The sequence below is a fragment of the Delphinapterus leucas genome, chromosome 16 (genome assembly GCF_059928025.1).
Source record: "Delphinapterus leucas isolate spDelLeu-1000000601 "Yukka" chromosome 16, BTC_Dleu_Yukka2, whole genome shotgun sequence".
Taxonomy (NCBI): Eukaryota; Metazoa; Chordata; class Mammalia; order Artiodactyla; family Monodontidae; genus Delphinapterus; species Delphinapterus leucas.
In genome coordinates, this window is record NC_143144.1 from 80457099 (window position 1) to 80944685 (window position 487587).

A 487587-nucleotide genomic window follows, 5' to 3' on the forward strand; every position below is an offset into this window, starting at 1 on the left:
GTAAGAGCACAGAATCTGTGTCATGCTGCTTCTGTTTTAATCCCAGTTCTACTGCTCACTCACATAGCTCTTTTGTAAAAATGAATTAAATTAGTAGTTAGATAACTGATGATGTTTTGATTACTATATATGCTTAGTATATATGGTGAGCACTATATAAGCAGAAGATCTTACGATCACATTATATTTATGTTTCATTCTGACCCCAAAATGGAATTAATTACTTTCTTGATCACGCTTGTTATTCATCACAATTGATTTGAAAGATCTCTGGTTTTAAAAAAAATTAAAGGGAATTCCCCGGCAGTACAGTGGTTAGGACTTGGCACTTTCACTGCTGGGGCCTGGGTTCGATCCCTGGTTGGGGAACTAAAATCCTGCAAGCAGAGCAGCCAAAAATAAACAAACAAACAAACAAAATCCTCTAAGATAAGTTGAATATATTCAACAGAATGATTCTACAAGTTCTGAAGGGAATGGAGGCATCTTTAGAATGTTGTGAAGGGGCCACAGATTCAAATGTCTCCAGGCAGCTTCAATGAAATTGAGAGGCTACCTGGTGTAAGACAATAGGAAAATCTTTTAAAGTAAAATTGGCTAAACAAAGCATGCCTTCAGGCAATGTTTAGTGAGCACTGGTTCATGATGAAATTGTTCTAATATATTTATTTCCACCTTTCTGGTGACTTCTCTCTCACAACTCACAAAAGAAAGTTTTGAATAAACATACACATTAAATTACATTCCATGCGCAGGCCTTCTTTCATCTTCATACTTCAAAAGAACCTATAACTGATTCTAGGTTGGAGGTGAATTTACAGAACCAATCCTTTTTTGTTTGGATGATTCTAATTATTCTAGCAACCCCTCAGCCTGCAATTGGTGAGATATATTTGTGCCTTTTTATGTAAATCTAATTTGTGTTCTTGGGAATTTGGGTTTTTGTTTGTTCTCTTTTCTCCATTAGAGTGGAAACTCCTCAAGTGTAAGAACTGATGCTTCAACCCAGCCTAATAATCAAACATCTCTATTAAGCACCTAATTGTATTCAGCGCAGAGCTAGGCAAATACAAAGAGATTTCAGAGCTCAACCTTGCCTCTTGTTCTTTTAGTCTCAGAGGTGGCTGAGCTCAGTGAAATGCTCTGTAGACCCATGACTGTCTCTCTGAAGTATTTGCTGAGGGGTTCCACTGTGCCAGATCTCATCTAAGTGCCTCATACCTATTATTTCATGTAATGTCACAACAACCCTGTAAGGCCATTCCTACTATTATCCCCATTTTACAGACCAGGAAACTGAGCAGAGGAGATGAAATACCTTGCTAAGGTGACACAGCTGGTAAATGCAGACCTAGGCTAAGAACCATGCTTTAGACCCCAGTCTGCCTTCTACACATCAACACTTGTGCACAGAGGACCTGCAGTGGATGTAGCACTTCTGGAAGGCTTGTGCAGACCTCCTCAACCCCCAACACAGGCACCTTCTAGAATACGAATTTCAGACACATATAATAATAATAGAAAAGCAGGTTCATTGGGTATAGGTATCTACTTTTACTCCTGCCCCCAAGCTCTAGACATAGTAGGTAAAATAATTTTTTAAATATTAACTCTATAACATTGAGAAGAAAAAGAAATGTTAGTGATTTCTTGGATAAAAGGAAGCAAATGGGATAGGATTTATGGAAAACTGAGACTAGAGGAATTCATGGCTGCAGGAGACCTTTCTCAGAAATTTACAGATCAAGTTGACAAAAATAAAAGTGAGCCCAAATGTTACTGGAATAGCACAACTTATAAGCTTGATCTAGTAGCTATATAGAATTTTCTAAACAAAAATAGAGAACTGTCATTCTCTTCAAACATCCAAAAAGCATTCACAAAAATTAAACATGAATTATGCTAAAAATAAACTCGAAAAAAATTCCAAAAAGCATAAATCTCAGAGGCCACCTTTGTTACCCATACTGCATTAAAATCTGACTAGCAATAAAAAAAAGAAAACACTTTGGAAATGAGGGTAAAAATACACCTTTTAGACTTCCCTGGTGGCGCAGGGGTTACAAATCCGCCTGCCAATGCAGCGGACATGGGTTTGATCCCTGGCCGGGGAAGATCCCACATGCCGCAGAGCAACTAAGCCTGTGTGCCACAACTACTGAGCCTGCGCTCTAGAGCCCGCAAGCCACAACTACTGAGCCCACGTGCCACAACTACTGAAGCCCGAGTGCCCTAGAGCCCGCGTGCTGCAACTGCTGAAGCCCGCGCACTCTAGGGCCCATGTGCCGCAACTACTGAGCCCGCATGCTGCAAGTACTGAAGCCTGCGCGCCTAGAGCCCACGCTCTGCAACAAGAGAAGCCACTGCAATGAGAAGCCCACACGCCACAACAAAGAGTAGCCTCCACTCGCCACAACTAGAGAGAGCGCACACACAGCAATGAAGACCCAATGCAGCCAAAAACAAATAAATAAAATTAAAAAAAACACACAACCTTTTAATTTGTTATTATTCATAATTATTATTTAGAAATGAACAGCAAGTGCCATGTATATAAATAGTAGCAAAGATATACAGTGAGGGCAATTTTACTACGGTAGTGGATGGAGATGAAAAGAACAGAATGGACTGAGGAGTTACTTAGAAGCAAAAGCAACAGAACTTGGAAACAGATTTGACTGGTCCCTGCCCCCTGCCTCTCCGGGCCCTTTGCTGCCTGGGTCCACAGCCTTGCTTTCTCTGAGCAAGATTTTGTTGGCTTGTTCAGCACTGGATCCCAGGGCCTAGCACAGACCCAGACCCAAGCTAAGTTATTCATATATTTTTGGTGAAAATCTTTTTTTTAGGCCTGTCCACTCAGTATGGAATCCTACCCAGTGAGGCCACTGACATTTAGTTACAACACTTTCCCATCTCCAGCAAATACCATGCCTGGCCAAAGCTTTGAGAGATAAAGACCATCTCACCTTTACAAATACTCTGCAACTGACAAACCTCTTCAATATAAATTATCTAGTTTTGATCCTTAAAACAAGATTATTCTCATTTTTCAGATGCTGAAACCGAGACCCAGCTTATCTAAAGTCACAGCTAGCAAGTGGCAGAGCTAATATCACTTGCTACTCTAAATGAAAATTGAATAGTCTATGAAAATAATAAGCTAACATTTATTGATCTGTCGAGTACATACTATGTATTAAGCACCATGCTGGTGTTTTGGTTTTTTTTTTTTAATAATTATTATCTTATTTTGTCCTCAAAAGAACTTTGCAAGGTATTTGTAATATACATTCACTGTCTAAACGAATGAGAAAAGCAGACAGGGATCTGTCCAAGGTCACAAGTAGAGCAGCCACACTTTGAACCCAGGTCATGAGTTCAAGGCTCCTGCTCTTTCCTAAAGGCACACTGCCTCTCATCGGACCCCATGGATTCAACTTCACCATTATCAGAGCACTGACAAGTAAAAATTTCAATGCAATTTAATTATGATCTGGATCTTTTCTTAAGGAGGATGCTGTTTTTGTAGTATGAAAGTGATGCTTTATGAAACTAACTAAGCTAAGGGACTGTTTGAGAAATTGAAATACTATTGATTGCTTAATAGCTGCTGCATAAATTATCTGGGACACAAACCGCCTATTACTCTTCGAAGAGCAAGAGCCCAACATCTGGAAGAAGCTGGACATTTGATAGCGCATGCATATCAGAATCCAGTAGAAAGGACCCACAATAAAAGAGGTTTATAAATATTGCATAGGTTCAATAGCTATTTCCCCTAGAGTTCTAGTTTTTATAACCATCATAATCAGTTATTTTTAAGAGAATATCTGGAATAGAACCTTAAATTCTGATAGGTAACTACAGCAATATTACAAAAGCACAAATCACCTGGATTAATTTTATGTGAACTGTAGTCTAAAAGATATCAATTTATTGATTTAAGAAATAGGTTTGCAGGCAGAAGCAATTCTTGGATACCTTAATACGGTAAAATGAATAACTCTAATTACTAAGTGTGACACCCACTTTGTGTTTGCTATAAATTTTAGAGCCATAAATTGTAAAGCTACTTCGTGGTCCATATTTTAAGTGTTCTGAAATTGGGATCAATGTCCAGCTACACATGAAAATTGTCCTGAAAGAAGAAACTGCATGTTCACATTTTTTCCGTGGGAAATGAAAATATTGAGGAATTTACATTAGGATAAATAACAGCTTGGTAACTGGGCTCATTTATTCATTCTTTTACTCATTCACAAGTTCAAGGAGCATTTATGGGATTGCTACTAGGTACCTTTAGGTTAATTGTTTTGGGGAAGGAGAAAGGTGTAGGTAAGCTGGAGCAGTATACTTCATTGATTAGTATTCCTTAAAAAAAAAACTTTGATATATAACTGACATACAATAAACATGTCTAGAGGGTACAATTTGATACATTCTGACATTTATATCAACTGTGAAATCATCATCACAATTAAGATAATGAACATATCCATTACCCCAAAACTTTCCTTATGCCCCTTTGTAATCTTTCTCTCCCACCTCTCTCCACCAGCCCAGCCCCTCAATTCCTCAGGCAACCACTGGTCTACTTCTGTCACTACAGATTAGTGTGCATTTTGTATAATTTCACATAATTGGAATCACACAGTATGTACCCTTTTTTTCTTTTTTTTGGTCTGGCTCCCTTAACTTGGTATAGTTATCTTAAGATTCATCCACGTTTGTTACATGTATCAGTAATTTATTCCTTTTATTTCTGAGTAGTATTTCATGGTGAGGATATACAACTTATTTTTCCATTCACCTGTTGATAGACATTTGTGCTGTTTCCAGTTGAGTCTACTACAAATAAAGCTGTGAACATTTGTGTACAAGTTTTTGTGTAAATTTAAGTTTTCATTTCTCTTAGATAAATATATAGTAGTGTAATGACTGATTTATATGGTAGATGTATGTTTAACTTTGTAAGAAACTGCTGAAATGTTTTCCAAACTGGTTGTACATTCCTACCAGCAGTGAGAGTTCCAGTTGTTCCTTATCCTGTCCAACACTTCTTACCATCAGTCTTTTTAATTTTAGCCATTTGTGATTTGCAAATGTTTTTTCCAAGTCCAAAGTTTATTTTTTCATTCTCTTACCAGTGTCTTTTGAAGAGCAGAAAGACATAAATAGCTGGATCTTGTTTTTTTGTTTTTGTACTTGCTTTTAATCCAGTCAGATAATCTGTCTTTTGATTGGAGTGTTTAACCCATTTATATTTAATGTAATTATTGATGTGGTTGAATTTACATCTGCCATTTTGCTATTTGCTTTCTATATGTCTCATAGCCTTTTTGTTCCTGTTTCTTCTTCACTGCATTCTTTTGTATTAAATATAAAATACATTCTTTTGTATTAAATAGGTATTTCCTAGTGTACCATATTAATTCCTTCGCTGGTTTTTTAACTCTTTTTGAATTATTTTCTTAGTGGTTTCTCTGAGGATTATAATGCACACCTTAATTTATCATAATATACTTCAGATTAACACTAAAACTTAATTTCATGAAAATAGAAAAACTTTTCTCCAATTAGCTCCATTCCTTTCTCCCTTCTTTATGCAACTGTCAGCATATAATTTCATCTATATATGTTACAGATTCAACAATACAGTTTTGTAAATATTGCTTTTTATAATCATATCTTTCAAAGAAGTTAACAGAAGAAAGACAAATGTATGCATAAAGTCTTTTATATTAACCTACATATTTATCATGTAGGTACTCTTCATTTCTTCATATGGATTTGAGTTACCATTTGGAGTTATTTCCTTGCTCCAGTACACCTCCATTCCCTAGCCCCTCCATTGTGCTATTATTGTCACATATGTCACATAATTATATGTTGCAAGCTCAATAATACAGTTTTATAATTGTTGTTTGTGTAATTCTCTTTTAAATCAATTAATAAGAGAAAATATATACTTATACTTTTATAATTATCTTTACTGGTTCTCTTTATTCCTTTGTGTGGATTTGAGTTATAGTTGTCATTATTTCCTTTCAGCTTGAAGAACTTCCTTCAGCATTTCTTGAGCATGGATTTTTCTGCACTTTGCTGGAAATAAAGGCAGCCTCTCTCCCACATCCTGGTAGAACTACCACACAGTGGAGCTGGCGGGAAGGGGAGGAAGGCAGTAGCTGTAGGCTAAAATTCCACAGGCTCCCACTGTTCCTTTCAAGATTCAGTAGTTTCAGTGAATAACTTCTCAATCTGTTGTCTGTCGTTGGTCAATTCCTAGAGTCCTGAAATGATTATCTGTGACCATTTTCTAGTTTTATGTTGCTTTTGGGGAGGAGAGGATTTGCTAAGACTCTCACTCAACCATTTAGGAGTCTAAAGCTACCATCTAGATGTTTTTTGTTTTTGTTTTTTGTTGTCCCATCAGTTCTTGGTTCTCTTTTTCCTCTTTTTGTGCCTTCTTCTGGATTAAGTAATTGTTTTTTTAAAATTCAATTTTATCTGCTTTGTTGGTTTATTAGCTATTGCTCTTTATTATGTTATTTTACTGTTTGCTTTAGGGTTTATAGTATATATATTTAACTTTTTACAGTCAACCTTCAAATGTTATTACACCACATCACATTTGTCATAGGAAGCTTACAAGAATATACTTCCATTTCTCTCTTCCTGGCCTTTGTGCTACTGTTATATATTTCACATATGTTATATACTATCAACCCATCATACTTTGCTATTTTTTATTTAAGTAGTAGATTATCTTTTAAAGAGATTAAAACAATATGAAAAAAATCTTTATATTTAACTTTGTAGTTACCATTTCTGGTACTCTTCATTTCCATGTGTATTTCCATCTTGTATCATTTTCCTTCTGCCTGAAGGACATCCTTTAATATTTCTTGTTGCTCAGGTCTGCTGGTGATGAACTGTTCCAGCTTTTGTATGTATATGTACATATTGCCTTTATTTTGAAAGATATTTTTGCTGGGTAAAGATTCTAGATTGAGACTTTTTTTCTCTTTTCCCTCCAGTACTTTAAAGATTTTGCTTCATTGTCTTATAGCTTGCATTATTTCCACCAAGAAATCTGCTGTCATCCGTCTTTGTTCCTCTGTGTGTGATATATTTTTCTTCTGTTTCTTATTTAAGATTTCTTCTTATCACTTGTGTTAAGTGATTTGGTTATGATGTGCACTGGTACAGTTTTGTTGTTTCTTGAGATTGGGTTTGTTGAGCTTCTTCTATCTATGGGTTTATAGCTTTCATCAAATTCGGAAAGATTCTAGTTATTGCTGTTCAAATATTTTTCCTTCCCTGCTCTTTCCTCTCCTTTAGAGACTCCAGTTATAGGAAAATTAAGCCTATTGAGGTTGTCCCACAGCTCACTGATGCTCATTCATTTTACTGTCAGTTTTTTTCTGTATATTTCCTTTTTGATAGTTTCTATTGCCATGTCTTCAAGTTTACTAAGCTTTTCTTTTGATGTTTAACCTGCATTAATCCCATCTAGTGTATTTTTAAGTCTTTGATGTTGTAGTTTTCAACCCTAGAAGTTCGACTTGTGTCCTTTATTTATGTCTTCCATGTTTATGCTTAACATATTCAGTCTTTCTCTAGCTTCTTTATATAGAATATAGTCACAATAATTGTTTTAATGTCCTTGCCTACTAATTCTATCATTGATGTCATTTATCCATCAGTTTCAATTGACTGAATTGTATTTTTCGGCTTCTTTGTATGCTTGGTAATTTTTAAATTATTTATTCATTCATTCCTAAAAATATTCTTGAGCTTTGATCTGGGACCCAGTTAAATTATTTGGAAACAGTTTGATCTTTTTGGGTCTTGCTTTTAAGCTTTGTTAGGTGGAACCAGAGATGTGTTTAGTCCAGGATTGATAACCCCACTTCTGAGTCAAGACCCTTCACAGTGCTCTAATATGCCATGAATTATGAGGTTTTCCACTGTGGCTGTTGGAAACAGGTACTATTCTCTGCCCTCCATGAACTTCAGGCACTATTCTCTCTAACCCTTTTGGGTGACTCCTTCCCTGGCCTTGAATAATTTCCTCATATGGATGCACTGATCAGTTCTCATTTGAATATTCTAGTGGGACACCCTGTAGAGCTCCAGAACTCTTTTTGTGCAGCTCTGTCTTCTACAGTATTCCTTTCTGTCTCTTAGTTGCCTTGGCATCCCAGGACTCCCTGCCCCATCTCCTCAATTCAGGGAATCCACTGCACTCTGCCTAGATTTCCCCCTCCTTTGCTGTGGCCTGGAAACTTTCTCCAGGCAGAAATCTGGGGCAATTATAGAACTCATCTCATTAGTTCTTCACCTCTCAGGAATCTCTTTTCTTAATTGCTTGATGTCCAATGTCTTGAAAGTCATTGTTTCTAATAATTTGCCTTGCTTTTTAGTTGTTCTGGTGGAATAGTAAATCTGTAAAACCTGTTACTTCATCTTGGCCAGAAGCAGAAGTCTGATTAATATTCTTTTGAAAACACTCTTATTACAACATTTTATTCAACATCCACTGTGTACCAGGCATTCTGCCTACTATGTTCATGGTCCCATGAGGTTATGTTTTTGTTTCTTTTTTTATTTTTCAGGAGGAGCAGGGGGGAAGGAAAGGGGGGTAGAACACAAAAGTGGTAAGACATGATCACCCTACCCCCACCCCCCCTGCAAAGGAACTCACAATCTAGACAAGATATATTCACAGTTCAGTGTAAAGACAACTAACACTACAAAGAAGATAAGGACCTAGAAACATTTATTCAACAAATACATTTGAGGGCCTATTCTAGTTGCTGTGAAGCTGAGTGGTGAACCAGACAGACACAGGCCCTCCCCTCATGAAGCTTACTTTTTAGTGGAAGATTAAATAGGGTAAAGGGACAGAGAATGGCTGGGGTGCTACTTTAAAAGGGAAAGGCTTTCTGAAGCAGGACCACTGGAGGAGAGACCTGAATTCAATGAAACAAGTAGTAAGAACAAGTGACCTATAAATTAATTTCAAAGGAAGAGACTTCCCCTTTTAACTGGGGTGATCAAGGGAAGCTCATGAAGGTTACATCTGAATTTCCACAGGATTTTCAAAAAGAATGACTCATTGCTGGTGAGGGGGGCAATGATAAGAAAGGGAAAGGCATTTTTGTAAGACAGAGAATAAAGCTGCTTGCCTGGAACTGAGTATTCCAGGACGGGGTTAAGTGTAATGTGGAGGAGAGAATCAATCTTAGGGCCCAACTGCAGAAGGCCTGAATGGACAGGCTAGAGAACTTCTGGTCTTTGCTTTTCTGAAATGGTGCAGGAAGTGAGGCAACTGAAGTTTTAGGATGACTACTCAAGCCTACACGTATACAGGATAAATTAGAAGCACGGCACAAGGATGGAAGACGAGGCAGGAGCCGGCCCACCAATGGCTGTGTGGGAAGGTGTGTTGGACCTGGAGGGGGATGGGAAGATGGCATCACAGCTCAGAAGAAGAATCAGCAGTACTTGGACACTCAGTGTGGTGTTGGGCAGCCAGGGTGTGAGGGGTCTGCGATGCCACCAGTGTCCAAATTCACTGTAAAGGCTTAAACTCAGTGACCACAGAGTAAGATGGCGATAGAGCCTTTCTGCAAAGAAAGACCCAACTTAAAAATATCAGACTGTTTTAGTTTAGTTTTTTGCTGTGCCTTTTCTTAATCCACAGATAGGACAGTGATGCCAATGGGCTCTTGTGCTGTAACAGACTTGATTTTCAAGTGAACAGCTCCAATACAGCATCTTTGAAAATCTGAAATGTCCCACTTTCCCTGCCAACTGAAAGTACTGCACTAAAAAAAAGAAAAAAAAATCACCATTTTCAGAAAGTCTTTTTAGCTTTCCTATCAGGACAAAGATTTCTGAAAAGACAGAGGCAAGCTCCTTTAGACATCACATAAAGCTAACTACGCTCGAGGGACAATTGCAAATGAACTAAGGGAAGCTGCGGCCAAACAAAATGCAACAAACAACTGTCATATTCCAAATGGTCAATCAGAAGCTGGGACAACTTGAATGTAACAGAAGTTTATTATGATGAAAATAATGATCTCAGGACAAGGGATATTTAATGCTTTGCAGATTTAAGTATGAAATAAATGTTCATCCATGTCCAAGGGTAACTTTCAAGCTCTGACCATTTTGTGTGGCTGAGAGTAACACCTGGACCTGTGGGGGCGCTTTTAAAGTGAAAGGGGAAGCAAATAATTCATCTTCATTCTAATTTCAATACAATTGCAGAATACACTGCTACACTAGAAGCATGAATGACACACTGAGGGGTATCTTTTTTACATTCCAGAGTATCTCACTGTTTGGGCAGAATGGTTCTCTTACTGGAATTGTTCACAAAGCAACCTATTATATGGTGAGAGGTACCCTCCGGGCACCATTGAAATTAATATGAAAGGAACAATCAAGAATGCCAAGTGCAGTGCATAAAACGCAGGTAGGTGGTGGAAGACAGATAAGCAGCCTAGGTGGTTTAAGTTGCAGGCTCTGAGGCTGCAGAGAGATGTGTTATACAATGTACAGTACAACTCGTCACAATTCTAGAATGGGCAATGAAAAGCTCATACAGTTAAGTACGGAGCCCATAAAAAAACACAAAAAGCTTTACAACACAAGGGAACTAAATGATGGATAAATAGGCAAAGAAGATAATCAGAGAGCAGGAGGAGAAAGCTTTCACAAAATTCCTCTGGTTTTGGCAACTTAACCCACACATCACAGGTAGCACTGTCTCTACAGTGGGATTATGTTAAAAGAGGCTTTCTCAGCCTTGGAACTATTGACATTTGGGGCCAGATAATCCTTTGTTGTGTGGACCTGCCCTGTGCATCATGGGATGTTTAGCAGCATCCCTGGCCTCTGTCCATTAGTTGCCAATAGCACCTCCTCCCTCAGTTGTGACAACGAAAAATGTCTCCAGACATTGCCAAAGTCCCCTGGGGAAGAGGGAATTGCCCCCATTTGAGAACCACTACCTTAGAGAAAGCAACAGTATAAACCACTCCAGTGAATTATTTCCCCCGGAATCATATGCACTTTGCCCTTTAAAGAGTATTAATTATAACCAAACGCTAATTTTGGTCAAAAAGTCCCATTGCACACCAAATGAATATGAAGGGTAACCTAATAGTAGTTTAAAATAACCAGTTTCCATGAGGTTTAGAAAATCTCTTTGCTGCTTTCTCCCTCAATCTATCTTAAAACACTGGGAAAGTGTTCGGTTTCCTATCCATTTGTGTAGTGAGCAATACTTTTTTGTAGCAAAATAAAACCACAGACCGGCACCCTCCTAGGATATAGCAGCTAAATAGTAGTTCAACACTTTCTCCACTTGATGAGATATAAAGGGAAAGCCAGGTGTATTTTGTAAGTGAGAGAGTGAGGGAGAGAGGTTTGCATTTACCCTGAGACACTGAAGCAGCAGCAATAGTCTCGTGGTCATCAGGCTATCAGAGATTTCAAGAAGCCATTTTGATTTTTCCTTGAAGGTTACTTTCTATTCATTTATTTTTTATTTTAAATATTACCGTATTTTTATTCGTCTCATTGACGGATGTTCCTCCGTTGCAGCGGCAGCGAGGGGAAAGAGGACAGTGGGAGAAAAGGAAAACAAAAACAAAAGTCACCTTTCTTCACGCACGCACAAGGGTGGTGATATTGGCGGAAGGTGATGGCGAAAATTTGTCGACGTGCTCGCGCCGGCTGAGGCCAGCCTGCTGTAAACCTTGGATGGAAGCGCATTCCGGTGCCTGGAACTGGCCCAGCATGGGGAGTGAGGAAGCCGTTCCCTCCCCGGCAGTCAGTCGTACCTCGCCCAGGGACGGTCCCGGTCCCGGTCCTCTGTCTCCGGCCGTGACTGAGTGGAGAACACAGCACCAGGAGGATGGGGTCTGGCAACGAGTCCCCGCCGCCCTGCTCTCCCGATGCGGCCCGCTCACTGGACTGACGATTGTTGAAGGTTACTTTTTAAAATTGCATGCTGTCTGCATGGTTATTGCTGTAAGTTAAGCTAGTTTCTCCTGGTCTTTTTTCTAACCTAGAAATAGGGCTAGATTTTAACTCTACGAGGGCAGGAATGATGTCTTGTGCGCCTTGCTCACCCCTCTATCCATAACACCTAGCCCAGTGCCTGCACTAGAGCAAGCATACAACGCACATTTCTTGAATGAATGAGGACAGAAATGCCAATTCTGAAGCAAATAGATTAGGATGCCAGCTCCTTAACAACAGGGGCCTTTTCTTATTTCTGTGCCACCGCCAGCTCTGTGGTTGGCGGTTGGTGCATAGTAGATGGTCAGGAATGTTTGTCGACCTCGTCTGAATGTCAGGTCTCTGCCTGTATCTTTTGGGCAGCAAAGCACATCAGGGCGGCACAAAGCCGAGGCAGGTGTGCTGCCTGAATCTGAGCATGCTCATCCATTTGGTTCTGTCCAAGTACAACACAAAGACATATTCCACCATGAGGAAACAAATCAAGACATCTGAGCGGAAAGATTTCAATACGCGCTTTGCAAAACAACACTGTCACCCTTCTGACAGATGAGGAGGTGGATCTGGTCCCTCAGCATCATGGTCTCGCTCCTGGAGAATTTCTCAAGGGCCATAATAGCCACCCATAGGGGATGTGCTATCATTGGTCGTGCTGCAGTCTAGGCAAAGGCTGGGAACATACTGTGCAAATTATATCACCACAGGCATCAAGGAGCTTATCCTCATCTTAAAAGGCATGATCTCTCATGTTGAAACTTTAACAACACATCTACAATGAAAAATCAAAAGTGTGCCAAAACGCAGAGGTGCTGGAGGAATAAGATGTGGCTCTTGGGGAAGGCATGAGATTCTCTCTAAGCACAGAGGGCCGGGCCAGTGGCAATGGGGTACGCACTAGGCTGCTGGAATGACAGTGTCCAGAAGCTACCGTGAATGGTAATGACAGGCAATAAAATACCCCTTTAAAAATCCAGCCAAAGATAAAGACATTAGATCGTAGCAATGCTTCCAAAACCAACCATTAGTACGTTAGCACAGACACAGTGAGAAAATGCAACTAAAAATTATTTTCAATCTTACCAAATACTTGCAGGGAAACTAGGCCAAGAAAGCCATCAAAATCAAATAGAAGCAACGTGAGTTTATATAATCCAGAAGTTCAAAAAACTCAAGAAATGCATCGCAAAGATATCTCCAGAAAAACAATTAATGAAAGCTTCATTAAGATGAAGAAAGTAGAACACAATTCTTCTCTATTCCCCCCAACCCAACCACTGTGACTAGGAACAGTGTCATATTTTGTGTGGGAGTTCCAGGACGCGACCATAAAATACAGCACCCATTTATGCAATTTGAGTTAAGTTTGATTATACAACATATGTGACAGACCTCTTGAATTAATTGCCTTAAACGTTTTCAGTTATAGAAAGAAGACCCATGACTCACAGGGGCCATAAATGAAATACGGCACAGGTAGTAATGACTCGAATTGCATTCTTGAGTCTTTAAAGATAAATTAGCCAACAATGAGAATTTGATAGCTAACGTTGCAATTAGTTACAGGGATAACGCGGTGACCTACATAACTTACTATTTTTAAAAATTTAAAATTTACACAGGTTAATAGCATAAAAGATTCTTCACTCTCATGGCAGCAATGCAGTTCTATTAATGCACTAGTGTGGCCTTACAATTGCTTAACTCTTCACGCGCAAGTAGGATTACTCATGTTAATTCTTTGACCAGGAAAGGCGCAGAGCAAGCTAACGTTCACTGAACATCGCCTCATCCTAGGCACTGACGACTGACATCACATTCGATCTTTCCATTGCTCCTTTGGGGTTATGTCACCGGCAAAGCCCATTAACAATTCTCAGGAAATAAAAATAGAATCTGGGTAATAAAATAAAGTCTAACCTTTTTTTCCTCCTTATGCTTAGTCTGGTATCACTTGCTCACAGGGGGTCGCGTACAGAGGTCTTGCTTGCACTCGGCGCTTCAGACCAGAGTTCCCAGTGCGAAACGGCTACGCCGATACCTCAGAAGACGCCACACGACACTCGATTCAAGATGGCGGCGTCGGGCCGGGCGCAGAGACGCTGCGCCTGCCGGGCACTGGATCTGGAGCGTGAGCCGCGCACCTGCCCCGCCTCGCGAGAACCCCGCCCCCTCCCCTCCCCACTGACAAGATCCCTGTACAGCAGCCCCGCCCACGGCCTGTCAGGAGAGCGCGTGTGCCAGAGCCCTGCTCGAACCAAATTTGCTCTCGTTCTGCTGACACGAGCAATACCAGACAGAAGGATCCTTGTTGGGGACTGACTCGGGCGGGGGCGGGGGGTGGGGGGTTGGTAACAGTTAAAGACCCTCCCATCCTGCAGATGAAGCAACGGGGGTGGTGGTGGTGATGTGGCTTTCCCGAAGCCACGTGTAGCTGCCCTTCAAGCCCTCTTGTCACTGGGCTAGATTGGGGTTGTGTCATACTGTGTCCCTTCTTCTGGGGAACCAGCTGCCCTCAGTCTCCAATAATCTTCCTGGTCTATGGGGTTTGTGTGTAACTGACGGCTGAATCTTAGTGCAGGAAGAAACAGTCGGCCCAGGCAGGATGAGGTAGGGTCAACTGGAGAATCTATTCTGGGTTCTCAATCTGACATGGACCACATGTGCCTAAGCTGCAGCAGCCTCATTGCTTTGAGTAAGATAAGTCTGCCCGAGAAATGACCAACACGGTGAAACGATGGAGAGATGGGGAGAGAAACATTATCAACATCATTTTAATTGTACCCTGAAGGCAGCTCTATCTCAAAAAAAGAAAATTTTGTTGTTGTTAACTAAATTCTATTCTCTATTACAATTTCGTTAGTTTTCCTCTAATACCCCTTTTCTGTTCTATGATCCCATCCAAGATTCCACATTACGTTTAGCCTTCAGGTTTTGCACCTCTCTGGGGCTGTGATAGCTTCCCAGACTTTCCTTGGTTTTTGTTGACCTTGGCAGTGTTGAGGAGGACTGGTCAGGTATTTTGCAGTATGTCCCTCAGTGTTGGTTTGTCTGATCCTTTTCCCATGCTTAGTCTGGGGTTGTGAGGTTTGGGGAAGGAAGACAACAGACTCATCATATTTTATCAAGGGTACATGATTGTCACTGATGATGCTGTGAATGCCCTTCAATCAGCAACCACCAAGAACACTGCTGCAGTTAAACGAGTTAGGTGTGTCACTCCCTGCACCGAGGGAGCACACACCGTGGAGAGCTGTGGGGGTCTCAGCAGAGGGTGCTAGAAAGAACCTACCACAGATTTTGGGCTTTGATTGGATGGTTTGGGGGCCGGTCTAAGGAACTGAGGGTTTCCTGGGCACTGTAAGCTCTAGATGGTCAGAAGGGCAGGGCAATTCTATGATTAGTATCTATAGGGAAAGGATTCTAGCACAAAATTTTTCCTCCCCATAATTAATACTTCATTGAAAAACTGACACCAAAATAGAAGATCATGGCTGTAAAATAAAACTACACTATCTGGTTAGATTAACTAGAATTACTGAACTGATGAAGCTTTCTGCAACAGAACGCAGTCAGGAAGGTGTGTGGATGACTCGTGTTGCTTCTAAGTGAATATCCTTCCTTGAGCCTGGCTTTTCCTTCTGTCAGCCGGCACCAACACTGCTGGACATCCTGCAGAAAGAAGTGCTGTCTGAGCACGGCTGGACATGATGAATATAAGCTGTATTCATCTTGCAGCAGCCTGGACATTTTACATCTATAAAATCAGAATTTGGATTTTAAACTAGCTATTTCTTTTTATGTTTTTTTCTTTTCTAGAGATAGTAAATCTCTAGCCAAAGGCTATTGATCCTTATCTATATTTATCTACCTACATAGACAGATATAGCTATATCTACATCTTATCTATGGGGAGGCTGCACTGGGAAAAAGCTGTCGTGGTGAAGAGGTGCAGGCACTCTGGCTGAGAGAGGCGGGTGTGTGGTATTTTGTGGGTGGCACAGTGACCTCGTTTTTGCCTGTGCTTAGATAAAAGTATAAAGCGGCCTTGCTTTGTCTCACTTAATCATGGTCTCATAATAACTGAGTTTGGTATCTGTGAGACTGCATCTCATCAGAGAAGAGCATGGTCTAACTGTGAGAGCCAGACCATCTTCTGAATGTCAGGGGCGTCTTCTCTGGCAGTGGTAGCCTCCATCACCTCTTTGCCAAGTTCCTCTGCTGCATCATTCCTTCCCCACCCCAACCCCTTTCCATACTCTATTCTTTGGAAGGAAGTCACAAAGTGTAGGGGTGGGGGCTATGCTCCACCTCCTTGGGAGGAGGATGTCCTTGAACTTTGAAATCTTTTTCACTTAAGCTGGTTTGAGTCAGCTTTTGAGAACCCCGGACAGTTCTGGTGAGTGTTCTCAGGCCTCCGTGTTCTCGTTATTAGGCCTGTTGTGCTTACTTCAGGTCCTCTTCTTTATGAAAGCTTTACAATGAAGTCACCCAGGGGATTTCTTTGCAAACAGATTAAGGAAGACGATATGTCTGGGCTGATGAATTGGGTTCTAGGTCTTTCCAAGGTTTTCTGTTGGCAGGTCCCCTGTATCAACTAAGAACCAAATGTGCTCCTGGGAGCCTGGGTTGTCCATCACGCTCCAGACAGAAACTTACTTCGAAAATTCAACTTGAACAGAAAACCAAGTGCTACTCAACGTGTGTCTGTCTAGAAACAACAAGATGCCATACTAATGGGAGAAGAGTTTCGAACAAATGAATGAAGCAGCATTCTGGCCCTGAGCTGGAATGATCTGAAGAAAACAGATTGCTCTTGAAAAAAAAAAAAAAAAAAGGCGCTTTTGTTCTGCACTAGAAAAGATAGAGTTCTTTCACTTCAGCAGTCAGTTTCTATTCACCACAAGCGCTCTCCTGTGTAGGAAAATCAATAAGGACAATAAATAAGTGGCAATCTTATTGAGGGCTACTTACTAAGTGATTAAATGTTTCAAACCCCAAATACTTGCATGCTTCAGGGATACAAATCTAAATGAACATATGTAAATAGAATTAATGCTCAAATAATTTTCTAGTTACTTAGCACAAATGTGCAATTATTAATAGTGCCATAATTTATGTTCGAATATTTATCGCCATTTTCCTAAGCATCAAATCTTTAATCTGCTTTTCTGACATAATTTGAAAATAGATCTAGGAATCTTTTGAATTATCTTTTCCTTTGTGGTGGAGAGAGAAAAAAGACCAAGAAAAGGAAGCCTTGCAGGAACGCTCGTTCTGAGGCGAGGGGGGATCATTTCTGATGTCTCCATTCCCCCCACCAGAAAGGGAAGCATACGGTCTTCCCAAATCCATGATGAATTTGATACCGGGATGTCAGTTTATACTTCACTCTTTGTTGCAAAGACCACGCAAATAAGGGTTTTACAGCTTATTTTTAAGAAAGGTTATTTGAGTTATAATGAGGTGCCTGCAGGAGGGATACAGTATGAGTCTTCCAACACATTGACATTGAGAGGAGGGTTTACACCTGAGCCAGGAAGGTGTTTTTTATCTGCTCTTACCACCTCCCACCCCCCCACTCCCGCCTCGTGCTCCATGGTGAGCGTGAAACCGAGCAGCACCCTGTGGGGCTCCTGGCATGGAAGCCTTTCTGTGTCCCTCATTACTTGTTCGTAGGGAACAGACTCCAGCCTCCATGACCTTTCCTGAGTTCCATAGGGCAGATTCATAGGACAGTTGCTAATCAGGGAAGGGAGGGGATGCAGAGACAAGGGAGGTGCAGCCTTGGGGCAGGGTCCTGGTTCCTCCTCAAGGGATACACAGAACAATATCTTTGAGCTCTTTATAGAACTAAAACCCCCCAAAAATGGAAGATGTCAGCATTCTTCATTCCAGAGAAGACCACCTGAGGCCAGATTATAGGAACTAGAGAAGCTCATCAAGAGATTACCTGAGACAAGATTAAAGGAGTGCAGGCCCTGCACACACCCTGATCTTATCAGCAACCCTGCCCTTGACCAATTGCTATAAAAACTCCTCATCAACACGCACAGTTTTCAAGGGCAGGAGCTCACTGTCTCCCCCTCTGCCTGGCAAAGCAATAAAGCTATTCTCTTCTACTTCACCCAAAACTCCGAGATTCAATTCGGCACCAGTACACAGAGGCCACGTTTTTGGCATCAAGCACAGGTGGACCCTGAAGCCTACCTTCTTGGTCAGTCTGCATCATACCTCATGCCAGCAGGGGCTCATGCCCTGTTTATCACTCCCAGCCTGCAGTCACATTGCCTCAGCTTGAAAACTAGGGTCCTTTCGATGCTCTCCAACTGTTTTCTAGACTTTGATGCAGGACAGAAAAGCCTCCATGCCCACCCTCTTCACCTACACTTCCCTGCCTGCCATCCCCAGTGGAAGGGAAATTGCTAAGCAGACACCGAGAAAGGTCGAGAAGACAGGGAATAGCCTCTTATATCTGCATCCTTTTTCTGAGAAAGAAGACTTGGGTCTGCAGTCCCACTCACTTGCTGGATGATGTTGGAGAAAGTTATCTTTGAACCTCTGTTTCATCATCTCCTAAGGAAGGAGGGAGGGAAGGGAGAGGGAGAAGATGGAAGGACAGAAGAGGGAAGCAGGGAGGTGGGAGGAGAAAAGAGGAGCAAGCTAGATAGTCTCTAAAGCTTCCTTCCAATGAGATTCTATGGTCCTGAAATTCCAAGATACTTCAATCCGTGTTTGCTATGCCTTCTACACTTCTCATGTGTTCTGCCAGCCTCATCTCTCCCATGTACTGGCTGCACGGTGGCCATGGTCCTACTCTTTAGGAAAGTCCAACAAGTTTAGTATGCAGAATTTTCACTGTCTACAAGCCTCCAAAGTCCCAGGCACCTAAGGACTGGGGGACGTGAGCTGGGTTTGGATGTCTATGAGATAATTGTAGTTCTAGTTTAATGAAAATTAAACTATACGGGATCAGGAAATATTGTTGACATTGACTTTAATAATAGAGAATGGAGAACCAGGTAAGAAGAGAAAAACCACAGAGTGTTGGTTTGGTTATAAAACGTAAATAATACTGTCATTTATGGAAATTCTAATCATATCTCATTACTACACAGATACTTGTTATCTTGAAGTATATGTTAAATGGTTTAAATTTTAAAATGTGTATTATTTATTTTGAATTAGGCATTTCATTCACTTTGTTCAAAGCACCAAAGTTTCAAAGTGTGTACAGTGAAGAGCCCTCCTCTGACGCTCTCCCTCAGGGAGGCAGTTGCCCTTTTCAGGGGCAAACAACATTACTAATTTCTTATGTATCCTTCTTTATAAATGCAAATATATAGATTAAATATATAGATTATGTTTCCTCTCTTTTTACACAAATGATGACACACCATAAGTTGTGTACATTTTAAACCATTAAAAACATCAGCAGGTCACATGGGCTCAGCCTTCATAATTGCTCATTTGCTTAAGAAAAACTTGGCATATTTTGATTGTCATTGACTCTATTTGTCTATGTATATAATAAGTACATGTACAGAGCTTACAACATGCCATGCATTGTTCTCAACTCTTTATAAATATTAACTCATTTGATGCTCATCTATCCCGTGATCTATTAAAGGTATCCTAAAGAAGGACTCAGTTTATTTAATCAGTAGCTCTTGAGGGAGTTGTCCCACCCCCTAGGGGGCATTTTGGAAATTTCCAGTGGTGATTTTTGGTCATTACAGTGATTGGTTGGCATGACTGGCAGGTATTTGGTTAAGAGGTCCTGCAATGGATGGGATTTCCTACTTGATGATGTCCCATCATCCTATCCTTGGTATGACCTCTAAATGTCCCACTGCACATTCAGGTAGGTAAACACACCACTCATGATGATCTAATCTTAGAATCCAGCACTGTTGAATGCATAAGCACAAAATACTTTGTGCACCGTTTTCACATACAAAGCAATGTCCAGGAATGCAACCATGATGAAAATTGAGGGAAGATTGTATTTTGTTTCATTGTTCACTTTATCACAAGTGTTCCTCTATTTCAGAAAATCATATCACTGACCACAATTCATCTTATGGGATTTGAGTCCTCAATGCAGTACACCTGTATCAGAGCAGACCATGTCCTTGCTAAACAGTCTACATCACCAAGTGGCTTGGGTGCACTTTTCCTCTCTAACCATGATTCGGAATCAAGATACCTAGAGATAAGTGTGAGGATATGCTTTCAAACACTGGTCAAACGTTTTCAATTCAACAGACCATGACAACACCAAAACCAAGAGTCACCCAAGAATTGCAGAATGCGCGTGGCTGTTGTCTTAGGGTTCGCAGTGTGCCTCGCGTTGCTCCTGAGACAGCACCTCACCTCTGGGCAAGTGGGAGCCTGGGACTTGGTGCAGGCAGGACTTATAAAAGCCAGGGTGTGGGAGGGGGCAGGACCAATTATGTTTACCTCCCTGGCAAGAGTCGGCGCTGGAAGAAAAGAAGGACCCAAACATCTAGAGTGAGTGGACTGAAAAAGGGAACAGAAACCGTGGAATCAGGAAGCAGAGCTGAAAATACTCCCGGAGAAAGCGAAGGTAGAGTGACCTTTGTGATAACCTGAGGGGGAACCAAGGAACAAGAGGGAGCTGCAAGGACCCCGGGGGTGGTTTCCCTTCCGGAATTAGCCTGGGATGTCAACCAACCATGAGGATGCACACGGCCACTTGCTCTAGCTAGCTAAAGCCAAGGTTTAAGACTTCACAATCTGTTTTTGCAGAGGTGCTGGTGGTTTAATTACCATCCTCTACATGGACAATACTACTGCTTGAATTTGACAAAGCACTGGAGATAATGGAAATGGACATTTAACTTAAAAAGACTCAGACAACTTTTTAATCGACTCTTTAGGGATTTAAACGCAGTATGAGCTATTTAGCCAGTAGTGTGTGTACATTTCTCGTAAATGTAACCTAAGAACGCTGGACTATTCTCCTTTAGTGTAAGATTGAAGATGAGGTTAACGTTCCTGGTATTTGCATCCCTACTGGTACCATCTCATTCTCACTTTCCTCTCCAATCCATCCTCAGCGTTCAGCAAGAGTGAATTTTTTTTTTACGTGTACATCATCATGTCCCTTGCTTAATACCATTCAGTGGTACCCCAGTGAACTTAAAACCAAGACAAAACACAATTCCTTAGCATGATCTATAAGTGCCTGCACAATCTGTCCCCTGCTTCCCTCTCAAGCCTCAAATTATACTGTTCTTTCCCTCACTCACCATTTTCCTGTTATATAGGCAACCATCACCTCTATTCATATGTTCCATAAATGTTCCAAGCTTGCTTCCACCCTGTGCCTTCCCATGATCTGCCATCTACAAGCTGGAGAACCAAGAAAGCTGATGGTGTAATTTAGTCCAAAGGCCTGAGAATCAGGAGTACTGGTGTCCAAGGGCAGGGGAAAATGGATGTCCATTTCAAGCAAAGAGCAAATTTGCCCTTCTTCCACCTTTTTTTCTATTCAGAAACTAGGTAGATTGGGTGTTGCCCACTGGCATTGGTGAGGGTGGTCTGTCTTAGTCTGATTTAGATGCTAATATCCTTTGGAAAGACCCTCACAGACATACCCAGAAATGTTTTACCAGCTATCTGAGCATGCTTAGCCAGAGAAGTTGACACACAAAATTAACCATCATACTGTCCATCAAATCAGCTCACTAAATATAATGAAAACACAATGATCAACAACAGGAAGATATATCTGGGGGAATTTATTGAACTTTAGAAATCAAGAACACTCCACACAGAGAAAAAGACAGGACAAGTCTCTTTGAATGTAAAAAGTAAAGCTGGCCTCAGAGCTCAGGTCAGCAATATGCAATGCCAACAGACAGTGGAGCATCCATTATAGATTCTGAGGAAAAAGATATGTGACCCAAGTCTCTATGTGCAGCCGAATTTTCATTCATATATTATGACAACATAAAGACAGTCAGAAGTACACAAGGACTGGGAGATATATTGCCTTTCTATGTGAATCAAAAAAGTCTGCTTAATGAAGAGAGGATGTAAAGTAGGAAGCTATAGTTCTGAATGATTAAAGGTGGGCATTGAATCCACATAAATAAAGTTAAATAACATGGTAGTGATGTTATTAAATACAGAATATAAATTTATATGTAAAAATTTTTAATTTTTTAATGAAAAATTTTACAAAAATTGTTACAAAGAATATAAATGTTTCATGCAAAAATAAAAACATAATGATAATAGACTGAGATTTAAAAATATATACCAATTAAATATACTAGAATGTACCAATTAAAATTAGGGAGAAAAGAAGTGAAGCAAGCAAAAGAAATGTAAGGGTACTAATTTCATCATAACGTTTTCATTTTCTAAATTGAGAAATGAAGAAAGATTTTAAACTATTGTTTAAAGTTGCAAAGGTAGACATTTGTTAGAAATTGAAACAGACTGTGTCTTCTATATGCCTCCCAGGGCAATAAACAATCAAAAACAAGCCAAAATATATAGTGAAAGAAAGAACACAAAGAAAAAAATCAAGGAAACAAAACCCCCAGAAAACATTAAATAGAATTACAAAATTGAAATGAAACGTAGTTATTATAAAATTCAATGCAAATGGAATCAAAAACTAAAGCCAGCTATATGTCCTTAGTGACAAACTTTGAAAGTAAAAGAATGGCCAAGGATACACCAGGCAGCTGCAAACAAAATAAAAGAAAGCAGGGTTTGCAATATTAATGTTAAGTTAAATTCAAGGAGAAAAGTATTATAATGCTGAGGTACAAAATTCAAAATGAAAATATATGTTTTATTCATTTTTATATACCAAAAATTATAGCATCTAAATAGATAAAGTAAAAATTGCAGGAAATAAAAGGATAAACTAATTGAAACAAAATAGTAAGGGGAGACTTTAACACACTTTTCTTACTTACTAGTGACTTCCATAGACTAAGTAAATAAACAGACACACACACACACACACACACACACACACACAAACCACTGGATCTCATATAATTAATAGCAATTTCTTTTTTAGTGTCCATATATTTTTCAAAACTTGGGTGACAGATAAAACCTCAGCAAATTCTAAAAAAATAAAAGGTACTGACCATAATTCAATAACAGTAAAATTGAATAGCCAAGGAGAACAATAAAAATCTCTCTGTGGGATTTCCCTGGCAGTCCAGTGGTTAAGAATGTGCACTTCCACTGCCAAAGGTGAGGGTTCAATCCCTGGTCGGGGAACTAAGATCTTGCAGGCCTTGTGCCCCCCCCCCCCAAAAAAGCTCTCCGCTATTAGTAAATGTACAAACATCTCCTAAACTACTCTTAAGCCAAAGGATAAATCAAAACCATAAATGTAGAATAGCTAAAAATAATAACAACAATGCAAAATAAATCCTAAGGCTGTACCCAGATGAAAACATCCATTTTAACTTCTTTCACTAACAATCATTAAAAAATGAAGCAAATGAATTAGGCACCCAAATCAAGAGTTTAGAAAAATAACAACAAAATACACACAAACAGCAAAAGGAATTAATAAAGATAAATGCAGATATAAATGAATTAGCAAACAAAACTCGAAGAATTGATACCTAAAATCAAGAGCTGTTTCTTTAAGTGGAAAGAGAAAAACTCCAGAGTAAAATAAATAAACTACTTGATAGACTAATCAACAAAAAAAGTGAGAAAGCATAAAAACACAAAATTAGAAATAAGAATAGAAAAATAACCATAGATACAAAGGGAGTTAAAAGAATTCAAAACAATATTTTGCACAACTCTGGCTAATACATTTGAAAACCTGAATGAAAAGTCAATCATTATATTTCTGTCCCCCAGGCTGCCAGCCTCCCTTGCCAAAGGGACATCTGCTGGGGGCTTTTGGGAAAGTGTCTGCATTCCAGATAAAGGACAAACATGGATGCCGTAGCCCTTCTTCTTTTTGAACACAGATGTACTCCCAGAGATGCTGCAGTTTCCTTGTAACCTTGAGAGAAAAGCGGAGGCTCAGACGCGGGGCAAGGTTGAGTCACTGAATGAACTAACACCTACCTCCAGGCTTCTAGTTGTTCATTTATCATTATGCTAGAAGTTTTAATCAATGTAATTAGACAAGTGAATTAAATAAGAAATATAAACAATAAATAGGAGAAGGAAAATTATCATTATTTTAGATGCTATGACTGATAGAGTACCTGAGGGAATGAACTAAAAAATATTATTGAAAATATAACTTAATAAGGCAGCTTGCTACAACATTAATACACAAAAATAAATGGCTTTATCACTTAAATATAATCACTAATTAGCAAATATAATGAAAGAAAATATTGGGACTTCCCTAGTGGTCCGGTGGTTAAGACTCTGCGCTTCCAATGTAGGGGGCGCAGTTCAATCCCTGGTCAGGGAACTAAGATCCCATATACCAGACAGTGCGGCCAAAAAAAAAAAAAAAAAAAAAAAAGAAAGAAAATATCGCATTTATAATAGCAACAAGCTGATAAAATAACTAGGAACACATTTGGAAAAACAGGACTTAAAACTGCAAAAATTTACTAGATATATGCAGAAGTATGTGCCCAACAAATGGAAAATTGTCATTCTACTCAAAACCATTTCAAATGTTCATGTATTATACCATAAAGAAATCTCATTTCTCAAAGGTAGAAATCATAAATTCCACTTTCTGACTATAATTGTTAAACTAGAAATTAGTAACTCTAAAACTTTGGACATAAAAAATTCTTTTCTAGATGACATAATTAAAAAAGAAAATTAAAATTAAATTATAGACTATTTAGAAACTGACAAAAATCAAGACACTATAAATCAAAGTTATTGAGATGTGGCCACAATACTATTGAAAAGAAATTGTATTGCCTTAAGTACATTTATTAGGAAACAGTGAAGACTAAAAATAATAAATGACTAAGCATTTTTAAAGAACTAGAACAAAAAATCTTAAAATTTGTATGGAGACACAAAAGACCCCGAATAGCCAAAGCAGCCTTGAGGGGAAAAAAACAGAGCTAGAGGAATCAGACTCCCTGACTTCAGACTATACTACAAAGCTACAGTAATCAAGACAATGTGGTATTGGCACAAAAACAGAAATATAGATCATTGGAACAGGATAGAAAGCCCAGAGATAAACCCACACACCTATGGTCAACTAATCTATGACAAAGGAGGCAAGGATATACAATGGAGAAAAGACAGTCTCTTCAATAAGTGGTGCTGGGAAAACTGGACAGCTACATGTAAAAGAATGAAATTAGAACACTCCCTAACACCATACACAAAAATAAACTCAAAATGGATTAAAGACCTAAACGTAAGACTGGACACTATAAAACTCACAGAGGAAGACACAGGAAGAACACTCTTTGACATAAATCACAGCAAGATCTTTTTTGATCCACCTCCTAGAGTAATGGAAATAAAAACAAAAATAAACAAATGGGACCTAATGAAACTTAAAAGCTTTTGCAAAGCAAAGGAAACTACAAACAAGATGAAAAGACAACCCTCAGAATGGGAGAAAATATATTTTTCTTAATTTTTATTTATTTACTTTTTATTTTATTTATTTTATTTTTGGCTGCGTTGGGTCTTCGTTGCAGTGCGCGGGCTTCTCATTGCGGTGGCTTCTCTTGCTGCCGAGCACGGGCTCTAGGCACACGGGCTTCAGTAGTTGTGGCACTCAGGCTCAGTAGTTGTGGCTCGTGGGCTCTAGAGTGCAGGCTCAGTAGTTGTGGTGCCCGGGCTTAGTTGCCCTGCGGCATGTGGGATCTTCCTGGACCAGGGAACAAACCAGTGTCCCCTGCATTGGCAGGTGGATTCTTAACCACTGTGCCACCAAGGAAGCCTGGGAGAAAATATGTGCAAACAAATCAACGGACAAAGGATTAATCTCCAAAATACATAAACAGCTCATGCAGCTCAATATTAAGAAAACAAACAACCCAATCCAAAAATGGGCAGAAGACCTAAATAGACATTTCTCCAAAGAAGACATACAGATGGCCAAGAAGCACATGAAAAGCTGCTCAACATCACTAATTATTAGAGAAATGCAAATCAAAACTACAATGAGGTATCACCTCACACCGCTCAGAATGGGCTTCATCAGAAAATCTACAAATAACAAATGCTGGAGAGGGTGTGGAGAAAAGGGAACCCTCTTGCACTGTTGGTGGGAATGTCAATTGATACAGCCACTATGGAGAACAGTATGGAGGTTCCTTAAAAAACTAAAAATAGAATTACCATATGACCCAGGAATCCCACTACTAGGCATATACCCAGAGAAAACCATAATTCAAAAAGACATATACACCCCAATGTCCATTGCAGCACTATTTACGATAGCCAGGTCATGGAAGCAACCTAAATGCCCATGAAGAGACGAATGGATAAAGAAGATGTGGTACGTATATACAATGGAATATTGTTCAGCCATAAAAAGGAATGAAATTGGGTCATTTGTAGAGACATGGATGGATCTAGAGACTGTCATACAGAGTGAAGTAAGTCGGAAAGAGAAAAACAAATCTCGTATATTAACGAGTATATGTGGAACCTTGAAAAATGGCACAGATGAACCTGTTTGCAGGGCAGAAATAGAGACACTGATGCAGAGAACAAACGTATGGACACCAAGGGGGGAAAGTGGCGGGGGCGGGGGCTGGTGAATTGGGAGATTGGGATTGACATATATATACTAATTTGTATAAAATAGATAACTAATAAGAACGTGATGTATAAAAAATAAATAAAATTCAAAAAAAAATTTATTTAGGTACTCTGCCCTCAAAAAGGTGGAGCATAACTCCTTACTCCTTTAGTGTAAGCTAAGTAGGGTAACTTCCTTCCAAAACGTACAGAATGGAAAGGGGGCAAAAAAGAGTAGCTGTACAGTGGAGAGACCTCCCAAGTACTACCTCAGCCAGGTAGTCAAGAGCAGCATCCACGATCATACATCATGTGGACAAGATGTACTCTCGACATGATGTGATGAACACGGCCCTTTACCTCTATGATCTTCCTCCCAGTAGCCCGTAACTCCAGTCGTATCATGAAAAAAAATCACACAAATTTCCAGAGAGGGGCACCCAACAAGATGCCTGACCTACACTCCTCAAAACTGTAGAGGTCGTCAAAAACAAAGAAGTCTGAGAAACTGCCACAGTCAAGAGGAGCTCAAGGAGACACAAGGATTAAATGTCATGTGATGTCCTGGATGGGATCTTGGAACAGAAAAAGGACATTGGGAAAAAAACTAAAGGAATCTAAATAAACTATGATCTTTAATAAAAAGGTATCAATATTGGTTCTTTAATTGCTACAAGTGTGCCATACTATGTTAACGATAGGAGAAACTGGGAGCCAGGTATATGGGAACTCTCCATCTTTCTGAAAACCTAAACTGTAATTAAAAGTAAAGTCTATTTTTAAAAAACTGATAATTGAGGGAGCTAGGATATGGACAAAGCAGCTTGACTCCATTGCTTGTACTATTAACAGAAAATAATTTTCTAGAAAAATAAAAATTATCACAATTTTCTTAACAAAGAGAATTAAAAAACCTAGATAGAACACTAAGCTCAGATAAATGTAACAGGCTGTCAAAATTGTATATCTCCCCTTTTCCCCGTCCCTACAAAAAAAGGCAACAGGACCAAATAGTTTAACAAACAAGTTTTTTCCAAAAGAACCAATGACTCCTGTGACATTTACGTTGTTCTAAAAAAAAAAAAAAAAAAAAGGATGGAAGTTTTCCCAACTCATCAGGAGAGCCAGTATAATCCTCACACCAAACAGGACAAAAACAGCAGACACACATACAATAAACCAATGCTATTTGTGAACACATATGCAGAATTTGATGTAATAATCAATTTTATGCTGGGGAAGAGCAGAGGTAGGCCAGGGTGTTACCAGAGAGGCCTGGGGGCTGCTGCTATTTAGCAACTAGTATGGAACTAGTTCAATATTTAATAGCTCTCCTTATATTCTGGCTGTCAGCCCTGGTATCAGCCCCTTTATGTTGTATATCTGAGCATACCTGTGTTTTCAAGTCTGTAAGTACAAAGATCAGGGGCTGGAAGGACACAGACCAAACTGCTAACAGGGGTGAGAGGACTGAGACCAGAGCCATGGCTGGTAAAAGAGGGAACTTTTGTTTTAACTCAATAATCTTCTGTTATTTGGGGAGTACAAAACTTGCCCTAACAGATATTAAGATATATTATAGAACTCAGCATTTAAAAAAGTGTCACACTGACTCAGGAATAGGTAGAAATGTCAGTAGATCAGAATACAGTGTCCAGAATAGACTTGAGAATATACAGAAATTTAATGCCTGATAGAAGTGGCATTTCAAATCAGGGAGGAAATGATGGATAACTCAGATGTCTAGCCATTTGGAAAACATAAAGTTAAATCTCTATCACATTGTTTACATTGAAATAGATTAGATGCTTCAAAGATTTAAATGTAGACATATAAAACCATGAAAGTACTAAAAGAAGTCATGAGTGACTTGCATAATATTGGCATGGGGAAAGTTTCTCTGATATGTCAAGGAAACTAAAAACCACACAAAACCAGACAGTTAGGCTCCCTAAAAATTAAACACACTTGCACAATAAAGAATACCATAAACAATCAAAGATAAAAGATAAGCTTGGGAACGTATTTGCCACACATGTAGGATAAAAATGTGTGTGCACTGTAAAAAATAAGAAGAAGTGAAAAATCCCAAGACAAACTGGAAAAAGGAAGCGGTGGAAGGAGAAACAGGCACAGTCCTGCTGGGGTGCCACTTAGCGATTCTTCCTCACATATAAAACATGCGTGCTCTTTGGTCTAGGCATTCCACTTCTAGGAGTCGATTCTCTGGACACACTCACAGGAATTGTGGCATTGTTTGTAATAAGAAAAAATGTAGAAAAGCCAAATGTACACTATAGGGTATTGATTAAAGAAGTTGTAGTATATCGATACAATGAAATACTCTGCAACCATCAAAAATAAAAAGGTAAATCTATGTGCACTGACATGAAAGTCTCCAAGATAATTATTTAAGTGAAAAAAAGTTACATAGCAAAGTGGCCACATTTTTATAAAATAATTAGAATACATACATTTACATAATTATAGAAAAGGATCTTGGAGGAGTATATACCCATCTGGATACAAGGATGATTTCTGAGAAGTGAGAAAAAAGTGGAGCGGAGACATCTCTATTCTGCTTCTTACACTTATGCATAGTTTGAATATTTTTACAGTTTGCATTATACGATAATTAAAATTCAAAAATAATTTTAAAATTGTTAAGATTCTTTTCTCCCTTCCATCTTCTGCATTATTAGAAAAATAAAATTTCTAGAACAGAAAAAGGCAATCAACCTCATTGATTAGTCAGCTGAAGGAGTTCAGCGTCACAGCCAGTCTCAAATTTTCAGCCAGAGTGCTAGCTGGCTGAATGTTCGTAAAGGACATTCAGAAACGGGATTAGGAGAAGAGCCCCAGGGAAAACCATCACAATCTCCCCCACAAACTGGTCCCTAGTCCTTCACTCTCCAAGCAGACTGATGGCATTAGCCGGACAATGAGTGGAGAATAAACAGCTTTGGACAGGAAGCTGCCATTCTGAAAGGAAACTTGGCAGGAGAACTGAACGAATGGAAGCTTTGTGAAGTGAAGAAAGCCCACCAGCTGTGGAGCACTGCTGACGACTGTGGTGTACGAAAAGACACTGGACTTGAGAGTCATGACATTTGTGTTGAGGATCTCCATTGATGCTTGAGTTAGAAAATCAGATAATCCCTTTGAGCTTCGTTTTCTTCATCTGAAAAATGGGATGAATGATACCCATCTCACAGGGCTGTGATGAAAGATTAAACTTAAATATGTGTATGGAACACTTTGTCAATAGAAAGTCAGTGTGCATGTGAAAATTGTTACTCCACTATGTGTGGAATGTGTAAGCCCGCAGAAGGCAGTGGTGGGACCATAACTCTCAGCTCATGGAGATAATACAGCGTGGAAAAGCTAGGGCCGCTGGATAAAATACAGGACGCCCAGCTGAATCTGACTTTCAGATAAACAATAAATACCTTCTTAGTATAAGTATGTCCAATGCTAACTGAGCACAAGTTAGCATTTAGTTTTAACCGCTTTCTAGTGTTCCCTCCTCATTTCAGACAAATTAGACACATCTCCCCAAGCACTTTGAAAGCTCTGTGGGAATACAGATCATATCATATATTTATCTTGGATCCTCCAGGATGCTTGAACACTGTCATGCACATAACTAGTGTGAAATAAATGACAATGAGAGCAAGGATTTGGTTTGGGTGTCATTAGTTCCACTAATACCTTCAGTGCTTGAAAACATATGCTAATATCCTCAGGGTCCCCCCCTCATCCAGCTGCCCCGAAGCCTGTGAATCAGCTAGTGCTCACAGGCTCAAATACTGGCCCATTTCTGAGTTAAGGAAAGAAGGTTTCAGAAACTTCGTATGTTATAAGTGGCACTAAGCTCATTCTCATCTGCCCCCATACCACTGCATAACTTTGGTGCGACTTGAGTTACCCACACTTGGCTTAAAATCTTAAATTCCTCCTATACTCTGTTTTAGTGTTGCTACTTGGTCATGCTTCACTAAGAGATAAACAGAAAATCTTAGACTCTTTTTGCTTTATTAAAAAAGAAGAAAGATAATTTATACCTTTAAACATGGAAACTCACTCAAGTTTGGCTGGGTTTTAGGCTACCAGATTTTGAAAAGAAGGCAGCCTTTCCAAACACTGGTCCCTGTCATTCTTCTTACTTGGCTCTTTCTTGCTGAAGTTTTCAATGAGGTTTTGGAGCTGTCACAAATGTCCCTGGGTTAAAAGAACATATTAAATCAGTGTTTGGTTAGAAGAAGGGAGGAAAAACCAAAGAATATAAGAGTTACTCTATCCATAGACAAGATGATAATCTGGATGCACTTTGCATAACACGTGGTGTTTTTTTTGTTTAGTTTTGTTCTGTTTTTTTAAATTTTTCTGTTTTTTGAGAGAAGATACAGAACTTTCTATGGAATTCTTTGATGAAATATACACTTGAATCACACAAAAAGAAAATGTGACAAGGAATACTTTGCATACTGAGTTGTGGCCATGATTATGTAGGAGTGTACACCATTTCCAATTAAACAAAGAAATAGGCAGTGGAAAACACTTTGAAAACCAGAGAGTCTCTTTGAAAGAAGAGTGGAATTTGCACTCTACCTTATTCATTAAAGTTAGAAACTGCCATCCCTTTAATGAGCAGCCTGAGGGTGGAGAAAGTGTCTTGAATAGCTATATTCCAGGGAGTACTTGGCATCATCACTGAAACATAATGTGGGATTGCAATTGTGTGGGTTTTTTTCCCAGTGAATAGGAAGTGATCAAAGATAACATTGCCTGAGAAAGAATTAAAATAGTGTAACATTGCATCAAGTTATAGCCAATGCCAATCATTATATGGATGAATGAACAAGATCCTTTAAATAATGGTATAGACGTGCTGTGGCATTCAAAATATAATGACCAACTTCAGTGGGGTTTAAATAAAAATGCGAAAGCATGTGCCCACTCATCTGGCCAGAACCTTGAAGTATAAGCACGTCTCTTTAAATAGATCTGTAAGCCACATCCTTCATTTACATCATCTATAAAACACTGGACTACAGGAAGTAAATTAATTCAAAAAAACTGCCTTAGGAATTTTATCTGAGCAATGGGAAATGTTATCTACTAGGAGACTGGAAAAAACTAGGGGCAGAATCAGAAAGAAATAAAGTAAAAAGGACTTCTATAATTACAGTGTGATCACCTTTCCCTCCGTGAAAGGACAGGAAAGGAAAGCACAATACAGGAGTTGAATTCATCATTGTGTAGATGAGAGTTCCTGGCATACAATGCTAGACAGAGCTATTTACTGGAAGAAGTGCTGGTTTATTTACATGCTTAACAGCACCACCTTCTAGCTTCGGCCAACTGACAAATAACAGCACAGCCAGGAAGAGAAAGAAAAGGCCATCGTCCCTATTCCAGAGAGAATCAGAACAGAACAGACAGGGGCTGTCACAAATCCATACATCTTGACCCGTCATTATAAAATGGAATGTCCAGCTCCTCCAAAGAGATAATCTTTCCTTTTTCAGTAACAAGAATCATAGCAAGGAAACTTGACTCCGCATCCAAAAGGAGGGATGAGAGAGGGGGGAAAAAATCTCCAAAGCACAACTCTCCCAAAAGATGAGAAAAATAAAATTTAATCTTTGTCAGAGGACTCATAAATAAGGCCAAATGCACCCTTGTGCACATGACTAAAACAAAGGTGCAAAATATCTGATGTGATAAGCAAAGATTGGCTGATGAATGGAGTGAAGTGTTTTAATACAGTAAACAGGAGATCTGAATAAAGAGATCAAAGGAGACCAGAGAGCACAATGCACCCACAATTGCAATTGCTCCCCAGGGAGTGACAAGAATAAAATTGGAAGATTTTGCTCAGAGAGATACTACCACTGATTCTAAACTAGTTGTCTATGCTAATCAAGGCACATCCTTTGAGCTTCCTCTAAAAGTTTCCACTTATTTAACTTAGAAAATAATGCTTGAACTTTCAGTTGTTATATATAAATTCTGACAGATATCAAGAGAGGAAATGTGGGCACTGAGCAGGAAAACAGAACATTCAGGACATTGTTCTAGTCTTGCTATTCCTTGCTATGCAAGCTTTGGCAAGTGATTTTTATCTCTGGGCAACGATTTCTAAATTTTACCTGTTTACCTTATCCTAAATATTTGTATTTAGCAATAAAACACACTACCAAAAAAAAACCCCAAAAGGCTCATCGTTTTTCCCCATTCAAAACAGACCTGGGTAGAGAGAAAATTCACACGAACTATATTGACAGAGTATCTATATTTTTCTCTTCTCGTTTGACATTTAGTTTACTGAGTGGGATAAAGTCTGTAAAGAGGTTATCTGGGTAACATTTACTTGTATTATTTTAAAATTTGTTAACAAGGCTATAGTTAATTGGACAGAGATAAAAAATGAATGTGCCCACAATTCTGTTTGAATCTCAGTTGAAGTGGCCCAAGGAATGATGATAAGCTCACAGTGAAGCAGCGCTTGGGAAGGTGGTGATGAAAATGGTGGAAAAAAGGGTGGGTGGGTGGGCATTATCTTTCTAGAAATTGTTAATGCATCCTTCACAGATTAAAGCATTTAGTGTGTTCAGGGAGGGGCCTCACACATGACGAGCACTCACCAAGGATGTGCCGCATGGGGAACTAAACCCCACGTGGCCATCTTATCCATGACGCGGGCTGGGGCTAGGCCATTGCCTGGCAACCATTACCCAGCAGTCTTTGCCCGCCCGCCATTGTGCAGCAGCCACTACCCAGCAGTCTTTACGTGTCGTCATTACACGGTGGCCTTTAACGGCTGCCGTTACCTGCCTTGTGACCAGGAGGCCACTGCCTCCTGCCACTGTGCAGCAGCCGTTCGTGTCCGTCCCCAGTGACCCAACTGAAGCCGCAGAGCCACCCATGCCCCAGATGCGCTCCTGCAGGAGGAGCTGGCTGTGGCGTCTCCCTTCCTGACCCAGGAATCCTTTAGAGCTGTAGGGCCCAGCCTGAGGACCCGTGGCCACCGTTCCCTGAGGAGTTCTGGCAGTCAGGCCCCACCGGGATGTTTTCACAAGGGATCCCAGGTCCTGAGGGGGATGAACTCGTTGGGAGGGAGAGAAAGTGACTTCTCACGTGGGCAGAGGCTGAGACTGTGTGACACCTGACCACATGGGCATTTGTCCAAGGCGCCAGCTTGTAAGCAACCACAGGGAAGTCTGGATCCTTCTAGAATTCTAAAGAGAGTCAGAGATTGTTTTCTTTACCACTATGCATCTCACTTCTGGGGTCGGACGATTTCTTTGAGATGCTGATTTTGGTAAGATTATCTGCTCAAGGGGGTAGGTTAACTATAAACTTCTGACTTGCCCAAACAGGTGTGACCTCAGCCTGCCAATCCCCATCATCGGTGGTTGGCCCACTTCAGCCCTTCTTCCCTCCACCCCTTAACCTCTGCAGTGCTGTCTCACCTATAAGTAAATGCCGGACAAGACAGTTACAGGATTGTGCGCCCGGTGGAGAAAGAGGACTTGGGGGTTAGCAGGAGTGTGTCATTTACTTTACCCCAGCCCAGAGCTTTGTCACTTTGCTGTGGTGGGACAAAACCCAGGTCACCATGAACTCAAAGAGAACTTGGAGTGGAGCAGGGCCCCAGAGCAGCAGGAGACCTCAGTCACAGCAGCTGGAAAGGAAGGGAGGAACATGGCAAACAGTGCAAGGGCTTTCTCGACTCCCTAGGGGGTAGAATTAGAGAAATCTGTTTTATGACTGTCATTGTGACTCTTTTCTCCCCAGGCTGGGTGGCCTGGGAAACATGGAGAACTGAAGCTGCTGTGGTACCTCAGAACTTGGACGTTTGACAGACAAGTGCTGGCAGAGAGACTGCTGGCTTTGGGAGTCATTTTGTAAACAGGCCCCTGTTTGTGCAAGTGTTTGGGGAAGGTCTTAACGTTCAGCTTCTTGTGCAGAATGGGTGACTTAGGTTTCAGAGCCCTGGACCAATCCAAGGCACCACACATTCCCAAACTCCTATGAATGAGCTCGCCAGACAATCTGAAGGGGTAGACAGACTTCTATGAAGAAATCAACCAGAACCTGGATTGTTCCTATTAATGAAATTTCTAAATCCATGCCAGACCTAAATTGAAATCGTGGACTAGAACTGTATCCTAGAATGGCATAAAAAGAGGAAAGGTTTGGGGTAAAAATATGGCACTTCCATCCTGGAAACAGAATCTCATCTTGGAAGCTTAAAGTTACAAGCTTATCACAATATTTCCAGCATTGACTGATTATGCAAATAAAGTGGTGAATTTATCATTTCATTTTTAAAAGAAAATGTTCTACATCATTTACATCCCTTGGGTTAGGTCGATTTTTTGGTTTTGTTTTGGTTTTTACATTTTTAGGAGAAGGCATTTCTGATGAAAATAAAATTCATGAGGAGAACTCCGTAAGCTCTAGCCCAGAGAAGATTAGCTGCAACTACAAAATAGCACGCCTGACAAGGTTACTTCAAGTTTGTGTACATCTTATTCTTAACACTGTATTCTCTAAAATCGGTGATTTTCAAACAGGAAGAGTGAGACAGAAAAAGTGGAGGGCATGTTGCAGTTTCCAGGGTAAACTCCATAGTGTGCCGAAGAAAGATTATTCTTTAGACTTAATACTTTAATTTTTTTAAAGAAGTACTTTTTAAAAAAAATAATATTTATTTACTTCGTTGCACCAGGTCTTAGTTGTGGCAGGCGGGCTCCTTAGTTGTGGCATGCAAACTCCCAGTTGCGGCATGCGTGTGGGACCTAGTTCCCCGACCAGGGATTGAACCCAGTCCCCCTGCACTGGGAGTGCGGAGTATCATCCACTGTACCACCACGGAAGTCCCTAGACTTAACATTTTTGTTTTTGTTTTTGTTTTGCGGTATGCGGGCCTCTCACCGCCGTGGCCTCTCCCGTTGCGGAGCGCAGGCCCAGCGGCCGTGGCTCACAGGCCCAGCCGCTCGGCGGCATGCGGGGTCCTCCTGGACCGGGGCACGAACCCGCGCCCCCTGCATCGGCAGGCGGACCCCCAACCACTGCGCCACCAGGGAAGCCCTTAACATTTTTATGATACAAATTACAGAAGTTCAAGCTTGACAAAATCTTTCTGCCTTATGGAGGATATGCAAAGGTTAAAGAGGAAAAGTTAAATTAATTAAAATAAAAAAGACTGAGGAACTATCTCAATATTGAGCTGGTTTGAAGAATTTCTCTACTAAGAAGAAAGGCAGAGAAAATAACCATATGGAAGCATAAAATATGGTACAGACTGATGGAAACGTCCTGATATCTGAATTAAAAAGCAACATTGCATTAGAAAACTTCAACCATAGATGTTAAACGATAGATCGTACATTTCCAAAATTAAGGGACTAAGATGACTAAATTCACCTTTTCATCCTTACTTTTAAACCAAAATAAACTTAGATTTAAGTTTGAAAGCACACAAGTGTTCAGGTCCTTCATACTGTGATTTCATTCTGAATAACTGCCTTTTATTTTTGATGCCTATTGTGTCTCTACCTCATGTCACAGTTTAACCTCTCTCAGTGTGACAGCCAGTAATTAAGAGAACCCATGTTGTGTAGCTTAATGTTTGGTTGTGCTGGTCGTGTGTATATGTGTCATGTATGACACTGTTTCATACCATGCAATTTAATAAACAGCATCACTTGATATGTTTATTTCTAAAGAACAAAACACCAAGCTACCATCTTCTGAGAGTCAAAACATAGGTTTTCACGGCGATGTTGTGAACAGCAAGATATTTTACCCACTACACTACTTCAGTATTTGTACGTTACATGTAAGAATGTATAAACCTCTAGATTATGTGTATTTTACACATACAAATCTGAATATTATATGCACAAACATGAAATAACCATTTTATAATTATAGTAATTACTTGGATTAATATTTTGTTATCAGTCGTTTTCAACCTTCTTCCCCTTTTTATTCAGTGAAATCTTTCAAAGGAATTCTTATTTGGAAGCCCAATTTGCAAAACAGACCAAGGTGGCTCTGCTCTGATCAAAGTGTTTGTAGGGCCCAAGAGGCAGCAGCCTTCGAGGTTCGGTCTCAATGGCCCTCCAGCCCTTTCACAGGGTTTCTAGTTCTGGAACACTGGAAACCACTGTCATATATAATGCCCTACCTTTGTAGTGGGCTTTTATATATGTTCCAGTGTTTCATCCTCATAATATTGTCAGTGTCATTCCATTTTGCAGATGAGAAAATGGGAAGTCAGATCAATTCATTTTCCTGCTGCCACATAATTATTGAGTGATTCAACCTAGGACTTGAACTCTAACCCCTGACTCCAATGTTATTCCCGTTATTTCCTACTGACTACAACAAGAGAAACATGCTCAGAGTCTCACCCCAAGTAGGATGAGACAGAATTCACGTAAAGCATTTTTCTTAATGTTGTCTCTCTTCAGCAGATATGACTGACGGTCTTCGCATGGGTCACACCTCTGTGGTTTACCCGGGCTACTGATTGCAGAGGCTGTGCGATGTGTGTAATTCCCAGCCTGTAAACCTAGCCCTTTCTCTCCCACTTGAGAAACTGTATTGGACTAGAGGGCATGAGGGTGATGTTATCTGGATCTATTTTTATTTATGAACAAGGTGAACAGTTCACAAATTTCAGTATTTTAATTAATGGTAGAAACAATTGATTTTCATCATCCTAGTTGAGAGACAGTGTATCTAAAGAAGTAGAATTAGTGATCATCATCTTGAAAAATATTATTAGAATATAATAATAGAATCAAAAATTACCTTGGTAGGAGAAGAGACTCAGTAGGGGCCAAAGAAAAGAGGAAAATTAAGGAAGAAAAATAAACTGCTTGCGTGTAAGATGGGAAGGGTTTAGTATAGCTGGGATTAATGTAGCAATCAGAATTATAACATTTAATACCAGTCAGTGATGAAGCACTTAATTTTGCGTGTGGCAAATATATTCAATACTAGTCAGATGCTCACCAAATGAGCTTTTCCCAGTTCTACATTTTCTCACTTCTGAGGATCTAAAAGGATCCTGGAATGGAGTAAGAAGGAGCTACAACTATCAGGGAAATGCAAAACAAAACCACAAGGTATCACTTCACACCTGTTAGAATGGTTACTATCAAAAAGACAAGAAATAACAAGTGTTGGCAAGAATGTGTAGAAGAGGGAACCCACGTGAACTGTTGGTGGGAATGTAAATTGGTGCAGCCACCGTAGAAAATAGTATGGAGGTTCTTCAAAAAATTAGAAATAGAAGTACCATATGATCCAGCAATTCCACTTCTGGGTATTTATCTGGAGGAAATGGAAAAACTAACTGGAAAAGTTATATGCACCTCCATAGTCATTGCAGCATTATTTACAACAGCCAAGATATGGAAGCAACCTAAGTGTCCATCGATGGATGAACAGATAAGGAAAATGTGATATATATATATAATATATATATTATATATATATATATATATATATATATATATATATATCATGGAGTATTAGTCATAAGAAAAGAAGCAAATCTTGCCATTTGTGACAACATGGCTGGACCTTGAGGGCATTACACTGAGTGAAATAAGTCAGATAGAGAAAGACAAATACTGTATGATCTCATTTATGTATGGAGTCTTAAAAAAAAACCCAAAAACTGAACTCATAGATACAAAGAACAGATTGATAGTTGCCAGAGGTTGGACAGGAAAAATAGGTGAAGGGGGTCAAAAGGTACAAACTTCCAATTAAAGTCATGGGGATGTAATGGACAGCACAGTGACAATAATTTATAATATTGTATATTTGAAAGTTGCTAAGAGAGTAGATCTTTAAGGTTTTTATCACAAGAAAAAAAAGTGTAACTGTGTAGAGATGGATGTTAACTAGATTTATTGTGGTGATCATTTTGCAATATATACAAGTATTGAATCATTATGTTGTACGCCTGAAACTAATATAATGTCATATGTCAATCATATCTCAATAACAAAAAGGAGCCACACCTTAAAACCCCCGAGAAGAAAATAGAATGATTTGAATCTGGAGAAGGGAAAGCTGAGGTTTCAAGTGAACCAGTTTGAGGAGAGAAACATAAAAATTATGAAACCATCTTGTCTCAGTCTCTTAAAGGGCAGGATGAGACGTTTATAGGAAATAGATAAGAGAATTTTGCCATGATGAGGGTGGCAGACAAAATAAGATGGGTGAACAAGTGAAGCTGAGAAACTCATTAAATACAGGAAGAGTTCTCACTTATCTAAACAACTGAAGTTTGTTCTTAAAGACAAAGGTACGGACCAATGAGTCCCCTTGGATCCCTTATATATGGTTTTATGACTCCTGTGGCCAACAGAATACAAAGGAATTTGTAGCAGAGGAATTATAGACATGTGGCAGTAGTCATGCCCCATGGTATGCTAATAGGTGCTACGGGAAAGTTGGTTCGGGTTCAAATAATTTGGGGGAGTACCAGGTTCACAAAAGGTATACAGATGTCTTCAGGACAAGGCTTCTCAGAACCCTTGATATGTTCATGTACATTGTAAAGCTCTCAACACAAGAGAACCAGAAGCATTTTACAAACTTAGTTAAATAACCTTTTTTCCTCCCTCTTTATAACTCACAGAACACTAGAGTTCTGGGGAACATAGTTTGAGAAATACTGATGTACAGCACTATTTTTTTTTTTTTTTTTTTTGCGGTACGCGGGCCTCTCACTGCTGTGGCCTCTCCCGTTGCGGAGCACAGGCTCCGGACGCGCAGGCTCAGCGGCCATGGCTCACGGGCCCAGCCGCTCCGCGGCACGTGGGATCTTCCCGGACCGGGGCACGCCCTGCATCGGCAGGCAGACTCTCAACCACTGCGCCACCAGGGAAGCCCTGTACAGCACTATTCTTAAGCAAGGATGCATAGTCAGAAAGTTGGCAGATTGCTCCTAATTAATAAGAAAACTCAGTACATCTGGGATCAAACTTAGTAATTTCACACTATCTTTCCCTACCCCAAATCACACAGAGCTAGGGTTCTATGGAATGCCCTTAGTCCTCTGGGTCGTGCTGTTCTAGCCCAACTGTTTTTGCTCACCCAACACAACTTACAAATTCCCACCTTCCTTCCTTTGTTTAACAGACTTTCCCCAGTTAGAATGTCCAGCACTGAGTCCTTGCTAGACACAAATAGAGCACAGAGCTGGTGGCAGGAGAGAAAGAAGGAACTGAAGGATCCTGTCCTGAAGAAGCTTCCAGTCAACACACAGCCTCTGACCTGAAGCCTTGCCAATGCTTCCTCTGTGGATGTTACGTTTACACCTCTCTTATAACTCTCACTGTATTTTTCTTTGTACAATAGTTATTTTAGATTTAATATTAGTTGAGTGCATTTTCCATGCCAGGCACTGTGCTCAGTGCTGTAGAGGACAAGGAAATGAGCCTTGTCTTCAGAGCAGTTAGCATTCAGGTAAAACACAATATGTTAGAAAAGTCATCATTTTTTTTTTCTTTTTTGACAGATAAAATTGTATATATTGAAGTGTAAAACATGATGATATGTGTACATTTTGAAATGATCACCACAATAAAGTTAACACATCTATCACACCCTATAGTTACCTTTTTTTAAAAAAAATAAAGGGGCTTCCCTGGTGGCGGAGTGGTTAAGAATCTGCCTGCCAATGCAGGGGACACAGGTTCCAGCCCTGGTCTGGGAAGATTCCACATGCCACGGAGCAACTAAGCCCGTGCGCCACAACTACTGAGCCTGAGCTCTAGAGGCTGTGAGCCACAACTACTAAGCCTATGTGTCACACCTACTGAAGCCCTCGTGCCTACAGCTCATGCTCTGAAACAAGAGAAGCCACCGCAATGAGAAGCCTGCGCACCACAACAAAGAGTAGCCCCCGCTGCCCGCAGCTAGAGAAAGCTCACGTATGGCAACGAAGACTCAACGCACCCAAAAATAATAAATTAATTAATTAATAAAAAAATATGGAATGGGAATTTGCATGTCATTCTTAATGAAGGGGCCATACTAATCTTCATATCATTCCAATTGTAGTGTATGTGCTGCTGAAGCGAGCACTAGTCATTGACTGTTAACACGAGTCTTAGGTCTCCTGACTTATGTAAAATTTTCCATCAGTTTTAGACATGTAAGTATACAGACACACCCTCATGGCTGTATTTTCCTTCGCCACGCCCCTCCCAGCCTCTAGTCCCATACAGGAAATGAAAGGCTGTTTCCTAATATAGCTTCGAATACATGCTTCTTTGTACACAGAAAGTGACCATGTCTAACATGCCCTGAACGTATTTTTTAATTGATTTGAAGGAGAAGTAGGAAATTTAATATTAACGTTGCTCAATATTATATCCTTTTTTTCTTTACAATCTTTTGGGCTTTCCCTTTATTTCTTAGTTATTTTCTTCTTCCATATTTTTTCCACTTAAAGCTAAATGACACTATTTAGTTACTACTCCACTTAAAGGTAATAACAGGAAGTGAAAATATGAAAAAAAATAATTATCAGTATTACTCCTTAGAATTTTGCTTTATGAAAATATTTTTAAAGCTATTATTCATGTTGAAGTTTTAGCATTCATTAATATATGCATTTTGTGCAAACTCTACATTCCCGGTTTGGCTGTTATACACACAAATGAATGAATGTACTTTAATGAATTTGATTAATATGCAGCAGTTTGAGATCCACTTTGTCTTATTAGTACAGAAATGCTCCTCATTGAGTGCTGCTGAATCGGAATGGTGTGTCTGCCTGGGAAGGCTGACACACACACACACACATACACTTCACAAATAATGTAAAGCTAAGATTTTCGTAATTATCATAATTCACTCATTAAGATATTAGCAAACTGTCGCATCCACAAAAGATTCTCTATGCATGGAATTTTCCATCTTTTGCCTGCGCCCAAGATATACATGCAGTGCCAGTGCCAGAGAGTGTAAATGGAAACCCTACTTCTGTATTTTATTAGCAAATTTTGCAAACTACAAACAGCTTGATTGTTGTATAAATTTATAGTTGTGCTTGCACATTTGTGATGGTGGTTTTCAGCATGCAAGTTTTATCTAAGAGCTTTTACTTGGAACTGCGCAGAGCAATTCCAAAACCTCAAAACTAAAGGAAAATAAAATTGAAGTGCCTTTACAATTGAGTGATTTATACATTAAACTATTTTTTTTTAACAAGATTAAAAATACTGTGCTCCTAGAAACGTTCTCTCCCGGTGGAAGCCACTCAGATGGAAAATTTCATCTATTTCAAACTGATTTTTTGCCTGACTGACTCTCACATATTTTCCTAAAACCTGGTCATGGCAAATGATTTATTCTACTTTAACAATACTGTTCAAGTAGCCAGGAGGAGTCAAGTGCTGCAGGCAGTTGTCCAATTAGGTGCTCACCTATATTTTGACTTCTTTATGCTTACACATACTTATTCTTTTCTTTCCTTCTGATCCCCTACTCAGCAGCACTTTCTTCTGGATGAAAGTATCTGCATATTTCTGTACTAGGAATACTTAGCCAAATCTGAGCTGTAGAATGCGTTTTACATCAAAATTCCAAATAAGGATAAGGTGGGAAAACCCATTTTCCTACAGTTTAAGAGCTAATAGAGGGAGCTCAGGTATGGTGTATAAAGGGTGCACCTATTTTCAATGTCCTTCCCATAGTAACCCTCCCCCCTCCTCGGTGCAGTGGCATCTGTGCCACCACAGTGCCCCTAGTGACAGGGATGCTCTGCATCTTATTAAAGATGACTGGTCTAAATAAACGGAGCTACCTGGCTACAACACACAAGGCCATTCTTCACTTAGATAATTGTTGCTTTTCTTCAGATTTTAATCTCTCTTAATTGAAAAATAATTTTTTCTTCAACTATTATTGTCATTGACTCACCATCCTCTGTGGCAACATATATTCCTTTTGAAAAACTGATTTTAAAGAAAACAAACAGCATGTAAAATTTTCTTACAGAAACAATTGCTAGGTGAAAAAGTTAATGGGAGTCTGGTATTCTCTGAATGGGTTCATGTCATAATCTTAAAATAAAAAAAGAATTATGATCTCAAGTAGTATGTGAGAAAGCTACAGAAGTAAATCCAAACTTTGATATTTGGAATTTTCTTTGGCTATAGCAATAGCTGGTGAGTTTTCTCCAGGGGTAGACGCTCAGCTATTTTGATTCTACTAAACAAATCAAAGGAGCCACCATTATTTTTCTAAATAGCAGTACAAAAAAACCAAACACACACACACACATACACACACACACACACACACACACACAAAGGAAAACATAAAAAACCCTCACATTCCAGACCAGGTTCTTACCTTGATCCACTTACACTCACGTAGAAATTCCTTGAGTGAAGGAATTTGGAGGTTCCCACGGCAGCATTGGGCAAACCACAGAGAAGGGTGACTTGGCCAGTTAAGCCCACCTCAAATGACCGTGTAACTCATTTTCTGATGACAGAAAATGAAAAAAGGCATTAAGGCTCAAGCTTCTTCCTTTATAATGCCTCATTTGAAATAAAGAGGTCAAGAAAAAGAATTCTTTCTTGCTACCCTGACACAGGCCATCAGGGACTAGAGAGAGGTAATGTGTTAATACTGTTAACCAAATGCTACTGTGGCCCTTATTACCTCAGGACTATTTTACTAATTCCAAGATACTTCAATTAAAATGAAAAAAAATTATGATGCTCTCTAGAAAGTCATTTTTGTCTCTTTCCAGCTGTCCAGTGACATATTTTTAATCTTGTAAAGTCACTTGTTTATAATTTAAACTAAAGTTTAGTTACGCACAGCTTGTTTACCTGTACATACTGGCTAATTTGTAATGACAGAAGAGAAAGCTAACAGAGTACCACTAACTCTTGTGAAGAAAGTGCAATTAATAGCATTCTGCCCCTGATTTGGGAAAATATATGTCGTGCATACATCAATCAGGGTACTGTTGTAAATAATAGAAGGTACTTTTATTATTTTAGGCAGGAAGGGATGTTATACAGGGAATTAGAAACTTAAACATTCAGTAGAAGAGCAGGCTCTCCACTGACCTTCAGGAATGACTCCCAGGGCAGTTTTGTAGAACCTAGCTTCCAAGGGCAATGAGTCAGGAAGCTGCAGCAGTAACTACCACCCCCAGGGTCACTGCAGATCTCCGATTTTGGTGGCTTTCCAGGGATCACGAGGCCACCACTGCAATTATTGGCTCTAGGGAGTCACCACTTAGGCTGCAATCTGCTGATGAGAAATTGCAGCTGGAAATCCTAACCTCAGGACCGCACTGTGCCTGCTAAATGCACAGGAGGAAAATGGATGTCTCCTTGCATCCTAGCCTCTGCCTCCATTGAACTCAGCTCTGCATGCAGGTCTCATGAAGGTGCATCTGATTGGTCAAACCTAGATCACATTGGTTTCTTTAGCTGCAAGGGAGTCTGGGAAATGTAGGTTTTGTTTTCATTTTTTGCCACGACTCAAAGCTTAAAGATCTTGTTCTGCCGTTCAGTTTCTCAAACTGAAACTCATTGGAAAAATAATGTATAACGTTACTTGTTTTATTATAGCAATTCCTAATTAAAGCAGTATTTAATGCAATTTCCAGGATTTTTTTTTTTGAGTATTCTGTTATTACTGCATTACCTTGGGCATTGGGAAGATGTAGTATATGTTGCTTGTTCCTTATAAAAATAAGTAAGCACAATAAAAAGGATGCTAAACGTCAAAAAATATTTTTTTTTCAACCCAAGAAAGCATACTAGCAGGAGATAAGAACAGAATTGAGATATTCAGCTTATCAAATCTACCCCCAAACTCATAGACTTTCTACTATGTCAGCCATGCATAAAATCCTTCATAGTTTCTTTGCTTTTTAAAATTGGTGTTATTCCTACTTTTATCTTTTGGGGGCTCTTACAGACAGTTACTGTAAAGTGATTTTTGAGATGGCTCAATCACTCCAGTTTTGTCAGGAGTAAGTCGGTCTCCTGATCTAATAGAGAGAATAATGGCCCCCTACAAAGATGTTTACACCCTAATCCTGTGCATATGTTACATAACATGGAAAAGGAGAATTAAGGTTGCAGATACAATTAAGGCTGTTAGTCAATGGACTTGAAGACAGAGAGTTTATCCCAGATTATCTAGGTGGGCCTGATATATTCACAAGGGTCCTTAATGTGGAAGATGGAGGAAGAAGAGGAGTTCAGTGTGATGCAATGTGAGAACCTGACCCACTGTTGCTGGTTTTGAAGGTGGAGGAAGGAGCCATGAGCCAGGGGATGCAGGCAGCCTCGAGGAGCTGGAGAGGGCAAGCTAGTGGATGCTCCCCAGAACCTCCAGTGAGGAATCAGCCTGCCGGCACCCAGCTTTTACCACACTGAGGTCCGGTTCAGTCTTCTGAACTACAAAACTATAACATAATAAATCTGTGTTGTGTTAAGTCACTGAGTTTGTGGTAATTTGTTATAGCAGCAACAGGAAACTAATACATCGGACATTTGAGATTGGGGGCTCCTTTTCTGAGTGTCGCTTTTTTGACATTTTAGCTTGCAGGTTCATCTTGAGTGGTGTTCTCCCCCTCTCTATATACTTCCCCTACCCTGTCTCCCTGTTTGTGGACATTAGGAGGCTCCCTGGGACCCCAGGTCTTAACCTAGTAATTCTGTGTCCATTCCCACAGTGGTGCTGGCGCCGTCCCAGGACCAGCCACTGGACCAGAGGACAGCTTGGCCCAAGAGTTGTCACTGCTGCTGCTCTGCTTCCTTCTGCCACCGCCACAGTCAGTGAACGGCAATTAGGGGTTTGGGGGGCTCCTCTCACATATTAAAAGCATGACCCAGCTCTTAGTTGTGTGCAGAAAGCCCAACTTTGTCTCCAGCTGTACACAGGATGCTCCTGTCCAGGTTGCCCCACAGGGGTCAGATCCCTACCGCCCTGCCTGCTCCAGTGCTCAAAGCCCCGTGGACGTCTGGCTCATGACACTTTCTGCTCTGTAGTTCTGTTTCTGGTCTGTTAGGATGTTTAGCTTATTTTTCAGCTTAGCCGTATTTTTACACTTATAATATATATTTAATTTAATTTGTAAACTACATATGATGTATTGGCTGCGTATCTGGTCATTGCTGTGTTTGGAGCAGAGGGGAGACATTCCAAGCACCACCCTCACCGCAAGACCACCACATGCTGTACATATGATGATTAACGTTTCACAGAGCACTGTGTCCCCGGTTTGCGCCATGTTTTAGTTGAAGAGAAAATACCGTGAGTGGTTAGATATTTCCATTGTTCTCAGTGATTTGCTTTCTGTATTCTCAGGGATGTCGCTTCCTCCAACAAATAATACCCTCTTGGCAAAGGCTTGGCTGGTTGAAAATTATGAGAAAATTTCATTGTATGGCACCTCAAGGTGGTTGTTCCAGAAATTCATCTTAAAACTTGCTATTTCAGGAAACTGGCTTAGCTCCTCTGCTTTTTCTGTAGTCCATCAATTCCATAAATTGGCTGGGCGTTCCTGGAGGATGACTGTTAGGGTCAGGAGCGGGGGAGGAACAGAACACCAGGTGTTACGTTAAAAAAGGTGGCATAAGTCCCTGGTTTCGTCATGTACTTTAAGAGTGTGGAAAATAGCTGTTCACAGTTAACACCAGAAGTGCTCATTAAACTGATTTTCTGTTGAGAATGATTCCCCCTCAAATGTCTCAGGCTATCAAGTAGGTAAAATTCTATCAGGATTATGATACCCACCAAGTTACAAGTTATAAGAAATGATACTTGAAATAAAGGCTTTGCAGGCAAATTAAAATGGTAATAATTTCAGTTAATGTAATGGTAACTTTTTTTTAATCCCTTTATATTATTCAGCCAAAATTACATATTTGGAAAAAAAATGAGCTACTAAAGAAGATTTCCTAATTGTATGTAATATGCCTGAAGGCACATTACAGATGTAACTCAGATGCCTGGATGGAGAGGAAGATGGCTCTGATGATGATATTGTGCAACAGAACTACATTTTAGTCACAAACAGTCATAACATAAAATTATTTCCCAGAAAAAGGAAGCTGGGAATATGTTACAGCTTCCACAGTAAGCTCTGTAATCCTGGCTACACTCTGGAGATCACAGAACTACATGTGCATGTTTCTCTGTAAGCCCCCTAACCTTGCAGATCAAATTTTGACACCTAACATCTCAGTATTTCTCAAGTGATAGCACTTATTTTTCCTGAAATTCAGTCGAGTCTCTTGCCTTCTTTGTTTAGTTTATGCCAATGTGGTATTATCTCAGCTGGCTCATTTTGACTCATCCCCCGTTATCTACAGTGAACAAAGCCCCAAAGCTGTTTCTTGAGGTGAAAGGAGAATTAGTTAGACCAAACATGAATCCTTTTAACTGTTTATAAGTAGGAATAACTGTTTTAAGATGGTTTTTAAAAAAATTTTATCTTGTTGAGCTACACCATGTTATCTATCAGTTAAAGTGTCTACATTTACTACAGTTCAATGGCCACAGGCTTTTGCATAGAATTTCAAAAAGGCATACATGTGTTCTTGACAAATGACTAAAAATAGAAACTTCAGGAAACTGTGTACTGTTTTGCAGTCTAACTCAGGTGAGTAAATCTAGAATATTTTTTTAATGTTCAGGCAGGGTTTGTAGACCAGACTGGCAAAGGCTCCTATAAAAGTAAGTCTCACGGTGGTGACCCCTTCCCTTCCCAAGTCCCATGGTTTCTTTTCTTGCCCTTGCTGACTCAGGGGTCAGATGCCATCACCTCTGATTTTAGAATTCCCAAGATAAAGGCTCAGAATCCATCTGGGCCACACTGTTGTGAGCTCTGCTTCCTCACTGGCCTCAGAGCTCATCATGGTACTTTCTCTTTCAAGGAGGCTGACTCCCTTCCCACCTTCCCATCTTCCCCTTCCACTGGGCTAAGTGCATTCCTCTGGGATGGCTGGGACAATAGAGGCTTCTGGGGTAGCCTGAGCTTCCAAACAGGCTTTTGGGCTGGTGAGTCCGTGTTCACAGTCCAGTCTCCCTACTGGGCCTGTGGGCTATTTACGCCTGTCTCCACAAACCCTCAGGGCCAGCTTCATGATTGCTTTTCAGTTGGGTCTCAGCACTAGCAGAGCACAGCTGTGGACTCTAGCCTGCTATTTGGCCAGGGTTATCACTGGCTTGGGTTTAATACACCCAAGGGAGAGACCGGAGATGGGAGAGCAAAAAGGAATAAACAGTTGTTTCTCTGGCCTTGGTCAAAAGTCTCTCCAACTGTTTCCAGACATTTGGAGAAGCACTCAATGTTCAGGATGAGCTCAGGGCTCAAGTCTTTCCAGAAGACAAAGGAAGATGGAGACCTATTCCTAACTTCAGCCCAGACTTTGTAAGAAGGCCTCCACCTCACTGCAAAGGCTGGGCAAGGTATCTTCAGGACAGAAAAGGTCCCTGCTTTTGCTTGTTTCCTAGAAGGGCCCCCCTGAATGACGGAATCATCCTAGCTAAGAGGAGGAGACAGCTAGCACTCGCGGGCGAAACCAACACCAGATACTGTATGAGGATCAAGCTGTGGTTCTTCAGATGACAATGTAACACTTAGACCAAGGCCAAGAATTAAGCTGAGCTGGGATGCTACAGAGTACCCTCTGACCTCTTACCATTTCATGATACCAGAGATCTGCCCTCCTGTCTTTACTTTCCCTGTGAAATAAAGATGATGGATATAATCCTTCTTTTCCCCACAAGAGAAAGGGTCTGTGCAGATATCTATCTACAGTTTAACTTCTTGTTTGTCAAGCTATATGTGTGGAGACTTCTGTGTGCAATGGGGGAGGAAAGAGAGAGACATTTAGTGTTGTGAAAGAGTCCTGCTCTGGATAGCTAGGACTGGATTTGTCTCTCATGAGCCGATGCTCCTGAGTTCTCAATTTATTCCTCTGCAAAGAGGGTTGAAAATAAAAAACTCTGTTGACTCCCCGATTTTGTAAAGAGGAGCAGGTTGGAAAAGGGATGCGTAAGCTCACAGCAAAGAAGTTTACAAACATGTTTAAGAAATACCTCGTGAGCATCACAGTGCAAGGCCCTGGAGATCAGCAATGAGGAAGACACTGACCCTACCTCCTGGAGACCAACGGTCTCAGCCATTAAGAGGTAAAGTCACTGCCCCCCAAAGACATGACATTATTAGTATTATCCTCTGTTAGTGACTTTAGTCCAGTGTCCATGTTGCTGCAGGGTTACTTTTTTTCAATAATGATCCATAGGCTTTTTCCCCTCCCCTCTGCCTAATTCTTTCCTTGTATCTTCCTCTTCTTGCAAAACTGAAGGTAGTGCTTGGGGGAAATAAGGGACAGTTGGTTCTGGGAAATACGGCAGGGATCAGGGAAGGCTTGCAGGCAGAAGGGACATCTTAGTTGAGGCCTGAAGGATGAGCTGGATTTGATCAGGCCGAAGGGGGTTGGAAGTGACAGAGGAAGAAGTCCAGGCTGAGAGAAAACAGCGTGTGCAGAAGCCTAGGCTGAGAGAGAACACTGGGCATTTGGAGAAATGTTAGTAATCAGGGGTGATTGTAATAAAGAGTCCAAAGGATTGGGGAAAATGGGGTGCAAATGATGAACATTTTCACATATCTGGACAACAGGCACATGGAAGAGAGATTAGCAGCTAGCTAGCTCTAGGGGGCAGAACCAGAATCAAAGTGTAGAAATCCAGTGAAAAGGACACTGACTAAAAATTAAATTATAATAATGGCTTCCACTTAGCTTTTACAATATGCCGGAAACTGTGTTAAGGGTTTTATATCCATTATCTTGTTGGATCCTCAAAACAACCCTTTGAGGTAAACGTCATGAGGAAACAGAGACAGGTTAAATTAAATAGCTCAGGGTCACACAGGGAGGACGGGGCAGAGCTGGGATTCCAGAGTTGATGCTCCTGGTCTCCAACCTCAAACTGCTTCCTTGTGAGAATTATGTAGTCACAGAGCAAATGTGTAACTCTGAGAGTTTCCCATCACTGCAGGTGTTTAACCATGTGGCTGGGGTATTGCGGAGAATCCAGACATCAAGCAGAACCAGTAACTTTCTGAGAGTCTTCCTTTTGTGAGATTCAGGGGTTCAGTGGCGTGTCAGCAGATGAATATGTAAACTAGCCCTCAAAGACAACCACCCTCTGCATTTGGGGCAGCTTCATTGTCGTGCGCAATGGGCTCTCCTGGGGTACCTTTAAGGGGGGTGTTTGTTATCAGTCTCCGTTGCAGAAGAGAAGGATATAGTGAGCACCGAAAAGGAGGCGGAGTGAAATGGACGGAATTAGGGCAGCTCAAACCTCCGGTAAAGACATGCATCTTTCACGAACATCTGCTTTAGCTAATGCTGGCCTTGGGCAGTACTAAATTACGTATTCTGCTCTTAAACTATCACAGATTCATGTTTCAAGAACATAACCGTGAGAAAATACTGCACCAGTAGCAGGAAAAAAACAGCCTAGCTCATCTTGGATTAAAAAATTTTTGGTGGATTTCTATGATAATTCTTCATTTTCTTTCAAATTAAAGGGCATTGTGGGAGACCAAATAGGTTAGAATGCATAGAATGTTTTGTACTGACTTACTGAAAAAAAAGAATAAACAATTGCTTCTTTTGCTCACCATTCAGTGGAGGGTATCCAAATAACAACCAACAATAAATTACACAATGAATTCGGGAATCTTAGGGATAGAGCGACCTTAGAAAGCCTTTTGATGTATTTTCTAGAACGTGGGAACTGCCTTTTATTTATAGTGAAGTGCTCCTCTAAGGTCTCAAATCATGATCTATGTAACCTGGGTAGCCCAACTCCTATCCTTGTACCAGCATTTTCTTAAAACAGAGTCATAGACTATCACAGTAGGAGGACTTTACCTGTGAATTAAAGTGGGGAGTAGGGTGGATGGAGGAGGGCTCTCTTTTATCATCAATCTCGACACATTTAGTGGCTAGTAGTCAGAAAACAGTATCTGAAGTTTACCAAAATGTGTGTTTTTCAGAAATCCCAATAAATTGAAACTGAGTCACCGACAAAAACCTGCTTTGTAATGGCAACCCGAGGTCCTTGTATGCTGATGGAAGATATCTTCCAGAGTGATAACATGCCAGGTGTCACCTCAAGCAAAACTCAGAGTTGATTCTCTTCTCTCTTTAGCATGAGCAAGATATTTTCATTCCCTCTCCCTTTCCTCTCTCTCCAAACACATAACAGCTTTCATATCCCCTAAGTACTTACTCATTTAAAATCCTGCCTTCTGAACTCTTTCTGGTTCTTTCTTTCATGAAGGAAAAAATTAATCTCTTATGTATGTTATCAGCAATATGTGCAGAGCATATGCTCTTAAAAAAGTTGGGATAAACCAAAATTTTTAAAACATTCAAAGTCATTAGTTTTGCAGCAATCGTCTCCTACTTTACTCCTTCCATAAATATTTAAATAAATGTTTAGATCATTTTTGTTTAAAGAAAGATATGCCACTAGCCTTATAGAAAAGAATTTTTCTGGCAACTTGAAAATGTATTTACAATAAATGGATAGTAAAGATTTTACAATAAGGGTCCTATGAGTAACAAAATATCTCAGCTGTCAAGGAGCAGGCAGGTGGGCAGGTGGTTCTTCTTAAACAGAATTCAACCCACTGACGCCAGCCATGGTCCAATTGAGGGGACCGCTGTGGATCAGGGCAGGGAAGACAGAGCTGGAAGGAGACAGTTACAGCTGCAGCGAACTGAAAACATCTCTGCTCATTTCCTCTCTGGTCTAAAGCGCACAGGAGAAGCACTGATCTTTGCCAGCCAGCCCCAAACACACACTGTAAGAGGAAGATGAATCAAACTCAGCAGAAGCGCGCTTGCTCCCATGGCTGCTGAGGAAGCAGGGAGGATTTTGGTGTGGGGGACAGCAGGACTGACGGTGTCTGAGGTGGGCAGGCGGGGTGATGCTGGTCGGTGCCCAGAGACCTTCAGAGGCTGGGACTTTCAGGCCTGCCCCCACAGGTGCCCAGCAGCAGTCTCAGCACGGCAGTCCGACCTTCCAGGGCTTCTGGACACCCTGATGCCTCTGTGCCAGGGATTACGTGGCTGGAAGAGGTGTAGGAGCCAATCAAGGTTCTTTCTGACAACGACATTTCTCTCTGAGGCCTTCCACTGGCTTAAGTGACTGAGCATCACTGAATAGTATCAGTCATGTCAAGCTGTCCAAACTCACACGAGTATCTTTGTTAAGCACTTTATTCCTCCAAGTCAGCACAAAATTTGAGGTCTGTAGGATGTTCTGTCAACGTTTTTGCTTCCTTTTTCCCTCCAAAAGCCATTTTTCAGGTTGCGTATTTGTGTATGTGTGTTAAAACTAAAGACGTCTGTCAAACATGTTTCATTTAAATGGTTTTTGTGTTTGTCTCTTCATGGATAGGGAACTGTTCTATTTTCCTTTGCTGTTTGTCTTCCTTCATTTGGCAAAGCCGTCCCCTCTTCCCCCAGTGATTTAGAACAGAGAGGAAAGTAATATCAGGCCTTAATTTAACAGCAGCACTACATCTGCCATTAGACAACTTTTACTTCCTCTCTGAGTAGCAGAGAAACTGTCTTTCCTCAACAGAAATGTCAAATGAACACAGTCCTTAAATAAGAACACGAATTTGACCTTTACCGGATGTCTTTATTCTTTAACATTCTTCAAAGATACACACTTGAAAACGTTAAGACTTAACTGACACCCAGCATGGATGTTTCATTGTCTGTTGTTTCTAAGCTGCCAGAGGCTTTCTTATGTGGACAAAATAACTATTTATGTCATAGTGGAGCACAATTATTTATTCACCTAGCAGAGCAGAGGAAATAATTTTCAAACTAAAAACACAAAATGGGTTGTTTCTACCACAAACTTCCCACAAAAACGGGAATCTTACTTCCTAAGTAGAACCAGACCCTCGCTCCATTCTCTGCCCAGCAGAAAAATTACATGGCTTTTAGCTTTAATGGTCTTTTAGGCTTGTCGCCAAAAGAAGTTCCAAAAAAACTTTTCTGGTCCCAATTTGCCCTCTCAGCCCAGTTCTTTCGTAAGCAGGAAGGAGAGATCCTGGAGAGTATCCAAAGCCAGGCTCTATGAAGCGAAGCCCGAGGCCAAAGAACCGCTCCACACAATTGAGAGGAGAGAAAAAGGAGGCCCACGACCACAGAGAGTCCGACTCTGACAGAGCAGGCTTCAGGGTGGTGGGCACGGCTTAACTGATGGAGTGACTGCCGGGTACGTGTGTTCCTGACGTTGTACAGACTGATACGTGGCTGCCGAGGTGAGGCTGGGGAAGCACCTGGACCAAGCGCATGTAGAGATGTGGCTGACGCCCTCGTCTGTCGTCGCTGTGCTGTGTCCTCATCCATTTCTGTCTTCAGTAAACAAACGCTGCTTTAGTTTTTTCTTTAAAGCTTTGCATTTCTACCTGAACATTTCACATGTCGGTCCTGAGCTGTTCCTGATCACGAAGCAGAGAAAACTTCTCCGATTCTTCACAGGCATCTCCAAGCTACAGGAATTTCAGGAGAAGAACATAAGAGTATTCACACCAAGGCCACAGGGGAACTTGAGAGTAATGCCCATACGTGCCTGGTTAGACATTATTCTCTCTGTTAGCTCAGCTTCCTCACTCTTAAGACAACTGTAACTGTTACAGCTGTGGCCTCTGTGATAACCACGTCACACGTAGGCTTCACCCTCCAAAACTCTGGCATTCCATCTGGTTCTCTTCATTCATTCAGCACCCATTTCCACACTACTGATGCACTGTGAGAGATTCAAGGTCGAATTCCATTCAGAACCTGCCTTCAAAGAACTTAGAGTTACCCAGAGAGATATCATCATGAGGTAGCACAAAGGACAGGAGTAGCCATCACGATTTGCCCAAAGCAGTGAGGGCCATTAGGAAGGCACTGGAAAACAGCAGTTCTTCAAAGGAGGGGAGGGTTGCTTCAGCTGTGGTGATCAACGATGACTGAAAGGCGGGAGCTGCACCTGAGGAGGCCTTGAAGGATCCGTGGGCTGAGATCTGCAGAGGCTGAGGGCGGGCATTCCAATTTGAGCCGAGGAAGCATGGAGCATCATTTTCTTTCTTTTTTTTTTTTTTTTTTTTTTTGCGGTACGTGGGCCTCTCACTGTTGTGGCCTCTCCCGTTGCGGAGCACAGGCTCCGGACGCGCAGGCTCAGTGGCCATGGCTCACGGGCCCAGCCGCTCCGCGGCATGTGGGATCTTCCCGGACCGGGGCACGATCCCGTGTCCCCTGCATCGGCAGGCGGACTCCCAACCACTGCGCCCCCAGGGAAGCCCGCATCATTTTCTTTTCACTTCCTCCAGCCAGGTCGGTTCCTGACAGAGCTGGGAAATGCCTCAGTAATGTTGGTGGATGTGCTCCAGGCACTTGCTTACTCCACCACAGCCAGCCAGGTTAAAAAAATGTAAAGCTGACACAAATAGACAAAAATAAAACAAAAGGTTAAAATGATCTGGATTTGAGGAACTTTAAAAAAATCTCTCTAAAACAAAAAAGGGGGTGCCCTGGTAGTATCAATGCGTAATTTGGCTGGGTTCTAAGTCATGTCTGAGTGCTCCCTGAGCCTGGCTTGGAGTGACTGGAACGTTCCTTATGTCTGCAGGATTCTCAGACACAACAGGAAGATGAGAGCCTTGCCCTGGATGCCTCTGGAGATGGAGCTTGTGTGACTGTTTTCAAAATAAAAGATGATTCCCGAGAATCAGAAAGCTGCAAATGCTGCGACAAACTTACAGCCTCGGGTTTTGTATGAACACATCTGAACCTGTGACTGGAATGTTCTCACAGTTATTTAAGTTCCCAGAGTATGTCGAGTCTTCCTCCTAACCATATCATTATTGTTGAAATGTAAGAAAAAGAAAGCTGAGAAATGGCATCCTTCTGAATAAGTGTCAGAGAGCCAAAAATGTAATAGTCCATCATAAGCATTTCCAAACCTTTCAAATATAAGACAACACAGTTAAATCATTTTTATTACAGGCATAAAATAAAAATTAGTATAAAATATTAAATGTTTATGAGCACAGACTCTGCTTTTAACAATTTACAATTTAGATGGGATGATTTAGCAATTAAATTATCTCATAATTACTCTCCTTGATATATTAAGTTCACTAAATTTCACCTTCAGTCATTTAATGGCAAAAGACAATGGTATTTTTAGTCCTATTTAAAATATTAGCCCTATAGTCAAGAAAACTCTTCTACCAGAAGTCTTTTCTTTCTCAGTTCACTAGTCTCTAAATGGTGCACATGAGACAACGGCAAGGTTTAAACCCCTGGGGTGGGGGGTGGCAGTGGGCAGAGAGTGCATTTCATTTCATGCCCAGTATGACAGCTACACCCTGGAATTTCTGTCTTCTGCCCAACTTAAGAAAGAGTGGCTTGGGGAAAGGCAGCATTTGCAATGCAGACGGTTGTGAAGGTTGCAAAGGCCCTTTGTGCAGGCCTCCCAGTGCACAGGAGCAGCTGACTGCGCACATTTATGTCACATCTGTAGCAGAGTGACAGCTTTCATTCTGGGGGGCCAGGTGGAGCAGGAGAGTGGACTGTTCCCTTCAGGCCATATTAGAAGGCTCCATTACCACACACACCCCCAGCCCACTTTCTGAGACCATGCGGCCTCCAGAAAGCCCACGGAGGTTACAATGTCTTACTAAGGCAGTACGAACAGGTAAAGAGGTTGATAAAAATCCAATGCAAAAGCTGGTCAGTGGGCTTGAGCAAAACAGCATCTGTGAGCGGTAGGTGGAACTGCAGTGTCCCAGAGCAGGGGTTTGCACGTGACTGGCATGAGGAGGGTGTCCGTGCTTCTGGGAAGGTAGCTGCCCAGTGCGGGATGTCAGGATGGGCAAAAAAGGCATCTCTGTGGGAGGGCAGGGGCTGGAGGTGGGCTGATGAAGAGGGTCAGAGACTGAATGAGTGAAGAGGGCATTCACATTGGATTCTGATTAACTAAGTACTGTGTTAAGGATAATGGGAGCTAGGTTTCTCATTGTCTGAGAAGGGAGTTACAATTATGGAAAAGAAGAGAGCTAAAAGTTCTCACATGTTGGTATGAACCATGGTTTTCAATACATCTAGATAGATATAGAAAAATACAATATGTGTATGTATATATATTTCCTACTTCTGCCCACCAAAAAGGACCTGGAAACAGGGACATCTCAATAATACTGAGCACATCTAGCACCCAGATATTGGTTTCTAAATACCAATCTTTACTAAAAGAAACCAGGGCACCTTGGAGAAATGGCTGATTCCATGGCTGGTACAGAGAAAGAACAAAATGAGCTTGGAGTTTCTTTTTGTGCCCAGAAGTAAGAAAGTGCTTAAAGAACGATGAGGACGTGCCAAAAGGACACAGGAACCAGACTGAAGGGGCTCTCACTGGCCAAATCTGATATAATTTGAGGATCAAACTAAATAATTTTAGTAATGAATTATAACCCATTACATAAAATAGGAAACCATGAATTCACAGTGATATAAATAAATGAATGAGTAAATTGAAGGTATGATGAGGAATTAGATGTTTACACGGTCTCAAAACACCTCCCCCCAAAATACTTATTCATTACAAATAGAAAAAGAGAACTTCTACAGTGGAAAAGCCTGGCAGATTCCACCCTAATCGAAGGATCAAAGTAGGCAATATCAGTAATGGAACAAACTGAGACTGTATATGCCACCTGCATCATGCCTATGGTTTTCCTGCCACAGATATGTATTGTGACTCTAATCACAAGGAAATAGGAAACCCAAATGGAAGGAAATTCCACAAAATAACTGGCCTATAATCTTTAAAGTGTCAAGGTCATGATAATCAAGGAAAGACCAAAGAGATTAAAAGAAATGACAACTGGGAATTCCCTGGTGGTCCAGTGGTAAAGGATGGCCTTCCAATGCAGGGGACGTGGCTTCAATCCCTGGTCGGGGAACTGAGATCCCACATGCCACAGAGGAACTAAGCCCTCGCACTATAACTACTGAGCCCGTGCATCTCAACTGGAGAGCCCACATGCCACAAACTACAGAGCCCATGCTCTCTGGAGCTTGTGCGCCACAACTAGAGGGAGGAAACCCGCATGCCACAACTAGAGAGAAGTCTGGGCACCACAACTAGAGAGAAGCCCGCACGCAACAATGAAGATCACTTGTGCCGCGATGAAGACCAGACACAGCCAAAAATAAAATAAATAAAGATACCTACACCAACCAACTTCTAAAAAAAAAGAAAAGAAAGAAAGAAAGAAATGACAACTAAGCTCAACCTGTGATTCTGAACTGGATCCTTTGGCTATAAAAACATTGTTGGGATAATTAGGAAGACTTGAATGCTGCCTGACGGTCAGATAGTAGTATTATATCAGTGTTAATTTCCTGATTTTTTTAGTTGAATTGTATTTCTGTTAGAGAAATTCCTTGTTTGTAGGAATACACAATACATACAAGATATTCTGGGATGTTGGGAGCATCATGTAGGCAACTTTCTCTGAAATGGTGCATAAAAAGAGTTATCTGTACCATACTTACAATTTTTTTGTAAGTTTGAGATTTTTAAAAAGCAGTTAATTGAGGGAGGAACCAAGATGCCGGAGTAGAAGGACGTGCTCTCACTCCCTCTTGCGAGAACACCAGAATCACAACTAGCTGCTGGACAATCATCGACAGGAAGACACTGGAACTCACCAACAAAGACACCCCACATCCAGAGACAAAGGAGAAGCCACAATGAGATGGTAGGGGGGGGTGCACTCACAGTAAAATCAAATCCCATAACTGGTGGGGGGGTGACTCACAGACTGGAGAACAACTATACCACAGAAGTCCACCCACTGGACTAAAGGTTCTGAGCCCCACGTCAGGCTTCCCAACCTGGGGGTCCAGCAACGGGAGGAGGAATTCCTAGAGAAACAGACTTTGAAGCCTAGTGGGAATTGTTTGCAGGACTTCGACAGACTGGGGGAAACAGAGACTCCACTCTTGGAGGGCACACACAAAGTAGTGTGCGCATTGGGACAGAGGGGAAGGAGTAGTGACCCCAGGGGAGACTGAACCAGACCTACCTGCAGAGGCGGAGGGGGGGGGGCAGGCTGTGGCTCACCATGGGGACAAGGACACTGGAAGCAGAAGTTCTGGGAAGTACTCCTTGGCGTGAGCCCTCCCAGAGTCTGTCATTAGCCCCACCGAAGAGCCCAGGTAGGCTCCAGTGTTGCGTTGCCTCAGGCCAAACAACCAACAGGGAGGGAACCCAGCCCCACCCATCAACAGTCAAGTGGATTAAAGTTTCACTGAGCTCTGCCAACCAGAGCAACGGTCAGCTCTACCCACCACCAGTCCCTCCCATCAAGCCTCTTAGGTAGCCTCATCCACCAGAGGGCAGACAGCAGAAGCAAGAAGAACTACAGTCCTGCAGCCTGTGGAACAAAAACCACATTCACAGAAAGACAGACAAGATGAAAAGGCAGAGGGCTATGTACCAGATGAAGGAACAAGATAAAACCCCAGAAAAACAACTAAATGAAGTGGAGATAGGCAACCTTCCAAAAAAAAATTCAGAATAATGATAGTGAAGATGATCCAGGACCTCGGAAAAAGAATGGAGGCAAAGATCAAGAAGATGAAAGAAACGTTTAACGAAGACCTAGAAGAATTAAAGAACAAACAAACAGAGATGAACAAATATAATAACTGAAATGAAAACTACACTAGAAGGAGTCAATAGCAGAATAACTGAGGCAGAAGAACGGAAAAGTGACCTGGAAGACAGAATGGTGGAATTCACTGCTGCGGAACAGACTAAAGAAAAAAGAATGAAAAGAAATGAAGACAGCCTAAGAGACCTCTGGGACAACATTAAACGCAACAACATTCGCATTATAGGGGCCCCAGAAGGAGAAGAGAGAGAGAAAGGACCCGAGAAAATATTTGAAGAGATTATAGTCGAAAACTTCCCTAACATGAGAAAGGAAATACCCACCCAAGTCCAGGAAGCGTAGCGAGTCCCATGAGGATGAACCCAAGGAGAAACATGCCAAGACACATAGTAATCAAATTGGCAAAAATTAAAGACAAAGAAAAATTGAAAGCAGCAAGGGAAAAACAAAAAATAACATACAAGGGAACTCCCATAAGGTTAACAGCTGATTTCTCAGTGTAAACTCTACAAGCCAGAAGGGAGTGGCATGATATACTTAAAGTGATGAAAGGGAAGAACCTACAACCAAGATTACTCTACCGGCAAGGATCTCATTCAAATTCGATGGAGAAATCAAAAGCTTTACAGGGGGATTCCCTGGTGGCACAGTGGTTGAGAGTCCACCTGCCGATGCAGGGGACACAGGTTTGTGCCCTGGTCCGGGAAGATCCCACATGCCGTGGAGTGGCTAGGCCTGTGAGCCATGGCCGCTGGGCCAGTGCGTCCAGAGCCTGTGCTCCCCAACGGGAGAGGCCACAACAGTGACAGGCCCTCGTATGGCAAAAAAAAAAAAAAAAAAAAAAAATCTTTACAGACAAGCAAAAGCTAAGAGAATTCAGCACCACCAAACCAGCTCAACAACAAATGCGAAAGGAACTTCTCTGAGTGGGAAACACAAGAGAAGAAAAGGACCTACAAAAACAAACCCAAAACAATTACGGAAATGGGCATAGGAACATACAGATATATAATTACCTTAAATGTGAATGGATTAAATGCTCCAACCAAAAGACACAGGCTTGCTGAATGGATACAAAAACAAGACCCATATATATGCTGTCTACAAGAGACCCACTTCAGACCTAGGGACACATACAGACTGCAAGTGAGGGGATGGAAAAAGATATTCCATGCCAATGGAAATCAAAAGAAAGCTGGAGTAGGGCTTCCCTGGTGGTGCAGTGGTTGAGAGTGCGCCTGCCAATGCAGGGGACACGGGTTCATGCCCGGTCCAGGAAGATCCCACATGCTGCGGAGTGGCTGGGCCCGTGAGCCACGGCTGCTGGGCCTGCGCGTCCGGAGCCTGTGCTCTGCAATGGGAGAGGCCACAACAGTGAGAGGCCCGCATACCACAAAAAAAAATAAAATAAAAAAGAAAGCTGGAGTAGCCATACTCATATCAGATAAAATAGACTTTAAAATAAAGAATGTTACAAGAGACAAGGAAGGACACTACATAACAATCAAGGGATCAATCCAAGAAGAAGATATAACAATTATATATATATATGCACCCAACATAGGAGCACCTCAATACATAAGGCAACTGCTAACAGCTATAAAAGGGGAAATCGACAGTAACACAATAATACTGGGGGACTTTAACACCTCACTTACACCAATGGACAGATCATCCAAAATGAAAATAAATAAGGAAACAGAAGCTTTAAATGACACAGTAGACCAGATAGAGTTAATTGATATTTATAGGACATTCCATCCAAAAACAGCAGATTATACTTTCTTCTCAAGTGTGCACGGAACATTCTCCAGGATAGGTCACATCTTTAGTCAAAAATCAAGCCTCAGTAAATTTAAGAAAATTGAAATCATATCAAGCATCTTTTCTGACCACAACGCTATGAGATTAGAAATGAATTACAGGGAAAAAAACGTAAAAAACACAAACACATGGAGGCTAAACAATACGTTACTAAATAACCAAGAGATCACTGAAGAAATCAAACAGGAAATCAAAAAATACCTAGAGACAAATGACAATGAAAACACGACGATCCAAAACCTATGGGATGCAGCAAAAGCAGTTCTAAGAGGGAAGTTTATAGCTATACAAGCCTACCTCAAGAAACAAGAAAAACCTCATGTAAACAATCTAACCTTACACCTAAAGGAACTAGAGAGAGAAGAACAAACAAAACCCAAAGTTAGCAGAAGGAAAGAAATCAAAAAGATCACAGCAGAAATAAATGAAATAGAAACAAAGAAAACAATAGCAAAGATCAATAAAACTAAAAGCTGGTTCTTTGACAAGATAAACAAAATTGATAAACCATTAGCCAGACTCATCAAGAAAAAGAGGGAGAGGACTCAAATCAATAAAATTAGAAACGGAAAAGGAGAAGTTACAACAGACACCACAGAAATACAAAGAATCCTAAGAGACTACTACAAGCAACTCTATGCCAATAAAATGGACAACCTGGAAGAAATGGACAAATTCTTAGAAAGGTATAACCTTCCAAGACTGAACCAGGAAGAAACAGAATACATGAACAGACCAATCACAAGTAATGAAATTGAAACTGTGATTAAAAATCTTGCAACAAACAGAAGTCCAGGACCAGATGGCTTCACAGGTGAATTCTATCAAACATTTAGAGAAGAGCTAACACCCATCCTTCTCAAACTCTTCCAAAAAATTGCAGAGGAAGGAACACTCCCAAACTCATTCTATGAGGCCACCATCACCCTGATACCAAAACCAGACAAAGAGACTACAAAAAAAGAAAATTACAGACCAATATCACTGATGAATATAGATGCAAAAATCCTCAACAAAATACTAGCACACAGAATCCAACAACACATTAATAGGATCATACAACATGATCAAGTACGATCCTTCCCAGCGATGAAAGGATTCTTCAATATACGCCAATCAATCAATGTGATACACCACAGTAACAAATTGAAGAATAAAAACCATATGATCATCTCAATAGATGCAGAAAAAGCTTTTGACAAAACTCAACACCCATTTATGATAAAAACTCTCCAGAAAGTGGGCATAGAGGGAAACTACCTCAACATAATAAAGGTCATATACGACAAACCCACAGCAAACATCATTCTCAATGGTGAAAAACTCAAAGCATTTCCTCTAAGATCAGGAATGAGACAAGGATGTCCACTCTCACCACTATTATTCAACATAGTTTTGGAAGTCCTAGCCACGGCAATCAGAGAAGAAAAAGAAATAAAAGGAATACAAATTGGAAAAGAAGAAGTAAATCTGTCACTGTTTGCAGATGACATGACACTATACATAGAGAATCCTAAAGATGCCACCAGAAAACTACTAGAGTTAATCAATGAATTTGTTAAAGTTGCAGGATACAAAATTAATGCACAGAAATCTCTTGCATTCCTATACACTAATGATGAAAAATCTGAAAGAGAAATTATAGAAACACTCCCATTTACCCTGCAACAAAAAGAATAAAATACCTAGGAATAAACTTACCTAAGGAGACAAAAGACCTGTATGCAGAAAACTATAAGACACTGATGAAAGAAATTAAAGATGATACAAACAGATGGAGAGATATACCATGTTCTTTGATTGGAAGAATCAATATTTTGAAAATGTCTATACTACCCAAAGCAATCTACAGATTCAATGAAATCCCTATCAAATTACCAATGGCATTTTTTACGGAAATAGGACAAATCATCTTAAAATTTGTATGGAGACACAAAAGACCCCGAATAGCCAACGCAGTTTTGAGGGAAAAAAACGGAGCGGTAGGAATCAGACTCCCTGGCTTCAGGCTATACTACAAGGCTACAGTAATCAAGACAATTTGCTACTGGCACAAAAACAGAAACATAGATCAATGGAACAAGATAGAAAGCCCAGAGATAAACCCACACACCTATGGTCAACTAATCTATGACAAAGGAGGCAAAGATATACAATGGAGAAAAGACAATCTCTTCAGTAAGTGGTGCTGGGAAAATTGGACAGCTACATGTAAAAGAATGAAATTAGAACACTCCCTAACACCATACACAAAAATAAACTCAAAATGGATTCGAGACCTAAATGTAAGACCGGACACTATAAAACTCTTAGAGGAAAACATAGGAAGAACACTCTTTGACATAAATCATGGCAAGATCTTTTTTGATCCACCTCCTAGAATAATGGAAATAAAAACAAAAATAAACAAATGGGACCTAATGAAACTTCAAAGCTTCTGCACAGCAAAGGAAACCATAAACAAGATGAAAACACAACCCTCAGAATGGGAGAAAATATTTGCAAATGAATCAATGCACAAAGGATTAATCTCCAAAATATATAAACAGCTCATGCAGCTCAATATTAAAGAAACAAACAACCCAATCCAAAAATGGGCAGAAGACCTAAATAGACATTTCTCCACAGAAGACATACAGATGGCCAAGAAGCACATGAAAAGCTGCTCAACATCAATAATTATTAGAGAAATGCAAATCAAAACCACAATGAGGTATCACCTCACACCAGTTAGAATGGGCATCATCACAAAATCTACACACAACAAATGCTGGAGAGGGTGTGGAGAAAAGGGAACCGTCTTGCACTGTTGGTGGGAATGTAAATTGATACAGCCACTATGGAGAACAGTATGGAGGTTCCTTAAAAAACTACAAAGAGGACTACCATATGATCCAGCAATCCCACTACTGGGCATATACCCAGAGAAAACCATAATTCAAAAAGACACATGCATCCGAATGTTCATTGCAGCACTATTTACAATAGCCACGTCATGGAACCAACCTAAATGCCCATCGACAGACGAATGGATAAAGAAGATGTGGTACATATATACAATGGAATATTGTTCAGCCATAAAAAGGAATGAAATTGAGTCATTTGTAGAGACATGGATGGATCTAGAGACTGTCATACAGAGTGAAGTAAGTCAGGAAGAGAAAAACAAATATATTAACACATGTATGTGGAACCTAGAAAGATGGTACAGATGAACCGGTTTGCAGGGCGGAAGTTGATACACAGATGTAGAGAACAAACGTATGGACACCAAGGGGGGAAAACCGCTGTGGGGTGGGGATGGTGGTGTGCTGAATTGGGCGATTGGGACTGACATGTATACACTGATGTGTATAAAATTGATGACTAATAAGAACCTGCAGTATAAAAAAAAAAAGAAAAAAAACAACTAATATTAAACTTTCTTTGGGTTATTTGTATGGAAATATGTTAATATAAATGTTTCAGACATTACATGAAATTTCTAAAAATCTTATGTGTTCTGGTATAATGTTATAAGTCATAATTCTAGTTATTACTTTCAAATGTATATCTCAGAAATAACTAAATTTCCTTGTCAATTGCATTATTATGAACTTTCATCAAATCTTTAACCGTGGTCATTTTTAAGTCTTTTGTCATTTACAGACAGTTCTGGGTGTACTCTGATGATTTTGCAAAGGTGTTCCTATAAAAGGGTTTCATCTTCAAGGAAATCATGGAAAAGACTCTGACAAGTACAGGTTTCTGGTAACTGACTCTACTGCTGAACTGAATGAATAAGCATTTTCAGAACTCTTATGGAAAACTGATGAATTCATAAAAGTGCCAACAAAAGATCAAGATGAAAAAAAATTAATTACATGGGACTGAGTGAACTGATGAGGGTGATTATAATTTTTGTGACTTTTTATTTGAATAAAAAAAAATCCCACAAGGACTCAGAGGCAAAAAATATACAAATCAATTTTCACTGCAAAGTAAAGGAGCTGTTACAGTGGAGGATTCCTGGACTGAATGTCAGTATTATGACATAGTGTGAGTGTGTTTCGTGTTCGGTAATTGCAATCATTGTTGCTTTTGTTGTGGTCATCCATTTACAATGCTTGGTGTCAGTTTATTTATCTCTTGTAAAAATAAAATACAGTGTGTGTGTGTGAAAAAATAAATTAATTTTTAAAAAGCAGTTAATTAATTACTTCTCTCTTCAATGAATGTTGACTCTCATTGTGAAATAGGCGATGGTTACCCTCATCAGGATTTGCAACAATCCGCCATTCTCAAATATACATGTTGATGAGAAGATGGAGTTTGGAAACATTAGGAACAGTTGGCTGTACACACAATTCAATTTCTTTCCTTAAAACAACTAATAGATAATTTTCTTTGTTCATCCAGTCTCTGTTTATTATGGATTGCTACGTTGCAGCAGTTTTCAAGCTAGTGACTATGTCCATATGAATGCATCATATCACACTGAATATAATTCTTCAGTAGATGCATTAACAGATCTTTTCTGAAAAATGATATACTAATGATGCAAATTATTTAATTACAGCATTATGAATGGGCCTATCATCTTGATTTATAGAACTTTGTATAATTCTACTGGTTTATGGAACTTATGTACATGAGCCTTCAAGCCTGATATTCCCACATAAGTAAAAACTTTCTGGTAAGCAAATTTGCTAGCCATTTACTACCTTCTTGATCTAAACTATCATTTCTCTTAAAACCACATTATAAATTTTGGAGATTAATCCTTGGTCAGTCGCTTCATTTGCAAATATTTTCTCCCATTCTGAGGGTTGTCTTTTTGTCTGGTTTATGTTTTCCTTTGCTGTGCAAAAGCTTTTAAGTTTCATTAGGTCCCATTTCTTTTCTTTTCTTTTCTTTTCTTTTTTGTGGTACACGGGCCTCTCACTGTTGTGGCCTCTCCCGTTGCGGAGCACAGGCTCCGGACGCACAGGCTCAGCGGCCATGGCTCACGGGCCCAGCCGCTCTGCAGCATGTGGGATCTTCCTGGACTGGGGCACGAACGTGTGTCCCCAGCATTGGCAGGTGGACTCTCAACCACTGCGCCATCAGGGAAGCCCCCATTTCTTTATTTTTGTTTTTATTTCCGTTTCTCTAGAAGGTGGGTCAAAAAGGATCTTGCTATGATTTATGTCATACAGTGTTCTGCCTATGTTTTCCTCTAAGAGTTTTACAGCGGCTGGCCTTACACTTAGGTCTTTAATCCATTTGGAGTTTATTTTTGTGTATGGTGTTCTAATTTCATTCTTTTACATGTAGCTGTCCAGTTTTCCCAGCACCACTTATTGAAGAGACTGTCTTTTCTCCATTGTATATCCTTGCCTCCTTTGTCATAGATTAGTTGACCATAGGTGTGTGGGTTTATCTCTGGGCTTTCTATCTTATTCCATTGATCTATGTTTCTGTTTTTGTGCCAGTACCATATTGTCTTGATTACTGTAGCCTTGTAGTATAGTCTGAAGCCAGGGAGTCTGATTCCTCCAGCTCCGTTTTTTTCCCTCAAGGCTGCTTTGGCTATTCAGGGTCTTTTGTGTCTCCATACAAATTTTAAGATTTTTTTCTTCTAGTTCTGTAAAAACTGCCACTGGTAATTTGATAGGGATTGCATTGAATCTGTAGATTTCTTTGGGTAGTATAGACATTTTCACAATATTGATTCTTCCAATCCAAGAACATGGTATATCTCTCCATCTGTTTGTATCATCTTTGATTTCTCTCATCAGTGTCTTATAGTTTTCTGAGTACAGGTCTTTTGTCTCCCTAGGTAGGTTTATTCCTAGGTATTTCATTCTTTTTGTTGCAACGGTGAATGGGATTGTTTCCTTAATTTCTCTTTCTGATCTTTCATTGTTAGTGTACAGGAATGCAAGAGATTTCTGTGTATTAATCTTGTATCCTGCAACTTTAACAAATTCATTGATTAACTCTAGTAGTTTTCTGGTGGCATCTTTAGGATTCTCTATGTATAGTATCATGTCATCTGCAAACAGTGACAGTTTTACTTCTTCTTTTCTGAGTTGGATTCCTTTTATTTCTTTTTCTTCTCTGATTGCCGTGGCTAGGACTTCCAAAACTATGTTGAATAATAGTGGCGAGAGTGGACATCTTTGTCTCGTTCCTGATCTTAGAGGAAATGCTTTGAGTTTTTCACCATTGAGAATGATGTTTGCTGTGGGTTTGTTGTATATGGCCTTTGTCATGTTGAGGTAGGTTCCCTCTATGCTTACTTTCTGGAGAACTTTTATCATAAATAGGTGTTGAATTTTGTCAAAAGCTTTTTCTGCATCTATTGAGATGATCATATGGTTTTTATTCTAAAATTTGTTAATATGGTGTATCACATTGATTGATTTGCATATATTGAAGAATCCTTGCATCCCTGGGGTAAATCCCACTTGATCATGTTGTATGATCCTATTAATGTGTTGTTGGATTCTGTGTGCTAGTATTTTGTTGAGGATTTTTGCATCTATATTCATCAGTGATATTGGTCTATAATTTTCTTTTTTTGTGATATCTTTTTCTGGTTTTGGTATCAGTGTGATGGTGGTTTTGTAGAATGAATTTGGGAGTGTTCCTCCCTTTGGAATTTTTTGGAAGAGTTTGGGAAGGATCGTGTTAGCTTCTCTAAATGTTTGACAGAATTCACCTATGAAGCCATCTGGCCCTGGACTTTTGTTTGTTGGAAGATTTTTAATTACAGTTTCAATTTCACTACTTGTGATAGGTCTCCTTATTTTTTCTAATTCTTCCTGGTTCAGTCTTGGAAAATTGTATCTTTCCAAGAATTTGTCCATTTCTTCGTGGTGGTCCATTTTATTGGCATATAGTTGTTTGTAGTGGTCTCTTATAATCCTTTGTATTTCTGCAGTGTCAGTTGTGATTTCTCCTTTTTCATTTCTAATTTTATTGATTTGAGTCTTCTCCCTCTTTTTCTTGATGAGTCTGGTTAAGGGTTTATCAATTTTGTTTATCTTCTCAAAGAACTAGCTTTTAGTTTTATTGATCTTTTCTATTGTTTTCTTCATTTCTATTTCATTTATTTCTGCTCCGATCTTTAGGATTTCTTTCCTTCTACTGACTTTGGATTTTCTTTGTTATTCTTTCTCTAGCTGCTTTAAGTATAGGGTTAGATTATTTATTTGAGATATTTCTTGTTTCTTGAGGGGAAATTGAATTGCTATAAACTTCCCTCATATTTATTTATTTATTTGGCTTCACCAGGTCTTAGTTGCGGAACATGGGATCTTCGCTGCAGTGTGTGGGATCTTTAGTTGCAGCATGCGGGATCCTTAGATGCTGCATGTGGGATCTAGTTCCCTGAACTGGGGCCCCTGCACTGGGAGCGTGGAGTCTTAACTGCTGGACCACCAGGGAAGTCCCTGAATCTTGCTTTTTTGAACTCAACAAAACCTCATGGAAATCGCTCCAAAACAACTGGTATGACTTTAATTCATTTTAAGGTGTTGCATAATATTGCATAATGTGGTTGTGCCATAATTTATTCAGTCATTCTCCTACTGGCAGGGTTTAATTTATTTCCCCCTTTTATTTTTTTGCTAAACAATGTACAAATAAATATTCTCTTATATATGTCCTTATGTCCTTCTGCTTTTATTTCTGTGGATTAGATTCCCAGGAACGGGATAGATGTTTCCAGACAGCATCTTAAAAAAAGGGTTGGAACAATTTATAATGTGTGCACATCTTTTAATGCTCATCCTTAACAATATTAAGAATTAATTTTGAGTTATTTAAACTTCTTCCTAGTCCAGTGGCTGTAAAGTGATTCACTCACTCCTTCAATAAACACTTACTGAACACTTATATACCAGGTGCTGTTGTTGGGAGCTGTATACAGCTGAGGACAAAACAAACCAAGTCCTTGTGCTCACAGAGCTTCCATTCTGGAGAGGTCGATGGACGACAAACACGTAAATACATGGAAGTCAGAGGGGAGCTGAAGAGAAGGGGACAAGAGCGACAGAGGCAGTGGAGCAGACAGTGCTATTTGAGACAGGGTGCTCAGGAAGGACATCTCCGAGGTGGCATTTGAGCAGAGACTTGGAGAAAGCGTGGAACGGGGTCACGGGACGAGTGGACAGCCGGTGAAGGCTCTGAGGTTGGTGCACGTTTGGCACGGCTTGCTGGAGGAACAGCAAGGGGCCAGTGTGGCTGGCAGGGATCTCTGTCCCTATATACCTCGCAACTCCTGGAAGCCACCTGCTGAAGTAGGGCCACTGAAACTCACTGGGGGTGGCACCACTGGTGTACTGCACGCTGCTGGCTGCTGCATACAGCAGGAGCACGCTGAGAATACACTGGAACAGGAAGAGAGAACTCTATCTGCCCCCGTTTTCCTCCAGAGTCTCCACTGGCAAAACCGGCACCTAAATACATTGTAAATGTTTTTTCCAAAGTTACCATTTTTCTGTTGGCTTTGTATAAAGCCCAGTTTGTCTTCCCAGAGTTAAAAACCGTGTGTGTGTGTGTGTGTGTGTGCGTGTGTGTGTATATACACACACACGCACACACAGCTTATATATATATATATATAATTTATACATTATACATTTTGTCTATAACTTCTAGGTTTCCAGTGGTGATTAAGAAGGCCTTTTCAGTCCCTAGATGGTATGCATACACCTCTAGATTTTCTTGAAATTTTTAGAGTTCCATTGTTTTACTTTCAAATCTTTAGTCCATCTAGATTATATTTTTTAATGTGATGTAAATAAGGATCCAGTTATATCTTCTTTCAGACATCCATTGTACTGACACTATTTATTAAATAATCCATCTTTTTTCCACTGAAATGAAACCTTGTCATCTATTACATTTTTGTACTTGCTGGGATCTAATTTTGTCTTCTCTGTTTGGTTCCACTGATCTCTTTGTCTCTTCTGGATTCCATGCCGACTTGATTGTAGAGCTTAGATCACGACCCATTATTTTGTAAGGAAGTGTACTCACTGTTCTTTTCCATAATTTTCTTAGCTATTCTAGGGGCACTTACTCTTTCATTTAAGTTTTTTTTTTTTTTTTTTTTTGGGGTACGCGGGCCTCTCACTGTTGTGGCCTCTCCCGTTGCGGAGCATAGGCTCCGGACGCGCAGGCTCAGCGGCCATGGCTCAGGGGCCCAGCCGCTCCGCGGCATGTGGGATCTTCCCGGACCGGGGCACGAACCCGCGTCCCCTGCATCGGCAGGCGGACTCTCAACCACTGCGCCACCAGGGAAGCCCTAGAATTGACGTTTTATGGTATAAGTCTTCCAATCCAAAAAGAATATTTGTTCAGATCTTGTTTTATATCATCCAATACGAGTCTTTGGTTTTCTCCTTTTAGAGACTGCATTTTTTCATTAAATTCATTTCTAAGTATTTGTGGCTTTTGTTACCATTGTGAATGAAATATATTTTCTAGTTTCTATTTCTAGGTGCTTGCGGCAGTTGCTGGACAGAAACACATGGTATACTGAAGTGAGGTAGTGAAATTTAAAAAGAAAGTGTTTATAAAGATGTGGGCATAAGGAAGAGAAGTCAATGAGTGAGTGGAGAAGCATGCCAGGGTGAGGCAAAACAGAGTTGGAAGGGAGTTGGAAGGGTTGGAAGGGAGTTATGTACAGAACTTGGAGGGAAAGCTACAGTTTCAGGGGAGGACAGCTGGAGAGGAGCCTTTGGTAGAGGAGCAGCCATCACCCATCCACAGACCAGCAGAAAGGAAGATACCCTGTCTCCCCCTCCTGCCACCCTGCCACCTCTGGCCAGTGGCTCCCATTGGCTGAACCCTGCTGGAAGCCAGAGGGCAAGGAAGTCCATGCAGATGAGCAGAGCCAGGCAAGAAAGGAGGACAGAGGATCAGGAAGGCAAATGGAGAGTATCCAGCACAATGCTCAAATTTAGAAGAAAGGAAAGCTGTTGAATTTTGTGACTTCATCTTGTATGGGGCCACCTTACACATTACCTTATTAATTATAGTAACTTAAAGAAAAAAATCAGCTCTCTTGCACTATTGGTGGGAATGTAAATTGTTAGAGCCACTATGGAAAACAGTATGGAGGTTCCTTAAAAAACTAAAAATAGAACTATTATACGACCCAGCAATCCCACTACTGGGCATATACCCTGAGAAAACCATAATTCAGAAAGAGTCATGTACCACAATGTTACTTGCAGCTCTATTTACAATAGCCAGGACACGGAAACAACCTAAGTGTCCATCCACAGATGAATGGATAAAGAAGATGTGGCATGTATATGCAATGGAATATTAGCCATAAAAAGAAATGAAATTGAGTTATTTGTAGGGAAGTGGATGGACATAGAGTCTGTCATACAGAGTGAAGTCAGTCAGAAAGAGAAAGACAAATACCGTACGCTACCACATATATATATATTCTAAGAGTTATTTCTTTTCATTTAAGTCTAGAATAATCAGAAATTTTGTAGGCTGTCTTGATGTCTCCTGAAATGATCACTAGATATTTTCCTGATCTTTCAATGTAATGATTTACATTAATAGATTTCTTAATAGTGAATTATCTTTGCATCCTTAATTTATTTTACACCCTGTGGTAATTGATTTGCTAAAATTTTCCTTTGGATTTTTGCATTTTTGTTTAAAAGTGAATGACTTATAGTTTTTCTATCTTGAGCTGCCCTTGTCTGATTTTGATATCAGGGACACATTAGCCATTTAAAATGTGTCTGAAAGGCATTCCAAATGTGTTTTTGCAAAAAATATGAACTATATTCTAATTCTATGGAAAAGTGTCAGTCATGCTAATAAATTCTTGAAAAGAAAGGATTCCATGGTCCAGCAGTTCTGGGAAGTGTATCCCTCTGTTGGAGATTCACAATACACCATGTATGAAGGCTCTGAAAATTCCTGCTGGGAAGAAGCTGATTTTTTCAACCCAGCCTTTACCAAACTAATTTGAGCACAGAATACTTTTTTTAAAGTTTATCTATTAAAACATCCTACAGGACATCTCTAAAGAGATACCAGTTTTAGAAATGCCATTTTAAGCACAAAGACGTTTCTTATAAATTATTTACGATAAAAAGATTAGGAAACAACCTAAACAGTAGGGGAATGTGTAGGTAAGTTATAGCGGAACAGAACATTATGCAGTCATAAGCTGCTGCGTGCAAAGCTTTTGTAAAGGCACGAAAATGCATTTGTTTTAATGGTAAGTGAAAAATCAGGATAAAAATATACTATGTGATCACATATATATTAAAAACAAACAAAGAAATGAAAACAGAGAAAATGATTAGGAATAAATTCACCAAGATTCAAGTAGTCACCTTGGATGGTGGTTGTTTTGTTTTAATTTTCTTCTTTCTGTTTCTATAAGCATGTATTGTTTCCATATTTGGGGGGAAACGGTAATACCAAGATAATAGAAGCCTCCAAGTTTTACCCGAAGGGAGCATGGAGGTGGGAGTTTGTTGACAGAGGGAGGAATGTCAGCAGAAGATGTTGGGTGCCAGGGCCTCTGCCTAGGGTTCTTTCTTGCCTCCTGCCAGTGGAAGGGCTTCCTAGGGCTGGCCATGTCCCTGGTATGGATGTAAGTGTGAGCAGCCTCTCCTACACTGCAATGCCGGGTTCTAACTTAGCAAGACAGGCTGCTGAGCACATATTCCACCCCTCCCCCACTCCCTTTCCATCTCACTTTTGTACTAACTGTGTAAGACTCTCTTTCCCTTTTGACCACAGCTTCTCCAAGTTTAAGGACAGTGTCTGATGGACCTCTGAGTCTTTCTGGCAATTAACACAGGGTTTTATGAAGGACAGAGGTGGGCACTTATTTGTTCATATTCTAAAGTAATGTAAGTGGCGTCATCCTCTTTAGACGCCCCGCCCCCCGCCGCCAAGCCCTGCTCCGCAGAGTCTAGAAGGAAGCGAAAGGATTCTACAACTCCAGGAAGAACAAGTGTTAGAGGCACAAGGAGCTCTATGGGGTCACTGAGGCCATTGCAGACTCTCTCCCTTCTAATCCAGTTTCTCCATTCCTGCACACTGGATCCCCCACCCTCAAAGCAGAGATTTTCTACGTTATGGAATTTTAATTGATTACACATGACTATTACCCAATTTCAGAGTAACAGTGAAATGCTGTATATTGGATAATCACCCAGCAATGGACTTTTTTCATTACAGAGAGAATGGGGATATCTAGTAACAGCTCCAACTCCTGCTATAATTATTAATGGGATTCTGATTCTGACTAATTACACAAAGGTTTACGTAATTCTTGACCTTTTCTAACACAGAGAGCATTCCACTAGGCAATTTTTGAAGGCTAAATATACAGAATCTCCTATAAGGGCTGAGTCCACACATACACGAAAAGATCAAGAGCTAACTTTTCAAAGAGTGATCTCCTTCCTGCTTTCAGAATTCACACGTGCAATCCAGAATCTATTCGACCACTACCTCACTCTGTAATATTTTTATTGTCTCTGTCAGATTAAGACAGAGCCTAGTTTTCCTAAGATTTTAACATAGTTTTCACAAACGACGACTTAATCCCGAGAACAGGATGATCTTAGTGGTTTCCACAGGCTGAGTTCTTCCTTGGGGCCACGCACCAAGCGAGTGATCCCTCGTTTCATCCTCAGAACCCCTGGGTGGTGGGTTCTGCTATTACAGGTGAGCAAACCAAGGCTCAGGGGGGTTAAGTCGCTACACAAGATGGCACAGCTAGTGAGTATGCACTAGATCAGGGGTTCAGGCACAGGTCTGACGTTCTTCAAAGCCAGACCATTTGTTTGTAACTGCTACATGGGAAAATTGGAATTAGCCTATGAATTAAACAATACTCGTGCAGTGTGGCAATAATAGGAGGAAAACTCCAACTGTTTATCCCCTGAGCAGCACCAGGCGCTGGTCTAAGCACTTGTCAGAGATGAATTCATTACCTTCTCAAAATAAACCTAGGAGGAGGGGACCATTACTGTCTCTGGTTTACAGGGGAAACAGTGGTAAGTCAGACAACTCACCCAAGGCCATGCCTCTGGTGGCAGCCGGGCAGGGCTTGGATCCCCAGGATTCTGGCTCTAGATCTGGGGAAGCAGCAGCTACTCTCCACTGCATGAGAGCAACAGAAGCCCTGGGACTCTCTTCCTGGCTGCTGGTCATCTCCATTAAAACTGGTTAATCTAACTCTTGCTCTGCCATCCTCAGCTTGAAGAGATTTTTGGATTATCTTTGGAAATTGGCAAGACATGTTTGTTCTGGGCTAGTCAAGCTATCCCAGACTCCTTTCAACTGAACGTGTATCTTCAAGCACACTTAGGGGTAAAAAGCGGTGGGAAAAATCTGGCTCTTGACTCAGTATTTGTAAAATCTGCATGTCACCAATTTATACCAATTTATATTTGGTATAAATTGGGCTTTGGACTGAATTCTTGGTTTAATCAAGCATCTATACCCGTGTGTGTGTGTGTGTGTGTGCGTGCGTGCGTGTGTGTGTGTGTGCGTGTGCGTGTGCGTGTTAAAGGACTTTCCTTCAGATTTTTTTGAATCCAGCAAATAATAAGATGGTTAAGGAAGAAAAGGAAGGCTCTGTACTTCAGAACTTCACATTTGGGGCACCAGCTGCCTTACAACCATATTCGTGATGCTTGCGAAGTGCTGCTTTTCTAAGAGATTACTATCCTCAGAAGAGCACCTCAAGTTAACATTTTCCAAGAGTTTCCCATCCCCTTAGTATTTATTATTTGGCTTTAAATTACCTCAGTCAGTAAAATTACGATTGTTGGTTCGCACCTTTCAGAAATTTTGTGCGTATTAAACACTTTGGCAATATTTATTTATTCTGCCATCTGTCTCACTGTCTACACATGCTCAACAGTCTGGCCTAGAAAGCACCCAAAATCACCTGAGCATCATAAAATTTGTCCATGGCTGCCAGAGTAACGCATGGAGAACACAGCTGCTGTCCTGCTGCCTGATTTAATGAGGTTCCCAAAGTATGTGGACAAGGATCCTTTCCCTTGGTTACCATGGAAACAGGACAGGCACTCAGAGCAGGTGTCAGCAGCATCGAGATCAAGATGAATCAGCTGATGGCTCAGTCATCTGGGGGGAGGCGGTGACCAAGCCGAGGGGGTTCCAGTGTGCGCATAATCTCACCCTCCTGTTCCTTCCTTCAGACAAACTCCAGGACAGAGACCCAGACTCCACCCGGCCTTTTTTCTGAGCATACCGTGTTGCCATACTCTGAGTCTAAAAGGACTTACACTTCGAGAATTTCAAAATTAGAAATGCCTGGAGTGCTTCTGTTCTTTCAGATCCTAATTAATTGGTGATCTGTTGTTTTATCTGAAAAGGCATAAACAATTCTACAATCCACCCCAGCACTTCCCTTCCTCCAACGTGGGTTTATTTGATTTCATTCAAAGTCAAACTCACCTCAGGAGGAAACTTTGTTTTAATGAATAGAATAGGATATCCAGTGCTTCTGGCTAAATTCACCATTTCTAGGGTCAAACGCTTTTTACACAAAGCTGGTCTTCATCCTAAATTATGTTTTCACCAGTGAAGCAGCATAATTTATAAATTTTAGTGTTAGCTCCGTGAGTCACTAAAGTTTATAAAGTATTCTCTATATCACTTGTAAAGAACAGAAATTTGAATGTAAAATAATTCTCTACAATTCATTCTATATTTATGGAAGTTTTCAGGTGAGAAGGTATGAATGGAGAATGCAGCTAACTGAGCTGAAATATTACGGGAGAACTAAGAAAAGGCTTGAAGACCATTCTTCAGAAAGTTCCAATTTGGCACCAGAAACTTGAAGCAGAATAACCTTTCGTAAATATAGATCTCTTCCAACTTTTGCAGAGAAGGAATCTTTAACTTCTTGGCTTCATCTTCTTAAGATTTTTCTCCCTCTTTGTACAGGGTCAAATAGAATTCATTAGCCAATTAGCTCAGAGAAAATAAGGCAGCATATATGCTATTTCATGTAGAAAAAGAGCAAAGTGTTCAATTTTTCTGCTTTTCGGCTGAACTGACAGATATTCTTTGTTCTCTAGGAATGTGATGATTTAGGCTAAAATTCTGCTTCCTGAATAATTCAGATAATTGCCTCAACCCCACAGTTTGCTGGAGCTGGAGAGACTTGAGTTCAAAAGGCAGGTGATCAAATTAAAATCACGTTTTGATGGACCTCATTTGAGCTGTTTTTGAAAGAAAAAGATAGATATTCACTGCTTAATTAAACATTTCTGTGTGTTTTGAAAACATAGATGAACCATATTGAATGTTATTAGTCTAAGGTTAAGTGGTGAGCAGTGAAGTCTCTTTTGAAATGGAGTGGAGGGTGTGTTTGACATACTAGACTTTGTTCCATAAGAATCATCCAATCAGACGTTTTTTGTCGAGCAGATGTTACAGTTTAGATGTTGGAGGAGACAAAGCTTTCATCCTGGCCCTTAGGAGTTGTGTGCGCAAAGTCATGCTTGTTACGCAGCTCTGTAGCTGCCAGTCTGTGTCACGTCACTTAGTGCCATTGTCCTGAAGAGTCTGAGGGCTAGAGTTATACCAAGCACTTCTTGGGTGTTATTGACATAGGAGCATCTAATTGCACATGAAAAGAAATTTAAAAGATTTAATTTAAGGAAATGGTATCACTGTCAAACTTGCCTCCTGTGATAGAATAAGAGCTTCATTTTGGTATCATGATGTGATTGCTTACTCACTTTGTGGACATATTCTCAAGCCCTTGGATAATGCATCTAACTCAGAACTGTGGTTTGAGCACAGGAGTCGTTTGCCCGGAGGATACATGATTCAACCTGTGCCATCTGCACACCTTGTTGCGAGTGACCCAAGTGCGGGTTTGCTGCCTGGGGAGAGTGCACACTTGTAGCTGCAGAGCAGAACGAAGCCAGAGAGGGTGGAAGCAAAGGGACTCATCTGTCCGTGGTGCCTGCTGCACAGGCCCCACCTTGGACGGACCCAACTCTGTGCCAGCTCCCTGCCAGGCCCTGGGCTGCTCCTTGGTGATGTCATACCTGGGGCAGGTTGGAGCTTGGACTTGGCGCACCTAACCTCAGCTGGGCTTCAACACTGCCCCTGAAGCCCACAGCCTTTGAGGGGATGACTCCCTCTCCAGCGCTCAGTGAAGATCACTTTGAATCTTGGCCCCCTCCTCAAATGTCTGCCCAACTCTGCCAGGGTGGCCCCTCCTCTCAGCAGGTGACCTTGCCCCCCAGTTGACAGAGGAAACAGAAGCCCTCAGGCAGGAATATGACCAGCCCTACAGACCAACCTGACTTCATCCATCCTCTCCTCTTGTTCTCCTGTTTTAATCATAACACCAACAACAGATAATGCTTACGGACTGCTTAACATGAAGTCTCTACATGTGTTACTTAACCCTCATGATAACCTGATGATGTAGGTGCTCGAGTCATCCCCACATCACAGGCAAAGACCTGAGGGGCACAGAGGCTGAGACCCTTGCCCAGGGCCACACTCATAGTGTGTGGCAGAACCAAAGTGTGGCCGCTGTTTAACCATTATGCTAAGATGCAGGTCCGCTTTTACTCCCAGGCCAGCTCCTCCCCCAGGCCCTGGATCCTAGCCCATCCCCCCTTCTGAGGGACTCTCTCCGAGGACTATTTCTACCTGGATCATCAGCCTCTCCTTTCCTACTGGTCCCTTCCCATCAACAGTTAAATACACTCAAGTCCTCCATCCTTCAACCCATGTTTGAAAAATACTGGATCCCTCTTCTGTCTATTGTCTTCCCATCCTTCCCTTCCCTTCCTTTCCCTTCCTTCTCCTCCCCTCCCCTCCCTTCCCCTCCCCTTTTCTCTCTCTCTCTCTCTCTCTCTCTCTCATTTTCTCCTACCCTCCTCTCCACAACCAACCTTCATACAAAAGTCCCCAGCACTCATGGGGCCCATTTCCTCACCTCCTCTTATTCAGCAAACTGGCCTGTGCTCCCATTGCCCTATAGAATGTCCCTCAGGTTGCCAGTGACCTCCATTAGGTTGTTTCAGTCTTTTTCTTGGCATGTAATTGGTTTTAAATGTTTATGTAAACTAAATGAAGAAATGGATAAACAAATAAGTGAATATACAAAATCTTGTAAGAAAACCTCAGCTGACTTCTCCCCACTCTGTTCCCCATCCCTCTAACCAGCTCAGTTCTGGAGACCCCCCCAAATCGGCACACCCCCACATCACAGTTTCTCAACCTGAGGACCTGGGACCACCTGCATGGGAATTTCATGCTCACCCCTGCCCCCCAAGACCTGCTAAGTAAGGTTCTCTGGGTGGGGTGTATATGCGCACTGTGAACAGACCCTGGAGGTGGGACTCAGGCACATGACGGTTGGAGGGCCAGTGCTCCCATGTCTGCCCTTCTGTTCATCTTTATGATTCAGTGCTCTCCTTAGAAACAAAAGATTTAAGACTATAAGAAGGGATTATGCCTTTGGAAATATTCACAGATACAAAGGAAAAATAAGTGTTATCTCTGGCATGCAATAATGCTCGTGGAACTTCATCAGTCCCTGCCGTTTGCTTATGACACTTACCCTTTTCATCAAGGCTGTTATTAAAGGCCGCCACAACAGAACAATAGCAGGGGTAATCAAGACTTCAGACGTGCGCTCTGATCAGCTTCTGCCTGGGAGCTGACATCTTGGAGACTGATGATCTATTTTCTCTGCTCCCACTTTTTGGAAAAAGAAAGTCTTATTTAGAAGGCAGAATTGCTTCCCAGACAAATGCAGATCAGGGAATACTTTCCCCTTACGTGAAAATGCTCAGGGTTTTGCGCTCTGTGTAATTAATAACTCTGCTCTTCCCGCTTGTATGTTTGCCATTTACACCACACACTGTGTACTTTATCATATTTGACTCTGATGACAATACAGAGAAGTGGGCAGGGCCTTTGAGGCACCGTTCCTTCCACAGAGAGATGCCTGACAGGTGCCTGCTATGTGCCCAGCCCCAGCCTTGGTACCATGGCAACAGGGAGGAGGGTCTGACTTGGATGCTTCTGCTGTCAGAAACCTTGCAGGCTAACGGAGGAGAGAAGCCATGGGTGCAGCATCTGGTACAATCTAGAAGGTGCTGGGGCCTTGAGACTAGATTGTAAAAGTCCTGAAGGCAAGAGCCGGCTCCACAATTTGGACCTCAGTGCCGAGCACAGCGTCTGGCAGGAGACAACGCTCACTAAACAGGGTTAAATGAGTAAGACGGATCAAGTGCTTTGGAAATTCAGAATCAGGTTGGGATTGGGGAGTGGATCATGTCCTACTTGGGGTGGGCCAGTGGATTGGGGCTTCCTGAAGAAGGGGATGTGTGCACCCGGCAGCTCTCGCTATCCCATAGGACTTCACTGGATCTCTTTGCTCAAACCTTTACAGATTAAGTGTAAATTCATGGTATCCTTGGAAAGACAGTGTCTTTCTTCAAACGTCAACCTGCATATCTTACAGCTTGTATTCGGGTGAAAGTCTTTCTCCACCCCAGTGCACACCCAACATTCAGGAGTCTCTTGGTATTAATTTCAAAGGCTTTTCTCCTCCTTTTTTTGTTTTTGTTTGTTTTTACTTTATTTTCTCATAAGAAAAAAGTAAAGCAGTCTCACTATAAACAATCTGGGAAGTAGAGAAACGTTGGAAAAATTAGGGGGGGGGAAATCAACCATAATCCCATTACCTAGAGGCAACTATGATTATTACTTTTGGCATATTTCTTTACAGCATTCATGTATGTACGTATTTTTAACATTGTCAAGCACTATTAAAAACAATTTAGAGTCCTTTCCACTGTCGTTAAAAACGCTTTTTAAAACACCACAGAATGTGACATTGTTTGATTATGCAATAACTTAAATTTCCATCACGTTTGATATTTGGATTGTTCAATTTTATGTTAATATAAATAAAGATGAAACGAAATCTTTATAAAGTATTGCCCACACTTTGAATTATTTGCTCAGAACAGATTCCTCAATCTATTGGAATGGTGGAATCTAATGGAATCAGTGGAAACAAATACCTTAAAATCCTAATTAGGTACACATTACCAAATTGCTTTCTAAAATGTTTTCCTCAGTGTTTCCTGCTCCCACAGGGTTTGACAGTGCTTTCAACACTCCAGTTCACCAGCTTTTCCAGTTATATACCACTCCAGAACAAACCATCCCCAAAGTAAGCAATTAAAGTTATAGGCATCTTATTCTCTGACAATGGTCAGGAATTCAGTCAGGGCTCAGCCAGCCAGTTCTTCTGCCCTGCATGGGCTCCTCTAAGGACTGCCATTTCTGAGAGGCCCTTGGAAATCTTTATGTCTAAGTGATTGTATAAGATCAGCAATAATGAATATATAATCTCAAAAGATAAATAAAATATTCTTAAAAGGGGAGAAACTCCAGTATTTTGGACTGGGGTTTCTTGGAGGTGTTAAGCTGGCAGCTGGTCTTGTCTGGAGGTTTAGGGTTAGGGTTAGGCTTCCCCACGTGTCCCACACGCTTACAGGCGTGGCTGGAAGGCTGGGCTCTGTCAGATCCTTCCCCATCTCTGTGTGGTCCCAGGGCAGTCAGACCTCTTACAGGGTGGCTCAGGGTGCCACAGGGGAGCCAGGGTTCCCAGAGACAGGAAGTGGAAGCTGCCAGTGTCTTAAGGCACAGCAACACTTCTGTCATATTCTGTAGTCAAAACAGAGCCCACCCAGGTTCAAGGAGAGGGTTCCAAGACATCATTTCTCAGTGGGAGGAATGTCAAAGAATCTGTGGCTACCTCTAATTCACTACATCAGCACTGAGTATTATTATAAGAAATATTTATTTGCTTGCTAATTTGACAGATAAGATATGGTAAACCAGTGTTGCTTTCATTTTAACTTATTCCAATCTTCAACTTTTGCATATGTTTATTGCCACTTGAATTTTCCTACCTGTGAATTGTTTGGTCCTGCCCTTGGGTCTCTGCTAGCTCTGTCACTTACAACTTGGAGATGTTGGACAGGTTATTTAAACTCTATGAGCCTCCACTTCTTCATCTGTAGAATGGGGGTAATAACATTATCTATCTGAAAACCTGAGAAAGTTGCTGTGAAGCTTAAGTGAGAGAAAGAATCTCAAGTGTTTAACCCATGCCTGACACATAATAAATACTCAGTACACACTGGTGACTATTGCTTGTTCAGAATCTTGTTGTAATACTCAGGTGCCAGCCTGGGAAAGTGCACATGGAGAGGATGCAGGGGTCCTGGGTTGCTGGGGGCACCAAGTAACTTCAGGAAAAGGAAAAGCCAAGCATCCTCTGTGTTCTGCTCGATGCCAGTTTACAGTCCCAATTCCCTGGCACCTCTGCCCAAGGGCAGGGAGCTGATGGCTTGTGAGTGGGCACAGTGCCATTCTACGAGATGGGAATGAGAACAAGCAGCCAGGGGAACGTGTAAGTGTCCTGCCGTGTTTGTTAAACAAACCATTCTCAGCTGGGGAGCACTCAAACAGCTGTCAATCCTCGTCTTACAAACCCTGGTAACAGGAGGCATGCAATCATTAATCCAGTTCTGGGAAGAATTACCTTTCAAACAGTTTTTTTTTTAAAGAAACAGTATAGTACACCCAGCAAATACAGAGAAGTTGATTTATACCTCATCCATCAAACTGAAATAAATGTTATTCCACGGAAATGAGACCAACACTTTGAGATTGGAGGTAGTAAATTCATTTGCTGAGCCCTACTGAGGGGTATTCACATTTGTTACCTTTCCCTCTTGTCTGAAGGGGACACTCTGCACCCTGCCACCAGCAGTACAAGTTCTTTTAGTGGCTTTTCCTTCCTATGAGTGATAAGGTAACGGGCCAGGCACACGCTCCTTTTCTGTTTTGAGTCCGGTGGTGCCCGGCCACAGCTGGTAGCCCCTTTGGGTGACATTTTGGACCACAAGTAGACCAAACGTCAGCCTTGAAAGCCTTTGTCAACTCAGGATGTTTTAGGCAGGTGATGGGCCTGGACAGAGCAGACAGGTGCTGGATGCAACAGGGAGGGAGAATCAGGCCATGAGGACTCAGAAGACAAGGGCTCCCCTATCATCTATCAATCGTGGAACTTCCTGAGCCTCAGTTTCTACACCTGCTAAATGGGGACACAAATGCCTGCCCTGCCTACTTCACAGGAATGTGAAACCACACAAAGCAAACACCTTATTACTGTGTGAGACGTAACCGTAACCGAAGCAAACATTCTGTATTCTTCCTGTACTGTCCTTTTATGTAGACTTTCACGTCTAGTATATATTTTATTCTTTAATACTGTATGAGACGTAACCATAACCAAAGCAAACATTCTGTATTCTTCCTGTACTGTCCTTTTATGTAGACTTTCACGTCTAGTATATATTTTATTCTTTAATACTGTATGAGACGTAACCATAACCAAAGCAAACATTCTGTATTCTTCCTGTACTGTCCTTTTATGTAGACTTTCACGTCTAGTATATATTTTATTCTTTAATACTGTATGAGACGTAATCATAACCGAAGCAAACATTCTGTATTCTTCCTGTATTGTTCTTTTGTGTAGACTTTCACATCTAGTATATATTTTATTCTTTAACAGCTTTGGAAGGGTTTAATAAATATTATTTTTCCATTTTACAAAGTAGAGAGCTGAGGTTCATTGAGTTTGACTCCCCAGGGTCATAAAGTGGAGCCCAGTTCTCCTGGTTCTCAGCAATTCCCACTGGACCACACTGTCTCCAAATGGCACAAGGATGCTGGGCCCTGGACATCCTTCCAAGGCCTTGCTTTTATGCTCCTATAGGTCAGGTCCAGCTAGGCCTCAGGGAGCTGGGACTCAACTTGTAGGACTGCAGGTTTCTCACCTGGAGGAACTCCTAGGACCTCATCTTTCTCAGTCCACAGAACTCTGCAGCACATGGACGACTGGCTTGTTCAGAGAGGCTCAGATTGGCAGGATGGCACGAGGCTTGGACAGGCCAGTGCCCTGCTGTAAAGAGGTCAGATTTGTCAAGCAAGTAGAACTGGGTTTTAATCTCTCCACTTACTGGTTGAGTAAGTTACTCAACCTCTCTGAGTCTCAGTTTCCTCAAAAACTAGGGGTAGTAGGGCTTCCCTGGTGGCGCAGTGGTTGAGAGTCCGCCTGCCGATGCAGGGGACACGGGTTCGTGCCCCCGTCTGGGAAGATCCCACATGCCGCAGAGTGGCTGGGCCCGTGAGCCATGGCCGCTGAGCCTGCGCGTCCGGAGCCTGTGCTCCGCAGCGGGAGAGGCCACAGCAGTGAGAGGCCCGCGTACCGCAAAAAAAAAAACAAAAAAAAAACAAAAAAAAACAAAACTAGGGGTAGTAAATCATGAGTGTGTGGTTATTGGAGGATTAAAGAGCATTCAGTGTGCAAAGTATCAGACCTAGTGCCTGGCTCAGGGCAGGTGGACAATGTTGTCTTCCTTCTTTTCTTCTTATCTTGCCTTCTTTCTTTCCTTTCTTTCACTTTTTCTTCCTTCTCTAGGGGGTCTTGAAAATATCTCAGATATGTACCAGACATAACGTGAACTTGGGGATTTCTTGAGCAGGTATGTTCACATTCATGTTCCGCAGATACACAAAGGCAGCACCAATGGTCAAGTAGATAAAATGGAGAGAGTCTGTTCCACAGCCTCCGGAGGAACCAGACTGGCCTCCGAGGACAGAGACAAAGCAAGAGGGAGCTGGTTGTTCAGACAATTCAACTCACATTCAAGTATTTCTTCATTGGTCCACAGCTCCTCACATGCAGGGTAGCAAAACAACCTCAGTAGCCCTGGAAGCTGCTCCAACTGTTCCAAGACAACCGTGGATAACCTGAGTAAATCCTGCGGCCTCACACCGTCTACTCTCAGATACTGTCATGTTAGAAACTGTCAAGCAACAACAAACGATTACAAATAACTCCGATCTCCTCTGCAGGAATATCGGAGGAAATCCAAATTACAGTATCTAGAAACACTTCTGAAAACCCCCTTTTTCTTCCTCCCCTTTTTCTCCAGTTTTTACACAGTCCCTGCAGGGGCTCTCAGACTATAAACACTTCACTCTCAAAATTCTGCTTCCAAGTGTCCCAGATCCTTAACCCACGTGGCTTTTGAGTCTATTCCTGCTACCGAGTCCCTCTTCCCTCTCACCACTGCAGCCTGAGTCTCTCTATCCAGCACGTGGGGAAAGGCAGAACTCTCCCTGGAGGACAGAGGAAGAAGAGAAGAGGAGCAAGGGATGTAAGGGGGAGGCAGAGGGTGTGGATTGTGGCAGGTGACAGGGTGGAAGCATCGCACATGGATATCTTGTTTCCATTGCACATGCCTGTGGACCAGTAGAGCCCCCAGCGGGAGTGGACACAAGACATGGTGAGCCGGTGCCCCTGGACTTTCTCCTCTGTGGCCGGTGTGGAAATGGCACACAAGGGTCCTGTGTGCATAAAGGGGCTGCAGTGAGATCCCCAGGACTGTACAGACAGATCAGAATTCTTCTAATCTCTTCTTTTTGAATAGAGGTCCTGGGTAATTTTTAAACTACCTGTGTAACCAGGAATTCGTTTTGTAAATTTCACCAAGACTTAAGATATCTGGTTTCTAACCCAACCAAAGACATTTTCATAACTCCCTGAATGTAATAAAGTTAAATCAAAGCTTATCCTATTCTGGCTGTAAAAGTCTTTCCTCTGCTGGGTGACTTAGTCATTGCACCCGTTAAAGGCCTTGTGCTCGCTGCTCGCTGCCGCTCCCGACTTCTGCCTCCAGCTCGATTTTGCTGCCTTGAAATGTTGCGCTTCACGCTGCTGAGTTTAGATTCAAGAACACAGGCTCATGAATTCCCCTGCCCTTTCACTGACCTTAATGGTCAGAGAGGCTAGGTAGGGGCAACCCTATCTGAAAGGGTGGAGGGTATTATGGGGACCACTGGATATTTTTAGAATGGGGATTTTTTTGGGGGGTGGGGAGAATGTAGCCTTTTTGATACTAAATATGCCACATAAGTAACGTAGTGTATTGAGTGTTCGTGTGGTGTGAATGTTTGTGTGTGTGTGGTGGGGGGGAGGGTTCAGTAGGCTAGGAGAATAAGCCGGGGGTCTGGCCCGTTAGGCTCACAAATGGCTCTGTTATTACCATTGCAGTCACTACTACTGTTATCTTCCATTGCTAGGGCACTTTATTTTAGAAGTATTTGACCTGCATTATCTCATTTGGTTTCCTCAAAAGCCCTCAGGTCTTTCTGCTGATATTCTCTTTTGCAGAAAGTTAAGACGTTTAAAGTGGTCAGCCTTGGGAAGAGGAAGGCTGTACCTCATGTTCTAGGCAGATGTGTCCCCCCAGATCTGGCCCCAAACCATCACTTGGTCCCTTGGTTTCCTCCCTGAGAAATGAGGGGTTCAAACTGGATCCTGTAATGTTAGCGCCAGAAGTGAATTTAAAGCTTACTTAATCTAAAGACTGAGAGGCCACATGAATTGCCCAAGGTCACACTGAGGGCCGGTGACAGGGCTGGGACCAGAGCCCTGCTCTCCTGGTTCCCACTGCCCTGGGCGTCTTCACGGCCTAAACACACAGTAGGCACCTTTTCAAAGGAACTCATAATTACACCTCCGGAGATGGAGACACTCACCCCAATTCTAACCACTTCTGCATCTGGGACGTCATGCTTTCTAAAAATGCAGTGCTTTCGTTTTTAGCCCTGACCCTGTAGTGTTTTTTTATCCTCTCCTGCTCCCAACCTGCTGAACGGTTTCTATGTTCCCACTTCTCCCCACCCTAATCTGCAACCCAGAGGCTCCACGTGCTTGGTCGGGTGTGTGCTGCTTTCTCTCCTGCCCCCGGGGCTCGGAATCGCCCCACTGCTCTAATTTCTTAGGACAGACTGGGCCTGCATCTCACAGCCTGCTGCTTCCTCTGGGTACAACTCTGTCCCTCATCCATCTTCACCCAGCTGTGGCCAACTCGGCGTCAGCTCCCCAGGAAGACTTTCCGACCACCCTCATCCCACCCAACCCCGCATGGTCCAGGAGGGGCGCCCCTCCTTTGTCGGCTCCTCCCGATGTGAGGGCCCTGGGCCGGGCAGGCAGATGCAAAGATGAGCAAGGCATGGCTTCCGCCTTCAGCGAGCAGTGAGGTGGGGAAGACGGGCCGTGCTGTGCTCGCAGCGCTTCCTTCCCCTTCAAGTCACGCTGGCTACTTGTCTGTCTCCCCCAAGTGTGCACCCCTGGAGCCCTGGGAGTGGGTCTGAACCTGTCTGTGTCCCTACACCAAGGACAGGTCCAGGCGTATACGGTCCTGTGCCCTCAGCACATGCACGAACCACTGAATGAGTGAGCAAACAGACTCAGCCATGAAGGTACGTGCAGGTGTGTAAGGCGCCGTACAACCCTTGGTGCTACCTGCAGATGGACTGTCATGTTAGAGGCTGATAGCCTGTAGGGCATGTGTGCTGATGGAGAAATTCATACTTTGGAGTTCCCTGAGCAAACACTCTGCTCAAAAATAAAGGGGTCTCCCTTCCCAAGAGATTCCTGCCGAAATACTCACTTCCTGCAAACATGCACTTTTCTTACAAACCGGAGTTATAGGTTAGGTTCGTCCAGGATAAGAATTCGTGTGAGTGATACACGAAAGGAGTGCTCCTGGGGACCCAGGTGGCAGTGGGACAATTTCAGGGACAATCCCAGCCCCAGCCCAGTCCTGCAGGGAGTTCTGGAACACGCATACATCTGTGATGGCTTATTTTGTGTGTGCGCACTTGGCTGGGCTAAGGGGGCCCAGATAGCTGGTAAAACACGATTTCTGGGTGAGTCTGCGAGGGTGTCTCCAGAAGAGATTAATGTTTGAATTGGCAGACAGAATAAAGAAAAGCACCCCTCCCAATGCAGATGGGCATCATCCCATCTGCTTAGGGCCCAAATAAAACAAAAAGACAGAGGAGGGGCAAATTCTCTCTCTGCATGAGCTGGGACATCCATCTTCTCCTGCCCTTGGACACTGGCTCTCCTGTTTCTTGAGCCTTCAGACTTGGACCAGAGCTTACACCATCAGCCCCCCGGGTTCTCAGATCTTTGGACTCAGACAGAATTATACCACCAGCTTTCCTGGTTCTTCAGCTTGTAGACGGCAAATCTTGGGCCTCAGCCTCCATAATCATGTGAACAATTTCTGTAATAAATCTCCTCATACCTATATCTGTATCTTTATCTGTATCTATACCTATACCTATCTATCTATCTTATTGGTTCTGTTTCTCTGGAGAACCTGACTAATGCACCTCAAAGCTGACTCCAGGGGAACACGACCTCAAAAGCCCTTTGGACCCCAGTAGCTGGCAGACAGGCTTCTATAGGAGGCTGGGGCAGGAGAGGCAAAGGCCAGGAAGCTGGGGGTCTGTGAGGAACATCTACACTTTGTGGGGACAAGATTGCTCGAGAGCTCTGGGGTGGGGGACCCCTTGCTTCTATTTTTACTTCAGAGGCTGTTTGACAAATGCCGACAGCCACACTCGGTCTCCTACATGCTGAACACCCTGTACACGTCCTGCAATCACACCATCTGGTTGGACAGCGAAGGTTGACGCCACAGGCATGGGCTGAACCCAAACTTGCTCTCCCTTGTCTGGTTCTAAGAGGAATGTCAACTGTGCCCTCAAGTCCTCTGCTAAGGACTTTACCACACTGGGTCAGAGTAGGCGGGGTGGCTTGGGTAATCCGAGAAGGCAGAGAAAGGTCTTCCTGAAGATCAAAGCAAGTCTCTGAGATACCTGGTAAACTGCCAGAGATGATGAGCCGGGAAGGTCGCCACAGAAGCCCTGAGGGCTAAGCGCAGAGAGCTCAGAGCTCTTTCCTTCCTTGTGAGCTTATTTCTAGAAAACATTACTGTTTAAAAAATCATGAAAAGCTGTATCCATGGAATGCCGCGGCCAAAACACTTTAGTAGGTTATAGCGTCCACCTCACTCCCTGCTGTCTCCGGGTCCTAGGGATGAAAGCGTTTTTCTCCAGAAAAAATGTAAGAAAGAAGTGCTTGGGGAATTACACCACTTAACTAATTTCCTAAGTGTTTACAGCAAACACAGCCTCAGTGGAAACTTGGAGAGGAAGAGGAAGCCTTTCAAAGCCTTCATAAAAGGTAGCAGCACCCCCTCTGACACTGGGTAGAAGGCGGGCATCACGAATAAAAGTGCATCTCAAAATTCAAAAGAAGGAAAGGATAGCTGGAGGGGGTGGGGGGAGACAGAGAACACATGGAAAAGACATCATTCCCACTTTGCTGATTACAGAGCTCAACCAAATCCTCCCACGCTGGAAAGAACAAAGTACCCTTTTCTAGCAACCCCAGAGCAGAAGAAGGGGATATTGGCAGAATCCCTTCTTATTAAGGAGCAATTAAGTTATTAGGAGATTTCAGAGAAGTTCCAAGGGAACAGAGCCATTTTGTACATTACAAACTACTTCTGAACCCTTCACAAAATCACAAGATACAACACTGTTGTGTTACTTGTTATTTTTTGGCTGTTATGTTCATGCATTCACTCAACAAACGTTTATCAAGTGACTTCTAGGTACAGGCCATGGACAATGGTTTTAAGGACCCACCAAAATGCTGTAGAAGAGAGAATCCGATCTGGAGTTAGAAACCTAGATTCAAGTCCCCACTTTGCTGGGTGCATGCTTTTTCACAGGCATTTAAAACTCTAGGGTTTCAGATATCTCACCTGTAAAGTAATAACTCTGATAATGCTTCTCAGAGCAGGTGAAATGGCTCTGTAAACCATAAAGTCCTTTACAAAGGTTAGTTATCATTATTTTTGTAAAGCTCCCTGACGGCGGGGGGGGGGGGGCAACCACATACACTGGTTTGCCCAGAAAAGTCCCAGTTTACACCTGTTTTCCCAGCCCCTTTTCACTCTTACAGGTGTCCCAGTTTGGCAGATAAATTATACGATCCCCTACTGGTAGGATCATCTGTGCAAGAGAAAAGCGTGAGAGAAGGGCCAGGGTTCCAATGTGATGTTCTGTCGCAGGAAATTTCCATATCTCACTAGCTATTCACAGAGGCTCCTCTCTGCCTGACAATACCTGCTCTTTTTGAAGTTGCAACCAACTCAGGTGTGAAAATTAAATGTGTACACAGAAATGAGTACTCTGCTGCACACTTGCATAAAGGTTTCTAAAAAAGAAAAGAGGAAAAAAAGTGATTTGTGGAACACCCATTATGAATGCAGAATCTGGGCATAAGGAAACGTTTTCATGCACAAAGGCATTCTTGAGTTCATAAACCAAAATATTGTTATTTCAAGGCAACAGTGCTGCTGGTCTGGACAATAAGCACAGAGCACTAGCTGAGTCTGGCTGCAGCTGAAACCCAGGAGATCTGGGGCTTACCAAGTGGAATTAGGCTGCTGAGTTGTGGTCAGGTGGGAGACACTGCGGAGGTTGGGTCTTGGATTTCAGTTCGCGGCTCTCCTGCCCTTGGCTGTGTTTCTCAATCCCACTTGCTTCTGTTTCCTGACTTGGGGAGCGGGTATGGCTAGTACCTACCTCTTAGTGCTGTTTTGAGGGTTAGGAGGGCTGGTGCATGTAGAGTGTTTACACAGCCCTTGACACAAGGCAGATTGTCTGTCAGTTGTAGAAAGGCTTGTCATTCTCAGTTCTGCTACTCCCAACAGAGTGGTCTGCAGGAGTCAACGAGCATTTTCACGGGTAACAAATACATGGCAGAAGTAAGGGGCCAGCCCCTGCTATACTTCCTCTCCTTTGGCCTTGATTCCAAACACCTGTGAGTGTTGTCCAGCACAAAGCCTTTCAAATGTGGTCAGTGAATTTGGATCCTGTATGCATCAGTTAGCCATTATCCCAATAATGCTGTGTAACAAAGTACTCCAAACCTCAGTGGCTTAAGACAACAATGATTTATCCTCACCAACGTGTAGGTGAACTGGTGTCGACTAATCTAGGCTGAGTTCTGCTTCCGACTGCTCTGGTTGGGGGAGATTTCAAGGTAGCTCTGCAAGGACCTGTCTCTCCTCCTCCTCCTGCAATTTGGGGCTGATCTAGAGGATACTCCTCCAATGACAATCGCAGGGGCTAGAGGGCCTGTGGAAACACCCCAGGTCTCCCAAGGTCTAGGCTCAAAACCAGTCACTGTCACTTCTGCCCACATGTCACTGATGAGAGCAAGTCACAAGGCCAAGCCCAAAGTCAGCACTCCCCCAAAAGGGCCATGACAAGAATGTGGTGGGAAAGGGGAGTAAAGAACTGGGGCCAATTCACAACATCTCATCGTTTGCAGAAAAGGATGGAGCAAGCAAATTCTGATCACCACTCATGGGCTAGGACTCGGTTCAGCTTCAAGAAGCCCTATGAAGTAAGTAATTTCTCTCTGCTTTATAGACGAAGAGACTGAGGGCTAGGACTGAATCAATTAGCTTTTGCTACATAACAAAGCCTCTCAAACTCAGTGTCTAAATGGCACCATTTTTCAGCTCACAATGCTGCCTGTCAGCAATCTGGGCTGGGCTAGATGGACTCTTGTGAGCTGATCTCAGCTGAGACCGCTAGGCACCCATGGTCAGCTCGGAGGTCAGCTGGAGGCTGGCCGGTCTGAAATAGGCTCGCCCACCTGTGTGGTGGTTGGCTGGCCATCGCTGGGCAATAGAGATGCCTGAGCCATGTGTCTCCTCACCCAGCAGACAAGCTGGGGTTTGTTTACATGTGGATATCCTGGTTCCAAAGGCAGAAAAAGAGCAGTCCCCAATGTGCAGGCGCTCTTTCCGCCTTCACTGACTTGTTTTCTAATGTCCCAGTAGCCAAAGGAAGACATGAGGCCAGCCTAGAGCCAGCGTGGGAGGGGACGATCCACGGTGGTAGATGGAGGAAGTCAAGTAACTGATGGCCGTTTTGGTAATCTACATAAGTACCTTGCTTGGGGCACAAAATAAACGCATGGCAGGCTTCCTTCTTTGGTGCTTTGGGCTGACAGGCATGTGGTAAGCACAGTCTGCAAGTCGTCTGTGTCCCTGATGTGTTCCAGACATGCATCACCTCCCACAGGGCCACATAAACTGCCCGGTCCTCACTGGACTCATACATGGCCCAAGAGGCTCACGTCGCAGGAGTTAAATAAAAATTAGACAATAAATGTATTTTCATGACCCTTAAAAAAGCAGTGTGAATGTCTTAGGGGCAAAATTTACTTTCAGAAAAAGAAATCTTGCATATGTGATTCTAGATTAATTCTCAAAAGGCATTTTTATAAACAGAAGTAGGGGATTCTGTAGGTCTCTGCCCTCACGCCCCAACAGGGCACCAACTTGTCAGGCTATTGCTGGGCCTGGTTTCTAGAGGAGTGCCTAGGATTGGCTAAAGGTGCCCAGGTCTTAGCATCTGAGCTTTTACTATGTAAATATGTTCAAATGCACTCACCCGTTTTGCATCATATATCTGGAAAAGGGCAAAATCAGTTTCCAAATTGGAGGGAACATGGAGTGTGGGAAATGTGTTCAGTGTTATTGCAATTAGTCATGCTTTGGAATATCCTGGGGAAAGTCTACTCTTGAGTTATTATTGACATGGTGAAGTGGAGGAGGTTAAAAAGTCTGCAGGCACCATTAATTAACCTCGCCATTATTTTTATTTCCCCATGCATTTTTCTGACGGATGGGAGATCACGGGGTCAAACCCTGTTAGAGCTGCAGGCATCCCAGCATTCTCCCGCTTTCCAGAGACGGAAGGAATTGAGGGCAATCTTCGCAATCACAGCGGGCTACCAGGTGGGCACAGATTCTGGCCCCATATTGTTTGTAACGTGGTTCCTCCTCCAAATCCTACAAGTCCTCCAAAGGCTGCTTATATGCTACTTCTCCAGGAAGCCTTCCTGGAATGGAGTTCTCCTTCTGTAACTCTTTGTGCCTCCTTGCAGTGGATACTGGGGTATTCTGCCCAGTTCCACTCTTTAGGACGAAAGCATTCATCCCCCAGCTGCTCACAGCAGCAGCCTTCACTGGCAATTGTCTTTGGCCACAGAGAACAGACCTGCTCAAGGTCACATGCCTCAAGTGAGCCTGCTGCCAGTGACAGGCTGAGGCTGGGAGACCAAGTTCAGCCTATTTCCCTTGATTTAGGCAGATTCTGGCTTCAGAGCTCCTGTAGGATCGTCTGGGGCCTGTGCTACACCTGCATGGTGGGCCCACTTCTGCCCCATCCCTACTTTCTGAGATCCAGCTCCCAATGACACTCTCCAGGACATGTCTTCATGCAACTCTCCCTCTCAGAGTCTGTTTCCAGGGAGTTTGACCTGGGACACTCCTTCATGGCACCTGATGTTTATGTTTGCTAACTGGGTGCTCTAGGGCTGAACTCACACTGATGTTTATTTTTCTGGAAACTTGATGGCTAAAAATGAGGAAAACTGCCATTTTAAAGTGGCCCCCAGTTTCCTCCTTAGCTACAAGTGGAGGCTGACCTTGTCCCTGGGAAGAGATTGTGTGTCTGTTTGGGAGTGGGAAGGACATGTCCGTGTCCTTGTGGTCTTGCAACGTGGAGCCCCAAGCCTGCTCGGGGCTGGAGAGGCTGAGGCCACAACACAATTAAACACCGTGTGCTGATGTTCCAGAATGTCTCTGCCAGGCTCGGAGCTGCATCTTGTCAGTGAAACCAGTCAGGGGTCTGGGTTTTTTTCCTCCTCTGGGCTGAGAGGAAGCACATAGCCTTGAATCAATTCTTATTAAAGGAAGATGATCAAAATCATCCCCTCACTCCTGGGAGGAGCCAGCTGGCCCTGCTAAGTGTGGCCGTCTGAGATGGACACCTAAGGAGAGAGAGAGCCAAAAGGGGGCCCCTGCCAAGCGCATGACCAATGGACTCTAGGAGATGTTAGTTCTGGGATCTATTTAAAAGTTTTCTTCCTTCACACTGTGGCCCTGATGTTACCCCCAAGCCTCCATGGCCATGTAGACATAAGGGAGGAGCCTGTGTCCACAGCTGGGTGCAGAAGGAGTGCTCCAGCAGGCTGGACAACAAGAGTGACAAAGGGAGTGACTGCACCCAGCCGAGGTGGTAAACTGCAATTCCGTCAGATTCGTGGGAGCAGAGGCTGGATGAAAACAGGGCTTGTTGGCTGAGTGTTGTTGGAGAACTCGGTCTGTGGACTCTGGCTGGTGACCTGTATCCCTACTCAAGGTCGTAAGCTCCTTGAGAGCAGGCGGCATGCCTCATTCCTTCCTTGGGTCACCTTCATTGCCTCGTAGGGTGTTTGTACACGGTAGGACCTTAAAAGACATTCATATTTGGATTCTAAGGCAGTTATCCACTACAGAGAGCACAGTGATGCCACCTGCCCAGGGTCCCAGAGTGAGTGAGTGGCAGAGCCTGGGTTAGAACCTGGATCTCCAGATCCCTGGGTCTGTGCTCTTTCCATCTGGCCATCCTTTACTGCTTGGGAACTATGAGTGGCCTGAGTAGAACTAGGTTCAGCTTCAGCCTTCTGGGAGAAAACAGTTAATGGGTTCTCTCGAACCAAGCGTGCACCGCTAAGCACCCAAGGGCCAGCAGTCCCAGCCCATGGTCTGTGGTGGGCAGAATTCTAAGATGACCCTCATTCACATGTAATCCCTGCCTGTGCATATGACGAGCTATCACGACTGTGATCACGGTGTGTGATGTGGCAGAGGGATTTTGCAGCTCTAATTAAGGTCACTAATCAGTTGGCCTTAATGATGGGGGAGCATCCAGGGGGGCCTAACATAATCTAAGACTGTTCTCTGGCTGGTGACAGATAGAGAAATCAGAAAGGTTCAAAGCACAAAAAGGCTTCAATGCATTGTTGTTGACTGAAGGTGGAGAAGGCCACATGCAAGGACTGGAGAGTAGCTTGGAGGAGCCAAAAGCAACACTGGCCAACAGTCAGCAAGGGCATGGGGACCTCAGTCCTACAACCACAAGAAACTGAATTCTGCCAACAACCTGAATGAGCAGATTCTTCCTTAGATAAGAGCCCAGCCAGCTGACACCTTGGTTTCAGTCTTGTGAGACCCTAAGCCGAGACCAGCTGAGCCCAGTGGACTTCTACATATGGAACTGTGAGATAATGGGTGTTTTTCTAAGTCACTAGATTTGTGAAGGCTTGTTATAGAGCAAAAGAAGACTGATACAGTCTTCTTTGAAAGCTCTTTGTGGTAGGTTTTGGAGCATGATAAACTATGGATGAATTCCTGTTATTCTTATCAGCTGTACAACCTCTGAGCCTCAGGTTCCTCACCTAAAAGTGATGGATATAACTCCTACCTTCCAAGGTGGCCCCATTTACTAGAGTCTGAGGTAGGTGGCTGCTCTTGGGAGAGTCCTTAACCATTCCACACCTCAGCTGTCTCCTAGTAAAATAGGGCCCCATTAATACTCACCTTACCATTGTTCTAAAGATCATATCACATGAGACAATGGAGGGCGCAACACCTATGTTTCTTATTTACACCACCAGCCTCAGCACAAACCACGGACATCACACACCCAGAAACAGGCCATAAAGGACCATTTCTTGCAAGCATATCATCAAGCACCAACATTTTTGTATAGTTTAGGCCCCTCTAATTAAGAAATTTATTGAATGTTTAAGAAAAAAACTCCTAAATATCATATAATCCTCTTGAGTAGCCAAATATCTCAATGCAATATTTCATTTGCATCAAAAAAATAAGACATCATGAAAGTTCAGAGGAGGTCCTAGGCTTTGAGCCTCTCTCAGCAGGGAGCACGACTGGCTTCGTTATTTTATCAGGAAAGAATCTTCGCCAAAGAAGCCCCATCACCAAAGAGTTTTTGCCATAAGAAGTCATCAACTCAGAAACTATGTTGGCATCCATCTTTTCATTCAGATCCCATCCACCACTGTCCCACAGGGAAGCCTCCTAACTAATACACAGGTGGGCAATAAATTAGGAGAAGCCGCTGACACGTCAGCGTGAAGAAACCACACGGCTGGCGGAATGAGCTGCTCCGGATGTAACTGTTTGCCACTCGCCGTGCCGTATCTGAGTGCCCGTGATTCATGGGTGCCCCCATCACAGGCCCCATGTTATCTGATAGATTTCTGAAGTTTTCCACCAAGCATTTTACTTTAAATGACAGTTATTTCTATTAATGGGTGGGCCCTGTCAGTTTCCTGACCCTGGTAGGGAAGGGCGTCTTTCTGTTCAAACGGCAGTCATCATTGCTGTGAAGTGATACATGCCAAGGAGACAGCCAGTGCAAGGCACCTCGCGCAGGGCTGTCACTCACGTTGACATCTCCATGTCGGCGCATTTTCTTTAAGTTTTCTCCATGTGACCTGAAAGTTAAAGATCAGGGGGCCCCCTTCATCTAAGCCATCCATGTGCCAATCATCCTTACCTAAAAGTGAAAGTTACAAATAAGCCGGAGCGACTATTTATCCTCTTCTGTCTGGCCCATCTTTTTCCTGTCAATCTCACTCCTTCATTATGGATACATGGGGCCTCTTCTCCCGTGCTAGATCACAGCCCAGCTGCTCCCGTTCTTCTGCTATTTGTCTTCCCTCACCTTCCGTGATGATTTATAAAATAATCATGTCCTACTGGCCTTAATAGGAGAGGAGGAAATTTTCCTCTCCTCTTCCTTCCTTTCTTCTCTCTTCCCTCCCTCCCATGTTTGCTCCCTCTCTCCTCCTTTCTTCTTCTTTCCTTCCCTTCTCCCGTGTCCTCTTCTTTCTCTTTTCTCTCCATTCCTTCTTATTTCTCTTTCTTTTTCTTGTCCCTCCTTCTTTATTCCCTCCCTGTCCTGATGCCTTCACACACAGGAAGTTAAGGTTTGGCCCTGCTCTGCCCAGCTCCTTTTTCTTTTCTTTTCTTTTCTTTTTTTTAAAGATTTATTTATTTACATATTTTTTTGGCTGCGTTGGGTCTTTGTTGCTATGCACGGGCTTCCTCTAGCTGCGGCGAGCGGGGGCTACCCTTCGTCGTGGTGCGCGGGCTTCTCATTGCGGTGGCTTCTCTTGTTGTGGAGCCCGGGCTCTAGGTGTGCGGGCTTCAGTAGCTGTGGCGTGTGGGCTCAGTAGTTGTGGCACAGGCTTAGTTGCTCCGCGGTATGTGGGACCTTCCCAGGCCAGGGCTGGAACCCGTGTCCCCTGCATTGGCAGGCAGATTCTTAACCACTGCGCCACCAGGGAAGCCCCCCCCAGTTCCTTTCTTTACAAACCTGCCCACTGCCACCCTGCATGCGCCTGCCCCGGGGCCTCTTCCGCCTGGCAGTCTGAACCCCTGGCCCACCTGACGTCTTCCTCTTGTCCTGCCTGAGCCACCCACTTGTGACTGACTCCCTTCCAGGATAAGGATTTGCCTTTTCCCTTGGACCAGCCTCACCTCTCGACCCCGGGCCTCTGCTTCCCTTTACAGCCACCACAGAGGGTCTTTCTTAGCTCCCCCAGTAAAAATGGTCTTCTGCTCATTCATTCAACAGACACCAAGCCAACATCTGCCAACATGTGCTCATCACATGGTGACATGTGTCACAAAGGAAGAGTCTGCCATCCATCCCACACGTGTGCCCACTCCGTCAGGGTCACCAAAGGTGCTGCTCCTTGAAAACTACATTCCGCTTTTAAGAACCTCCCATCCCTGAGGACGGAAGGAGGGGCCATCCTCACGGGTGGACGATGGTCTTCCACTGTTCTCGGACTTCTACAGGATGCTGAGCTGAATGCCAGAGGCTGGAATGGGGAAAATAACTGCTCTGTGGTCCTTCCCTCGGGAGGGAGCTCATCCTGTCGCCACCCCCAAGTGCTCTGTGGGACTCAAGTGTGTTCTCAAGTGCTTTGTGAACACGGCCCATCTTCCCAGCCCTCTTTCCCACTCCAACCGCTGCCTCCCAGCCTTTGCCATTTGCCTTCACTGGGGCAAAGCTTGACCATGAATTTGAGGACACAAGTGTGAACACAGCAGCTATGACAGTCCCAATTTCCTTGCTATCATAGAACGAAGAAAAAAAGTGAGAGTCTTTAAAAGTCTAAAAATAGTGAAGAACGGGAAGAAAATCACTAGCACCGTCAGCCCGTTTCCCGTGTGTGACATGGGATGGTGACAGCACAAGAGACATTTCCAAAGCACTACGCACATTGTTTGCCCCCTAAAATGTCGACCCCCTTTCCCTGATACGTGCGATTTCAAGGTCCCAATTGAGAACCTTATGCTAACTTGAGGGGGATGGGCTCTGGAGGCGCCACCAGCTGGGAAACGCACACAGATCTCAGCACCTGAACAACGCTGGGAGGGAGAAGATGGTGCGCACATGCGTGGTACCCTTTTTCTAATCATCCTCCCTTGTGGATGATCACTTGGAAGGAGGTAAACTGAGGGATGTGGACCTGGCAGACTGTGGGAAATGAGGTGTGTGCTTTTGCACACTAGCCTTGATGTCTTCTACACAGATACTGGCAACGTGAGATTTGCGACAATTTTATGAACTTTCCATGACACGAGTCTCCTTGCAATTCAGAAATTCATGTATGTGCAAAACTGCAAGGAGGCCAACGTTGCTGACCTCATTGACCAGGTGTCACTGGGAAATCGAATGCTTTACCTGGATGACCGGCTTGAGGACACCAGGAGTTAAAACAACAAAACAGCACTACTCTTAACTTTTAAACTAAAATAGCAACCCGAAGTCAGACAGTTAAACAGGGAAACCTTGCGCAAATGTCATACACAGAGGAGGAGATCAAAGCAAACGGCGATCTCTGATAAAGATCAAGAGGGACAACTCAGATTTTTATGGCATCTGCTGACAAATGGCTGAAGTGGAAAGAAATACCCGGTAACTTGACTTCTCAGTATGCTGCAGAGATCAAAGGCTGACCTCAGAAGCGAAATACCACACAAAATTGCATACCCTTTGTTTTTATTATTATTTTGGGGAGGCAATTTGTATTTCAGACCCATAACTCAAGGGCTGGAAATTCATGAGCCAGTGTCAAGAGAGCTCAGTCAGCTGGCTGAACGGCGAGGAATATTGCACTTAGAAATGCTTTTCATGCCTCTCATCCTACCGCCTCCCCAGTAAAGAAAGCGATACAAGACCACTGTAAACTATATGGGATCCCAATTAAACCCTCCATGTCCGAGAATGCTGCTTTTTCTAAGTTCGACACTATGTGCCTGTATGTGTATATGTCAAATATCCCATCATTATTACTTTCTGGAATATCATCCTCTCATAATATATCCGTATCCCCTGGACTTGTCTCCCTGTAACTTTCTCTTCAGCATCATCTATATCATCTTCTAAGTGTGGTCTTCTTTGAATCGCCTATGGTTACATCTGTGTCCGCAGCACTGAAAATGATCCATCTCTCTGTGATCTGTCCAAATGTATAGACATTTGGACAGCAGGTAAGTAAAACATCCAGATGTGCACTCACTTCCATTTGCATCTGGAAATTTGGCATAATGTAGAGATACTTTGGATGAGAGCTAGCCTATCCTTTCAATCTTCCACGTTTGGTTAACATTACAGCGTTATTTATTGTTCTTTTTATATAATTTACCAGCTCACCAAGGTAGCCATCAACGGGCATAATAATGTGGTTAATATCTTACACAAATAATCATCTTTCAAATGTAAGTTACTAAATGGATTACGAATGAATCCAAGAATATTTTGGCAAATATCCCCGGGAAGCTGCACTGGGACTAAAGCCATGGTAACAAAGCAACGTATTCAGGCTGGGGATCAATGGTGTGTTTGGAAAGCTTAATAAAACATCAAGACTGTTGATATTGCTGATTCCAGGAAGGTAGGCAGAAACTTTTAATCAGGTATCAGGTAAATAAAATAGATCAGAAATACAGGTCCTATAATCAGTTTATTTGCGTCTCTCCAATAGAGAATTACAGAGTTAGGGTAATGCGCAGATTACCTGAGGAGTAAAAATGGGCTGCCTACTGTTGCTGACTAGGTTCCTAGCAGGTGTGGTCCAAGGTCTGATGGGCAGCACCGAAGTCACGAAGTCACGAAGGTGACCCACGTGCAAACCAGTGTTGCAGCCCAGGCTCACACATTCTCAACCCCTTTGGACGTTTCAGAAATCCAGATCCTCAGTGGATCCTCAGAAATCCAGATTTCTCAGTTACTTTTTTTACAGAAAATTCAAGCACTCTAAAATTGAGACAGCAGCCTCATGAACCTCCGTGAGCCTCCTCCCATCACTAAGCTTCAACAATTAGCAATCTTGTACAATCTTACAGCTGATTTCCTTTTTTTTTTTTTTTAAAGAAGATGTTGGGGGTAGGAGTTTATTAATTAATTTATTTATTTTTGCTGTGTTGGGTTTTCGTTTCTGTGCAAGGGCTTTCTCTAGTTGTGGCAAGCGGGGGCCACTCTTCATTGTGGTGCGCGGGCCTCTCACTATCGCGGCCTCTCTTGTTGGCTGAGCACAGGCTCCAGACGCGCAGGCTCAGTAGTTGTGGCTCACGGGCCTAGTTGCTCTGTGGCGTGTGGGATCCTCCCAGACCAGGGCTCGAACCCGTGTCCCCTGCATTAGCAGGCAGATTCTCAACCACTGAGCCACCAGGGAAGCCCCTGATTTCCTTTTTTTATTTGGTAAAAAATTCATAACATAAAATTTACCTTCTTAACCATTTTTAAGTGTACAGCTCAGTAGTCTTAATTATATTCACATTGTCGTAAAAGAGATCTCCAGAACTTTTTCATCTTGTGAATCTCTATATTCATTAAACAACATCCCTCTTCTCCTGTCCCAGTCCCTGGAAACCATCATTCTGCTTTCTGTTTCTATGAATTCTGCTGCTTTAGGAACCTCATGTAAATGGAATCATACGGTATTTGTCTTTTTGTGACTAGCTTATTTCACTTAGCAGATTGTCCTCAAGGTTTATCTCACGTTGTAGCATGTGACAGGTTTTCCCTCCTCTTTAAGGCTGAATAATATTCCATTGTATGAGTATATCACATTTTGTTTATCCATCTGTAGGTGGACACTTGGGTTGCTTCCACCTTTTGGCTACTGTGAATAGTGCTGCTATGAACATGGTACTCAAATATCTCTTCAAGACCCTGCTTTCAATTATTTTGGGTATATACCCAGAAGTGGGATTGCTAGATCATTTAGTAGTTCATTTTTTTTTTTTTTTTTTCTTGAGGAGGCTCCATACCGTTTTCCATAGGGGTTGCACCATTTTACAATCACACCAACAGGGCACAAGAGTTCCAATATCTTTACACCCTTGCCAATACTTGTTATTTTCTGGCTTTTTGATAGTAGCCATTGTGATGGATGAGAGGTGATACCTCACTGTGGTTTTGACTTGCATTTTCCTGATGATTAGTGATGTTGAGCATCTTTTTATATGCTTGTTAATCATTTGTATATTGTCTTTGAAGAAATGTCTAGTCAAGCACTTTGCCCATTTTTTAATTGGGTTACTTGAATTTTTTATTGTTGAGTTGTGATTTCTTTTTTTAAAATTTATCTTATTTATTTTATTTTTGGCTGTGTTGGGTTCTCTGCACGCGGGCTTTCTCTAGTTGTGGTGAGCTGGGGCTACTCTTCGTTGTGGTGTGCGGGCTTCTCATTCCAGTGGCTTCTCTTGTTGCGGAGCACGGGCTCTAGGCATATGGGCTTCAGTGGTTGTGGTATTCAAGCTCAGTAGTTGTGGCTCACAGGCTCTAGAGCGCGGGCTTGGCAATTATGGCACACGGGTTTAGTTGCTCCGCGACATGTGGGATCTTCCCAGACCAGGGCTCGAACCCGTGTCCCCTGTGTTGGCCGGAGGATTCTTAACCACTGTGCCACCAGGGAAGCCCGTGATTTCTTCTTAAGTAGAGACGTAAAATGGTTTCTGTTTTGTTTTTAACCATAAAAAATTGTAAGAGAAAGAAAATGACTAGATTCCTGTCATGGAGATGCAGATAATTATACAGAGGTGGTTTCCAATATAAGCCAGAGAGAATTAGTAGGTGAATTTGAACTATCCATATGGCTAATGTGAATCATCATTCAGTCCTCAAACATTTACTGGCACCCTGCCGAGCCAGCCCTCCTAAAGGCGCTGGGATACTAGTGTGTTCAAAGAGCTTACAACAATTGAGAAGAAAGGCAGGGTTTTTTCTCTGATTTTTTTAACAGCTTTACTGAGATACACCTCCCATAACCATATAATTTACCCATTTAAAATATATAATTAAATGGGTTTTTGTATATTAAGTTTTGAGGTTATGATAAAACATATATATAACATAAAAGTTGCCATTTAAACCAGTTTTGAGTGCACGTCAGGGCACAAGACTTGGGGGTATACACTCCATAGGCTGGCCAGCAACCTTCTATGTGATTGGGGGTTCTTCCTGCTACCTCAGGCTCGATGGTCAAGTTTTCTTCTTGAGTTGCTTGGGAGAGAAGGCAAATGCATTAGCCCTTATTTCTGCCTTAACTGTTCCCTTCAGCCAAGGAACAAATGCTAGACAGAAGCTGGTGGGGTATCTAAAGATGCCCCTCCTTTGTTTAGTCACTAATCACCAATTACTTGGTATGGAGGTTTTTAAATTAAATAATTATTTGTTTTTTGCGGGTTTTTTTGCTAAATTATTCATTCATATGGTTCAAATGTTAAAAAATCCCCAAAGGATGCCAATTCCTCATCTCTCCCAACAGGGGACAAGCATTCTTAGATTTGTTTTTTGTTTCTTTCTCCGTCCAGAGATTTTTAAGGCATTTACAATCCAATGCAGATATATATTCTTCTCCACCTACTTATGTCATAAATGGCAGCATATCATGTACCTTGTTCTGCACCTTGTATCGTTCACTTAACAATAAATTTGGAGTGCTTTCATGATGAGTTTTTATTTTTTAACATCTTTATTGGGGTATAATAGCTTTACAATGGTGTGCTAGTTTCTGCTTTATAACAAAGTGAATCAGTTATACATATACATATGTTCCCATATCTCTTCCCTCTTGCATCTTCCTCCCTCCCACCCTCCCTATCCCACCCCTCCAGGCGGTCACAAAGCACCGAGCTGATCTCCCTGTGCTATGCGGCTGCTTCCCACTAGCTATCTATTTTACGTTTGGTAGTGTATATATGTCCACGCCACTCTCTCACTTTGTCCCAACTTACCCTTCCCCCTCCCCGTACATGATGAGTTTTTGATCATCATAAATAGTAAGAAATCAAGACGTCTGATGGGGGCAATTTTTTTCAAAGTATTTAGTTATTACTGGATGGCTAATGTGTGAGTCATTTATAATCAGTGTCTACCAGAGCACACCAAAGTTCATAGCCTAAATTACCTGGGTCATTTAGGTGGAAAGAGACTGCATTTCTACCTGAATTAACCAGGCAATTGTGGTTGATTAGAGGGGATCTAAAAATACACGGCCCTTTTTCCCTTTCCCATCAGGGACATACTGCTTCGTATTTTGATCCCAACTTATTTTCAAAATCAGCATCGCTGTGGCTTGAATTGCTTCACAGACGCTACAGAAGTGAGGCAATGGGTCAGAAAGATGAGAAATGGCTGAATGGGGAGAATTTTGTATTCTAGAACACTAACAGAACTCTCTGAAGAGTAAATGAAGAGCACCCAAAAGGTGAAAACCATTCACTTGGAACGTGAGCTCCTGAATTCCTGATCCTGAATCAGTAGATCAGCTCCTCCAAGCAAAATGGCATCATTAATCAAAAGGGAAAGAAATCCCTTTGCAAGAGTGATATGCACTGTGGGAAACTGAACTCAACTTGAAAATTCACTTCCCCACTGCAGGTGGGCTATTCCTGAGGAGAGCTTCTGAGGATTATCAGCTGGAGAGCTCAGGACACACCAAGAAGGTGAATGGAATTAACTGCATCAAAGGAAACAGTGGGGTACAGAGAGAGGTTACTGAGTATGAAAAGGGACTAAATTTGTTAGATCTCAACTGATGGAACTTTCCTCTTGACCTTATGTGGGGAAATAAGAAACTTGGAAAGTATCATTTTTGGCTAAAATATTCCATCTATGAGCCTCTGTGATAACACTCCCCATCACCCATTAAGTTATCCTCTTCTTGTTAAATTATCATAGGAGCCAGACCACCAGCTATCTCATCCCACCCCCCTTCATTCATTCATTGCATCTCAGCCCCCAATCCTTTTGAGACAGATACATCCAAAATGATCCATCTCCCTTTAGCTCTAATGAAGTGGACAGGCTTCCTACAGGTGTGCATGTCCTAACCCAGCATGGACCCTGATCCCGAGGTTCTGCTTCCATCTCAGATTAATGGAGCCAGCTGCCTTGTTCGTCGGTCCTACACGCCTCTCATTCCAGTCTTCCTCTGGCATGCTCAAGAATTCGCAGAATTTTAATAGCTTCCCCCATATGTCCCACAACTGTGCCAATTCAATGTTTTAAAAATAATCTATATTTTATTTCCTTAATTCCATTAACAGATTTATGATTTAACATTTCATCAATAGCACGAACTTGTGGGTTTTTTAACCAGAGAAAGAGCGTTTAATAACTAGAAATTGTTGCAACATATTCTTAAATCTCTAGCGGGAGGAGCTGGTTGGAGGTGCGGTGCCTGCCTGGGGACGAATCCGTTCGTGCACCTGCCCCAGAGCTACAGCACAGCTTGAGTGAGGAGAACACTGGGGTTTGTGAGCACATTGTTTTGGAGAAAGATAACGTGGCAGGAGGTTGTTATTTAATAACCAGTTGCCTTCTGAGCTGGAGAGTTAATCACTACCATTAAGTAGTGATCGCTCCAGGTGAGATGATGAGAGCTGCTTCACGTCTGAGAAAGTTTGGAAGACGAACAGCTAATGGGCTGATGCCGTGGAAGCTTGACAAGAATGCTGTTTTCAGTTCCAATTGTGTTGGAGCTCCAGCGCCTTCACAACTGAGTTCTTTTATTTAAATGGAAATTAAAATAAAACAACTCGATACTGGGGACTGCCCCTTTCTGGGTTTTACCTGTCCATCACGTTTGAAAGTTTTTACCATCAGCCTGTATAATTTTTGTAATTAGAAAAAGCAACTGACATTCTTTAACACAAAGGAACACAATTTGTTTTTTCATTCTTGCTTTTTGTCTAGCTCAGTCTTCTGTGGAGAGCAGTAGCAGCTCAGGGTTCAAGGATGTTTACCCAATTGTGGTAAACAACAGCAGATTTTTGCTTTTGCTTTCTGACTCTGTGAGACAGCAAAATCACAAACAACAAGGAAGATGGAGATAAAATGGTCATGATTTCTATCCTATTGGCGTCTGTCTTCAGCTTATCTTTCAGTTCCCCAAAGCCATTCCATGCAAGCTGCCGGGAATCAGCTCTGACGTTAGAAGCCAGAGAACTTAATGTACAGGGATGGGAGTGGTGTGGTCACGGAAGGGTAATCCGCTGATACTGGCGCAGAGACGCGGCCACTCAACCTTACCTGCGGTTTTAACCACCTCGGGAGCTTTACAAGACACTGATATCCAGGCCTGCCCCCAACGATTCAGATGCGATTGCTCTGGATGCAGGCCAAGTGATTCCACTGTGCAGCTGAAGCCAAGAACCTTTACTCTTCTCCTCCCATCTGCACCTCCTGCTGTGGTGAAAGCCCTCCTATTTAGTGCGGTCCAGGGACCACCAGCATCAGCAACATCTGGGAGCATGACAGAAATGCCGAATCTCAGGCCCCACCCCAGTCCTTCTGAATCAGAATCTGCATTTTTACAAGATCCCCAGATGTGCCACGTACAAGTTAAACTTTAAGAAGCACTGATCTAAGTCTCAAAATCTCTTGCCTGAACTCATCCACAGTGTCCTAGGGGGTCTTCTAGATTTCTCTGTTCTCTCCCATTTTAAGGCAATCTCCACAGTGTTGAAGGGGTTCAGAAAAAGCCACTGTAAAATTATTTTGAGCTGAGACATCTGAGTTCCTGAAATCTCCCATCTGACTAAAAGCAAAGCCTCCCACAAGAACTCAGTGGTCATCAATCCCCTCTCCCAGAGCAACTCTAATCTTCCCTTCTCTGACCCAAACAGACATTGCCACAAGACTATAATATCTCCCATCTATTCTCCTAAGGGCCCATTTATCTTTCCAAAAAGTCATTTGCTTTTCCATAAGTGCCCTTTTTTCCCCTCTTCTAAGGAGTCATTTGTTCTCCCAGAAGTATCCCTCTGCCCCATCCCATTCCCCCAGTAAGATGGTATATAAGCCACAAATTCTAACCATCTCCTTGAATCATATTTCTTTGTGACCTCTCCTGTATGTATCTAATTAAATCTGTTTTCTCTTTTGCTAATCTGGCTTTTGTGAGTTTAATTTGCATGATCCCCATCACTGAACCTAAGAGGGTAGAGGAAAAGATTTTCCTCCCCAACACTATGATCATGTCATGCTGGTACCTGTAAGGGTAAAGTACAAACTCCTTCACCTGGCAACAAGGCCATTCAAAAATAGGCTCCAGCATACCTCTCTAGATTTATTGTGTTCCTGGCTCCCTGGGATACTGCCCTCCAGCCTTGTTCAAACCTAGACATCAAAGTCCTTCCATGAATCTGTACATTTGCACAAACGGTTCACTCTAGTCTTTCTCCCTCTTCTCTCCCTGGGTATCTTTCACTCCCAAAAACCTCTCTGATGTTGCCCCATCCATACAGCCTTCCCTATTTTCTCCCAAAAAAGGGTTCTCAATGCCCCAACCTCCAGCACCTAGCAGAGTACCTGGTACACAGCAGGTACTCAAAAAGTAGGGTTTTTTTGAGTAAATGATTGGAAGAAAAGATGGATGGATTGATGGATGGAGAGACTAAGTTTCTCCATCCATAAAAGTATTTAAAGTTCAGTACCACCCTTAGCTTCAGGCAAGAGGGGCCTCTGTCCCGGATTCTGAACTTCTGAGGGCTCTGCATATCACAAACACACACACACACAATGTTTTAAAGAACACATGGGTGCCTCTGTCACTGGAGATCTGACAGGTGATGCTGGTACTGTGCCACCAGCAACTCTAAACATCCGCTCAGGTGAATGACGTGGCTCAGGCCCTAGGGAAACACTTCTTTACACCTCTTGCTCTATGTCCTTGAGACAAAAAGTACCAGAGCTCAAATGCCATGAAGGTCTGGGGTTGTACCTGTAGATGTCGGAAATAGACACAGCTTCAGAACAGGGGAGGATTTGGGCAGCAGAAATGCTTAGGTAAGATAAACAACTAATTAATTACCTTGTCAAATGCATTCTCCTAGATAGGACGAACGAGAGAGGTTCCTGCATAATGAAGCATTCTTTGTGATGCTGAGGGTCCATTTTCCTGTTTCTCTTCATATTCCAATTTGTGACCCAGACGTACTGAAAAACATTTTGCAATAGTTAAATAATTCATATTACTCTTAAATTTGCATATATATGGATCTAGATATAATACGCGTGAAGTGTGGCATCAACTCCTGTGCTTGCAGCTAACCGGACACTGAACACTAGAACGGAAAGTAATCCTGTATTTGTAAACTAGTTAATATGAGTAGCTAAATTTTCAAAGTTAAATAAAAATTCAACTTTAAAAAATACTTTCACTTTTTACACTCGTTTATGATAGTTTCCATTTTCCCTTTTAATTGTAATAGATATTTTTACTATTTTAAAAGAAAGTAACTTAAAAAATATGAAAAATGTTGATTTTTTGTCACATTTGCTTTCGTTTCCTTTTTGATATAAATATATTTAAATTATATTTACTTTAAGTACAACTACACTCTATTTTTAATCTTTAAATCACTGAGAATAAATATAAGGCAAGATCATGATAGGAATAAAAAATAGAAAGGGGAGCTCAGAAAAATACTGAAAAGAAAAAATAAACAGAATACCTTCAAATAAGTGGTCTAAATTTTTTAGAGCTAAGAACAATAAAAGTGAGAAGTCTGTGTCAGGCATGACCCATCTAAAATTTGCTAGTAAGATATTTTAAACTCTATGTTTAATAAAGTTTTAATTACTGATCAAAACAATGAAAATGAACAAGAAAATTATTCAAATAAAATTCACAACTTCAACAGCTTAGATGAAATCCCTGGAACCTCATATTCTTTATTACATGAAGATTTAATTACTGATCAAAGCAATGAGAATGAAAAAGAGGATTGTTCATAACGAATTCACAACTCAGAAGCAGCCAGTGCAGTTCTGGCCTATCCATTGGAAGATGTAGAAAAATCCATTCATGACATTAGCAAATTGGATGAGACAGATGAACTCTCTGGAGTGTCACTCATTTATTGTAGGACAGTCCTAACACTGGTGTCAAACCCTCTTTGACAGCATGGAAATGTTTCTAGCAAAACACAATCCAATTCAAATCAGCTAATATGATTTTTCATTGGATGAGTATGGCAGAAAACTCAAGAGTTTTAATTTTATAGCAAAATTCTTTCAAATGGAAAAATAACCTCTAAAAGCAGGTTTTCATATTCCAAGGAGAAAGACAAAGTGTATTGTTACATAATGTGTTACATAATTCACAACCAATTTTCAAGATCAACTTTGGCCAAAGAAGTTACCTGTGACCAGAAACATTTGGATATTTTATTAAAATAATAAAAAATGTCACTTGCACACATTGAAAAAAGTACACATGCAAGCACCAGAAATTTAAAAATAGGCTGAACAAATAGCAAACCACCAATCATGGTCAACAGTGACAAGTAAATGCCAGTTTAGAACTCTGATGTGATGTTCTGAAAAAATATTGTTTTGGGTCCAATATTTATCCAAGAGTTCTGGTACTTTTTACTGTAGTAACAGAACAATATTTATAGAAGGCAATACAATTTTTCTAGGTTTAATAGAAATAATTCCAATTTTTATGTTAGCATGGGCAAAAATTTTTATTTATGCTAGGATGGGTAAAAGTAATAAAACAAGCAATCACTATCTAGGATGAATAATTTTAAATGAAATTACCAATGGAGCAGGAAACAAAGTGAGAGAATCAATCATATGTAACATAAAAACATAAGTAAACATTACTCAATGCAACTAGCTGTCAGTGCAACCACTGACAAAAGTCATACTGAACAACAAACATTTGCTATATGTGTTGTTGAAGAAGAAAACAAGAACATATTGCATTGTTTTCACACCTAGAAGTACAGTTTTTGATTTAAGTAAAGAACTGGAAAAAGAACTTTCAATTTTAGGCATTGATTTGAAAGATTGTTAAGAGTAAGTCTATGAAAATGGCACATAGTTGGTAAGGAAAAAGGTGTATGAGCCAGAATTTTGTCAACAATTCAGAAACATCCCACATGCAACTCACAGTTTGGATTTGTTACTGACACATGATCTCAAGTTGGTCCCTAGTGATGTGTCCTTCAGGATAATTAAGCAAGTATAGAAAGTATTTTCTGGATCTTCCCCAAACGGGGAGAGCTTGATCAAACATACGTCAAATTTGACCTTACAACCTCTCTCAGGCATACAACGGGAATGCCAACTAATTGCTGTTCAGTTTAAACAAAATATGAGAAAAGTTAAGCAAAACAACAAAAGCTCCACCTAAAAAACGAACGGGTAGAAAATGAAATAATCTTGAATTTGCATTATCCGCTGTTGCTTGGTATATATTATTGCTTGCTCTCAATAATATTATCAAAAGCTTCAAAAAGAAAAGAATAGTTTGTGTAGCTACTTCATTTTTTAATTATTAAAAAAATAAAAAGAAAATACATGTGAAATACGTGGCATTCCATTAAAATATAAAGAAATTAACACAAGGAAAAAATAATTGGGTAACTATGAAGATCTACATAAAATTAATTCCCAAATTAGTTTCTATAGAGAGTATTTTCTGGTTATCATCGAATAAGGAATAGTCTCAGTTGAGCAGAGATGTGAAAAAGTTGAGCCATTTACTGATATTTTTAGTTTTCTTTATAATAGCCCAGCACTGAAAGACTTGAAAGAAGGAATTAAGAAATATTGAATAAATCTAGACACTGCTGTAAGAGATGGCTAGAATTGCTAAATAGATGATAGTAATTTATATGATAAAATTATATTTTCTGCAATCATTTATCATATTTGATGCCATTATAATATGTGAACGTGACATGTACAGTTCATGATCATTTTGGACTCTGTTGCTTGAGGTGTACTGATGACTCTAGTAGTTACCACTTCACAAAGTTTCTCCAATTTGAAATTAATAAAAATCTAAGAACTATGGTTAATTCGAGAAATGTCTAATATGGCATTATTCCATACAATATGTAAGTTATATGAAAATCTCTATAATGACAATAGAATTAATAATTTTGCTGAAATAAAAAATATAAACTTTATGCTGTAAGTAATCTATGAATTATGCATCTCTATTTTATTACTTACCATCCATTACTGACCCATCAGCAAAATGTGTACACATACACAATAATTAAATTTGGTCATCTTTGATATTTTGCTAACTTTCTGTCATGTAAAAACTATAGTCAAACATATTTTTAACATATTATATCATATTTATTTTAATGGGTTAATATTTAACATATATCTAAAATTTTAACATATTTAAACATATTTTAAAATTTTTCTTATGCAGCTCTCAAGTGCAGCTCTCAAGTGAGGAGGTTAATAGCTTGTTAGATTGATGGTATTCTGAATGATCATCATGGACATGTGGTATGAGGGCTTCCACTTGTGCTCTTGTCCCAGGAAGAGAACTTCTCTGATCCAACGACAGAGACATTTATCCCCAGTTCATTCAGTGACATTCCTGGAACTCCAACAATCCTTTCTTTTCTCCTCACCTTGACTGGTTTTAACTCAGTGTCTGTGAGGTGGAAATGGGGGCTGGAGGAGCACCCAGCATTGGCCTGTCCCCAGACCCCTGGGACTCAAGCTGCCCGGAAGGAGTACTCAGCATGAGCCCCCGGACCCTTCAGCTGACCTCCTGTCTGCTGATGGCTCCCATACAGCAGAGCTCCTTCGCCCCAGGTGCCCTATTCCTGCAGGACATGGTTGGGAAGATGGCCCACTTGTGTGGCCCCAGAGCGACTGGCTCTCTCTAGCTTCAGTTCATTAATCCCAGGGCCCACTGTGTATCCCTAGAACTAAAACTGTGTGCTTGGAGCACCATCGCTGACAGGTCCCCCTGAATATGGTAGCTGCAATGGGGAAGCCGGGGCTCCCCCAAATCCCCCCCAAGGTGGGGTCTGCAGCCAGCTTGCTGCTCTGCCTTTGCATCCTGACAAAGTCCAGGCTCCCCACACTTAGAGGTGGGCTCTCTCCTTCTGTATGAGTTCCCTGCTGCTGCTGCAACAAATGACCACACACTTAATGGCTTAAAACCATACAATTTGGAAGTCAGGAGTCTAAAGTGGGTCTCACTGGGCTAAAGTCGAGGTATTGGCAGAGCTGCTTCTTTCTGGAGGCTTGAGGGTGAGTCCATTTTCTTGCCTTTTCAGGCTTCTGGAAGCTGCCTGCCTTTCTTGTTCTGTAGCCCCTTCCATCTTCAAAGCCAGCAACGGCATACTGAGTCTTTCTTACACTGCATCACTCCGACCCTCTTTCCGGTCTTCCTCTTTGACTCACTGTGACCAGAGGACGTACTGTGTGTGACCTGGCTTGATTCCTATGCCCGTGCCTGAACTGGGCTCAGGGAACCGGGTGGCATTACTAGGCTCAATGTGAGTCATGTACGTGTCTGTCCTTCCAGCCAGATAGGTAGGATGCAGTAATGGGCGGCCCTCAGCAGGAGCACAGGGTTGAAGCAAGGAAAGAATTTTCTGAAAGGTCTCAAATGCTCTTTCTGAATGAACAAGACAATATATATCTACTACAAATATTCATTATTTAAATCATGGGAAAATATTAAAAATTCAGAGTAAAAATAATCCTCTCATTCCAAAACAACTGTGGTTAACACTATGGAATGTTTCCTGCAAGTCTTTTTTTTTTTTTCCTAGGCACACGTGCATGTTGAGTAGAGTCTTACCAGACTGTATTGGCAATTTCGCATCCTGCTCTTTTTACTTGAAATTATAACAGAAGGATTTTCTCATGTTTCCTTTGACTCTGTGCCCTGCACAATCACCTCCTTTCCCACTCAGCTCTTTGGCAGCAGAATTTGTAGACTGCACAAATAACGGGAAGGAGTAGGGGCTTTTTTTGATCTGGGGGAATTTGAGCATAGACAGGAGAATGAGGGAATAAAAGGACAAAGCCTCTCCGACCTCACAGAGCTGCTAAGATGAACAAATGACATATTATGTGTGAGAGTGCCTTGGAAATGGCTTATATATCAGAGGTATAGTCATTAATCACCAAATGCTTTTTTCCCAATTTTAAAAATAATTGTGCCCACCGGAGAGTCCTGAATGCCAACGGTAAGCTGCGCTCCCCCAGCACAGAGTCCTGCAGGGAAAGGAGTGATTTCCCAGAGAATCCATGGATGGCTGTGCGTGGTGGAGGGAGGGGGAAGCGGGGAGGTGGTAATAGGGTTTTCCAAAAGCACTTTCAGCTTCAGGTGAGGAGAGGATGCAACTCTGAGAGCTGCTGATAGTACATGCATCCAAACCCACAGGCTTTGAAGCTGTTTAATTGAAACTCACATCAAAACCTAATTCTGGCGTAACTCAACTTGACTACTATGAATGATGAAAATAAATCCCTGGGTCACTCAAGGATAGTGGTTGAGTAAAACTTGTTTGCTGGCACAGAGACAACATTTCAACTGGAATTAAACTGTCTTCATTTAACAGCACTAAATTTTCTGTCATTCTCTGACTTGGATTTTCTTTTTTCTCAAGATAACGTGGACAGGACCCAGCTATTGTCAGTGCCTCAGAGAAGATAGTTCATAATGCAGCCAAATGTGGCTACAGGCTGACCCGGTACCCAGAGGTCTGTGCTTTCTTTGAAGCAGACCCAAGGGAAGCCATCCTCCTCCCATTCCTCACCCTGTCCATCCCACCCATTAACAAGTGCTGCCACTTCTATCTCTGGATTCTCCTCTGCTACCACCCACAGCAGACCAGACCAGTAGCTGGGCCACGCTCATCCCAGCTGCACTCCTGCAGGTTAGCCTCACAAGAGCAAGAATGACCTTTCACAACCAAGACCACATGTGCCATTCCCCTGCTCACAGCCCTCCAATAGCTTCCTGTTGCACTGAGGTCAAAATCCCCACTCCACCATGGCCCTGATCCTGTGATGGAATGCCTTTCTGACCACCCCCATCGCCCTTTCCCCACATACCACACCCCAGACACTAGTGCTTCCTCTTCAGTTCCTGAGCAGCCCACACTGCTTCCCGCCTCAGGGACCTGGCACTTGGCTTGTGCCTTGCCTGAGCTGCTTCTCCCCAACTCATCACACCAAAGACTCAGATTTGACTCAAAGTCCAGATCATCCTTAGTGAGACTTCCTTGAACACTTCCTGTTTTATTGCATTTCTTGTTTCTTCGTTCATGCATGCTTATCTTCTGTCTCCCCAACTCAAAGTAAGCTCCTTGAAAGCAGGAATGTTATTGATCTGTCAACACAATTTATTAAGAACCTGCTGGATACTTAATAAATATTAGTTGAAGGAAAGAATGAAAGAACGTCCAATTCTGAGAAGACACATTGTTTATTAGACATGGAAAATGATATTCTGGAGAACCAGTTTCACTCCAGTCAATGTCCCCTTGGTTTTTACCACTAGTTTTCTGCATATTCTATTTGTCTCTGAGCTATGAAAGGATCCCCTTAACATTCACTAGGTCAGTCAAGTGAAAGTCTTATTTCCAGTAAGGGAAGAGAAAGCATGAATCTAACTAAAATGTCAATTGCCCTAAAGGTGTGAAAAATATTTTTAAATTCTCCATTCATTCTTTTGTGGTAGTATCCTTTGTCAAAATCTTTTCTCCAAATTTTGTTCATGCCTGATAAATGGAAGAAGAGCGTTTCCCCAGAACACCATGACACATACCCAACGAGATGGACTTTATGAGTTTTAAGCACCTTCTTAACTCGCAGTCCTCGCTCAGTTGGAAGTAAAAGTGGAGGGGGGGGGGAGAAAGGGGTTAATTTAAATTTAGTGTCCAGAAGCCTTCTGAGAGGGAAGGGATCAAGGCCCCAAACTCTCCTTACCAAAGTTCAAAATGTCTGAAGCCTGCCAGGTGGGCTGTGTGGTCCTGGCCAACATGTAATGGGGAAGGAAAGTGCCCAAAAGCTTCTTCTGGTCTCACATTTCCACTTCTGGGAACATTCCCCATCCCTCTGGCCAGGCGTGGGGAAGTGACCTATCCTGGGCCAATTACAATCCTCCATCACCTGGACTGCCCAGGGATGGTCACACGATCCTACCAGGCCAATCAGAGTCCTTCCCTGGGACTTTGATGGCTGGAGCCAAAAAAGTCCTCTGTGATGGACATCAGCCCAGAGGGGCTCGAGATCAAACTCCCTGAAGAAAGCCCTCTTGCTGTCAGAAGGAGCAAAACAACCAGAGGCAGACAGACAGACAAGAGACAGAGAGAGTCCCTAGGGCACCTGGGCCCAGAGCATGAGCCTGTGCCCACTCCAAAACCTCTGGCCCACCTGGGTTCTCCAGCAGCAGCAGCATCCTGGGGCCAGCTTCCCACCTCGAGTCCTGGCCACTCTCTTCTTCTCTGTCTGGGCTTTCCCCAACAGACAACCCCAAGGTACAGGGAAGCTTAGGTTCCCAGGGGCAGCCCTCAATCAGAGCGAAAGACAGTTTGTGGATAACTGCCCCAGCCTCCCCAGCCTGCACTGGAAGAGTTTGGCTTCTCCAGGGTCCCTGCCAGAGAGCCCAGTTGTCCGAGGCAGTAACTCAACACTCACGTGCGTCCTCATGGCTATTCTTGCTTCCCTGTTTTACTTTCCCCTACATCCTCACTTGGGCTTTCTGGAAACACCTTCTAAATAAATGACCTGCAGCCAAGTCCTTGTCTCAGGCTCATCTTTTGAGGAACTCTAACCAGAAGTGGCCTGGCTATGGTCATCCCCGAAGCCAGTCTGTCTATGCCCTTCTGGGGGCTGTACTGCCTGAACCTAAAAATTCCCTTTTGGACTAAACTTGTGGAATTGAATTTGGCTTCTATCACTCTCAAGGAACCCTGAAAAAAACAAAAACAGAAACAGATGGGCAAGTCACTGCAGAGAATGGGCTTTGAGGGAAGTGGTCGTTTGCTAGAGGAGGGGACTGGCGAACTTCTGACCCTATCCAGTCTCACGCATCCCCTTCTGTGGAAGTTAAGTGGGTCTGAAAAGCAGCAGCCCTGGGAGCATGACCAGCTGGACACAGCCTTGTGTGGGGAGGGGACTGTCCGTCCTCCCACCAGGAGGAGCCTGTGGCCACAGTGCAGCAGGGAGAATAGGAGCCTGAGCACCACTTACGAGGCTTCAGTGGCACGTTCCACAGGGCCAGCAGAGCTCTCCCCAGACTGTGGCTCCAGACATTGGGGTCAGAGATGGAGTGGCACGCCTCCTGAGGCAGCCAGCTGGAGCTGGCGGGTCTGAGTGCCCTCCAATGGCAGAGGCAACTGAGTCAGGAAGCAAAGGGACACGTGGCCCCTCGGGCCTGACAGCTCATGTCCACGGAGGTGGGCAGGCAGGGGTGGGGTGGTACCTGCCGGGTCACTGCTGGGCCTGTAGCTTACATCCTAAGTGCTATGTCAGCCATAGGAAGAGCCATGGCTTTCAGCTCTGGGATGTCTAGCAATAAGACATTTTCATACCCATTATCCAACCCTGTGTTCTCAACCTAGAACCTAGAACACAGACTTCAGGCACATTTCACAGAGGAGGAAGCTAAGGCTCTGGGAGGTGAGGTGGCTGCCAGCACCCCATGGCTAAGGTGCATCCCTAAAAAGAGAAAAGAGAAAGAAGCTTCCCCAGACTCCAGAGCTTGGGCAAGTCTTTCAAGCACAGATGAGTAATTTCACGGTCAGTTCTCCCATTCAACCGAGTGCATACTTACAGATTGGAATTGGTGACCAAATGTACTACATTTTACTGTTTATTTGTGTGAACTTGGCTATTTAATTAGCTGCTTAAAAGTTTAGAGAGTGACTCAGCTGCTAATATACCTCTAGGCACAAATCTACCATTTGTTCATTCAGATAATCCACAAATAAGCCCTAGGAATTTACTTGGATTAAGAGCCCAAAGTCTTCTTGAGATGTCATTTTTCGGTGCTTATTTCACTTTGGGTTGCTAGGAGATAAATTGGTTTTTTAAAAAAGCAATTTGCATAAAGACCAGGAAAGCATTTTAATAATGTCAATATATAGCCAAATGGACTAAAGTGCTAAAGTAACTATTTTTCACTGGATAATTAAGCCTCCAAATTTAAATGTTATAAAAAGAGATATACTTGTATTCCATGGAGGTCTACCCACTTAGGTAGCTAATTATTTCTCAAGAACAACACTGAGTCATGTTAGACATCTTCTTGCTAATCTAATAACATTAAGTTATGGGGAGATGGCTCCTATCCTATCACGTAATCAGGAATGGAAAGCGGGTAGGGTTTTCACTGCAGATTTGTGAGAAATTCATTTTTCTAATCACTAGCACAAATCTGACAATCTGTCTGGCAGCCAGGAACTAAATTAAAGAAGTTTTCTTTCCCTGATACATATGCTGTAAATCTCACTAATTCAAACTGATGGAGAGGAACAGCCAATCTATTTTGGTGAAAAATATTCACCGTAGGACTTGCTTAATACTTTAAAAAATTTTTTTCTTTCAAGTCCAAACACAATCTTGAGTCTGGTACAAAATAATCAATACAAAAGTGTTAACCATTATTATTGTCTCAATATAGGTACACAGACTAGAAGAAACTTTTAGAAGAAGAATCCCTTAAAATGGTATGGTAGATTGCTTGCAAGTGTTTACCAAGAGAACCTGATCATTCTTTCCATCCCTGGACACTAGTCTCTTCACACCATGACTTTACCACTTCTCTCAGCCAGAGGAGGAGGCTGTTTCCCCACCCCTGAATCTGGGCAGGCCTTGTGACTTGCTTTGCCCAATAGATTGGGGTGGAAGGGACATTGGGTGACCTCAGAGCCTAGGCCTTAAGAGGCCTTGCAGCTTCTAGCTCTACCCTCTTGGAATGCTGCTGCTGCCCTTTAATCAAGCCCCAGCCGGCACTTTGGAGATGAAAGAGCACTTGGAGAGAGAGGCCTAGCAAACGGTCGATACCCACCACCAGACATGTTAGGCTACCTTGGACCAGACAGCCCCAGGAAAGCACTAGACCACTGGAGCCACATGAATGACTCAGGCAGACCAACAGAACCACCCAGCTGAGCCCAGCCCAAACTGCACACCTACAGAATCACGAACAAATAAAATGTATTGTTTGAGCCCACTAAGTTTTGGGGTAGTTTGTAATACAGCAATAGATAATTGGTACAAATTGGTTTTGTTTTTTTTCTATTTTTTTTAGCCACATCATGCAGCACGTGGGATCTTAGTTTCCCGACCAGGGATCAAACTCATGCCCCCTGCAGTGGAAGTGTGGTGTCTTAACCACTGGACTGCCAGCGAAGTCCCAAATGGTTTTGTTTTTTTTTTTTAATAAATGTAAAAAATCCCGAAATAAAAAAAGCACAAAAAAGAGAAATACCCTCCCCACAATCTTAGCTCCAATGTTAATTACCATTAATATGTCAGTATTTTTCTTCCAAATTTTTTCTTTTGTGTTTATTTTTTACATGAATGGAAACATATTAATGTTGCTTTATAAATGTGATTTGTGGATAAAATGTAAATGTTTTTCTGGGTCATAAAAGTCTTTGTTCAGAGTTCTTTTATGTGATGGTCAGTTGGGTACAGTCCCAAGAGAAGCTGCAGGAGAGACCCAGGAAAACAAAGTTATTACACTCACAGGTCTTAGACGCAGGAGGCATCCCACACCACACCGGGCCACATGGGGAAGCACCAGGGTGGTCAGGAGGTAGAGGGGCAGGAGCCAAGGGAGAGCAGAGGCCACAGGAAGAGGAAGGCAGGGCAGGTAAGCAGCTTAGGTAGGGTTGGCAAATCTGAAAAATTTTGGCAGGCTTTGGGCTATGCGGGTGGTCTCCAGTTGTCTGGTACCTGGCCCTGGGAGGAGTAGGGCTGAAGAATACTGCTTCCTGGGGTCTGCAGGCTAAGTCTGTATGTCAAACGTATACTCCCAGCTGAGCCCTTTGCTATCTCTAACAACTGGCTAGTCTCAGGAGGGGTAGCCTCTCCCCAGCCAGAAACGTTCTTAAGATGTCAAAACATCACAATATATAGAAGATAAGAAATATTCATAAACAATACAGTCTTAACATCACTTCAAATAATGGCTTATTGTAATGTCTTCACATGGGTCCTCTAGAAAACACAGCCTTAGGCAAGGATTAAAATGATGATGGTTTATTTGTGAGGTGCAGGCCCAGGGCCCAGACAATGAAAAGAAAAAAAGAAAAGAAAAGAAAAAAACACAAGGTAATGCCCTATAATGAGTCACCATATGCTGGCCACGATCTCAGGACAGGCTACAGACTGACGCAATAGGTCCCTCAACAGACACATTCCCTGGGCATTCAAGCTTCCCAGAAGGGCTACAAGGAGAAAGCTCACCATGGGGTAGTTCCTGAAGGGGAGAAAGAGGATGGGATGTATCTGCCCCATTTCCTCCTGTTTCTCATCTCCAATAAGTCTAAGGTCACCCCATAGGGAGCCAGTTCTCCCACACTACCTAGTGGTGTTTGCTCAGGAAGTTCTAGTCTCTAGTTCTTCATTAGTAGTGAAATGACATTGATTGACAGTTTCAGGAAGACACTCTTTACCATTTTAAAGGAGTGTCCTATTTCCTAGTTACTGAGAAACTATTAGTAATGTTTTTTAAATGTAATCAATATTGGACATTAAATTTTATTAACTATCTTTTCAGAATATATTCAAATAATCTTTTTTTTGTCTTATGACAAATTATATTAATAGATTTCCTAAACCTGAACTATCTTTGCATTCCTGGAATGGTGCTTTTAATAGGCTTTTAATATAGTATAAGACCCAATTGCCTAATATTTTATTTAGGATTTCTGCATCTCATATATATCCATATGAGAAGTTACTGTATGGTTTTCCTTTTGGTAGTACCTGTAAAGTCTGGGTATCACAATCTCTTAGATTGTTCTTGAGCAATCTTCAACTTTGAGCCTATTTTGCTTTTTCAAATCTGCATAATTTAGTCTCAGGTCTCTTTTTTCACAATCCCCATCACCTGTCTGCAGAGTGTCAGCAGACACTATTAGCATTGTAATGACTTCAGGTAAGTTCCTAATCTCTCTCAGCCTCATTCTCCTCTTTTATTTAAAAAAAAGGGAATGGGGTTAATAATAAATACTATCTCATGGTGACAGGACTTTGTGAGGATTAAAGGAAATAATGTTTATGAAAGCCTTTAGCACCATGTCACAGAGTAAGTGCTCAAAATGTAGCATATATTATTATCATTAGGCTAAAGGTTTTTCTTGATAACCACTCCCATCTGATGGAAGTTCATGTCAGTAATGTGCTAAGTGTCTGCTGAATGCTCAAATAAGATGTTCGTGAAAATACACTGGAAACGAAAGCACTGTACTGACGTCAGCTACCATCAATGATACTGTCTGGTGGAGATTCACATTACGCTGATCTTCTGAACAATGTGGTTTACAGGAACACACCGCGACACCACACAGAGATTCATTACATGTAACTATTAAGCCATCGCGGGTACAAAAGTGCCAAAAGTTCTCCTATTGCACGGTTTCAACATGTCTCTGCAGTTTTGTCCCATTAGTTTTTAAAAAATTAATAAATTACTTATTTGGCTGAGTTGGGTCTTCCTTGCTGCACGCGGGCTTTCTCTAGTTGTGAAGAGCAGGGGCTACTCTTCATTGCGATGCGTGGGCTTCTCATTGCAGTGGCTTCTCTTGTTGCGGAGCATGGGCTCTAGGTGCGTGCGCTTCAGTAGTTGCGGCACGTGGGCTCAGCAGTTGTGGCGCACGGGCTTAGTGGCTCCGCGGCATGTGGAATCTTCCCAGACCATGGCTCAAAGCCATGTCCCCTGCATTGGCAGGCGGATTCTTAACCACTGCGCCACCAGGGAAGCCCCCCCCATTAGTAATTTTAATGGAATATGTTTTTCCCGAACATATGGCCCAGAGGTAAGTAGTCTCAACAACAGAATTGGCCTGGACCTCACTACACTTAAGGGACAGTACAGCTCAGCAATTAGGAGCGTGAATTCTGGGACTGGGGTTCAGTTGCGGGGGGGTGTCTTGTTTCCTTACCTGTAAACTGTGAATGATGACGATAGAAACCACATCATTTGCAGTTGTGAGAACTGAACATTTTACTGAAGGTAAAGTGTTTAAAATAGTGCCTGGCCGATGGGACATGCTCGATGAGTGTCTGATGTCATTCATTTTCTTCCTGTTACTGCACTGCACTCTTGATTATTAACAGGAAGAAAGATGCAGGGGGTGGGGTGGGTGGTGGAAGTTTGGGAAATTGTATATAACTGGCTTTCATCTGGGATCCCAGTCCCCAAATCCCCAAAAGGCTGGCCATTTAGTTCTACCTGTAGTAACTGGGAGGCAACAGGGTCCAGACCCAGAGGTGAGGGGCTCCAGGTTACATGGATTTGGCGGTAAGATCTCTCCCACAAGGGGCAGTCGATGGCTGCCTGGATGCCTTCACTCTGTGTGCAGAAACACGCTGGGAAACCCCCGACAGAAGCCCTGTGTCCCCACAGTTCTCCCTACACTCTGATTTACTTAAGTCCACAGAAAATTAGTATCCCTGTCTCAAAGCAGATCTCAGTTTTAACACTGAAAGTGTATGTACCTGGAGCTGCCACATGAAAGAGGAAAACCCCTCAAACTCAGAGGATCAAAGAATCAGCAGGTGCATTCACGGTGGTCTGGCTTCCTCTGCTGTTGTCAAGACTGTTATTTGTTTAAATCAACCTCCCCCCACCTTCAGGACAGTCTTTAGTGCCCAACGAGGGAAGGTGGACCTTCACATTTCACAAGTCAGCGAGCTTTCATTTCCCAGCAGGGTTTTCACATAGTGACAGCTATAATCAATTTCTAACAAATGACCATCCTACACAATAGAACTGCAAATAAAACTCTAGATGTTGAAAACGCTTATTGTCCTTTCTTGTTTGCAAACATGTATCCAGTGAGGTCTTGATTATTTCAGAGTTTGGAAAAACAAAATTGTCTTCCAGCCTGTTTGTGCACTAGTTGATTTTTCTGGCTCCTGGAGAAATGCCTTTTTGGAAGAGCTTGTACGTCCTAAACCCACCCCCTGGAAGAAAACCCTGGTAAAGACGGTGGGCCTGAAGAGCGTGAAGCTGCAGGTGGCAGGTGGAGACCATCGACATGAAGACAAGATACTCACGTGGCACCTCTGGCCCATGTCTGGCCCTCCACCAGTGGGTTCTGACCCTACGTAACAAGTCTCCCCTAACCGCATGCTCATAAATTCAGCATGATTCTCCCTTTGCTTGTGCAAAATGTAATTACTTGAACTTTATGTTTAGATTCCAAAGCAAAGGAATCATTCCCAACTTCTGAGAAGTTGCCAGACTCTAGAGAAGATGATAGAATCTGAAGACCTGGGCTTCTTATCCTGGTTTGGTCACTTGTTGTGTGACTTTACACAACATAGTTAGCTTCTCTAGACTTCGGTCTCACTAAGGTAATAAGGTCTGCTGTGCTCACCTTAAAGTGTCGTTACGATACTCAAACAGGCTAATACATTAGAAAATTCTTAGAAGGTACAAAGTATCACACAAACGTAAGGTATTTTATAATGACCTCGTGTGAGGTTAGCTCCTATGAAATGCTTTGATGATGAAACATAAAATAAAATTTAGAAAATGAGCAGGTGCACAGAGGACAAGTATTATATTATTCCACCTATATGAGGTACCTAGAATAGGCAAATGCATAGAGACAGAAGCAGAATAGGGGTTACCGGGGGTGGGGGAGGGGGAATGGAGAGAGAGTGTTTAATGGGGACAGAGTTTCTGTTGGGATGATGAAAGAGTTCTGGAGCTGGATGCTGGTGGTGGTGGTTATATAACATTGTGAATGTTCTTAATGCCCCTGAATTGTACACTTAAAATGCTGAATTTTATGTTATATACATTTTCCCACAATGCAAATAAATAAACAAACAGATGGCTTTGGAGACACAGGATTACTTACAAACAAGGAATTTAACTTACATGCGATCAGAAATGGTTGTGTCCGTGTTGGGCATGTTCTCTTTCTGTGGTCAAAGCATGTAAGAAGCCAAATCATCAGGAGACGTTTACTCTCTTGCCTTTTGACTGGGGTAATATTCACGTTCATTGATGACCATCCCTGCCCTCATTTCCTCACCAAGAATGGCCTGGCTGTTGGCCTGGTCCATTAGCCAGGACAACCTCTCCTTCCTTAGATGGACATGAACAGATGCCACCACCGTTTGCTCACTGTCTCCTTTATTTCGTGTCCAGGGCTGACCACGTCTCCGGCACAGAAGAGTCTCTTTCCTTAGACTGGTTGTAATTGAATCAGGGAATGCACAAACTCCCTAGTTATAGATGACCTTATAATTTATCCTCCAAAACAGGGTGTTTTCAAGAAAGGGGGACCACAGCCATAAGCTGGAACTGTCTCAGGAAAACCATGATGTACGATCATGCTGTATCTCTCCCAACCCATCGATGCTGCTCTTACAGATAAAATCCTGGCCATTTCTTTCCCTCTTACCTCGCTATGCCCTCTCTCCAAGGAGGGGATCCAGGGAGAGGGCTGAGTTATTCAGACGAATTTTGATAAACACCTTGGAATGGAAGCTGAAACCCAGGAAGATGCCTTGATGTGAGTGGGAATGGTCTGTGGCCGGTGAGGTGAAGAGCATGTTTGTTCTCCAGGGAAATGGAGAAAGAAGAGGGGTATGTGGGGCGAAGCCCACAGAAAGGCAGAAGGCCGCCTGCTCGGTGGTTAGAACACCCCAAGCCCAAGCACACACACCAAACGCTGAGTGAAGCTCCCAGAGGCAGGAAGTGCCATGCATCTATCTGGGTGTTCGGGGAAATCAGTAAAGATGGGGGTCTTTACAAGCTACAACACGGATGAACCTCAAAAATATGATGCTAAGTGCATCATATTACATTATTCCATTTATATGAAACACTCAGAACAGGTAAATCCACAGAGTCAGAGTGTAGATCAGTGTCTGCCAGGGGATAGGAGGGGAAAGGGTGAGTGACTAGTTAATGACATGGGTTTTATTTCAGGGTGATGAAAATATTTTGGAGCTAGATAGAGGAGGTGGTTGCACAACACTGTGAATGTAATTAAATGCCACTGAATTGTTTGCTTTAAAATGGTTAATTTTCTGTTATGTGAATTTCACCTGAATTGAAAAAAAAAAAAAAAGACGTGGTCGCCCTAGCGGAGGCGGTACAGGAGTGTGTTGACAGAGGAGCACAGAGCACAGGCCAGCAGGGCTGGACTGGGAGCTGAGGGTCCCACACGACCAGACTTCCAAGAAGCGGGAGGCCCAGCTGCCATCTGGGTTAGGCTGCGGGGAGAGGGGCTCATCTCACGTTAGCCCACAAGAACTTAAATGTTAAACTTCTGGTTTCCCGCACATAGTAGCTTGCTGTCTTCTCAAATACATAGAGCAATAGACTATTTGCTGGGTACACATTTAAACAAGAAAAGGTTGAATGTAAAGGTATGAAAAAAAGATGTCCCAGCTAAGCGAGCACAAAAAGAAAGCAGATGCAGTAAAATTAATACCAGACAAAACTGAAAATCACTAAAGGAGGCAACAGGGGTGTTTTACGCTGATGAGGAGTTGAAGCCTGAGCTTTTCTATACTTGACAACATAGCTTCAAAGCTGTGAAGCACTTAGAAAGATCAGAAGGGATTGATGAGCCTGCATCATAGTTTACTACGCCTCCCTCAGAAATTGATCAAGTAGACCAAAAGTTTTTCCCCCCAAAAGAACACCCAAACCCACATTTTTAGAAATTTTAAAACACAATTCAACACCAAATATCAAAATCTCTGTGTTCTGCTAATGTTTCACCTAGAGGGAAAGTCACAGTTTTAAGTACATATATATTAGAAAAAAGAAAGATTAAAAATGGATAAACTGGCTTAACAAGTGAGAAAAAGAACAGCAGCATAATCACAAAAAAAGCAGAGGGAAATTATAAAGCTGGCAAGAAATACACAGAATAATAGAGAGAATCCACAAAACCAGTATCTGTTTTTCAAGAGCTCAATTTAAATAGATAAACTTATGGCAAGTTTGGGTGAAGAAGAGATAGAAGGAGACAAAGAAAAGGCACAATACAAACTGTCAGGCATGAAAGGGGGAATATAATTATAATCGTAATTAAGATTTTAAACATCAGAAGAATACTTTGATGTAAAAAAGTATTCTTTACAGCACGGTTTGAAAGCTTAAGTGAAAATGACTAACTTGCTAGAAATACGTATCACAAATAGTAAATTTAGAAAAAAACAGAAATCGGAATGGATCTATTAAATTGAATCACAGTCAAAACTCTTCTCACACAAAAGGCCTCTGACCCAGCATGTTGACAGGTAAGTTTTACCAAACCTTCGAATAGTAAGTAGACTAACTCTCACTGCTGTAAACTACTCCCCCTCCAAAATACATAAATAAGTAAATAGAGGAAAAGGTGCCCCAAATCATTTTACAAAGCTAGCATCATGTTAACATCAAAACCAGGCAAGAACATTTAGAAAAGGAAAAGTATTGGCCAATTTTATGCAGCAGCTTCCTGGCTAAAACTCCTGCTATTCTTGTCCCCTTAGTTTATTCTACTTGAAGCCCAGCACGATGCATTTAAAGTATATCAGATTATGGCACCACCTATATACTCTGGCCCCCGGCCGCCTCTCTGTCCTGTCCTCTACCTAGCTCTCTTGCTGCTCGTCATGCTCAGCAAGAGTACTCCTGCTCCAGGGCCTTTGCACTGGCTGTCCCTCTGCCAGGAACACTCTTCTCCCCACATTCACATGGCTCTCTCCCCACCTTCGTTCAGTCTCTGTTCAAATGTCCTCTGCTCAGAGGCCTCCCTGACCACTTTGTCTAAGATGGCAGTCATCCCCCACCTCTCCCACCCTTTGTAGAAAGTATGGACTTTCTACATAGTCCATAGCATTGTCTATTGTTATGGTCTGAATTGTGTCTCCTCCCCCTCCCTCCACAAATTCATATTGAAGTCCTAACCCCCAGTGTGATGATATTTGGAGATGGGGCCTTTAGGAGGTAATTAGGTTTAGGTGAAGTCATGGGGGTGGGGCCCTCACAATGGGATTAGTGCCCTTATAAAAAGGGACCCTAGAGAGTATAACTGCATCTTGACCAGGTAGTATTTATCTCAGGAATGCAAGAATAATTTAACATGAGAAAATTTGCTGATGTAACTGCTATGGGCTGACTAATGCCCACCACCTCTACTAAAGATATCCATGTCCTAATCTCTGGAACCTATGAATATGCTACCTTCTGTGGCAAAAGAAATGCTGCAGGTGTGATTAAGTTAAAATGTGGAGCTTGGAAACCTATCCTGGATAATCCAGGTGGGCCCAATGTAGTCACAAGGATCCTTATGAGAAAAGACAGGAGGGTCAGAGAAGGAGACGTGAGGACAGAAATAAAGATGCGAGAGAGAAAGAAAGGGGTGGGGAGAGGTGTTGAGATTTGAAGATGCTAAACTGTGGGCTTTGAAGATGGAGGAAGGGGCCATGAGCCAAGGAATGCAGGCAGCCTGTAGAAGATGAGAAGAAAACAGATTCTCCCCTAGAGCCTCCAGAAGGAAGGGAGCCGGGCTGACACCTTAATTTTAAGGTTTTTGACCTTCAGAATTATAAGGTAATAAATGTGCTGTTTTAAGCCACTAAATTTGTGGTGATTAGTTAGAGCAGCACTAGGAAACTAACACAGTAACTTACATTAACAGATTAAAGGGAAAAAATCATCTCCACAGATGCGGAGAGAGCATTCAGCACCTGTCTATGACGTGGGTAGGGCAGGCCCTTGGTGCTACTGGCAAGGCCAAGGCTAGCCATTCGTTACGGAGCACTGTTCCCAGTGCAACTGAGTATAACGGACGACCTGAGACTCTTGATTCTGACATTTCTGGATAGGAATCTTGGCTCACAATGCAGAGTGTAAATTTGGACAAGTGACATTAATTTCTTGCATTACTTTTCTCATGTGTAAAGAATCAACCTACATCGAAAGCCATCATGGGGTTACATGAGGTGGACCACGCAACACTCCTGGAATGCAGCCCATACTCAGTAAGTGCTCAAAACCGGTTAGCTCCTGTAGGCTGCCTGCCCTGGGATGGTGCCCTGCAGGTTTAGGGGAGTGACCCCATCACACTGTTGGCTTCACCGTCCATCACCCAGATCTGCCAAGTGCCGCACCGCCCAGCTTCCTATTCCATCCAGTGCAGGTGGGGCCTGGACCTCAGGCTTGGACTGACCTTGCTTCCCTCTGTAAAGTCAGTGCACTGTCCCACTGGATGAGGTCCCTCCAGAGCCCAAGCACCTCCTCAGGCTTCAGGCCACCTGCAAATTTGATTCCAGCCTCTTGTCCAGCATTCGCAGGACACATGGATTTCCTACCCCTCCCCCATATGGCTGTTTGCCATATTCTCCAGACTGCCTTTGAAGATCCCAGTGCCAATAACAATCTAACAATGACAATAATAACGTGCATTAGTTGGGTTACAGCCCAGGGCAGGCCCTGCCCATCTGTTATTTGTTAGCTCACAGCAACCCTGCAGTAGAGCAACAGTGGAGGAAACCAGGTCACCTGGGTGACACCCAGGCCAGTGCTCTTTCTGCCTTCATTCCCCACCCCTTGGTCGGGGTTTGCACAGCTCAGCAGCCAGTTCACTTTGACCAGTAAAAAGTGGGACCTTAAGAAAGTCTGTGCTTGGGACCCATGACAAGGCCAACTCTCTCCAAACCCACAGAGCCCAGGTGATAAACATCTATCGCTCAATGGGCCTAATTTTTGTGCTCAGAAAAATAAACCCAGAAAGTGCATTCCTGCCATTCTCAACATTTAACTCCATACTTCACTAATCAGTAGATTTCACTGATTTTCCACTTGGAGGTTTTTAGAAACCCAGTGGATTGATTACAGGAAATCAAATCCACTCAGAGAGAATAGCCGAGCCCTGTTTCATCACTGGCCAGGCTCAGAATTGTTTCAACAATAACGGACTTTACCTGAATTAAACTGCACATTTTCTGTAGGAAAAAAAATGACTAACACTAAATAGTCTTGAAATTTCCATACCATCGTTGGAACTCCTAATCCACAATTATTTCTTTGGTCCCACTGACCAGCCCATTAACAATAACGTGGAGCTAAAGGTGAAGCTGACACTATCAACCATGTGCTTCCGAAAGTGGAAACTCTCTGTGGAGTCTTGCCTCTCTAAACCATCACCTTGCTACCCTTCTCGTGTACTCTCTGTCACCTGAAAAATCACTCACTTAACGGCCAAAAGGTGTACTCATCGTGGATTTTTCTTCTTAAAAAAATAAAACCAGGAAAAAAACACTCTTTCATTATGAAATGTAACCACATTAAAGAAAATTTGGAAAATGGAAAAAAAGAAAATAAACACCCATAATCCCAGCAAAATGAGCCAGCTAATGGTTTATGGTGAATGTCCACATGGTGGTCCTTGCAGATGTCCACCTGAGGTCCACCCGCGTGGTGACAGGCCCCACTGCTTCCCAGCAGGGGATGCTTCCTATTTGGGGTGTGCACATGCACACACGTGCATTCTTGTTGTTGACGCTCTCTCCTACTCATTTTTCATTTTTGGTCCTGTTCTTCTGCCTCTCTTTCCAGGCAAAGTTCTTTAAGAGATGACTCTCTCATTAACGTGCTCTCAAATTCCACACATGCAGGAGGAAATGAACAAAGAGCAGATGGAACCTGCCCCTCTGCCTGCAGGAAGAGGGCCCATGTGTGCACAGGGTTCACCACCGCCAGGGGCCACACAACTCCCTGGAATTAGTAACATCTCACTGCTTCCAACAACTTGATGAGAAATCCTGCAGTGAAACCTCCCCTGAGTTTGTGCAAATACAGCATGGTAGCCCAGTATTTCAGAATGAGCACTGGTCAGAAGCCCCCAAAATGTGAATCAGAGACCTGACTGTGACCTTTCACAAGTGGCTCACTGCTCAGAGCCACCTGTAAATGTGAGCATCAGTTTCCCCATCTGTAAATGTAAGAAGTCGCTAAGGACCCCTGGGGGGTCTTTCCCAGGCTCCCTGGCCGCCGCAGCTCTCTTGTGGGAGCTGTGACTGAGACACCCACCCTATGCTGGGCCCTGCCCTAGACTCCAGGACCCATGCTGGCCTGAAGACGAATGAAGCTTCAGCTCCTCGTTCCAGGATGTGCCATGTGTCCAGCCCTGACATCCCTACTCCAGGTCAGGAAACTGGGCTTAGGTCTGATTTATTTAGGCAGCAAACACAATTGAGCTTCTGCTCAGAGCTGGGCACTGTGCCAGGATGCACAGAGAAGTGGTCCTCATCCTACTCAGAGCAGCTGGGGTCGGGGGGGCGGGGGGGGCGGTGGGCAGACAGGACAGCACAACACTGTCCTAAGGCCTGCCTCTCTACCTGTGTCCCTGGGCCCAGTCCACGAGGGGATCTGCCTGGTGCCCTGGCCTGCACCCGTGACCTGCCTAGCAGCCACCCCCCACTCCCACTCCCACTCCCACCTTTGACTGTGACCTTCTTCCTGGGAGACTCAGACTTCGGCCCTGAGCCTGGGTCTGGGGGCCTGAGGCCAGGATTTCTAAGAACTCACTCCTCCCAGCTTCCCTGACTCTGAGCTGCCCTCTCTTGATGAGACCCCAACACTCAGGGTTAGGCATCCTGAGCACCTCGCAGCCTGGGAATAGCCCCACACTGTGGGGCATCTGCTTGGACCCTCTTCTCTCTGAACTGTCCCTCCCACCCCAGGGGCAGTGCTCCCAGCAGCCACCGCACCCTGGCCCTCTGGCCATAACTGACCAGCCTAAGAGGGAACATGTGGCCTAGGTTAGGATTGCCAGAAAAACACTGGATGCCCAGTTAAGTTTAAATTTCATACAAACAATGGGTCATTTTTAGTATAACTATGCCACTATGTAGTATTTAGGCATCCTTTATTTTTATTGGCTAAATCTGATCACTCCACCCAAGCTAGACCAATCAAATTCTCTCAGGCAGGATTTTGAATCTAGAGTTCAGCAAGACTATAAGGTAATATCTTGCAGTGAGAGTGGGCCAGGTAGGTTCCACCAGGCAGGAAGAGAAGAGAGGAATTAGATCTGCAGAGAGAGAGAATGAAGCTGAAGGAGGCAAGAGGCAGCCACTTTCTTCTGTGTCACGATGGGGACATTTCCTAAGAACTGGCCCATTCCTGGCTTCAGTGCCCTAGGATGCCCTGGTGTCCTTATAATTAATACTCTCCTCAGGTGAGGGGTCTCGCCCAGCAGTTTTAGGTATAACCCGTCCCTTGGAATCTGGACAGACTAGCTGGTGTGAATGGTGCTTTGTTTGCTGCTTTCCACCCCAAACACCAAGATGGTCCCCTCCAAGTCCAGGCATCACTCTAGACTCCTTTCTCCCCTCACCACACCCTGCATCCAAGTCCTGTCTACCCCATCTCCCAACTCTAGGTCAGCTCTGTCTTCTCTCCACCTCAATGCCTACCACCACCCCGCTTCTGGCCACCAGCATTTCTTGCCTGGATTAATACAATGGCTTCTCATTTTTCTCGCCTCCAGTACTCCCTACCCTCCAGCCAAAGCAATCGTCCTAAGACGTAAATCTGACTTGCTCCCCAAACCCTCCACTTGAAACCCTTCAGTGGTTTGCCCTCCAGAGGCACAGAGGCTCCTCCGTGACCTAGCTTCTGGTGAGCCGTCCAGGGTCACCTCTTACCTTGTTGTCCCCACACCCCATTCCAGGCTCTGGCCACACAGATCAGCTTTCACATCCTCCTCCAGACTCTCTCTCACCTCAGGGCCTTTACACCTGCTGCCCTTCCCACCCCTCTTCGCCTGGCTCTCCCCCACTTTGGGGGACCCAGTCTGGGGTCATCACCTGCCTTGACTCTGTTCACCCTCTTCCTAACGAGTGCTTCCCCTGCATCGTGCTTAGTGTGTCCCCTGTGGTCCCCGGATTAGCAGCAGCCGCAAAAGCAGCAGCACCTGGGAACGTGTCAGAAATGCAAATTCTCAAGAGCCCCCCAACCCAGACTTCCTGAATCAGAAACTCTGGGGTGGGGTCCAGCAAGCAGTGTTTCAACTAGCCCTCCAGGTGGGTCTGACGCTCACCAATGTTTGAGAACCACTACTATACTGTAATTGTATAATTATTTGTTTGAAATAAATAGTTTGGAAGCCTTGAGAGGATTAGAAAGGCCATAGCATCTTCACGAGCAAATACTGTAACTGGCACGTGATAGATTCTTTGTAAATGTTTGTGGATGGAAGGAAACGGAAGAAAAAGGGAAACTAGAAGGAAGGACAGGAGGAAGACAGGCAGGCAGCCACAATCCTGCCAACAGCACACTTGGTCTTTCTGACCCTCCAAGTGTTTCTAGACACAGCCAACCCCATTCTGACATTTCCCTGGATCTCCCCTCTGCTTGCCGTAAGGCTGGGCATAGAGACAGTGCAGGCTTTGGGCTCTGGGCACCTGCCATCTCTAGTTCAGAAGGGGCAGCAGGGCTTGCCCAGCTACCAGTGGGCCCCACAGTTCTTGCATGGAGTTGGGTGCTTGAGGAGGCCCAATGAGCTCTGCATTCGCACGAATGGCTGGAGATGGTGTTGGAGCTTGTCAGCAGGAAGAGTCTAGGGCCCTGTTGCCCCTTCCCCCCAAGGCTACTTCAGACTGTATGTTCTGGCACGTCTTCCATCTCTCCCACCTGAGGCAGGAAGAGGGCCTCTGAGATGAGCATCCACTCTTTTTGTTCTCTGTGGCACACACTGACCATGGTCCCTGACTGGGCAGTCCACGGAATCCCTGATGTCCTGTTTCCAGTCTCCACTCCCCAGGCCTGCTTCTGAGTCAACAAATCTCTAGTTGCCAGGCCTGAGCTGTTACCAGCATAGCTAAAGGGAGTGGGCAGAGGTCAGCAGGAAAACTCAAGAAGTGAGTCATCCACAGGGGAGGGAGAGGGCTGGCCTCTGGTGCAGAAGCTTCTGGAAGGGATTTCCTGACTGGCTGCCACGAGCAACCCTCCGTCACACGATGAGAAGGCCCTATCAGGAGAGGCTCAGGCCCACTTTCCCAAAGAGAGGAGCTGGGAGGACATGGGGGAAATCATTTGCTATTGAGTGGCAGCAAATGGACTCTTCCGCAGAGGAAACAGCAGCCGTCTTCAAACTGGCAGTAAGACGATCTGGTCCAGTTACCACCACAGCCCCCGCCCCTGTGGTAAAATGAGACCTCCCACTGCAGAACTCCAACCCCGGTGGGGCTCCTCCAAAAGGAAGAGGTTCCCTTCCACTTTCCCCTGAGTTGTTAATGATAAACTCACACTTGAAAAGCTCTTCACCAATTTCAAAGCCTGTATCTCACCTAATCCTCGCCAAAATCCTGAGAAGATGCAAGATTTCAATACATCCTGTAATAGATGAGAAAACTGAGGCTCAGAGAGAGTAGGGCCCTGGGCGAGGAAGGAAAGGAGCAGAGAAGGGAACTTCTCTTCCGACGCACAGGCCAATTCTCATTCCCCTGCCCAAGCCCCTCACTCAGACAAGGGCAAAACTAACAACACAAAGAAACAATCAAAAAAGCCTGTATACAGAAAGCACTGATGGAGCTGGTCCAAGTAGAGAGAAGGCTACAGAGGTTTTCTTAAGTGTCAACACCCTCTCAGCATGTGGGAAGGAGGTGGGAATTGGAGGATATAAAGGCAGGACTGGTCTTTGGGTATTTTCTGGGTGGGTTTCACGCTGCTCACCCACCCAAAAGCTTGTGGAGGGAAGTGCATCCTCCTCTCTCCACCCCAGGCCACAGCTGACCACTCCCCCCCCTCCCCCCAACCCCGGGCAGGCAACTGATCCAAGGGGAGCCCTCTACAGGCTGGTTTGTAACTTAGGACCTATGTCCTTCGTTTGATAAAACAAGCTGGGCCAATCTTGATTCCTTTCTCAAAAAGTCAGCATGAGAAAACTAAGAGATTGGGACAGTTGACTGCAGGGATTTATCATGAGTTTGCGTAGGGGGGGCGGGGAGATTGTGATGGGTCCCGTGTGGATGGTGACGGAGTGGAGACTGGGAACCCACGGAAGAGAAGAGCGAGATCTGGGCAGATGCAAAGTGAGATGGAGGGGGGTCTCAGGAAAGACCACATGGCTGTCCCACCGCTGTCCCTACTCCTGTGAGAACCATTCTACCTGGAAACCCGAATTCCTGAGCCTTCCTGGCTGAACTTACAACAGACCTTCCTCTGCTGAAGCTACTGTGGGTGAATTTTTTAAAATCAGAGAAAAGGAAGCGCTCAGTTCCAACCCACTTTCAACATCTGTGGAAACCAAGGACCACAACTAATCAAGGAGCTTGAACCCAGGCTGCCCAGTGATACCCTAGGGTCCCAATCACAGCCCTCACGGTGATGGCCTTAGAATTACACAGCTCAAGAGGGCAAGATACACGCTTCCCTTTTGAAACTAAACACAAATCAGTCTGTTTCTAAATACAACCCCATGGAAAGACTTGAAAATCTCTTGGCATCTCATTAGTATTTCAAGGAAGCATGGCATGAAGCATTGTCTATGAAAAAGTAGGAAGACTTGATTTTGTAAATGGGAGATGCTGAATACCACCTGGCCATTTCTATTTGGGCCTTACCTGAAACGCATGAATAACAAAAGCCCAGCTGATGACCTTAGCCTACAGGAGCGACTGCTGAAGAATACAATATATTTGCCAAGTCTGAAAGCGGTTTTGTTTTAGCTTTCTTGCTTGGGCACAGGAGCTGGCATGTGTAAGTGTTGATTCAATTTGGCTCTCCTGTTAAAACACAGGACTTGGAAAAATTAAACATATTTGTGAAATCTGAGCATGCTTCTGTCTATTAATGTTCACATGCTAATATCTGCGGTTTAATTTTCAGTTAATAATAATAGCTAACATTTATTATGTGCTTAGTGTGTGCAAGGAACCTTTAACTAATAATCCTATTCAATCCTCACAGTAACCCTATGGAACAAGTATACTATTGCAGAAATGAAAATAATTATCACATGGGTACCCTCCCAGGAACCTGCCCAAGATGCACGGCCAGGAAGCGGCAATGCCAGGCCTCCACCTCGGAGGCCCAGTCCCTTCCAACCTTTCAGCCACCTCACCCCAGGGCAGGTTAGCTAAGGAAACAGATGATTGCTTGTTTGTTTGAGGTACAGACAGGGAAGGTAATTCAGGAATTTGTAATTGCTCATCCCTGCTGGGGGACATTAGCCAGACATTAGCCGTGACACGTGAATCATGACACTTGTTTCCGGCTGAGTTATTACCTATGCACAATGCTGCTCACCAGCTTGCCCGCTTGCTTTAGAAAATGCTGGAAAAAGATGGTCCTTGATGCTTCCAGCTGCTCCCCAATGCCGACGGGCTCAAGCAGGAATCCAGGAACGCCCCCCGCCCCCACCCCAACCACCACCCTACATTGTTAACAGGCAATCCCTGGCTTCACTTCTACATCTGCAGGGTGAGTTGCGGCCCTGGGGCATCTTTTAGGGATGTTGTGAGATACCTTCTGGGAACACTGACTGCAGATCTTTGGGAGCAACAGCAGATGCTCAGCAACCCTTGATGGAATGCATCCTCAGGGTCCTCAGAGTCCCCTCGCCTTTGCTCTGGACGGGGTCCAGCGGCAGGAACTGACCTCTGGGAGCCTCCTTTGTCCCTACTCTTGATGCTCTGTGGGAGACCTGGGCCACACATCCAGGGGCCGCCCTGGCTGCCCCCGAGAGGGAACTGGACAGATTCTTAGTGAGATCCAGTGGGGAAAGGCCTGCCCAGGTGCTGCCCCTCCTGCTGGGCAAGTCACTACCCCTCTTCTGTGCTTCAGCTTCCTTATCTGTCCAAAAGAAGGGGTGGCAGTGGCCTGGGGGAGGGGGAAGGGTTCAGCTGTGACTCAGCGAGGCAGAGACACTGTCCTGCTTACTCCTGGGATGCCCAGGGCCCATCTCCTAGCAGATCCTCCACCAATATTTCCACCCCATTTCTGGGGATACGCTAGGCCTTCCCTTTCATCATAAAATCTGGAGTGAAAATTGTCATTCGTGTGCTTTAAGATATAGGAGGGGAAGCACTTTTCATCTATTAAAAAAAAACTCAGCTCCCAATACATCCCGCCTGGTGCTTTCCTGCCCTTTCTCATTCTGCCCCTCCTCCCTACGCTTTAGAAGTCAGCCTGAAGCCCCCTGTGAAGCTCCCACCTCTGGAAGCCTCTCTACCTGGAATTCAGGCATCCTCCTGTGTGCCCCCCGCAGGGCACTGTATTACTCTGGCTTGTATTTGAACCATTCAGTCATTCATCAAACACACCCTGAGTGCTTCTTCTCTGCCCAAGAGATGCTCAACAGAGGCCAGAGAAGCCACGTGGCATCCAAGGCAGGTACAGGGCACAGGTGGAAACATAAGTGAATAAGCCTACATATCCCCAAACTCTCTCCATCCAGTTTATATTCTTGTATTTCTAAGCTATATAGAATTTCACTCCTTTTTTAAAAAAAATTAACACTGTTGTTCTTTCCATGGAATAGGTTTCAAAGTATACCACCCGAATGCAGCACAAATGAGGCCTTCCAGTGGAGTGTGATTATTAAAGGGCACCTGGAGATTTCCTTCTCCCTGTATCTGCATTTCCTGGGCCCAGGCCCTCCTGGTGCCCCACCATACAGGAAAGGTATGAATGGCTCCCCTGGGCAGAAAAGGGGCAGAAAGAGATTAGGACAACTTCTCAAATGTGAGTACTGCCTGGGGTAAGGCCGAGTGGTCTTCCTGTCACTAAAATGATTTAAATACAAGTACCACCACTCCTCACCTCTCCCCTCTAGAAACTACAGAAACAGATGGTTTCCACTTACATTTCTCCGACATCCAAGGACCAGACCCTCCCATCCCCACACCAGAAACCTGAAGATAGGGGGCTGCGGTTCATAGGAAAGCCCTTGCCCCCCATTACTCCCCCTCTGTCTCCCACATTTCCGCCCCTTCATGCACCATCCCCCAGCCATCCAGCATTTTCCTCCTTTAACACGACCCCCAACCATACTGATTAACACTGAAACTTCACAGCCTACCGGAATAAGGCTGTGGGATGATTCTTACTTCTAAGAGGTTGGCGGGGGTTGATGGCAGTCGGGGACCCGCTAAGCCGTGGCCTGGCCGGAACTCAGCAGCGGCGGAGGGGGTCCCAGGTTGGGGGTGCACGGCCAGTGCGGGGACCTCGTGTCTGGGGGGGCAGCGGGGCAGGCCCCTGTCTCCTCTTTCCCCTGAAGGACAGAGCGCCCACGGTTCCCCACCGCAATCCTAGTACTGAAGATGACAGCCCACCCTCCGGCTGCCAAGCCTGAGCTGCTCCTGCCCCAGCTGAGAGCACATGAGAGTGGGGCCTCGGGGGTGCCCTGTGCCTGCGAGCAAAGGGGGCGCTGATGGGGCACAGAGGGCGGGGCGTCGGGGGGAAGAGGCTGCTCCTGGCCCATCTCTGGTTCAGCCCAGGCCTCTCCCAGGACCCACTAGGGACGTGGAAAGCACCTGCGTAAGGAAAAGAGGCACGATTTCCCCAGGGAGAGGGGAGGAGGGTGCTGTGCGGCGGCCAGGCGCTAGCCCCAGGCCAGGGCACCACGCTCCCTTGCTGTCCTCTTTCCCCTCCCATGACCTCCTCTCACTTTACTTTTCTTCCCAGACAGACTGTACATTGTGAGGTCAGGACCAGGCCCTCCCAGTTCATCTCAGTATCCAGCATAGTGCAGTGATGCGTAAATTCTTACTGAAATTTTTTTTGAATGAAAAAAAAAAGTGTACAAAGGAATGAATGAAGGAAACTCCTTGAATCCAAGATTAGCTTATGTTTAGATTCTAGTTACAGAGAATATTCTCCTTATTTATCAAAACCAACTTTGTGGGTTAAAAAAAAAAAACAACGATGCATTTAATTCATTCATCTACCAATGAATCACCTACTATATGATTTTTGTATTTGGGAGTTTACTGGCCCTGAGGGATCTTTGTATCTGAGAACATTCTTAGACTCTCCTGTTGCCCTAAAACTCAACTCCTGGAATCCCAACAGTCATATATCTACGAGTAGGAAAGAGACAGTCCTTTTAACTGAGCATCCTTGTAGGATTTTTTTCCCCCTATCATGAAATATATTCAAGAATGACAAGATGTCAGTAGATTCCTGTTTTCAAACATCTCTCCAAAAATCCAAACCCTGGGCCACATCTCCCTGTCTGTCTAAACAGGTAATTATACTTTGTGTATTGAAGTCTTATATCTCTGACTTATCCAGTGCACGAAAAACAGTTTAACCTTTAAACCAAGTCATGTACACCATTTTACTGCTGGAAAGATGAATTTATGTTACCCCGTCAAATCAGTATCAACCTGACCTTTAAACACATCAGTGTTTCTTGGAAAAATATTATGGCTGGGATGCCTACCGAGGTAAATAACATTAGCTGCTCCAACCCAGCGCTGAGCCACGCTGCGCAGAGGCCTATCAGAATAAGGGGCGGAAGGCAGCAGGGCTCAGAGCTCTTCTGACAAACTCCGCAGGATATGAAGAACAATGTAAATGCACCAGACTTGGCAGATATGTTTCTACATTATTGTTCCAGAGATAACAGCTAAGGTGAATCATTGCCCACCACCTACCATTCCAAATTATTTCAAATTCTGAAGGGACCCTATTTATTTCATTGGTAGCTAGCAATTTACTTAGCTGAAGATCATTATGTTTATGTGTCTGTGAAATCCTCACAATAATTACACATTTGAGCTGTCTCGGATGTGCTATACGTAGTCTCATTAGTCATATACTTGGAAGGATATTATCACATTTTGTAGCAACCTTAGCAACGTACGTCTAAAGCATCCAACTGGATGTGAACTTTGATTCTCGTGCTTTTCCTACGTATCTGATTTATCAAACAGCAGGACAGCCTGCATTCACAAGCAAATGCTTACACAACGCTGGGAAATTGTCTTAATTTCTCTTTTCTCTAGATCCCTTCTGTGCGGCAGCCCGGAAAGATATTGTATTGGGCAGCAGGGAGAACAAAACTAGCTGAGATCTAAAATTACTTGAGGAGCTCACCAGAAAGTTCCATAATGGGAAATATTTATAAGACACTATGCTTCTCCCCTGACCGTAAAGTCACTGAAGTGTAGGGGGGAGGCAGTTGAAATTTCCAGTGTTCTCAAGCAAGTGTCCCCAGGTTGAATTCTCAGGACAACTTCTATGAGGCTGCTGGGTTTATCTGAAAGGTCTATTTTGTCATTTTAAAGCCAGAGATTATTAGAGGGAGGCAACCGCCTGCTGGTTTTGCCCATTTTCTGCCTTCCACACATTGATTTCAGAAGAATCCACTATTATTATAAACAGGGTGATTCTCAGAACATCTCTAACCTTGATAGCAAATAACCATGAGAGAAGACAATTCCCCTCCTGGGCAACGATTCTAACATGGCAATTCATGCTCCAGAGAACATTACAGAACCATTTAGCTCTGGACTGGGGGGCTTCTATGGCACGTACCATCGTTTACCAGGGCACGTGATCTGTGATCATTGCATTAACGTGTGATTCCCCCAAGTAGATGGTGAACTCCATGAGCACATGGACTACATCTGCTTATGTTCCCCTTCGCATCCTCAACACCTAATACACACTAGGTGCTCGATAAATATTTATTAGAAATTGAGATATAGGGCTTCCCTGGTGGCGCCGTGGTTGAGAGTCCGCCTGCCGATGCAGGGAACACGGGTTCGTGCCCCGCTCCGGGAGGATCCCACATGCCGGGAAGCGGCTGGGTCCGTGAGCCATGGCCGCTGAGCCTGCGCATCCGGAGCCTGTGCTCCGCAACGGGAGAGGCCACAACAGTGAGAGGCCCGCGTACCGCAAAAAAAAAAAAAAAAAAAAAAAAGACATTGAGATATAACTGAGGGAGTTATCTGGACCAGCTCTGTGCCTTTCGCCTTTAGCTGGGTAGTATGACTATCTGATATTCAAATGGCATGAGGCTGAGAAGTCACGTCACTTTCTCACGCACGACTGAAGCCGGAGTCTCCAGACCATCAAGCTCCTTCACATTCCATTTACTAAACAATGATTTAATGAGCACCTGCTATGTGCCAGGAACTATGTTAGGAACAACTATGCAGCCCACACAGAGCTTCTTCTGGTCTAATGGGAAAACAGACCTTTAGCAAGAGCTCCCAAGAGAGGAGATTCCCAGAGCAGGAAAAGCAGTCATCAACTGAGGACATAATAGAGCCAAGAGAATGTGCTCCCTGTTACTACTGCTGTGTGACAAAGTATCCAAAGCTTAGTGGCTTAGGAGGGGACTTTGAGGGATGATGGAAATGTTCTATATATCGGTTGTGATGGTGGTTTCATGACTATACATTTTTCAAAACTCACCAAACCATACACCTAAAATTTAAGGATGAATTTTACTTAATGTATGTTATACCTTAATAAACTGACTTTAAAAATGAAAACAAAAACAACTTCAGAGGCTGTAAACAACAGCCACCGATTATACTCATGGATACTCTGGATTGGAATCTGGGCTGACATAGCAGAGAGGCTTATCCTGCGGCTTCAGCTGGGAAGAGCTACAGGCTGGATGTGTCTAAAATGGCTGAGGGCTGAGTCACTAGGAGGCCCCCCGCTCTCACATGTTAGGTGCCTGGGTGCCAGGCTGGGGTGACTGGAAGAATGTCACCTGGCACACCTCCACTCAGCACATCCTTGCTGAGCGCCTGCTGTATGCCAGACATTGCTGTGGACACTGAGACTATAGCAATCACCGTAATAGACAAATATCCTTGCCCTGCTGGAGTTGACAGTCAGATGGAAGACAGACAATAAATAAAAAACATTATAAATAAGTAAACTGATGGTATGTTGGAGGTAATACATGCATAGAATAAAAACTTAAACCAGGTGAGGGGGATGGAGAGGCGGAGGAGAGACTATTCTATGTGCATGGCGCCTCCTCCAGTCCTGATAATTTGCTCTGCCAGTGCCGCGGTGTAAAATGATGTCTTGTGGTTTTAACTGCATTTTCCTGATTACTGGAGGGCTGAGCATCTCTTCAGATGTGTGGGAGACTGCTAGCTGGTCACCAAACGAGGTTCCTCTTTTTCCCGGGTCCAGCTGGATTACGCTTCCCAGCCTCCCGTGCCGTTGGCTGTGGCCTCAGAGTTCCAACCGGTAAAAGGCGAGCAGTAGCGTCCTCACCATTTCCGGGTCCGGCCCACAAAAACCTCTTTTCTTCTTCCAGCTGCCCAGTTCCTGGGGCAGCTTTGCAAGTCCCACAGTGAAGATGGCAGGGCTTCCAGCAGCCTGGGCTCCTGGGGGCTGTGAGGGGAGAGCCCCGCCGCTGCCCCTCACCTGCCTAGAATATGTGCCCCGTTTACATGAGCAAGAAATAAAATTCTACAGCGGGGCCTCGATGTGACAACAGAAGCCCATCCCAACTAAGACGCTTTAATTGCTCATTGGGTTTGTCTTGTGAGTTCTGCCTGCTCAGACCCTCTGCCAGACGTAGGATGGGCTTATTTCTTCTTTCTTAGTCACCTGTAAGAGTCCTTTATATCCTTGCTACTCAAAAGGTGGTCTGTGGACCGGCAGCATAAACTTCACCTGGGACCTGTTAAAAATGCAGACTCTCAGGCCCCACCCACACCCGCTCAACCAGCCCTGCATTTTCAAAAGATCTCCTGGTGATTCCTGTGCACAGTAAAGTTTTGTCACCTGCAAAGCCCGTTAACAATTCCTGGGAAATAAAAATAGAATCTGGGTAATAAAATAAAGTCTCACCTTTTTTTTTTCCTTTGTGCTTAGTCTGGTGTCACTTGCTCACAGGGGGCCGCGTGAAGATGCTGCGAACTCGGCTCTTCAGAACAGAGTTCCTGGTGCAAAATGGCCGTGCAGAGGCCTCACCCCGCGGGTCGTGAGCAGAAGCGCTGTGCACGAAACCACAATTCAAGATGGCGGCGGCGGGCCGTGTGCAGAGAGGCTGCGCCCGCCCAGCGCACTGGATCTGGAGCGGGAGCAGCGCACCTGCCCCGCCTCGCGAGAACCCCGCCCTGCAAAAACCCCGCCCCCTCCCCTCCCGGCTGACAACACCCTTGTAGGGCAGCCCCGCCCAGGGCCTGCTTGCAGACCGCGTGCTCCAGAGCGCAGCTGGCACCTCTCCGTTCCATGATCAAAGAATAAAGGTCTCCTTTGCTTCTGAACCAAACTCGATCTCATTCTATTGACTTAGCTGACACAGAGCAGAAGGACCTATGCTGGGAATTGACTCAGGACAGTCGGTACCAGTTTGAGCAGCACTGCTTCACACAGTCTGCAGTAATTCATCTTTTATGTGCATTGAATTCATTGTCTTCCAGTCTGTCGCTATCTTTCCGTTTTTTGGCTCTATTGTCTCATGTACAGATTTTTTTTTTAATGTTTAACATTGTAGTATTTACCAAAATTTTATTTTATGGTTCGTATGTCCTCTGTTTTTTAAGAAATTCTTCTCTTCCTGAGATCATACAGACATCATGCTATATTTTCTTCTAAAATTTTAAAGTTTCTTTTCACAGATTGTCCTTCCACCTGGAATTTGTTTGTCTGTGGTGTGCCATAACGCTCTCATTTTATTTTTTCACATGGATATTACCCCAGAGCCGCTCATTGAGTTATCTATCTATTCCCTACGGGTTTGTAATGCCACCCGGCCATAGGTCATATATCAAGTTTCCATACACGTGTGGCTCATGCCTCTGGTCTCCCTACTCAAATTCTTCTGTTGTGTAACCTTCTTTTTTCTCAGGTAACCAAATATTGCAACACATTTTGTCCCCATAATGAGGTTCTTTTACAATGTAAATTTCAGTGGCTGCCTAGTAGTCTGCCATCCTTCATTTCGTTAGGCTGTTAACGTTTTTTCAGTTTTGCTCTGTTGTAAATAACATTGGGGGTGAATATCCTTCACACAATCTTTGCTCAAACGCATATTGATTTAAGGTAAATTCTCTGAGTGAAATTAGCAAGTAGGCATATTTTTAAAGCATTGGATAGATTTTGCCAAATTGCCCTCCAGAAAAATTGTACCAATTTATATTCCCACCTGTTCCCTGCCACCTTCCTAACATTTTAATTCCTCAGCATTTAAATCCCTGCCAATCTCATGGGCAAAAACAAATAAAGACATACTGTTGTAATTCATGTGCCTTTTATGACAACTGACGATGAACATTTTTTTATGTTTATTGCCCTTTTTATTTACTTATTTTAACATATATGTGTGAGACTGTCCTGTTTGAAGCCTATTTATGTGTAGGTGCATGTGTCTTTTTCTTGTTTATGGATAAACCTCTTTATATATGAAAAAATGACAATTCTTGCTTATGTAGATTGCAAATTGTTTTTGCAATTTGCACTTTACTTTTTACTTTTGTGGTAGTTTCTCAACATGAAGAAGCTTTAAGTGTTAATATGGTCAAGTCTAGCAATGTTTTCCTTTAATATTATACTAAGAGAAAAAAGAAAGTCCTACCCAAAATCATTCCTTGATGTTTTCTTTCAGTTCTTTTAGATTTTGTTTTTCATTGTTTAATTCACTTGTTAGTTACACTCACTCTGCAGGTGGCAACTGTGTCTTTCCTGACTTCTCCAGCGTGGTGAAATCCCCCTACCATATGCTTGCAGAACCCTGGGTACCTTCTCTCTTACCACTTTCTCGATGGTTATGTTTCATGGTGTGTGATTCTTTGACTAATGTCTATGTCCTTCCATGGCGTGCAAGTCCCGTGAAGGCAGGATCTCTGTCTCTCTTCCACTTTTGTGTCCCCAGCACCCATCAAAGTGCCAGGCACCTGCATCCACTCATGTTACCATTCTAGCTTTGTTTAGGACACCTGATAATTTCCACTTATTCCTACTGGCCCTTACCTATATCTATTTAGCTTAACTAATATGCATGTATACACACACACACATATATATACACATATCTATGTTTATAGTTTTATAGTTATACAGTTGTATCCTACCCATCCTTCTTATGAGTCTGCAGCCAGACAAGGGGCTGCCTTGGCTCATTTGACAGTGTCATTCTCTTCTCTGCAACAGTTCTCTAGGTAGTGCCCCTGGGCTTTATAAGCAAGCAAACATAATATCTAAAAATAATTTAGTTTGTCTTATTTCTACCAGTCATAATCCACATTTTTCATTTGTTTATTGCATTGGCTAAAACTTCCAGAACTTGTGGTTCTTTTATAAACAAGAAAAAAAAAACTATATAAAACCAAAATAGAAGATGGCTATATTGTATTTAGGTTGCAATTTCTTTCAATTTTAAATTTCAAAAGATATCTAGATGGTCTCCTGATGTGCACACAAAGATAATTTTCATCATTCTCATACCAGTACTAAAAGCAGCCACCGCCTACCCCCACGTTCCCAGCAGCCTGCCCTGGTCTCCTTTTGCACCACTGCAGTGAGTCCAGTGTTCCAGTGGAAAACGAGGGTCATGCCCCTCCAGCAGCACCAGGGTGCACACCGCCTGGGTGTCAGGAAAACTAGGACCGAGTCCCAGCTCTGACCCTGAGCTGGCATCCTGTCTGGGACAAGTCACTGTCCCACTATGGGTGTTTCCCCACTTTCCAATCAAGGCACCTGCCTCCCAGCTCTGCAGCCTGGGACTCCAGGCTTGTGTTGGAATGGCCCTTCAGGCAGTGTGGGACCTGCCACCTCCTAGACCCTGCCCTTTGAGCAAAGTGATCCTTGCCAGGGTGGATGCAAGCCAAGTGATGCCTTAAATAAGCACTGACTTGAAAGCCTGCTGCAGCCATGGTATTAAGGAGATAAACCTTGGAGAATATCCTGTGTTGGCTGAGTTGAGTCTACATAGATCACAGACAGAATAAACCCTAAAGCACTGTCAACCCACCGTAAGAACAGAGTGCCCAAGACGAGCGATATCAGGGAAGAAGAGGCAGCGGGAAGCACTACCAAGCCCAGTGGAAGCAGAGACAAAGGTTCAAATCTTTCACGGCTGCCCAAGCACCGCCCCTCTGCAGAGACTTCCCTCGCCCTGTCCAGTCACCCACACACCAACGCTCCTAGCATCATGGTGGAGGTCTCCCCACCCTGCTGTCTGCTGCTTGAGGACAGGGAACATGCCTCGTCATTTTTGCCTTCCCTGAGCCCTTTTAGATGCTTAGATGGTGACATAATTTGTGTGGTTTTCAAATCATATTTCTTAATTAGAAAATATCAAATGCTTATTTTAGAATATTTAGGTGATATAGAAAGGTACAGGAAAATCAATACTAATCACCTCATCTAGAAATCAAGCATTACATTTTGATGTGTTATATTTCCTCTCTGTTTTCAATTTTTTTTTTTTTTACAAAACTGGTCTTATTACATGCATAATCTATATGTATATATCACTGTAACAATTTCTTACATCATTCAATATTTTTCTAAGATATGATTTTTAGTAACTACAAAATTTTTCATCTCATACCCAGGAGTTTTCCATTAGCTCTGGTCTTTGAGCTATTATAAATGACTCTGTAATAAGCATCTTTGCCCCTAAATCTTTGTCTAAGTATCTTATCAATTCCTTAGGATATGTTTTTAGATAGGGGATTATTGGGTCAAATGATACGAATTTTTATAAGAGCTGTTCATATGTACCACTACATTTCTTATAGAAATGTACCAATTCTGTCTGAAGTTATCCATCTCAGCAAATCCTTGCTAGCATTAAGTATTTAAATTATAATAATAAAAATCTTTGCTCATTTCATGGTGAGAAATGGAAACTCGTTGCTTTAATGGGCTTTTCTTTGATTACTAGCGAAGCTGAAACTTTTCTCATTTGGTTACTGTCCATTTGTAATTTATCTTTTGTGGATTTTCTATTCATCCCTTTTTCCCTTCCTCCCTCCCTCTCTCCCTCTTTTCCTCAGACATTCAGTGAAAGAGTGCTGATCACCTATTTGCCAGACCCTGTCCAGGGACCATGGTGGGCATGTGTCAGGAAGATACAGTCAAGGACTCAACACACCTGGGTGACACACACTTGAGCAGGACACTCCTGGATGGTCAATGACAGTTACAGTGGGGCGGCAACCACATGTAATTTTTAAAAAATTAAGGTAAAATACACATAATGTGAAACATACCATCTTAACTATTTCTAAGTATTCAGTTGAGTTTTGTTAAGTGTATTCACGTTGTCGTGCAACCCATCTACGCAACTTTTCATCTTGCAAAACTGAAACTCTGTCCCCATTTAACAACAACTCCTCATTTTCCCAGCCCTGGCAACCATGCTTCTACTTTCTGTCTCAAGGATTTTGGCTGCTCTAGGGGTCTCATATAAGTGGAATCATCCAGTATTTGTTCTTTTGTGACTGGCTTGTATCACTTATTGTAATGTCCTCAAGGCTCATGCATGATGCAGCGTGTCATAGGATTTCCTTCCTTCTTAAGGCTGAATAATATTCCATTGTGTATATAATATATATATATATTTCACATTTTCTTTATTCATTCATCCACTGATGGACACTTAGGTTGCTTCCCCTTTTGACTATTGTGAATAGTGCTGCTATGAACTTGGGTGTACAAATGTCTCTTCAAGACCCTGTTTTCAATTCTTCAGGATGTATACCCAGAAGTGGGATTGCTGGATCATAAGGTAATTCTATTTTTAATTGTTTGAGGACCCACCACACTGTTTTCCACAGCAGCTGCACCATTTTGCGTTCCCATTAACAGTGCACATGGATTCCCATTTCTCCACATCCTCACCAACACTTGCTATCTTCTATTTTTTTGATAGTAGTAATCTTGATGGGTGTGAGGTGAGATCGCATTTCCCTGATGATTAGTGATGTTGAACGTCTTTTCCGGTGCTTGTTGGTCATTTTTATTTCTTTACAATAGGTGATTTTTTTTTTTTTTTTTTTTGCGGTAGGCGAGCCTCTCACTGCTGTGGCCTCTCCCATTGCGGAGCACAGGCTCCGGACGCGCAGGCTCAGCGGCCACGGCTCACGGGCCCAGCCGCTCCGCGGCATGTGGGATCTTCCCGGACCGCAGCACGAACCCGTGTCCCCTGCATCGGCAGGCGGACTCTCAACCATTGTGCCACCAGGGAAGCCCAATAGGTGATTTTTGATATCGCATTTGCCGTCATTGTATGTAGCATTAACAATGTTGGGAGGAATTGTCTCTGCATTAGCTCATTCTTTTTTTGTAACATCTTTAATATGAAGCTGACTTGAAATCACCCCTATGATTGGCCAATTTCAAAATGAGAGAGGAAGCTTGCGTCAGTCCCCGATCAACCAAATCCTCCACAGGCCCTGAAACATCAAGGTGTGAGGCTCTATAGAGAGCTGATAGGTAGGTTTGAAGTGACCCTGTAGGTGTGTGAAAAGTATTTTAGGTTCATTCCAGCTCTTTGCAGCCTCGCTATGACTGTTATATCGGCAAATATGTACCCAGGGATTTAAAAACACATTAAAGAAAAGATTTGAGGTCAATTACTTTCAATGGCAGTCTACGCAGTTTGAATTTACAAATAGTCAGTCGCCTCCTTGCTCCGGCTCTGGAGACGGGGCTCTGGAGGGGACAGAGAATCAGCTGGGTTGACGTGTGTGGACAGGCTGGAAGGCTTTCTATGGCAATGATTATTTTCCCTCTTGGTATCATCAATTCTTAAGTCTCAGCCTTTCAGAATTATCTGCAGTGACTTTTTTATTCTAAGCTGGACAAATGTTGTAGTCCTGGATCTCTTTTCCCAGCTGTGAATTGCGGCAGGCTCAAGAAAAGCAGATGAATTCCAGGGTTTGTGGAAACAAAACACACTCTGGCTGCTGAGTTTCCTAATCTCCCAAGACTCCCTGCTGTCCAGTATTACTCTGAGAACTTCCCAAACGATAGTGAAAGGATACGGGGACATTGCCTGATGCTCCAAAGATCGTTGGCGGGACGCTCCTTCCCCTGGAGCTGGGAGCAACGCTGTGGGAGTGTTGGGAGAGGGCAGACAACAAAGTGAAAAGCCCAAAAATGTCACCAGCGTGTGTCCTGTGGTTTTGAGGCTGTTTGGGGTCTGAACGGAAACAAAAGATCTGGTTCTTTACACCTTCCAGAGAAAAGGGATCAGTGGGGCTGAAGGAAGAGGTGGGTGGGTCCTTTGCTGGTCAGGCTCAGTCTGAAGGTGTCACTCAAGCCCTCAGGTCCCCCAGGCTCCCATGCCCACCTTGGTATTGTGGGCTAATCTTAAATGGATGTTTAAGAGGACTGAGAGGAGGAAGGAACCTTCCACAAGGTGAGATGTACAGTTCTGCCGTTTAAAAAAAAAGACCAGAGAACAGTAGCTGACGCTGTATGAGTTTAATGGAGCACCGAGCAGGGAACTTGGAGACACTGCAGTGAGGGTTTTGTGAGAGGAGGCTCGGGTGCAGAGGATTCCAGGGGAAGCCACTGGCCCTCCAAAAGCAAGCCCGGGGATCTGAGAGCAAGCGCCTTTTTACACAGAAAGATAAGGAAGGGCGTACAAAGGCAAGAGTACAAACGCACAGAAGCAACATAGGAGCCATCACCATGGAGTGGCCAGGGTGATCTGGAGTTTGGAGAACAAACACAAGCAAAATGGGGTTTCCAGGAGACAAGCCAGACCATTTAGATCACAATTTCTCCAGAACTGGCAAGGGAGAACTCATTCCAGAAAGTCCCTGCTGATCCTTGTCTCCCCTCAACACATGCACCCAGCTCAGCCACCACATAGCTGGCACGTGTGCATGGAAGCTCCCATGTGCCCCTTGTGGGCAGGGACTGGGCCTCATTCACCCTTGTTTCCAAGCCTAGAGCCAGAGCAGTGGCTGGCAGAGTAGAGGCACAGTGAAAGTTTGGTGAAAAAACTAAAAATAGTTGCAATCCCAACTCCCCACAAAAAAAGTTTTAATTTTTTCTTTTGAGTGAGATGGGAGGCTGTTAAAGGTTTGAGTAGGGAATGGAGAGGTGTCCAAATGTAAAGTGAAATTCGGCTTTTGTTCCAAAGATTATTTTGATGTTCTGGCTCAGTTCATAGTTTAGTTTTAAAGTGTTTGTTTCCATCTTGGGGTTGGCAGAATTGTGTGTCATAAAACCTCCATGATGTTTTCTCTTTTAAAAGGAGAAACAGGAGGCAGACTGGAAGATTGAACATGACACATTTCTTGCAAACTTTTAAAATAATTTGAAGAGCATTACTGAGATGTAGTTTACATAACGTATATAGGAACGTCAGTGTCATAAGTGCACCACTTGATGTAACCCCACACTCAGAGCAAGAGACAGAACGTTCCAGCACCCCAGAGGCCTAGCCTTGGACTTTTGAGGGTCCCAGCCCCTGGCCTAGTACAGAGCCACTTTAGCAGCAAAGACCCCCCCCCCTCCATGTATACACCAGGGTGTGTTTTTCAAGCTCAAGGTGGCCTCCACTGTGGGTGAAGGATTCACCAAGCCCAGCTTCCTCAGCTCCAAGTATGCTCCCTCGGGTCATGGATTCCATAAGAGCAGGTGTAGTAGACTCTGTAGTGCTGCCAGACATACCCCCGCCGGACACACCTTTGGGGATCGAAGGGCTGCCTGGCCCAAGGTCATGCCCCTTCCTGGGCGACCCACATCCGCTGTCTGATCAGTGCAGGGGATAAAGGTCAGGCCATCTTGACCGAAGTCAGAACAACTCTGAAGGGCCATCCTAGCTCAGGTCTCCCCATGGGGACAGCTAAGGCTGTCATCGGGCCATTAGCATCACAGCCCAACTTCTCCCTCTGCGAGTCCCACTTCTTTCTCCTCCCTCCCAGAGGTCTGGTCCCAAAAGCTCTCCCGAGCGAACATCTGCACACTGGACGGCACCTGAGTCTCTGCTTCCTGGGGCCTAGCCTACCGCCGTGGGCTCCCTTCAGCCTTCCAGACTTCATTTCCAAAGGTGGTGCTGAGCTCCTGCTCCGTCCTGGGCAAGGCCCTGGCAGTGGTGGATGTAAAGAGAATAGTCACTGACGTTCATGTGCTTCGCCTAGTGCTTTGCTGTTTACAAAGCACTTCCGTGCACACTCTCTCCTTTGGTTTCTGCTCATTCATTCATTCACTTTTCCAGCCAGTGAAGGGCCTGCTCTGCACCAAGATTAAAGATATGAAGAAGAAAGTGAACTTTCCCTCCCTCTGAGAGCTCACAGGCTAGAGCAGAAGGCTGATGCCAAAATGGAGAATTCTCCCTGGCTCTGAAGGCCACACTAGGAGAGGCCATGAAGTGGGGAAAAGGACGGTGACCAGAGAGCGGAGATTTCCCAGGGGATGAGCTACCCGGCTGAGCCAGGAGCTGCAAGGCAGCATCAGTGAGATCACTAAACCCAGTACCAACACTTACGGTCAGGCCCTGACACTGATATATCTACGTACAGACTGAGCCGCCCTGAGGTCTCCACGGGCTTACCCCAGGATGGCAGAGTCTGCGGAGCCCAGGGGCCTCCCCCTTCCCCCTGTGTGACCTCCCAGGGGTCTTCTTTCCCGCTTGGCACAGGTGGTTGGGACCCTAGGCAGCTAGATGGGAAGAAAGAAGAGAGGAGAGTAAGAAGGGAAGGAGGGAGCTTCCTGGCAGTGGGTGGTGGATGGTAGGATTCCAAACAAAAGAATAACATGATCTTGGCAAGCTGCCCCGGGTCCCACTTCAAGCACTGGATTAACTTAAATCCATCTTTGTTACTTTCCAGAGTCAACAGGATTTGTTTAATTTTGTGTCTCCAGTAGGGGAAGAATCTTGAGAGAACAAGGTTAAAAAAATACACGTAAGTGAGATGTTTTCACTAATCTGAATTTGGGGCATATTGACACTTGGAAAAAATTTCGATTGCTTAATTGGGGGGTCAGACCCTTCTTTAGAACGTCTCTGCATAGAAGAACAATGAACATCAGATTATGCTTTTAGATGTTACAAAGATGAAAATATATCTTGGATATTTATCAAATTAATCACCCTATAATCTAAAGACAAATGGGATTCCTAGGGCAGTACTCAGCCAGTAATTTAATACCTAAGTTTTCTGATCAATAAACCATTGGCCTGTTAGAATATTTAAGTCATGCTTAGAGTCATTCAGAAAAAAAAAAATCTATTAACTTAAGTTCTTTGAAAGCATGACTTTAATTTAAAATGTCATTTTCTATTTAAGCATTGCATTTTACATTATAATGAAACAACACCAAACTTAACTGGAATAAAAATATTTTTAAAAGTTTTGAATCAGAAATATGTTATAATTTATTAAATGTCTTATTCAACAAGTATTTGAGTGCTAATAAGATGGGCCACCATATGGTACAACTCCAGGGGGCACCATTCATGTTGTGATCTTGGGAGATGGTCCAGGTCTGTGTGAGGCTCTTGGGATACTGTTGTGGACTGCATGTTTGTGTCCCCCCCAGAATTCATGTGCTGAAATCTTAACCACCAGTGTGATGGTATTCGAAGGTGAGGCCCTTGGGAGGTCATGCGGGTGGAGCCCCCATGATGTGGTTGGCACCCTTATAAGAAGAGTAAGAGACCAGAGCACTGGCTCTCTCTTCCTCTCTCTCTGTCTCTCTGACATGTGAGGTTACAAGAAGAAGACAGCTGTCTGCAAACCAGGAAGAGAGCTTTCACTAGAACCCAACCGGGCTGGCTTCCCAGCCTCCAGAACAATGAGTAATAAATGTTTGCTGGGCTTCCCTCATGGTGCAGTGGTTAAGAATCTGCCTGCCAATGCAGGGGACATGGGTTCAATCCGTGGTCCGGGAAGATCCCACACGCCGCGGAGCAACTAAGCCCGTGCGCCAAAACTACTGAGCCTGTGCTCTAGAGCCGGTGAGCCACTGAGCCCACGTGCCACAGCTACTGAAGCCCGCGCACCTAGAGCCCATGCTCTGCAACAAGGGAAGCCACTGCAATGAGAAGCCCGCGCACTGCAACGAAGAGTAACCCCCACTCGCTGCTACTAGAGAAAACCCGCGCGCAGCAACGAAGACCCAATGCAGCCAAAATAAATAAATAAAATAAAATAAATACAATCTATCTTAAAAAAAAAAAAAGAGTCCCAATTTTAAAATAAATAAATAAATAAATAAACGTTTGCTGTTTCAGACATACCAGTCTATGATATCTTGTTACAGCTGCCTGAACTATGACAGATGCTACAGTGGTAAGACAGTCCCTGTGCTCGAGGAACACACTGTGGAATGGGAGACTAACCAGTGAGGAGAGCCTCAGAGTCAGAGGAGCAGCGCCCAACAGAAGTGAGCCCAGGGCACCCTGGAGCCCAGAGGAGGGCATCAACCCCGCCCAACGTGGGATTTGGGAAGTGCCCAGTGTGACTCTGGGAATGTTAAAGCCACAAAAGTCTCTTAAAAGATTCTCCAGCTGAGAGGTTAAGAGATTTGTCCAGGCTAACCCAAGTGGATTTAAGACTAGAGTCACAGTTTACCGCCTGTCCAAATTTAGCATATTTACACTCACAAGTTAAAGGTTATGCAAGTTACTGGTGCTTTAAAAAAAAAAAAAAACTCATAGTAAAATATATTTGGGACCATGAAATGATAAGAAGCATTTGGCATGTTGAAGGGGAAAAAATGCAGCTGTTGTAGACTTCTCCTGTATAAAAACATCTGACTTTGTGTGCTGGCCTGGAAGGGAGCATAGCTTTAAAGAACTCCATTTGGAGTCACTGCATAAGCCAGGTCTGCTTAATGCAAACAGTGCATGTTCTGTCGTAAATGATTCCCACCTCAGCACCTCGGACATGGAAACACAGCTAATGTCCCTCTACAGCTAATTTGTTATTGTGGCCTCTGATGTGGGTTTGTGGCAGTTGTGTGAAATCTTCCTAGAATCTCTTTGCAGCAAACCTTCAGAGGGGAAACCAGTAGATGGGCTGCTTTGGAAGTCGCTGCCTTTTGTAATAGATCAGTGTGTCCGTCTCCACCATCACCGACCAGGAAAATGGAACTCAAGCCTTCAATGATCTGGGAGTTTTTCCAGTGGTAATAGTTGTATCTTCAGATGCAGCATGGAAGCATGGAAAGGAACACCCGTTCTGGAGGAATCTTCTAGAAGACTGTAGAGAGGGCATGCATTTGTACACAGCTAGTAATGGAGATGCAACACTTGTTAGCATCTTCACTTTCGAAATCATTTTTAAAGATGTTTATAGAACAAAAAGCAGGGCAGTAATCATAGCTAACTGTCTGCCAAGTGCTGCTATGTCCCAGGTAATGTAGTAGATGCCCCACAGGTGGTGTGTGGTCACAGGAGAGGCATAGCTGGGGTGGGGGGGAGGTAGAACAGCCCGCCATATGCCAGGCACAAGGTCAAGTGCTTTACATCCGTATCTCATGCCATCCTCACAATATCCTCTTGAGAAAAACAGAAGTAGAGCTCCATTTTACAGATGAGACAGCTGAGGTTCAGAGCAGCTACTGAGTTGTGCAAGGTCACAGGACTCCTAACACCAACACTCTACCACTAACCTCCAGGGCCTGCACTCGGCAGCTCTGGGTTGGTGAGTGACCCATTAAAGCCTTCAGCGTTTCAGCGCTGTTGGTACCATAAGTGCAATTAAACTGTGCACTGACCAGCCACAAAAAAGTACTGAATGGGGCTTCCCTGGTGGCGCAGTGGTTGAGAGTCCGCCTGCCGATGCAGGGGACATGGGTTCGTGCCCCGGTCTGGGAGGATCCCACATGCCGCGGAGCGGCTGGGCCCGTGAGCCATGGCCGCTGAGCCTGCGCGTCCGGAGCCTGTGCTCCGCAATGGGAGAGGCCACGACAGTGAGAGGCCCGCGTACCGCAAAAAAAAAGAAAAAAAAAAAGTACTGAATGCGTAGTGTGTAAGAAGCACTCTATGAGCGAGGCTGTCTGGAGTTTACAAGGAACATTTTGAGTCAAACTTTTGTAATCAGTAAAACCCCAGGGTCTGAGAAGCCTATTTCTTCATCTTTCTGGAGAAATTGAGGCGACTTTAAATTACCCAACAAATTAGTTCATTTTAATGCCAGAATGCATTGAGGGAGGGGGGTTCTGAGGTGAAAGAAAAATAAGCGTAATTGCTTCTTTTTTCAAAATCACATATTACTTTGCTCATTATGAAATAATGAAGCATTATTTAATCCCATTATGAAATAAATGAGATTGAGTAAATAGCACATCTGCATTCATGCAGTGATATAAAGTCAGGAGATGTTTATCCCACTGACATTTAAAAATAGCAGCTCAGTTTTTCTTAGTAGTGAAATTGTAGGTGTTTTCATTACAAAAATATGTTTTATAAGAAATGCAAATATGGCTTTGTTAAATAAACTGTTAGGGGACCTTTCCCACTGAAGTCTTTCCTAGATGGTTGCGTTTTGAAATGTAGATTCACTTCTTCAAAATGAAGCCCATCTGTAGGCAGTGATCAATATCTAATAAAATCATCAGTGAAATGCAAAAAAAAAAAAAAAAAGTCAACATGAGAGACTAGGGTTAAGTCCATGAAAGCCCTATTTCCATATGTACACCTGCCCTCTTGTGGTATTCATCTGTATGGTCGCCTACCACGCATTTTTAAGACTTTGAACATGGGTATCTTAACCAGTATCCTACGTAGCTGTCTGTCTCTACATCTAACTACAGAGCCTCATCCGTGAATAGTTATTCTTTCCAACAGGCATTTATCAGACATCTCTGCTCGACCTTAGAGCCTGTGAGGCATACTCACACTTGGTGATCACAATATTGGGGAAAACTTCTAATTGCTGGCTTTTCACTATCTTGGTCCAGCTGCTGAGGCTGCATAAAAAATTACCTCAAACAGAATGGTGCAGAACAACCACTCGGTGAGTCAGGAATTCAGGAAGGGGATGGTTTCTCTGGGGTCTTGTGTGGAGACTTAAAAACTGAGGGCTGGAAACATCTGAAGGCTTCCCTACTCGGATCTGGTGGTGCAGGCTGGCTGTAGGCTGGGGGCCTCAGTTTCGTCAGCACAGGGCTCTTCATGAGGGCTGGTTTGGGCTTCTTCAGAGCCTAGCGAGTGTCCTAAGAGACAGAGAGAATGCCAGGCAGAAGCTCTATCCATTTTTATGACCTAGCCTCAGAAGTCAGTATGATCACCTCTACCATTTCTGTTGGTCACAAGAAGCCAGCCCCGATTCAATCTGGGAAGGGACTACACAGGGCATGAATACAGAGAGGCATGCATCTTTGGGGACCGTCTTGAAGACTGACTGCAAACATTTCAATAATGAACCTACGTAGTATTTTATTTTTATGTGAGGCATGACTGTCATCCTCTTCTGCCCATAGTGCTAACATGCTCTCCAGCCAGCTGTGGGTCAGCATTTAGGATTGAAGGCCCCTATCCTTCCTGATCAAGTGTCTCTAGAAGAAGGACCAAGGGAGAAGTCCCAATGAGAGTAAATCGTCCCAGGGAAGAAGGGAAATTGTATAGGATTTTGTTCTTAAAGGAAAAAAGGGAGTGCAGGGGAGGGGCTCTAGCACAGACGGGTGGGAGGTGGTCAGGCTCCAGGAAGGGAGGGAATGGGAACTTCTCTCTACTCTCCTCTTCTGAGAAGTCTCCCCCCATGCGGCCCCTGCCCCCACTCCCTACTCCCACCTCCACCTGCATTTTAAGAGGATTTCATCAAGGACTCTGGGAGAAATACGAATTACTAATACACATTAAAACACACACACCTCAATTTCATTAGTAACCCTGGAAACAGACATTGGAGCAACAATCAGATAACCTGAAAGTTATTTTTTAGGCGGGAAAGATGTGGTCAGAATGCTTTCTCAATGAGTGCAACCTCATTTAATCTGCAAATTTACTGCTGCCTATAATTATCTGAGTATATCTTGAGTCTTAATTCAGATTTTTTTTATTCTTAAAAATATGAGTATTTTTTAATCTTAAAAAATTTCCTAGTACTCAGAAATACCAAGGCCTGGTATTGTGATGCCTTCCCACAAGCTTTGCCGGGGACGATTCTGTAGCTGGAAGCTCTCTTGGTGTAGCTAGAAGATCTCTTGGAGATCTCACTCCTGATGGCGAATACTTTCTGTGTTTTTATCGGAAAGGAGACACCCTAGGGGCAGGACTGGGAAGTGAGAGGATCCTGAGAAGATGGCACTGTACTTGGGACCCGAACAACAGACGAACAGGATTTTTCCCAGGATTGCTCCTTCCGATAGGATGTGGGGGAAGCGGTCTAGGTAGACAGAACAGCATGAACCAAGGCTCAGTGGTGTCAGTGAGCGCCACGTGCTTGGGAAGTGACAGGCACTCAAGGCCCAGAGGTGGCGTAGGAAGTGTGTGTTTAGAGGCTGCACGTGGAGGTTGACAGTAGTGGCTGAGGACCACGGCAGGGAAGTGAACTTGATTCACTGCCTGGAGCCTTGAATGTTTTTCAAGCAAGGGCACCATGCAGTTAGGTGTGTTTTAGAGTAATTACTCTGAGCCTGGTGGCCATGGAGGGGCAAGAGCATATGACGAAAGATGACGACAGGTGAGGGATGGCTGTGCCCCAGTTGTGGTGGGAACGGAAAGAAGGAAATTATTAAAGAGACGTTCCTAAGGCAGAAAGACAGGATGCTGGGGGTGAGAGAAGGGAGGGACGCATCTAGGTCTGGGCTTTGGTGACTAGATAGATGGTGGTGTCTTTAACCAAAATGTGGGGTACAAGGGGGAGAGGAGCTTGAGCTAACATTTGGACTTGCTGAGGTACGTGCTTCTGGGACATGTAAGGAGCCAGCCCAAGCCAGGCCCTGCTTTGGGGCATGTATCTGGTTAAAGTTAAATCATTTCTGCTGGTCTGCATGTTTCCTCCCCACGGGAATGTGCCCCCCCCAGAGGGAAGCCACTCTCCTTTTTCTTGAAGCTCCTGTGCCCCTGGAGAGGGTGCAGCCAGTTTTGCTGAATAAATGGTTGTCTACCTAAGTAATTGACCAACAAAATGCATGCAAGTGAGAGGAGGGAGGGGAAGGCAGAGGGCAAAGGGTGGAACTCTAAGGACTACCATTTGAGAAATGGTTGGAAAAAAGGGAAGCCAGTGAAGGTGATGGGGAAAAGCAGAAAGGAGGAGGCAAGAGAGCCAGCCCAGCAAATGTCTCGTCTCCAGCTCTTCCATGTCAGCTGACACAGCAGCAGCCCAGCAGTGAGTCCCTTGGACACAGTCCCTGGATGGAAAGCTGGCACTGACCTGCTCAGCCTGACAGTGTGGGCTGCAATAAGTCAGTGCATGTTCTGTCCACTTTCATGCAGGGTCTGCTCCCTGTAAACAGTCCATGTGAGCAATCCAGCTAGTCTCTCCCAAGCCGTTTTCTAAACAGTGGGAAATGATGAGAGATAGGAATTATACACCCGGTTCATTGCCTCATCTTTCCATATCAAAGTGAGGGAGAAAAAGTTTCCTAAATATTATTAATGACCTGATAGAATTCAATAAGTGGAGAGACGTGATGAAGGATTATTTTCTATTAATGGAGTTACTTTGGACATCTGTAAAAATCAACTGTCCTCCAGATGAAAGCTAAGACGCTCAGTGCTCCAATACTTAATTGAATTTCTTGGTTTTTAGTTGATTCGCTTAACGTTGGAAGCCTCGTGTGATGCTCTTTGTTCTGAGGAGTAAGATCTGCTAAACAATTAACAAAATGTTTTACCAATCGATGTCTAATTTTTTGTTGCTGTTGTGAAACGAAAATAGCAGCAGAAAATTTAGAAAACAGGGAAAACAGTCTCCCCAAATCCTGCCCCCATCACGTCTCATAGCAATTGTACATTTCCAGTCTTTTGCCCTAAGCATATAGTTTTGTAGTTGTAAACACACCGGACGTGGTACCCTGCTGTTTTTTCGCTTAACATAATCTGATTCTCTTTTATGAGCAATGAAATTTGATACGAGGTGCTGCTCACACGGTTTTTTAAAAGACTCATTGCAAGGATTGGTGAGTATTTTCTAAGCCCCATCGACTTCAGGGAATCAGGAAATTAAACTTTTTATTTATTGGTCTTTGACTTTCCCATAAATGGACACAGTTCTACCTTGTTTGACTGCATTGTAAAAGCAGGCACTGGCTGAACAAAGGCCATACTGATGAGTAATTAGGCATCAGGCAGAGGCAGGGCAGTGCTTTATGGGGCCATCAGTACTTGCCCAGCTGCTTTCAAGTTTCCAGTTTGCTCCTTGGGCATTAGGTACCTTTAGTTTCTTTGGTTTAAAAAAATTACCTATGTGGGTTTTTTGTTGTTGTTGTTTTTGTCCGAATGTTTAAGAACAATGAACTGATCTTTGTAGTCATTTAAGGGAAAGGGTAAAAGGAGTTTGCTGCATATGTGATTTTTTAAAAGCCACGTTCTGAATCTGATTAATCTTGTGTACACTTGAGTGCTTGGGGACTTAAAATATAGATGGAGTGATTCATTCTGCAGAGCCCAGGAAGGCAGTTTCCAGCTTTTTGGTGTGTCTCTTTCATGCGGAATGGAGGAGGTGGTCTGACCTCAGCACGTTTTTGTGACATCCCTGAGAGACTACGTTGTTATGACCTGTTCCTCTGAGAGCCCACTGGGGCTGTTCATCTTAACCAGAGTTCCGGGGGGAAAGCGGTTTTTGCTTTGGGCACTTTTTCTCGTGAAATGTATCTCTTCATATATATTTACTCTAGAGCAAAAATTGTTATCTTCTCTGTGATCACAGCTATTAAATAAATAACTAAAGGGAATCTATTTTCAGAGGAGAAAAATTGGAGAGTTCTTTTCCACCAATATGACCTCAGTAAAACGTTGTCATCTTTGTAGACCCATCTTTACTTTGTAAAGCAGCTGTGGCAGCTTTGTAAAGCAAAATGATCATTGCCACTTCTAGAATGGAAAATGTCCATTTTGTTAAAATTAAGAAGGTTAAAAAATGCCCAGATCTGCATATACTTGGTTTAGTGGTTGGTGTTTTGAAACACTCCCTCGTTCATTAGTGCAATAAATCGGTGGTGAAGGTCAGACAGAGAACTAAGTGCTGTGACAAGGTAAAGGTGAAAGGGATGGATGCGGGCCTGTCCCTAAGGCCCTGCAGCCTAGGAGGAAGATGAAGCAGATACTTACCAAAGCAGTAAGCTCAGGGCTGTGAGGGAGCTCAGAGGAGAAAAGAGAAACGTTACCTCCAGCTGGGGGTCAGGGTGGAATGGCCAGGTCTTCCCTTAGCAAGGCAGGATGAGGGGTCAAGACCACATAAGACCCAACACCTACCCAGTGTTCCTCAGTTCTCTAGGAACTAATGCAATCCACTCTTGGTGCAAGAGAATTTAACTAGGGACCCGATTTTGTGAAGATTTAATGGCAAAGAGTCTTGATAACAAGTGGGCACCGCCCCACAGCTCCATGCATCCAGAAGGGACCCAGAAGGGTCACCCTGCCAGCCTCACCGACTGGCCATTGGAACCTCCCAGGTAGCCAGAGGGCCTACCCGTAGAACTCTCACCCTGCGCCTGACACTGTGAAAAACACTTTGCATGCATCCTCTCATGTAATCCTTAATCCTAGGAGGTGAGTTTTATAAGTAGCCCCAATATAAGAATGTGAAAACTATACTCAGGAGTAACTTGCCGGATTCCACAAAGATAATAAATAACCGAACTGTGTACCGAAGCTGCGCTAACCCAGTAAGCAAAGACCAGCCTTCATAACTGTCCACTGCAAAGACATTCTGGATGCGCTTTCGGTAGTCCCTTTCAATAATGCCTGTATGCTGGGCGGGTGTGGTGTCTTGGGGTCTGGGGGTACAGCAGAGAGGGGGAAGTGCATGGTCTTCTTCTGTCCCCAAATGTTGCCATCATCCAGGCCTGAGAACCTCATCATGTCCTGGTGTCATCTCATGCCCCAGCACCCCGCCTACTTTCTCACATTTCCTCCTGTTTTCCTTGCACACCAGCCAACGCTCCTTCTCTGAGTCATGAATGAGTTTCGGAGCTGGGAGTTCCTTTGCAGCACAGACTGGACCCCAGTTTCCAGGACTCTTTAAATCTCTCTCCTTAGTGATGGGCAGCCTGAACTTCTAGGACACTCAAATATTTACTCCTCATGTTTGCTCAAATATTTTATAAAGGTGATTTGTTAAATGAATACTCAAATGAGATTCAGTTTTGATATCTTTCTAAAAGATCCAAATACACTCACAAATACACTTTTCTCAATCCTGCGCTCCAGTTCTATAAATCTCCTCTACGTGCTGAGCCACCATCATACCACTGCTTGTGTGCACACACACGCGTGTGTACACATGCCCACCACTCACTCCTGTGCGTGCTCAGGTGAGTTCCTCTCATTTCCTCCCATCTTCCATGGCATCCTCAGTCCCCTTCTAGCTTCTCCAAAAGTTCTGGTGTGTTGACTGTGCATTTCCTTGTGTCCCACCAGCAGTTCTCAGCTCTGACTGGCCCTGGAATCACCTGGGGAGCTTTTAAAATATACCAAAGCTGGCTCCCACCCCAGACACCTGACTTAACTGATCTGGGTGGGACCACAACCCTGGCGCTGCCGAAGCCTCCCCAGGCGACTAACTGGGCGGCCAGCCTCAGGAAGCTTGCCCCCGGCCTTCTCGTGGTTCCATCTCCTCACTTTTGCCTTCAGGAGTGATTTTCAGTCCCCTCCCATCATTTTCTCCCGTCTCACTCCAGATCTGCTGAACCCTGTTAGGAAACCCCAAAGCAGGATCACGGACCCTCTCTAAATCCAGACCACCTCCCAGCTCCGGGGCCTCCTCCAGCTGGGGGCCCCGCCCACCTTCTCCAAGGTCCCACCTGAGGCACCTTCTTCTCAGATGAAGACCCACCCTCCACCTCCGTATGAGGAAGCAGTCACTCCGGAGAGACTCAAGTCCTCCCTCTTCCTCTGAAGGTTTCTCTCATCTCCTCCCCCCACCCACTCACGCCATGTGCCCCTCACCGAGAAGCGGGTCCCCCTTCCGGGACCACACCCCACCCAATATGCACCAGCCTCAGCTACTCCACCTTCATCCTTAGGCAGCCTAGTGTGTCCACTTCTACTCTCTGCTTTGCCTTGGTCTGTAAGCGCCACTCTTCACTATGTTTAAAAAAATCCTAAAAAAGAAAAATGGGGGGGTGGGGGAGGGGGAATCTGAATACAGAACCAGAGAGATGGTCGTGTGGGAAAGACTCAGACCAGCACTGCTGGCCTTGAGGTAGGAGGAAGAGGCCACAAACCAAGGTTCCAGAAGCTGGAAAGGGAAAGGAGATAGGTTCTCCCCTAGGGCCTCCAGGAAGGAGTACAGCCCTGCCTCCACCTTGATTTTTTCCTCTTGAGACCCATTTTGGACTCTGACCTCCAAAACTGTAAGATAATAAATTTGTGCTGTTCTAAGCCAAAAAAATTCCTTCTGCTGAGCCTTCCTCCATCAAGCCATCATCCCATCTCCTCCCTCATATCCGGTCCCCATCCTGAGCGGACCCTCCCTGCCCCGCTGTCTGCTGGAGGGCTCTCCCTGGCTCCCCCAGGCACGTTAAATGGAGCCCAGCTGCAACCACACTCATCACCTTCTCCCCCAGCTGGAGCCTTTTTCCATTCCTGAATAGCTCGATTTATTTGAACAGGGGCTAAATGCTGCATGACTTTACCCAAGAGCAAACACTGTAACTTCACATTCCCGACTACAAGGTGGGAAAACAGCAGACCTCATTCCATCTGCCAAATAAACCCTCACTATTACACTATTAACTCTTAATTTCACCTATCATTATGCTTTCAGTAAGCAAAGGAATGAAACGCAAATAACTGCTTATATCCATAAGTAATCAAAATGTGTTTAGTGCTTTAGTAGTTTGTTTTTCTAACTCTCCTTTTTAAAAATTTTTATGATTATGATTATTTTATTTATTTCATTATTTATTTGGTTGCACCGGGTCTTAGTTGTGACTTGCAGGCTCTTTAGTTGCAGCACTTGGTCTCCTTAGTTGCAGCCATGGGCTCCTTAGTTGTGGCATGCGAGCTCTTAGTTGCAGCATGCATGTGGGATCTAGTTCCCTGACCAGGGATCGAACCCAGACCCCCTGCATTGAGAGCACAGAGTCTTAACCACTGCATCACCAAGGGAGTCCCTCTAATTCTCCTTTAATTAGCAGAGAAAGAATTAAAATCAAGTCCTCATCCAGTAGATTAAAAAAAAAATAGACTCGGCTTTTGCCCTTAAACATATCCAAATTTGAATGTACACAAGATACACAAATTCATAATTTTTCTATAATGTAATATGTAACCAATATTAAACACATTTCTATGACATTTATCTTATCTCCCTGATCACAGCTTAATAAAATTATAATTATGACCTTTCAAAGCATTATTATCACCTGATCGACATTTAATTGGCATTCTTAGCTTGAAATCTTGGCTGTTGCAAGGGGGTTGCAGCATTTTGTCCTCTGACAGATAGTCTAGATTGCATACATTTTGAGCAAGGATGAGTCTGTTGCTGCTCACCCTTGTAGTCCAACGCCCAAAGCAGGGGCTTGAAAAATAGTCATTGAACGATAAGTAAATACATGGGGTGTTCGGGCATGTCTTAACATGTATTCACAATGGTACCCATGAGAACGTGGCCCAAAAGGAGTGGGGCAATTGAGAGAGTGTTTGGGGCAGGGGTGGGGGCAGGGCCATATTAGGAATGAGCTGGAAATCAGCCCTGATTCTGTTGGCCAACATATGTGCTTTAACCAGAACTATTCTGATTGACTGAAGATGCTGGAGTCTCAGACGGCTGTGCACCAGCAGAGCCAAATCCTTTCTTTAAAGCTCTAGAATGTCACAGATATTAGGCATTGGTTTCGATACAAAATATGCTTTGGAGGAACAATAAGATTTCTCCCGTGGGATTATGTTGAGAGTTTCCCATCCTCTTTTGGAACCGCAATGACATTTGTTGGAGAAGGATTGGGTATACCACTCACGGCTGGTAACAGTCACAGAAGCTTAGACGAAGGTTATAAACAGCGGGAGAATATTTAAGACAGGTGCAGCGTTTCTCTTTCAGGCCTAAGGAAGAGATAGCAATGTGTTCTCGGGCAGAGAAGGCTGTATTCCGCTATGGTCACTTATAACCCTGTGAACAACTGGATGGCACATGGGTAATGGGCGGAGTTGTTCTTCTGGGAACTAGGATGGTCCACTGCAAATGATGCAGCCCGACCGGTGCTCAGGTGGCGTGGAAATAATGGTCCTTGCGTCTGAACATTCTGGTGCTAGCTCCTATTTGGGCAGGAGGAGGGGTAGAAGAGAAGAAAATGTGATTTGCGCTCCTGTGCCTGTATTACCCGATTTGGGAACTTGCAGATCTGTTTGATTTCAATTGGGAGAGAGAATAAAGCATTTGAAGTTATTTTGGTAACTGTGTGCAGAAATCACACGCTACACCTAACAGATTCAACAATTTCATAGAGCCGTAGTCAAACGCATGAGTTACAATTTTATTCATTCCATTTATTCAGTGAGTCAGGCTCTGACAGGGGGTTGATTTGTTGTTTAATATTTGGGAGGATTATTTTGGTGTAGCCGTAATGTGTTTACTTAAATACTGTGTGTTAAATGAGATGTTTTCATTTGTTTTGATAGGTACTTATAAAGGCAATGTACAGCATTTCACACTTACACAGCCCTTCCGAGTCCGCGCGGCACCAGGATTCCCACAAAAAGTACCCTGTGTGTTTGGGAAGTGCCAGCCTCGTTTCACCCAGAGAAAAGCAAGGATTGAGCAGTGCTGTCAAATCCCAAAGCCCAGAGCCGAGCTGAAGGGGGTCTTCCCCCATCGCTGGCTCAAGACACCACACTAGGACCAAGGATTGTGGGTGGCAGCAAAGAGCTCAGATGAGGAAATTTATTCTTCTTGCTTGTTTTATGGTTCTTAGGGTGTTACCATAACAGCATGGATTCTTCCCTGAACTCAGCGGAACATATGGGAAACCTATACTTAGCTTATCATTTCAAACTCTTCCTCCCCCACACCTATCTCCCCCCTCAGAGGCCTCAATATGGTACCAATTCTGTAGGTAAAAAAAAAAAAAAATGTTGAATTGAGTGAAATGTCTGTTCCCCTTGACCCATGGGCCAGCAGTGATGTGTCCTGAGCTTTGACCGGAGTTACAATTGACCACTAACCTGAAGAGAGGAAATTGTTCACACAATGGTTGTCGTATCAGCCGTGGAAGGGGAAACACAGCCACCACATCTGACTCAAGTGTGGAGCCATCAGAACAGAGATGGCCGTGGCCAAAGACAGCCACAAAATATGCAAAACAAAGAGAGGGCACAGAGCAATCTTTAAAATTAGTCATAAAAGTCAAAACAGACCAAATGAGAGTGTGCTTCTCTGCCTAAAAACAGAGTTTAAGAGTTGGTCTCATACAGGAAATCATCACTCTGCTCTTTAAACCATCGTGCCTAAGGGTCTTTAGATCTGATTTTTGCAAGTATAGACTAGAAAGAAAAATAGTTATGCACATGCCTAAAACACGCACAGTAATTAACTGAAGCTTCCTGGTTTGGGTCTAGAATGGATACAAGGCAGCATCACTCCAAAATGTTATTGCTAAGCCATCAGCCATTCTTTTAGTGTCTAAGTCATTTCTAGGATGGCACAAGGCCAAGTCTCATTCATTAAAACAGAAGAAATCTATAAACACCTGCATGTAACTGCTTAGTAAGTTGGGGTTTCTTTAACTGGCTGTTTATTCCTCTGTTTAAAAAACACACTAAAACAAAGAACCAACGAGGCAAGTCATTGACATTTTGCCAAGTTTCTTCCTTTCTTTTCTTTGAACATCTTTATTGGAGTATAATTGCTTTACAATGGTGTGTTACTTTCTGCTGTATAACAAAGTGAATCCCCTATACATAAACATATATCCCCATATCCCCTCCCTCTTGAGCCTCCCTCCCACCCTCCCTATCCCACCTCTCTAGGTGGTCACAAAGCACGGAGCTGATCTCCCAGTGCTATGCGGCTGCTTCCCACTAGCTATCTATTTTACATTTGGTAGTGTATATATGTCCATGCCTCTCTCTCGCTTCACCCCAGCTTCCCCTTCCCCTTCCCTGTGTCCTCAAGTCCATTCTCTGACATTTTGCCAAGCTATTAAAGACTTATTTTTGCAAAGTGGGTTATTGTATTTGGGGCATCAACCCCGGAGCCCCTAAGACCAACCTCTTCCTTAAAGTGCTGTATCCTTTTGTTCTTGGTTCACTGGACCGAGACCTGTGAGGTCATTGGACGGTGTCATTTATTTTTTTATGTAGAAAACAATTAAGTGGAAAAAGACTAGTTCTAAGGGCAAATTATCTAACTTGTGTTTCTAGAGATAGTAAATCTACTCTTTGATCCCAAAGAGTAGAGACTGATCTACCCCATCCTCACTTCCCTGCTTCACATAATCGCAGACTTGGTTCTATATACCTTTTTGGTAATTTCTTAAATTTCATCTCCAGTATGTTGAATTTGGAGTCACTCTTGTTGGAGATTGTTGGTATTTGAGCAGAGAAAGGTGAGCCAAGACAGGGGTTCAGTCAGTGAAGGTTTGTGAGGAGACCTTGGGAAAAGAAAAGGAAATAGAAAGAAATGTACCTGGTGAAGAACAGCAGTCCTGAATGTCAGGGAGTCAGACTGTGACCAGCAGAGAACTTACCCCAGACAGAGCTAACGTCATATAACCCTGTGTGTGGGGATGTGGACTTGAGAGTCAGGTACAGTGCAACTCCCCCCAAATTTTCAAGCATTCAGTTATTTCGACCATCTGGATCAGGGATCCAAGAAGCAGCGCTGGACATCAGAAGCGGCTCAGGTATCATAAAATCTGCCTGCGAATAGAATCTGGCATTCTATTAAACCAAACCAAAACAAAAGCAAAGCATCTCTCTGAAACTGGGGACAACAGGGATCACCCACACTTTTCCTCAAAAAAGGAACAGTAAATGGAAACGCCCATGATTTAAGATGTATAATGCATCGCTGGGTAGTCTCTTTATTTTAGTGTGTCATTTAAAAATTTTTATTTAGTGAATACAAAAACACTTTGTAAAGGCTGTGACAGGGTTGACTATGATTCCACTGTCTCATTTCTATTTTTCTCCTAAGATTGGAAGTTCTTCCACAGTGAATTCTACCAGAGGTGGTGCCGAGGTGAGCCCAGCCCTCCTTCTTAGATGGGAAGTCACCACTGTAACTTCAAAGTCAACACAAAGAGTCTAAAATATTTGGTTTGCTAAACATTATGTAGTTTTCAGGGTAAAAAATTGTTATCCACTCGATTGTCCAGATGTGAAATCATATATTACAGAAAAGAAACCAACGTTTAAGGGTTTAAAAATTACTCCCTGCAAATTGTGATTAACATCCACTGAGCCTGCCTTGCACGTGTCACCTGTATGCCACAAGGATGCGGGTGCCCTGAAATGTAACTGAGAGCAGTGAGCACCCTCAAGGGGAGGGACATGACCGGTATGGACAGAGACCTAGTCTTTCAGTGTCAGAAGGCAACTTTGAGGACATCCATTCCCAACCCTTTCCTGAAGTGTAGGAGACACTTTTAGGTGGCTGACTGATGCAGCATTCAATAATATTGGCTTACATATTAAGAAATTTTTTTCTTTTTCTATTCCATTCTAAACCTTCTGTTTGAGCTGGGGAGAAAGCCCTGGGTTTGCTGATGGCGTGTCTAAGCCTCTTAACACTTACTAACATCTCTTTTCAAAAATCCATGGGCAGGCCTCAGACAAGAAGTTTTGAGGAAGCAATGATGTTTGGGTGGAATTCAATCACTTTGGATTAGGTTTTTTTTTTCCCTCACTGCATTTACTTTTAGGTTACTTTCTATTTATGAGGAGTGATCTTGATTTTCTATGAGATGGAAGGGAGGAGTGAAGTGTGCACGTCAGGGATGCTCCAGACTTGGTAACTGCTCCAAGGGTACTAGTGTGGTGGTAGTGGATTTGGGAAGAGGCAGCATCCAGGGCACTTGGTGTGATTACTTATAGAGATTATCTGTCAGAGTTGGTCCTCATCACATTCTCTGTACCAAGCAGTGAGTTGGATCTGAGTCTGTGCCAAAGCAAAAGGATTGAGAGTGCATGGTTACCTGGGCTGGGGGTCAGGGCAGTGCGCTAGGAAGAGGGCAATAGATGAACTGGGAACCCTCTCCCAGAAGCAGAGCTGGTGGCCACACCCCAGGCAGTGTGTCCTCTCTCTCACCCATCCTCAAGCCAACAGTGTGGGAAGAACATACACACTGTTCACATAAAACCAAAAATCACTAAATGTTTGCACCACACTAGAAAGGCAAACAGACATAGCAATACCCGAGGCAACAAAATGGAGAAAAATAAGATATTAGAATAAGTAAAATTATTATCAGACAGAAGTAAACATTGCATCCATAAGTAAGAGCCAAATAGAGACCTTGAAGATTAAACTGTTGTTTGGTTATAGGACAATCTTAGTACACTGGCTAAACAGCAGAATGGGTCACTGAAGAGCCAATTAGTAAACTGGAAGACAAAGTTTAGAGGCTCTTCCAGAATTCAGTGCAAATAGACAAGCAGATAGAAAATAAAAAGGAATACTGGAGAGTCAAGGAAGAGAGATCCAGATATTTCAATATCCGTCTAAGGAGCACTCTAGAATAAAAAGGAGAAAACGGAAGTAAGAAAATAAAGAAATAATTGAAGAAAATTTTCTATAACAAAAAAACCGCCCTCAAAATCATAAAATTAAAAATAAAAACCCGAGGATCCTAAAAGTGAAATATCCCACCCATGTAAATGTTAGACTTGATTAGCCAATCAACAAGCTAAGTATAATCTATATATAATTTTGTAGCCAGAAAAGGAGGCTACACACATACAAATATAAACACACACACACACACACACACACGCACACGCATGTAAAGCTGGTAAAATTTGAATAAGGTCTATGGATTGTACCAACATCAATCTCCTGGTTGTGAGATGTGTGGTAGGTAGGATTCTAAGATGACCCTGTTGACCCTCATTTTTGTGTAATCCCCTGGCTGTGAGTGTGGGCAGAACCTGTGAATATAATGCAATATAATTCCCATACTTAAGTTATATAGAAAAAGGGATTTTCCATATATAATTAAGGCCCCAAGTCCATTGACCTTAAGGCATGGAGTTTGCATTTCTGCCACGTGAGGTTACAGAGAGCACAAACAGTCATCAAACACTGAACCTGCCCCGCCGTGATCTTGGACTTCCCGACCCCCAGAATTGTGAGAAATAAATGTTTATTGTTAATAAGCAAACAAACAAAAAAACATACGGAGATTATCCTGGGTGGGTCAGATCTAGTCATGTGATCCCTTAAAAACAGACTGGACGCTTCCTGGTGAGAGAGGTCACAAAATGTGAGAGGGATTTGAACTCCATCACTGGCTTTGGAGCTGGAGGAGGCCACGTAGCAAGGAAAGCAGCAACTTCTAGGAGCTAAGAATGACCACTGGCTGATAGCTAGCAAGTGAGCAGGGATCTCAGTCCTACAACCACAAGGAACTGAATTCTGCCACAACCACGTAGGTTGAATTAGGACCCTGGAGCACAGGTGAAAGTGCAGTACAGTCAACCCTTGGTTTTAGCTTGTGAGACTGAGCAGAGAACCCAGCCACAAGTGCCCAGACTTCTGATCTACAGAACAGGGAACTAGTAAATGGGTGTTGTTTTAAGCCACTAAGTTTATGGTAATTTGCTGCACAGCAATAGAAAATTAATACAGCCATTTACTATACTTATGCCAGATGTTATCATCAGGGAAAAGTGGGTGAAAGAGACACAGAATGTCTCTATACTATTTTTTTTTTACAATTTTCTATGAATCTATAATTATTTCAAATAAAAAAGGTTTTAAAATGGAAGATTGCACATTCTTTTCAAATACATGTAGAACAGTTACAAAAATTGACCATGTGTTAAGCCACAAGAACATTTAAAATTTTTCAGTAAGCAGAAATCATACAGGTCTTAATCAGTGACCACAATGCAAAAATTAATCAACTAATAAAATATGGGCAATGAAAAGTAACAAGAAAAAATAAATTAGAAAACACACTGCTTAATAATTCTTGGATTAAAAAAGAAAGCAATTACAAGCTACTTAAACAATCATGAGAGGCCCATGCTATAGCTACACAGTGGCATTTGAAAGAAATAGCCTTACCTGCATTTACAAGAAAACAGGAAAGTCTGCAAAGAACTGAGTTATGCTTTCACCTTGAGAAGTTAGAAAAAAATCAAAGTAAGCCCAAGAACAGAATTAGTAAACATGAAAGCATAAATTATCAAGATCAAAAGCGAACAGCAGCAACAAAAATGTAGTTTTGGTGAACAGAGCAAAGATATGTGAGCAACATTCAGCATGTCAAAGGACAGGATGTAACTTTAAAGCATTAAGATGACTTTCTCAAAAACTAAAAATGTCCAAAATTAGGGAAAAATGAAATAGAAACACCATACAGACCAGTCTCCATGAAGTATTTTGAAAATATTTTCAAAGATCCACACCTGGGGCTTCCCTGGTGGCGCAGTGGTTAAGAATCCACCTGCCAAGGCAGGGGATGTGGGTTCGAGCCCTGGTCCAGGAAGATGCCACATGCCGCGGAGCAACTAAGCCTGTGCACCACAACTACTGAGCCTGCACTCTAGAGACCGCATGCCACAACTATGGAGCCCGCATGCCACAACTACTGAAGCCCATGCGCCTAGAGCCCGCGCTCCACAACAAGAGAAGCCAGTGCAATGAGAAGCCCGTGCACCACAACGAAGAGTAGCCCCTGTTTGCTGCAACTAGAGAAAGCCCACGTGCAGCAAGGAAGACCCGACACAGCCAAAAATAAAATAAATAAAATAAAATAAATTAAAAAAAAAAAGATCCGCACCTGTAAACAACGACAGGTCCAAGACACTTCATGGCAATGGCAAATTCTATGGACATTTGCAATTTATATAAGCAGTGTCAGAGCATAGTAAAAATACATGTTAAAATCCTAAATAAAATATTTGCATATGAAGTCCTGAATTTATCAAAAGAACATTACATCGTAAGCAACTAGAGTTTGTCTTAAGAATGCTAAAAAGGCTCAACATTAGAAAATCCATTAATATATGTTATTACATTAACAGATTAATATAGAAAATTTATGTGATCATCTCAATAAATGCCAAAATACCATTTGCTATAATGTCACCTGTTACATGAACAATAAGAACTACAACAAAACTCTTCAAATTATTTAATAATCTCAAAAAAAGGGAGTCCTAAGTAAGACATGATATCCAGAAGCCATTAAATAGGAGACTCATACATTTTACTACATTATAATATATGCTGGGCTAAAATATGGTGTACACCACACCACTGCAAGATGTTAATAACAGGAGAAACTGTGGGCAGTGAGAATGTGGGGAGAGTGGGTATATGGGAACCGTCTGCTTTCTGTTCAATTTTTTATAAACCTAAAAGTGTTCTAAGAAATAAACTCTATTAACATAAAATAGATATGTATATGTATGTATAGGTACGTATATCAACAAAGAGGAACAAACAACAACAAACTACAGAAAACACTTGTAACGCATCTATCTCATTTTGTTAGTGAAATTGTAAGCTGAAGCATGGCCTCTTTTAGAAACTTTGAATTAAAATTAAAAATCCACATGCTCTTTAGTTGAACAAGTTTATTTTTATGAGTTTAACGTATAGAAATACTCATAGATGAATACAAATGTTTACCTATAAATGTGTTTATTCCAGATTGTTTATAGTAGGAAGAGACTGAAAACTGCCTAAATGGCCATCAGAAGATTCTAGGGACTATGACATATCCATGAAATGAAATACCAGGCAGTCATGTTTTTGAAAAAGAAGTAGATTTATAAGCACTGATATGGAATGACATATTCAAAAGTGTAGCTGGTAGTGCTGTGGCAGAAAGCAACAGTGGCATGGAACAATTGGTGTTTGTTAAGGGTGTGTGTGTGAGAGAGAGACAGAGACAGAGACAGAGAGAATCCATGCAGAGCCTACCTAGAGAAGGATGCACATAAAAAAATGTCAACAGGCAGATGAATGGATAAAGAAGATGTGGTTCATATATACAATGGAATATTACTCAACATAAAAAAGAATGAAATAATGTCATTTGCAGCAACACAGATGGACCTAGAGATTATCATACTAAGTGAAGTAAGCGAGACAGAGAAAGACAAATACCATATAATATCACTAATATGTGGAATCTAAAAAAATGATACAAATGAACTTATTTACAAAACAGAAACATAGACATGGAAAACAAACTTATGGTTATCAAAGTGAGGGAGGGATAAATTAGGAGTTTAGGATTAGCAGATACAAACTACCATATATAAAAAGCTAAATGACAAGGTCCTACTGTATAGCACAGGGAAATATATTCAATATCTTGTAATAAACTATAATAGAAAAGAATATGAAAAAGAATATACATATAAATTTACATATGACTGAATCACTTTGCTGTACACCAGAAACTAACACAACACTGTAAATCAACTATACTTCAATTTAGAAAAATAATAACTTAAAAAAAAAGGTGACAGAACTGGTGCTAGGAGAGAAAATGGGGACTGGAAGTCAGGGATGTGAGGGAAATTATTTTTCACTGTTTATTTTTATTTTCTTTGAAATTTTCCCATGTACATATACTTAAAAATATATATCTTAGGGGGAAAAAAACCCAAGTAACTATGAATATAAGAGAATATTCTCAATTAGATAAAGGTTATCTATCTCAAACCCACAACAACAGTCAGACATCAGAGTGACACATTAGAATCAGTCCCATTAAATTCAGACATAAAATAAGGATATGTACTATTTGTGCTAATATTCAAATTGTACCTGGTGCAATAAGATGATGGGGAGGTATAAATGCTAGAAATGATCAAAATTATCACTTTCACAAATGGTATAATTATCCACATAGAAAATCCAAAAGAATCAACTGAAAAATTATTCAAACTTTTAAATTTTATTAGAATATTTTTATGTATTGTAAGAAGTTTATCCAGGTAGTCAAATAAATATAAGATTCACATACAGAAATCAGTAGCTTTTTTATGCATCAGATAAAACCAACCTAAAAGTGTAACTTAAACACACACACACACACACACACACACACACACACACGCATTCAAGATAGCCACATTTCAAAATATACAGGAATAAACACAGAAAAGAAACATACCATACTTATGTAAAAAGAGTTATAAAGCTTTACCAAAGAACATAAAATAAGATTTGAATAAATGGGGAGATACACCACGGTATAAAGATGTCGATTCTCCTATAAGTTAATATCTAAATTCAGGGAAGTTCCTATCAAATTGCCAGTGGATTTACTTGACAAACTTATTCTAAAATTCATCTATAAGAAAAATATTTAAATAGAAACAAGAAAATTTTGATATAGAATGATGGTGACACTGCTCATTTAAAGGGCAATATAGGGCTTCCCTGGTGGCGCAGTGGTTGAGAGTCCACCTGCCGATGCAGGGGACACGGGTTCGTGTCCCGGTCCGGGAAGATCCCACATGCCACAGAGTGGCTAGGCCCATGAGCCATGGCCACTGAGCCTGCACGTCCGGAGCCTGTGCTCCGCAACGGGAGAGGCTACAACAGTGAGAGGCCTGCGTACCGCAAAAAAAAAAAAAAAAAAAAAGGCAATATAAATGGCCCCTGAGTGGGAAAAGATGGCCAACTTCACTAATAATCAGAGAAATGCAAAATAAGAAAATAACAAGATACCATTTTTTTGTCCTTAAATATCCTGAAATATCTAAAAGATAATTTGAGGGGGGAGAGAAACAGAAACTCACAGATACTGTAGATGGAAGTTTAATTGTTCCAGTCTGTTTTGAAGGTGGTTTGGCGGTGTTTATTAATACTCTGTGCCTATGGGCCAACTTGGCACTAAGAAGGTAACTTTCAGAGATGACTCCAGAGCACATTTAAACATGCACCCAAAGAGCCCGATAAAGCATGTTCAGGTAGCACCGCGTCTGACAGTCAAAAATTAGACGCAATTCAAAGGCTCATTAGTAAGATAGTTTTTTAAAACACGGTGCATCCGTATTAGGGGATACAGTGCAGTAGTTTATTCATACTGACACTGCAAGGACTTCAAGATCAGTTATGTACTTCAAGAACATATGTACTGTGTAACACAGTTTATGTTCAAAATTTCAATGTATTAATAGTTATGCACATGCATGTGATGGTAAAAGCACTGAATAAAAACAAATGGTTAGGGACTTCCCTGGTGGCACGGTGGTTAAGAATCTGCCTGCCAATGCAGGGGACACGGGTTCGAGCCCTGGTCCGGGAGGATCCCACATGCCACGGAGCAGCTAAGCCCGTGCGCCACAACTACTGGGCCTGCGTGCCACAACTATTGAAACCTGCATGCCTAGAGCCCGTGCTCCGCAACAAGAGAAGCCACCACAGTGAGAAGCCCGTGCATTGGAAGGAAGAGTAGCCCCCACTCGCCACAACTAGGAGAAAGTCTGCGTGCAGCAACGAAGACCCAACACAGCCAAAAATAAATAAATTTTTAAAAAAATGGTTAGCTTACTTCTGGGGACAGGACAAGGATTAGAGATGTGGTGAAATCAAAGGGAACTCCTGCTTTCTCTGTTTGTTTGAAATTTCAAGATAAAAATGTAAGCCTATATTAATTATGTAATTTAAAACCTCTCCCAAAAGTTAATGTGGCAATTTCAAAATTTAAGCACATTTTTGTTTAAAACACATTCATTTAAAATGTGTATGTCATCACGTATCTTTATTTTATAAGGACCTGAATATTTTTCAACCTTATTAAAACCATAAAAATACTTTAAAGGTGGGGGAGTGGCAACATTACCTGTTGCCTTTCTGGTTTCCCTATATAAGGACTTTATGTTTCTTTATGTTATCACTGCAAGAAAACTTCACCTCAGCATTGAGGCACATACAGTCTATATTCTCTAATCCTAAACAAATCTTACGTCAAACCTCAGTGCTGGATCAGAAAATACATACTTTTAGAATGTGTGATGAAATAACAATATTGCAAAACTCATCAGGAATCTTCTGGAAGGGTTAGGGCTCCAGTGGAGAACCGGCCTTTTTGTTAATCACGAACCTTACTTTTGGATTCTTTTTCAAATACTCTGTATAGCTTTGCTGGGGAATAAATTTAAAAGTGTTCCATAACTCATTATAATGTCTTGGAAAGCGTCTGAAAATTGGGACCACCACAGCTTCCTGACAGACGTATGATATTTGGTTATTTGAAAAGCCATCAAGACAAGATGGAACATAGTCACATGCCCAAAGATTGAAATTTCTTGAAATGTGTTGCCTTTTTTCTGAGGAGATCTTCTTACGTCCCAGGCCCTGGAGAAGAATCACAAGAAGGTTAGGAGAAAAATATTCAGGGTCACACAGTTCGGATGTCTTTAGTAAAACCACCTTCATGACATCCTATCTCTAAATGCACAGTATGACCACCCTTACAAGAAACATCCTTTATCAACCTGTTGAAGGCTATAAATTGACACTCACAACATCCTGGTTCTCAGAGCCTTCCACTCCCACCAAGAGGACTGGACTTCTAGAGACATGGAGGGCAGAACCGGAGAGACCACAGCCTGGACTCCCTGGGACCCCAAGTAGGTTCTCTGCACCCAGGTGGCTCCTCAGCATACCCACCCCAGGCTGCATCTCCAGCACTCAGTGGGATGGTTCTTACACCGAGAGATCCAAAGATTCTTTCCTATCCCAGAGGATTCCCAATGAAGAAAGCAGCACCTTTGGGTCTCTGATCACAGGCTTCCTCCCATTAGAAAATTTTAAATTACATATGCGCTCGCAATCTCTTTTCGTTGCCCAGTGCTTTGTTAACCACCACTAACCAGTGCTATCAGACTTTATTTTCTTCAGTGATGGGGAAACACCACCTCCAGAGAAAAGACAACTGCAGTTACTAGGAAGTCCTTCTTTATATCATGTAAGCTCCCCATCCATTCCTTTGACTCCTCACGGATCCTGGCTCTGCCATCCAGAGACACACACAGGCAATCCGTCCTTCCCATGACAGATCTTCACAAGAAATCTCACAAATGAGACAGCTGATGGGAAAGCACCTTGATGAGCATGAAATTCACAGAAACCTAGGCGGAAGGAAGGCTGGTGCAGATTTTGAAAGCTATGTGGGACTCTGAGAATTTTATGCTTTTTCCCCCCCTGGTAACCTGTTATGAGGCTTTAATCTTGTTCCAATTTTGAGGTCAGTCCTCTATCTTCAACACGTCTCAGAAAATCAAAAACCCTAATGTCGCTTCTCATTTTATTAGCAACTTGGAGAGAAACACTCACAGAGTCGAGGTAGAATCCAGAGTTCTGAGAGCTGTGACGATTGTCGTGTACAGAGAAGGGGAAGTTGTTATTCACTGCTTGCTGGAAAAGAGCAAGGGAAGAGATAAAAAGGCACACATCAGAACCCCAGTATGCTTCCAGAACACACCTACAGGGGCATGGAAGGAAGATGGAGGAGGCAAAGTGACCTCTAAGTAAGAATTAAACCCATCAGGGCTTCCCTGGTGGTGCAGTGCTTAAGAATCCACCTGCCAATGCAGGGGACACAGGTTCAAGCCCTGGTCCGGGAAGATCCCACACGCCTCAGAGCAACTAAGCCCATGCGCCACAACTACTGAGCCCACGCGCCACAGCTATTGAAGCCCGTGTGCCTAGAGCCCGTGCTCTGCAGCAAGAGAAGCCACTGCAATGAGAAACCCGTGCACCACATCGAAGAGTAGCCCCGCTCGCCACAGCTAGAGAAAGCCCTCGCGCAGCAACGAAGACACAAAGCAGCCAAAAATAAACAAAATAAATACATTTATTTTAAAAAAGAAGAATTAAATTCATCGACAGCGATGGTGCACACAGCACAGGGTGAGGTCTTGGGTGTGTGCAACAGCTCAAGGCTTTGAACCTCAACCTTATTTTGCCAGATTGCTGAAAATCATAAAAAATTCTCTTTAAAACATTTTATTGAGAGGCAAGGAAGGGAAAGTCTGTAGGCATGGAATTGAAAGCTGGAAAAGAATTTTGAGGCCATCTTCTTCTTCTGCCCAATATGGATTCTAGTAGACCAGAGCTCTCTGGTCCAGGGCGGCTAAATGTGAAGTTAACCCTGTTTCTCCCTCCGGCCACTTCATGCCCCTAAAGTTGCTCATGAACTGGCCAGCAAGGAAGAACGTGCATGTTGAGAACTCTGTCCATAGGGATGTCCCTGGCGGTCCAGTGGTTAAGACTTCGCCTTCCAATGCAGGGGGTACAAGTTCAGTCCCTGGTCAGAGAGCTAAGACCCCACATGGCTCACGGCCAAAAAACCCCGAAAACATAAAACAGAAGCAATATTGTAACAAATTCAATAAAGACTTTAAAAATGGTCTACATCCAAAAAAAATCTTCACAAAGAAAAGAAAAGAACTCTGTCCATAGAGGAGCCTAACTTTATTGTCTGGACCAGAGGTATTTCCTTTTAAAGACTATCTGAGGTATCGTACTGACCAGTGTATGAGGTAGGATGCTACCAGAATTTAGGGGTCCAGGGAGGGCAAGTGAGCAGTTCCCTCTGAGAAAGAGTTGTCTGGTGCCAGCGGTGCCACCCCCTTGAAGAGCCAGGGGGGCACATGGCCGGCTCTCAGGACTCACCTTCTCCCGCACTTTGTAGATCGGCGGTAACTTCTCCTCCACTTGCCGAGATAAACGTGGACTATTGGACTCTTTTAACATGGTACGTGTGATGGATTCTGGTGTCTTTTGCATTAGTCCAATGTGAGGGAACTGGAAAAACAGCACACGCCTTGATTAAAACCAGACACATCTGAATCTCTAAGCCAAGTATCAGGGCTTCCTCTGTAAAGGGATTAAAATGCAATTTGGGTGCTTCTGGCATGCGATGGAAATGGCATAATTTTTGTAATTTTCAAGTATTCTTTCCAAGACAAAAAATATTGTCATGGCCCGAGGCCACCACTGCGGTTGTTTCAAGTTACAGGGGCCACCCTGCCGCTCGGAGCCTGGAAATGTTTCCGAGGCCTGGTGAGGAGGGCGTGGCCCCGTGCGAGGGAGTTGATGTGCTCTGAGGAGACAGAATGCATTATTTGAGATCTTCCTTGTGGTAAGGGAGCTCTCTGCACTTGGGGCCAAGGATTCAGCCCATGTTCACAGGGGTCAGCCTACCTCCTGCAGGTATGAAGTGGACCTCAGGACACGGGGAAGGGGAGGAGAGAAGGGTCACGTTGAGTCTCCATGGAGAATGGAGAATGGTAGAGGGTGGGAAGATTATTTGGATGGCTGGGGGTGGGCTTTAGCATCTCTCTATGAACAGAAGGGAAGAAAGCAGGACTGGGCCTAGGGAGGCAGAGTCCCAACAAAGGCCTGGACCAAGCCCACAGGGAGCTCTAGACATGGATGCCTTCTCAGAGTCAGCCTGATGGAGTGAGGGGACTGGGCCCTTGTGAGCCTTTGTCAATCAGTCACTGGGTAGAAGAGGGTGGTGGGGACCCAGGAAGTGACCTTGGGGCAGCAGCTCTTTTCAGCCAAGGAATATCTAGGGGTGGACCTCCCAGGCCACACTTTCAGCAGCTGTGCAAGTAGTCCATTCCCGAATTCCCCCTGAAGAGGGATGCGAGTGGTACTTGACAGCCACTGTAGCTCACCCCAATTTTATATAAACAGTGCCTCTTAAAAGCCACCCCAACAAAGTGGACTTTGAAGCAGGGATCTCAAGGAGAGGAATATGAATGGAAACTACAATACAAACAGAAGGCAAGACCCTCTTAGTGAAAATTCCTGTAAAGGGAGGAAGCATAACGTGGTGGGTCACAAACAGTAGATTCAAACGCCCTGAGACCAATCCCAGCTCTCTCTCCCATGAGGTCAGCCTTCCGCAAGAGACTTAATTTTTCCAGGCCCCAGTTTCTTTATCTGTAAAATGGAAATAACAATACTTATTTGATAAGGTAGATGTGATTAAGGGAGAAAATGCACGCACCCAGCAAGTGTTCAATAGCTGTTGGCAGGTTCTAGTTTTGCTCACAGCTGTCCCCTCCCTTGTCACCAAACCCATTGTCACACCCAAAGCCAGTCCTTCCTTCTCTTTGGGATTATAATGACATTAGCTAACACTGCCCCTCTCTCCCATTCCTTCTCAAGTCATGATATAACTGCACATCTAAGTATGGCTTTTGTTTAATTTCTGCACAGGAGTGTGTTTAGTATGCTACTATTTATGTCAAAAGGTAGAGAGATTATGTCATCTATGTGGTATACTTGGTGGGGCATTGTTGGCAGAGCAAAGGAGAACCAATTGTCCAGATGACACATAGCCTCAGAGAGATCTTGTAAACTCAGTGCTGAGTGGAAAGAAGAAACAAAATGAGATCTGTAACCCAACACCATTTATGTAAATAAATAATCCATGCTCACAAAACGACAATACATAATTTACAAGAACCCATCTCAGTAAAAGAACTCCCATTATACACGTGTGAATAGCTGCCTGTGGGGTGAGCAGAGTAGGAACAGGGATCAAGGGCAAGGAGACAGCCACACAAATCAACACACCATCATGTGGACGGGCTCTTCCATGGCCAAGCGACAGGGTTACCTCGGAGGAGGGCACCAGGGAAGGAAGAAGACTTTTTTGCCATCGTTTATATGTTTCTTAATGAAGTGCATCTATTAACTGCCTCGTTTTCCCAACGAAAATAATTGTATTTGTTTCTGATCAGAGTTATAATACATGCTTATGGTTTTTAAAAGTTCAAACAATAAAGAAAAACATAAGGAAGGAAGTAGAATTCCCCTGAAATCCCATCACTCTTTTCCCTTAACTCTTTTTTTTTCTTTTTTTTAGCTGTGTTGGATCTTCCTTGCAGTGCGCGGGCTTCTCATTACGGTGGCTTCCCTTGTTGCAGAGCACAGGCTCCAGGCACGCAGGCTTCAGCAGTTGTAGCACGCGGGCTCAGTAGCTGTGGCACATGGGCTCTAGAGTGCAGGCTCAGTAGTTGTGGTGCATGGGCTTAGTTGCTCCACGGCATGTGGGATCTTCCTGGGCCAGGGCTCAAACCCGTGTCCCCTGCATTGGCAGGCGGATTCTTAACCACTGCGCCACCAGGGAAGTCCTCCCCCTAACTCTTTGGTGACCAACTTCGTCATGCATCCTTGTGCAACTGTACACCCATATATATGCATAATTTGCACATATAGGATTGTATTATAAATGTGGCTTCAAAAATTATAAATTTATAAAATTATAAATGTGACCTTTTTATTTATTTTTCTGATCTCTGTTTTACTTTTTTATTTGAATTTTATCTATTTTTTATACAGCAGGTTCTTATTAGTTACCTATTTTATACGTATTAGTGTGTATATGTCAATCCCAATTCATCCCCCCACCCCCACCCACCCTGCTTTCCTTCCTTGGTGTCCATATGTTTGTTCTCTACATCTGTGTCTCAACTTCGGCCCTGCCAACCGGTCCATCTGTACCATTTTTCTAGATTCCACATATATGCGTTAATATATATTTGTTTCTCTCTTTCTGACTTACTTCACTCTGTATGACAGTCTCTAGGTCCATCCACGTCTCTACAAATGACCCAATTTCGTTTCTTTTTACGGCTGAGTAATATTCCATTGTATGTATGTGCCACATCTTCTTTATCCATTCATCTTTCGATGGACGTTTGGGTTGCTTCCATGTCCTGGCTATTGTAAATGGTGCTGCAATGAACATTGGGGTGCATATGCCTTTTTGAATTATGGTTTTCTCAGGGTATATGCCCAGTAGTGGGATTGCTGGGTCATACGGTAGTTCTATTTTTAGGTTTTTAAGGAACCTCCATAGTGGCTGCACCAATTTACATTCCCACCAACAGTGCAGGAGGGTTCCCTTTTCTCCACACCCTCTCCAGCATTTGTTGTTTGTAGATTTTCTGACGATGCCCATTCTGACTGGTGGGAGGTGATCCCTCATTGTGGTTTTGATTTGCAATAAATGCCTTTTTATAATTTAATGGTAACTTTTGGTTTCTGTTTCCTTCCCCTTCTTGTCACCCCCACCAACACCCCAGATAACAGTGATAACAATAGTAATGACGATAGCTCTCGTACGATCCTTTACAAACACCCGTACCTACAAAAGGGACTTACACTGCTTTATAAAAATTGGACCATATGATACACACTATTTTACACCTTGCTTTTCTCACTTAACAATATACCCCAGAAATTTTTCAAAAGCAACCTACACATTTCTAATTCATATATATTTTTCTAATTCATTATATATTTTTAATGCTTTTAAACAATTTTTAAGTAAATATAAATAATACGGAGGGCCTCCAGACTCAGAACCTTTCCCTTTTCCCCTCCTCCAATCTGATTTTCCAAGTTATGAAAAATCAGGCCAAGGTGGAGAGATTTTCTACATCACGAAGGATCCCTGTCACCAGCTAAATGACAACTGACTTGAGTTCATTTGTATTCTGCAAGTCTGTGGACTAAATCACTGTAAAAAAAAAAAAAATGGCTCTAGCATTTTAATTTCACTCTTTTAAAATATATACTTAATGGCTATAACATGATAGCTGTGAAATAAACCCTTCTGTTAGATATTGTAACCGTGAAATACAGCTTTTTAACTAGTTGGCAGTGAAATTTTTGCTGCATTCAATCACTCAATGACTGAAATATTAAATAGGAAGGTGAAAGTGTGTGCAGAGAGCCTTTTCTACCTAGTAACAGCCAGATTACCACCAGCAGGGTCAACCGCGAAATGACTGTCACCTCCAGTGTGGCAATTCGTCTCCCAAATGGGCTGCTGCTGATGCAAAGCCAACAATTCCTTTAATTCCCAAAATTTACTTTGGGAAACTTCACGTCAGCACTATTCTTTTTATGCTCTTAGGAGCCGGCGGCAGAAAGGACCCACACCAAAGGCTCCCCACTTAAACTGGGCCCAGGTACATTCCTGGGACACCAATAGGAGATGCAAAGTTCTTTCTCTATTTCTGCCTTATAACAGAACCCTGACTTTGTTTGGGGTGGCGACGTGGTTGGTTAAAAAATACCCCCCCAAACTCCCTTGCAGCTAAATTGGCCATGTGACCAGTTGAAATGAAAGCAGAAGTCTGTGGGTGGGGCTCGTGGGAAAGAGATTGTTTCCCCTAGAAAATGGGGCAAACTTAGCTGACAGCTGCCTTCCATCTATTTATCCGTTGACTTTCCTCTTTCCGGTAAATCCGTTGATTTACCTGCCTGAGTTGACACACTGCACTAAGGATAACAGGACAGGAGGCTGAAAAGAACCTGGGCCTTTGACAATGCCCTAGGGCATCTGTACCAGCCCTGAACTGCCTCCCTCTGGACTGATTGTTACTAGAGAAACACAGACCCCTGTCTGGATAAGGCACCGTAGTCAGCTTTTTATAATATTCAGTCAAACACAGCCCTAACTGATACTGTAGGTGATAAAAAGAGGCCAAGCTATTTAGTCTGAGAAGCTTACGTTGTCTCTTCCTAACCAATTAGTGTATGTAGTTCACGTTATTTCCCATTTTACTTTGGCTGCCATGAAACTCAGAGTCAAATGTTATATCCAAATAGCTACTGTTTAGGCCATATGGCCTGCATGTCTATATGACATATTTTCCCAGTCTCAGCCTCTTAAATTATATTTAAACTGGTTCTGAATTCTTATTTTTATATACTTTACTACTTTATTGTGAATATTTTCCATTCATTACTTTAAATCTGTGAAATGGAGCAGGGTATACAAGAAAGAATATCAGTATAAATATATATCCCTTGGAATCTGTGGGGGATTGGTTCCCCCCATCCCACCTTGTGGGTATCAAAATCCAAGGATGCTCAGGTCCCTTAGTTGCCCTTCAGTACCCGTGGGTTCTGCATGGTGGACATATATACATATATATATTACATATCTACATATGTTATATATTATCTATATAATAGCAAGTATTGAGTGGTTACTATGTTTCCATTGCATTATACTAAGCACCTTTGTATGAATTATCTCATTAATCCCCACCATGGCCTCTAACCTTAGTCTATTATGCTCCCATTTAACAGACAAAGAGACCGAGATTTAGAAAGACTAAGTTGCTTAGGGTTTTTAAAGCCTTCAGGCCCAAATTTTCCAAGATGTTTTCCATTTTTCTTTTTCCTTTTAAACAAACAAATTAAAAAAAAATTTCTATGTATTACTGCCCTAGAAGAGGCTAGTACCGCTATTTTCTGTGATACAACCAGTGGGGAAAAGAAAAGACGAAGATAACCAGCCTCATGGGGTTTATATAATAAATTATATAGTGTGTCAGAAGATAGATGTTATAGAAAAGAGAAAACGCAGAGCGCACACCAGTTACTGCTTAGTGAACAGTCACAAGTTGCCAGCCTGCTGAGCGCTTTACACTCAGATTAATTTCATTTGATCCTCCCAAGGATACTATGAGATTCCCATTTCACAGATGAAGGAACTGAGGCTGGGTGAAGTGATTTGTCAGACGTCATACTATGGTAAGTAGCAGAAGTGTCCTGACCACACCCACATGGCCTGAGAAAGATGAGAGAGGGCATCATCCTTCTTACCCATCTTCCATCCTTGTCTAAAGGTGGGTTGAAGCGTCTCCCTTTGGCCATTTTCTGCAGGAAGCTGAAGGGGGCTGAGGTTGGCTCTCTTATCCCTCCATCGCCTCATGAGTTCTATACCTGGGAAGCCACTCCTCCTTGCTCCTGACCTTTAATTCTCAGCCTCTACCAGGAGGGGAAGTCCAGGAGTGGTCCCTGTTGTCATAGCATCAGAGCCCACCCATCACAATGGGGGAGGAGTGCGGGTGTTCCAAGCCCCTCAAGGGCTCCTGCCTCGGGTCACTTGCAGCTGCCGCTCCCCAGTGTGTAAGCCTCCAGGTCCCAGGTGAGAAAGCCATACACACAGGTCACACAGGTGTGGACCAGACAGTCTTGAGATAATGGCGAACTCTGTACCCTCCAAATCCTCTGATGACTTCTGAGTTGAATATCCTCACGGTAACCATCTATTCCAACCTCTTAGTTTTCAGAGAAGTGAGTTGACTCTGCCTTGTCTACACCAGCCAGGACTCAGGCCTCCCCACGTGCTCCTTTCCTGGCTGCCAGCACGTCCCAGCTCACCCACTGTGACTCCCCTACTGCACACTGCTGAGGCCATGAGGAAGCAGCAATCATGAGTAGTTAGTAAATACTGGGTGCTGTGCTGAGCACTCTCACGTGTTTTACCTTTTCTCCATGAACCTTTGGGGTTTACAAATGAGGAAACAGAGCCACGTACCCAGTGGAGGGGGCGCCGGGTCACGGGACAGCTCCAGGGCTCGCAAGCCTTTCGAGGGCCACCTGGCGTCCCCCAAGCTGCAGAAGTGGCTCCTGAGAGCTGACCTTCCTCTTGGGGCCCGGACACTCAAGTCCTACCTCACTTCTACTCAGTTACGTGATTTCTGCTTTTCTTTCCCCTCCCTCCCTCCCTCCCTCCCTCCCTTCATTTCTTTCCTTCCTTCCTTTTTTATTTTTGCGGTACGCGGGCCTCTCACTGTTGTGGCCTCTCCCGTTGCGGAGCACAGGCTCCGGACGCGCAGGCTCAGTGGCCATGGCTCACAGGCCCAGCCGCTCCGCGGCATGTGGGATCTTCCCGGGCCGGGGTACGAACCCGTGTCCCCTGCATCGGCAGGCGGACTCTCAACCACTGCGCCACCAGGGAAGCCCCTTCCTTCCTTTTTTAAATTCTGTGTCTTGACAATTCTCTTGGCTACTCCATGTGAAAATAAGAGTAAACATCAATGGGAGAATCTGTCCAACTCTCTGTTTTTTGCTAAGAAATTGTGTCCTCAAGACCCTCTTCCCCTAATCATCGACGAGGGTGTCCTAACAAGAGTTGCCGTGTTAGTGATATGGGACCTCTCCTCTGGCCAGCACCGACGGCCCAGAGAGCTGTGTTCCTGGATGAGATGCCTGAGGTGGAACACAGACTGAAACTGAGCAGGTGTTAGTAACCATCTCCACTTACAGATGAGGAAAGGGAGTCTCAGAGAGGTGGAGGGACGCACCCATAGTCACACAGCTAATTTGTAGCAAAGTCCAAACTAGAACCCAGATGTACTGAGGCCGATTTCAATGCCAGCATCAAACAGGATTCGTTTCACTGCACTTCCCTGACCACATTAAATTACTGGGCAGTGAATTTTCTAGGATTGCTTTTAACTCCCTTTCTTTAATCTGCGTGAAACTGGGCCTCTTAGCCATGATCCCTCCTCACTGTGAGCTCTGGCAGGCCAGGGGTCAAATGACTGCCATCATGTGCTCTCCGGTGGGGTGGCCCTCCCTCCCCTGCAGATGTCAGGCCAGGGAGCTCTGCACAAATGGAGGGGAAGGATGAGTGCAGAATGCTGCTTCTCCCACATCAAGAGACTGAGAGTAAAGCAATAAGGAGGGAGGGAGCTGAAGACTGAGACTAAAGACCTAGCAACGGTGCCACTTCCAAACCATAGTATTTCACAGACATTCCCTTTGTCTCCACCGATGGAGCAGAAAATCCTTTAGATCTAAAATCCCGTTTCTAAATATATTCTTCATCTCCTCTGTATTTAGTCTTATGTTCTATTAAACAAGGTATACAATCACTGGTTAAGGTGTATTCCAATTTTCCCCTGTTGAACGATTGTTTAAAATTCTAAAAGATTTGTCCAAGAAAATCAAAAGCAAATAAAGAAAACCTGGCCAGGAAAAATGAAATTCAAGTTTTCTTCAGCTAGGGTTTCCTAGCTGCAGATCGGGGTGGGGTTCTTCATTGTTGATGTTATTCTTTTTGGAGGTTTGAATTACTGAGCTGAACTTGGAGACCCATTCTGAAAACAAGTCCTGTAGCACTCAGGGCACTAAGATCACTGGGGCCGAGAACACCGGAGGGTGGAGCTCCATCCTGCTTTGGGTCTTTGCACGAGCTGGGCCCTGCTCAGAATGCAGTGACGCAACACCGCCTGTTAAAGGTAGCTGTGAAGGCAGTGCTGAGACATGGGCACGTTCATTCAACAAATACTGACGGGAAGACCCACTGTGTGCCAGCACTGTTTTCAAACAGTGGTAAGACAATCACCAAAATCAACTTTTCATAAGTAGTAAATCATGGATTTGCCAATACATCAGATGACTAGGACCCCCAATTATTGATTAACCAAAAATTATTTTCAGTGAGTTATCTACAACATTTGTATCTAATTGTTCCACCCAATGTATTTTTCGAAATGACAGCTGTTGTGTACTTTGACTTTTAGATCTTTTACATCCGAAGTATTAGGGACCTTATGAAAAGCAGCTGTGCCTATCTCTTCCACGTGTTTTCAGTGCACAGTGCCATTCCTCGTTTCAATTAGCAAGTTGCTGTCTTTGGTGGGAAAGTGGAGGAACCACGGGTGTGTTTTCACACACGCATCGGCCACGTGCCCAGGTGTGCTGCCCACACAACTCTCAGACCTGCACACACGGGCACGCTGCAGTTCATCGTGCCGCCAAAAGTTTTACCTCCACCTTCACGTCCACAAATCCCGGACGACTTAACTTGCATATGGGAAAAGCCGAGCCATCTGTATGTAAAATGTTGAGCATCTGAGAAATTCTCAGGCATCTGAATGATAAAACACATTTTCTTTTCACCCTATGAGGTAAACTATCTGGATTCTTTCTGCAAATAGCAACAGAATTGAGGTGACTCAATTGTACGTTTTTCTTATGGTTCATGATTCGTACGGAACTCATGGAAATTACAATGGATGCACAACCCATTTGCACATCATCTTGAAAAGTACTCAGGCACCTGTCACGTGAAGCACATTTTTTGTTTGCTTGTTTTACCCTATGTTGCAAACTATCTGGAACATCAACTGCATCTCTCTCCCTTCCACTCAAGAAAACAATTCCTGGATCAAGACAAGTAAGACGAATTGAAAGACAAGAAGGAGAACTTGACCAACCTGGAAGTTTGTGCAGTTGAAAGGTAGAAACAGTAACATTTATAAAAACGCTTGACTCTGCTGACACGCTGAGTCGGTAAGGATGTGAGACATTGCCCAGGTAATGACAATTTTTGATAACCTTGCTGAAACGTGAATCGCTCTAAACTTTTCAAATCGCGTCTAGAGAAGCTTTTGGTTCATTGGTAACTTGGAGAATTGGTCACTCAAAACATTGCTGCCATCTAGCAAATTGTACTGGACACAGTTAAGGTCACAGTAAATACTGTCGCTGTCCTCACGACGCTGGCTCTCTTGTGGGGAGACAGACATTACCACACAGATAATTGGTTATAGTTATGAGAGGTACTGGGTGCTCAAGACCATGTGACAGTGGGACCTGCACGAATCTGAAGGGTGACCAGGAGGGTGATGAAGAAATGAAGAATGACTTCAATGAACTGAGGGGAGCACGTGCCAGGTGGAGGGAGAGCCCGTCAGAGGCCCTGATATTGGGTGGAGCTTGACTCACTCAGGAACCAAAAGGAGGTCAGAGGATCACGCAGGGTGGAGACGATTGAGGAAAAAGCAGAAGGCGGGCCACTCAGGGCCTCCAGGCCATCCAAGAGCTGTGGACCGGCACCGTGCCCTCTGTGACCCTGACCAGCTGGCCAATGTCGGTAACAGACAGAGACTTGAGGAACAGGTAACAACAACACGCCAGTTGAGAACTTTTGCTTTTTTAGAAAAATCACCTTAGAAATAAGACTCACCCTTAGGATGCAGCAGGCGTGCCGAGTTTATTCTTTCTCCAAATTCTGAAAAAGACAGGTGGAAATATTTAGTTTGATTTCCATTTCTCCACTGGATGCGTTGTTATTCCTATTTTCACTTCTGTGTTTCCGTGTTTGTTGAGGTTTACGTGAAGACTCGATGCTATTGTTTCCACCCCCTGGAAAGACAGCAGCTTTTGTCCTATCGCAGTTTGAACGGGACAGTCCTCCGAAGGCACAGAATAAAAGACAGCAGTAATTACAAGTGTGGTTCAGAACAGAGAGCACTGGAATGGAAAATGCCGGCCTCCACGATCATAAAGCAAAACAGCCAAATAAATATATATTTTTCAGCTGAAGAGGAAATGAACAGTGTCTTGGAACGTGATGGTAAGTTCATCTCCATCCCACGCGGGGAGGAGAGAGAGGAGGTGAGGTCCCTCAACGAAGAAGAGATCTGTAGGTCTTTTAAGATCCCCTCTCTCCTCTTACCGTGTACCATAAAACATAACGGCGATTTCATCACCTTGGCAGCAAGCTGTGAGCTAATAAAAGAGCCTTGTTACAAAGATAATAAGACAAAGTCATAAATGACAGACGTGGGCTGAGTCCTGACGTTACACCCCAATTTCTCCAGCTCGACCGGGATCCGAGGTTCATCAATTCAGTTAATTGTGTGGATGACCACCAATTTGTCCTTTCTTGCTTGCTCTTTCTTCACATTCCAGGGTATTTCTGTCACTGGGGGTGCCTTGAAAAGGCAGATAAGAAATGTACACAGCATCAAGGCTTGCGATGTTGCCTTCGCAAGGTCTTTTTTTCCCTACTTCCTTCTAAGTTGGCTGTGAGGTAAGGAACCTTCCCACCACCAAGGCCTCACTGCTCCAGGTGTGGTCCTTGGACCAGCAACCCAAGCACCACTTGGGAGTTTATTAGAAATGCAGAGTCTCAGGTCCACGCCCAGACCTACTGAATCCGAATCTGCATTTTAACAAGACGCCCGGGTGATCTGTGTGCACATGAAGTTTGAGAAGCACCACCCTGGAGAATCTCAAGGCCCTGGTCAGTGCTTGAGACTTTCTCGGTCTTTCTGTGAAAAGACAGAGGATTCAGGGCACCCGTGGGCCCATTTGACCTTGTACCTACAGAGAAGAATTGCAGCCTAATTCTTGGGCAAGGATCACTGTCCTTGTAGACTTTTAAAGATTTGTAAACTCAAGTAGGAGGCTAAAAGAGTTTATATCCTATTTTCCTAGGAGGTTTTCCCTTCGGCGCTTAAAACCATTCTAGAAGGCATAACACCGACCTCAGTGTGCCTGATACGGAAGTAGGGAAGTAGAGGTTTTCCCCCAGAGGACCCTGAGACACATGCTGTTTCTTTGCACAGTCATATAAACAGGCTGCCGTGTGGTTGTCTTAACGTTTCATTTAGATTCCTACCCCATTGATTCAACGGTGGCAAATGGTTCCGCCATGCCATGGTCCAGTCGTTTTGACGGTGGCAGAACGACCCCATCGGGGCTGTGCGCCTAATTAAGTACCTAGTCAATAACCCGCTCCCTCGGGACGAAGCCATTTGCTTTCTCCATCGTGGGAACAGGATCAAACTGGGCAGTGAATGTGGGCAGTTCCTGCAGGAAGAACTCACATGAGGTGAGGACGGATTGATTGGAATTAGTTATTTCAGAACCAGCGCTGGAGACGGCAGAGAGAAAGCGCTTTCCTTCCTCAGGTGATTCCAATACTCCTTCACAAAGGCGAGACAAGGACCACGTCCAGCTCGCCAGGGGCACACGCACGTGGACCATTTAGAGCAAGCAGCCCAATGTGCAGGCGTGTATGTCTCCAGGGAGGGCTCATAAATTTGGGAACAGACCATCGTTGGTATGTTGGCATGCACACAGCTCACGGCTGCACGAGGTCTCTAATTGTTTTGCAGTGAGATAAGAGCTCTCCGTTTTATCCGGAGTCTCAGGACAGCTTACTGACTGCACTGTCTGGCTGTACAGCACATAATAGCATTGTTAGGGGAAATGTCAGCACAGGCACTGAAGGGTGGAAAAACATGAAATCAGATTTCTCACATGACGAGGGCTTGGACAGTAGTTGGGCTTTTTTGCTCCCACTGAATGGGGCCGAGGATTCTTTTCAGGCTGATTCGATCAGACACCGCATACTGTTTGTCCAGCCAACCCAGCGTGCAGTTAACACATTTTAACAAGTCACCTCCTCTTCCTCCTCCCAGAAAGAGGTCTGGGGCGGGCGGACACTTTACCAGTCGCTTCACAGAGAAATCGTTTTCATAACATCCCGAGCCTCCTAAGACTTCATGTTGTATTCTTACATCAGCCATCTGCTAGGGTAGATGCATCCATACGACATCTTCCGCTGGCACAATTAAAAGAGATTCTCTCCGTTCGAACCTTGTGTTACATTTACATTCAAAGTTACATTGCTCTCTCTTTGCCCTTGCCCTCAAGGAATTGTGGGAATTCAAGTTAATGGGCTTTTAATGGTTCTGTGATAACTGTGATTATAAACTGTGAATCAGATTGCGGGAGCATCGAAGTTCAGCTGCATCTCATGCAAAGACATCACCGTTGCTTTTGATCCTCGGTTGAAATTTGGTTTCCAGTGTTCAGACACCACCACTATAAAAAAATAAAAAATAAAAGCCACCTCATTTGCTTTACAATTGCTTTGATAACAATTTTAAAGCCTTTAAACACACATTTTCCTTTTGATATATTAGCAGTATTTAGAAACACATCCTGTTGCTAAAAATTAAATTTCAAAGTCTACAATTGTATTTCCTGCTTCCTTTTAGACGCTGGGTTTATTTAAAACACATGCAACATGTTAGACACGTGTGTGTGCACACACACACACACTCACGCGTACTCACGCGCTGCCTTCAACATTTCACTGCCAAATATTTAGAAATAAATTTTTACTGAGTTCTCTGAACATTACTGCTTTGAGGCTAGTTAATGAAAATATACTTTTCTTTGAAACATGTTGGCTCTACTAAATAAGCCTTTCCTTGTGAGTCCATAGATGAATCGATGGTGAGCCTCCTTGAAAAAAAGAGGCATTCTGATCATTGTTGCCAGATGTCTCAAGCAAGCCTGCCAAGCTGGGGCCAGAAACACAGCCTTAAAATAGTAGGCACGGAACTGCACCATCAGCCAATTAGGGCCCTTAGAGTAAATTAGCTCTCATTTCCCATTGGCCAGAGCAAATGTGACTTGTGCACGGACGGCCCGGGAACATTCCAGTGAGCATCTCCTACTGTGGCCAACTGTTGCTGGCACCCGAAAAGGCCGTAGAGAACAGTCAGACCCCAGTTTTAAAGAACTGCCGTGCTGAAACACCTCAACTCACTTCCCAGGAAGATCCCCATGGCCAATCCTGGAGAGCGGGGCATTGTCTAAGGCAAAATAATCCCTGTGGGTAGAATAGTTCCACATGGCAAAGCCCTCACAAAGTTGGCCTCTAGAGAGAAGGTTGTACTCTCAGGTAAGAAAGCCCTTACCTACAGGCCATCCTTGAGGAGAAATCAATGAGGTTGGTTCAGTGGGAAATCCACAAGAATGGAAGCTGAGTGATCGAGCAACAGACAGTACATGATCTCCAGTTGGAGGTTGCATTCAACATCAATTTTAAAAGAGACATTTGAACAAAAAGCCATGGGAAACATCGAACCCTTAAAGACCAGTTCATCTGTAAGGAACAAAGGACCACTGAAGCAGAAAGTCGCATCTACAAAGGTCACCTCTTGGTAACACATACCCCACTGGGCAGTCGGGAGCACTTTAGACCCTGTCCAGTGGCGCTGCCAGCACTGACAGCAAAGAGTGATTTGGTTGCAACAGCTCTCCAAAAGCCTTAAAAACATCCATGCTTATGATCCAGTCATTTTACTTCTGAAAATGTACCACAAGAAAATACCCACATGTTTGCACAAAGATGTAGCCTGAAGTGCACTCATTATACTATTTGTCAGAGGAAAAAAAAATTGAAACATAGAGTTGAACCCAATGCAGTCATGAAAAACATAGAAGAATGACAACAGAAAAGTGTTTACATTGCGCTGTACAGTCAAAAAGAAAGGTAAATACTTCTACAGGATGATCCTCTTTTGTAAAAATGTACATACATATTCATGGAAAGTGGAAAGTTACACTAAAATTTTAGAATTAATTGAATTTCTTTTTTTCCTTCATTGAGCTTTTCCAAATTTCCATGATGAGCATGTATTGTTATTGTGGTAGGAAACAAAGCTAAAAGAATTTAAAAAGAAGGTATAGCAAAGCAAGTAATGCATGATCAATGTCTTGCAACAGTTCAGGCCTGGACAAGGAGAAGGGCATGTAAATTAAGCTATAAAGTATACAGAATCCGTGATGTCTGCTTAGAGCAGAGAGGGCTAGACTGACTATGGTCAAATCATGAATTTACATGTGTTCCAGGAAAGTGTTTTACAGGCAATCCTCCACATTGCGTTAGGTGCTGAAGGTACCATGGTCAATTATCAGTGGTTCAAAATCTAGAGGCCCACGGCCTGAATGAGGAATGCGTCCACACTTCCAAAGAAGCATTTCATTCCACCCTGGTGGCAGGCAAATTTCCCCCGTCAGCTCTAGTGGAATCCACCTTAATAAGCTTTGCATTATAGAAAGTAAAATCATATAAAGCTTAAAGTCAGCAGCAGCCTGACCCTTGGCCTTAACCCAGACTTTTAAGAGTAAGACCTTGAAGTCAAACAGTGAGGAATAATGCAGTTCCAAGTTCCAGGAGTAGCTCTGGAAGCTCTCTAGCTGCTGAGGTCTTTAAGCAGGAATGCTAAGACATGCTCAAACGTCTTCACGGGCTCTTCTGATTACAATCTGGAACTGTCAGTGCTTCACATCCTCAGGAATCAGACCCCAAAAAGGTAGATCAGGTCAATTTGGGATACCCCTCCTCTCCACTACTGAAAAGCTTTTGCCATGATTTCTTTGATACAAGTGTTAATTTTTATGGTTAATAGATGACCTGACAGACTTCCACCTGACAGGGGGTTAAGGCAGGCCGCAAGGGCACTGGCCAAGTGATCAAGGCCAAGGCTCAGTCCTAAGGACCAGAGTTGATAACTTCCATATTTAATTCATTCCATTATTAATCAATATCATTTAAAGTAACATATTTCTCTGTTAAACAAAATAGGCATTTTCATCCTGCATCTTTGTTGACCATGTTTTCTGGATTTTAGTGCAGTTGGACTCTTCGGTCTGAAAAAATTGCCAACCTCTGTTCTAACCCAATCCAGTGGAGGAAAACAGAGTTCTTAAAAGTGTATCTTGAATTATCTGTTGTGTGTTCTCTAAGTTGTACAGTGAAGTAAAAGCCACCTGAATGCTAGTACCTCAATATTTCTCTGTATTTCTCAATATTCTCAATATTTCTCTGCAGGACAAAACTTCCAACATTTAGAAATGTATAAGCAGTGGCAAAAACCCTGGGGAATCCCACGCAGGGATGGCGTCTGGAGGCAGCGCTGGCCGGTGGGTGAGAACACAGCATGGGGTGCTTGCAGCCCAGCACCGCCACTTGGTGTGCGACCTTGAGCAAGTTACTTAATCTCTTTGTGCGTCAGTTTTATCACGTGTAACATGGAAATAAAAAGCTAGTACGTACCGCTTTGGGTTATTGTAAGGATTGAAGCTGTTGATACAGGTCAAATGCACACAAAAAAGTGCCTGACACATAGTTAGGTGGAAATAAATGTTAGCTCTTTTGACTATATGTTACTGGTCCCCCAAAGTGCATGAATTTTGTCAAGAGGCCCATGGGAACTCAGTGGTGGTGAGGGCAGAAGGAGGAGGGGGCCTAGGAAACCAGAGATGGGCAGGACCAGAGCTAAGGACCCGTTCTGAGGCTCTGGAGGCCTCTCCATAGAGTCGGGGCTTTGGGATGTAAAGGAGGCTGTGGCAGAGGTAGATGCTCTCCGGGCCAACCAGAAAAGCCCACCAAGAAGACATCCTAATTCTCAAAGATGGCTTCTCCAGGATTCTCCCAGGCCCTGACCTTGGATTCTGCCTCTCATTCTCTTCCTGGTTCAGACATGAGACCCCCTGCAGCTGTGTTGGCATCTGTTCTTCTTATGACTTGGAGGTAGTGGGGTGCAGCCAGGTGGCATGTGAGTGGGTTGAGGGCGAGGAGCAGTGCTGTGCAGAAGGGGCCCCCCAAGCACCACACGGGGAGCCTGTAAGTCTCAAAGGCAAATATGGATTCTGTACAGCTTTGCTAATGGAAAGGCTTGCTTCAGTCTGAATTGAGGTCTTCCAAGCAAAATCAAGAGCAGTGACAGGCTCTTCAATATGGGATCTAGCCACAGGCCAAAGATCAAGCTTCGCTGAACCAGAGAGAGGGAAAAGATGACAGTCAGACATCTTCTTTTTCCGCACACAGACTGTAATTAGCTCTCCACAAGGTCATCCTGGAACTCCAAGGGCAGTCCAGACCCTCCTGGCTCTCCTCAGTAATGGACGGAGGCAATGGTGCAGATAATCCAGCCAAATGGTGGGTAATCCAAAAGCCATTTCCATTTGGCCTTGGGAGAAGTTTCCGTGCTCATTCTGAGTGTGGGTGTATGCGAGCCTCCCTGCCAGATCTAGGGCGCACGTTGAGGTCTGGGCAGGTCCCAAGCTGAGGTTACCCTCAGAGGGAGGCATCTCCCAGCAGCAGCTGTGTGGACTGTGGCCACTGCAGAGCACGGGCGGCTTTGCTGGCAGTTCAGGATGGGATGTGGGTAGGGGTTCTCCACCTGCCCCCTTCCCTGGTCCATTCTCCATCCTTGTCTGACTTGTCCAGAGGGCTGACCCTGCCAACAGCATCACCTGGGCTCCTTTGCCTTCTGGCTTTCTGGCAGGTTTGAGTGATAGGACGTGGGAGAAGAGAAAGGTGGGAAAACCTGGGATATCTCTTCCCTACTTCCTTCCTGTTCTGGCATAATTTCCCTGGTAACCTCTATTTTCCTTCCACCTCTGCCCTGGTTCCAGTCTTCACTGAGCTCCAGAACACCACTCCCTCCTTTATGCCTTTGGTCCCCTGGTGGTAGGGACGAAGGCTTGTAGTCCCACGTGGGTTCATGAGTGATGCCTTCATTAACGCATTTTCACTAAACCGTCTGGAGCGAGCTCTGTTTCCCGCTGAACCCTGGCGGACAGAAGGTGGTACAGGATGGGGCTGAAGTTGGAGCTGGAGCTGAGAGCCTGGGAGGGCTGAAGCAGAGAGGCATCTCAATACCTGCTCAGAGCACAGCCCCTCCCTGCATCTGACTGAAGCCCACTGCCCCTCTTTCTGTAGAGGCCGCTTGGCTCTGCCTAGCCTGCCCCCCCATTCCAGACAAGTGGCATCAGGTACAACCCACCTGAATAATTCAGTGTTGGAGGCCAAGCCATCTCTTCCTTGTGGCCATCTGGGATGACCAACTTCCCTCGGAAATGGAGACATCACATTTTAAAAGGAGAGACTTACATGTGGAATCTAGAAAAATGGTACAGATGAACCTATTTTCAGAGCAGGAATAGAGACGCAGATGTAGAGAACGGATGTGTGGACACAGGGCAGAGGAGAAAGGAGGGTGGGATGAATTGGGAAATTGGGATTGACATATATACACTGCCGTGTGTAAAACAAATAGCTAGCGGGAACCTGCTGTATAGCACAGGGAGCTCAGCTGGGTGCTCTGTGATAACCTAGATGAGTGAGATGGAGGGAGGGGGGGAGGCAGGTCCAAGGGGGAGGGGATATGTGTATACATATAGCTGATTCACTTCATTGTACAGCAGAAACTAACACAACATTGTAAAGCGACTATACCCCAATCAAAAAAATAAAAAGATAAAAGGAGCGACTTACCCAACATCCTTGAATTTTCCTTGAGCCCCCTTCTCTAATCCTGTCCTCTAAAAACTGGGATTGGGATTGGTTGAGAGGCTCTTTCATTGATCACCAGTTCTTTGACCTTGACCCTGACCCTATCTTCTATAATCACCACCCGCGTTCTTTCTCCTTAGTCTGCTCAACTTTCTGGCTTCCCATTGGTTGAAGCCATAGCTGCTCCAACTCTGCTTCTGTGACAATCCATTTGCTTGTTCTATTGCTGGACAATTCAGTTGTTTCTGATAGATCTAACATCTAGTTATATTGCAGAGCTTCTGGCCTCTGTGGATGGCACCACCATCCATCCAGTTCCACACACCAAAAGCTTGGGTGTCATCCTCGTACCGTCCTTTCTTCCACTCCCCAAATCCAAGCCATCCCCGAGTCTCGGCATATCTCTCTAATCCATCCACCTCTCTTGAACTCTGCTTCCAACACCCTGGTTTAAGTGACACTACTTCTCAACTGGGTGGCTGCCTCCCTCCAGGAATCCCCACATCCACACCGCCTGCACCCCGTGGGCTTTGAAAATGTAAATCAAACCATGTCAACTCTTAAAGCCCCTTCAGAGGTCTCCACTACGCTGAGCACAAAGACAGTCTTTCCTGGATCCAGAGACCCCTGGCCGCTCTGGCCCCTGCCCTTGCCTCTGGCTGCATCTCGCACCATCTTCCCCTCCCTTTCTGCATTCCCTCCACAGACCTCCACCTGCTCCCATTGACCTTAGTACACTGCTCTGCCCCATGCCCACCTTTACCCCTTTATCTCCCTGACTCCTATTCATCCTTTAGATCTTAAACATCACGTCCTCTAGACCAAGTCGGTTCGCCCAGGTAAGTGTAGAAACCTGAACCTTCCTTCAAAGCTCCCATCACAGTTTGTAATATGTCATGTGTTCTACTAGTTTCATAAACCCAGGAATTACCTTTGGTTTTGCTCTCACCCCCACATCCTGGTACATGGCAGGTGCTTAATACTCTTGAATAAATGACAGGTTTTTTCTACTAAAAATATGCTAGAGACAAATTTCTGGGTCAACATGGCCAATTTACCACATGCTTCTATTTCCTCTCCTTCTGGAATCCCTCCAATAAAGGAATTTTTCAAAGGTGTAGACCCACAAGAGCGAAGAGCACTAAAGAAGAGACAATAAGGAAAGAAAGATTCAGCAGATTTGTTTGGAATACACAGAGCAGGTGGGGAAACAGTAGCGGATGCAGCAAAGAGCAGCAGCTACATCTCAGGTGCCACTAGGAAGTTAGCCAGGTGAAACACACAGCACTGGGAGACACAAATAGTGTGGAAAGCGGGGGCAGGGCAAGTCAGGGGCTGAAAACAGAGGATTGGTTGAAAATTTGTAGACAGAAGGGTTAAACCCTCACTCCTTTCCCACCCTATGTAGCCAAGCAACTATTCCTCCCATCTCCACTCTGACATCACCAGCAGGCGAGCAGAGGGTTATCCTCCAGATAAAATGAACCTGAGAGCCTTCATAGGTGAGACATGAGACATGGAGGTGAAGGAGCACAGGACTACAAATGGGCAATTCAGTGAAAGGCTAATAATCACAGTTAATCTGGAGAAAAGCCCTTAGGCACAGGGACGCAGCTTCTGGCAGCCACAAGTTGGCCGGAGCACACTGAATGGTCTCCAGACAGGGGCGGGGCACAGATAGAGTCCATTACAATGAACACGTGTGATGTGACAGCTGCAATTTGATCCTGGATCAGCAAAAGAAGAAAGGCAGCTATAAAGGATGACATGAGACCACTGGGGAATTCAAATACAGACTCTATATTGGATTTTATTTTATGATAATAATATTATGCAAATATAGGTGAATGTCCTTGTTCTGAGAAGAGCTATGCTGAAGTATTTAGGATGGAGGCATCACAATACCTGTACCTTCCAAATATTCAACAAAGGAAATTATACTCATATAGATATGTATGTGAATATATGCATAGAGAGATAGAAATATAAGTGGATGGATGGATGATAGACCAACTGACCAGGAGAGAAAAAGACAAAATCAGAGGAAGCTGATGTGGCAAAATGTTAATAATAATGAGGCTAGGTGTGGAGTATTCAGGTGTTTGTTGTTCTGTTCTTTAGGTTTTTTTAATAGTAGGCTTGAAATTTTTCAAAATAAAACAGAAAAAAAAAAAAAAGGAATCCAAGTAGCATAACCACTTCTCAGCAGCAGCACTGAAAGCTAAAACCAATAACAAGGGTGCCTTATTCTAAATGATTTTTCAATTCAGGTTTCTATTCCCAGCCAAACTATCTTCCCAAATAGTAAGGGTAAAACAAATATATTTTTACCACATGCAAGAACTCAACATTTTTAAATCCTATGTAAATTTTCTCAGGAAACTATTGAAATATGTGCTTCGAAGTACACAGATGGGATGCGGGAAATAGCAGGAGAAAGAAGGGAAGACACAAGATGCAGTGGTGCAAAGAAACATCCACTCCAGACTGGAGCAGGAGGATATTGGGCTTCTGCAAAAAGAAGAAAAACAAAACAAAACAAAAAAGAACCTTATGCCTGCCCCAGTGGAGCTTGTTATCAGTAAACATGTAGCAGGGCATTAAGGAAAATGTAGTGATGATAGTACATAGAAAACTGAGCAAATGTAAAGTTGATGTCACTGTTAACTCCAGAAAAAAAAAAAAGTATTCTGGAAAATAGACAAGGGACTAGAACACGTCTGGCTCAGCAGCTGACAACATTTGTAAAGTTACAGCAGACAAAACACTGGTTGTTTATTTAACCAAAACTATGCGAGGGTGGGGGTGGGGAATGTGTAGAAAAGTAGGGAGTTGTTGTAATTAAGTCCTCACATGTCTGATTTAACATGTCTGGAAATTAAAAGATGTTAAAAAATGATTAATCAAGAAAGAGCCATCCAGGGCTTCCCTGGTGGCGCAGTGGTCGAGAGCCCGCCTGCCGATGCAGGGGACACGGGTTCGTGCCCCGGTCCGGGAAGATCCCACATGCCGCAGAGCGGCTGGGCCCGTAAGCCATGGCCGCTGAGCCTGCGCGTCCGGAGCCTGTGCTCCGCAATGGGAGAGGCCACAGGAGTGAGAGGCCCGCGTACCGCAAAAAAAAAAAAAAAAAAAGAAAAAGCCATCCCAAACAACGGAGCAGAGGCTCAGACAGATATTTGGATATCCATGTTCATAGCAGCATTTGCAGCAGCCCAAAGGTGGAAACCACCTAAATTCACAGGCAGATGAATGCATAAACAAAATGTGGCATATACGTACAATGGAATATTACTCAACCTTAAGAAGGAAGGAAGCTCTGACACCTGCTGCAACATGGATGAGTTCTGAAGACTTTATGCTCGGTGAGATAAGCCGGTCACAAAAGGACAAATATTGTGGTTCCACTTCTATGAGATACCTAGAATAGGCAAATTCATAGAGACAGAAAATAGAGGTTATGAGGGGCTGAGGGGATGGGGGAGTGGAGAGCTATTGTTTAATGGGCACAGAGTTTCTGTTTGGGAAGGTAAAAAAGCTGTGGAGTTGGATGGTGGTGATGGTCCCACAACATTGTGGATATGCTTAACGCCACTGAACTGCACACTTAAAAATGGATTAAATGGATTAAAAGAAATATTTGTGTAAGAATAATATTTAGAGTTACAGTGGTAACCAACACAAGCAACAGCTGGGAGTTGTGAGCACTTACCTGGAAGCGATGTGGGGAGACGGGAGGAACGTGGCCAGAGACTGCTCCTTTTTATTACAGCCCTTTTTGCACTGTTTGACTTTAAAAGGTAGTGTTCACATTCCTACAGGCCTGCTTTAAATACTTTCTGTACATGCTCATTTAATTCTCATACCACCACAAGGTAGGTGTCTGTTCCACATTTTGAAAGGAAGAAAACAGATCGAGGGAGGTGGAGAGGGCTCCAGCCCAGGCAGGCTGACTCCAGAATCCCTGCTCTTAATCATTGTACTTTGCTGCCTTTAATGCATGTGTATTACCGTGATACAAGTAAAAAATTACTTTTAAAAATACGCTTGTATACATATTTTATGTGCTAGTGTGAGAATATCAGATTCCTGGGAGTGGAACACCCCCAATTTCTACAAAAGATGAAATATGGCATTCAGTTCATCATGTGGGCATAAAAGCTACTGGAATAACACTGATACTGACATTATGCTCATTTTATTATGGAACTGAAGCAAAGAAGCAAATGACTTGTCTTTGTATTATAATTTTTTAAAACATCTTTATTGGAGTATAATTGCTTTACAATGGTGTGTTAGTTTCTGCTTTATAACAAAGTGAATCAGCTATACATATACATATATCCCCATATCTCCTCACTCTTGCGTCTCCCTGCCACCCTCCCTATCCCATCCCTCTAGATGGTCACAAGGCACCAAGCTGATCTCCCTGCGCTATGTGGCTGCTTTCCACTAGCTATCTACTTTATATTTGGTAGTGTATATATGTCCATGCCACTTTCTCACTTCGTCCCAGCTTACCCTTCCCCATCTCTGTGTCCTCAAGTCCACTCTCTACGTCTGCATCTTAATTCCTGTCCTGCACCTAGGTTCTTCAGAACCATTTTTTTTAGATTCCATATATATGTGGTAGCATACGGTATTTGTTTTTCTCTTTCTGACTTACTTCACTATGTATGACAGACTCTAGCTCCATTCACCTCACTACAAATAACTCAATTTCGTTTCTTTTTATGGCTGAGTAATATTCCATTGTATATATGTGCCACACCTTCTTTATCCATTCATCTGTCGATCGACACTTAGGCTGCTTCCATGTCCTGGCTATTGTAATTTAGAGCTGCAAGGAACACTGTGGTACATGACTCTTTTTGAATCATGGTTTTCTCAGGGTATATGCTCAGTAGTGGGATTGCTGGGTCGTATGGTAATTCTATTTTTAGTTTTTTAATGAAGCTCCATACTGTTGTTCTCCATAGGGGCTGTATCAATATACATTCCCACCAACAGTGCAAGAGGGTTCCCCTTTCTCAACACCCTCTCCAGCATTTATTCTTTGTAGATTTTTTGATGATGGCCATTCTGACCAGTGTGAGGTGATACCTCATTGTACTTTTCATTTGCATTTCTCTAATGATTAGTGATGTTGAGCATCCTCTCACGTGTTTGTTGGCAATCTGTATATCTTCTTTGGAGAAATGTCTATTTAGGTCTTCTGCCCATTTTTGGATTGGGTTGTTTTTTTGATATTGAGCTGCATGAGCTGCTTGTAAATTCTGGAGATTAATCCTTTGTCAGTTGCTTCATTTGCAAATATTTTTTCCCATACTGAGGGTTGTCTTTTCGTCTTATGGTTTCCTTTGCTGTGCAAAAGCTTTTAAGTTTCATTAGGTCCCATTTGTTTATTTTTGTTTTTATTTCCATTTCTCTAGGAGGTGGGTCAAAAAGGATCTTGCTGCGATTTATGTGATAGAGTGTTCTGCCTATGTTTTCCTCTAAGAGTTTTATAGTGTCTGGTCTTACATTTAGGTCTTTAATCCATTTTGAGTTTATTTTTGTTTATGGTGTTAGGGAGTGTTCTAATTTCATTCTTTTATATGTAGCTGTCCAGTTTTCCCAGCACCATTTATTGAAGAGGCTGTCTTTTCTCCATTGTATATTCTTGCCTCCTTTATCAAAGATAAGGTGACCATATGTGCGTGGGTTTATCTCTGGGCTTTCTATCCTGTTCCACTGATCGATATTTCTGTTTTTGTGCCAGTACCATACTGTCTTGATTACTGTAGCTTTGTAGTATAGTCTGAAGTTGGGAAGCCTGATTCCTCCAGCTCCATTTTTCTTTCTCAAGACTGCTTTGGCTATTCGGGGTCTTTTGTGTTTCCATATGAATTGTAAATTTTTTTGTTCTAATTCTGTGAAAACTGCCATCGGTAGTTTGATAGGGATTGCATTGAACCTGCAGATTGCTTTGGGTAGTATAGTCACTTTCACAATGTTAATTCTTCCAATCCAAGAATGTGGTATATCTCTCCATCTGTTTGTATCATCTTTAATTTCTTTCATCAGTGTTTTATAGTTTTCTAGGTCTTTTGTCTCCTTAGGTAGGTTTATTCCTAGGTATTTTATTCTTTTTGTTGCAGTGGTAAACAGGAGTGTTTCCCAAATTTCTCTTGTACTATAATTTTTAACAGGTCTCCCTGGTTTTTGCAGCTCCCCCCACAAGTTTCCCTCTCAGCTCCCCTGTCACAGTGATCATCACCATAATGGTACCTGTGGAATAAAACACAAGAAAAATGAGCACAGAGACAGTAAATCAAGCTTCCTTTAGAAATAGAGGAAAACAATTTTTCGGTTAGAAAACATGTTGAAATATTATTTTTACAGTGAAAATAGTTACATCACAATTTTAAATTACATTTCCATTTGAAATGGAGTCGATTTGCACCACCTACTGGATAATACAGATCTATATATTCAGAGGTTTCAAAATTATAAAACCACTTTTAAATTTTAGAGTTACGTGTCTAGTTATCTTCAAGAGACCAGCCCCTTTGACATGCTGGAAATACCAAATGTTAATTTACTTCAGGGACCATTTTCTAAAACAAACTTTCTTTAAAAGCCAAATTTAATCATCTAGCTAAATTAACAAATTGTACAGCGCTTATAAAAATGAAATGATTAAGCCAAATACATCAACCAAAGAGATAAAAATGTAAATTAGAAGCAAAACTGAAATCAGTACACATTATCAGTTGCTAACTCACTATTAAAAAAGAGGATTCAAACAGACAAATGGAAAATGGCAGGAAACATAAGCAAACAGGATAATAAACAACATAACTCAACATTAATTTAAAAAGAACTCACCCAATGAAAATTTGATAGTGTTTATATCCAAAGTAATAATCATTGTCATGGCTTAAATACAGCCAAACATCAACACACAAAGTATTTGTATTTAGGTTTTTTGACATTTTAAAGGAAACATCCGCAGAAAATTTCATGTTTCATTACAAACTACTCCAAGCCATAAATTTCTCAGAGAGAATTTCAAGATGGCGGAGGAGACGTAGAGATCACCTTCCTCCCCACAAATACATCAGAAATACATCTACATGTGGAACAACTCCTAAAGAACACCTACTGAATGCTGGCAGAAGACCTCAGACTTCCCAAAAGACAAGAAACTCCCCATGTACCTGGATAGGGCAAAAGAAAAAAGAAAGAGACAAAAGAATAGGGACGGGACCTGCACCTTTAGGAGGGACCATGAAGGAGGAAAAGTTTCCACACGCTAGGAATCCCCTTCACTGGCAGAGATGGGGGTGGCAGCGGGGAAGCATTGGAGCCAGAGGACAGCGCAGCAACAGGGGTGCAGAGGGCAAAGCGGAGAGATTCCCGCACAGAGTATTCGTGCCGACCAGCACTCAACAGCCCGAGGGGCTTGTCTGTTCCCCCGCCGGGGCGGGCAGGGGCTGGGAGCTGAGGCTCAGGCTTCGGAGGTCGGATCCCAGGGAGAGGACTGGGGTTGGTGGCGTGAACACAGCCTGAAGGAGGCTAGTGCGCCACAGCTGGCCGGGAGGGAGTCCAGGAAAAAGTCTGGACCTGCCTAAGAGGCAAGAGACCATTGTTTCAGGGTACGCGAGGAGAGGGTAGCAGAGCACCACCTAAACAGGCTCCAGAGAGGGGCGCAAACCGTGGCTATCAGCGCGGACCCCAGAGACGGACACGAAATGCTAAGGTTGCTGCTGCTGCAGCCGCCAAGAAGCTTGTGTGCAAGCACAGGGCACTATCCACACCTCCCCTCCTGGGAGCCTGTGCAGCCCGCCACTGCCAGGGTCCCGGGATCCAGGGGCAACTTCCCCAGGAGAACATACAGCACGTCTCAGGCTGGTGCAACGTCATGCCAGCCTCTGCTGCCGCAGGCTCTCCCTACATTCCATACCCCTCCCTCCCCCTGGCCTGAGTAAGCCAGAGCCCCTGAATCAGGTGCTACTCTAACCCCGTCCTGTCTGAGTGAAGAACAGATGCCCTCAGGCGACCTACACACAGAGGCGGGTCCAAATCCAAAGCTGAACCCCGGGAGCTGTGTGAACAAAGAAGAGAAAGGGAAATCTCTCCCAGCAGCCTCAGGAGGAGTGGATTAAATCTCCACAATCAACTTGATGTACCCTGTATCTGTGGAATACCTGAATAGACAACAAATCATCCCAAACTTGAGGTGGTGGACTTTGGGAGCAACTGTAGACTTGGGGTTTGCTTTCTGCATCTAATTTGTTTCTGGTTTTATGTCTGTCTTAGTTTAGTATTTAGAGTTTATTATCAGTGGCAGATTTGTTTATTGATTTGGTTGCTCTCTTCCTTTTTTTATATATTTTTTTCCTTTTTCTCTTTTTGTGAGTGTGTATGTGTATGCTTCTTTGTGTTACTTTGTCTGTATAGGTTTGCTTATACCATTTGTCCTAGGGTTTTGTCTGTCTGTTTTTTTGTTTGTTTGTTTTTGGTTTTTTTAGTATAGTTTTTAGCACGTGTTATCATTAGTGGATCTGTTTTTTGGTTTGGTTGCTCTCTTCTTTCTTTCTTTTCCTCTTTTAAATTACTTTTAATTTTTTTTATTTTCAATAATTAAAAATTTTTTATTTTAGTAACTTAATTTTATTCTTTCTTCTTTCCTTTCTCTCTCTCTCTCTCTCTCTTTCTGCTTTCTTTCTTCTTTTTTCTTATCTCCCTTTTCTTCTGAGCCATGTGGCTGACAGGGTCTTGCTGCTCTGGCTGGGAGTCAGGCCTGTGTCTCTGAGGTGGGAGACCTGAGTTCAGGACATTGGTCCACTAGACACCTCCCAGCTCCACATAATATCAAACAGCAAAAGCTCTTCCAGAGATCTCCATGTCAATGCTAAGACCCAGGTCCACTCAACGACCAGCAATCTATAGTGCTGGACACCGTATGACAAACAACTAGAAAGACAGGAATACAACCCCACCCATTAGCAGAGAGGCTGCCTAAAATCATAAGGTCACAGACACCCCAAAACACACCACCGGATGCAGTCCTTCCCACCACAAAAACAAGATCCAGCCTCATCCACCAGAACACAGGCACCAGTCCCCTCCACCAGGAAGCCCTACACAACCCACTGAACCAACCTTAGCCACGGGGGGGCAGACACCAAAAACAACAGGAGCTACAAACTTGCAGCCTGGGAAAAGGAGACGCCAAACACAGTAAGTTAAGCAAAATGAGAAAACAGAGAAACACACAGCAGATGAAGGAGCAAGGTAAAAACCCACCAGACCAAACAAATGAAGAGGAAATAGGCAGTCTACCTGAAAAAGAATTCAAAGTAATGATAGTAAACATGATCCAAAATCTTGGAAGTAGAATAGAGAAAATACAAGAAACGTTTAACAAGTACCTAGAAGAACTAAAGAGCAAATAAACAATGATGAACAACACAATAAATGAAAACAAAAATTATCTAGAAGGAATCAACAGCAGAATAACTGAGGCAGAAGAACAGATAAGTGATCTGGAAGATAAAATAGTGGAAACAACTACCACAGAGCAGAATAAAGAGAAAAGAATGAAAAGAATTGAGGACAGTCTCAGAGACCTCTGGGACAACATTAAATGCACCAGCATTTGAATTATAGGGGTCCCAGAAGAAGAGAAAAAGAAAGGGTCTGAGAAAATATCTGAAGAGATTATAGTTGAAAACTTCCCTAATATGGGAAAGGAAATAGTCAGTCAAGTCCAGGAAGCATAGACAGTCCCGTACAGGATAAATACAAGGAGAAACACGCCAAGATACATATTAATCAAATTACCAAAAATTAAATACAAAGAAAAAATATTAAAAGCAGCAAGGGAAAAACAACAAATAACATACAAGGGAATCCCCATAAGGTTAACAGCTGATCTTTCAGCAGAAACTCTGCAAGCCAGAAGGGAGTGGCAGGACATATTTAAAGTGATGAAAGGGAAAAACCTACAACCAAGATTACTCTACCCATTAAGGATCTCATTCAGATTTGACAGAGGAATGAAAACCTTTACAGATAATCAAAAGCTAAGAGAATTCAGCACCACCAAACCAGCTCTACAACAAATGCTAAAGGAACTTCTCTAGACAGGAAACACAAAAGAAGGAAAAGGCCTACAATAACAAACCCAAAACAATTAAGAAAATGGGAATAGGAACATACATATCGATAACTACCTTAAACGTAAATGGATTAAATGTTCCAACCAAAAGACATAGACTGGCTGAATGGAAACAAAAACAAGACCTGTATATATGCTGTCTACAAGAGACCCACTTCACACCTAGGGACACATACGGACTGAAAGTGAGGGGATGGAAAAAGATATTCCATGCAAACAGAAATCAAAAGAAAGCTGGAGTAGCAATTCTCATACCAGACAAAATAGACTTTAAAATAAAAACTCTTACAAGAGACAAAGAAGGAAACTACCTAATGATCAAGGGATCAATCCAAGAAGAAGATATAACAATTGTAAATAATTATGCACCCAACATAGGAGCACCTCAATATGTAAGGCAAATGCTAACAGCCATAAAAGGGGAAATTGACAGTAACACAATCATAGTAGGGAACTTTAACACCCCACTTTCACCAATGGACAGATAAACCAAAATGAAAATAAACAAGGAAATACAAGCTTTAAATGATGCATTAAATAAGATGGACTTAATTGATATTTATAGGACGTTCCATCCAAAAACAACAGAATACACTTTTTTCTCAAGTGCTCATGGAACATTCTCCAGGATAGATTATATCTTGGGTCACAAATCAAGCCTTGGTAAATTTAAGAAAATTGAAATTGTATCAAGTATCTTTTCTGACCACAACGCTATGAGACTAGATATCAATTACAGGAAAAAATCTGTATAAAATACAAACACATGCAGGCTAAACAATACACTACTAAATAACCAAGAGATCAGTGAAGAAATCAAAGAGGAAATCAAAAAACACCAAGAAACAAATGACAATGAAAACATGATGACGCAAGACCTATGGGATGTAGCAAAAGCATCATTTGTAAGAGGGAAGATTATAGCAATACAATCCTACCTCAAGAAACAAGAAACATCCTAAATAAACTACCTAACCTTACACCTAAAGCAATTAGAGAAAGAAGAACAAAGAAACCCCAAAGTTAGCAGAAGGAAAGAAATCATAAAGATCAGATCAGAAATAAATGAAAAAGAAATGAGGGAAACAAAAGCAAAGATCAATAAAACTAAAAGCATTTTTTTGAGAACATAAACAAAATTGATAAACTGTTAGCCAGATTCATCAAGAAAAAAACGGAGAAGACTCAAATCAATAGAATTAGAGATGAAAAAGGAGAAGTAACAACTGACACTGCAGAAATACAAAGGATCATGAGAGATTGCTACAAGCAACTATATGCCAATAAAATGGACAACTGGAAGAAATGGACAAATTCTTAGAAAAGCACAACCTTCTGAGACTGAATATGGAAGAAATAGAAAATATAAACAGACCAATCACAAGTAATGAAATTGAGACTATGATTAAAAATCTTCCAACAAATAAAAGCCCAGGACCAGATGGCTTCACAGGCGAATTCTATCAAACATTTAGAGAAGAGCTAACACCTATCCTTCTCAAACTCTTCCAAAATATAGCAGAGGGAGGAACACTCCCAAACACTTTCTACAAGGCCACCATCGCCCTGATACCAAAACTAGACAAAGATGTCACAAAGAAATAAAACTACGGGCCGATATCACTGATGAAAATAGATGCAAAAATCCTCAACAAAATACTAGCAAACAGATTCCAACAGCACATTAAAAGGATCATCCACCATGATCAAGTGGGGTTTATCCCAGGAATACAAGGATTCTTCAATATATGCAAATCAATCAATGTGATAAACCATATTAACAAACTGAAGGAGAGAAACCACATGATAATCTCAATAGATGCAGAAAAAGCTTTCAACATAATTCAACACCCATTTATGATAAAAACCCTCCAGAAAGTAGGCATAGAGGGAACTTACCTCAACATAAGAAAGGCCATATGTGAGAAACCCACAGCCAACGTCGTTCTCAATGGTGAAAAACTGAAACCATTTCCCCTAAGATGAGGAACAAGACAAGGTTGTCCACTCTCACCACTATTATTCAACATAGTTTTGGAAATTTTAGCCATAGCAATCAGAGAAGAAAAAGAAAAAAAAGGAATCCAAATCGGAAAAGAAGATGTAAAGCTGATATTGTTTGCTGATGACATAATATTATACATAGAGAATCCTAATGATGCCACCAGAAAACTACTAGAGCTAATAAATGAATTTGGTAAAGTAGCAAGATACAAAATTAATGCACAGAAATCTCTTGCATTCCTATACACTAATGATGAAAAATCTGGAAGAGAAATTAAGGAAACACTCCCATTTACCACTGCAACAAAAAGAATAAAATACCTAGGAATAAACCTACCTAAGGAGACAAAAGACCTGTATGCACAAAACTATAAGACACTGATGAAAGAAACTAAAGATGATACCAACAGATGGAGAGATATACCATGTTCTTGGAATGGAAGAATCAACATCGTGAAAATGACTATACCACCCAAGGCAATCTACAGATTCAATGCAATCCTATCAAACTACCAATGGCATTTTTCACAGAACTGGAACAAAAAATTTCACAATTTGTATGGAAACACAAAAGACCCCGAATAGCCAAAGCAATCTTGAGAAAGAAAAACAGAGCTGGAGGAATCAGACTCCCTGACTTCATACTATACTACAAAGCTACAGTAATCAAGCCAGTATGGTACTGGCAAAAAAACAGAAACATCGATCAATGGAACAGGATAGAAAGCCCAGAGATAAACCCATGCACATATGGTCACCTTATTTTTGATAAAGGAGGCAAAAATACTCAATGGAGAAAAGACAGCCTCTTCAATAAGTGGTGCTGGGAAAACTGGACAGCTACATATAAAAGAATGAAATTAGAACACTCCCTAGCACCATACACAGAAATAAACTCAAAATGGATTAAAGACCTAAATGTAAGGCCAGACACTATAAAACTCTTAGAGGAAAACATAGGCAGAACACTCTATCACATAAATCACAGCAAGATCCTTTTTGACCCACCTCCTAGAGAAATGGAAATAAAAACAAAAATAAACAAATGGGACCTAATGATACTTAAAAGCTATTGCACAGCAAAGGAAACCATAAACAAGATGAAAAGACAACCCTCAGAATGGGAGAAAATATTTGCAAATGAAGCAACTGACAAAGGATTAATTACAAGCAGCTCATGCAGCTCAATATCAAGAAAAGACACAACCCAATCCAAAAATGGGCAGAAGACCAAAATAGAAATTTCTCCAAAGAAGAGATACAGATTACCAACAAACACATGAAAGGATGCTCAACATCACTAATCATTAGAGAAATGCAAATCAAAACTACAATGAGGTATCACCTCACACCAGTTAGAATGGTCATCATCAAAAAATCTACAAACAGGGCTTCCCTGGTGGCGCCGTGGTTGGGAGTCCGCCTGCCAATGCAGGGGACGTGGGTTCGTGTCCCGGTCCGGGAAGATCCCACATGCTGCGGAGCGGCTGGGCCCATGAGCCATGGCTGCTGGGCCTGCACGTCCGGAGCCTGTGCTCTGCAGCGGGAGAGGCCACAACAGTGAGAGGCCCACATACTGCAAAAAAAAAAAAAAAAATCTACAAACAATAAATGCTGGAGAGGGTGTGGAGAAAAGGGAACCCTCTTGCACTGTTGGTGGGAATGTATATTGATACAGCCACTATGGAAAACAGTATGCATGTTCCTCAAAAATGTAAAAATGAGCTACCGTATGAACCAGCAATCCCACTACTGGTCATATACCCTGAGAAAATCACAATTCAAAAAGAGTCAAGTACCACAATGTTCATCACAGCTTTATTTACAATAGCCGGGACATGGAAGCAACCTAAGTGTCGATCGACAGATGAATGGATGAAGAAGACATGGCACATATATACAGTGGAAAATTACTCAGCCATAAAAAGAAACGAAGTTGAGTTATTTGTAGTGAGGTGGATGGAGCTAGAGTCTGTCATACAGAGTGAAGTAAGTCAGAAAGAGAAATACAAATACCATATGCTACCACATATATATGGAATCTAAAAAAAAAAAAAGTGGTTCTGAAGAACCTCGGGGCAGGACAGGAATAAAGACGCAGATGCAGAGAATGGACTTGAGGACACCGGGATGGGGAAGGTTAAGCTGGGACGAAGTGAGAGAGTGGCATGGACTTAACATACACTACCAAATGTAAAATAGATAGCTAGTGGGAAGCAGCTGTATAGCACAGGGAGATCAGCTCAGTGCTTTGTGACCACCTAGAAGGGAGGGATAGGGAGGGTGGGGGGGAGACCCAAGAGGGAGGAGATATGGGGACATATGTATATGTATAGCTGATTCACTTTGTTATACAGCAGAAACTACCACAACATTGTAAAGCAATTATACTCCAATAAAGATGTTAAAAAAATAAATTTCTGGGTATATACTAGCCACATTTATTATTGTATAATTGACAGAGATTCAGGAAAAAAATTACATCTACAATATCATTCTAGATGAAATTGCTTTAGAATAGAAGCCTAAATTATTACATTTAAATTTCTTGAAACCTATTATAGCATTCCACTTATTTTATGGGTATTTTGTCTGAAAATTGATTTTATTTTTATATGTCAACTAAATTAGATATCAACTAAATTAACTGAAGCATAAAATATGCCAGCAAGATATATTTACAAATACACATGGCAAAATGATGTGCAAGTAACAGGAATCTGATTTAAACTCACAAGCACAAAAAGTCCCCATGCAACAGTGACCAACTCATCCCTAATCCTCTTTGTTGTTGCAGGTGATTTGTGCATGACAAGCCTGTTTACAGTGACCAATGTCATGAGCAAGGCTGCTAGAAGGTTTTTGTCATTTTAGTTCACAGTTGGTGTGATTCCACTCTTAAGGTTCTCATCTGCATCAGAAAGCTCGGGTTGTTTAATTTCTGTCAGGTGAGTGGACAGTCTCTCCCCAGACATCACATCCGTGGACCCTAATCCTAACCCTAAGGTTAAGGTTGGCTCACCACCTCTGTGGAGATGACTCGCACACCTAAGTCTGCAGCCCTGACCTCTTTTTACTGCTCAAGCGGTATATCCTCCTGCCTGCTGAGGACCGTCCTAGGTGCCCCAAAGGTACCTCAAACCTATATGTCCCAGCGCCAACTCATGACCTACCCCTCCAACCTCACCTCCTTTCAGTGTTCCCAGATCGTCCACCCCATTTATTTGACCAATTTCCCCTGATATGTATTTCCCACTTCCCCCTAATCCAATATCCCCGAAGTCCTGGCCATTTTACTTTCCAAATCTCCCTGGAGCCTGTCTGCCATTCTCCATCTCCATCACTATCCCACTGGTCCAAAGAACCATTATGTCTAGCCAGGATCAATTCAAGATGGTGTAGCCTTGTTTACCCTGATCCTGTGACCCTTTGCTCAAAGCCTTTCACTGAGGATCCTGAGAAATTCCTTAACAAGGTCACGGAGACCTCCCCTGGTCAGTGCGCACCTGTCTCTCCAGCCCCGCCTCCCATCTCAAGCTCCTGTGGCTCCCATCCCAGCCTTACCACCGTGTTCCCCTGCCTCACAACGGCTGTGCCTCTCTCCGCTGATACCTGGACTTCACCTATGTTTTCCCTCTGCCTGGAATTCTCTTCTCTGCCCTTTTTGCCTAGTTACCTCCTCCCTGACTTTACTGCCTGGGTCAAGTCATAGTTGCAAGTTCACATTTGAGAGGGGGAACTTCCTTGACAGCTTCTGCATATGCCCCCACTAAACTGTTTGCACTCACCTTTGTGTTCCCAGCACCCAGCATACCACCTGTACATGGAAACATGGAATAATTCACTCAAATCAGAGTCAGAGGGGCACCTGCTCTGGCTTTCCTCTGGCCACCCCTGCCCTAACCCCCCTGCAACACACAGGGACACAGGCCCACCTGGAGCTGCTGAGAGCCTGCCCTAATGGCTCCAAGCCTGCTTTGCGGCCCACACAGTGTGCTTCCTAGGCCTGACGCCCAGAGGACCTGGTGTTTGTACCCCTATGCCCAAGGGGTGGCCAGGGGGCACCTGTTAGAAGGGTCAGAGGATAGAACATTTTAATAGTCTCCAAGGGGTGGCTGTGATGAAGATGTACTAGCCAAGGAAGGAGGATAGGACATGTTTTATTTAATAATTTGTTGGCTTAATATATAACTTAGATATTTAGCCATATGCTCTGCAGACTCCATTTACAGTCTTCCCCAGGCCCTGCAAAAAAAAACCAAACCAAACGAAAAACAAAACAAAAATCAAACAACAAGCACAGGGCTGGTTTCATGCATATCTGAGAATAAACTTTCTCTCTCATTCAATATTGAGATGATCCCCTGTATTCCATCTGCAATCTGAGCTCAAAGGAGGACTGACTCTTAAAGTCAACAGAGATAGAAATATTAATGCCAACACTCGATAAGCACAATGAATGGGGTGGGGAGGGGGGCGGGGTGAATTACCGAAGTCATTCAGTATCAAAAACATGTTCCCAAATCGTCATATGACACAAAAACATTAAAAATTTTATGTTCTTTGGATAGTGGGACGATGCATTTTCTTGCCTTTTTGCGTTTTGCTACATTTGAATTTTCCAACATAAACGGGCCCACATTTGTAATGAAAACCTTATTCTTTTGAAAAATCAAGTTACTGTTCTGTTTCATTTACAAAACACGAACGTTTTGCCAAAGCTCACCATCTTCTTTGCCCTCCCTTACATGGAAGCAATGCTAGGAATTTTCTGTCCATGTATTTATTTCACTGGCAGAGACAAAAAACCCCATATTTTCTCAGAACTCAGCAGCAAAAAGAAGACTACAGTTATACTTACATTTTATGTAGTGGGGAATCACAACAAGCCACATTTATATGTTTAAAAACTGCATCGCCTGGCTAGTGGAAGCTGGGTCCACTTTATTTCAGGCAGCTACCTGAGTTTTCTTATACCACCCCTGCTGCCTAACTTCCATTAAGCCCACCTTGATTTCTTCTGGTTTCCTAAGTGTGGTCTGCACTATGTTTTTCATAGCCATGCCCTAAAAATCCAGTTTTGGTTTTCCTTACTTAGAAATAAGTATTATCTAGTTCTTAACCTAGGAAGAACCAATTGCCCTCCTCCCCCCCCCCCCCTTCCCCCATTCCTCCCACCAAGCCCCTTGCACCTTGTGTTCCAGCCAACTGGGGCACTCCCACAGCTCCCTCAGCTATTCCCACCTCCACGTTTTGGCAAGTGTTTTTCCTTCACTGTCCCACCCCACACTCAACCCTCCAAGTCCCTCCTCAACACCTCAGGCTCCATGGCCCTTGCTGACCTCCCTGAACCCTCACCCCTCCCAGCCCAGTGTGTCTATCTCAACCTGGAAGGTCCCCCACACCTGGTCTTTTCCCTTCCTCAGTGGTGACATCCGCCTCCTATTGCTGACTACTTGCTACAGCCCTTGTCCTCTTCCCAGAACTAGATCATATGCCCTTGAGGTTAGGAACCCGTTCTGCCGACATCCTTAACCCAGCACTGTGCCTAGGGCTAGACGCGTGTCCGTCGGGTGGAACTGAATTAAGCCTACGTCGTTTGGCCAGTCTCAACATTTCTCCCTTGAGAAATGTGTCTGCTTAGGGCTCCCTTGAGAAAGGTGTCTTTTCATAGCCAATCCAGGAGACTGACTTAAGACAGTGATTGACAGAAGAAAATGGCCAGAAAAATGCAACAGGGGGCATTAAATTAAAAATAATTAAGGAGGGCTTCCCTGGTGGCCCAGGGGTTAAGACTCCGCCTGCCAATGCAGGGGACACGGGTTCCAGCCCTGGTCCGGGAAGATCCCACATGCCACGGAGCAACTAGGCCTGTGCGCCACGACTACTGAGCCTGTGCTCTACAGACCACGAGCCACAACTGATGAGCCCATGTGCCACAACTACTGAAGCCTGTGCACCTAGCGCCCATGCTCTGCAACGAGAAGCCACTGCAATGAGAAGTCTGCACACCGCAACGAAGAATAGCTCCAGCTCACCACAACTAGAGAAATCCCGTGCACAGCAACGAAGACCCAACGTAGCCAAAAATAAACAAATAAATTTATTAAAAAAAAAAACGTATGAGCTAATTTCAATAATCATCTGAGGAAGGGGAGGGTGTGTGGAAGGAGACTGGATGGTGCTGGTCATTTTTCAAGGTGGATAATGGTGATGGGTACATGGGGGTTCATTTTACTGTTCTCTCTGCTTAGGTATATATTTGAAATTTTTGTGATGAAAAGATTTGAAGAAGAAGGCAAAGGAGGAGGAGAAGCAGCAGTTGATTTGCAGATTCAGAAGGGACCCTGGGCAGAGGAAAAAGAGAAGGGCTTGGCATATGGGTCTCTCCCTTTGGGAACCATCTCTCCTGGTAGCAGCACTCCTACTCTCCAAGCACCTCTCCTGCATCTGTACACACCGCCCCACCACTCATTTATATGGCCCCCCACGCTCAGACCTTTGACCTGAGTAACACCATCCCAGGCTCTGTCTCTTGGGTAATGCCCCATGTTCTAGAACATTCCTAGAGGGGCATGGGAGCCCCTCCAAGCCAGGCTCTACTTTAACTAATACAGTTGGCAAACCCTCATCCATGTGTGTGATGTCACACACTGAGATCTTCTGGGGCAGAAAGTCCTTGATGCTTCTTAAATCATACCAAGCAGGGACCCTGCAAGAAAGGATCTGCCACGGGTCAAAGGAGCCATCATGGTGGAAACTTCTCCACTCCAGAAGCTAGTAGAGAACTGACCACGGTCTGTCCAGAATGGCTCCATTCTAAATGACCCCTCAGAAGCTCTTCCCTATGGCTGTGATTCTCCCATGAGTCACTGAAGTCAGGTAATACACATTCACTGCAGCCAAGATGCACAAAGCACCGTACTGAGTTCATACTCAGGTCTTTCCAAAATAATTCATGACATCCACAGCGACCATGTCCAACCAGTTTTAGGGATAAACAAGTGGGAGGCCCTCCAACATGAGAGCTCACTCTAATGCAGTCCCTTTCCTACTTCCAGGCCATTAAAGGAGAGATATTTGTAATGTAGATGAGGCCAGTCCTTTTGCACAATGTTGACAGACACGAGGAAGATTCCAGAGAGAAATGCCACAGCAGCAAATGAATATAAATGATGCTTTTTCACTCTGTGCTTATAAAATGCCTTTTGTACCTGAATCTCAAAGCGCTCCAGGAAGCATGTCTTTGGCACTTCCACTCAGGGTAACTGTGAATGGTCAGATCTTCTCAAGTCATTTGTGATAAGAAAGAACAAAAGTCCGGACACTTTTAAAATGCAATATTCTTGCCTTCTGGGTAGTAAACAAAAGCGTGCAGATGGATAATGACATCTGTGGATTCTGGCTTCATTTCCTGGAGAGAACAAAATGTAAATAAATATGTAAAAAATTGTCATATGTGGATAACACTCATGGTCCATCCAGTAGTTACCATTCTGTCCAACATGCTCCTGCAGTGGATTCCATTCCTGGGTGCAGCCTTGTGACTGCATTACACTGACAAGGTAAAATAGATCTCTTCAATGCCCACAGGAAGACAAATATAGAAATGTTTAGTAAAAAGGTCCAGTTCTGACACCAGACACTTTTGCACTAAGTGATGCCTTCATTCTGTTCTCTCCACTGGAAACTTCCTTGGAAATGTTTAATGGCTAGGCCAAGCCCTTAACTGGAAAGGCAGAGGCCTGCCTGAGGGATTGATTTGAAGGTTCATTTGAGAATTCTTTCCTTCTCACCCTCAGCCTAAGGTGTGTGCCCAGCATGAATCACCACTAGTGCTCCAGCCACCACTGAGGTGCCTGGAGAGCAGTCGTTAGTGAGTTTGGAACTTTGCTAGGATTCGTTTAGGGTAATAATCAGCTTAGGAGGATAAAACTCACAAAGACTCTAAGGACGTTTCTGCTGGGAAAGTAACACCCAGCAGAGACAACCTGCCCCTACGACCATCTGTGTTGGATTCTGAAAGTCAAGGCTAAATAGCTTACAAAAGAATTTGAGTTCATCGTGTATCTAGAAAAGTATCTGCATTGAGTTCAAATGCAGTCGAAATAATTTCCAAATAGTTTCAAGTATTTTGCTTAAATGTTATTAGTCTACAGAACAACAATTAAATAATTGTCAAGAATAATTATGTAAGGTATCCTGTAATTGTAACCGAGTGTTCCTTGCTATTACACTGGTAAATGGCACATCAAGGTTTGCATTATCTTATACTCTAAAATTTTTCTACTCTGGTCAAATTAAAGTGTAAAGGAAAATACAGATTATTAATTTACTAACTGTTCTTGACCTAAAGAGTAGCTAGCATGTGGTTTTTGGTTCTAAAAGCAGTGGTCTATAAACTCTTATCATATACTATTATTAGTTGAAAAAAATTCTGAACATGTAGCCCCAATATATGCATCTTAATTTATTTGTAAATAATATACTAGCAGCAATACATTAGCATAAAAATACAAAAGTAGGAAATGTTTAAAGTCTAAAACAATATTTTAAAAATTTTATTTATTGATTGCAAACTAGTTCTGCTCTCGCTAGCATTTTTTTAAAGAGAGTAATGTGGTCAAATAGGTTTATTTTTGTGACTCTTGGCTGAAAACGCTGTGATATAACAATTTGAAGTGTGCTTCTAAGTTCCGATTATTTTAAAACTTGGTTTTAATGGCTGTCATTGCTTAAAGTATCTCAAAAGATAAGTAAACTAACTAGGAAGAATCACACCGCTTACCAAGTCAAACTGCTCATTTCAATTGTTTCCACAAATCATGCAAAGGTTTTAAATGAAATTTGGCTAAATCTCCATCGTCTCTGAAGTCCACCAATCCTCCTTTTACAAACCAATTAAATGGTGTCAAGGAATAATTCAGAGATGCTTAGCTAGTTGTTTTACATGCAATTCATTTACTTGTACATGAGGAAGAAAGGTCAATTGACTGTTGTCATGGAACACAATTAAAAACAGGATGTATAAAATACAGGAGAGAGGAAAAACCCTGCTGGCAGCTGGGAATAGTGAATCTTACATGCACATTTTGGGGGTAAACAAATCAGTTGGAGGCTGACAAAGAGATCAGTCTGGGCGTCCTGAGTAGGCCAACTAGCAGTATCAAAGAAAACAATTACGATGTGGATCCCAAAACTCTCCATCTGGGAGATCTTTTTAAAGAGGTGAGAAATTTCAGTTTCTAAGTTTTGTGTGGACATTTGCCTTTTTTTTTTTTAATAAGCGATACATGTCACTTTTAGCAACAAAATCATGTAACACTGGAAAGGTTTGCAAACCTCTATTTTCAGAAATGCTCTCTCCATAGGATTCAGTTCTTTTGAAAACCAATGAGTTTCTCACTCATTGTTAAAAACATCACCGTTATCGTGAAGGAACAGATTAAGTCTTTATTTTTGTGAAACTCTCTCCTACACCATCCTAATGACAGCTACTTGTCATCACAGAAAAGATGAGTAAATGTGGAATACTTTCTCTAAAACAAAATATAGTAACTCATTTTTTAAGCTTGACAGTTCTTTCAAGTGCTTTGTCACAAGGTGATCTGTGATCTGTGTGGTACATGAGATTTTCAAGGTCACCCCTCATCTTATTACAAAACTCTGAAAAGATTCTTCTAAAGGTCTTTTTTTTTTTTTTAAGTCTTCATTGAATTTGTTACAATATTGCTTCTGTTTTACGTTTTGTTTTTTTTGGCTGTGAGACCCGTGGGATCTTAGCTCCTCAACCAGGTATCAAACCCGCACCCCCTGCATTGGAAGGCAAAGTCTTAATCACTGGACCTCCAGTGAAGTCCCTAAAGGTCTTGTTTTGTCATATTTTACGCTGTGGATGGCATCCAGCGGCCCATCCAAGCCACCATATGCCGTGGTAGACGGCATAATGGTCCACAGACACCCAATGTCCTTCCTTCGGGGACCATTAGTCTTCACCACCACCTGGATGCTAAGCTTGGTCACGTGTATCATTTTGGCCAAAAAAAGTGAGAGGCAGTGTGTTTGTCACTTCTGAGCCGGAGCTTTAGGAGCTAGTTTATGGTTCACCAATCTCTTTGTTGCCCCACCACCTCTACTAGTTCCAGATGCAGGTTGCTTCATCAACCTGGGTTCTGGAGTAAAAATTACCTGGACCAGTGAAAGTCTGTCCCAAATGTCACATGTGACATACTGCTACTAAATATTTGGAAATTCTAACCCCCAATTTTTTCTGTTTATCTTAAATTTATTTATTTTATTTGGCATCCCTAGTTTAAGTCACTGACATCTGGGAATCATTTGTTTTGGCTGCATAACCCAATCATACTGGACTGATACACCAGCTGACCATGGCCCAAGGAAGGGCACCTGTGTCAACCTGTATGTTAAGCATTAGTAAGGCTTAATTTTGCCTTTACTTTCCAGATTAAAAAAACAAAACAAAACAGAAGCCACAGTTCTTCCTGCACCTCAGGGGATAATCCTTGGAGATCACTGTTCTAAGTTGTGGTCTGCAGGCCAAGGTGGTCAGACACTAGTAACTCACCAAAAACGTAGATTCCCCAGCACTGGCCTAGCAAAACTGACTTAGCATCTGGAGGTGGTTAGAGGATTTGCTCGCTTAACAAGTTCCTCAGGTGATTCGGAAGCAAATTAAAGTTCCACTGGCCAGTGTTTGCAACTTGACTGTTTTAAAGACTAAGTGTACTTACAAGTACTCCGGGGCCTGGTACCAGTCCTGCCTTTGCTATTGAAACTACCTTTGCACGATATTCAACAGGTCAATTCTGTCCTCCTTTCTGGACTGCACTGCTCTCATCTAAAGAGGGACAGGATTGGCTCAGATAATCTCAAATCTCTCTTCCAGCTCAAAGTCCAGGACCAGGAATCAGAAAACCAGGGACTCTCAGTGACCAGCAGGCAAAGTACACAAGCGAGGCTGAGTAGGTATAAGACACTAGGTCATGGAGGGGACGGTGGCAAACAGACCGAAGGGCCCAAGCCTCAGTCTAAGAACTCCCTAAAGTTTCCTTCTCTGCAGGCGGGGCTGTTCGGGAATTCCAAGGGCCCTAAGCATATCTGCCTTACATGCAACTGTAAAAGTTTTAGAAAAGATTTCTCATTTTGCTTTGGAAAGTACTGTGTGCTACGAGTAACTAAATGAATTTTTGATTGGCATTTCTCTGAAATCATCTTGGGCTCTGGGAGGATTTTTGTAAGCAGAGAAAATCTAACATACAAATAGTTTTAGAATGGAACAAACTGTGTGAATACTAACTTTAATAATTAATGACATTGACACTGCAAATTTTGTAGCTACTTCATTAAACATTTTAGCTTTCATTTTGCAAGATTAAAAATATGTATATCTTGGAGCCAACAACATTGTTTTTATGTCTCAAACATTTTGATAAGCATTTTAAAAGCCTGTTGGCACCAGTCATTTTAGCTGCATTAGCCCGAGGGCTAAAACGGTTCTGTGGGCCGGTGCTGCGCTGGCATTGGTGAAACAGATGCTTAGACAGAACATTAGCTCTCGAGGAGCTCACAGTCCGCAAGGGAGGTAGATACAAGTACGTAATTTTTCTATAAAGGGGCAAGTGCAGGAAAAAGCTACATACAAGTTTTGGGAACAAAGAAAGGGACCCTATGGGGTAAGGAGAGGGAGGTGTCAGGAGAGACTTTTTAGGGATGATACCTGTGACGGATGAGTCTTTAGGAATGAGCCAGGTGAGGAAGGGAAAGGTATTCTAGGCAAAGGAAAAGCACCAGCAGACACAGGTTATGGGACAACTTGTTGAAGCATCAAACTATAAGCAGTTCATTCATTCAGCAAACATCTCTTTAGTGGTGATGGCATCAGGCACCGGGAAGACAGGTAAACATGTGAGAGCACTGATTGGTTACAAGATCCAGGATAACTGCCCCTGCAGGGCAGAGCAAGCCACAGATGGTGAAGTACACCTTGGCGGGGGCTGGGAGCTGGGGGGCAGGGAAGGAGGGGAAGGCAGACACTGGGAAAATATAAAAATGAACATAAATAAGTGCCTTAAAATGTGAAGTTCTGGAAGTAATGACCCATGTTTTCCCACATTATATTTCAATCACAGACATTAAAAACAATTATATTAACTTAAACCCACAGCACATAAACGTTTCTGAAGAGGGAAAAGAAAAAAATTAATAAGCACTTAGAGCTAGAAGAATGTGTAAACTTTATGTAATTCAGATGTGCTCAGTTTCTCCTGCCATCAGGGATCATCCTCCTTCACTACCTAAATCTCTCTAGTCCTGCCCTGTGAGAGGCCCCAGAATATCTGGTCCCTCCTCAGGTTTCCTTTCACAAACTGGGCGTCCCTGGTTCCCCCAGCCCAACGGCCGCTCCCATAGTCCCCTCTGCCGCTGACCTCTCTTTTTCTGTGCTGCGTTCCTGGTTCTCTGTGTTTCACTCTTCTTGCTGCCTTTTCACAGGCTGTTTCCAGCACATTTTCTCCCGAAGCATTATCAACAAGGGTTCAGGCACTTACTTCTCAAGAGGCCTGCAGTATATGTGAGTCCTGAAGAAAGAATCACTGCTACATCAGGAAATCCCTTCTTGCAAACACAGAATTATACAATAAAAACAACAGAATTCAAAGATGATTCGAAGCTAAATTATATATGTATAAAAGCTAAATAAAATGACATTTTACTATAAAATAATGCATAATCAGAAAGAAAAATAGGAAAATGAAGCTTTAAAGAATAAATTTTAAATCATTTCATTTTACCCCGTAGAGATATGTTTTTATGGACATTGACACAGAAATAAACATGTTTGTGAAATTAAGATCTTATTACAGGTTTGCTTTACTTTTTTTTTATCACAACATCGCACACGATCTTACAGTACAGGTACACTTATATTAACATACAAAGTGCAATTTAAACGTTCTTGAATATTCTTTAAAAACAATTTATTGATAATAGTTGCACAAGTTAATGGTATTATGTACCAAAAGTAGACTTAACCATCCTCCTAATGTCCTTAGACCTTTGTGTTCAACTTTTTACTATAATGTAAAATAACAATGTTACTTGCAAAAAATGAAAAAAGAATTGACTGCAAAATACAAACAGAAAATTATAGATATCAAAACCAATACATGTTGATTTAAGTTCTACAAAATATACTGATATTAAATTCACTGTTAAATATAAATCATAAAAATGTTTTGTTACAATTGAAAACAATTTGTAAATTGAGTTTGTTAACAGTTACAAGGACTTCTAAATCTGCAGATAATCAGTGTATTATCAGCACCTGATGTAAATTACAAATTGAGATAGCCAAGTAATTGCAAAGGCAAAACTAATTTTTCAAGAAACTTTCAATATTTTACTGCAAAACAAAACAGTTTTATGAAGGCTGTGGCTGCATGTAACGATACGATACTGGGTTTCGGCTCAGAGGATAAGAGAGCCGAGCACCTTCGAAGCTTTAAACGGACCTTGGCTATTTCTCTACCTCTTTGCTACTCAAAGCACTGGCATCATCTCCTGGGGGTCTGGTAGAGATGTAGAATCTCAGGCCCCTCTCAGACCAACTGAATCAAAATCTGCATGTCAACTAGATCCCCAGGTGTTTCCTGAGCCCTTTAATGCTCGAGAAGTCCCTGGACCACCGGAATGCCCTTTGCTAGTTCCCTGGGGCCCGACAAATACGGGGCTCTCCGTAGATGCTCCAGGCGTCACTAAACAGCAAACTCTGCACCTCTGGCGGTGCCGTCTCCTCTGAAATCCATCCCTTCAGCAAAGGCGGAGGGCCTCCTCTCCCCGCGGAGCCCCGCCGCTCCTACACTCGGGACCGCGAGGCCCATACACGCACTGCGATGAGCGGACAGTACGCCGAGGCCGGGCTGGCTTGAGTCTGGACGGCCCCTCACCTGGGCATGTCTTTCCCTTCCTGGGCCTGCGAGCCCGACTGCAAACCGAGGGGGCACTGAAAACTGTGGCGGAAAGAGCGCTGACACTTCACTACTTTACGTAACGGTATCCGCTGGTTACAACTACGGTCGCTTTTCCCCGCCCACGCAGAGACGACCTCGGCGACTTTGACTCCGCCCAAAGCCCAAGTCCCGCGGACTGTTGGCCAACAAAGACCGGCGTGCAAGGGGTGGAGCCTGGGAGTCAGATAACGCGAGAAGTAGTTTCCCGCAGAAACTCTGGCAGACATCAGCGCACGCCAGTTCCCGCCCCCGCCGCGAAGCTGGTATCTACCGGGGGAGGCGGGGCCGGGCCTCTGGAGCAAAAATCGCGAGATTTGAACGCGTTCGCTCCAGTTCTTCCTGTCAGAGGCCGGAAGTGCGGGGTGTATCTGGCGCCTCCTCTGCTGGCCAGCAGCGCCTCTGGGCCCGGCAACTTGTTACGGCTTCTCGGGTCGAGACTCGCGTCGCCTCACCTCGCCTTACCTGGACCGAGGTGATGGGGGACTCTAAGGAGGCCGGGACCGAGGCTCCGCCGGCCGGGACCGCTGCTCGGGGAGGGCTCAGCCTCTTGTCCCAAGGAGAGTCCGAGGAACCTTCTGCACAGGTGAGTCCGCGGTGGGGCGGGACCTGCAGGGCTCCGTGGGCTGCGGGCCCGCTCGGCCCGGGAGGGATGTCACGGTTCCCGGCGGCTTCTGGCGCCTTCTCCACGCCTCCCCGACGGCCCCCCAAACGGAGTGGAAGTCCGTGTGCCTGTCGGTGTACTCAGGCATTTACTTGCAGATCATTCGTATCAAAAGCAGTCCTGGCTTCCCAGTCGAAGATAACCGACAGGTGAGTTAGACACGACCTCCGCTCTCAAGAAGCGTACGTGTAAATATGTGGTTCCCAAGTCGGCACAGCCTTGCAGAGCTGAAGGGAGAAGAGAGCAAGCTCACCGAGATGGCACTGAGCTAATTAATGTTAGAAGGGCGCAAAGTGTTTGCCAGGCCGAAGCGGGGCTACGTGAAGGGAGGTTGGAAGAGTTAACTTAGACCCTGAGCTTTCTTGGGGATGTGCAAGTGAAATCTGTGCGCACCCCCCAGGGACTTGCTATGAAGTTAGACATTCAGAGTATTTGCGTCGTAAACTGACCAGTTGCTAAACGCTTACTTAAAAACAAAAGAGGCCCAGATATCTCACCACAAACTACTTTCTAAATGATGTATGTTATTGACATTGAAATACATCTTTAGTATTGAACAGAGGTTTTATTAAATTTTGCATTTAGTTAACGTGCTACTCTTGACTCCTTGGTTTCTGCTTCTACACTTTTTTATGAATGTTTTAAAAGATAGTTCGGTTGGCCTGTTTCCTAGCTAATAACCGTACCCATCACACTCCTTGACTCATCTTTTTTTCTTTGAAATTATGTGAAAAAGAGCTAAGTAAATGGTACACATTTACGCTCACATTTATTAACTGCTGTTAGTAACATGTAGTATATGTTCTTGTAAGCCTGATGTGGTAGGGTTTTTATTATTATTAAGGTGGGGTATTTTTATTCCTAGTAGTGTATATTAAAATTTCATTTAATGTTTTAATCAGGGATCAGCTTTATTTCTTGGAGGCAATGAAGTGAAGAGCCGAGCTGTGGTGAAATACTCTTCTGCCCCTCCTCGGACAGCATTTGCACGCCTCCAAGAGAAAACAGACTTGAAACTCCCACCTGCCAACTGGTTACGAGAGAGTGCCAAACTAGGACCAGCAGGAACTACCATTCTTGGCAACAGTAGGAAAAGCAAGCCATTTTCAAGGTAAATATTAACTGATGGCATTTTTACCAGCCCCTCAACCCTCCACCTTAAAACTCTTAATACTCGCTGTTCAGTTTAATTTGTAATGCTCATCAACGTGCCAAGATTTCGCTTTGGTAAAAGATTATATTTGACTTTCAATGTCCTTTATCCCCCTGATAATAGGACTCTGTTAAAATATGAAGATATCAATCGCATATGCTTCTTTCAAGTCTGCATCATGTTATTAACAAAGATGAGTTTTGACCACTAAAATTCCATCAGCTATTTTAATTTTAGCCAATTTACATACCTTTTGAATATGTGAACGCAGAGAATCAGGGTGGCACGTGATGAGGAAAGCCCTTAACACTGCCTAACCTGTCTTGTGGAATTTTTCATTAAATGGTGGTGGGTTGTCTGGGCTGAAAAAGCAGTGATGTAGAAACACAGCATGTCGAGTGATGTACACCCTTGACTTTGACACTTGGTGGTAGTATTTGAAGTTGAGAGAGTGGCCTGGGTCTTACAGAGAAAAATGTAATGATGTCCATATTCTTGTAGACCGTTTAATGTATGGGGTTCTCTTTTTTCCTCTCAGCGATTGAACCTAAAATATTTCTGCATAACATATAGCAAGAGCCATAAATACATTAGTACCTTATGTGCCAGTAGTTTGGAAATTATCCTAATGTCTCAGAAGGTAAAAGTTATATTTGTAAAATGTTGCTTGTTTGTAGCACTATTTATACTAGCAAAAAAGAAATTGGAAAGTCTGCATATCTTCTTTTAGAAGAATGGCTTAATAAATTGTAGGTCAACAGAATTAAATGTTATAAAGTGATTTAAATGATAATTATATTGACTGTGTACAGACACTGTGCTGAGTACTTTATATGTTTATCTCATTTCATTCTCACAACAACCCTTTGAGTTTGGTACTGTTAACTAACTTTCCTGTGGAAAACTGAAGCTTGGAAAGGTTAAGTAACTTGCCTAGACCACATGGTAAATCGTCAGCATGCTTTGAAGTGAGGCAGTCCTAAATAAGTATCTTGACTCTCTGCCTCCTACAAACTGAAAAATGGTGACATCGGCTGTCTTTCAGGCATGCAGATTATAGATGTGCCTCATGTGGTACCTGGCACAAGTTGGGTGCTCAGTTAGCTGTTTTTTCTCCTACTGGTTGAATTGGTTTCATGTGCATTTTTTTCTCATATATTTTTTAAAAGGGTAGTAGTGTATATCACTGGGAACATAATCCCAGAGACTAAAATTCTGATAAATGTTTCTGTTGCTCTTTTTCTCATCTCCCCACCTAAAAATAATAATAACTCTGACTGTTTTCTATTGGATATTTTTTAGACTTCATGACTACAGAAATAAAAATAATTGTTAATTGTTTTTATTCTAAATATTTACTGTTAATTGCTTCTATTACTATTCTGTTATTACTATCTTTTATCAAATCCAAGATGCCATTGATTTTTAAGTCACCCCATTATTTTAATTTTTTTAAATTTATTTTTTCTTGAACTATAGTTGATTTACAATGTTATGTTAGTTTCTGGTGTACAGCAGAGTGATTCAGTTATACACACACACACACACACACACACACACGTACACACACATATGTACATATTCTTTTTCATTGTGGTTTATCACAGGATATTGATTTAGTTCCTGTGCTCTACAGTAGGATCTTGTTGTTTATCCATTCTATGTATAATAGGTTGCATCTGCTAATCCCAAACTCCCAATCTATTCCTCCCCCATGGGAACCACAAGTCTGTTTTCTATGTCTGTTAAGTGACCCCATTATTTTATGTACCATTGAGAAGGAAAAACTAGCCAACTGTAATGGTGATAGGCATACTGATTTCGGAGGTGTTAGAATGTGAAAAATGTGTATCCAAGAAGCGATGAAATATAGTATTATAAACAATACCTGCAGCACCCTGAACGTGATTTTTGTGGCCTTTGTTTTCTCCTTCAGCTTTGGGATGGCATACGACTTTATTGATTCAGTGGGAAACGATGTGGATGTTGTCTCTGACTCTGAAGTAAGTGTTCTTATTGCAAATGTAGTTGGGATGTTTGTGCTGGGGATTTATAGCCTGCTTTGTCTGCAGTCTTGAAAAATTAGTGATGAAATAAGCTACAACTAGCTGATTATTGAATACCTTTTTTATTAAAGTAACACTGTTCACTGCATCTTTCCTCAAAGAGGAGGGAGCAACCCCCCAAATAGTAGCAGTGGTAATTAATATTCGTATTGATGGTTGTGTTTTAATGATAGCAGTTTTGATGATAGCACTTATAATGTTGGGTTATGTAATGTTACTAGTTGAGAATTAGATGTGATACTTTTGGTAAAATCTGTTGATCCTTGGTTGGCCAAGTTTATCTGAGATGCTAAAAGCCTGGGTCAGTGCAATAGTGTGACCTGTACATACTTTATGAAATTCCATCGTGTACAAATAAATCTTTGACTGTCATTTACATTAACACAGGGTGACTGGTAAAATGTAGGTGATTCTGGTTCTAAAGCTCTGTCTTCTATGTGTATATAGGTAGCTGTTTGTGTAAAATACAGTTTGTATGATCTTAAGGAAATAAGGTTTATTATGCTTTAAAGTTGAGTGAAGTTAAAATTTGAAAGATTCCAGATCACACTACAAAGGTCTTTCTAAATTGTTTTTTCCTCTTGATTTTTTTCAAGAACATAAAAAAGCTTCTGAAGATTCCCTACAGCAAATCGCACGTGAGCATGGCAGTGCACCGCATAGGAAGGACTCTCTTATTAGACGAGTTAGATATTCAAGAACTCTTTATGAGATCATCTCAGGTAATACTTGAAAAATAACAAGAAAAGCACTATTTTAACAACTTAAGGGAACTAGAAATGTGATTTTGTTTCAAAGAAAGGCCAAAGTGGAAATGTGGTTGAGTACTTCAACCAAGAAGTGAAAAGGTTCACTGAAGATAAAAAAGCTTTAATAAAGAAAAAATAGAAAAGAGAATGGTGAAGAAACTTACTTCATTGAAACCAACAGCCAGGATTCTTGCAAGGAGAAGGGTGAAGTGAATGAAGAAAGTTGTGAAAAATCTGAAATTTCAGGGACTGGTTAAATTTTTGAAAAATCCTTTGATGTCTCCATTAAAGACATTTTCATGAAACATGGCTGCCAGGAAATGTGAAAAATGTTTAAAAAATTATTCCTATGAATATATAGTTATATTAGAATTAATTGGTTCTCTTAAAGTAGAACTTCTCAAACTGTATGTGGCAAATGACTATTCCCCCCATTATTTTGTGAAGTATAGTAATAATATTGCAGTTTCTGAAAGCTTACTCTGTACTTCTGTATTTACCTTGTCATTATAAATAGTTCATGGTCTTCCCACTCCCATAGTCTACTCTTTAAAGAATATTCCTGCAGTGCTTTGATATAGGAAAATGAGTTACAGTGATTTAAATTGACATTTAAAATAAATGTTTTTCCATTTGAAAAGACCACAGTTCAGTACAGTCTGTATATGTTAGCCACTGGGCAGGATCTTGAGAATCACAGTCCTTGCTTCCTAACAGCTTATAATTTGGGGGTTATAAACACACAGATAATTTTAATGCAGTGTGCATAGTGGGACTGATTCCAGGCATTGAAGAACATGCTATAGAGAGAGTCATCTCTCCTTGTCTGGCTTAAAGAGAGGAGGAGGACAGGGAGATTTCCTAAAAGAGTTGATAGGGACTGAGTCTAGAAAGGTAAATGTTTTACGAGTGTAGGTTTATGAAGTGGAATTAGAAAATAAAAAGTATTTCCTATAAGAGGGCAATAGGTAAGGAATTGTTTTGACTGCAAGCTTGGTTAATTTATCAATTTCTTATGTTTGTTCTATTTATCAATTTCTTATGTTATTCAGACTGGTGATTGGACGTGGTTAAAAGAGTTTTATCAAAGACTTATTGATCAGAAGTGGCAGAGGAAGAAAAAAAGCAAAGAACACTGGTATCAGAAGGCTATTCTTTCGAAGTTTTTATATTACAGGTACTTGGCTACTTGTTTATTTTTATCTTAAGAGGAAAAATGAAATTCTGATCTAAAACCTAATTTGAAGCCAGCAAAAGTAATTTAAGTTTTGCCGCTATTATTGTTGACATTTGCCCTATATTGCTTTCTTAACGAGATTTGTGCTTGATTATAGAATCTGGTTTTTAAAAACCGGTGGCCTGTTACACAAAGTTAACTTAGTAACAGTGTGGTATTTTTTCTTTCTGATTTGGCCAGTATCAATGGTGATGGAGCTGCTCAGCCTGTCCCATCTACTGCAAAACAGCAGAAATCGTCCAGCGCAGATCAGACAAACGATTCGGATGGGGCTTCTTGGCCTGCCCCCTTTGAAATGCCTTCTTCAGTCTCTGAAGACCCCAGTGCTTCCAGTCAGGTTAGTTAGTACTTAGGTGCTAATTCAGCAAACTCATTTAAGGAGACAAAATCTATTATTCTGTTAATAAAAATAGACGAACCGGAGTGAAAAATATTCCATCAATTTATGTCTTCACAGTTACAATAAGTATTTTCTTTAGTTTTTCAATATGGAATTTACAAGGGATATCATGAATGGCTAGATCTGATGTTTTTTAAGAAATAATTCAAAAACATTTAAAAGTTTTTTACTACATTTAAGATAGCTTATCAATATGTTTATCGATACTGATTATCTCCTTAAAGTCATAAGGAGATACAGTATATTTAAACTGTAGAAATATTAAATACCTATCAGATTTTGAGACTCACAGGCCTGTTTGTAATTCAAATACTGATCTTCTACCTTAACTTTTAGTCAGATTGTTAGGCCTGAAATAGCCCTGCAGATTTTCTAGATGAAGTTGCTAAGACTTAACCTACATTAATGTTATAAAGCTTTTAGAAAGGAAGAGAGAGTAGACTGTTACCTCTTTTGTCTCTTATATTCTTGGTTCTTATTGTTCATTTGTTTTTGTCCTTATTGTGTCTATCAAAGAATAAAATAACTCCATAGATGTAAATTGTGCATGTTTATTTTTAGGAAAATATATTGACAAGCTTGAGGAAGGTAAAAATAAGATCTTTAACTTGGTAAATTGTGTTTTTCCTCTCGCTGTGTATTCTCACACGTTGCACATTCAGCATTTGTCCAGATACTATCTATCCTCACAACTTATAAGGTTATAGGGGACAAATAGCTTTAACTTGATTTTAGTTTTAGTAGGTTTTCAGATAGAGATGCCTCGTTAAACTGTAGTGACCTTAAATTTTTTCCAAAGTTGGGAAAACTGTAAGGAAAAGGAAGGGAGTAATTACCATGCAAGTCCATATAGTGATAACTGTAGGAGGTGGGTATGTTACATAAATGAGAAGGGACATGGGTGCTGGGTGCTAGGAGGGTCCCATGTCATGACTTGGGTAGTGGTTACATAGGTAATTTGCTTTCTAACTAGTCATTATACTATATTCTGTATTATTTGTTTTATGTACTTTCCTATATGTGATTATACTTCACTAAAGGAGTTTCTAAAAAATTACTTAGTATTCCTTGACTTCAAAACACATTATAAAAAGACCACATAATAGAAATACTAGTCTTCTACCACCCATTTCCTCCTTTATGAGTGTTATCGTCTGTCCTTTAAGGGTTACTGTGAAAAGCCTTGGAGGCTTTTGAGAATGTGCAGACCTGCATGTGGAGGAAGGGAACTGGAACCTACTTAATGCCTCTTAGGCCATGTACTTTACTCCACGTGTGGCGTATAAATTTGTTTCATCCTTGGAGCTGCATATGTATTGTGTTGATGGTATCATTTTACAAATAAGTAGATAAAGCTCATAAAAAGTAGATGTTTGTCTGTGGCCACAGAGCTGATGAAGTTCCAGCTAGGGTTTAAACCCTGATATTTCTGACTTCAGAGGCCTGTTCTCACAGCATTACTCCAGTGTGCCCATGTATCCCACACGTTTAGAAGGGCCCTGTAAGCAGTTGGGTTGTCTTAGCAATGGCATATTCCTAAGTAGAGCTACCCTGCCTAAAAATAATCTTTTACAGAATACTTTTTATAACATATATAAATCTTTAAATTTCAACATTTAGAGATGTATTTTTGTTCGTAAGCTATCACCTCATGAATTCTTGCTCCCAACACTAAAACGGCTAGTTTGAGGCCTGTGTTAAGCATTAATAGAGCTTAAGTAGGTCTCTGTGGTATGGCCGTGAGCCAAACCTTTATTGAGGACATTATAAACTAGAGCCCAAACTCCCACTAAAGCAGCTACCTGGCAAATACAGTTTGGGGGGTTGATAACTTGTCTGTGTAAATAAACAATATAATAAATGTTTGAAATCCTTTAAGGACCCTTTGAAAAGAAGACAAGACATAGCAGAAGCACTGGAGATTCCCCCCCATGCTTGCAGTTATGCGTACTTTGCAGGCAGGTGCTAGGCCTGTTAGCACACACATAGGAATAAGCAATGCACACACATGCTCACATGTGCATGCACATATGCATGCTCATCTTGGTTTAAAATAATGTTTCTTAAAGGTTTAAAGTAATGTTTTTTAATGGCAACTGCCCTTATGGTTGGAAAGTTGAGTGGTGGACTTTGTTTACCCATGTCAAAGATTCCTCTTCCTATGTGTTTTCAAAATATATTCCACAGAATCTAATAAGAATAAGAAAGTGTTATGAGATCAAATACATGTGAGAACATTGGATTATACAGAGGCGAAGTAGGTTTTTCCAGTGCAGGACCTCTTAGGGGCTTTTTAATGGTAATAAGAATTGTTACTCTCCAAAAGCAAATCGTTGGTAAGCAGTGTTTTTCAAACCTGACTCCAGAAATTTTTCACCCAGGGACTAGACTTCTGTGAAGCACACACTAGGAAATGTGAAACTGGAGGCTGTTCTGATGACCAGTGTCTCAAAAATATGGCTGAGGTTTCTTAGGAATTTTTTAATCCAGTAGGGATGGGGTATGCTGAAAGAGCAGTGCTATTCTGATTCACCCCAAAAAAGAGGAAAAAAAGCTTGGAAAGCTTAAAATAATCTTTCATTGTTATTTGAATAAGATCTAAATGTGATTAGCTTATTATAGTAACCGATAATTAGGAGCTCAAGTATGTCACCCAGTGATGAGAGTTAATGATTTGTATTAGCCCTGATTTACAAGAGTAGATTTGATGTGTGTTCTTTGAATGTTTAGGTGATACTCTTTAACAGTAGGCCATTTTAAAGTAATTACGGCAGCAGAATCACTCCTTATCCTTGCACTTTTCACAGGGAGGTGAGCCTCTTGAACCCTCATACATAGTGGGGCATGTGGCCTCAGCACCTAAAGAACAAAACCTGACTACTTTATTCAATGACGGGGAGAACAGTCAGGTATGCTTTTCGTGGTGTCCAAGGTGAGACACCTAATCCCCAGTCTACTTCGTCATTTAAAAACTAGTCTAAATTGGATTCATAGGGGAAGAAATCCACTTGATCCTGAATCTCTTTCTAAGCATCTCTGTGATCTTATAGCTCTGTGGCTTTAATTTACCTTGTCTCCCTTGTCTTTTCCTCTTTCTAGTCTTTCTGTGGATCATGGGGGGAGATTACTGATCTCCTGTTTATTATATAATCTTTCTATTTGATTTTAAATCACAGGGTCTTAAAAATGATTTTGCTCGGAATATTTTATGGACGTTTGAAGACATACATATGCTGGTTGGCTCCAACATGCCTATATTTGGAGGAGGCAGATACCCAGCAGTCAGCCTGCGCCTCAGGTAACCAGGCTCGTGTCCCTTTAGATCAGCCTTCCGTCTGCTTTTGCCTCTCCATTCCAGCATCGTTGCCTTTTCTAGTTGTTTTCACTTCCCTTCTTGCCCCACCAGTTGAAATGGCTGCAGTAAGGAAGGAGTGTTTCAGCAAATGCTGAAAGCCCTCTGGCTGGCTTTTCATTCTAGTCCTCAGTGAGTGGAGTCAGAGATCTGCTGTGCTGACCTAGTCTTAAGTCTGAATCTACAACTAGTGAGAATATAATGTAGTTTATTTAACTAGTCAAGGAGATGGTCTACCAGTTTTCTGTTAACTAATTGTGAGCATTTTTTTTAATGTTCCAGGTGTATGTGTTCATGCTAGTCCATGTGAATTCTGACTTGGGCACTATGATGCATGCTGGTCAGTCTTTCACTTCAGGTTGTGTGAAGAGCGTGCAGTAGGCTCCCCGTCATCCGCTGTCATAGTTCCTCCTATTCTTACTGAAAACTCTGATGGACACCCATTAGAAGTCCAAGAAAAGCTTGTGGAAGGATGTTAAGTACAACACACCACATAAGCTACATGTGCGTGTCTCATCAGAAGAGAAAGCATAAATGGCATTCTCCAACTAGGGAGAATAGATTAAAATATTTTAATGGGGGAAATAAGTCTCAGGTGATTGATTATGGAACAGCTTAATTAAATCAAATAACACTAGAAATGTGTATTTTTAGGGATAACAACAAACCAATTAATGTGCTAACTGGAATCGACTATTGGTTGGACAACTTGATATGCAATGTACCAGAGCTTGTCATGTGTTTTCATGTAAATGGAATTGTACAGGTAAGATAGATACAGTGTGACTTTTAAAATAATCTGTCAAATACAGATTGGAGCAGAAAGTACCTCACTAAAGTTTTTAAGACTGTGAAATACTAAGGTGTATTTTGGCAAGGAAGATAACTATGGATAAACTCAAATTTGAGTATTTTCACATTTGAGTTGGTGATATCAGAATTCTAGATGTTATAGGAGTCTAATTTTACAGGTAATTTGTGGGCAGGTCATAATACAGTACTAAAATCTATATTTGTAGCCAGAGAACTGTAATTTTAATGCCAGGAACCCACAGTAATTACCTGAAAGTGTCCTAACAGTAGAGGTGTTTATTCAGTATACAAATACCTACTCAGTTTATGCAAAGTTTTAAGGAAAGGCCCCAGCATTGCATAAAAGTAAATAGTTTATATAGCAAATTGTTATTGAGCATATTCTATTTATGAGGGACTTTGTCCCCATCAGAAATGTTGGAGGAAAAACAATAAGGTTTGGTCACTACTCAGAACGGTTTAACCTAATGGGAAATAAGAATGTGCAAAGAGAAAAATTGGAGACAGTGGGTGAAGGATTCACAGTGTAGTGCACACAGGAGTCTGGATGATCAGAGAAGGGTGAGATCACTTCTGTTTTGATCTGGTCTATTTTCCAACTGATATGTAGTTTCTAGTCTTAGAGTACTTCAGAAAATACGGTAAGTGGCCTTTAGGGAAGTGTAAGCAGAAGACAAGCTAAAGCTACGGAGGCGCTTTAAAAATCTTGATAGTGGTCTTCCCTGGTGGCGCAGTGGTTGAGAGTCCGCCTGCCGATGCAGGGGACACGGGTTCGTGCCCCGGTCTGGGAAGATCCCACGTGCTGCGGAGCGGCTGGGCCCGTGAGCCATGGCCGCTGAGCCTGCGCATCCGGAGCCTGTGCTCCGCAATGGGAGAGGCCACAGCAGTGAGAGGCCCGCATACCGAAAAAAAAAAAAAAAATCGTGATAGTAATAGCCTTGCAGCCTTTACTCTTACTGTTGCCTCCACATGCCATGCTCCATTTCTGTAAAGGAATAGACTCCATAGCTCAAGGGGAAAAGAGGATATACTGGAGACACTGCCCAGATGACTATAGTGTCAGGGGAAAGAAAAAGCCAGAAATACATATTTTGAGAAAGTTTACTGGGCGAAGTCTGCCTTCATTTACCACCTTCCCAGTGGAAAACCATTAGGGTAGAATAGAAGAAAGTGTACAGTGTGACTTGTTCCATGGTTAGGACAGAAATGAGATCCTGCCTAAGTGTGTGGTTCAAAATCTGGTGATGACTCCCCCTTGAGAATTATTCCTGTGGTAAACCACCACATTGCTGGCAGGGATGGGTCAGATTTCTTTGGAGTATCAGGGCAGAAAAAAGACCAAAAACCAGTGCCTTAAACTCTCATGCTGCGTAGGTCTCTAGTTGCCGGATTTGTATGTTTGGTCGCTTTTTCATAAGAGAAGTGTTGCTGTGTAGGTTTTCTCTTAAACTATCTTCTATCTGTTTTACAGAAGTATGAAATGATAAAGACAGAAGAGATTCCCAATTTGGAAAACTCTAATTTTTCTACTAAAGTCATAAAAGATATTGCACAGAATATTTTATCATTTTTGAAATCTAATTGTACCAAAGAAGGACATACCTATTGGCTATTTAAAGGTAAGCTAATTCTTGAATGAATAGTAATTGATTTGAGTGGCAACTGTAAAGTGAGGTTTATTTGGTTTTTTTGTTTTTTTCCCAGCAAGTGGCAGTGATATAGTGAAGCTCTATGATCTCACTACTCTTTGTGAAGAAACTGAAGACAAATACCAAAATCCATTCACAATGCCAGTGGCTATTCTCTTATATAAGTGAGTGCTTTAAGAAGTTAAGATGAAGAATTAGCCTTACTTACAATTTTTAAGTGTATAGCCACATTATCTACGCCAAGGTTTTACATACCTTTTAGATTTTCATAGTTTAAAAAAAGTGTATGTATGTATGTATATATACACCTATATACTGTTCCAAAATAAATGGGGAAGGGGGAGGGCAGGTATATAAAACACAACATTTAGTTGTTTCTTATGGCCCTTATTCCACTGGAAGGAAAGAAGAGCATGCCTAGACTTGAGTCATGTAGAGAACGATGAATGGGGAGTAAATTTGATATGAACTTCTTTTAGGGTTGCTTGCAACATGATGATGAAGAAGAATCAAAATAAGAAACACTATGGAACTGTTAGAACCCTGCTTCTGAATTGTGTTAAATTGCTGGACAAAAGCAGGCATCCTCAAGTAAGATTAACATATGCTCTCTAAAAGAATTCTGGCATTCCGATAGAGAATTGTTGCCTAGACATTAAAGCCGCCTAGTTCATAGTCTGCAGCTGCCCAATGGATCCAGTTTGGTAGCCAGGTACCACGTGTGGCTCTTGAGCACTAAAATGTGCTTCATCTGAATCGAGATGTGCTTTCAATGTAGAATACACACTGAATCTTGAAGAGTGTGTGTGCGCATGTGTGTACACATTACATGATGAAATATTTTGTTTATTGAATCAAGTGTAATATTAAAAATTGATTTCGGGCTTTCCTGGTGGCACAATGGTTGAGAGTCCACCTGCCGATGTGGGTTCGTGCCCTGGTCCGGGTAGATCCCACATGCCGCAGAGCGGCTGGGCCTGCACGTCCAGAGCCTGTGCTCCGCAACGGGAGAGGCCACAACAGTGAGGCCCACGTACCGCAAAAAAAAAAAAAGAAAAAGAAAAAATTGATTTCAACCAGTTTTTACTTTTTTTTAATGTAGCCACTAGAAAATTTTAAATTTTGTGTCTGGCTCACATTTCTCTTGGATAGCACTGTTCTATAAATTTACAATTCACACAATTTTAATAAAGTAGTGCTGTTTTTCCTTTGTATTATCACTGTTAAAAGGTGGAAAACTACAGTCTCTTGAAAGATCCATTTACATGAATGTCAGTATGAATAAGGTCCACATCCTGTACCTCAGTATATAAAAGCATCTCTTAAAACAACCTCAGTTCTGTGCCCATGGTTTTACACCACCCTTATTACCCTCAGGTGTCTGAATTTGACAACTGTATGTTTCAGTGTAAGGATAGTTGTGTCCTGTTTAAATCAGAAGAGATATGTAGTATCTGTGATTTTTTTTTTTAAAGATCCAAGTTCCTTTTAATTGTGGCCACGTGCAGTTTGGAGATAAAGATTATCCTAGAGACCAAACCAAGATAAACTGTTTTTGAAGAAAAATGGCAAAGCAATTTCTGGCTTAAATGTCTAATTGCTGATTAAGGTGATGGTGGTTAATAAGTTAAAAATAGTGTTAAGACTATTGCATGTCTGAGACTAAGAATTACTTAAAACAGTAGAGTAGAATAAATGCTAATACATAAATGCTAATTTTAAGAGAAACCAGATTTTCTGGACTTTTCCCTCATTAAGCTAGTGGAGGTTTTCCCCCTGGAACCATAGGTCATATAGTAAATATTAGTTGCCTATTAAAGATAAACTAATAAGTTCATAGCTTGTAAAGAGAAATTCTGGTTTCTTGGTTGATACGGAGTGATGTGTTGCTAACATTTTAGTTATGACACTTTATACGTGAAAACTTGTCTCCAGTGAAATACATTTGCCACTTTTTCTTAAGAGAGAGGGCTGGGAATGGAATAATTTTAGGAAATAAACATATCAACCCATGAGGATTTTACAGAGTACATTCAGAGTATTGGTACTTTGAAACAGGAACATTTCAGTGTGTATTAACAGTCTGTGGTGGAAACAGCCTGTCTGCAGGTCTCTTAAAATTTGTTAGTACAGTAGTAAAATTCATTCCACTTTAGAATGCTCAATTTTGATGAGTTACTTATATTTTTTTTCTTTTTATAAGATTATTGCTTCAGCCAATTACATGCTTTCAGAACTCTTCCAATTGGATGAACCTAAAAAAGAAAGTTCAGAATCTCCATTAAATGAGAATTCTGATGAAAGTTATAGTGAAGAGGAGGAGGAGATGCCAGACAGCGATGAAAACGGATCCTACAGCACCTGTTCTGATCCATCAGATGATAACAAAGCAGTAGCTATAATTAAGTCTGTTGGAGAATTGTCAGTTCCAGAAAAATACAAATCCATTCATCAAATCAGAGTAAGCATATTGAAATTTGTATTAAAATTTCATCAATGGAAAAACAAACAATTGTTAATTGAATACAGTTAGCATCTCAAAAGATGGCATTACTTCAGTAAATCTTTTATGGTCTAGGGTCTAATAATCATTAGCTCTATGAATTCTGAAACTTGGTTTTATAGTTGTCCCAGGGTAACTGATCCACATGCAGACCTATGGTGGGCTGATGTGTAAACCACATCAATATGTTAATTTTTATGTGGGAGATTTTCCTTTCCAGTGACCAGTGTGCAGCCCTGGCTGCTCACCATGGTACTTCTTCCCGGTTGCTGTGTTGCTGGGAGACTGAATGTATAGGTTGCTTGGTGCACGTAGAATCAGAGCACATGGGTGGCTCATTATTGATCCATATGTGGAGAGATCTGGCACATTGTCCCTGTGCTACAGGACGGTGCTTTTCAGTGACTGTGGCCATGTCAGCTGGATTGGACATGTCTCTTCTCTGGTCACAGCCCGAAAGATCCTAAGAGCTTCCTGCCCTTTTGGTTTCTGTTGGTGTCAGTTGTATTGACTGTCATACCATCCATCTTTTTCTAGACAGTGTAATTAAATTATAATTAATTTCCTGTCATATTTATAGATAATCTCTTAATTTAAGCTCTGAGTTTAACTTTCAGGTGGAAATTTTATATCCAAATGGGTTTTTAGAGGACACCTCTGTGTCACCCCAAAACATTGCCTGTCCTTCTGACCTTCTCTTCCTTCATTTCTCCTCTCATTTACCTTAGCCCCACTGCCTATTTTTCTGTCTCTCATAAACCGTCTTTCTGAATTTTAGTGCACTTGCAGCTTGAACCCCGCAGTACAGTAAAAAAATGTTTCTGATTATAAACAAAAACATTGATTGTAAAAGGTACCTGTATTTGGGAAACTGCATTGTAACAGAATGTGATGACATTTGGAGAATGGTATGCTTACAGATTTTTTTTATTTTTTCTTATTTTTACAGAGACAGCACTTTCTATCAATATTGAAAGCACTCAGAAATACAGTCATAGTATTCATATAAACATGTCTTTCGTGGTAGCTTTGCCTTATCTCAGTACTTTTTGAAGTACAGACAGCATGGCTCCAGAGCCCCGGCCTCAGCACTCGCTCACTGAGTGCTTGAACACATTACTTAACATCTGTGTTTACTTCTCTGTATAACGAGAATGGTAATTCCAGCCTCATAAAATTCCAAATGGAATGCCTCGCAGAAGCTCTTACACATGATATCACTTAGTAGATGGAGGCTGTTAACTGGTTCTCCTTCTAATTAAGTATATAAATTATTCAGTGAGACCATTGGCCATACTTGTTAACTTATTGCTAAATTGATGATATTGTTAACTGTGTGTTACCAAGAACTAGTGCTGATCAGGACTCAAGCTCACCCATCGGATTAGGTATACATTTATTTAAGACATTACTACTCTCATTCTTGCTTTTTTTGTTGTAATAGAATTTGTTTTTTGAATTTTAAGTACTTAAAGCAACATGTATGCTGGAAGATCTTTTTAAGCAAGATTTTTGTTGATGCTTATATCAGTTTACTCTGCAATTAAACAGTGCATTAGCCTTAAAATGTCAGATACCTCACTAAGCTGAATATACAGAAAACTTCAAAATTATTGTCTTGTAGAGTTTTAGTAATTCCCAGGAGATGGAATTTGTCATATCAGTGCATATTAATAATTTTAAATGTTTGTTTCTGAAGCCCAGTTGTGCATTTCCAGTTTGCCATGACACAGAAGAGCGCTGTAGACTTGTGCTCAGCTACGTTCTGGAGGTAAGTTTCAGTGTAGACTGCACCGTTTCAGTAAAACTTGTACTTGATATGCAAATAGTGTTTGTTTATTGGTGCCTACATGTTATTCTGAATGATATTCTACTGTGATTTTCCCCCCTTTAAGCATAAGTTGAAAATTAATGTCTCCTAATTTTCAGGTCAAATGTAGTAGTTTTTTAAAGTCTGTTTTCAAAATCTAAATTCTCCTAAATGTATCTAGTAGTCCAGATATTGCCTTATATTTAGTTTCCAGTTGGTGTTCAGTGACACATATAGTCAATGTTTCTCTTCTTTTAAAGGGTTTAAAATCTGTGGACAGCAGCATCAAAAAAGAAAGTGACCTCCCTGCTGCTGACCCCAACACCCCAATCCCACTAAAATATGAAGATGAATCCACAAGGGGGGGTCCTGAGGGCCTGGAGAAGCAGATGGCCTTGTTTTTGGACAAAAGTAAGTTGAATTGAAGTGCAAATAAGGCCTTTTCAGTGGAATAATATAGTAGGCCTTTTCAACAGCAGACTTAGGTCAATTAAGGCATTCATTGAAAGGAATTCAGAAAAAGGATATCATGTGAATGGAAAGTAGGGGAAGATATCCTTTCATTTGAAATATAAAATAAAACAGGATAATTTCGATCCTTTATAGATAGTTCTAAGAAGAACATAAGGAACCTGCTTCCTCCTGTTACCTGCTGTGAGGAACTAATGCCTTCAGCGCAGTGGGGTTCTCCTGAGAAAGCCCCACTTCAGTAGATGCAGTCAAGGGTTTAAGCACAAGGACTTAGGAACCAAACCGCACAGCTTCAGATCTCGGCTTCACTAGGGCAGGTTGTTTGACTTTTTTGAGCCTTGTTTTCTCTCAAAGTAGAGACAATAATAGTCCCTACTTTAAAGGGCTCTTACACGGATTCAGTGAGTTAATGTATGTAACGTGCTTAGAACAGTGCACATAATGAGCACCTGAGGAGTGGTAGCCGTTGTCTCCTCACGGCACTTGGATAAGCTGCAGGAGTTTATAAAGGGTCTGATTTGTTCCTCAAGAACATCACTTCATGAGGAACATGTGGACTTTGAAGTCAAAGTCCTGAATTTCTCATTTATTTTAATCTAAGTTGTATTTCTTTTTCCAACCATATCCCGCTCCCTTTGTTTTTTAAATCAGTTTCAGTTATTTTAAAAAGTGTTTTGAAAGCCTGTATGTTTAAAATAGTATCAAGTGCTTTCTAAAAGGTCTTGTCTTCCCTTCATGAACATAATGGGGCGGGGGGCAGCGTGCGTGGCAGGATTCATTTCCCCAGCATTTATGTAGTGCTTCCTATGTGCCAGCCTGAGTCTACCCACAATGAGGAGGACCACACCAGCACTCGAGACCCCTGTCTCTGTGCTTCCTTCATGGTGTTCTCTTCTCTGAAATGCCTTTTCTGTCTCCTTCTTCCTCCCCATCTCAGCTGTTGAAAATCCTGCTCTTGTTTAAGGTCTCCGTCCTCACCTCTATCCCCAGAATTACTTGGTTCCCTCACCACTCTGTCCTGTGAGCACTTAACTGAAGCCTGCCTCAGTCATCATCAGCTGTGTCTAATGGTTTTACACACACACACACACACGAACACACTTGTGAGCAAAACTTCATCTTCTTCATTTTTGGTTTTCTCACAATGCCTCGCACATAGAAAATACATAACAGTAGCAGAGGAAAAAGAAATACATGCACAAATAAAACCATAAGAGACTAAGTAATTTTCATTGCTTTGAAAGACTCAAGTGTTGGAGCTGATCAAAAAATGAGACATCTTTAAAAAAAAGTAAAATAAAATGAGACATCTTGAAGCTGGAAGATGATGGGGGTGGGTTCCCACAGCATTTTGCTCTTCTCTCTGTCATTGCACTTAATATATTTTGTTGTGGTTTATGTTATTGGCCCATCTCCACCCTTGGTCTGTGGGGTCTTCAAGGACAGAGGCCATATAACTTCATGTCACTGTTTCTGGTGCCTAGCACGGTGCTTGGCACAGAAGTGGTCATTTGTTGGCTGAAGAGGGTAGTAATGGGCTGGACTTTAGAAAGTATTCCTGGTGGAGGAAGCAGTAAACCCAGATGGGATACAGGGAAAACAGGGTCTATGTAGGCAACAAGCTGCACCTTGATTTTGGTTGGTGGAGAGTAGGCGTGGAGTACAAGGAGGTAAGGCTAAACAAAATGGAGCTTAGGAAGTGGGCTAAGATGCTGAGACATGATTGAATAAGTGGTGAGAAGCCATTTTAATGTTTTAGAACAGGAGTTCCACTGTGATTAAAGCTGTGCTTTAGGAAGGTGAACTTTTTGGCAGGTCGACGCATAGACTAGAGAAAGGACGTAGATGTCAGTCATGAGCTTAGTTATGTTAGTGACCCTGAAAGAGTGACAGAGTTGACAGCTACGGAGAAGCAGGCCTTCGGAAATCCCAAGTGAGAATGTCAAAACACTGCTATTCTACTTCATTGCATTTAAGTAGTAAGATACAGTATTTACCAGTTTTGTTGTAGCTATTAATAGTACCTAGGCCTGGAGTGTTTTTATCAAGAAGCAAAATTTTTTTACAGTGGGACTTATATTCAAATAAAATGTGCTGCCTTTTTTCCCCCATGTCGTAGTGGGCTCCCTTCAGAAGGGTAATTATTCCAGCCAGTCTGGAATGATCCCTGGTTCTTGGCAACATAAAATGAAACTCCAGCTGATTCTCAAGTCATCAAAGGCCTATTATGTTTTGTCTGATGCTGCCATGAGTCTTCAGAAATATGGAAGAGCGTTACGATACATTAAATTAGCTTTGCAGAGCCATGGTAAGTTACTATAAATGAAAATATTTAATAGGCATTGGGAGGAGAGAACGTAGAAGGCATCTGAATCAGTGAAATTTTAATCCTATTTCTGTTTTAAATTTAACCAAAAATTTTTTTTCTAATCTTGTATATGTTTCCTAGTATTTTCCACTTTGGTTTAACATCCCTTCACTTTGAAATACATGAAGTCATATGTGATATGTGACATAAAATAAACTTAGATACAGAGGTACAAAGCTTTCAGCTGGTAACAGATTTTCTTAATTTTTACTGTATTCCTTCATTGTTAATGTGCTGTGTTTTTTCTCCTTCCTACCCTTTCCACATAGATACTTATTGCTGCCTTTGCACCAATATGCTTTCTGAAGTGCTACTATTTCTTTCTCAATATTTAACACTCTGTGGTGATATCCAACTAATGCTCGCCCAGAATGCAAATAATAGAGCGGCACACCTTGAAGAGTTTAATTACCAAACAAAAGAAGACCAGGAAATATTACACAGCCTCCACAGGGAGTCCAGTTGTCAAGGTATGCCAGTGAGACTCATCGTTTGATTCAGAAAAATGCCAGAAATGTTAGTGTTTCGGTATTGCTGTTTTGTTTCATTTCTTAATGTTAAATTGAACATGATCCTGTGTATTTGTGTATAAAGTGGTTTTGAAGTATTTTATAATTAGTAATTATACAACTAGAACTAATTAAAAAATAGTCTCTGGAGACAATCGTATTGACTTTTTACACTTCTCTCTTTGTAAGGTTTTTCTGGGAAACCCTTTAGTCAGCTAACCAAGCCATGATTTTCTTTTGAAAAGGAGTAACAGTTGGTAAAAGTGGATGAATTACTTTTTGAATGGTTCACCTTTTGAATGGTTCCTGAGGGCTAAGATACAGTGATCATTAATTTTTTATTTTATTTTTTTTTTGCGGTACGTGGGCCTCTCACTGTTGTGGCCTCTCCCGTTGCGGAGCACAGGCTCCGGACGCGCAGGATCAGTGGCCATGGCTCACGGGCCCAGCCACTCCGCGGCATGTGGGATCTTCCCGGACCGGGGCACGAACCTGTGTCCCCTGCATCGGCAGGCGGACTCTCAACCACTGTGCCACCAGGGAAGCCCCAGTGATCATTATTTTTTAAATGTAGTTCACAGCTGTCTGTTTTTGGAGTTGTCAGATTTTAAACCTGGAAGATAGGAGAATTTAGTCTGCAGAGCAGTATCCCTCCCTCTTAGCTCAGTACAGTTATATATAAGCACCTTGCAATTAGGGCAGTAAGTGAGACATTAGGTGCTTTTGTAATGTATGGAGTTGTTTTATTATGCTCTTAAATCGTTTATATCACTTTATATCCACATCCCAAAAAACTTTGGACTGTTAACATCTAGAGAGGTATACTGGGGGAGGAAATGTATTATTGTGGGGGTTTTTTGCCCTCTTTCTCCCCTTCTGAGTTTCTCAAATAATCATTTTATTTTAATAAACATGGTGATAAAATCCTTAAGTTTGTTTTTGCCATTCCCATCATGTTAATTTCATATAATTTACTTCTTTGTAAGAGTGATGTGCTCCTTGAAAGTTATCAGCAGGAGTACTACCCATTTTCTCCCTTGAATTTTTGGGCCCTGCACCTGAGTTTACTCCAGTCTCCACTAGAGGGCACGTTTAAGTCTTTGAGAGCGTATCTGTCAGCTTCTTCAGTGACATAAACTTACATTGGCAAACTCTAATGTACATAACTAGCCTCTGTAGCAATCCGAACTTTATTTCAAGAACTGTTTCCAGTAATTAAAAAGGAAAAACTGGTTTACCTTGTATCAGTGGACAACTTTAGGTCTGTACCAATAAGCAGTGGACCTGGTAAAATCTGGGTCTGGGGAGTTGTTTTTAGGCAGGAAAATATTTCTTTTAATCCAACATTAATGTCCCAAGAAAATATAGTTTTTAAAATAAATTCAGAGATCTTTTCTTTTGAAATTTAACATTTTAGTTGTATTAATTGAATCTTACTATGTTTATACTATATTGCATATTATGGTATAAGCATAATTTTACTATATGTTATTTTGTCTTAAAAGTATTAGATTACTTAGATACTAAGGAAGAACGGTTCATATGACTCATGGTGATGTTTCCTTTTTTTTCTTTTAAGGATTTGCATGGGCAACTGATTTGTCTACGGACTTAGAAAGTCAACTTTCAGTTAGTTGTAAATGTTATGAGGCTGCTAATGAAATCTTGCAGTTTAGTGACTTAAAAAGTCAAAATCCAGAACAGTATATACAAGTATTGAAGAGAATGGGTAACATTAGAAATGAAATCGGTGTCTTTTACATGAATCAGGCTGCCGCATTACAGAGTGAGAGAGTAGGTGAGTACGTCTCTGGGGTCCTATCTTTATTGCCCGTTCTCTTAGAAAATCATGCTGATTTTACATGGTTCAAGCCAACTGTGGCATTTGATTTTATGTCATAAAGGGGTGCACTATTAAAGAATCTTTTATTATTAAATTCTCAAGGAATAAAAGTAGGAAAAGACATTATTTCCCCTTGGGAGTCATCATTTCACTGTCCTCCGTCCTCCATCTGATCACTTCAGAAGTGAGTTGGACAGTCAGCCATGTGCTAGGCTCTATACTGGATATGTAATTGGCTAAGACATAGTTCTCCGAGCTGGGAAGCCAGATATGAATACAAATCTCTGAAAAATGCTATAAGTACAAATGCCGTACAGTAGAGGAGTGGGGAAAGGAAGACGTTCCTTGAAGTTGTGGCTTTCTTGGAAGGCTTGTGGGAAGAAGGTGTAGTTTGGGCAGATTGCAACATGATATGATTGCAGCAGGCAGATGTGGGAAAGGTGGGATGTCTCGACCGGAGTAGGCAGCGTTAGGAAGGAGCCAAAGATATAGTGTCCAGTGGGTGTTTAGAGGAGCAGCAAGTGGTCTTCAGTGATTCAGGCAGAGGGGGATGGATTCATCTGCGCCCATGTTGGGTTTGAGAAGCCAGTGGACATGTACATGAATGGTATGATTTAGTTGTCAGTTAGAAATGTGTGCTTAGAGCTCTTTGGGTTAGCAAGGCATAGGTTGGGAACCATTCACATAGGGGTGATAGTTGAAGCCATGAGAATGGGTGAAACTGTAGAGGCTGTACACACAGCATGGGAAACCAAAAGGGCCGAGATAAGACTGAGGACAGCAGGTAGGTTGAATAAGTTATTGTGTGCCTGTTGATCTGTGAGCTGTACTTGCCACAGGGGTACAGAGGTCATTGCCGGTGGGAGAACCTGTGCTTTTTTGTTGTTGTTATTTATACATATATAATACATTTTTAAAATTGAGATATAAGAACCTATGCTTTTAAGGTGCCTCTGGAGGAGGAAGTTGGTGAAGGTGTATGACAGGTGGTTGTCAGAAACCTAGGAGAATTAGAGAAGACACAGACTGTGCCTCTTGAAATTCATGGGACCATGTCTTTTGGATCTTTATACAGTAGTGCTTTGCTCGATGTTTTTATATGCCTGCTTTAATATCATCTGGTTAATAGAGAAGAGGACTCCAAGTGTTGTGTCAGTCTGCCCGGCTGCCATAGACTAGGCGGTTTCAACAACAGAAATTTATCTCTCACAATGTGGAGCTGGAAGTCCAAGGCTGGATTTCTCTGAGACTTCTCTTCTTGGCTTGCAGGTGGCCACTTTCTTGCTGTGTCCTCACCTGGTCTTTTCTGTGTGTGTGTTCCTGACGTCTCTCTCTCTTATGAGAACACCAGTCATTTTGGATCAGGGTCCCACCTTATGACCTCATAAATGAGACCTTAGTCACATTTGTGGTTAGGGCCTCAACATGAATTTGGGGCGGGGGGCGGGGGGACACAGGTGTGATGAGAATAGTGCGCTGCAGTGGGTCCAGGTGGCTGGTGGTCCACTAGACATCCTGTCACTGCCATGCTCTCATCATCTCATCGAGAGACACTGGTGGGTTTACGCTGATATCTGCTTACACAATTGTTTTCTTTCTTTTTTTGTGAAGTGAGCAAAACTGTGTCTACTGCAGAGCAGCAGTTGTGGAAAAAAAGCTTTTCTTGTTTTGAAAAGGGAATTCACAACTTTGAGTCAATTGACGATGCCACAAATGCTGCCCTTTTATTATGTAACACGGGACGACTCATGCGAATTTGTGCACAGGCTCACTGTGGCGCAGGTGATGAATTTAAACGTGAATTTTCTCCAGAAGAAGGCTTGTATTACAATAAGGTAACTTGCTTACATGTTGGACCTCATCTATTCACACCTGATTGTCCTTTACGCTTTGCCACAGCTCCACTAAAAGGTTATAAAACTAAAATAATTAACAGCTGTGGTGATGGCACAGGACTAGACAGATCATTAAAACACTTAGAAACTGGAAGAATACTGAGAATTTAGTAGTGAAGATGACAGGTAGGGAAAGATAATTGTTCAGTAAATTACATCGGTGTAGTGAGAGCAGGTCAGATGGATTAAAGATCGACACAGAGAAGTGAAACCCTGGAAGTCCCAGAGGAAAATACAGGTAGACGGTTCTCTGATAGGATGGGAAAGGACTTTTGCAGTGTAACACAAAGAGCAAAAATTGCGACATAAAAGATGGATAAATTCAAATGCATAAAAATTGTTTTTTAAATGCACAACAGAAAGCAAAATTGAAAAGCAGTCCACAATCCAGGGAAAATACTTAGAGCATACATGACAGATCAGAGGTTAATAAATCCTTAATATATAAAGAACAATTAAGAATCACTGAAAATAAACTGCCCCAATAGAAGAACAAATAACCTTGAACAAAAAAGTCATATGTGTAAAAAAAAAAAAAAGTAAATAGTTAATATGTAAGAAAAATTTCAAAATTTAAACTTTTATGAAATTTAAAAATCAAGTTTTTTAAATCAAATTGTGAACATTTTTTGGCAAATGGTAATATCCAGCGTTGGGGGAGGTACAAGAACACTCATTTAGTCGAGAACTTTGAAGCTGTTTAAATTACATTAGTGAGCAATGTTCATTGCATAGAGAACTTAAAAAAAAAAAAAGTGACCTTGTTTTTCTTTAAGCCTACATATACACAGAAAAAGTGGATAAGTACACACCAGAAATGTAGAAATTATTGTTGGGTGATGGAATTCAGTGTGATTTTATTTGATTACATACAATGACCATGTATTTCAGCATGGTGGTGACAGAGGTGGGAAGGGTTGCTTCTTTATGCAATCAAACCCAGCAAATTTTTTATCCATAGACTTGTCAGATTATTTTTTCTAGTTTGCTAGTTACATAAGCTGTAATTCTCATTTAGAAAGAAAGGAAAGCAAATGAAAAACATGCATCCTTATGCTTCACATGAGTCATAAGACACTCAGATGGGCTGATGATAGACTCGAGAGGAAATGTGGGCAACATGTAGTCCACTTTAAATCACTTTCTTCATTGAAATTGTGTCACTGATTTACGTTTTTCCTTTCCTCATGATACTGGTCTTTTATAAATTCTCTCAAATTAATGTTGGGGTGATTGTGAGACATGTTTTACTTTATGGTGTATATTTAAACTGAGTCACAATGGTCCTCTTTCCTCCCTTGCAGGCTGTTGATTACTACTTGAAAGCTCTAAGATCCTTGGGAACACGAGACACACACTCAGCTGTTTGGGACTCAGTGAATTGGGAATTGTCCACTACTTATTTTACTATGGCAACTCTACAGCAAGATTATGCTCCGTTATCTAGAAAAGCTCAAGAGCAGGTAATATTTGCTGGATTATAAAGAAGGCTTAACCTTACTTATTCCTTTGTTTGACACATATTGAGCATCTGTTGTAGCCTTTTTCTTGACAAGCAGTATTTAAATGTTTTTAAAATTCTTACATAAGATTATGGGATTGTCATTTTTTTCCTCCCCCTTAAAAAAAATACACAGATTGAAAAAGAAGTCAGTGAGGCTATGATGAAGTCCCTGAAATACTGTGACGTGGACTTGGTGTCTGCTCGACAGCCTCTGTGTCAGTACCGAGCTGCAACCATCCATCACAGGCTGGCGTCCATGTACCACAGTTGTCTGAGGAATCAGGTATTGCCATTTCGATTCAAGTTAAGTGCCAAGTCCATTTAAAAGTGTTCTGGTGCTTTTCTTACATTTCTGTAGACATTTAAAATGCCATCTATTCTTTTAGCCATTTGAGAAAAACTTGGACTGTGGGTATTTTTCCCCTCTCTCCTATGCTATGTATTTTTTTTATTATAATTGGGTCTTAGTTTGCAAAATTATGTGTTTGCCTGGGTGTATTATTTAGATTTTTTTAAAATGTAGTTAGGCTTTATAGTAATGGTTCTATGTCAATTTTAAAGTATGCATTGCTCACTTAAAAAATTTTTTATTTTGAAATAGAGCATGCATATAAAAGCACATAGAAAATGTATGTGAAACATTTATACAGTTTAAAGAAAAACAAAGGAAACCCCTGTGTACCTCACCTTGAGGTTAAGAAATGGAAGACTCCTTCAGGGATCCCCTGTGTACCCCTCCCTGTTGAGTCTCTCTCAGTACCCACCCACATTAACTACTGTCCCTGATTTTCTATTATGTCTGTACCTTTTCTGTGTTTTACCACTTAAACAGCATGTTTACATTTTACCTGGCTGTGAACTTTATAGAACAAGTCATACTGTACATATTCTTCTGTGGCTTATTGCTTTTTAGTTAACATCATGTTTTGAAGATTCTTCCAGGTTGATACATGTAGCTGTTCATTTTCTCAGCTCAGTAGTATTCATTAAATGAATATATCACAGTTTATTTATCCATTCTATGATTAGTGAACTTTGGGGTGGTTCTAGTTTGAGGCTCTTAGCAATAATATGATGAACAGTCTTGTACCTGAATCCTGGTGCTCAAATGCATGTATTTCTAAGGATAACTTGAGGCCTGAGCTGAAGGTGCCCTCCTTCAGAGAGGTTGCCTTGCTTCTGCCAGGAGTCTTGTGCTTATAGTTTCTCAGGGATATTTTTTTATTGTTTTGTTGTTCTCCCTTTCTTAGCTCAGCACCAAGACAAATTATCTTGCAGTTCCTTGGGTGTGGGTTTACTTCTGGGATGCCTTTATCCTGGAAATACTGTCCTTTGAGGTCCAGCTGAATCTGGAGAGGGTTTTTTCCACTCTGAGCTGGCCCTAGACTCTTTTCCCCTTGCCACAGAGGGCCACCAACCTAAATTCACATTTGTCCAGATGGCCTAATATCCTCACGGCAAAAGCAAGCTTGAGAGAATTTGAAGACAATTCACTGGGGGAAGAATTGTCCGTTCAGCAAATCATGCTGGGACAACTGGACATCTGCGTGCAGAAGGATAGGGTTGGACTCCTCCCTCACATAATATATAAAAATAAACAAAATGGATTAAAGACCTAAATGTAAGAGCTAAAACTCTAAGACTTATAACAAAACACTGAAAAGTATTTAGTGGTCCAGAGACTTGGTTAAGTAGTTATTGTGAAATCACAGCCTTAGGATTTATTTTATTTCTGGTTCTAGGTTGGTGATGAATGTCTTAGGAAGCAGCACCGGGTGCTAGCAGATCTTCATTACAGCAAAGCTGTAAAGCTTTTTCAGCTTCTGAAAGATGCTCCATGTGAACTACTTAGAGTACAGTTAGAAAGAGTAGCATTTGCAGAATTTCAGATGACCAGTAAGTCTCACTTTTTTATTTCCCAGATTTGTATGCATTGGCTTAGTGTTGGATTGTCTTAGAGTGAGGCAGACTATGGATCTCTCTTGGATGTAAGCAATATTGCTTTCTTTTGAATTTGCCCACAGTTAATGTCTTTGGGTAGGGACATCTTTTGAAATGCTTTTTAAAACTTAGAGAAATGCATCAGCTTATGTTTAATGAGTAGATATACTGAAATATAGCCCAGGATTTCTTACTTGAAAAAAAATTATGACAAGTTAGTTTAGACAAATAAAGATTTTAAGCATCATGAACAAGATGGGAGTGGAGAAGCAGTGATGGAGAAGTGGTGGGCCTCACTGAGTCCCCTTGAACGAAGAACCAAGACTGGCAGCTTTGGATTGTGGTTCTAGAACAGACTTTAACTGCAGATCCTGAGCAAGGTGGCGATGAAGTGGGAGGGCAGGGAGGGCGAAAGCAAGGCGCTTCATTTATCATTTCCCACGGCGGAGTAAGCTGGCCCTCCACCACTGAGCGATTTTTTCTAAATTCCCTCCTTGGTCTTGTTCACCTGCTCCCCTTCTGCACAGGGATCTTTTGAGAAATATCTCTTGTGTGGTAAAGAAACAAGAGACATTGATTTGAAGTACAGCAATTCCATTGGTTTATTTTCAGTTGTTTTCTTCTATAAAATTAAAATAAATTTAATATTTAACATATGCATGACTCTTTATATAGTATCTCTGGAAGGATGGATGAGAAACTGACAGCACTGTCACTTCCGTGGCTTTCAGTGTATGCCCATTTGTACCTTATACATTTTGACAGTGTATTACCTATTCAGAACAGTTTTTAGAAATACTTTTTACTAAAAGCATCTTTTTAAACTTTTTGCCAGTATATAGTGCCTAGCTGAATGTCTTGGGTGGTCACCCAGGATTAATAGTAGCTCTTTCTGGGGGCAGTCTGGGGTGATCTTCTTTTCCAATTTGCATCTTTGAATTTTCTGCCATGTTTGAATTCCTTAGAATGAGCAGGCATCGTTTTTATTAAAAAAAAAAAAAAAGTAGATACTGGGAACAAATTTGCTAAGATGGTAAGTATGCTTAATTTCCTTTTTAAAAAATGTTTAATACTGTGACTGTAAAACCAGATAGTGAGGCAGGGAAACAATGATTGTTTATTGCCTTGTCAAGTCTTACTATTTTTCTTCAGGGATAATTACTAGACAAAAGTTGGATTTAGAAGATTTCTTGGGATTCTCATGAGCTACCTTTACAGCATTTGAAAATCGGAATTTTCATTAATACATTGACATTGGATGGGTTTCTAGATTTATATTTAAAGGAATGATCATTTTGTGTTTGACACTCTAGGTCAGAATAGCAATATTGGAAAATTAAAAACACTTTCTGGGGCTCTTGATATAATGGTGAGAACTAAGCATGCATTCCAGCTCATCAGAAAGGAGCTTGTAGAGGAATTTGACCAGGTAAATGGAAAAAAGATTTATCATTGTTTTTTATGTGTCTTAAACTAAATGCTACATGATGTGTATAGTGGGCATATGGGATGCGTGTATGTGTATATATGTGTCTATATGCATTGTGTGTGTACAGATACATAAATACATATGCTCTGCATAAAAACCTGTTAACAGTGATTATTACATTTTCTTGGTGGAATTATTAAACTCAAATTTACAAGTTCATCTTTTATATTTTAAAATTATTTCTTGTGGGCTTCCCTGGTGGCACAGTGGTTAAGAATCTGCCTGCCAAATGCAAGGGACACGCGTTCGAGCCCTGGCCCGGGAAGATCCCACATGTCGCGGAGCAACTAAGCCTGTGCACCACAACTACTGAGCCTGAGCTCTAGAGCCCGCAAGCCACAACTACTGAGTCCACGTGCCACAACTGCTGAGGCCTGTGCGCCTAGAGCCTGTGTTCCACAACAAGAGAAGCCACCACAATGAGAAGCCCGCGCACCACAACGAAGATTAGCCCCTGCTCACCGCAACTAGAGAAAGCCCGCACGCAGCAACGAAGACCCAACACAGCCAAAAATAAAATAAATTTATTTAAAAAAAATTATTTCTTTAAATAACCACATAGACCTTGGTTAACAATAAGGCCCTGGGAGTATAAAGTCTATTAAGTTTTGCTTTATTTTATTTTATTTTTTTTTTTGCGGTACACGGGCCTCTCACTGTTGTGGCCTCTCCCGTTGCGGAGCACAGGCTCCGGATGCGCAGGCCCAGCGGCCACAGCTCACGGGCCTAGCCGCTCCACAGCATGTGGGATCTTCCTGGACCGGGGCACGAACCCGTGTCCCCTGCATCAGCAAGCTGACTCTCAACCACTGCGCCACCAGGGAAGCCCGGTTTGTTTTTTTAAGAGAAAGGTCTGTGCCTTCTTTTATAATTTCCACTAAACTGTCTGCAGTTGAACGGTGATTGGGCTTAAGCAGGCTCCTTGGGAAGGCCTTTCCAGTTTGCCAGGCGTTCCCACATTCATGCTGCCTTCTGCTGAAAGCTTCCCTGAGTCCCAGTGGCCTCCAGCCTATTTCCAAACTCTGGTTCTCAAACTATACAGTACCCATTTCCATCTTGCTCCTTGAGCGTCTGACGTTGGAAAGTCAGGAGGTTTTTGTTCAGGATTAGTTTCTACTATGTAAGTGCCTTTTAGGTCTGAGACATTTTTTTAATGTGGTTTAGTCTATCAAAATGTTCTCAGGGGAGGGAGGAGGAGGCCGTGATGAGGCTGCCAGCAGGCTGTCCCCGAGGGAGAAATCATCTCAGGTTTGCTCTTTTTTGCTTTTGGTTTAAAAGTTTACTGGATTATTGAAATGGCGGTTCCATCACTTTAGTATGAAACTGTGAGGTAGCTTAGGTGAAATAACGTTTTGTTGTTTCTAGCCTAAGAGTGAAGAGACCCCTCCAGCTGCTGATTCTTCTAGTCTCAATCGAGAAGAAGTGATAAAACTCCTGGGTATATTTGAATCTCGCTTGTCATTCCTTCTTCTTCAGTCCATCAAACTGCTGTCTTCAACTAAAAAGAAAACAAGGTAAATTTTTTGGAAATTTCTTTCCAAGCACCTTACCTATATACTTTTTATTACTGATACTGTAAAAGGATGGGCCCCATTCTTTGTTGTGTTTTTTAAGTGGTGCTCTTTCGTGATTTGTTAAATTGAGTGAGAATCATCTCCATGTGGCCTACTACATGTTGAGATTATAGAAACAAAGAAATCTTCCTGCCTAAGGATAAATACCCTATAGGTTGTAATATTTTCCCTGAGAGAGATGAATGACCTGGAATGAAGACCTTGACTGTTTCTTGTAACTCTTCTGAGCATTGTGTTTAATGGGAAGTCAGAACTATAGATACTCAGGGCCAAGCGCATCATTAAAAGTAGGTGACAGAACATCAAAGTCTCTCTACCCAAGAAACTAGTGAAGAGAAGAGTGAGCATATCAGCAAATACACCTATAACATCTTATACAATTATGTTGTTTTCCAGAGTTATTATGTTGGGATTATTAATTTAATTTGAAATTCTGGTAGTAAATACTAGATCAGGAAAATAATATAAACAATATGCCTTTCATTTATTTTTAGTATAAGTATAATCCAGCCATATTACAAAATTTGAAAAGTAGAAAAAGGAAACTCATTTATCCTAATATATTCATTCTTATCAGTTATCCTGTGCGTATTTTACCAGTTTATAAAATTGGGATACAGATAACTTTTTGTCTCTTTTTATGTTTTATTTATATATAGTGAAATTCATCCTTTGTGGTGTACAGTTCTTCAAGCTTTGACAAATGCATAGATATGTATGTCTACTGACAAAATCATGGTACAGAGCAGTTCCATCAATTCAAAAATTCCCTCTTGCTGCCTCTTTATAGTTAATTCCTCTCCTGATTTCAGTTCCTTGGTATCTCAGGGAGAAGGCATTCTGTCTCCTGCTATGAAGTGTGATATCAGCTACAGGTTTTTGTAGATCAAGTTGAGGATGTTCCCTTCTATTCCTAGTTTGCTGAGAGTTTCTATCATGAATGAATGTTAAATTTTTGTCAGCTGCTTGTGCTATATACATTGAAATGACTGTATCATTCTCCATCTTTAATCTGTTAATATAGTGGATTACATTGATTTTTTTTTTTAAATGTTAAACCAGCTTTGAATCCCTGGGATAAACTAGTACTTTGTTGTGGTGTATTGTTTTTTTTATGTATTGTTGGATTCCATTTGCTAATATTGTGTTGAGAATTTTTGTGTCTGTTCATAAGGGGTATTAGTCTATACTTCTCTTGTGATGGTTTTATCTGGTTTTGGTATTTGAGCAATGCTGGCCTCATAAAATCAATTGGCAAGTGTTCCCTCTCCTGTTTTTTGAAAGAGATAGGAATTTATTGGTGAAACCATTTTAACATAGAGTTGGCTTTATGAAAGGTTTTAATAATTAAATTTCATTTCATAGATATAATATTATTCAAGTTGTCTCTTTTTCTTCTTGAGTTTCATCTGTTGTCAAATATATAGGTTCACAGTATTCCCTTATTAGCCTTTTAATATCTAAAGGAGTTTTTAGTGATAGCCCTTCTCTCATTCCTGACACTAGTTTTATCTTCTCTTTTTTTTTTTGGTCTGGTTAGAAGTTTACCAATTTTATTGATCTTTTCAAAGAACTAGCTTTTGGTTTGGTTTCTCTTCCGCCATTGTTTTTTTACTTTCAGTGTCATCGATTTCTACACTTATATTTCCTTGCTTTTGTTTATTTTGGGTTTAATCTGCTTTATTTATTTATTTATTGCTGTGTTGGGTCTTTGTTGCTGTGGGCAGGCTTTCTCTAGCTGGGGCGAGTGGGGGCTACTCTTCGTTGCGGTGCATGGGCTTCTCATGAGGTGGCTTCTCTTGTTGCAGAGCACAGGCTTTAGGCGCATGGGCTCAGTAGTTGTGGCGCACAGGCTTAGTTGCTCCACGGCATGTGGGATTTTCCTGGACCAGGGCTTGAACCCGTGTCCCCTGCATTGGCAGGCAGATTCTTAACCACTGTGCCACCAGGGAAGTCCCTTTTTCTGGTTTCTTAAAGTGGAAGCCTAAATTACTGATTTGAGACCCTTTTTCTTTTTAAATATAAGTATTTGCCACTATAAATTTTCTTCTAAGCACTGCTTTTGCTGTGTCTCACAAATTTTGATATATTTTCCTTTTCATTCAGTTCAAAGTTATTTTTTTATATCCCCTGAGATGTCCTCTTTGATCCATGTATTATTTAGCGGCATGCTGCTTAATGTCTGAATATTGGAACTTTCCAGATATCTTTCCATTATTGATTGCTTTATTTTAATTGCACTATGGGCTGAGATCATAACTGCATATGATTTCTCTTCTTTCACAGTTGTTTAGATTCGTTTTATGGCCAAGAATATGGTTTGCCTTGGCAGGTGTTCCATGTGCACTTGAAAATTATGAGTAGCTTACTGTTTGGTGGAGGGTTGTGTAAATGTCAGTTAGGTTTAGTTGGTTCAGCGTGTTGCTCAGGTCTTCTGTATTCACACTTTCTGTCCACTTGTTCGGTCAGTTACTGAGAGAAGCATGTTGAAGTTTCCAGTGACAATTGTGTGGATTCATCTGTCTCTCCTTTCGATTCTTTCAGTTTTGTTTCACGTATTTTGAGGCTCTATTAGTCACATACACATTTAGGACTGTTATATCTTGGAGAACTGAGCCCCTTATATAACATGTGATGTCCATCTTTGATATTAATATAGCTGCTCAGGTGTTTTTGGTTAATGTCTTTTTCCATCTTTTGCTTTTGACCTGTGTCTTTTAACTTAAATGTGAGTTTCTTATAGATCGCATATAGTTGAGTCTTGCTTTTTCAATCCAAACTTATAGGTGGCATTTTTTTTTTTTTTTTTTTTTTGTGGTACGTGGGCCTCTCACTGTTGTGGCCTCTCCCGTTGCGGGGCACAGGCTCCGGACGCGCAGACCCAGCAGCCATGGCTCACGGGCCCAGCCGCTCCACGGCATGTGGGATCTTCCCAGACCGGGGCACGAACCTGTGTTCCCTGCATCGGCAGGCGGACTCTCAACCACTGTGCCACCAGGGAAGCCCTATAGGTGGTATTTTTAGACCAGTCACATTTAATGTGATTATTGATGTAGTTAGATTTAAATCTATCATCTTGCTAGCTGTTTTCTGTTTGTCTTTTTCTTCCTTGAGTTAATTGAACATTTTCTATGATTCCTTTTTATTTCACTATTGATTTATTATTTATACCACTTTTTAAAGTGTTGGTGGTTGACCCAGCATTTACATTCTTAATCGGAGGCCACCTTCAAATAATATTATACTGCTTCACATGTGTGAAGACTTTAAAACAATATGCTCCCAGTTTTTCCCTTCCATCATTTGTACTGTTATCATTCATTTTACTTTTACATGTAATAAGCAAACAATACACTCTAATGTTTTTGCTTAGATAGTATGCCTTTTGTTTATATAAAGTTTTAAGAGAACAAGGAATTTTTTTGCCTTTATTTATTCCATTTCTAGTGCTCTTAACTTCTGTGTAGATAGACCATTTTTTTGTGTGGTATCATATTCTTTCTACATGAAAAACTTCCTTTATCGTTTTTTATAGTATAGGTGTGCTAGCAAGGAATTCCTCCTTTCTTGTGAAAGTCTTTATTACTTCTTCAGGTTTTAGAAGATCTTTTGGCTGGGTATAGAGTTCTTTCCACACTTCAGAGATGTCACTGCATTGCCTTCTGGTTTGCCCATTTTCTGACAAAGTCTGCTGTTCTGATCTTTGTTCTTCTGTATGTCATGTACCTTTTTCGCTCTAGCTGCCCTCAAGATTTCTTCCTTCTCTTCCCCCAGCAGTGTGGGCATTATATGCCTAGGTGGTATGATTTTTTTTTTTTCCCTCCTCAGTGTTTTTATATCTTCTCCAATTTCTCTTTTTCTTTGGTTCCACTTATACCTATATTAAACTGTTTGATAGTGTTCCACAGCTTTGAGGTGTTCTGTTTTTTACAGGTTTTTTCTTTTTGCGTTTCAGCTTAGGCGATTTCTCTTGACCTGTCTGCAAGTTCACTGTTTGTTGACTCCGTTTTGTGTCATATACGGTTGGACTTGTTGAAGGCATTCTTTGTCTCTGTCACTGTGTTCCTCATTTCTAGTATTTCCCTTGGTTCTTTCTTATAGTTTCCCTCTCTCTGCTGAAGTTACCAATCTGATGCTGCATGTCGTCCACATTTTCCATTTGAGCCTTTTAATCATTGTCATTTTAAATCCCCTATCAGATGGTTCCAACATCTGTGTCGTGTCTGAGTCTGGTTCTGTTGCTTCTTTGACTCCTGGCAGTGTGTGGTTTCCTTGCCTTTCTACATCTTGTAATTGTTTGTGGGAAACTGGGCATCTCCTGTAGGATAGTAGACTGAGGGAAATGATTATTAAGCCTGGCAAGTTTGTACACCTGTCTCATGCTAGGCCTTCAGTGTGGGGAGTTTGAGTTCATTTTTCAGGTCTGGTGTTGAGCTGTGGTTGAGATTTTCTTGTTGCCTTGGTTACCTCCTGTGCCCCTCTGGCAGTGCCTGGGTCGGTGTGGAGTAGCTCTGTGGAGGCCTCTTGTACCGCCTTCTCCATCTTCACGTTTGGTCTTTTTCTTCCTGTAGCATCTCAAAGAGGGCCTGTCTTCATGCTCTTAACAGCTCCCAGCTGTATTCCACTCGCTGGTCCCTCCGTGCTTTGTAGCTGTTAGGGAGGGGAGGGGGAGTTGGCCAGGCTTCGCACTTGTTTCCATAAGCCTCAGTCTGGGGCAGACCCTGTGTCCCTGAGTGTCAGGGGTGTGGCCTTCCCCCTGCTCCCGCCCCTCCCCCAGGGCTAGTGTTTCTTCCCTTCCCTTCCCCTGTCTGCACTGACCTTCACCACCAGCGCTGCTCCCTCCCCAGCCCCGCCCCACATATTCAGGCTTCCGGTTCCTGCGGAGAAGGGTCCGGTGGGTTTGGGTTGCCTGCCCCGCCCCCTCCCACCGCTGCTGCAGCAGCTGTTCCCCTCGCCCAGGCCTGCACCACGGGAGCGTGGCCTGGGACTCTCATCAGGCTCTCACGTCAGCTCCTGCTGGGGCTCTTGCAAGCCCCTCCCTCACCAGCCCTCTCTCAACCTCTACCAGCTCATTAAGGATTTTAGCTGAATTCTTCTTGCCCTGTCCAGCTGTGTCCGCCCCAGGTGAGAAAGAACTTTCCTGTCTCGCCCAGTGTTAGCCTCTCTGTCCTTAGTTTTCAGACTGGTTGGTGGCCCTGCAACCCCAGCTCTCTGATGGGTTCAAGCAAAGTCGTGATCTTGTAGGTTGTCCTGCGTTTATTGCTGTTTTTTTCGTAAGGGTGGGAATGATACCTTTTCCAGCTCTCTACGTCCTAAGCAGAAACTCCCTCTCCTGATTGTTTTTGAGTAATTCTCTCTGGTCTAAGAAGAGCGTTCGTTTTGAGAGGAGCCCTGGGTATTAGGTGCGCTGCCATCTCAGCCCCATTGTTAACCCTGGGCGGCTACTCCGTGTCCTGTTACTGGTGCACAGCAAGGGTAGCCGACACACCCATCTTCTGAAGAACCAAAAGGCAAAGGAGCTGTGCGTGTAGTGACGCACAGTTGGGAAAACTCATAGTTTTTCCTTTTTAACAGCAGTGGGTAAATTTTGAGAAATTTTTTACTGGTTTCCACAAAGTGGCAGTATAAATATATATGAGATGTGAGAAACACAGTGATTCATAGGTTTTCACAAATCCGTGGTTTAAGCAGTTGGCTGACACGTAACAGTTCAGTCTTATCGTATCCTTTATACTCGTTAACAGCCATCTGTGTATGACCTAAGTCCGTTTTATTTTAGTGGAGGGTCCTCTAACGTTCTGTTTATTCAAGTTATTACTATTCTAGTTAAAAAGTTTTAACCTAAACTTTTTACACGTGATGCATAAAGCCCTATTTAGCTAATCTCTTAGTTTCTTAAGGTTTATTAAATAAAAGACTTAAGTGTGCTGCATGTGTTAATACGGTTAGTATGTTGACAGGTTGCACAACATAGAGACGTATTGACTAGTAAGTCAATGACCGTTTCTCTCACGTTTCACTGATACACACGTGAACGTCTATAATTTTTTTGTGGAGAGGAGAACATCCTGTGCTGCAAGCCCAGTTATTTCACCAGGAATTAATGAACATTCCTTTTTGGAGTAAAGGGAAATCAAAATTAGCCTTTAAAAGAAAGGAAATAGTCATATGTTTTTATTTTGACTGTTTCTTCCCTCCCACCAAAAAAAAAAAGAATAGAATAAACTGAGCTTGGTAATTTAATTCTTAGAATCCTAAAGAATTGGAAAGAAATCTAAGAAAATTAAGATGCATTTAATTTAAAACAATTTTTGTTTTCCTTTTGAGATTGTGTAGGTACTTACGACGGCTGTGTCAGCACTGTCCTGCCAGAAACACTAGTTTTGTCTGTTGGGTTGTTTTTTCTTTTTGGATCAAGAATTTATTTGCTCTTGTACTGCATTTTAATATTCACTGCTTTAGCCTCTTGACCTTTTGCTGGCTTTGGGGTTTAATATAATGAAAAAGTATAAAAAATAGAAGTAGTCTCTGAGGGTTTGGATGCCCTCTTCCATCGTCACAGAACAGACCCTTTAGATTTATGGGTTTTCCTGGCCAGGTATGTCCGTCTAATATTTGGTTAAGAATAGTGAAAAGGAAAATAAAAGAATGTAGGTTACCTTCTTTTGGGAAAAAGGTAACCCTAAGAAATAATAAGACGCCTCAGAATAGAGTTCATGGTTTCATTAACTTTGTGTGTGTGTAGATACCATAATGTTTATTTCTGCAGGAAAAATAAACATGAACAAAAACAAATCAATTATAAAATTGAAAAGGACAATACCATTGTAAATCCTAAATAACACAGCTAGAACTATACTTCATGTCAATTTTTATTAAGCATGGTCAATTTTAAAACGGTCAAATACTGGCAATTACATACGGTTCAATAAAATGTGAAGTGCATTATAGAGAACTTAATGGCATAAGATAAATTCCTTTCTTTTACTTCAGGTTGCCTTTTTCAGTTTCCCAGTTTCTAGATTGAATGATATGGCTGTTGACAATACTTAAGTTTTTGCAGTATAGAGAGAGAAAGAGAGAAAAAAAGATACAGAGAAATGGAAGCACAGTGAGACTAAATGATAGAGAAGAGAGACTGAATTTGTACTGGGCCTGAACCTGGTTCCTAGAGAAGCGGCTTTGAGCAGCGCCTGCTCTTGGACCAACCAGCATAGTCAGTGCCGGGGTGAGGGCAGAGCCCCTGCGGAACGGGGTCCAAGGGTTCACCCCTGCAGGCCAGAACAGAGTGGTGACCAGCACAGTGATCACTGACAGGTGGACAGATAGCCCAATAATCGTCCTCCAAGGATGTGAGCCCTGAGATAAAGAAGTAATATTGAAAATATTTAACATCAGGTAGCAATCAGTCAGAAATCAGACCCAGGTTGTGAACAGGTGGCTGAGCCATCCCAGTGCATTCCCCTGAAGAGTGTATGAGGTCCTCTCAAATATGAATATCACTATTCCCGGAGTTATTTATTTTGTGGACCTGGGCAGGTTTCATTAACTGTTGATGAGAGTTGCTTAAGGAAGGGAATGATTTGTAGAAATTGGAAGATAAAGATTTAACATTCAGAATTAAGATCAGAACAAATCAAAGGGTTTTATGTTTACGATCTCAGAAGCCCATCAATTATCCTTAGGCATCAGCTGAAATGACAGTGTGAGGTCATTGCCCACAGAGACCAATTCATATTTCAGACAGTGTTTCTAATTGTTAAGTGCTACTGCCTTGATTACTGTCAGATAGGAGTTTAAATGTCTTATAAGGTTATCAGAGGTTTGTGAATGTTTACCTGCCCCCCACAAAACAACCAAAAAAACCCTAAAACATATCCATCTTAGGCCCGAAGTGCAGAGTGAATACGTTTTGAACGGTCATTTTTACTGTGCTGTGGGTGGTGCTGGCTGGGCGTGGGGCGGAGAGAGATGTGCCTGGTGAAAGTCAGAACGAGCAGGAAGGAGAAAGGGGTCTGTAAGGGGGGTGTGGGCGGCCTCCCGTTGGCTGCCAGCCTGGGCCCGTGGTCAGGCCGGCCGCAGCACGGAAGAGGTGGGTCCTGTCGAAGAGCAGTAGTGGGGCTGTGAGAGAAGTGGGGCTCCCTACAGCCTGAGCCTTGATCTGCGGCAGAAGGGAGGGTCCAGGCTGCTGGTTTGCTCTCCGGCAGGCCTGACCAACAGGCACTCGGGCAAAGGTGGAAGATTTGCATATTGGAGAGTGGAAAGAACATAGCATTTGAAGTCAGAAAACATTTTGACCTTGAACCAAATTATTTAACCCTTCTGGGTTTAGTTTTCACATCATTTAGTTTCTCATTACAAAATAAGGATACCAGTCCTTGCTCTCCCGAGGGGACAGGGTCACGGGCAGATCTCGTGTGCATGTGCGCGCTCTCAGCTGTTCTCTGTATGTGTGGCCAGGGCTCTGCATTTATTATATCCGGACTCAAAAAATAAAAAGGATGCTAGAAATGAACTGCCGTGATTACTAGTCTTTTTCAGTAACATAAATATAATCCATCGATCTACCCTACCGGGGAGATATTTTCAAAATAAACTGCAAACTTAAGAAATTTTTGTTAAGACAGTTTTGAAATGGAAATTCCCTCTAGAACTCTCCAGCTGAGAGGCACTCTTCACACAGAAGCTGCACATCATTTCAGCTAGACGAGGGGCAGTGCGTCCGTCTCCGGCAGTGCTCGCTCCAGGGGAGCAGTCCCGCAGTCGCTCTAGGTGTGTGCCCAGAAGCTGTACCGCGTGGCTTCTCGCCCTCGCCTGGCCCCACTGTGTTTTCTTCACAGCACGTCATCTCACAGTCTGTTCTCTTCACCGTCTCGACATGTCTTCCCCCAGCTCTTCCCTCAGTAGAATGTGGATTCCATGAAGGCAGGGGCTCTGGGTCTGTTTTGTGCATGACGACGAGTAGTTCCTGGTACATAGTAGGTAGTCGAATATTTATAAAAAGAGTAATCATTGGCTTTAATTGATGTTTGAAATAAATGTTTAAAAACAGGCCCATAAGCAGTCAATGGAGTCGGCATTAATAGAACACCTGCTTCCACCTGAAAAGTGATGACAGGGCTGCCCGTGTTCAGTTTTTGGATTTCTTTTACAGCTGTTGGTGGGCATCACTCTTTGCTTCATCTCCCTCTCTTTTTAACCCAGTAGTAACCTTGAAGAAGATGTAGTCCTCAGAACCAACAAGCAGATTTACTCCCAGCTTCTAAGAGCTACTGCGAACAAAAACGCATCTCTCCTGGAAAGAATCGACGTTCTCGTCCATTTGCTGGACCAGCTGGCTCGTGGCAGCGGCGGAGACGGTGGTGCTCTTCAGTGACTCCCGCCTGGGGCTGCATCCGCAGAGATGCTGTCAGTGCCTTCTGCACTCGGGGGCTAGTGTGTCCATTTGGTGCTTCGTTTCATTAAATATGAGGGACATATCCACTTAAAACAGGCACGGCATGGAAACAGAGTTCTCATTTCCCGTGGCAGACAGTCATGGTTGAGTTCTTTGGCTTCCTCGTTGGAGGTGCCAACATCAGAATCAGACCTAGAGCTCCCACCTTCGTTTCTCTGAGAAGCATGTGGTACCTCAGTATTAATAGACTTGCTGTGAGGCAGTTAACACTTTTAAATATTTTTGAAGTATGTTAAGCTACATGGGTTTAAGAGATAATTATCTTGGATAAATGTTACTTTGGTCAAGGGAACTTTTATCCAAATGATTTTAGTGGTTCAGGTCAGTTAAAGAAACTTCCTGTACATCCACAGTGTTCCCTTCTCAATTGCACAGAAAAAGCCTGCCCTTTTTAAGCTTCAGTACAGGATTTTTCGAAGACTAGCCATTGCACAGTTCTCTCTTCAGTGCATGTTCTGAACGGATCTGCTTTTCTCTGACTTTGTATGACAGTTGATCAAGAATTGGTACTCTCCCCCCCTTTTTTTTCATTTTAAACTTGAAACTGTGAATAAGGTAAGAAAACTATTTTGAATAAATAAATTATTTATTTAAAATGTCTTTGTAGTTTTCCATTTCACATTCTTCACATTGAGTTTTGATGTGAACTGGTTTAATTAATAAATTTTACAAAGTGAAGATTAAAACATCATTAAAAATAAAATTCTGCCATCCACTAAATTCTCACTAGAATATTATACTTACTACTTGCTGCTATATGGCTCTTGTCCAGTTGCTTAAAACATACTCTCTTTTTCCAGTGCCTACAGCATGCAAGGCTGTCTGTACTTGGCACAGTTAATTGATCTCAGTTTCAAAAGATACCGTAACCTACAGATCCAGCATACTCTGTGCTGTTGGGTTGATGGTTTGGATTTACATGCATGATGCCTCTGTAGACAAGAGCTTGCCCTGCCACCAAGTCCACTGGCCTGGCCTGAGTGTGGGAAGACATGCTGCTGCCGACCCCCTCGGTGCTACGTGCAGATGACTTTCACTGTGCAGCCCCCCCCCAACTCACTAGCCACACCCTTCTGAAGAAATATGAACTAGACTAGAAAACTGTCTGGAATAAACTTGTTTTTACAGACTCCTTTTTCGTACACTGAGATTTTCAGATGTTCACACTGGTGAGTTGGCAGCTCTCATAGCCCGGCAGAATGATCACTTGCCATTTGTCCACTTCCTTGTAATTATGCAGTTTGCATTGTCCTCGGGACAGATCTGCATCAACTAATCACTGAAGCATTGGAAGTTTTGCCTAAATTGTAAAGCAGTTGTACAAAATCAACGATGTCTCGTATCAGGACAGCTGTCATTCTGTTTCCCCTTGTGGCAAGCACACACACAGAATAAAACTCTTGTTAGTTAAACCCGGACATGTCCATTGATTATATCTAATTTGGGGGTTAATGAGTTCCAAAGGATATTCTACTTAGGCAGAAAGAAGCTGGAGTTCACGGTATTAGAGTCGCTCATCTTACCTCTCTCCTTAGCAAACAGCCTTTCAGTCAAGAGGAAGATGTGCTTTTAAGCAAGAAGATATCAATTCCAGCTCTCTTCATTTGTCAGAGCAATAACGTGAAAGTTCCTACAGGGGAAGAAAAGATCCTTTTAAAATGTTTTTGTCATTTGCTGATTTTAATTTAAATTAAAGCTTTTTAAAGTGCCTGTGTTTTAGCTGCGTCTTTAGAAGTATGGGGTATTTGTGGCCTGATCGTTGAGAGTTCTTTTTCAGTTTAACTTCAGTGCCCACATTTTGTCCTTATTACATATGACTTTGGGGGGGTTTGTTTACGTTAAGGACAGGTAATGGTGGCCATATTATGTATTATGTAAAAGTTAAAGGAGCATGATGGCTAAGATAACTGATACAGGAAAAATAAAGTTATCCAATTAGCTTCAAGAGTCTTATTTTGGTAGTCTAACCCTCGGAACATAAATAAGCTGCCATATAAAGTGTTTCCTGCCTTGAAGAGGGAGGAGCACATTATAGGAATTACAGCGAGCTGGAAAGCTGTTCTGTTCAGGGCCATTTGGGATGCAGGTGTGTATATTCAAACAGAAGAGCACCACGTGAAAGGAGAGAGTGCAAGGGCACTAGGCTGGGATGAGGAGAAGCAGGGTCAGGAGCGACTGGCGGTCGACCTTTGGCCAGAGACACAACTGGGGAACTTCAGTTTCTTTATCTAGAAACGTGCACAGCAGTATCTGTCCCGCCACTGACAAGAGTTGTGAAGAGCAAGAGAGAAATACACATGAAAACCTTTTGTACACTGTCAAGTATTAGAAAAAGATAAATTGTTAGGACAGGGATTTTGGAGTGTAGTTAATTCAAATTCTGTGCTCTTTCCCATTGAATCCCTGAGTTTTCAGTGCAGTAAAATCATTTCCATGCCCTTGGGGTTCAGGGGGTGAGTGGCCTCTCCCGTGATTGGACCCATGGCTATGGCTGCCTTCCTGTCTCTCGGTGAAATTGGGGCCGAGGTGGGTGGAGGGACAGACGGTGGGTGTTGGGAACGTGGCTGCAGAGTCCTAGACAGTGGAAGGCAGACAGGTATTCCTCAGGATGCTTTTTCTAACCTTTCCTAAAATTTTTGTAAAATTATTTGTTGAGAAATTTGATTTTCCAATCAAGTAATTTAAAAGCTCAAGTAATGCTTTTCCCATTGGGTTTTAAGTTAAGGAGGCATATTTGCTTCAGTTACTAAAAATCTGGTTTGTTTTCTTTATAAAAGAAATCGGACTTTTTCTCTTAGAAATCCTCTGGCTCTCCATTTGCCTATTTTTCTCATTACGAGTTCAGGATGCAGGAATCAACGTCACAGACGTCAAGCCACTGCTCTGAGCTAGACTGCTTGGGAAATAAGCCACTTGAAGGCAGCCAGGAATCTGTTGTTTGTCCCTGCTATTGACAACTTTCCAGCACGTGCTGCCTTTGCAGAAGGCAAGCGGTGAGTGCAGGAGTAGTCAGCTGAGACTACATTGACAGAATGGCTTTGTGCCTCTATTTCCGGAAAAAACCTTAATAATCTTCATCGGATAAGGGTCAAGGACTTGATTTCTATTCACATCGATGCAAACACTTGCAAAGCAAAGTTAAGACTGGCTTTTCTGGAAGTCATTGATTTTTAGGTTAATTTATAGCAATGAGGTAAGCAAATCTGTGGCTTCGCACCAAATATTTTGGGCTTGAAGTTCTTAATAATTTTCTGTATGATGGGATGATCTGCCATGGCCATATATATAGGTCTGCAGTAATTGAAAACAGCTTTTAACTAAGAACTTGGTCATCTGACAAATTTCAGTCAAGGATGACAGAAGCAATACCAGGCTGGAAAGCCTTCTATTACGAGGGACCCTTTGAAGAAGTAAATGAACTGCTTTCTTCGGTCATAAAAGGCATCGTCCAGGGACTTGGGATGCCAGGAAATCCTTCTGAAATCAATCTGGGGCAGCTTCTTCCCTGTTCATCTTCTGTCTAGGCCTGGTCCTTGTCACTGTCATATCTCTGGTATTGATTTTCTGAGAGCCAAACAAGTTTTAATGTGTTCTATTACCATTAAGTCACAGGAAACGAGAGAGACAGCTTTCAGTGTGGGCCCCAGCCATCCGTGCTGTTCTGCCATAATTCCAGGAGAAAGCAGGACTTGCAGCATCCATCCGAGTGGCCTCTGCTCAAAGCAACGACTCCCCAGGCCTTGAATCACCTCTAGATTTAACCCCAGGAGTCGATTTCTCTTTCACATCTTCGCTGCAGCTCCCAGCCCACTGGTGCTCATCAAAAGCAAAAACAGAACAACAAAAACCGTGCAGTCTTCTTCACATCAACATCTCATTTTTCTTCTCCTTCCTTTATAGTCTCAAGATTTTCCTTTTACATGTTAGGGGCCCGTGGATTGTCCCAAATCATTTTCCTATCCTAATTAATATATCCTCTCTTTTTAAAGAAAAACATCATGATGCTTATTATTGGATTCTTCTTTATTCCAGAGCTTTAGAATCATCTAGTTCCACCACCAGCCCCGTTTTTGCAAATGAGGAAACTGGAATAGAGTTGAAGCAATTCACCCCGATTCATACAGCCTAGGTTGAAGCAGGGATACAGCCCGGGACTCCCAAATTTTACCCAGGTGACTTTACCCACTGTCCTATGAATATTTTGTAATTTTGCTTCATTTCATTTTAAGATCCAAATGCTAATTTCATGCTCTGAAACAGTGTAGGATTATTTTAAGCGGTCCTTATTTGTTCCTTGCCCTGAATATTTGGTATATTGTCGGTGTGCAATAGAATAAATCCACTGAGTTAGATACTTTTGAGGTCACAACGCACAAAGCATCACAAGCAGTTACATTCCTTAGCAACCAAATATTCAATATATTTGAAAGGTTTACCACTGAGAAGAGTGTGACATGTCTGGCTAAAGGTATGATTCACTCCAACTGGAATGATTTTTGAATTTAGAGTATTCACAGCAAGTTAAATTTAAGATGTTTTTTAAAGCTCCAAGAATGAAATACAGCTGTAATTATAGAAACCCCCATGATGACCTAATTCTGTAATTGAGATTCTTTGAGTGTTCCCAATATAAATTCTGGACTTCTTAAGGCACAGAAAGATGTGCTTACAACTCCGAAAGATCCAAACCATCAAAGTCCGCTCTGAGGCCATTTCTTTATGTCACTGAACTAATTCCTCCTCTGTGTGATGTGAAGGAAAAGGACAACCGGATTCATGCACAGGTCTCTTATGGCAACAGTTGTGTGCAAAGTTCTTTCAGCTTGGCTCCGGCCTCAACTCTTTTCGAGCAATTTAAAGAAATGTGGTCCTACTACTAGGATTCAGGCCGAGGGAGGGCCCACGACTTATTTCTGGGCGGCCAGAGGAAGGAAAAGCAGCAACCACAGAACTGTGTGTGTGATTAGACTGTGTGCACCTGGTCTGCACAGGTGGCCAGCCTCCGCCCCGGGCATGGAGGCCGGGGAAGGCCCCCGGCCGCCTTCTCTGTGTCACTGCAGGCTCCACCTCAGCTTCTGTCTCCCGGCCAAACACTGCCCCTTCCTGCTCAGAAACTGCCACTGATCCTGGTCAGTGAAGTCCCCCCGACCCTGGTGTTCCATGCACCCAGGCTGGCAGGTCTCTCCAGCCCGGCCTCAGCTGGGGTGAGGGCCCTGCCGCCCCTCCCAGGGCGCAGCTGTCTCGCAGCTGCACCTCATTCCTGCTCAGCTCTGAGGCCCTCCTTCTGCTTCCTGAGTCTGTACCCTGGCCTCACCTCCCAAGACAGACTGAAGAAAAAGAAAAGCATCTGACCTACCATTATTGTGCCTGAAAACTTAGCAATAACCCTTTAATCTTGTCACATTTACCCAGGCAGCATTCACACTTTCAACTGTGTTCTCATTCTTTATTAAATTTGAAATTAGCTTTTGATCAGAAGCTAAAAACTTTCTGTAAAACAAAAACTAAGAAGATGAAGGGCAGAATAAAATTATGTAAGGTGTCGCGCCGGCATCTTGTACTTCCCATGTGACTCTGATATGCGACATTTACACAGAGCCAGAGAGAGACCCACGCCTGTGCCCGTGAGGTCCACTTTGCTCCCCTCCTGCCCCTGGGCTTCCGTAAGGAGCCCTCGTGTAGCTAAATGAACCCCCTCGTCTAGTGGAACTGGCTTGGCAGGCTCTCCATACCTTGTGATCAGAGAAACGTGACCAGAACCAAACTCTAGCTTCTTCTCACCGCACGGTACGTTATCGATGTCAGTATACAGTTCTCAACTATACTGTCAGTTGTATGCTCTCTGTATAACATAGATAACCATACATAGAACTCTGACATGTATGTCAATTGTATGTTTTATATATATAGTCATTTATAAAACTATGTATATAGTTATAGGGACTTCCCTGGTGGTCCAGTGGTTAAGACTCTGTGCTTCCAGTGCAGGGAGCATGGGTTCAATCCCTGGTCAGGGAACTAAGATCCCGCATGCCATGTGGCACAGCCAAAACAAACAAACAAACAAACAAAAAACCAAACTAAAATTATGTATCAATATATAGTTATATATATCAACTATATGTCAGTTATATTTATCAATTTACTTAATCAGATCAATATATGTCAGTGAACACAGATCTGAGTTGTGATAAGTGGCTACATAGTGTCCACCATGTGGCCATAACTCTTGGGTCTAAGGACACTGACTTCCCACCACGTGGCAGGGTTTTTCTTCCATCTTTTTATCAAAATCTCAAACTATGTTTTGATTAGAAGACAAACCCTAAATATTTTCTCTGAGGGAAACCAGAACCTGCAAAGCTGCAAAACTTAGAACAAAATGATGCACAAATTTCATCCGGACATTCTGCACTTCCTGGGAGGCGGAAATCAACCTAAATGCAGGACAGAACTGAGACGTCTGTGATTGGGAGCTGGTGTTCTGAAGGCTGACATCTAGACATTCTGCATTTCCTGGGAGGCGGAAATCAACCTAAATGCAGGACAGAACTGAGAAGTCTGTGATTGGGAGCTGGTGTTCTGAAGGCTGATGTCACACAGCCTGCGTCCCGACGGGTCTCAAAGCCCCAGAACCTGCCTGTCCCTCCCTTGAGCTCTGGCGGAAGACGGCACATCTGGAAGTCAGGTCTCCCTCTAGATGACAATGAGATCCTTCTTAGGATCATAGGAGCAGGGGATTTATTACTGAAGGGTCTTGTTCCCTACAATTCATTTTATTTTAAATTTATTTTTATTTGGTTTCATGCAGCTCAGGACGCCTGGACTCAGGGAGGTGTTGCTTACCATTCGAATTGTTGGCTTTTCTCAGGGAGTTACTTCTCTCCCCTCCAGTGATTACCGAGCCTTTGAAGGGACTGGCTTCTCAAGGTTCAGGGTGTTTGATTAACCAAATTGCTTATTCCAGGTAAATTGGATTTTGAGGAAATCAGTTGGATTTCAGAAGAAAAATAGCTGAGGGAGGCGTGTGACCTACGATAAAGAGAGAATCAGGGAGAGGGGCTCCTGGCGAAGGTGGCTCCTGGTCTGTCTGTGCAGGACACTCTCCACCTCGGAGCTGGGGGAAGGGTTTGGCGGGGAGCTTCTAGAATTTCCTTAAATACTAAGCTGGCATGACCTACTTGTCATTGGGAGAACTGACATTTTTTTTTCCCCTAAAACACATATCATTTACAAAGTGGGTTTGCACATTCTCAGCATTGCACACACAACATTTTTGAAAAAAAAAAAGACATTCCCTTAGTTATTCCCACAGGAGATTTTTAAGCCTGACTCTGAAAGTGAATATATCTCAGGAGGCCCAGGGTCTGGGAGCGAAGCCACTGGCTCAAATGTAGGTCTGTCTGATTTGCAACTGCGCGTTACTGCCTGTGAGAGGGGGAGAGAGAGTCCTCCCACCATGTGTCCTTCTGACTTCCTTCTCTCTAGACTTCGCATTTCAGTCCCTTTTCATCCACAAATACACCCTTTACCCACCCTGGCATTTCAGTCCCTTTTCATCCACAAATACACCCTTTACCCACCCTGGAGCAGCTTAGGAAGGTTTATCCACGTTTTACACGCAGAAGGCTCTGTGGTTGGGCTCGCGCCCTCCGCTGAAGGAGGCATGTTGAGGTCGCTAAGCGGCTGGGGCACGGTGAGGGCACATTCACTGCCCCCAGCGCTTCTCTGCCCGGGTGTGTGCTTAACGTCAGGATGGTAACTGAGAGGCTTGACTTCAAGATTATGGTCACCATGGTCGGAGGCTTACTGATCGTTGCAAGCCTGCTGATGTGCTGTGTCATCTGTCTTAGCTGCAGAGTGACTAGGGCACTGAAGTGAGCAACGAGGGTAAGAGTGGCTAACAACCCCCCCAAAGGGGATCCTGGGGCTCTGTGCTGAGCGGGGTCATCCCGTGCCCCGTGGCCGCACCCCGGGTGAGGTCAGGAACAGCGGGAGAGTTTGAGACGACAGAGGCAGTGCGTGTAGTAGAATCCTGGTTTCTTCCCCTTCTGGTTTGGGGCTGTGAGCTCATAAGTAGAATGTTCTCAGCCGGGTGGTTCTGTGCTGCTTTGCTGTCACTTGGCCTCATTGAGTTTACCCTCAGCTGGCTAATTCCACAGCACTGCAGACTGAAGACTGTGTGAATGCGTCTCTGCCTCTGTTCACCCAGAGGACGGGCCGAGCTGACCTCCTCTTGCCTGAGTTGGGGAGCTCTCGGGGTGTCCTCTCACTCGTGGCCTTGGGGACGGGGAGGGGGGCCTACAGGACTGGGGAAGCTGAGCGGTGTGGAGCTCCTGGCTGACCTGGCCGTGGGGTGCAGGTCAACATCGTTAACTTGCAGCTCTTTCCAAAATGTTTTTCACTTTATCTGGCGCCGAGGAGCAATTTTCCAGGAGGTAAAGTGAACGTTTCCAGTTTGGGGAATTTAAACCTGTGAGGGAGATGGGACCCCAGGAGCCCAGTCTGGCGGCCGGCGTGCTGCCTGCCCTTCTCGCCTGCACCTCCTGCCTGGAGCTGGCACACACCAGGCACTGATGGTCAGACCGGTCAGCCCTGGTGCCACGTCCCTTCTCATTTATAAAATGTTTGGGGAGGAAAGGATTGGGTCAGGATTCGGGAGAGGGGCAGAGAGGTATGATCGAGGGCTGAAGTCACATGACACCATTGCCCAGCCAAGAACCTCTGACAATTGTAAGAAATGGATTTAAGGGAAAAAAAAGAAATCTAATTTTTTAAATAAAATCTCTCAAGGAAAATATGACAATCAAAGACACTGACACAAAAGGCAGGCGACTCGGTTTCGAAGACGGCCATCCTGGTACTCCACTGTCAGGCTCCTGGCGACAGAGCCTCGGAGAGTGAAGCTGTGGACCGCCCCCCTCTCCCGGCCACAGTCCTGCCGAGTGAAGTACAGACCAGCTCTGCTGAGCTCAGCTGCCTCCCGACTTTGTCCCTTCACAGTGTTTGCAGCCCCTTGAGGGCAGGAGCCGTGCTGTCTCTGACCCCCAGGTTCCCAGCACGTGGCCCAGACTCATTAGGTGTCAGAGGTCATGACCCGACATCACCTTTGCACCAGATAAACCTCTCAGACACAGCAGTAAATCCTGAATGGCATTATTTGGCTTATTGTTAAGAATATGTTACACATTAGAATTTTTAGTAAAGTGATTTCCTGCTAGTTTATTTTCTAAAAAAACCATATACATCGCAATGTTTTTATTTTACCTTCCATTCACAATTAACATAATTGCATCAACATTTAACCTAATAGTTGGCACAGAGCCATTATTTTAACTCCTTAGGTGAGTTATTACATGTAACTAATGAGTTAAAGCATCTAAAACTTGGAACAGCGCCCGAGAACGCATCCCATAATTATGAGCTCAGCTCTAAGGTCCAAAGGGAACACCTTCAACTCACTGCTGACCACCCCAGGCCCGAGGCCCAGCACTGGTTCGGCGCGCAGATTCCCGCACGATGCTTTACTCTCTTCCCAAAGGTCTTCCTGCACCAACACTCGGCGGCACCGGCTGGGGTGGGCGCACAAGAGCCCACGTAAAGAGCGAACGCAGAATATGGCGAACCCTCTACAGCACCTCTGTTCAATGTCTGCTCCCTGATCTGTCCTCTCCCACCTCATGTTCTGTCCCTTCTGATCTTCAGGAAGGACACAGGAAACTTGGGGCTGGGGGCTCTATCAGGGTCGTGTGGAACTCGTGCCTCATGCCGGCTCCACAACCTCAAAGCTAACCCTTCCCAGGCTGGACCTGTGCCTGTCGAGCTCCTGTCCTGAGGTTGCCATTCACTCTCTCCTACCAGCCCACAGACAACGAACCGGCAGAACTCTGGGCCTTAGGAGGAACTGTCAGCCTCTGGGAAGGGGTGAGCAGAACCACGTGTGGCCTCTCTGGGTTTAACTTTCCAGAGCTGAAAGTTACTGAGACGCTGCCTTCTGCCGTCCCCAGTATCTGCAGAACCAGGGGTCCTTCCCCAGTCACTTTAAAACTCACGTTTGCCTACCCAGCCCTCACGTTCTAAACTGCTAACAGGAGCCCCCAGCCCAGCTGCCAAAGCCCAGGTTCCCCACTCACAGCGACGGCCAGGAAACCTGCACCTTCGATGCCTGGCTCACCTCCCTCTGATGGACTGAGTCGGCAGCAACCCTTCCAAATCCCAAACTGACCTCCATCTTTCCAAATCTGCCCCGCCTCTCCTTAAACCCTGGTCACCTCCTCTCCAAAAGGTCACTTCAGGCTGCCATGCGGATGAAAGACATTTAGCAAATCCTTGTCGCCTGTGCCCAGCCCCGCTCTCACCCTCCCTGGGCCGCCTCCCGCCCCTGCCCCCGTGGGGTGATGCGGCCCCTCTTCTGCAGCCCACGCACCCCTTCTCACCTTTGTCTCCCCGCCCGCCTCCAGCCGGGTTTCTCGTCTCCTCCTCCACTGCCCGGCGCCTGTTTCGTACTTCTCCAGCTTCTAGACTTGACCGGGGACTGCACCCTGCCCAGGTGCGATGGTTTTCAAACGTGGTTGCAGATGGGAACCACCTGGAGGGCTTCTGAAACGCCTGCTGCTTGGGCTTTGCCCTAGGAAACAATTAAGTAGAATGGGGGTGGGCGAAGCAACTCCCTTTGTAGAAGCACGTCACGTGGTTCTCATGTGCAGCCAGAGTTCCTGATTCGTGGTCTAACCTATTTCACTTTGATAATACAGAGAAAAACGTGTGTATAACGCAGCGCTCTCCGAATTATTTTACGCAATCCTCCAGGACAAATGGCCTCCCTGTGCGACCAACGCCACAATCGGTTATAGGACACACCCGTGGCCCCACAAGTTCCCTCTGGCCCGCACCCTGCATCCCCCTGGTCTGTGTCGGGCCGGCACTGCACTGCACACAAGCACTCCTCCCAGTCGGCTAACCCAGTCAGTCCTTCTGTGGAGCTCTCATCCCCACGAGGTCCCCGTTCCATTTCTGATTGGTCTGTGGCTCATCCCAACTGGGACCACAAGCTCAGACTAGCAACGCTGCAGGTTTTCCTATTCCCTTCCTACAGGGTTCACCACCTTGCACTGAAAAAACCCTGGTTTTCTCCTCCTGCCCGAATCTAGGGTCCCAGCAGTGGGTGCACAGGGATGAGGGGCATCTCTAGGCCACGAGGCCACTCCCGCTGGTCTGGCCCAAAGGGCGGGTTTTCAAGAATAAACGCTTCTCGATTTGTCGTCTGACTCAGGTCAAATTCCAGAGCCCTGAAATGGTTGTTTGTAACCATTTTGTCCAATTCTACCTTTGTTTTCCACTGGAGAAGATGAGCCTCCCCCTCCCGGCCCTCGGTCCTGCACATATTCAGTGATACGGTGAGGCACGCACGGGGCTCCGCCCCAGGTCAGAACAGATTCCCTCTGCTTCCTGCGCCAGCCACACCTCTGGTCTCAGAAGGGTTCTGAGGCCACGGCACTGGCTTCAATCCTTGAGAATAATGGAAAGAAAAGGAAACAATTACAAAGGAAAGGAAAACTATGTTCCTTGCACTTAGTAAAGTAACAAAGCAGACTCCCGTGGTTCAGCATTGTTAAAAGGATTTTTATACATAGCTTTATAATTTTCAGTTCTGCTCATAATGCTAAAGGTTTGTGCTTGCAACTCTGCCTTAGCCAAAAGTACAGAAACCACCGTTTCTATAGCAACTTGACCTTGCCCTGACCCCCAAGCACGTGATCAGGGGACCGGCTCACCCAGTCTGGGCATCATCGACCCCAAAGGACAGTCTTTTATGGGACCCAGCAGGCTGGGCTCTGGGCCCTGGGACCCTTTGCTGCAGTGCTTGCACCTGGACAAACGTCTCCTTGAGCAACAAAATACAAAGAAACTATAAGGGACTAAAAATAACTGTGTGCATGTGCCGTTGGGGCAAATTCTGGGCAACGAGATACAAAAAGACCCCCAAAACCCAACTGCCATTTCTGAAGAGCCGGGAGCAAAAACAGGGTACTGCGCATGCCCCCTGCACTCAGCACCACCAAAGTGGTGGGCAGACCACCTAAGGCAGCCCTGCAGCCCGACCCCTGACACACCCCTCCCCTGCCCCCATGTCAGGAACAGACGGCCGCCCCCCCGAGCTAATGCCCATCTGACGCGAGGTGGTGTATGAGCGTCACCGGTCCTGGTCTACGTGCTGAGCGCACAAACCCCTGCTAAGTTCATCCTGGTTCTGTCACTCACTCGCTGTCCCTTAACTTCCTGAGTCTCCTTTTCTTCACCAGACAAATGGGAATACTAGTGACATCTACTCCCGAGGGCTGTTCACGGGAATGGACATCAGAGAGGCAAAGCCCCTGCACGGGGCTGGAGTCGCTCAATAGAAAACGCCTTCCAACGGGACCCGCCATGTGTGGGGAGCACAGGGATCTTTCCTACCACAAGCTCACGTGACTGACAGACAGACACGGGTTTCATTCAACCCAGCTCAGAAGCCAGGCCAAGCTTATAAAAATGGGAATAAAGCTCGGGGACGGATTCCCGAAACCTCCCTGCAGGCCCTGCATCTGCACGGGAGCCCCTCGAAGTAAATCAGCCTCCCCAGCCTCTGGGAAGCCCGGCGGACTGATGCGGTTTTTCTGTCTCTGAAGGAAAGAAAGCCTCTCTGTATTCAAATTACGTTGTCCACAAAGCAGGAATTTCGAGGTCCTGTAAGATGAATAAAACTCCTTCACACACAGCAAACTTTATTATTCATACCAGGTTTGTCAGTTCTCAGAACGTGGGCGCCAAACACAGCTTTGCACTGAAACCACAGACAGCAAGTAACAAGGCACAGTCAGCAGGCGTGGCCAGTGCACTTTATTTGATTTCCTTCTGCTGCCACAGGAGCCGCGTGCGCCGGGCGGGGGTCCGAGCTGGACTCCACGAAGGGACGTGAGGCGCACGTGGGCCTGACGCGGCCCCGGGTCCCGGCCCAGCCTCGGTGTTGGCGGGGGCTCCCCCGGGCGCGAGGCAGAAGTGTGAGGGGGCGGTTTCCCAGGAGCCCCTGCCCGATGCCCGGCTCCACCGGGACGTGGTAGCACCTGGCCCTGGGCCCACAGGGGCAGCTCCGCCCAGGGAGGGCGCCGGGGCCTCTGACTCAGCATCCATGGGACTGGAGCGCCGTCCTGATGCCCGCGGCCAGGGCTTGCGGCGTGGGGCTCTCTGCGGTGCAGCTCACGGGCAGGCCCTGCGCGGCCAGGGCGTGGGCTGTGGTGGGCCCAATGGCCACGAACTGCAGGGAGAAGACAGAGGGGCCTCAGTGCACCCGCAGGGGGCGATGGGAGCAGGGCCTGTTGCCTCCTGTTAGGACATCGCTCCTTACGTGAGAGCTTATAAACGAGATGACACCTCCTGATGTGATCCCAGCTCTACCACCTGCAAAAAGCCTCAGTCTCTTGACAGCCTCACCATCGGCCTGAGCGAGCTCCCGCTAGCCCTGCGGCCCGGGCTTGGTGGGGGGGGGGGGGCGGGGGTGGGCAGGAGAGGCCTGGAATCAATCAGCGCCTGCCACGGGCGGGGCCGGGTGGAGCACAGAACAAAGTCTGAAAGGGGCTCTGCGTGCAGCATGGGGCGGTGGCTGGGCCCTGGGAAAGCAGAGCGGTCAGGACCAGGGCCCAGAGCCAGAGGGTCGGGTTCACATCGCAGCTCCACAGGACGGTGGCCTCAGCAAGTGACCTGCCCTCTCTGGGCCTCCGTCCCCTCCTCCGTGAAGCAGAAAGGTTAAGAGGCTTCCTCCTCAGGCTGCTCTGAGGATTAGATGAGCAATGCGTGTAACCACCCGCATGGCCCCGTGCCTGGCACAGACAAACGCCCAGTGACCGTCAGCAGCTGCTACCTGTAGGACCATCGTTATCCCAGATGAGAAGCTCCAACGGCCTGGGCCTCGTCAGCAGGACGCCCCTCTCCAGACAAGCTTGTGTCTGAAGGTCCCATCCAGAGCCTCACTTTGGGCTGAACAGGATTTTTAGTTGTGACTCTGGCCCTCGCTAGCTGTCATTACAAATCACTTAGCCTTTCTGATCCTCAGTTTCCTCATCTGTGAAAGGGGCACAATTGCCCTGCCTCTCAGTGGCCAGTGCAGGGGTGAACTGAGAAGATCGACAGCTTCTGGCAGAGAACGTGCTCATCCCCACGCCCCTCTGGACTAACACCGTGGACATGGACCCGCCTGGGAGTGGTCTGTGAAGGTGAGCCCCCCGACAATGGCAGCCCCTGCCCAGCACCCCCTTCACCCCCCTCCCCAGGCAGGCTGGCGGTAGTGTGAACAAGATACCGCCCTTGCACAACCTCAGGATGCTGTGGCCTGACACTCCTCCCCAGCACGTGTGGTAATGAGGGGAAGGAGGCTGCTGTCTCACAGAAGCTCGGGCTCCTGTAGCTCCCACGCTCCCCCCCATGAAGCAGCCACCCCTCAAGAAACTCCCTGAGGAAAAAAAATGAAGCTGGACCCCTACCTCACATCATAACAAAAATTAACTCCAAATGGATCAAAGACCTAAATGTAAGAGCTAAAACCATAAAACTAGAAGAAAACATAGGAGTGGATCTTCAATGACCTTGCATTAGGCAATGTTTTCTTAGATACATGATGAAAAGCACAAATAATAAAATAAAAACTAGATAAAGAAAACTTTTGTGCTTCAAGGAACACCGTTAAAAAAGTGAAAAGACAACTCACAGAATGGGAGAACGTTTCTGCAAATCACATATCTGATAAGGGACTTGTATCCAGAAAAAAAGAACTCTTACAACTGAACAAAAAGGCAACCTAGTTAAAAAGTGGCAAGGATGTGAGTAGACATTTCTCTAAAGAAGATATAAAAATGGCCAACAGCACATGAAAAGATGCTCAACATCACTAGCCATTAGGGGAATCCAAACCAAAACCACAAGAAACTCCTTCTGGTATATTCATAGAATGGACTGTTACCTGGCAATACAGAGGAAGGAAGTACTGACACATGACGGTATGGGTAAATCCTGAAACCATTATGCCAACTGAAAAAAGCCAGTCTCAAAAGGCTATATACGGCATGATTCCATTTATATGAAAAGTCCAGAATAGGTAGATCTGCAGAGACAGAGATTGGATTAGTGGTTGCTAGGGGGTTGGGGAGTGACTCTAATGGATATGCGGTTTCTCTCATGGCTCTGAAATGTTCTGCACCGAGAGGGTGATTTTGGCACGCCTCTGTGAATTTACTAAAAACCACTGAATTGTACACTTTAAAAGGGTACATATGTAATTCATAAAAAGTGAGTTTTATAGTATGTGAATTATATCTCAATAAAGCTATTTTTTAGGGAATTCCCTGGTGGTCCAGTGGTTAGGACTCTGCGCTCCCACTGCTGAGGGCCCAGGTTCACCCCCTGGTTGGGGAACTAAAATCCCACAAAGCCCTGCAGCACGGCCAAAAAAAAAAAAGGCTGTGTTTTTAAAAAAGAAACATTAAAAAAGGAAGAAAGGTGGTCTTTTCTCCATTGTATATTCTTGCCTCCTTTATCAAAGATAAGGTGACCATATATTCGTGGGTTTATCTCTGGGCTTTCTATCCTGTTCCATTGATCGATAGTTCTGTTTTTGTGCCAGTACCATACATACTGTCTTGATTACTGTAGCTTGGGGGAAAACTGGACAGCTACGTGTAAAAGAATGAAATTAGAACACTCCCTAAGACCATACACAAATATAAACTCAAAATGGATTAAAGACCTAAATGTAAGGCCAGACACTGTAAAACTCTTAGAGGAAAACATAGGCAGAACACTGTTATCACATAAATCACAGCAAGATCCTTTTTGACCCACCTCCTAGAGAAATGGAAATAAAAACAAAAATAAACAAATGGGACCTAATGAAACTTAAAAGCTTTTGCACAGCAAAGGAAACCATAAACAAGATGAAAAGACAGCCCTCAGAATGGGAGAAAATATTTGCAAATGAAGCAACTGACAAAGGATTACTCTCCAAAATTTATAAGCAGCTCATGCAGCTCAATATCAAAAAAACAAACCACCCAATCCAAAAATGGGCAGAAGACCTAAATAGACATTTCTCCAAAGAAGACACACAGATGGCCAACAAACACATGAAAGAATGCTCAACATCATTAATCATTAGAGAAATGCAAATCAAAACTACGATGAGATATCACCTCACACTGGTCAGAATGGCCATCATCAAAAATTCTACAAACAATAAATGCTGGAGAGGTTGTGGAGAAACGGGAACCCTCTTTCACTGTTGGTGGGAATGTAAACTGATACAGCCACTATGGAGAACAGTATGGAGGTTCCTTAAAGAACTAAAAATAGAATTACCGTATGACCCAGCAATCCCACTACTGGGCATATACCCTGAGAAAACCATAATTCAAAAAGAGTCATGGACCACAATGTTCACTGCAGCTCTATTTACAATAGCCAGGACATGGAAGCTACCTAAGTGTCCATCAACAGATGAATGGATAAAGAAGATGTGGCACATATATACAATGCAATATTACTCAGCCATAAAAAGAAACGAAATTGAGTTATTTGTAGTGAGGTGGATGGACCTAGAGTCTGTCATACAGAGTGAAGTAAGTCAGAAAGAGCAAAACAAATACCATATGCTAACACATATATATGGAATCTAAAAAAAAAAAAAAGGTTCTGAAGAACCTAGGGGCAGGACAGGAATAAAGATGCAGATGTAGAGAATGGACTTGAGGACACAGGGAGGGGGAAGGGTAAGCTGGGATAAGGTGAGAGAGTGGCATGGACATACATACACTACCAAATGTAAAACAGATAGCTAGTGGGAAGCAGCTGCATAGCATAGGGAGATCAGCTTGGTGCTCTGTGACCACCTAGAGGGGTGGGATAGGGAGGGTGGGAGGGAGATGCAAGAGGGAGAAGATATGGGGACATATGTATATATAGCTGATTCACTTTGTTATACAGCAGAAACTAACACAACAATGTAAAGCAATTATACTCCAATAAAGATATTTTAAAAAAAAAAAGGAAAGAAAGAAAGAAAGAAAGGAAAGAAGGAAGGGAAGGGAGGGGAGGGGAGGGGAAGGGAGGGGAGGGGAGGGGAGGGGAGGGAAGGGAAGGGAAGGGAAGGGAAGGGAAGGGAAGGGAAGGGAAGGGAAGGGAAGGGAAGGGAAGGAAGAAAGAAGGAGGGAAGGAAGGAAGGAAGGAAGGAGGAAAGAAACTTCCTGAGATTGGGAACCAGCAAACAGCAGACATAATTTCAGGAGAAGCAGCTTGGTCACAAGATGACTTTTCCCCGTGAGCCTTTTATTCCCTCTGAAATTGTCTGGTCACAGGAGAGAGGGTGTCTGGAGAGCTCCGCTCTCGGACTCACCACCACGGGCCTGGCCGGGCCCATGGAGCCTGCCTGCAGGGCTGGACCCGGGCTGCAGACAGTGTCCCTGAGCAGTGCCCCCGATAGCTCAGTGCTGATGCCCGTGCTCCATCCTTGGGCACCGACCGGAGTGAGCGTGCCAGCCGGGGTGGAGGGAGAGGCCGGCAGTGTGTATACTACTGAGACAGTCCTGACTCCCCCAGGGGTGCTGTGAGCTGCACCTGTCATGAAAGGTAAGGGCCTTCACTCCTGGCTGTGTGAGTGCCTGTAATGCTAGCGGCCTGTCCTGGGCGCTCCCAGTCATACCCACGACCCCTCCTCAGTCCCCCTTGAGCCCTTTAAGAACATCCCCATCACAGGCACCACAGGGCTGTGACTACTTGTAGACTCCTAACAAACAGTCCCTAAAGGTGCGAACGGAAATCCTTTGAATTAAAAGACGTGAAAAGGGGAATCACTTTTAGAACAATTTCAAGACAGTTAGATGGGGAAAAAGGGAAAGGATGCTAATACCTGTGCCAGGCCCTGAGCTAAGGACTTTGCCTGAATTCTTCCGTCTAATCCTGAGAATAACCTATCAGGGAAGACCATACACATGTCTATAAAAGCCACAAAGGGATAATTATCCTCATGCTACAAATGAGGGGACAGGCTCAGAGAGGTTAAGTAACTAGTTCAAGAGCACCAGCCAGGAAGTGGCACTGCTGAGCTGCAAGCGGGGGGCCTGGGACTCCTAAAGCCCGGCCTTTTTTTTGGCCATTCCGTGCAGCATGTGGAACTTCCCGGACCAGGGATGGAACCCGAGCCCTCTGCAATGGAAGTGCAGAGTCTTAACCACTGGACCACCAGGGTAGTCCAGCCCTGCCTTTTCTACAGAGCTTCCATCAGGGCGTCTGTGAGGTCAGGAGTGCTTTGACTTCACATGGAAACTCTAGGCTAGTTAGTAAAAGTTAAAAAAAAAAAAAAAAAAGAGCATCTGAAAAAGATCAAAAGCCCACTGAATACCTCACCTTAATCTGGTCAATGTTGTCACCAGATAACTCTTGAATATGCTTGAGACTGTGTGTCAGGCCAGAGGGACTGAAAAACGTGATGCTGGCGGGAATGCCCTGCAGGCAGAGAGAACAAGGTCAATCCCTTGCCTTGGGGCCGAGCAAAGAGATGCTCCTCCACCCGTCACCATCAGCCCCCAGAGCCCCAGGAAGCAGCCCCAGGCAGCCCAGGTACATCCACAGCAGGAGGGTCCCCACTGATGCTGGCATTCTGGGCTCCACGGAGGCGGAGTTCAGGTCGGGAACTGTTTAGAGAGGGGTGCGATGGGAGAGGCTGGGTGCTGTTCCTTGGTCGCTCTGCAGGCCCCCAGATCAGAGGACACAGGCACCGTGGACCCAGTGCCCAGGAGAGTGGACAATGCCTCTAGCTTGTGTGGCCAAAGCGCGCTGATCAAGTAAGGCAGCAGCCCGGCTCCCCATCAATGCCCCATCCCTTCCGGAAATGGAGCAGACAGCAGACAGACTGGCCCACTTGGCCTTTCTGAAAGCTTTGGTTTGTGCTAACAGGGTCTCCGAGTACCAGCCAGGCATTCAGAAGCCTGTCCTGGGAGAGGAAGGGGAGGCGTCTTACTGGATACAGATGTGGAAAACCTCAATCAGCCCAAACAAGAACCGTGCACCCTTCTGACTGAAGCCTCCAAAGGTTCCTGTGGCCTCCCAAATTCAATCCAGACTCTCCCGTGGGCCCTGAAGGCCTTCCCAGTGTGGGCCCAGCCCCTCTCCAGCCTCTGCCCTGTAGCTCCACCAGTGCCGCACACCATAAAGAATGACATCAAGGCCACTGTTGGCCCCAGGCTGTGCAAAGGGCTTTGTGTAAATTATCTCCTTTAATCCTTGTAAAAACCTTAGAGATAGGTCTATTCCGACTTCCCAGATACAGAGATGGAGCCAAAAGATGGCCTCCTCAAAGTGGCACAGCTGGGGATGGCAGAACCAGCGTCGGGAGGCCTGCGCCCCTCTGCCCTGCCCACCCAGCTCCCTGGAAACCCCACACACCTGCTGGGAATAGTAGCTGTTGAGGTTCCCCTGGATCCCTGGGTGTGGGATCGTCTGGTAGACGGTTAAGCTCTCCACGGGAATCCCTGGACACAATCGGGACACAAGCCAGAAGACAGACTTCACTGCTCAGGGAACACACTGTGGGGCACAGGTAGTGGAGACCGCTCGGTGCTGCAGGACCCTCCCGGAACAAGCCGCCGGGAGCTGAGAGGTGTGGGCTCAGTGCCAGCAGACTCGGCCGGCCCTCTGCACCCTGCTTAACACTGCGGAGTGGCTCACGCGGTAAAGGAGGCTGAGATGGCAGAGGAAGGATGAGGATCCCGAAAACTCAGCCTTCCTTCATACCACGGATGCCTTTTGTTCCCGTGTTTGTGTGGGTTGCCCGCGGGATTGGCCCGGGACGCTCCCCCACGGATGCTGTCCGTGTGGAATCCCACACTGAGGGCCAGGGCTGCAGGCAGAGCTTGGAGGGAGTTTTACCCTGCGGGCTGAAGCCATGAGCCTACTAGGGCCTGGACACCTTGGTCCCTGGCACCTTGGGATGGAGCCCGGGGGGATGGAGTTGGAGCGATCCTAGGTTGGCTGGGCTGGCGGACGCTGCTTTGAGTGCGTGATGAGATCAGCTCCACGCTTGGACTGGTTTCCACACGTGCCCGCCCCAGGGTCGCCACCATGCCACTGCCCACCCGACCTCCCGGGGAAGGCCCCGTGCCCCTCTGCATGCTCCCAGCTGAGCTGAGCGGGTGGATGGGAGCAGATCTGAAGCAGGAGGGAGGACTGCACCCTGCACCTTCCGGCCTGGCCGGTCCATCCCAGGCCTGCTCTCCCTGTAGGTCCCCAGGGCTGACACTCCGCCACCGCGAAGGCTCTCGGTGGACCCCAGAGAGGAGGGGGAGTCACCTTTGTCCTTGAGCATTTTCGGCAGGATTTCTCTTTTGAGGGTTCCACAGGGAAACAGAAGAGGCAGTGCTGACGACTCCCCTGCGAATAAACAGGCAGACTCTGTAGATGGAGGCGCAGCCCCGGGCCCTGCCCTGCATCTTTGGTTCCAGGACCGTGAGCGGGAGGAAGCTCACGGGGGGCACGTGGGCAACAGCGCTAGACTACTAACATCCACAAGAGCCCGGGGCTGCTGTCACCCCTGCTCCCTAAGCCCCTCCCGTCGTGGTGGCTCCGGGCAGCAGTCACCACTTAGAGTGCAGTGACCAGAGTCAGGTTAGAGGTCAGGCCTGGTGGTGGCCTTGGAGCAACCGTTTCTGCCTCTGGAGGAGCCCGGATGGGCCGGGAGGCGTTTGGAGCCTGGGCTCCCGCCGCGAGGAGGCAGGAAACGGCAGCCGCCGCAGCGAAGACAAGCTGTAAGGACGCTTCTCGGCCGCCAGGCCAGGAGCCCGAGGGCTGAGGGCCGGCCGCGCAGGGCCCCAGCCTCTTGTCCCCGCGCAGCGCATCTCCGCCCTGGGAGACTCAGCCGCAGGCCTCGCTCTGCAGAGCCGTGGAGACAGCGTGTGAGACACCACCTCCCAGCAAAACTGATGGGCGGTCAGATGGGAATCCTCCGCGCTGTGAGAACAAAGCACTTTAGTGGAGGCGACCGCTTTCGCCTTCCGTCTGTCCATCAGATGTAAGGAGCTGGAGCGAGTGCTGGTCAGGCACAAAGACGCATTTCCTCACATCTGGAAGATCTCTCTGAACACATCCCCCTTCGGTGCCTGCAATCAGAGGGGGAAACAAGCCAAGCTCTCCCCCTCCGGCACCATCTCCACGAAGGCCCAGCTAAATAACAGGAATGACTGTAGGCGTCCTTATTTCAAGTTGTCCAATAATTACAAACCGGCGAGTGTTTTATTTAAACGGCTCTGTAAGTATCAGTACCGACATAAAAGAACACAAGCAATTGGAAAACTTTTAAATATACTGTAGATAATAGATGCTCACCGCTTTCTCTTTTCCAGTGTGAGGAAATGTTTTCACGCAGTATAGATGCCATCCCTCGTGACACACTTTCAAAGCCATGACCAGGTGCTATTCTGAACCAGAGCCCAGGTGTCCCTCCAGTGTCTGTGTGTCCGTGTGTGTGTTTGGTGGTGGGGTGTCCAGGAGCCTAGGGGCCAAAGTGGCTCCCACAGACCCTTCCCAGCACCTGCTGTGGGGCAGCTGTAGGACAGCAGCCAAACCAGGGGCCTACTTTTCCTGCAGCCTCAACCCCAGGGGTGTGCAAGGGGCTTCCGGAAGATTCCAGAATCGGCCCTTCACAGCCTTTCTTCTGCGGGTCCGGCAGAGCACTGAGCTGCTCATCTGTGTTCTCTGATTGCTGGTCACTGCTAGGGAGATGGGGAGTTGGACGCACATCCTGGTGCAGGGCAGGCATCTTTCCCACTGCACCCCCAGTGCCCGGTGGAGAGGCAGGCCGAGCAGGACCAACCAGCTCAGCTGGCTTCATGGCAAAGCACCACCATAGCAGCACAAGGGAGGAAAACCTGAAAATGGCCTGGTTGAGACCTGCCGCAGGAGAGGAGAGACATCCCGTGACTGTACTTCCTGGGTGCTAACCTCCTCCAAGAAGCCAAAGGCAAATAATCAGCACTCCCGAATGGATTATGTCCTGAGCAAAACTCCTCGCGGGACTCTTCCATGACTGAACGATGGAGCAGATTACTGGGTACATTTACGGGAAACAAACTCTGGTGGATGAGGACCTCTCTGGCCCATCTCATCACCATGTGAACTGACAGCATCTCCAAAAACGGCACAGCTCAACCACCCAACCCTTCCTCTTTGTCATAAGATCGTTTATGGAAAATAAATGATTCATTATTTTAAAAAAATATCCTTTTTGGGATGACCTCACTGCCTACTGATTTTTAACCCAAACAGGCCAAAGCTAAATAGGCCAATGTAAAAGCCGGTTGATTACACAGGGGTGAGAGGTGAGGTGTCCCCAGGACGACGGGGAGCGACAGGGGCCCGGCAGGGGTCTAACCCGACGCGGGATGGTGAACCACGGGGCTCAGACGCTCCGCTCCGCGTTCCTTTAACGGGAAGGGGGCCTGGCCCGCTGGGCTGTCGGGCTGAGGACAGCAGCTGTGTTGAAAGTCCTAAGAGGACGTTATGCAGCTGGAGCGGGGGCTCTGTACACAGTCACTGCTGGTGATTAAGAACTAGACTGAGCGTGTAAATGTCATTTCGCTGGAGGAGATGTGAGTGTCTGTAGAACTCTCACACCCTCCAGGACTGCGACGACCACGCCCTCTCAGGCCTGCTGTGAGGGAGGGTCCAGTTGTGCAGGCGGTGGGCACTTAACGTAGGTAATTAGGACCACGAGACTGACTGGGCGACAGAAGGAGAGCCCAGCAAGTGGGCGAGGCTGCAGGGACGAGCCCTTGGTCAGCTCAGCGCAAGTCCAGGGGGACAGTTCAAATAACCACACACACACAATCTGTCTGCCTCTGACGCCCTCCCCCTCCTTCGCTCTCTCTCAAAATGTTGAAATTGTCTTCCACCTTGGACTACTTAACTTGTATTGATACTTCCTTTTCCCTTAGCGGAGCTATCCCAGGAGGGAAGAACTGTCTGTCAGAACGACGAGCTTTCAGATTTAATGAGCTAATAGCTTTAAGCGCTTATAACAGTGCCTGTGACAGAATGAATAAGTGTTTAAGTAAAATAAATAAGCAATAACTATGAACTGGCCTGTTTACTCCAAGCACTGGAAGTAGATTCTTGGCTTTTAAAAATCAAGCTTCAGAGCTGACTGGGGGAGAAAATCATTAACGCCTGGGTAGAACCAAGGAGAACGTCCTGCCAGCAGTCAAGACGGACTCTCATGTGGATGCCAAGTGCGAACTGAAGACTCATTAGGACCCAGGGGGTGAACACTGGCCGTGCCGTGTGGAGTCTGCCCTCCCGCCTGTCCCCTCCCAGCTCTGGGACCTTGGACGGTCACTCGGTCCCCGTAGCCTGGACAACAGCACCGTCGAAAAGAGCGCTGGGTGACGCTGGGTGCCCCTAGGCTGCCCCTGTGGTGCCTGAGCCGCCAGTGACGGCTGAGCTGTGGCCTGTGCCTGGTGCGACGGGGGAGCCACATTTTTATTTCGATTAATTTAAATTAATTTAAATTTAAGTAGGCCCATGTGGCTCCTGGCTGCCATACTGGACTGCAGTGGACGGTAGTGAGGACCAAATGAGGTGAGGCAGGGGGCGCGCCAGGAACACGCCGACCACCCAGGAACGTCTCGTCCTCGATGTTAACACAGCGCATACAGTGACCCAGGAAAGAGGAAATAAAATTATTCTTAAAAGAAAAGTGGAGAAAGGAGAGCCAACTGGGAACCTGGGGAGTCCCTCTGCCATCCCCTGCCTGAGCTCCAGGGGGCCTGGTCCACGGGGAAGTGGAGGATGTGCGACTTTTTCAGGTCCAGCTCCTAGGGGTCAACAGAAACACACGAGCTCGAGAACCTTCACCAACAGCACTGGCTCGTGACAGTGACAGGAAGGCCTCCTAAGACTTTAGAGATCGTTATCTGGAGAAGAAATGTTCTTACACACCACACCCAGACACAAAACCATGCACCACGGTCCCAGAAGCCGTAAAAATTCCTGGTTAAGGTGTCCTTGCCCCCTGCCCACCCTGAAACCACCACCCCAGGGGCAGAGAAGACACCCCTCTCCTGGGACCACCTCAGAGCAAAACCTCAGGCGTCAGCAGCCAACCTGGCCCTGTCTCCTAACTCAGCAAGCTCTAGAAAGGGTCTGCAAACCGCAAACCCAGGCCAGAACCCAGCCCATGGTCTACAGCTGCTCTCGTGCTACGACGGGCAGAGGATGTGGCCGCAGAGACGGCGTATCTGGCCCTCGCAGACAGTTCCACACCCCCTGACCCCGAGGAGCGAAGCTCTGATTCCCTCTCAGTGACAGAAGACAAGCTGGTTCTGTGTCATCTTTCACGTGGGGGTATGATGTCACACGTCTCTCAGGGAGGGATCCAAGTGACAAGGACACAAGAGCATGTGTGTGCAGTTGGATCAGACGTGTAGGGGAGAGGCTGGGACACACAACTTGGAGGTGGGGCTCCCCTGCAAGTACACATCGAGCCTCTCCGTCCTCTCTCTCAGAGAGTTCTGCTCCAAAAATCTTGGCCCATGTTTCGTCAGAAGCTGAAACTTTCATAATTAAAGCTTAATCCTTATTTAAATACAAGTATCCCCAGAACCCTTGCCATTTTAAGTCTCAGCCCATATGCTGCCCAGTGATGAGCTTATGGGGGGCTGAGTGGGCTCTTTAGGGGGAGCGGGCTTTGTGGGGGGGGGAATTTGGACAGGGAAGAGACTCCTACCAGGAAGGCGGGGAGCCGGCAGACAGAGGGACGGTGCCAGCAGCTTCTGCTGCTTCCACTCCCCTTACGATCCCTGCAGAGGGCCTTGCTTCTGGTTTTGTCTCCAGCCCTTTTATTCTGTGTCACGTTCAAGTTGTCTCAAGTCCTTGGGTGGAGGGGGTGGAGGGCAGTCGGCTGGATCTCAGACCAGCACAGACAGATGCAGATACAAGGCAGCCACGGTCTTGGAGCGGCACACACTCCTCAGCCACATCGTCACCATCATCACCGAGGAGGTGGCCCTTTCCCGAGGTGCTGGTTGTGAGACCGACCAACAAAAATAAATGGGCTTCATTTGGGGCGACCTTGTTCTACTTACTAGAACAAATGTACTCTGCAAGCTTTTCTGCATTTCCACAGTTTTCTCCTTCTGTATGCAGGCCAATTTTATTCACTGGAAAACAACAACAACAAAATATATTTCTTTACATGGTTATTAAAGTCCTGTTCCTGTGTTGTTTTTAAAATGTGCAAATACAAAGGCACATGCCTTACAAATGACATGGAGAAAGTCTCCCCTTGGAGGCTGGTGTAGGGAGACGAGAGGGAGCTGGGTCCCAGCCCTGCCCTCCCTAGACCTGTGGCTTCGGATGGTGAGGCGTCATTATCAGCAACTTAGTCTCAAAAGGTTCAGGAGAAACTGTTCTTTGCCTTGTATTTATAACTTCTCTGTAAGTTTTCTTCGAAAGAGCTTGGACAGATTTTACCAGCAAAGGGATTAGTGGGCCAAAGGGTACAACTATTTTGGCAAAGCTTTTAAATACATGCCAACCAAGTACTTCTCAAAAGATGTGAACCAAATTTCAGTGCCATTTAGCAATATTTGAATACATTTGTTTCACCGCACCCTTAGCAGCATTACATAGTTAACTCATTAATTACTTTTTGTAAATTTAAAAAGGAAAAAAATCATGTTTTAAACTGAACTATAGTGTTCAATGAACAAGACTAAGTCAGCGTGGAAGGAAACCTCCTCTTTTCCTTCTCTGCCCTCATCACCACACGTCTGCACTTTGGTTACCCAATGTGTGGGTTTTCCACACCAAGCAATTCTCCAGTTCTCAGCTAGGTGTCCTACAAGTGAACTCAAGTCTGACACTCTCTACTGGGAGGTAGCGTCAAATCCCGAGGATGGAAGCCTCAGTCCCACAAACTGCTCCCACTTCAGACCCAGGTCTCTGCTTGTGCTTCTGACTGACCAGCTCTAAATCGGAGGTTCTCACAACCCACTCCTTGGGTTGGATCATTTGCTAGAACAGCTCACAGAACTCAGGAAGATGGTTTACTAACTACTGCAGATTTATTACAAAGGATATTTCAAAGGGTGTAAATGAACAGCCAGATGGAAGAGGTGCAGCAGGCAGGTATGCGGGGAGGGCCTGAGCTTCCGTGCCCTCTCCTGGCTCCAGCCTCCCAGCACCCTCCGCATTACTGTCCTTCTGGATTTTTATGGCGGCTTCATACACAGCCATGATTGATTGATTAATTCAACCTCTGGCTGATGTCTTCTCCCTGGAAGTAGGAGGCAGGGAGGGCATGAGGCTGAAAGTTCCTACTCTAATCGGAGGATTGGTTCCCATGGCAACTAGCCTCCAACTTAAGGGGCTTTCCAAAAGTCACCCCATTAAAGTCAACTCAGGTGGAGTTGAAAGAGGTTTGTTATGAATAACAAAATACATCTTTTTTTTTTTTTTTTTGCGGTACACGGGACTCTCACTGCTGTGGCCTCTCCCGCTGTGGAGCCCAGGCTCTGGACGCGCAGGCTTTCAGTGGCCATGGCTCACGGGCCCAGCCGCTCCGCGGCATGTGGGATCTTCCCAGACCGGGGCACGAACCCGCGTCCCCTGCATCGGCAGGCGGACTCTCAACCACGGCACCACCAGGGAAGCCCCACCTTATCTTTTTTATCACTCAGGAAATTCCAAGGGTTTTAGGAGCTCTGTGCCAGGAACAGGGACAAAGACCAAATACATATTTCTTATTATAATCACAATATCACAGTCATTCTTTGGTGTTTTATTTGTACCTTGACTGCTTACCTAGAGAAGCAGTAGCATTTCCCACCACATACACTGACTTAGCATTCCATTTTTCTTGCAGAGACTTTCTCCAGACTGTAAAACATGAAATTTGATGTGAGTTGCAAATACCAAAGCAGCCATTTGGACTGCTGCCCAAGGCTGTTTGTTCATCCTAAAAAACTTGTGAGCAAGGAAAATTATTAATAACCAAATATAAAGAACAGCATCTCAAACTAAAATCCATTTTTATATTCTGTCCATATTCTGAAGGCAAATTTTTAAAAATCACTTTGGCAAATGTTTCAATATGCCTTCCTTATTGAAGGCATTAAGTATTAAATCATTTCCACAGTTGGCACTAAAAGGATTTTTAGTGCATACTAGTAAACATAACTTGAAGAATTAATTTGCATGGTAATATTAAAATTTAAAAATCTAGACTTTTTTCTTTTTTTTTTTTTTGGCCGTGCCATGCAGCTTGCGGGATCTTAGCAAGGGACGGAACCCGGGGCCATGTCAGTGAAAGTGCTGAGTCCTAACCACTGGACAGCCAGGGATGTCCCCCCATAATCTAGACTTTTAAAGAAAAAATTACTGGTTGTGAAAAAGAGGCAACTTAAATGTCTAATAAAGCAATATGACTGGTTTTATTCGGGATATAAATCTGAAAGCAGTCAAGAAACTGTCATCTCAGATGGGAAGGCTCATTTATCTATTAGGTCAAAGAAGAGAATAATATAAGGCTCATAAACAAACACAGTTTAATAGGGAACACTATCATTTGATGACAAAAAACAAACACCTTTAAATATGGATTAAAGAAAAACCAAGAGGAAGTGGATAGTATAAACGTATCACAAGGCCACTTGGCATTCAACATTCTTTTAGAAGATAAGGAAACACTGGTTCTTCCTTCCTAAGATCTGACTATGAGTGTAATTTTCCCTTAAATTCAATAGTGTTACCCTACCCTTTACACTCCTGTGAGAAATTCCCTTTTAAAAAGCGATAAAAGACTGAGTTTCACCTTCTTTCCTTTCCTACCCCACAAACGTAAATAATATTTATTTAAACATTATCTACAGCATGGGAACAAACCATTCTCCAAGCATCATAGTAGATATGAGTTGGAGCAAGCCCTGGGTGAAATCAGAATGCCCGGCTTCAGAGCTGGCTCTGCCCCTTAACTTGGGCTCGTTCCTGGCAAGTCAGCTGGCCCACCTCCTCTGTCTCCCTGTCGAGATAGCGGGGATTGACTACACCTCTCCTGCCTGTATTCAGAGTGGTTGTAACAATCAAGATAAGAAAACGTATGGACTATACTGTACACCTGTAACTTACATAATATTGTACACCAACTATACGTCAATCAAAAAAAAGAAAAAAAGAAAATGTATGGGAAAATGCCTTGTAAACTATAAAGCATTATAAAAAGTTATGGTGTCCGTGCTGGGGATTTCTTCTTTTTCATCATCTTCATCCTCAAAACACATACAAAAGGGAAAGCACAGCTGTCAGACCAAGACTCCTGAAGCACCAGCGGGGGAGAACACACGCTGCTCCATCTCGAGTCTCCTTTCTCCATTTTGGAAATAACAGTACTTCCGGTTCTGAGTTGCCTTGAGGATTGGACAGCACAAGTCCTCATCCCTAAGAAAAGCGTTAGACTTTCTCCTCAGTAGGAGGTAACTGTGTATATGAAATCACCGAGTTGGTGATTTTTTGGGCTGTAATGAAAGCCTAATTAACTGTAAAGATAATGACCACTCTGCACTGTCACTTACTCAGTGCTCACCACGCACCAGGAGATGTCCTGAATGCTTCACTTTGGGACCCAGACTCTGCAGCTAGAATCATAAAGCTGTAACTTACAGACCGTGTGGTCTTGGGGAGTTTCATGCCCTCTGCTCTACAGGCTCCTCATTTGTCAGGTGGGGATACTAATCATACCCACCTCAGGGATAAAGCAGCTAGGACCTGGTCTGGCACACAGTAGGCCCTAGAGAAGCTCTAACTAGTGGTAGAAGTGACGATCCTGGGACGCAAGTATTATTGTGCCCACTTTACAAACAAGGAAACTGAGGCTCAGCGAGGTCAAGGAAGCCACCAAGGTCAGAATGGCCATCTGAGGCCAGGCCTAACCGGCTGCAAAGCCCTTTGATAACCACCCGTCCCGCTACCTCCCCCTGTTAGTATAACTGGAGCTGGTCCGGCCTGACAGACTGGCTCCAGGGCCTTGGACAGGTGCTGACTCTCCCCAAGCCTCAGCATTCTTATCTGTAAAATGAGGACCACGGTAGGTGAGCCTCTGGCCGGTCCAGGATTGAATGAGATTGTGAATGTCAAGCTAGCACAGAGCCTGGTATACAGCAGGCACTCCACACGTTAGCTCAAAGCTGTCTGATGGGACAGACTAAGGTGGTGTTCAGCCTGAGAGCCGGGCTCTGACAGAGAGGGAAGGAAGCGAGAAGGAGGCCTGAGCAGGGTCGCATCGTCGAGTGCTGGCTCGGCACACACTGCTCTCATGTGCTGTTGGACCTTCCCATCGTCCCTGTGAGGAAAGAGACGGGCGCCCATATACTATGACCACCTGGTGGGTGCACGTGGAGACCCCCCACAGCGGCACCCGTCTGGGCATTTAGAAGGTAGCTCCGTCTCCTGCTTCCTGGTGACACAGTGCCACGAAGCGCTCACCCCGGTCAGAAGGCTACCATGTAACATGTCATTCTGTGTGGGACACTAAGAAACAGTTTAGAAGAAGGAATTTCATCTTCTGCTCCCTCCAAAGGTTCCAAAAACACGAAGTAACTTGGTACCTAAATAGTTTTTGACTAAAAGTCATTGCACTTTCTCAAACCTGAAGTCCAGCTATTTCTGGAATCTAGTATCACCAACAGGACAAAGCAAAGTCCAGTGGCATTCACAGCAGACCCACCCTTACCTTCGGTTTTATTGTCTTTCTCCAAACACAGCTCCACTGCTTCCACTGCTCTGGGGCTGGTAAAAATGAGGCCCCCGTAACCTTCAGGGTGAGACAGCTGCACACCAAACAACAGCAAAGGCATTTTATATGATAGTCAAGTTCAACATTTTCCAAAATTCTAAATGCTTCACAATAGTAGCAGGCAAACTAATTCCATCCATCCATCCATCCATCCATCCATCCATCCATCCATCCACTCAAGACAAAGCTTACTATGCGCCTGGAACTACTCTAGGCCTTTAAGGACATACAGGTAAATTCACAGCATTTCCCTCAAGTAGCTCACAGTCTTGGGGAGGGAGAGGCCAGTGTGATGCAGGGTGGCAGGTGTAACGGAGCCAAGGGACAATGTGACTCAGCCTGGGTGTGGCTGGGGTGCATGCAGGACGGTAGACTTGACCTGCATCCATAAGAAAGCTGGAATATTCAAGGAGTGATATCCACGCTGAAGCCCTGGTTTTTGAGCATAAAAATGGTGATAAAATCTACTGAACACGTATTCTGAGCTGGGCACTGGGCTGTTATACACATAATCCTGCACTGAATCTGTGAAAGTGCCCTGTGAGATGGGTGGCACTATTTGCATCGCACGGATTAAGACACAGAGGCTTGGCGAGGATGAAGAACTAGTCCAAGGTGAGGGGCAGAGCCGGCACTTGAGCACATGCCCCTATGATTCCCAAGCCCGTGCGCTCGCTCACTGCCCAACAGGAGCTTCAGAGAGGGAGTCCAGGAAGCCCCTCATGAAACAAACTGGCTGGGGGTGATGGAGAAGCTCCCACAGAGACTCTAGTATTTTTCTGAGCACAGGGTCCTAGCAAAGATTTCAAGTGATGAGCTCTGGTTCCCTGTTAAAGCTGCTTACGGAAGAGCACGCGATGTGGGTCCCTTATACATTCCTCACAGCACACAGACCCGGGGCAGATGCCAAATCAATGTTTGCTGAGTAAACTGCTGAACGAATAATTCAATCTTCAGCTCAGAGCGAAGGGAGATCGCAGAGAGGTCCTCTGCAGAGTGACAGGTGGGCTCTGACATGCAGAGCACGGGGGTGAACCTGATGCTCACAGCGGCCCGGGAGCCCGGTGGGCAGGGCTGGGCACACCAGTCCCATGAAGCCGCCCTGGCTCTGGGCCCACGTGTCCAGAACGGTGTCTCCGGGGAGATGTCCGGTGACAAGGTGCACACTGATGGGGCCTGGGGTGCTGGGCCCTGAATCCTTAGTCGGAAGCGTTTGGAGGGCTTTCCTGGGACTTTCCCTGGCCATAACTATGGCTCCAATACATGGAAGCAGGCCCAACTCTCCCTCTTATCTGCTGGAGAACTCCACCAAGCTGCCCAACCTGGGGAGAAACAACAGCTCTTCTGCGCTTCGCTGAGGTCAGGGGCGTGGACTGAATGACAGGAGGAAGGTGAAGGGTCTGCGTGGCCAAGAGCAGCACAGGCTTGGTGCCTCAGCATGACTGGCTCTCCCGGGCTTCCTTACGGGCCCACCTCCAGGTTGGGTGGCTTTCTGGGGCCGCTGGTAGAGGCTCGGGCCGAGGATCCAGTAGCAGCCAAGTCCTGGAGCAGGTGAGCTCGTGCCGTCCTTGTTTTACAGTTGGGTAGTGAGAAGAGGGCTAGCAAACGGGTCCTTCCCCTAGAATTCTGTAGGAGTCTACAGAAACCAAACGTGTCTCATTCAGAAACGATGGTGCTCAGACACTGATGAATCTTACCTTCTCCAAAAAACTGGGAAGAGACCAAAACTCAAATGATAAAACAGGGATCAAAGTGGCTTCGAGTCCATATAATCCTAATTCCTGCAGGTAAAAGAATATGGTTTTGAATTGGCCAGGGTTGTTTGGAAAATAAGGAAAAGGTCCTATTTCACAACTTATTCTGTGCCAGTTCCTCAGAGTTTTAGCAGATGGACCCTCCCCTTGACTTCAAACACAAGGCAGTGTTGGGCTTTCGGGGAACAGGTGTGTCAGGTACTTACCCTGATGTAGGGATCCTGGCCACAGTCGTCCTCCTTAGGGTCTTTCAGTAAAAGAACCTTCATTATTGCCTGGCAGTCTTTACGGGGTGCTGTGACAGAGCAGGGAAACGGATCTTAATTAGATCTCAAAGCCTCTTCCTAAGCAGTGTCGCTGGGCTGGGCTCCAGAAGCAGGTAATCAGCGGCTGGCTGAGGCGGCCCATCCCTCGCACACAATGACTTCGCGTTTATGGGCTCGTTCCTTCTGGAGACCCTGTCACCGATAAGGCCCAGGGACGGCATGCTGGCACCTGATATCACTTGGAAAGGCAGGCAGATGAAAGCCACTAGGGAAAGGCAGTGTCCTAGCTAAACATTTAAGGCTCACAGAAGAGAACTGATGCAAATTCTGGGTTGTATCTATAACAACTATAGAAATGAGCATCTTATATTTTAAGGAAATAAATAATTACTTCCATTTCAAGATAAATATACTCAGTTGCTCATAAGCTCTTTAGGAAATGACTATACTGACTCTTCTATTTCTCAAATCATCTTTTATAAATGTGGTCGAGTATCATGAGAGAATTTTTCAAAAATTTTCTAACCCAGAAACCAGCTGGTTGATATTTATCAAAAGGCTTATATACTTCATACCCCTTCTTCCTATAATTTCACTTCCAAGAATAAATTCTAAGGTGACACTCATATATGTGTGCAAAGATTAACATAAAGATATTCATCCTGGTCTTCTTTATTTTTAATTGACATATAACATTGTGTAAGTTTAAGGTGTACAATGTGATTTAATACATTTGTATGTTGCAATGTGATTACCACTATAGCATTAGCTAACACCTCTATCACCTCACATAATTATTTCTTTTTTGTGGTGTGAACAATTAATATCTAGTCTCTTAGCACCTTTGAAGTTTATAATACAGTATTGTTGACTATAATCACCATGCTGTGCATTAGATTCCCCCCCCCCCCCAGAACTTATTTAACTACTAGTTACAAGTCTGTATCTTGGTATTCTTTACAATTGCAAATAACTGGAAACAATGTAAACATCTAACAATGAGAGAATGGTTAAATAAATCATGGTACAGTTATATGAAATCATTAAAATATTCATAAACAACTTAATTATATGGATTATTTAATCACAAAATAATGTTAAGTTTAAAAGAACAGGATTCAGAATTGCATTAAGGTACCATTTACAGATTTTATATATACACATATATGAAAGAATGTTCTTTGGTGGTAGGTTAGGGTGATTATTTTCTTCTCTACCTCTTTCTGTTTTACCCCCCTATTTTTTACAATAAATATTAAATTCCTTGTGTGTCAAGAGGGTAAAAGCACATTATAACCATCCCAAAAGCCTCAAATCAAATACTGTCGAAGACCTGCAAGATAAACTCTGCTGGAAATGCACAAGCAGCATTAGACTATCAGTTAGTGACTTAATAAATATTATACAGTGGTTGACAGTAGTCAAAGAAAGTATATTGCTTGGAGCAGAAATGTGTTAACTCTGGGAGCCATTACTTATAAATTATTACTGAACATACTTCTGGAACATTATAATATCTGCGGGACATCTTAGGAAAATTGTCTCCAAATGAATTGCTTTGTATCTCAGCAACCAAACCGGAGTGAACTCATAATAATTATGAAATCAAGTTCAATTAATGCTGCTGTTGAGCTGTTAGCTAGAGAGACGGGGCATTTGGGGAAATGGGCAGTAGCATCGTTTCTATCGTTTCCTGAAATTATTCAGAATGTGTCTCCCACAGAAATCAGGAATCTCCCTTTCAGTGATGGTCACTGTTAGGTGTCAGCCTGGCGAGGATATTTTCCCCATTTATTCACAAATGCTAACCTAGGTGCTGCTGGGCAGGTATTTTAGAGATGTGATCAAGTTGGCTTACTGAAAGGATCACACAGAACAAACCAAGCGTTTAGGTGGGACTCAAAGAAGGAAGACATTTATTTTCGTTCTGGTCCCAACCATTTCAAACAAGGCTGTGGACAGATGGAATCACGTGGAATTACGTCGGTACATCCTGTTAACTCTGCCTTCAACATGAATCCACGGTCCAGCCACTTCTTTACTTTCTCGCTCCTGAGACCCCGTGCACGCTGGCTTTTAGTAAAAGGGATGATCCTTGGTAATCAGGGAGGGCCTGGTTCAGTCAAAAGAAAGGCCTAAAGAGCAGAACTGAGGTTTCCTTGAGGAAGAAGAAATTTCGCCTGTGGCCACAGCTGCAGCTCGTGTCCTAGCCTGGCCTGCCCTTCCCATCAGCTTGCACAGTGGATTTCAGCCCTGTCTCGCCAGCCCTCACGGCTGCACAAGGCGATTCCTTGCACTAAGTCTCCTGACATATATCCCCTACTGCTCTGTTTCTCTGTGGAACCCTGACTGATACACCTTCCAATCTGGGGGCTCCAGGAGTCTGGCGTGTCACTAAGTGGCAGGTAGAACTTGGCATTTTCTGCATAAATCTTTCTGTGGCGTGCAAAGCAAGCAACTATTGTGGGGATTAAAAAGTGGGAGTGCAATGCTGTGAAGCAGGCATCCTGAGGCCACAGACCCCTACTCAGCCTTATCCTATTCCCCTCACCTTGGTTCTAGGCTCCAGGATACACATCCCCAAGTTTCCAAAGCATCTGTTAGTACTACTTTCAGATACCAGGAATCAATCTCTCACACAAGTGTTTCTATAGACCCCTCAGGGAGGTGCGGTCTGCATTATTTGTTGGAGGCATGGACAAGTTCAAGCACTCCAGGCTGTGAGGTGACTGGCGTGTGGGTTTACCTCTCCAGGGCGACCTCTCTGAGCAGGAGAATCTGAGTTGAGATCTGAATGGTAACAGCAGGGGCAGAAATGTTCAAATGTCAGAAAGGGGCTCGGGGTGTCCCCAGGGGAGAAGGGTAGGCGTGGCTCAAGAGCAAAGGATAAGGGAGGCTCTGGTTCCATAAGAAATGTGAATCCACTGGAAGGTTGAAGCAGGAGTGACAGTGATGGGATTTACGCTTCAGAGAGACCTCAGGCTTTGGGGCAAGGCTAGCCACCACAGACTAGGCGTGCAGGTGGTCTCAGGAGCAGGGAAGTTAAGCGGCTGGACCGTGGATTCACACTGAAGGCAGAGCTAACAGGAGGTACCGACGTAATTCCATGTGAGACCGTCTGTCCACAGCCTAGTTTGAAATGGTTGGGACCAGAATGAAAATAAATGTCTTCCTTCTTTGAGTCCCACCTAAACGCTTGGTTTGTGCTGTGTAATCCTATCAGGAAGTCAAGTAATATTCGTAGACAGTTACTGTCAACCAGGCACTGGGTATATAATACGATTCCTGCCCTCATATTAATGGGAGGGTAAAACAGATACACTACAAATAAGTAAAAATAGTGACAGAGTCATAGTGCAATGAGCATTATGAAAGAAAAGTCAGGATGCTGTGGAAACATAACTGGCAAGTCTTATTTGGACTAGGAGGGGTGGCAGGGATTGCCACTTGCCCCCGAAAAATCAACTCTTCCCTTCTCCCGCATATGAATGGAGCCCCTCATAATAACGGTGCACATGGTTGCCCAAGATAAAAACATGTAGCGGGATGTGGCCAGGTGACTAGGTTCTGGCCGACAGTATGGACGTCGAAGGGACGTGCACACTTCCAGGTCCTGCCTTAGCAGGAAGTGCTGCGCCCCTGCCCTCCCCTTCCTGCCTCCCGGCTGGCGGGAATGCGGGCCAGGTGGTCAGCCCCTTCTACTGCAGGGGACGGTAACGCCCTGGGGGTGATGGAAGGAGCAGGACCCCTTTGTATGGCAGAGGCACCAGTCAGCCAGGGCTTTTACATCAGAGAAAAGGAGAGCTCTATCCTGTTTCAGCCATTGCTATTTGGATTTCTGTTAGAGCAGTGGAACCCATATCCTAACTAACACAGAGGCCAGAATAGCTTTCTCAGGACCTAATGCTTAGACTTAGACGTGGTGCCTGAGTAGGCTTAAGCTCCAAGGTTGGTATGCCTGAGGGGTGGGAGAGGTCTGCGGCAGCTGGAATGTACAGGGGAGAGTGGGGAGACAGGCCTCATCTGGTCCTGTTAGGGAGTTTGGGTTTACCTTAGTTCCAGTGGGAGGCGTCTTGCTGATGGATTTACTTCTCCTCTCCTTCCCTGGTTTCTGCTTGCCCTTTTCTCCTCCCCTTTCTCTCTGGGGCAACGTAAGGAGGGACGTGTGGGGTCACAGAACAAGCACAGGATGAAGGGCCAAGAGACCAGCTTTACTGTCCATGATGTGATCTTTTCTCCCCTGTCAAACGGGAATAAACTCTGCCCCACCACGGCCGCTGAGTGACTCAAAGGAGATAACAACAACAGCTACCCAGCTATTGAGCGCTTACTACATGCCAGAGACTGTTCTAGAAGCTTTACATGCATTAAAGCTATGAGGTTTATCCCACTTTATAGATGAGGAGACTGTGGCATATGGGGGACAAAACTCACCCGAAGTCCCCGGACCAATGAGTGGCAGAGCTGCCACACTCAGGCAGCCCAGCCCCAAAGCCCGTGCTCTCACCCCTGCGCTGTGCTGCACACCCAAGTGCTTGGGAAGACAGACAGGTAAAAAGACATAAAGGACTTCCCTGGTGGCACAGTGGTTAAGGATCCGCCTGCCGATGCAGGGGACACGGGTTCGAGCCCTGGTCCGGGAAGATCCCACATGCTGCGGAGCAACTAAGCCCGTGCGCCACAACTACTGAGCCTGCGAGCCACAACTACTGCAGCCCACGTGCCTAGAGCCCAAACTCCGCAACAAGAGAAGCCACCGCGATGAGAAGCCCACACACCGCAATGACCTGGTCACCGCAACTAGAGAAAGCCTGCACAGCAATGAAGACCCAACGCGGCCAAAAATAAATAAATTAATTAATGATAATTTTTTAAAAAGACATAAAGTATCACTCTAGTGCAAAGTGCTTAGTTTGGTAATGAAAACATGTGAGAGCAAAACCAATCTACCCACTGCAAACAGAAAATATTTCTTCTGGGTTCTACTCTGTGGTTCTCTCAGGTAATAAAACTGATGCCTTAGGGATAACTGTTAAGAAATTCCATGAGATGCGCTGCAGGACTTGACAAATAAATATCAAATACTACCCTTGTCCCTTTTCTGCCGTTGCTCAAAGCATCTCTAACGTAAAATTAAGAGGAACCGTTGCGATGCTTCTTGGCCACGCCAAAGGCCATGTCATCAGGTTCACTAAGAAAGGGATCAACTGATACGTGCACACAGATAGCCGTGCTAACACCCTGGTACTTTTCTCAGTAACTGAGAGTTTAAAGCTGAGAGTGTTCCCTCACCCTCACACCCCATAATGGACAGGTACCAGTCCCTGAACTACTGGGCACATCCAGCCCAGGGCAGAATCCAAAGGCTCAGAAAAAGGTCTACAGACACTTTCTCAAAAAGGGAAGGGCAATCCCCAAACGTCCTGCAGTGCCCAAGGGTCTGCAGCAAAGGCCCAGGGACCAGGTGACAGAAATAGCTCGTAGCAAAGGAAACACTCGCCAGGGGAGGCCTGGCTCACAGGGCAGCTGGGCCCCTGTGAAGGCACGCGTGATCACCAGCTGCTCTGTGAACAAGGAACGACCTCCCTGCCTGGAATCCCCAGGTTCTGTCCAATGGCTTGCTTTCTACAATCATGGGGGCTTAGATGGTGGCATTACTGCAATTTCTCACAGGCCAAGGGAAGGACCGGGATATTTCTAGAGCTCAGTGCAGACTGTCATTCCTAGCTCAAGAAACCCACATTCCTGTCATCTCCAAAATGTAGCCAACAAGAGTGAGAAAGACAAACATTGCTACTTCTCACCCACACGGTTTCCCATCCTTAGGACCACAGAGGAAATACAGCCAGCCCAAAAGGTGTAGGTGCCCTAGCTCTCATGGAAGACACAACTGATTGAACTGTGCTCCCTCCAAAGAAGTCCTAACCCTTGGTACTTACAAATGTGAATTTACTTGGAAATAGGGTCTTTGCTGATGTAACTAGGTTAAGCTGAGGTCATGGTGGATTAGAGTGTCCCACATAACTATGACTAATCCAACACGACTGGCATCCTTAGAGAAGAAAATCTAGACACAGATAGAGGCAGACAGATGGCCATGTGAAGGAGGCAGAGACTACAGAGACGCTGCCAAAGGCAAGAAACACCTGGGCCCCCCAGCAGCTGGAAGAGGAAGGAAGGATCCTCCCCTAGAAGCTTCAGAGGAGGCAGGCATGCCCCACAGACACATGGACTTCAGACTGCTGGCCTCCGTAACTGGGAGACAATAAACTTCTTTTGCTTAAGCCATGTGCTCTGTGGTATATGTTACAGAAGCCCTAGGTAACTAGACAGAGGGGAACTGATTTTTGGTGCTGTCTACAGGACTGTCTCCTAAGAAAAAGCACCTGTGTGTGTGCTCCCAGCATGGCCAATCCTTCCTTTTCAGCTGAGGAATTTGAGGTTGGGGTGTGGCAGGGGGACCTGCCCGAGCTCACATGGGAAGTCCGAGGCAGAGCCAGTACTGAGCCCAGGCCTTGGGGTCTGAGTTCAGTTCTCCCCACCAGCTCATGCCCATCACACCATCTAAAGACTGGAGGAAGCAACACAGCCTTTCCTGGTGGGTGATAAGCCTCCATGTGAACTAGTACTTAGCACGACATTTTCACTCAACTATGAAGCTTTTCATTTGGGGTTTAACCTTAATTATGTTTTATTTATTTCCCTCTACCCCGAGTCCCTGAGACTTAACACAGGAAGGGATTTCACCACAGTCCTCTTCTATTCTGGGCAGGAAGAGTGGGGGACATGTCAGAATTTTTATCCTTATAGCTGGGGCGAAGTTCATCTGCACCCTGAAGGCTTGCAAGCCCTGTACCTGCCCAGCCTCAAGACCAAAGAGAGAGCCCGGAGTCAGCGACAGAGACATCAGGAGTTGAATGGACGGGGGATCTTACGTGTCTGAAGCGGGGTCCTGGAGTGACACCCCACCGTGTGTGGCAGACAGCGGGAAGGACATGGCAGCAGTCCTTGCTACCTGGGGAAGAGGGCGGTTACCAGTTACGGGGAGAACTGACATCGGGTTGGCTCATCAGTTGCATGGGAAACCAGCAGAGGGGCCGCCTCTCGCCGCCCCTTTGATAAATTATCATGGTGGAGATAGTCCGGATTCAAAGATTTCAAAAATCACTAGCTGGCGCCAGGAGCAGGTACATAGGCATTTACTGCTTCTATCACAGGCGCTACAACTGAGAGGAAAGGTCAGTCAGGTGAGTAGGGTGTAGGTGAGGCAGGGACTGGTCGAGCAGGGGACGTGCAGAGAGTAAGAGAACAGTCATCTCGGGTGGCCTGATCATACAGGTGACCATGTATACCAGTCTGTCCAAGACAGTCCCAGTTTACAGCTGTTGTTCTGGTGTAATTACTGACAGCACCCAACTGCACTCTCAAAAGTCTCCCATTTTGGACAGTAAATTATGGAGTCACTTTCCTTATAATGGCTATGGACGTTCACAAATGTTTTACACAGCTTGATGGAATGGAAAAAATGCAGGACTAGAAATGAGGAGACTCTTATTCCTGTCCAAGAAATATGAGAGGTTTCAGTAACACAGTGTCTGGCAAGTATGAGAATGGTGGCCAGGCAGTAGGGCCAGAGCCCAGGGAGCTCCAAGGGGGAGCAGACGGGCCCCGGGCTCAGAGCCACAGTGCAGGGTCATTCAGGCTGTGGTGAGGACTTTGCCTATTATCTGAATGAGATGTGATACCACTGGAGGATTCTGAGCACAGGGCTGACCTGCTCTGACTTAGAGTTTCACAGGACCACTTGCAGGTGTGTGGAGAAAAGCCTGGAGGTAGAAAGGAGTAAAATAGGGAGGATACTGGAACAGTTTCGGTGAGAGATGTTATGGGCTTGGACCAGATTGGCATTTGAAGTGGGGAAAAGTGATTGCACTTGGATATATTATGAAGGTGTAGCCAACAGCATTGACTTGGACTGGACGCAGGGTAGAGAGAAAAAGGAATCAAGGTGACTCCAACTGGACAACTGCAAGAACAGTAGCACCATGTCAGGACGTGAAGAACGACACAGACTATCCTTGAGAATGCCTCTTCTCCACCAGTGTACCCCAGCCCGTCAGAGTCCTGGGAATAGGTTCACAGGTGTGCCTGGGGTCTGGGTCCTCTCAGCCCTTGGGGCAGCTGGGTAGAGTCCAGGGCAGCCAGAACTCACTCCCATCGCCTCCACGCCCACCCCAGCCAGGGCTGACTGCCTTTAGCTGTAAACTGTAAATCCTCGTCTATTTATGGAAATGTGCTGAATGAATATTACCATTTACTAGCTGTGCCATAGTGCTAAAAGTTGAAGAGTACTGGTATTAGACGTCCAAATGGAGAGATCAGGCAGGCGCTTTGGGCTTGGGGAAGGAGTCAGGTCAAAGGACAAAGACTTGGGAGTCATCAGTGTACAGATGGTATTTAAAGTCCTGGGACTGTGTGAGATTACGGATAGGAAAGAAGGGGGTCCAGGACAGAGCCCTAAAGCACTCGAACAATGTCAGTCAGGGATGCAGGGTAGAAGGGTCCTGGCAAAGGAGAAGGAAAACGGATTGGAGTGTGTCTTAGCTTGGGCTGCCATTAACAGACCACCACTGACTAGTGGGCTTAAACAACAGACAGTTATTTTCTCACATTTCTGGAGGCTAGAAGTCCAAGATCAAGGTGCCATGAGGGTTTGTTCCTGGTGAGGCCTCTCTTCCTGGCCTGTAGACTGCTGCCTTCTTGCTGTGTGCTCACATGGCCTTTCCTCTGTGCTTGTGCAGAGAGAGACCCCTGGTGTCTCCTCCTCTTAAGGACACCACCGGTCCTGTAGGACTTGGGCTCTACCCTTAGGACCTCATATAATCTTAATTACCTCTTTAAAGGCCCTATATCCAAATACAGTCACACTGGGGGTTAGGGCTTCAACATAGGAGTTTGAGGGGGAAAATTCAGTTCATAACAGAATAAGTTACAGAATAAAGTGGACACAGAGATGTAATTGTAGATAGGAAGAGTACTGCTATTAAGAAGAGTAGGAGAAATAAGGCCATAACTGGCAAGGGAGGCAGTGAGGTCAAGAGAGGTTCCAGAAGCATTCCCCTTGCCCCACATACACACGTGAGAGACACCAGAGCGAGGGTAGGCGTGGAGAAGGGCATTCCGGATTATAGGCAAGTCAGGGAAGAATGCCATACAATGCACTTGGGGAGCAAATGAGCAAGGCCCTTTGGTATGACTTTCTCCTTGAGGTTCCAGGTGTACCTTGTTCTGCCTTGTCCACTTGTAGAAGCTCCTGAATTTTAGCCACAAGGAGAACTAAGAAATGACAAGCTGGCCTTCCAGGCCAGAAAGTTGGCTCTCAATTAGGCAGGAGAGGGGCTCTGCCATATTGCTTTCATTTACCCAAGAAACACTGAGTCTCTTCTTTGTGATGCTGGGTGCTGGATGCTGGGAAAGGGACAAGTCAGACTTAGTGCCCACCCTCAAGGAACTCCAAGGCTGGTGGGGGAGGATGGACAACCACAGAACTGTGAGCGAAGTATTGAGAAAGAGACAGTCAAGGTACTTCCTACTGCGAACTGCCAGGATTTGGAAGCAAGGCTTCAAAAGTGCGCCTCTGGGTCTGGGGCTCCTCTGATTCAGATTTTGTATTCTGCTGGGGTAGATAGATGATTTAGGGTGAAGTATCCTTATTCTAACCACTTTGTACAGAAGGTCTGTTGGGATTAACAAATAAAGGAGTTCAGCATCAAACTCATGCGGTATACGTTTAAGATGGGTAAAGCCAGCTAAGGTGCTTTTCATTTACTACAGCCTGGAGTATTCTAGGGATTGGGGCAGGCAAGGGGGTTCACAAAAAGTGAACAAACCAACCCCTTCTCAGCAATATGTCACTGTGGCCAATGTACGCCTTCACACAGGACTCCTTTAGCTGTTCCCATCAAGAAGTTCAAACACCAGTCACTTGCTATGAAGAGCAAGCAGTGAAATGGCAAGTCCCTGTACTTGGCCTCTGTGGTGGACTGAATCCAAAATTTATATTTTGAATTCTTTTAACCCCCAGGACCTCAGAACGTGACCTTATTTGGAAATAGGCTATTTGCAGATGCAGTCAAGTTAAAACGAGGTCATTAGGGTGAGCCCTAATCATTTATGACTAGCATCCTTATAAAAAAGGGAAATTTGCACACACAGGGACATACAGGGAAAACGTTAAGTGAAGATGAAGGCAGAGATCGGGGTGACGCATCTACAAGCTGAGGAAAGTCAGAGATGTGCCAGCAAACCACCAGCAGCAGGGAGAGGGGCCTGGAACAGACTCCCCCTCACGGCCTCAGAAGGAACCCACCCTTCTGACATCTTGATCTTAGAATTTTAGCCCCTGGAACTGTGAGACAGTACATTTCCTTTTTTAAAAAATATTTAGTGCTTCCCTGGTGGCGCAGTGGTTGAAAGTCCACCTGCCGATGCAGGGGACACGAGTTCGTGCCCCGGTCCGGGAAGATCCCACGTGCCGCGGAGCAGCTTGGCCCGTGAGCCATGGCCGTTGAGCCTGCGCATCTGGAGCCTGTGCTCCGCAACGGGAGAGGCCACAGCAGTGAGAGGCCTGCGTACCGCAAAAAAAAAAAAAAATTTATTTATTTTTGGTTGCGTTGGGTCTTCGTTGCTGTGCACGGGCTTTCTCTAGTTGCGGCGAGTGGGGGGCTACTCTTTGCTGCGGTGCGCGGGCTTCTCATCGCAGTGGCTTCTCTTGTTGCAGAGCACGGGCTCTAGGCACGCGGGCTTCAGTAGTTGCGGCACACAGGCTCAGTAGCTGTGGCTCGCGGGCTCCAGAGCACAGGCTCAGTAGTTGTGGCGCACGGGCTTAGTTGCACCCTGGCATGTGGGATCTTCCCGGACCAGGGCTGGAACCCGTGTCCCCTGCATTGGCAGGCGGATTCTTCACCACTGCGCCACCGGGGAAGCCCGAGACAGTACATTTCTGCTGCTTATGCCATCTAGGTTGTGGTACTCTGATAGGGCAGCTCTGGGAAAAGAACAGTCTCATCCAGGTTGAAGCTGCAAGTGTGGTGGAAATACAGCACGGGAATTCCTTTCTCCCTGCACTTCTGTGACCAAGTTGAAAGCTCCCTGCTGTGAGAAACTCCTGTGCTAACTGAAGAATGTCGTTCGCCCTCTGCCTCTACAAGAATGAAGTTACCAGCCACTGCAGTCGCTGACCTTTGACACACCCTGAAAGGAGTTCAGGGCAGAGATCAGGAATGAGGCCCTCTGAGCTCTGGAAAATCTGGCAGAACAGGCCTTCAAATAGTTAGATATTTTCAGGAGAAAATTTTATGAACCCAATTTCTTGCATCTTCTCATACCTATAAAAGCACTAAAATCACTAACGGAGATGTCAGCTCCTTGTGACTAGCAGCAGGCTTCTACCGATATGTGTGCTTGATTGTATGGACCCCCGTTACCAGAATCATATATTTGCTGACCTCCCCCCTACCTCTTCCGAGCAGCTCCTCCAAGCTATCTGAAAGCCGTCTCCTGGGCTATAGTCCTCAGTAAGCCCCAAATGAAACTGAACTCACAGCTCTCATGTTGCACGTTTTTTTTTAAATAAATTTATTTTCTTTTATTTATTTTTGGCTGAGTTGGGTCTTTGTTACTGTGCGCGGGCTTTCTCTAGTTGCAGCAAGAGGGGGCTACTCTTCGTTGTGGTGCGCCGGCTTCTCATTGCGGTGGCTTCTCTTGTTGCGGAGCACGGGCTCTACGCGTGCAGGCTTCATTAGTTGTGGTTCACAGGCTCTAGAGCGCAGGCTCAGTAGTTGTGGCGTATGGGCTTAGCTGCTCTGTGGCACGTGGGATCTTCCCAGACCAGGGCTCGAACCCATGTCCCCTGCATTGGCAGGTGGATTCTTAACCACTGCGCCACCAGGGAAGCCCTGTTGCATGGTTTTTATTTTTGTTTTTCAGTCGACACCTGTTACCTGTATTGCAGCAATACGAGGGAGGCAGGAACAGAAGGAGAGGCAGGGGTATTCTCAAGCTTTTAGACAAGGAGGGTTGTATGTGAGCCACTTTGAACTTTGACGAGAGGCCTGGTGGAGTGGAAGAAGCTTGTGCTAGAGGGGCTGAAGCCTGGGTTCTGGTCTGTGCTGTTCTCCTCTTGGTCTCAATTCCTGCATCTGTAAAATGGGCTGGGTCCTCTGAACCACTGGCTTTTCTGAGGGACTTTCTTCCCCATAGTAGATGCTCAGTAATATCTGTTCGCACTTTAGATTTACCCAGCGACTTTTGAGCAGGGGGGATGGTCACTTTTCCTTAAAGAGACAGGGAACTGACTTGATTAAGGCCTCTTTGCTGGTAAGAAAGAGCCACACCTCAAACCCACACTTTTTAACCATGTCCTGCTGCTCTGAGATCAGCAATAACAGCAGTCACCCTTTTACCCAGCGCATACTCTGTGTGATTTACCAGGCTAAGCATTTTACATGCAAGATCTTAATCTTCATTTAAACCAGCAAGGAAGGTATTATTATTCCTTTTTTACAGAAGAGGAAACCAAAACTCTGAGGGTTGGGTAACAGGCTCAAGGTCACACAACGCAGTACGTGGCAGAGGTGAAGTTTCACCTCTTTCCAGGTGAAGTCTGGAGCCCATCCCCATTCTCTCAAGCACCTGCTACCACCTCTCTGCTCCTTTAAGATAAATTCTGAGCTGAAGGTGAAGATTGGGCCAGCAGGTCAGCAATCTAGTCTCTGACTGAGCGAAGTTCCGTGGGGTCAGTACCATATTTTCTTGAATGACGAAACCACGGTAGTCCACTTATTTGCATTTGCTACTCATTCACACTCTGACCACGAGCTCAACACTGGGTACTAATCCGAGGGCACAAAGTAAGGCTTTCCCCCCCCTTCTCATATCAAAGCAATACATGCTTATTGTGAAAAATTGGCAAAATACAAAAAAGTATAGTTCCTCAAAAAATTAAAAATAGAATTCCTATATGATCCAACAATTCCACTTCTGAATGTATGCCCTCCAAAATTAAAAGCAGGGACTTGAACAGGTATTTGTACACTCACGTTCATAGCAGCATTATTTACAATTACTAAAAGGTGGAAGCAACCCGTGTCCATCCATGGATAAATGGATAACAACAACAAAAATACATACAATGGAATATTATTCAGCCTTAAAAAGGAAGAAAATTCTGACACATGCCATGGCAAAGATGAAGCTTGAAGACATCATGCTAAATGAAACAAGCCAGCCACAAAAGGATAAATACTATATGATCCACTTATACGAAGTCCTAGAATAGACAAATTCATAGAGAAGGAAAACCACTTTCCAGGGACTGGGGTAGGGGAGATTGCAGAGTTAGTGTGTTCAATGGGTACAGAATTTTGTTTTGCAAGATGAAAATTCTCTAGAGAGGGATGGTGGTGACGGTTGCACAAAAATGTGAACATACTTAACGCCACTGAACTGGACACTTGCTTAAAATGGTAAATTTTATGTTCTGTGTATTTTTACCACAAAAAAGTATAGAAAAACAGGGAAAAAAATCACCTATGACATTTCAGTGCAGCTCTATTGGTAGGCTGGCACAGTGTCTTCTGAGTCTTTTTCTAATTTTAGCCTTTTATAGGTCTTTCTTTACAGCTACCTCTCTCGTGCATTACTGGAAGATGTTTTTACATTGTTATAGGACCCAAAGGGGCCATTTTAAGCTATGCCATCATACGTGAAGCCCTGATGTTTACACATATTATATTCCATGTTGTGGCCTGGTAGGCAAGACTGCTAGGAAAGACAGAACTCACAGAACACAATCATGGGGACTCTGGCTCTGAGGACCCTTAAGGTATCCTACTTCCATTTCCTGCTGCTGAAGGATCATTGAGAGGTTATCACACTTCTGCTTAAAATTCTCCAACATCCAGTCTCACAACTTGGGGACAGCTCATTCCATTTTTGCAGTCACACTCATCCAACCTACTCTCCTCATTTTACAGACAGAAAAAAAGGAAAGCCATAGACCTCACTCTCAGAAAGCAGATGTCTTCTCTAATTTGTGACTTTCTCTCCAAATAGTATTCTTTACAACAGGCTGCAAACTGGCAGTGTGTGGGGTAAACCTGACCGGTAGATGAATTTTATTTGGCACAAGTTTTACAAATCAAGATTTTTTTTGGTAAAAGTCCAGAACTCCAGGTTCTGTTGAAATGTGAGAACTGACCACACTGGGCGGCATTTCCACTCGGCCACAGCTGGCAGCAGCTGCCCGGTACACGCTCTCTACCTTGCCAAAGGCCCCTGCACTCTGTTCTCTCCAAAGAGGCTCAGGTCTAATTTAGAAATCCCCACTGGCCCTGAAGCATACAAGGTTGATTCCTGACTTTAAACTTTCAGATTGAGAAATGCGCTCAGGATCGGTTTCATTCATCACTGACAAGGCTGTGCCACCGACTGTGCTGGGGCACGCCCGCAGGGTCGGGCCTTAACCAGGCGTGAGGGCATCTGCACAGATCCAGCGACCTTCCATTCAGGGCCGACCACTGCCCGCGGACTACGGCCCAGCACCCAGGCCAGCACTGGCCTCCGGGTTCCGCTCCCGACTCGTCATACACCGGCAGGGCAGCAGGCTGGCCCCTGCGGAACGCCGCGTAGTCGTCGGTACCGCGCGCGGGCGACACCTACCTCGTCTGGCTGGTGAGGCACTCGGCAGGCGCCCAGTCGGGGGCGGAATCGCACGGTTCCCACCAGCAGGCAGCGAGGCTGCGGGAGCTACCAGCCGGGAGGACGGCCCCCTCACCGCGTGGCCGGCGCTGCCATGGCGACGGCCCTCCCCAGACCCCAAGCACCAGCACTTGCGCCAGGGGTCGTGGAGCCCCGGCCTCGCTCAGCTGGAGCTCACGCATGCGCACCGACACCCAGAACCCCCTGATACCTGGCGGAGATGGGTCGAACCACTGCGCGAAGGGGAGAGAGAACCTTGGAAAGGCTTGAGAATGGATGGAAGGAGGAAGAAAAGGCCAAGATAGGACCCCAGATTGGACTTGACTCTTAGGTATCAAGACTGTGGAATCCACCAGGGGCAGTGGGTTGACGCCGACTCCGCTCCGAGGTTCTTCGTGACCTTCTATCCCCTCCGCTTGTAATGGGTGGGCCCGGAAGGGCGGGCTCATGGAAGTTGCGCAGGCGCAGTGGGGCCGGCAGCATGGCGTCCAGGCCCAAGCGGCGTGCCTTGGACGGCGGGTTTTCGGTTCCGCGCGATGAGGACGAGGATGATGAACTCGAGGATGAGGACGAAGACAACGAAGACAGTGACGAAGAGGAGGATGAAGACGACGAGGTCGTCAATGAGGTGAGAAACACGCGCGACCCCGGTTTGGCTTATGTCTGGGAAAAAACTTTCCAACAACCAAAACCATGTGAGTGTGTGAGCTGCTTGGAGTAGCGACTTCCCCGTACCTGAGGGTCCTTAAGCAGAAACTGGAGGTGAGAAAAGGTTCTCACTGAGGTTCCACTTCGGTCTTTTACATATTGCAGCCACAGAAAGTTATTTTCAAAAGTCCTGTCCCGGCCGGGTGCGTGGGCCCTCCCACCGCCGCAACGGCACCGTCCTCGGTGGCCTTTTTTAGTTCTCAGGCTAAAGCCCCAAATCCTTCTGGGCCGCCGGGGGCCCCGAGTTCATCCTCTGCCCTCCCCGCGCAGCCCCCCCGCCTGCCTCCCTCATGGCGGCCGCCTTCCCGTTTCTCGAAGGCCAGCCTCCTTCTCCTCTCTGCGCGCTGCGTTTTTCCTGCAGTGTTTTTCCTTCCTTGGTCAGATCTCAACTAAGCTGTCTTTTCTGCTCCTCAGACCAAGTCCTGGTGATACGTTCTGCTAGAACTGGCTCCTACCGTAGAGCCTGGCATTAGAGGTAGTTAACACTTGTTGAATGAATAATTAGGACGGAAAGGTCCTGAAGACCCCGGAATGGCTAATAGGTAGCCCTGAACTTAACACCCGCCGGGCAGAGTTGGTAATTTATGCCCCTGATCCTAATCTTTGCCATTTCTCTAAATGTTACCTGAAAACTGGGTTCACCTCTTGGTGGGTGATCGAGCCAGTAAGCACAACCAAGCTGAAGATTAGAAGGAGGAAGGATTTCTTACTTGCAGCAAAAGTAAGGAGAACACCGGGGGTCTTTCCCCAAGCAGTGTCTCCCCCAAACAGCAGCGCTGCTGTTTTAAGCTGAGGGTACGTGCCTATTCATGAGGGGGCTTGAGCAGAGGCGAATTCAGCATAAAATTGGGGCAAAGGTCAACGGAGTCCAAGCTTTAGCTGATTGAAGTCCGGAGGGTCAGCATCATCATTCGGTCCTCCACCTGGGTGGGGGCCTTAGTTCCTGCAGAACTCAGATATTACGGATATCATTTGACGAGGAGCTAGAACTCTCTTATGTCAAGAAAGCCATTCTTCTTTTTCTCAGGGACCCTCTAACGTATCTGCTTACGTAAATGGTTGCCAAATTCACCAGCTGCTCAAATCCAAAACCCGAAAGTTAACTGTAATTCCTCCCTTTTCCTCATCCCGCATCAGTAAATTCTGTTGGCTTTACCTTCAGTATCCAGACGTTTCTCATCAGTGATTCTGCAACAGTCAAAGTCCACCCTTCCACCATCTCTTGCCTGGACTTCTGTAGTAACTTTTAACTGGCATGCCTTTTCCCGTTCTTGTTCCCCTACAATCTCTCCTCCACCCACAGCAGAAAGATCTTTTAAAAATGTAGGTATACGGACTTCCCTGGCTGTGCAGTGGTTAAGATTCCTCGCGCTTCCATTGCAGGGGGCATGGGTTTGATCCCTGGTCTGGGAACTAAGATCCTGCGTGCCGCACTGCGCGGCCAAAAAGAAAAAATGTAGATCTGTTCTCACTTCCCTGCTCTGACCGCTCCAATGGCTTCCCATTTCATTTGTATGAAAATCCAAAGTCCTCATGGTTATTGGACAGAGAGACAGCTAATATGGCAGGATCAGAATAAGGAAGAGGGTGATGGGGGAATAAAGTCAGAGATAAACATGAGCAGGGCAAGCATGGGTGCAGGATTAGTGCTGTGACTGTGGTGTGGGTATATAATATATTTTCCGTGGAACAGAGCTTTCCCTTACAAAGCAGCTCTTTACTTTGGCCCCTTGCCTTAAATGCAGTCTCACCGTTTTTTATTTAGATCTTTGACTGGCTTTTGCTAACTTCGGGTTATAGAACTCAGCGCTTCTTGCGTTAACATGGATAATCTATCAGTTTGCCAGTGGTTGGAAATTTGTGTAGTAACCATCACTGATGATAGTGTAAGAAAATAGGCACTTACATATACTGCTGGTGGGACTATAAATTGATGCACCCTTTTTGGAGGGCCATTTGACAACATCAGAACTTTAAAATGTGTATAAATTCTCTGATTCAGTAATTCTGCTTGTGAGAATTTACCCTCCAGCAATAATAGCAATACTAATAATACATGATTTAGGATCCTCAAGGACTGATCTTATTTAGCACTTAAAAGCCTTTAAGGTTTTTTTTTTTGGAGTGAAGTAATCCTTACATTTATTTATGGAATATTTCAGTGGCATTGCTTCTTAGAGTCTGTTATTGTTGTTTTACAGAGATAGATCAGGGAGCCTCGCTACACACACCTTTTAGTTACTTGTACTCACCATATTTCCTCCTGCCTCAGGGCCTTCGTCTGTGCTGTGCCAGGAGCTCTTTTTACTGGTCCTAGGTTCCCAGCTCAAGTGTCACTTCTCTAAGGGAAGCCTTTCCTGAATTTCCAACCTCCTATTTCTTAAGCTGTTATAGCACCATTCCACCTGTGTTTTATAGCATGCATAGTTGTAAGCCTATATTTATTTCCATGCTATTTCCTTAATGTCGGTATTCCCACCTAAACTATAAGCTCCAGGAGGGCATGACCATTCATGTCTACGTTGCTCACCTTTTCATCTTGAGTGCCTGGCACAGTGCTTGGTACAGAGGGGTACTCAGTAAATTCTTGCCCAGTGAATGAAGCGTGGCCTCAAATCCATGGGCTGAATCAAGCTCTAGGCAATGCCAAGGACTTTTGAAGTGATTTTGTTCTTTGCTCACTCTTACTGTAGTCAGGTAAATAATAATTTCTCATTTGCTTTATCCAGAACAGACTTTCTCAACATCAAAACTAGGTCACTCTGAATGCTTTGTTCTTCTCAGGCTTTTGTTTCAAATGAGGAGATGGTGTGAAGGTGCTTTGTCATCTGTGCAGATGGCAGTCTTGGCAATGTTTGCTTATTTTGAAGCCTAGGCAGTTATAGTTCTTTTGGTAACATTTTCTTCTTCTTGTCCTTTTTCTGGCATGTTCCATAGATGGAGATAGAGCCAAAAAGAATGAGGTGGGGAGGGAAAATAATGCCTGAATTATCTTAGTGAGTTATGTATGATGACCTATTTTGTGTGTCATTTACAGGAAGTGAATATTGAATTCGAAGCTTATTCTATCTCAGATAACGATTACGACGGAATTAAGAAATTATTGCAGCAGGTATTGTCTTTTATTCACTACACACACATTTGCTCTTCTAAGAAATTCCAGGCCATTCGATATAAGCTCTGTCAGATTTCAGTTTTTCTATTTTAGAATTCCCATTCCTACCCTCTCCACTTTGCCTGGAAGGAAGAATTGTTTTCTTTTCCAGGGCTAACTCCCCTATTTGTGCCTCTGCTCCCAGACCCCTTCCTTTGATTAAAATATTTAAGTATTCTGTGTTCTAAAATACTCTCCCTTTCATATTTTAATTATTTGAGCTATTCTGTTTTTCTCTAATTCATTTCTAAGCTTTGTGGGGTTAAAGGAATTCTCACATAATGGCCCTGTCACTGATTCCACCATCTGGTGCCACAAGCAGCAGGCTTGCTGCTTCTCCGTATTCCTTTACTCCATGTAAGATGGCTTTGGTTCGCCACCCTTCAGAGCCTCCGGTGTCCAGTCCACCCTCCTCCCCTCTCTTCTCCTCCCTGTCCGCTCCCCTCCCCAAGACCCCCTGTATTACCACCGGCTCTGCCTCGTCTCAAATTTCTGTGCCTTGACTGCTTTGATTTGCTCCGGCTTTTCTTTCCTCTTGGGATTGTTTTCTGGGTCATCTTCCTGGTCAAATCATTGAAATTTCATTATTTTTATTTGAATATGGAAATTAGAAGTTTTATTAGAAATCATACTTTGGTTTTATTTTTTTTAGGTTTTTTTTTAATAGATTTATTTTTATTTATTTATTTACTTTTGGCTGCCTTGGGTCTTCGTTGCTGCGCGCAGGCTTTCTCTAGTTGCGGCGAGTGGGGGCTACTCTTCATTGCAGTGTGCGGGCTTCTCATTGCGGTGGCTTCTCGTTGCGGAGAGCGGGCTCTAGGCGCGCAGGCTTCAGTAGTTGTGGATCTCGAGCTCAGTTGTTGTTGCACACGGGCTCAGTAGTTGTGGCTCGCAGGCTCAGTAGTTGTGGTGCACAGGCTTAGCTGCTCTGTGGCATGTGGAATCTTCCCGGACCAGGGCTCGAACCCATGTCCCCTGCATTGGCAGGTGGATTCGTAACCACTCTGCCACCAGGGAAGTCCCATACTTTGGTTTTAATTTAAAATATATTTTTTTTCTCCTCTTAGCTTTTCCTAAAAGCTCCTGTGAACACTGCAGAACTAACAGATCTCTTAATTCAACAGAACCATATCGGGAGTGTGATTAAGGTAAGCAGGACAGTTGTGTTTATTCTGATTAAATTAGTTCTTTATCCTAAGTTCCTCCTGTTTTATAGCAAGTAGGCCAGAAACTCAAATTGGAAAGTATTACTGGTGAGAAGGCCATCTCAGCAATTCAGGGTTATTAAATGCAGTGATCTAGGTTGTGGCAGCGGATAGGGAGAGAAGTGGGCTGATTCAGAAGGTACTGGGGAGGTGAAATGCGACGGGGCTTAATGAATGGTTGGGTCTGTGAGTGAGTGGAAAAGGAGTTGAGGATGATACCCTCGTGTCTGGCTGGAGAACCAAGGTAGCAAGCATGGAGGAGGATCAGGTTAAGAGGGGAACACGAGCTTGGATTTGTACATTTTGCGTTTGATTTGCCTGTGATACATGCACGTGAGATGCTGTGCAGCAGCTGGAGACTGGGGCATTTTCAGCACAGAAATGGTCACTGAAGTCGTGGGAGTAGTTGAAGTTGTCCAGGGAGGGCAGGGACAGTCTGCTCATAACAGCGTCAGTTGCGGGGATGAGCTAAGTGGCAGAACCTGCCAAGGAGACTCAGGAGTGACAGGAGAGGGAAAAGGGGGAAAGCCTCGAGTGGTGTCATGCAAAGCAGGGGGTGGCACTTGGAGGAGGAGGGAGCAGGCCTGGGACGAATCCCGCCTCTGCGTGTACTCTCCGCTGGCTGTACGTTTCTTCTGCCGCCTGACAGACTGCCCTGCGCCTTCGAGTCAGGACCGCAACAGTACTCTGGCCCGTGACTCTGCACTTTGGACAGAGCTCAGTGAGGACAGCTCGTATTCACTCCGGGCACATTAGCTGCAGAGGCTCAGCGCGGGGCTGGCGGATTTCCTTGCAAGATGGTTCACTCCTGTGTCTCTGTTGGGAGCCCAGCTGGAACCATGGGCCTCAGTCTCTGTAGTGTGGGCCTCCCTACCCAAGAGAGCCAGGCAGAAGTGCAGAGCATCTTACGTTACCGGGTGATTTCCACCATTCATTTGATCAGCAGACGTGATGGCCTGTGCAGGTCCAAGGGGAGGGCACGTGGATCGCCCCCCTCAGTGGGAGGAGTGTCTAGGTCACTTTGTCAGAAGAGAATGTGGGATAGGAAAAATCGCTTCAGCCTTCTGTGGAAAATGCAGTCTGCACGGTGACCTTCATCTTTCTCCGCGGGCATCTCTGGTGATGAGGATGGTGCCTGCTTCGTAGGTGTGGGGGGTGGTGAACGAGAGAGGATGCTTAGAGCAGCATCTGGCGCACGGCTTGCACTCTGTATGCGTAACTGTCCCCGTTGAAGTCTTTTTTTCTATTCCCAGCACCTATCGTCTAGCTTATTGTAAAAAAGCAAAATAAACAACTCCACCTCGGTCTAAGGTTCCATCCACTCAAACGACCTCACCTTCAGCCATCTCACTTGGTTTTCAAAGCCAGAATTCTTGAAAGATATTTTGCATTTGATTTCCACCTCCTCTCCTAAACACCTTAATCTGGCTTTTACCCCAACACTCTCCCGATGTCCTGAAACTGATGGGATCACCAACATCTTCATTACTAAATACAACAGACGCTTTTCAGACCTGCTGCCAACATTCAGAACCTGTAGCACACAGCGTCAGGAAGATGAGAGGGTGACACCTCGGTAGCATCCCTTTATTAGCACGGTGGGGAGAAGCAGCTGCCTGCTCTGTCATCAGACACTCGTGAGCTCTAGCTGGTTAGTGTCCCGAGACCTGATGCATACCGATGAGACGCAGTTGCTTTTAGTTTTGAAAAAGCTTATTCTCTAGTCGGGGGATTCAGCCTTTCATTGGATAATTACACAAATAAGTCTAAATTACAATTATGGCTTCCTTGGCTTCCACAGAGACACCTGAGGTGTCCCAGGGACCCAGGCTTCTTGTTCCTAGGACAGGGACTGCCAGAGCTTTCTCTGGAGGCTTTGGAACTGGGGGGATTTGGACTCTTCTAGAGAAGGCGATTCCGGGGGAAGGGGAGGTGGGCTGGGGACTGCGTGTGCGTGGCTGGCGCGAGGCTGGAGTCTCAGGGCCCGGGTGTCGTGCAGCGGGTTGCTCAGAACTCGGCTGCCACGAAGAATTGTGTTGAGTGAAGAGGCCCGGGAGAGGGAAGGAGTGGGCTGGGAGGGGCAGGCCTCGGGCCAGGCCGGGGCGGGGCGGTGGGTGGTGGTGGGGGAGACGGGGGCGGGGCGGCGGGTGGTGGTGGGGGAGACGGGGGCGGGGCCTGCGCCACGGAGCAGCGGCAGCCGGCGGAGCGCGCCTGGCGGCCTGTCCAGGGGGAGGAAGGCCGAGTGGGTTCCGGGATGCTCGTTGCTTTTCACCGACGGGGGGTTTGGGGGTCTCAGGGCTTCGCACTGGGGGGCCTTCTTCCTGCCCCGGCTTTCCGTCCGTCGGCACCACGCAAGTTTTGCCACGGTGGCCGGGGGTCCTCTGACGTGCACGGGAGCTGCCGTGCTGCTCTCGGAGGACCAGGGCGGGTTCACGCAGTACGTTCTTCTGCGCTCCTCTCCCCTCTCCTCCAAGAGCCGACGTGCCCTTGGTCCTCTCGCCGGGACTGCGTCAGTCTCTCCTGAGCTGCCTCGGCGCCCTGCTGCGTTGCTGAGCTCGAGGCCTCTCTCCCGCGTCTGGCAGCCGCTCTGGCGGTGACCCAGGCCTTCGGGGCCTCGCCGCAGCCGCCCCCCCTTCGTGTTCCCGCACCGCCAGCTTCAGTGGAAGTGTTCTGCTGTGAAGCCTGGTTGCCCCTTCGCCTGAGGCCCTCTCCGTGGCACCGTCAGCTTGGATCCGGGAGCCGCGTTCTCCCTCGCCGGCCTCCGGGGAGCCCAGGCCCCTCCCGCAGCTCTGTCTGCTTCGATTTCCGCCCCACGGGCAGGCTCTGCTCCGCTCTCTGTTCCTGCCCTGAGGCCTCGGCCACCGGGGGGCGCTCTGGCGCTGCCGACCGCACCTGGCTGAGCCCGTGGTGCTGGTGCCGCTTCGCACAGAACAAGTTCAGGGACAGACGGGCCTCCTGGGTCCCTGCTGTCCTTCGGTGGAAGAGCAGCAGCCTCATTTTATTTCATTCATTCAGCGCTTGTTCCCCAAGGACTTAGTCTGGCCTGGCTCTGTGCTGGGGGCCGGGGATGCTGCCAGAGGAGTTTACAGCTGGGACGAGCAAACAAGCAAAAGGTAAAAGAAAATGTGGACTATGTGTCGAGTCGAGTACAGCCGAGCCAGGAAGTTCAAGGTGGAATCAAGCATCTCACTCTTAGTTCTGTTTTCTCGATTCCTCATTTCCTCTCTTGCCCTCGTTTTCTTCTCTCCTACCCATGCACACGGAGGCATTGCTCCCCTTCCCCAGTGGTGGGGACCACCCCAGTGGTGGTCAGGAAGCATGCGTTTTAGGTGAGACAGTGTGGTGGACCCACAGAGAAACAAGGCTGGGCTGGCTCCAGCCAGACCACTTAGAAAACAGACTAAAATGGTTTCCTTCAAGAGGTCTTATCTGTTCTGGATTTATAAGACATTGAGGAAAATGTCTTAAGAGTCTAGTAAAAAGAAATTTAGAGCAGAAGATCATCCAGAATGTAAGAAGAGGACAGAATCAAGGGAGGTAAAGTGATGTGAACAAGACCACACAGTTTTAGCCCACGGTGCTTTTCTGAGGTGATGACAGTAAAAGTTATCATTTGAAAAGTGGAAAGATAAACGAGGCCTGGATTCCAAGACTTGGTATTGCACTTCTTTTCAACCAAATATAAAGTTAATTTTTTTTTCTTTTTAAAATAGCAAACGGATGTTTCAGAAGACAGCGATGATGATGTGGATGAAGATGGGATTTTTGGCTTCATAAGCCTTTTAAATTTAACTGAAAGGAAGGTGGGTTTCCCTGACTGGCATCAGAATGGTTATTCCTTAGGCCAAACCCTCAGGAGTTAATTTTATTTAATGCATGATAAAAGTATCTTTTATATCTTTTAAGACCATGATATTAACTATAAATATGTGTGCTCTTGTGAAATCTTATTGTAATCCTTTTTTCAGTATGAAGGTGTTTTTGTTTTCCTTTGAATACTCTGTACCCAGTTAAAGTCTTTACTGCCTGTGGTATAGAGAATCGTCACCTGGCTTTTCAGGAATGGGTGTCCTGACGTTGGTGTTGACACAGGAGCTGTTTTGCTGTCTCTGCAGCTGTTTTGATTTCTGAAGTTGAGGACACTTACTGACATTTATCTGTATTTTCATTCATTACTTTTTATTGACTCATTGATGAGTTCTAATAAACAACCAGCAGCTTCCCCTCCTTAGAGTAAGATGCAGGCTATACTTTATCGTAATTTTTAATTGAACTTTTCCAGTTACTTCCATCTGTCTTTATGAGATGGATTAGAATTTCCATCCCAGCATGTCTGAGCGTTAGTATAACCTTCTCTGACCCTTGATTATGGGATGGTAAATAACCAGGTGTAGTTACTTTAGAGAAATACTTAAGCAATCAGCACTGACGACATATAAGGTTTTAAAGGTTTTGGCAGAAAACTGCCCTTACCTGTAAGATAAAAAGTGATAGCTCTCACTTTGGAGTTTTCTCCTGTAAGTGATGGCCTGTAATAAAAAGTGAGCCTTCTCTTTGCTTTCTAGGGTACCCCGTTTGCTGAACAAATTAAAGAGTTTATTTTACGCCTCTGCGAGAAGAACTGTGAAAAGAGTACGGTTGAACAGCTGGACAAGCTTTTCAATGACGCCACCAGGCCTGTGGGCTTTCTGCTGAGTGAAAGATTCATTAACGTTCCTGCACAGATAGCGCTGCCCATGCACCAACAGCTTCAGTAAGACACTTTGGAAGATGCCTTTGAACGGTAGTTTTTTCCCCAAGTGGATTCAGAAATGTGATTCAAATGGAATATGTTGGTATAGAAAGAGTTCTGCCCTTGGTTTAAGCATGAGTGGTGAGAGTGCCTGTGAGATGCATTATTAATAATTGGCTTTTTAAAAGAGTTTTAATTAGGGATATTGTGATAGTAGGCTTAAGAGATTTAAGTGGTATAAAAATTGTTGAGTTTCATGTAGACTTTTTACCTCCATTTGACTAAAGCTTTTAACCCTCTTCACAGATAGATTTCTGTAACACAAATGAAATGTTGAATAATTACAACAATAACAAACAGTACAGCTCCTAAATTCCACTGGGATATTTTATGACTAATGCAACCATGGTCCTGATACTGCATCTCTGGTTCCTCAGGGTTTGTTATTTTGTTTTTTAATTCAGGAGTTTTAAGTTTACAAGAATATTTTAAATGTAAGAAGGGCTAAGAATTGGCATTGCCCGTGCTTTGAAATAGAGGAGGATAAAATTACAGGCAGGCCCCCAGGCTTTACGGAATATTATTTCTCAGAGATCATGGCACTTCTTTGTGATCTCCCTGGAAATAGTTGGTGCGAATGTAACTACAGTCTGAAGGCCTTTCGGTTTCCCATTTTTCCTTCAGAGACGCATCGCTTTTTAGTTTTACTCTCATACCCTCAGCTAATACATTGCACTTCTGGGGCCTAAGCGTGTTTTGTTTTGCGTTGTCTTTTTTTCTGATCAGCTGGAGCTCATGTCTGGTTTCAGGAGAGCGTGATCTGCTTTCTCCTGATCCTCTATTGAAGAAAGCTGCAGAGGGTTGTTCTGAGTTTCTTTACATTTTTGTTTAGTCAGATGCACAGGGTTACTGTATGATTTAAAGAAAGGAGGAAAAGAATTAAAGGCTTCATTGCTATCTCATTGACTGTGGTAGTTTGGGGCATCTTTCTGGCCATTCCTGCAGGAGGTCAGAAATGAGTCCCAGACGTGGTGATTGGAGATTGTAGTGGTCACATGCTGTAATGGCATTGGTCATGGCCGTGTGCCTTTGTGTGCTTCGGTTAAATGTTTGTTGTTTTAGAAAATCCAGATTCTTAGGTATTTTTAACAGAGCAGTGACGTGTGAACTTGAGATTCCTCTGTTAGTTGCTGTGTATCCACAGCTCAGAGCATAATCTGAGTGAGAGTCATCGTACCATTTATTATAAAAGGCGCTGCCACAATCAATTGAATGTGCACCTGGATGCATAAAGAAAACTCACTGCTTTTAGAAGCATCCAGATCTAATGTCTGTCCATTAAGCCTGCGTCACAGCAGAACCCAGAGAAGGGGCCTCACCGGTTTTCTCTGTGCTCTGGTTTGTTGATGGATCTCGCCTCACCCATCAGCCAAACCTTGTGTGTGTGTATGCCTCGTAGGAAAGAACTAGCAGAGGCGCACAAAACTAACAAGCCATGTGGGAAGTGTTACTTCTACCTTCTGATTAGCAAGACGTTTGTGGAAGCAGGAAAAAGCAATTCCAAAAAGAAATTGAGCAACCAAAAGAAAGATGAGTTAATGTTTGCAAATGCAGAAGAAGAATTTTTCTATGAGGTAAGCCCATCCTGTTCCATCTCTTTGTTTAGATGTAAATAAGGATTTTCTTGATAATAATCAGGATTTATTGCTCTCCCATTTTATGTCAAAGTCCTTCTGTTTTTAAACTTCCGTATCTACAGCAGCTAGGAGCTAGTAACAGTGAGAGTGGGGAGGAGGCGATTACCATGCTGACGACATGCTTACTGTGAGATCTTTATTCTCAAACTGCTCTGGGAGGTGAACATCAGCCTGTGTGCACAGATGGGGGACGTTGAGTCCGAGGGAGCTTGGAGCCACTATCTGGTTGGTGTGGAGGACGGGGTGGACCCTGCTGTCCCGGTGCTGGCTCATGTGCCGCCCTGTGCCCTTAGTCCTGGAGGCCACCCCATTGGTGGGATTTCTAGCACTTTCTCCCTGTAAAAGCTTGTGCTGTGACGAACAACCAGATACCAGAGCATGTTACTTTCTTATGCTGCCTTCCTCTCAAAAATGTTAAATACATCTCTGAGGAGGACATATTTTCCTGGATTGGATGATATCACTTATTTTAAGGTGTCCACTAAAGACTAAAGCACTGTACATTCAGCTCTGCCCTTGTTTTTCAGGAAGTAAATAAGTGAAAATTAAATTTTTAAAAATGTGTGCCTCAGCACTTCAGGCAGACCATGTCAGGGACGTATGTAACGGGTGTTTTAAGATGGGCTGGTTACGCGGACCTGCCTGTCTTCACACAACAGCTTTATGCTGAGGAAGCAGCTGGGACAGTGGGTAAGACCAGCATTTAAAGATGATTCTTCTCATTAACTGTCAAATTTCATGAGTCTTAATTTCACTTGTGTATCATGAGATTATTTTGAGAATCAAATGAGATCATGAATATGAGCGACTTCAGAATTGTAAACAGTATATAGGTGGGTAGTAGTGTTAATATTACTTAGCTGCTTGTTCCCCTCTTAGAAATGGAACACTTCTATCCATACTCCTCATGTAAGTTAGAAATCTATTTGGTGAGTGTTTTATAACGTCTGCCTGACTGTCCCATTTGAGCTTCCTTGATTCTGTGTTTTGCTTCCTTTAGCTGTCAGTCTTATTACATACGCCAAACATAGTATTTTTTGTTATCGGTTAAGTGAGTTTTGCCTTTAGCTTGTCTGCATTTTAAGTTCATGGTTCTTTGGTTTAGAAGGCAATCCTGAAGTTCAACTACTCAGTGCAGGAGGAGAGCGACATGTGTCTGGGAGGCCGATGGTCCTTTGATGATGTGCCAATGAAGCCCCTGCGAACTGTGATGTTAATTCCAAGCGACAGAATGAATGAAATCATGGGTAAACTGAAGGAACATCTATCTGTCTAACCCGTTTCCCATGGACAGTGGTGGGCTTGTTTTTGTAAAAATTACCAGAAGACTTAGCGGAGATTTACTGAAAAACTCATGACTTTATTCAGATTAAGGTCCTCTACAAAAAGTAGGGTTCTGTCACCCGTGTCTGTGACACATTTACAAAATATCGTTGCTTTTTAAGATTTTGGTCAAATTAAGAATGGTTGATTAAAAACTTTTCCAATAAGAAGAAAAACATGGAGTAGTAATTCAATAAAAACTTCTATTTTTAGTTGTTAAATAATATGCAAAAAGTTTTATTCTTTTCAAGACTATCCTTTGCAGGGTATGACATCCATCTTCACGTCATGTCTGCACGTCACTCCAGTGGACCAGCTGTTGGGCTGCCTTTGGGATATTTATTGCACATCAGGTTTTGTGTAGAAGGTTCTTGAGAGTCACTGTATAGTGCATCTTTGTTCAGTAGTTTCAGGGCACTTCTCACACATTTTCTGTTCCTTTTTCATTGTTGAAATGGGTGATAGGTGATCCATCACTTGCTGTAGAATATCCTTACTTTCACTAGGAGGCAGATTACTGAAATAGTATTGTGGTGCCAATTGCATAAATCTGTTTAAAACAAAAAATTATTATTATTATTTTTGGTGAGAGGTACCAAACATGAGTGGACGCTTCCCAGGCCTGGAGAATCTGCTTGTAGAATTTTGATTAGTGTGAACTTCTCAGTGGCTTGGTCTGCCTTTGTAGAATGAATACTTTCTGTGGTTTACATGGAAACAATCCAATTGCATTTCTAGGATAAGTTGGGTCTTCTAGGGTCATGCCACACAGCGGAAGTGACACCCCCACTCTCATCACCGGGGGGAACGGGTACTTCCCCCAAGGCCCATCACAATTTTGCGACAGGTCAGATCAGATGCTTGGGAGAACTCTGGGTGCGTAAGAGGGAGTATCTGCATCTCATACTAATACCATACCATATCCATTTGCTGAAGCTGGACACACCTGTAGTGACTCCTGGTTCCTGCCTAGAACATCACACTGCCCAAGTGGTAGTGGTACCTCCACAGTGGGTCCGGCATCTGCAGCAGCCTCTGAGGCTTGTCTCCATTCTCACTGCTGTCCCTATAGCCCATTCACTTAGCAGCCAGAGGGATCTTTAAGATATATGGAGAAGAGGTTACCCTTGCTTAAAACGGAGTCTCCAATTGCTTTGTACTGCACTTAGGATCAACTCCAAACTCTTTATGTGGCCCATACCCTACACCTCTGCTACCTGCCTGTCTTCAACCTGGCCTCCACCCCTTCTCTTCCCCACTTGCTCCAGTCTCAGTGGCCTGTCTGTTTTGAGAGGTTGCTACGCTCAAGGTCTGTACCTGCTGGCCCTGTTCCTCTTAAGGTGCATTGTGCTTTGCTGTACATTTCTATACTGTGTTCTCTCTTTATGCTGTAATCTCAGAGGCGTGAGTATTTCTTAGTCATCTACAGAGACCTGCCTTTAGTAGGTACTCAATTTAGATTAGTAGCAGTATAACTTATATTGAAAATGTTAAGAAAAACCAAATTTGTCATTTGCTCTTCATGTATGAATTCAAAGAAACCCCCTTTTTCTCCATTAAACTTACAGTTCAGGAGAGATTTCTGAGGCGATCCTGATGTAGTTGTTGTCAGATATGCTGAATTTATGGAAGAGAACCCACTCTGGCATCTTCTTGGTGACAGAGTAACAAGAAAGGGGATGCAGCTGTGCAACTTGCTTGTGCGTCAGCATTAAGTAATTACCTGACCCATCAACGTCCCGAGCAATCTAAAAGGCAGCGTTTTACAGGAAAAAGGATTTTGTATTAATATGGAGATCGATACACAAAAATATTTTGTTTTAAAAATTCCAAAATACTTCACACAGAATAGTTAAAACTACAGATTTGCCGCCCATGTTTTCTAGTTTCAGATATAGAAAATAAGACATAAACATGTTTTGCTCAAAACTTGGAGCCAGTGATGATAATAAGGATGTTAACTAATTTTATCAATTTCAGGGCAGCATGCCAAAATAGTGCAGCTACAAAGGTGAATGTTTTGGTCAAGAAATAAAGCTAGCACGTTCCCTGTCGCATTATGGACCACGCTCGCAAGTGTCCAGTGCTTTACACTTGACGTTTTAGCTCCTTTAATCCTCAGGATAACCCTGTGATGCAGGTAACCGTACTTCTTCCATACAGATGAGGAAATCCATGCTAAAATGTCCTTTTTCTCCATTAAGAGTGCTTTAGAGTTTAGGTGGTGCATATACTAATTCTGTAACTTGCTTTAGTTTAGAGGCGCTAGGTTAGTCAACCTCCACGCCGGGAAAGAAACAAATGGGCTGTCGCCTTCCCTTCTTGTTGGGCATTACGTCACCAGGTACATGGGAGCAAACAGGTGAGATGAGGGACTATATGTTCAGCCAAAGAGCGCTGTAACAGTTCCTCCGCGATGGGAAAGGTCTTCCTGACAGAACATTCTAGTTGAGTCCTCCGTTCCCCTGAGGGGAAGTATATTTAAGTACTAAATCTTTAGTAACATATAAGGGTTTTTAGTTTTATTTTAAAGTTAACATCAATACAGTTATCATCCTAAGTGGGAGGTTTCTGACAGGATGTCCTCAATATGTGAAATTTTGTAAAGAGCACCCTACAGGTGGCCTTATCCGTTCTTACCTGCATAAAATAACCAGACAGAAGAGCTTTCCTTATGTTCAGAGTGTTTTCCTTTGAGCCAAAAGCAGGTTCTGTGTAAGGAAGCTCGATTCGCTTGATGATTTCTAAGAGTTCGGCTCGGATAACATCTGCCATCCTGAGCGCAGAGCAGTTGAGGAAGTAATCGTGACACCACTTTTCAACACAGTCTAGGAAGGAACGAACAAAAAGCTATTTAGAAATGACTTGTCATAACTGAGAGAGCCCAGTTGGGAAGGCGCTCTGCCTCTGCGTCCCTCTGTGTCCTCTCCTAACAAGGTTGTCACGAGTGAGTGCGAGGGAGGCAGCAAGGACGGGGACCTCGGTGGCCGCGGGAGTGGCTGTCCCTGGCACCGCTGGGAAGGGAGAGGGTGCCGGCTGGCAGGACCTGCAGTGGCTGTGGGGGACTCCACGAGCCCACCAACTGTAAAGTGCAGGTCCCCAGCGCTGACCAATACTATATATCACCCTCATCTGGCTCATGAGGGGCAGAAGAGACTGTCTCAAGAGCAACATTTTGTCCAGCGTGCGTATGGCGAGGATGTACGTGCCCACGACATTCAATCAAACCGGGAGGGAAAAAGCTTACTGTACAGATACCTCTGATCCATGAAAATCTCTCACGTACTTTACTTAATTATAAGAAAAGGATTACTACTAGGCTGATTTGGGAATTAATGATGTCACAGTTAAGCTCGCCTACCCTAGCTGCAAATTTTGTATCGAAATTCAGTCCCCTGGATCAGGGTGCAGTTACTCTTTCTTGCCATCTGTGATTAGCTGGATCCAGAGTTTTGCCTTGGCGGGGGAGCACACGTGGCCTCGGCAGAGCGGGCTGCAGACCTCCGTTGGTCCTTCCCGTCCACTCAGGCCCGTCTGGAGCCACAGGAGTGCTTGCACTTGGTCCAGCGACGACCGCCACCGGCTTGCCCTCCAAAGATGCCAAGGCCCTCATGTACTTTCTGGCTCCACTGACAACTTTTTCTGCTCCGCTTTGAAAAACTAACTCCCTGCTCTGCCACTCTGACTGCTGTCATACTTTTCACTTTAAACATTTTTCACACCCATCTGCTGGAGCAAAGGAGGTAAAAGCAGCATCATGGAGAACAAAGGTGAGAATAATCCTCCTGGTAGGAAGGGAGCTCCCCTCTGGCTGTGTCCGCCTCACTGCTTTGCCCCGTCTGCCCCTAGAGACCCCCTTCCTGTCTTTAAGGCCCAGCACAGGAGTTTCACGTGGAGGAGTTTTCCGTCCCCTCACCACTGGGAACCGTGGTTTAGACGTACCCAGGACTTCTGCCGCAGCTTTGCACCAGGCCATTCTTCTCCCCTGGACGCCCTCCCCACCCCTCTCCCCTCCTCCGCCAGGGTCCAGCCTCCCTCAGCTCATCAGCCCATTCATTACTATTACCTGGAGCTGGGGTTTGGTGGTGTTTTGTTTTGAACGCTCCATATTCTCTCTCCAGCCAGTAGTGAGCATGCCATGTTATGAAAGGCACAAAGCACAGCTCTGGCCGGTGGGCACCTAGAGATGGCAGTTCCTTTCCTTCCTCCCTGGACCCGAGAGGACAGGAGCCGTGCTGTGCAAGTCTGTGTCCCCTGTCCCTGCGTCCCCAGTGAGTTCGCTCTGAAGGCTGCCGGGCTGGGGGCCGGTCGGTCCGTGGATGCAGGCCCGCCCTCTGTGGGCGCAGGAGGCGTGTCTCTACTGCTCACCTGCGGGTGCCTGAGGGCCTCAAGCGCCATCCCACTCAAATGACCAAGGGGGCTGGAGACAAAGGGTGTTGGACGAATAACAACCCAGCTTCGTCTGGGGAAGGGAAGGTGGAATTGGGAGGTAATTTGTGAGAAGGCCAAGCGTTCACTTACGTTCGCTGGTGGAATTCAGAGCCATGTCCTGGTAGGCCTTGTAAATGTTGATGAGGGTGAAGTGATCTCCTTCAGGATGTAAGAACGTCTTCCAACAAGACAAGGCGGCCTCCTCTGCTCCCCGGGGCAGATGCGAAAAGCAATTAGGAGCTTTAAGATGCAAAAGGACAGAAGGTCAGCAATAATGAGATGTGCCCTTTAGCACGACAGGCTGTGGGGGGTGTGGGGGGGGAACGGATGGATGGGGGCTTGCTGCTGTTTGTAGCCCTGCTCCTGTCCTACTCTGTGAATAACATGCTATCCTGTTTACACAGAAATCAGAGAACTGTAGGGTGAGCCGTCATCTTGTGCTTCTCCTTACTCCTGTGTGTTAGCTTTTCTCAGGTCTGCTCAGCACAGCGGACACCCTGCTTGTAAATATTACCGCCCCTGGTCCAGGGACAGGATTAGAACTCAGGTCCTAATGCAGCATAGCCTTTGGTTTGTCCTGCCAGTAAAAGAATCAATTAAAACCTATAAACCAAGATGAATGAGGTGGTAGGAAATAAAACACACGCACACGTGACACGCTTTTCTTGATCTGTGCCGATCACTTCAGCAAAAGCGAACTCGGTATGCTTTCACCTGTCTGCTTTAAGAAATTCACTGGGTTTTTATTTAGATTTTTTCATATTAAGGCAATTCTTATAACTTCCTACATTTTCAAACTACTAAAATATTTCATTATCATTTCAAATGGATCTCATTTAAATCTATACCTGCTGCAGATACACGGTACAAAAGAGCCGTGGAAGGAATACCTGTTACCATGGCAGCGACTGTTAGCATTTCATCTACACAGTCAAATTCACAGGATGCTAAGATAGACTTGGCGAGCTGTGGGTCAAGAGGAAACTCTGACATGATGATTCCAAATTCAGAGAGGTTTCCATCATTGTCCAGTGCTGCCAGATAATCTAAGTCTTCCAAAGCCTGCATCAAGCTTTCCGGTGCTATAGGGAAGACAAAATTAATAATTACAAAGTGTCATACAACCAAGATGGAGTAACAGGTACTGGATTTTCCCTCCCACACAAAACAACCAATGAACAAAATATATGAAACAAGAGTTCGCAAGACAGAGATCATCAGGCAACGAAGAACAGTGATTCCTGAGGGGGGGCACCTCAAGAGGTAAGCCTGAGGGCTGCCCAGCGTACTGCCTTGAGAGCGTTTCCAGGCTGCGGTGCTGGGAGGGGACCCAAGGGGAGCTGCCAGACTCCCCGAATTATGCAGAGGGTGCTGAGGGTCCGGGGAGACTAAGGTGGCCAAAGCCTGCAGGTCGGACCTCCTGAGAGGAGAGAGCTCTAGAGCGAGGACTCAGAGGATGTACGAGAGCCCCTCAGTCAGTCAGCAGGGCCCATTCACTCCACTCCAGGCCAGAGAAGGAACCATCCAGAAGAGCAGAGGGTCAGCGCCCGGTGCTCACACGGGATCCAGATACGGCCGTTCCCACCAGCCAGGCTGCAAAGCCTCATGATTCGTGGGACTCTGGTGGGGGGGGGGGGCGGAAACACAGAATAACTACACCCCACATGTACACTGTTCCAGTGCCACCTAACTAATCCTAAAGTCAAGACCTGAAAGGATCACTCTGCCACCCAGGACAAAGCTCCAGAATATTTACAGGAATACAAAATACCCAGTATCCAACCCAGTAAAATGGACAATGTCTAGCATCCAACAAATATTATGAGGCATGAGAAGCAGGAAAATATAATCCCATAATAAAGAGAAAAATGAACCAATTGAAACGGACCCAGATGACAGAAATGGTAGACAAGGATGCTGGAAGAGCTATCTGCCAGTACAAGTAAGGACCAAAGGCTAATTTTCTCCATCCCTTTATTTCCCTTATAAGTTTATATGACATCAATAATGGTGTAGTTTTATTATATATGCTTAATAGCCACCTACAAAGATAAATCCATTTATTCAAAGTGAGGTATTCTCCTTGTCCTTGCAAAATAAAGTCACATTAAAATGAATACATGTGTTTTTCACCAGGCCTCACAAAGAAGCAAATCACACAGCATGAAGCTGCTGGATTGTTCTACCCCAGAAACGGAAGGATTTATGAGCTATTCAACGGCTTTCACTTGTCTCACTTCCAACATGTTCCTGGCAGGCGGGAGACAGAGCCTGTGGGGACCTGGGAAGCAGTTTAACCTCCTTGTAGCTGGGAGTTCAAGGTAATGAACAGTACAAATTTACTTATTTGCTGCCCAAACTTTGACCACTAAGCTATTTCTCAAAATTTCAAGCAAACTGTGTAACTCAAAAGCCAGTCCCAAATTCAGATTTGATAAAGTCCCCCCATTCCCATCAAGAGACCTGGGAACACTGGGAGAGACCCCGCTGCGGGCTGGGGAAGGCCCCCTGGTGCTGCACGCAGCTCCTCGCATCCCCAGGCCTCTTGCTGGAGGAGAGAGCGTGGAACGGGCCTGGCCTCCACCTCTGACATGTGATTTGCCAGTGAAAGATCAGTTACTGTGAAAGCAAGTAGTGCTGGGCTGAGGGGGGGCTGTGAGCAAGCCTGCAGAGAACCCAGGCATCTGCTAGAGGACTCGGGTGTGGCTTTCACCCCACCAAGGAGAAAAGAAGCTGAACGTCCCTGTTTTTGCTTTCTGTCGTCAAGATTTAAAACTGAGAAGAGGACAGCCTCGGGATTCCGTTCTTGGATTCTGACCCCTTGGCCTCTCCAGGGCACTAGCCAGGAGCACTGGTGGACTCCTTGTTCATTTGGAGACCCTGGGGCAAGGATGAGACCTTGAGAAATCACAGTCCCGGGAAGTAAACAGATGGGCTATTTAGAAAAAGAGTCCGAGCCATCAGTGAGCCATGAAATCAAAAGTAACAGAGATGGCCTCATCCACCAGAGGGCAGACAGCAGAAGCAAGAACTACAATCCTGCAGCCTGTGGAACAAAAACCACATTCACAGAAAGATAGACAAGATGAAAAGGCAGAGGGCTACGTACCAGATGAAGGAACGAGATAAAAACCCAGAAAAAAAAAACTAAATGAAGTGGAGATAGGCAACCTTACAGAAAAAGAATTCAGAATAATGATAGTGAAGATGATCTAGGACCTCAGAAAAAGAATGGAGGCAAAGATTGAGAAGATGCAAGAAATGTTTAACAAAGACCTAGAAGAATTAAAGAACAAACAAACAGAGATGAACAATACAATAACGGAAATGAAAAATACACTTGAAGGAATCAATAGCAGAATAACTGAGGCAGAAGAACGGATAAGTGACCTGGAAGACAGAATGGGGGAATTCACTGCTGCGGAACAGAATAAAGAAAAAGGAATGAAAAGAAATGAAGACAGCCTAAGAGACCTCTGGGACAACATTAAACACAACAACATTCGCATTATAGGGGTCCCAGAAGGAGAAGAGAGAGAGAAAGGACCAGAGAAAATATATGAAGAGATTATAGTCAAAAACTTCCCTAACATGGGAAAGGAAATAGCCACCCAAGTCCAGGAAGCGCAGCGAGTCCCATACAGGATAAACCTAAGGAGAAACACGCTGAGACACATAGTAATCAAATTGGCAAAAATTAAAGACAAAGAAAAATTATTGAAAGCAGCAGGGAAAAACAACGAATAACATACAAGGGAACTCCCATAAGGTTAACAGCTGATTTCTCAGCAGAAACTCTAAAAGCTAGAAGGGAGTGGCATGATATACTTAAAGTGATGAAAGGGAAGAACTTACAACCAAGATTACTCTTCCCAGCAAGGATCTCATTCAGATTCGATGGAGAAATCAAAAGCTTTACAAACAAGCAAAAGTTAAGAGAATTCAGCATCACCAAACCAGCTTTTACAACAAATCCTAAAGGAACTTCTCTAGGCAGAAAAAGCCTTACACCTAAAGCAATTAGAGAAAGAAGAACAAAAAACTCCCAAAGTTAGCGGAAGGAAAGAAATCAAAAAGATCACAGCAGAAATAAATGAAATAGAAACAAAGAAAACAGTAGCAAAGATCAATAAAACGAAAAGCTGGTTCTTTGAGAAGATAAACAAAATTGATAAACCATTACCAAGACTCATCAAGAAAAAGAGGGAGAGGACTCAAATCAATAAAATTAGAAATGAAAAAGGAGACGTTACAACAGACACCACAGAAATACAAAGCATCCTAAGAGACTACTACAAGCAACTCTATGCCAATAAAATGGACAACCTGGAAGAAATGGACAAATTCTTAGAAAGGTATAACCTTCCAAGACTGAACCAGGAAGAAATGGAAAATATGAACAGACCAATCACAAGTAATGAAATTGAAACTGTGATTAAAATTCTTCCAACAAACAGAAGTCCAGGACCAGATGGCTTCACAGTGAATTCTATCAAACATTTAAAGAAGAGCTAACACCCATCCTTCTCAAACTCTTCCAAAAAATTGCAGAGGAAGGAACACTCCCAAACTCATTCTATGAGGCCACCATCACCCTGATACCAAAACCAGACAAAGATCCTACAAAAAAAGAAAATTACAGACCAATATCACTCATGAATATAGATGCAAAAATCCTCAACAAAATACTAGCAAACAGAATCCAACAACACGTTAGAAGGATCATACACCATGATCAAGTGGGATTTATCCCAGGGATGCAAGGATTCTTCAATATATGCAAATCAATCAATGTGATACACCATATTAACAAACTGAAGAATAAAAACCATATGATCATCTCAAGAGATGCAGAAAAAGCTTCTGACAGAATTCAACACCCATTTATGATAAAAACTCTCCAGAAGTGGGCATAGAGGGAACCTACCTCAACATAATAAAGGCCATATACGACAAACCCACAGCAAACGTCATTCTCAATGGTGAAAAACTGAAAGCATTTCCTCTAAGATCAGGAACAAGACAAGGATGTCCACTCTCACCACTATTATTCAACATAGTTTTGGAAGTCCTAGCCAGGGCAATCAGACAAGAAAAATAACAGGAATACAAATTGGAAAAGAAGAAGTAAAACTGTCCCTGTTTGCAGATGACATGATACTACACATAGAGAATCCTAAAAATGCCACCAGAAAACTATTAGAGCTAATCAATGAGTTTGGTAAAGTTGCAGGATACAAAATTAATGCACAGAAATCTCTTGCATTCCTATACACTAATGATGAAAAATCTGAAAGAGAAATTAAGGAAACACTACCAGTTACCATTGCAACAAAAAGAATAAAATACCTAGGAATAAATCTACCTAGGGAGACAAAAGACCTGTATGCAGAAAACTATAAGACACTGATGAAAGAAATTAAAGATGATACCAACAGATGGAGGAGATATACCATGTTCTTGGATTGGAAGAATCAATATTGTGAAAATGACTCTACTACCCAAAGCAATCTACAGATTCAATGCAATCCCTATCAAATTACCAATGGCACTTTTTACAGAACTAGAACAAAAAAACCTTAAAATTTGTATGGAGACACAAAAGACCCCGAATAGCCAAAGCAGTCTTGAGGGAAAAAAACAGAGCAGGAGGAATCAGACTCCCTGACTTCAGACTATACTACAAAGCTACAGTAATCAAGAAATATGGTACTGGCACAAAAACAGAAACCGATCAATGGAACAAGATAGAAAGCCCAGACATAAACTCACACACCTATGGTCAACTAATCTATGACAAAGGAGGCAAGGATATACAATGGAGAAAAGACAGTCTCTTCAATAAGTGGTGCTGGGAAAACTGGACAGCTACATGTAAAAGAATGAAATTAGAACACTCCCTAACACCATACACAAAAGTAAACTCAAAATGGATTCAAGACCTAAATTTAAGACCAGACACTATAAAACTCTTAGAGGAAAACATAGGAAGAACACTCTTTGACATAACTCACAGCAAGATCTTTTTTGATCCACCTCCTGGAGTAATGGAAATAAAAACAAAAATAAACAAATGGGACCTAATGAAACTTAAAAGCTTTTGCACAGCAAAGGAAACCATAAACAAGATGAAAAGACAACACTCAGAATGGGAGAAAATATTTGCAAACAAATCAACGGACTAAGGATTAATCTCCAAAATATATAAACAGCTCATGCAGCTCAATATTAAAGAAACGAACAACCCAATCCAAAAATGGGCAGAAGACCTATATAGACCTTTCTCCAAAGAAGACATACAGATGGCCTAGAAGCACATGAGAAGCTGCTCAACATCACTAATTATTAGAGAAATGCAAATCAAAACTACCATGAGGTATCACCTCACACCAGTTAGAATGGGCATCATCAGAAAATCTACAAACAACAAATGCTGGAGAGGGTGTGGAGGAAAGGGAACCCTCTTGCACTGTTGGTGGGAATGTAAATTGATACAGCCACTATGGAGAACAGTATGGAGGTTCCTTAAAAAGCTAAAAACAGAATTACCATATGACCCAGCAATCCCACTACTGGGCATATACCCAGAGAAAAGCATAATTCAAAAAGACACATGCACCCCAATGTTCACTGCAGCACTATTTACCATAGCCAGGTCATGGAAGCAACCTAAATGCCCATCGACAGACGAATGGATAAAGAAGATGTGGTACATATATACAATGGAATATCACTCAGCCATAAAAAGGAACTAACTGGGCCGCTTGTTGAGACGTGGATGGATCTAGAGACTGTCATACAGAGTGAAGTAAGTCAGAAAGAGAAAAATAAATAGTATATTAACGCATGTATGTGGAACCTAGGAAAATGGTACAGATGAACCGGTTTGCAGGGCAGAAGTTGAGACACAGATGTAAAGAACAAACGTATGGACACCAAGGGGGGAAAGCCGCGGGGGGGTGGGGTGATGGTGTGCTGAACTGGGCAATTGGGATTGACATGTATACACTGATGTGTATAAAATTGATGACTAATAAGAACCTGCAGTATAAAAAGATAAAATTTTAAAAAAAATTAAGGATTTCTGTTCAACAAACAGCACAATAGAAAAACTTAACTGAGCATAAGATTGGGGGGGGAAAAACAAAGTAACAGCTGACATGCCAGAGAAGGTGCAAGAAGCAGCAGCAGAAATAAGCATCTCAGATTAAACAGAGCAGGGGGGCACTGGGAGCACAAAGTTAATTCCTGAAAGTTGTGTGGAAACCAGTTTCCATAAATCAGCAAAGCTGCTGCATTGTAAGTTACAGGATCTCTGGCAACTGTCCCTGTAAGCCCATCTGGCTTAACAGCCAGCCTCTGTCCCCAAAGGGCACCTACTTCTCATTTTTATGTCCTGGAGTTGAGTTGGCTGCACAGAGAGTTACTAATGGACATAACTTCATGATTCGGCTCTCGGTCCGAACACCAAATAAAGAGAGGAAGTTCTTGGGGTTTTATTATATTAGAAAGAACAAGTTAATGAATGCAGATTATACAGGTGAAGGAATAATAATAAATAACTGAATAGGATTTGCTAATATTACTTTATACATTTTAAGACATCTCCCCAGTACGGCCCATAAAATTGTCTTAGATAAAAGCAGAAGGGTTTAGATGAGGGTTCTTTATGGCAGTGCTATTTAAGTGTAATCCATGGGAAATAATGCTAACAAATGGGATATAAATGTTTTAGTGTGAGGCCTCTTCTTTACAGCAGTGCAAAATCACACTGCTTTATTCCAAAAGCAATTTCAATATGAACAAATCATCATTTTTATTAAGTTCTATTGCCAATGGCAGCTGTACTCCCTGTAGGATAGCTCACTACAAGGTCACACACCTCCCCCAGTGCCATCACTCGTAGTAACTTGCAGGGCTATTATCACAATTTCGTTATGGTGCCCTTTTCCATGGAACCCCAAATGCCAGGCTCCAATACTGAATCTGCGTTTTCCTGCCACAGTATCAGCAGAAAGGCTGCTCACAAACAAAGAGGGCATTAATCCGGAACAAGGGTTAAGTCCACCATTCGGAGGGAGGCACTGACCCAGTGCTGATTCTAAGCAAGAGTGCAGGTCAGATGAGGAGTCCAAGGCTCTGCTGTGTCATTTCCAGAATCAACGGCCCCACACGGCATCTTTCCTATGGCCTTGAAAAGTCTACCAAAATTTTAGATGTCACATGGCAGGAATCACAGGTTGTTCCCCTCCCCGTCACGGGGACGTTTACTCAGGCACTCAGCAGGAGAGAGAAGAGCCAAGAGACAGAGACGAGAAGCTGAGTACCAGTGCTGTTCGAGCCTCTGTCCTTAGATGTCCCTGAGGCACTGCCACATTCTCGTCTTGGATTTCATAAGACACCCCAAGTTCCTTATCACAACGCACTTTGGCTTATGCCAGTTTGAGTGGCATTACTGGCACTGGCACCCAGAATTCTTCTATACATCAGAAATTCCGTCACAAAGGGAGAGTGTATCAAAGTGACACTGGGACTTAGAAAAGGCAGGGACGAAGCTGGCCCGGGGAAGGAGGATAGCTGTGCTCACACAAGGCTTGCCGTGTGCCTCGTACACATGTGAATTACACACACGTCACATATGCAGATGGACATGGAGAAAGAGAGTGACAGCTGGACAGGGCGGGAGCAGATGAAGTTTCTGGCCCGGTGGGTTTTAGGACTGGAGCTTGGGCACTGTGTGCACTGAAGTAAAGAGCCCACGGAGGGGAGAAACGGAAGAATCGAGATGGTGCTGGTTGGACGGTGTAGATTCTCAGTAGTCTTGGGACTTTTAGGGAATAGGATTAAGAGTTTGGCTCTGAAGAGGAGAGAAAGGAAAGGCCTCTGTTTCACTTAATTTCACAAGGACCTGCTCACAAAAGCTGGCACGTGCCCACCTCCTACCCTACACGGTACACAGAGCACTTCTGCATAAATAATCTCATTTGAACCTCTTAATAACCCCCATAATACAAGAGGGCAGACCCTCTATCCTCCTGCTACGTGAGTCCTGAGGAGGGCGGCAGGTCTGCTTCATCTGCGTGTTTCATTTACAAGAGGAGTTATGTGCAGCAGCTGCAAGCACCATCTTTTTTTTTTCTTTCAAAACGATGAGCCAGAGTTAATCCACAGTTACATTTCCCCAAGCACAGCAGAAAACAGTTATGTGCGTACTGTCAGGGGACAAAAATAAATTGTCACCCTCACCCTTTTGTCCCCCGTTATCAGCTCTAAGCCCCGTGAAGTGAGCAGCAGAGGGTGACCACTGAGAGACACGGGAACTCCTCTGCACGGCTGTGGTCTGCCGTTTGCTTTTGAAAATCTTCGACATTACAGGGCCTGCTCTTCTCTCTTCACGCTAGTCCACCCAACAGCGACTATCATGACAAGAAGGTGCCCAGGCGATCAACACGTGGTGACTCTTGGGCTTAAGAGGCGAGCAGTTTTCAAAACTGAAACCTGTTTCTTCAGGGGGTGGCCTCGAGTGGTGACTGGCCGGCCGACGACAGAAGCCCTGGGGTCAGCGGTGAAAGACGGGAGAAATGGATGCAAGTGACACACCCTCACCTTCTAGACTCCTTTTTTCTCAGGGGCCAGAGTGAAAGCCAGGAGCAGAGTGGCTTCACTACTTGAGAGTTAAGGGATCACAGCTAAAGGAATCCTGCAGCCCGTGTTTCCCAGCCTTTCTGGGCCGCATCACCACCCCCCCACCCCGGGGCCCCGGCCCTCACCGCCCCCTCCGGCCCCCCACCCCCAGGCCCCTGCCCACACCCTTTCTAACTTGCCACAGTCCTGTCACTCTGGCCATTGCTATCAAAGGAAAATGCACTGAGCCTGAGTTTGCTACAGATACTTTACCACCTTACACCACATCCTAGGACTGTTTCTTTCCCCCAAGCCACTCCCTCAAGGTATAATCATCACTAGCATAGTCATCCTTGCAGCTCGTTAGGAAGGGGCCAGGCCTTTTCTGGGACCTTCTCTCGGGTGGAGAAGCTCTATTGAAGCCGAGCTGGCTAGCATCCTCAGAGGCGGGCGTCCGGCTGGGACTACTTGGCCGTTCTCCAGGTGATGTGCTCATCTCCCCAGGAACCTCAATGCCAAGGCCTTCTTGACATGCACTCGATTTAGGCCTCTCTTTCCCGCATGCCTCTGAGCTCCTGCTGGAGAACAGCAACCCTTTTCCTGCAAGAACACACAGCTCCAAGGGAGGCGGTGGCTCCAGAGGAAGGAGATCAGTCTTAGACGAGATAGGAGCTCACCTGGACCCTTTCCTCCTAGAGATTCCACTGCTCCTTGAGGGAAGAGTCTGTTGAAAACGTTCGATTCCAAAGAGTTTCCCAAAGTAACTGATTTTCCAAAGTGTTTACTGGGAGAGTTTCAATAGAAAACTCCCTGCGGTTCTAGGGAAGGACGGGGCGCTGCTGTGGAGCATGGGCCCCTGTCGTGACCTCTAGGTGAGGCCCTGACACCGCCCCTCAGGACCATCCAGGCTTGGAGTCTTGGACCGTCCACCTGGCTGCTCTCCTTGTGATGAGAACCTGTGTCCACACTCTATTTTCTCTTCTACCTTTTCATGTCAAAGGTTAGCTTTCTTAGGGGACCCTCCTCTTCCTTCACCTACTCCAAAGTCTATGCGCTATTTTAAGAAATATTTGAGGAAGCGTAACTCTGATATAACCTGTATTTCTCAAGGGCTTGTAATCCTAACGGCACCACTGGACAAAATGACTGAAAAACATAGGAACTGAGACAAAGCACGGCAAAACGGTAGAAATTCTAGTTTCCATTTTAAGTACGCTCTGCTTACAAGGTCTTTTGGCTGGCTGCTCTCTCGTGAAAATTTGATAAATGCCATGAATACCATAACACTAAATGCCATGAATACCATAACACTAATACATTGCCAATCACCCCCTTTGATAAACACAGTGAAAATTTTAACCATGGGCCTAACGTGTGGAAAAAATTAAGGATGTTCTCTTTTATTAATGCACAAGTGAAAACTGAACATCTACTGAAGGGCAATCAGTACTTAAACCAGAAAACTTTATACAGGGACTCGAATACCCACTCAGCTGCAGTGAAGCTAAGCTGCGGGTCGGGAACGAAGCAGCAGTTCCAGAGTAAACAGGGCTGGGACTGGGCGGCGGGGAGCGGGCTGCGGCTCTGGGAGCCTCGTCACACGGTAGGAGCGCTGGCCCTTAAGCTTCCTTAGCCTTCTGTTCAGCATCCCGGTGGTTTCCGCGGGAGCAGCCCAGGTCCCGGCCAGGTCTGATACTAGCGGGGAGGAAGCCAGCACCCTCCCATGGTAGAGGGCCCTCCTCAGTGAACTTGAGGGCAGGGGGGAGCTCCCCAGGAGACAGATGCTCAGACTGTAATTCTAAGGCCTCAGTCTTCTGCTTAACAACCGTACCCCCTTCATATCTCCATTTACCCTTAATTACAAAGGCGTGAACTTTGAGTGGGTTTTCCCCAGGTGATGGTGTGATTCATGAGGAAGGGCCATTTGCCTACAAGTTTTCCCACCGAGAAACACTAACGCTGCCAAAAATCCTCCTGTGTTCAGTTCGGCCTCACACCCCTGTACTCCACTATCCCCTGCCCCCCCGGGTTTCTACTGGCCTGGCCCCATCTCCCTATGTTAAAGTGGCCAAGGGCAGACACTTCTCCAATGTCAGAACAGATATTTCCTAGAGGGTAGCTTTTTTTTTTAATCTTTAAAATTACTTTAGAGAATGTTTACCTCTAGTGGGGAAAATGCTTCAGGACAAACCAAAGCCCCGGGCTTGCTTGCACCACCAAGGGCCACTGCTCTTAGGACTGGGAACGGGCAAGAGGTATGAGGGTAAGGCTCAGCCAGGCGCCTGCTGACCCGCGGGCACACGGCTACCTGGTCTATTCATGAAGTCACAGTGGCCTAAGCCCGCGATGTCGATTCTCTTCATAAAAAGCACCATGCTGGTTAGGTTGGCTTCCTGCATTTCCGCTGGCTTAAGTGGCCGCATGTCTTCGGAGGCGAATTCTTCAGAGTACAGACAGAAAAGTTTTCCTAGAAGAAACCAAGGAAGATGGTTTTAATGCTTCTGTGTTGCCTCCGGACAGGAACTTAGCGTGAGCTGGGTTTGGGGTCCGCAGCGCTACCTGGAGAAGATGAACCGAGAATCTGCTTGCGTATCTCTGCTTGGCTCCGGCTGATGGGCTGCATGACGAGTGAGTTTGCTCTTATTCTAGGGTTATACACCTTTAAACGAAAGATAGCATCTTTAGCGTCAGCTCACTCGAGATTTAGAAGACTCGCTGGCCCTGAAGTGACTGCTGTTTGCACACTTTACTTCACGAAAGGCTCTGCTACTCATTTCTTCTGTACAATATTTATTATTGTTTCACTTGCCTTGAGACGGAAACTGCAAGAGCTTTGATAAATGGAGTTAAGGGTTGTCTGATTTCATTGTAGCTTCAATAAATATGGGAGCTCTGCATCATCTACTGAAATACAAATGCCACTTCTCAAAGCGCTATACCGCTGACTCGTGTGCCGCGTGGAGAAAAGGATGATCAACCGACAGTGCTGCATTTCCTCAAGGTTCTGTTCAAATTGACTGTGATCCCAGGGGTCTCATCTTTATCCCATATGCTGGGCTTTTCCCGTCCTGTCAGCTCACACAAAGAGTGCAGATGGCGCTAACAGTGATTTTTCTTAGGCGTAGTTTAAAGGTAAGTAATAACCCTGGGTTCTCTGAATGGTGGACTGATTCAATAAGATCAATCCAAACTGGTTCCAAGGGAACCTTCCTAATGGCTGGAATTGCTCTGTCACAGTAAACAAGGATATTTAAGAGACCCATAGTTTCCTGGAGGGGTAAAAGCTATATAACATCTAATAATGGTAAATGGATCAATACTTGGGTAGATTCTTTTCAGTTTAAATGCTATGATTTCTGAAGTCCCACTGTCTTTTTGAGATACCCTATTTCCATTTTTCCTAATTTTTTTTTTTTTTTTTTTTTTTTGCGGTACGCGGGCCTCTCACTGCTGTGGCCTCTCCCGTTGCGGAGCACAGGCTCCGGACGCGCAGGCTCAGAGGCCATGGCTCACGGGCCCAGCCGCTCCGCGGCATGTGGGATCTTCCCGGACCGGGGCACGAACCCGTGTCCCCTGCATCGACAGGCGGACTCTCAACCACTGCGCCACCAGGGAAGCCCCTAATTTTTAATTTAAGGATAGTGATTAAAAATAAACAGACTTTTTAAAAAATTTAGGATGGAATTTTATGTCAACTATAAAGCCAAAATTTGCAAAAATTAAACTCAGTGTACTTGAAACTAATTTCTAGTAAATTACCTGGGGGGAGATGCTAATTACTTTGATAAAGGGGCTACCAAAAATACCCAAGGGATGTATAGAAAAAAAGATCCGTTTAGGAGTCAAGTAATTTGCTTTAGTAGTTGTCTTTCCTTCAAACTTTTTCCTCTGGCGCCTCAACCAATTTAATTTGTTTCCAGACTATCAACCTGATAATGACAGGCAGTTACACGTGCTCAAGACCTCTGTTACTGGATGCAATAGTTCTTCTTTGCACACATGGCCAAATACAGAGAAATCCCCAGATCATATAGTTCATCCTTACTTTCTGGTCGGTAAAATGGTAGGAGCCCAAGACAATTAGCAGCAGTCTACTTAACCGCCTCAACAATAATTACCTTTCTTCTCTCCACCCCGACATCAATAACAAATTTGACTGTGTTGCTCCAGATCAAAGATTCTCCAGAGCTAGCCGTTAACACCACTCGTCTCTGATAAACTTGGCATCTTTTTTCTGTTTCATCATTTGGCTTGAACAATGCACATTTCTCTTTTGGATACAAAGGAACAACTACCAGCTCTCCAAGATCTGGGTTTAAGTTAGATCCTTCTTGACAGATAATTTCATAGGCTTTTTCAATATCCTAAAGTAAAAGAATAACATCATCCATGAGAATAAAGTACATTACAAACAACTTTCTCCAAATTATATAAAACTATAGGCAAAAGCTGCATAACGTATACAGGGAAAGAAATACTTGTGTTTTCTATAGGTATCGTTAAATACGAAAAGGAGGTATAACTGCGTAAGAACATGTCTTTGGGGAAGTTAAATATAATTTATAAATAATTTCAGTGCTTTTAGTCCAAAATGGCTCTCCTCTTGTGAAATGTACTGTCTTTGCCTTTATGCATTCATCCTGCTATTTTTCTAGCTTGGTGCAACTTCTCATATCCATTAACAATGACAGGTGAATAAAAGTTACTCTCACATCAGTGATGATGCATCACTGTGCTTTAATGGTGGCAGAACTAAGAATTCTAAAACAATTTCTAGATTTCCAATAGAAGCATATATGCATACACATTCCACAGTCAGGGTCTCTAACCTGGGTCATCTTGAAAACTATTATTACCCATTAGCACTTAAAGCAGAAATGCAATGAAATAGGCAGGAAATATTCACTGCTATTTATATATTTGCAAGATTCAGGAATTTAGAAATACTCTTTAAAAATGCTTCATTGTCAAATATACTGAATAAAAGAGTAAATTATGTGCCCTAAAACCACAAACAAGTAAGTATATTGGTGTAAAATGCTCAAAAAGCAAGACATTTTACACAGTACTTTTTAATTAATTCTTGGCTGCGTTGGGTCTCCGTTGCTGCGCGCGGGCTTTCTCTAGTTGCGGCGAGCGGGGGTTACTCTTCATTGCGATGTGTGGGTTTCTCACTGCGGTGGCCTCTCTTGTTGGTGTGGAACACGGGCTCTAGGCACGCGGGCTTCACTAGTTGTGGCACGTGGGCTCAGTAGTTGTGGCTCGCGGGCTCTAGAGCGCAGGCTCAGTAGTTGTGGCGCACGGGCTTAGTTGCTCCGCGGCATGTGGGATCTTCCCGGGCCAGGGCTCGAACCTGCGTCCCTTGCATTGGCAGGCAGATTCTTAACCACTGCGCCACCAGGGAAGCCCTGCAGTACTTTTCTATTTCTCAAATCACAACCAGATTTTTAGGACCTCATATAAAAAAGATGTCACTTAATGTAATTCTTACTCCTTTAAAATTTGTTTCCAAAATTTCTATTTTTTTAAGGGCCTAACTAGCTACCAGATGGAAGAAGCCCCATTTCATTTCATTACATACATTAGATTTCACTAAAAATCTGAGTAAAAAAGATGCCTTCCCATGACTGTTAAGTCTGAGTCCACTGTCCAGCGCTCCAGCTCACCTCTCCTTCCTTCCCCGCCACCTGTATAGTGGGATTGAACTAACTCAAGGGCTTTGTAGGTGGACAGATCTGCCTAGAAAAATAGTGAGACCTCGGGTGAGCTATTTGAAGGTTATTCCTGAGCTGCTGAGAGGCCCCCAGGAAGCAGGGCAGAGGCTGCCCCCTGGGGTCCACACAGCAGTTATCCCGGTACCTTCTCCTGTTCACACTCCCCTTTTCTGCAGGGTTGGTTTACTTGGGGCAGATTTTTTTTTCAACCAACCAAGCGAAGAGCAGGATTATTGACCGTAATGAATGAAAACTTGTCAGCTGGAATAATCAGAACAAAGCTATTTCTTCCAATTTTTATAATTCTAATCATGTCATCATTTTAAGTGAGGAAAGCTTAGAAATTTCTACGGAGGAGAACAAGTCCTCGAGCTGCGTCTCCCTGCACAGGACATTCACACATTCCTCCTGGGTGGCAGGTGGTAACCTCTGCACGTTGGTACTTCACCCTCCACAGCTACCCTGGAGCTGAAAGAGGAGATTCGATTCCAGCCACCCACTCACAAATTTCCAATCCAAATAACCTTCAAACTGCACTGAAATATTGTACCTAGTTTAGATTCCTCAAGCTGACAGAAAACTTTGAGGCCATAATCTTCAGAATTAAAAAAAAGTACTTAGAATATTCATTCGGTGCTTCAAACTGTTTACTCATTTCCTTCCTATTCAATGTGTTCAGAGCATTTACGTATGTGGGGCTTTCCTACAATACCTGCAAAACTCAGGAAAACACAGCAACCTGCACTGAAGGAAGATATCTGCCCCCAAATGAAAGGCCCGCAACTAGATGGAACATTTCACAGGAAAACCTTCAACCTAAGAGCATCTTCCTTGTGACAGCTTCAAGCTGCTCGATAATCTGGCTAGATAGTGTCATTAACCTTAATTTGTTTTCTATTTAATCTATTTCACTTTTTTTTTCAGGTTACAAGATGGTGAAGTGATAAGGAACAACACACTGTAAACATGCAGGGCTCCAAGCCTCAATTAAGCACAAGAGCCAGGGGAGCGCGCAGTTGCGGGTATTAATTCACAGCAGGTGAGGGGCTAAGTGAGCAGTGCGAGAAAATGTGAGGCACCTAATGTTCACCAAGCCAAACATGAGAGTGTTTCTGCAACTTTAAACGGATTTCCTAAGAGAAAAAGCGACCGTTAGTACTCTTCGGTCAGACTGCTTGGGTTTGTTTTCCTATGACATTCAGTTGCTATGGCAGATTTTAAAGTTTTATATAGAAATCAAGAAAGCTTCAAACAGCATGGGGAAAAATGATCAACAGCTGTTAACATGGATTTCGGAGCAAGACAAAACTTTCCAAAAGACAAATTCCAAGACCATAGGAGAGTGTTAACCCTGACATAAGTAGTAAAAAAGAAAAAAGTCCATCAGCATATACTGAACTATGTTCCGCTTTTTAGGTGGCAGATGGGGAAAAGAAACCCAGATAACACCTGTGGAATTTGGGGCTGAACTGTGAGGAAAAACACTGGTTCCCAGAGAAGGTATGCTCCAGCCCGCAGAACTGCTGCCCCACCCGCTGGGCAGCCTGCTGGGAGCCTCTGGACAAGGAGAACCACCCCCCCACAGAGATTCCAGTGCTGGACCCGGGCCACAGCAGCAGCCCCTGCCAAAATGACGAGTCCTCATTCTCAGAGGCTCAGAATTGCAAAATCCGCCCAGAGCTTTCACTACACCATCACGTTCATGACTTTCAGGACTGATGGTTTCTTAATAGGAAATGGCTTTCTGGTCTGACTTCAAGGAAGATTATATAATTTTCTAAGCCCTGTGGATTTTACAGTTTCTACCACTATCCTAGGTAAAAATGCATCTTCTGAAGTCTGACAATTCAGAAGTCACTATGCCATTAATTATAGCTTATATGAAACTTGTAAGAATCAAATACTTTAAGAATCAAATATTACCCCCAATTCTGTTATGAGCTTTATTTTTCAAAAATCCATTTTGGCATTTTTGGTTACTCTGACTAAAGATGACTACTCATTCTATCAGTCTTCATTATACTGTCCCCCACCCGATCCACCCCGAAATGTATGCCTTCTTTTCACCGGGCAATTCTAACTTTCAAATGTTTCAGACTCTTCTAATTCTGCCATTCCTCCCTCCCTTAGGCTTCAGCCAGTTATGCTGAGAACCTCTAACTGTTTTCATAAATCCTTCTTCTGTCTCCTTAATCATTTTGTTACTTCCCTCAGGACTTTCTTGAGTATCTTGAATCATGCGGGATTAGGGAATGATCATAGAATAAATCATTGTAATCCGTAGAAGATTTACTACTCAAGAAACTGTGTATAATCTACACAGGAAACATGGAAAATATGCTGTAGTTATCATATATTTGAGATTCTAAATTACTTTCTTTATGGAAACAGATAAAACCTAAGTTGTGAGAAAACTGTCTAAAGTTCCCCAAACTAAAGGATCAGTCATCCTTTATGCTTTGAGTATAAAGCAGAATAAATACTCCTGAAGGTACTTGTGAAGGCGTGTGAATACTTAAGACAAGGCTCTGGTAGAGAGCTGAGGTCCTTGTCTTTGTTCAGCTGGTGGCTCAGCCAATATCATACAGTTTCCTTTTGGTTTCTGTTTAATCACTGGAATTACTACATATCTGGGTCATGGTCTAAAAGCCAGTGCTTTTTTTACTCTCTGAGTGAGATGACGGGTAGGGGAAAAAGGCCAGGAAATCAGTCTCTAAGAAGAAAGGTCTAACTCTTGAGATTCTGGAGGCTTTTAGATTTGGCCCGCAGAGCAGTGGAGAGAGAAGCAGGGCCACAGTAACTGCATTAAAAAAAAAAAAATGCAACCCCAAATGACACCTTGACTCTATAAAAGCAAAAAGAGATGCTCAGCTGTACATTTCCCATTGTTCTTTTGAAAGACGTTGTCAGATATCGAAGTGAACATTTTTCTCATTCATCTTTTTAAGAAAAGTGTAGGGAGATAGCCTTCTGACTGTGCTATAAATTATATTTTCCTGCCTAACACTCCACTGACTGCTGTAGGAACATTGTGGGTACTTTTTTGTTCCCTGACTCTATGCGGAGGACTTAGCTTATGTCCCGCATCTCCAGCACATGCGCCTGCCATGAGGGAGGTGGCCGTGAGTGTGAGATGAGTGTGTCTTCTCTACTGAGACAGTTCACAGCAAGCCTTTGGGGCAGCCCAGGATCTCGCCTGATCCCATGGAAGGAGGTCAGCTCTGGAGATCACCCCCAGAAATTCCTCAGAGTCCCCACCTCCCCACCCCCATTCTGTGTTTCAGAACAGCTCCTGGGTTGGTTGGTTGGTTGTTTATGTATGTATGTATGTATGTATGTATGTATGTATGTATGTATGTATGTATGTATTTATGCTGTGGCTTGTGGGATGTCAGTTCCCCAACCAGGGATCGAACCCATGCCCCGTGCTATGGAAGCACAGAGCCCTCACCACTGGAACTCCAGGGAAGTCCCCAGTTCCTGCCTTTAGAAGCACTTCCTTGTTTGCCTTTCAGCGTAGGTTTTATTTACTCTATATCAAGGATTCTTCTAAAGTATGAAAAAAGAGGTGTGATGGAACCAAATAGCAGTTCCCTCAGTTAATTAGTAAACTGAAACCTGTATGTTAGTTATTAAAAGGTTCCCAACAAGGTTAAAAGGTTCCCAATAAGTAAACTTATTACTCTCTTAGGTTAGAATGAATATTACTTACTTACTTGTTCACAGGCCAGAAAGACTACAATGTCACCCTTCTCACCGGAGTGGTGAATTTCAAAGATAAGGCGTAAAATAGACTCAAAAGACTCCTTCTGAGCCCCACTAAGGTACACAACCTCCACTGGGTACTTATTTTTCACTTCTATGAGAGGCACGTTTCCATAATAAGAACTGAGTTTGCTGATCAGGTGAGGTGAGGAGTTAATTATGAGCTTCAGTTCCGGTCTTGCCAGTAAAACATCTTTAAGAAGTCCAAGTAACACATCAGTTGCAATGCTTCTTTCATGAATATCATCTAAGATGATGACCCCATAGCTACCCAGAAAAGGACTGGACATCATTTCTCTCTGTAACATGTCATCAGTACAATACCTACAAAGAAGAAACATGAAAGTTAGAATACTCTCATGAAGAAAATCATATAAAAAAACCCCTAACATAAACAACAAAAAATGCCTTTCCTATATCCTTTTGTCTAAATCAGGAGTTTAAATCTTTATCGGGGGCCAAGATTTCTTCAAGTTGATAAAATCTACAGGCCTTCAAAATAGAAAAGTGCACATGAACAAATTTTAAGCACAGTTTCCATGTCTTCACAGACCCTCTAAAGACCATCCCTGAGCCCTAGGTTCCAGACCTCTGCCTTACATGTTCATTACAGATATTAACAAGAGCTACATTTAACATTTGCCCTGAGCTTTTTAAAAAAAGTAATTCAGCAAAATAGCCTTGTCCGGTAAGAGCACCCCCCCGTTCCATCAATGTTAGAATTTTGAGTCAGAGCACACACTTCAAAGGAAGGATACACAGAGGACTGTCCTCTCTCAGGCTCACGGCCCAGTGACTCCACTAGGACGACTCTGTCAGTGGCACATCGTGGGAGATGACGTCACCAGGGTGTTAGTATCAACGAGTTGGAAATGTCGTCCAAATAATAACCACACGAAAGCATCTAAAAAGTAACCACCTATTTGAGGGCAGCGTTCCTGGAGGAGGAACGGGTCGTTAGTGGTTTTCATGGATTTCCAGTAGTTCTTGGGGTGTATTTAAAAATAATAGTAAAAATAAATACCTATTAGTCATCCAGCACCATACAAACATCATCTTTCTGACACTATTTACATCTCTGCCTATATTATTCCTTGAGGAGACCAATTTCATAACTTCTCTACCCATTTAAGGTATTTAGTTTATGTGTCCCTGTCTACGGCAGGTCTGAAACTGCTGTTCTTAGAAAGGCCTGCTTGCAAGGTTGGCCCTTGGCCGGCATTTGGGAACCTAGATTTGGGAGGGTTCTCACCATTCCCAGAACTGACGCTTACTGTTTGTAATATGGTCTAACCTGCTTTCCTTCTGGGAGTACGGAACTTTAGAATACAGTAGGAGGCAGAGGGTGCCTATGTGACCAGTCCCCAGTAAATACCTGGGCACAGTCTCTAATGAGTTTCCTTAAACTCGTTGCTACAACTCACAGCTGGAGGAACGAAGCATATCTCAGGCGAGTCCACTGGGAGGCGCTCTCGGAAGCCTGCGCCTGGTTTCCTCTGGACTTCACGCCTTGCACCATTTCCCTTTGCTGACTTGGTTTGTATCCTTTCACTTCAGTAAAGCTGAGCTGTGGATTAACTATATACTGAATCCTACGAGTCTTCCTAGCAAATCATCAAACCTAGGGGTGGTCTTGGAGACGCTGAAACAGTCCTCAATTAACCCTTTTCAAGGAAGAAAGAAAAAGGAGAAAACATTTATAAGTTCCTAGTGTGCGCCAGGCATTGTGCTGATAGAATAGTTCTCATTTAACCTTTAGAATAAATCTTCAAGGTAGACATTACTATCCCATTATTTATAAATGAGGAAACAGGTTCAGAAAGGTTAAGTACCCTGCATAAAGTCATAAAGCCAGGGAGAGAGTCAAGGTTTAAGCCTGAATGTCTATTACATCTCATGCCACTGTCAAATTATAAAGACGGGTCCCTTGGCTGCCATGGATTGGTAACAAAGCCCATGTTCTCCCTCTCTGCACCTTGACGAGATCAGAACATCTGCTCTCTGCCTTTACTCCTACACTTGTTCTCATTCTGTGTGTCTCTTACCAAAAGAGCAGTGATAAGTTGCTGATTATTCCTTTTCTCAAACTTAAGAAAGAAAATATATTGAATACTACAATATTATACTTTGTGCAAGATGCAAACAAACAGAGATGCATCCAAAATCTAGGTTTCAGGTCATCTTCTGCTGAGGGTAGCCAGTATGATATAATAAGTACTATTGACTCTTGTCTGAAAACAAGTTGTTTTAACCTATGCTACTTCCTTAATGTTATTCCCTTCTGAGCAAAACTCATCTAGCACTTATCTGATAGGAAGAAATGCTTTCTCTCTGCCAGGCAGAGGAGGTGTGTGTGTTATGTAAATACATCCAGGCTTAATTAAAAAGGGAGAAGATGTGACTCACCTAAAACTCTACGAGACTCAGCAAGCTAGACCTGGCCTTCCAAATGATTATATAGAACTAAGGGAATACTAAGGATCCACCCTAAAACTTACCATACAAACCTCCAGTTTTCTATGTAAGACAGAGATCTATTTCTTACCTTTATATTAATAAGATCATGTGTACAGTGCTTAAGAAAATACTGTTCCTGATAACTATGTAAAAAGATGGATACATTTTGGAAATGTAATTTATTTTTTAAATTTATTTTTATTTATTTATTTTTGGCTGCATTGGGTCTGTTGCTGCGTGCGGGCTTTCTCTAGTTGTGGCGATCAAGGGCTACTCTTCACTGCGGTGCGCGAGCTTCTCATCGTGGTGGCCTCTCACGTTACGGAGCACGGGCTCTAGGGCGCGCAGGCTTCAGTAGTTGTGGCGCGTGGGCTCAGTAGTTGTGGCTCGTAGGCTCTAGAGCGCGGGCTCAGTAGTTGAAGTGCACGGGCTTAGTTGCTCTGCAGCGTGTGGGATCCTCCCAGACCAGGGCTCGAACCCATGTCCCCTGCATTGGCAGGCAGATTCCTAACCACTGCGCCACCAGGGAAGTCCCTGGAAATGTAATTTATATTCTAAATTCTTAAGACTGAAATTTTGAAAGCTAAGAATATAGGAAAGTTTTATTAATATTTTCTGAAATTGTATGTATTGAATTTGACCTCAAAAATTTGAGTAATTTCTAAAAAATTCAGTGTTCTAGAGGGTTCATATTTGAAATGTATGTCGCTTCCACAAGATATTGTGATATCTAGTTCAGAAAGACTATTTTAGGTATATAATATTCGGGTATCCACTGTTTTGAAAAAGGCCAGAAAAAAGCTTAAAGAAGAACTAAGCTGTTCTATATAGAATCCAGAAAAATGGTAGTGGCATAAAGATTATATTTACTAAGTACCTATTATGTACCCAACAGACTAGATGCTAAGGAGTTACAAAGAAAATGAAAAAGACAATATCAAATACAGAACACTACCTTCTATAATCAACAGTCACCCTTAGATCCTCTTATTTAAATAGCTATTCAATCTGAGCTTATCAAAAATTATGGCTAGCATGTGCCTCCAAGGAGATGAATGCGGCCGGAATTTACCTTTTCACCCAAATCACCCAAATCGCTAACAGATGCATCGCGCTCCCATACACCAGTCGCGGGCAGCAGCTCCCTGAGTCCTCACAACAACCCTGCGAGCTGGTGTGTCAACCACCGCGTTTCATGGACGAGGAAGCGTAAGCAGAGAGGCTGGGGGACTTGTGCAAGGTGACAGGTGGGTGGGTGGCTGAGACACTCATTTTACAGCCACGCCGCCTGCTCTTCAGAGCACAGAGCACTAGGAGGAAAATAAGGGACGACTTTCTTTTCTCTTATCAAATAGAGCTTTTCACTACCTTTGGCCCCTTTGCTGAAACTCAAACCCTGGTAGCAATAAATCAGAGTATCTGCTGACTCTTGCACTGGTTGGGGGATGTCAGGGTGGAAAGTGCAGCATCCCAGCAACAAGAGTGACTGTAAAGTAAAGATGAGACGACCGGGCAGCCCGGCAGAGGCAGAAGGAACCAGAACCCGCAGTGGCCAAAGGAGGCTGCTAGTTTCCCTCCACCTTCTAAGGTACTGCGGTTCAGCTCCTCCACACCTGAAGGCTATTTTCTACATTAAGAAAGGAACGCTACATGCAGATAAGAGCTAAAAAAAATTTTCAACAAAAACTGTAGTCCTTCCTTTGGCTGTTAGGATTGAATGCTTGCAGGGTTTTCACCATAAAGCAATGAAAGCCAAGTCCCAACACATAAGAGATGCTTAAAAAGGTGAGATGTGTCTTTGACCTACTCTGACAACATTATTGGTTTACTCCACAATTATTTACCTCTATGACTTTCTTAAAAAAAAATGTATATATATATATACGCACACGATCCATATCAATAAGATAAAAACATCATAAGATTTCATTTTAAAAGTGACTACACCCAAGAGTCCTTTTCAAAAGGTTTCCAAAGTCTAGTCCATCCTTCAATTAAAACCATGACCACTTGAGAGGTCACTTCAAAACGTAAAGGATGAAGAATGAATCTGCTAGGCGTGGGGATCCTTCACCCTTTCAGGGTTGCATGTCCTGTCCTGTCCAACTCTCCAACTAGTCTGTGAATTCCCAAAAGCAGGGAGGTTTTTAGGTTCATCTGTATCACTATTGGACCATTTGCATAATAAATAATTTATAAACGTATACAGTGACTCGGGGACGTCACGGCTAGAATAACAGAAGGTTACATACATTCAAGAAGTTCAAGTCATAGTGCTACGGATCGAAAGCTTCCGTATGGTTTAACACCAGCCTGAAGACCGAGGTCCTCTATTTTTGAAGATAACATCTGAAAAATGTTAAAAGCGGCTTAGTACAAACCGAAGGAGTTACACAGGCTTTCTGGATGGGAGAAGAACTGCACCAGAGTCTGCAGCAGCCAGCTGGGACCAGGCACTCGTCTTTCCTTCTGTTATCAAGTGTGTTAAACGTCCTCCATGGGACAAGCATGTCAGATGCCGGGGATACGAGTATGCAAAAACCATCCCTGCTATGCTGCACTGTGCTATGCTATGTCATAGCATCCCTGTTACACTAGCGTAGGACGTCCCCAATGATGTGCCAGGGCACTCTGGTGTGCCCCACAAGTGGGTTAGAGACACGCAGATACACTGAGGCTGAGATGCTTGTCTCCTCAGACCTTGGGGCAGTCAGGCAGTGCCTGGGACAGCTGAAGCCCTTAAGATGGTCATCTTTGGCTGCAAGCAGCTTTGACCATTTCCTTAAGGTGCCATAAGATACTCTCACTTTCAGTGACGGCTATGATAGAAAACTGCTTGAGAAACTGGCCCAGAGCAGTGATTTTTTCCACTTCTCTTTGTCCTTCTGTTAAGCTCTTGGAAACCACTGTGGAAAGGAAATCTCAGAACTGTGGTAGCTACTGAGAAGGGTCCTTGGAACCTGTAAGAATCTCAAAACTAGAGTTTGAAAAACACTGACCTACACTGCCATGATGAAGGCCGAGACCAAGTTTTACAGAAGCCCAGCAGAGAGTTTTCTAATTTACACTACGGAGGGTCAGGGAAGCTTTCCTGGAGCAGGTGACCTCTGCATGGGATCTTGTATGACGGGGAGGAATTAGCCAAGCCCGGAAGAGGCACAGACATTCCATGTGGAGGGAAGACCATGTGCCAAGGCACATGGCACACAGAGAACCACGTGTGTCGACACAGCTGGCACACAGACAACGCATATGGACCCACTATGAGGCGGAGCTCCAGAAGCACAGATTGAAGGTCTTTGGGGCCAACCTAACAAGTCATGACTTTTTCCTGAGGATTATGGGGAGATACGGAAGAAGTTTAGACAAGGAATCCCTGACGGTGCCAAGGTGGGAAAATGACTGGTGCATGTCAGGCTGGTGACAGAGAGACGAGTTACTATTATCACACGTTACAGGTGTGTAAAGCAAAGAACGCAAGAATACGCTCTTCTAGGATCACAGAGGACAAGCCAGGAGTCATCAGGTACAGCAGATGAAAGCCCCCCCAAACCAACCTCAAGATCGTTTCACTGGTGCAGCAGTTCTCAAAAGGAATCATGTAGCCGACTTCATGACCGATGTTAACATCCATTTCGTCTGCCACCCGGAGGGCGAGCTGGACCACAGTCTGCTTGTGGACCTGTGTGCACACCACGCCCCCGTGCTGGTAGTGGATGGAAAGGCAATATTCAGCACACCACTGAGGAACCTTTAACGGGGACAAATGAGACAGGATCAGCCCCGCTAGGAAAACACCACCACCACCACCAAAAAACCTCCAAGGGTTCATCTTATAAATGAGTTGTTCTCTCCCACCAGTGAAGCGCTGGTGGGCTGCATTACAGCTTAGTTGGTGAAACTGAAGAATTTGTGTTTATGCAGGGAGTTAGTACTAGTAAATAAAGTTAGGAATAAACAGGAGTTAGCAGGGACTGTAAAAGTTAGACTCCCAGATGAAAAAAAGGAAGATAAAAATAAAAGGCAAAGTAAAAAAAAATTTTTTTAACCTCAGCTGTTCTGAAAAGACTAATGTATTTAAGATTATTATTTTCTTTCTGGTTAAAAGAAAGCACCATCAAAGATATGGCTTCTGGTATCAACTTTTTTTTTTTTTTTTTTTTGCGGTACGCGGGCCTCTCACTGTTGTGGCCTCTCCCATTGAGGAGCACAGGCTCTGGACGCACAGGCTCAGCGGCCATGGCTCACGCGCCCAGCTGCTCCGCGGCATGTGGGATCTTCCCGGACCGGGGCACGAACCCGCGTTCCCTGTATCGGCAGGCAGACTCTCAACCACTGCGCCACCAGGGTAGCCCTGGTATCAACTTTTATGCTTTAAGCAATATAAATATTAAATAGCATTTAGATGAAAAATAGTAGCTCAAAATTAAAACATTTACATTTAAATCTAAATGACCATAACAAAATAACCAGATAAGCCTACTTTACATTTCCCTGGCAATAAAAGCTAAAATACACTGGCATTTATCATCTAAATACAATGAAAAGTAAGCTCAGTGAGATAATTAACCAATCCATCCAGATTTGGAAAGAGCCAATTCCAAGACTGCTCTTGAGTTATTTATTTTTAAAGCCTTTTACTGAAAATGTATTATGGTTCAATTGATTTTAAATAGTTCATTTGCATAAGAATTATTATAGTAGAAAGTACTGAATTCATTTGTATGCTGGAATCTTAGGGCACTGTCAGTAAGTTATGCTTTGTTACATGTATTTTTAAAACAAATCATTCTGAGTGTTTTTTAACAGATCCAAGGTATTTAAAAGTTTCAGCATTTTTAATTATCTTCAGATTTGCTATTTACTAGACCCATCGTGGAATTCTTAGATTTTTAAAAAATTTTTATTTATTTATTTATTTATTTTTGGCTGCGTTGGGTCTTCCTTGCTGCACATGGGCTTTCTCTAGTTGTGGCGAGCGGGGTTCTCATTGCAGTGTGCGGGCTTCTCGTTGCGGTGGCTTCTCTTGTTGCGGAGCATGGGCTCTAGGTGCACGGGCTTCAGTAGTTGTGGCACGCGAGCTCAGCAGTTGTGGTACATGGGCTTAGTTGCTCCGCGGCATGTGGGATCTTCCTGCACCAGGCCTCAAACCCGTGTCCCCTGCATTGGCAGGCAGATTCCCAACCACTGTGCCACCAGGGAAGCCCGAATTCTTAGATTTTAATACTATAACTTGAAAAATAAACATAACTTACTAGAAATCAAGTAACTCCAAAATGAACACCTGCTGCAGGCTGCAGATTCCCGACGATTAAAAGTGTAAATGTAGTTCCTCTATTTCAAGATGAGCATCAGCCTTGTCAACAGGTTGGAAACTAATCAGCAATTATTTCCTCAATAACTTTGTTGTACGAAAGACGAACATTTAACACACTACACTCAGGAAATCTGGAATCAAGGTATATCACAAGTGACCAAAGTCAGGAGTTCTAGACCTGGTGTGCCATTAGTTTGTTATTTGTAAATCACCATTTCTCTAAGCTTCAGTTTCCTTCCCTGTAAAATGGGTTGAACGGATGAGACCTACCCTTCAAGTCTGAGCTCCTGTGCCATTTTCTCCCCAAGGCTTGCTGCGATACCTCCCCTCCACCCCCCACCAGGAAGGAGACCCCACAGTGTACTTCCTGACAACCATGGCATGGACCATGGACCACACTTCCTGCAGTTGCTGGTCTGTTCCAGTGCAGGTCTGTTCACCCCACTAGACTATGAACTCTGGGAGAACAGAGATCTGTCTTGGTCACCAAATAATATTAAATAAGTTTATTCAATAAATATTTGTTAAATGAACAAATTAATTTCTTACATTTTCCAGAAATATTTTTAAATTCTATGATTCGATATATTCTACCTTGAATTGCTTCACAATCACACCTAACTGGGAATTCACATAAAAGTTTCTATCTCCCTCATTCCCTAGGAAGTTATTTTTTATCCTTGTCAAATCCTTACTTTTTAACCCAATTCCCTATTCCCTTCATATCTAGGTCCTTAGCTGAGACCTCAAATAACACTTTTGTGAGAAATTATATTAAAACTGTTTGAATCTTTGTCTCCCCACTAGAGTGGAAGATCCTTAAGGTAGACATGCGGGGTTCATATTTCCCCCAATACTTAATAGAGGACCTGACACATAAGAGGAATAATAAATATCTGGATGGAAGGATGTATGAAGACATTAGAATAATTGAAAAGAAGGGAGAGAAAGGCTTAGACTCAGGACCTAACATGGGAGAGAAGTAATAAAACCAAGGGACATTTATTTCTAAGGAAGAATGAACAGTACCCACTAGCGGACTGATTATGCATAAGAAGAAACAAATATTTTAAGATCTGACTTAAAATACTAGGGTAATGGCGTCGTTAACAACCAGAAATTTAAAAGTAAAATAAAATAGAATGAATGAATGAAGCTGAACAGTAGCATAAAGTGCTTCTGGGGGGAGCGAAGTGTTCAAGGGGAGGGAGAGAACCTTCAGGAGAGCCGGGAAAGTGGTCAGGGTTAAGGTCATCTTGATGGGAGGACATCCTGGTGTAGCCAGCCTGAGATCAACTGCAAAACAGGCCAGGAGCCTAAGTGAGGGGCCAAAGCTAGAGACACACACAGAAGTCCTAGAATTTCAGAGCTGAAAGCAATGGCAGGCATGTAGGCCACGGCCTCATTTTACACACAAGGAAAGTCTTAGAAGGGTTACTTGCCCCAGTCATCCTGCCAGTAAACAGCCCAGCCAGAACCTATCCAAATCTTTCAGTTTCTCATCTGGCATAATTTCCACCAGGCCATGGTTGCTTCCGAGCATCTTTATACAAAGGTAGTAATAGAAGCCATCAGGTTCTCAACCGTCAACACTTTTTACTACTCTTTCTAGCCTAATGGTAATGTCAGGGCACAGTACTACGATGACAGCGGGCACTATTTTACACAGCTAGAATTGCTGCTGAAATGACACCATTCAGTCTCACTAAAACACCTGGATATCCTCAGTCTGGTTATTATTCTAAGGTCCAGGATAGCTGCTTTCAAACTCTAGAATTCTACATGATTCATATGATTATGGGCCACGTTCCCAAGGTTCCGACTTTGTTTTCTGAGTGCATTTCATTTATTTCTATTTACTCACATAAACAAATTCTGCAAGATTAGACTATTACAGTATGTTTATAATGTTATAGACATCATATAGGCCTGGCAGTGCAATAAATATAAACAATCCAACAGTCCTCACTGTTCTTTTTGCCCTCCTCCACAACAGAGCAAATGATTTCACCTATGAGGCAAAGAAAATGATACAGAAATGGGACAGCTCTTCTAGACATCAGTTCAAATCACCAGCGAAAGACAGAACACATGCATATTGGGCTTAATGTAGGGATGTCTGCTGACACTGCCAAGCTGAAAGTTGAGCACAAGTCACAACTAATTGCAGAGCACCCACCCCACGCAGCTCTGACTGCGTACGACGTACTGCCCCTTTCAGTGAGTCACACATGGATGACGACAGTAAGTGATGCAAATGCAAACTGAAAGGGTCGTCTCTGAACAAAAAGGAGAGACACATGAAATCATCTCTCCTAATTATAACAACTTCTGTGCTTTAGCATACCTTCCGAATCACCCTAAGCAAGCTAAGGCACGCTGTGAAGTTTGATGCCTTCGCAAAGTATCGGCTGAAAAGAATTATGATTCAGCAAATGCCAGAAATGTGAACATTTCATAATTTCAAGCGGCACTAAGATTCCAGCTTCATAGGGAACTCTTGCATTCTCTGCGCTTATAGCAAATACCGTACCATTCCACGCCCTGATTCTGATTCTCCTCTGGGAGTGGCTTTTTCTTTGTCCCAACAGTACCTTACCCTTCTCACCAATGCATTATATGCCTTGAGATTTCATGTCTCTCTCTATAGTTTCTCTTTGGAAGGTATGCCCCCCCCCATCCCTGGCATCTAGAACATACTTTAGTACTTAACACAAGGTGTGCAATTTGGTGAACAAAACAGAAAACTGTTCTGTTATAATTGAAAAAAACAAACCTATTTACAAATTTACCTGGGCCTTTCAGCAATAGATAACACCCACATTTATATATTTGGTCTAGAAAATTTCCCTACTAGGAATCACAACTTCAAATATTTTCATTCTGAACTCATCCAACAACTTTTTCACATTCTCTCAATCTCTCAACTTTTTCACATTCTCTCAATCCAGTTTTCTGGACTGTGTGACGTGCCACACGTGCGAAAGCCTGAGCGGTGAAGCCGGCTCCGGGTCGCACGATCAGCGCGCCCGGCTCCTGGCTCTTATCTCCTCCCTGCAAGCAAATCACCGGGACTCTGGCCCATCTGCCGCTACGAGAGTAGGTAAGAGGGGTCCTCCAAGTAACCAAAACCTAATCTACATCAAGGCTTCGCCAGCTTGACTTTGTAACCGGAGCTCTACAAATTGTACAGATCCGGAACGCGAAGCCAAGACGCTCCATCCCCACCTCGGGCAACAGGCAGGAGGCTGGGCTGCTGGACTCTGGGAGGCTGGGGCCCAGGATCCTCGGCTGGTCCAGATCAGAACCAGGAGGGCAGCGGAGCAGTCTCATTGCTGCCACCGCAGTGACAGGACAGTCACGTGAGTCACACTGGTGTGGAACCTCCTGCCCCTCCGTCCACGGCTAGAGATTGCGTCCCCTCCTCTAGCGGATATACAAGTAAAGGACGCGAGACAAAAGTCATCTGCAAGACACAACGCTACTACAGTTAAACAAATTCTAGTCCCAAAGGCCCTCAAGCCCTCGTTTTATGTCCCCAGCCTGCCCATGGTGACTGATTCCTCTTCTGGGCCACCCAGAGCGCGGCTGTGCCAAGGTCCCAATCACTCACTTTTATTTAAGTACCAGAATCACGAAATCCAAAGCTGAAAGGAACCATAAGGTCCAGCAATTCACCCAAAGGCATGAATCTCCACAGCAACATTCCTGCAAGGCGCACTAAGCTGCCCGATGTGAGCCAGAACGCCAGAACTCATTCCCGAGGAGTGGGTCCCCTTCTGCATTAAATGTCACGTGTCCCTGGATACCACAATTCGTATACCTCTTGAGCGAACACAGAAAATGCGGAGTAAGTTACTCAGCTAACAAGGTGCAGTTGTTCTATACCAGCCAGCTTCTTAATTTAGGCTAAACTCAGGTACATCATGCTTATTCAGCTCACTGACCCAATCATTTCAGGGGAAATTTCAGGACAAGTAAGTAAATAGATGGTTCTAAAAATATTTCATTGTCTTTTAGGCTTTTTCATAAATCTGCCCCAAAAAAGGTAACAAGAAAAGGCTCTAAAAATGTATGAAAAGTTGTCCTCTTTTCCAGAGGGCAGTCACAAAATAGCCTCCATACCATCTGCACTAAAGAGAGGTGGAATTTTTAGGATCCAGCAAAACACTTGTGGTCCTCTTTGGAAGGCTTGGGTCTAAAGACAGACTTTTCTTTGAAAGGTTTAAAATGCTGAGGAAAAAGAAAATAGTCTTAGAAGCTCTTTAAAAAATAACCAAGTTGTTTCCAGAATTAAGAAAACAACTGATGCTCCCATTATTTAAATTGGTTTAGGATTTGATTTCTCCTACCCTGAAGATACATACTGCCTTCACACTTAACAGAAACAAGCATGATTTATTAAAATGATCAAGAAGTTAGAGCTGACAAGAGAAACCATTGCTAGGTATTAACATAACATATTACATGATAACAATTCTTGCCCTTTAAGATCACAAATTCTAAAAGAAAACTCAAGGAGTATATATTAAAAAAATTTTTTTTAAACAATAGTGTGGGTTAGCAATTCTGAAACTAAATTTTGAGCATTCTAAGATTGAACAAGTAAAGATATTATGAATAATGAGTGCTAAGTTTCTCATAGTTAGAGAAAGGAGTTACAAATATGGAAGTGGGGAAGGCTAGAATGAATGCTGTACAGCTGAACTGGAATCAGAGGCATCAGTAGGAACCCATGATTTTTAAGAATAGAGAGACAGAAATACAGATAAAACAGAAATATACATAGAGAAAGAAATACAGAGAAATAGAGAGAAACAGAGAAAGACAGAAATCGAAAGAGCTAGAGAGAGAGAAAGAGAAGCAGGAGGGCCTAGAAGCAACGACAAGTCAATGGCCAACGGGCACTTAGCACCCACCTCCTGGTTTTTAAATACAATTCCCCACTAAAAGGAACCACCAGGGCTCCTTGAGAAAAATGGCTGTTTCCAAGACTGGAGCAGGGAACATACTAGATGAGCCTATAACATCTTACTGGGCCAGAAAGCAAAGAAATGCTCAGAGAATGATGTCAAAAGAACACAGAAGGCATCCCGAAGGAGTTCTCATAGGCCACATTGGGGACGATTTGAGCAACAAAATAAACGGGCTTAGTAATGAATTATCACCTACAGAATAAAATAAGAATTCATGAGTCCACACTGACATAAATAAATGAATAAATAAATAAGGAAGAAGAAAAAGCTCAGTTTTACAGAAGAATTCCAAATATTAAATGTATTAATAGAAGGAATTTCAGAAATAGAAAAATCACCATTTGGTTACTACCATGTAATAACGTCAAAGGTAAGAATCGTCCAAGGATGCTAAAATTAGTAGCTGGAGGCACGACAAGAAGCAGACTCTCATAGTCTCCAAGTATCTCCCCATATCTCTTAAATGATAGGGGGGGAATTGTAACTTGACGATAGAGATCAAGACAGTCACCACCTTACCAAGTTATCAAATTTAACATCACCAGTCATGGGAAAAATCTTCTGTCTCCTGCTACGATGTCCTGAGGAGGACACATAGCACTTCTGTGCTCTTCCTGCCACAAACGCAAAATTGGAGTCTAATCCAAAGGAAACACTAGACAGATTCAAACTGAGGGATGTCGTACGAAATAACCAACTTGTACTCTTCAAAAATGTTGTGGTCGTGAAGGACAAGGAAAGACTGAGAAGCCGCTTCAGATCAAAGGTGATTAAGGAGAAATGACAAGGAAATGCAATGTAACTTTGGATTGGATTCTGGACTAGAATTTTTTTTTTTAATGACAAAGGTCCTTAGTGGGCAAACTGATGAAATTTGAATGTTATAAGTTAGATTTTGGTAATTATGTTGTGGCTAATCCTGTTTTAGTAGATATTGCTGAAGTATTTGGAGGTAAAGGATATCATATCATCAACTGACTCTTAAAATGTTCAGAATAAAAATCTGTGTGTGTGTATGGAGAGAGAACGATAAAGCACGTGTGGTAAAATGTTAACTTTGGTGGAATCTGGGTGAACTGTATGTGGAAAATCTTTGTACTATTTTTGCAACGTTTTGTAAGTCTGAAACTATTGCAAAATAAAAACTAATTTTTTTTTTTTTTGCTGCGTTGGGTCTTCGCTGCTGTGCGCGGGCTTTCTCTAGTTGTGGCGAGCGGCGGCTACTCTTCATTGCGGGACATGGGCTCTAGGCCCGCGGGCTTCAGTAGTTGTGCCACACAAGTTTCAGTAGTTGTGGCACACAGGCTTCAGTAGTTGTGGCTCGCGGGCTCTAGAGCACAGGCTCAGTAGTTGTGGCACACGGGCTTAGTTGCTCCGCGGCATGTGGGATCTTCCCAGACCAGGGCTCGAACCTGTGTCTCCTGCATTGGCAGGCAGATTCTTAACCACTGTGCCACCAGGGAAGCCCCTAAATAATTTTTAACTTGCCACTTGTCCACAGAAACCAGGAAAATTATACTCCTTCAGTTTTCATCCTTAGCTTCTTATGACAAACTAAATCGTTCATTGTAGCAACAACTCAACACAACAAATAGAAAATCATAATAAACCCTTGACATTGGCAGCTATAAACAAGATTAAAGAAAAAAAAAAACCTGTTGTCCATTTCACCCCTCTTCAAGTTCCATTTAGAACAAGTAAGCCCCAGAGGTAATAAAAACCTTAAAGCAGCAAAGTATAGTAGAAAGAGTTCTTAGAATTCCAGCTCAGAAAGTTATGTGACATTCGTTAGACAAATTATCAAACCCCTCTGGGCCAGGGTTTCATCATCTGAAAAATGAAGGGGTTCTATCAGATTATCTCTGTGGTCTACTCTATAATTCTCACATCATGAGAACCTACAAATGAATTTCATAATAAAAATACTGCTTGCTTTACAATTTAAGTGTAAAATAGAGATCTCACTCAAATCAAACTTCAAGTTCAAATATGACAACAATAAACTGGCCAGTAAATAGTCATTAGCTGTCTATTCTAATTCTTTCCTCCTTTTTAGATCCTGAAGTATGTGGCTCTAGGCCTGGATCATATTTGGCCACTCGGTTATTTCTTACAGTCTGGAAAATTAAGAACTTCCTTGTGCTTCTGACTTTCTGTAACTTAGTCAACTTCACCAATAAGCATATCCACACATCCTGATTATCAGACTGCTGGACATGTAAACATGGCAGTTAATCCCCAAGCCTGTGGCAGGCAAATAACATCTATCACATCTTTTAAAATATAACATGCACAACAAAATAATTTGAATAGGTTTTTCTGCTATTCTAAAGAACATTCAGTGGTACAATAAACACAACTAATGTCCACCTGCGTATTAACTTTTATTCAGCTGGCTTTCATAAAGAGATTTAGGGAAGTAACTTAACTGCTGTGCCTGAATTGCTAATGCTCTTTTTTGTTTTGTTTTTTGGTTTAGATAATATCATTATTAAAACAGAACACTATGCTGTGACACTGTGATTATTTAAGTACAAAAGTACAACACACAAAGTAAATGCTTTTTTGTAGTGGCTACTCACCTGAGAGCTCTTGCCACATTTAGCATCTCCTGAAACGATCACAATTTGACTTTGAAGCAGATTCTCCATAAAGGAGTATTTTTCCTTCCATATTGGAAGATCTTCTCTTTCTTTCAGAAGTTTATAATAACGTGATGAATATGGCAATCCATCAAAAGGGTTAAGTTCCAGATCCTCACAGGCCAAAATCCCCTCCTCATTCCCCTCACTGGAATCGAGGGATTCAGGAAAATAGCGTTTTTCAGAGGAAGAGTTTGGACATTCCAGTTCTTCTTCTTCCATCTCGTCCAAGTGAGCTTAAGCAGCTGGCATTCTCCTACAATAACCCACTGCAAATAGGGTTGAAAGTGCACATATACAAACTCAGATGTCCCAATGTCTAGGACTTCAGTTCAAGGTTTTAGCAAGCTGAATTCCTCAAATCTGCATCTGTTCTTCTTTGCTGCATTAGCTACTATGCTGGCTCACCAGCACTCTTCAGCACGTTAAATGATTGTCAGTAAACCACGCTAAACACAAACAAAAAAAAGAAGGAAAATCAGGTACATATACATACAAGATGTTCAAAAGAAAAAGCACACGCATTCAAAAATAAAAGCATGATTCTTCCTGTTAACTGGTTACTGTCTTTTATTTCTGCTGTCTGTTTAAAAGGCCAGGAATAATATAGGTTAATTCTTAAAGTCTGGTTGGCTGCAGTTTTTTCCTGGCCAGTTTGGAAAACAATTCCACACTGGACCTGGTGCTCTCTGCCTGATCTGCCTCTAACACAGGTCCCTGCATCTTGATTGACAGTGAATAGAAAGCAACAGGGGGACATTGTGAGTGTGAGCCTCAATCACGTGGTCACTAATCCCACTACAAAAGAGATGCCAGACCCTATAAAAGGGAAAATTGTGAGGGCTTGGGGAGTGTTCTCCAACACTGGCTACAAGAGTCTACTATTTATTTATTTATTTAGTATTAAGAACTCCTCTAGTTTAAAGGAGAATATTAAAAAAAAATACTTCACTTTACATTTGCTTGTGCCAGTTTACAAAGTCAAGTGAGCGAGTTGCTTATTGTTTTCCATCTGAGGCTATGGCTAGCTTTTGTTAATGAGGTCTTTGTTTGCTTAATTAAACCAGAAATCTCAAGCATATTTCTCGAGATTCCTGGGTCCTGAGCCCAGTATGTCATATTCAAGAGGCAATAAAATACATTTAATTTAAATGAAGAAGTGAAAAATTGACTAAGAAAAGGTAAAATTTATGCTAGTAACACTCCCTACGTGTCAGGTAAGGGGTCCTTCCTTTTGCAATCACTGGTGATCTTTTAAAACTCTAATCAGTATTGCTGGAAATAAGCACCTTTTCACATTAATCAAGGGAAAACTAAAAAGACAGAAAAACTTGAGTATAAAAGAACAAATAATAAAATACATTTCATGATATCTTGTCACTCAGATCACTCTTTTTACAGCACCCCATTTATCGGAACTATTGCTTTTTTTTTTTTAATGTATAACACACCACTGTATTTTTTTAACTTCCTTTTTAAAATTTTTTTTCAAATTTATTATTTTTAAAATTTATTTGGCTGCGCTGCGTCTTAGTTGCGGCATGCAGGATCTTTTTTTTTTTAGTTGCAGTATCTTTTTCTTTTAGTTATGGTGTGCGAACTCTTAGTTGCGGGGTGCGAACTCTTAGTTGTGGTGTGCGAACTCTTAGTTGTGGCGTGTGGGATCTAGTTCCCTGACCAGGGATCAAACCCGGGCCCCCTGCATTGGGAGTGAGAAGTCTTAGCCACTGGACCACCAGGGGAGTCCCGGAATTATTGCTTTAGATTGTGAGAGTTAGTCAAGCCAGGCTCCTGCATTAGTCAAGCCAGGCTCCAAGGAAACAGTCAATCACGTAAGAAACATTCGCTGAGTGCCTTTCCAGGGCTTAAATGAATAAACTAGGCACTGGACACCCACTTACTTTAGGGGTAGGACGAAGAGTGGGATAGAATTTTTAAAAACTCAACACACAAATAGGCCAAAAGAGGGAGAAACCAGAGCAGGGAAAGGACGTTTTAGCTCTATGAAGGTACAGTTCTTCAAAATTCATTCTAAAAGCCATTGTTTCAAAACTATAATGGAACTATAATGTTGTGATAACACAAATGCAACATGGATTAACTCTACAATTCTTCGCTGCCCCATGGCTGAGACCACATCCACAGAAAAGCTCCAAAAACACGATAGCCTGAGATCACAGGACAAGCTGACTTCAACAAGGTATCCAAGAATCAGAAAATTCTACTGCTTAAGATAAGCTGACATTTCGTGTTATCTTCAATTTTTGTTTTGTTCTGATTAGAATTCCGATGTAGAATCTCATCGTACATGTAAATTAAATTACTGTAATGACCAATGATTGCCTTAGGTACTATTTCTGAATTGTTTTAACTTAAAAACAAACAAAAAAGCAGAGCTGTTATTTTTAGCAAATATGTGTCCTTGAAATGTTTCTCTTAATTTTATAGCACTCCTTAAACGTGTAATAATCTTGTAATTAAATTAAAATCTTACTTATAAAGTATTTACCACTTTGAATCCTGGGGGAACAGTCACGTTTTCTGAATAGTCATCTTTCTAGAGATCTAAGGCTCACCTAGCCCCTTCATAACACATACAATGTGTACAGATACATCACCCACTTCTCTGTTATGGTGATTAAAAGATGACCACAGATTCTCTGCCACTGCTCCCACGGAGAGGTGGAGCCTATTTCCTTTCCCCTTGAGTCTGAGCTGGCCATGTGACTCAGTATGACTACAAGAATGCAGTGAAGTGATGATCGGCTACTTCCAAGGCATTCACACGCTTGAAACACTCCCCCTTGGAGCCAGCTGTCATTCTGTGAGATGCCCAAGGAACGGGGAGAGGCCACTGGGAAGAAACCAAAGCTTGGCGTCTGTTTTCAGAAAGCACAGACCGCCAACCATGTGCGTGAGCCGTGGAAGATGCTCTAGCCCAGTAAAGCCTCCAGATGACCACAGGCCCAGCCCACAGGACACCCAGCAGAAGGAGCCAACTCAACCCGAAGAACCATGGGAAGGGTACATGGTCACTGTTATAAGCTACCAAGTTCCAGCAACAGATAACCAGACTTCTGCCTACTAAACAGAGTATACTCAGAATTCAACGCTTTCTTCACAACTCAGCATCACCGATACATTGGTTCCTATAACACAATGATGATTGCAGATTTCCCTGAAGTGACAGGGGTCAAAGGCCAGACTGCGGCCCCAGAGTCCTCCTTTCTCTGGGGATTCAGTACCCACGTCACACTGTGGTCTGCTCATTTACCTGGTGAGGCCATTCTCTGCTTCTCTAACCTGCTCTCCTACTTGGCATTTAGAAACCAGTTAGGCTTGTTTGACAGAAATACTTGTAATGGTTGAGTCCACAAAGGGCTCTACGCTGAATCCAATGAGTCTGAAGGGTAAAGCTAAGAAGTCTGTGACCTCTTATTTCCAGTTCGCTCAGGACCTTTTTACTGCGATATAGACTGAGTTCCAGATTTGGAGGGGGGAGTGGCTGAGTTTTGAGCCCACCCGACTCCCACGACAGACCTCTCCTCATTTATCCAGCAACTGGCATCAGTCATGTCAATGATTTTCTCCCAGATGTAATTGAATACATGCAAAAGATCCGTGTCTTGGCCTTTGGCAAATTTAATAGTACTAACCTAAATAAAGGAAAACACATAATACGGTAGGCTACATGCCACTGAAAATAAAATTTAATAAAAACTGTTACCAGTATCAACAACATTCTACTACAATAATTTTAAATCTGAAAGATTGGCGTTTGCTCCTTTTCAAAGCTATGCTACCTGAGGCTGTAGGTTACAACACCTGTCAAAGACTGCCCTTTGAAGTGAATCTATTACAGCTCTTCAATGAGCATTTATGAAAACAATACACATCTAGTATAACATGAAACCACCTTCACCAAGAAAGGAATCAGAAGTTGATGTAAGATGGAGCTATGTGTTAGCCACTGATATTCTGGCTCTGGTCCAATAATTCTAGAAATGTTTGCGAGGGACTAAGCGGAACAAGATGGTGAAATTTGTCCTGAATTACTGTTTCGTTGTTCAATGCTTCTCTTCAGTATTGCTCTCCATGTTCAATTTAATATAAATGTGTTCTTCAGACCCACAAAACTCTCAAACGTACCATTTTAGCGATTGCAGGGATCTGGAGATTTCCCAACACTTAGTCTCTGGACCTCTTCCCTTTTCTCTCTATAATAGGGCCCGCATGGTCTCATCCTGTTTCATGGCTTTAATGCCATCGTATGTGGAGGACTCCCATTTATACATCCTGTCAATCCTCTCTCCTAAACGTCAGGTCTCACGTATCCAACTACCTACTTGTCATCTCCAACTTGGATATTTAACAGGCTTTTCAAACTTTACGTATCCAAAACTGAGCTCTGATATTTGCCCCAAAGCCATAAACCTGGTCTTCTCATCTTCTTCCTTTTAATTGCTCAGACCAAAAATTTTGAAGTTACTCTTCATTTTTCTTTGTCTCAAATTCCACCTCTGGTCCTTCAATGGATGTGCAGAATAACAGCCTCCAGAGATGTGCATGTCCTAATCCCTGGGATTTGTGAATATGTACTTTGCTTGACAAAAAGGGCTGCAGGTGTGATTAAGTTAAGGACCTCGGGATAGGGAGATTATCCTGGAGGGTCCAAGCTAATCGTAAGGATCTGAAGCTCAGAGTGCCGTTCTCAGCTATAGTCAGAGGGAGATAAGACCATGGAGGAAGGGTCAGGGAGATGCAACGTGCTGGCTTTGAGGATGGAGGGAGGGGCCGTGAGCCGTGATGTGTGTGACCTCTAGAAGCTGGGATTCTCTCCTGCTGGGTCTAGAAAGCAGCACAGCCCTGCCGACCCCTTGACTTTAACCCAGTGAGATCCTGTGATGGACTTGTAACCGAAGCACTGTAAGATAATAAATTACCACTAAATTCGTGGCTATTTGTTACAGGAGCAATAGTAAACTAATACATCTGATCACGTCAGCTCTACCTTCAAAATACATCAAGGACCCCATACGTTCTACTGTGAACAGCTGGTCTGAGCCACCATCCTCTCCCCTGGATTACTGCAATAGCCTCCTGACTGGTCTTGGTTCCACCCTTAGTCTCTTGGAGTCAAAGTGATCCTGTTACAAGTCAGCTCACGTCTCCTCTGCTCAAAAATTTCTAATGGCTTCCCATTTCATCTTACTCCAAGGAAAAGCCACAATCCTTAATAGGATCTACAAGTCCTGTGGGACCTACAGCCATCACCTGTCTGCCCTCGTTTCCACTGGCTCCCTCCCAGCTCACTCTCCTCTACCCACGTGGCACCTCACTATTCCTCAAACACACAGCACACGCCTGCCTCAGGGACTTCACGCCTGCTCTTCTCTCCTTCTGAAATGTCCTTTCCTCAGATATCCAAATGGCCAGTTCCCTTACTTCCCAAAGATCTTCATCAACTCTGTGAGGGCTTCCCTGCCACGTGGCTGCCCTGTCTGAACTTCTACCCACAGCCCTGCGCCCCAAACCCACTTCCTAGCTTATTATTTCCTGCATTATTTTACCTCTTTATTTTGTTTACTGTTGGTGTCCCCCACCAGATTGCAAGCACCCTGAGTCAGGGATGTGTCTATTTTGCTCCTCACATCTACAGCAGAGCTGACACATAGAGAGCATTCAAAAAATATTTGTCGAATGAATGAGTGAATGATGTTATTAGCTCGTCAGGGATACTGCTGTTCGACTTTCCAGATTGCCCTCGATTCAGTCAGTGGCCAAGTCCTTCAAAATTCGGGATTCTGCTCCTTCCATCTCCCTCGTCTTTCATCCCCAGACTCCCGTGACCACCTGCCTTTCTCCTCAGTCTCTCCACTGCAATCTCTCTTGCACAGATTTGCACTTTCATTATTTCACTCTCCTCAAAGTTCCAGTTAGCTTGCTACTGCTGAATGAACAGAGTCGAAACACTTCTGTCAGGAATTCACTATGTTTCTGGATTTCGGTAACTTTTCTGTCCCCTTTCATTAATGATATAGAATAGACCCCTGCTGTTTTTTAAGCATATGGCCTGAAATTTTGGTGAATCACCACAAGCATCAACTGAAATATTTGTGCCAGCTCTTGAGTTTTCCCTTGAACCACATACCCAAACCACAGATTAGCTCCTTTTGCAACATTTATTAAAGCTGTTTCCTTCTTGGTGACTTGAGGAGTTGTGTGGAAAATCACAGAGCTGCACTGAGATTCACATAACAGCGTTGTCACGCTTGCTCCAGCAGACCCCTGATCTTTCGGGCCACTTGTAAATAACCAGTATGAGGAGGCAACATCCCTAAGTATTAGGGAACTACTGAACTATCTGTACTACTTACTGTCTCTCCCCCGTATTTTCAGTCTCTCTACTTGAACCATTATTGAGCTATATCTTATTCGGCAATTTCCCGAGTCTGAACCCAAATACTGTGGGTACTCGGTTAGCAATTAGAGGCTGAGTAGATAACCAATCACTTCCTGTTCTTTGGGGGTTTTATGCTTTTAAGAGTAACATCTGATTGTATTTTACTACAGGTATTATTCTTAATCTAATTAAGTTTTCTCTATTCTCAAGTTTTCTCATCTTCAATGCCTATATTTTCATGGCTTCCATTTCCTTATTCAACCAATACTTGAGTGCCTACCTGCCCTGTGAACATGGGGGTGACACATGTGAACAGGCAGGGCTGGGTCCTGTCCTCATGGGCATACAGTCTAGCTGAGGATGAAGGTGAGGTGTGAAACAAAGACTCTTAATCTTATAGTCAAGTAAGTAAAAGAAGGAAAAATGGCAGGTATAGAATAGGAAAAATAAAAAGACCCTGGGACAGGTAAGTTCATAGATGAGACAAGGGCCACATCACAAAAGACTTGATATGCTATGGTAGGGAGACCGTGTTTTATTTTAAGTGCCATGGGTCTAACTCACCGAGTCATTTCTTGATCAAAATTTTTTTTTTTTTTACTCTTTTTGGTTTTCTTTACAATTTTCCAAAATCTAATGTATTACTCAATTTTCTAAATATTATCTATAATTTTTCTAACACCTACCTTCAATTTTCTTAAAGTTATTACTGAGATCAAGTACTAGGAGAGTTGGTGACAACTGAATGTAAACGGCAGAATAGAAGAGATAGTGCGGTTATGAGCAAGCTCACCAAACAGGGCAGAAGAGAAACCAGTGAGTCATTTTCATGGGAAAAATTATAAGAATTATTAACAACTACGTAACATTTCTTGACTTTGAGTGTTTATAATTATTTTCACTTAGGTCTGGGAAAATAGGTCTCTTCTATGATCTAAGTCACAGCCAATCCTTTTTCATCTCCATTGTTTGGGGAAAGGGTTCTTTACCTAAACACACACAGACTTTGCCTTTTAAAAAATTATTCTTTTAATATGACTCCCAAATTTGTTTTGACACTATTTACCAATGCATCTTTCTTGAAGAATCTGTGATAATTTTTATTGAAAGTTTTAAAGTAATTTAATATCTATTTAATGTCTCTTCATATTCTGCAGAACAGGAAATTATTTATTATTCAAATGTTTGCAAACAGGATCAAATAGACAATCAGTAATATCTTAAAAATCCTAGAACCTAAGGGTGAATCTTCTATAATACTAATATCAAAAAGTTATACTTTTTTTTTTTTTTTTTTTGTGGTACGCGGGCCTCTCACTGTTGTGGCCTCTCCCGTTGTGGAGCACAGGCTCCGGACGCGCAGGCTCAGCGGCCATGGCTCACGGGCCCAGCCGCTCCGCGGCATGTGGGATCTTCCCAGACCGGGGCACGAACCCACGTCCCCTGCATCGGCAGGCGGACTCTCAACCACTGCGCCAACAGGGAAGCCCCCAAAAGTTATACTTTTGTCAGTTATATTTAAAAACTAAGATATTCCCTAGTGTTGCAGATTTCTGAATCTCCCAGGAAAAACACAACCTTAATAAAGTAAACCCTGATCTCCATTATGAGAGTACAAATGCTGAAAAAATAAAGGTATTAATTCTCTCCTTTTACAGGAGCAGCTCAGCAAAAGGAGACATCTGCCTATGTGGAACCTTTGGAATGAAGCTGTAACACTAACACAAACACTCACCACACGTACTCAACACATTTACTCAGGTTTTCACTTTGTGTCCTCTAGCTCTAGGTTTATGATAGACTTCCTAAGGTCAAGATCCGTTTCGGAGCCATCCTTGTGAAGTCTACAATATAAAGGGCTTTGCACAGATTATGCGATCAATAAATATTATCTGAAATAATAAACGATATACTTGTGAACCATGATTATAATGTTTAGAAGAAAGAAGGTTAATGAGGCATTACAAGTGAATAATAACTCTCCAGGATAAAGGGCTATTATTTTTTTTTGGAGAATGGGATCATTAGTCCCATATTCCATGCCAATTCTATTCAAAGTGCTTGTTTGCGGCAAGATAAGGAGCTTAAACCAGAATGTAAATTAACCCACTGCTTCCTTCACTGAAGAAGTCTTGCTGTTAAACTGAAATAAACAGTATGATTAGTGCCATAGTCTATTTACATGCTGGTACCAGCTCCTAGTCTCATTGCAAACCAGTAACAGTCTGGACTGGCACTGGTCTGCAGACCACACTTTGAAAAGAAAGGTTCTGTACAACCCCTAAAGTTGGACCAGTACTAATGATAACGATAATAATGATGATACTTCTACCAATTAGCCTTTATAGAGTGCTTACTGGGTGCCAGATGCTATAAGTGCTTAAGCACTTTATATGGATTACTTCATTTAAACTCTTAAGGACCCCATGAGGGTTTACTTTATTATTTCCATTTTTTCCAATGAGGGAATTTAAGCCTTCAGAAGCTTAGTTAATTTATTCAGCTTTGAGATGCGCATCTGTGGTGGAGCAGGTGCTGAAGTCCTGCGGTCTGATCTCAGCTTCACCCCAGGTACGTGTACAGTGTGTGCTTAACGACATCGTACCACACTGCTTCCTGACTGCGTTAAAGAATGTGGGCTCCCACCGCAACACTGTGGGGTGAAGAAATACTTGATATTATGGGAGATGTCAGGCAGGGTGGTCTGGAAAAAAATACCGTAAAACAAATAATGTGCAGTTCTTTTATGGGAAGAAAAACATAGTTGTAATCACCCACATGAAGTTACAAATACCTAATATGTAAACTTTATTTCCTAGGCGTGTTATATTTTAATTGAAACAATGGACTTAATGTTACTGGGATTTTTAGAAGATTACCCCTTTGCTTTCCTTTGCTTTAATTGGCTCAGAGCTCCCCAAAAGCACATCCTACTGGTTTCTAGTATCTACTTAAAACCTTTCTTGAACAAGGTAAGGTAAAAATTCAGAACTTATTTTAAAAACCTTATTTCTAGACTCCTAAAGTTGACTCTGTCTTGACTTTAAGTAAGCAAATCAAATTAATCAGCTACTTAAAAATACTCAAATGAAAAATGATTCACTTTTAACTCAATATTGGCTCATACCAAATACAGCTTGAATAACCAATCCTGCACGGTTAATTTGTTAAAGAATCCTACATTCTGCTGGTAGTTTGCATCTACAGAAAGACTTCCCAAGCTCAAGCAATGCTTATGTATCATAATCACATATTACTCTCCACATGTAAGTTTGTAAATCAAGGGTTTGGTTAGACTTTCAAATGGCTGGGTCACTCAGTGCTTTTCAATATTACTCTGGTGATTTTTTTAACTGAATAATATTCTAAAAAGTAACATTTGAGTAAAAGCAGAGTTAATGAAGTATGCTAAAATATTAATTTGGCTCATGTATGCAGTCAAATTAGGTATCTGAGCAAATGGGTGGGAGCCAATCACAGCTGAAATCTCAAGACTAGGTTACTGCCGGCCTCCCCAGGGAAGTCAGCGTATTTACTGGATCTCCACCGCACACGAAGCCAACTTTGACCCATTTTTTTAAAAGACAGTATTTGCTTGAGGCATTATCATACCTCCTGGAGTTACATTCTGCTCTAAATGGAGATCATGAAAAAACCACAAATACCAGGACGTTTTGTTCTTTGAGAACAAAGCAATGGGTAGCCGTTTTGCATCACCTTTAACAAAGCAATAATAAACTGATAAACTGTTTTGTTGTGCTCTGTGGCAGGTGGAGGGAAGCACTGGGCTGGCCAGAAAGTTCGTTCGGGGTTTCCCATAGGTGCTATGGAAAAATTCGAATGCACTTTCTGGCCAGCCCAGTGTAATCATTTCAGGGAATGCTGGTACATGAGCCCTCTAACAGCAGGGATTCTGTTTTATTAATCTTTCCAGATCTTCAGCTCACTTTTCTGGTCCCGCCTCTTTAGTCTCCTTGCGTTCTTCCACCGCACCCTGCTCCTCCTATAAGATATATCCGTGTACCCCAGAGTTCTATCCTTGGCCCTCTTCTCGTTCCACACCATCTCACTGGGGAATCTCATCACATTTTTAACTTCAATTAGTGAATGCTTCATCCAAATTTCTATCTTCATCCCAGGCGTCCTTCTACAGTTCCAGACACACATGTCCAACTACTGCTTATGGGACACCCCAACTCAGATGACAGGCAATTTCAGAGTTAACATTCAGAACCAAGCTCATCTTCTGCCCCATTTCTTACACTCCTGAAAAAGAAAAAGATGTCTTTCCTTCTTTCCTGTGCCAGGTTCAACAACTGACAGAACGGTCCCCCCCCTCAGCGGGGAGACAGCCCTGGCTTCTCCCTCACCTTCACGCCTCCCCAACACCAACTCCGCCTCTCTCAGCTGTCCCTCCTCCTCCCACCAACACCGCCTTAGTATGTTAACATTTTTTCACGGGATTACTGCAAAATCTCCAATTTTTTCTGCATGTAATTTTGGCTCTCCATCAATGTCATTCACAGGCTGCCAGGGATCTCCTTCAAATGCATAACTGATCATGTCACTGACTCAAGTACTTTTTATTGCCTTCAAGGTAAAACGTCACTCCCAGGTTCTTTCTGATTTAGCCTGCATTTGCCTCTCCAGCCTCACTTCCTTCCACTCCCTTCTAATAAGTTCTCTCTGCTCCAGCCACATGAACTTTTGCCTAGAGTTGGCCTCCCTGCCTCCCTACCTTTGCTCAAAGCTCCTCCTCTGCCTAGGAAGCCCTCCTGCCCCACATACAATCCATCTGGTCATTTCCTAGTCCCTTTATGAACAGCGACTCCGGAACCAAGGAAGCACCTAACACACTATGGATGCTCAATAAATGTTTGCTGTATGCTGGAATCAATAACAACCCTCTACATTTAATAAATTCTTTGCAATATACAAGGTATTTTCATTCATATCTATAATCACATTTACTTTATTTCTATTCTCACAACTTGACTATTTGACAACCATTTCAGGTTTTATTATCCCCAGTTATCCATGAGGAAATAATAGCTCCTGACTTTACCAAGGTGGCTGAACTAGAAATTAATGCAATCATCCCTGACTAAAGGCTTGTCCTCTTTCTATTATTATTCAACTTAAATTATCAGGTACACACCAAAAACCCACTATGAGCTAAAGGAATACAGAAGCCTAGGTCATGGACTTAGCTCTAAAATGCTTAATCTAATCAGAGGCCAAGACCCATACACAAAAAATGAGAGAAAACTCTACACGAAAGTAGAGTGTGTGTGTGTGTGTGTGTGTGTATGTGTATATATATATATATATATATATATATATAAAATAGATAGCCAACAATGACCTATTGTATAGCACAAGGAACTATACTCAATATTTTGTAATACCGGTAAGGGAAAGAATCTGAAAAAAAAAAAAAAAAAAAAATATATATATATATATATATATATATATATATGGCTGAGTCACTGTGCTGTATACCTGAAACTAACATGAAACTAACACAATATTGTAAATTAACTATACTTCAATAAAAAAAAAATTCTAAGAAAAAAAAGAAAGTAGAGTATAGGGATAAGTGCCAAAGTGTGTAGCGCCCCCAGTAGGAAAGAGAAATACATTTAGTGGGCAGTCCCCTAACCTGGAAGACTTCCCAGATGGGAACTGGGGGTGTGGGTGGCATGGCCCTGTAGCCCGATTATACTACGAATGATTAAAAGGGCTAAGAGATGGGCATTTCTTGAGTCCAACAATTTGAGTGCAGACCATGACAGGTCTGGAGGACTGAAAGGAAACAGCAAAAATGGAAATATAATTGTTTTCTGCCTTTGACTGAACTCCTTATGAGTTTCAGAAAGTAACAGAGAAAGGGGAAAAAGTACCCTCACTCTGGCAAAATAACAAACAGAAATCCAAAAACAAAAATGAGAAACTTCCTCTGACTTATGATAGTAAGTTTGCTAAATGGAAATAACACATTCATTTGCTTTGTTTTCTTTCCTTCTTTTTTCTTTTTTAAATCATCCTACTAGGATTAAATAATATTAACTTCCTACTGGAGTTATTTCTACTTTGAATTCTGATGTGGACAAGAGATTTAAATAAGAAAAAGAAAGGCTACTCTTACTGGCTACCTTGCTATTCCTTGTGACAGTGCTTTGGCTTGCTACATTTAGTTAAGCATCAATCAGCCAAGTAAATAATAATGTAACTATTCTATCCAGTGATGAGCTTGGAAACTTTTTTAAAAATCAGGACTTCATTGTTTTTAACTTGACCACCAGTAACACCCTGAAAATGACAGTGAAAAGAAACAGAAAACAAAGTAGTAGAAAATCCCCAAAGGGACAACCAATACCTTTACCATTCATCTCAACTCCTAGGACATTAGCAACCTTCTGACCTCAGGATATTTCCTCCAATAATGTATCCTTTACCTAGAGCGATTTCTCTAAAGCTCTTCTCACTCATTCAACAGACATTTAACAAGTACATTGTACTAGGGCTGGAGGAAGAGAAACTGAATGTTGTCCCTGCCTTAGACATCTTTGTACCTTCCCCTCCTCCCACTTCCCCCCACCCACAACCAATCATTTCTTCCATAGGTACCCTATCCCCTAAAATCCAATGTTGCTTTTCAGTTGCCAAAGTCACCTGTTACCTAAAATATTTCAGTGCAGGATTTCCTCAATGTCAAGTTCATAACTACTGATAAAATCATTCATCTATAATACAAAGTATTCACCAATGCATATCTCCATTTTTCCAACCTTAAAATCTGCATGCAACTACTAAACTCCTGAGTCCTTGTCACTTTGGCACGAAGATCTACAATGTTGCTTCTTCTTTTTAAATACAAATGCCTAATCCTTTACTATATGGGAAATTTTAACCCTACCTCTTTTTTTTTTCCTGCTAATAAAAGCCAAGTTTTCATCACTATCTTATCACATTGACTAAGATGTTATTAATGAGCACCATTATGTTTGTTTCTTGGATGAAAAGACCAATTCATGATTTTGCAAATGATGTGAAAACTAGAGTTTGAAAAGACTATACTACCAAAGTACTGTTGATCTTAGATGCTTTCTGTCTAAAAATCCATCCCCTGTGTCTCTACGTAACATGAACAGGTATTTAAGGTACCATGAAGTGCTTACTTTCCAACCTCAATTTATTACTTTAATATTTTTGCTTATGAATTACGGATTCTGTATATATCACACTGCTTGTTGATATCCACACATAAACCTTCTTGCTTTGACAGTTAATCTGAAAATGTCTCCATATAGTCTGGGAGGGGAAAGCCTAATTTGGTGGAATATAATAAATGTCCCTTTTCAACACAGGATATATGCTTCTCAGGTTCAATTAACCTCTGAATGATTCGAAGAGAAAAGTAATTCTCCTTGATGTTCCTTGTCTACAGAGTGGAAATCTCTCTAGTGGCAAAGAATGAGTAATCACTTACATGACCGCAAAAGGCCTCTTTTCATTTCCCTCAAGTACTGTCTAGAACAGCAGGAGGAATTGATGGAGGGGTCATAATCTCCAGCATGAGTACTAAATCAATCATGCCATTTTCCTCCCACCTGCAATTTCATTCTCGTCCTTTTCCTTCTCTCTTCTCCATTTTTCCCTCTTCCTTACAGTTGTTTTTCTTAACCTACAGCACTCTCCCCGTGGTTTGAATTTTTACAACCTACCAGATAAAATCCCTGGTGACCCTCAAAGCTTCCTTATCTGACCTGCATCAGTGTTTTAAAAACAAATATTAGGAAAGATTACGGTGTGGGATCACGTTACACTTCTTTCACATACCTATAAAGTTTTGGCACAGAACGTGTGGGCTGATGCCACAACTCAATCGAAAACCGGGAGGGCTGAAACAAACACACACAAACACACAAACTAACTCAACCGGAAAGATCCGACTCGGGCCCACAGCCTGAAATGTGACACTTGGGATGACAGTGCAATGCGGAGCGAAGGAATTCTCCCGGGTTTCAGGATACAAGGGACACACTCGGCCCACTGCTGACGACAGAAGAGGCTCTCATCTGCTCCATGCTTCCCGCAAATGTGACACGAGTGACCCAACTCTCCGCTCCGAAGGCGGGGCCGGGGTTCAAGCCCCCAAACCCCACCCCCGCGGCCGGGGCCCCCTGCTTGGAGGGCTGGTGTGCACAGGTTCTCTCCCCGCGCCGAGACGCTGCTACGGGAGGTTGGGGGAGGCGGCCTCCTCCGGAGCATTTTACGAGTCGGGGCAGGGTCGTCCCGGGCCAACGGGCGGGCAGGGGGCCCCAAGCGGCCGCAACAGGTGCGCCCGGGCCGCCCACCGCCCCTCCCGCCGCCGCGCCCGACCTTTACCTGCAGCGGCGGCTCCCGAGTCCGGGGAGGGAGTCTCAGGCCCGGCCGCCCTACCCCGCGGGGCAGGCCGAACTCGCCGGATGCACGGACCGACGAACCGACTGACGCCTTGGGTCGCCGACGGAGGGCCAGCAGGCCCCCAGCCGAAGGCCCGGGCACCGGCCCCGCCGGGGGCGCGAAGGCCGCCAGGGAGGGCGCGATCGCAAGATCAGGCCTCACGGGCAGAGAGTCTTCAGCCGGCGACCCCGCCGCCACCCTCGCTCGGTGCCCCTGCGACGCGCGGTCCTCGCGGCCGCCTGCGTTGCCTCGCGGCTTTTGGTCCCTCCCTCTCGCCGTCCTTCTTGCCCCTCCTCCCCCGCCCTCCGGGTTGTCAGGGCAACCGGAGAGACGCCGGCCCTGGAGGAGAGGCTTTCGGAGGGGCTGCGGCGGCGGCGGCGGCGGCGCGGGGGGCTCGGCCCGTGGGGCCCCAGGAGCAGCTGACCATGGAGCGCCAGAGTAAGGGGGCCGGGGCCAGGGCCGGGGCGGGCGGCCGGGCCTGCCCGGAACGGGTGTGGGCGCCCTGCGCGCGGCTCCGCAGGCTTTTAATGCTTTTGACACAGAAATACGGTCTCCTCCTAGAGCTTTCTTCTCTTGGAGAGACGAGAAGGGGGCTAAATCCTGCCGAGTGTGTCCGCCGGGAGCCGGAGGGCCGGGTGAGCTCGGTAGTGTGGGCAGGAGGATGCAGCGCCGCCAGTGTGTTCCTTCCTGAAATGACCCCCAAGCAAATCCATTTCTTATTACTATTACTGTCATTGTTGTTGTTATTTTGTTTGGTAGTTTGATTCATTAACTGTAAATAGCCATTCTGCTTCTAAAATGTCAGCAATTAAACATGCAACAAGGCTGGGTCTTGTATTTATTAGAAGAGATCCCGTCCTCTTCCCAGTAGTCGGAGATTTGAAGGAGAAAAAAATTTTGGAGCTTTGTCCAAGACTGTTAAATTCGCTCCTGGAAGTTCTACGAGGTAGGCTTGGACACACACACAAAGTTACGATTTCTTTTTCTGTTTCCCACATTGTTTGACAAAAGGTGGGCAGTCTGGAGTTATCAGATCTAACACAAGCTTTAACTTACTGTGTTGATTGTTGTTGTTACTATTATTACTACGACGACGACTACTACTACTCAAACCTCTCTAGAAGGACAGTGCTCCGTCCTTCTTTCCCAAGCTAATGTTTTATTGCTCCTTTTGTTCTTAAAATAAGAACAGTGTTTTATATGGATGGACACTAGAAAGCCCTTGAACTTTTATAGAAGGATGCAGTTTGACTCTCAAAACCAAGTCGTCTTTTCTTGCACAATTTCAGAAATGGAAGTACTCAGACCAAATCCATTCTCTGGGGGATATGCTGACATTATTAAAGTTTCCAAGAAAGCTTTTAAGAACTTTTGCCTTTCTTTTAACTCACTTGCTGAGGAGAAAACTTACAAGTTGAGAGTTAGAGGTGTTTAAGTTGATTTTGTACAGTATTCTGTCACTTGCACTTGTAACTCTCTGGATTCCACATTTTATCTAACCTATTGAAAGAAATTTACAATAATACTGAAATTTTTGTTTCATTTCAAACTGATGCCAAGGTGTGTATGTTTTCCCTTTAGAGAAGAAATAAATCGAAGTGAAATATATCTTTTAAAACAGCAACTTTATTTCTTCAGATTTATGTTACTGTTTAACTGTGTAAACTATAACTTTCCAATCCATCAATGCTCAGACTGTTTATCCACTCTCTCGTTCATGGTATTCATTATGCTCCAAACACTGTCCTAGGGGTGGAGGATTGAACAATGAATAGGACCATGTTGGCTTTGGTTATCCCTGGAAAACTGAGCAGACACTTGCCCAAGAATTTTTGAAACCTCCCTGGGGTCTGAGATTGGGGAAAAAGAGATGGGCAGAAGGTTTCCGGCAGGAAGCAATAGTAGGCTTGCAGAATGACCCAGCAAAGAATGAGGGAAAGGGATTCCAGACAGAGGGAATCCCTTGGGTATAGGCCCTGAGACCTGAGAGAGTAGTGTGGGTTTGAGACTCAGAGTTCAAAGATCAGTAAAGCTGTAAGTGAGAGAAGCCAGAGGGGTGGAGGGGAGGAGAACGAAAAGAGACAAGCCTGGAAAAGTGAATAGGAACCAGATCCCAGAAGCTCTGTAAAACTGTGAGAAATTTATTACTGCTATGAATTACACATTTATATCTCATCTCATTGGATTTTAAGGTGGAAAATATTTGTTAAGGAATCTATGCCTGGGACACAACTATAAATTTATTCTTTCTCACATACTCTCAAATGCTGTTATCAATTTAATTTTAGATAATTCAAACAATAACCATTTACAATAGGGAATTCTTTCACAGCCTAATAAACACCATTTTGGGTGTTAGTAAATATTTAAAAGGACAAGACTAAATGATCTTTAAGATCCCATTTAACTTGAAGATTCATACCCAACCAGATTTCACCTGAGACTCAAGTTGCTATTTTATTCTCTCAAAGGTATTGGAGAATGCCATGGCTATGATATTAACAAATATTACAGTTATAGGGTCACCATATGTTGCTGTGCCAATGTGATCCGACATACCTTAAGCCTGGTGTGTACGTGCTACCTTTTGTTATTGAGGGGTTTCAAATAGCATTTTACAAGGGTAGTTGAGTATAGCATCAGTGACTTGATTAAAAGGAAGGCTCCTTCTTAATTGTTTTTAAGGATTAAACGTATATCTAAGGACAACACCAAGGAACTACTAGGAATAAGCCCCCAGTCAGTCTTATCCATTCTGTTTCCACACACTCAGTTTTCTATTACTTTTAGCAATGACCTTTATTAACTCAGTCATTAAAATCCAATAAACATAAACTCTTCAGATCCCACAGCTGGATCATACTCTGGCACTAGGCAGAGGGTGACAAGGGCTACCACTGTTTTACAGAATGATAATAAGTCAATGATCCAAGAAATGACTCCTCAGGGAAAGGGCAAATTAAGTAAACTCACAACCTTGGGCTGTTCAGAATGGTTTTGGCTCTTGGCTTACACATTTACATGTTTTTGTTTTTTTTCACATTTACATATTTAATTATTTTTTTCCTAAACTAACAACACTTTTGGAAAGCTAACCCATGTATGAAATAACATGGAAAATGTACATCAAATTTCTTTTTTTTTTTAAGAAAATATTTAAGTTCAACAGTACTATCTCTTCCCTAAGTTTTTAGTGAGTGACAATGCCAAGGGGTAGCTTTGGGGGGTCTTTAACCCTCCCCCCCATGATCTTCCCTAGTCCACCAAATCACCCTAAACAAACACATAATCTGAATTTTAAAATGTGTGTATATATCAATCGCAGCATCAAGACAACTCCCCAGCTCCCACTTACAGCCATATTGCCACCTGTCCCCTAAACTCTCCCTATATAAAATAATCTGGGCCTAGTTTAGGCCAGGCAGCTCTTTCTAGATACACACATACCTTTTAAAAGAAATGCTAAATGGGATTCTAAATTATTCCAATGACTAACAGACTGAGGCGTATCCTTAAAGGAGTGAAGACTTCTCCAAACCGGTTTTCCCACCGCTCTTCCCCATATTTGAGTAGGATTTCACCACCTTCCCAGTTACTCCAGCTGGAAGTCTGAGAGTCATCCTTAACTACTCTCTTTTACTCGCCACCCCTCCTACTCACCCCACCCACCAGAATGCATCTTTATTTTATTTTATTTTTTATATATCTTTATTGGAGTATAATTGCTTTACAATGTTGTGTTAGTTTCTGCTGTACAAAAAAATGAATCAGCTATACGTATACATGTATCCCCGTATCTCCTCCCTCTTGCGTCTCCCTCCCTCCCACCCTCCCTATCCCACCCCTCCAGGTGGTCACAAAGCACCGAGCTGATCTCCCAGTGCTATGCAACTTCTTCCCACTAGCCATCCTTTTTACATTTGGTAGTGTGTATATGTCCATGCTACTCTCTCACTTCATTCCAGCTTCCCCTTCCCCCCTTGTGTCCTGAAGTCCATTCTCTATGTCTGCATCTTTATTCCTGCCCTGCCACTAGGTTCATCAGTACCGTTTTTTTTAGATTCCATATATACGCGTTAGCATACGGTATTTGTTTTTCTCTTTCTGACTTACTTCACTCTGTATGACAGACTCTAGGTCCATCCACCTCACTACAAATAACTCAATTTCATTTCTTTTTATGGCTGAGTAATATTCCATTGTATATATGTACCACATCCCCTTTATCCATTCATCTGTCGATGGACACTTAGGTTGCGTCCATGTCCTGGCCATTGTAAATAGTGCTGCAATGAACACTGTGTTACATGACTTTTTGAATTATGGTTTTCTCAGGGTATATGCCCAGTAGTGGGATTGCTGGGTCGTATGGTAGTTCTATTTTTAGTTTTTCAGTTTTTTCCATACTGTTCTCCATAGTGACTGTATCAATTTACATTCCCACCAACAGTGCAAGAGGGTTCCCTTTTCTCCACACCCTCTCCAGCATTTATTGTTTGTAGATTTTTTGACGATGGCCATTCTGACCAGTGTGAGGTGATGCCTCGTTGTGGTTTTGATTTGCATTTCTCTAATGATTAGTGATATTGGGCATCTTTTCATGTGTTTGTTGGCAGACTGTATGTCTACTTTGGAGAAATGAAATAGGAAGAATAGAAATAGGAAGACCTATTTAGGTCTTCTGCTCAGTTTTGGATTGGGTTGTTTGTTTTTTTGATATTGAGCTGCTTGTATATTTTGGAGATTAATCCTTTGTCAGTTGCTTCGTTTGCAAATATTTTCTCCCATTCTGAGGGTTGTTTTTTCATCTTGTTTATGGTTTTCTTTGCTGTGCAAAAGCTTTTAAGTCTCATTAGGTTCCATTTGTTTATTTTTTATTTTATTTCCATTACTCTAGGAGGTGGGTCAAAAAGGATCTTGCTGTGATTTATGTCATAGAGTGTTCTTCCTATGTTTTCCTCTAAGAGTTTTATAGTATCTGGCCTTACATTTAGGTCTTTTCTCCATTTTGAGTTTATTTTTGTGTACGGTGTTAGGCAGTGTTTATTTCACCTTCAGAATACACGACAAATGTACGTCTTTCTCTCCCTCCCTGCTGTAATCACTGGTACTCCAAGCCACCATCTTGACTAAACCATGACAGGAGGCTCTGCTGATTTCTGCATGCCATTTCCCCCAGCTGTGCTCACCTGAGAGCCAGAGTAAGCTTCTCAGAATACACAGGTCATATCAAAAAGCCCTCCAGAGTTCTTGTTTAGCTGCTTCTTCAAACCACTGTGTACATGATCTTGGATACATTATGCCTCAGGCATATAGGTCTTTCAGTCCCTTAAACATCTCAAGCTCCTTTCAGGACTGCAGGTCTTTGCACAAGGTTCTCCCTCTGCCAGGGATGTTCCTCTATCCTGCTCTGGCAGGTCTGATTCAGTGTCCTCTGGTTTCAGCTTAAATGTCACTCTTGTTGAGTAAGCTCTGACTCCCTAAAGAGGGTTGGGCCCCTCTCTATGTTATTCCTATCTCTACTATGATCACAATCTGTAATACTTTTGTTAATTTTCAAAATCTGTTTTCTCCACCGGCGTGTAGGGTGGTGGAAGAGGGCCCTGTCTGCCATTCTGTCTCCAATGCTTAACATGGAATAAGCCCCAAACAAGCATTTATTGAATGGATGGCACTGCTGTTAACACCTGGGTGCCTTATTTAATTTTATTTCCTTAAGAGCATTGCAGTGTGCTTAAAAAGAAAACCATTTTACTCTATAACAGAAAGGGCTGTGCTCCAGTGAAACTGAAGTACGTCTTGTGGAGTACATTTTGGGTAAAGTTCATTTAAATCAGGTGCTTATAAATGTTAGGTGAATTACAAGTATGGCATTGCTTTTTCTTCACTAGTTTAAAAGAGGTGTTTTAAGTATCTCATTCTATCTAGTAAAATTAAGGAAATAGGAAGCTAATCTTATTTGGGGTACTAAAGGACTGCCAGATCATAGACTCAACAAAATCTTTGCACTGCCGTGGAGTACTTGTTCATTAATTACCTGAGAGACTGGTAGGAATTTAAGAGTAATAAATTACTTAAGCCCAGGAGTGTTTTTAAAAGTCTGTGTAGGGGCTTCCCTGGTGGTGCAGTGGTTAAGAATCCGCCTGCCAATGCAGGAGACACGGGTTCGAGCCCTGGTCCGGGAGGATCCCACATGCCACAGAGCAACTAAGCCCGTGAACCACAACTACTGAGCCTGCGCTCTAGAGCCTGCGAGCCACAACTATTGAATCCGTGCGCCGCAACTCCTGAAGCCCACACGCCCTAGAGCCTGTGCTCTGCAATAAGAGAAGCCACCACAATGAGAAGCCCACGCACTGCAACGAAGAGTAGCCCCCGCTGCCCGCAGCTAGGGAAAGCCCACGTGTGGCAAAGAAGACCCAACGCAGCCATAAATATAAATAAATAAATTAATTAAATAAATCTGTTAATAAAATGGTAAACTAATTTTTAAAAAGTCTGTGTAACAATTTTTGTCAAGTAGTCTTAGTCTCTAAAGAATATTAATTCTATCAATTAATTAGGTTATAATTCAAAGGTTATTATTCAAAGGTTATTATTAAGAAATAAAGGCTTATATAAATAAAGTTTAAAACTTAAAAAAACTTCAAAGCAACACCTTTTAAATAGCTGTAGTTTAAAATCCCCATCAAAATACTAAAGTTCAGTGAAGTCCTGACCTTGGGATGCTCAGCCCGCAGGGCGGGGCAAACCGACTTTATGGGTGCAGCTGTGTCTCACCAGAAGCTCAGCATTATCCCCAGGCCAAGTCTATATCTGATAACTTGGATTTCACCTCCTCTTGACAGGAAAAGGAAGCACTACTGTAGCCTGCTTGGTCTGGGGAACCTGCCCAGACACACCCAGGAACTGAACTAACCCAACCAGTTTACTGCAGGGGCTTTGTGCCTAAGCATCACCCAAGAACGGCCTGAATGACTCATTAAGTACAGAAGGTGGTGCAAAGTCATTAGCAAGCAAACAACTCACACCAGTGTTCTGTGCGTTTCCCTGCTCACAGCGCTGGGGCAAGCCAGGGGTGAAACTGGAGATGCTTATCCTTGGGACCCTGCAGAACTCTGGGGACATTTCTCTCCTGAGCGGCAGAAAGAAACGAGGAGGCATTCCTTGCTTTCAGATTCCTTTAGCTGTGACCCGCCCCCTTCTAGGTTGTCAGGGACCCTTCCCTGGCCTCACCTTCTTGGGAGGGTCCTCTCATACTCTCTTGCCTGCTTGTTTCTGCCTGGAACCTACTCACTGCCCATCCATGTATCCATCCTTTCAAACATCTCTATAACGGTTACCATCTCTTAAAAATGTTGCCTGTTTACCCTCCTCCAACCCAAATCAGAGTTAATTTCTCCATCCTACGCACTGTGTCTGCATTTTGTCACTACTTTTGTTATTCTAACACGTTGTAATTGATATATATTTATATGTGCAACCCTCCCATTAGAAGTTAACTTGAAATGGATTAAGGGCTTAAGTGTAAGACCTGAAACTATAAAAGTAGAAGAAAACATAGGGAAAGAGCTCCTTGCCATAGATCTTGGCAATGGTTTCTTGGATATGACGCTGAAAGCACAGGCAACAGAAGCCAAAATCAGCAAGTGATTAGTTTGGCCACACTAAACTAATAAGCTTCTGTACAGAAAAAGAAACAAGCAACAAAATGGAAGGGCAACCTAAGGCAAAGAAAATATTTGCAAACCATCCGTTGGTGAGGGGCTGATATCCAAAATATATGAGGAACTCATACAACTTAATAACAGAAAAGCAAACAATCCATTTAAAAAATGGGCAGGGGACCTGAATAGACATTTTTCCAAGGAAGGTATACAAATGACCAACACATGAAATGATGTCGAGCACGTGAAAATGTGCTCCGCGTCACCGATCATCAGGGAAACGCGAATCAAAACCACAATGAGATACCACCTCACACCTGTCAGAACGGTGTTATCAAAAAGACAACCCTCAGAATGGGAGAAAATATTTGCAAATGAAGCAACTGACAAAGGATTAATCTCCAAGATTTACAAGCAGCTCCTACAGCTCAATAACAAAAAAACAAACAACCCAATCCCAAAATGGGCAGAAGACCTAAATAGACATTTCTCCAAAGAAGATATACAGACTGCCAACAAACACATGAAAGAAGCCTCAACATCATTAATCATTAGAGAAATGCAAATCAAAACTACAATGAGATATCATTTCACACCGGTCAGAGTGGCCATCATCAAAAAATCTAGGACTTCCCTAGTGGCGCAGTGGTTGAGAGTCCGCCTGCCGATGCAGGGGACACGGGTTCGTGCCCCGGTCCAGGAAGATCCCACATGCCGCGGAGCGGCTGGGCCCGTGAGCCATGGCTGCTGAGCCTGCACATCCGGAGCCTGTGCTCCGCAACAGGAGAGGCCACAACAGTGAGAGGCCCGTGTACCGCAAAAAAAAAAAAAAAGAGTCATGTACCAAAATGTTCATTGCAGCTCTATGTACAATAGCCAGGACATGGAAGCAACCTAAGTGTCCATCATCAGATGAATGGATATAGAAGATGTGGCACATATATACAATGGAATATTACTCAGCCATAAAAAGAAACGAAATTGAGTTATTTGTAGTGAGGTGGATGGACCTAGAGTCTGTCATACTGAGTGAAGTAAGTCAGAAAGAGAAAAACAAACACTGTATGCTAACACATATATATGGAATCTAAGAAGAAAAAAAAAGGTCATGAAGAACCTAGGGATAAGATGGAGTAAAGACACAGACCTACTAGAGAATGGACTTGAGGATATGGGGAGGGGGAAGGGTAAGCTGTGACAAAGTGAGAGAGTGGCATGGACATGTATACACTACCAAATGTAAAACAGATAGCTAGTGGGAAGCAGCCGCATAGCACAGGGAGATCAGTTTGGTGGTTTGTGACCACCTAGAGGGGTGGAATAGGGAGGGTGGGAGGGAGGGAGACGCAAGAGGGAAGAGACATGGGAACATATGTATATGTATAACTGATGCACTTCGTTATAAAGCAGAAACTAACACACCATTGTAAAGCAATTATACTCCAATAAAGATGTTAAAAAAAATGATAAGAGATAAGTGTTGGCAAGGTTGTGGAGAAAAGGGAACCCTGGTCCACTGTCAGTGGGAATGTAAATTAGTACAGCCACTATAGAAAACAGTGAACAGTGTGGAACTTTCTCAAAAAATTAAAGATAGAACTACCATATGATCCAGTAATCCCACTTCTGGGTATATATCTAAAGGAAATGAAATCAGGATCTTGAAGAGGTATCTGCCCTCCCACGTTCATTTCAGCATAATTCACAAGAGCCAAGATATGGAAACAACTTAAGTGTCTGTCTGTGGATGAATGGTTAAAGATGTGATATATATGCATGATGGAATATTATTCAGCCACGAGAAAGAAATCCTGCAATTTGCAACAACATGGATGGAACTTGAGGGCATTATGCTAAGTAAAATATAAAATAAGTCAGAGAAAGACAAATACTGTATGATCTCACTTATATGTGGAAGCAAAACAAGCTGAACTCATATAAAACAGAGCAGAGTGGTTACCAAGGGCTGGCGGGGTGGAGGAAATGGGGAGATATCGGTCAAAGAATAAAAACTTCAAGTAAGAAGTGGAATAAATTCTGGGGACCTGATGTGTATGGTGACTATAGTTAACAATACTGTATTGTGTATTCAGAAGCTGCTGAGAGAATAGATCTTAAATGTTCTCATCACAGGCAGACAAAAGGTAATTATGTGAGGGGAGAGAGGCGCTGCTGGACCTATCATGGTAATTGTTTCACAGTTTATAAGTGTATCAAATCATCAGGTTGTAGGTCTTAAACTTACACAGTATTATGTGTCTATTGTATCTCAATAAAGCTGGGGGGAAAAGGTGTGAGGTCATCATTTTCTTTCCTGGAGCTCTCTAGAGTACTGGAAAGAAACTAGCTAGCCCTGTTATACCAATTACTTTTACTAAAGAGTTCTAACACAGCAACTATTTGGTTATTCTGAGCCTTGCTTTATGCAGGATTTGATTACAGGTAGCTGGTTTATATTTTAAGTAACTTTTTTTTGCCGCTGTAAGCAATGGACTACCAGTGTCCCTTTACCACTGGGGGTCATCAGTGTCTTTAAATCAAATCAGATTGAAGAAACAATTTTAGATAATCCAGTGCCAATTCAGAAGACAAATCCTAAAGGTTCTGTTCTCTGGATCCCACTTTTGTATTAATATGTGTATCAGTTAGGGTTTAATCAGAAGAGCAGAACTACTGTGAGTGATATAGGATAAGGGGTCTAGAACAGAGATTAGACTTTGTATAATTGTGGGAGCTGGTGAAGAAGTCAGTGCAAACTGTTGTCTCTGTGACTCACGCTGGGCCTGGTGTTGCTCCAAGTTGGCGGGACCAGCGGTTGGGAAGGAAAGCTGGATATGAAGGTGGGAAAAGCAGGGACACATTGGAGCCTGCCAAGTCAAACTGGAACCTGCAAGGATAAACTGGAGCCCATGTCTGTCTCTCACCACCTGCAACATCAGTGATATGCATGACCCGCAAGACAGCTGGCGACCTTCCCTGAGGAGCCCTGCATGTGCCTGGCACGGTGCTCTGAGAACTTGAAGGAGGAGATCTGTCCAAATTTCAGCTGCTGCTTCCCACCAACAAGGTGAGCAGCCAATGAACAACCACATGAGCCTGGTGCCCTGTACCGTCCTCTAGAGAGTAAAAAACAAAATGGGAAATGCTGTTTCACCCCAAATGCTAAAGCTCACATGTGTGACCCAGAACTGAACAGGGAAGGGAATTCTTCAGTGTAGCTAAATTGGCCCAGTACAAAACCACCAAACCCTTTAGCCCATTTATCAGATTAGGGAAGTTCCCTTCTAGTCCTAATCTGCCAAGGTATTATTTATTGATTTTTAATCATGAAGAAGTGTTGGATTTCATCAAATGCATTATTTCCTTTTTTTCTCTATTAGTGTGATTTACACTGATTGTTTTTCAAATGTCAAACTAACCTTGCATTAATGGGATAAACCCTGTGTGGTTATGGTGTTCTATGTGGTGAATAGAGTGCTGAATTTAATGTTCTAGTTTTTAAAAGGATTTTTGAGCTGTATTCATATGAGGGATTGGCCTGTAACGTAACTTTTTGTGATTTCTTAGTCTAGTTTCAGTATCAGGGTTATCTTAATCAAAAAAATGGGCTTAATCTCAAAAATAGAGGCTGTATTCCCCCTATTTTGGTTCTCTTTCTGTCTTTATTCTCTTAAAAGATTTTGTAATGTTGGTGTTATTTCTCCATTACATTGAAGAATATACCAGTGAAACCATCTGTAACTGGGGTTTTTCTTGGTGGGGAAAGGTTTTAATTGTGAACACTATTTACTTACTAGATGTAGGGGTACATATACTTCTATTTCTTAGTTTTGGCAAGTTGTGTCTTTCAAAGACTGAGCTCTTTTAATATAAATTATCTAATTTATTCCCATAAGTTTGCCTATAATAAAGTCTTATCTTTGTAATAGTATCTATAGGATCCATAGTGATAACCCTTTTTTAAACAATTTATTTATTTTTGGCTGCGTTGGGTCTTCGTTGCTGCATGCGGCTTTCTCTAGTTGCGGTGAGCAGGGGACTACTCTTAGTTGCGGTGCGTGGGCTTCTCATTGCAGTGGCTTCTCTTGTTGCAGAGCACAGGCTCTAGGCACAGGGGCTTCAGTAGTTGCAGCACACAGGCTCAGTAGTTGTGGCTCACGGGCTCTAGAGCTCAGGCTCAGTAGTTGTGGTGCATGGGCTTAGTTGCTCTGCGGCATGTGGGATTTTCCGGGACCAGGGGTTGAACCCGTGTCCCCTGCATTGACAGGCAGATTCTCAACCACTGCGCCACCAGGGAAGCCCCAATAGTGATAACGCTTTTAATTCCTTATGTTATTCATTTGTGCTTTATCTCTCTTTTTCATTCTTTTTTTTTTTTGTGGTGCGTGGGCCTCTCACTGTTGTGGCCTCTCCCGTTGCGGAGCACAGGCTCCAGACGTGCAGGCTCAGCGGCCATGGCTCACGTGCCCAGCCGCTCCGCGGCATGTGGAATCCTCCTAGACTGGGGCACGAACCTGCATCCCCTGCATCGGCAGGCGGACTCTCAACCACTGCGCCACCAGGGAAACCCTCTTGTTCATTCTTGATAGAGATTTATATTAGTTGTCTATCACTGCATAACAAATTATTCAAAACTTAATGTCTTCAAACAGCAAACATTTATTATGTGTGGTAGCCAGACTTCTAAGGTGGTCCCTATGATCTCCATGTCCTGCTGTTACACCCTGTATAACCTCCTCCCTCTGAGTGTCAGTGTGCTCTATGACTTGCTTCTAACCAATAGAACATTGTGAAAGTGCTGGATTGTTACTTCTGTGTGTGTGTGTGTGTGTGTGTATGTGTGTGTATGCATGTATCTATGTGTACATACAGACATATATACATTTAGATATATAGATGGGGAGGAGAGAGAGAGAGAGAGAGAAAGAGATAATATACACATAAATTAGACTTCATCTTGCTAGCATGCACTGGAGACACTCTCCTTGCTAGTTTGATGAAGTGAGCAGCCATGTTGAATATGTCCAACTGCAGGTGGCCTGTAGGACCTGAGGTTGGCATCCAGTCCACAGCCAGTGAAAAGCCTGGGTGTTCAACCATACAAACCCAACGAAATAAATTCTCTCAGCAACTTGAATGAGCTTAAAGGTCGATTCTTCCCTGAATGCCTGCAGGTAAGAATTTAACCCAGCTGACACCCTGACTGCAGGCTTGTGAGACCCTGACAGAGAACCCACTTGAGCTGAGCTCAAATTCTTGACTTGCAGAAAATGGGGGACAATAAACATGTGTTTTCTTAAAATGTTCACATGTGGTAATTTGTTATGGAGCAATAAAAAACTAATGTATTATCTCATGTAGTTTCTGTGGGTCAGGATTTCAGGAATACATTAGCTGGGGGTTCTGTCTTGGATTGTAGTCAGTATGTTGGCCAGGGATGCAGCCTTCTGCAGGCTTGACTGAGGCTGGAGGATCTGATTTCAAGATGGTGCACTCAACATGGATGGCAAGTTGGTGCTGGCTGATAGCAAGAGACCTAAGTAACTGAACACATTAACCTCTCTATAGAGTTGCTGTAGTGTCCTCACAGCATGGTACCTGATTTCACCCAAAGTGAATGATCTAAGACAGAGCAAGGTAGAAGCTGTAGTGTCTTTTATAGTCTAGCCTGGGATACCATACTCTGTCATTTGCATTATTGTCTTAATAACAGGTCAACCCTCTTCAATATGAGAGAGGAGTACACAAGGGCACGAATAGCAGGAGGTGAGAATCATTGGGGGCCATCTTGGAGGCTGGATATCATAGAAATAATAAATTGCATTATTCTTTTTAAAGGCTTTTATATTTTATGTTTATTTTCATATTTTTACATTTACATTTTATATTTTCTCCATTATGCATTTGTTTTCTATTTCATTGATTTCTACTTATATCTTTATTTCCATCATTTAAATTTGCTGTTCCTTTTAAAAAGTTTTTTGATGTAGATGCTTACATCATTGCTTTTAGCCTTCTTTTTCAAATAAATGTGTTTAAGGCTGTGAATTTCCCTCTGAGCCCCAATTTAGCTGAATTCCACAAGTTTTCTTTTTTTGTAAAGTTATATAGAGGTATGACATATGTATAAGAGAGTACAGAATATTAAATCTCCAGGTTGATGAATTATCACAAAGTAAACACACTCAGTTACTAGCACCCAGATCAAGAAATGGATTACCACTAGTTATTTTAAAGTCTGAGCCTCATTGTATTGCAAACTGCTTTAAAGTTCATATCTGATCATTTCAACACCTGAATCACTTGTGAGGTTTGTTTCTCTTTTCTGTTTTTGCCCTTAGTTTTCAGTCATTTCGTCATGTATCCTGGCATTCCTGGTAATTTTTGATTGAATGCTTGACATTCTTTTTGAAAAATCATAGAGGTTTCAGTAGACATTATCCATAGAGGATTTTATCTACTTTTGGTTGGCATTTAGGGTACAAATAAATCACTGTACTTCAGTTGAGGGCAGTCTGTTTTCAGTTTGCCCTTATTCCTAGGATGTAGCCAGCCATTTCAGGGATGTTAGCTGAAAACCTGGGGTCTTCACTAGTGCCCTTCCTTTTCAGCAGGACTTATATTTCAATTTTTGATCCCCAGCACCATGATATTGCCAAAATCTCTGCTTGCCTATGGTCAGCAAACTCCTCAAGGAGGAGTTGCTGGGCTCACTTCTCTGTGTCCCCTTTTCTCTAGGATCTTGGCCCCTTAAGCCTTGGTTGTTTTGGCAGTCTTCAGCTCCAGTGTTTCTGTGTGGCTGTTGAAGCTCTTCGATACCACTTTCTACTTGTCTTGCCCCAGCTGTGAATCAGCAGATTCCCCAAGGATCAATGTAAGGGAAATATATGGCCAACCTCAGTGCTCCTTTTTGCTCTCTGGGACCTTGGGCCCAAATCTTGTCTACGTTTTTGGACCTTGATGCCTTCGTACAGCTGTTTTTTATATGTTATCCAGTTTTTGTGCTTTGTGGAATTATTAGCGTGATACCCGCTGGAAGCAGAAATTGGTAATTCAAAATTTAACAGAAGATCCTTAGACATTTAATTCAAAAGAATTCATCAGTTTTCAATATTTGTTTCATAGCCTTCTATTTTTTGAAGATCTGAAAACATATGTAAAAAATTTATTAATCCAGCAGAAATTCCTATCTTTTAATCATTCAATATGTAGTTTGCAAGTGAAAAAATGAATAAATTTTATACATGATATCTGTGCCTTCCAGTTTGTGATCAAATTGCATAAGTCCTAGTTAATAAAGATAACTTGAAACTTCAGTAGATGATATTTTTTGTGCTAATTCCTTGAAGATTAAAAGAGACTTTTATAACTATTTTATGTACATTTCATGGAAAGCACTTTTGATGGTTAAAAAATTATATATATCAAAAATAAAGTAAGGCCAAAGATGACTAATGGGATGGTTTCTCCGGGGGAAAGTAGTCTCTGCTCTTTTTAATATTTTATCTGTTAATTTCATTTAGAATGTGTTCGGGATATTCCCTGAGTTGGCTAAATGTGTTACTTCAGCCTTTTTGTTTGTCTTTTTTTATTGGAGTACAGTTGCTTTACCATGACGTGTTAGTTTTTGCTGTACAGCAAAGTGAATCAGCCGCACATATACGTATATCCCCTCTTCCTCGGATTTTGTTCCCATTTAGGTCAGCACTTCAGCCTTCTTGAGTCTACTCACATGGTGGTGGTCTTTTCCCTCCTTCCCTGTTGACTGGCTTCCTCTCTACTCTGTGCATATTTTGTGACGAGGACACCACTAGCTCCCAGCTATATATCATCAGTTTCAACTGCCCAAGGAGAGACTGAATTTTCTTTCTTAATTTGAATTGTAAAATCCAAGGGCAGGATTCTCATTAGACCAGCTGTATCGTATGCCCACCCCATCATGAAGGATGGAGGGGAGGGATGTCCATGACAGCGCGTGCACAGGGAAGGCTGCAAGGATCTGGAATGTCAGGGCATCATCAGCCAAGGTGACTGTGCAAAACCACAGTGTTTCTCTACTGTGTCCAGTGGGTCATCTACTAGTTGCTGTGGTTCGTTAGAGGGAGGCCTGTTCCTCATTGATCATCTCCTCCAAAACTGTTACAATAGGTGCAGGAACTCACTCTTCACTGAGTTATTTCTAAGATCCATTCACAGAAGCAGGGACTTTTTTTTTTTTAATGACTCAACTGCTTTATCTTGCTTAAGGTGACAAAGATGAGTACTGCTAAAAATCAAAGCATTATTGCTGTCAGGTCTTGCTGACCAGTATAAAATCACCTCTTATTCTTTTATTCAGAGCACTTCAAACCTAAAGGTATTCAATATCCAAACCAAATTTATTAAAAAGTCTCCGTTCTTCCCATTTCTCAGAATAAAGTCATCATGACAGTGCTCTTTAGGAAACTCTCTGTGTTTGTACCTACTTTCTTGTCCTCCGAGGTGAGAAAGTCAAACTGAACTTTAAAAAATCTTTTATACAGATTATCATGATGAATTTAGTCAGGCACAATGAAATCTAAGACACGAAGTAGCCACAGTATTCTCACTTTTTGGTCTGTAAAGTGAAAATAACTTGTAGTTCAATTTACTATATAACCCTAAGAATGAGGCTGATCCAAGTATCATAACCATGGCATCATAGCCTACAGCGTGGGAAATGTTCACTTACGCCACAGCCTTCTTTGAGCAGGCGCTCTCGATACAGTGCAGCTTTGTCTCTTTCACCAAAGTTCAGGACAAAACTTCCTGGTTTAGTTCAGCAACTGTGTGATTCAGGTGAACTTCAAGTATTTGGAACATGTCAACTTCACAGAAGGTTGTGTATCACCTGTCCTGATGGGATAAATAATAAGGTCTGCATCCTGCCTTCCAAGGCTCAGGTACTTCATGGCAGTATGTTTTGGGGTTAATAGTGCTCCCCACTGTGAATTATGAGGTGGGATTTTTAGATCTTTAAAGGAATAACAATTGCTATTCAAGACTGGCATTATCCCATTTGTGCAGCTTGAATATGCAGCTTGTCTTAACTTATGCTTCCTAATATTACAAATATGTATTACATTTACACAGAGATACATAAATATGTACTTCTTATTTTGAAAATTTTCAGAGTTATGAAATAGTTCAAAGTCATACAATGAATACTTTTATTCCCTTCACGGAGATTTGATTATTTACATTTTGCCACACTGGATTTCTCTTTCCAACACTCTCTTATTCTCATTCTCTCTCTCTCCCTCTCCCCACCCCGACTCCCACTTCCTGTACACACACACACACACACACACACACACCCTTTTGCTGAACCCTCTGAAAGCAGTTGCACATGTCACTATGCTTCAGTCCTGAACATGTCAGCACGATATTCCTAAGAACTAGGACATTCTCCTGTGTAGTCACGATACAATTCATCCTCCAAACTTAAGGTTAATAATATCTAATATGTGCTCCCTATTCATATTTTCTCAGTTGCCTTAATAATGTCCTTTGTGGCTGTCTTTCTTCCTTTTCAAGTGACCAGGACCTAATCCAGGATTATGCACTGCATTTAATTGTCACATTCCTTTAGTCTTCTTTAATCTAGAACAGTCTCCCGTACTTTTTTTCTCTTATGACACTGACAGTTTTGAAGTGGCCAATTGTCTTTACAGAACGTCCCATGCTACATTTGTCTGATTGTTGCCACAAGACGTTTTAAGTCAGATATTTTCTCAAGGAATGTAACGTTACACTGATGTGGTGTCCCTTCCATTGCCTCATATCGGGAGGCACATGATACCAGTTCTGTGTACTATTTTGATGCAATGTCATTGCTGCAGCTGAAAAAGAAGAGACTAATTTTCTGGAAAGCAAGGGAATTATGAGTTGGGAATCTCTGTTAAGAAGAGAAAAACTAGTTTCTCCAGGTTGTCAGGACTGTGCTACAAGAGCTGGTCAATTCTCATTGCTTAAGCCACAACTCGGTGCTTCCTACCATTGTAGGTACGGGGCATCAGGGCGGCAAGTAGCATGGAAATGAAAGGCCTGCCTGCCTTCTCTAAGAAGTCTCCTCCCAGGGCTTCCCTGGTGGCACAGTGGTTAAGATCCCGCCTGCCAATGCAGGGGACACGGGTTCGAGCCCTGGTCTGGGAAGATCCCACATGCCGCAGAGCAACTAATCCCGTGTGCCACGCTACTGAGCCTGCACGCCTAGAGCCCATGCTCTACAACAAGAGAAGCCACGGCAATGAGATGTCCGTGCACCACAACGAAGACCCAATGCAGCCAAAAAATAATAAATACATAAATAAATTTATTTTAAAAAAAAATCTCCTCCTAGCAGAGGAGAGAACCTGACAGATATGAAATTATTTTCCAGTGGGATAAGACAGTCTTTTTCAGCTGAGGTCCAGGGCATAGATGTGAGCATGGCAAGAACAGTGAATCAGTGGCTTGTAATTGGGCCAATACCGCTCTCTGTATCTTTTTTTACTGCTTCCCAATCTACAGTTATGACTCTAATTAGGCCTGTCTCCTTGCTGCCTTGCACACTTACCACAGTCACTCACCTTTTTATTCCTTCACCCGGTGCCATGCCCTCCAGTGCTCTCCACTATCTCCACTGGTAGCCAGCCTCTAGGACGGCCCCCAGGCCCCCTCCCCCCTCCAGTGTTACTGCCCTGGTCCCCTGCCTCATTGCGCCAAGGTTGGCCGGTGTGGCCAGTGGCTGTGGCAGAGGTGCTGATGCCGCTCCCTCCGTTAGGTTGTTTCTGCCTCGGGCGGATCTTCAGCCTCTCTCTCCCTCTTGTTTTTTCTTACTCTCTCTCTTTTTCCCACCACCTGCCAGCTGCCATGGCGTGAACCCATTCAAGCACCCTGTGGAATGGCTTACCTGGTAAGGAGCAGAGGCCTCTGGCCACGAGCTAGTGAGGACTGACTCCAGCAACTCAGAGAGCGAGCTCACAGGCAGATTCTCCAGGCTCAGCTGAGCCTTGAGGTGTCTGACAACTTGGCAGCAAACTCACGGAGGCTCCGAGCCACGTCTACCCAGCTAAGCCATTCCCAGGCTCCTGACCCTCAAAACCTGTGAGATAAGGGATATTTGTTGTTCTAAGCTATTAAGTTTGGGGGTAATTTGTTATGCAGACTTGGAATCAGATACCATCTTGTATCTGCTACTTTAACCCTGGGCTTTCTGATTCCAGGCTGCACTGATCTCTCCCAACTAGAACTCCTTTGGCACTTTGCTTGCTTTTCATTTTTTCTAGAGTTTATTGTTTTACTTTTGGGATAATTAATATAGTGAACAAGTTTCAAAAATCCAAAGTTATAGAAGAGTACATAGTAAAAAGCCTCCTCATTCTGTAACACTGCCCGCCAGTTCCTGCCCTGCAGGCAGCCACCATGGTTCGCTTCTGGTGTATCATTCCAGAGCTCGTTGAAACATTACAGATACAAGCACATTATGTATACTATATTCCTCTCTCTGTTCTGTACTGTGATTTTTTTTTCACCTATTTTGGAGCGCTTTCTGTTTGGTCCATAATAAGTTTTTCTCATTTATTAAACAACTGCATAGTGCTCTATTGTATGAATTTACCTGATTTATTTAACCAGTCCACTACTGATGGACTATCGGTGTGTTTCTAGTCTTTTGCTCTTATGATAGGCAAAACAAAAGTTGTCTATATCCTAATCCCCCAAACCTGTGACTATGTTACCTCCCGTGGAAAACGGGGCTTTGCAGCTGTATTAAGTTAAGGATGGTAAAGTAGGAAGATTAGCCTGTATTATCCAGGCGGGCCCAATGTAATCAACCACAAGGGTCCTTATAAGAGGGAAGGAGGAGAGTGGGAGGGCTGAGGATGTTGTGGGGATGGAAGTGGGTGTTGGAGCGATACCAGGTCAGGAACCGAGGACGGTGGGAAGCCTCTAGAAGCTGGGAAAGTGCTTGGAAATGGACTCCCCCCTAGAACCTCCGTGGAAAACGGGGCTTTGCAGCTGTATTAAGTTAAGGATGGTAAAGTAGGAAGATTAGCCTGTATTATCCAGGTGGGCCCAATGTAATCAACCACAAGGGTCCTTATAAGAGGGAAGGAGGAGAGTGGGAGGGCTGAGGATGTTGTGAGGATGGAAGTGGGTGTTGGAGCGATACCAGGTCAGGAACCGAGGACGGTGGGAAGCCTCTAGAAGCTGGGAAAGTGTTCGGAAATGGACTCTCCCCTAGAACCTCCAAAAAGAACAAGCCTTCGATTTTCGTTGGGCAAGACTCATTTTGGACTTCTGACCTCCAGAACAGTAAGATAATACATTTGTCTTGTTTTAAGCTACTATGTTTGAGGGAATGGGTTACAGCAGCCTTAGAAAACCAGTACAGCTTTTATTACCAACGACTGTAAACAAAGTTGTACTAAATTATGTTGTGCACCTGACGTTTTGCATTTGTGCTGGTGTATTCATAGAATAAATGTCTAGGTGTGGAATTGCCCCGTCAAAGGCAGTGTTAGTGTGATAATGTTAACATCCTCCATAGGGCTTAACGCTAATCTACATTTTCAACAGCAACATACGTCTCTCCTTTTCCACACCCTCTGCAACGCGTGTGTTATCAAACTTTTGGATTTTTACCATTCTGCTAGTGAAAAATTCTAATTTGCTAGAACGACATGCTTATTAACTTTTCCTCCTCTGCCCAACACGTTTAGAATGTCCTTCAGAGTTAGGATTAGGTGCTTATTTCTATTTTATCTTCCACTGTTTGCCTTTGTGTCCCTCCTACTACCTGACATAAAATGGGTTCTCCCCATAGACTGGGAAAAGGAAATAAATATCCGGAGACAGGGATAAGAAATGTGATGTAGAATCCATTTTATCCATCTATCCATCAAGTTCCATTTAGAAAACAAAATGTCTGTTTGGGGCTAAAATATATTAATGGCAGTCATTGATGAGTGAAGCGTTAAGAAATGGTTGCTTGGCAATGTTGGATATTTTTTGCCGTTTGATCGACATGGGGTGGGGTCCACAAACACAGCTTGTGTATGGCCACACCCTGCCTCTGACTGCAGACCTTTCCCTCAAAGGTCAGCACAGTCCAGGCTCCTGGCCAGTCCTTGGCGATTGTTTGCACACCAGATAAAACCTGTTTGTTTCGCCCTGTTCAAGGACTAAGAGCTGCCCCAGAAACTGTAACTCAAGTGCTTTTCCAGTGAAGGAAACAAATGGAAACTTCTACCACCTTCCTCCTCTTCCCTTCTCTTGGGGCTGAGTTATACTCCATTCCTCATGTTTTCTTCTTTATTCGTACTGCCGGCAGCTTAAAAAAAATGTTTCTTTCCAGTTTCCAGCATCTTTATTTACTTTTTTGAAATCTTGAAACTTAAGGGAAAGGAAAATCTATCACTCTCTTAAAAACATTGGAGACTTTAGTTGCGTTTGTTTATAATGTAGCCTGGTTGGCTTGAAGTTTAATAAAAAATGTTACAGTGAAAGTTCTGATCCGAGAAATCTCCTTGTTAATAACTTGAGCTGTTAGCTAAAATTTTTTTTATCCGTTTAATATGTACTGTTTAGCTTCAATGTGAACAAATGTTAGAGTATGGGTTTAGGGTTTTCACAACTTCCAAGAAATGGCAAAATTTAGTGAATCAAATGTAATAAATCATGGAAGGACAAAACAAAATCTGACAATGAGCCCAGTTATCAAATACTTTTGTTTCTTGAAAAGGAAGAAGGATACCAAAGAGTGAAACCTTTCAAGAGAAACATGTACCTTCTGCCTCTTTGCTATTCTGAATTGGTAATTATTGACAAATACCCAACACATGATTTTAAAGGTAGACAGGTGATTCTCCATTTTTTTGCCGATCACGCGTCCACATTTTCATTGGCGCTTATTCTGCATGACACCTGAACTTGAGTCCTTCAGCGTCTGCCAGAAGGAGGGCACACCCGTGAAACAGACGCTGTCTGGAGGCCTGGTTCCCCAGGTGCTCCATTTACTAATCAGTAGTCAGATGGTAACTTGATTACAGGTAACTTCGCGTGAGTCAGGATGATTTGCCACAGCTGTTTCTACTAAAGCTTTCTTATACTAGTCATCGCCACCACTACTGCTAAATGGCATCTGTTTTACTTTTGCGTTAATTTTATTTTGTATTTATTTTTATTTATTTATTTTTTTGGCGGTACGCGGGCCCTCTCACTGCTGTGGCCTCTCCCGCTGCGGAGCACAGGCTCCGGACGCGCAGGCTCAGCGGCCATGGCTCACGGGCCCAGCCGCTCCGCGGCATGTGGGATCTTCCCGGACCGGGGCACGAACCTGCGTCCCCTGTAACGCAGGGGCTTCCCTGGTGGCGCAGTGGTTGAGAGTCCGCCTGCCGATGCAGGGGACACGGGTTCGTGCCCCGGTCCGGGAAGATCCCACATGCCGCGGAGCGGCTGGGCCCGTGAGCCATGGCCGCTGAGCCTGCGCGTCCGGAGCCTGTGCTCCGCAGCGGGAGAGGCCACAGCCAAAAAAAAAAAAAAGGCGCCTAATACATCAGGGCAGTATGACATGGCATTGGAGTCGGTCAAGCCTGGGTTACTGTTTACTGGCTGTGGGGTTTGGGACATTTCCTGCTTCCCGTGTCTCAGGGGGATGATAAGCTGACCTTGCAAGGTTTCTGTGAAGGTTAAATGAGATAGTGTGTGAACTGTGTCCACCATTGTGGTGCCTGGCTTGTTAATGACTATGCAGTTCACGCAAAAACACTGGACAAACTATGAAACAAGGTTTGGAAGGAAACATAATGTAAACCCAGACTGATCAGGCGAATGAAAGGCTGTCTAAGAACCGCCAAAAAAGGGAGTTCCTGGGCGGAGTAGGGGCAGATCCATCATGGGGTATCTTTACCTGAAGTCAGCTCTTATTATAATCGTTCCAATATTTTCTGTCAATTAAGTTACCATTAGAATGATTATTTCTAACCTCCCTAATACCCATGACAGTATGGAACACTATTTTTCCCTCAGGAAAACAGCTTCCTGTGGATAGTTCCCTCCCTCCCCCAACAGACTATGTAACAGTCATTTTCTGAGATGTCACATTCTAAATTTGCATTACTTTTTCTTCATTTTCTAAAGCTTCTTTATGCATCACTTTATATATATATTTTTCACTTTTTATATTTAAAAAAAATCTAAGTAGTCTCTTTATGTGGTAAGTGCTCACTCATCGTCAGCTAGACTGTAAGCCCAGTGAGGACAGGACCCAGGCCTGCCTGTTCACGTGTGTCACCCCCATGCTCACAGGGCAGGTACCAGGTAGGCACCCAAGTATTGGTTGAATAAGAAAATGGAAGACCTGAAAACGGGCAGCATTGCAACCCGAAGACAGGGAAACATCATAGAGAGATGGGTTAAGAAAGGTTTACTGAAGGCTGTGTTTCTTAACCATTTTCACTATCCCCTAAGGAAAAAAATTCTCCCTAAGAAGAGAAATTAAATACTAAGGAACAAGATGTTTTCAGGTACGGTTGAGCTTTGACAGGCCACAACCACGGTGCTGTCCAAGACCCTCCCCTCCCCGCCAAGAACAAATCTGGGAGGATGAGTGGGAAGTGCGTGGTGGTCTGAGGCCTGGTCTCTGTCTCTGTGGGCTCACTCCCGCTTCCTGAAGGTTCGCGTCACTGTGGGAGGGTGGGAGGTGGTGGTGGTGGTCAGAAGTGTGCTCTGTGGCTCCTGGGTTGGGCTGGGCGTGGAGGTGAAAGGGGAGAGCGCTTCTGGCAATGACCTCGCCTCCACTCAGAGGGAGGCTTGCTGAGAGGGAGCCAGGAGGGCAGGAAGCTGCTGGAAAATCCCTGGGACGGAAGGGCCGAGGCTAGCAGAGCCAGTCCTCCCAGGCTGGGAGGTCAGTGAGCGATGAGTGTTATAACCCACTGCAGCTCTCACTTCAGTGTGTCCCTAAGTGGGGGTCCTGTTAAAACCCAGTGCTTGTCATGTGGGGTCCAACTTTCTGCATTTCTAACAGCCTCCCAGGGGGTGCCCAGGCTGCTCTGCCACAGGCCGTGTTTTGAGTAGCATGGAATTAACTCACCCACAGATGTTGCTTATATTAGTTAAAGGATAATTTTGCAAAACACTGTAAAATTATGACTCTCATATAGATATAAAAATACACGTTAAATATTTAAAATATTAATGAAATAACCAGTAAGCTGTTATAACCAATGCAAAGGGGATCCAAAGGGCAGACACATCTGTGATCAGAAATATTGAAATAAACTTGAAAATGATGCCCAAATGGCTTTGCCCTGTGGAGGGAGGGAGGGTTGCTACTCCATGGGACAGTTCATTTGCATATCCATAGACCAGAACCCTTTGCATTGCCATCTGTTCTTTTCAACTTAACAGGTAAAACAGGTGAAAGGCAATGCAGTGCTAAACTGGAAAACCCCAAAGGGTGTGATCTGAGCAATGCGTAGTTTTCCCGTTGAAGCACAGATCTTCCCCTATAATTTGTAATTGATGGGCATTTTCAAAGTTTGGATTGCGCTATGTATTAACTTGACAGATTGTATTAACTGTTAGCGATGAGCAGTTTGTTTCCTCATTTTGCTCCTCTGGGTAGTATGAAAAAGTAAAGAGCTCTTAAATAGGATTCCCATCAGTAGAAAGTAGGAGGTATTAGTATTCCCTGCAGAGAGGCTTATGAAGATATTCTAAAAAGAGAACCTTTGTGAGCCTGGGACAAACTGTCTTGATTGCTTAATCTGTATTTTTGGCGTTAAAAAAAGAATAGTTAAACACTCGCCATTTGCATCATTTATAACAGCTAAAAGATGGAAGCAACCCAAGTGTCCATTGACAGATGAGCAGATAAAATACTCTTCAGCCTTTAAAAAGCAGGGAATTCTGACACAATGCTACCACTTTTTGTATTTTTTTAAAAAAATGTATTGAAGTAGAGTTGATCTACAGCGTTGTGTTAGTCTCTGCTGTACAGCAGAGTGACTCGGTTACACATATACATACATTCTTTTTCGTATTTTCTGTTACGGTTCATCCCAGGATACTGAACGCAGTTCCCTGGGCTCTGCAGTAGGACCTTGCTGTTTATGCAGACACACACACACCACAGCTTGACAGCATTATGCCAAGTGGATAAGCCGGTCACAAAAGGACACATACTGTAGGATTCCACAGTCAACTGACAAAAATAAAACCGCTTAGTAATGAGTCTGATGTCCTTTATTCAAAGAGAAAGCAATCCATGGATTGGGGGCTTCAGTGCCTCACGAGCAGTAGAGCACTCTTCCCCAGGGATGTTGGGCAATAGCAAGTTTTACGGAGTTGGAAGCAGTAACGTGGAGACAGGGCGTGGTTGGCTGGGGCTGCATATCTGACCTTATTTGGAAATACCAGGCAATAAAGAAACCAGTTATAGAGTCTAGAGCTGGATTGGCTAACTGGGTACACTATGTTTCTGGTCAAGTGGAACACTTACAGGCACACGAAAGTCCATTTTGCTGACCTGGAACCCTGGCAGGAGTGGCTCCATTTTGGGCCTAGAAATTTATTTCCACACCTCTTACCTGGAGTAGTTAAATTCATAGAGACAAGGTAGAGTAGTGGTTGCCAGCAGCTATGGCAGGGGTAATGGGGAATTTAATGGCTGGGTACAGCGTTTCAGTTTAAGATGATACAAAGTTCTGGAGATGGGCAGTGCTGATGGTTGTCCCACAGGGTGAATGTCCTTAGTGCTACTAAGTTGTCCACATAAAAATGGTTTAAATGGTAAACATTGTCACGTGTTTTTACCAGAATAAAAAGATCCTTAAACGTCTGCCATTTAAACACCAGGTAAATGCTCCGTGCTTCGTATACATTTCCACTGATTCTAAAAACCGCCTTGCATAGTAAATATCATTCCCAGTTCACAGATGAGGGAAGTGACCCTCAGCGACTAGTCATATACCCAAGGTCTCATAACTGGTGTGACTTAGGCCTTGGTAATGTTAGATCACGTACTTTTTCTACCCTACCACACTCATCTCCAGATAGCTGGAGAAATTTCAGTGGATAGTCCCAAAAATAACTGATAGAATTGAAAATGTAACAATAAAGAAACAAAAGTATATTGTTTGAATAGAGACCAGCTAAAGATGGCTGGGACCGGTTTAAGTCTACATATCATTGAAAAGTAAATCAATAGGAAAAGGAAGGAATTTTCAAGTCTTTGAGATGAAAGAGAAGTCATGAGAATTGCATAAATTTAAATCCTAGTTCACTGAAGAGAGCTAGGAGTTAGCTACTGTTTGTCATGGAATGTTGAGTAAGGAGCTAATTTATATCATGGACATAGGGAATTGTTTCATGTCAGATATAAACAAACCCTACAAAACATTGGAGGTAAGAATACTCCTTTGATTCTCCTGTGCCTGGCCTGGGAGCCCTTGAGGAATGAGGGAAGGAATCATGCCTTCGCTTTCGATTCACATGAGGCAGTTAAGACGAGCCAGCCCCTCAAGCTAATGGTGGCTGCAGCTACTCCACTGTGGGACTTGTGAACCATGACATTTAGAAAGGTCAATTCTCTGTGGGATACAAGGGATGTGAAGTGAGCCAAAGGTGTGCAAACCCAGCTGACCCTCGCTGACCTTAGCTGGCGGAGGTTCTGTTTTTCTGGCTGGGATTCTGCTGGGCCCTTGAGTGCCTTCCTTCCTCCTCCTGTGACCCTGGCTCTGCCCGCGCTGCTGAAGACTCCTTACCCTGCGTGTGTGATGAAATGCTCTGAGGTTGGCCATAACCCTTCAAGTGAGTTTTTCCACTGAATCTGATTATTTTCTGGTTTCTTCTTTCTGACCTGGCTTTTTAACCAACCACAAAGCGGTATGGTTTTACTTTTGCAATTGTATGAATTCTCTTGGGGCTGCTTATTCTTGATTCCTTATTTCACTCCCCAGTGAGTATATGACTGACTTGTTCCTGCCTATACTGCTTCTGGAATTCTTTTTTTGAAGTACTGTGACTTTTCACAAGAAGAATATAGATTTTGCTATCGCTACAATCAGTATTATTTCCTTTCAGTTCAGATGACACCGAGACCATGTCAAATAATACGGGGGAAGAACATGCACTTAGGAGATATCTACTGCTTCTTATGCCATCTGTGCCTGGGCTTTTAAACATTTTATTATTTTCAGCTTCGTTTGTTTTTCTCATTGCTGAAGAGCATTGTCAAACATAAAATGGAATTTCATAGTACACCGAAGAAACGTGATACAGAAATCGGCCATCATTTGGCCTATACATTTTGCTTTTTATTTTTCTGGATTTAAGACAGAGACCAAACCTTGCAATCTCTGGCTTGAGTCCTTCAGAACTGTGATGGTATATTTAGCTCAGTTTGAGATGTGACATTGGACTAAGTGTTTCCTTACAGCCACCTTCTTAAGGTGTCCAAAGGAATTGATACTGCTCATCACAATTCACTAGATTTCTTAAGTAGGAAATTTAGGGAAGTTTTTCTCTTTCAGTGAAAATGTTTTTCTTAAAGCTTCTTCTAATAAAAAGAGAATTTTCTGTCTCTTGGAGTAGTCCTAGTAATAAGTGCAAACCCTCTGGAATGATCGTTTTTCGGCAGAAGGCCATGTAAACGTGGCTATCTCTCTATGTGATTTATGGGAAGGGCTGCCAAACATGGTTAAAACGGTGGTCATAAGTAGAGAATGTGTCAGAGTTTGGGCCCAGCCACTGTGGGTGCTATCGGCCCAGAGCAAGCACTGGGAGACCGATAGGCCAGCGGGGCACGGAATTTACAGCAATGGTTTTGCAGCTTGGTGGCCAGAACCCACATCCATCAGTAGGCCAGTACTTCATGATATTAGGTGAGGCTTTTTGGTTAGGGTTTCTTTTTTTAAAAAGAAGCCTAATATGTGTTTATATCCATTTATAGAACAAACTTGGAATAGTTATAAATGCCTCCTGTTGTTCTTTTGTCGTGTCACATACTGACCTTGCTGACCATCTGATTATTTCATTCATTAATCTGAAAACATTTGTGTCTACCCCCTGCTTCTTATCCCTCGACCTTGGCCACTCTTGGCCTTTTGCACTTACATAGAAATTTTGATGAAACTAGGGATTTCCATTGGGATTAAGTGGATAGGTCATTCTGGCGAGAACTTTATAGTATCGAATCTTCTAATCCATGAATTTATCACACCATTTATTACATCTTTGCGTTCTAAAATTATGTGATCGTTCCCTATGAAGGTCTACACGTTTTGTACATTTGTTACTAAGTTCATTGCTTTTTTGGTGTTTTGTAAATTATATAATGAAATACAATTTTGAATTGTTGGTTGTATGACTAGCTAACTTGCTATATTTATCTATAGAATTTTTAAGATTATCAATGTACATAATCACATCATCTATAAATGAATTGTTTTTTCCTTCATTGGCAGTTCTTTTGCTTTTTATTTATTTTCCTTATTGCACTGACTAGGACCCACAGTAAAATGTTGACCAGCAGTGCTGACAGTGGTCATCTTTGTCTTTTCAATTTCAGAGAATACTTTCAGTGTTGCGTATCAAGAATGGTATCTGTTATTTTTGATCTCCTTTATCAGAATAAGGGAGTTCCCTTCTATTCCTAATTTGCTTAGTACTTTTTAAAATCATGGAATGGGTTTTGAATTTTAACAAGTACTTTTTATGCACCTGAGATCATTTTTTTCCTCCTTTAATCTGATGTGTTGATTATCTTATTTTTCCATGTTAAAATCAATCAAGCATTCTAGTATAAACAGAACAAAATTATCCTTTTTATATATTGTTCACTTTAGTTTGCAAAGACATCTTTAAACTTTGTTTTCAGATTTACATACAGTACATGTTATCCTGTTTGGTGTATCGCTCTATGATGTTGCCAATTTTGTGTGAACATATGTTTCCATTTCCCTTGGGTAAGTACCTAGGAGTAGGATTGCTGGATCACATTGTCATATGCTGGACTTCATCAGAACCTGCCAAATTGTTTTCTGAAGTGGCTGTACCATTTCAGTTTCTTTAAGGATACAGGAGTATTCAAGCAATCTATTCTTCAGTTTGGTAGTGTAGGTGAGGCAATACTTCATGTGTTCCATCTTAAGTTTCCGGCTGGGGCTCTTTAACAGAGAGATTAACAAAAGAAAGTTTATTAACTTGCACAGTGTACATCACACAGAAAAAACTTCAATGAAAAGTAACTCTAAGTGGTGGCTTTGAATTCTGGCTTACATAGCATCGTCAACAAAGAGCAGTACCTTTGTAGAGAAATGACAGGAGAAAGGAAAGCAGTTTTCAGCTTCCAAGGGCAGCAAACTATGGTAAGGCAAGTACATGAAAGGAAAACTTAGCGGAGTAAGTTTTATCTGTAGATTCCTCTGGTGCCATCTCTGGCTGTTAAGTCTCTCTCCAGTAAAAGAACTTATATCCTGGGCTTCCCTGGTGGCGCCGTGGTTGAGAGTCCGCCTGCCGATGCAGGGGACACGGGTTCGTGCCCCGGTCCGGGAGGATCCCACATGCCGCCGAGCGGCTGGACCCGTGAGCCGTGGCCGCTGAGCCTGCGTGTCCGGAGCCCGTGCTCCGCAACGGGAGAGGCCGCAGCGGTGAGAGGCCTGCGTACCACAGAACTTATATCCTGCCTTTAGGCAGAAACGGGGGAGGTGAGAGAGCTTTTCCTGTCTATGCTGCTGTTTAATTGCGTTCTGCTCGAAAATAATTTTTATGTCAGAGAGGCACATTTTGAGGTGACATTCTGGTTTCCTTCAGTAATTTGCCTTTCAAACAGTTGATCTGTATTATCTAATTTGTAGAATGTATAAACAAAATGTATTTTATTTTAGTATCCCTTATTAACTTCCTTAATACCTGTAGGGTCTGTAATAATGCTCCCTTTTTCATTCCTGGTGTTATTTGTGTTTGCCCTTTTTTTCTTGCAGTCTGACTAGAAGTCTATCAACTTTTGACTACTTTTTTTCTTTCTTCAAAGAACAAGCATTGGGTTTCATTGGTTTTTTTTTTTCTCTATTGACTTTTCTGTTTTAAATTTTATTAATTTAGTCTCTTTATGTTTAATTTTCCTACTGCTTGGTTTAGATTTATTCTGCTCTTCGTCTGTTTTCTTAAAGTAGATGCTTAGATAATTGACCTGATGGTTTTCTTTTCCGATGTAATAATTTAGTGCTATAAGTTTCCCTCTAGGGAGAAATTTGGATAAGTTGATGTTTATTCAGTCAAACATTTTCTAATGTTCCTTGAGACTTCCCCTTTGACCCGTGGATCGTTTATAGTATACTGTTTAACTTCCACATATTTGGCAGTGTTCCAGAAATGTTTTTACTGATTTCTAGTTTAATTCTCTTATTAGAGGACATACTTTGATTTCAATTCTTTAACTTTGTTAGGGTTTGCTTTGTGACCCAGAATATAGCCTATTGAACCCTGGTATACTAAACATTCTTGAAGTTTTGACTTGTTTTCCCAGTCTGCCTGCCATTTACCTTTCAGAATCCCCAGGTCATTGTTTATATTTTGTCCAGAGTTTTTCTTTTAATCAGTGGGAATGACAGGCTATAACACCCATACTACATATTGGGTAGCGCCACAGACTGTCAATACATTAAAAAATTTTTTTGATCCACATTGGATAATATCGGCTGATAAATATCTTTTCTTGCACTTGCCTTGTTGGGTTTTGGTATCAAGGTTAGTTTTATTTTAATCCTATAAAACAAATTGGAGTGTCTTTCTGTTCTTTGAAGGAGTTTGTGTTGGACATTTTTTTTAAACTTGTAGGTTTTGTGGGAAATTTTGGTGAAGCCACCGGGGCCTGGAAATTTCTTTAAAGGAAGATTTTTTTGACTACTGATTCAATATATTTAATATGATAGGATTTCTCATCCTACTTTTGAGTCAGTTTTGATGTTGCTTTTTACTAGGTATTTGTTTTCCATATATAAAAGTCTATTGGCTTAAAGTTATTAATAATCGCAACTTATCTTTTCCAAGTCTTCAGATCTATAGTGCAAGCCTTTTTTAATGCTGTATATTTATTTTTCTACTGCTTTTTTCCCTAATAACCCTTGCTAAAGGTTTGTGAATTTTATTATGCTTTGTAAAGAACCAGGTTTTAGCTTGGTTGCTTCTATTGTGTGGGTGTGTGCGTGGGGTTTTGTGTTTTATTCACTTCTATTATGTCTTCCCTGTTTGAGTTTATCTTGTTCTATTTCTAATTTGTTGACCAATGCTTAGTTTATAGATTTTTGCTTAGTTTAAGTTCCTTTTCTAATGCTCATATTTACGATTATAAATTTTCCTTTAAGAATGGATTCAGCTGTATCCTATAGCTTTTGAAATGTATAAATGATAATTTTTCTTAGAATTTTATCTGATCTATGGGTTATTTAGAAGTGTGTCTCAATTTCTAAAAGGTGAATTTTCTAGTTTAGGCTTTTGTTTCCCATCGTTAACTTAATTACGTTGTTGTCAGAGATTGTGATCTGTGTTATTCCACTTCATTGAAATTTATTTGCTTTACCATACAAGTATAGGGTTAATTTTTTGAAAATTGTTTCACATTTACTTGAAAGGAAGTATATTTTTGGAATTGTTAGATCCTGTGTTCTAATACGTCCATTGAGTATATTTTTTTCAAAATCTGTTAAAATCTTCATCTTAATTTTTATATTTTTTCTATTTGCTGAGAGATATTTGTCTTTCTTTTCATATTCTGTCGAGTTTTGCTAATTTTTGAGACTATATTTGGGTACATATGATTTAAATATACATATATATATATATATAATTTTTCCCCCCCCACACCGCACAGCTTGTGGGACCTTAAGTTCTCCGACCAGGAATCAAACCCATACTCTCGGCAGTGAAAGCGTGGATTCCTGACCACTGGACCTCCAGGGAATTCCCAAAATATATATATCTTTGTAATTTGAACTTTTATCAATGTTTTTCTTTTATGTATGTGCTCAACCTTATTCATATAGCTACAGTAACTTTGGTTAAACTGTGCTGTGTGTATGTATTACATGTATATTTACATGTATTTTTACTTTCAGCCAATCTGTATCTTTATATTTTAGATATTTTGTAAACAGCATGGAATTGGATTTAGCAATTTAATAATTTTTAACTGGATCATTTAGTCAGTTTGCATATATTATGTATCCTGATATGGATTCTGTACTTATGGTTGAGTGTCTGATATGTATGTATATGTGTGTGTATGTATGTGTTTGTATCATCCTATTTTATACTTTCTATTTGTCCTACTTTTATGTTCTCTCAGCCCCATTTTCTTGCCTTCTGTTGGATTACTGTGATATTTTTTCTTGAGTCATTGGGGAGTTTTTGTTTGTATTCTCTCAGTGGCTATCATACTAATCTAAACATGTATATGTAAGTTATAAATGTCTAAAGTTGGTTATCCTTCTGGGTGATACAAGAGCTTTAGAATGCTTTAATTCCCGTAACTCTTGAGTTACGCTGTTATATTTACATTTATTTTCAACTTTTTATTGAGACAATTGTAGAGTTACATGTGATTGTAAGAAATGGAGATCCCATATACCCTTCACTCAGTTTCACTCAGTTTCTCCTAATGTTAACATCTTTCAAAACTAGATTTCATTTTATATTTCATGGGAAATTACATTGTTTATATATTTAATATTTAGTTTTAACCACAGTTTCACCATTTTTTTGTTTTTGTTCATTCCTTCTTATATCTCAGATCTTCCACTTGGGATTACTTCCTGCCTGAAATACACCCTTTAATGTTTTGTTTAGTAATGGTCTCCCAAGGCAAACTCCCTAAATTTTTGTGTACTGTAAACTGTCCTTGTTTCATTCTCAAACTTTTAGAGAAAATAATTTTAAGGTACCTATGGGTAAGTACATACAGGTATAAGAAACCTACAGGTGAGATTATACATGTATGACTCAATGGATTTTTTACATAGTTAGCATATAAGACTTGGAATATTACCAGCACCCCCAGAAACCTCTCTCAGACACCCTTCCGGTTGCTACTCTCACCTCCTCCCCAAAGAGATCTCCCATCCTGACTTTCTACACCATAGCTTATTTTTGTCCATTCTTCACTTGGTAAATAGAATCTTACTTTTCTTGTGTCTGGCTTCTTTTCCTCAGTGTTGGCCTTGTGAGATGCATCCATGGTGATGCTCATGAATAGTAAGTTCATGTTCATTGTTGTATGTGTTTCATTTTACTAATATTCCACAAGGTCTTCATCTCTTCTGCTGGTGGTAGACATCTGGGTTGTTTTCATTTGGGTCTATTATAGGAATGTTGCTGGAACCTTTCTGTACACATCTTCCGGTGCATACGTGTACACTTCTGCTGGATATGTATCAAGAGTGGGAGGGTGGTTTTATAGAGTATCTGTGTGCTCAGTTTTAGGAGATAACTGCCAAAAATCCTCCACACTGGTTCTGTCAATTTATACTCCCACTGCTTGTGTATGATGTCCCATTTTTTTCCCCCATCCTTCCCAATACTTACTATTGTGTCAGCTTTAAAATTTTTTAAATTTTGATTTACTCATTCTAGTGGGTGTGTAGTGTCTCACTGTGTTTTGTAATTTGATTTTCCTTGATGCCTAAATAGGTCGATCATCGTTTCATGTGTTTAGTATTGGCCACTTGGATATCCTCTGTTGGGAAGAGCCTGCTCGAGTCTCTTGCCTAACTTTCTATTGAGTTGCTTGTCATTTTTATTATTGATTTTTTTATTACATTGACTTGTAGGCATTCTTAAATATGTTCTAGAACAAAGTACTCTGGTTATATTTTCTCCCACTTAGTGGCTTGCTTTTCCATTCTCTTCATGGTTTCTTTTGATGAATAGAAATAATTTTAATCTATCAATCTTTTCCTTTATGGATAATGTTTTTGATGTTCTTTATAGAATTTTTTGTCTAATCACAGGTCTTGATATCCTATGTTTTAGAAGCCTTTTCACATATCTATAACCTATATGGAATTTTATGTATGGTATAGATTAAAAAAAATATGGCTGTCTGTTGACTTAGTGCTATTTATTAGAATGATCTTTTTTCCATTCTTCAGTGTACATTTTATAAATCAAGCACTATATATAGATAGAGACCACAGACATGTCCATATCTAAGCTCTTTCATGGGTTATTTGTATTTTGTTTTCTTCAGGGAATAAGAAGCATAATAAAACAGTCTCTGCTCTTAAAGTGCTTACAATCTAATGTAGGAATCAGTTAAGTAGATTGCTAATTTCAATGGGATGGGGTATAGAAGGAAAACATGTTAAAATTGTGCTTGCCTTTAAGTTTAGAATTAAACTGTTAAGACTCACTTTAGTAAAGAAATTATAATTCAGTAGTAAGATGATTCTCATAACTGAAAGATATTTTGCATTTCATTTCGTAGATTTTCTTTATAGTTCACCATACACAGATATATTGTTTAGGTTTTGCCTGTTTGGCTTTAATGTAAAACAGCGTCAAGCCACATATATTCTGTACTGTTGTGGTTATGGTTCAACAAGCTTTTAAGACCAATTACATTTTAGTGGTGGAATTTCAGGCAATGGGAAAAATTTTGCGCCAACTGCTTCCATTGAATCAGTAGTTCCTAAAATCTGGTACACAACGTGACATTAGGCATTAACATCTTAAAATGTTGATCATTTTACATTTATTTTTTATAGCTACTTTCTGGAGTTGATTTTTTAAAAAATGATCCCAGCTTTTTCATTTACTTATGGCATAAAATTTCAAGTTAATTTAAGAACATTTAAGTCAAGAATTTTGCAGGTGGTAGATGCTGTGTGCGTCTATGTAGCATGACAGAAGTTTGAGGTGGTGTGGGAATGACATCCTTACGTAACCCTGCCTCATATATCCATGTAGGGCCTTTCTCTGGCCCCGGGAATGGGCAAGGAGGATTTATCATTGCTTCCTCTTGGCCGGGGCCGCCCTCTGGCCAAGGCAAACTTACTCCCTAGGAAAGTTGCCGCTGGCTGTGACAGCAGCAGTACACTAGGCAGTATTGTGGAAAAGGTGAAAGGTAGCTTAGGTTTGCCATTCTTCTGCCATGAATGCCTATTAAGGATGCTCTTAATTGAATGTCAACAAGTTTATTTCTTTGATTACAAGATTAAATACCACCTGTGTCAGGTCTTCTTCCCTGACAGGTGGGGAGGTAAAGGGTGGTATTGGGGTACTTGTTAGCCTTTTGGATTGAGGAGTGGATGTGCAAAAACTGAGCTCCATCCTGAGTGGGGGGAGCCTCAGTTTCAGAAAGAGTGATGCTTGGAGGGCAGTTGCCAGAGGACACAACAGAAGCCAAAGGTGTAAGGCACAGAGCCAGAGCAGGAGGTGGGGGTGGTGGAGGAGAGTGACCTTGGAGAATATTCTCCATCCAAAGTGAAAATGTGAGTCCGCAATGCATTTCAGTGGTAAGCTAGAGCAGATTTTATCACGTGCTTAAGGGGCATGGTCATCTGCTTGTAGGAAAGAAGCGAAAGTCATAAGACCTGTGACTATGGATGTGGGAGAGGAGAAGTACAGTTAGTTTGGGAGGGATAATAAGAGTTCAAGTGTGGGATGGTGGAAGCATGATCATCTATTCGTGATAGCAAAGAGCTAACTGGAGGGGAGTTGATGTGGACGGAAAGATAAGTTCAATTTTTAACATAGGAAGTTTGAGGTTATTGGGGGCCAGTGCAAGAGGCTAAAATGGTCAACAGCACAAAGCTAAGCGAACGTGCCGGGGTGGGGTGTTAGCCGGCTGGAGACCATAAGGCAGAGCTGTGGGGTTGACATAGGAGGGAGACAGATGGACAGACTGCACGTAGCTCGGGAGAGAAGCAAAGGCCACAGCTGGTGGAGCTGTCTAGTATGATGCCTTTTTGCACATAACATCTCATAAATATTTGGTGAAATATTTGTTAAATACCTGTGTAGATGTTGGATGTTAGAAATTTAAGAGATGTGGTGAGAATTCGACTTTGGAGATGGAGCTTGTGGCAAGCGTAACCTTGGAATGTGGTCCTTACACGTGGATTAAAGACCCTTCAAGCTCTTGTAATACGTCAGCTTAACTGAAAGAGAGCCCGGAGCCTGACTCCCACTCACAACCTCGTATGGCTCTTACTTTTTTTTTGTTTAACACATACTTTTTATTTGTTTAATTAATTTATTTTTTAACATCCTTATTGGAGTATAATTGCTTTACAATGGTGTGTCAGTTTCTGCTTTATAACAAAGTGAATCAGTTATACATATGTTCCCATATCTCTTCCCTCTTGCGTCTCCCTCCCTCCCACCCTCCCTATCCCACCCCTCTAGGTGGTCACAAAGCACCGAGCTGATCTCCCTGTGCTGTGCGGCTGCTTCCCACTAGCTATCTATTTTACATTTGGTAGTGTATATATGTCCATGCCACTCTCTCGCTTTGTCACAGCTTACCCTTCCCCCTCCCCATATCCTCAAGTCCATTCTCTACATCTGCGTCTTTATTCCTGTCCTGCCCCTAGGTTTATCAGAACGATTTTTTTTTAGGTTCCATATATATGTGTTAGCATATGGTATTTGTATTTCTCTTTCTGACTTACTTCAGTCTGTAGGACAGACTCTAGGTCCATCCACCTCACTACAAATAACATTTCGTTTCTTTTCATGGCTGAGTAATACTCCATTGAGTATCTAACACATACTTTTAAATCGGCGTGACTTTCTAGCGCCCTTTTCCGCGGTTCATTAGAAGTCAGCAGTAGCTGTTTATAGGCCGGAGGTGACAGCTGGCAACCTGGTTTGCAGAGAGGAGACAGGAAACAAAATCAGGTTGCGCTTGATGACTATACATTTCTAAGGATGCTGGGCTCTTCCAGAGGTGAGGCAGGTTACCTGGTAAACAGACTCAGCAGGACGGGATGAACCGTGGGCCAGGTCTGGCATGCAAGTCCTCCAGGTAACCCAGCCGGACGGGCCAGCAGAATCTGACAGCGCTGGGGAAGGCCTAGTAGGAACCTCATCCTGAGGGAATCTAGCCTAGGTGGTAGGTGGCAATGTTGGCAAAGCAGAGGAAGGCCGCAGGGACGCTTGGCTATTCATAGGGATTGAGTTGTGGGCAGAATTCCAGTCCCGGCTGAATTAAGGCTGATCCCAGAAACCAGTGGAATGGACACAACAGACTGGGGGAGGGGAAGGGCCACACGGAGGGCAGCTGCTATGTATTTAGGCTTGTGCGTGCTGAGCATTGCGTGTGCTGAGCTCTGTGCGGAGCACCTCGAGGATTGTCATGCAGTAACTCGGCTACCCCCAGCCAACAAGGAAATTTCAAGGGTAGTTGAAATGGGGCAGAGCCAGGATTCCATTCCAGTTTGACTGTCTTCACTCTTGCTCTTCAGGACTCCCCTGGCGGTCCAGTGGTTAAGACTCCGTGCTTCCATTGTAGGGGTCACGGGTTCGATCCCTGGTTGGGGAACTAAGATGCCACATGCCGCGTGGAGCTGCCAAAAATTAAAAGAAAAAACAAAAAAAACCACACATAAAAACTCTAGTTCTTCATCACCAGGCGGTAACCGTCTCTTGCTGGAACTGTCCATTGTTGCAGCTTGGGTACAGTTGGTGCCAGCCCTGCAGGCATGTTGCCACGGACCTTGCTGAGCTGTGGATCCCAGCATAATGCTGTTTTTCCCTCCAGGTGTGCTCAGTGCTGGAGCCCAGCCGGGTTGAGACCACCTCCTCCTGGCATCCGTGGTGGTCTCTACCTGGGGGTGTGGGCAGAGCTGCTTTTGTCTCTGCTTCTTTCACCAAAGACCTCCTCCTCTCCTGATAGAGATACCCTGCCAAGGGGCATCCCCCTCCACCCAGCCCACCTGCTGCCCCATTCATTCCTTCCCTGAAAGTCGTCCAGTTTACTCTGTGATGATCTTCTGTATAATCTTCCTTCACTGCATTGATCGTTGTTTGTAATGGGGAGATTATCTGATTCTTCTTGCCCCGTGGAACTCTAAGCGTCCTGAAGGCAGAGCCCGATGGTTTGCTCACCTTCATATCACCAGAGCTGCGCACACTGCCTGCCACCGAGAAAGCATTTAGCACTGTTTGGTGAATGAACACGCGAGTGACTGCCTCAAATTAACTTTGATCATCCTTTAGCTGCCAGGTAGTATATTATCACAGCCCTGTCTCCCTAACTGTGTTCAACATGGTAAGAAACTGAAGGCTTGCTAGTAACTTAAATTCTGTTCAGAGGTAAATCAAGCTTTTGTGGGTTCTGTTGTAATTTGGGGAGCCTTCTTTTAAGAAAAAGAATGCGAATTATAAATACGAAATTGGTTCTAAAGGTATATGTTTAGAATGACAAAAAGCACAACTAATTAAAAATATAAACAGCTGACAAATAATATCACAAATGTAAAAATCCAGAAAATAACACTTAACTAATTTCCCAATACGTTTGTGTTCTATTTTGTCCCATATATTTTGGCTGCATGTTACCATATCATCTTTTGTACAACAATGGTTTTATAATTATATGACTAGAATAGAAAGATAATTTAGTCTTTATTAATATAAACTATTTAGTCTAAAATTATTAAACTTCTTGCATAGTATTCTTGCTATATTGTATAATAACTAATTTTTTTAAAGCTAATGAGAGCCACCAGCAGGAGAAAGGTTTGCATTCCTTCTTCACCTTCTCTGAATGCATCATTCTGAATGCGGGAAGCAGTTAGCACAATTGTTCTCAAACTACAGGAAAAGCGTGGTCTCTCTTCCTGGAGCATCAGTTTTACTTGTACACTAACAAGTATACACACTTGTTAGTATACACACTGAAACATTTTTCCATTAAGCGTTAAAAATATCCTAGACTTGAATGAAAACTACATTAAATTTTAAAACTCAAACACCAGTCTTCATGAGACTATAATTCTGAGCTAATATCTCGACACTTTTGATTCTATGATAGTCATCTTGGTTTTTGTTACAGTGCTTCCACTTATTTGTAGATCTTTGGTTATTTAATTTAGTGATCTTATTCTTTTACCTCATCACTTAACTGGAATTTAAAACATACTTTTTCTTGAAGTACACAGCATGCACAGAAAAATGCACGTATCAGCATGTGGCTTGCTGAATTTTCGTAATGTATACACACCTGTACATCCTGTACACACTGGAACTCAGGTCAGGGGACAGAACATTGCCACTACCCCAGAAGATCTCCTCACATTCCCCTCCAGATACTGTCTCCACTCCTGGCAAGGTAAATACCCCTGAGTTCTAATAGCAGAGCTTAGTTTTGTGTGATTTTGAACATTATGTAAGTGGAACCATCCAGTTTGTACTGTTGGATCTGCCTTGTTTCCCCCAACATTCTGTCTATAAGATTCATTTATATTTTTGTGCACAGTTGCAGGTTCTTCATTCTCATTGCTATTCCCTTGTGTGAATATACCACAACTAATTTATTCTGTTGATGGGCATGTGGGTATTCCTAGATTTTGGCTATTAGGCATAGTACTACTATAAACATTGCACTTCACGTCCCTTTGTGAACATATGTACGCATTTCTGTTGAGCATATAACTAAGAGTGGAATTGTTGGATTAAAGGGTATGCATGTGACCAACTTTGGTTAGATGTTGCCAAATATTTGTTGAAAGTTTTTCAAAGTTGCGATTTATGCTCAGCAACAGTATTCAAGAGTTCTGATTGTTCCTGCTCTTCACTAACATTTGGTGTTTTCTGTCTTCTTAATTTGAGACTTTCTAGAACCTGTGTAGTGTTATCTCATTATGGTTTTAATTTGCATCGCAACTTTAAAAAATTGACAGTTGAGAAAAGATTCTGCTTCACAACTTGTTTTTGATAATGTGTAGATTTTCAGAATTGTCAGGTATGGAAAGACCTCTACCAATCTTCTTTCATGTATAAGCTGTAACAATTCAGGGTATTTCCCGTACATAGGTGTCTGGATGAATAATCTGATACATCCACACCGTGGAGTACCATGAAACTGTTTAAAAAAAAAAAAAAGAATGATCTCCATGGACTGATATGGAATGACTTCTATAATAAGTGGAAAAAGCAAGCTGTAAGATTATAAATAGTATGCTACCTTTTGTATATACGTATATTTTCAGAATATTTACAGTAACTATTTCTGTATATTTACAGAAATAAGTAAAAGAATAAATCAGACACTAAAGAAATCAAACATTCACGACATGAAGTGAGTGGGAAGAGTGGGGACGGGACAGCTAAGTGAGATTTAAAGCTTCCTATAAAGGTAACAACGAGCTGTTAAGCTGTGTTAATGTTTTACATATTAAAGCATAAAATAAAATGTACAAGGATAGGTAAAACTAAAATTTAATACAAATAGAAACAAGTGGACCTGTTTATCAAGTTAACAAACCACACAGAAAAAGAATTCATTTAATCTTTGAACACACTTTTCAGTCTACAGCTCAAGTGGTATATACTCTGAAGAGAAAGACTAAAGGAATATCCGGCTTGCTTAGTGAGTTTGTTGATAGCGATTTTGATACTGTTTTGGATAGATTCTGAGACTGAGCAATTGAGAGCATAAATTGGTACCGTTAGAGTTCTCCCCATGGAAGAAGGGATATAAAGGTGGAAGGAGCAGAATAATCTCATGTGGATCCAGTTATCATTATGAACATATTTAAAAACATCCTGTCTACTGAAAAGTCCTGGAACCAATGACTTCGAGTAGGAATGAGCACATTTAGTGTAAGACCTTGGTTTTTCTAACTGTTTCACACTAAAAGGAAGTAGGAGAAATGGCTTACGGAATCAAGTAATACCGGTATTGGAGCATGAAAAGAACAAGTTAAGCCTAGAACATCCAAATGTGCCCATAAACGGAAGAAGGTGCTTAATCTGTACAGACAGGCGAAAATGATATAAGAACCAGCTTGCAGGGACTCTCATTATTAGCCAGATTTGGGACAATTTGAACATCAAAAAGGACAGTGGTAATATTTCCAATGGAGAAATGTGGCAAACACCACTGTAACCAAGTGATCAGACTTAACATCACTAACAACCGACACCCCAGCGTTACCTGCCACCTGACATGCGTGTAACTAATGCACAGGAAATGGGAAGCGTTTAGTTTCACCTATGCATTCCTTTCGCTAAAAATGTTCAATGTGAATATAATTATGAATATGTAATCAGACAAGTTCATATTGTGGCACATTTTCCAAAACAAATGACTTAGACTCTTAAATGTGAATGTAATGAAAGACAAAAAAGCAGATCTGTTCAAGAAAAAGGGAGACTAAAGAAGTAGCTAAGGGGCTTCCCTGGTGGCGCAGTGGTTGAGAGTCCGCCTGCCGATGCAGGGGCACGAACCCCCACGTGCCGCGGAGCGGCTGGGCCCGTGAGCCATGGCCGCAGAGCCTGTGCGTCCAGAGCCTGTGCTCTGCAACGGGAGAGGCCCGCATACCGCAAAAAAAAAAAAAAAAAAAAAAAAAGTAGCTAAATGCAATTCTTGGTAATTGCTTGAGTCCTCCATGGTTTGAGGGGGAAAACCTAGTTAAAAATGACACAAATGGGACTGTCTGGGGAAATTAGAATATGAACTATATATTAGATAACATTAATTCAAAATTTAACTTTCTGTGCAGGAGAATGCTCCTCTTCTTAGGATATATATTCTGAAGCATTTAGAGAAGTGTTATGATTTTGTAACTTTTAAATGGTTCAACAAAAACCCAAAGAACATATACATATCTCAAAATATTGCCATATCTGGTTTATTTTAACAGTTCATCAAACTGTTCTTTCCGTAAGTTTGAAATATTGTGAAGTGAGAAGTTGGGGGAAAATTATTGCAGGGCATTTCAAGGGTTAGTGCAGTGACTGATCCTCGTATCTTTAATACTCATTTACCAGTTTGTCATTGATGGTTCCATAACAGGAAATCTGTTAATGTAAGTCACAGTATTAATAAATCAAAAGAATGGTGATAAAGCATTTCATGAAAGTAAACATCCTCTTCAGAATTAAACACCTTTAAAAGTAGGAATATATAGATGATTCCTTTACATGATAAAATTATATTTCATTCTTAAATGCCAGCATCCTGCTTAAGGAAGCAGCACCTAGAAGCATTCTCATTAAAGACAGGGTCAATAAAAGAATTTCCACTGTCACTATTCAGTCTTATAATTGGATGGTAGTAGCTAATACAGTTAGACAAAAGAGAATAAAATTTGGAAAGGAGAGAGACATTTTTCATTGTTTGGAGATATGAATATTTAACTAGAAAACCTGAGAGAATTAACAAACCATTACATATAATTAAGATGTCCAGATTAAAAAAAAATAACAGAATTCTGCTTTCAGCATTATGGAAAACAAAATATTTGGAAAAACCTTGCCTCCCCTTATAAAATAACTAGATCCTGGCTATGATGGATGCATTCTGGACTTCCAGGAAGTGAGGGAAATTTCAAAAGACCTCCCCTTCTGAAAAGGGAGTACCAAACCATGAGGGTGAAAAGTGGAAGCAATGAGCTTTAAGCTCCAAGACAACAGTGTTTAAAGTTAATGTCACAAACAAGTTGTGTTGCTTTCAAAAGAAAGCAAAGGGGCTGAATATCGGAAAATCTATAAATGACATTTACTACATTAACAAATGAAAAGACATCATTTGATCATTTTAATAAAAGCAGAAAAATCATTTGAAAGCCAGCCCTCAAATATGGTTTAAAACGCTAAGCAAATTAGGAATTAGGAGTAGGAAGTTTCTTAACCTGATAAATGGTTTATGTACAAATTTTTTTTATGTTAAAAGTATTCCCTTTAAACTCAGGATCAAGACAAATATGTTTGAGCATTGCTGGACAAGCGCAAAGGCTAAAGACTAGAAAGGATGAAACCACCAAATGATACTTTTATTTTTTGCAGATATTATGATTATCTACCAAAATGGTAGTTTATATCATATACTATAGAAACCAAACAAGTCATCTCAGAGTCTCACACGGTAGCTACCAGAAGATCAACGTGCAAACATCAACTGGTACATTTCTATGATACAAGTAAAAAATTGTTGGGAAGCACAGTTTAAAATATTATACAAAATTAAAAGGAACCTTAGGGGTACACGTTTTGTCAGATGTATGCAGAAATCTCTACAACTCCATTGAAAAACTACAAAAGACTCACGAATAAATTTCACAGGTAGGTAGACTGAGAACTCTAAAGTTATTAATTTCCAGTCAAAATTGTGCTGGGACAACTATCAATGTGGGGGGGAACCTATGAAATTGGATTGATAGCTCACTTTATATATAAAAATCAATACCAAATGAATTAAGAATATGAAAGGTAAAATTTTAAATGCTTGGAAGGATATATAGGAAAATATATTTCTAATCTTGGGATGGGCAAATAACCTTTTTCATAAAGAAACCATAGAGCAATGAAACAACTCAGTCTTGCAGAAATTTCACATTTGCAACCTATCTGATGAAGGATTAGATTCCAGTATATATAAAGAATTTCTACAAATCAAATATAAACAACCCAATGGAAAAATAAGCAATATATAGAAAATGGACACTTTGCAGAAGAGGGAATATGTTTGGCAAGTAAAGTCACATGAAGGCACTTAATCTCTTTGGTAAATGGAAATAAAAATTAAGATCACAATGAGATACACAATGAGATATTTTGCATCTGAAGGATTGGCAATAATTAAGTCTGGTGTGTTGGATAGATTAGGGGTCAATAATTTTTATACTTCTAGTGAGTGTAAGTTGTTATAAGCACTTTGGGAAACAATTTGGCATTATCATATAAGGTTAAGTACTGTGTACTTACAATCAGACTTCACTCTTAGGTCTAGACTCAGAAACTCTTGTGTGTAGACATCAGCAGGCCAAAAATGTTCATAGCTGGACTGCATGCAGTAGCAAAACTTGGAAACAATCCCATGTCCATTGTCAGGAGAATGGCTGAATAAATCGTGGCATACTCACATAATGGAATATAATAACAATAGTGTAAAAATGTGAACCACAGGTACTCACAGCTTGGTAAATCTTAGTAACAACATTTAATGAAACAGCCAATTTCAGAAGATAATGCAGTTTAATATCATTTTCATAAAGTTAATGTACCAGCAGAACTAAACAATAAGTAGAGATTCACAATACAATGTTAAACTACTTTTACAAATCATAGGAATAATGGACAGAAATTGATAGTGTCTTTGGAGGGTTAAGGGCCAGCACATAAGTAGAATAACTGGAATTGGTACTGTTCTAGGTCTTCAGAACAGTACTGGTGGTTGCTTTCCAGTATCTGCTTGATTGTTTTATTATATATATATTCCACATACTCTTATGATATCAAATATCAAGATGAAAAAATTACTAAGAAATAATTAGCTTTCATATATACAAAAAATAAACAATTAGAAGATACAGTAAGGGCACTTCCTACATGAAATGATAGGAATAAATCTCACAGGAAATGTGCGAGATCTATGTGAAGACCATTTCGAAAGGCTGCTAGAACCATTAAAAGGAGACTTGAAAATGGAAAGGCATAATTTGTTCTCAGAAAAATTTATTTCATGAAAATGTCAATTCTCCCTGAATCTGTATATTTAACATTTTGTAAGAATTCTGAAGTTTGTTTTCAGTTCAGACAAGCTAATTCTAGAATTCATATGGAAAACGTGTATAGTAACATGTGAGGAAATTATGAAGCAAGTCTAGATAGAACCAAATATGAAGCTTTAGTAAACCCATCTGGTACGGGTATAAGAATGGATATAAGGTGCAGAAAAAGACCCCTAATCTTACTAATATTTGATAAAGATAACATTTCAAATCAATGGGAAATTTGGGATTGTTCAATACATGATGTTGAAGGGACCAGATAGCCATATTTAAAAAGTTTAATCCATACCTCATTTCTAAATTCCAGAAGGATTAAATATTTAAATGTTAAAAAGTAAATTTTAGAAAAAGAGGAAAACATGAAATCAAAATAACCTTGGAGTGGGAATGATCTTTCTTGTCATGAGACAACGTGCCATAGAAGATTGATAACTTTGACTGTATAAAGGTGAAGAAAGTATGAAACAGTAAAAATGTGACAAAGTTGGAAATATTTAGTTCATGAAGAACTAATTTCCTTAGTATTTAAAGGATTTCTACAACTAATATGACCAGCTATACAATAAAAAGGCAAAAGTTTCAAATAAGCATTTAATACATTTTCTAAAAGGACATGCAAATAGCTTTTAAACGTGAAAAAAAGTTCAGTCTTAGTAAGAGAGGTCAATTAGAATGACAAGGAGTACTCAAACAGGAAAATGAACAACCCAGTTAAAAATGGGGGAAGATCTGAATGGGCATGTCATCAAAGAAAATATACAGATGGCAAATAAGCATACGAAAAATGCTCAATGTCATATGTTATTAGGGGTTGCAAATTAAAACCACGAGATACCACTATGTACTATCAGAAGGGTGAAGACCCAAAATGCTGGCGAGGATATGGAACAGCATCAACTCTCGTTCGTTGCTGGTGGGAATGCAAAACGCTACAGACGCTTTGGAAGACAGCTTGGAAGTCTCTTACAAAACGAAACGTATTCTTACCCTATGGTCCATGTTTACCCAAAGGAGTTGAAAACTTATGTCCACACAAAAACCTGTGCACAGATGTTTATAGCAGTTTTTATTCATAATTGTCAAACTTGGAAGCAACCAAAATGTCCTTCAGTAGGTGAAAAGGTCAACTGTGGTACATCCAGACAATGGAATATCATTCAGCGCTAAAAAGAAGTGAGCTATCCAGCCCTGAAAAGACTTGGAAGAACCTTAAATGCATATTGCTAAGTGAAAGAAGCCGATCTGAAAAGGCAAAATTAAGGAGACAGTGAAAGGATCGGTGGTTGCCAGAAGTTAGTGGGAAGAGAGGGATGAATAGGTAGAGCACAGAGGGTTTTTAGGGCAGTAAAACTACTTTGTATGATACTATAATGATGGACACATGTCCTTATACATTTGTCCAAACCCATAGAATGTACAACACCAAGAGCAAACCCTAATATAAACTATGGACTCTGCATGATAGCAATGTGTCAATGCAGGTTCATCAGTTGTAACAAATGCACTGCTTTGGTAGGGGATGTTGACAGTGAGGGCATATGGAAATTCTCTGTACTGCTCAATTTTGCAGTGAACCTAAAACTGCTCTTAAAAAAGCATGTTAAAATAATGTCAAGGAGATACCATTTAAAAATGATCTGGAAGTTTGACAACATGCTCTATGCCTGAGGGTATGGAAGTAGGCATAGATTTTGCTGGGCTGTGGAGGTGGAGTCATATTAATCCAATTTAACCATGTATGTTCTCTGGCTTAGCAATTGTCCTTCTAGGAGTTTATCCTCCGGATACATTCCTACAGGAATTAAAAGGTATGTGAACACGTTGTTTATAGTAGGGAAAGATGGAAAACATTCTAAATGCCCTATAAAAGGAACCAGGTTAAATATAGTGCATTCATATAATGGCATACTTCGTAGGTATCAAAAGAAAAAGGATAATTCAGTCTTTGGTTGATTGGGTTTTTTTTTTTTTTTTTAATGGTTTAGAAGAGTTTCAGCTTTGCAACTCATTATTTGTAATTCCACATATATTTTTAGGTTTTTGCTGTCAAATTTGCTGAAACTTCTATCAGGTTTTCTTCCTATATGACCATTTCACATTTTCTTGGGTCAGAGTCATCATAACTACTCATTAAATAGAGGACAGTTGTTAAACAGTTTGTCACCAATGTCTTCATAATAGTGGCAGTTATGAGTTTCATTTTATCTCTGTTATTTTAGGAAAAATTTCAGTATTTTCCCAATGTGTTCCTCTGACTCACTTCCCTCTGTTAATTGGATTATCAAAAAATCCAAGGGTCTGTTCACTGTGCTTGAAATTTATCCCTTCCCTTTAATTACTGCTTTCATTGAGATCTGAAAAATCTTCTCTTACAAGTTACTTCTTATTTTGTCTGTTTGTTCTTTTATACTGCAGGTTCTTATTAGTCATCAATTTTATACACATCAGTGTATACATGTCATCCCCACCCCACCGTGGTTTTCCCCACTTTGTGTCCATACGTTCTCTACATCTGTGTCTCAACTTCTGCCCTGCAAACTGGTTCATCTGTACCATTTTTCTAGGTTCCACATACATGTGTGTGTGGAACATGTGTGTGTAATATACGATATTTGTTTTTCTCTTTCTGACTTACTTCACTATGTATGACATCTCTAGGTCCATCCACGTCTCAACAAATGACTCCGTTTCGTTCCTTCTTGTGGCTAAGTAATATTCCATTGTATATATGTACCACATCTTCTTTATCCATTCGTCTGTCAATGGGCATTTAGGTTGTGTCCATGACTTGGCTATTGTAAATAGCGCTGCAATGAACATCGAGGTGCATGTGTCTTTTTGAATTATGGTTTTCTCTGAGTATATGCCCAGTAGTGGGATTGCTGGATAATATGGTAATTCTATTTTTCGCTTTTTAAGGAACCTCCATACTGTTCTCCATAGTGGCTGTATCAATTTACATTCCCACCAACAGTGCAAGAGGATTCCCTTTTCTCCACACGCTCTCTAGCGCTTGTTGTTTGTAGATTTTCTGATGATGCCCATTCTAACTGGTGTGAGGTGATACCTCATTGTAGTTTTGATTTGTATTTCTCTAATAATTAGTGATGTTGAGCAGCTTTTCATGTGCTTCTAGGCCATCTGTATGTCGGCTTCGGAGAAATGTCTATTTAGGTCTTCTGCCCATTTTTGGATTGGGTTGTTCGTTTCTTTAATATTGAGCTGCATGAGCTGTTTATATATTTTGGAGATTAATCCTTTGTCCGTTGCTTCTTTTGCAAATATTTTCTCCCATGCTGATGGTTGTCTTTTCGTCTTGTTTATGGTTTCCTTTGCTGTGCAAAAGCTTTTAAGTTTCATTAGGTCCCATTTGTTTATTTTTGTTTTTATTTCCATTACTCTAGAAGGTGGATCAAAAAAGATCTTGCTGTGAGTTATGTCAAAGAGTGTTCTTCCTATGTTTTCCTCTAAGAGTTTTATAGTGTCCAGTCTTACATTTAGGTCTCGAATTCATTTTGAGTTTACTTTTGTGTATGGTGTTAGGGAGTGTTCTAATTTCATTCTTTTACATGTAGCTGTCCAGTTTTCCCAGCACCACTTATCGAAGAGACTGTCTTTTCTCCATTGTATATCCTTGCCTCCTTTGTCATAGATTAGTTGACCATAGGTGCGTGGGTTTATCTCTGGGCTTTCTACCCTGTTCTGCTGATCTATGTTTCTGTTTTGGTGGCAGTACCATATTGTCTTGATTACTGTAGCTTTGTAATATAGTCTGAAGTCAGGGAGTCTGATTCCTCCAGCTCCATTTTTTCCCTCAAGACTGCTTTGGCTATTCAGGGTCTTTTATGTCTCCATACAAATTTTAAGATTTTTTTGTTCTACTTCTCTAAAAAATGCCATTGGTAATTTGATAGGGATTGCATTGAATCTGTAGATTGCTTTGGGTAGTAGAGTCATTTTCACAATATTGATTCTTCCAATCCAAGAACATGGTATATCTCTCCATCTATTTGTATCATGTTTAATTTCTTTCATCAGTGTCTTGTAGTTTTCTGCATACAGGTCTTTTGTCTCCCTAGGTAGATTTATTCCTAGGTATTTTATTCTTTTTGTTGCAATGGTAAATGGTAGTGTTTCCTTAATTTCTCTTTCAGATTTTTCATCATTAGTGTATAGGAATGCAAGAGATTTCTGTGCATTAATTTTGTATCCTGCAACTTTCCCAAATTCATTGATTAGCTCTAGTAGTTGTCTGGTAGAGTCTTTAGGATTCTCTATGAATAGTATCATGTCATCTGCAAACAGTGACAGTTTTACTTCTTCTTTTCCAATTTGTATTCCTTTTATTTCTTTTTCTTCTCTGATTGCCGTGGCTAGGACTTCCAAAACTATGTTGAATAATAGTGGTGAGAGTGGACATCCTTATCTCGTTCCTGATCTTAGAGGAAATGCTTTCAGTTTTTCACCATTGAGAATGATGTTTGCTGTGGGTTTGTCCTATACGGCCTTTATTATTTGAGGTAGGTTCCCTCTATACCCACTTTCTGGAGAGTTTTTATCATAAATTGGTGTTGAATTTTGTCAAAAGCTTTTTCTGCATCTATTGAGATGATCATATGGTTGGGGTTTTTTTTGTGGTAAGCAGGCCTCTCACCGTTGTGGCCTCTCCCATTGCGGAGCACAGACTTCGGACGCGCAGGCTCAGCGGCCATGGCTCACGGGCCCAGCCACTCCACGGTATGTGGGATCCTCCTGGACCGGGGCACGAACCCATGCCCCCTGCATCGGCAGGCGGACTCTCAACCATTGCGCCACCAGGGTATCCTGATCATATGGTTTTTCTTCTTCAATTCCTTAATACGTTGTATCACATGATTGATTGGCATATATTGAAAAATCCTTGCATCCCTGGGAAAAATCCCACTTGATCATGGTGTATGATCCTTTCAGTGCGTTGTTGGATTCTGTTTCCTAGTATTTTGTTGAGGATTTTTGCATCTATATTTATCAGTGATATTGGTCTGTAATTTTCCTTTTCTGTAGTATCTTTGTCTGGTTTTAGTATCAGGGTGATGGTGCCCTCATAGAATGAGTTTGGAGGAGTGTTCCTTCCTCTGAAATTTTTTGGAAGAGTTTGAGAAGGATGGGTGTTAGCTCTTCTCTAAATGTTTGTTAGAATTCACCTGTGAAGCCATCTGGTCCTGGACTTTTGTTTGTTGGGAGGTTTAAAATCACAGTTTCAGTTTCATTACTTGTGATTGGTCTGTTCATATTTTCTGCTTCTTCCTGATTCAGTCGTGGAAGGTTATACCTTTCTAAGAATTTGTCCATTTCTTCCAGGTTGTCTATTTTATTGCATAGAGTTGCTTGTAGTAGTCTCTTAGGATGCTTTGTATTTCTGGGGTGTCTGTTGTAACTTCTCATTTTTCATTTCTAATTCTATTGATTTGAGTCTTCTCCCTCTTTTTCTTGATGACTCTGGCTAATGGTTTATCAATTTTGTTTATCTTCTCGAAGAACCAGCTTTTAGTTTAATTGATCTTTCCTATTGTTTTCTTTGTTTCTATTTCATTTATTTCTGCTGTGATCTTTTTGATTTCTTTCCTTCTGCTAACTTTGGGTTTTGTTTGTTCTTCTTTCTCTAGTTCCTTTAGGTGTAAGGTTAGATGGTTTATTTGAGATTTTTCTTGTTTCTTGAGGTAGGCTTGTATAGCTATAAACTTCCCTCTTAGAACTGCTTTAGCTGCATCCCATAGGTTTTGGATTGTCGTGTTTTCGTTGTAATTTGTCTCTAGGTATTTTTTGATTTCTTCATTGAGCTGTTGGTTATTTAGTAGTGTATTGTTTAGCCTTGATTTGTTTGTATTTTTTACAGATATTTTCCTGTAATTGATATCTAGTCTCATAGGGTTGTGGTCGGAAAAGATACTTGATACGATTTCAGTATTCTTAAATTTACCAAGGCTTGATTTGTGACCCAAGATATGATCTATCCTGGGGAATGTTCCATGAGCACTTGAGAAGGAAGTGTATTCTGTTGTTTTTGGATGGAATGTCCTATGAATATCAATTCAGTCCATCTTGTTTAATGTATCATTTAAAGCTTGTGTTTCCAAATAATTTTCATTTTGGATGATCTGTCCATTGGTGAAAGTGAGGTGTTAAAGTCCCCTACTATGATTGTGTTACTGTTGATTTCCCCTTTTATGGTTGTTAACATTTGTCTTATGCAGTGAGGTGCTCCCATGTTGGGTGCATAAATATTTACAGTTGTTATATCTTCTTCTTGGATTGATCCCTTGATCATTACGTGTAGTGTCCTTCTTTGTCTCTTATAATCGTCTTTATTTTAAAGCCTCTTTTGTCTGATATGAGAATTACTACTCTAGTTTTCTTTTGATTTCCATTTGCATGGAATATCTTTTTTCCATCCCCTCATTTTCAGTCTGTATGTGTTCCTAGGTCTGAAGTGAGTCCCTTGTAGACAGCATATATATGGATCCTGTTTTTGTATCCATTCAGCCAGCCTGTGTCTTCTGGTTGGAGCATTTAATCTATTCACGTTTAAGGTAATTATTGGTATGTATGTTGCTATTACCATTTTCTTTTTTGTTATTGGTTTGTTTTTGTAGGTCCTTTTCTTCTCTTGTGTTTCCCACTTGGAGAAGTTCCTTTAGCGTTTGTTGTAGAGCTGGTTTGGTGGTGCTGAATTCTCTTAACTTTTGCTTGTCTGTAAAGCTTTTGATTTCTCCTTGGAATCTGAATGAGATCCTTGCTGGGTAGAGTAATCTTGGTTGTACGTTCTTCTCTTTCATCACTTTAAATATGTCATGACACTTCCTTCTGGCTTGTAGAGTTTCTGCTGAGAAATCAGCTGTTAACCTTATGGATGTTCCCTTGTATATTATTTGTCATTTTTCTCTTGTTGCTTTCAGTAATTTTTCTTTGTCTTTAATTTTTGTCCTTTGGATTACTATGTGTCTCAGCGTGTTTTTCCTTGGGTTTATCCTGGCTGGGACTCTCTGCGCTTCCTGGACTTTGGTGGCTATTTCCTTTCCCATGTTAAGGAAGTTTTCGTCTGTAATCTCTTCAAATATTTTCTTGGGTCCTATCTTTCTCTCTTCTCCTTCTGGGACCCATATAATGGTAATGTTGTTGTGTTTAACGTTGTCCTAGAGGTCCCTTAGGCTGTCTTCATTTCTTTTCATTCTTTTTTCTTTTTTCTTTTTTTTGCGGTATGTGGGCCTCTCACCGCTGTGGCCCCTCCTGCTGCGGAGCACAGGCTCTGGACACGCAGGCTCAGTGGCTCATGGACACGCAGGCTCAGCCGCTCTGCGGCATGTGGGATCCTCCCGGACCGGGGCATGAACCTGCGTCCCCTGCATCGGCAGGCAGACCCTCAACCACTGCGCCACCAGGGAAGCCCCATTCTTTTTTCTTTATTCTGTTCCATAGCAGTGAATTCTCCCATTCTGTCTTCCAGGTCTCTTATCCTTTTTTCTGCCTCAGTTATTCTGCTGTTGATTCATGCTAGTGTGTTTTTCATATCAGTTATTATATTGTTCATCTCTGTTTGTTCTTTAATTATTTTAGGTGTTTGTTCTTTAATTCTTCTAGGTCTTTGTTAAACATTTCTTGCATCTTCTCGATCTTTGCCTCCATTCTTTTTCCGAGGTCCTGAATCATCTTCACCATCAGTGTTCTGAAGTCTTTTTCTGGAAGGTTTCCTATCTCCACTTCATTTAGTTTTATTTCTGGCTTTTTATCTTTTGTACATAGCCCTCTGCCATTTCATCTTGTCTATCTTTCTGTGAATGTGGTTTTTTTCCACAGGCTGCAGGGCTTTAGGTCTTCTTGCTTCTGCTGTCTGCCCTCTGGTGGATGAGGCTATCTGAGAGGCTTGTGCAAGTTTCCTGATGTCAGGGACTGGTGGTGGGTAGAGCTGGCTGTTGCTCTGGTGGGCAGAGCTCAGTAAAACTTTAATGTGCTTGTCTGCTGATGGGTGGAGCTGTGTTCCCTCCCTGTTGGTTGTTTGGCCTGAGGTGACCCAACACTGGAGCCTACCGGGTCTTTGGTGGGGCTAATGGCAGACTCTGGGAGGGCTCACGCCAAGGAGTACTTCCCAGAATTTCTGCTGACAGTGCCTTTGTCCTCATGGTGAGTCACAGCTACTCCCTGCCTCTGCAGGAGACCCTCCAACAGTAGCAGGTAGGTCTGGTTCAGTCTCCTATGGGATCACTGCTCTTTCCCTTGGGTCCCAGTGCGCACACTACTTTGTGTGTGCTCTCCAAGAGTGAAGTCTCTGTTTCCCCCAGTCCTGTCAAAGTCCTGCAATCAAATCCCACTAGCCTTCAAAGTCTGATTCTCTAGAAATTCCTCTTCCTGCTGCCAGACCCCCAGGTTTGGGAAGCCTGACGTGGGGCTCAGAACCTTCACTCCTGTGGGTGGACTTCTGGGGTATAATTGTTCTCCAGTTTGTGAGTCACCCACCCAGCAGTTATGGGAAGTGACACTATTGTGCTTGCACTCCCCTACCATCTCATTGTGGCTCCTCCTTTGTCTTTGGATGTGGGTATCTTTTTTGGTGAATTCCAGTGTCTTCCTGTCTATGATTGTTCAGCAGTTAGTTGTGATTCCGATGCTCTAGTAAGAGGGAGTTGAGCGCACATCCTTCTACTCCGCCATCTTGAACAAATCCAGGACGCAACAGTCATGATTAACTTTTTGAATAAACATTTTTGTGCCATATTTGTGTCCAAGTTCTCATTCTCACTCATAGAAAATATGTTTTAGAGTCATTGAAATGTCATTGTACTTTACATTGTTGTTGTGCTACCAGATTTCCCTGCTTTAAGAACGGGCAAATGATCTCACCACCCTTAGACTCTTTAAAAGAAAAATACAGTTTTGCATGGATGTTTAAAATACTACATCTAACATAAGAAAGAAACCCAAGAAAAGAGCGTAAGGGGTGTAAGATCCTGCGGTAGTCAACAATTTCAGGTATTGGGAGGCAGCTTTTCCTGATGTGATTTAGGGATGAGCAGCATCCAGAATATATTTTAATTACTTATGTTTCTCACGTAGTGCTTGAAACTAACCCCTCTCCTGCCAGTCATATTGTCATTGATGAGTGGCAGGTGTGGAATGTAGGTGGTTGTGTACAGTTCAGAGCTGCATTCATTCTGTTGAAAGGCCAAAGCTGCATTTGAATAATTCTTGTGTATGCCTTAATTTCAGATGAATTTTGCCAAAAACTTAAAAATGGGTTTTCTGCACAGCAAATTGGTTTCCTGTCTTAGAGTAGCACACATAATGGCATACACAAAGCAGTTCACTATTGTAGAATCTGAAGCAATAGAGTGTTATTTGATATCGGGTTTGTTTATTTGATTTCTCACTTCATTTAGTTCAAGTTTTCCCCTATTTTGATGAATTCCTTATGAGCTGTTTTGGATAAATAAGTCACATTGGTCCTTTTCATTTTGACGGTTTTCCAAGAACTCATGTAAAAATTGATCAAACCCAGCAGTTTGATTCTCTGAAATTTCTGTCATTTGAAAGCATCCGTTTTCACGGTGATATCTGATGGGTAAACCTATTTGATTTAACCATTTAATATCCTCAACTACTATTTAATACTTCACAATGATGCTGAATGTTCTTTTTTGTCTGTTCTTCAAGGTAATGGTAAAGTACAATTTAATTCAATTTGTGTGTAATTGAAGTAAGCACAGACTCCTTGTGACCTGTGACATCTGATTTTTGAGAGATGTCAATCAATTTAATTCCACCTGAAAACGTATCTGGTGTAAGTAATATGTCTTATGAAAATATTTAAGTGTATCATCAGAACACCCAATATATACATTCATCAAAAAAACCAATATGTACATTCATCAGCTGTGGAAGAGACCAAACAAGATCTGATAACAATCTGTTCATATTTAAATGTGTTTTATAATACCTGTTTGAGAAGCATTTTAACAAATTCTTCATATGTTCCATTTGATTCTCTGTGAATTGGGATCACAACTTTGGTGGGAAAAAAGCTTCATTCACAGTATGTAACAGACCAGGATGAAAGTTCAGGATACTTATGGAAGTCAACAAATTCATTAAAATGACGCTGTGCAGACAGTAGTAATAGTTTACCTTTTGGAAATTCTGTTTCATGTTTAGGAATACTCCGATTCTCATAATCTTATCACTTCTTTTGTCATTGTTGTTATCAGTACTTTCTTGGCTATCGTGATTCTTTTCGAAATACCTAGTTCTGCATACCATTGCAGCCGTTAGGTTTTAAAATTTTATTGTTATATAGGTTCTGCCAATCTTCATTTTTTTCAATTTCCTCCTTTAGCTTCTGCTAGAATCCTTGCTTTCCACTGTATTTGAATTTGGGAATGATCAATAATTGTAGAAAAAAGTGGAACATTTATCTGAAATTAAGGTAAACAAGAGAGCAATTCAAATGCATTTAAATATTGCCACTGTGTTCAGTTGAGCCCCCATAATTGTATAATCAAATTATTCTTATACTACAAATATTGAATTATCGATGGGATACATGTAGGAGTTTTTCACTGGAACATTTGTTTCTTCAGGCTACTTTGTTGTATTGGTAGCAATTTCGCATGCCGTTTTATCTGGAACTGTCAGACTTTGTGAGGACAAGATGAATCAGATAAGTTAAGGTGTGCATAAGGAATGCATAAATCATGCAGCCTCGTCTTTAGTTATACTTGCTCTTTGCAATAATACTTAGTGTCCTACAAAGCAAGAATTATGACGAATTTTATTTCCTGTGATTTGCTGCAAAACAGAAAGTGTGGTGTGTTTATAATGGTATACACTGCTCATTGAATATATTTCTGACAGGTGAAAACTTGTGTTTTAATTAGATATTAATGAGATCCAAATCCTCTGCTCGAGGTTTTAAGTATTTGATGTTTGGAAGAATTTTCCAGAGACTAGCTACTGGAGCTATATACTTCAGTCTCTTCTGTTGTTCTTATGGCAGTAGGACTTTTCACCCCAAACCCATGTGATGGGGCATGAGCCCAGTAGATGGTAAGGAGTATCCTTGGAAGTGATTGCCACAGAGTGGGGGAGGCCAGCAGGACCTCGGTTATACATGGGAGTGACTGCAAACTGCACAGCTGTACCTTATCAAACCAAACCAAATGCATTTCCAGCTCCACGTCCCTTTAGCCCTGCCCCAGGAATACCACTTCCTGCCATACACCAGACCCGGGGAGGTGGCTAGAGGGGAAGTTAGGGTGGGAAGGGGGTGCTCTCCTAACAGCCTGGAGTTCAAACATTGCAAATTTTACAAGAAAATTTTTTACCACGTGAACACATTGCTAGGATGCCTCGCGGAGCCTTGCAAGGGGCCTGTGCAAATGAGAGACCCCAAAGATTCAGGCTCCATTAGCTTTATAGTAGATCTCTCTCTGGTCTACTTATTTTGTGGCTTAGGGACCTCCCCTGCCCCACCAAAATCCTTAGTAAATATGGGTTCAGCTGGACGATATTTGACTACTGGGCCCACACCAAGTCCAAGATCCCTCGTGTGAGCATCGTGTGCTCTGCCACTGTGCTGGTGAAGTGCTTTCCTTCATGCTGCCTCTGTCTCCTGCAGGATTTTACCCCAGTCTGCTTAAATGTTTGTGGACAAAGAGCCTTAGCCCTGTCTTGGGGTCTGGGAAGCAAAGCAGAACCATTGTCTGTAACAGGAGAAGCCCCTTTAATGACCAGCTCTGGTGAGAAGCCAGGAACCACACTTTGAGAACCGCTCGGCCAATGGCTGCCAGGGTGCCCTGTGCTGGGTCCGGCCTCTGCTGGGCAGCCTCCTGGTTTGCATCAGCCTCCCTGGCTGAGGTGGAGTCTGAGAGAGCGAGAGAGAGAGAGAGAGAGAGAGAGAGAGAGGCTGCCGCAGCACTGGCCTGGCCTGGCCTGGCCTGGCGGCTGGCTAGTGATTTTCAGACTTTGCTCTCTATACCCCTGAAGTAGAAAGGAGCTCACTCAGGCTGATCTCTGGCGGGGTCTGGGAGATTGTGTGGGCGTCTTCAGACACCCCCCACCCCCCGCCCCTCACTGCCTGCTTTTTCACTACATCAGTTCTTGTTCTGTGTCTTGGAATCTTAAAGGTGAATATGTTTGCAGAATGAGTTCCACTGCAGGGAAAAAAATTATTGCAACAATCTGGATTCTGGGCTCTGGGTAATGAGCAGCTTGTGAAAGTTCTCTGAGATCCAGGGAGCCCGCAGGGCCAGAATCCCTCTTGGTTGCTAATCTGTATTCTCTTCATTTCACCGGGAGCCACACTCCAGATCCAAAAGAGCTTTGTGGTCTCTGGAGTCGGACAGACGAGGGAAGGCCTCTGTGTCCCAGGCTGTGAGGTGGGTAAGGGTTCTGCCTTCCTGCTCTGGTGTCTGTGAGCCTGAGATGAGATAGTGGTTCCAAAGCACTTAGATGGCATCTGGCCCAATGTAAGTGCTCAAATAAACGTTAGTATTGTCACGATCTTTCGTTACTGTGGTGAAAAGCAGAAAATGATTCTTATTAGAGTCAAGAATTTTTAAATGAAATCATATAAATTTGATATTTCAGAAGAATTTTGTTTTTGTTTTGTTTTTTGCGGTACGCCACCAGGGAAGCCCTTTCAGAAGAATTTTAATACTTAATGGATTTTTTTTTCCTGCGCTAGGCAAAATGGATTTTTAGTTTAAAAAGACAGGGAGGGCTTCCCTGGTGGCGCAGTGGTTAAGAATCCACCTGCCAAGGCAGGGGACACGGGTTCGAGCCCTGGTCCAGGAAGATCCCACATGCTGTGGAGCAACTAAGCCCATGTGCTACAACTACTGAGCCTGTGTTCTAGAGCCAGTGAGCCAGAACTACTGAGCCCAAGTGTCACAACTACTGAAGCCTGCACACCTAGAGCCCATGCTCTGCAACAAGAGAAGCCACCACAATGAGAAGCCCACGCACCACAAGGAAGAGTAGCCCCTGCTCGCCACAACTAGAGAAAGCCCACATGTGGCAAAGACCCAACACAGCCAAAAAAAAAAAAAAAAAAAAGGCACAATGCAAGGGACTTCCAATGCAGTCGGGGGGTTAGGACTTGGTGCTTCCACTGACCAGGGCACGGCTTCAATCCCTGGTCGGGGGAACTAACATCCAGCAGCCACGCAGCATGGCCAGAAGGAAGAAAGAAAGACAGGGAAAGGGAAACTAATTAATAAAGCGTTTATTTAACTAAGAGGGAAAGATAGTTTAAAAAGAACAATTGCTCAGAATGATAACTTTAGCAGAAATCACTGGTATTTTTTTTGTCAGTTGCTTTGCTTGATGAAGAATTTCTGTGAAACATAATACTCATTTGATGCGACTATCTTATTTATTTATTTTTTTTTGCGGCACGCGGGCCCCCCACTGCTGCGGCCTCTCCCGTTGCGGAGCACAGGCTCTGGACGCGCAGGCTCAGCGGCCACGGCTCACGGGCCCAGCCGCTCTGCGGCATGTGGGATCCTCCCAGACCCCACACGAACCCGCGTCCCCTGCATCGGCAGGCGGACTCCCAACCACTGCGCCATCAGGGAAGCCCGAATATCTTATTTTTAATGACATTTTAATAAAAACCCAGTTATATGCTTCATATCATGTGATTATGTAGCTCCCAACAAAAATCAACTTTCTTCCAAGTCAGAAAAAATATACCTCCTAGAGCAGTGGAATAATGCCAGGAGGCAGGGGTGGAGTGGAAGGAATATATCATACTGAAGGAAAATTCAAATAATTAAGGTTTTGAAATTTTTCTATTCAAATGAGCTACAGTCAATTATCCTGATTATGGTAGAATGCCATCTAAGGCCACATTCTTATTTATTCACATCTTAAATGTAGAATCAGGAGGAAAATGGAGTTTGATATAAATAACTTTTCTGTATAACAGTTTGGCTACAAGGTATTTGTTCTTACGAAGAATGCAAACACTTTACACAGAATACATAATAGTAGCTCTTAAAGCTTAAACCAGTACCTTCATGGTACTTTTTTTAAGGTAGAAAGGGGAACAGCCAAGATGAGGATTGAATATACTTGAAGGGGGATTCAGAGTGATATTTATTGGGGACCTCACTTTAAGAAAAGCAAAAAAAAAAAAAAGTCTTAAAGATTGTAGAGAAAATATGATTTATTGGAGCTATCCCTTGCTTGCATGCTCTAATATGAAGCCTCCATGTATAATGCAAGTTATACTAGTATAGAAAATGGAAAGGAACAGTCAGATTTATTGTTACGTATGAGCATGAATAATTTTTCTTTTTATTGCTTTCCCACTTCAGATTAAGTTGGAATTTTTCACTTTTGACCAACGGCTTTTGTCGGGTTTGCAGAAAATATAGCAGAGGTACATGAAATGTAATATCTATTGTATATGTTTGTAATGGTGTAAAGTAATTGAAGTAATAATTTAGAAGTTATGGTTAGGAATTTTAAATAAATTTAAAGTGATAGCTTAGTAATTAACTTATAAGAGTTAAATAATTGTGTGATAATCTGTGGGTATGTTCATTTAGTGATTTCAGTGACCAAGAAGGAACACACTCAGGCTCCTTAAGAAAATATCTGACAAACTAGAGGGAAGATAATTTTCATAAACAATTCAGAGGGAGAAATGAACTCACTATAAACTTGTATAAGGGTGAGTCCTGGTAGTATCGAACCTACCACAATCTTTCTCTAAATAATGCCATACCATTTTACATTATGCATAAGAATCTTACAATAGCATACTTCTATCCTCCATATCCTTTGTACTCTTGTATTTTTCTCCTATGTATCCTATTAACCTCCCAATACATTTCTATAAATTTTACTTTAGGCAGATGGTATATTTTATATTTACCCGCACATTTGCCATTTTTAGTGTTCTTTATTCCCTTGTGTAGATGCAGATTTTCATTTCGTATGATTTCTCTTCTGCCTGAGAAACTTCCTTCAACATTTTTTATAATTCGGGTTTGCCGGTGATGAATTCTCTTAGCTTTCGTTTATCTAAAAAAGACTTTATTTTGCTTTTGTTTCTTAAAGAGATTGCCACTGGGTAAAGACATTCAGTACTCCATGCTTTGAAGATGTCTCTACACAGTGATCGGCTTACGTATTTCTGAGGAGAGGTCTGCTGTCATTCTTATCTTTATTTTTCTATACTTAATTTTTTGTTGACCTGTGGCTGCTTTCAAGATTTTTTACTGAATTTCAACAATTAGATTAGAATTTTATTTGCCATAGTTTTCTTAAGTTTACTTTGCTTGAAGTTCTGTGGGTTTATACTTGTCATCAAATATGGGAAACTTTTGAAAAAAAAAATATGGGAAACTTTTGGCTTTTTTTTTTTTTTTGGACTTAAAACAACACAAACTTATTATAGGCCTGGAGGCTCTGCTCCCCCTGAAGCCTGTAGGGGAAGATCCTTCCTTGTCTCTTCCAGTTTCTGGTGTTCTCCCAGAAATCCTTGATGTTCCTTGGCTTGGAGATACATCACTTCAACCTCTGCCTCTGTTGTCACATGGCATTGTCCTTGTGTCTGTCTGGGTCTCTTAGGGCATCAGTCATGCTGGACTTTGGTCCCACTCCACTCTGTTATGATCTCATCTTAACTAATTACATCTGCAATTACCCTATTTGCAAATAAGATCACATTCTGAGGTTCTGGGGGTTAGGACTTCAACATATCTTTTTCAGGTATACAGTTCAACTCATAACAGGGAAAGAAGCGAAGATGTAGGTAAAAGAAAGTCCCGAGTTTAGTTTTCTATAAGAAAAATAGAAAAGCTAAAATCCATAAGCAAAATTAAGTGGCATATGATGGGCAGTCAGGTTTTAGTACTTTACGTTGTATTTCCAGCTTACTTGCTGAAATGTAGGAAATATTTCCACATGTTTTTTACTTTATTAAAAAAATTTTTTTTAGGCTCCTTTGTTTAACATCTTTATTGGAGTATAATTGCTTCACAATGGTGTGTTACTTTCTGCTTTATAACAAAGTAAATCAGCTATACATATACATATATCCCCATATCTCCTCCCTCTTGCGTCTCCCTCCCTCCCACCCTCCCTATCCCACTCCTCTAGGTGGTCACAAAGCACCGAGCTGATCTCCCTGTGCTATGCAGCTGCTTCCCACTTGCTATCTATTTTACATTTGGTAGTGTATGTATGTCCATGCCACTCTCTCACTTGGTCCCAGCTTAGCCTTCCCCCTCCCTGTGTCCTCAAGTCCATTCTCTACATCTGCGTTTTTATTCCTGTCCTGCCCCTAGGTTCTTCAGAACCATTTTTTTTTTTAGATTCCATATATATGTATTAGCATATGGTATTTGTTTTTCTCTTTCTGACTTACTTCACTCTGTATGACAGACTCTAGGTCTATCCACCTCACTAAAAATAACTCAATTTCGTTTCTTTTATGGCTGAGTAATATTCCATTATATATATGTGCCACATCATCTTTATCCATTCATCTGTCGATGGACACTTAGGTTGCTTCCATGTCCTGGCTATTGTAAATAGTGCTGCAATGAACATTGTGGTACATGACTCTTTTTGAATTATGGTTTTCTCAGGATATATGCCCAGTAGTGGGATTACTGGGTCATATGGTGTTTCTATTTTTAGTTTTTTAAGGAACCTCCATACTGTTCTCCGTAGTGGCTGTATCAATTTACATTCCCACCAACAGTGCAAGAGGGTTCCCTTTTCTCCACACCCTCTCCAGCATTTATTGTTTGTAGATTTTTGATGATAGCCATTCTGACTGGTGTGAGGTGATACCTCATTGTAATTTTGATTCGCATTTCTCTAATGATTAGTGATGTTGAGCATCCTTTCATGTGTTTGTTGGCAATCTGTATATCTTCTTTGTAGAATCGTCTATTTAGGTCTTCTGCCCATTTTTGGATTTTTTTTTTATTGATATTGAACTGCATGAGCTGCTTGTAAATTTTTGAGATTAATCCTTTGTCAGTTGCTTCATTTTCAAATATTTTCTCCCATTCTGAGGGTTGTCTTTTCGTCTTGGTTATGGCTTCCTTTGCTGTGCAAAAGCTTTTAAGTTTCATTAGGTCCCATTTGTTTATTTTTGTTTTTATTTCCATTTCTCTAGGAGGTGGGTCACAAAGGATCTTGCTGTGATGTATGTCATTGTGTTCTGCCTATGTTTTCCTCTAAGAGTTTCATAGTGTCTAGCCTTACATTTAGGTCTTTAATCCATTTTGACTTTATTTTTGTGTATTGTGTTAGGGAGTGTTCTAATATCATTCTTTTACATGTAGCTGTCCAGTTTTCCCAGCACCACTTATTGATAGAGGCTGTCTTTTCTCCATTGTATATTCTTGTCTCCTTTGTCATAGATTAGTTAACCACTTCTGCGTGGGTTTATCTCTGGGCTTTCTATCCTGTTCCAATTGTCGATATTTCTGTTTTTGTGCCAGTATCATACTGTCTTGATTACTGTAGCTTTATGGTATAGTTTGAAGTCAGGGAGCCTGATTCCTCCAGCTCCTTTTTTCTTTCTCAAGATTGCTTTGGCTATTCGGGGTCTTTTGTGTTTCCATACAAATTGTGAAATTTTTTGTTCCAGTTCTGTGAAAAATGCCATTGGTAGTTTGATAGGGATTGCATTGAATCTGTAGATTGCTTTGGGTAGCATAGTCATTTTCACAATATTGATTCTTCCAATCCAAGAACATGGTATATCTCTCCATCTATTTGTATCACCTATAATTTCTTTCATCAGTGTCCTATAGTTTTCTGCATACAGGAATTTTGTCTCCTTAGATAGTTTTATTCCTAGGTATTTTATTCTTTTTGTTGCAATGGTATATGGGAGTGTTTCCTTAATTCTCTTTCAGATTTTTCATCATTAGTGTATAGGAATGCAAGAGATTTCTGTGCATTAATTTTGTATCTTGCTACTTTACCAAATTCATTGATTAGCTCTAGTAGTTTTCTGGTGGCATCTTTAGGATTCTCTATGAATAGTATCATGTCATCTGCAAACAGTGACAACTTTACTTCTTTACTAATTTGGATTCCATTTATTTCTTTTTCTTCTCTGATTGCTGTGGCTAAAACTTCCAAAGCTATGTTGAATAATAGTGGTGCGAGTGGGCAACCTTGTCTTGTTCCTGATCTTAGAGGAAATGGTTTCAGTTTTTCACCACTGAGAACGATGTTGGTTGTGGGTTTGTCATATATGGTCTTTATTGTGTTGTGGTAAGTTCCCTCTGTGCCTACTTTCTGGACAGTTTTTATCATAAATGGGTGTTGAATTTTCTCGAAAGCTTTCTCTGCATCTATTGAGATGATCATATGTTTTTTATCCTTCAATTTGTTAATATAGTGTATCGCATTAATTGATTTGTATATATTGAAGAATCCTTGCATTCCTGGGATAAACCCCACTTGATCATGGTGTATGATCCTTTTAATGTGCTGTTGGATTCTGTTTGCTAGTATTTTGTTGAGGATTTTTGCATCTATGTTCATCAGTGATAATGGCCTGTAGTTTTCTTTCTTTGTGAACATCTTTGTCTGGTTTTGGTATCAGGGCGATGGTGGCCTCATAGAATGAGTTTGGGAGTGTTCCTCCCTCTGCTATATTTTGGAAGAGTTTGAGAAGGATGGGTGTTAGCTCTTCTCTAAATGTTCGTTAGAATTGGCCTGTGAAGCCATCTGGTCCTGGGCTTTTGTTTGTTGGGAGATTTTAAATCACAGTTTCAATTTCAGTGCTTGTGATTGGTCTGTTCGTATTTTCTGCTTCTTCCTGGTTCAGTCTTGGAAGGTTATATCTTTCTAAGAATTTGTCCATTTCTTCCAGCTTGTCCATTTTATTGGCATATAGTTGCTTGTAGTAATCTCTCATGATCCTTTGTATTTCTGCAGTGTCAGTTGTTACTTCTCCTTTTTCATTTCTAATTTTTATTGATTTGAGTCTTCTCCCTTTTTTTCTTGATGAGTCCGGCTAATGGTTTATCAATTTTGTGTATCTTCTCAAAGAACCAGCTTTTAATTTTATTAATCTTTGCTATAATTTCCTTCATTTCTTCTTCTTTTATTTCTGATGTGATCTTTATGATTTCTTTCCTTCTGCTAACTTTGGGGTTTCTTTGTTCTTTCTCTAATTGCTTTAGGTGTAAGTTTAGGTTGTTTATTTGAGATGTTTCTTGTTTCTTAAGGTAGGACTGTATTGTTATAAACTTCCCTCTTAGAACTGCTTTTGCTGCATCCCATAGGTTTTGGGTCATCGTGTTTTCATTGTCATTTGTTTCTTGGTATTTTTTGATTTCCTCTTTGATTTCTTCAGTAATCTCTTGGTTATTTAGTAGCATACTGTTTAGCCTCCATGTGTTTTGTATTTTTTTTTTTTTTTTTTACAGATTTTTTCCTGTAATTGATATCTAGTCTCATAGTGTTGTGGTTGGAAAAGGTACTTGATACGATTTCAGTATTCTTAAATTTACCAAGGCTTGATTTGTGACACAAGATATGATCTATCCTGGAGAATGTTCCATGAGCACTTGAGAAGAAAGTGTATTCTGTTGTTTTTGGATGGAATGTCCTATAAATATTAATTCAGTCCATCTTGTTTAATGTATCATTTAAAGCTTGTGTTTCCTATTTATTTTCATTTTGGATGATCTGTCCATTGGTGAAAGTGAGGTGTTAAAGTCCCCTACTGTGATTGTGTTACTGTCGATTTCCCCTTTTATGGTTTCTAGCATTTGCCTTATGTATTGAGGTGCTCCTATGTTGGGTGCATAAATATTTACAGTTGTTATATCTTTTTCTTGGATTGATCCCTTGATCATTATGTGTAGTGTCCTTCTTTGTCTCTTGTAATAGTCTTTATTTTAAAGCCTCTTTTGTCTGATATGAGAATTGCTACTCCAGCTTTCTTTTGATTTCCATTTGCATGGAGTATCTTTTTCCATCCCCTCACTTTCAGTATGTATGTGTCCCTAGGTCTGAAGTGGGTCTCTTGTTGACAGCATATATATGGGTCTTGTTTTTGTATCCATTCAGCCAGTCTGTGTCTTTTGGTTGGAGCATTTAATCCATTTACATTTAAGGTAATTATTGATATGTATGTTCCTATTCCCATTTTCTTAATTGTTTTGGGTTTGTTATTGTAGATCTCTTTCTTCTCTTGTGTTTCCTGCCTAGAGAAGTTCCTTTAGCAGTTGTTGTAAAGCTGGTTTGGTGGTGCTGAATTCTCTTAGCTTTTGCTTGTCTCTAAAAGTTTTAATTTCTCCTTGGAATCTGAATGAGATCCTTGCTCGGCAGAGTAATCTTGGTTGTAGGTTTTTCCCGTTCATCACTTTAAATATGTCCTGCCACTACCTTCTGGCTTGCAGAGTTTCTGCTGAAAGATCAGCTGTTAACCTTTTGGGGATTCCCTTGTATGTTATTTGTTGTTTTTCCCTTGCTGCTTTTATCTTTGTATTTAATTCCTGGTAGTTTGATTAATATGTGTCTTGGCGGATTTCTCCTTGGATTTCTCCTGTATGGGACTCTCTGTGCTTCCTGGGCTTGATTAACTATTTCCTTTCCCATATTAAGGAAGTTTTCAACTGCCATCTCTTTAAATATTTTCTCAGTCCCTTTCTTTTTCTCTTTTTCTTCTGGGACCCCTATAATTCGAATGTTGGTGCATTTAATGTTGTCCCAGAGTTCTCTGAGACTGTCCTCAATTCTTTTCATTCTTTTTTCTTCTTCTCTTCAGTAGTTATTTCCACTATTTTATCTTCCAGGTCACTTAACTGTTCTTCTGCCTCAGTTATTCTGTTATTGGTTCCTTCTAGAGAATTTTAATTTCATTTATTGTGTTGTTTACCATTGTTTGTTTGCTCTTTAGTTCTTCTAGGTCCTTGTTAAACGTTTCTTGTATTTTCTCCATTGTATTTCCAAGATTTTGGATCATCTTTACTATCATTACTCTGAATTCTTTTTCAGGTAGATTTCCTATTTCCTTTTCATTTGTTTGGCCTGGTGGGTTTTTACCTTCCTCCTCCATCTGGTGTATGTTTCTCTGTCCTCTCATTTTGCTTAACTTATTGTGTTTGGGGGTCTTCTTTTCACAGGCTCTAGGTTCTTAGTTCCCATTGTTTTTGGTGTCTGCCCCCAGTGGCTTTAGTTGGTTCATTGAGTTGTGTAGGCTTCCTGGTGGAGGGGGAGTAGTGCCTGTGTTCTGGTGGATGAGGCTGGATCTTGTCTTTTTGGTGGGCAGGACCGCATCCGGTGGGGTGTTTTGGGTTGTCTGTGACCTTAGTATGATTTTCAGCAGCCTCTCTGCTAATCGGTGGAGTTGTGTTCTTGTTTTGCTAGTTGTTTGGCATAGAGTGTCCAGCACTGGAGCTTGATGGTTGTTGAGTGGAGCTGGGTCTTAGCGTTGAGATGGAGATCTTTGGGAGAGCTTTCGCTGTTTGATATTATGTGGAGCTGGGAGGTCTCTGGTGGACCAGTGTCCTGAACTCAGCTCTCCCACATCAGAGGCTCAGGTCTGACACCCGGCTGGAGCACCAAGACCCTGTCCGCCACACAGCTGATATTAGAAGTTCCAGAAGGCTCCTAACCAGTCTCTGCCATGGAGTGTCAGCTTATTGCCATGCTCTGTGACTTTGTAGGAGCCGCGACCCCCGCCTTGCTGTGGGCTCTTCCGGCTCCGCACCAACCCTCCTTCCTCCAGGTGCTGGAGGCAGTGCCCTGGGCTTTGTATGCCTTTTACACGTGGTAAATGGAGGCTTGGAGTGCAGGTCAGCTGAGGTCACACCCAGACCCATGGCCAAACGAATGCGGAGTCCACTAAGCTTGAAGGTCCTTTCCAGTTCAGAGGGTCGGCTGGCTACAGTGAGCTGGAAGCTGGTGAGTTTCACATGTTTTCTTTTCACCAGCTGCTGTGATCATGACACTCTTCCTCTGTATGCATATTTCTATTGCATTTCTATGGATTTAATAATAATAAACATTACCTATAACGGAGACAAGAGTGATAAGGAGTTTCCTACACAAAGTTGTTATGGTAATCTCACCTTGGGAAAAGAAAAAAGGTTAGATGAATATGTTTTGTTTTAGAACAATATGTTGAACACAGCTATTGAAATCAGTGTGCTGCTACTGCTCAGCGTGACCTGGCCATGAAGATGCACAGGCAAGATTTAAACATTTGAGCCAATAATGACCCTCAGATCTCTGAGTAGGTCTTAAAAGTATGGCTGTTATTTCTTTAAATAATTTTCTGTCTCCTTTTTCTCCTTCTTGAACTACAATTACATGTATGTTGAACCGCTTGATGTTCTTTCAGGTCAGTGATGCTGTTCTCATCTTTTCTCACGATGCTTCATTTTATCAATTTTGTGTTGCTATGTCTTCTACTTTATTGGTATATTTTCTGCTGTGTATACTCTGCTGTTAAATCTATTCAGTTTTTCATTTCAGATTGTATCTTTCATTTCAAGAAGTTCCAATTTGGTATTTTTATGTCTTCTGTCCTCATCACATTCATGTTTTTCTTTATCTTCTTGAATAGTTATATTAGGTAATGTACTTGTTTATGAATTCTGGCTATGTTATTTCTGGGTTCATTCCTATTGATTTCATGACAGGTCGTATTTTCTGCCTTTTGCTTATTGGTGGTCTTTCCTAAAATAAAAATTATTTTTTTATTATGGTTTAAATTTACAAAAATAGTACACGATTCCCACATAATCCACACCCAGTTTCCCCTATTGTTAACATCTTACATGTATATTGTACATTTTTACAAATAATGAACCAATATTGATAATTATTATTAACTAAAGTCCACACTTTATTCAGATTTCCTTAGTTTTTACCAAATGCCCTTCCTCTAGTCCATGATCCCATCCAGAATACATTACATTTAGTTTTTGTGTCTCCTTAAGTTCCTCTTCGCTGTGACAGTTTCTCAGACTTTTTCTTGTTTTTGATGACCTTGGCAGTTTTGAGGAGTGCTGGTCAGGCGTTTTGTAGAATGCCTTTCGATTGGGATTTATCTGCTGTTTTTCTCATGATTAGATTTAGTTTATGGGTTTTGGGGCAGTAAACCAGAGGTGAAAATGCCATTTTCATTACATTGAATTAAGGATACACACTGTCAGCATGACTTAGCACTATTCATGCATACATTTTAATCCGCCTCGGCTGAGGTCCTGCTTGTCAGGTTTCTCTGGTTAATGGTAAAGTTACTCTCTTTTTTCCCTACTTTTCCTACTGAACTCTACATGCAGCCCACACTGAGGGAGAGGAGTTATGCTCTATTTCCTTGAGTGCAGAGTATCTCCATAAATTATTTGGAGTTCTCCTGCATAGATTTGCCTCTTCTCCCACATTTATTTATACATTCCTTTATTTATGTTAGTGTGGACTCATGGATATAAATTTTATACTTTAAGTTATAGTCCAATACTCAATTTATTTTGTCACTCAAATGTTCCAGCTTTGGCTATTGGGAGGTATTTTGTTTTTTTTCCCAGTTGCTCCTATGTCTCTTTTGCATACCTTTTGGCCATGGTGTTTTTTGTTTTTCCCAGCATTAACTCACTTTCTGGCACTCTAAGATGCTTTAGACTCGTCTCATCCTCCACGTTTCCTGCCGCATTTCTAGAATCAACACTTTCTCCAAGGAGTCCTCGTTTCCTTAATTGAAGAATGGTGTTAGAAACCAAGATCTCTGTGCTAGATGAGCTTGTTGCTATTGGCATGTCTCTGCTTTTAGACCCTCTCATCTGACAAAGCAAGGAACTATAAGAGTGTATATGCATATACCTAATATTTGTTTATGTAAATTAAGCTAAACATGAGTTCATACTGATGTCTCCAGCTGTAATTCACTAACATATGGATCATTCTAACCTCCTCTCCCTGCTTATCTGTAAACGCCCACTCCAACAGAGGGAAATCTGCCTCCTACCATCTGCCATCCATTTGCTTAACTGTCTACATCTTATATGCATGAACATCAATATCAGAATGGTTAACCCGTACCCGTGTGAGAAAAAATGTTATCAACTAGCCTATAGTGCTTGTGTACAGTTTCTTTGGCCTTTAGTTTTAGAGACTCTGCTTGTTTCCAAAGTTACGTAGGGCAGAACCCTTTCCCCTACCTCAATTAGGTAGTTTTACACACTTGTAATAGAGTTAGATTGTTTTGTCACATTCTGTTTTCCACCTTGATATTCTGCAACCACCTGAATGATTTTTTAAAATTTGCATACATTAAGCTTCACTGTTTGCGCTGTAAGGTTCTGTGGTTTTTGACAAATGTATAGTGTCATGTGTCCACCTTTACGGTATCATAGTTTCACTGCCATAAACAATGCCCCTATGTTTCACCTATTCATCCCTCCTTCCCTCTCCTGAAACCTCTGGCAACTATCTTTTTACTGTCTCCATAGTTTTGCTTTTTCGAGAACATAATAATTGGCATCATACAGATGTATCTCTGTCAGACTGGTTTCTTTCATTTAGTGATATGCCCTTAAGATTCTTCCATGTTTTTCTCACAGCCTGATAATTCTTTTCATTGCTGAACAACATTCCATTGTAGGGATGTACCACAGTTTGTTTATCCATCAAAGGACCTATTGTTTCTAGTTTTTGGCCATTATGAACAAAGCTGTTGTAAACAGTATCATGCAAGTTTTTGGGTAAACATAAGTTTTCAAGTCAACTGGGTAATTACCTAGGTGCATGATTGCTGAATCATATGGCAAGACTATGTTTAACTTTGAAAAAAAACCTGCCAAACTGTCTTCCAAAGTGGCTGTACCATTTTGCATTTCCACCAGCAGTGAATGAGAGTTCCTATTGCTCTGCATCTTTGCTAGCTTTTGGTGTTGTCAGGCTTTTGGATTTCAGCCATTCTGACATATAGTGCATAGTAGTGTCACGTTGTTTCAATTTGCAATTTCCTAATGATGTATGATGTTGAGCATCTTTTCACGTATTACATGTCTTTTGCCATCTGTATTGTATGTCTTCTTTGGTGAGGTACCTATTCAGCTCTTTTGCCAGTTCCTTAATTGGGTTGTTTTCCTATGGTTGAGTTTTAAGAATTCTTTTTGTATTTTGGATACGAGTTCTTCATCCAGCATATGTTTTACAAATATTTGCAAAATACTTTCATTTTTTATTGGGAAATGTGTTTATTCTTGTTCCTGAAGGGAATTTTTACCGACTATATGGTTCTAGGCTAACAGCTAGTTTTTCTTTTCTCTCTGAAAATATCACTGTATTGTTTTCTGGCTTCCATTGTTGTCCTTGAAAATTCTGCTGTCATCCTGATGTTCCTTTTTAAGGGGATGTGTGTTTTTTTCTCTAGTTGCTTTTGGGGTCTCATCATTGCCTTTGATGTTCTGTTGTTTCATTTTTGTGTCTAGGCATGTTTTTTCCTATTGATCCTGCTTGGGATGTGTTTTGCTTCCTAAAGTTGTAAATTCATATTTTTAATTAGTTATGGTACATTTTCAATGATTATCCTTTAAATGTTGCCTCTCCTCCATTTTCTTTATTCTTCCTTTCTGGCACTTTGATTAAATATATGTTAGATCTTCTCATTCTATGTTTTTTAACCTCTGTTTTATACGTTCAGTCTTTGCTTTATTCTGGGTAAATTGGGTAAGTTCTCCAGATGTATAATTATCTTTTCATTTCTGCTTACTTTGCCATTTTACCCACCTACTTAGTTTTGTATTTCAACAATTATATTTTCACTTCTAGAATTTCTACTTTTTTCCTCAGATATTTTTGGTTATTCCTAATAGTTTTTTGTCATATATTCAACTTTGGAAATAATTCTTTTATTTCTTTAAAACTTTTGTACCTGGCTCTTAGATATTCTTAATGTGACAATTTCAACCACTTCAGTTCTTGGAGGGTGTTTTTAAGTGGGCTCTGGATTGGTTATTTTTTCACAGGAAAAGTGCACTGGAGGGCAAATTCACCATCTCCAGGAATCAGCTAGGCCTGGGAGGGGCGGTCTCCCCAGGGTCAGTAAGGCCCCAGATGTCTGAACAACAGAATAAAAAGACATGTTTACTGCAAGGGCCTATGTCTCTGACTGTGCACGTGCTTGCCTTCCTTTGTATTTGGTGATCTTTGACCTTAAAATGTGTGGCTAAGCTGGGGACTCTTTCCTTAGGAGATCATTTTCTTCTGCCCTGGAAGTAGCCGAGGGGCTTGTGGGAACTGTGACCACTTTGGAGCCCCTGGAGACTCGTTCAGAACAGGAGCCTCTGGCTCAGCTGCTGCTGCTTGCTGCTTTTCAAGTTCAATATCCCGGCAGCAGGGTTGCTGTATTACTCTGGCCTCATGGTAACCTCATGCCCTGCTGCCTACAGGCCAGGCCAGCTCTGGTTCTCCATCCCTCTGACTCCCTCCCTGCTTCTCTGGTCCTGGTTCCTGTTCCTAGGAACCAGGTTCCTAGGTTCCTTTGTTCTAGGTTCCTTTGTTCCTGTTTTCTGGGTGTCCCTGTACAAGCAGACCTCAGCGATATTGTGGGTTCAGGTCCAGGCCGCTGCAATAAGGCGAATATCACAAAGTTCATTACTCGAATGCTCTGGTTTCCCCGTGCATGTGAAAGTTACGCTTAGAATATACTGCTATCTATTAAGTGTGCATTAGAGTTATTTCTGAAAACAAAACAATGTACATAACTTAATTAAAAAATACTGTGTTGCTAAAAAATGCTAACTGTCATCCGAGCCTTCAGTAAGTTGTTGTAACGTCAAAGATCACTGATCACAGATCACCATAACGAATATAATGATAATATAGAGCAGGTTTGAAATATTGGGAGAATTACCAAAACGTGACACAGAGACAGGAATGAATAAATGCTGTTGAAACAATGGCACAGATAGGCTTGCGCAGCGGTGCCACAAACTTTCAGTTTGTAATTATTTTTTAAAGCCAAATCTGTGAAGCACAGTAAAGCCAAGTGCAGTTGAAAGGAGGTTGAGGCAGAGATTTCTGTTCCCTCTGGTTCCTGAATGATCTGAACCCTGCTCATATTTTAAAATTTTTTATGGGGTGGGGAGATGGGGAAGAGGTGAGCTGTCTCTGGGTAATTCTACCTTTTGTGAGACCAGCAATGTCTCAAAGGATGTGTCCCATCCTAGGTCTAACTATTGCGGAGTGGACGGTCCTTCAGAGAGTCTGCTAGTTTGTTTTTTTTTTTGGCGGTACGCGGGCCTCTCACTGTTGCGGCCTCTCCCGTTGCGGAGCACAGGCTCCAGACGCGCAGGCTCAGCGGCCACGGCTCACGGGCCCAGCCGCTCCGCGGCATGTGGGATCTTCCCGGACCGGGGAACGAACCCGTGTCCCCTGCATCGGCAGGCGGACTCTCAACCACTGCGCCACCAGGGAAGCCCTACTATGTCAATTTTCATGCTTGTTTTTAAATTGTGTTGTGTGTCGTCTTCTTATTGAGTTGTAATATAAAATATATTAATAATTATATTCTGGACACAAGTCATTTGTTAGATATATGTATCATTAATATTTTCTCCCACCCTATATTATCTTTTTATTTTACTAATGGTGATTTTCAAAGAGTAGAAGCTTTTCATTTTATTGAAACTCAACTTATCAAATTTTTTCCTTTTATGGTTAATGGTTTTTGTGTCCTGTGTAAGAAATCTTTGTGTAGTCTGTGGTTGTAAAGATATTTTCTCCTAACACTCAATGTATTTTGCTTATTTGTTAAGTGTCTTTTCCCCCCATCCATTAAAACATAAACTCCTTGAGGTAGAGATTTTTGTTGAATTTGTTTATTGCTCAATCCCCAGTATTACATCAGTGCATCATTCATAGTAGGCTCTCAGTAAATATTTACTGAATGAATGAATGTTTTTATAATTTTCTTACACGTGTATATAAACAATACATTAGATTATTTTGCATATTTTATAAGGTAATATAGTGAATATGAACTGAAGAAAGAAGCACAGTGGTTCCAGGTGGCATCTAAATAGAAGATACCATTTATTTTTATATACAGTATTCTGTAATATAAATGAACCTCACTCTATTCTCTTGTTGAGAAGGCTATTTCTAGTTTTTCACTACTGTGTTATTAATAATGCGACAATGGTTTTACCAAGTTGTCTTGTACATTTGTGTGTATATGTTTCACCTCACACCTGGTTTGGGGGGTTGATAATATTCTTGATTGCGTGGATGGGAGAAAACCAATCTCTCCCACACAGTTGGTACATTGATAATTGCTCCTTTTAAAGAGCAATTTGACAATATGCATGAAAATTAAACATATACACATCCAAAGACTCAACAATTCTACTTCCAGGAATTTGTCTTGTAAAAATATTTGCATCACTGTGTAAAGTTAAATGCAAAAAACTTTTTAATTGAAGTGTTGTCTGTAATAAACAATTGTATACAAAGAGTAGTTTGTTTTTAAAAATTGAGTTAAAGTCACATGTATTAATATGCAAGAATCTCATCCAATAGCCTGTTAATTGAAAAAGGCAAACTGCAAAACAGCACCTGAGTTTAATGCCCTCTTTGTAAAATTTTATGTATCTTTGCTAAAGAAATCGTTGAATTTTCATCAAGCTATTGCTGGTGGTCATCTCTGGGGAGGAGGTTATGAGAGAACTTTTATTTCCTGTTTCAGTATTTCTGTATTGCTTGATTTCTAAAAACTCAGTGAGTAGGTATTGCTTTTATATTAGAAAAAAAAGTAATACTATCACCTTTTGGGGAAAATGTGCTTCATTGAGAGAATTAGTTTTCCAAGTTTCCAACATCTGAGTAACTATCTTTGTTTCTTTTTCGAGTTAGTACAGCATGCTTTTTGAACTTATTTTACCAGGTGGTATTTATTACCTTCCTTGTTAATTGAGGTTATACTTGAGTGCCTAACATGTGCCAATTTTCATTTGTTGGATGATTCTGTAATTTTGGTTTTAGAAAGGGACATACATTTACATGCTATAGTAAGACAGTGTGAATGAAAACAAAAGCTATGGGTTAAAGATAATTTCAAGTAGAGATCTCCTAAATAATTTTAGGAAGTTTAAGAGTTGAAGGGTGGGGATAGGGGGTAGGTGTGAGAACAGTGGGAGGAGGTTGAGGGGTAGGGAGCTGGAAAAGGGTGAAGAGGGAAGCAGCGCCCGATGGGAAGATTAAAAAGATTTACTTGTGTTCAAGTCGAGATCAAAGCTACACATTTGTCACAGCTTACCCTTCCCCCTCCCCATATCCTCAAGTCCATTCTCTAGTAGGTCTGTGTCTTTATTCCTGTCTTACCCCTAGGTTCTTCATGACATTTTTTTTCTTAAATTCCATATATATGTGTTAGCATACGGTATTTGTCTTTCTCTTTCTGACTTACTTCACTCTGTATGACAGACTCTAGTGACAAAGCGAGAGACAGGCATGGACATATATACACTAACAAACGTAAGGTGGATAGCTAGTGGGAAGCAGCCGCATAGCACAGGGAGTTCAGCTCGGTGCTTTGTGACCGCCTGGAGGGGTGGGATACGGAGGGTGGGAGGGAGGGAGACGCAAGAGGGAAGAGATATGGGAACAATGTATATGCATAACTGATTCACTTTGTTATAAAGCAGAAACTAACACACCATTGTAAAGCAATTATACTCCAATGAAGATGTAAAAAAAAAAAAAAGCTACCCATTTGTAACTAGTGCAGAGAGGGGAAGTAAATTGATTTTCAAACTATTTCTTAGACCTTGGAGGAGAGACTTTTTGGAAGGAGAACTCTAACATACTAGCTGCCTTTGAATTTTGTTCACTGAACGGGTTCACTTACTATTTACAGTGAAGGGTCTGACAATGAATCTTGCCTGTTAAGGCATGCTTAGAGGCAGGAAACAGGTGAATATGAAAGCAGTCCCATAGTAGAAGCCGGGGATTTCTTATTCAGGACTTCATTCTGATAAATGCAAAGAACAATGACCATTCTTTACAATTAATACTCGATTTATGATCCTGGTTCTTTGATTAGTGGCTGCGAAAGTACAATTTATTTTTCCGTGTACACCCTGGTAACCTATTTAGAATGAGTTTGGAGAAATTTATGGTTAAAAATTTGTTTTTATATGGTAAGTTATCCAGCGTTTCTGTTTGTTCTTTTTGTTGGAAACCATTGCTGTTGGAGAACCAGGGACGTGGTTATAAGTTATAAAATAACCTCATTTGGGGCTTCCTGGTGGCGCAGTGGTTGAGAGTCCGCCTGCCGATGCAGGGGACACGGGTTCGTTCCCCGGTCCGGGAAGATCCCACATGCCACGGAGCGGCTGGGCCGGTGGGCCATGGCCGCTGAGCCTGCGCGTCCGGAGCCTGTGCTCCGCAGCGGGAGAGGCCACAACAGTGAGAGGCCCGCGTACCGCAAAAAAACCCAAAAAAAACCCACCTCATTTGGAAGCGCACAGTATGTGGCAAATATTATGTATTGACATATAATGAAAATTGCAGTGATTTCATTAATAAATTACAACTCTTAAAGATTCCTATTTATCAGCTATGTTGATAATGAGGGTTGAAGTTTTCTATGGAGGTCTTAATGTTAATTGGACCACTCTAGTCCTTTTAAAATTATCTGATTTATTTTTAGGTTTGGATTTGCATTCCGAGAAGGTTGCACTGCATGTTACTGTCAATGTTAAGTGGAATGATGTGTCCTTTTTCTTGCTGTAATGTTCTTCATAGCCCTTTCTGGGCTGCGTCTTTGAGGCATCAGCTCAAATGTCTCTTGGCACCTTGGTCTTTTTTCTTTAGAGCAATGATCACAATTGTAGGAATTGTTTTGGGTTCTCTTGTCATACGTTTGCATCAGCTGCAAGACCAGACTCAGTGAGAACTGGACCCGCCTGTCTTGTCCTCCCATACTCTCAGTACTAAGCAGGGTGTCTACCACATAGTAACATTCAAAAAAAGGTATTTACAACCAAAGAACAGAGAATGGTTAGAAAAAGGGAGATTGGTGCGAGAGGGAACAGAGAAGGAAAGCAGAGGTTGAGAGAAATTTAAGACCATAACCCCTGATGTAATCACTCTTTAAACTGCAAAATGTGCTAAAAAGCTGTAGGGTTTCAAAGATTTTTGTGTCAGTATGCTTTATTCCATTATATTTGTGTGAATAAGAGAGGTCCATAACAATATAGTCGATTTATGTTACGAGCTGAATTGAGTTAGCTTTTATAGGGCTGCCTGGAAGGCAACTGACAAACATCAGAGTCAAGAGACAAAGCGTCACATCCTATGGGGTGACCCGTGTGAACTAGAAGATGGGCAACGTGATGCTTTGAACTCATGAGACAAACACTGGAGGACCTCTCTCTGCTTATTGGAAGTTTCTATTTTTCACACCTACTGGTAAATAATATGCAGTCTAAGTATTGATAAGCATTGACAGCTGTAGAATAAAATATTCTAAGTTATATATTATAAGTTAAGACACTACTTGCCTTTCATGGTTAAATTCCTTGCAACATATTTTAAGGAGTAATCCAAATTCCCTTGAATATTTGAATAATGTCAGATCGGCTTGGATCAAACATTAATTGAATGATTTTGGGGATAGAAAGTGAAGGGACCTCAGCTCGTCTCCTCAAGGAGCTTAGAGTCTAGTTGGATTGAATGTGTCATTGGAATGTAGAAAATATTCTAGACTTGAAACTCCCAAGGATTTCTGAATTTTAAACTGGACCACCTTTATATAACATTTTAAGGTAGTTTTGAAGAACAGGTTACCTGGATACCCTTTTACTTGGGAGATGAGTAAAGACAGTAGGATATAAATACATCCATGCATGCAGTACCTTGTTCTGTTCTTTTATTAAATAGTTCAGGCGTAACATATATAAAATAATGTAATAAATATTCATGTGCCACCATCCGGCTTAAGAAACAAAACGTTGCCAATAAAATTATTTTTCTGCCATTCCATTCCTTTCTCTCTCCCTCCTTTTGATATAGGTTTGTTTTCTCGAGCCTTAGGTAAATTGTATCATTCTGTACATATCGTTTCACAACTTGCTTTTGTGATTCAACCCCTCTCTGCCCCCGATTTATTAATGTAGATATATCTAATTGTAACTTTAATCTTAACTGCTGTATAGTATTGCAGTGTATGATTTTATTCATAATTCATCCAATCCTCTCATGCCAGCCATTGAGCTTGTTTTCAATTTTTCCCAACTGCAAACTTTCCATGAGTATTCCTGTATATCAGTGACTGTAGCTGGGAGTGGAATTCCCACTTCCTGAACTTTACTTCACTTTGCCAAGTTGCTCTCCAAAGAGATTTCCCAACTTGTGCTTCCACTGGCAGTTTAGGAGTGTTGCCTCTGTTTCTGTTCTCTGACATTGGCAGATTTCAGTTTTTGTAAGTTTGATGACTGTGCAATCTCACTGTTTGAATTGCATTGTTCTGATCATTGGTGAGATTGCGTGTGCTGCATTGGTATTCTGCTTCTGCTGAGTGGCTTGGTCAGGCCCTTCAGTGGTGGGGTTTTCTTAAGAATGTATGTATTCTGTAAAACAAAACAAAACAAAACGACCAAAAACACCCCAAAAATAACCCAATCAAAAAATGGGCAGAGGACTTAAGTTAGACCTTTCTCCAAAGAAGACATACAGATGGCCAAGAGACACATGAAACAATGGTCCACATTGCTAATTATTAGAGAAATGCAAATCAAAATTACAATGAGGTGTCACCTCACACTGGTCAGAATGCCCATTATCAAAAAGTCTACAAATAATAATTGCTGGAGAGGGTGTGGAGAAAAGGGAACCCTCCTACACTGTTGGTGGGAATGTAAATTGGTGCAGCCACTATGGAGAAACAGTATGGAGGTTCCTTAAAAAACTAAAAATAGAGCTACCATATGATCCAGCAATCCCACTTCTGCACATATATCCAGAGAATACTCTAATTAGAAGAGATACATGCACCCCAATGTTCATAGCAGCATAATTTACAATAGCCAAGATGTGGAAGCAACCTAAATGTCCATCAACAGATGAATGGATAAAGAAGATATGGTATATATACACAATGGAATATTACTCAGCCATAAAAAAGAATGAAATAATGCCATTTGCAGCAACATGAATGGACCTAGAGATTATTATACTAAGTGAAGTAAGTCAGACTGGGAAAGACACATATATGATATGATTTATATGTGGAAACTAAAATATACAAATGAACTTATTTACAAAACAAATAAACTCACAGATATAGAGAACAAACTTAAGATTACCAAAGGGAAGGGGGCAGGGGAGAGGGAATAAATTAGGAGTTTGGGATTAGCAGATACAAACTACTATGTATAAAGTAGATAAACAACAAGGTTCTACTGTGTAGCACAGGGAACAATTATTCAATATCTTGTAATAAAATATAATGGAAAAGAATCTGAAAAAGATGTATATACAATTGAGTCACTTTGTACACCAGAAAATAACACAATGTTGTAAATGAACTATACTTCAATTAAAAAACAAAAAACCTGGGGCTTCCCTGGTGGCGCAGTTGTTGAGAGTCCGCCTGCCGATGCAGGGGACACGGGTTCGTGCCCTGGTCCGGGGAAGATCCCACATGCCGCGGAGCGGCTGGGCCTGTGAGCCATGGCCGCTGAGGCTGCATGTCTGGAGCCTGTGCTCGGCAACGGGAGAGGCCACAACAGTGAGAGGCCCGCGTACCGCAAAAACAAAAACAAACCTATGTATGCTAAGCAGATGTGTTGTGAAAAATGCCCTATCACCACTGTTAACACATCCTGCCATTTCTCACTATAAATTCATTTTAAGCTTCAATGACATGCTCTGTGTCAAAAAGAAAATAATCAGCAATTTGATTTTGCCTGTCTGATTGTGGAAGATGTTGTTGTCTCATGGGGATTCGTTGTTGGTCTCCATTGAAGAGCTCTGAGGCTCCACACCACGAAGTCTGAGCCTGAGGGCACAGACTCTGAGTTAAGAGGCCTGGGCTGACAGCCCTGCTCCCCACTTGCGGGTTTTGAGGACCTGAACAAGCTGCTTTACCTCTTCGAGGCTTGGTCAGCTCCTCTCCCTTCCTCGTTGTGAGGTTTAGACACATGGTTGACCAGTACGGTGCCTGCTCTGAGCCAGCCTGCAGTAACCTGTAGTTATTATAATTAGGCAAAAGAAATAGCTTGGAAGAACACTTCTTTACCTATTACCTATTAAACTATAGAATTCCAAGCAGGGTTTCCATGTAGCAAAAAGTATAAAATAGGTGAACATTTTCAAAATTGTTACTACTACCTTATATCTGTGAAGCCCTTATCCATGTCAATTCACTTTTCAGTATTTTTAAAATCACATTATTTTTTCTTTGCAGTAAATCTGACAGGGAGGGTGGGAAGGTATTATCCCCATGTTCCTGATGAGGAAAATCTGTGGTGGAGTCAGGGCAAGAGGCAGTGTTTCCCGATTCTTTTACTCTAGGAGGTTTTGTCTTTTGGTTTTTGCTTGTTAGTTTAGTTTTTTTCGTTTGGCTTTTGATATCTGAAGTGACTTTTGCCCTTGAAGAGCTTACTAGCAAGGCTAGGAGAAGCAACTTCCAGCAGTTTGCATTTTATCTTGTTTTCTCTTAAAAGATAAGGATGCTTGGGAATAAAAACATGAGAGAATTTTCTAAGGAAACTAAAATGTTTTCAACAAATGATGTCCTCTCTGCCCACAGGCTCTGCTAGACTCATCCCCCCTCATCCTTCAAAACTCACTTAAGGGCACCTCACCCCCCAGATTAGATGAGGGGCCCCCTCTGCACCTGCCGCCTCCCCTTTCCCAGTGGCACGTCTCTGGTTTGTATTTGGTGCCAGGATTCCCTGCTGGTCCCTTAGAACCCTTCCCCCCTCCTTGGTGGTGCTTGGGCCCTTGGGATACAGAGTCAGTGTCCCACCAACGTGCTGAATGAATGGATGAAAACTTACTCCTTGGAAACAAATGTGATGTAGAATCTCTGCTTGGCACCAAAATGGTCAATAAATTGAACCAGAGGGTAATTGAAGTGTCTCATGTATGAAGCGCCCACGTTGACTTAATTCTTGGTTTACTTTTATCAGACTTGTTTCGGTTATATACAAACAAGCTCAGGGAGGAAGAATCTAGACTGCTAGTTTATCTTGGCTGAATTTTGTTTTCATTAAGAATAAGTGAAAATGCATAATTCCATTTTTCTTATTCAATGCTATTACAACATTAAAATTTACCAAAAAACGAGCCATAATTCTACCACTCTAACTGTATTTCATTTTTCTAATTTTTTTTCAGTTCTTCTGTCCATATGCATCTGTAGATTTTATCATTATAATCAGTGTCTGCAAATTTGTATTCCTCCCTCAGCATATCAAACGTACTTACATTAGTATATATTCCATGTGGCTTTTTAGTGCCTAAATATTTCTGCATTTAAATGATGTACTACAGTGTATGTAACAAATTCTATATTCTTAGACATTTATATTGTTTGCAGTTTTTGTTATCAGTGATGCTAAAGTGATTCTCTTGGTTTTTATTTTATGTTATCATTTATGTATCTATGTACTTAAACACAGGCATGTAGTAGATTGCATGTAGAGAGCTTGAGGGCATGGTTCTGGAGTCACATTGCCTGGGTTCAAATCCTTGTTCCGCTGATTCCTGGATGCCCTCCCTGGAAGGCTGTGTGACCTTCGTGTATCTATGGTCCATCTCTAAAATGGAGGAAATTCAAGTGCTTCCTAAGGTCGCTATGAAGATTAAATGATAAAATATATGTAAATTGCTGAGGACACAGTCTGATACAAAGTGAAGGCTAATTAAAATTTAGCTATTAAAACAGCACTATTTACAATAGGCAAGACATGGAAGCAACTTAAATGTCCATCAACAGATGAATGGATAAAGTCAATGTGGTACATATATACAATGGAATATTACTCAGCCATAAAAAATGAAATAATGTCATTTGCGGCAACATGGATGGACCTAGAGATTAGCGTATAAAATGAAGAAAGAAATGATATTACTTATATGTGGAATCTAAAAAAGGATACAAATGAACTTATTTATAAAACATAAATGGACTCACAGACATAGAAAACAAATTTATGGTTACCAAAAGGGGATAGTGGGGGAGAGGGAATAAATTAGGAGTTTGGGATTAAAATATACACACTACTGGGCTTCCCTGGTGGCGCAGTGGTTGAGAGTCCGCCTGCCGATGCTGCCGTTGCAGGGGACGCGGGTTCGTGCCCCGGTCCGGGAAGATTCCACATGTTGCGGAACGGCTGGGCCCGTGAGCCATGGCCGCTGAGCCTGCGCGTCCGGAACCTGTGCTCCGCAATGGGAGAGGCCACAACAGTGAGAGCAAACTCCGCATACTGCAAAAAAAAAAAAAAAGTACACACTACTATATATAAAATAGATAAACAACAAGGACCTACTGTATAGCACAGAGACCTATACTCAGTATCTTGTAATAACCTATAAGGGAAAATAATTTAAAAAAGAATATATATATAATGGAATCAATTTGCTGTACACCTGAAGTTAACACAACACTGTAAACTAACTATACTTCAATAAAAAATTTTAGCTATTAAATAATCCACGTTTGAGGGATGGATGGAGGTAAGTGGAAGCATAGGTGAAATAAGATGATTATCAGCCATAATCATGCTGATAATTGACGAAGCTGGGTGTAAAGTACAAGGGGATTCACGATACTATTGTTTCTACTTTTTTATATGTTTGAAATTTTTTAATAAGTAAAAGTATACATAATAAAAACATTTTAGCTTTTAAGTTTATTTTTTGGTTTTGAATTATTTTCTTTGGACATGTTTCTAGGAGCGGGGTCACCAGGTGTGATATTTTCATAATCATTGTTTTGAATATGGCCAAATTGCTTTACTAAAGGATTGTTTGATATATGGTGCTATCCACAAACTCTAAGTAAGCCAGTTTTATCACAATCTTAAACAGCATAAGATATTACCATTACATGTTTGTCATCCAATTTTATAAATAAAATGACACCTCACAGTTATTTCCCCCCTTTTATTTTTTTAAAAACGTTTATTTTTGGCTGCGTTGGGTCTTTGCTGCTGTGCGGGCTTTCTCTAGTTGCGGTGAGCAGGGGCTACTCTGTTGCAGTGCGCGGGCTTCTCGTTGCGGTGGCTTCTCATTACAGAGCACGGGCTCTAGGTGCATGGGCTTCAGTAGTTGTGGCACACGGGCTCAGTAGTTGTGGCTCGTGGGCTCTAGAGTGCAGGCTTCAGTAGTTGTGGCGCACGGGCTTAGTTGCTTCGTGGCATGTGGGATCTTCCCGGACCAGGGATTGAACCCGTTTCCCCTGCATTGGCAGGCGGATTCTTAACCACTGTGCCACTAGAGAAGTCCTCCCCCCTTTTAAAGTTAGTAGAAACTTCAAGCATTTTCTTAATTGTGGTTACTGGTAGTTATCATTTATAAATTTTTAAATTATTTACTTCTGTCCTTGGTCCTTTCATCTATAAGGGTTTTATAGGATTCATTTTATGACAGCAGTATAATAGTTTGGTGGAATGAAACTCATTTTAACTGTCATATTTCATTTTTAAGTGAAAGGAGAAACTGTCATCACTATGCAGGTATTGTGATATTTGATTGAAAAAGCCCTTCTTTAATATGTATTCATGGCAAACATATTTTTTGACACTTTTAATCATTATGATCTCCACGTCTTATTTATCTGGAATATGTTCTTGATTTATGGCTGCTATAAATGCGTGGTCAAGCTATGATGAATTGCTCTGAGGTGGCCGCCACCACTGTTCTTTCTATAGTGTCCCCTCACTGTGCTGTCATCCTGATTGTGGACCATCTGCCACCAGAGGCCAGGCTGCAGATGTCCCTTGTCAATGAAATTTGACCTCAGTAAATTTGCACGTGTCTTTGGAAGGGCTGGGAATCTACCATTCTGCTTTTACGGTATTCCACGTTTATAATGATTGGAAGGGCCAGGAATCTACCATTCTACTTTTACGGTATTCCACGTTTATAATGATTGGAAGGGCCGGGAATCTACCATTCTGCTTTTACGGTATTCCACGTTTATAATGATTGGAAGGGCAGGGAATCTACCATTCTGCTTTTACGGTATTGCACGTTTATGATGAACATACTCATGTTTGCTTTCTCTCTTCATCAGTCCCTGCTTTTCATGACACTAATGAGAATTGCTAATTCCAATACAGATCATGATCACAAATTCTCTGTAGCTCTTAAAATGTGTTCAGCTGCCTATCATTAAGATACTGAGTAATGTTTTTACTCATCTTTTCAGTTTCCTCCTACGGGGCTGGCACATTTCTGTTATATTATTACAACCTACATATTTAAAATTTTAGAATAAGGCCTAATATTGTTCAGTGGTTTATTTAAACTTTATAGTTTTCTGTGTTTAAACCTATAATTTGTAAATGATAGCTTTTTAAAATGGATTTCTGGTGCACTGGAGAGCCACGTTTTATGCCATCTTCGTAACCATAGGGACTGAAAGGTGACAGTGTATGAAGCCCTCTATATTTCATTTTCATATTATTTATTACTTGACAACTGGCAAGAGGGGCATAAAATTGTTTTGTCAGATTTGCACAAGAACTTTCTTACAAAAAGCTTTTATAGTACACGACACGTACATAAATTCTCGTATAATCGTCCTTTTAAGATCAGCCTGGTAGTTTTGTTGCTGTTTTTTTCTTTTTTCATTTTTTTGGAAAACTGTTTTTTAGTATATATCTATATTTATTTTATTTAGGAAAAATTGACACCAGGTGTACAACATAATGATTCGACATTTTTATACATAGCAAAATGATCACCATGATAAGTCTAGGTAACATCCATCACCATACAGTTATAAGCGTTTTTCCCTTTTTTTCTTGTGATGAGGACTTTTAAGATCCACTCTTAGCAGCTTTCAAATGTGCAATATTAACTATAGTCACCATGCTGTAGGTTACATCCCCGTGACAATTATTTTTTAGCTGGAAGTTTGTAACTTTTGACCCCCTTCACCCATTATACATCCCGCCCGCCCCGCTCCCACCCACTCCCACCAGCCCCTGGCAACCACTGTCCTCTGTTGAAAAACTTTTTTTTTAAATTTATTTAAATTTTTGAATTTTATTTTATTTTTTTATACAGCAGGTTCTTATTAGTCACCCATTTTATACACATCAGTGTATACATGTCAACCCCAATCTCCCAATTCATGTGCCCCACCCCCCACCCCCGCTTTCCCCCCTTGGTGTCCATACGTTTGTGCTTTACATCTGTGTCTCAATTTCTGCCCTGCAAACCGGTTCATCTGTACCATTTTTCTAGGTTCCACATATATGCGTTAATATATGATATTTGTTTCTCTCTTTCTGACTTACTTCACTCTGTATGACAGTCTCTAGATCCATCCACGTCTCAACAAATGAAATGAAATGAAAAACTTTTAAGGTTAAAAAAATCTGCCATGATGGAAAGAGCCTATCAGTTGTTTAAAGTAAAGATGCGAAATTGAAAGTAAGACTCCCCCCCCTTTTTTGTCAGTAATCTTTAGAAAAGTTCAAATAAACTTTAAGCCTGAGTTTGACATAAGATTATGTGATTGGCCAAATGTGGATACTGGTTATGAGACTTAAATAAGCAAAAGCACCTTTTAAAAGATCTGATACTTATAATCAGGAAAAAAATAGAGTTCTAAAACTTTTATATAAATCTAAATTGTGTCTACGAATATATGTTTGTGGGTATGTTGTATATATATTTTATAAAACTTATGAAAACAATTCCCAAAATAGCGTTTCTACTTAGATAAATATAAATACAAATGTGGATATAAACATCCTGGTTAAACAAAGAAATAGAAAAAAGGTGAGCTTTTGAGTTTTTAAAAATGTTGATTGTAGTCATTTTAGGAAAGATGTATTATTACTTGTCAAACAGCCAGTAGGTTCATCCCAGAGTAGAGTGAGTCAGGGCTGTCCTCCTAGATATACTTACCTCCCCTTGCAATTCTAGCTTCACAGTGAAACTTGAGGATGATAACATTTAAAATAGAGGAATTTGTTCATGTGTTGGTAGTAAACTCAATTTAGTATACTTTCCTGATATAGTCCCTGTTCCTTGCCCTGGTACAAACACTCTTCTCAGATTATCAATGAGTTCTTTCTCTAATTGTTTTACCCACATTTGAGGACCTTTCCTCCTCTGCATTCCATGCTGAACATAAAGAGGCACCTGTCTGACTTCCTACCCACTTCACAGTGTCAAGGTGAATGTGGCCAAATCTGCTTCTTGGCCTCCTGTGGTCCTCCTAGACCACCTTATCTTCCTTTTTATGGACCGAGTCCCTGAAGACAAGCAGCCTCCTGACCCTGGGGCTGAGAGGGATCTGCCCTCGCTCCCTCGTCCTGCTTGGACATCCCCACACTTCATTCATTCAAACAATCACCTGGCTTTCACTGTCTTCCCTTTCTCTTGTTAAGTTCTCTTGGTCATTTAAAAATATGCTTGGTGTTCAAGCGGGTTCACAGGTCAAACCTGATTTAAAATGAGTGGCTGGAGGAAATCTGGAGATCTAACCAGTAGTAGATTTTTCACTCCACGTCTGCATATGGCATCTCTGTTGCTGAGAGGCAGCCTGTGTTTTAACCCTGGTTCTGCCAGGTGTACTGCGCTGTGACCTTGGGCAAGTTACTTAAACTCTCTGTGTCTGAGATTTTTTATAATGGAGATGATAAAAATCCTTATAGAGTTGTAGTGGAAATTAAATGAATGAATAAAGCATCCATGATGGCGCCTGTCAGAAAGTGAGTGCCACGTAACTTGTACTGTAGTCATTGCTGTTCTCCTCCCAGGAGTGGGCCTGTTACTTGTCGTTTCTGTCAGCTCTCCTGGAGGCTCGGAGCTGACCCGGGACTTGTCGTTTCTGTCAGGGCCTCTCTTCCCTTGGCACAGTGATGTTTGCACTTTGGCTAGTGACCTGTTCCTATGTTTGTTTTAGAATCCATCCTAAAACTAACATCCTCAAATACATGTATTAGCTGGTCATGACAAAAATACCAGAATTTTTATCAAAGAGAAAACACAAGCTGCAGTATATGGGCACAACGCTGTAAGTTAAAACACACCTGTCAAATGACTCTAGGTTGGCTGAAAACCAAAACAAAACAAGTTTGCTTTCATCCCCTATTTTTTGGCCACCTAGAAATCCAACAGCTCTCACCTGATGGGGACATTCACTCATGGGCTGACCCTCTGGGTCCTGTGTGGCGTTAATAGTTTTCTGCCCAAAGCTGCTCTTGCCTAGCTGGAGAACTGCATCTTGATAAGCTGTGCTTCAAAGTAAAGAAGACGTAGAACATCATTGCTGGCCAGTGCACTGACCTTCGGGGTCTGGGCGAGTAAAGTGGTGCAAAGTGGTGTCTCGGGGTCAGCCAAGTCCGTGCTATGACGGCCGTGCCTTCAGTCAGTTTTCATTCATGGGTGCTGAGCCTCGGAGAGGCTGTGGGTCTGAGAAGCTTGGATCACTCCTTAAAAGTGAGTAACAATAAATCAACTTTCTAGACACCACCGCTTTTCCGGTGTACCAGATCTAGAGGGGGTGACGACTAGCAGTGGGGGCTCTGACTCTGTTGTGAGCCTGCAGCTGGCGGTGGACCATCTGTGGCCAGTGCCAAGCTAACAGGTAGAGGTCTCAGGTTATGTGCCTGTATCAATGATTAGTAAAGAGCAGAAGGCATGAGAGACACGTGCATAACTGGGAATGGTATCTTTTTATCCCTTATATAAATCTGTGGTGAACCATTTGGTTGGTCCCTTTGGAGATTTGGCATTCGTTTAGAATTTCTTACCTATCTTAATTTACAATGGGGTTGTTATTTTTCTCTTTTATAAAACTGAAGTATAGTTGATTTACAATATCATGTTAGTTTCAGGTGTACAGCACAGCGATTCAGTTATACATGTGTGTATGTATATATATTATATATATATTCTTCTTCAGATTCACTTCCCTTATAGCTTATTACAAAATATTGAGTATAGTACCTTGTGCTATACAGTAGGTCCTTGTTGGTTCTCTATTTTATATACTGTATAGTAGTGTGTATATGTTAATCCCAGTTTTCTAAGCTAGATGTCTTTGGAATAGAAATTTTACTCAGCTTCTACTTATACTGAGGGTAATCCACAGCAGTCTACCAGTCCTGGCCTTTGAATGGTTTTAGGGGGCTCTGAAAGAGAAAGAAAAGAGTTGCTCAGCGACAGTGTCATAATGTAAGGGTGTGAGTCACCATTATGTTCCCCAGCCAGAGTTGCTGGGACAAAATGAGATGAGTCATGTTGAAAGACCCATGTCTGACACATGGTATGTGATCTTTAATTCCTCTCCCCATGGTGTTGATTAGTACTTAGAACACTGAAATAGGTTTCACTAAGAAAACCAACAGCTCCATAAGAGCAATGTATAGCATTTATTTTTGTAGTTATTTCTTAAAAATCAATATTGCAAACATACGAAAATAATTGAAAATCAGCATATACCCCAATGTACCACATAGGTTTCAAATGTTAAAATTTTGCCATAAATGCCTTAAATTCTTAATGGCATGAGACCTTACAAATATAGTGGTAAGTCACCTTCCCCACCTGAGCAACCTCATCCTTTCCCTGACTTCTGCGAGAGAACTCTATCCTGGCGGTGTGCATTCTCCCCATCAGTGTTTTTAACCTAGACTACATACCTATGTATTCATAAATAATATATAGTGTTGTATGTTCTATAAAAGTTTACATAATTAGTATAATAACGTAGTACATCCTTTGAACCTGTGATTTTCACATACTCATTTGAGGTTTGAGTGTAGAACTACTTCCTTTTAGCTGCTGTGTAGGATACCATTGCCTGAAATATTCCATAACTGATTTAGATACTTCATATATGTTATTTATTTATCACAAAACACTGTGAGGGGGCTTCCCTGGTGGCGCAGTGGTTGAGAGTCCGCCTGCCTATGCAGGGGACGCGGGTTCGTGCCCCGGTTCGGGAGGATCCCACGTGCCGCGGAGCGGCTGGGCCCGTGAGCCATGGCCGCTGGGCCTGCGCGTCTGGAGCCTGTGCTCTGCAGCAGGAGGGGCCACAACAGTGAGAGGCCCGCGTACCGCAGAAAAAAAAAAAAAAAAAAAAAAAAACCCACTGTGAGGTGTTTTCGACTGGGTTTCAGAGCATGTATTCAGACCCAGGTTTCTCCAATTCCATTAAGCCATGCTTTCAATAAATATCAACAAAATAAAGTTGGAAAGAATGAGCCAGCAGGCTGTCTGCTAGTGTGTATCTCTGGGATCTGAACGTAAGGGAACTTGGTGGTTATCTCTCCTCCTGGCCTGGGGCCGGCAAGCTCAGGGCAGCCTGGTCTGCACTGGGGCTGCACTGCAGGAGGGCCCAGGGTCAGTGGGAGTCAGCTGCAAATGTGGTAAAGCAATGACATTTAGAAAAAAATTGATTTACAATGTTGTGTTTCAAGTATACAGCAAAGTGATTCAGTTATACATATATAAATACGTACATATACTCTTTTTCAGATTTTTCCACAGATATAGTTCCCTGTGCTATACAGTAGATCCTTGTTGATCACCCATTTTATATATAGCAGTGTGTATCTGTTCATCCCAAACTCCCAATTTATTTCTCCTCCCCACCTCTACCCCCTTTGGTAACCGTAAGTTTGTTTTCCACGTCTGAGTCTATTTCTGTTTTGTAAACAAGTTCACCTGTATCGTTTTTTTAGATTCCACATAAAAGTGATATCATATGATACTTATCTTTGTCTGATTTTTTTCACTTAGTATGATAATCTCTAGTTCTATCCACGTTGCTGCATATAGCACTATTTCATTCTTTTTAAGGGCTGAGTAATATTGATGTGTGTGTGTGTGTGTGTGTGTGTATACACCACATCTTCTTTATCCATTCATCTGTCAATGGACATTTAGGTTGCTTCCATGTCTTGGCTATTGTGAATAGTGCTGCTGTGAACATTGGCTACATGTATCTTTTCTAATTAGCATTCTCTCCAGATATCGATAACATTTTTGAGGCCTAAAAGACCCTGAGGGACAGAGAGAGGTTTTAAAAGAAGTGTTAAGTCATGGACCCAGCCCTCAAGGAATTTAAAATCTAGCAGGGGAGACAAAACTAACATGAAACAGAACAACTGGATGCAGAACAGCTCGGTGTGTGCTGTGCCCCCTGCCATCTTTTACAGAAATGGGATATCCTGTATCCTGTATTTTTCCCCGCATCTTGACTTCTCCCTCAACAATACCTTCTGGAAATCCTCTCAAGGTATCTAGCATAGAACTAATTTATTTTTAAAGCCTGTGTAATATTCCATGCTATGGACATATCATCATTTATTTGACTATTCTCTTATTAATGGGTCATCTCCTATTCACTGTTAATGGCTAAAAAACTTTAATAGTTAATGTCCTCGTATATATGTCCCTGTGTGTTCAGATTTCGGCAGGAGAGTTTACCAAGAGTGGCATGATTGGAGAGGAGGGTATATGTATTTTTAATTTTAATTGATGCTGCCAGATTGCTTTCTAAAAAGGCTAGAATTCATATTTCCCCACCACCAATGTATGAGTGTCCTCTCCTGACATTGTCACTTCTAATAGTTACATCTCTTTTTAAGTGTCTGACAGTATATAAAGCTATATCCAATTATTATCATTTTCTGCAACCACTAGGGAATATAAATGCCTTTTTTGGACATTATGTTGGTTATTTTTGCTGTGTTGTCTACTGCTCGTCTTTTGCCTGATCGATATTATTAGCCTTTGGGTTTTTCCTTGGTGAGTTTGTAAGAGCTGTTTATATAGAACAGATATCAACACTTTGTCATCTGTATTACAAATATTTGGACCAGCAATATCATTTGTCTGTTGGCTTTGTTTACCAGCCAGATCACTGAAGGATGATAGCAGCAAACTGTGTTTCATCAGCTCAAAGAAAAATCTAATTAGTTCCATAAGTTAAGTAACCTTTTGGAAGGGTCCATGAGTGAAGTATGATGTCAATGGGTATGGTACAATCTGCTCGTTGACGAATGTGGTAACTCACTGCATCACCCAAATTTTCTATCACTCATGCTTTTCTGATGTTCTTCAAGCCACAGGGAGGAATACTCACATGTGTGCCTGACGTATAGGAAAACACAGTTTGATTTTCAAGTAGCTCTAATGCACTCAGCTGATCTCTCTTCCTTATGGAAATAGAGTCCTGAAATACTGTATCTTTTTTAATTTTTAAATTTTTATCTTTTTAGAAATCACACCATCCTCAAAGCCTCATCCACCTGTTGTGGGCAAAGTGACTCATCACAGCATTGAATTATACTGGGATCTGGAGAAGAAAGTCAAGCAGCAGGGACCCCAGGAGCAGTGGTTCAGGTTTTCTATTGAAGAAGAAGACCCCAGAATGCGCACTTATGGTATCATTTATACGTAGGTGCAATGTTCAACTGCTTAACATTTCGCTTTGATTTCTTGATGAGCTGGAATGGTTTCTATTGTCTCCAAGAAGACTCATTTTGAAATTGAAGGAATGAGTCAGCATCATTTGCATTCATTCTTTTCATGAGTGATGAATTTTGGAAAATAAGGGTGAGCAGTCACTTTGAAATTAAACCTCCTAGACCTTTGAGAGCCCCTTAGGCTTCTGAAATATTCTAATGGTATATTTAAAAAGTCCAAAACGTAGAGACAGAATCAAAGCTGAGTTGGATGAAATCAGATGAGGTTCCCCTCAGGCTGTTCTGTTCACAGATGTGACAACCTCCCAGACCTCCGGAAGTTGTTCCCTTGTTAACTCGTTCCAACCAACCTGCTACCTCTCTCAGCCTCCATCAGAACCTGTCTTTTTTGCCTTTTCCTTGAATGCACTTCCTTCTATTTTTATACAGCTGGTTCCTTTACACCATGCACATATTATATCAAATACTGGCCCCTCCTCAAAAGGCCACCTGAAGTAGCCGTTCTTCCACCCAGCTGTCCTCTCTGCCATGCCCTTGTTTCATTTGTGTTGTGAAACCTAGCTCTGCCGGAGTCATTTTACTGTTTACTGTTCATTTTCTGTCTCCCTACCAGCATCTAAACTCCACGAGAAGCAGGTAAGATTCCTGCTTGCTTAAGGCTCTTTCCCCAGCTCCAAGACAGTGTCAGCACATAGGAGGCCCTCAAAATATTTGTTGTGTCAATAAATAAATGAATGCAACAGGAATAATCAAGAAATCTTTTTTTTTTCTTAGCCATCACTTCAATCCTTATTTCTTCCTTTGACAGCTTTACTGCTTGCAAAATGACTTTGTGTTTTAGGAAGAAGACCAGAAATGAGTTGCAGATACGGTTTTATATTAAACTTTTAATTTTGACATAATTGTAGCTTCACATCTGGCTGTAAGAAATAATACAGAGAAATCCCATGTACCTTTTACCATTTTCCCCAGTGGTAACATTACGGAAAACTGTAGGGCAATATCACAGCCGGCATCCTGGCACTGCTGCAGTCAGGGGACAGTTGCAGCGCTTTGCTGGACTTTTCTCCAGGTGGCATTGTGGTAAGGGTGCTGGTGTGAGGGTACATACGCAGGCTTCGACTGTTACCTGAACCATGGTATCACTGCGATTTGATGCACGATTCTTTGTACCTAGAAAAGAAAACATGCATTTACCTGAAATGTAGTTGCCATATGAAAATAATTCCTGGTCCGACTACTTGAAATATTATTTTAATCATGTCATGTCATGTGTTATTCTCTGGTAAGCAGTTTCCACCCAAAAGCATGAATGATGATATAACAAGTATTTCTGTGGAGAGAGAAAAAGGTATTTTATTTCCCGTGTTTCTCTTGCACCACAAACCATGCTTGGGCAGGTTAGGTGGGGCTGTCCTGGGTGCTCCGTTGTGTCTCCACTTCTACTTTGCTGGGTGATCAGCCATGTCCACTGGCCTCCAGCCTGTGTGTCTCTGTGTTGTTATGTTTTCCCCAGAGGCCTGAGTGCTGTCTGGCCCGGGAACTCACCTGGACGGTTGCCTGGCATTGCAGAGCCAGCAGCGAGGCCTCAGACCCCCAACTCTAAGCGAGGTTGTGAGATGCTCACTTTCCCTCAGAGAATTAGCACAAACCTTGACACTAGGTGGCAGAGTTAGACTGTGTTAATCTTGACCTCTTTTCTCCATTATATCGCTTTTCCCTAGGTGTATCGTTAAAACTAGCAAATGCCTTTCTTTGAAAAAGCGATTATCTAGACTATCTGACCTTGGGATTGTGGATTTAAGAACTTCGTCTTGACCTGTCAGTTTCTGTTCATCTTCTCCAACAGCCAGTCTTGAATCAGTGCTGTCGTCTTTGACGCGGGCTCTCCTCACAGCCAGTTACATCTAGTTTTCATGAGTTCTCCCATTGCACATCCCTTCTATGCTTTCCCTTGTTAGATTGTGGCATTTCCCCTACTAGGACGCAAGTAGGATCTGTTTTCTGACTAGTCACTGCTGAATCCCCAGGTCCTACAACCGTCCAGCTTATTTGCTGGTTGAATGAATTGGCCATTGCCCTCTCTCCCTTCCTTCTATCTTGCTAGGTTAATTTTCTTTTTAATCTTCCTTTTGTCAGATTGTCTTCGATGGGTTTCCATTGCTTGAAGAATGAAGGTCCAACTCCTTACACTAACATCTGATGCCCTTCACAGTTTTCCCACAACCTGCCTTTCTTGCTGTTTCTTATTTCTGGGCATAAACCTTCCGACAAAATCTGCTTTACCGTCCTTCGAGTATGCCTTGACTTCTCCTGCATGTGTGTTCAGCTGTTTTCTCTGTTCAGACAAATCTCCCCTGCTCCATCCTTTCTTCCACCCAAGTCAGATTCTACCTCGACTGAGAAGCTACCTTTACTATCCTATTATCTACCCTGCTAAATTCCTATGATAATTGGTACCCTTATCACGCATTTCATTCATTCAGTCAGCACCTACTATGTGCCACACACTGTTTTAGATGCCGGGGATACAGCACTAGACAAACAGACAAAAATGCCTCCCTCGTGATGAGGAAGACAAACGGTAAATAAGATGCATAAGTAAAAATACAGTGTCAGATGGTGGTTCAGTACCAAGTGGAAAGGAGAGCGCAACAGTTGGGGGCTTGGAGTGGAGGTGAAGAAGGCTTCACTGAGAAGGTAATCTGCGTAAAGAAGCAAGTGAGGGGTATCTGGAGCCTCACGAGTATCTGGAAGAACATTCCAGGCAGAAGACACAGCAGGCAAAAATGTCTGGAGGTGGGATCGTGCCTGGCGTTCCAGAAACACGAGTGAAGTGAATGAGTAATGGGATGGGGCCAGCGCGGGGACGGGTCTTGGGGGCTGTCACTCTGTGCGGTGAGAAGCCACTGGACACTGATAAACTGGGGAGGGGTCTGGTGCATATGCTCCGTGAGGGTCACTCTGCCTGCTGAGTGGAGGACAGGCTGTGAGGAGGGAAGGCGGCCAGAGCAGGGAGGGCTAATTAGGAAGCTTCTGCAATAATTTAGGTGGGAGATAACAGAACAGAGTGTGAAAAGTGGTGAAATCAGGGCTTGTGAAGATAGATTTGAAGAATTTGCTGGTGCACCAGATATGGGATGTGAAAGAAAGAGGGTAGTCAAGGGGCGTCAGTAGCATCTCAGGATCGGCCCCATTGGGCTGCAGGAAGCAGCAGCTCCGGAAGCTCAGTGGCTCCCAACGGCAGCCGTGTGTTTCCCACACGGAACACCTGTGGTGTGTCGCCAGGCTGGTGGAGTGGCCTCTGCCTGAACGTGACTACTCATGGTGCCAGCAGAGGCAGAGATTGGGGCTCCCCATTTCTTGAAGCTTCCACCCGGAATGACACACTGCACCTCTGTTTATACTTCATTGCTCAGAGCAAGTCCTGCCACGTCTGAGCTCCACAGCACTCGGATATAGAATCCTTGGGAGGGCACCAAGTACCTGTGAACAAAATCCAGTCTTCCACAGGTGGCACCAAGGTTTTGGCCTGAGCAGCTCAAACCACGGAGACTCGGGATGCAGCAAACTCTCTCGTTTGCGGACCATCAGGCATCCAGGTGGAGACGTGAAGGACGCAGTTGGGGAAGAACCAGCCAGGGGAGAGTCTGGGCTGGAGAAATGGATTTCAGAGTCATTAGCAGGTGGTGGGATTGGAAAGCTGGGGGTGAAACATAGTGGGAGAAGAGAAGTCTGGGAACTGAGTCTCTGGGCATTTCAGTACTTACTTTGTTATGTTTCATGTTTGCTCAGCTCTTGCATCAGATATTTGCTTTGGCTGATAACAGAAATAATGGTATGCTTTACACTTTGATATATTTCCTCTACCGGAAATAGAACTTGGAGAAGTTCTAAGATTGCTTCATCCTTTGAGCTACCATGCCTGGGCCGTGTAAAGAAGTGCATCTACAGACGTTCGATACACAGCTGCTCTGAGACGTCCCTGTGTCTGTGCTGTAGTTGGTGTCACCCCTGTGTCTGCATTATAGTCGTGGAGGACCCTAGTGGGCAGCTGTGTCTCTGGTCCTCTCCATGGGGCCACCTCTACTGATGCTGTGAGAGCCTCCAGCCTCCAATCACTGTGCCCAGTGGCATCTGTTTTCTCAGACGGTTCTGTAATTTATCTTTCCAGGGGTTATGAAGGTGCTGTTTGCTTCATGGTGATCTTATGATGTTTAGCACCATTGGATTTTATTGGGGGCACTTTTAGTTTTATTTTGGTCTGAAACTATGTTAAGTCTTTGCCACCTGGCAATTAAATTCCATTGAGGTTTGAGCATTGTAGTCTCACTGAGCTCCTAAAGATCTTTTCAGATGCCACAAATTGAGGGCTCAGTTTCTATGATTCAAATAGCTATAGTTATGCACCTCTGCTCATGTAACAATAAAACCCACCCACTCACAAGATTACTTTGTGCCAAGCTGATATATTTTAGTTTATTGTTGTTGTTATTTATTTATTTTTTAGACCATGCAGCTTTTCTGAACATTTGTCTTGGTTTCAGAGCTTTTTCTTTCATGGTAAATATATTTGTATCTAGTTTTAACACTTCTGTTTTTTTGGCTTCTTAAGGCTGTCGGTATCATTTCCTAATTGTCTTTATTATAGTTTCTTTGTTGTTGATACATGATGTATCAGTTATCTATTGCTGCGTAACAAACTGTCCCAAATTTAGTGGTTTTGGTCAAAGTGTAAAATACACGCTTGCTCATGATCCTACAATTTGGGCAGCGTGGGGAGGGCAAGTCTCTGTTCCACGTGGTCTTGGCTGGTGCAGCTCTGTTGGGGCTGAAGGATCCAAGTGGTGTCACTCATGTGTCTGATGCCTCTGCTGGGGCAGCGGGGACAGTGGGCGGCTGACCGGGCTCCTGTGTTTTCCTTCATTGTCTGGCATCTTCCAGTGACTCTCACCAGGCAACCTGTCCCTCCAGTGGGGAAGTTGAACATCTTTACATGGCAACTGGCTTCCAAGGGAGCAAGAGCAGAAGCTGCCAGGCGTATTAGGGCTGGGCCCAGAATTACATAGCATCCCTTTGCCACATCCCATCCTATTTAAGGGGAGAGGAATTTGACTCTTAACGGTGGGAAGAGTACGTGCAACTGCAGGATGGGAGGGGTAGCTAGAGGCCACCTTGACTGACGTGGCTTCTTTAGGTGGAGAGAAATATGCTTCAAGGAAGGGTAGTCTCAGTGAAGAGGGCTGCATCCACCCTTGAAGGGCAGGAGAACACAGACGAAGGTCAGAAGGGCCTCAACGCCCCCCCCCCGCCCCCCGCCATCTTCTTCTTGGCTCTGTTAGAGCTCTGCCCAAGAAGTCATTTAGGTTTTGGTGCCTGGAGTAACTTGTGATGCAGAAAAGGGGGATCTCCGAGTATTCTGGACTTCATTTCAGCTTAAAATTTTACGTTTTGGATAATCGACAAAGGGAGAGAAACGCAAAGGGCAAAGGGTCTTTGGAAATCATTTCCTGTTTTCAAACATGGTTCTCCAGGTCTCTGAGCTGAGACTCCTCTCAGGAGCACAGATCCAGACCTGCCTGATCACCCAGCACTAGATTTTTCTGTCAGTTACCCTTTGCTCTCACCTAACCATTCATTCCCCTGGGATTCCTTGTCCTTCCAGTCCACGTGGCTTTCTCAGACTGCCTGGATCCTTCCTTCCCCTGCCTATCCTCCTGTCTGTTCTGGAAGTTGCTTGCCCCATGTCTCACTTTACATCAGAGGCCTCTCTGCTAAGGACATGCTTTGGGGCCCCCTCTCCCCTCACTCACTCCTCACGGTAGAGGAATTGCTTGTCTGATGGGTGAGTTTGGGAGCTAGAAGGCCTTCTGGGTCGTCTTAAACTATCCTGAAGGGTTCTCCTCCCCCTGGAGCAATGGTGGGCTTGGCTGTCTATGCACTGGGCACTGTGCCTGCATCTTTGGGGAGACACTACTTTTCCAGTGGGTTTATCAGTAATGATGGCAACTCCGGCGCTGCCGTTTCAGCCTGACGCAGCTGTCACGCCCCACTGTCCTGGACTGCCCCTGTTCTTGCACCCGTCAGCAAGAGTTGACAGATGCATCTCGGCCCTGAACTGGTTCAGGGCTGCACCCCCAGCCCAGCCCAGCACCTCCCAGGTAGTGGGCACTAGATAGGTTTGCTGAGTTGCATGGAAAGGAATTGATGTATACATATTTAGGTAGCACATCAATATTTTTGAAAGATTAGTTGTGAACCCCAAAGTATGATTCTGGCCTCTGTACAAGTCTTCTGAGAATGAAGGGAACGTTATAGACAGAAAATGGGAAAAAAGGTGGTAAGCCTGGCCTCCGAGGGGCTGTGGAGAGTGTCCTGAAGGGAGGAGGGCAGGGCCTGGGCTGGGTGTGGAAGCAGGAAAGAAGAAAAGAGCTGGAGATACTACATCCGCACTCCCTCTCCACCCGCCCTGCACACATACAGGTCAAGTCTTTGAGGTGTAAGGAGAGAAAGATTTAGATGAAGGCTTCGAAAAGAGATACATGGAATTTAATCAGATGCTAATAAAAGTTTTCGGCAGCAAAGGGGAGCTGAGATTTTGGGACTGTTGGGATAGACATACAACTCCTGGGACCTTTGGAGACCTGGTATCCTAGAAAGTGGGGCAAGTCAAAACCAGACCCCCAGGCCCTGCTTCGCGGCCAGAGGTCCGGGGTCTCGGCACCTTCACTGGGTCTCAGCGTCTCCTGAGCCGGCAGCACTGCCCGCCTGCGTTTCCTGGTCCTCGTTTTTCAGCTCCAAACGATCCAACTCAAATCTTTCTGCCTGGAGGCCTGCAGGTTTCCATCGCAGCCTCTAACAGTTTTCTGCTCTCCAAGTGTTCAGCACCTGCTTCCCACAAACGTTTTCCTAGGTGAACCTGACCGTGTGGCGTGATAGGAGAGTCATTTCTGTGCTGCCCACCTCCCCAGCTGCTTGGGGGCTCCGACCAGTCACGCCCTCTCCCTGCAGTGGGATTTTGCCCGCAATAGGTACACAGCGGCGCCCATCCACCCGAAGACCCCTCTCAGCAATCACGTATGTGCTACTTGGACTGCCGAGCTTAGCTTTCAATTGTGAAACTTTGCCATATGAGGACAAAAAAAAAAATCATGGGTTAACGTGATCATTTCTCCAAAGTACAAAATCGCGAGCCAGCTGTGCGTCAGCCCTGGGGGAGGGGGGCTGCGGCATCGAGGGCACCTGCCGGGCAGGGGTGGACGCCTGTCCTGTCCTGTCCTCCGTGCTCAAGAGTTCAGCCCAGGGTGAGAGACGGACAGCCACCAAGGTCAGCTCTGTAGCGGGGGTAGACAGTGCTCAGAAATCCCTTCCGCTCGCCCTTCTAATACCTTTCAGAGGACGCTGCCCCGATTACCTGGCGTCATCATCACGTGTGTCTCCTTCCGTCTAGGGGATACGCGACTAAGCATGTTGTGGAAGGTCTGGACCCACGGACCCTGTACAGGTTTCGACTGAAGGTCACCAGCCCCTCCGGAGAGCATAAGTACAGCCCGGTGGTCTCGGTATCTACGACCAGTGAGTATGCAGAACTCGAAACTCATTTGTCTAAAGGTGACAAGCAATGTGAAGGTGAAGGTATTCTGCTTTCTGCTCGGCCTTACCGGAAACAGAAACCGTTCCATTTCTAAGCACTGTGATAACATTGTTCACTGGCCGGGCCTGGCCGTCGCATAAGGGAGGTCGAATTACGCTTGAACAAATGCAAGAGCTGTTTTTGAGCCAGCACTTCCCTGGGAGGGCACGTTCAGGAAAAAAGGATGGAGTCACCTTTCTCAGGAAATGGGCCAGAAGGGTGCGGGCCGAGCAAGGGTTCCCATGCGGAGAAACAGGCTGCCCCCCGGGCGACCTCAGGTGAGAGGTCCACTCAGCGTTTCGTCCCTTTTGGACAGCTTCAGTGTATCCGTCAAGACTTGACACAGCAAGTGTCAAGTTGATCCCTGGGAACCTATGGGTGAGGAATGGTGAACAGCGCTGCTTCTGTCCACAGGACGCAGGGAGGGGGCCCACACAGAGGTGGGGACAGAGGCCGCATCCTTTACCCAGGGCAGGTCTAAGGGTGCAAATATTTTCTGGGATCAGTATTTTCTTTCTTTCTTTTTTTTTTTTTTTTAAAGAATTTTTGTTTTTAATTAAGTTATTTTTGGCTGCGTTGGGTCCTTGTTGCTGCGCGTGGGCTTTCTCTAGTTGCGGCAAGCGGGGGCTGCTCTTCCTTGTGGTGCACAGGCTTCTCATTGCGGTGGCTTCTCTTGTTGCGGAGCATGGTCTCTAGGCGCACAGGCTTCAGTAGTTGCAGCACATGGGCTCAGTAGTTGTGGCTCGCGGGCTGTAGAGTGCAGGCTCAGTTGTAGCACGTGCACTCAGTGGCTGTGGCTTGCGGGCTCTAGAGCACAGGCTCAGTAGTTGTGGCTCGTGGGCTCTAGAGCGCAGGCTCAGTAGTTGTGGCGCACGGGCTTAGTTGCTCCGTGGCATGTGGGATCTTCCCGGACCAGGGCTCGAACGCATGTCCCCTGCATTGGCAGGCAGATTCTTAACCACCGTGCCACCAGGGAAGTCCCTGTGATTGGTATTTTAAAACATTTTGAAGGTGTGTGTGTATGAAGTGCCATCTTTGAACTAGAATATTGTGAAGATTAAAACGGTCAGAAGTGTTTTTCACTTCTGAAAATACCCACCCACCAAAAATACAGACAAATCTTTTTTTTTTAAAGAAGATGTTGGGGTAGGAGTTTATTAATTAATTAATTTATTTTTGCTGTGTTGGGTCTTCATTTCTGTGCGAGGGCTTTCTCTAGTTGTGGCAAGCGGGGGCCACTCTTCATCGCGGTGTGTGGGCCTCTCACTATTGCGGCTTCTCTTGTTGAGGAGCACAGGCTCCAGACGTGCAGGCTCAGTAGTTGTGGCTCACGGGCCCACTTGCTCCGCGGCATGTGGGATCTTCCCAGACCAGGGCTCGAACCCGTGTCCCCTGCATTGGCAGGCAGATTCTCAACCACTGCGCCACCAGGGAAGCCCCCAGACAAATCTTTTTTTGATTGCACAAAGGGAGTTAAACATTATTTAAAATTTTTGTGAGTTAAACGTTATTTTAAAATTTCAGTCAATGTAGCATTTGGCTTGTATACATATATATATATATATTTTTTTTTTTCTGTGACTTTCAGTAGTGTCCTTTAGGCATTTACTGATGGACATTTTTGTGCAGATGAAAGGTAATTCAGATTTTGAGTTGGTTCATAACACCTTCCGTTGCAAACAAGGCATTAGGGGATTGGATCTCAGTTTAGCGAACTGAGAATTTAGTTAAAGCCTGAGGGTGGTGATGCCATATACACCCCCAAACAGTGCTCAGCTAGCCGTGGAGAAATAGAGTTTCAGAGGAGACTTTTGATGTGAAATGGTCGATTCCAGAGATGCAGGTCAGGAAAGAGGGCTTGGCCCTGAATCTGGTGAGGGTGAAAGCATTTGCTTTTCTATGGGAGATATTGAGCTCCTGGAGTTTTTAGGGGTAAGAAAAGAAGGCAGTGCCTTACTTCTTTGTGTGTTGAGGGAAGGCACAGAGAAGGGAGGAGAGGGGGCAGGAGAAAAGTGGGCAAAGGGAGCCCAGCGTGTGGAAAGAGGCTCTGGAGGGCAGCTCCTCCGGGCCGCCTTTGGGCTCCCTCCCGTTCCCGCCACCCCCAGCCACCGCTGCACTCCTCTGGCTCTGCCCCTGCATTCTGGGGTGCCCTCCCTCCCCACTGCTGGGCCTACCGCGCCCACTCCGGGGCAGAGCTCAGTTCCAGGCCATTCCTCGTGTGGCTTCCCCTCGTTTGCTCTGCACTCCGCTTCGCTCCCGCGCAGGGCGCTGTCTCACCACCTCTAGTAACGCTCCTTTGCCTCTTATTTTACGTATTTGTTCATCTTCTTTGTCTTCCGCCTACCATGCGTGCTCCTGAAGGGCCAGGGTGATGGGTCAGTCATGTCTAGTTATAGAAGATCCTTAAGAAACGGTTGGATGGATGGCGAACGAAAAGCCCCCAGTCAGTACTGGGGGGAGGAGGAGGTCTGATTGGCTCAGCTTGCCTTCCTGTCTCTTGGGAGATGGATCTGGTTGCCACTGGCTGGGGAGAGGCCCCCTGAACCTGCCGGGTGAGGGTGAACTGGGCATAGGGCCAGTTGCGGTAGGCGGCCCCTAGGATCCTTAATACCACATCAAAGCCAGGGCAGGGGCTCCTGGGCCTTTGGCCAGAGGTCACATGGAGTCAGGGCAGCATCTGGAGCTCTTCTAGGAAGGCAGAGACCGGCTCGGTCTGTCGGCTGACGAGGGCGGTGCCTGCAGGCCAGGTGCGCCTTCTCCTTGCTTCTGAGAGGCAGCCGCGGAAAATTGGTCCAAAGGTCCAAGGCCTTTGTCACTGCAGTCCGTGGCTTCCGTGGCTCATCAGACAAGACCTCCTGCGGGGACGAGGGTGGGCTGGAGACGAGGCTCCTGGTGATGCCCTGGGAGCCGAGTGTCAGGTCACAGCACACGTGCCTGCAGCCAGGATGCGCTCTCAACCTCAGGACGCTCTCCTGGGTGGGAAGGACCAGGTAACCCTTGCTTCTGGCTGCTGCTCCTTAGGCTGCTGCTCTTATTGTATCCACAGCAGACTCTCTTAAGGAGGCAGATCTGGCTAAACAAAGAATTAAAAATGTGCACATTCTATAAAACAAATGAAAATGCTTCTGTGGGTTGATCATTTGCATTCGGTTAGAAAGTGCTTTAATGAATCACAAAAGCATGTACTTTGAATAAAGGATGCTCAGCCTTTTTTTCCCCCCCAGGTAAAGGACATGAGACTCTTGTTTAAATGAGGCAGCATGCAATTTTAATCAGTTGGGCCTTAAAAGGAAAGGAAAACAGCTGCTGCTTGTTAATTGGCAAACAGCTTTTGCCAATGAGCTCATCATTTATTCACTGTTTTTAATAGAGACTTAAATTCCACCAAGGAAGGCGTTATCACCATATTTTAATATCTGTCGGGACATGTGCAGCTAAATGACCCTCTTGCAGAGCGTGAGCAGTGGTTTCCCAAAGACCTCTCTGCCGCCCCCCCCCCCAACTCCTCGCCAGGCGTTCCCTCCTGTGGTCCTGCTCGATGACGGGCATCCTCACCACGGGCAGCAAAGGTTCAATATTTGTAATAATTGTGACACCCTGGTAAACATTAGAAAAACAAACCCACAAAGGCAAAGCCTGCCTTTTCCATATTCCATTGCACTTATTGATAGCAGTCCCTTGGGCCAGGCCCACAATGTCTTGAAGGATTCGGGGGCAGAGGACTGGAACATTCTGCTCACCCTGGAATGTCCCCTCTGTTCTTCATGACTCCCGCCTAAAGTGGGAGTAGAAAGAACTCTGCCTTGCAAACAAGAGCCTCTGCGCTTTTCTGTTCTCTGTCAAATTCCTGTAACCTGTGAGGCTCTGTCGTGCCTCGGTTGATTCCTCTCCGGGCTGGCGCCATCCTCAGTACCTCGTTGCCTTCCTGGCAGGGGTCTGAGAGGGTTAATGAGGTAATGCTGAGAAAGAGCTTTCATGCCCCAATGGTAGTTATTGCTTCCCTTTGCTGGAACTCAGCAAGCAGGGAAGGATGAACAATTATGTTGTTTTCCTTCTCTTCCGTGAGATGTCCCTTTGATCCCAGAATAAGTTGGGAGAGTGCTGATGACCCCTCGCAGAAGCTGGAATAGGCAATACATTTATTGAAATGATACCGTAATATCAAGATACCCTGGTCTCTGCTATGCACGGTCCTCAAGCTTCTAAGCACGAAATGAACTTATTCTGTTTTCTGATATTTGCACGCCACAGAGCTCCCTGGGTAGGATGGGAAGTGCCCGTACCGGGAGAGCCATGCTGGGCAGGTAAGAGGGATGATGTGGACTGAGGTGGTCAGGGCGTAATGTGCTGGGTGCTGCGTGTGCTTTTAGAGCTTTCCCTCAAATCCCAAGAAGTTAGCACTTTTCCGAAGCTTTCTAAGCTTTAGGCCTCCCCTTGCACTTCACACTTTGCAGGGGCTGGGGGTTCACGTGTGTGTATTTAAGATGTCTGCTTGTATACAAAATTTAGTAAGAGCGGAAGCATAGAACGGATTGGTCAGCTACCTCGACATCTATTAAGCCCCAAACGAAGGAGTGTGGCCTTTCGGAAGACCTCCCTTTGAGCTCTGATGTTGCCCCCTCCTATCTGGGTGACCTTGGACAACTCACTCCGCCTTTCTGGCCCCGTTTTGTGGTCTGAAGGAGATTAAAAGCATCATGTGAAGTTCTAGAGACAGCTTAGTTAATTGGATCTAGTTAGGATACCATACTTTAAAATTCAGTAGAAATAGGATGAGCTTCCTATGTCCTTCTAGATGATTCTGTGCAAATCACTTATTTTGGTGTTTTTAGTGGCAGTTGACGTTTGAGAGTCACAGAAGTAGGGGCTGTTTGGTGGGATAATGAAGACTTTCCCACCACACCGTCCTTCTCCTCCTCTCTGGGAAGCGAGAGGGAAGAGGAACTTTCCATGGGTTTCATTTGCCCACTAAAGTATGGGTCATGTTAAGTCAGTATGACTCTAGTGCAGGGATTCTCAGAATCTTCATGGTTGGTGACTGGGGCTGCCCCGTGTCTGTAGGATGTTTAGAGGTATCCCTGGCCTCCAGCCACTAGATGCCAGTAGTACCAATCCTTAAGTTGTGACAACCAAAAATGTTACTAGACTTTACCAAATGTCCTCCAGGGGGGCAAAAGTCTGCCCCCTCCCACAGCCCCTCGCGAAAGCCATGACCTCCCTCAGAAGGCCAGGGACTGCCGTGGGCCTTGTCCTCTGGTGGGTTATCATGATACATTTATTTGAGGCTTTTGGTTTAAAACTATGTGTGGAATGATGAAAAGGAAGTATAATGTAGCTAAGACATCTTGAGGAGATTGGCAAGCTGAAGCAGACAAAATTGTTATTTCAAAACAGTTTTAACTTGGCTTGAATTTATTTTTACCAGAACAGAAGAAAAGGGTATCAGCTAAAGGTCACTCTGACAGGGATCTCTTCATTCTTCTGCCCCACTGTTTCCCGGTTTGTACTTTGTCCAGCGAAAAATCCTCCATGGAAACCGGGAGAAACTCGGCTCCTGTGCCTGGGAACTGGCGTCCCAGAGTTTTTCCACCGTGAGGAGCAGGGACTGGGAATTTTACTTCACCGCTGGCTGAGACGGCCAGGGGCCTCTGCAGGCCAGACTGTAAGAGGGAGGTTAAGGGGCGGGGTGAGCCCCAGGGGCTAGTCTGGGGTTGCGGTGGGAGGATAGAGGGGATGTTTTCTTTCAGGGTTGAGAATAGTAACAGCTGAAAGTGGGCCCTGCAGTGTGAAGGGCAAGAGAGGGACATGTGTGTCTCATTCTCTCTGGGGCTCCCAGTGTCAAGACTAGGCATGTAAGGTATACATGAACCTTTGTTGGGGAGCACGGGTTTGATCCCCGGTCAGGGAATTAAGATCCCACATGGTGTGGTCAAAAAACCCCACCACCACCAAAAAATGAAACAAATTTGTTGAATAAGTGAATGAGCCTTTTTGAGATGGACGAAGCCGGGGATTATCAGCTCAATGCCTGTGAAGGCCGGTAGGGTGCTAAGTGTGGGAGGGGGCTGGGCACCAGGCAGGAGAGAAAGGTGGGCTGCCCTGGACCAGGGCAGCTGCTGTTCTGTTACTATCACCTTGACAACAGATACTTACGACGTACAGGTGCTAGTCTAGCACTTCACTTGTATTGTTTCATTTAAACTTAATTCTAATCATCCAAAAAGTCAGAACGTCATGGAAGGTGAACCAAGTGAAGCCATGAAGTAAACATCCTGATGGATGGGCTTCTTTCACTTGGTCCTGAGCTCACACACTGCTCATTTTTGGACTCCTGCCCCATTCTCTTCCACGAGGAGTTAGTGCACAAAGGGCTGCCCCTCTTCCCATTGTTCCTTTACTGTTTCTCAGAATCCCTCGCCTGCTTTTCTCCACTTGGCAGGCTTGCTCCCACAATCAGGCTTTCTCACAATGTTCTACCTCTCTGGGTATGAGCCCTTCTGCCTCCACAAGCTCACAGGAGGCAAGGCCAACGTGAGTGTTATGTTCCTGGGAAGGACTGAAATTGTGGATTTCCAATGTTAAAGCAATCAGTCTTTTATCGCTTGTCGTTCACATAGTTTAGTGACTCCTTGGCAAACAAAACCCGCACATCGTGACAGTGGTGGAGCTTTCCCTTGCTCGTAAGGGACATTTATTATGTCTTCTGAAATCTGAAAGGATTATTTTCAAATATCAAAATAACATACACACAGCGGTACTTTTATAACTTGAAAATGTCCCAAGCCTTTAGGACAATCTAAATGTTCTTCTCTTAATATGTGAAAACGAGGTCTATTTTCAGTAGGAGGGGAGTATGTCATGTAAGAGATACTCAGCGGAATTGCCAAGTGCCTTCTTGAAGGTGAACGTGAACTTCCACTCAAGGCCACAGGAGGAATAGAGCTGGAATGAACCTTCTTTCATTATATTTTGGATGACTGCTTTCCATCTACTTTCTTCAGGAGAACCCATAAGTAGTGAACACTTGCATAGAGCTGTCAACGTGAACGATGAAGATTTGCTGCTTCGAATACTACAAGGAGGGTGAGAGAGCTCTGCCTTTTAAAAACTTAAATTTTTTTTTAAATTCCCAGTAAGTGTTTAGAAGTGCATTCATGCAGCTTAACTTTATTTTCCTAAAATTGCCCACGGCTTTGAAACTGGCTCCAAAATTGATCTCAGGTGACTGGTGTGAGTGCAGCATGGCTCGTAAAGATGACCGTAGACAGCCCCATGTAAATGATATATTTTGTCATTATTTAATGAACATTGAAAACAGATATGACGAGTCTGGGTGTCATATATTCTTCCCAGAAATAACTTATGACTCTTGCTTATATGCCGTAGCATTTAGGCAAATTTTGCCCCTAAATGCCTGTGTCTAATTCCTGATGAAATTAAGGAATCACTAAATCAGCTGTTTCTAACTCAAAAGGCTGATAAAACCCTAGAGGGAAAATGTTGAATACGGTTGCCGCCAATGAGATACTTGAAGCTGTCTCCCAAATGAAAACAGGACAACGTTATCTAGATCGTTTTAGAATTGATAGTGTTGAGTGCCTTAGAAGACAAGTCATGTGTGAATTGAGGCTCTGTAAGTTGGAGAAGGTTCCCGAAAAACGCCACAGCTTCTAAGCTGCTGTTGAAGAGCTGGGCTTTCTTTCTTTCTTTTTTTTTTTTTTTTGCGGTACACGGGCCTCTCACTGTTGTGGCCTCTCCCGTTGTGGAGCACAGGCTCCGGACGCGCAGGCTCAGCGGCCATGGCTCACGGGCCCAGCTGCTCCGCGGCATGTGGGATCTTCCCAGACCCGGGCACGAACCCGCGTGCCCTGCATCGGCAGGCGGACTCTCAACCACTGCACCACCAGGGAAGCCCGAAGAGCTGGGCTTTCTTCTTTGAGCAGCAATGCTTTATGCCCAGTGGGTGCAGTGGGGACCAGGCTGGTGTTGGGTGGAGCTGAGAGCCTGCAGTGAAGCCACTGTGTCCCCCGCTAGTTTAGAGGGGCCGTGCTCTTCATAGAGGATTTCAGCAGATTACGTAATGGTTATGAATTGAAGGAAGTGCCTATTTTAAGTGAAATTACAGCAATTTCCTCTTCTTTCCTTGTGAATTTGAATCCTTTAAAACATTAGGCAGGGCAGTCTAAGACAACAAAAACTTAATGGTGCAGAAGGAACTGGAATTTTCAGGAAAATGAACCATTTTAACCACCTGTGCCCTGAAAGAGAAGTCAGCTGTGAATCCACAGGGAGCCGTGTGGGCACATTCATCTCTTTTTTTTCCCTCTGTGTTTCCCCCAAGCAACGTGAAGGTTGATGTTCCCAATAAGTTTGGCTTTACCGCTCTGATGGTCGCTGCCCAGAGAGGATACACCAGGTATGGTGCTTCCCTCTGCATCCCTTAGGGAGGGGTTGAGCCCCTCGCTCCTCCCAAAGGCTCCTCTCAGGACGGGGATGGGAGGGGAAGGGCCGTCGGTGGGGGAGGGGGGAACCCAGCTTCAGTTCTCTTTCCAAAATTGAGCCATGTAGGGGCTGAACAGAAGCTCAGCTGCTTTTATCATAAAGTCACACAACATGCAGGAGAGGGTATAAAAATGTATAATCATGTGATAAGGAAGAGAGGTAGCCATTTAAATCACATTTTGCAAGGTATTTTATATGTCCTGGGAAAACTGGTTATTAGAATGTGAATTTCTTTAAAAAAAAAAAAGGGGGGAGGGATATTCATTCAACAAAACAAATTTCCCTGATAGGTTGTTCAGATATAATTTCCACTGACACAATCTATTTTCTCTACTCCTCACGGAGATACACATAAATATTAAGAGCTTATTTTTTCCAACATATTTATATTTAACTAAAATGCCATTTTTCAAGAAGTAGAAATGGATTTTCATTAGATTCTACCATTTGAAAATGTATTTGTGAGTTAGTTTCATAGTCTAACTTGTTTCATGTGGTATAGTTTTTTGTTTTCAATGATTAATTCACGTAAAGGGTAAAAAACTGTTTGTTTGTTTTTTGGTGTGGAGAGGCAGTTTCTTGGTTTAGTAATGCCCTGTCTTTAAAGCCAGCTGCCTCTGAAGATGGAGAAGAGAGAGTTGCCAGGACAGGTCTTAAATATAGAGTCGTTCATTTTTACTGGGTTATTGGGGGTTCCTATTCATCAAAGCTGCTTACCCAGCGACTCTGAAATTTGTCTTGTTTAGGCTTGTGAAAATCCTCGTTTCTAACGGCACAGATGTGAATCTGCAGAACGGAAGTGGCAAAGACAGGTAGGTATGGAACATGCCCTAAACTGTTCCCATACTTGTGTTACTAGGCTTGGGTTTTTGATTTACCCAAATATTTTCTTGGTTTTTTTTTTTTTTGACAGTACTGAGAGGTGATAGGTCTCAAAGGAATGTTGGCAGCTCAAAAACTGGCTTATTCACTTGTCCACTTATTCTTCCACTCAACAGGGTATTTGGGGGGATATCCATTATAATGCGTCTGCCTTCCCTAGCTTGAGCCCAGCAGACACTAAGCGCTCAGTAAGTAATAGTTACTGAAGCAGTTTTCTCCAGCCGTGTGCTGGGCATTTGGTTGTAAGTGCCTGTAGCACTTTGTACCTCCCTAAGGGCTCTCATTGCACGTCGCCTGACTCTGTTAACTAGAAGTCTTCGGTGTTTCCAAGGAAGCAAAAGGCATTCACAATGATACAACCCAGTTACTTCCCTGAGGTGAAAGGGCTGAGTGCTTTGCAGGAGAAGTTTGTGGAAAGAACACGATACTTGGAAACTTGTTCTTACAACGATGAGAGAATGTTGTAGAAAGACCTAAAAATAATCACTAATCTAGTAATTAAGTTTAATTAATTAATTCAAATCAACCAATATTTATTGAATGACTACCACATGCCAGGCTCTGTGCTTGGCACTTGGGTAGAACAGTGAATAAAATGCAAAGCCTTTGCTCAAGGAGCTTATAGTCACGTGATGTATGCCGATCAAAGGTTTATGCACTGCAAACTAGTATGTAAGGAGTAGCTACAAAACACTGATCAAATATGGTAGGCCACAAAGAGGACATCAATTTCTAAAATCAGAAAGCCTACCTACCACACTCTCTGGACATAGTGCAGCAGTAGATTTTAGTAACATTGAAAAAATCACTTAAGTTTAAACAGTAATTTTTCAAATAACTCTTAGGTATTTTTGGAACTAAGCCATCAATTCAAGAAGTTTGAAAAAATAATAGTGCCATTTTAAAAAGAAAAAAGAAAAACTTGAGAGGTATGAAAGAGAAGAATTTTTAAAAAGTAGAAATTGATTATAAAATAAAGATTGTTGAGAAATGTAAGAGCTACCTCTTAAACCAAAGCTACACAATAAAATGGACCAATTTTGTACATCTCAGAGGAAAGAAAAAATTAGAAATCTGAAAGGATTCATAACACTATAGAGCAAATTTAAGCCTGAAAAGAAAGTGGTACACTTGCATCTAAAATAGATTTGATTAAATCATTGAAATGGGTACTTTTTTAGAGAAAATTTAAACCATCAAAATCAACTCAAGAAGTAGAACATCCAAAATAGCCAATATCCATACAAGAAATTAGAAAATTTATTGAAAGATCACCTCCAAAATAGGCTCTGTGGTTGGTCTGTTCTACCAATGAGCTTGTTCAGATTTTCTAGGTACTGATAATAACCTTGAACTTTTCCACAGCAGAGAGGAAGCTGGAAAGCTACAGAGGATAACCTTATTGATAAAATCTGATAGAAAGAAAGCTATTTGTACATCTTTATGTGAAGACATTTATGTATCTCTTCCATCCTAGCTAAGGGATCATACAGGAGGGTAAGGATATCTAGATCAGGAAATTTCTTAATGCTTCCCATCAGTAGACTGAAGGTGAAAAAAAGCCTGTGTGTGTGTAACTGGTCCTCTGTCTCTTTTATTTATTTAAAAAATTTTTTCTTATAGCAATGACTTTTGAGGAGACGGGATCAATTATCTTAGAGGATGCCCTGTATTCTTGATCTGCTCAGTTGTCTCCTAGGTGTGAAGGAGGCATTTAACTTGTTCATTATTTCCAATAAAGTGAAAATTAGGTTTAAAGGCTTGATTGGATTCAGGTTAACACTTTTAGCAAGAGCACTTCAGAGCTGGTGTTGTGGCTTCAGTTTGCCTCTGTCAGGCCTGTGATGCAGGTTGCCCCCCAGTTGGTGATTCTACTTCTCATCCTTTGGTGAGCGTGTAACAGCTAAGTCTTTCCTTTGTAAAGATATAGCTTCCCATTGCAATTAGAAAATAATCTATGGGTTAGAAATTCAGTACAGTGTGAATATCCTGTTCTCCATTAAACTTTCATCCAAAAATTTTAGCATCTACTGTGATCCTTGCCTGAATCAATTATTTAATTGGGACTTGCCACAAAGTGATTTTCTAATTCCCTGATTCCTCCCATATTTATTAGCTGTGTAGTCTTCTGTTAACAAGAGCTTTCCCTCATCAACTGGGGATGGACTACATTGTATTCTATAAAGACAACATAAATATTTATTTAAGTACCAATATTTAGAGTAAGGAATTGGTTTAACAGTTATTTCTAATAGTGTCCAATGAGATTTTTTTCTTTTTCTTTTCTAAATATCATCATGGACTGGTAGATGTTTTTAAATCCAACATTTTACTCTATTACAGTGATTATTCATTTTTTGGAGGTATAATTCACATACCATAAAATTCATTCTGCTACAATGTACAATTCAGCGTTTAAAAATATATGAACAAAGTTGTGTAACCACCATCACTGTATAAATCCGGAAGATCTTCATCAACACAGAAAGAAGCCCTATATTCACTAGCAGTCACTTACCATCTCCTCCTTCCAGCTTCAGCAACCGCTAACCTGCTAGTTCTGTCTGTATGGATTTGTCTATTCTGGACATTTCATATAAATGAAATCATACTATGGGGCCTTTTGCATCTGGCTTTTATCTAGCGTAATGTTTTAAGGTTCATCTACATTGTAGCATATATCAGTACTTCGCTTCCTTTTTACGGCCAAATTATATTCCATTGTATGGATATACCTCAGTGTGTCTATTCGTCAGTCTACAGACACATACATTGTATGTGAATAATTTTCATGGCTTTTCCACCCAAATTAGGATTTCTCTCTTAGGTTTAAGCCAGGGAGGGTAAATGTAGACCTGAGTGTGGAGACCCCACTTATAGCCAAATGCTTCTCCTGCTGTGTGTTGCAGTCTAATGCTTGCGTGCTACGCAGGACACCTGGATGTTGTGAAATACCTCCGAAGACACGGTGCTTCCTGGGACACTAGAGACCTAGGAGGCTGTACAGCTCTGCACTGGGCTGCAGATGGAGGCCACTGCAATGTGATTGAGTGGATGATAAAGGACGGCTGTGAGGTACGGATTGTCCTTGTTAACTACACACGTAGAGTTAAGAACCTAAATGCTGTTCCATAGGGTTTAGGACAAGCAGGGCCTTAGGTGGATGTCTTTTGATTAGTTGAACCTAGAAATGCTGGAGAAAGTTCTCTGACTTATGAGCAAGAAAGTTCCTGAAGCCTTGGGAGAAAAGATGGTCACAGAATTGTTATGATAGTGAGGCTTCAGATTGTCATGGAGGTTCATCGCGTGTGGGGGGAAAAGAAACAGTGCTGGATCCAGAGCCGGGCCTGATGCTTCTTGTACTTTGTTGATTCCTTTGTTCATTCCCTATGCCAACAAAGCTTGATGGTGCCTCTACAACACACCAGATACTGTCAAAGGTGCTGGATGCACCAAGATGTTCAGAACTCTTATAGCCATACTGCTGCTTATTGCTTTTAGAATTAGATTATTTTTATTCTTGGGTTTGCTTTAAAGATTAGTCATTAAAAAAAACTTCCGAAGAGCAAACACTGTATCAAGAATAGAGCATTCCAGGGGCTTCCCTGGTGGCGCAGTGGTTGAGAGTCCGCCTGCCGATACAGGGGACACGGGTTCGTGCCCCGGTCCGGGAAGATCCCACATGCCCCGTAGCGGCTGGGCCCGTGAGCCATGGCCGCTGAGCCTGCGCGTCCGGAGCCTGTGCTCTGCGGTGGGAGAGGCCACAACAGTGAGAGGCCCGCGTACCGCAAAAAAAAGAATAGAGCATATTCCAGGTCTCGTGTCTTTGCTTTGAAGCAGGCATGTTGGTTTGCTTCTGGTTTCACGTTATCAGAAAGCACAAATTCTACTTGGCAAATGGAAGTAGAGTTGTTTGGACTCTTCTAAAGATATTTGAAGATGGGCAAATAGAATTAGCTCCATTAGGGTAATTGCTGCTAACTTTGAAAACTTTAGAAGATTTCGAAGAAGTTAAATAAAAATTTCAGGGCATGGAAATAAGGAATGATGAACAAAATTCTCTCCTAATTGTGATTGCCAGATGGTGTAGACTACTGAGAAGTTAAACTGGTGACCTGGAAAATAAACTCGAATGGAGAAGAGTTATGTCTCCCGGAAGATGTCTGTAGATTTGTCCTAGTTTGTCTCTGAAGTGGAATTGAGCAAAAGCAAGGCTTAAGTTGTGGGATCTCACTGGTTCCTGCTGCTGCTTTGAGAGGGCTGAGAAGAGGGCCCCTTGGAGGAAGAACCTCAATCAAGATAAATCCCTTTTATTACATTTCTTGTTTTGTTTTAGACACACGCACAAAAGGTCAGAGGTATCAGCCTTCGTGCCTTGGTGGTTAGGGCCCACACCTGCCTTGGGTGGTGGTGACAGCCACATTCCTCTTGTTTGGTTTATGATGAATTCTGCTCATGCTTTGGACCCAGTAAAAGTCTGTAGCTGAAAATGAAGTTTGACCTGTGCTGAAAGAAGGGCAGGTCTCTGCCATCAACATGTAATACTGGAATTTTGGAAGTGTAGCCTCTCTGGGCTTTAGTTATGGACACACTCATTTGGGGTGAATTCCATCTTTTTCTGTAGCACTGGAACTCCATAAATGTGTCCACAAAAGGTTTCTGTGTGGCTGGTAGATGATATCAACACGAGTCCCTCTCTGTTCTTGGCAGGTGGTTGATCCGATGCTTCGGAAGACAGTGGGTTGGATCTGGGAGCAAAGTAGGGCATTGTCACCCTCTTCTCGAATCGAATGATCTATACTGAGAGCGAGTTATTTGCATGGGGAACCATTTCTACATTTAATGAGCCATGTGACCTCAGGGAAGGTATTCGACTTCTGTGAGATTTGGTTTAAACATTTGTAAATCAGGAATAAAAATAGCTACCCCTGTTTAACCCTCAGGACCAAAGAGAAAATGTGTGTGGAAGCGCATTGGAAATGCATAAAGTACCTTGTAGTACGAGGTGGTTATTTTATTATTATTTAAATATAATGGAGCTTGCTGCACAAAGGTTATTTGTTATTTGCAAGAGGAAGAGCTGCACATCTTAACGGTGTTGCAGTGGCTAATCTCATACACACAAATCACCTGCAAGGTCCTAAGGCCCTACTGGCAGTTCCTTGTTTGTTATTCCGGTCTGATGCTTCATACTAAAGCTGCAGAGAGCTCTGAGTAATTCTTCTGTAAGTAATTCTTCTAAATTAGACCTGTGTGTGCGTCCATGCGTCCGTCTGTGCACACGTGTATATGTCTACTTCGGTACCACTCTTCACGGATGGATGAGGTCCTTGTTGGGATTGGAGGAGGCAGTATCTACATTTCATTATTCTAGAATATGTCTTAAAAAGCCTGAAACTGAAGGATCTTAATGTCGGGCAGATTATTAGAAATGGCCCATCTTACTACCAGGCAAACTACATTTTGGACGAGGCATTAGTTGGCTGACTTTTCAGACTGGGTTTCATGTAAGAGATCTGGTTGCTTTGTATTTACTCCGGCTGTAGTTCTCCTGCTTAAAATTAATACCTATTGGTAAGTATCAGGGTGGGCGTTTATATTACTGTCTTGTTCCAGAAGGGATTTAAAGCCGCTTACAAAGACGCTTAAAAGTAAGCAGCAGACACCCTTTAAAAACCAGACGAGGAAAGTTAGGCACGAGAAAATAAGGCAGGGCTCACATGGGGCCAAGGAGGAGGTGATTACATTTCATTTTTCTGTTCCATTTTTTTCCATTTGAACAAAATGTAAATGAAGATGCCAGTGGGTGGGGAGGGGCCTCCTGGGGCCTCTCAGCACCCTCTAAAGTGGTCCAAACACAGCTGCTCACTGTGTAAATGTGAATTGAAATCACGGTCCAGTCAACTCTCACCAGGTCTAGAAAGACTGCTATCTAAATTGTGGGGGAATTTGGGCAAGTAGACATTTCTTTATAAGTTTCTGATGAGTGATTTTCAGGAAAAGAAAGTGGGCTAAGAGCCACTCTCCCTGTGGCTCTCCAGGTGGACACCACGGACGTTGGCTCGGGGTGGACCCCGCTCATGAGAGTCTCTGCGGTCTCGGGGAACCAGGAGGTCGCCTCTCTGCTGATTGATGCGGGCGCGGATGTGAACATGAAAGACAAAGACGGGAAGACCCCTCTCATGGTACGCCTTGCTACACACAGCAGCCTGGCTTGACAGGTGGAATTAAGGTCAGAGCTGGCCCTAAAACAGATATTCTTGAGAGTGCAGCCACGTACGAGCACTGGGGGGCTTCCCTGGTGGCGCAGTGGTTTAGAGTCCACCTGCCAATGCAGGGGACACGGGTTCGTGGCCCGGTTCTGGGAAGATCCCACATGCCGCGGAGCCGCTAGGCCCGTGAGCCATGGCCGCTGAGCCTGCGCGTCTGGAACCTGTGCTCCTCTACGGGAGAGGCCACAACAGTGAGAGGCCCGCGTACCGCAAAAAAAAAAAAAAAAAGCGCTGGGTTTTGGTTGCGTGTGTATTCCCTATCGGCCTGTGAATTAAGATATGGTGATGTCACCATAGCATTTTTTGGGGGGTGGGGGGGGTCACTCTAGTATTTTTGTTGTCTTTTGACAACATTCTTGAAGGATTACAAACCCCAGTCCCTGGGGCCATTTTAGGATCAAAACAAAGAAGTGCTGTTCTCTGTCCTGGTTTGGCCTAGGACTTGTCAGGTCATCCCACATGGAGAAAAGCAGATTTCCTTTCCTCTTCCCTTGCAGCTGCCATGGCGGTGCAGCGAGGTCCACGCATCCGTCCTGCAAAGCCACAGCGTCCCCAGACAGCTCTGACTCTTGAGTGTGCTGCTGGTGGGTGTCCTGGACCTGTCCCACCAGGCACCCGCTTCCGCTCACCCCCACTGTTTGTTTCCTAGGTGGCCGTGCTGAATAACCATGAAGAATTAGTCCAGTTACTTCTTGACAAAGGGGCAGACGCAAGTGTGAAAAATGAGGTATGTAACTCCATCTCCATCTAAGGATTTTTTCCTGGTGAGGAGGAGAGAACATAGATACAAAAGAATTTTTCTTGTTTTCTCTTCCAGTTTGGCAAAGGTGTCCTAGAAATGGCCAGAGTTTTTGACAGAAAGGTTGGGATGTTCTTTCTGCCCTTTGAGGCTCATTTTGCAGCACTTAAAAAAAAACACACAAAAAAACCCTAACCTTGGATTACATGCACCTGTTTTTGTTTATCTAGAATGTAGTCTCCTTATTAGAAGAAATGAAAAAAAAGCAAATGCCGAAGAAGTCATCTATTCGCTGACCGGGGCACCTCTTACCTCCCTCCGAAAGCCAAGTGAAACGAAGCAGAACGGGACTTGAACGAGAGAGATGAAATTCTGCACCTTTGAGGGCTATACGTTTGATTAATTATTTGGTGAAGATTCACAGTACTTTTGTAACATACAACTGTTCTCACTGTGAAATACATCCTTTTACCTCAGTGCGCGTGGGGGTGATGTCATCATCGGGCGTCTGTAGAACGGGGATCTTTTCTTGTGCTCGGGCCTTTTGGAGTTAGACGTGAAGCAAAATATTTATGTCCCGGAGCTGCACAAACATACACGGGCCTCCCACTTCCCGCTCCTGCCCTCCAAGCTGTCCTCCGAGCCACTCCAGGACCCGGTGGAAATTCCTTCTCCCATGTGTTTTTAATTATGTCCTTCCTTCCCAACCTAAGGCCTTCCAGGCCGTGTGGTCAGGCTGGTGCGCCCTCCTGAGAGACGCTCCTCCTGAAAGCCCAGGAGGCCACGTGAAGAGTTTTCCACTCAGCCGTTGGCCTCACATCAAAGCACAAGATGCATATTTCAAGACTCCGATTCTGCTCCATTAGAGCAGTCCTTTTAGAACAGACCTGTCTGAGGATGTGTTTGTGTACACTCAGGCCCTGACAATGAAAGAGCCGGCCTGCTGGCCTGTTGACAACTTTGCCAAAGAGGAGTATATTATTACATCGAGTCCTCAGAGCAGAAAGGGTTTTGATGCTGATCACTCAGTTCTAAGACAAGTAGGACTGAACAGGTCTGCTGGTTGGGAGCTCAGACACAAACGTGTTCGAGCTTTAGTTTGGCAGACACACTTAAAAATCAGCACAGAGGGGAGCGAGCCGACCACATGCATTTCGCGTCTCCAGAGACAAGCTGGTTAGCTTGACCCCAGGAGAAGACCAGCTACAGAGGTCTGCCTGGGACTGGAATTTTCTCTGTAGGGAAAGAGCAATTAAAAGGTTATTAACGTGCCAGAGCTCTGGGGGAAGGGCATAGAGAAGAAACACACGATCAGTTTTTTGATGTTGGCAATTCTCAGCTTTATTCCATACAGCTTATAGACTGTCCACCTTAGGAACTGGATCTGTGGATCATATGCAGTTCTCTCCTTAGATATTTCACTAGCGTTTTACCTTTCGTACAAATGCTTATTCCTTTAGATTTGTTGGAATAGATTTAAAAAATCTCTCTAGGGCTTCCCTGGTGGTGCAGTGGTTGAGAGTCTGCCTGCCGATGCAGGGGACATGGGTTCGTGCCCCGGTCCGGGAAGATCCCACGTGCTGCGGAGTGGCTGGGCCCGTGAGCCGTGGCCACTGAGCCTGCGCGTCTGGAGCCTGTGCTCCACAACGGGAGAGGTCACAACAGTGAGACGCCTGCGTACCGCAAAAAAAAAAAAAAAAAAAAAAAAAAAAAAACTCTAAAAATCAGAGCATCGTCACGACGTTCCAAGGCTCCTTTTCCCCCCACCGTGTAATGGGGCTGACTTTGGTCAATGAAACGTGAGTGGAAGTGGCTCCTGTCCCTCCAAGAGGAAGCTTTAAGAATCCCCAGGTCCCTCTTGCCTCTGCCACAAGACAGCCGTGATTTGGATGGTGGCTGCTCCATCAGCCCAGGGTCCTGAGACAAGAGCGAGAGCTCACCCAGAATGGACATGACATGTGAGTGAGAAATAGCCCTTTCATGTCCTAAGTCACTGAAATTTAAGAGTGGCTTGTCATCGCAGTGTAACTTAGCCAAACGTGACCGCTTCTAAGGTCCTAGCTTGTATCTGTGAATTTAATTTTCCACTGAAGCACCTCTCAAGTCCTTTGGTTTCCAGTCTTATTTTATTCAGACTTTAAATTTTTATCTATCTACCTACCTTTCTACCTATCTATCTATATTCGGACTTTTTAAAATTCAGGAATGGATATTGAATTTTATCAAATGTCTTTTGTAGCATCTCTGGTTATCATGATATGGCCTATTTCCCTACAAGCTATTAACCTGCTGACTTGGACTACTCGATGTTTAAATATTGAACCATCCTTATAGTCCTGGATGACCTCATCGGGTTACAGTGGGCTGCTGAGTTCTATACGCTCAGGCGCTATGTGTGTTTGCTTTTTAATATTTTTCCTTAATAAGATTAGATGGTGGTTTATCTTGTGTTTTTAATTTTCCCAAGGAAGCAACCCATGCTTTTATTAGCTTCATTTTTCCCAAGTAATTTATACTTTTTATGTCTGAATCGGAATTCCCTCTGGATTGGAATCTCTCGGGAAAGGGCATGAGCAATGGATTGTCACAAGCATCCCAGGTGAGCGCTTCTAATTCAAGGAGTCTGAGAAACATGGCTGTAGTGTGTTATCACAAGTGGTTTCATTTGCTATTTGCTAGATAACGTGCTATTCAGCTTTGACTCGAGTCATTGCATTTCTAGGGCACAGATTGTTTTTCTACTTTTAGTGCATTTTATATATTTTTATATATATATATATATATATATATATAATCAACTGAGCTACGTTATTAACTATGAGGTCTTCTATGTACTTATTTTTTGCCTGCTTGGTTTGTCATGGGTAGAGGGTGGTAAGAAT

At 43.0% G+C, this 487587-nt stretch overlaps 6 protein-coding genes, 1 long non-coding RNA gene and 2 pseudogenes across 28 annotated transcripts; 4 read left to right on the forward strand and 5 right to left on the reverse strand.

Moving 5' to 3' along the window:
• Window positions 1–40781: 40781 nt before the first annotated feature.
• LOC115801530 (U6 spliceosomal RNA) lies at window positions 40782–40881 on the reverse strand (annotated as a pseudogene).
• Window positions 40882–156385: 115504 nt separating this feature from the next.
• TEX36 (testis expressed 36) lies at window positions 156386–179788 on the reverse strand. The gene is given in 7 exon segments (XM_089898334.1): window positions 156386–157914; window positions 157916–157955; window positions 164846–164946; window positions 172331–172411; window positions 173672–173822; window positions 174921–174949; window positions 179642–179788. Coding segments are annotated over 7 exon segments (696 nt in total). The 5' UTR covers window positions 179693–179788; the 3' UTR covers window positions 156386–157671.
• A 15841-nt stretch (window positions 179789–195629) lies between these two features.
• On the reverse strand, window positions 195630–218296 carry LOC111172208 (uncharacterized). 2 transcript variants are annotated; one of them, XR_002643855.2, is made up of 4 exons: window positions 217857–218296; window positions 216339–216488; window positions 211107–211306; window positions 195630–197990 (listed from the first exon to the last, which is right to left on the reverse strand). It is a non-coding gene; the product is annotated as an uncharacterized LOC111172208 (long non-coding RNA). The 2 variants fall into 2 exon arrangements; XR_002643856.2 differs by lacking the exon at window positions 195630–197990 and having other exon boundaries at window positions 209975–211306.
• On the forward strand, window positions 218260–258885 carry EDRF1 (erythroid differentiation regulatory factor 1). 6 transcript variants are annotated; one of them, XM_022568474.2, is made up of 25 exons: window positions 218260–218502; window positions 219483–219691; window positions 221670–221736; window positions 222396–222521; window positions 223601–223725; window positions 223966–224122; window positions 226993–227094; window positions 227362–227483; window positions 228192–228303; window positions 229822–229969; window positions 230055–230163; window positions 230479–230590; window positions 232203–232460; window positions 234202–234273; window positions 234573–234723; window positions 236903–237091; window positions 237421–237621; window positions 239240–239458; window positions 241115–241338; window positions 242703–242861; window positions 243036–243185; window positions 244645–244798; window positions 246157–246272; window positions 247698–247846; window positions 257111–258885. In XM_022568474.2, the coding sequence occupies exons 1-25, from the start codon at window positions 218395–218397 to the stop codon at window positions 257280–257282; spliced, it is 3711 nt and encodes a 1236-aa protein (XP_022424182.1). In that variant the 5' UTR covers window positions 218260–218394; the 3' UTR covers window positions 257283–258885. The 6 variants fall into 6 exon arrangements, 5 of the variants coding, with proteins under 5 accessions (XP_022424182.1, XP_022424184.1, XP_022424185.1 ...); XM_022568476.3 differs by having other exon boundaries at window positions 257114–258885; XM_022568477.2 differs by lacking the exon at window positions 226993–227094.
• Window positions 245838–304158, reverse strand: UROS (uroporphyrinogen III synthase). 7 transcript variants are annotated; one of them, XM_089898346.1, is made up of 14 exons: window positions 303965–304074; window positions 289184–289272; window positions 288921–289004; window positions 287161–287257; window positions 284238–284312; window positions 282518–282592; window positions 277731–277811; window positions 276828–276913; window positions 275790–275888; window positions 270141–270657; window positions 268690–268871; window positions 267800–267990; window positions 258887–258993; window positions 245838–258731 (listed from the first exon to the last, which is right to left on the reverse strand). In XM_089898346.1, exons 2-10 carry the CDS (start codon window positions 289244–289246, stop codon window positions 270523–270525), a joined length of 795 nt encoding a protein of 264 aa, XP_089754472.1. In that variant the 5' UTR covers window positions 289247–289272; window positions 303965–304074; the 3' UTR covers window positions 245838–258731; window positions 258887–258993; window positions 267800–267990; window positions 268690–268871; window positions 270141–270522. The 7 variants fall into 7 exon arrangements, with proteins under 7 accessions (XP_089754472.1, XP_089754475.1, XP_089754476.1 ...); XM_089898349.1 differs by having other exon boundaries at window positions 245838–258993; window positions 303965–304158; XM_089898350.1 differs by lacking the exon at window positions 303965–304074 and adding an exon at window positions 296179–296233 and having other exon boundaries at window positions 245838–258993.
• On the forward strand, window positions 259845–267966 carry LOC149747344 (uncharacterized; annotated as a pseudogene).
• A 284-nt stretch (window positions 304159–304442) lies between the features above and the next one.
• On the forward strand, window positions 304443–322896 carry BCCIP (BRCA2 and CDKN1A interacting protein). 2 transcript variants are annotated; one of them, XM_022568480.3, is made up of 7 exons: window positions 304447–304631; window positions 307749–307823; window positions 308933–309013; window positions 312784–312873; window positions 313636–313823; window positions 315262–315436; window positions 316605–322896. In XM_022568480.3, the coding sequence occupies exons 1-7, from the start codon at window positions 304485–304487 to the stop codon at window positions 316773–316775; spliced, it is 927 nt and encodes a 308-aa protein (XP_022424188.1). In that variant the 5' UTR covers window positions 304447–304484; the 3' UTR covers window positions 316776–322896. The 2 variants fall into 2 exon arrangements, with proteins under 2 accessions (XP_089754471.1, XP_022424188.1); XM_089898345.1 differs by lacking the exon at window positions 307749–307823 and having other exon boundaries at window positions 304443–304631.
• DHX32 (DEAH-box helicase 32 (putative)) lies at window positions 316839–370904 on the reverse strand. 4 transcript variants are annotated; one of them, XM_089898338.1, is made up of 11 exons: window positions 370543–370904; window positions 346371–346564; window positions 340308–340680; window positions 334996–335241; window positions 333437–333536; window positions 333186–333344; window positions 322144–322335; window positions 321344–321493; window positions 319463–319650; window positions 318389–318570; window positions 316839–317372 (listed from the first exon to the last, which is right to left on the reverse strand). In XM_089898338.1, exons 2-11 carry the CDS (start codon window positions 346445–346447, stop codon window positions 317201–317203), a joined length of 1839 nt encoding a protein of 612 aa, XP_089754464.1. In that variant the 5' UTR covers window positions 346448–346564; window positions 370543–370904; the 3' UTR covers window positions 316839–317200. The 4 variants fall into 4 exon arrangements, with proteins under 4 accessions (XP_089754464.1, XP_089754465.1, XP_089754467.1 ...); XM_089898339.1 differs by lacking the exon at window positions 370543–370904 and adding an exon at window positions 355689–356182; XM_089898341.1 differs by lacking the exon at window positions 370543–370904 and adding an exon at window positions 348069–348261.
• Window positions 370051–486429, forward strand: FANK1 (fibronectin type III and ankyrin repeat domains 1). 6 transcript variants are annotated; one of them, XM_022568473.3, is made up of 11 exons: window positions 370051–371037; window positions 460471–460648; window positions 468128–468252; window positions 475312–475393; window positions 476652–476726; window positions 477559–477624; window positions 480604–480769; window positions 483736–483879; window positions 484616–484693; window positions 484784–484828; window positions 484936–486429. In XM_022568473.3, exons 1-11 carry the CDS (start codon window positions 370140–370142, stop codon window positions 484999–485001), a joined length of 1923 nt encoding a protein of 640 aa, XP_022424181.2. In that variant the 5' UTR covers window positions 370051–370139; the 3' UTR covers window positions 485002–486429. The 6 variants fall into 6 exon arrangements, 5 of the variants coding, with proteins under 5 accessions (XP_022424181.2, XP_022424180.2, XP_089754468.1 ...); XM_022568472.3 differs by having other exon boundaries at window positions 484784–486429; XM_089898342.1 differs by lacking the exon at window positions 484784–484828.
• Window positions 486430–487587: the final 1158 nt, after the last annotated feature.

Bases quoted from the DNA above. Each gene is read 5' to 3' on its own strand.
- FANK1 (XM_022568472.3), top strand. From the start codon at position 370,140: ATGACAGTGCAATGCGGAGCGAAGGAATTCTCCCGGGTTTCAGGATAC. The intron at 371,038-460,470 runs GTAAGGGGGCCG...TTATCTTTTTAG, and splicing joins GCTGACCATGGAGCGCCAGA to AAATCACACCATCCTCAAAG. The intron at 477,625-480,603 runs GTAGGTATGGAA...TGTGTGTTGCAG, and splicing joins AACGGAAGTGGCAAAGACAG to TCTAATGCTTGCGTGCTACG.
- UROS (XM_089898349.1), bottom strand. From the start codon at position 289,246: ATGAAGGTTCTTTTACTGAAAGACCCTAAGGAGGACGACTGTGGCCAG. The intron at 284,313-287,160 runs GTAAGGGTGGGT...CATGTTTTACAG, and splicing joins GAAAGACAATAAAACCGAAG to TCTGGAGAAAGTCTCTGCAA. The intron at 276,914-277,730 runs GTGACTCCCCCT...GATTGTGTCCAG, and splicing joins GAAAATGCTCAAGGACAAAG to GGATTCCCGTGGAGAGCTTA.
- EDRF1 (XM_022568474.2), top strand. From the start codon at position 218,395: ATGGGGGACTCTAAGGAGGCCGGGACCGAGGCTCCGCCGGCCGGGACC. The intron at 230,164-230,478 runs GTGAGTGCTTTA...AACTTCTTTTAG, and splicing joins GTGGCTATTCTCTTATATAA to GGTTGCTTGCAACATGATGA. The intron at 239,459-241,114 runs GTGAGTACGTCT...TTTTTTGTGAAG, and splicing joins ATTACAGAGTGAGAGAGTAG to TGAGCAAAACTGTGTCTACT.
- DHX32 (XM_089898339.1), bottom strand. From the start codon at position 355,970: ATGGAAGAAGAAGAACTGGAATGTCCAAACTCTTCCTCTGAAAAACGC. The intron at 319,651-321,343 runs GTAAGTGAACGC...GTTCCTTCCTAG, and splicing joins TCTGAATTCCACCAGCGAAC to ACTGTGTTGAAAAGTGGTGT. The intron at 317,373-318,388 runs GTAAGTTTAATG...TGTTTTAAACAG, and splicing joins TCAGAAATCTCTCCTGAACT to ATTTATGCAATTGGCACCAC.
- BCCIP (XM_022568480.3), top strand. From the start codon at position 304,485: ATGGCGTCCAGGCCCAAGCGGCGTGCCTTGGACGGCGGGTTTTCGGTT. The intron at 304,632-307,748 runs GTGAGAAACACG...TGTCATTTACAG, and splicing joins ACGACGAGGTCGTCAATGAG to GAAGTGAATATTGAATTCGA. The intron at 315,437-316,604 runs GTAAGCCCATCC...TCTTTGGTTTAG, and splicing joins AAGAAGAATTTTTCTATGAG to AAGGCAATCCTGAAGTTCAA.